Source organism: Caretta caretta, chromosome 10 (genome assembly GCF_965140235.1).
Source record: "Caretta caretta isolate rCarCar2 chromosome 10, rCarCar1.hap1, whole genome shotgun sequence".
Classification (NCBI taxonomy): domain Eukaryota; kingdom Metazoa; phylum Chordata; order Testudines; family Cheloniidae; genus Caretta; species Caretta caretta.
In genome coordinates, this window is record NC_134215.1 from 82,672,452 (window position 1) to 83,197,347 (window position 524,896).

At 46.7% G+C, this 524,896-nt stretch overlaps 2 protein-coding genes and 2 long non-coding RNA genes across 16 annotated transcripts; 1 reads left to right on the forward strand and 3 right to left on the reverse strand.

The window, feature by feature from the left end:
* Window positions 1-276: 276 nt before the first annotated feature.
* TLE3 (TLE family member 3, transcriptional corepressor) lies at window positions 277-46,969 on the reverse strand. Of its 11 annotated transcripts, none has more exons than XM_048868421.2 (21): window positions 46,078-46,969; window positions 45,530-45,630; window positions 44,832-44,895; window positions 43,625-43,669; window positions 29,366-29,428; window positions 28,728-28,802; window positions 19,246-19,447; window positions 18,527-18,616; window positions 16,250-16,266; window positions 13,205-13,324; window positions 12,859-12,909; window positions 12,000-12,152; window positions 11,417-11,549; window positions 10,510-10,694; window positions 9,454-9,530; window positions 8,673-8,922; window positions 8,201-8,448; window positions 7,339-7,486; window positions 4,315-4,465; window positions 3,344-3,420; window positions 277-2,868 (listed from the first exon to the last, which is right to left on the reverse strand). In XM_048868421.2, the coding sequence occupies exons 1-21, from the start codon at window positions 46,099-46,101 to the stop codon at window positions 2,761-2,763; spliced, it is 2,382 nt and encodes a 793-aa protein (XP_048724378.1). In that variant the 5' UTR covers window positions 46,102-46,969; the 3' UTR covers window positions 277-2,760. The 11 variants fall into 11 exon arrangements, with proteins under 11 accessions (XP_048724378.1, XP_048724374.1, XP_048724377.1 ...); XM_048868417.2 differs by having other exon boundaries at window positions 28,698-28,802; XM_048868420.2 differs by having other exon boundaries at window positions 19,246-19,450; window positions 46,078-46,968.
* A 2,114-nt stretch (window positions 46,970-49,083) lies between these two features.
* LOC125644445 (uncharacterized) lies at window positions 49,084-133,908 on the forward strand. Of its 2 annotated transcripts, none has more exons than XR_007359007.2 (4): window positions 49,084-49,270; window positions 109,273-109,311; window positions 112,049-112,140; window positions 133,475-133,908. It is a non-coding gene; the product is annotated as an uncharacterized LOC125644445 (long non-coding RNA). The 2 variants fall into 2 exon arrangements; XR_007359009.2 differs by having other exon boundaries at window positions 133,491-133,908.
* A 29,989-nt stretch (window positions 133,909-163,897) lies between these two features.
* On the reverse strand, window positions 163,898-343,826 carry LOC142073432 (uncharacterized). Its single transcript, XR_012670329.1, has 4 exons — window positions 343,493-343,826; window positions 332,992-333,076; window positions 175,737-176,081; window positions 163,898-166,040 (listed from the first exon to the last, which is right to left on the reverse strand). It is a non-coding gene; the product is annotated as an uncharacterized LOC142073432 (long non-coding RNA).
* A 47,778-nt stretch (window positions 343,827-391,604) lies between these two features.
* UACA (uveal autoantigen with coiled-coil domains and ankyrin repeats) lies at window positions 391,605-465,785 on the reverse strand. Of its 2 annotated transcripts, none has more exons than XM_048867119.2 (19): window positions 465,655-465,785; window positions 422,713-422,846; window positions 420,021-420,109; window positions 419,128-419,192; window positions 417,379-417,436; window positions 415,355-415,425; window positions 415,133-415,239; window positions 413,806-413,987; window positions 412,865-412,902; window positions 411,352-411,438; window positions 408,791-408,898; window positions 406,512-406,544; window positions 405,724-405,822; window positions 405,457-405,487; window positions 404,455-404,507; window positions 398,472-401,183; window positions 397,250-397,402; window positions 394,492-394,557; window positions 391,605-393,669 (listed from the first exon to the last, which is right to left on the reverse strand). In XM_048867119.2, exons 1-19 carry the CDS (start codon window positions 465,712-465,714, stop codon window positions 393,598-393,600), a joined length of 4,218 nt encoding a protein of 1,405 aa, XP_048723076.1. In that variant the 5' UTR covers window positions 465,715-465,785; the 3' UTR covers window positions 391,605-393,597. The 2 variants fall into 2 exon arrangements, with proteins under 2 accessions (XP_048723076.1, XP_074989366.1); XM_075133265.1 differs by lacking the exon at window positions 465,655-465,785 and adding an exon at window positions 427,584-427,921.
* Between the last annotated feature and the right edge of the window lie 59,111 nt (window positions 465,786-524,896).

Consider the following 524,896-nt stretch of genomic DNA (forward strand, 5'->3'; position numbering starts at 1 on the left):
GACCTAAATGGGAAGTTTTAGTTACTCCTTCACACAACAGAAAAACAGTGCACATTCATCTGGGGGTCCCCCAGCACTATGGGACTGATCCAGAGTTCTTCAACATCAATGCAGAGACTCCCATTGACTTCAAGGGACTCTGGATCAGGCCCGACCTTAGCAGCAGCGGCCCAGCCCGTGACTATGGTGAGTAGGAAACCGAGATCCTGAACTTAGGTTTCTCCTCCATCAGCTGACCTGCCAGGCTCTCACCGCCGGTAAGAATAACAATGGCCATTTTGTTTGTTTGTTTTTATTAACAACTCAGTGCAGGTTTTCAGAGAGCAAATGGTTTATAGACACTTGGTATTCATTTGAGCTTCATTACATTTAGTTTTTATTCTCTCTTTACTTTCTTTTTTTTTTTTTTTACAAAACCGGTTGTAGTTATTAACAGCTGTACATATTCTGCTACATCCTTTGGTGTAAAGTAGAGACAGTATGACTTAGTAACCCTCCGCCTACTTAGCTACACCCACTATCTTTTTTTTTATTATTTAAAAAGCACCAACTTGCAAATAACCATTTTAGGACATTAGCTTGTGGTGTTTAAAGTGGGAATTTTCACTCAAAGTCAAAACCCTCTAAGCCTTTCCAACTCATTCCAAGTTAGTTGTAAAGTGTGGCTTGTACACTGAAAAGTGACTCTAAACATGGCACTCTCTGGCTCTGTGTTCATTGATTCTGAATGGATTAATTCACATGGGGGTCTGAGAGACAAGCTGGGTTCATTAGCACTCTCACATTATCACCGGTAATAATGATCCTGCAACTGGAACTTACTAAAATCATTCCGCGGATGATGAGCAGGCCATAAAAGAATCCATCTCCTTCTGCTATCACACTGAGGAACAATACAGTGAACAGAAAAAAGTAAAAGTGTGCAGTCATTCAAAATAAGCAGATCTGACTCTCCTATGCATAGAAAGCAGATCCACTGAACACGGTGCCATCTTTACATAGTCATTTTTCTAAACATAACTGCACTTCAAAAACACTCTTTTCTTTAAAAAGATGCTTTTTTTTACTTAAGAGCTTTTTGTGACAGTGCATAACAAATCAAAATTCACACTTTTTTCACGACAGGCAAGTTTCTTGGAATCAGAGGTGCATCACCACTAATAAGTCTCATGGGGTACACACTTTTGCCTTTGAAATTTCCCTTATTTTTGTTCTGGGGGGAAAAAGTCCAACCTTAAAATGTGAGACTTTGGGGAAAAAATTCCTATGAAGTTTACTTTCACCCCCAAATCTACGTTCTCCCCCACCCCAAACCAATAGCTACTGCTGGAGGGTACTGCTGATGACTTGCAATTCAGACATGATGCTGAATGTACGTCCAAGAACAGAATGTTAAAGAACATCTCCAACTTCATCGTCCGTTTCTTCTTTTGTAATATCGCTTTCGAACAGGTAGTTTTCACCATAACCCTAATTACTTTTGACCAGATTAAAATCAAAAATTAAAAAATAATCCATAAAAATGTAGTATAAAAATTCTCTTCCATATGCTACAATACAGGGTGAGCACTTCTGCTACACAAATACTTTTATTTCCCATTTATTTAACCTTTTAGTACAAAATGTTGACACACTGGCCTGTGTGGGGATGGGTTTTGCTCCGTTGGAACCAATATACCAAAAGTGACAAGACCATAAAGCCACAGACCCCTCCCAGAGACAGCACCTCGCCCCCACCTCACACAAACCCTACTTGTTAGTAAACTTTGTTTTAAAAAAAGAATTGTATTTTAAAAGGTTATCAATTCTAATTCTTTACTTTCATTTGAATACAAAACACATAAGTTGCTATTATCTTTTGTGGCTCCCTGAGCTGAATTTTACTATGCTTTCTTTGAAATTATTCCTCATCATTTATGTCCGAAGATCAAGAAGGGCTTGAGCAGAAGTTTCTTAGAACATGGACTTCCTGTTTTCTTCAAACATATGAGCACAAAAATCCATATAAAAATTTGATTGTTTTGCTGATGTCACATCAGTATCTGAAGATCTGACCAATTGAACTTCAGTCCATACAGTGTTCAAACATTTGACTAATACACTGAACAATTCACATGTATGACAGTAGGAACAACTTTCACCAGTGGACATCTCTGCTCAATCTGGTTACAAGCTGCAGGTCAAAGTAGTATCTCAAATGGATACTTTAGGGGGGGGGGGGAGGGATTGCCACCACCAAACCCATCAGTGGAATACAATTACAGCAGACAAAAAAAATTTAAAAAAAAAAAAAAATAAAATAAAAAATACACAACTAGTGTACCAGGAGGATTAACCTCACCCTTTCAATTCTATTTACTAGTCCGTTATTTACATTTTTCACAAGTCTTATATAGAGCGCAAAAAAAAAAGTCACAATAAAAAATAAGTCCTTTATAGTGCCACCAAAGCGCAGACAAAAGAACAACGAAAACCCTAAAACCAAAATGAAACTTGTTGAGGGTTTCACTGTGTGCCATATTTGCAGACCGCCAAATAAATCCATATATGCCACGGCTTAAAATAAAAATTGCTGAAATACATCAGTCCATGCACATTACTCTGAGTCCATGAAGATCCACATTACACAGCCTGGCAGGAAACACTCTCTCAATGCATGGCTGCTCTTCTGAAGGATGCAGGAAAATGTAAGGACTTTGCCATTGTCTTGTCAGACTCGAGCCTAATATTCAGAGTTGACAGCCCTGTTAAAATCCTTGTTTAATAGATGACCTCATAGACTGTGGCCTTCTTGTCACCAGAGCCTGTTACAATGTATTTGTCATCTGCTGAAATGTCACAACTTAAGACGGACGAGGATTCTTTTGACTGGAAAAGGGAAAAAAAGAAAAAACTTAGCTCAGATTCTAGATCTTCCACTTTCAACTGCATTTGACTAAGCAGAAAAGCTTCTTTGTGATGAGACAGTTACTGTTATTTACATGCAAAACAGTGATACATTAAAAGTTTCAGAGGCACCAAAGTACGCTTTTCTGTCAAGTTCTTTCAGCCACATTCACTTATATTTACTACCAGTCATTTTTAGCCAGTGGGTTCTCCTCTCAGCTCCACACGTTTTCTGTGAGACACTGACCCGACGGCTTGCAGACATCCCTATCCTCACTGCAGAAGAGTGGGATGTTACATCTGCCCCGTTCACGCGGTAGGTGAGCCCAGATTTTAGTTTCTGCACAGACAATGGTGTTAGCCCCTTGCTTGGAGACCCGAGGTCACTCTCAAACCCTGCTCGCTGCATACAAGAGGGACAGATGTTTGAAAGGCCCAAGCAAGAGCAGCCTCTTACCTGGAATATGCTTGCTCCATATGGCGTTCTCCAGGCGTTGAGAAGATTATCCTTTCCTGTGCTCACAAACCATTTACCTAAACACACAAAGCACGGTGTCAGTTCCCCCACACCAGGGCAGGTCAGACACAAAAGCTGCAACTTCTATTGTGTAGGTTAGTTTCACAATGGGAACATTATTCCAACGGTGGGGCTTTTCTGAGCCAAGCCTCTGTCAGCTCCCAAGCAGGAGATTATTAGTGACTGTGAAATCAATGCATGCACCATAGGGAAGGTCACGCATTGCCCCTCTCCATTTCTGAGCTGAGCCCACATATACTAACAATACCTACCAATGAAAAGGTCTGGCAGAACCCTGGCAAGTGACACCACGTTTCCTTGTATTTGCTATCTACATATGTACCAGCGTAGGATTATAGAACAGAAAAGGCCATTTTATTATTGTTAGTACCTTTTAATCAACCGCTTCGATAAAGTTACCATCACCATTTGCTTGCCTTGTCACTTCAGAAGGCAACTGGCTTTGCTTTGAGGATAGCAGCAAACTGGGGTAGCTCAAAATGTGAAATTTTTAGTAAGACGATTCACCACACCTAAGCCTTGGCTGCCAATCAGTGCATTTTCCCTCTGCTTTGGTTAGCGAGTTAACGTGTGGGCAGGACTTTGATTAACACAGTTTTCAGTGATATTGCTTAGCACTTCACACCTTCAATCTGATTGAGCAGGGAGGTTGTTTTACAACTGGAACCTACAATTTAACCATCCTCCTTACAAATCCTACTGGAAGTCGTCTACACATGTGAATATACCATGGACCAAACATATACAATCTCTTATGGAAACGCTCAGGATGGTGGTTCAGAGAGGTCCCAATTCAGCCGGACTTACCCATATGCCCAATTTTAAACACACAAGCAGCCCTGCTAAAGTCAATGGGACCAGAGCTCTTAACTAACCCAGAGGTAACTTACCACAGTAGGCAAATTTGAGTGAAAGGACGCAGCTCTCGTGCAGGTGAAGCTGGTATTTATCCGGCTTGGTGTGGTGCAACACCTCAACGTTGCTGCTCTCCATGCCCACTGCAAGCCACTCCCCAGTGGGGCAGTAACCCAGCGAGAAGATCTAAAGGGATATTCAAACAGTCTCAAAACTCAAGTCGTTCATCCCCTCGCCAGCCAATCAGTTTCCTGGATTTGCCAAACCTTCTGCAACCCACCTTGCTACAGACCTGGGTTTTGTAAAGAGCAAAGGTAACAGACCCCCAGGCTGTGCTGGAGACCACCAGGGTGCTCCTTTACCCAGAGAGCAGCCATGGTCTGCTCATGTGCATGCCATGCTTCTCCACCCTGCCCATGCAGCAGGCCGCGACCACGCTGGGGTCACTGCCACAACAAGGAAGCAGCTGAGACAGTTACTCTGATGCCAGTTGTGATGTGGGCACCCATCAGCTATGGCCCAAACTCACACCATCAACTGTCCCATTTTTAGTCACTGCAGACCTTACCCAGATTTAAACAAGCAACCTAGTGGCGAAGATTTCTGTAGCCAGAACTACCCAGTCCCCTAAAAATGCCTCTCCTAGGTTGCTGAAGTGTAAGTATTTTCCTCCTGACTGAGTACTGCCCAGTATACGACTAGTCCTAACCTAACAGCAACAGAAATAACTGCACACTTTGGGGCTGGCCGAAACACAAGCCCGGTTTCATACAATGAATTTCCCCCACCCGAGAAGAGTACACATTTACATCGCCACCCAAAGCTACAAATTCTTCAAGCCCTGGTGACAGGGAGTCCAGTAGCAGTACTTGCTGAAGAAAACTGTTTACATAACATATGAATTGATCTACTTAAATGAAAGGGGGAAAAAAAAAAATCAATGGAGAATTATCCCGGAAACTGCAGGCCCTTTCTCCTATGCACACTCAGAATCTTAGTAACCAGGAACTAAACACTGATTATCCTGTTTTTCCTAATGTAAGCTTCAGTGCAATTAAATACAAGACTAAGCTTCTGCACTGCTGGATTTTCCATGGCTTCTGCAGCCAGGCATTACTGACTCCAGCTCTGTTGAAAGCAGAGGATCAATACAAAAGGCACATCATGGAACAGGAACTTTTTATTTAAACACACACAGATTTGTTCAGAGAGAGATTCTGGTCCTTCTATTGATGGAGCTGGAGTGGGTCAGGAGCATTGTTTTCCTGGAATGGCAGAAAATTCCCTGCTCTTCATTTATAGTCTTATGCTATTCCAAGTTCCAGTAGAACTGAATAAAAATTAAGGCCTCTGCTCTCTCCTGTCCTGGGGGGCACACATGTCCTGGGTTGATATTAAATGGGTGTCCTTGCTACCACAACTGACAGCAAGATCGACAACTCAGAACAAAAGTGATTTGCTGAGTTTGGAAGGAGTCTGCTTCAATCTCCTAAACTACTGACATTTTGAGTCCAACAAAACCAGGACCCACATGAACAAGATACAAGGGATTTTCTTCTTTTGAATCCAGCACTGTAGCCTCAAATGCAGCCTCCTCCAGGGATGAGTTTCTAGCCAGAGTATTTACAGAGATGGACAGAATGCGTCTTTCCAACATTACCCAGTGTAGGAACACTCTGCCTGGAAAGCTGCAAGATTAACTGGGCTTTAAGTCCTGCCCGTTCCTGGCCTGGAAGCCACGATGGCACTGACTGCATGGCATCAGGCCGGCCAGATTCCCTCTGCCAAGCGTCAACACAGTGGGAACTCCTGACAGGCCGTGTGTTCAGCAGAGCCATCAGAAACGCACCATTTCTATTCCCTTATCAGGCACTTATTTACACATGTAACTAGCGATATGGGGGCTGTGGAAACGGATGCGCAGCGACAATGGCCCAGGCTCAGGTATTTGGAGTAAGCCTCAGGGTACTCAGTGTGCAGTTAAATAGAAACTGGAAATCCCATAGGAAGTTGGGAATTCGTATCACTTACAGCAGCAGCAGACCAGGTTAATCCAGCATGGGTTTGCTCACCATTAAGACAACAGCATTTACCAACAGTAAGATCTGAGGTACTAGTTTACCCCTAAAGATGGTAATCCAATGAAATTAACAGGCAGCATGTTTAAGGCAAACAAAACGAAGTGCTTCTTCACACAACGCGCAGCCAACCTGTGGAACTTTCTGCCAGGGGATGTTGTGAAGGCCAAAAGTATAACTGGGTTCAAAAAAGAATTAGATAAGTTCATGGAGGACAGGTCCATCAACGGCTATTAGCCAAGATGGTCAGGGACACAACCCCATGCTCTAGGTGTCCCTAAACCTCTGACTGCCAGAAGCTGGGACTGGATGGCAGGGAATGGATCACTCAATAAATTGCCCGGTTCTGTTCATTCCCCCGAAGCATTTGGCACCTGACATTGTCATAAACAGGGTACCACGCTAGATAGACTACTGGTCTGACCCAGTGTGGCCAGTCTCATGTTCCTACCTGTGGCAATTGTGTGGCACCTGTTGACAAATGTTGGCTTCTTAATAGCAACCACCGCTCATGTCACTGACTTCTTGACAAAGGAACGACCACGGTGTTTAATTAAGACATTGCAAGTCCGTACACTAACAAGGAAAAGCATCATTCCCCTACCACCCATAACCTGCTAGGGACACAAACCTTCCAGCAGGGCAGTCGGGTCTGCCCCTCTGCCCCACCTGTGTAAGACACCCAAAGTCCCAGGGTTGTGGCACCCTCCCCTTTAGATTGCTAAGAATATTAAGACGCATCCTGCCAGTTGCCATGGAGATCCTGGAATGACATTTCAACACACACAAGAGAATCAGCCACAAACTCCAGCCAACTACTGGTGATACCAGATAACTTTAAACCCACTGACGAGAGAATAGCCCACCTCAGTGCCAAAGGAAACACCCCATTCGTCAAAAGTCATAAGACTATGAAATTTGCAACAGCCCGGAACCGGGCAGTCTTCCCTCCTCCAGAGGCAAGAGAAACCCAGCGCTTACCTGGGAAGTGAAGTCATGTTGCTGGAGCTGTCTTCCTTCCCTAAGGTCCCAGGAACGCACTGTGTTGTCCAGACCACCTGTCCATAATTTTGTACCATCATGCGAGATATCTATGCAGCTTGCACCATCTGTGTGGCCTTGGAATTGCCTGAGAAGCCAAAATCCAACACGCAAGAGGAAGGGCTTTAGAAATCTCAAACACACACATTTGTCTCTCTCTCAACATTTGTGTTACATTCAGGGATCAACAACAGCTCATCGGTATCTGTACAGTCACTCCAAGGTCGAGACAGTCACTGATAAGGAACCTGGATGCCATGTTTATATAGAAGAAAATTCTGTGTGTGAGACAATGCAATCCAACAAATGAAGTTGCACCAGTTCCAGTCTGTTCTGCAGGCCGAGTACTGGCAGGGACTTAACTGGGGAAAGAAGTAGTCGTGCTTTCCTGAGCTCTTCCCACAAAATCAACCTCTCCCATCTCTCAGAGCTAACATTTCAGGCTCTGACACCTCCACCGGTTTGCACTCAGTTCCCATTTTCAAGGTTTCGTAGCAGCTAGAAACTCACTTTCCTTTCTCAATGAAAGCTGAGACGTGAGAACAAGAAGGAAGCTTGAGAGAGATGCCAGTGGACACTGGCCCAGTTTGAGCTCTGATCACAATTTATATATTGTGCCCATAACCTAAACTAACACTACTTCCTTTCACTTATTGCCAGACTTTCTGCCATTTGTCTTCTTGAACAACCCAAGAATGTTGTTCAAAATTAACGTTTTGGTATGAAAAGCACACAATTCCAGACACCGACCTTACATACCTTCACACTGGTGTCTTGGCAACATCCATTTCTAAAGACTCACCTGACCAGTGTCTGGTTGTGGAGATCCCACACAGCAATATTGCCGTCGCTGCAACAGGAGAAGCAGACTTTTGCATCAGGGCTGATTGCCAGAGCATAGCATGCTGGGGCAGAGGAGGTCAATTCAGCCTTGATCCTTGGCGTCGGGGAAGCCAGGTCCCAGATCGTAAGCGTACTCGCTTCCCCTCCCACAATAAGCGTGCGGCCGTCAGGGAGGAGTTTGCAGGAACGGATGTAGTTGTCTCTGTTCTGCAGGAATAAGCAACAGTGCTAGAGTTACCGGGAGGTTCTTGTCCAACTCGTCTTGTAAGAGGCACAGGGGAAAGTAAGTGACATTCTTTCTGCATGGTCAGCATGAGCAAGCTCACTATGGTTCTGAAACTAGTCAGAACGGATCAGGTTAGCAAGAACACACACATGGCAAAGCATCGGTAGACACTCACACCCATATGCATATTCCGCCTGCAACTTACCAAGCAATCCAGCTGTGAAATGGGACTCTTACTGCCCGGCTGGCTGATATCCCAGATCTTCACACATCCCTTTCCTCCGGTGTACACGTGTCTGGTTGGGTTGCTAATAGTCACAGCACATACCACCTCCCCGTGACTCAGCGTATTGATCTGCCGAGCGTGCCTTGGGATGCCAGGGCCAGCAAGGGCATCGTGGGGGAACGGGACCGGCTGCATCTGCCCATCAGCGCTTACGTGAAATGAGTAGGCTCTGTAGGAGGAGAACGAAGGCGGGGGGGAATTAGGCCAGGAGAGAGGTTTACACACATGGCACAGAACCTGCAGTCATCATGTAGTTGCTTGACTGCTCTGATGTCTGGGCTGTGTGCTCCCTTTCCCAGGGAGCACATCTGCCAGTCACTGACTTCCATGGGGATGTTGAGGACGCTAAGGAGGCCAGACTAGACAATCACAATGGTCCCTTCTGGCCTGGGAATCTCTGATGGTCCCTGCAGCTCTGAAAATGTTCAGCTGGGCACTCTGTGCTCCCAGGGGCGGGACTGTCTGCAAACCCGGGGACAAGGCATCGAGCACTCTGGAAGAAGCCACGTATCTTTCGCACTAAGGCTGGGCAGCACCCACTTGCCTGCGCTGTTTCTGGCTGGGGGTGGGAGGTGGGGCGCGGGAACGGGGCAAGGGGCACGTAGAGGAGTAAAGCAGCATGGAAGTGGTGGCAGGAGGAGGAAGCAAACGCCCCATGTCACCTAACCATAACAGCACAGGAACAGAAAGGGTGGCTTACGGCTTCCCGCCGGGTATGGACGCAAGACTTGTGGGGAGACCAGGGCCCCTCATGGGCGGATGGGGGTCAAAGCCGACCTGTAAGATAGACAGAAACAGCCTCAGATGCTGGCTGCTGAATGAAAAGTCCCCGCTTCTGACACACACCAGCAGCGAGACTGAGCCAACTCCCACATGGCATCGGAGTGTGCGGAGGGGAACAGAGGAGTACAGGCTTTCTCTGGCTTTTTGCATTTCACATCACTCCTCATGCCCCTAGGACAGCTGATGACAAATCAGTGTGGAATTATTATTGTTCATCTCCCCAGAAATGGGAAGCTACTGCCAGGATTACCCAGGGTCTGGGGATCTGCAGGACTGGAGTGGAAATCCAGTGGAAACAGGTGTTCCCCAATGTCCCGCTGCTTCCAGATGGGCAAGGAACCCTATGGCCAATGCCAAGGTCCTTTCTCCATGTGCTAATCAGCCCATACTCAGGCAAGCTCCCGACAAACCTACAGGAGAGCCTGGGTCTGGACTGGTTATAACTGGGCAGGGACCCCAGAATATGGCCCCACGAAAACAGCTGAGATCAAGGCCTGTGCTCGGATTTACACGCCCCTGCAAACAGGTGCCAGGGCTGGTCCCCGGCGGCGCGGTGCCATGGCAGCTTCCGCTAACTCCAGGCCAGTGCTCAGCAGCTCTCGGTTCAGACGGAGGCGGCTCTCCCGGCTCCCGCAGTCCCCGCGTTGAGGTTTGCTGGGTTTACACTGCAGGAGTTGGCACTGAAGCCAGGCTGTTCTCCGAAAGCCCATCAGAGGAGCAGAACCAAAAGCAGCTGTCTGCAAGCACCTGGCTTTATAGCAGTGACTCACTCCACCGCCCTCCCCGCTTGTAAGACGCCGACCGGGTGAGAGCCCAGAGCTGGCTGTTCGCTCCCCACGGGGGAGAGCCCAGAGTTCAGCACGCTGGCAGCTGCCTGCTGCACTCTAGACTGCCTGGGCTGGGAAGTCCCCCACCCCGCCCCGACGCGCCCGGCCCCGGCGTGACCAGAGAAGGAGCTAAAAGGTCTACGTACAGCTCCGAAGCTCACCATTGGCGATCGGCCATAAGCGGCCGCGGCACTCATCTGGGGCGGGATGTTGTGGAGCCCCGCGTAGGCCCCCGGGCTCGTCAGAGAGCCGTTCATTTCATGGTGTCCCATCATGGCGAAGGGAGCCGCATAGGAGCCAGCGATGGATAGGGGGTTCCTCAGGGCAGACGCTGGAGAGGAGGAAATTGGTCACCACTAGATTCACTTACCAGAAACCTGGGAAAGTTCTAGCCTGCTAAACTAAACCCACAATACCTGACTCCTTGGGGCATCCCACCCCCGCCCCATGCTCCTGTCTCCCTGGAAACGGGCAGGGACGGGGCGGCTCTAACGGGATGACCGTTAAGGCACAAACTAGCAGCGTGTGGTGGGTGAAGAGCTGGGGAGCTACACCTGCCGGAGGAGCAAAGCCCAGGAAGGGCCCTGACACGCTGGCCTCCAACCTCCCCGGCACGTTTCGGTGACGTGGCAGCAGACTGCCGCCATTCTGACGCCACGGCAACGGAGACTGCAGTGCGGCTCTCGGCGTTCAGCCCCGGCGTACGCGGGTGCAGATGTCGCTGGTTTCAGGGGGGGCTGTAGCAGCTCTGAATTTGGTCCAAGCTCTCCTCCTCCCCACGGCAGCAGGAAGGAGCGTGCACATGCTGCGTCCTTCCCTTTGGCTCGCTGGAAATTGGGGCGGCCCTGGCCAATTTGCCACATTAGGTCTGCAAACTCCTCCAGAGCTCTGCGCCCAGCACCACAAAGGTGGTTATACAGCTCTGCAGCGACCAATGCCATAAACCATCAAACCCTCTGGCATTTAGAGCGTAGGAGGCCCCGGTCAGAATCAGGGCCGCACTGTGCTAGCTATCACATAGCAAATCTAGGCCTCTCCCCCAAAAGCACATACCCAGTGGGTCCATGCCTGCTGGTTTGCCCGGCATAGGCCGAAGGCCTGGAGTGGTACTCGTCCCGGGAGTTGGGGCTTCGTTCCTTGGCGTAGGAGTGTTTGACTTGAGCCCAGGCGTTGACGATTTGTCGTTCTGGCCAGAAAGAAGAAAACCCAAGAAGAGATGTGGCTTAGTGATCAGCACGAAGAGACCCCTCTCCTTTCACTGCGCCTTGCTGCCCTGCCTCAGGCCCCGGCAGCGCTGAGGAGCAACTCAAGGAAAGGTGCATGCCTGGCTCGAGCTCACGGACTGGAGGCGAAATCCCCGTGAGGACAAGGCAGTGTGTCATTGTCACTGAGTTCACAGGGTTACATTAAAAGCCGGTCTCTCGGGACGACAACATGCTGCCTTGTCCTCACTGGGGTATCGCCTCAAGCCAGCAAGCTTGAGCTAAGAACGCACCTTTCCCTTGGGAAGACGTGGCTGAGAGGTTTAGACACCAACTCTGCACACCACATGAACCAGCCTCCTTCCAGAGGTAGGGACAGCCCCAGCCCTCCCCCCAGCGCCTGGCTGCCGTGTACTTGGCACCAATCCACCTACATGGCCCAGGTCTTTAGTCTTCGAGGAAGGCGTACTGCTGGACGAGGCGACCGAAGCAGGGCTGTTCGGAGCATCCTTCTTCAGCCCTCGGGTTTTGTCTATCCCGTTCTCAGGCGGCGAGTGGGCTGGGCTGACGCGGGGTGTAGCTGGATCCTAAAGACAGGACGCCATTTAGCACCCGGCCAGTGGCAGAGGTGGGGGAAAGCTTTCAAGTGCCCACTTTTCAAGGTTTTTAAAGCGCAGGAGGGTCATGCCCATGCTGACCACGCAATTCTTTGTTTCACATGCTGTCGTCACATTCAGATACAGCGGGAAGGGCCTGAGTTTAAGGTAGCCCAAAGAGAGAACGTTTAAACTAAGGGGGGAAAGGGACTGGCTGTGGGAAGGGACACAGCTCCTTTCACTTCTGGGCTTCAGTTCAAAGCCGATATCAAAGCAGTGGCCTGTGTGAAGAGAGCTACGGCAGGACAGGCCTCAATAAAACGCGTAGCAACTCTGTGTCCGCACCACAGACGCATTGACAAGTCTCACTGATCAACGCCTTGTCGGGGCTAAGCCAGGAGAGGCCAAGGGAAGGACAGGCCTGGGAACAGGACAGCCTTCTCCAGCTCAGGACTGGGCCTGCCACTGCCTGAGCGATCCCTGTCCTGTGGGGACACAGTACATGGGTCTCAATATGGCCGCTCTTGGAAAGAACAAGGAGGCGGAGAAAGGCAAGGCAAGGCCTCCTAGCACTAGACCGTGCTTTGTGATGGAGATTTAGGGCCTGCACACCAGGTCTGGTGCCTCAGTTCCCCCCGCAAGTCAGCATTAAACCAGAGCGAAAGCAGCAGCCTTGAAAAACGACACCCATGCTCACCTCATTGGAGACGTCGACCACCAGGTCATCGCTCTTGTCACCATCGCTGTCCTGAAACAAACAGAAAGTCACCCTACTGCGAGAAGAGCCGACTCCGCCAATCCAGAAGTCAGGGGTAGCATTTTCAAAAGCACCCATGGGAGCCTAGAGCTCATTCAAAGGCAACTGGACTTCAGTGCTTTTGAAAACTGTAGCCAAGATGGCTATAAAGAAACCCGTCACAGAAGGAGCTCTCTTATCCTGCACTACGAGATCGTTCCCCCATGTTACACCATCTGGCTGGAACACCTAGTTTTCAGACACGCGCAAGAGCTAAGGGAACATCAAGAAAGCTCTTGTGACTTACATAGCGGCTCATGCTGTCCTTCTCCTCTGCTTTCCGCTTTTTGGCGTCGATGCTGTAGTCCGTAGAACTCCTGTGTTTCTCACTAGCTCTCAGGCTGTCTGATGGTGAGACAGAATTATTCTGGAATCACAGAAAAAAAATCCAAGAAGGCGTTCAGCTCCCCATTAAGTGGGTTATCGCAGTTTCAAGTGATTTCAGAAGTGGCAGCATTTAAAGCACAGCTAAAACAGTCTCTGAACAGGGCTGATTCTTAAACGCAGACCCCTGACCCTCTCAAAACGAACGAACGAACACAAACACACACACGCTATTTTTATGTAATTCTTATAGCCCTGCAAAATGCAAGCAGCTGAACTATGATGGGAGCCAGAAGAGAGCTCAGGGCACCATCCAATGGCTTTCTTTACAATCACACAGAAGGATGTCGAATGCCTAATTAAAGGGGTCATGCCCTCCAGGGCCAGGGACCTGCCTGTTTGAGTGCCCCTCTCCTCAGGCCATGTGGCACCAACAGAGGGGCTTGCTCCTGGCCTCCTCCTGCCCCACAGGTCAGAAGACAGCTTTCTCCACTTGGGAGCCCACTCTGGCTCTGACACGACACAGACTTTGGCAGGTGAGCAGCCCGGCTAGCCCCGACAACCCTGCACTACTGAGCTCTACACAGAGACAAAGACAAGGACACCTGAAGCTGCGCCCTGACATGCTGTAGGGTAGGACTGTGGACAGTTGTCTTCAGCTTCCAATGACCAGGGCCCTGATCCTGCAAACAGCACCACGTGGGCAGACCCTGAGCCTGCATGGAGCCCGTCGGACATGAGCAGGGCTTTGTGAGGGGCACGGGGGTCTGTCGGTGCAGAGCAGCCCACAGCTTTGTGGCACAACTTGCTGAGTTTCGAGTGCATTGAAAAAAAGCTCACCAAAACTAGCCAGTTCTTGGGAACTCATTTCCTCTACCACACGAGTACCTGAATAACTTTCCTCTGGCCAGGAGCCTCACTGAAGTCCTTAATTATGTGCACAAGTAAGGTTACTGACTTGCTAAAGGGTCCGCAGTGTCATATTGATGAAGTTATGCATTCTGGATGAAACTCTGGTTCCCATTAAGTCAGTGGCAGAATTCTCATAGACTTCAATGGAGCCAGGATTTCATCTGCTGGGTTTATTAGAAGGCAAACTGCAAAAGACTCAACATGCTACACTGGAACTGTTTTACATCAATTGCAACTGGACCACGTTGGGAACTGATCTCTGCCAAGCCACAAGACATGCAGAAAAGATTTTAAAAATAAACATTGACATGATGTCAGTATGGTCACGTAGTCAGGTTGGTGGGCTTTGTTTTGTTTTTCCTCTAAGCAACAGCATCCGATCTCAGAAAACATCATTCGATATGTTTGCTCCTCCAACAAGGCCTCTTGCATGCCAAGTGTTAGCTAAGAGCAAAAATGGCAGAGCGAAGCCGCCTTCTGAGAGCGGAATTTAGCATGGAAAAAAAACAGTTACTTGGCCTTTAACTACAGCAGTGCAAACTGGGGATGTTCTCAGACAGACGCAATTCAATTAGTTTCTACAAGCTGCAGCAGAAATTACCATCATTTCATTTCTTATAGGAGTGCCTGCCACCCCATGCTACATAGAAATGTTTTTAAGCTCCTCTGCTTCCTTTTCTTTGGTGTCTGAAAAGGAGAACTAAAGCAGTTCATGTTTCTCCTCAGTACCCAATAAGCAGCTTTGGATAACACCAGGGCCTTTCTTCTCAGGCAGTCATGCTGAAAAAGCTCGCAGCTACCAGAGAATCATGTCAAGCATTTAGAGGCATTGATCCATTCAGCTGTTTCTTGGCGCACAGCCAAGAAACTAAATATTTTTTATTGCTCAGGCTAGGAAATATGAATGAATCTAGTTTTGCTTATAGTTCACATTAAACCCCCAACGGGAACATTTTCCCAATTCCAAAGAAAAAGGAGCCCAAACATTTGTATATTTCGTACAAAACCCGCCCTCACCGTTCCCTACAACCTTAACAAGCAACTTAATGATGGCCAATCCCTCCCGTCAGCCCCCCCTTAAATGGCACTTTTATTTCCATCTGCATTTGACTCTCAAAAGGCCCATTTGTGGTCTCTGCACTGTGAAAGTCGGCTATGCACGGATGACAGGAAATCAGTGCAAAGTGAAGACTCAACTGTTTTTTGTCCTGCCAGCTTTTCTTTTAAACAGAAAGCATTGTGTACCTTGGGATAAGGCCCAAAGCAAGGGCCAGGGGGGGTGAGGGGGGAGGAAGGGGATAGAATTAAAGAGGGCTGAGGAGGAGGGTGGACTGTTCTTTAACAAAAAAAATATTAAAGAAAAAAATAACTAAGTGCGGCAGCAGGTTTGTGTTAGTTTCTGCCCATGCAAAAATGTCTCTCTGGAATCATCCTCCCCTTTTCTTGCCAAACACCAAGACTGTCTTCTAAGATGCAACCAAGTCAAAACAAGAATTAACAAAAAGCTGCTCGAGGCAACAATTGCCCACAACCATTGCTATTTAGATGGTTAGTTAACTGCTTGACCTTCCAAGTCCTACTTAACACAATGTAATAGCCAAAGCCATCCCAACAGATTAGATGACCCAAGATAATAGAACAGTGATCAGGAATAAAATAGCTTTCCTAATCGCTGAAGGAGTTTTATCCCTACAGACTTGACTGCACTCATTCACAAAGCTTATTCAATTGAAACAGAATCTTAAAGCTGTGCAGCAATCAAAAAGATTTAAACCAAATCTCATAACTGGCATACAGGAGTGTACCGGCAAGACAATGTGCATTTGCTTAATGTTTACTTCAGCAGAACCGAAGCAGAACATAGTCAAAGTCAAAAAAAAAATTCTATTTTAGTTAGCCCCACCCATAGGATTTTTTTTTTTTTGGGTCCAACAGAGATCACTCGAGAGTCTAACCCCGGAAGTCTGCTTTTAAAAACAATAGATAAATTAAAAGAGCACAGTGATCAGAAACCAAGATAAAAAAGAAAAAAGAAAAAGAACATAACAGAACTTACTGCATTTGAGTCTCGCTCTGTTAGGAATGAGGCCCGTGTCAGAGGTAAGGTCCCAGCCAAGATAAAGAGAAGACAGAAAAATAAAACAAGTTCAAATAAGTCTTAACAGAAAATAAACCCCGCAGTTCCTCATCACATGTGACTTCTGGCTTAATTCAATCAAAGCGTTTCTGGCTCTTTTCATTTTAAATTAGCTTCCCTTGCTCAATCACACACCCCCAATATTCCCCCACCCCCACCCCCGTTTTTTTTTGTTTGTTTTTTTTGTCTAAGTGAATTATATGGCAAAATAAACAGTGTCTAAGGGGAAATGCATTGAAATACAAAGAGAAATGGCAGGAACTAAACTATTTACACATGTTAAGTCATAAATCCAGGAGGCGAAGATACTGAACATCCAGACTCATCCACTTTGTAGAATTACAAAGATAAGTGTTGCCACTTTAACGGGATGTGGTCAGAGGTTTAGTCATTAATTTATACATAAATAGACCCATTCTCCCACTAGATTGCCTGACAATTTAAACTCATGTAGAAAAAAAATGAATGTAATTTGATAATAACTTCCAATAATTTTTTCCTGAAGCTTTCACAGAGAAAAAATACCCACGACAATAGAACCTCCTAGGTTAGTAGAAGCACAAGATAACTACTCTAAAAGTTGATATGTCTAGGGGGAAGAGACGTGAGATCTTGATATATTAATAGAGAGCAGAGAAGTGTGGAACTCCTCCAGCACTGTACTGGTTTGTAATTGACTTGATGCCACCATTTTTTGTTCTACAAAGATTCTCTTATTATCTCTAGTGATTAAAAAAAATGACTTTGGCAGGGAGCATTGTTTATTTCCAGACGAGTGCAAGTTTCCAAGCAGATTTCTTGCAATTAGAGAGAGACTGTGCAGTTTCATATGATTCATTAAGCCCTGGCAGCCATTTTTAAGCAATAACTCTTGCTGTGTCCATATCTAGATATAAAGCTGGTTGGAGTGTTCTCACTGCCACCTGTAAGGAGCTCGTAAGGATGACACTTGCAAAGCATCTGAGTGTGTACAGTATAGCTATTTTGGATCCTCAAATAGATTACACAATTAGGACTAGGTCCCACAAATGGAGCGAGAGGCCCTGATTTTAGGAAAGGCATCAACTAAGCCTCCAAGAATAGGCCTGCATATAAACTTATGGACACAAATCAGACTATTAGCAGGGGCAAATCAGGCAGCATAAGGTCAAATTGCTACAAAAGTGTGTCACCAAACCATGCTCACTATTACACATGGGCAAAGAAAACACCTCAGGGCCCAAGAAAATTAAACTTTTTTTTTTCCCATTGGAAATAAGTTGCTCCAAACATGAACTCAGGATTTGGCTAGTAAGAGGAGAAAGGCACCTTCGAGCAATCGAGGTCTCTGAAATATGCTGTCATTGTCAGTGACAACAGGTGAATTGCAGAGAATGTTCTACACCAGCCAGCCAGGCTGACTTGGGGGCTCACACTGGAAATACCCAGACTCCCTGAAAACACTAGTCCCCACAGAGTCAACTTGACATTGGCTTAGTGCAGGGGTAGTCAATAGGTGGCCCATAGGCCAAATCCGGATCGCCAGATGCTTTGGAACAGACCCCAAAATCTTTTTATTTACTTATTATTGTTTTGTTGTTTTCTGAATGTTCTCTGGAGTCTGGACCTTGACAAAACATAATTATTGCCCCCTGGCTTAGCGCCTTTGGGACAAGACCTCAGGAACAGAGTCTCCTGCTCAGGGCAGAGGACCAAACCCATGGCCCTTTGTGTAACAAATGGGGTAGCCCTGATGGCCCAGCCAAAAATTTCAGGGGCTGGGTTGGCTTATCCCCAAGGGGTATTAGTCACCATATAAAACTTACCCTCACTTTTATTTTCCAGCGTAAGGCATACAGTCAGAATAAAAATAAAAGACTGACTTTTCCAACCTGTTACTCCGCTACGAAACTTCGGGGTACATGATGCCAGAGCTACCATGAAGCTATACTAGAGCCAACTCTGAGTTCGCCAGGTAAGTACCTGTTTAATATAACTGCAGTGCTGTAGTTTCTTTTCCCATTATCCTTAGGGAAACAAAAATAAAACACCTTTGTAGTGATTTTTTTTTTTTTTTTGTTTTTGTTTAAAATACACATACAGGATGTAGCAAACTCCCTATGTGGCAAGTGGTTGCTCTGACATCTGCAGCACGACCCATTGTGGATGCCAGTCTATTTTTAATTGGCGTTAAACGTCTCCACCCAACCCACTCACCGGGAGAGCCTAGCGCCTGCCGCTGAACTCTGGGGAGCGGACACGCTCTCTGCAATTCACCCTTAGTCTGCACACGCTGCCGATCCAGTTCTGCATCAGAAATGTTCAATGGTCGGGAAAAGGAATTAGTGCATCCCAGTGCATGTTCTCCTCCAACACATTTTTTAAGCGCTGCCTTGCTCGGTTCTATTTTTTCTGCCCAGATCCATTATAGTCAGCTGGGCCAACCCCTGTGGGGAAAGGACCAGGGACCACCTGGAAGGAGCTTTGCTCCATACAAGCACATCAGAGGGTTAATGAACAAACCCTCAGCCCCTACCACCTAGATAGCCAGGCCAGAGCCGCCACTACAAGGCACAGATGGAACAGAAGAGACAGTCCACGGCTTCCCCTATGCAGCGGGATCCCATCAGTGCAAAGACCAACCGGCTGCACTGCAGAAGCCAAGCAAGTCCCCTAGGGTGGGAAGCTGTGGAGATCTCTAGAGGGTGCCGTGAGATGAGCGGTCTCTGTGCTAGGAGGGTCTGGCGCCTCCTGCAGGAGCAGAGGGTGCCCCAGGGTTCGGTCCCTGGTTGTTAGAGGAGTCACAGAAGCCCATCAATGCTTTCGCTGTAGCATTGCCCGTCAGAGGCTTAGGAGCATTTCTGAAGAGCCCCGAGGCGCAGAGACGAAGAGAGAGGGAGACAAGAATATGTATCTGTAAGGCCTTTTGTTCTCACCTCGGTGATCCAGGTCATGATGGTTTTTCTCATCTTTAACGGTCAAGTGGGCTTGGCTCCCAAGGGCCCCAAGAGCCAGCAGTCCTGAGCTACTCCCCGTGACGGGAGGGATTCCTGGCGGCTGAAGGCCTGAAGGGTGAGGAGGCAGCTGTACCGGGGGGCCGTGAGCAGCATGGGAGAGGTGTTGGGCCTGGAGCTGCTGCTGCTGCAATAAAATCAGCGGTAAGCAATTGATGGGAAACGGCATGTTATGCAGATATTAAATGGTCATGTGACATTGGGAGGAGTCTCTGGAAGGGGCGGAGCCTGCTTCACGCACTCAGAACATTATGGGGGAATATTAAACTGGATTAAAACTCCATATTCTTCTGTCTGCAAGGAGAATCCATGCTAGGAAGAGTCAGACTGAAGGGAGGGAGGCACAGACACAGGGCAGAGCTTATAACTGCAGCCCTCTGAGCCAGGGATAAATAGCATAGGTGTTTGAAAGACATCACTTGGGGGGCTCCATTTCATTCCCGGCAATCCACGTTACCGAGAGAACCTGGCATTTCTGAGATGTAAGCAGAACAAGGGGGGGAAATACACCCAGCACAACTCCTCTGAGGCTTGTTTTTGCCAGATGTTAAAACTGACGTGATCTGGGAAGAAAGGAAAAGGGTCCAGCTATCCTTTTACGCTGCCTCAGAAGGCAGTTCCTGCTTGTTTGCTGGGGAGTAATTTTAAGGTATTTGGCAGTAAAAAGAAAAACAGGTGGTTAAGTCTATTTGCACTTGTACTAGAGTATTCTAGCCAGCGCAGTGATACTCAGACTGAGGGGCGCGAGCCGCAAGTGGCTCTTTAATGTGTCTCCTGCAGCTCTTTAGTATCATCTGCTGCAAAACACTGCGTGATTTAAATATTAACCAATCAGGATGCCTTTGTTTTATTTATTTATATACATGTCATACTGTGTAAATAGGACTAGATAGTTCTATAGTAAATGAAACGAATTCCCACATCTGCTGCTCTTTTGGGTAATGCTGATTACTAATTTGGCTCCTGAAACCCTGAGGTCTGAGTATCTCTGAGCTAGCCTATTAACCAAGCGCCCAGACTTCCAAATGGAACAGGACCATTGTTACGAGCTTTGCATCTAGCAAGGAAGAGCCACCGTTCCCCTAAACACCCCAGGCCCCCACAAAACAGCGACATTTCTAGTGTCCAGATTCATTGCAACTCTACCCATTCCCTAAAACAAAGAGGCCAATTCCGCCCTGGCTAATGCTGCCTCCACTGTGGCAGCACACAGGGAAGCCGGCTTGGGGACAGGTTACGGATCTGGTTTTTTCTAACTCTGTTTAGCAATAGAAAGGAGAACACAGTTACTTCTCACTGGAAGCGTCGCACCCCCGGGAGTAACGCCCGGCAGGCTGTACCTCTGCAGCTTGTTAAGCAGATCTGCTGACAAGGTATCAGTTCCCGCCCGATAAGAGGAGTACAGAAGAGAAAGGAAAAGCCAGCCAGGTGGGTGGTGTTTTATTTTAAAGCACACCAAGCAGACTTTTGCCAGTGCCCGTCACAAGGACACGAGCTGCCTGAGCTTGGACCCTCAGCATGAACCTGCTGCTGGGTCTGTGGAGAGTGCTGCCTTGCATCAGCGCCATGCTGTGCCTATAAACTTGCCCTGCGACCCAAGTGAAAAGCCCTGAGGGGCGGGTGAATACTAGCACCGGTGACAGGGTGGGGTGATTGTGAAGAAGCATTCAAGGCTTTTGATGTTTATCCAAATCCCTTTGAAGCTACCACTTCCTCAGCCAAATACCTCCCTTTGACCCTCCCTTTGCTACATCAGAAAAGCCACAATTCCCTGCTGCGACATCCTGCACCCAACTGAGGCAGAACCCACTGCAAGGTCTAATCGATCAGGCTTTCTGCTGGGGCCTGTTCCAGCCAAGGCTTCCCAGAATGGCTCAGAGCACACAAGGATTTCCGTGCAGCAGAGACAGTCAGGCCTGATGGATCTGGACACAAGGTACCCAATGAAAGAAGGACCTGAATATTCAGGTATACCTGAAAACAGGGGGCAGAGAGAGGGTGTCCACCTCCTACCCTTGCAGGAGGTCCCAGTTTCAGTATGGAGAACAGCCACAGACTTGGGCCTCTCTCAGAAACAGATCCCAGGTACGGTTGAATGAAAACCTAACACACCGTTTCCTCCGGAGGATGGCTGTGGGGCCGCTGCATGGCCAGGGACCCATAGGCCAGTGCTGGAAATGATGAAGTTGCAGGGCCAATTTCTGCTCCCTGCGGCTAGGCAAAGAACTGGAAAAACTCCTCTGAAGGCAGTGGCTTGCTTTGAGTTTACGCTGGTCCACGGACTACAGAACATGAGAAAACAAGAGGAATTTGGTTTCGGCCAACAACAGCTGGGGGACTCCTAGTTGTGCAGTTCTGAGCTCAGCTCTGCTGGGGGCCTGGGAACAATGGGGTTGTTTTATCCTTGCACCACATTGTCCATTCACAGAGGGGAAATTACAGGGGTTTGGCTGCAGTCTGAATTGCCTGCTTCCCTCTCCCGTATTTGTTTGGGTCATTTTAAGCAGTAAGTTATTTACTCAAAGGCAGTAACTCCTTGAAAGGAGCCATTAGAGCCTGTTGTGTCAACAGTGAAAGTATGTGGAGGGATAGTGGCTGCTGAAAGGGAAGGGAGTCAGGGCCCTTTGCAGCCCTAAGGATCTGAGCTGTTGCAAGTATTCTCCTTCGAGGCTCCAGAATTCACTGAAGGCAGAGTTACATGCTGGGTTAGCCTGTCCCCAGACGCTGCCTGCATTTGGGGCTTCAGGGAACACACAGAGCTGTAGATACCTGTTACAGCCTTCTACAGGGTGCAACGTGCACCCCATCCTGTCCCCAGCTCTGAGAGGCACGACCTCACCCTGCCATCTGGGCTAGAGTCCCCTGCTCTTTCTGAAGCACTAGGACAGAGGTTCTGCTGAGCCGGGGCACAAGGGCACAAAGATACTTGGGGCGGGACTGCGGGAAAGCTCCTCGAACCCTGTCTTGCTTGCATCTGCACTACCCCCACTCCCCCGAAACCCAGAGAGTTGAATTGTTAGGCCCTGATCCCACCAGGTGTTGAGGCTAGCAGGAGGTAAGGGAAAGCCCTTCGGAAAGCCCCACACTGACTAACCTTCTCCCCCTCGCCCCACCCGTCTGAGGAAGTGCCCTTCCTGCCCCTGTCCCCTTGGTTATTTCCCATAAAGAAGATCTGTTTTAAGGCATATCCAAAACTAGTGACCTGCCAATGTGTGCAGCTTAGCTTGCCTAGGCCACTGCGTGGCATTAGCATGGAGTGGAGGCTAGGACTGACGGACAGACATGTCCTTCAACAGCTGCAAGAGGCCCAGAGCTCAGTGGAAATGGTGAAGCCCAGAGGTGATGCAGAGTGAAGGGGCAGGGTGCGGGCCAGGGGAAGCATGACTGTGCCAGTGTGCCTGATGGGGTTCTCCACAGAAAGCTTTCGGTTTCTAGCACTCTCAGCAGGGCACATTTCACAAAGGGGGAAATCCCCACACGGGGCTGCGATTTGAAAGCTGGCACTATTTATTGCTTCAGAGTGAACTGTACATTTGAAGCATGGCCTATTCCAGAAACGTCACTTCTCAGCCATGCAAGAGGCCAACCTATTCCTTCAAAAGCAGTTTCACTCTCAAAGCTCGCGCCTCCCTCCGCGCTTTGGTAGTGGGGAGGGGAGGCGAAAGGGTGTGGGGATTTCAGGTGGCTTGATCCTACATCCACTGAAGCCAATGGAAATACTCTCCACTGACTTCAGTGGCATCAGTCTTAAAGGGGACAGGCCTGAACCTATGCTGCAAGAGCCACGAAGCTACACACCTGCATTTTATAGCCCATGGCCCCGTCTGTTGCTGGCACCACAGAATTGTCGACAAGAGGACTCCGTGGTCTGTGCATAACGCACGAGGACCATGCTGTGCAAACAGGAAAGAAACTTCCCACTCTGCCTCTCAGGAGAGAAAAGCAAGCAGCAGTTTATGAGGTGGCTGCAACCATTCACGCTGCCCATGACGTTAGCCAAAACTCACTCATCGCAATGTGACCCAAAGACCAGCCACCTTCGGAATCACCACCTGTGGAAACGGGAGGGATGTGGTCTGTCACCGAGCACAGCTTCCTGCCTCTGCAGCATGGCTCCCGGCTGGGCATTCCCCAGGGTTTGGTCCCGTTGAGTCGGAGATGTGCTGAGCGATGGCACCCCCACCACTTCCTTCGGCAGATTATCCCACTGACTAGCAGTTCTTAGCATCATCCTATTATCCTTAGCTACACCCTCTTGAATCATTCCTCTGCTTGCAGAAATCCACTCCCTTGATTCCCGCAGGCCGTCAGGCCGGCCCCCTCGCAGCCACACTGGGTATGTTTAACTCCCTTGTTTTGATTTACGAGGGACTGACAGACAAAGATGAACCATAATTGGCTACCGAAATCAATGAAGCTCTCTAAACCCAAACCTTCATTTGCCCTCCATTCCCCACAAACCCATCTCCTCTTGAGCCAGGCCAACATGGCCTGTTTGTGGTGAGTATTGGGGGTTAGGGGGTTATCTTTAAGCACTCACCTCTAAAGAATGAGGTAAGTGAATCCGTATGCACCAACTTCCTCTCTAGCCGGGGGGGAGGGAGGGGAAGATGCTCGACTCCCCACCCCAGGCCCCACTCCCAGCCTACCCCTTCTCCCAAGGCCGCACCCCAGCCCTGCCTCTACCCACCCCCTCCCCAGAGCATGCCCATCCCTGCTCTGCCTCCTGCATGCCAGGGAACAGCTTATCTGCAGTGGGTGGGAGGCGCTGGGCGGGGTGGGGAGAAGTTGATCAGCGGGGCTGCCAGTGTGGTGGGGAGGGGGAGGTGCTGGGGAGAGGAGGAGCTTGGCGGCTGGCGGGTGCTAAGCACGTACTAATTTGTTTTCCGTGGGTGCTCCAAAGCTGGAGCCTTGGAGGTTTTGGATAGCATCCATCTCTGTAGTATCTAGGCACTTCATGAGATGAAATTTTCTTGTATTATTTATAAGACTCAACTTCCTTTCAGAGAGAGAGAGATTAAGCCCAACACAGCCCACTACTGACAAAAGAGGGGAAAACATTTCTAATGAGCTCTCCATCTGACCGTGTTTTGTTTCTCTGTTATACTAGCAAGGGGTTTTCTTCTCTTTTCTTTTTTTAAAGACTTGCTGATAAACGTAGTATACAAGAGAATAAAATGTGGGGGTTTTCCTCCTGTTTTATTTGAAATTGTCCCCAAAGCTTTTCTGCTTTGGGAAAAAAAAAATGACTTTTTAAAAAATGCTCTTGAAAGTAAGTTTGAAGAGAGTTAAGTCCCTGCCCACATGGCTGGCGTGAGCCTGGAGAGAGGGGCCGTGTTAAAGTCTACCTCCTAGCACGGCAGCAAGGAGTATCCGAGTGTGCACGCTGAGGTTAGCCATTCTGTGGCCCTACCCAAGCTTTGAAATTAGTACCTTAGGTGCGAGTGGAGAGTGCTGGGCAGGAGAGATCACACCTTCACCTTCAGCGACAGCACAGCCCCGCTGGTGTGCATTAGCAGGGCTGCGGTTGAGATGGTGACACCCCACTAGTGGGACCGTGGCTTTCGCTATACCGTGAAGTCTGCACCGGTGCAGCTTGTGCATCACACGGCCGGTACCCCAGCCAGGGAGGTTAAAAAAGAATGGCTGGAATGACTGTCACGGCAGTGAGGTGGGCATTGGAAAGAAGGCCTTCAGAATTAAATCTCTGATGGAAAGTGTGACCGAGAGATAGGTCTTCCAAACCCAGTGGTAAAGACAGCAGAGAGTAATGAGGAAGGTAAAACCAGAGGCCTCTCTTGCATACTGGGCCTTCGGAGAGGGCGAAGAGACGCCTTTGGGAAAAGCTACTGATTTTATCCCTGGTGACTATTAACACCTAGGCTGAAAACTTCCAAAAGCAGAAGTTTGGAATTTAGCATGGCTGTTGGAGCTCCTACTTCTCTCCCTTACATCCTAACTCCCCACAAAAAGGAATTGCTGGAGATGCACAGACACAAAGATGTTTTCCTTCCGGGGTCTTAACAAATATGGTTAAGATATGAGGAGGTGACAATTTACAAGGGAGGCTGGCAAGGAGTATCTTGTATGTAGCTGTTTTTAATTGGATTATGTACATCATACTTCATGCCTTTGTTAACCGATTTAATGGTTCACCACTTGAGTTCACCACTTGCGTTACATTTAGTGAAGTAGTCTAATCATTTCCAGAGCTAGAACCAAATCGAGGGCTCAATTTCACAGAAGCCTGGAGCAGGAGAACTGTAAGACAATGGCCTAGACGCATAAAATTAACAGTTCTTGACCTCAAAGGGGGGCGGGGAGGGAAGAAGAGGTTTTAATGATCTGCTGCATTTTCATACTTGTCAATTTTGTCTGCAGCATCTGAACTAAAAGGCGGATTCCTTCACTAGCTTATAAAGATACGTTCCTGGTGTTTATAAAGTCCTACTTGCATACTATAACAAACCTGTTTCCCCATAAAAAATTTCCTTAAAGTGTCATTGTCAAGTTTAGGAGGCATCAAATTCGAGATCTCCTCCACCTTTCCCGCTTCTGTTGACACAGCCCATGTCACTGTCTAGGTATGGGGTTTTATGTACATGCACACACATCCTTTCCCCCAAAAGTCAGCACAAGCAACCATGCCCCACACAAACAACCCTACAGCAATAAGCAGGGGGTGTGCACACAATGGAGAGACAGGAAGTTCGCCGAAGATCCCATCTCTCAGCTTCATGTGTCTGAAGGAGCTCTGAGGCAGCAAATGACACTAGCTGGCTCCTTTCAACGGCTGAGCAGTTCAAGAACCTTGTCCCAGGGAATCAAGAGCAGGGACTTCTCCAGGGAAGGGCTGGCTCTCCCGCACTGGGCAGTGCCCCATGTTAGAAAGGCCAGGGTGCTCTGTTCAGACAGCCTTTCACGCTCGGACTGCCGATTGCCCTACAGAACCACCCAAGTCCTCCAAGTGTCATGGTCAGCGCCCCCAGAGAGGCATGCTCTTGTTCCTTCCAAAGAAGCAGTATTGCTCTGTGGCTCGCTGTTTATGGGCATGAAAAAGCAGCGGGAATTACACAACCAGTCTGCCCCTCAGAGGTTGGGGTGATCCCCTCCCCCCTCTGCAATGCCTAGTTAACCAGAGGTCAACACCAAGCAGATCTGCCACATTGCAGCACATATCCGCTAAGCCATCGGGGGTGGGCCATGCACTGCATTAATGCCGAACCCTCTCTTCTCTTGCACGATCAAAGCTCATGGTGATCTCTTGCTGTCTTTCTGACAGCAGCCACTTTTGGGTTCCTTCCTTGACAAGATAAAAACGCTTGACTGGATTAGCTTTTATCCTTTGCAAGTGTGCAGTCAAGCATGGCCCCCCGAGCGAACGCACTGAGCGCCTGCCCATAATTCCTGCCTTGTGAAAATGTGTCAGGCAAAACGATTAAATGGCTGCCTGCTTAACGATGGGACGACAGTTGCATTCACTCTGATCTGAGGAAGCAATTACCTTCGAAATGGGGGTCACAGGCTCCACTCATTTACCTTAATTGAATTCCAATATCTGCCTCAAGCTGTCTTGACCTGCTGTGTAGCCTCCTAAATACTACTTAAAAGAAGCTAATCAAAGAAACGTCTCCATTTTTACACTTACACTATTGAGCCCCAGGATCACCCTGCTCCCCAGCCAAAGAGAGGAGCAAGAGCGCACAACTCCAGTGTGGTGGCACCAGAAATGCCAAGAACGGGAAATCAGCAGCAAGGCCGACAACACAGCAGGATCATCTCTTTAAAAGTCATCTTAAAACCCTAGTTTAAGAGGGGCTGTCATGAGGAAAGTTTGCAAACGATGTGGCAAATTGCCTGCATTGCTCTGTGCCATCGGAGGCCAAAGCACAAACACCCACTGCAAATCATTAAACACACTTGAGAACTAGACACCCATGCCAAACAAACAAGACACATTCTTGAGTCTATCAAAGCGTTTCCATGTGTCCCTGCACATGTAATTCAAACTTGGCCTCCACAAGAACGTGTTAAAAGGCAACGTCAAGGAGTCCGAGCCAAAGCTTTGATCTACCTTAGAGGTTATTGGGGCCAAATACCCAGTTCAAACCATCAATCCAGACTCGGTTTTGAGAGCCACCGTTTTCATGGGACACACCAATTACTGAGAGTCCCACGTTGACAACAGTTCACAAGATGACAATGATGAGGCTATTACCAGGGAAGAGGAGCCACGTTTGCCTCTGCTCCGATAAGAACAATGGAAAGAACCAAGTGCTGGCACAATGGACGTGACAAAGTAGTTCGGGGGAAGTTTCTTTTAGCTTAAGAGCTAAATGAAAAATTACTTTAACGCATTAGAGTTTATTCTTTGAAAATCAGACTTCTAACTGACACCATGGTTCTAGCTCCGACAGACAAAAGGGCTCGGTCTGCAGATGGGAGCGGAATAGTAGTACTCAATTACTGCACATTCTGTTGGGATTTTGAGTAAATACCTGTAGTACATCAAATGTAAGACCTATTTTGAGGACCGATCAAGCAGAACAATTGGCAAAGGTAATTCTATCACTGCTAGAAACAATTAAAACCATTGCAGTGTTCAACTTTTGGGATCTTAGTGATAAACACCCGGAACATTTACATGAGTAACTTAATGCGTGGAACACCAAGTCAATCGTATTTATGGCACATTTCACAAAAACAATACAACAGAGACATCTGATCTCAGGTGGCCAGAAGAAGGGCTAACACATCCAGACCAATTAAAAGAATAACAACCAATCAAGAACAGCCCCAAATCTCAGAAAGGTTTAGCTAGTTTCCCATATTGGGCTTAAATACAGATTTTTTTTACAAAAATTTTGCATTTTGATTGATCTCAGTGATTTGATCTGTAGCAGCAGCATCATCACCAGCTGCTAAAAGGAGAAATCAGTCCCTTTCCCCATGGCTGATGAGGCTTTAAAAGAAAAGTAAAAAGTAAAGCGCTAAGAAAAGGTGTTTTCATCACACTGGCAGCACCTCATGCTGTTTAAACCCACCTCTAAAATCAGTTAGAGCACTTAGAGGCTAATGAGGACACTCATATTTGCACTGCAGGAATGCTCAAAGACCTCATTCAGGATCAGGGCCTCACTGCGCGCTGGGCTACAGGGACCTGGTCCCAGCCCTGAATCAGTTTTCTGATTCCAAGACTACTCGATCAAACTGGGAATTTCAATTAGTAAAGTGCAGCCCTCTGGAAGCGACTGAGGTTCAGAGAAACGTTCCTGATTGTCAGTATCTTTGCAAGCTGCCATTCTTCAAAGCCAACTAAGTGCAGGATTGTCTCTGGTCATGGTAAATGATAGGAATAAAAGGGGTATACACACGGTGAGAGGCAGATTTGGAAGTCCACGTACCCCGATGATAGCATTCAGCTCTGTCATTGTCACTTGCTTGGCACGGTCAACAGCCTGGGCAACCTGCTGTTGGTGCTAAGAGAACAAAATTTCAAAGGCACATTAGAATAAGGAATGTTTCCAAGTAAAGAAAGATCAAAGAAAGCCTGCATACCCAAGTCAAGGGGCAAAGGCCTCAGCAACCTACCATCACTTTGCTTGGGGAGTTTGCTCATGAAAATGAGGAGCTAGGGATTAGATTCAGCTCCCTCCTTTACTGGGAGTTGCACTGGCCCAGAAAGCTTTGAGCAGCACGCAACAGAGCTGGGCACTATGCAAGTTTCCTTTTACCACTCTGATAATTCACATGCATTGTCTGTCGTGCCTGCACCCGTGGCCTCTGTTAAACAGAGGCGGACAGTCTTCCCACATTGTGACTGTGCACATTGCAAAACTGACTGTTAAGCCAGTCCGAAACCTTTTTCGTTGTGCCACGAGTCCGAATTTGAACCTGAGTCTAAAGACTTGTAGCACGAGCAGGATGCGTCTAGCACAACCTCCCCTTGGCCCAACATGACTTTCCAAATTGTTCTCATCACTATCAGCACTATGTGAATGGAAGACGGTCATACGGTAACAATTCACATCCATTCCCTTACCTCTTGTGACAGAAAAGGCATGATTTGAGCTAGAATTGTGTTCAATCTTTTAGCAATCTCGGTCTAAAACAAAAGAAAAGAAAAGACCGCATTTAGTTTAGTCTAAAATCACCTTGTGTGGACATGTCAGAAATATTAATGCATTAAGACAGACAGACTTTTCTTGGAATAAAGATAAAAAACAAACAAAAAACCCCAAACCAACCATCCCCCCCCCCCCCCCCTTCCTTCCATTGATCATGTCACATAATAAGGAGCTAATTTTAAAGAGGCATCAAGAGCACACAAATATACCTTCTCTAAATCCTTCATGCCAGGTTCATGGAGGAAATAACTGTTTTATTGATCTGGCAAATTTTGAATTCCTTTTCCTGACAAAAGCTAAATGATGCAAAACAAGATTGGGATAAACTGAACCAGTTTCACGTCTGTCTGTATTTTTTACCATGATGGTCTCAAGAAAAAAATAATCTAAATGGTTAAAATATTGATGTTATCCAAATCAGCAAGGGAGCATGTGAAAAAATGTATTAGCCTAACGTGTCAGTTTCATATCAATCTCCCTGCAGCTGTTGCAAGGACACTGTGGTTACTCTAGCAGATCACTTAAGCCAAAGCAACATCCACAGGTTTATGGAACCCAGTCACACAGACACTTAAATAAGCTAGACTGTAAAGCAGCACAAAGACCAGCTTGGTTTTATTCACACTTTAGCAATTAATCCTCATCCCAGCATGGAGTTGTGATCCTTGTCCATTTTTCTAGGCATCTAACAGAACATCTAATCACCATAGCATTTCTCAACTCATAAATCGACGTTCTCCACTCATCAGTTCACTTTAGGTTATTACTTTATTTGAAAGGGAACTTTAAAAGATCACCGTGGCGTTCAGATAGCTTATATACAATTCCAAAGTGGAGGTGGCTTTGAGCTATGCTGATTAACATAATTCTGAAGCTTTATCTAAACATTTCTGCTGTTTTTGAAGAAATTTGCTTACGACAGTTCATTTCTTTCAAATGTAAAATGAATTCTGCAGTCTCAGCTCAGATCTCCGTGTGACAGCTTGTTGAGATCATACTGCATTCACGCTACTTATTTCCAAGAGTTAAGGGCTTTCTTTCAGAAAGAAAAGCTTCACATACAAGCCCTGTGCAGGTGGTTAGTCCCTGGCGAATCTTAGGCAGTGCTGTGAACAACCAACATCTTACTCTGATCTCGACTTTCCTCTGCAATTTTTTTTTAAGTCATTCTAGTTAATTCTGCAGCACTTACATTACATTCAAGAACTTTAACCCAAACCCATTTGCACCCGTCAGCTGACCACATAACTCAGAAGTTTAATAAATGTTCTCCACTGTCAAATTGTGGTTTTTGCAACATCTCTGTTGAGTAAAATGTTTTAGGATAAGTGAAAACCTAGATTTCATATGAGTCAGCAGTTCATATTTTAAACTTAAATATTATAGAACTGACTCTTCACTGAGATTCCTTTACACCACTCTGCCATTGAAAGAAGAACTTAAAGGGAGAGTTAATGTAACACACATCCATATGTGGCAGTGTAAGGGGCCCTAAGCACTGGGTCTTAGAACAGCTGAAAAGTAGGCCATAGACTCAGTTTAAGACACAGATAACAGACTTTTAGCTCTCCAGAAAGGAGAAATCCTAGCTATAGGGCAGTTCAACGCCAAGCAAAGGAGTTCTGGAAAAGAAAGTAAACCAAATGTTGCATTAGCTTTCTGCAGGTATGTGCCTATTCCAAGCAAAGCTACGCTTAGGGCCCTGGTGTGTGGGGGAAACGATAGACTATTTAACTACCACCAGACCTTGTGTGGTCATAAGGCGGCACGGAAGAGATGCCAAACCCCTATATCGAAATAGTTGCAGCGTCACATTGAAGATGTTTCAAGAAAGTGGGTTTTGCCACAACACCTCCAATCCAGGGGAAAAAGCTACAGGTAAAATTTTCAAAAAGGTCTAACTTCCATTTTCAACAGCGACTCAGACCCTTGGGATCCTCGCTCTTAGTGAAAAACCAATGGGACTTGGTCCTTTTTGAAAACTGTACTCAGGAGCAACTTTCCAGTCATAGGGATTTGTGAAGTGCCAGTCAAGCGCTCACATGCTAAGAGAAGGAGAACAGTATAAATGCCAAGACAGAGGATCCCCCAAGTATTTAGGCACTGAAAACACATCGGCATCAGACCCGCCCATCAGGCACGTGGCCTGTTCTGAAACAGCGCGGAAGAGCCAGTGCTCTGCCCCAGCCACAGCGAAGCCCTGAGGAAGCGTCATGGTCTCCTTTCCCTGGTCCACCCACCCACCGCTGAAGGCCTACACTTGAAGGCACCATCCTTTCTGTTGACTGGATGGGATTCCATTCACAGGAGGGGCATGGACATGAGACAGCTTTCCCTGCTCCGGCTGCCTGCCCCTGCAGCAAGCCCAGCTCCTGCTGACCAAGAAAGTTTACAGTAATGCAAATGGATGTCAGTCAGTCACCTATTATACGATTGCATCACTATGCCAAAACACATTAGCATTCAAATCTAAAGGGGGCATGAGAGGTCTCCAAACAACTGCTCTTTTTAAGATTGCGTGGGGGGGGGGGGGGGGGCAAGCCCTGTGTTCCAAGGGTTAATATCAGCAGCCTTGCCCATTAAGACAGCTGTTAAAACAGCTTTTGATCCAACTTAAACACAGCCTGACCATCAGTAAGAATTCAAGAAATACTGCTTCAACAATACTGCAGGTCGAAAGCACAAACTGGAACATGATCAAACATTTAAAAATTCCTTTTGATAATTCAGAGCCGCTTGTTATCAATAAAACAGAAATGATTAATTAGGTCAACTTGCATCTCCCCCTCCCCACCACCCTCTCCTCAGGAAGCTGCTCCTTTAGCAACAAGATGGCCAGAAAATACCTCCACCGTTAGAAAGCAATATGAAGGCAAACAGGCATGTTCTAGACTCGCTGGACCTTTCCCCCAGGTTTTCCAGAAAACTCACCATCTCCCCTGAAACTGCACAGACTCAGCTCACGTACCTTCCATCTAGCGAAGGCTTTTCTAGAGCACTCAGCCATCTGGTATCTAAGCACTTAAAATAGCAGTTTAAGAAGATAAAAACTGTTGAGAGTGGATCAGGCCAATAGTCCATCTAGCCCCAGCATCTGGTCTCCAACAGTGCCCAGTACCAGAGCTTCTGGAGGAGTACATGGAACAGGGCAATTTTGGAGAGAAGCACCAGTTTTCCCCTTCCGGCTCCTGACAGTCATCCCAAGCATGGGGTTACATCCCTGACCATCTTGGCTAACAGCCATTGATGGACCTAGCCTCCAGGAACTTATCTAGCTCTTTTTAACCCAGTTATACTTTGTGCCATCATAACATCCCAAGGCAATGAGTTCCACAGGTTAGTTGTGCACTGTGTGCGTAAGTACTTCCTTTTGTTTGCATTAAACTTGCTGCCTATTAATTGCATCGGGTGACCCCTGGTTCTTGTATTGTGGGAAAGGGTAAATAACTTCTCTTCACTTTCTCCACACCATTTATGATTTTATAGCCCTCTATCATATCGCCCCTTAATCGTCTCTTTTCTAAACTGACCAGCCTGTGTCTTTTTAGTCTCTCCTCCTGTGGAAGCTGTCCCACACCCTTGCTCATTTGTTGCCCTTCTCTGAACCTTTTCCAATTTCACTATATCCTTTTTATGATTGGGCAAGCAGAAATGGACACAGTATTCAAGGTGTGGGTGCACTCTAGATTTATTTAGAGACATTATGATATTTTCTGTCTTATTTTCTACCCCTTTCCTAATAGTTCCTAACACTTTATTAGCCTTTTTGATCGCTGCTGTGCACTGGGCTGAAGTTTTCAGAGAACTACCCAGGATGAAACCAAGAGTTTTGTCTTGAGTGGTAACAGCTACTTTAGACCCCCATCATTATATATGTATAGTTGGGATGATGTTTTCCAACGTGCATTACTTTGCACTTAACGCTGAATTTCATCTGCCATATTCTTGCCCAGTCACCCAGTTTTGTGAGATCCCTTTGTAAGTCTTTGCAATCAGCTTTGGACTTAACTATCTTGAGTAATTTTGTATCATCTGCAAACTTCGCCATTTCACTGTTCATTCCCTTTTCCAGATCATTAAGGAATATGTTGAACAGCACATGTCCCAGTAGTCTTTACTTCTTTCCATTGTGAAAACTGACCATTTATTCTCACCCTTTGTTTCCTATCCTTTACCCAGTCCATGACAGGACCTTCCCTCTTATCCCATGACTGCTTACTTTGCTTAAGAGCCTTTGGTGAGGGATCTTGTCAAAGGCTTTCTGAAAATCTAAGTACACTAGATCTCCTGGATCACCCTTGTCCACATGCTTGTTGGCATCCTCAAAGACTTCTAATAGTTTGGTGATTAGAGTTTATAGCTTCACAACAACAATAAAGGGGCATATATTTGAATTCTGGGCTCCCTCATTTTTTATGTACTTTGCACACAGATATTTCAGTTTAACAACTTCCAAAATATTTACTTAGGAAAAAACAACAACCCACACGCACAAAGTAGTTGGGCAACAATTTTACAGATGAAGGTGATGGTTTGCAGGAGTCATTGGGACAGGCTATTGTTAGTTATGTTGCTGCACCCAGAGTGAGCAAAATCAGTGAAGATTATTACAGCGGGCAGATGTTTAGAGAGATTCGTATCATTTTAACACAGGTCCCTCTTTCCTTTCCAAAGAGCCAGGAAGTAACGATATGCCCCATGACAGCTGGTGAGATTGTCTCAAGGAAAAGTTCTTACGAACCATTGTCCTCCCCCCGCCCAGTGACAGTAGCACTGCAAATAATTTTACTAACCCTGTTCTCCTCCGCCCTCCCCCCCCCACATTCAAAAAAGCCAACCTTTGTTTGGCATCACCATTATATACTTCCAAAGCCACAGTGACATTTCTGAAAAGCTTCAGAGTAGCAGCCGTGTTAGTCTGTATCCACAAAAAGAAAAGGAGTACTTCTGGCACCTTAGGGACTAACAAATTTATTAGTCTCTAAGGTGCCACAAGTACTCCTTTTCTTATTTCTGAAAAGCCTCACTGATCAGATTGCACCATATGCTTTTACTAGCTCTTTCAGAGGTCTTCACTGCTCCTTGGCTCTTTGTTTTGAATCAGAAACCTCTTGAAGTGAATACATTCTGAAACCTGTACATACAAGTACATTACCAATGGCTTGACAACACATTGTCTAGCAGTCAGCCCACTGAATTTTCCAACATTGTCATACCTCAAAGAGGTTCTGTAAGCACCTGTGATTTCAGTTGACTAATCTGAAATCACTTTGCACCTTTCACCCAAAGATTCCACAGCACTCTGCAAACATTAAGCCTCACAACACCCCTGCAAGGGGGTGGGGGTGGGAATGGGATGATTATGGCCAGTTTACAGAAGGTAAAGGAAGTCTCAGAAGTGTCAGCAATTAGCCCAAAGCAACAAATTTATCCAAAGGCAGAGCTAAAACTAGAACTAAGAAGTCTTGGGTCTCCATCCACTCTCCTCTAATCAACAGATAACTAAACTGCCCCATCTTCCCTAGCCGTGGGTTATCTTTGTTCTTGTTACAAAAGTGATGCCACGACACGGTACATACGGTACAACCTCAGAGTTATGACGACCTCGGGAATAGAGGTTGCTCATAACTGTAAAATGTTCGGAATTCTGAACAAAAGTTCATTCAAAAGTTTACAACTGAACATTGACTTAATGCAGCTTCGAAACTTTACTATGCAGAAGAAAAATGCTGCTTTCCCCTTTTATTATTAGTTTATGTTTAACCCACCACTGTACTATATTTGCATTTTTTTTTTTTTTTTGGTCTCCACTACTGCCTGATTGCGTACTCCCGGTTCCAAAGGAGGTGTGTGGTTGAGTGGTCAGTTTGTAACTCTGGTGTTCGTAACGCTGAGGGGCTACTGTATGCGGTGTATAGCGCAGGAGGGGGAAGAGTGAAATCAACAACTGACATTTTATGTTCTTCTGGGCAGCCTCTCCATTGCCCTGCTTTGCACTCCGTGGAGTTCAATCAGAAAGGGAGCGAATGTTTTACTTCGCAACTGTGGGGCCTTGCAGCAAGGTTTCCGCTTAGATCACAAATTGCTGTGTGATAGGTAAGCCTCTTTAAAGACCCTTTTTGCATTGGCTTATTGATCAAATTATACATAAACTACAACTCCATTAAATATTTACGCCTTCGAATGAAACCTATTGAACTCTTCCTGCAACGAGCACTAAATGTATTGCTCTTTTCGGTGTGATTACTTCTCGGGGGCAGGTTCGGTTTTGTTTTTCCTGGCTCTAACAAATCCTATAGCACAGGGTCCTCATTTGACATGGACCCAATTGTTCACTGCAGCCAGGAAGAGACACCCCTCTGGTCATAAGCTTGTAGTGTTACTGCAAGGTCATCTCTGTGCAAAATAAAGAACCCTTCACAGTTTCACTCAATTCTCAAAGAGGGCATTGTATAAGGAAAAAAGAAGGGGACACTTGCTTTTACTCAGAGCTACTTCAGAACTTGGCTTTTTGTTTTGTTTTTGCTTTTACCAGTACTTTAAAAATCAAGTTTTGCTTAAACTTCCAGCAAGGATTTGGGAACCAAACTTAGGTTCTGTTTTTAAAAAAAGGACACTTTCCTTGTGGAATTTAGAAAGGAAAAAAAAGAAAACCAGTATCTGTAGAAACGTTATGTTTACGACTGCTAGGTTTCCTGTTAACATAAGATTCCATAATCTTTAAATATTTGTTCACTTTAATTTTGCAGTTCCCAAGCACATTAAAAGCTGTTTGTCCCCGTTAAGGTTGAATCGGGCTCTAAAGGGGATCACTGGCTGGCCTAGAACAGGGGAAGGTTTCATGCATTACACCTTCCCAGTATCACTACCCATTCATCAACTCCCCTCCAAAGCAACGGAGCCCTCCCCCGAGTGCCACCGGGCAATTCCTGCCAAGAAAAATCTCAATTCATCTCCGTTAGATTGCCATGGCAACCTCAACAACCTAATCCCCGCAGAACATTATGCAAATTGTGCCTTTGCTTGACCGCAACAGGCTGTAAAACCATATTACCCATGCCAAGGCAAGTCATTACGCTGAGTTTTCGGGCTGCCAATCTGATCAGCTCCACAAATTAACACTGGATAAAAAGGGACCTGGATTTTTGCAGGGCAGGTGGGTGTGGTTGGAGGACAGTGTGGGAGGAAAGAGAGACAGACATGTCAGCTGCTAAAGAGTCTTGAGTCACAGCAAGTCTAAGACACTTTGTCAGGGCAGCTCTCCCCGGCTTCCACGCCTGACTGCAGCTTCATGGCCTTCCATACAGCCCTTTTGTTAGAAATGGTTGGGGGGTGGGTAACTAGTGTGCCACCAAAGTTAGCAGGACTCACAGAGAAAGAGACGGTCTTGATTTTCAACCCACAGTAGTACTTGCCTTGAGCCACATGAGCTTGGACTGTGGTGTCACAAGCTAAGACAGGCTCTGGAGGGTCTGATCTGATCTTGGTTGGGAGACCTCAGACAGTGCAGCCGAAGTGGCGGGGGTTGTGCAGTTTCCAGGAGAGGTATCAGTCAAGGACCTGACCACATGTGGTTGTTCCAAAGCCCGCTGCATTTTCCATTCAGACCAGATCCTAGTTTGGGTAGTTAAACCCTGTCCAAAAAAAAAATAAAAAAAAAAATAAAAAGCCACCTTCCTCTGCAGTCTTGACTGGCGCTGTTATTCTTCTTTTCTGAGAACACCAGCTCAGCACTGTGGAGCAACAGCTGCGTTTCAGCCACAGATGAGCGATCACTACGTGTGCAGGGCCAAAGTCGCTGCTGGGGTAAACAAGCACAGCCCCACTGCGGCTTTGGCCAGTGGCAAGTCTGAGCCACGCTCCAAAGCACTTTGCTTTGCCAGTGTAGGAGAGAGAGACGACTGGAGGGGGGGGCGGAGAGGGGGAGGCACGGTCAGATGCTTGTGCTACAGCCATCTTCTGCAACCCTGCAGCCAGGGCTACGGTGAAGCAGGTAATTGGCTGCTTTTACACGGTGCCCAGTTACAAAAAGGACCAGGGCAATGCAAAGGTGAGTTTAAGCCTCACCCCGGGAACTGGCACACAGATTCACGGCAACCACACGGAACTCCATCCAGCTGACCCTGAATCGCATCCTCCACGAGCCCGCAGCAGGGGGAGGTAGGCCACCGGCACGGCTACCTGGGGAGATGAGTTTTTCAGTGTGCAATCCAGACTCCAGGTTCACCACAAATCATTGCTGCCCTTGCACAGAAAGGCTGGGGCCCAGGATCTACTCTGTCCCCTTCCAGGGCCAGAAGCTCGAGGGAGGGGGCACCACGCTGCCCAGAAGCGACCTGTTGCTTCTGAAGAGGGAAGGAAAAGCTGAAGCAGATACACTGTTCCCAAGAGAGGAGGACAGCAGGCCCTGAGCCACTACATCCTTCACAGCACCGTCCTTCACAGCACCGAGGCTGGGCTCCTTCCTCTCCAGCAGCAGCGTCCCATCTGACTTGAGGGAGATGCCGCAGAATGGAAGGGCTGGGAGCGTGGGTGGGAGAGGAAGGGGGAAACGTATATATGGATGTTCACATGGGGCTGTACTGTAGAATGCCAGAGACAAATCCAAACAGCTTGTTAAAAAAAGGCAAGGAGACAGGCAAGTCTTGAATCTCAATGAATTCTCCCCAGCCCTTCCAGGAACGTGACCAGCTACACAAGTCCCGTCTCTGGCTTGAGGTTCTAGTCAGGGCGGAGGTTGCTGGAGCCACGAAGAAAGGAGAGAGAACATTTGCACAAGTTATAAATCCTGTCCCATCAAGAACACACAGCTGGCCCCGTGATCGGTATGCTTTAGCCTCAGGGGCGGTTACAGTCACCCGCTCTGAAAATGGGCTAAACAGCTGTTCCAGCTGGGCTACCAGAACCCACAACACTCTAGGACACAGAGAGGCCACAACTGGAGCACAGACAATGAAGTCGGAGGGCTCTCATGCAAACAATATGGAGAGAGCAGGATCGGCTGTTACTGCATTAAGGGACTAACCCTGCACCGTAGTGATTTCTCTTGGTTTCAGACACACCCGTCTATTGCTCCATCTTCAGAAATGGACATGGCAGAGTGAAGTTTAAAATACACGAATCACCTTTTATCATACGAAACACGTGGAATTGGATTTGAAACACTGAAGGTCTCCCATAAACCGACTTAACACCCAAACTAAAAAAACTCAAAAGCCATTTGGTTTCTAACTCGGCCAGTTCTGCCGAAGTCCTGCACTCACTGATCCACTCTGCATTACACAGCAAGTTCAAGGCAGAGCAACCGTCTCAACCTGGAATCTCATTGCTTGTGTCAGTGTCATTGTTCTGCACCCAGTGCAATGAGAGGATTAAACAAACAGGGTAACATTTTAGACTGGATTGATGCCGGCACAGACATTGCAATACTCCGCAGCCCAGGACGTCATTTGTCCGCAGCCAGTTCCTTTCCCCAAACCTTGTCTTCACTTTAGTGCAGGTGAAGCTCCATTTCTAAACTGGCTTGACCACCCACAGATACCCACTTGAAATCTTGGAGCACAGCCTGCGCCAGTACAGAGAACGTCAGAGCACCCCCCCACCCCGATACACCTTCAAAGCCAGCTACGGCTACAACCCAAGCAATTCCAGTGCAATTAGTACCACTGGCATAGAAACAGTCACAGCACCAAGTCAATTAGCCTCAGAATATTCTGTAAGAATATAGCAGGTTAGCAACACGCAGCCAGTGAAGGCACCCAAGCCAGACTGTTCCAACATCACAGCGGACTCCCTTCCAGAACAGACATGACATCACTTTGCATCTTACAGCAAAAACTCTGACTGGAAAGGAATAGGATTTAGGATACTATAAATACTGGATCAAATTCATCCTTGGGGTGAGTATGTCTGCTGATGTCAGGGGAGTTGCCCTGGGGAGGAGCACGCCACGTAGAATTTTGATCCCCACATGGATCAGGTCCCTAACTGAATTCAATGGGGCTGGGGGGGGGGGGGGGGGGCGACGTCATCATATGTACAACTGAGGGCAGAATTCAGTCCACTTTATTTCACCAGTCACAATTTAAAGAAGTCTTTGCCAAAATACTGGCTTTTTCCATAGCAGATTTCAGCCTGGTGTTTAAACCCTGTAAACTCCACGGATTACTAGGGTAGTCTCTTGCGATATGCTCTGCTGGCCACACTGTAACGTGGAACCAAACGCTATTCAGTGACTAAGAAAAAACGGAGACAAAAAGATGTCCACAGGAAAAAAAGTCTTCCTAAATGATCTTTCAAACTCCCATCTAAACTTGGAAGTTCTCCGGTTTTAGTGAAGCCACGTTTTCACCTTTGTTGAAAGGAAAGGTCTAGGTTAAGAAACATTCTCAACTACCCATAGCAGACAATTCAGATTCGTCTGATTTTATATCATTTGCTAGTCAGTAATCAGGGGTTTTTGTTAGTATCTGTGCCCTCCCACCCCATGAAACCTTAATCAAAAAGGGAGGGGTGAATAAATAATGCCAGTGAAGCACTAGAAGCATTTGTTGAAACCAGGATATTGTCTCTTTAAGCACATGAAAATAAGGTCCTTAAGCAGTGTGGTTCTCACTCTGGTACACAATTATGGGTACTTTCAGCTGTCTAGCACTATTTCAAGTGCTCTCTCCAAACAGGCTGTCAATGGCATGTTGAAAGCTATTTGCGGCTGCTATCATTATTAGCAAAGTGGAGAGCTTCACTGATGAGAATTAAATTCAGGGAGGGGGTGTGGAGGGGCGAGCTACAATCCACAACAGCAGAAGGCAAACAAGGCTACCTTAGGGAATAAAGTTCAGAACAGGTATCTTTAGATCTGCTGCCAGGATTCCTGACACTAATACTGAAAACAACAGGAGTTAAAGGTGGGAATTAATGAGCCAGCTGTCACTAAGGGTTAAAATAGCTGGAAACTATTTGTTTCTACCTTAAGATGTCAGAAAGTATCATAATAAGCAGTTATTTGGCTTCTTAAGTGTTTAGCGAGTTATTATCTGGCACGCCTTGCTAACAAGAATGATAAAGTATATCGTGTTCTTGGAATATTCCAGAAGAAGCAGGATTCGCTCATGAAAGTGTCAATATGGTTTAAATGTGTTCCAAGGCCAAAGTCTTAGTTTAACTCTAAAAACAAGAAATGTTTATGTGCTGAGCTCTTAGCTATCAAGACTAGAAACTAGCGGTATTTACCACCAGGCGTTCTGTCTCCCAACACATGATTAGTTGCTTTTCTGGATTATTCAATTAGATTATTTCATCCAAATCTTTCTAGATGATAAAAAGCAAGATTGGACCAATAAAGTGGATGCAATGCAAAATTGACATTGGAAAGAAAAAAAACCCTCAGTAAAACTTACCGGGCAGCAACTATATATTTAAATACTACGCAGATAAAACTTGTATTTAAGAAGATTGAATTTGGGTAACATAGCACTTACCACAAGAGATTGTGGCAGACACTAGGAGTAATTCCCTGAATCATATGCAATAGAGTGAGTTGTCACTTCATACATAATTCCTTGCATGTAGCCTATGGAGTCATTCATGAAATCACCTTTATTCTTATTTCTCTTTGTGATTTGGTAAAGAGAAAAAACACACACACTTTTAATATTCAATGTAGAAGAGATAATCTGTTATATAAGCCTACAGACAGGCAATCCCCTTTTGCTTAAAGATGAAGTATCCATCAGTGTTTGTCTCAGGCAGATGTAATCACAAGCAGTCAAGTCTGGAGGGCAGGACACTGCATGAATAATTCAAGCACTCCAGTCTACTTGATTGTGTGCAGATAAACACAAGTCAACCGCTAAACAGGTCAGCTGATAAACTTGTTTGTTCAGGACTAGCCACCCTCAGCCAGATGCACCCAGGACCCACACTGCAATTAGTGGTAGGATTTATTTTGTAAAGCCCTTGCAGTCAGGAAGAGTGACAAACCCTTTTAGATTATACTTGCTCTTCTCTCCTGAGTTCTCACGCCCTCCCTCCCTCCCCCTTGTCCTCTTTGCTCATTTCACCCAATTCTGAGATTCAGAAAACAGACTATACGGTCATTTCAGCTGCTAAGACAAGGATGGTGGCTCTGTTTTTCTGAAGCATCAAGCACACCATTGGTGATCAAACAACAAAAACAGCTTCTCCTCAGAGACCCTGTCCAATTCTAATATAAGGTACTGGACATACAGCCACCCGCGATAATGAAAGCAGCCAAGAAAGGTTCCACTCAGGAACCATTTGACGAATATCCTTATTTAGACCTTTAAAATGGAGGAACACAAGACAGGGAACACCAGATCCACCCAGGCTTCCCTGTTAGGGATCGCTGTTTTTGAACAGTGCCCCAAGATGTAAACACTTGTACATAACTAACATTGTTGCACTGTAATAACATCAGTATGCAAAATTCCACCAAAGGGAAGAAGGCCTTTCACTCTCTCACAAAAACACAAACTGTAACACAGCTCACAATGTTACAGAAAATGGCAATCTAGCAACATACCCCAACTCTACCCTACAGCTCTGACACTAGGCATTTTAAAGAGACTAGCCAGGATGAACACTTCATTCAGTTTGCCAGACTAAATGCTGCGAAAGAAGGTACATTTCATTTTATGTTCCTGCATACGTCACAGATTTCCAAAAAGAGGAAAAGAATTCCAGCACACGTTGTGGAGGTAAAACGTATCCTGTAATAAAAGCAGCATGTTTTGTTTTGTTCTACGACCCAAAATGTACTCTCATAAAAACATTCAGGGTCTGTTGTCCTCTTGACAGAGACATAAGACTCCCATTAGCAATCGGATATAACTGCACCAAAAGGTCGCATCACCCAAAGAGATCTACGTAGAAATTCTATCCTTACAGGTCTCTTCGGCTTCATAAAACCAGAAAATGCTACAGGCTCCCCAAAGCACTGCACCACAAAGTCCATCTGAACAGGTCTTTGCAATTCTCCCTACACAGGTCACTATCCAAACACGAGGACACTTAGCTATATCAGCTAATCTACTGCTCTCTCTTTATATGAATGCATATAAAACTATCAAAATAAGTCTGTAAATCACAGTGCATCTTTGCCAGGCAATGATCCTGTCAGAAGGGAAGCAGCAAAAGAAAAAAGTATGGCTAGTCAGCATGAGCAGAAGAAATTTTGCAAGACTAAACCCAATGTAAATTATTTTTGTCACTGTTTAAATAATTCTATATACCTAGCAAGTCTGTATGAACTGAAGGGGAGAAAAGATAAATAAAGCCCGCACCACTGTGTATTTAAATAACATGTATTGAATCTAGTCCACTACCTAGTTACCTTGTAGTACCTTGTTATTCAGGAGACTGTCAATACGATTTACATTGCTATTAACAAAAACACTGAGTCAAACTGGTTTGATTCATGAATTGCAAAGATGATGTCACCTTATATCTATCTGAAGTTCTTAGAACTACTTTTAAAACCAATAAGCAGCAGCACCGCAAATAATCAGGTCTAATCTCAATAATAACTTCATTCCTTTAAGTTTTACCATCATGTGCCCAGCCTTTAGGCTCTTTAGCTTTAATCTTATCAAGGTAGCACATCACATTCTGCAACAGTCCTTCATGTTTTCCCTTTAGGCAAATTATACATTAGAGCAGACAAAAGTTGCAAACATTTCTTCACCTTCCAGATGTAGGATGTAAAACATGGCGTTGAGCCACACTGCAGTGGCTGCTAAAATCCTACAAGACAATTTGTTCTGAAGTCATACATTCCAGTGCTGTATTAATTAGAAGAATGACCTTAAAGAATGCTGAGTTGCACCAACAATCAAATCTGTATTAATTAGCTGTGTTTTTCATGTTTAATCATATACACAAGATGTGCTAATCCGGGTACACATCTCGGTATGAAAAGTTCACAGCATTACTTTCATCTCTCCTTGTAAACAATTTAAAAAAATCTGAAATCTTCCCTAACATATGCAAAAGTGTTGGACTTCCATCAACTCAGTTTCATATTTACTCATGGTCAACAGCTCCACACAGGTGTAACACCAACCATTTGACCAGTTAGCTTTTATTTATCAAAACCAGGACTTCATTTTCATGGTTCAGGGAAAGGAGACAGGATATGGAAGAGAATCACTCACCTGTTTGTGCATTTCAATATTCAAACCATATGACATTTCGTAGTACTGGGGGGGGAAAAAAAATATTTTTTCATTGATTTTGCATAAGACCATTATCAGAAAAGCCTCCTGGACAGAACTGTGCTCAAAGCATATTAAACAAGGAAATTTTAAATCATAAGTAATAGCCACATGCATGTAGTGTTTAAGAGACACACACGTAACAAGGGGATACTACTTTTCTCGTTCATCTATTCCCTATAAGTTAGTTAGAAGAAACAAGACAGCAGCTTACCCTTCCCCCAGAGCTGTGTGCGACCAGTATGTATAAGTTCGAATAGAAAAGTTAATATACTGCAATTTGGCAAACATCTTGTAATTTTTCCTTTAAAAGTTATTTCTGCCCTGTGTCCTACATGTCTTCTTTTGCAGTCAGGGAATGGGCCTGTACTTCGAAAATGAACGCTGGTCACACTAAATTGATTAGAAATACAAATCAAAAGAATCACCTCACCTACTGCCCCTGTAATGCAACTAGAGTGAAAAGATTTCTGTAGCAACAAAAGAATCCACTTTCCTCAAAGCAACTGGGAGAGATGATGTCGTAACAGGCCTTCTCTGGCCTCAGGCAAAACAAGGAGCAGTCTGACCCCTGTCTCCTAACATCAGAAGTTAGTCCAAACACTCCAGGGTCAGCAAGTTGCAAAATGCGTGCTTACAGGGGGCTGAAGTTTTAACTAGGCAACGATACAAACATGGATTCTTGTGATACAGAGTCAGCAGAACTCCTGCCTCTAAATGCTTCAAAATCCTCTTTGGGAGTGTCAGGGGAAGAGGGTTAACAGGAGACTTGTATTAGGTTTCCAATCTTTTTAAGTCTGCTGTCCTCAGGCACAAGTCAAATATTTGGTAAATATAAAGGGAGGACACAAGAGGATCAATGCCTGTCAAAACAGGGCAGGAACACTGGTCACCAAAAGTATTGTTTTTCTCCTTAGAGGATGGTTCACAACCCGCCAGGCAGATAACACTGAAGGGACAGCTGTAATGTTTAGAGATAGGAACCATCCGGCCCCAAGCAAGGCACAGAATAAAGACAACTTGTTCTGAATGGGCAATACTCATTTTAAGGGTCCCGCATCACCACCATCCCCTGGCCCATTTCACTGCTCCATCATCAGCGAATGCCATGTGCAGTCGGATACAAAATCTGATTAAAGTCTCTTACCATAACATAATGGCGCTGCATTTCTGTCTTTTCGTTAGCAAGCTTATCATATTCCACTTTAAGACTAAGAGGATAAAACAGAATAAATATATGTTTAAGAACCCGCAGTGATGAAGTGACAAGTCAAGTGGGGGCAAGGGGGGGGGCGGGGAAAAGAGACACCATCTTGAGTAACACTTCTTAGAAGCACATCACCCCAGATCAGTAGATTTTTGTTTGTTTTTGTAATAGCCCCTTAGTACTGCCAGGTTTCTGCTCAATGGCAGGCTAGCAGACGTCTTTGCAAGCTAGAAAGATGGGAAATTTCAGCAGAACAAGAAGGTAATTTTTTTTTTCTGGGGGATTCCTCGTGGCAAAACAGGAACCTTGCTGGGGGTGGGGGGTGTTTCTTAGAATGGATCAAAGGGGGGGGACCCTAGTGACAAACAAAGGTTCCATCCAGCAGGGATTTGGAGGGGTTACTAGAGCTTTTCCGATAAGCCCAGGAGGCAGAGGGTTAAAAACTGGGGCAGTTCCGAAATGACAAACAGGGAGGAACAAAAGGAGCCTTGGCTGGCGATTGATGCTAGTCAACACAGAGCCATAAATTGCTCTTCTAAAGACATTTTAATACATGCTCTAGTGTGCACTTAAAATCTGTCATTAAACATTTAACCTTTGCTAAGCAGGGAGGGAGACAGGCAGACAGAGAGAGTTACCTGTGATATTGGGCTTGCAAAAACTGGAATTCATCCTTAATCCTATCGCAGGACTCAGCCACTGTGAATTTGAAGCCCGGCTGCCCAGGCTGGTGGGGAGCCTAGGGGTACACACAGGCAGACAAGGAAGAAAACAAGCCGTTTACAGACCAGGGAGAGATGCCTGGCCCTCCAGTCCCTTCCCCAGGAGCCAGCCCTCCCCCAAATAAACAGGCTCCAACAGGGATCCGAGATCCCCTCGCTACCCCTGAAGTTTCCCAGGCTGGGTGGCAGGGGCGTCGGGGCGCTTCCTGGCACCGGGAGAGCCCCTGCTTCCCCGCGAGGCTCCCCGCGCCTGGCTGCTCCCTGGCTTGCTTGTTTGTTTGGAGACGCGGAGCCCGGGGGCACGCCCGGGGGCACACTCCGGTCTCAAGGGTGCACAAGCATCACCGCGATGCACGGACAGATTGACACACCCATCGCCTCTGCCCCCCCCCCCGCCCCAAAGATCAAGGGTGGGGGAGGGAAATAGGTTGCAAGGGAAACGCCCGGGGGCAGCGAGGACTTACCGGGTGCCTGCCTTGGGGGTACATCGCAGGAGTTCACCGGCCCCCAAGTCACTCCCCCACCGGCCCCAAGCGCCTTCTGCTCTCAGGCGAGCCCGGGCCGGGCCGCGGCTCGGCCACGAAGCTGCCCCGGAGGGGCCAAAACTGGAACAAAGGAAGAAGCGGAGTCCCGGGCGGTGCGAGCTCGGGGCGCCTAGCAGGCGGGCAGGCTCGCCAGCCCCGGGCGCAGGAGCCGGGCTCCCCTCGGGCGAAAGGCGCACATGGCGGGGGGCGCGGGGCAGCGCCCGCTCCTCGGCATCCTGCTGCCCGCTCCCTCCCTCCCTCCTTCCCCCGGGGGGCTGCGGGCTCCGGCCCCCGAAGGCGGAGAGTCAACCCAGGCTCCGCCGCTCCTCAGCCCGCGGGGCTGCCGCCCGCCGCTCTCCACGATCCAGCCCCGCTGCTCGGCGCCGAGAAAAACCCCAAATCCTGCCGCCCGAAGAAAAGGGTCGGGGTGCGGGGGGGGAGGGGGTGCCAAAGCCAGGCCACTTCCCGGGCGACGCGCGCGGGCAAAGGGCGAGCCGGGCTCCGCCAGCCGCTCGGGCTCGGTTTGCGAACTCCCTCTTCCCGGGCGCCCGTTCAGCTCCTCGCCGGCCCCATCGCTCCGCAGCCCGGCGGCGGGGTCCGCTTCCGAAGAGGGCTCCTCGCCGGCGGGTTCAAGCCGCGGGGACCCCCGGCCGCCGGGAGCCGGAGCCCGGCGGAGAACACATGCTCCCGAGGAGCGGCGGCTGGAATCCCCCCTGCCCTGCCCCTCTCGCCGCGGCCAGCGCGCCCCGGGACCCCGGCGATGCCACCCACAGACTCCGCAGGCAGGAGGCAGCGCACGAGGGGCCGAGCCGCCGCGCGAGAGCGCTCGGGAGAGGGAGTGAAGTGTAACAAAAAGCAGCCCCAGCGTCCCCGGGCCGGACCAATGGCAGCGCGGGGAGCCCACGTGGGGCGGGGCAGCTCGGCCGGCGAATGGGCGCCGGCAGCGGGAACGTCACAATGCCATCTTGTGTCGGGAAGGCGCCCTCGGCCCTGCCCCGCCGCTGGGGGGCTGTGGCCGGCCGGGGAGCGCCCCACCCCGCTCGGCTGCCGCGGGCCTGGGGGGGAGCCCTCGGACACGAGTGGGGAGGCGGGGAAACGGCCCCGGGCCGGCTTGGCCTTGGAAAGCGGCTCGGCCGCTGCAAAGCCGCCCCGTGTGCACGGCCCGAATTCGGAATGTCCCTCGGGGCGGGGAATGGGGGGGCGGGGGGCGCCCCCGCTCTGGGCAGCCCGTCGGCCGCGAGCCCGAACTCCGCGGCGGAGAAGCAGCAGCAGCAGCAGCAGCAGCCCGGGGATGGGTTTGGCTTTGCCAGGGGCCCTGCCTCTGCCGCTAGCTCCGGGTCGCGGGGGGAGGGTGGGAGCCCCCCAGCGCCAGAGCTGTCGGGGACGATGCACCGCCTGCGAGCGAGCGAGCACCTTCCCCCCGCCTCCTCAGGCAGCAGCTTAGCAGGCCCATTAGCTACTAGAAAGCGACCAGGAGCGCTCCGCCACTTGCCTGTTTCCCCTTCTTAAGACTTAGCAGCGATAACATGGGGCAAGAACAAGGGGGGGGGGGAATAGCCTCCCCCTCCGAGAAAGCCTGCGGGGGACTCACAGAATGGCTTTCCTTCCCCCCCCCCCAAAAAAAAACAAAAACGACCAGCCAGGCCCGCATCCCCTGGGATGCTTTCTGCCCGGTGCTCCTACCAAGGGGATCGGCCCTTTCTGCCGTCACGACCCGCTTCCCCTCTTCCTCCCCTGGGCGCCTTTCGAGTCGGAGCCGCTTTGGTGAAGAACTCGGGTCACGTCGTTCAAGTTACCCACGCACCCGACCGGACTGGAATATCCCGGGGTTTACACGCCCTCCAAAGCGGTGTTTATTGTAACTGCTGCGGGGCGCATGGGGGGGGGGGGGAAGAGGGGGTTGAGCCTTTACATCAAACAAGAGCCCAGCCGCAGAGGGTCCCCCCGGCGGAGGGCTGATCTGCAGCAGCCTTTACGCGCACCGTGTTTGCAAACTCTGCTTTCGAGCCTCTCCCCCTTCCTAGGCCGAGTAAGTGCAACACCCAGAAAGGCAGGCAGGAAAGCGCCTAAGGGTGCGAAGCGGGGATTGGGGCCCACCCTTGTTTTCCCCTCCCGGAAGATGGTTCCGAGGTCCCGCAGGGACGCGGTCAATGCCGTCCGCTCGGCAGATGGGAACGCTCCTGAGTCAGGAGAAACACACGAGGAGCCGGCACGCGTGGGCCCGGCCGGCCGTCGGGGCCCGGCCTGCGGGTGCGAAGCCCGCAACAAGGCGCTCCGGGCTCGGGTCAGCTGCCCAGCCCCTCCTCGGAAACGCCCGGCCCACGGGCCTGCTGGGGCCCGGGCTCCCCCGCGGAATAATCCTCGCCCGTGGGGCAGGCTGCGGGTCCAGCCCCCGCGGCTATTGCGGGGCATCCCCCCGCCGCCCCCGGGTGAGCTCCGCCCGCAGCACCCCGGCCCGGCCCTTTCCACGCGCGGAACGGGGGCTTCGGCTGAGGCCCCCCGCAGGGAGACACACGCGGGGCGAGGTTCCGCCCACGCGAGAGTGAGCGCGCGCGCGTGTGGGGGGGTGGGTCTTGCACCTGCCCTGGAGGGGGGTGGGAGGGAGGCGTGCAAGCCGGGCAGGGCTCAGAGCAGCCCCCGCTTGCAGGGCTCGCCCGCGCCGCTCGGCCCGCCCCTGCACCGGGCTCGGGGCTCCGCAGAGACACCCCCGGCTCCGCGCCCGGGCAGCCGCTATTAGCACAAAATGGCTCCTCGCGCCCCACGTCACAGACCCAACCCGCCCTGCCTTCCCCCCACGTGGGGACCGCAGCGCGCCACCGCCCCCCGCGCTTTAAAAAAAAAAAAAAAAAAAAAAAAGCAGCCGTCCATCAAACAGATCCATCCGACCAATCGGCAAGGGGCACCGCCGGCTGCCTTCTGTCCATTGGCGGAGGCCGCCCGGGCTGCCACTCCAGCGTCGGGCTTGTCAGTCAAAGCCACGCGGGGGCCGAGCGCTGACAAACGCCGCCGCTTCTCAGCGTCCCGCTTGCAAATAGTGCTTGGAATGGCCGCTTAATTAGCTTGGAATGGCTTTTCCTTCCAGCTCAAACAATCTGTCACTACCGTGCGGGGAAAAGGAGCCATGCATAAAAAAGTAAGCAGAGGCTAAATATCAATTTGATTCTGTGTATCAAAGGAATATTTTATTTTTCTCCCTCGTAATGAAACGTATCGATTTAAATAATAAAAGGGGAACGCGGGAAAGGGAAAGTCGCGCGCACACCCGCACGCCCACCATGCAGATGTCTCCCCTTGCAAAAGCTGGGGTTTGGGGATGGGGTTGAAATGGGGGGGGGGGCGAGACCCCGACGCTGCGGGAGGCGGTTGGCCTGTGGTGGTTACAGGGTCCGGTTGCTACTTCCCAGCCCCAGAAAGGGGGGGGGGTAGAGGATCCCCCCCCCCCGCACCCCCGCGTGCAGGTGTCAATTTGGGCCTCCCAGCGCCCGGTTGCCCGGGGAAAGCCGGCTCGTCCCTTCCAGCCTGCCGGGGAGCAGGGAATCCCAGGGGACCGGGCGAGCCCCCTTCCTCCCCGCCCCGTCGCCTGGGGCTCAGCACGGCCCCCCCCCCCCCCCCCAGACCCTCGCCTCGCTGCAGGAGCAGCCCCCGAATTGCAGAGACACCGCGGGCCCCGGACACGGGGGGGGTGGGGGGGGGGATGCATCACCCGGAGGGCGGCGGGGGGGACCCTGAACCCAGTGAGGTCCCGACGCCTCGGCCTCCACTTCCCATTGGCTGCCTCGCCCCTGTCTATGTTACGAGAAGTGTCAGGGCCCGTCGCTACGGGAGCGCTGCCTTGTCATTGGCCGCTCCGCGGAGCACCTGGGAGTCCGCCCCACGTGGGAGCCGAGTTCCTGGCACAACGCTAAACAAACAAACAGAAGAAGGGAAAAAAAAAAAAAAAAAACCCCACCCCTCCGCCCGGTCCCCAAAGCGGGAAGGAAAGTCCGGGCTGGACTCCCCGAGCCCGGGAGCCGGAGCGGCAGCAGCCCTTGCAAGGCCGCCCCCTGCTGCCTGCGGCTTGTCTCCCTGCCGCCTCCTCTCCCAGTGGTCCCTCCAGCCTCTCTCAAGCTGCCGCCAAGCCCGGCCCAGGGGAGCCAGGAGCTCTGGCTGCCCTGGCATCCTGGGTGGCTTTGGCTGGGCAAGATTTGTATTGGGGACTGGCCTCAGCATCACAAGCACCTGCCGGCTTGAGCTAAACGGAGCCACTTCACTGGCTGGTAGCAGTAGTAGGGTGTTACCCTGGAGGGGAGGAAGCAGCAGAGGGAAGCATGGAAGATACTTTGCCTTGCCGGTGTTGCACAGGAACTCTGAAAATCAGCGCGCTCTCCTTTTACCGAGGTGCCTTTAGGTTTGAAATAGCGTCTGATCCATGCTAGGTGGGAATATTACCCAGCAAAGATGACAAGAGTTGAAACCCACCCCCCAGCAATGACATATTTTGTCATTGGTAATGCAGGAGTACTGAGGGCTATCCTGAAGTGTTCAGATCAGCCCAGAGGAAAAACTACCCTTAGCCACATTCAGTATTCCCCAGACTTCTGCAAAAGATACTGACCAAGAACAGCTTGCTTCACCAAGCTGGAGAAGCTTCCCTGCTGCCTAGCAAAGGAAGTAATGATTTATGATAAATCCCCAAATAATTGCACTTTGTCCTCAGTGCTTGCTTTGGGCTTGCACATGTTTGTTAATTTTTCACTAATAGGAAAGGGTAATTGATCTTACAGCAGGCAGGCTTATGGTATCTGCAGCTCCTCCGGAAGGGCCCCTTTGTTTTGCTGAACTCAGTGGGACTGAGTGTGTTTCAGCCCTTTGGGCTTGGTCCAGCAGAGTCAGTGAGAGCTTGCTGAAAAGCCTCACTTCCCACTGACTTTGACTGGAGTTGGGAGCATCCTGCACCTTGCTGAAAACAGGTGAAATAGAGTAAAGTGATTGTGCTTTCACAGAGCCTGGTTCTGCTTCGACGGAAGACAGTTTGATTTTTGCTATTGACACTAGTGGGAGTAGGATCAGGCTCTTTGCTGCGAATCAAACATCTAGAATCTAAGGGTATTAGAAGTAGGAAGAGCTAGCTTACTAAACGAAGGCCTGGATCCCACAAACAGTTATGCATATAGCAGTATAACCCTGTGAGCAGATAGGTGCTTGCAGGATCAGGGCCTAACATGCAATAATAATAAATATTATTTGTATTACTGTCTCCTGGACCAGGACGCCATTGTGCTGGGTGCTCTACAAACACAGAACAAAAAGACAGGCCCTGCCCCCAAAGAGGTTACACGCTAAGTACCTTTCCCTGTGTCCCTGTCCTAGCATCAGGAGATCATATATAGTACTTGGACATCAGGTCACTTTCATATGGGTGCGTAAGGCCCTGATCTTGCAAAGTGGACCCGTTGACTTTAGTGGGGTTCAGTGTAGCTGTAAGGTCCGCTTGTGGGATTGGGTCCTAAATGTGGATTTAGACAGATGATTTTAGGAACTCAGGATTGAAAGTTTTGGTCTTAATCTCTCTGTGCTTCAGTACCCAATCTGTAAAACAAGGATGTTATTTCCCTAGCTCCTAGGGATATCGGGAAGCATCACTGATTGAAAAGCTAGTCTCTTTAGGAAAAGTGGGGGGAAGGGGTGGGAAACAAGATGTTTTTGCATTGAAAGTTAGTTATCACTGGCTTAACACATTACACAAACCGCTCCATGGTATTTACATAGCAATTCTGGTTTCTATTTAATGATTTCCCGAAAATTATTATTATTTTCATCACTTTCTCATTTCATCTTAGCTCCAGTCCTGTTGAGATGCGGTAAAGTGACCAAGAATGTCTGTTGCTAATTGATACTTAGCACACCAGGGCCATACTGAAATAGCAGATTTTTGATTGTAGGTTATTAAAATTTACCTGGTTCAAAAAAAGCCATTGAAGAGGGAAGGAAGTGTTCTGATTCACATGGATTTAAAAGTCTATTTAAATGGGTGCTTTCATATCCTCATTATAAATCAGGCTTTCCCCCTACCATTTTCCCTGTACATTATTTTTCTTTTTCTGTGTAGTGTTTTCATGTGACCAGACAGAAAGTTAGCATGAAAAGAAAATCTCACATTTTTAACTGAATGTGTTGTGTGCGTCAGATGGCAGCTTTCAAAACAATAACAATAAAAATAACAGTTTTAACTTTCACTTTTTCTGCCTAAAGACACCCCAGTGTTCTCTCCTGTGCCAAACAAAGTGACATGGATTCTGGGAGGGAATCCTACACCCAGGAAATAAGAGGATGACAATGTGAATTGTACTGTCAACTTGTTTCTAGTTTCTTCTCGGCTATGAGACTCCTTCCATTTCAGATTTAGTAGTAACATACTGTTTCCCTTAAACCTGAAAGCTCCTGGGTTATTGCAAAGTCAAGCTCTGAGGGTTGCAATATGAAACAGACATGATTATCCCACAAGTGTGACTGGAGCATGGGAAGTCGCATCTTCGGTTCTTAAGTCTACACAAACAGGGCTGAACCCGGAAAAGAGTAAGGCGTCCGAAAGCTTCCCCTTCTTTTGCGACAGTGTGTAAGCACTCCTGACACTGAAGGAAGAAACAAAACCAGAAATAAAACAACCCCAACTACCTCTCTGCAGAGTTCACTGTTACTGGAGGGTTCGGAAAGGTTTTTCTTTGGTTGAGTCAAGCAAGAGGTAGTGGATGTTGGCCAGGATGAGGTTCTGAAGATACTCAGGGAACTGACAGAGGTAAGAATGGCATCTGAAGGCCAAGGCAGAGTGCAAAGGGAGGTTGAAGGGGTATCCAAGGAGAGTGCTTACGAAAGAGCAAGACTTGCCGGGCGCACAAGTAGGTGACGATTCTCTTCCAGCTGGATATTGATCTCAGTAGAGAGAGTGAACAGGCAGGATGTGGCACAGGGGCTAGATGTCTGAGATAAAAATTCAGCCTTTAAGTAGCTGAAGCCCATGGCATGCCAAGACTCAGAGTTTGACTCCCACCTGGTCAAGGGGATGGTTGTTACGCTTTTCCACAGACAGAGAAGAACCAGCCCAAATGGCTTATTTTGGATTAAATAAACTGCAAACGCACAATGAAGAGCAAACATGAAGTCTACGTGGGACGGCGGCCACCAAATGGCAACCAGAAAGATACTGTAGAAATGTAAAGGCACAGCACTTGGAAAATAACGGCATAACAGTTACAACCTACACACACCACAGATGTCAGTGTCGGAAGATGGAGATACGGGGGAGTCACTCAGTGTCTTTTAGTCTCTGGAGAGCTGTGTCCATGCCTGGAGAGGGCGTGTGACAGTCTGCCTGTGATTTTGCATAATTGCTGGTCTGGTGCTTGACGCTCAGTCGTGTTCCGAGTTTGGATTGAAGCACATTGTGAGAGCTGTGGGGGGGTGTTTGCTCAGCTCCCATCTAGCCTGGACTTACAACCAGTGCACCAGAGAGAGCTTTACAGAGCTCAGGGAGGAACAAAGACAGAAAAAATGGTGGTTCGAACATGAGGGCCAGGATCAGAGGCGTAACTGCAGAAGAAAAGCACCTAACCAATTGCCTGCGCTCATGCAGCCTTCAGGAGTGAGTCACTTCAATCAAGGAAAAGCCAGCATGTTCCAGTCGTACAACAGCCTAATGTTAAACCCAGAAAAGCAAGATCTGTTCTGCCTGACCCCTCCAGGCACGTGGGAAAAGGAGCCGGGAGCAGACAATGGGTAAGAGCTTTTATTTATGCCCCTATACTGGCAAAGGGGGCAGAGTTCACACATCATGCTCTCCAGGGGTTCTTTGCGCCCGCACCAGTCTTGTCTACACATACAGCGCCACTGCGGCACTTAGTGAAGATGCTACCTACTCCATCCAACAGGAGAGCTTCTCCCATCAGTGTAGGAACTCCAACTCCCCGAGAGGCGGTAGCTGTGTGGATGGGAGAAGCCCTCCCATTGATACTGCACTGTCTACACCAGGAGTTTGGTCGGTATAGCTGCGGTATAGTTATACACCCACACGTGTCCGTAGTGTAGACCAAGCCTTTGATTACTCTCAAACAAGTGGGCTGACACCCAGAGCCATCCACAGCTGCTGTGCACCCCCATCCTCTCCTATTACTTCTGTTCTCTGGAGCAGCAATGTGCAGCCTTGTATTTGAGATTTTTGCAGGGGCCGCTGGGCAGACTGAATAAGGGCCGAGGCAACACTCAATGCACTGTTCTCGTGACAAAATAACCCTTTGAGACAGAGAGCGTGAGCATTTTTTCCCATTGGCAAACGGCCTTTGCATCGTGAAAACATTTGCAGCAACAGGAGTGCAATAGCCGCTCCGGCACGGGCAGGTGCTTTCACCAAACGGGACACCAACCACCACCTCGTAGGTAAGACACCTACTCAACTCAGGATCCTTCACAAAGGCCTGCTGAAATCGTTCCCTCAGGCAGCGGAGTCATGGCAACAGGACATTTCAAATTCACCCCTGGTGTGGAGCGAAGGCCCTGGTCCAGGCTTCTGCGGGAGAGTTTGGAAAGCCCTCCAACCAAAGAATGGAGAACCAAAAGTGTAAGGGCCAGATCCTCAGCTCGTACACAGCAACGTAGCTCCATGCAGACCCTGCTGGAGCCATGCTGAATTACACCAGCTGAGGGGCTGGCCCAGACGCTGTACTTCTGGTGTAAACCTGATACTCCATTGGCTGTATTGCCCAGTTCCTAGTTTACTCAAGCATAGTGTTGACAGTTTTGTTATTTTGCACGAGTTGTACTAGCCTTCAGATTCGTGTTTCTTCTCGTCATCCCTAAATAAGCCAGGTAAGAGTCAAACCACAGCTCCATCAGATCAAGTTGATTTGCTTGTTAGGATGCAGCCAAGAGAGGCTGGGAAACAGTGTAATAGATCCATAGATGCCAAGGCCAGAAGGGACCATTGTGAGCATCTAGTCTGACCTCCTACGTAACGTGCCCCACACTAATTCCTAGAGCAGAGCTTTTAGAGAAACATCCCATCTTAATTTAAAAATGGTCAGTGATGGAGAATCCACCACGGCCCTTGGTAAGTTGTTCCAATCGTTAATTACGCTCATTGTTAAAAGCCCTATAGAAGTCCCAATACACAAATATCTATTATACACACACACAGACAAGGTGGGTGAGGTAATATCTTCTCTGCGGAGCTCAAGAGCTTGTCTCTTTTACCAACAGAAGTTGGTCCAATAAAAAATATTACCTCACCCACCTTGTCTCTCCACTGTCCTGGGACAAACACTGCTACAACACCGCAAACAACGCACTCACATGCACGGGGGCTTGCACATACACTAATCTGAGTCAAGTTACTGAGTCAGTTCTGTTCCCCATCTCATTTCCTGACCAGCTTTAATAGGTTAGCTCACCAAACATAAAAGCCCCGTTCATTGTATGCAACTGTGTGTACACAGCCACCACATAAGGTAGCTTTATTGTTGACAAGTAATTCCCAGCCCCAGTCAATAGGACCTATTTACATTAAAGGTGACACTATCTGCCCTTCCCATAGGGCAAGACCCAGCCTGCCAAATTTCCTTTAGCTTTCAAGTTTATCTAAACAAGGACTTCAGAGCTGGAAAGGCAGGGGAAAGCATACTAATGACCGACAATGGAGGAGAGCTAAGAAAGCTATCAATCAAGGCAAGTTTATTTTGCTTTGTTTTGAAGTTGAATTTTATCAGCTCTTGGTAGTAAAGCTTTACAGCCTCTTACAGCAGAGAAAGTACAATCCTGTAAGTTCTTCATGCACTAAAATCCCAGTGAGAGCTCAGCAGAAGCTCTGCATGCAGGACTGGGCCCAGAATTTCCAAAAGCCTTTTCTTCCGTGTTTGCTTTATTGGTATTTTGAAAATTTAAGAACAAGCCTGAAACAAAACAAAAGAAAACAAAATCAAAGCACTCCAGCTTGCTGTATAAATCTGGGGTTTTCTGTGCAGAGTGAATAGACCCCTTTAGAGTTTAATGACAATAAAAGAGAAGCAATCCACCTCATATTTTCCCATTTTCCTACCTAATAATAATGCCCCACTCTTATGTAGCACTTTAGTAATAATACCTTAGATTGCTGACTTAGCAGGAAGAATCCTACACTGCTTTTGGGCCACAGCTCTGATTCAGCAAGGAACTTAGGCATGTGCCTCACTTAAAATGCAGTGGGACTTACCTGGGTAAAGTTAGCCCCATGCATAAGGATCTTGCTGAATCCGTTTCTAGAGCTGCAGCACTTGCCCAATATGGAAATGCAGCCAACTCTGGGGTGGAACATGGCAGCCATGCTTCACAAGTAACACTATACAATAATTTTCAGCAGGGGAGGTGAACATCCTCTACGAAAAATATAGGGCTTACCCTGAACTGCAAGACATCAGGGAACAAGGAGAGCAATTACAGCTGAAAACCGGGAAAGCATCCCAAACAAATCTGTTATAATTAACAGCTAGAAGAATAACACCAGTAATACCATTAACAGCTTCAAAAGCCATTTGCAACATAATGTCTATAATTAGACAACATACAGCAAAGACTGAGCTGAGCTATTCACTCTGAAACAAACCGCAGGTGATCGCTGGCCCTCCGAAGAGCAGCCAGTCATGTCCCTAGAGAAGCGCTCAGGTTGAATGTCTGGCCGTGTTTACACGCTGTGCAGGAGCTAATGGAATGTAGCTCAAACAATTGTTACTCCAGAACCACACACAAACATTTGGCCGAAGGTTCACAGCAGCTATAAATGAGATCCAGAAGGGTGAACGAAATCTAACACTTCGCAGTCAACAGTTTGAAAACAAGACAACGATGCTCCAACGCACGTGTCCCATATAGAGCCGACCCAACTGAGAGTCCAGCAGAAGTAAATCAATTTCAGACAGCATCTGAGTCACAGCGTACCACACCACTGAGATTTTCCAGTCAACTTCCCTCTTTACTTTTAGGGAATGCTGAAGGCTCTGATTGGGACTGAAAAATAAATCTAGGGCATGCAAATTCCAGATGCAGCCTTGCAGGATATGAGCACCAATGAACCTGATCTCCTCTTGGAGTCTAGCAAGACTTTCCTCTTTCTCAGCACTCCAAGAGCTGCAGCAACGATGACAAAACACATTTGTGAGAACGCTTTGTCCAGGAAGCGTTGCTCTTTGGACTTCAGGTGTAGTAATGATATTTGAACTCACATGTGTACTGTAATGCCTCTCAGCTGAGGCTTTCCAAGTACTTACCAAACAATTCAGCCTCACAAGGTGGCTGTGAGGGAGGGGATGTATTATTACACCTGGCATTTCATAGATGCGTAAAATGAGGTAGGGGTTAAATAACTTGTTCAGAATCCCCATGTGAGTCAGTGGCAGCTGCTGGGGACACACTCCAGGAATCCTGGCACCCAGTTTTCTACTCTCCCTGCGGCTGCCAGTGCCAAGAGGTTCCATTTGAACGTCCTCAGCACAATTCCATTTGTCCTTCACTGTGTCTTTGAACCGTGCCTAGATCTCTCGATCTGAAGGTGCCCGGGGTGCACTGTTACGCTCGGCGGATGGCCCACTGTTTAATGTCATGGGTAGCATAAGAAAGGGACACGGGATCGAATGCTGAGCGCACAAGCAGGTGAGTCAAGAGATCTAGATTCCACTCCTGGTTCTGCCTGAGACTTGGACAAGTCACTTAGCCCAACTTTTTCAAGAGCAGCCCCTTCTCTTTAGGGCCCAACTTGAGACACCCAACAAAACAGGGAAGGTCTGAATTGAGTGGGGACGTGTGGAGGGTTTGAATCTTCTCGGGGGGCATTGCATGGCAAGCCAATGTAAGCCTACAGGGTTGTCTGGCAAGAGCAAGGCTTTAATGGGAGAAGTATCCACTGGAAGGCCCACGATGTGTACACAGGACATGAGGTAAGCTGCTGTCCTTGTGAGGAACCTGTGTGTGGAGGCTCAGCAACAAGGTTAAGATCCATGGAGACAGAGAGGGCCCTCTGCAGTGTCACTGTGCTTGCTATTCCCAGGCCTTTCCGCCACTCTCAGGGCACAGATCCCAAGCTTTATTTTTTCAGTCAGTTAGCAATGTTGTGCACGCACCTGTTGGCTTTACCCGCCTGTCTGAGCCTGGAGTCATGTGCTCCGTCGTTTTCAGTTTGGCTGAAGCACCAGGGTAAAAAAGGACGCCGTTCTCCACCCAGGAGCATGCATGCTCCCTGGCAGATTGGACGCTTTGGTGGGTAAGGTCCAGACTTTATCAGGGAGGAGTATCTTGGTGGACTTAAATTCAAGCAAAATAAGCTACTACGGTGGGCTTTCAAAAGAGCAGTGGGTACAAAGGGCTCTGAGGAGCTAGGCTTAAAGCCATCCTGAGCCCAACCATGTTTATGCTTCAAGATGCTGGACTTCCCTTGAGCTGAAAAACTAAACTCCTTAAACTCAGAGAACCTTCTGCAACCTCCTCAAACAACGGGAGAGAAAAGAAGAAAAGAAAACTGGCAGGAGCCGGCGCTACAAACACCCTGGTGCTCCCAATTTTGATGGCCCACAGAGCTAGATTTCCTTTGTTTCTGGCAGAAATTGAATTAATTCCCACACACTTAAGGAAATGGCATTAGACTGTACACAGCAAGAAACTGCATTCAGGAAGAAAGTGAGATGCTGTCCCTATTGTGTTATAACAAATCAAAACACCCCTCTGCTCCCCCCAATAGTCATCAGAGTTGGTTGCAAGAGGAGACACATTCCTTGTGAACTTTTTGGCAAGGGGTAAATCCTGGGCTTGAAGTCAAAGACAAAGCTCCTGTTGACATCAGCAGAGCGAGCATCCACCCCAGATCCTAATGTTGCTCATAAGAGTACTCCCGCTGAAGCCATTGGGGCTAATCATGTGATAACTGCTCACCAATGGGAGTCAAGGGTTCACATTCTGACCCTCAGGTTCCACCACCTTCATTCCCATTGGGTAGTACGTGCTTCTGGCTGTTGTCCTATTGATTGCCACCTGAGCAAGGGCAGCAGAATCCTCCCCTCCCTGCAATGGCTTTCGCTAAAGAGGAGTATAAAGCTCCCATTTAAAAGGTGACCAGGCTGCAACACAGTGTTATCCTTGCTCAAGCTGCTGCTTCCAGTAGGTTCAGAGCTCTAAAGGGATGCACTGCAACAAATAACGAATCTCGTGTGAGCCAGGAGAGCTGGCTCCTTTCCAAAATCCTAGTGGAACTCAGAGCTGCACCCAGAGAGAGGATGAGGGATTAGCATGGACACGCATGCAAAATGGAGACCATGGAATGAGCAAGTTCTCTTAAAAAGAGAGGCGAAATCACCCCTCTCCTAGTATTTCAAGAGACAGTGGGTTTCCTCGCCTTTAAAAAAAAATTCACCCCCTAGGGAAGTACCAGAGGGGGAAGGGCAGGCGCAGAGGGAATGTAAGTTCTAGGGTCTGATTCTTATTTATACTAAGGCCCCTTTACATCACTGCGGCACCACCAAGGGGCCTGAAAGCTGGAATAAATCACATTCATACCTGTTTTATGACCATTTGATGCTGCCAAAGAAAGGGGCCTTCTGTTCCACCTTTACTAAGCACCCACTATTTCCTCGGTCCCTCGAGTGGTCCCTTCAGGCAGGGTTCGTTGCACATCCACTCATGAAGGTCAGTCAGTTGTGGCTGGGATCTTGCTGATAGAGAGACACATTGGGCTGGGCCCTGGCAGTCTTTACGCCAGCACATCAGACAAGGTGAAGTCAGTGGGAGTTTGCTTGTGAAAGGACTGGGTTACTGGGGCCTTCTGTGGCGATGCCAGCCACAAACATTGCATGGCAAATTCCTCTTCAACTCTGAGAATAGCTCAGGGCTGATTAACCACGCCATAGCCACTTCCTCTGGCACTCCAGTTTGGGAGGCTGTTTCATACGCATAGGATGTCTTAAATACAATGATTGAGGCATGGAAGGATTAAGAGGTGTGTTCAGCACACACATAATACCTGTATTACCAGGCTTTTCAATACACATATTTACTGGGCACCAGCTTTATCATATATGAATCATAGAGCAGATTTTGCTTTTTTTTAATGCTAGCCTCCTAGTCATATAATAGGTCAAAGTGACCTTGAAGAAGCCATAATCGTCCATCAGATTGCATACAAGTTAGTGATAGGAGCGTTTACACTCTTCTACTAAGGATTCCCCCACCCCCCCAGTTTTGTCTTTTTAAATTGCCATGGAACAGAAAGAAAAATTCTTACATATAAAATTCAGCTAAGTACCTTGAAAAGAAATTATACCTTTTAAAACATGTGTTAAGTGAAAATCTGTCACTTCTGCCTGCATTTTATTGGCAATTAGAGATACTTTATTTAGGGCCAGATCATGCCCTACATGAGAAAAAGCTTACCGAGGGGACTAGGAACCCTGTAAGGTTCTGCAATTTAATGCAGGAACATTTTTCTGCATTGACCTCAATCTCTGCTTTAAATAAAAAAGGCTTTAGAAGCTTAACGCAAAGATACGCTTTGACTGAATCACACCGCCAGGCAGCAGCGACTCCACGATGGACCTGCATCTCTCCACCCCGGCACCGTTTTTACCCGTGCCAGGGCATTATTGCAGGGTTGTTCAGCTGTGCGTAATAATGTACGTCACATAGGACACCAGAGGAAGACTTTAGTGGATCGTGCTCTTCTGCTGACCTTCCTTGGTCTTATGCGTCAATGTCCAAAATATTTTATTTGCATCACATAAGCTATATATCTTTTATATAGGTATATTGCAACCTCGGGTCATACGCTATTCACCGTGCTTTTCTATTACAATCCTTTTCCTCTACATTTGGCTGTCTCCATTTTAAGCTCTTTAGGGTAAGGCTTGTCTACTAGGAAACAGAGAGCGTGGCCCAGTGGATAGAAAACTAGACTGGGACTTAGGAGACCTGGTTCTATTCTTGGTTCTGTCCCTGCTCTGCTGGGTGACCTTGGGCAAGTCACTTCCCCTTCTGTGGGTATGTCTACGCAGCAGCAGTTCTTTAATGTAGCTGGGTAGTTGCGGCCCCAGCACTGTAAGAAAGCCACCTCTGCGAGCGGAATAGCAACCAGCCGAGCAAAGAAAGTTTCAGCGCTGTAAGTGGCAGTGTAGACAAAGCCTGTGCCTCAGTTTCCCCATCTGCGAAATGGGGATTTTGTGAGGTGCTATTGATGAAAAGCACAATACAGGAGCTAGATATAATAACTATAGCTCTGTCTGTGACCCAGTGTAATGGGACCAGGTTCTTGGTTGGGCATTATGGAATAGAAGTAATAATGAGTGGGGTGTATAGAGAAACCAGTGCATTAGCCTGAGGCATGTCTAATGGGAGGGATCATGGTGTACTGCTGACTTGGTGAGTTTATCATTCTGATAAAAGATAATAAACAATCTGTTAGCATGCTGGTCCCTCCTCTTCAGGGTGCACAGACTGTGGATTTGTAGAGCTGTTTAGGTACATTATATAGATTCCCCAGCCCAAGTACTAACTGGGAGTAAATTATTTGGAAACCTACTATTTCACCAGAACAGCCATTCAAGTAGCCTAATACACACATTAGAGTCTGTTTGCACTTAAAAGAAGTGGGAGGTATTAAATCAGCCTTTGGCCAGATAGTCATTGTATAAACAAGAGCTGTTCACTCCTACTTGATAGCAGCGATAGCAAGAGAAAAGAAAACAACCCTCCAGTATCCTGACCAGCCTGACACAGCAGGCTTCAGGTTGGGTGGGGGGAGCCAGAGTTCATGACTGTCTGGGCTGGTGTTTGGTTATGTTGCACCAGGGACTTTCCGTATCAGTCTCTCGCTCTCTGTAAAGATGAACTGGGGTGGCTGCTTTGCTGCCTGAATTCAGAGATGCTTTCAGATCCGTTTCAGATCCACCCTTGACAGCATAGGGGGTTGAGACTGCAGAGTGCGGGTGGGGACCGCACTAGCTTTTCTCCTCATGGGACCCAGGTTCGAGTGACTGGCTCGAGGCAGAGAGGGAAAGGGTGTGGAAGCCTCAATCTTGCCCGTGAAAGGCCTGTCATGTGGCCAAATGCTCTGGCTGTTCAGGAGAGGCCCTGGGCCGCCGGGTCCTAAGTTAGCAACCTGGCAACGCTACCTCCCACCCCAGCAAAGCCTTCCTGGCCCTGGCCAGCACTGACGCCCCACCACTCCCTTGCACACGAGCGAGATTCCCCGCCCGGGCGGGTTTTAAAGTCAGGTGGCATCTGCATTAGTTGCAAAGGAACACAGAAGTTTTGAAACTGGGATCCCAGGTTGCTGAAAACCTTTGTGGCTCATGGGGTAGGTGGCACTCGAAACAACAGCACTACCAGTAGTGCAGCAGGTTTTATGCTGGTGGAGTTACGTCAGAGTAGCAAAGCCAGCAGCCAAATGGGGTTTTAGAGCGGGAAGCACAAAGAAACACCGATGATCTGATTCTTCCCTTGCTTGGTCCCTGTCTTTGGGGTTGGCTCTGTTGGAAAGTGGGCGGAGGCTCAGCCATGGTTATCTGGGATTCCGGAGCAATAACATCTCACACACAAGTATCCCACAGAGAGAGAATTGAGCTCCCCTTCTCTGACCACAGGCCTTTGGGCCAAGATGAAAGGATTTCTGTGACTTGGGAGACGATGGGACAGGGCCTTGGCTACAGTCAAATCACACAGGGTGCATTGTTTCGGGGGGGGGGGTGAGTGCATACAAAAGCTTGTCTTTACACTCCTCTAGTTCAGCTATAGCTGTGTGCAGGGCTGGTTCCACTAAACCAACTTAGAGCAGCTGCAGGGCTGCTCTAACGTGTGGCGGCTGCAAACAGCCCCCAGGGACCCATATTGCAGCCAGACCTCACCGTCATGCAGGGGCATCCAGGCCATGTGTCTTTCCCCGCTGTGTCAGCCTCACAAGGGGGAGTTACGTGAGAGCTCTGACATTGCCTTACACCAAAGACTCCCCTGAAGCTGGCTGTTGCTGGCACTAAGCCCAGACTGTGTTGATGGTTCAGTGCAAAGCAGCTGCACCGTCTGGGTTAATGCGTCCACTTCACAGAATATCGCCCGCTGGCATCTGGCATAGTGTGATGGCCCCCCGCCAGCACTGCATTGGGAATCCATGGGAGTAACAACGGAGTGGCTCAGGCTGCGTGGGGCAGTGCTCTGCTGTTGTGAAGGTTGGTGCTCAGGCTAAAGAATACTGGATTGTTTCCCCACCTCCGGCCCCCAGACAGTATTTGCAAGCCCATGTGTTAATGAAACGTATGAGTCATGGAGAGCATAAGAAACTGTTTTCAGTTGACTTCACTCACCACTTCCTTTCCTCATATTCATCTCTCCCAGCAGCCCACTTATCGTCCCTTTGGAGCCGTGCCCACCACGACTCTCCCCTGATAGGGCCCTATCTCCAACAGGCTCAAGTATTCAGCACCACGATTGCTTCTGAGCTTGCCCACTCCCTTAGTCAAGCACGCACAAGTTGTTCTCTGTGGCTAATCAAATGTCAAAACCACCTTACCTCTGTGATTTGGAGAGCTTTGAAACAGGAAGACAGTTACCACTGACACAGGCGAGCAGCACACAGTCGTCTGGGTTTATGACTGCAGAACTGGTGTCAGTAATATTTCAGTATTGGGAGCAGCTCCACAAGTATTTGTCCGGTAACAACTATTTTGCAGTCTCCTTTGATAGGAATAATGACTATTCAAATCCCTGGCAGTGAGGTCGTTGCTTTTCCACAGCCAAGGCTTCTCTGTCTTCTCAGACAACCGTGGATTCTCTCTCTGCTGATGCTGAACACTAGAGGGCATTGCTAAATGTTTGGGGGGGAATCACAGACTGCTCCAATAATTCAAGCGTTATTTTTTACTGTGCCATGAATCAGTGACTTTAAAAGTAAACCTCTGAAGATTCTGCACCCGGAATGAGCTGGCACCAAGTTGGCTCGAAGGATTAGGAAAGCCCCTCTCAGGCAGCTAGCATTATTGGAAACTCTGCTCAGAAAGGTTAAACAAAGGGGTGGAATTCTCCGAGAAGTCTGGATGGCAAAACCGTAGTGTAGAGACAAGGCCTTAGGGTAGAGGAGGTAGTATGAACTAACAGTCAGTTGCTGGTTAGTTTCTCATCCTTCCCTCCTTATGCAGGAAAAAACATTTAAAGGCTTCAGTCCTGTAACTGGTCATATGGTGGAACTGAAATCAGCGTAGCTATTCCTAAGGGCAGAGATCCACCTGCATGGGGCCTCAATCTGTGTTTACAGATCAGCTGTACCTTCTTCCAATGGCTCTAACCTCACTTGCCAAAGAGATCCACTCTCTCTCTCCTCCATGCTAAAGCAACCCTGAGCAATGTCTGCAAAGGATCTCCAATTAGTCAGGCCAGACATCCACCAGACAGCTGACATTTATACAGAGGGGTTTAGTTGGGGATTTTTAATTGCCTTGCCCAGTCTAAAGTTTGGGGACTAACGAATTCAATGTGCAAACAAACCATTATCATACATTCTCTTCCCACCTCCAGCATTAAGCAGGGATTGCTTGGGCACAGGTGGAAGGGACACAGTCAAACTTATTTAAAAAAAAAACTAATTTAAAAAAATGTTAATTTTCTGATAGTTTTCCCCCTCTCACTGCACTTGCCACAGCAAACCCTGGGGCTTCTTACAGGGAGGAGGAAGAGAGGCATGAGCTGAGTACAGAACGGGGCAGGGAGCTCCTGAGGTCCATCGTCTCTGGGACACTGGTCAACTGACTTCAATACTCTGCCTTTGTTTTGGGGCTAGTACCTACCTTCCCACACAGGGGAACTGGAGGGGTCATTAACATTTACCAGAAAGCTCTCTGAAGAGCTGAAGGGCCAGCTGGCTGAAATAAGAGATACTGGGCTCACTTTTCAGATGTGCCCAGCATCTGCCAGGTACAGCAGAGTGTAACCTACAAAGAAGCCATGTGCCGCTCTCCAGTCCTGGGACCCTCTGGCCAGTGGTGGACCAGCAGTGCTCTGGTCATGCCATCTATCACCCAGGAGCACCCCCTGGTCCGAGGATTTGGGAAGGGGATGGTTGGAGACAGTTTCAGCAGCTGCCTGACACCCAGTGATCCCCTCATGGTGGGAGAATGTCCCTCTGGAGAGATACAACCCCATTGTCCCAGGGGAGGGGCAAGACAGAACCCAAGCCAGGCCCAGGCCTGAGAGTAGTGTTCCCACTTTGCTACATCGAGCAAACCTTATACGAGAGCCATTCCTGGGGAATGTTTTTCCTCAGAAAACTGGGTTCTCAACAAAATGACGTGTTTCATGACCAGAGACTGCTTTCGGTGAAAAACTGAGACATTTCATCAGAGAAGAGCTGGCGGAGGAAAATGTTCAGGGTTTGGGTTTTTTTAAATGAAAAGTCAAAATGTTTCCGCAGAGAACCCCTGCTTCTGAAACACCTCTGCTGTATCCATTGGCACTCAGAAATACCCCGAGGGCTCCCAGGGGTGCTGCCCTTTACTGGGGTCTGCTGATGGAATTCAGTTATTCCTGGGCCAGTGACCCCCTACCCCCGGGGTTTCTAGGTATCAATTCCTTGTTCTCCTTTCCAGGTACGCAGGGCCAGGGGCCAAGCTGCCTGTGTTAGCTCTTATTTAGTGGGTTCCTCAAGTGACAGGGCAGCAAGCCACTTCACTTCTGGCACCTGTGCTCCCAATAGCCACTTTAGGAAGATCTCCCGCTTGCCAGGTAAGCTGATGGGGTCTTCCTGCACCTACCACAGTTACTATTCAACCTCCGAGGAAAGAAAGCAAACCCAACCTCTAGTGCTCCAAGAGCCGCGGGACTGGCAGTCTGGCCTCCAGAGTCATAATTTATCTCAGCTGAAAGCTAAACTCAAGCTGCTCGCTAAAGCTGCCAGGTGAAAAGAGAACTTTCCATCGACTTGTGCCCTCTTCCTGGCACATCTTAAAACCTCAGGAAGGATACACAGTACAAAAGATGTTTGCGGGCTTCTGTTGCTCAGTCTGTTGCTGGTTTTGAAGTCGAAGCAGTTCACTCTTCAAAAGCCTTGAATCAAATGTAAAGGGCGCGCAACACATCAATCTCCAGCAGGAAGTATCGATTCCTGTTGTCTGCTGTCAGCAAAGCCATTTATGAAGATTCAAGCAAACCATACATAATTTGTGACAATAAACAGATGGAGCCGCAACCCTCCCTAAAATGTCTGTGGTCGGAGAGATCAAAGCACCTGCCTGGCTTCATTTGCTAAATGAAAGGAGAAGCATCAATGTGTCGGTGTGAGGAGTCTAGTGTCTGTTTAGTGAGAACTTGTCAGTTGGAAGGTTCAATTCCTTCCTTAGGGTGAAGGAGAGGATACATGCCTAGCAGTTATGGTCCAAGAACTGAGTTCTAGGCTGAACCTATGTGACCGTGAGAATGTTACCTAGTCATCCCTGCCTCCGTTTCTGTGTTGGTTCAAGATGGAATGTTAGGCGCTCTTAGGAAAGAGATAGAAAATAAGACAGAAAATTTCATAATTCCACTATATGCATCCAGGGTGCGCCCACAGCTTGTGTACTGCGGGCAGTTCTGGTCGCCCCATCTCAAAAAGGATATAGTGGAACTGGAAGAGGTTCAGAGAAGGGCAACAAAGATGCTCAAGGGACTGGAACAACTTCCGTACCAGGAGAGACTAAAAAGATTAGAGCTGGTCAGTTTAAAAAAGAGACGATTAAGGGGGGATATGATAGAGGGCTATAAAATCATGACTGGTGTGGGGAAAGTGACTAGGGAAGGGTTATTTACCTCTTCCCACAATACAAAAACCCAGGAGGGTCACCCCACAAAATTAATGAGCAGCAGCTTGAATACAAACAAGAGGAAATGCTTATTCACACAACACACAATTAACATATGGAACTCATTGCCAAGGGATGTTGTGATGGCCCAAAGTAAAACTGGATTGGAAAAAGAATTAGATACCTTCCTGGATGATAGGTCCCTCAATAGCTATTAGCCAGGGTGGTCAGGGATGTAACCTCATGCTTGGGGTGACCCTAATCCTCTGACTGCCAGACGCCAGGAGGGGAAGACGGGATGGATCTCTCCAAAATATCCCTGTTCCGTACCCTCCCTTGGAAGCTCTGGTACTGGTCACTGTCAAAGACAGGATACTGGGCTAGAGGGTCCACTGGCCAGTCTTATGATCGTCACATTCATCTGCTTCACAGGGGCCTAATTCATGAGCAATTCAAATAAGAATCTCAAAGGACTTTGCCAACATTAATCAACTTGGATCTGTGAACATTTTTAACCAGAGGGAACCCATTGTCCTTTCGCCTTTTGCATTTAATACCCTGCCCAGACTTCAATGGACTCGCTGATGTAAAGGGTTCCAAATAAAGAACCGGTTGATGCTCTACAGCCCAGCAAACTCTATGAAATGCTTTCATATCAAGCATGCAGGGACTTAATTTAAGCCTGAGACAAGGAGAATGTTGTCAGTTTGCTTTTAAAAAAATGAATAGACTTGACTGTTTGACCACCACTCGTGAGAGAATGCCACAGTCTCCCTGTAAATTTGGCAAGAGGTCTGACACTTGTCAACTTTAGTTTATAACTGAAGACAACAAGCAAGCTTTCCTGAGAAGAATGATGCATGTGTGTTTAGGTGTTTGTGCTCGGAAGAATGCGTGGCAACAAAAGATCAAGCAAATACTTGGGGTCACTGGATCATGAATGGCTTTATATGTTCACCGGGAAGTTTTAAAATCAATTTAACCCTTTATAGGGAGCCAATCCATTGCCCGGAGCAGGGGTGAGATATGACATTGTGGTTTTGTGAACAGCAGCAGCGTTATTGTGGAATTTTGAACCAGCTGAAGTCTTTACAATACACGACCAGGAAGGCGCCCGAACATGGGATTTGAACAGTCAGTGCTGCGGAACGTACCTGATCAACCTGTGCCCAAGCAAACTAGTGACCATCAGAGATGGGCAGGTTTAGGTCTGAACATAAGAACGGCCAGACTGGGTCAGACCAAAGGTCCATCTAGCCCAGTGTCCTGTCTTTCGACAGTGGCCAATGCCAGGTGCCCCAGAGGGAATGAACAGAGCAGGGAATCATCCAGTGATCCAGTCTGGCTGGTGTTTCCTTTGCCAGGAGCCTAAGAAAATCATCAGCATTTGGTGCAAGTGTCTTAAAGGGCCGCTCTCAACCGCCTGTCACAAATTCCTCTGGAAGAAGGGGTTTCATGGTGCCGCACAAGTTTCTGATTGAAGACGCTGGAGCTATGTGAACATAATTAAAATGAAGAAAACCCACAAGCAGAAACTCAGGCTAATGAGGAGAACTGAAGCCTTGTTCCGAGTTGAGTTCTGTCGCATTCTGACACATCCAGTCGTAGATGCATCCGAGCTAGCTTGTCAACATCCTGCTGCTAATTCTGGCACCTGCAGGAAATGCCATGTAAATCTCAGCATGCAAACGGACACCTAACCTCTACCAATGTAAGACACTGCCCACTGCAGAGACTGAAGGATGTCTTTGAACAGGTGTATAGCCCTATGAGGACTGGTTCTTGCAGTCAGGAAACAACCATTTCTTCCTTCTCTGAACAAATTCAGAGGCTTGGCCCACGCTCTTCACCTACTTTTGAAGATAAACCAGCGTTAACGTAGGGTGGCTCCAGTTCAGGGTTCCCATGACAAGTCCCAGTTCACAGGGAATTTTGGGTCAGCCACACACAACTGCAATGGGCCAGATGTGGCATACAATGTCCCAACAGAAGAGTGAGTTTCTCTCTTTCTGTCTAGTTAAATCAAGTCACCCACGTTTACTGAGCACAAGCCAGAAGCGGGTGTGCGAGACGTGTGAGTGTGTGCTGTTCGTTTAACCCAAAGTTGCTTTGTTTAAAAAACAAACACACACCACTACCACCACATCAGCCCACAACGTGAATTAAGGCTGTGGGCTCATCTACACAGGGAAATGAACCGGAATAGCTATTGTGGAATAGCTTATTTCTCAATAGCTATTCCGGCCAGTTATCCCACATAGACAAGCCCTTAGAACAGGCTGGATGAGTCTAATGACTTTCACTAATGCTCACTCCTCCTCGCTTGCCTGAGGGGTCCATGACCTCCATCTCCTCCCCCTCTGCAGACTGCCAAAGCAGGCCAGCAGGTTGCTTCCCTTGCCCACTCATCTCAGCCACCATTCCTACACCCCTACACGAGCAACTCGGGGCTCCACGTGGGTTTCTTTCCACTTCACCGGATCTGTCCTGATGCAACCTGCCTCTTTCTCCCTTCACGCCAGCCTAAGGGAGCCCTCAGGAGGAGCTGGCAGCAGGTAGGTTTAATCCGTGAGACAGCCAGGGCAGGAGGGTGGTTCTGAGCAGGGGCAAGGCAACGTAGAACTCAGTCCAACCAGGAGCACCCACTTGTCCTCTTTCCAGCAGCCTCCTCCCACTCCCAAATTCTGTACATTAGCCAGTGCTCTGGGGTCAGCACCTAATGATTAGCCAGGTCCCCAGAGCATACTTCCCTTTTGTCGTCTCTAGGAAAGGGTTTAAAACCAGAAAATGTTGGTTAAAAATTTCACTTAGGCCACAGACAAGCAGAGGCCAACCTGAACGTCTTAGTGCTTAGGGCCCCCACGGAGTTTGGGGCCAACAAGAAATGAAGAGCCTGGCAAGGAGCCTGTGAGATGGCCCTGACCAAATCACTAACACAGCACTATCTGAATCCTCATGAAATCATCTCCCGCTCTGAAATGCTTGTGGTTGCATCTCCTGTCACTAGCTTGGACCAGTTCCAACAGGCCTCTCCAGTGAGCACTCTGGATGTTTCAGAGCACAGCAAGGAGACATGTATGTAACTTACCTCCACTTCCACAGGAGGGCTCTCCCTTTTCCCTGCTCAGATGATGGCAAACCTTTGACTTAAGCCCACAGCAGGGAGGCTATTCCCATTGATGCTGATAGTTCAAGTTGATATCCAGCCTTAGCTTTGCTGTGGTCCAGGTCACCACTGACTGCGGGTTTGGTCATCTCCACCCAGTTGCCTAACGAATGCTTGCCTGCATCACTGTGTAGTGGGACCCAGTGGGCCATCTCTACTCAGCAGCAGTCCCAGGCTGGGGAAGATAAGGCTGTTGCAGGCTGTCTGTGACATGCAATGTCAAGGTGTTGCTCTCCAGTCTGCCTGATGGTGCTATTGCTCCCCAGCAATCATTAATAAGAGCTAGTCCTTGGAGTGCGTTTTTATTCAGCAACGTAAGAGCTCTTGACAGAGCTTGGCAAGTCAATTGGGCAAGGTGCAGAACCTCCATTTCCATCCTAATCACTAGCCCAGGAGGTGCAGCTGTGTGCACACTGACACGTTTGAAAGAGAAGAGTCAATCTGGGATTCCTCTGCCTAAGGCTATATCTACACCAGCACTTTTGTCGGTAAAACTTTTGATGGTCAGGGGTGTGAAAAAAAACACCCCTCCCAGACCAACGTCAGTTTCACCAACAAAAGTGCTGGTGTGGACAGAGCTATGTTGGCAGGAGAGGCTCTGCCGCCAGCAAAGAGCAGCTGCGCAGGTGACCTGACAGCGCACAGCGATAGCGGTACAGCTGTGCGGTCTGTAGTGTGGACCCAGCCTCAGGCACGTGGCCACATCACCACAGTATCTGGGTGTGACGTTCCCCTCTGGTGTTATCTGGACCAGTGGTCTGCTAGGCCTCTCCAATCCTCCACCCTGAGAGCGAGCCTGACCCTGCTCTGCTGTGAGAACCCCCACTCCTGGGCTGGTCACGCACAGCCTCTGGCATGTAAGCTGCTTCTAGCTCCCTGCAAGCGAATGACACTAGGCAATATCTCTGGTCCCAGACACAACCCTAGGAACTTCCGTCTTGCAGTGTCCAGTTACGCCCGCTGGATGCTCCAAGCTTATATAAGTTCGTCAGTTTAACAAAGAAATTGATACGTACCAGGCTTGTTATCCCAAAGGGAGTCTCTGACACACTTCAAACCAAACGCACTGCTTCAGATAGAATAAACAAACAGATTTATTAACTATAAAGATAGATTTTAAGTGATTATAAGTCAAAGCATGACAAGTCAGATTTGGTCAAATGAAATAAAAGCAAAACGCATTTTAAGCTGATCTTAATACTTTCAATGTCCTTACAAACTTAGATGCTTCTCACCGCAGGGTGGCTGGTTATTTTTCAGCCAGGCTCTCCCCTTTGATCAGCGTTTCAGTCACTTGGTGGTGTCTGTAAATGTAGGTGGAAGAGAGAGCGCATGGCAAAATGTCTCTCCCTTTTATCATGTCCTTTCTTTCCTCTTGGCTTTGCGCCACTCCCCCCACTTCAGAGTCAGGTGAGCATTACCTCATCGCAGTCCCAGACTGCCCAAAGGAAGGGGGTGACTCCCTCCAGGGTCTAACAGATTCTTTTGTTGCTGCCTGAGCCAGTGTCCATTGTTCCTGTGAGGTTGGGCTGGGTTTGTCCCATCCATGCCCTGACGAGGTGTGAACTGCCTCTCTGTTCTTGGAGAGTTTTTGCATGGGCTTGCTTTAAGCCATGAGGACACATTTTCAGCCTCATAACTATATACATGAAATTACAACCTATAACCTCACTATAACATTACTAAAAAGAAAAGGAGGACTTGTGGCACCTTAGAGACTAACCAATTTATTTGAGCATAAGCTTTCGTGAGCTACAGCTCACTTCAACTGAACGCATCTGACGAAGTGAGCTGTAGCTCACGAAAGCTTATGCTCAAATAAATTGGTTAGTCTCTAAGGTGCCACAAGTCCTCCTTTTCTTTCTGCGAATACAGACTAACACGGCTGCTACTCTGAGATATAACATTACTGTAATAATTATATTAACATCACTATAACAACCATGTTCAGTGCATTCTGAGCCTTCCGAAGACACCCAACATGACAAACTTTGCATTGGATACCACACAACCATTTTATAAAGATGAACTTGGGGGTGTAGGGTGTTCCCACGAGGTACAGAGCATCACACTGGGCACCTCACAGTCTTTAATGCATTTAGCCTCACAACACCCCTGTGAGTTAGGGCAGTGTTTATCATCCCCAGAGGAGGAAACAGAGGCACAGAGACACTAAGTGACTTGCAAAGAGTCTGTGGTGTAGCAGGGAATAGAACCGGGGTCTCCCAAGTGGAACTCTAACCACTGGACTGGTCTTCTTCAAATAACCCGTGGAACCTAATATGTTCCAGTATTGGTGCAAGAACTAAGCAACCGAGAGACCTGCTGAGCCTCCAGCTGCAGAGAGCAGGTGCACCACGTCTCCCTCTCTTATCCACCCCATCACCGTCTCCTTGACTACGGAGCCCCACCCCTGTGGGGCAGCATTTGGGGAGAAGGCCATTGCTCTTCTCTTCAGGTGCTCTGGCCCCCAACTTTGACCCATGCTTCTACTCTCTCTGCACCAGGTAAGCCGGGACAGCCTATGCCTCAAAAAGCAATAGCTGTGTTTGCACCTCAATGAGCCTCAAAACCGGTGGTTAGGAGTGCGGAAGATTTTTGGTCTGAATGCCAACTGTCTGTTCTGGAGAGACAAGGTGGGCGAGCTAATATCTGTTATTGGGCTAACTTCTGTTGGGGAGAGAGACAAGCTTTCGAGCTACACGGAGGCTCTTGTGCAGATCTGGGAAAGGTACTCAGAGCATCACAGATAAATACAAGGGGGAAGAGACAGTTTAGCCTAAGTAGTTAACCCATATTCTATCTAAGGGACCATTCAAGGTAAAGTGGCCCATTAATTTTCTGTTCTGTACCTAAACTCCCACATATAGACTGGCTAGACCAGACTTTCTTGCTGTTCCCTGTATGTCATTGGGCAGAAATTCACCCTCACACAGCTGGTCTGGTACAAGGGCCAGGAACCACTTAAGTCCCACTTCAGTTCATAGGGCTGAACCTCTTAAATGATTCCTGGGCCTTGGGAGATTTATTTACTTTTTGGATCTTGGCCGGGACCTTCTGCCATCCTCTCCCCCAGGAAATCCTTGACTTACTGAGAGCCTGGAATGAGTTTTCTCACAATCCATTTTTGGAAACAGCAGATCACTTGTGCAGGCCTTAAGAATGTCTTTTTAACCCAAGCAACAGGGCCTGGGCATTCAGGCTGGCTACGTCACAGCAGATATCTTGCCAGCCCTCTCTCCTAGTGGCGTCTAGTTTAAATAGGTGGCAGAGGGGAGTATTTTAACAATCACGTCAATTACTGTAACCTTTTATGTATGTTAGTGTCTTCTTCTTTTTTTTTTTAAAGGGCTCATCATTCCTAAAAATAGCTCCGAATCATTAGTTACGTTTAATTGACAGTGCTTGGAATGCAACCTCCACAACACACAAACCAAATGGAAAATGACATACCATCAAATTAATGCTCCCAAACCATGATAAATGACTGGTCAGATGATGAATGCTTCTATTTCTTGGTTTAAGCGAGGATGCTGCAGCTTGGGTCTAGCATTTATCTACGTTATCTGTAAAAGGTCATGAGTGTCCTTGAAATAAATAGGATGATTACCCTAGCATTATGCCTCTAAATATGCTGCAGCCTCCAGCGTCTGCTGAAACACCAGTTCCCATGTCTCTTCTAGACTAGAGAGAAAGGTGCTGAAAGCAGGAAAGTTACAAGGCCCCATCAAACAGAATTACTAAATAGGAGAAAGCAGGAGATCAAAATGCTGCCTTAGCTATATCCCAGGCCTCAGACAGCACAGAGCGCGGCTCAGTTCCTTCCTTGACACAGGTAAAAGCAATAATGACCCACAGTGAGGTCTCTTTTGGCTCCATTATTCTTCACGTCTCAGAAAATCATTCCCTGATGACACATCTGTGGAAATTGGTTGTCAGACCAATAATGGATTGGATTGGATTTTTGACATCTGAGAGAACTCATTTCTGCACTGACTATTTTATTAAACTGTTAAAAGGCATTTCTTTAATAGTTTCAGAATACACCTCGACCCCGATATAACGTGACCCGATATAACACGAATTAGGATATAACGCGGTAAAGCAGCGCTCTGGGGGGGCGGGTCTGCGTGCTCCGGTGGATCAAAGCAAGTTCAATATAACACGGTTTCATCTATACCACGTTAAGATTTTTTGGCTCCCTAGGACCACGTTATATTGGGGTCGAGGTGTATAAACTTTTAATGGGCTTTAGTCGGCTCACTGCTACTCACCTTGAAATGGCACCAATTCTCTTTTAGGTTCAAAGTATTCTGGCTCATAAGATACCCCATGTCATTAAAGATAATTGACTCTTTGTGTGTGTGTGTGTGTGTGTTCAAAGGAGGCCAAGCAATCAATGAGCGCAGAAACTGAACAGCACTGTCCCACCATTCCCATCTGTGCCAAGAGCGGATTGCATGGGTACGGGTCCTGCAGGCCTGGAGGGAGCTTGGCTCTTCTCTTTTACAAAGAAGACTTTCGCTTTTCTGAAGGGGAATATGTAAATACAGATGTACCCGGAGCGCATTAAAGTAGTTCTTGGTGATGCCATGCTCACTGATGATTAAACCTACAAAGCAAGATCAATGAAGTATGCAAACCATACTGCATTCACCTGTGCGGCCCAGGGTTTCGGTAGCTGGTTTCAACAAGAGCTGCTGTGTGGAGATTAAAGTCTCTCTTGTTTAGCAGCAGGGAAAATGCAAATGTTCTTCAAACAAGCTGTTAATTGTTAAGCCACATTATTTAAAGGTAATAATCACTGGAACACCTTGTACTGCTCAGCTGAAAGGCTAAAAGTTCTCTCCGGTCAGACTCCAGAAAGAGAGGGATGGGTCTTGTTTACAGTCTCTGTCGGATGAAAAGTATTTGGCTGAGAAGTGGGGCACGGGGAAAGAAAGGAGGCGATGGAAGCATGAAACAACGGATTAGAGGGAAAGGGCACTGGCTCCCCTGCTCCTCCTGTTCACCTCCATTGCTTCAGACCCCCTTGCAGGAGCTGAAAAACAAATTGTCCTTCTGGCCAGTTTGTCAAGTGCTGAGCCATCTGTTTCTGCTGGCGCAAGGGCTGATGCTGTTGGCTTGGCCACATGCTGGTTGGTTCCTTGACTAATGGCATTCTCATGAGGAGGAGAGTGTTCTTGGCTAATTGTTACTGGAGCATGGAGGAGCAGAGTGTGCTCTGCCCTCGTGTTATGCTGTGACACAGACTTGCAAAATGTAGATCGAGATCCAGATCAGGATCCACATTTTCTTAACATTTGAAGGTTTTTGGCTCTGGGGTTTTGGTTTGGGCCCAGCTCTGGTGGTGAAATGAATAATCACACAAGGAAGAAAGAGCGAAAAAGGAATATTGTCAGTCCTTGCAAAGCCAGCACGGCTTCATAAACTCTGAAATGAGGTTATTCCCTCCTAGAACAGTCTTTTGAACAATGGCTTTCCATTTTAATTTTCAGGAAATATAATTCTGTCCCAGGAAAACCATACACAGCTCCAGCATGTGAATTTGGAGGTTCCCCAACTCTCATGGAACATTGTGGGCCTGGGAGAATGTACCAAGCTTTTCGAGTTCGTGCTTACATTCCCGGCAACAAAAACACTTTCTTCCAGATTTCGGAGGCCTTCTTCTTAAATATATGTTTTCCTATTGGTTGTAGAGCTGCAGTCTGATAGCTGGAGCCCAAACCAAAACCCAATAGCCAAATGTCCCCCTCCCCACACTCCCTTATCCCAGAACCCAGGGGAAGTTCTGACCCAAGTCCATGTCCAGACCTGAACTCTGGCACTTGAGCTCCTCTTAGATAGAGAGAGCCAAGGCCCCCGTCCAGCAAAGCATGCACCCAGCGTTGATCACATGAGTAGACCCTTCATGAAGAGACATGCAATGGGCAAGACTTTGCTCTCCGTTAGCTCAGTGTAAGCCCGGAAGAACTCAGATAAAGTCAGTGGCATTACCTTGATTTACAGAAGCATAAATAAGAGCAGGAGGGGGCCTAATGAATTTGGGGGCCTCAGACTGGCACCTTTTATGGCACTGAGGTTTGAATGGGCCATGGGGAATTAGCTACCCTCTCGCTCAGGCAAGGGGACAGAGGCTCATGTTGTCACGGCCACGCTGGGCCTGTCCAGCGGGGAGATACGAGTCCTTCAGTGCCCAACCCAGCACTTCACACACGCGCGCCCACACCCCACTACATTCAGAGTATTTCTCCACACGCTCCCTTCTGCCAAGGTCTGGGGCACGCCCAGCCCCGCCCTGCGCCCGTTCAGGGACTCCCGCCTCCCCTGACGCTCCTTCGCTCGGGCGCCTGTTGGAAACACGCCGCCTCTCTCCGCCTGCCCCGATTCGGCTCCGGACACAGCCTCATGGCGAAAGCCCACTGGGCTCCAGCGCCGCTTTGGTCATTCTTCCTGGTGGAGCTGGGAGTGTTCCCCTTCATTTTACCCATCTCAGCGTGGAGTTGGGACGGGCAGATTGTGGGGGGAGGGGAGGGCGGGCAGGTTGTTTTTCTGTCCGCCATTGCTGCATATAAAAGCATAACCCACACAACCACAGTCAGTCTCTCTGTCCCTCTCTAACGGCGAGACTACATCTCAAGGCTGCTAACTGCCACCACACTCAAGGACCTGGTCCTTCAGCTCATTCGGCAGAAGCCTGTGCTTTCTGATCAGAGGTCCTGAGGCCAGTCCCCATGGACACCACTACCGTGGAGATGGACACCATTATGAGCAGAGACGTTCCTCCTTCTCCAGATTCACACACTTGCCAGAGGCAGACTCCTCTGTAAAACGCTGACTAGGGAAAGCAGAAAGCCAGTGCTTGGTAACTCATTCAGTGCTGTCTGTCAATGACACGTAATTGGGAACACCTTCCCTCAGGGCTCAGTGGTCTCTAGAAGACAGTCACCCCTCGGTGCTGGGACTGCTGTTGAAATGGCCTTGGTCAGCGCTGTTACCATGTTGGTGCTACCAAACAGGAGACCCGGCTTCAAGCCTTGCCTTGGCCATTAGTGGCAGGAAGTGCCGTGGAGACAAGGGAAGAGCCAGCAAGTCACGAGTCCCTTGGCAACAACAGGGATGCTGCGTGTTTGAGTAAGAGCCTTGTTAATGGAGCTCTGAAGGGAGCAGAAGGACAACCCTGGTGTCCGGAGTGGGGTGCTAAGGGGTCTGTACACAGTGAGAAGGGGAGGGAATATGGGGTGTGTGTGTATAAAATAAGGCCTTCTGACTAGACTCAGGTTTAGCCCACACCCAGTTGCTGGGCGCCCAGTTTCCGAACTCCATCATGCTGCCCTTTTCATGCACTGAAGTAGGATCCATGAAAAAAAACTTGGCAAGATTGTAATTAAGCTTATGAACAAGAGCGACATGACTGTGTTACGGGCTTGGGAAATACAGTAGGCCAATATCAGTTTCTTCTTTCCTGTCCCTCAGCTTTCCTCTCTGCTGGGGTACAGAACAGAGTTTAATCTTTTCAGGGCTTTGATCTAGCTCTCTCTTATACAGAGTGCAGTCTGAGAGACCCAGTGACACAAAGTCGCTAAAGGAAAAATATCTACTAACTCGCTCTCTGTGTAGCGATATGTATATAAATACATGACAGTGTACTTAAAACCCACAAAACAATTGCAAGTATTGTCAATGTAACTCTCCGAAGATCGCACTTTCCGGGTGCTCTCCCCAAGCATTAGTACTTCTTACTGTCACAAGTTCAGTGCAAGATATAATTATGCGTGCACACATATGTACAATCCCCTAGAGCTTAAAGGTGAAAAACAAGGGATAATGCCACTGTCTCCTTCAAACTCCCCTTAAGTCTTTGCAACAACAATCTGCAATTTGCTCAGCTTGCAGAAAGTGTAGTCTTCTTCTCCGGTGAGGTGAAGGAGCCTGCAGTCTAGATCCAACAGAACAGGCAAAGTCCCTGGAACACAACCCTTAAGCAGACTTTTCTGGGCCCGTTGCTGCTCCACCATGGAGTTCTTCAGTCTGGCACCTACTCCTTCTGTTTATAAACTCCTCTTCCTCCCCTTCAGGTCCCAGAGTGACTAGGTGTGTCCTGCAGGCTGCTTGCCCACAATGGAAATCATTTAAGTAGTGTCAAACACCTAGACTATGCCGCACCCATTTTCTGGATGATTCTGGCCCATCCAGCTGAGTGCCCCGGCTCAGCTCTGGCAGGTCTGCAGGCAGGCAGAGCCCTCTAAAATAAAACCAAGAGTTATGTATCCTGCCTACCATTTCTTCCCTTATCCACAGCACTAAATGCTGCAGGCCAAGGATGTGGGCTACATCGGCATCTCCTGCGTCTCCCAGTGCCCTGACTTGCTGCCTGAGCAGAGGCCTTAGAAAAAAGGGTTATATATGGTCAAACTGGGGTGGGAACAACTGTCTCATACCCTTCCTCTGGAAAGGCCCAAGTCGGTGGGATAAAGCACTGCTAACCCCAAGCATTCAAAGATCATGCGACAGGCCTCAAAGAACCATGAAGGGGCTTCAAATCATGAGTTTTTAACAATAGTTAATGTTGGGTTCATTTGTCTTTTGGTTCCTGAGCCTCTGGGACACACATGGGTTGGGTTCTCAAGCTTCTCTCCGTAATTATGAAGGCTAGAAACTTACTGGGATTTTTAAAATGAACGTTGAGAGTCTCGTTTATTCACATGACTCCTGGAGTAGAGGTGAGCAGAAAATCATCCAAATAGCATGATCAAAGCGTGAGAGTTGGTCACACTGAGAAAGGGGGTCTGCTGGTGTCGGCATCATGCGTGTATTATGCTGCAGCGCTATCAAACTAGGTGGGCTGCTGCAGATTGCCTCTTGGTGATAACTGTCCCCTGCCATTAGCTTTCCCATGTGATGCATGTTCAGTTTGTTCCGTTTCAGCCTTGGTCGTGCTTTAAGATACACTGATGAAAAGAGCTAAGAGCTAGGCATTACTATCCCTATCATTGTGCACATCTCACTGTACGGCCATCAACTCCACAGGCTTTGTGCATTTGGATGTCAGTCTGGGTTGGCCTGCTCTGGAACAATGGTTGTTTCAAATGGCCGAGAGTGACCGTCGTGTAAACACGGGTGCTCACCTGTCATGCCAATCTTTCTCCAAAACTCATTGTGCTGCCAGCTCCTTGATAAAATCATATTTGATTCCTAATATCAGCTAGTCATTTTGGATGCTCTTGGTCGACACTCTTGTAATTCTCTTGTATTTTCTTCCATTTCAACCATGCAAGGCCCATTTTATCTGGTTAAAAAGAAAAAAGGGGCATCCCTAGTCTTGTCTTAAATTGGCTCAAGTTCTGTCCCCAAGCAGTTTATTGTTAGCACAATCATTCAGTTTTTCTTATTGACTCATTATACATCCTGTATAATGCCCAGGATGACACCACATTTCACAGGCTGGAAAGTCCCTAAATACATGGCTTAGAAAGTCAGAAAGCAGAGCTGATGGCTCGGGGACTAATGATTCTATCTATAAAAGGTCTTTTACTTCTAGGTTGACGGCTCAGATTCTACCTTGATTGGAAGGGACTGAACTTGCAGCTTTCACAAAGTAGCACAAAAGCCATTTCATCAATAGTAAACATAGCTGGGTATTTTGGTTATCCTGACCTTAGAAGACCCTTTTGCTGAAAGGCAGATATAAATTGCCATTCGCAGAGCAGCAGTAAACAATGCCCTAACGCCCGTGTCATGTCCAGAACACCACATGGCTGCATGTCCCTGCATCGTGTGCTTGCATTATCTCCAAGGCTTTTAATAAGAGCGCAGAATTCCACTTACAGCCAAGATTCTTGGGTCAGCTTTTCAACCCATATTTTCCTTTTTGGGTTGTTCCCCCTATTTCAGGTATTCTGGGGGTGTCTGCTTTTGATTAACACATGCTACAAGCACAGTCTGGAAAACCGTTAAGTTCACCCATGACCCTGATTGGGGTTGATGCAGGAATCACTGGGTGAAATCCTTGAGTCCGGGCCATATAGGAGTTCAGATCAGATGATCACAGTGGCCCCTTCTGCCTTAGAACAGACACCTCTACGTTGGGTGAGTCCCCTCCCATATCTGCAGAGACAAGTGTTTGGACGTGTGTTGTCTGGTTGGTTTTGGGGTAGGGGGCGAATGTTTGAGCTGTGATGCTTCAGGGACCTGCAGATTTTTCAAAGGGCTCGCCTGGTGCCAGGAGGTGCAGTAAGAAGAAACGGTGACTTCTCTGTCCGGTAACTGTTGTTCTTTGAGGTGTATTCCACATGGGGGGGTGTGTGCCCAGTGCACCGAACCTGGAGAACTTAAGCCTAGCAGTGCCTGTAGTGGGCGGCACTTGCACCCTGTGGCCCTACGCCTTCCCCTGGCTATATAAGGGCGATGCTGCCCCGGCCCCCTCCGTTCCCGTCACCCCGAATGCAGGAGTACAGCCTCCACTGGAGAGGGGATGGAGGGTGGGCTGTGGAATACACCTCTGCATCACAGCTCAAAGAACAGCTACAGCACGGAGAAGGAACCGTTTTTCCTTCGTCGAGTGGCTGCCGCCGCGTGGGTGCCTCCCAAGCAGCAGGAGCAGGAGTGGGGCTCAGCGGCTGTGGAAACGGGGACGGCGGGCTTGCCATCCCAAAGTTCTCCTCCGAGCTGGATGCAGTCGCAATGGCACAGTGGGTTGTGAACGTCCGTCCAGAGGACCAAGAGGCAGGACCGCAAATGTCCAGTGTAGGCCCGTCACTTAGCACCGACCTCGGCGTTGTCAGAGCCCTCGGGGAATGAGTTTGCGCCCTTTGAAGAGGCGCAGTCTGAGCTACCTCGTACGCCGTCACGACGCGGGAAGTTACCCACCTGGAGATCGTCTGTGAAGAGGCCACTCGCCCCTTCGTTCTGTCCACATCCGAAACATGCAGATGAGATGAAGAGTGGAAAGGGTTAGTCCTACCCAGGCAAACAGCCACAGGTGGGCTGACATCCAGCATGTGAAGGCACCGCACATCTGGGCTTGGCTGCTGCTCAGGGGAGAACGCTGGTAGATATATAGCTTGGTTCAAATGAAGCTGAGAAACCACTTTAGATAAAAGCTTAGCCGCAGGGTTACTTTGTCTTTGGCAAATGGCGTGTAAGGGGGTTATTTTCTATTCTGATGTTCTACAGCAAACCATTCACCTCCATCGCTCCGTCTACTCAAAGCATCTTGCAAACTTTGTTTCATTAACTCCTTACAACAGTCCTGGGGCTAGGAAAATATTGTCCCCCTGCCACCAAAGAGAAAACCAAGGCACAGAAAGGCTCAAGCCAACATTTTCCAGCCGGGCATCTAGAGTTAGAATCCTCATTTAGGCACCGTGCGAAGAGTGGCCTGATTTGGCAGAGCTGTGGAGCGCCCCCTGAACTCAAACACGGAGCTCCACAGCTCGGAAATAAATCAGGCCCCTCATCTCAGTGCCTCACGATGGACCAAGGGCCTAACTTTTGGCCCCCAATTTTGAAAAGTGTGGCTTAAATGATTGCCCGTGGTCAGGAACAGATCCCTTTCTGCTGGCTCCCAGGGCTGCGATTCGATCCCCAGGCCATCTGTCCTGCTTTAGGGACTTGGATTCATGTCGGAGCAATCAGCAGATGAGCCCAGTGGCGTGGTCTCCCACACTGTTGTCTTCTAATTTAACACTTGTCTCTTGCTCAGTGTTACTCAAAACACAACTGCTGTACCAAGAGAGTGCTGCTCAGCTGCAGAGAAAGTAGGAATGGCTGCTGAGGAGACACCGGCCCAGACGGGTTCACCTGGGGCTCCTTCCCCACAAATCATCTTGTTACGTTGCAAGTACTATGTCACCCTTGGCTGGTTCTCCGGAGAGGGCAGGCTGCCGCGCGGGCATGGACACTCACCCTGCGGCTGGCGTTGGGCACGCCGCGCTGACGTGTGACGCAGGGGTCGTGCTCGCGGAGTCCAGACAGAGGCATTTGTGCCCTGAGTCACTCAGCAGGGACTGGCATGTGAAGTCACTTAGCAGGGACACCTGCTGGCACTGAAATAGCAATAACTGAACTCTCCCACAGGGAGTCTAATCCAGCCCCTCGCAGACTCCTTTGCCTGTGTTCCCTTCGCTATTCCCAAAGGTATCTGTGCCTGGATGCGAGCGCCTTAGCTCCCAGCTCCTCTTCTGCTTTTCCTCCCAGAGGGTTCGTCCTGAAGTTCATACACAGTCCTGTATCATATCGACGTCACGGGGAGCTTTGGCGCTCGCTGTGTTCACCAGTGATCAGGAACGTGGCTGTACAGTCAATCGACACACTGCCAGGAAAGATGATGGGCTGTGCAGAAGCCCTGGCTTAAGCACAAAGCGTTTGGGCAATTTGGGCAATTAGCCTCAATCCAATTACCATTCCTGCGCTGGTTTTCACTGCTCTCGTCTGATCTATTTTAAAGCTCCCCCACTACACAAGCCCTTCTGGACTGGCATCACTTGGACACTGACTAAGAAGGGAACTCAGACATGGATTTTTGGCCACATTCTTTGGCTTTTCAGCAGCCCTAAATTTAACCCAAATGGATCGCGTTTCTAGCCTTTCAGTAACTCAGCCCTACACAGTTCAGGGGTTACCTCACCTGTGGGAGCAAACTGATTTTTGCTGGAGGCCTGATACTGATCCAAATACACCTAGGACCAAATTTTCCAACTTTGTGGCCTCTTTTAGAGTTGCACCAGTAATTTTGCACCCAAGCTAAGACCTGTGTTTGCCCCCATAAATCTGGCCTCTCTCAGGTTCAGAAGCTCCATAGGCACATGGCTGCAGACCCTTGTGCAATCACCACGGGAGGTACAACTTTAGAGGCCAGGCTAAAAATCAGGCCCTTTACATTAAACCAAAGACTGAAGGGACCCAACCCAAGAAGGACGACCATTCTGCCCACACAGTGCACATAGAACAATGTCCTTCTCCCAGACAGGCGCTGAGGCGCTGACTAAAACTGGCCCTTTGGAAGTGGATCTAGCCCAGTGTGTTGTGGAAGCTAGAGGACGGCAGGTCCTGGGCCACAGCTGAACGTGAGCCGAGATAGCGACTGGAATTTCTAGCCTGGATGAGAAAACAGGCAGCCAAGTGCTGCCCATACAAGCTGCAAGCAACTGAAAGATGTGTCAGGGCTGAGAGACCCGCAGAAGAGTGACAGGCTAGGCGAGAGGTGACAACGCTGGGCATCAGCCCCTTTGAGTGCTTTTAGCGCAAACTGGTGCAGCACGTGTCCACTAGGGCATCATCCATGTCCTAGTGTCAGAAGAACACCCCGTGCTGTCCGTGACAGGAACCGGACGGTATTCCCGGCACAGCGTGCAGTGGAGAAGGGTCACAGGTATTGCACAAAGCTCTCTTTCCCCCGCCCCATTTCTGCGGGAACAAGAAACGCCGCAGGCTCCGAATTGACCACGTCGGTTTCTTGAAAGGCGAGCCGAGATCTCAGTGGATTTTACAGCCACAAGGTGTCTTTGTCACAGACTAGCCAGGTTGAGAAAAAGCCCTTTAACGCTCAGCTCGAGACCATTTTTCGTTTAGTCTCCTTGATGAAAGGCGAGCGTTGGGGCTTCTGAGGCTTTGACAGCCGACCCTGCTCCCCCACCTGAACCTTCCTCTGACGCTTATCAGATCCCAGCACAGCCAGGGAAATAACAGCACGAGGGTCCCGCAGTTTGTCACGGGGGCTTCTGGGCGACACCGTCACGGGAAATATTCGCTTCAGGTGAGCCCATTATTTTAGAGCTGAAAATAAACAAGGAGTGCTGGGAAGCAGAGACATTTTCTCATCTCCTGCAAGACCTGTTCTCATCTGGAGCCTGAATCTCCCCACGGGCAGAGGGAGTCACAAGCTCTGTGAGTTTAGAACAGGCTGGGGAAATAACGGCTTGTTTGCTGGTGGGGTTTTTTTTGTTTGTTTGTTTTTTGGATGAACAATGGCTTTTTGAAGGAAACAACGGTTTTTCGAGGAAAATGTTGATTTCCTTTGAACTTTCTGATGAAAAAAATTAAAATTTTGGAGTGTTTTCATTCTTGTTTTAAACAACCTCCCCCCCACCCCCAAATGTCCACAGGAGGTTTTGGGAGGGGGGAAGAATTACAAACAATTTTTTCTGTGAGGAAAAAAATGGGCATTTTTTGACAAGCTCTACGTCCCTTCACCCCACAGAGCCCCTGTCCCGCATCACACTGGGCTCTGTGGGCTGCCAACTCTGCAGGAGTGGATGGGGCTGGGAGACAGCTGGGCCCTTTCAGGGCTCCCCCTACGACAGCCTAAGGCCCAAGGGACTTAGGCAGGCTTTCCCCTTCACGGTGCAGGTCTTCCCTTCAATAACACCCTGGCCTCTTCTGTATTGGAAGGGCCCCCAAAGACCTCCCCCCATGTGCAGGCTGTTAGCCCTAGCCCTAACCCTGAGCTGTGAGGGTGCAGAAGCAGGGGCTGTGCTGCAGACCCAGAGGGCAACCTAGCACTCACCAGGTTGGAAGACTGGCCCCATGGGGGCGCTCTCTGCTCTCCTGGGGCAGGGCCAGGCCCCTGGGATCCCAGCGCCCGTGCCATAGTGTGGCTGGGACCCTCACTGCTCATCCTAGGGTCACCGCCACCTGCCCTGAGTCACCCTACCATGCACCAGCAGGATGGTGCTGGTGCTGGATGCACTTCTGACGTGTCCCCTGAGTGACGCCTAGCAGGTGGGGTGGGATTGAGTCTCAGGCATTCATTATAAGAAATGCACCTAGAAGGGCGGATCCTGCTGTCAGTAAGAGGACAAATTCAAGAGCGACTCCGGCTCTGCGTCTAGCCGACTGGCTTTCCCATGCGCTTACGGAGACCAGAGCTGTCCCAGTGCCTCTTTCCTTTCTGGGAAGACTGGAGTTTCAGGAGGTGCCCATTTAGGCCCTCAGCTCAGCAGAGTCATCAGCATCCCTTTGAACTCAATGAGATTTACGTGTGTGCCTAAAGTCACTCACCTGCTTAAGAGCTTTGCTGAACTGGAGCCTAGGGGATCCCGAGCAGAGCATCCTTCCCCTGCGATGGCGCAAGCCATACGAAGCAGGCAGCCAGTGCAGTTCACGCCGGCTGCGGCACCTCTTTCTGTCAGCTTGAGGCTCTTTACTAAACACCGAAAGGAATTTTCCTTTCCTGCATTAGGCATCTGGGGCCTTCCTTCGAGGAGGAAAGAAGTTGTATTAATCAAAGCTTCCCTGAAATTAGACACAAGATTTTGGTTAATCGAGTACAATGTATTAAATCACCATCAGAACTACTCGCCTGTTACTTTTGCAAGGAATTACACTTCTATAAAATTAACCAGCATGAATCTTAAAGATTTACATGGTGCTTTTTAAACAGTTTTCAGTATATTTCAGTAGTTAATAAAACCAAATGCCGCTTTGTGTAAAAGGCAATAGATTACAATCGAGTGTATTTTACTAGCACTCAGTGTGTTCATCCAACACCTAATACGTTAAAGTTGGAATCTATGAAAAGCACTTTGTGGAGATTAAAAGCAGATTTATCACAGATGTGCCTCAACATTATGCTTGGCTTGAACCATTAGACTCCTGGAGTTTAAAGGTTAGACTTTAATGACTTCAAGGAAATCAGTTACTTTTTAAAAAGCTTTAAATACCTAATGAAGATACTAATGCCATTTACAAAAATAAGAAAGGTTTTTTAAGAACCAGTCACAGAATGTCTAAGTGGAACACATTAATGTCTGCTTTTTATAATCACTTGGAAACACATGTATGCCGAAAATAGCATTTTAGCCCTCATGCAAATTATAACTGGTAATTTACTAGATGAAAGCATTTGTCACAAAATGTGGGGACGGTATTCTTGTTACATGGCGACAGTCTCCAGTTCTTCAAATGCCGATCGCGATTAATGGATAAATTGGTTAATTGATCGTTTAATTCTGGTTTGTCCAGGGCATTGCAAATGTAAAGAGCAAACTAAGGGGGACAATTGCTGTTACTGACTGACTACTGAAACTGAACTGGGGCTGTGGGTATCAGTTATTAAACATTCCCAGAGGCAAACCCTCGTATAACCAGGGAAGAACAGACGACTCCATGAAGTCGACCCTGTGGATCTCATTTAACTGAAAACGACTTAGGGCTGGATTTTCAAAGGTATTTAAGAGTCTAAAGATGTGGGTAAGCACCTAGGCCCAGGAATGCTGATTTCACAGGACGTTAGGAGCCTAAATACATTTAAATCAATGGGCGTTGGGTACCCGGTGCTTCTGAAATCCCCCTTGGTGCCTTTCTGCATAATGGGCCTAAATACGTTTGAAAATCTGGCGTTTAGGTACTGTGGAGATGAGTGCTACCAAATGCTTGAGGTACACAGGCAGGTAGGTAGGGATTCATGTCTCCAGGGCTCTATTCCCAGCCTAGTCACTGACTCAGTGGGTGTGTCTACACTGCATTGTCAGCCCACTGTAAACTCAGGTTTGAGCCCCAACCCCCCTACCATCCACACACAAATCTGTTTGACTCTGGCAAGTGCTCGGACCCAAGACTTGGACCCACAAGCCAGAGTCCCACAATGACTCAGATCCAAGCCCTATCATTGGCTGTATGGATGCAGCTCAAGCCTCAGACCTGAGTCAGAAGGTCTGCGCTGTGCAGTAAGGGGCTGCGAGACCCGGGTCCAGCAATGCAGTGTGGTCACTCAAGCATGGGCTTGGAAACAGCTCGCCCACAGGATCAGATCCCACAGCCCTACATTTACAATGCAGTACAGACATACTCAGTGTAACCTGGAGCCAGTCTGTCACCTGTCCCGTGACTCGGTTTACCCATCAGCAAAGTGAGGTGTTCTGGGCCTCAGAGGGATATTGTGAAAAATAAAGGTCCCATCCTGATCCCCCTGAAGTCAAAGTCTCATTGACTTGAATGGAGCAGAATGCGGCCCAAACTGTTTTTAAAGCACTTTGCACTCTTCAGACGAAAGGTGCTGCAACAAGAGCTTATTTGTTACTAATCACCAGAGTTGCTCGAATACCTCCTGTATTGTTAAGCAGTGATGGGAGGACAGGAGACCCCATCTGAGTGGCTCCCAGGGAGCAGGAGGAGGGCTATCAATTCAATTCCTTAGCTGTATTTATTTTCTTTACCTGCCATGAATTTCTTTACACCTGTAATAAAAATAAGCTTTCTGATTTCTGCTGTTTGTTTGCTATTTATTCTAAGGCTTGCCATTTATTGGTGGGAAAACAGACCCATCTGACTGAGAAGGACCCATTTTGGAACTCAAGTTCATGGTTTCGATGTGAAAATAGCTATTTGCCTAAAGCAAAATTTGGAGTGGGGACGGGGGATGGGGAGGAGAGGGGGACACAAAATGATGAAGGTTGTCACATAACATTCCATAAATGAGAATTCTGATCCATTTTCAGAGTGTAACCTCAGATCCCAACAGAAGGCAAGCAGACAGCTGATACCCTCTGACATCATAGCCTTGAAAACCAAATACAGCCTAGACTGAACTACATAGAACTGCTGATTTGCAATGAAAATATTTGAGGTCATCTGTGGACTCAAATGGCTTATGGTCCCTGGAAAATTCCTCATTTAGTTCATGACAGGAGTTGACTGGAGCCTTAGGTTCTCCTTATCCTCTGTGTGTATGAGTCAGTCTGTATACAAGGGCTAACAGCCTTGAAAGACTCAGAAAGCATCATCATGGATCAGCAGTCTCAAGGTCAGTTGCATCTCTGCCCTAACGCACTGAACAGGATTCTTGCCTAAGATATCTGACTGCAGAGCTCATCAGAGCCGGGGAGCACAGCCTGCTTGCCTGAGAACAGCGACGGGTCAATCAGAGTTCTAACCGGGACTCCTCCAATGACTCACTCCGGCCATGGGCAACTTCTTGGTTTCAGTTTCTCCGTCTATACACCCAGACTAACAGTTACGCCCCCACCTCCTAGGGGTGTTGTGAGAATTAATGTTTGCAGAGTGCGATGGGAGTGTAAGGCACTATTATGAGTGCTATGAAGGCCAACGTTAAACAGAGTCTGCAATTCCTCCTTTAAGAAGTGCCTTATGCATAAGTTTCCTAGCCCGGACAGTACTTCATTGGCGATAATTCCAGAATCATCCAACCAGAGAGTTTAAGGCCAGAAGGAACCACCCGTCTACCTACTCTGACCTCTTCGCATCGCAGGCCACCACCACCACAACACAGTCCAACTAATAAAGAATGGTTAGTGCCTGGAGAGGAGCTCCACCCTACCACCTCAGCCTTCTCCCCAGGACTGTTTGTAGGTGGGTGTGAATATGGAATGTCAATGCATTGGCACATCAACCATTCACTGACCAAAGGAAGAAAGTGTCGGGGCCAACTTAAGACAGGATGTGGGCCATACAGAGCAGGAAAGGGAGACCTTTTTCCTGCCAAAGGAAACTTTGGACTCAGTCTGCTCACGTTTCTGGGTAAAAGCATCTCACCTAGAAAACCAGCCGGGAGGCAATCACGGCCAGCTCTGAGCCAAAGCACCACTCTGACCTGTCTGCTCCGAACACTCATGCATGTGGAGAACATGTGGCCTTTGCAACTTGGCACCCAGTGGGGCGTCCCTTTCACAACGGATCGGGCAGCACCGCAGGCCTTGCTGCCTTCTGAACTTTGCCCCGCTATTGCTAACCCCAGCGCTGCTCCAATGGCAGAGGCAGGAGCAGTAGTGAAGGTGTCAGAGGCCACTGGCATTTACACGATGTTAAGAAGAGCTGCTCAGAGAAGGTGTAAACACCACTGTCTGCAGGAGCTTTGTCTACACTAGAGCTACTTCTGCTGCAATCAACAGTAGAGCTGAACCAGGGTTAACAAAAGATACATATACAGCCTCAAACAGCAGCACATGCTAACTCAGTGCCAGCCCTGTAAGGTCTAAGAGATGGATTTTTGATGCAAAGGGATCTGTGAAGCCAGCTGGGGCCAGTGGTGGTGGGATGGAATGGCCGTTCTTCCCCTGAGTTCTTTGTCATGCACTGTCTTCTCAGGGGGCATCTTTAATGTGGCCATTGGCATTGTCTCGGACAAGCAGGTCTGAGTCAGCACGAGAAATGAACAGTGCTACACTTTTCTATTTGCAAAATACGTACTATGAACACGGAGAATTTCCATAATTATACATTTGCTCTTTAGAATTGCAAGCTAGAAGGCAAAGCAGGGTGTTGAAACAGAACCAAGAAATCAGAACACCGAGACTAATATGTGACATCTACAAAGACCCCAACATTTCTCACTAAGACATTCCAGAAGAACCATTTTTCCCCCTCCATCTTTTTGGATACATTTTTAATCACCTGGCTTCCCCTTTATCAATGCCGTGGGGAAAAATGCACCTGCATTATTGGACATACAATCGGGGTGATGAGATGTCCCGATTTTATAGAGACAGTCCCGATTTTTGGGTCTTTTTCTTATTTAGGCTCCTATTACCTCCCACCCCCGTCCCGATTTTTCACATTTGCTGTCTGGTCACACTACATACAATTGAACTGCAGTCACTGATCTTAAATATCTAACATTTAATTTCCACCCTTAGTCAGGTAGTTAGATGGGTAACTACTAAGATTTGCACTTGCAATTCATTTTAAGATGAAAATAAATGAAGGCCTTTTTTTTTTTTTTTTTGCAGGAGAAAATTACACCCACAGTCAGGGAGGCTGTTCAGCAAGCTAGCTGAAAATGTGCCTTCTAAGTGCTCCTGAAGCAGCTGGTAGCCCTGGAGACTAGAGCTGAGAAAATGCACCGGGCCTGATTTTGATAAGTAGTTTCCATTTTAGTGGCGGCCAAAGCTACAGTTTAGACATCTGGGTCTGCTCCAGCTCCCCTTGTAGTCGATGGGAGTTTTCCTACTGACTTCAGCGGGAGTTGGAGCCTGTGCCTGCAAATCAGGGTCTTAGATCTCTTCTTGGTAACATCTGTGCCCAGCACTAATTCTGGGTCTGCCCATGGACGCCTTTAAAAAAAAATGCTTAAATTGCTCAGACATGATGAGTTTGACGGTTGGATTAGAACTCGGACACGAAGGGGAGCACGAGGAAGGGATGCAGAGGAAAACAGCCAATAAAAACAAGGTCAGAAATGGCAAAGAGAACAGGTGGACTGGGGACCAGGTATGGAGAGACTGCAAAAAAAAAAAAAAAATTCCGATTGGAAAAATGCAAAGAGCAGATCAAACTCATGGTGCCCAGCCAGCTGTGCCAGCCTCCCCGTTGGGGATATTTCTGCTCCTTATAGAGAGCACAGCTTCCTTCTAGCTAAAAACACCAAAACACATTTATTTTAAAGAGTGTCTAAAGCTGATGACCTTTGCAAACTCGCCCTATACATGCAAGCCTTCCGGATCTGAAGAAAAGAAAAGCCTCCCCCTGCATGAAGCTAATCCTTCCCTGCTGGAGACATGAAGCTTGTAGCAATGGGAACAACACAGGCTGCCAGAATGCAATCTCCCCAGGCCTTCTGTTTTCCTTTGGCCCTTATTTCTGAGCCTTGAACACGAGGGACAGCCTCTAGGGGCCAGAGGGTAGTCTAACCTCTGTGCCCATCCAGGCTTTTGGTGAGGCAGGCGCTTTCAGGGATTGGGTTGAGAGCGCCGCATGTCATACAGGCCAGTGAACGACCTTCAGATGGTAATGGTGACTTTGGGTCACAGCTCACCTAGGGTTGACATTCAGCTGGTTACCTGATGCCTGAGCCAGAAAGAGCAGTCCTTGGAAGTGATGAGTCCCCTCAGGTCTCAAGTCTAATCAGTGAGAATGGGGGGTACGGATGCTCAGCCCCGGAGGGCATGAGGCCCTACGTTTACATACATGAATGCTGAGGGTGACCACCTTTTTCAAAATGCAAAAATGGGACACATGGCCCCACCCCCTGCTCCTCCTCTCCTCCTGGGGCCCTGCCCCGCCGGGCCGGAAGCGGGAGCTGGGCAGTGGTACGAGCTGTTCAGGGAGCCCGGGCCGCTGTGGGGAGCCCTGCAGCCCAGGGCAGGTGGAGGGCGAGGGTGCCTGACAGCAGTCCCCGGCCCCTGTCCCCGCCCCTGGGATGCGCCGCCCAGGGCAGGTGGAGGGTCTGGGACTCCCCACAGTGGCCCTGTCTTCTGGTCCTTACTACTGCCCTGCTCTGGCTTCTGGCCTGGTCAGGAGTGGGGCCTTGGGGAAGAGCAGGGGCTAAGGTCCACCTCAGACCCCCCACCCACCCTGAGCCTCGGGCAGACGCAGAGCGGCGTTGCAGGGCATCCTGGGTGAATGCTGCCCCGGAGTCATTCAGCCCGGGAATGGGACTGGAAATGTTCATTTCAGGGCTGTTCTGCCCAAGTTGGGATGGGTGGCACTTACAGGCACAGGAATCTGGAATCAAGAGGTCCACGAGGTGTTTTAGTTTGGTTTCAGTGTATTGGCCTCCTCATCTTAGCCGCCTTCCACTTGCACTTTCGTGGTAGCTGCACACACCAGAACATAAGTCTCCTAAGAGATTTTGCAAAGCTCCCTTCCAAATTCTCAGCCCCCCTCCTCCCCCTCCCGGGTTTACACATTTATGTAGGTGTGTAAACAAGCGGGGTGGCAAACACTGCACTCAGGCAGGCCGGGCCAGAGCCCAGCAGCCCAGGTCTGCTGTGAGCAAGCACTGACTCAGGTGGTGTGGCAGCTATCTCAGGCCTTCGAGTGTAACCGTGTTCTCCTGCCTGTGCATCGCCGTTGGATTCATCGCTCATATTTAGGTGACAGTTCGCAGAGCCACCTTTTGTTCGAGAGCCACCTTTTGCTTTTTTTTTTTTTTAAATAATAGATGAGCATTTATATTTACTCTTGAAGGTGTTATCAAGGCAATGAAAAGCGTGTCACGATTGTCAGCGTTAATAATGATGAATAAAGTGCATTCCTAACACAAATCCTCCCCCTGCTCACTGAAAGCTAATGAGATAATTAAGAACTGCGGAATCTCCTGTCAGAACAGGATGAAGATAGCTTTGTGGCTTCTGTACGGTGGAGTGTTGCTCGGAGAGGAGAGGTACACCCTCTCCTCTGGGAGTATTGTCCAGAGCAGAACAGTTCTGTAAAACCAAGAAAGTTAGCTCTCGCTGATTGCAGGTGCGATTCACCCCTGAGCAGACAGCTTGCACGAGGGCCTATTCTCCATTTAACACTAATCGCTGCCCCTTAGCTAACTCTTCTCATGAGTACATCTCAAAAGCGCTTAACAAAGGAGGTCAGTATCCTTATCCCCATTTTACAGATGGGGAAACTGAGGCACAGAGGGGGTACGTGACTTGTGCAAGGTCACCCAGTGGTCAAGCCAGGAAAAGAACCTCACTGTCCTGATTCCCAGTCCAGTGCTGCACCCACTAGACCACATTGCTTTCCAAGTCTCTCTTCCCACTGAACAGGGATGAATCTCACTCTGAGAGCACACTAATGGCAGTTCTGGTCTCACCAAAGCCAGTGCCCTGGATTTTCAGAAGTAGGGTATTCGATACCCTGTGAAATCTAGATCCCTTTTCATGTGTTTCAACCTGGGCACTGAAAATTGAAGGCACCCAAAGTCACTAGTCACTTGTGACAATGTTCGACTTACTGGATGTTGCTGAGAGGTACAGAACAACCCATAGGACCGATCAATTACTAGAATAGCCCACTGCCTAGTTCTGCCCCCATATGCTGGTCAAATATCAGCTAGCAAGAACCACAGGTAGCCTTTTGTGCTTTGCTAACTTATATGTTGCAAGCTTATGATGAGTTTCAGAGTAGCAGCCGTGTTAGTCTGTATTCACAAAAAGAAAAGGAGGACTTGTGGCACCTTAGAGACTAACCAGTTTATTTGAGCATAAGCTTTCGTGAGCTACAGCTCACTTCATCGGATGCATTATAATGGTGAAAGAAGCATTTCTGTGCTAATGCACGACATGGTTCTTTGCACCAAGTTAATGCTGGTGTTAGCAAAACACAAGAGAGAAAACAAGGAGTTCCACAGCCTGGCAGAGCAGTTTCCAAAACACACACTTCTGGCGTTGAAGGGAGGGGAAGAGCTTTCCCAAACATTTAGGCTCCCACAGTTCCAAGTCAGGAGGTAGTGTGGATATGTCATTATATTCCTCAGAAGCATCTGCTGCTGGCTATTGCAGGAGACAGGGCTGGATGGGCGATGGGGCTCAGCCAGTTTGCCAACTCCTAGGTCCCATGTACTTTGCAAAGGTACCCTTCAAATCATGAAATAATCAGAGCTGGCTGGGAAACTGTTTTTCTGTCCTGTGGAAATTTTGGAGAATTTGAACATTTTTCCTGTTCCAAATTGGGACAAAAAGTCAAAATCCCCAAAATTTTCACCGACTGAAAATCTGGGGGGGAAAAAATCAGTTTGTGTTATTCAAAATGCTTAATTTTGATCATTTTGAAAGGTTTCAATTTTGGTCATTTTGTGTGACCATGAGCTCACATCTCTAAACAAAAAGTCTTGGCCAGCCAGAACTTTCCATTTCCAAAGGGTTGAAAGGAAACATTCGGACGATCTGACTGTTCTTTCCAGTTGAAACAGACCTTTTTCAACAACAGGTTTTGGCTTGGATGAACTGGCATTTTCCGATAAAAATATATTTCACTGAAAATTTGCTGTCCAGTTGTAGCAATAATATCGAGGCCCAGGGAGCAGCTCTGAGAGTCCAACCCAAAACCACAGCCCTTGCTGTGTTGCCTTAGGTTTCTGTGCTAGTTGGGAGGGTTTAGACTTTGTGGTGAGGGTGATGAAAGTATAAGAGAGACATGGCAGGTACCAAGATAACATGCCGCCTGCACTTTCTGCTTAATTCCCTGCTTGGAGTTCCCAACAGCCGCCAGCAGCTGCGTTTGTGTAGGCAAAAATGGTGGAGAAAAGCACACACAGCGGTAATCACAACGCCCCTATCTGTACACCAGCCTACAGCTCATGCACGCAGAGACACAGAACTCCCCGGCTCTTTCAAGGGAGCTGTAGCATCGGACCACCAGCAAGTCAGTGCCTCCTTTAGTCCTGACAGCACCCAGGGCGTGAGGCAGATTCTTTACACCAGTGGCTGTTTCCAGAGAGGGAGAGAAAATGCACACTTGAGCACTGCTCCCTTTCCTATTGAAGGCTAGATCCAGCCTTTGTCTTTCAGTAGCAGCCTATCTTGCCATACATCTCTGATTCTCTGTTATGCCATTACTTTCATATTATTATTAGTCATTTATTTAGCGTTTGCATATTTGCTGAGCCAAGCAATAGTGTTCTTAGTGGCCAAGTGGAGCTCTCTGAGGCCACTGCTGAAATTCACTAATAACAAATTTTCAATCTTTTTTCTTATCATAAACCAAGCAAATTCTGGGTGCCAACCCACAACACAAACACAAAAGTGCTATACATCCTGTGACAAAGTTCCTCCTCTACCTTGGTGGATCTTGCGCTTATTGGCAGATTTGCTCGCCTTGGAGCTTCATGGCAGCCCTCAGTTTGGCCGTTTTTCTGAACCCACAGTCCAGGTCGACTCCTCCTGTGTCTGACCAGGAGTTGGGAGGTTTGGGGGGAACCCGGGCCCGCCCTCTGCTCCGGGTTCCAGCCCAGAGCCCTGTGGAATGCAGCTGTCTAGAGTGCCTCCTGGAACAGCTGTGTGACAGCTACAATCCCTGGGCTACTTCCCCATGGCCTCCTCCCAACACCTTCTTTATCCTCACCATAGGACCTTCCTCCTGGTGTCTGATAATCCTTGTACTCCTCAGTTCTCCAGCAGTCCACCTTCTCACTCTCAGCTCCTAGTGCCTCTTGCTCCCAGCTCCTCACGCACACCACAAACGGAAGTGAGCTCTTTTTTAAAACCCAGGTGCCCTGATTAGCCTTCCTTAATTGATTCTAACAGCTTCTTGATTGGCTGCAGGTGTTCGAATCAGCCTGTCTGTCTTAATTGTCTCCCAGAAGGTTCCTGATTGTTCTGGAACCTTCCCTGTTACCTTACCCGGGGAAAAGGGACCTACTTAACCTGGGGCTAATATAGCTGCCTTCTATTACTCTCCTGTAGCCATCTGGCCCAACCTTGTCACAATCCTAAAAGAAAAAAGCCAAGATATTTACCCAGTGCATGGATTCCCACCTATTAACTGCAGAAACAGTGTTGCCAACTGGACAAGCACTTGACTGGGACTCAGGAGATCTGGCTTTGCCCCTGACTTGCTGGACAGCTTTGGTCAAGTCAAGTCTCTGCTCTGTGCCTCAGTTTCTCCATATATAAAATGGAGATAATCATACTGACCTCCTCTGCCATTCAAAAGCACCATACAAGAGCTAGGTTATTGTTGTTATTGCTGCAGTATTCCCAGCACACAGATTTTCATGTGTTATGCCATTACTGTGCTCAAAAGGTGGAAGGCAGAAGTGGCTTTCAGCCACCATTGCCCTCCCAGTGTTCAGAGCTGCTCTAACATTTTGCTTCCCCTGGCTCTGCATGGGCCCTAGGAAGCAGGGAGTGGCTAGACCCCACTGTGCTTCAGCCACAACTTGCTCCACTGTTCCCACTCCTGGCCTGCCCCATACATCAGGCGATGGGAGAAGGGCTGGTATAGAACCCTTATGCCAGCTCCTCATCAGCCAGCAAAAATAGTCTCAGGGGTCCATTTCAATCCTTCTAATACCGTCAAAGTTCCTGGGGCTTTGCACGGAGGGGTTGGGCCATGATTGGGCCCTTGATTAATTATGCCAGCTCCAGAAAGGGTGCTCACTCCTGGCATGCCTTTAAAGAAACTCAAGAAACTCAGGTGTCTCTCACCGCCCCATGAATTTCTTGGTTGGGGGAGGGGGGGAACTGAAGGAAAGTGCAAGCAGAGCCTAAGGTCTCATTGTCACATCTACTAGCCATCATGCCGTTTGAATCAGCATGCCAGGCCCTGGAGACCTTCATCTGAAATGCAGCACGTTTTCGGAATACAGGCCTCCTCCACGGTATCAGAACATCATTGTAAATGTTCTCCCTGGCTCCGAAAGGAACGCTTTCTCTCTCTGTCATGTTGGGAGCCCATATTTGTTCAAGGAACAATTAAGAATTCAGTCGACTCCCTCCAGTCTCCCCTCTCGGATGCGTACGTTAATGAAAGTCCAAGCACTCCCTGTTAATATTTCCCTGCCCGTTGGGCCTGTAGTGCGCAGTAAGAATGAGTGCTTTAGCTCATTTATGCAAATTGAAATTTGCATCAGTCCATCATTAGGCTGTAGCTCTTATTTTAGACGAACATGGTTAATTTCAGAGGGAAAATTTAATGGAGCATTTCGTTCACGTGCAGCACGTCTCTGACACTTCATCGTCTTTGGAAGTATAAATAAACAACGGACAAAGCCCGAGTCCCCTGTAATTCTCTTGACTCACTCAGAAAACCAAACCAAACCGTTTGTACTAAGAACAGGCGTGCAAAAGTCAGGAGATGCAAATTTACCCCTCATTAATTGTTGTATTTATTCCATGATGCCACCTGTTCCTATGACAGGCTCTCATAACAAAGACTTCTCACAGTAGATTAAAGAGCACCTTTATCATTATTCTGAAAGGTGTTTCACACGGGAACATTAGTTCTCCTACATTATTCTTGCATGTTATAAAAAGTGTCTTTTTAAAATATTAGACAGCAATCGAGATTAATTTAAACCACATCAAACATGCATTGCTGGTTTGTTTGCATTTTCATTCCCACCGACACGAGTACTCTGGTACACAGCTTTAGATTTGATGCATTAGCCATAGACCTAATTAAATGGTGCATCCCTGCATGTGAATAAATCCAGCCTTTATTCTATTCTCCCCACAAACTAAAATACTGTTGGGAATAATGGTAAGCGGAGGTCTTGGGGTACATTCCGTGACTGTATAGAAATATGGAAGGACTGGAGGAATTGCGGATCCCAGGGCCTACAAATGCAGATGGGCAGCTAGTGGGACTGGCAAAAAAACCCAAGAAGATGAGCTGCCCAACACCCAGGGACAGCCACTTTTGTAAACTCCAGCAGGAACCTATCTTCATCTTTAAGCACTTGAAAATCTCTCCCTCCGTGTTCAAATACTCTAACCAGGGGCTCTACAGCAAATCCTCAACTACCAAGATGGCTGAAATAGGAAAGAGATGGGAGTTGAGGCAATGCAGCGACCATCGCTTCTTGCACCTTGTCTACACTGGCGTGCAGGGTACCTGTAGCTATATGCTGCAGTGAAGAGTGGATTGTTCCACTAGGCCCAGCGTGGGTGTGTAGAAAGCCCATGTGGGTACATACCCGAAGGCTCTGCTGGGTCTGTGTCCTGCTCACCTAAGCAGTGCGTCACTGTCTACACTGCTATTTATATGCGTGGCTGGGAGTGGGGGGTGTGCAGTGTAGACATAGCCTTGGTGATCACCAGTTCAAATCCAGCTCAGGTCAGAAGCCCTCCTGAGTTGTTTGGGTCTGACAGGTGTTTCATGACTCATGTGAAATAAGTTTGATAATTACAGTTCAGGTTTTAGTGGACAGGTGCCTGAAATCACAACACTCTCAACCAAACTGGCAGCCTCAGCAGAGGCACCAAGGAGTGATGGCCCTGGAGACATTATCTCCTTAATCCTGCCAAAAAGGCTTGAGTCACATTACTGGGGAAACCTCCATTCTCGGCGGTGGATATGCAGCACCTGTCTGGTAGCTAGAGGCAGTGATGAGCTGCCAAAATCTTAACAACGGGTTCCCTCCTCACCCCACGAGGGGGTCATTGCCCACCCCCGCCCCCCGGGACTCCTGCCCCATCCAACCCCCCCGCATTCCTTGACGCCTCCCCCCAGCCCTATCCACCCCCCTTCCCTGTCCTCTGACTGCCCCCAGAACCGGGCAGGAGGGTCTCATGGGCCACCGTAGTGGGTGCCCACCCCACCCCTAAGAGCCAGAGGCACCTGCCGGGGGGCGAGGTGGGGAGTCCCGGAGGTGCTTACCTGGGGCAGCTCCCAGGAAGCATCCGGCAAGTCCCTCTGGCTCCTAGGGGCAGGGGAGCGTAGCTGGGGGGGGAGCAGAGGGAATGGCCGCTCCCCGCACTGATCACATCAAAAGTGGCGCCTTAGGCGCCGACTCCTTGGGATGCTCCAGGGCTGGAGCACCCATGGGGTCGGCCCCTAAGGCGCACTTTTGGCCGGTTAAATTTAGAAGCCCTTTTAGAACCGGTTGTCCCTCGCGGGACAACCGGTTCTAAAAGGGCTTCTAAATTTAACAGCCGGTTCTAGCGAACCGGCTCCAGCTCACCACTGGCTAGAGGACATCAGAGCTCTCAGCCTGGCACCTTACAGAAGCCACAGGGCCCGAAAGTGAAATTCTTGGTGAATTAACCCCTGGATCATTAGCTGGCAATTTTGCAGTTTATGGAGCGGACGTTGGGAAGCTTTGCAACCTGTGTGCAGCAGTAAATGTAAAACCCAAAGTCACAACCATTTCCCTGGGGGGATGGAAACTTTTAATCTTCATTCATTTTCAGTTGAAATAATTTCTGCAATGGCAGAAAGTTTATAGTGCTTTTAAATATAAATTGTGCCTTCTTTATCAAGTGACTGAGCAAGGACTTCAAATTCAGAGATTATGGTCATTTGGAACGGGAGTATTTTATCACTGAAAATCACAGCCCAGCAATCTCCCCTTCTCGCCGCCCCAGGGGCTGCCCTCAACGTTACTTCACTTAACATTCAAGCCACATACTCCTCATGGAGGATCTATCAGCCAGATACCTGAAAACACATTTTCAACTCCAGCGAGCAATTGACTTTCAAAGCTTGTGATGCTTGTCAGTGTGTCTCCTAGGGCAACAAACTCAGGATAGAAGGATGTATCCATGCTTTCTCCAGGAGAAAAATAGCAAGGCGAGAGAAGATGCAGGTTGGGTTTTAACATTATTTATGGGCTGTAAAATATTCAGAGGAAAAACCTTTGCAAAACTTTGATCTGTTTTGCTGCACAGACATTGTTGTTCACGCCCAGGGACTAAGCATCATTTCCCTTGTAGTCTTTCTGGCCCAGGAGTACCTTGTGGCTGTGTCGGCCTGAGTGGCACCGGCTGGCCATCCTGGCAGCGCTAGCAACATCAGAGATGTCTCTGTCACCGCGTTGTTCGGCTTTCACAAGAAAACCCGTCAGTTATCCTGCAAGTTGGCAGCGCAACGGGCAGGACTTGTCAGGACTTTTTCATCTTCCAAACTCCTTACAGCCCCCTGTGCGATCACTGCGGACCAGGCGCTGAGACGGGGAGGCTGGAGGCCAACGAGGGGTTGCTGCTGGGGCAGGACTAGAGCTCAGGAGTCGCTGGTACCTGGGCCTGGGTTCAGATCCCCAACCCACACCTCTCTCTCTGGGATGGTAACGGAACAGCATCCACTGGCTTGAGTTGCTGTCTCCTTCTGATCATCTGACCCCATGCTGGAGTTGCTGGCAGGAGTGATCATAACAAGAGCCCTCCCTGGGGATGGGGGGAGGGAAACTTCAGCAGAAACTGGGGGAGAGACTTTGGCAATGGATGTCCTTCAGTGCAGGACAAACAACAAGCCTGAATAATGATTTAGTCTCCTTTTTCTGAACACATGAATAATCGCAACCCCCCCCCCCCCCCACAATCCCGGCAGAACACAGCCCCACACCAGCATCCAACGTCTTGTCGGCATGCCGTCGCTTTGGGCTCGGAAGGAAGTGTAAGCTCCTTGGGCGTGCTCCACTGCCGGTACCCACTCAGCAGGCCGGTCAGGAATCGAGATCACAGACATTGCACCTTCCTGAAAACCAGGGACTGGAGGTTTCTGCACAGGTGTGCAGTGTCGTATGCCTAAGCAAAAGGTGAACGTGGCTGGGCAGGGAGCAGAGAAGAGCCTATATTGCGGTACTTAGGGCTCTCCGGGACAGGCATCAAGGCCCAGATCTGCAAAGATATTTCAGCACCTAACTCCCATTGAAGCTCTTTGAGGATCTGGGTCCAAGTTGCTCTTGCCTAGTAGCAAAACTAAAGCCTAAGTTTTGACTCAGGGTATCTTTCTCACTGCACTTCTTCTTGTGCTCTGCAATCGAAGCCCAGCTATTCTAATAAATAGTTAGAATAAAGGACGTACCACCTCAGGGTTGGCTGGTTTCAGCTCCCAGTACACATCACTGCAAGTGCGTTGGATCCTAGACGTTGGCTGCCTTGTGAGAGGTCAATATCAGATCAGTTCCATCAGATACCGATATCAAACGACTTCCGGTCTGCCCCACCACATCACTGCTGGAGATGGGAGACCTTGCCTTCAGGCCTTGGGGAAAAAATACTTCCCATTCACTTTTCATTTTATTTACTAACTAACCACCACCATTTAGCTCACAGTCAGCCCGTCTTGCCTCACTAATCTCTCCTCCACCAACTCCCGAGCGTACATGCTGAAAAGCCTACACTTTGTGCCAGCGGGAAGTCTGAGGCACACAGTATGCGACAGAAATCCACAGAGTGGATAAGAGATCAGAGAGGAGAATTTGACTCAACCACTGGCCTGTAATTAGTGAACCAGAGTGCTTATTTTCTGCAAGCCACTTCTCCCAAATTAGTGTTTGGACAAAATCTGTCCAAGTGCAGTGTAAGTAGTTGTTGCTCTTTATTATCTGTATTGCGGTAGAACATAGAAACCCCACCCCTGCACCAGGGCCCCACTGTGCTAAGCACAAACACGGGAGACAGACAGTCCCTGCCCCACCGTTCTTAGCTGGTGGTGAATCAGGATCCCCCATTGAAACCAGCTGGACCAAGCTGCACCAGGGACTCCACAGTAGGATGTGTCTGGGAGATCACCGGGCAGCACAGCTCGATACAGCGGCTCCGACCTGAGCAAACACTTTACCTTGCGGTGGTGAGAAAAATGCCAGCTCCAGTTCCCAGAACAATCTGCTCTCATTTTTGTGGCCTTTTGACTTCGACGTGAGCTGGCTGGTTGTGTCTGCAGTGCAGGTGTCTGCCAAGGGGCAGTTTGCACATGTGGTCGCGTGGACAGAACTGCACTATCTGCTTTTCCGTTGATGCCACAACAAGGAAGGGATTGTGCGTCCCCAGGCCGGCAGCTGTTGCCTGTTACTCACTGCCAGCGGGCTTGGAATGCTTCTCAGAACCAAACAAACATCACACGTTGAACCGAAGAACCATCCTTCTGGTTTTTTAAATGTGCTGCATTCCCGTCCTCTCCCTCCCTTCCCCTAGCCTCAGTCCACATGCGCTCCACGCACCCCTCCTTCCCCCCCCATCCGTGTCCCATTAGTGCTCTCTCTCCTGGCCAGTCTTTCCACTTAGCTAATCCCTTCCTACCCTAATCCCCCCCCCAAAGTTAAAAATACCAATGCCCCAGCCTCTCTCCCTCTTGCCCTGCCGGAAACCTCACATCACTAACAGGGCGTGTTCAAGCCATTGCTCTGTCGGGATTGCTATTATTTATTGGGGTTACTGTAGCACCGGGGGCCCCACCCGCGGACAGGGCCCCAGTGCACAGACACTGCACCAAAAGATGGTCCCTCCCCCCAAAAGCGTACAGTCAAACTTAAAAGACAAGACAAAACAGGTGGCTGCAGACAGAGAGCACAGGGGAACAATGGGACAATAGGACAGGCTGTTGTACCAATATTGCAGTTGACTAAACATTGCCAGTCTTGTTCTGTGCGGACTGCATCCACACAATACATACACTACCCATAAGGAGGATGTCACGCGGGCTGCAGCTGTGTGCTGATTGGCTGCAGGCTGAGAACCACTGCACTAGACTGATCTGGGGTCACCTCCTAGGGCTGCCTCTTTGACAGTGGGTTAGTTGCTTAGCGTGAAATCCTGGCCCCACTGAAGTCAAGGGCAAAACTTCTATTGACTTCACTGGGGCCAGGATTTCACCCTTGATTTTCTCTGTGCCTCTATTTCTCATCTGTAAAATGGGCATAGTAGCATGCCTTTTCTCCCAGCCTGGGTCTGTCTGCTCTTGGAACAACTTACCAAGGGTCGTGGTGGATTCTCCATCACCAGCAATTTTTTAAATCAACATTTAAAGTTGATTAAACGTGTATTTCTAAGAGATCGGCTCTAGTTCAAACAGGAATTCATTCAGGGAAGTCCTATGGCCAGTGTTATACAACAGGTAGACTAGATAATCACAGTGATCTGTTCTGGTTTTATAATCTATGTATCGTCAGTGCATGGGCTGTCTCTTACTAGGAGTTTACACAGTGTCTAGCTCAGTGAGGCTCTGATCTCAGCTCTACCATGATACAAATGATGGCAAATATCTCCCCATAACCGTGGGCCATGCAGATCACAGATGCAACTAGGAAAGCCATTTATTAGTATTCCTGGGTTTTCGTTTAATCTGGTGTCAACAGTTTTGCCTGTAGGAAACATGTACAATTTATAAATACAGAGAAACAGAAATGTCTCAGTACTCCATTTTAAAAAGAAAACGCTATCAGAGATAAACACTCATTTAATTGTCCACATCTTTTATGAGGGTCAAAAATGTAGGGAACCAAACTACAATTTAGTCTAGTCCTTCCCGTTTAGTAACTTTAAGTGTCATAATGAGAAACATGCCAAAGCTAAAGGACATAATGAGACTAAATAGTCAGGTAGCAGGTATTCAGCCCACAATTTTTAAACCAATCATTTGCAGCCAGGCAGATTGAAATAATAAGCTCTTCAAGAGGTGCGAACGTTCACACCCATTGATCTGAAGGGGGTGTGAACCTTCCAGGCGAATTATGATCACGGACATGCCAGCTTTGCTATTCACTTCACAGCTGACGGCTGTACTCTCTCCACTTGTTCAGTGCAACTAGATGTACCTGCTATGTCTGGATGTAACAAATCCGTTTGACTATCCTCCATTCCTAGCACATTTCTTAAATATTCCTCTGCCCCAATTTCCTGAGCTCTGGATAAAGACCAACTGGCAGCCTCCATCGTTATGTATCTTAGCCAGCCTTAACAAGGTCTTGCATTCTCCTGCTTCTCTGCCTAGCATATATAGAGCAGTCTGGATTAGTTCTGATCATTTTCTGCTTTAATTCCAGACTCTGGGTCTCTGTGATTTCTTGTTCGGTTTGTACTGATGGCTGGGAGGACCATGACTGGACACATGGCATCATGAGAACGACGTAGCAGGCCGTGCGCTGAAAATCCCACAGGCCCCCACCTGCCAAGAGTCCAGTTAGCTTAGTAAGAGAGCCTGCTAGTTGGGCTTGAAGTGGGGGACTGAGGGCCACTTGCAAAGGAAAATAAATTGGGCTTGTGCCCTTCATTGTTTCTTTATGACGTATTGATCTGGCCATCTCTGGTGCCCATCGCCTAGTATCAAAGCACCTCGCACTCTTGAATGTATAAAGAGGGTGTGGGCGTGGGAGCCTAGGGGAGAGGGATTGTTGGACTTTTGTGCTCTAGAAATTCAGGTCCCTCTCAGCTGGTAGACTGAGGACAGGAGGATGAGTGCAACACTGACATCCCAAGAGTCCAGAGAATGGGCTTGGAGCCATGGCGAGGGGAAGGGACTTCCGCTAACGGGCTTCCAGTCCTTTGGTTGTGTTTGTCACTGTGGGTGGGATAGAGCTAGGGCCCAGATTCTCAGAAGTGCTTTAGGCACCTCACTTTCATGGAATTCAGTGGGAACTGGGCACCTAAATACCTTGGAGGACCTGGGCCCAGCTGGATATAGATCAGCTTCAGCCAGAGATCTCTCACCAGCATGGAGCCCCCCTGGGCTGGGGCCCGGCTCTGACCTCGCAGCTCAGCAGGGTCCGAGTCTGGTCCCTGGTGAGTAGTAACTAGACTACCTAGAACCTCGCCTGCATCTTATGAGAGCATCAACTGTTCTTTGGGGCAGGGACAAGCTTTTTGTTCTTTTGTCTGTACAACGCCTAGCACAGCGGGGTCCTGGTCCATGCCCGGGTGTCAGAGACTACCACAAATGACAAATATACAGAACAACGGCTGTACCGGGCTAGGTAGACGGACCAGGCTGAGTAAATGCAATACAGACTTGGCAACACTAGAGAAACCAAGGAGCGTCTAGTTTACTACTAGGTCAGGCTCTTCTGGCTGGAACCTTCTGAACCAACATCCCACCTGCTCTGCATGAGCATTCAGGATCCAATGACCGTTCTGCAGCGAGAGTGGGTGATGCCACGGCTGCTTGCAGGCTGGGTACCCGTGGGCTGCCTTCCCCAACTGCGAGTGTGGCTGCACTCCAGCGGCCGTGCACACACACAGAATTAAAAGTGCTTTGGGATGCTTAAAGCTGAAGGCTCTCCACCAGGCTGCCCTAGCAGGGCTCCCAGCACAGAAGTATCATGGTTTCCAGCTGAAGGGAAAATAGTCCCCTCTGCATAAATAAACAAAGGCCAGCTTGGGAAAAATACTGCGTTGAATTGTGCCTGGTGACTTTGTAGTGTCAACTGATGCTCACTAAACGTTATGTGGAAACTGTTTAACTCACAAGGTTATAAAAAAAATGGGGAGAAAAATGAACAATAAAAAAAAAGAGCCCAGGTTTGCCTTTAAGCTGCTGCGTGGAACTGCTGACAAAGCTGCTCCTGACAAAATCCCAGCAGGAGGGGAAGAAACTGTCTCTTTGCTCTGCCTGTCTCCCGCTGAACGAGGCTCACTTTTAATGGACTGAATACATACAACATACAGCTGACAACAAAGATGTTAGACTAACCTAACAAGAGAGTGAAACAGAAACAGCACACAGCGAGTAATTAGAATCTAATTAATTTGCATTTCACAAGAGACTCAGAGATGTCAGGGGGGAAAAAATTCCCAAAGATTAAAGGCCTTACAGAGCCGGGAGTGGGGTGAGTGGAACATTCAGAGCAGATGAAACTGACAAACAGAAACCGGCAGAGCCAGTTGGGATGTAGAGAATTAAATGGCAGCAGGTGTGAAAGTGACAGGACTGGGAGCCCCCGTGAACAAGGGTGGATATGGGTCAGCAAAATTACAACAAAAATATCAAACCAGCAACTTTTCAAATGTTTTGCAGCATTCCTTCGTTTGCGGTGTTCTCTCCCCCTCCCGCTGGATGACTTTGCCAGAGGATAAAAAAAGAAAGAAAGACGACGACAGTATCACAAGCACATCAAGCTACTTGAACCGGGTTTGAAGGGAAAAGAAGACATTGCACAGACTTTAGGAGCTCCACCAACAGAATTACGGACTGTGACTTCCCTAGCTAAGACAGTAGCTTCCCAAAATTAGTGCTCACAATATGTTCAGCACTCTATTTCTTAACGCTGGCTGCTCCGGTGAGGCAAGAGATTCGGGAGCTACATAACATCAAGGGAAGATTTACCGCTTATTGCGAGAATGATAGCACCAGACAGAAGAGGGTGTTGTCAGAGATGCCAGAGAGGCCACACGAGCCCTAAGGAGAAAAATAAAAACCCATCACACCCCTTTTTGCCACATTATCATCATTGCTAGATATTGACAGCTGTCAGGAACGCCACGCCAGCTCCTGGCATCGCTGCCCTGCCTGTTTGTGTGAGCCACTTCGGTAATTAACTGCTTCCGTGAGGTTGGGGCAGTCCCCGGGGAAATTTAAGATCAGCTAAGTTCAAATGAAACCAAAGCTGTGTAAGCGTCATGTTTAGGAAAGGCAGGTAATGCCTGTGAAAGACCTGGGTTCTCTTGCGCCATACCTGCTTGAGTCTCAGTGGATTGCAAGGTATCAATTCCCTTGGGATTTACAGGACTAATTTGTCATGATTCAACACAGTATCTTGGCAGCAGGGAGGTGGAGACACACCTTTCAAATGTTTTTTTAATCTATGGAGATGCTCTTTTGGGATACACAGGGAGATTTGAATGAAGTTGTTTGTTTTCCTTTTACTTCCAGTTCAGTTTGTAAGACTCGCAGAATGGAACTGGCTGCAGTAGGGTATGTCACGTTTCCTAATCAAGTGAGAACGAGTTTGCTTGGTGCAGAGCCCAGATACTCCAAAATGGAAGACATCTTCTGCAAGGGGAGAGGGGGTGGTTGGGGAGTCAGGGGTCATTGTCATTTACAGGCAGTCAGGCAGAAAGAAAGAAAATCAGCTAATGCTAAGGCTGGCTTCCATTTCACCTGCCAACTTAGAGTTTCCCGATTCAAGTTCCAGGATCTTTATTTCTTTAATGTCCTTAGTCATCATCCTCACACACCCTGTGTTTAACCAGCCACTTGGAAAAATGTTTGTCTCACTAATTATTGCATTGTGGATGTAATCATTAAGAAGCAGGATGACTGGAAAGACATGATGGAACAGCACATTGCTGTCCTGCTGATTCTGCTCGGGATCTCCCTTGGCCACTTAAAGATCACTTCTGTAGCAGCAGCTTCCAAAACTCCCTTCTCACGCACACCAGCCCTGACTGTGGGTTCTGGCCACAGAATGGCTGGGGTCGGTGGAGGTCGCAGTAGCAACAACCAGAGGTGACGAGGGCCTGGACAAGAGCTTAAGATGCGAGGATAGAAGTAAATGGTCAGATCTTAGAAACACTGGGTAGGATTCGGACTGAGCCTGACCGTGGGGTGCAAAGGAGAGAGGGAGTCAAAGACGACCCTCATGCTATGGGCTTGGGGGCGGAGGAAATGCCAGAATTTCAGTTATGGAGGAGGCATCAGAGACGCAGGCTGAGGTGTGGAGAGCTAGATCTGGGGGTCACCAGTGAGGAAATGGCAGCTGAAACTTCCTGCGCAAAGGAGATCCCCCAGGGAAAGGGCCTAAAGGGAGCAGAGGACAAGGACCCACCAAGGTAGATTTGGAAGGAGCAGCCAGAAGGGTGGAAGCAGGAGAGGACAAAGCCAAGAGAGGGGCGAACAAATCACCCCGGGCAGAAACAGCTTGGGGGTTAAGGGGGATTGAGGATGGACCATAAGCCCGGAGATGTGGCCAGCAAGCGGTCACGCCCGTGGCCAGAGGAGCTCCATTGGTGTGGGGAGGCCAGAAGCTGGATCAGAGGGGCTCCAGGATGGCACTGCAGGAGAGAAATGCAAGACCAGAGCTTGCTGGATGAGCTCGGAGGAAGAGTAGAGGTGGGAAGGAAACTGGAGAGGGAGATGGGGTCAAGGACTGGCTTTCTGTCTACACTGTGATAAAAAATCCCGTGGCACCAAGTCTCAGAGCCCGGATCAGCTGACTCGGGCTTGCGGGGTTAAGAGCAGCAGTGTAGACATTTAGGCTCAGGCTAGAGCCAGCTCCGAGACCCACTCCTCCCTTGTGGGATCTCAGAGCCAGGCTTCACTGCTGTTTTTAGCCCCACAGCCCGAGCGCCCAAGTCAGCTGGCCAGGGCCATGCATTGTAGCCGTACTCCCAGGGCAGAGAGAGGCTAGACCATGCTTGTATTGTGAGGGGAAGGAGAGGGAGAAGAATGGGAGAGTCTGGGAAGTGTATCCAGCCACCACGAGGGCATGTGGTCAGCAGGTCAGGTGGAAGGGTTGGAGATGAAGAACAGGTCGGGGGGGAGATGACTCCTAGAGGGGGAGGGGATAAACTCCTGCTTGCACCAATGTCAGCCTATACCGACGGCCCAGCGATCCCCCATCGGACGGCACACCATGGGGTGCCACATTCTCACGCCATCACATCTGTGCAAGCTGCAGCTGGCTCCTCTCTAGGGTTATTTGCAGCCTTTCTAAAATTAGCCGGAGGTTTCCTGATCAAAGCCCTTGAAGGGCAGACATAACACTGGGGACGCTGTGCCGGTACATTGCAATCAAGTTACGCATTCTGGGCTATCCCACGGGTTTGGCTGGCCATGTCAGCGCTTCCTTCAGCTCACACAATCAGACAAGGCCTGGAATACAGGAAAGCCCCTGGTCTCTTATCTGTGCTCCAGAGAACAGTCATATCTTCTGCTGTGTACTACCCGGCTAGCCTCAGGCTCTTGGAACCCTGAATATAAACATTTGCTCATGTTCCAGCTGTTGCTAGAACCAATTTATTACGTTCTTCCCTCCTTGTATGGCAGAAAACATTCCAACGCACACCGAGAGTTTGGGATATGGAGTGGTTTTATACCTGGCCCTCCCACTTCCATATTTTCACTGCATCAACGCTGCAAAAATGCAGATGGGTATTGATTTTTCTTGTGGGGGGGAAGATCAGAAGAGAAGCATTTAGCCCAGTTGGTCCTTATCTTTCGATGGGGGTTAAAATACTGATGATATGAGAAGGTTTCTTTCTGCCAATACACTTCAGTCCTGGGCAATGCGCCGCAAACACTGTTCAAGTTACAAGAACCGTGATTTGGGGCAGCAGAGCTGGGGGGATCTCCAGGTAGGAATATGCATTCTTCTCCCATTGCATGTGCATGCACACCCCCCCACGTCCCATTAATGCTAACGAGAGCTGTGCAAATGCACAGCGGGGACAGAATAACCCCCTAATTAAATAGAAAGAGCTAAAGAGACCTCCCTCTCATTCCAGTGCTCTCAAGGGAGCCTGATTCTGCCATATTACAGTTTTAGATCAGCATAAGGCCACTGAATTCAACTGAAGTACTCCTGCTTTACACCCGTGCATTTCCAGACCTTTGGCCGGGAAAGGAACATGATTTCATCTCTTCGGCCCATTCCTGTGTAGTCCTTACTCAGACAAAACTCCCACTGAAGTCAAAATCTTCAGAAAAAACAAACCGGCTGCTCTATCTGAAGTTAATGGGAGCTTTGCCAGAGCAGTGACTGCAGGATCCAGCCCTTCATTTGTAGTCTGAGTGCTACAGAAATGTTGCCACAAGATGAGGAGGTTGTGAGTCACCTAACCACCAAAACCATCGTTCCAAGCCCTGTATCACTCACAGGCTGGGCAGGGAACACACATGCATTTATGGCTTCATGTATTTTTCTTCACTGCCCATTTAAAGCCTGCACACGTGCAGCCTTTCAATCCTTCAGCAAAACTGTGTCTGCCAGAAACCGACCGCTCTGACAGGCAATTCCTCTCACTCTCAAACATGATGGCTCAAAACCCAATTCTGGATAACAGCTGGGTTGTTTTCACATGGAGAAAATTAACTCAGGAGGCTTAGTTTACGTAGGCCTTTCCCCCAGGTAGGTAGATAACAGAGCTTTGGAAAGCTTTAACATTCGTTATTCTCTTTATCTGTTCCCAGAAACTTCTCGCCACCAGCAGCAGTCCACATGGAATCCAGGTGAGCCCATTCACCTGCACTGTGAGATAAATAACCCTCATTGCCTCTGGAGTAAAACATACTGCGTTTGGTGTAAACCCACAGCGAAACCTGGGAAAGAAAGACTCTATCCTGTTAAGAGAGCAGGAGGTTCAGCTGGGACACAACCCTCAGATAAGCACGGGCAGTGTCACTGTCTTTATGAGGCCCTGAAGGAAGCCTCTAAAGTTCCAAGATAATGAGCTTGAACACAGGAAGACTGAGCTCCCTGACAGGGGATGACGAAGGGTGGAGAGAAGGGGCGTGAAGGGGGCTCAAATCAGCAATCTCTTAGTGGAATTTTAATGCAAGGAAGTGGCTAGATAGCCAAGCCTTGCTGTGGAAAGACAATTATACCCCACAGCAAAGACCATCACTGGCTCTTGAAGGGCCAAGAGACATCTCCTGGTGCTATCAGTGGCAGCAGAGACCATGAACACGGATAACAATGTGCAGAAGCAGCCTATAAATGCAAAACAATAGGCCCCTACCTTAGATGGGTCCCTGGAGAACATCAGAAACAATTTGTGCTGGGCTCGAAACAGGAGGGCCCAAGTCTCAGAGAAAGTTGTCAGAGGAACAACTCAGAGAAGTTGTCAGAGAAATTCCTCTGACAATTCTGCCACTGTCAACAGCTCAATTACAGCACAGTCCTTCAGAGACATTTGCAAACAAAATAAGGAAGATGAAAGATTAATGCACAGTTATCCTGACAGCCATCAGTTAGGCTGTGATATGTTTCTGCCTCCGGGATATGTGGCAGACATTATTCATAGTTCCCTTCTCACTTGTCATTATACAAATCTCAAGCAATTATGGCTTAAAACTATATAAAGTTCATAACTTTCCAGTGTGATTTGCCTGTAGATTTGTTAGTTCAGGACAGATCCAAATTATACAATTTGTGAAACCCAATCCACATTTTAAACCTGAATATGTTATGGCAGAGATTAGAGATTCACAGTGATAATTATGCTAATGTTGTGTGGATGGATAACTGGCAGCAAAAAGTTGTTCTGAAATGTCTATTTATAGGGGGGGTGGGATCTTGCCATCTCAAGGCAAACATATGGGCTAGCAAAAGCAGACAAATTAAAATGAAAGTTTTTTTAAAAGCAATTCAGGTCTGTGCAAGCTTATAGCGTAACAGGTCGTTTATTATTATTATTAACTGTTATTAAGGTCACCCATTATTTAGGTCACCCGACACTTCCCATTATAAGACCCCATTTTCAGTTACTTATAACTTTGCTAAATTTTAACTATTTGGGCTGAAATTTTCCATGCCATGCGTCTGCCTCAGGCTGAACTGTTTTTGGAAAATTTGAACACAAAAGTATTCAGCCATTTCCAGTAATAAGGCCAGGGAAAGTGCATTATGTTGCCCATGTTAAAAATTCTGGTATTTTTTTCTTTGGAAAGCTCTACCATTCTCCGTGCTTTGAAGCAGGGACTTGCAATTTGGCAGGGTGATGGCCTACGAGGCTGGGATGTGCCTTTTGCTATCCCCATGAAAATCCACTCAGGCATGGCAAAGGTATGAGCCTCTGAAAAAAGCAGTTTGCACATGCTCAGTAGAGACTTTCTACAGTGTTGCAACAAAAAACTCTGAAGATTCTTCTGTACTGAGCATGCTCCAGCCCATAGCTGCCTGTGAGCCATACGGTGTCCAGACTCGGGCACTTGAAACAAGAGATAGACGTGCGGGGGGACAGGAGGAGTAGATTGAGACAGGGGCTTTGGAAAGGGGGAGAGTGTGTGGAACTGGAAGCTGGGCAAGGAGACTGGGATGGAGATGGGGATGAGAAGCTGGAGGAGTGGGGACTGGCTAGGTGAGGAGAATGGGACTAGGATGAGGAGCCGGGGTGAGGAAGAGACATGTTCGAAGAGATGGGGCAGGAGGGGCAGGCTTGGGAGGAGATGAGCGGAAGAGTTGATACCCGCTAGAGTACATTCCCTGCCAAACCCTGCAACAGAACCCAAGATTCCCGAGTCTCACCATTCCTTTGCTGCCAGCAAATATCTATGAAACCCACTGGACAAAAAAAATAGTCCCAGCCCCCTCTAGTGCTAGACAACATAGAGGATGATAACCTACTACTGCTACCAATTACCCCCTTAGCTGAAGTGGCAGAAGTCTGTATGGTGGATCTAAAGGTTCCAACCCTGCTGGTGACTCTTGTAAGTGCCTATATGAGGCCACAAAATGGAATTTATTTTTCTATTTGCACTATAAAAAAACCTAGGAAACGACACACAAAAAGCTACATTAAAAGGACATTATTAAGATTGCACAGTCAAGCACTTCAAAGTTAGGCGATGCCAGAATTTAAGTTACTCACAAAACCTTAATTCGGCCCCCTTGTGTGTATGCATTGTGATACACTCTTTGATTGCATGATCACACAGTGCTTTTTCTCAGGACCTCTGCCTCAGTCAGCACCCTGCCCCAGGGATGACTCGGAGCTGTGTAGTGAAGGAGACAGTTTGTAACAAAAGAGGTAGGGTTCCTACAGACAGAAGTTGGAAGATTCATAGTGAATGAGACAGGGGATTGCAGGAAGAGAAAGGATGGGTTCCTGGTTAAGACAGTTGACTGCTGTCAAGGAACTTGTTTCTATCTCTGCCTATGCCACAGAGGCCTTGTCTGATGCTGGGAAAGCCACTTAAACCAGACTTTTCACAGGCGGTCACTAACTGTGCATTCCTCATTTTCTAGGTATCCAACCTCAGACCCTGGGTCTGATCTACATAAGTGCCAAGAACTCAGAGCGGCAAATGAAGTCAATGGCAGTTGAGTGCTGTATAATTGTAAGTACTCTGAAAACCTCTTGTCCTAGGTGTCTCAAATTGGGCACCCCAAATTAGTGGACACTTGACCTTAATCTCTCTGTGCCTCAGTTCCCCAGCTGTAAAACAGGGGTGTTAATAATATATCTCACATTTATTAATGGTTGTGAAGCACTCAGCTGCTCTACTGATGAGTGCCACTGAAAAGCCCAGGAGGAAATTTACAATTTTGCCTTCAGAGCAAGGTTTGAATAGCATGCAGTAATTAAGGCCTGGGGCCACACATTGAATAATGAGGAGGAAAAAAATATTGAAAAGCTGCTCATTAACTGAGCACCGTCCATCCTATGCACTGAGTGAGGCAGGAGTCCTGTGGAAAAACCTGAACGTTAGTATTAGGGTGAGGGTCACTTAATTTGCAGAATTATGAAAGAATGAGCAAAAATCTACTGTATTTTGTTCACCTTCCAAAGTATAGTTCTGACATCTGCTTCCTGCAGGGTAGTGCTGATCACGGCACAAATGGTATTGCATTTTCTCTCTCTCAGGAGGTTGTAAGATTCAAATTTTTAGCCTTCTTCTAAATTGTATGGGCCATCAGTCAACTCTTTGAGATGGTTTGAGGAGACAGATTTACACAAACACTCAAAAGCTCAGTAGACCCAGCGCAGTATCTTTTATACCGAGCAGGAAATAAATCATGGATTGTTTTTTCCCCTATATAGCCCTGCAGTTTCTCCCAGACACATTCCAAGCTGGAGTCACAAGGAAGTTATTTACCAAGAAAAACAAGAGAGTTTTTGGTGCCCTTGATTGACAGACCGTGTTCAGCTTCTTGCAGCTGTGCAAGGAAAGGGGAGCATATGGGAAGCTTCTCCCACTCCTTGCATCCCTGTGCAGGGCTCAGCCACAAGCCATGTCATTGTGGTCTCTTGAGAATAAGGACTGTGGCTAGCTCTGGCTCCCATGGCATTAGCCACACTGAGGGTGGCTGGGTAGAAACAGGGCCACTCCTCTGCAGCGGACATCAGAGACAAACGCATCCTGTGCCCTCTTCAAAGATGAGGCAACAACTGGTCCCCTGGAAACTCAGGGAGGCAATTAAGTCAGTGGGAGCAGGAAGAGGTGCTCGGAGAGGCAGTGCGGTGTACTGGTAGATGGAGGGTCTATTCCTGGCACGACTGTTGACCTGGGCGAGTCACTGTACACCTCGATTTCTCTTCCCCTCCTTTGTCCATTTAGTTCACAAGCTCATTGGAGCAGAGCTTTGCTCTTACCATGGTGTGTGTGGGGACAGGGTCTAGGCCCCAGGGCCATCGGTTCAGCTGGGAACCTCTAGACACGGGCCCGCTAATGACTCCCAGCTCCGCTGCTGAGACCACCTGCCTCCAAACCTCCTCCAGCGCAGGACCTGCCTTTGAGGCACCACCGAGCATGACATTGGTCTCTGTGATCTGTCTGGAAGAGAAAGGGTCTTGTGGAGGGGGCGGGGGTGAATTGCCACAGAAGGTGTTGGTTTTATTTTATTTATTTATGCCCTTTTACATCTTCCCTTGCAAGCCAGCCCAACCCAGCACACCAGACAAACGGTCCTAATATGTCATCAAAAAAACAGGTGCTTTCTTAAATAGACACCTGGTCTTTTACTTTGGATAGGGAACCCTGTGCTCATAATAACATCGCCCTGACAATTAGCAACACAAGAACTTTCATTGCCAGGCCCAAATTGCAGGCCCTGGAATGCAGACAATAATTAGCACTCGGTTTTCTAAACATATTTATTGAACCCCACAAATTCTCATTCTCAGCCTGCTCTTGGGAGTGTAGCAATTTTCAGATCATAACAGGATCTGAGTGGGAAGGAATGATCAATGTGCTCTTTAGTGGAGTCCTGACCAAAAGGAAAGAGACTTGTATCGGACACAGCCCCTGCCAGAGAGACCATCCAGTTCAGAAAACTGATCCGCCCTGTGTGCAGCATACATGGATTGCAATTCAAAACAGGGCGTATGTGAGACTTACCATGGGGCATGCGCCCATTGCTGGCCCTCTGCTCAGGAGTCAGCTTCACCCTGCAGAAAGTCAGACTGGCTACACCTCCAGGGAAAAGGAGAATGAGGCCTTTCCCCATTCCTGACTCAGCCCTCCATAAAGAGCCCTTTGCTGGATTTCGATGCCCAAGCAGGAAAACTCCCAATTCACTCCATCCGTCTGGAGTACCACTGCCCCACGCTCCAGAAACCTGCATGGTTAAAGTTAGCATATTTCAATGTAACAGGACTAACACATGGACACCTGTCGAGTTACAACCCCTCAGGGTTCTGGGGATTCCAGTTCTAAGTAGTAAAATATGCACATTCATTTAAAACAGGAGAAAAAACAATAGCTGAGCTAGCCTCAGGGTAGCTCTACCTAATGCGCTGACAAGTTATGCAGAATTCTCACATGAAAATGTGCTTGCCGGTTCATCCGGGTTTATCATAGCACCGAGAGTTCTGTTAGACTGGCCCCTTCCCTCCTGCCAGCATGGCTGTCCTAGGCTGGCCTCATGCATTAGCTCAGCCCAACCCATTTGATGAGGAAATCACAGGAAGAGGACATTGCTTGCTGCTACGTTTCCCTCCCAGGATGGGTCCAAAGCCTGGCTGGAGGCTGAGAGTCCTGTCTCATGGCTGATAAAGCGTTTCCTCTTCTGGGAGCACCATCCAGACAGTGTTCTGAGGGACACCTGCCATAGCCCATCTGTCCTGCTGGCTGGTCTAAGCTTAAAACCTCGGGCCCAGAAACAGTGAAATGCGGAGATGAAATAAAGGATCCTTCTCTACCTTCTTTGTGCCTAATTCCTGACCCAGGGCTCACGGACAATGTCTTCTGCAACTCTACCTCTGCTGCGATACGCAAGGCCCATGAAATGAAAAAGGCAAAGCATTGCACCATGGCGCTGCTGGAGTTAATAATGAACAATGCTTTGCACGGGAACAGAAGGCGTTCATCTAACAATCGCCGAGAACCTTCCAGAGAATACTGCAGCCTCCCAGCACCCCTCAGGGAGCGACCCCTATGATACAATGAACAGAAAATGGTGGCATTACACGGTCCCCATTGGGCACCAATCTTCTCTGCTGGCGATTCCATGCCTGACCCAGGTCTCTCTGAGATCAGTGGAAATACTCCCATTGACTTCCATACGGAGGTCAAGATGGTGCCATAGCACCGTGCCCATCTTCTTCAGTCCATGGCCTTGCTGCTAAAAGGGCTAGCAAGCAGGCGCCCATTAGTGCCAATGGGAATGGTGCTTTTGTTCAATACGGGCACCCAGGAACTGGTTATGGGCACTGAGCTTTTGTCAGGCGGGTGAGTAATATCTGACCCTTCAGCGGAGAGATGCTGTGTCCCATCGCCAGCCACTGGGTTCGGCCTCAGCTGAAACTAGCTTTCATTGTTTTGTTGAAACATGGGATCTGGCTGGGCTCCGAAAGGAATGAGCAGGTATCAGTGCTAAATTAGAAACACCCTCTATTACTGTCCTTACCTCTCAGTTCGGTTTTCAGAGGCAGACAAACCTTTGGGACTAAGCTGCGGTATTCCCCCGGGGCAAGGTCGTCCATTGGTGTTGGGGATGCATGCAGGCTTGGTCAGGAGACAAACCCTGGATGCACGGGAAGGTGACAGGCTCCAGGGGGCTGCAGAAGGGCAGGGAGTGGGTAAGGATTCCCACTATGGATTTACCATGCCCCGGCATCAAAATGGGCCAGTCAGCTAGTCACATCCTCTCTGGCAAACAAAGGCTGCTCTAGGAGCAAGGCATCTATGCAGCTCTATTGTAGGTACTCGTATGGCACCTAGGCACTTAACTCCTACTGATTCCAATGCTCAGGTGCTTTGAAAATCCCACTAGGTGCCTAAATGCCTTTAAAAATTTGTGCCTAAGTGACTTGCCCATGGCCACAGAGGAAGTATGTGGCAGAGCAGGGAATGGAACCCAGCCCTAGACTAGTGCCAATGGGGGTAGCCTTCCTCTCTAACCTCTCCATTTGTATGCCGGTCAAGGTGGGCTCAACCCAGCCCTTAGAATTCCACACATCAGAAGCTACAGGGCTAAACACAGTTATTCTCTCCCAGGCAAGCGGTGATCTAGTGACTATTTTTTGACAATGTAGACACACCCCTCCCCTACGATCAGTTAGGTGGGACCACAGACGTTAATTGGTGAGCATTAGTGTGTCGCTTTTCAGATTCCCCTTCTACTCGAATGTAATAACCTTTCAAATTCTCCCACAATACATGTATTTAAAGACCTGAGGTGTGCATGTGTGTGTGTGTTGGTGGGAGGGGGAGTAACACCGTTTGATTTGCTGCAATGAAAGATGTCTAGTTCTAAGATTATTAAAATCTACCTGCTGCACAAATCAAGTTCTTCCATTATACTGTCAATAGAATATCCTCATGCAGAACTGAACAAGCGTAAAAAAAAGTACAACCGTAATCTTTTTATAAGCTTCTTTTTTTGTGCTAACATTTATGTTAATGCCAATTTCATCTTTGGCTCATCAGATCAACTTAAGCATCTTTCTCTCTCTCTCTCTCTCTCTAGTAGATGAGAAATAACTATTTGGAGGCCCAATCTTGCATTCTGTATTCTGGCAAAAGCTTCCATTCAAGTCAATGAGAGTTTTACCCACGTGAAGAGTGCAGGATAAGTGCCTTGCTGGGAGGTTTTACTAACCCAGTGTGATGGACCAGCACAACACAGCATAATTATGGAATGGGCCATGATACGGAGTCCAGAAAAGACAAGCAAAGCTTATTAGCGGCATCACATGTGGGTTGAGCGGGCCGTGCGCTCAGCAGCCTTGTGCGCAGTGTCCAGAAAACAGACCCCAAACCAGCAACACGTCTTCAGTCGGTAGCCCCAGCAAATGATCACTGACTGTGATGTCACCTATCATCTCTGCTGTTAGACTGGTAAAAGGGCAAGGATCACTGGGGCAGCCTTTAGTCCAGCAATAGGAACCCTTTGGGCAAATAAATGCCCAGGGCCCAATTCTGCCCCCTTTACTCCCATGAAGTAGTTACCTTACTCCACACGTTGTCCCACTGAACCCATGGGGACTAGCAGAGCTGCCCTCCTGCTTTGCCCAGTTGACTACATGGTTCCACGATAGTGCAGATCCAGGCTTCCGGCGCCAAACCCTCCGCCCAGCTGCACCCATCCCAAGAGGCTCAGCAGAGCCCCAGGAACTTCCACGGGAACAGGCTCCGTGACATCCACGTAGTGACTGACCCTCTGCCCGCCCCAGCGCGTGGCCACTGCTGCTCCACCAAACCCTCTGCAGGAGAGGAAACAGTGAGCTGCACACAGGGCTGAGCGCCAACCAGGCAATCGGCTGCCTCTTCGCAAGGCGACAGCCCTCCCGAACCCCACCCTTTCATCACAATCCATGCAGCAGAACCGCAAGGTGGGCCAGCCCCTCAGCTAGTCTGAATCAGACTCCCCAGCCCTGTGAGAGGAGCCCGACATGCACAAGGAGGGCTGGGTTTGCCCTCAAAATGCTTTAGATTGACATCAGAAAAAACAAAGGACCCGTCTTTCCCCCTTGCAATGCTAGCAGGGGCAGACGATAGAGTCATTAGACGACTATCAGATTCCTGTCATCTGGAGGATAAAATTAGAAAAATCAACCAATTCCCAGGAGCCTGGTTAAATCAATACAACTTCCAGAAAGGAGACCAGGCACAATGCGAGGGGCAGATAAAATGAGACCGAGGCCCCCCTACGTGGGCTGATATCAGTGCAACATTTCAGAATTGGCAGACGCTTTTGCATCATTTATCAATTACAAGCCGGTTAGTTCAGCAGGAATAACGAATGGTAGGGCAGTTTGCGACTAGTTAAGTGGCACAAAGGTGAGACGGGACATTTGAAATTCCGGGCAAGCTCAGAGCCTATTTCAGCCTGAAAAGCTGGGAGCTCTGGCACAGCAAGGACAGAGGTAAATAAGACCAGCACACTGCATGAGCCACATGGCAGCCTGGTCTCCGCGGCTACTGCCTTGCGGGCTGCATTGTGACCTCATTTATCTCTATCCCTGCTGGGGGCACACACCACGGTGGGAGGGGCACCAGGTGGCGATGAATGTCCCCTGGCTTTAATGATATGATTTTTCAATGCATTGCATCCCATCGATTTTACACGATTGAAGCGGAATAGCCAGGTGTTGAGACTGCACTGCAGGCACTCGCGAGCGGATTCGCTGTTCCATCAAGTGCCCTTTCTGCTTCACTGACAGCGCGAAGGGGCCTCAGGGAGTGGAAATAGCTCCTGGAGAGAGCAAGTGATGCAGGTGGCCCTGCACTGCCCCTCCTCCCTCCACGCAGCCCTGGGGGTAGACGTGTGCAGGAGAAAGGCCAGAGTGCTCTGGCTAGCGTGGGCTCTGGGGAAGTAGCTGGACATTAGAGCAACCCCTGCGGCTGTTCTTACTTTTGCCAGGGGCTGTGCTGCTCCAGAAGCAGCCCAGAGAGGCAGAGATGGTATACCCACCCTGCCCCCCGGCACGCACTCTCCTCGGACCGCATCTCCAAGAGGCCCGGCGCAGACGTGGCCGTCAGAGTAGCAATCTGTCAGGCCTAGTACGTAACCTGTGGAAAACAAACAACGTCCCTCGTCAGCGGAAAGCAGGGCAAGATTCCATAGCCGAGCAAGGCCTCTGGAGCTGCTAAAGCCTAGATGAAAGCAATTCTGTTATGGGTGAACTATCAGTTGATATGCAAAGCAAATAACTCAGAAAATGAAATCCAATGCTTCCCCATTAACTCACTGAAGGAGACCCATGGAGTCAAGAATTATAAGCACTAACAGTGCTATCTTGCTGTCCCAGAAAAGGAAACACAAAGGTTAAGGGTAGGTTACTTGAAAGAACAAAAGTGATAAAATCAGAAGCTCTTATTCTGAGACTGATTCTTTAGAAGGTTATGAAGCACTTCCTTCCGATTCCCTTCTTTTGTTCTTCTGTCTTTATTGCTCTGACTGTACCAAAGGCTAAGGGCACTGCTGTTTAGTTCTCATGGAAAACAATAGCAATTTGTTTGGAGGATGGAAGGCTTAACACTGCAGAAATAACCACCCCCTTTTCAAAATGGCTTTTTCTAGTATATTTCCCTTGTAGTCATGAACTGAAATCCTGCTCTCTTGTTTTAATGTTGGCTTGCACGGATATTAAAGCCAAGAAGTTAAGTGGTGCGTAATTATGGGATTGTAGCTGATAATTATAATCCCACATTGAAATCAATGCTTTGCAATGAAGGCCACAAAGTCCGGATGGTTTGTAGCTGGCTTATTCCTAACGCCATAGAATTTCCTGTTAAAGTAATGGGAACCTGAACCAAGGATTTAAAGAGCCCAATAAAAATATCTCAGCTCTGTTAACTCCCTCCAAATATCTGCGCTAGAGGAATTCACTTCAGACTGTACTTTTTATGAAACAAATGTTATCTAAATGATGCATGTACATGTGCCCCCGCACAAACACACAGTTTAGTTAATAACATAGCACGTTCCATTTCAGATGTGTATCAGTTTTCTGTAATTGTTTATAAAGAAATGAACTAATGATTCCATCTCCTCCCCATTTTAGCATGGATCTATACTTATCTGTTACTATCACTTCTCTGTAGCAGCCTAATACCACTGTTCACTTTATATCCTAGGTGCTTGATTTATTAGGTAATTTGTTCCTTTGCTGTGGTGCTGGCCTGCCTGTCATCCATATAATGGAATGATGGAAGTGCAAGCTATAGACGCCAGGCATTAAAAACTCGGCAAATATGACCTAGCTAAGCTTGATGTCCAGAATCAATCCATAGCAATTTTTGTGCGTTTGCTTTGCCTGGGAGGAAAAAAAATTATCAAAAGTCAGACCTCAGTGTCTGTCAGTAAATACTCTCTGCCATATTGCACCTGACCCCGCTAGACAGCGGAGAGAAAACAGAGAAGAGATCTGGATATTTGAGTAATCAGTGTGCATGCTGCACTAAATGGAGTAGTGGCTCCTGTCGGAAGACAGGATACTGGGCTAGATGGTCTCACCCACTACGACCATTCTGCATTCTCTGAGGCTGGCTCATGTGAAGCGTGTGCATGCTAAAGCATCCCCGCCTAGCCCTAGATCCCACACCACAATCTTCCATCCAGTCCCTGCCACTAAGCCACACCCTTCTGTGGGGCTTCATCTGGTGGATCTCATCTTGAGTGGGTTTGGTACTTGCCTCCCCCACTACCCCAAATGGTGGATTGACTCTGCAGGGAGCAGCTGAGTGACATGCCAACTCCCTCTGGGTTAGGAGCCTCCTTATGAGCATTACAAACAAACAGACAAGAGGACAACGCCTGCTACCACCTGCAGAAGGGACCCATTACTGGAGACTAACAATCCCGTCTGGAGGAGTCCTGGGCTTTTGCAGACCTTCAATAGCGTTTCAGATCTAAGGGGTGGATGACACCCTAGTTCGGGTCTTACTTTATCCAAACCAGGCTGGCCAGCCAGTGATTCGGAGAAGCGCACGCACTTTTCAGGGCTCATCCCAGTGATGAATCATTGCTCCATCATCACTAATTAATCTCAGTGTTTCATGGTGGGAGTTTGCCATTTTGTGTCTTTCACCAAACCTTCCTCTCAGATGAGAAGGGCCAGAGAGAAGAGACCCACACAGACACTGTATAAAGACGCTGAGTGAATAATTCAGCTAATTGAAGTGAATACTTGCAACTAATTGTTTGTGAGGATTTTCTCCTTTTCCTCCTATTATTCAGAAATTGCCCGCAACCTGATTGTGAACATCTCAAATTTATTCTGAATTATCTGTTAGTTTCTGCAGTCGATAATTCTTGATCTACAGATAGTTTGGACTAGGATTAAAATACACTATGCAATTCACAATATACCATAATCTATGTAACTAGCTTTTGTAGTTTAAATGTATTAACTTAATCTACCATCACAGGGTAGCACAAGTGTCTAACTCTCCAGTCACATGCACTTCATCCTGAATTGCTTAGTGATATGAACCATCCAATCAGGGAACAGAAACCAGACACATGTCATACGGAACTAACCCAGGTGAGCTGATTGTGGGATCTGGTGCCATGCCGTTCAAACTGCGTATACAATCTCAAAAGGTGTGTGATGCGAGCATCTGAACGCAGGACTCTGTTTTCTTGAGTATTCTCGCTAACAGGGCTCGAGTTTGAGGACGCTCCCTGGCAACTCGGACAGGGGAGTCAATACAAATTTGCTTTCAAATTAGAACAAATAGTCCTAGGATGCATTTCCTGCCGTATGTTCAGGGCACACGTACGTGCTCACCTTCTCCCATCCCCCGCCACGGAAGAGCAGCAATCAGCTCCCAGCTGTGTTAGATTGCATCATGCTGTAGCTCCCCTTGGTGTGGGGTCACCCCCGTTGAGTCTGTCTTATTGTACCAGGGGTGAATTTAGCATGTGGGCTTTCCAGGTGCAGGGGCTCACCCAGTCAGGTAACCTCAAAAAGAACAGCACCAGCACCCCTCTGCTGAGCAGCTGGGCACATCTGGGAAGGAATGAGTTATGGCCGGAGAGGCCACCCCAGACTTTCCACACCTACGGTCAGCTTCTCTTGTGGGTGGGACATGTATCCCTGATCTCATAGCTCACAGTGGGTAGGATAGTAGGGACTTCCCAGCATGGGCCATTATCTTTGCTCCCCGGGGGACATTTTCCTCCCATTCTTCCTGCAGCAAGATACAACGGCAGCATTTTCCTTTAATACCCAGATGGCCTCATTTTGAAGGCCAACAAGGGAGGAAGCATGTGGTTAAAGTGCCGGACGGGGGGTGAGGAGAGCTGGGTTGCTACCAGCCGTGCTACTATTCACTTGTCTGTCTTAGGCATTTATAGGCCCTGTCACCACAGCCTCTGGGACCCGCACCGCCTCCGCTGTGTTTATATCCTCACACCCGCCCCAGAGCAGGGCAGTGCCATTAGCTCCATTAAACAGAGGGGGAACCAGGGCAGAGAGAGACCAAGTGACGTGCTCCAGATCACACAGGAAGTCTATGGCAGAGCAGGGAGTTTACCCTGGATCTCCTGCATCCGCGGCAGGCACCCTACCCACTGCACCGTCCGTATCCCCATGTATAAAACGGGGATCAAAATCCTGACCGGGGTGCAGCATAGCCTGTGTTAATGTTTGTAAAGGGCTGCTGCAAAGCCTCGGTGTGACCCTTGGCCAGAAGGAGCTGAGGGAGTGCTAGGTAGTCACGTCCCTCTGCCTCGCATATACATACGAAGAGCTGTACCGCGTTACATGCTAAAGCCACACCGCACTCATTGCAAACCCCACCCAGACACCACCAGAGCACAGAACAATTCTCCACCAACACATGGGAACCATCAGCCAACAGCAGCATGGGGAGGGACTCATGCTGTTACCATAAACACAGCTTCTCTATAACCTCGCTTCCAGGAGCCCACATGGTTCAGTCAGCAACGCTGCACAGTGCAAGGACCCCGGCTCGGGGAGGGATGGAGGAGCTGAACCTCCGGCCTGCAGGCAGTGTCCAAAACTATGCCCTGAACGAGGTTTTGGAACCAGTGTCCCTGCTCCTTCGCTGATGGCTCCTGCAGCTCAGTGTTCAGCTACTGGACCATTGCACCGCAGATGAGAAATGAGAAACGTCGAGGGCTATTGAACACGGCACGTTTTTCCCATGGCTCAGCACAAGTTTATTTAGCACAGGTGTTGCTACAATGGTGATACATTGGGAACATTCGCACTGCTCAACGACCCTCAGGCTCACACTTCCACCCGTGCAGCGAGATGCTCCAGCAAAGCCACGCCGGCCTGTAATCTGATTGTAACAGGCAAAACGGTGGGTTCTGGGCAGGGGAGCAGGTTTATTCTCGGCGCTGCTGCTTTTACCTGGCCACCTTCCTTTGTTGTTCTGCTTCTCTCTCCCCGGTGCATGTATTAGGGCGTTTAAAAAGGAAGCAACAGCGGATTTTAAATTTTGCCACCTCTAATTCTGAAGACCGCAGCAAAGATGGCCAGGAAGGATGGAGATGCAAAGCAAGCGTTGAAGCCCAGGAATCACTGATGCATCTCGCTGTTCAGAGGATCTCCCATGCTGATAATAATCTGATCACCATGGGTGTGGATGACAGCGGCAGCTACAAAACCTCCAAGGCGATTCAGAGGTGCGCGGTCCTGGTTCCCAGTGCATGTAGGCATCTGTGTGTAGTGCTCATCCCCGCCGGCAGTGAAGTTCTGTGCAGGTGAGGATGAACGCCTGAAACGGCCTCTAGCAAAGCACCATGCACGCCCACCCAGGGGGACAAAGCAGCCTTAAGTCTCAGTTCCATTATGCCAACTGATATTTCGAGGCTGCCCATCCCCACAGTGGGAGTTAGAGCAGTTCAGAGGCTGCTAGGGAAAGCTGGACAGAGTAGAGATCCCTCGCAGTGCAGGTGTTTTTCAGGGGCCCTTTCTGCACCACGTAAGGTGCCATAATGGTGCCCAAGCGGGGCCATGCCACGTTAGTGCTACAGATTAGGGTTGGTGTGGAAGTGGGAAGCCCCCCAGCATGTACACATGGGGGGTGAGAGACCTTTGGGAAGTTAGGGCGTCTCTCTCTCCCCTGAATTTTGTTGCCTCTTCTGCTGATCTCTGACTAATTAGGGGTTGATTGGCGGGAGCTGGAGCAGGTTTGCTGGACATACCCCAGAGCTGATGGTGCCCACCATGCTCCTATTCACTGGAGAGCACGCTATGCCAGCAGGCTGCCGGGCTCACGGCAAAGGCCAATCTCCCAAACGGCAGGACGGCTCTGACCGGGCAGCGCTCCACGGGGGGCTGCGAGGAGGGGCAGCAGGCCAACTGGGCGTCCAGGTGAGGAAGGCTGGTGTCTTACACAGCACGACCGGGACACAAACCTGTTGTTGGGACCCACTTCTGAGAGGGACCTGGGTGTGTACTTGGAGAAGAACGCTAGGCCACCGTCCCAGGGCATAGAGGGACCTAGACAGGCTCTCTGGGGCTTCATTTCTGGCCCTACCCCCGACTTGCTCTGGGCCTCGGGCATTTCATTTTGACCTCTGTATGTCAAAGAGCCCACTCAGATTGGGTGCCCAGCTTGATTTTCAAATGTGCTTGGCCCCCACCGGCTTCAGCTGGAGCTGCAGGTGCTCTGCCCCTCTCAGAAGCCAGGCAGAGGCCTCTGAAGTTGTGCCCCTGGAAAACAGAGCCACCCAAACTTAATAGGTCTCTTTGAAAATTTATACCTCTACCTTCTCTGGCTCAGTCTCTCCCATGGGGACAACACCACTGATGCCTCGGGTGTTCGGGGAAGGCCTTTAATGTTTGGATTGGGCTTTGAAGATGGGAAAGTGCTTCATAAATATTAAAAGCTTTTCCCAGGCTTGTGGTGCTCTCCCTACTTTGGGACAAACTTCCCAGCCCTCTTGGATCATCCACTTCATCACACTGTAAAGCCGCCTCTCTTTTAATCTCTCTGCAAGTTCCTTGTTAAACAAACCTGCCTTACCGACTCACCACATTTACGATTGCAGCTGAGATTAGGACCATGATGCGCACAGAAGAATGTCAGAAACGCACTCTGGGCTAAGGGCTTGTTCTGCCTTTCCCTGCCCATGCTGGCCCTGTGTTATGTGACTGAAAAACAAAACAGGAAGCAAAGAGAAAGGAAAGTCTGATTTCAGCATTTTTACTAGCCTGGCTGCTTTGACTGTGGGGCCTCTCAGAGAGAAGAGAGAATCACGTGGGTGTGACCAACTGCTGGCGCTTACCAGGCTTCGGAGAGAAACACCAGTGACTAATTTAATGGAGATAAGCCATTTTGAAAAGTCTCGTTGCTTCGAAGCTGTTCTGTCTCTCGACAAACTCCCATTACCAGGAGCAGGGAGCACCCTGGTTATGACTCAGTCCCACTCCAGGCAGAGCACTGCCGTATTGCAAATGCAGATCTTTAAAATGAAATGGAAAAGGAAATTAACACCTCTGGTGTAAAGACATGCAGGGCCACGCTCTCATTTACATCCATGCAACTCTGGCCTAATTCCACTGCACTCAGCTTGGATGTTCACTGGTGGGGCTGCGAGCGGAAACTGGGCCGTAGTGAATATGCTAAAAAGAGACCGGAACTGTGACAGCTTTGAACCCCCTCAACATTTTGGGACCCAGCTCTACACTTTGGGCTTTATCCTGCTCCCATTGACATCAGTGGTTGCATCTCTCATTGGTTTGAGCGGTCAGGACCCAACTGCTAATGGCTAATCTCTGGAAGATGCATCCTCAGCCAGACACCAGACACCAGTCCACAGCTCGAGCCCATTTCGAGCCTGCGTAACACCGACATCTAGCTGGCTAGCGACTTGGAGGTTGCTGAAACACAACCACCTCCTGTGCTACACAGGGTAGGGAAAATATGGCACACTGCATTTGTCTGGGCGCAGTTTGCATTTTTATTGGTCTACACCTAGATTTCAGCCTACAGAAAGGTTTTGAAGAGGATCATTTGCCATCAAACCTTTAATAATCCACCCACATAGTACATTTAATTATTGTTTTTACACATGCAGAGCCAACATGCCTAGAGCATGCAATCAAATATTGCATGCCATTCTTCCTGCATGCTTTGCCAGTGCGTGTCGCCCATGTTGTTAAGTTACCACTTGTTCCCAAGGCCACGTTACCCAGTAAGACTCATTCTGTTAATGACTGGGATCTCCCCTCCTTTCCATGTTGTTTAAGACACATACAAGTTCTAATCGGGGCTTAATTTATATAGTTTGGCTGGGAGCCACACCTGCTTCCACATAGACAGTTAGGGACTAAGGACAGACAACCTGACGGAGAGAAAACCACCGCCAGCCTGACCTTTCACACAGCTCCCAGAAACAGCCCCCCACCCACATGCCTCTTTTCTCGCCCTCATCCCCGGAGGCCCCCCCATCATGAATTATGGCTAATACTGGCTCCCTCCCACCCCACAACTCTCCCACCGGTTTCCATTGCTTCCCCCTCTCCTAAATCTTTTCTCTAGGGTATTAATCTATCCCCAATCCTTCAATCCACCAATAGCCCCCTGGCTACCTCACTCCCCACAGCTCTCCAATTAGCCCCAAAGCGCATGTTCATTTTTACAATCCTCTCACTCTCCTGATTCCCCCACTCTAAGGGCCTTCAAGACATACCCCTCTGCCCCGTCCAACATCCTCCGCCGAGGGGAATCACAAGTTTAGTGGCTGGATTTGGCAAGACCTTCCTTTCCCCAAATGAGTGGCTGTTCCACCAGGAAGGGGACCTGGGCAACTGATCGACAATTCTTCAAACGAAATGTTCCTCCTTGCCCCAATTTTTTTTTTTTTAAAACTTGCCTTTCTTCCAGAATATTGTTTGTGGGCAGTTATTAACAGAGCATACGCAGTGCTGCCTGAAATATAGACACACAGAGATGACCTGTCTCACTCTGCTTTGGCGTCTGATCAACACAAACTACAGATCCCAGGGGGCTGTACCGTGCAAGCAGCGAAGGGATGGAATAGTGTGTAAACAAATGAGTCCGTTCAGATTATGCTTCATTAAACTTCCCAAGATCAGGTTTATTTTTATATCTGCTCCTTATCTCGAAGTGTTTCCAGCACAGCCTCTAGCGCTGACAAATTATTTTGGCCTCCCTGGCCGCTCTGTTCCTGGGACATGGAGGCATCTACCAGGCGCGGACCTTGCTCTTGCTCAGCCTGGGCATAACTTCGCTGTGGCATGAAACCGGCGGAAGGTGCCTGAGCCAAACCGCAGTGGAGCCATTCGCAGTCTTTCCGCTGACTGTTGGATCAGGCTGGTGGGCTGGCTGGTGAGTGGTGGCATCCCAGGGTGCAGCCATTTTGCAATAGAGATGGACCAGACAGAGTAGGTAGATGCTAGGTACCGCTGAGCCTCGCGACGCTCACAGAGCTGAGACCAGGACTGTTATTAACAGCAGTACCATTACAGGAGCTCTAGTCATGCACTAGGACCTCCCAGCGCTAGGCGCTGTACAAACAGAAAGGACTGCCCCAAAGCAGCTTGGGGGCTTTGCTCTCCTAGTTGTATCAGCTCATTGATTTCCCCTAGAGCTGGAGGTGGGAGCTGCAGGGCTTTTCACTTCATTTTGGTGGGTGGGGTGTCCAGTGCTACCCAGCTGCTCAAGGCCTGAATCCTTTGTTAGCAAGCCTCCTTTGCTGGGCCCCAGGCAGACAAATGCTTGTGGGCCCCCACCGTCACAAGCCTTGAGGGGCCGGGCCAGCTTTGGGGTGGACGGTGGTAGAAGTGTGCGTGTAGCGGGGGGGCCAAGCGACAGGTTGCAGCACAACTCAGGCAGGCTAGGCCTGGCCATCCCCGCCAACCGAGGCTGGTTTGCCTGCGTTAATCTCTCTGGTCTCCCTCCCTCCTGCCCTGCACTCATCACTACTCTGCTCATTTCCACTGAGAAACGATTAGTAATGGATGGGATCCTCCCTGCCCCTCCACTTCCCACCCCTCCCTTTATTTGGTTTGTTCACCTTGATAAAGTCCTTGGGGCAGAAACCCAGGCAGCCAGACACCTTTATCAGAGAGTGAAAATCAAAATACACACTGCCGGGAAAGCTCAAAGGCTTGTTCTAGTTTCCTGCTCCAGGCAGGGTTGCGGACTGAAAGGTACATTGTAAGCTCGATCCAACAGGGAGTCTCTCAGGCACGGCGTGGCACGTGCTGCGAGGAAGGCATTGCAGTGGGACCGCCGCCGCAGCCAGAACGCAGAGAAGGCATGAGGGTGCCTCGGCAGCGGGCTGGGTGAAGAAGTTACTATACTGACCCTCCGAGCCGCATGCGACAAGCTTCAGAAGTCCGAGAGCCTGTGCGTGCCTGCCGGGGCTCATGGCTTCGGCTCCACTCCTGCTGAAGCCCCCGAGACCCGCCCCTCACTGGGCAGAAGCCCCTACCCCACCACCCTGCTGCAAGGCAGAGGTCCTGAGCTCCCCCCATTCCCCCCCGGCCCAGTCTGGTAGATGGAGAATGCGGGGGGAAGGGGGAAGGCATTCCATGAGCAGCACTTTAACTGTAAAAGAGCCACACATGTCTCACGAGCCACAGTTTGGCCACCCCGGTCTAGGGTAAAAGCACAGAGAAGACCAGATTTCATGGTCCGTGACACATTCTTCATGGCTGTGAATTTGGTAGGGCCCTGTATAGAACAGAACCAGGAGACAGGAGATGAAAGCGATCAGATGAATAGAAAAATTATCACTTGGAGACAGGTCTGCTAAAGCTGGGACTGTTTTAGACAGCGGGCAATAAGTTGGGACAAGGAAGAGGTATAGGAAATAATGGATGGTACAGACAAGGTCAACAGGGCATGTTTACTCACCCTTTCACTCTCATTACAAGAGCAAGGGGAAATGCAACACAAAACTCTGCAGTTAAAACTGAGAAAGAAAGTGCCCTGGTTTTTTTGAACCACAACACCCACATAGCCTCAAGAAGATCTATAAACTCTCATGTGTCAGGGTATAAGCCAACCTCTGGCTGTCTGGGGTTAGGCAGAAACTTCATCTACAAGCAGCTTATTCCAAAACCATCCATTCTGGGTTGATGGTTTTTTGTTTTGTTTCCTCTGGCCACTGAGAGAGACAAGGTCTGGCTGTGCTAGAGAGGTCCCTGGGTCTGACCCACTCTGACTGTTCCTATGACCCGACTTTGCTGGCGGCGTGTTCTTTCGTTTTCCCGCACAAGTAATGGCAAGTCATGAGGGGATTGGAAAGATGTGCTTTTGTTCCCTTCACGCTTGTACCTCTTTCTGTCGGCAACCACGCTCAGTACGGCTCACTCCTCCACAGGGCGGGAGGTGCAAGCGAGAACACTGCTAGCTACACCTTGCCAGCCCCTTTCTATGTGGGAGGACACTAGAGGAGCATAGTGTCTTATTTTCTCCTCCGTTTCGTAGGGGGCTGCAGCTAACCTTTCTCTCTCTTTCTTCATCTACCTTGGGCCGATTCTGATCTCCATCAGCAGGGGGGCTGGAGCCATTTGTATAGTGAGGGTGCTGAGAGCCATTGAACCAAACTGTAAACTCTGTATACGATGGAAACTACTTCAAGCCAGGGCGTGCGGCACCCCTACTTCCAGCACCAGTGTCCATCAGTGTAAATCAGGAGTGATGCCCGTGAAGTCAACGGAGCTACGCTGGCATACATGAGATTAGAATCAGACTCCAAACTTTAAACATGGCACTTTGTCTCTGAAACCAAATGCTTCTTTGTAGGCCCTTTGAGATCAGAGCCGTTAGTCACTGGCACCTCTAAATTAATGGAAAGCCGGGCTCTTCCGTCCAAGCACTACCCTCGCTGCAGCAAGGAGAGCGGAGAAATATCAGAAGGCACCGCAAATCACTGTCTGGACAGGCTGCATTCACAGCGCAATCCCTCCAAAATGCTGCAGAACACAAGATCTCTATTAAGAGTTCATTTCCCTTCTAATCCATTTTATTTACTCCCACCCATCAGGTGGCGTGTAATCTGACTGAGTCCAGGGGAGAGAGAAAGGCCGAATGCAGCCTCAGCTGCAAGCGTATTTATCTTTTTCTCCTGTTAAGAGAAAGAAAGGGACACCATTAAAAGGAACGTTAACTCCTCGTCTCTAAAGAACACCTGAGGCCTAGTTCCATGCTCCCTGAAGCAGTGAGTGAGCAGGTTCTCGTTGTAGATAGAATTACCCAGGGTTTCCTTACAGATGCAAGGAGCGAGTGAAGCATTGTGTGTTTGAATCACCTGGACATGCCACTGGGCAGAAGACAAGCAGCCGCTATCCACAGGCTGGCGGAAGAGATCCTGGCCAGACACTTGATGGCACTGGTAGCCAGAGCGAACAGGGTGAGGAAATGCATTGTGGTGACACCCTGTAGTGGCAGGTGTGTGACCCACATTTCCAGTGGAGCTGGCATGCGGTTGCTGCTGAGCACGTGGGCGTCACGAGACAAGATAATCACCATAGCAGGTCGCTGCAGAAGGAGAAAAAGAGCGATGCTCGGGCCAGCTGACGGAACTGAAGAACCATCACACAGACCTGCTACTACTGCTTCCTGGCAAACTTAAAGATGGAGTTAAATTCAGCCCAGGTGTGAGTGGGCGCAACTCACTGAACTCTAGCTGTCAGCGTCTTTATTCTTCTCCCTCTTTTATATGACATGGGGTTTAACACGGGAGCTGTGTTCCTTGTGTAAGGGGACTGTTGCCCCCTTACTAACATTCGGGGGGGGGGAGGTTTAGTTGCTAGCTCCCAGTACTAAAAAGGGGGAAGGGTCGATGGGGAATCAGGACCCTGAGATGGACAGTCCCCAGGAACAATGGGGAGAGGCCAATGCTCCAGGTCAGCCTGAATGACAGGGCGGGCAGGCTAACCAGGGAGTCAGGAGGCCAGGGGGGTCCCATCCTCCGTGTGAGCTGGATTTGCCTGGGGCAGACAGAGTGGGGCCGAGCTAAGGAGAAAGCAGGGGCCCGAGCTGAGCTGGGGAGCAGAGCTGGGCCAGATCCAGAGGGACCGGAAAAGCAGCCCAGAGAGAGCAGACCCTGTCCTGGGAGCAGAGCTGCAGCCCCAGAGCCAGAGGCACAGGCCAGAGGGAGCAGACTTGCCCTGGGAGCGGAGCTGCAGCAACCAGAGGCAGAGGGGCCAAAGAAGCAGCCCAGGGAGCAGGTCAGTGCTGGGAGCCGAGTCACAGAAGCAGCCGGCAGAGCAGACCTGTCCTGGGAGCAGAGCTGCAGCAACCAGAGCCAGAGGGGCCAGAGAAGCAGCCCAGGGACCTGGAGGCAGAGCAGCAGCAGCAGCCGTGCTGAGAAGAGCGGTGCAGCTGGGGCTGGAGAGCAGCTGGGGAGAGCGAGGGGGACCCTGGGCAGTGGGCCCAGCACAGGGAGACGCCTCCGCCAAGAGGCTCTGCAGGCCAGGCTTGGATCGTAACCCTGACAGGGCGGGGGCGACACTGGAAAGAAGGGTCCTAACACCTAGAGCCTGAGAGCGTGTGGCCACCACCAGAGCGAGTGTTCAACCCACAGCATCCCCGCAGCACAGCCGGGCCCTGAGAAGAAGGCCTGGGACTTACAAGGAACAGACTGTGAACCGCCCTGATGTTCCAGAGACACTGTTTGTGATGTTCCCTGCCACAGAGCGGGGTGATGCGTTCCCTTTAACCTTTCCCATTTTTCCTTATCCTATTTAAAATTAATTGTTGATTAAATAACTTGCATTTGCTTTAACTTGTATGTAATGGTCAGTGGGTCAGAGAAGTGCCCAGGGCAGAGAGAGTACCCCAGAGTGGGGACACCCTAGCCCCTGTCCTAGGTGACCACAGCAGGGTTCGGGGTCGAGCCCCCCAGGAGTCCTGGGCCCAGCCTTGTTGGGGTTACGAGGACTCTGCCAGACAGGAGAGTAGAAGGGGAGTCCTCAAGGACAGGGAGGCCACTGGCTAAAGGAAGTGGGAGCGAGGACTCAGATCCTTTCGCTAGCCCACTTCACCGGGGCCATGCAGAAGCCAGGAAAGTTCCCCACAAGAGCGGGATTATTCCCCCGCTTACACATAGCACCATACAGTGGAGGAGGCACTTTGTAATGTTTGCAGAAGGACAAGCTCTGTGCTCCAAACAGGCCGCACGGTGACACTGGACTCATACCCTGACAAATTCGTCTGCTCCTTAGTCTGCTGCTTAGTCATTCCAGTTACAATCCCTCCCATATATGACATCACAACTGCCAGCTGGGATGTCACAAGGGACAACCGTGACATCAAATACAGTGGTGACAATGGAAATCGGCATTTAGAGCCAGAATAAATCTAGGCCACCGTGATTGGGGAGCAAAGCCAAACCATGGCTACCATGATACTGAATCCCTTCCTGAGATTCAGGCCTCAGTTTTGCACTGCTGAGCGCCCACTTTGCACTGACCCCCAGCATGGCCTTACAGCCCTGGTAAAATTCCCCCCAGATAGGGGGATCCTCTGTGGATGTAAAGGCAGTGTAACAGATCCGGTGCCACCTCCTTAGTTGTGTACATGGCCAGGGTCCGTTTATACCTAGCTGACCTCCTGCTGCTCTGTTGGCCCCTCTGGCTGCTGGCAGCTGCCATAAGTTAGTGCAACCTTCAGGCCAGTACAAGTTTAATGGCAGTGCAGCCAGCCCCTTTACACCTCCTTCTTCGTCACAGCTGAGGATCTAGAGCTTTGGCTGTGTCCAGAACACAACTAGAAAATAGGCCCCTGGGGACTGCGTATCCAAGGCAGAATTGAAGATGTACAAGCTGGCTTGGATTAGTGGATTCGAGTCCAGCCCCTTTCACCCACGTGGGATTAGAAGGAATTCTGAATCAGAGTTCTGGTTTCGGGTTGTTTCTAAATTAGGAGCTCAGATAGGAAATAAGTGGGAGGAACAGACAACCTTCTAAAGAACACAGCAATTGTTACCATGCAAAGGTCCCTAAAAATAAGAAAAGCAAAGAAATATATACCACCAGCAGTATTCACTCGCAACAGAACAGCTTCCAAAGTTTTCTACCTGAGGATGACGACAATAATGATGATTCTTTCATTCAAAGAGAGATCCCAGAACGCACATGGAAGAGTTGACTTTCTGGTCTGCACGCCTAAGGGTCCCCACTACCTTCTACCAAACCCCCACGGTATAACCAAAGTCACAGAACCTGAGACCTGGAGGCCTAACACACTGGCACTCGATACACTACCATGGGTTGTGATGTGAGATGGCAGCAATTTGCCAAAAGAAACGACTCCATCCCATTAAAATGGCGCTCTCGGTGGTGTATATGGCAAACACGGAGGCATTTAAACTGACAGTGAACCAATGGTGCCGGCGCTCCTATGAGGTGGTTTATTCCGAAGTGGCCTGGATACATGTAAACAGCCCCAAGTTATTGGTATTGGCTAAGAGATGTCCCACATTTGTGTATTTGTGTTCCAAGGCTGCCTAGATACAAGGTTTCAAAGGATACATAGATTCTTCCCATCAGTGTGTTAACTTACTGTAGCGGCTTGGTAAGTGTGCTGCATAATGTCCTTCTGAATGGACGCACAGTTATGGGGCCATTGAATGTTTTGTTCTCATTATGTGTAGTCCCCATCATCCTGCTGCTTTCTCACTTGTGGGAAAGACATTCCGGCTAGAGAGCAGTCTCTCACTGGCTTGTTAGATAGGGCAGGGCCAGAGGGGTATGGGGGGGCGGGGTTAGGAAAAAGGCAGCTGGTTCAGGATTGGGGGCTTTGACTTTCCCCTAAATTGTTCCAGTTCCCTGTATGTGCAGGTAGCTCATCCAGATGAGCACCCCATGGTGAGCACTCTCCACTCCATTCATGACCGACTGAATCCTTTCACCTTTGCCATTTGTGAGCTGAGACCCACCGAGACCCTTCTTCCCGGCCGAACCCAGGAGGAGCAATTGATTCAGACTGGGCTCTCAATGACCGTTGTAAATCTGGAATAACTCCACAGACTTCCAACTAAGTTACTCTGCATTTATCCTGCTTTAATTAAGAGAACAATCTGGCTTTCTGCTCATAGGTTCACAGTAAAAAAAAAAGTAAGACTTAATTGTACTGATTGCTTTTAATTGCATTTTAATCTTGATTTAATTTACTTTTAATGTATTGTTTCATCTGCATTTTTATGTCTTATATTTATTTTGTTGCTGTGCCATGAAGGCTGCTCTATAATTAAATAAATAAGGATGTTACCTGCAAAAAGTCCTCCGCTGTTGGCCTGGTTAGCAATTCAGACCCATATTCTGCTTAGTGCCTTGACTGCAGAGAGCAATGAGTAGGAAGAGTTTTTGTTTGCTAGGTGTGCATGGGTGGGTGAGGAGGGAGACAGAAGGCACAACAAATACATTAGGCAATGAAAATAAATGGATGGGTGAGAGAGGGAGGATTAAACCTTCTGCATGCCCACCGGATGTTGAGACACCAAACTCTGACTGGGTTCAGGAGGTAGTTCCAAGTGGAAATAATTGCAGATTCACTTATCATAACATTGAGAAATGAAAGAAAAGACAACAAATCATTAAACACACTCATTTTGGTGGAAAGGTCTCCACCTCTAAAGAAAACCTTAAAGGACTGTTTGATTTGAATCCTGTTTATTTTTCCAACCATAATTTGGTAGAAATTCTAGACAAATACAGGTTTCAGAGGAACAGCCGTGTTAGTCTGTATTCGCAAAAAGAAAAGGAGTACTTGTGGCACCTTAGAGACTAACCAATTTATTTGAGCATGAGCTTTCGTGAGCTACAGCTCACTTCATCAGATGCATACCGTGGCATCTGATGAAGTGAGCTGTAGCTCACAAAAGCTCATGCTCAAATAAATTGGTTAGTCTCTAAGATGCCACAAGTACTCCTTTTCTTTTAGACAAATACAGACATCTGCTACCTGACCTTTCTCAGCAATGGAATTCCAGTGGATCCAGCAGGAAAGACACCGTGACTGGGGGACACTTTGCAATCCAAGACACCTTACCGCAACAATAAGCTCCTCACCTAGCTGTCTCCCTCTGATTGTGTCCCGTGACTTGACTTTGCATTCTTCACAACAGCTACCCCAACCACAGAGACAAAGAGCCCCCGGAAGTCCTATCAGCCAGCATGCTTTTTACCGTTCGCTGATTTATTTCAGGTACACACCTCCTGCCTCCCCTTGCTTGCTCTTCATGTTGAAAGTGTGACCCAGTAAAGAGATGGGAAGGTGAAACTAAGCAGATGCAACCGCCAGCCCTCCCCTCACACCACCAAGGAGAATAACATACTTTTACGACTGTACAGTAACAGACAATGTCAAAGCAGATGCCCCAGTTAAGTAAACTCCTGAGCTCAAGACAAAGATTGCATGTCTCACAGACGTAAACCAGCCTCTTATGTGGTTATTGGGAAGTGTAGATAAAAATGGTACCAAATGTGATTATGTGTAGAGCACTTAAGGCTGCGGGGGGAGAGGGGGGTGTAAGGCCAGGCTTGCTGGGTGGTCTGCTCAGTCTTTCTAACCCCTTAACGTTGCCTTGTAGGTGCAGCCCAGTGCAATTGCCATAAAATGTGGCAGGAACTGATTACAGAGGGCAGTGTGGGGTGGGTTTCTTTCTAAGTTATTGTATATCCTACAGCAAATTAAACCGCTAATCACAGGCAGCTTGCCCTATGGCCCCCACTCTCTTCCTAATTAGAAAAAAAGAAAAGGTTAACAGACCGGGGTGTTCTGACTCCGATTATTTATATAGTGACTAGCAGCCGCCTAGGGCCAGGACAGCCAACAAGCAGAGTCAATCACGCACATCTCTGCTCGGTGGCCAGCAGTAATTATCACTACCAGAGCTGCCAGGCTGTCAAGAAAAGGGAAAAGACCAACCCGAATACAGGTAAGAGAAGCATCCAATTCACACCCAGCAGCGCATGAGAGTCAGGGAGCCATTTCCAAAGGCCGGGGCCCCCCAGGGAAGAGTCTCCAGTTGATCTTAAATGCTGCAATTTGGGGGGAGAGGGAGACATAGAATGAGAGGCGCATTCTAACCATACCTTAGACCTTCCAATTCCACAGCAGCCACACAGGGCATGAAGATCGTGGCCAGACCAACTCATGTGGCCATTTTCTGAACAGCAACTTCTCCCAGTTCTCCCAGCCCTGCCCTTTTTAAAGTGTCTTTTTAGGGCTTGTTACCACTTGTATTCTGGTAGCATCCAGAGACCTTAATCAGGGACTGGGTCCCACCGGGGTAGCCGCCGTACGCACACATAACAAAAGGACACTCCCTGCCCAGAGTTTTTACTGTTTCTAATTATACAGGGCGACTTAGTGAGGTTGGAATCCTTATAGCAGAGATTTCTCTGTACTACAAGACTGTCATATATAGAGGCCCCAAATAAGATCATGGCCTCATTGTGCTAGCTGCTATACAAACACACAGTAAGAGAGTCCCTGCCCCAAAGAGCTTATACCCTAAACAGACAGAGGGTGGGTGGGGAAACTGAGGCATATAAGGGAAATCAACAGGAGATCTGGAAACAGAATCCAGGTTTTCCAATGCCTCATACAGTGCCCTACCCGCTAAACAAGTGGTTCTCCACCAGGGATCCGGGGCCCCCTGGGGGGGCTGCGAGCAGGTTTCAGGGGGTCCTCCAAGCAGGGCCAGCGTTAGACTCACTGCGGCCCAGGGCAGAAAGGCGAAGCCCCGCTGCATGGGGCTGAAGCCCAGGGCCTGAGACCCACCACCCAGAGCTGAAGCCGAAGCCTGAGCAGCTTAATTTCATGAGGCCCCTGTGGCGCGGGGCCCCAGGCCATTGCCCGGCTCGCTACCCCCGAACGCCGGCCCTGGCTTCTATACGCAGAGAACCAGCTACTGTGGCCCGGGAGGCCGTGGGGGGGGGTCAGAAATAAAAAGGTTGAGGACCCCTGCACTAGCCCACACTGTCTGTCTCTGGGCCCTTTGAAATAACTTTGAGTGCTCTCCCAGCTGGCACAGAGCAAAGAAGAAAATCTCAGAGCCTCGCCCAGAGGCAGCACACAGGGATTGACTCCGAAAGCTGCGACAGGCCTCTGCCTTCCCCAGCCTCAGCGGCCAGGCTGGAGTGACTGGTTCTCTCAGATAGCCTGGAGTGCTCTCGCCTCTCGTGGTTCCTGTCACCTGCGATTAGCGAGCGCGCCGCACGCTATCCAGCTGTGAGGGTCACTGAGCCTTCTGCTCTTGGCGAGAACAGCCCTGGCCACCCTCTGGGAGAAATGGACGCGTTCAGGCGGGCCAAAGAGAGAAAGGTGGTAAATGGCTGGAAGGGTGCCAGTGGCCACAAGCTGGGACTGCTCTCCACCCAAACTCAGAGACACCAGACCAAACTCGAGTGGCTAGCCAGACCGGAGGGAGGAATAAACAGGCCAGCAATTAGGGAGAACCTCAAGAGAGGGATGAAATTCCAAGCAGCCCTCGTCTGTCACTGTGGAAGCTCAGGAAGAAAACAGGGAGGTTATTCTTCATTGGACAGGAAAATAAGCAGCGATAAGTGCTGTGCTAAGGGGCCCATCGATAACAGTAATAATACCTCGTTCTTATATAGCACTTTTCATCTTTGATCTCAAAGCTCTTTGCACAATGGGGACACGGATTCTTACTGGCTCTGTGGATGGGGAAACTGAGGCACAGGGAGGGGCAGTTGGTTGCCTAAGATCATCGGGCATGATAAAAGCAATGCTAGGAAGAGAACAGAGGGCTCCTGAGTTGCAGACCACTGCTCTCTTCCTTAGGCCACATTGCCTCCTCTGCACCTACCGCCAAAGTTTTTACAATAATTACATTAAAACCCCCCCACGTGAAACTCCTGGAGGTTTTATTGCTGACTCAGTCTGATCATGCTCTATGGAAGTTTAATTAATTGACGCTCAAAGCTTCCAGAACAAACCTGAGCCAAGTTTTGTCCATTAAATAAAACAACATTTTCTGGGTTTTTCAGGAGAAATTCAGCAGTGTTATTTGAGCTTTGCTTTGAGGATTTAGAGTCCATTCTAACCTTTAATTAGAGATTGGTGTGACCCAATAGCACAGCTCCAAAAAGCTTCTGGGACACTGGTGGGTTTGAAATCAGAATGTGGCCTGGAATCAGCATTTGCTATGTCCCCTCTCTTTATCAAGCACCAGACCAAAGCCTAGCTCCAGACACCCCTGAATGCTAGGATAACAGTCCATTTACCAAATCCCATTCTCCTGCCCAATACCCTCTCGCTCCAAAACTCAGAGTGAAGCTCAGGGACACACCAGATGGCACCAGAGAAAAATGTCCATGACAGCCATCTGCAAGGGACAAAGGCTGCATTGGGCACCTCAGTACGCTGCCCCTCCAGAGCAGAGATCGGAGATTCCCCTGACTGCTCACATTCCAGGCAGTTCTTTGGCAGTACTGGAATTAAATGATGTGTTCTCAAGGTCTGTCCTGAAGGATTTCTCTCTCACTCCCCACAGGTCCTCCCTCCTCAAACACTTTTAGTTAAGGGGCTCTCCAGAAACTTTAGCAACTTTATTGCTTTGAGTGTATTTTTATAACCCTAAAATAATGGCCCAGCCCATTCGAGGTGAGCTCTGTGATAATCCTATTGGAGTATGCCACAGTGATTTGAAAGGAGTGTACATGACTAGTGTAGTACCAGAAATACAAAAGGAATCAGTAATGATTGGGCTATAAGTTTTAAAGTGAAACCATTTGTTTAGCATTGGCCTGTTCCTGGTAGCGCTCTGGCATTAGCACTCAATGTACAGCCGCGAATGGGTCAGGCCAACCTGGCGTGGCAAGCTGGTGCGTGGCTAGGATGGGACCCGCCCATTGCCCAAACACTATTTGCCAGTCAAGTTTATTTCTTTCTTAATGTCGTAATTACCAAGACTCTTGGAAATGCCTTAGTAAGCAGATAAAAGAGCACGCGAAATTGTACACGCAGGGTACAATGTACAGTCACCCGGGCTGATAAACCAACGATATCACAGTCTGCATCTAATGTCTGAGCTGCTCATCATGAGGAGTGTTGAGACGCACCAAAAATGCTCCCCAAAACCAAGGCCCTGGGTTTCAGTGTGTGCATGCAGTAAAAGGGGAACATGGGTCATGACAGGCCGTGTAATGCTTACAGGAAGAGGGCTCGGAGTCAGGACTCCTAGGTTCTCCTTCCACTTCTGCTACTGACTTGCTGCGTGGTCTTGGGCATGCCACCCTTTCTCTGTGACTCAGTCCCCCCCAATCGCTAGCATAGGCCCTGAGGGCCGCAACGGTTTGAAAAGTCTTTTGGAGAACCACACGAGAGCAAGTGCCCGGCGACACAGCCAGAGGCAGCGAACCGCCGAGCCCGGGTTGGCACCCGCAGGCTCACGCGCCGGCGCTAAAAATAGCTGCCCAGATGGTGCTTTGGAGTTGCACCTCAGGCTGTGAATCCCATGCCCAGCCCGAGGCTTCAGGGCCTGAGCTCCAGCCCGAGCCCGGATGCCTCCACGGCTATTTGTAGAGCTGTGGTGCACATCCGTGGCTGTAGACCCAGACTCCGAGGCTCGCTGCTGCAGACTGACATACTCAGAGGCCCAGCATGGGAGATTCTTATCACTATATTTCTACATCTAGCAAACGGATGTCATAGCCCGCCCGAGCCTGGAGCGCTATAAAAGGGGAACGTTGGCTCGCTCTTCTCTGTAGAGTACAGTGATTTTAAAAACAGCTCGGGATTCAGCTAGCGAGACGAATACTGAAACTATAGTATTACATCAGCGCATGCTACATCCCTGCCTTAAACACAGGGTTTAATTCTGTTCCCCACTTTCGGAAGGAAATAGCAGAAATAGAAGGACAATAAAAGGCGTAGAAAGACCAACATTTCAAATCTATTTGGAGAATTTCAAAGGGAGATGGACAGCAGGGGAAGTGATGGGTCTATAAAATAATGAATGGCACAGAAAACGTAGAGAGGAGGGCCTACTTGACCTTTCCCATGCCAACAATAAGGGAAACCCCCTTAAATGTGCAGGAAGCCAATCAGATGCATGAAAAAGCTGGTTTGCAGTCAATACTCACTCAAGGTCACAGATCTTTATTAGTCTGTTTATAAGAGATCTGGACTGACATCCTCAAAAGGTGGCTAGCTCCCACTTACTTTAATGGGCGTTAGATGCCTGAATTCCTTTAGAGGGTCTGGGCCTTAGTGGTTATTAGGAGGTGTGCAAAAATTCTGCACCCAGCCTCCAAGGCATCCAGAAATCAGCTTTGGCTTGAGTTCAGCTAGGTGACCAACTCTTCCAGCCTCAGTCTGTTCTTCCCCAGCTGTGCCGGTTGACCTGCCAAGCTAACTTAGTGCGCTGCTGGGACACTCAGTGGGGGATGTCCTTGTCAGGCATTGCCGCAGCTCTTCCCCTGGCTGCTTCTCGCTGGCAGTTAACTAGTTCTCACTCTCTTTGGGCCCACGGTGTGTGGCAGGCAGAGGCCATGCCGGGTCCAGTGAAGCTGAGATTTTGTAGGCATTGCTCCAGAGTTGTTTATGCAACCACTTTGCAGAACCTCATTATTCACGATTTTATCTTGCCACTTGATATGCTTAATGGCTCAAAGGTGCCGTTGACTACATTTTTCCAGCACTTTGATGTGCTAGCAATAACTTGTTTCTGTTTCACAACCATAAAGGTAGGTGGAAATCATTACCCTATGTCAGACGTGGGCTTTGGCCTCTGTTGGCGGGGTGCTGGTTCCAGGCTTAGAGTTGCAATTGGCGGTATGCAGAACATGCCTTTGAATACAGTGAGCAAATTTCTTGGTTGGAGAGAGCTCTGCTTAACAAAACTTCAAGAGCAGACACATCTGGAACCATATTCACTTAGACACTGCTGATGCCAGCCAGGTGTTAGTCAGGCTTTGCCAAGTGCTGCTTGCTGGGAGGTCGACAGGCTCGTTTTAAGCCCATAGTATGAATTCTTTGTATAGTGGTACCATCCAAGGGCCTTTAACAGGACCACAAACACCATGTGCTATTGTCTGTACATGCACACTTTGATCTAGAGTGTCCCATTTACATCCACATCCCAGAATCATGTCTGGGACAGATCTCTACTGCCCCAGGAGGGGCACTTGCTTGGAGTCTTAACTATGTTTTTCTGAAATTATGCTGAACACAGCATCACCTGCCTCTAAACCATGAGTATCTGAATGAGTGTGGAACATGTTGTTGCCACCCATTGTCACCATCAGGTAGTTTTTCTAGTATACATTCAATTTTTCCTATCAGACACAGCTCAGTCAAGGAAGCAGATGTCACCTCAGCTATCTCCTCTGGAGGGTCTGTGCAGCAACCATCACATAACTGGCTCTCATTCCAGCCTCTCTATTAGTTAAACGCTGGCAGAGCAGGAAAACCCCACAGCCCAGGTCCAATGAGAAACAGAGCTGAGCATGGCTAGCATGCTACATCCTTGAGATTTTTGGGGGATTTCATGCCTTCTTTCCAGACTGTCTGCAGGCCACACACCAGACACAAAGTATGCTACCTCCATAGGTGTACATCCTTGAGAGATTCTCAGAGAAGCCGGGGCATTTTCTATTTGGAATAATTTTTAAACCTTCTTCTCAAACTTTTCAAAGCTAGGCATCATGCAGGTCTTCCTGCCCAGGTCAGTGGGCTCCTCTGCTGAGGGCGCTGTTCATGTTGTTGGATGGTAGGCAGATGAAACAAAAAGTCAAAGCAAAATGCTCCTCCAGTCTAAGGAAGGCGTCAGCTTGAGTTTCTACCAGCAGCATCCCTTGGTGGCACAGAGCTGTAGCCCTGTGGTGCATGAATTTCTTGATTCAGCAGAGTACTGATCCTGAAGTCAATGGGGCTTCAGCACGTGCTTCAGGCCTTTGCTAAACAGAGACCTTCGTTAATTACGGAAACTTTCAATATTTCCATTGGCCATTCCAAAATAGAGCAGAATCACTCTTTACAGCATTCCTGCATTCTCCTCCTGTTTTATTCTAACACTAAGCTGCATTAACTTAGTGTTAGATTACATCAGAAAAATACCAGAAATGATGAAATGGCGGAACATTAAAAAAAAAGAGAAACGTATGGAATTTCTCTCCAATGGCATTTTAAAACTGACGTAAGATTTCTAGACACAGGAGGCTCAAACCAGCAAGATGCTGAGTGAGCAGGAATGAACATGGGCTTAAAATTACACATATGTTCAAAATGGTGGGTTTAGACGGATTGGACCAGAGTGCCTGGCACTTTGTAGGAACAAGCCCTTGTTATGCCCCAGGCCCTAGTTATTCATGTGCTATTATGGTTAAAGTTCACTGAGGAATTAATCATCAAAACTGCATCTTCGGCTGCAGAGCCCCATGGGGGAAGTTCCAATTTCCAGTGCCTACGCTGCCTGGCAAACTCCGGCAATGTCAACTGACAGCTTCCACCAACACTCAAATTAACTTCAAAGGGTAAAGGAGTCAGCTGGGCCTCTGTAGCATTTCCGTCTTCAGTTAGCAGAGTTCTGGACTCCTCTAGGCACAGTTCAGTAAGACAGGAGACCAGTTAATAAGCTCCAGAAGAGTCCCCCTCAGAACACAAGAGTTAGAGGACCCACATTGAACCTGTCCTGGGCTAGCTGTAGGGTAACCAGGATATCATCTGGTTAAAGTAGGGATGCTTCACATGTAATATGCTTGCCAGTAATAAAGGAAATCAGTGGCAGAAGGACGGTGTCTGTTCATCTGCTTGAGAAGATTACGGAGAGGCCAATCTATAACTTACCTCCAGGATCACCAGCCCTCCGGCTGCTAGTTTAGTGGTCCGATGGTAATTTCAAGATTGGTTTCTTTGTCTGGATAGCAATCTGGGTGAAGTTCAATGGCTCATTTCCCCTTCAATTAAAACAGATTTGCAGCGTGTTCATTTTACCATCTTTACATGCAGGCTGAAGTGTCAGGATTGTAAGGTTTGCACTGTACTCTGAAGTGCCACAGTTCCTACCTGCAGGGCACTTCACTGACCTTTCCAATGGTCTGCCCTTGGACAGGCTCAGCTTTTCTATCCCTTGCCCTACAGGGGAGGAAGCTAACAATGGTGGGGAAATGAAAAGGTCCCTCAGTTAAAAAAGAAAAAGAAAATGAAGAAAATATCACAACAAAGGCAAGTCTACACTACAGACTTAAGTCAACCTAAGTTACATCAACATACAGACACCACAGCAATTGAATCAGCTTTACACATCCACACGACTCTCCTTGTGTCGGTGGTGTGTGTCCTCACCAGCACAGCTTGCACCGCTTTACCTATCAGTGTGGGGCATTGTGGGACGCTTTCTGAAAGGCAGCAATGGGCCATGTAGACATGGTGTTGCTTATACTGACACTACGTTGACTTAAGTGCTACGTCTCTCATGGAGGTGGAGTTATTAAGTCAGTGCAGTGGGTGAGTTATATCGTGGGAGCTACATTTAAGTGTAGACGCTTACAGAGTTAGGTCGTAACACAGGTCTAAGACATTGTATTATCAGGTGTGGACTACGTTGCCTTAGAATTCTGGTACCTTTGGTTGGAGACAGATGAGTGCACTACACAATTCCAGTTTCATGAGGACTAAGGGTGCTGGAGTAACATGTCAGAGGATTTCCAAGCTGTGGAAGCAGCCATGGATTATTGCTTTGAGGGGCAGGTGCTGTTGGGAATTCTGTGCCTTTACAAGATTCTGCAGGGGTGCTTGAGGGGCATTCCTGGAAGCGGACAATAAAGTACTAACCATATCTGTTCAGATAAAAGCCATGAATTCGCATAGATGGCATTCTTGGTCTTTCATTGTCTGGGAACAGTCATACCCGTGCGTGTGTTTGCAGATAAAGATTCTTACCAGCAAACACTTATGTGAATATTCCGGAGCACGTGGTCCATACAGGTTTCCCTGGAAGCATCCATGAGGCAATGCCTGGGACTCGGATTTCCCTCCTCCTACTTATAAACATTTCAGCCATCCAATCAAGGAGCAGAAGCAATACCATATGACCTGGGTGACAAATTGCACATCAAGAATATTGTGCATTAATTAGTGGCAGTGGGACCAGTTCGCCCCAGAAGCTGAAATAGGGTTTTGTAAACTGTCTAGACAATTTCAAAACAAACAAAATTAAAATCAGTAATTCTCAAGCAGAAAAAAAGGGCCAAGTTAGCCTCATAAGTTATTTCTGATATATAGTTCATGCCGCTTTCTCCATCACTGAGGGGCAGAGCAGTGGCTGGCAAATGGAGAAGAGTCTGAGAAGCAATGGTGATGCTTGTAGGGAGATAGTCAAGTTACAGGGGAAGCATCCATCCATTCTGCTCAGCATATTGTGTTCCCTTGACGGGGTGCCTAGGTTTGGAGAGGAAGTGGAGGACTAGAAAAAGGCCTGAAAATAAAGAGACAGATCTTCTACGAGAGAGGAGGTGCTTCAAAAGGGAAATGAGGCATGGCAGAGGCACACCATAGAGGCAGCTGGCAAGAGAGAGCTGTGCCTGTCACCCCACTGCGCTGGGCGCATTGCTCCTCGAAGCCAATGTGGTTTGCAAACGAAGGCTATATTTGTTTTTTCAAAACCTCAAACCTCCCCTCCCATCAGCATGTGACAGCGACAAGTGAGGAGGGAAAATCTTAGTTGAGTAACCCCCGGGCGCTGCCGGACCGGGAGCTGGAGTGTTCTGACCCCCGTCGGACACTGCTGCTGCAATCTGAAGGCAAAGGCTGCCATGCTCACAGCTGCCTATTCTGCTTTTGTGAGCTTCTCTTCGGTTTCATTTCCTGCTGTCTTGCAGCCTTGCTGGCTTTCGTTCGCCCTCCTGCGTTCTGTGACACCAGAGTCCCTGCTATAAATACATTGCCCCATGCCTTGTACTGTGTTTCCTGCCCGCCCTCTGCTGCAGTGCGAGTTTCTCTGCAGAGTTCTCCTGGGAAAGTTCATGCACCGATGCCCACAGCTGCCAGGCAGCAGCAGCGTTGAGAGGTGGCTTGTCGCCACTGTCCAGGAAACAGATTCTGCAGGAGTCGGAGCAATAGGTGGGCTGGGCTAGGAGTCTGGAAAGCACCAACTCTTGGGCCTTGTGAGCCTTTCCAAACCATCACACGAGCAGTTCCAGCTCCTCTGTAGCACTGATTTAGCAGCTGGTTGGGCTGGGGGCATTTGCTATTTGGCAGCTGAGGTGGGTGTGGTCAGAGTGGTTGTCACTCAAGGGGAGGCAAGGACGGTGTCAGCGGCTGGCAGGGAGCTTGTCACTGAGAGGGCAGGGAGCAGCTGGGTCACGGCACTGCCTCCTGCGGGGACGGGAGGACTGGGGCCCTGAATTAATCTTGCACGCATCAGAGGATCACAGTGGGCTGAAAATCAGAGGGGGCAGGACCAGGGTGTTGCTGGGAAGGGGCAGGCGGCAAACCACTGGGGTCTAATGCAGTCACTTACCCGCCACCGGCCCAACCCCAACCTTACACAAAGGTTTCATTATTGTTTACAGTTTTGAGAGAGAGGATTCAGGATCTTTGGATCCCAGAGAGGCCCCTGGCTTCCTAGAGTTTTACAGACAATCCTCAGTTGCTAGAGTCCCTGAAAGTTTTGCTGGAGGAAGCTGGCACTTCAGTGCTGCCGGTTGCTGATCTGTGGGAAAGCCTGGCGGCTTTCAGACAAGATTCACGGAGAGCTGAATATCTCAGGACACCTTCTTTGTGGGGCTCTCAGTCTGGGTTGCACCACCTTCCGACGGTGGCGCAGTGCATCCAAGACTGAGACCACAATGCTCCAAATAAGAAAGTGACTCCTCTGAGGACTTAAGGAAGTAAATATGGCAGTGTCTCAAGAATTATGGCCCATTCTGCAAAGAGCCCCTACTCCAGAGAGCACTTAAGCACATACTTCATGTTAATTACATACTTTTCTTTCCTGCACAGGGATGGATTTAATCCCATGTTTAACTGCTTTCCTGAGTCATGGTTTATGTGATTCCTGGAGATATCAAATATCTACTCCACTCTATTCAGCTCCTTACCAATTGTTTATAGGAATCCAGAATAGCATGAGGTGCCTGATGCCTGCCATGAGTGCAGGGGACTGGGCTAGAAGACCTCTCCAGGTTCCTTTCAATCCCACGATTCAATATCCACTCCAGTGCTAGGTACCAAAAGCCTGTGCACCTTCCCCTGCCCCTCTAAAAATTGCTTCCTGGGCATGAAAATAAGTAGACCTTTACCTTTCCCAGCTTTGTTCTCCTGTTTTGGAGAACATTCTAAAGGAAATTCTAAAAGGGCATTATTGTGTCTGAGAGCAGACACATGGATCACATCTTTGAAATCAGTAGGGGTAGTGGCAAGGAGTGTCTTACTCCAGCATGTAATCAAAGACAAGAATGCCAGTTTCAGAGTAACATGGTTTCTTTCCTTTGGTATTAAAAAGTTGGTTTTTACTTCAGCATTTTGTTTGAAGCTCTCACATAACCCTACAACTGCTTGCTTGTTAAAGCTCTTGAGAAAGCAGTGTTGCATTTAGAATTATAGGGACCCAAAAGGGTTGGAGAAAAGTCACCTGGCCTGTCATTTACTAAAAACACAAAACAAATACACCCCTCAGAATTACAGGCATGTTTCTCAACACTTCACTGCTGCTGAGCGACCTCCAGTTCAAGAAATTTTGCTCTGCAGAGATCTCACAAAATGGCATTGATGGCAGACTCAAAGCCTTTGCAAAGAGTCGTGTTAGAAGCTGGCCTGCTGCAACATGGCTGAACTGAACTGGCCTTCCGGCACAGAGTCATTTTTTCCATTGCATTTGCATAGCTGTTATGTTTTCTCGCAGCCTAGCCCAAGCCGTCTTTCCCTCCGCGCAGCTTCTGCTTCACAGTCGCGTGTGAACCAAAACCAAGGCTGCATGTGGTTTTCTCCATCTACCAGAGGTGCACCACTGTGGTCGTGGAGGATGGGGCCCTGGCCCGGAAAGCAGGAAGTCCTAGTTCCATTGAGTTGTCTCAGATTATGTGGTCACATGACCTGTGTGTGGTTAGCAGCATCTGACCAACTCAAACAGGACTTTGAAAAGCTCCCTTGCACCTTAGCCTGAATGTCAGTGCAGTTATTGTGATAAAAAGGAACTAGCTAACCCAGAACCTACTCAGTTCAATAGAACGGTGTTGAAAGGCAGGACAGGGGGTTAAGCTAACAGGGCCACTTTGCTCCTCCTTTGAAATGGCCAGTTGCTGAAAATAAAGGCAGCCCTCTTTCCATACTGCTAATGATCAGACAGACAGTCATTTGAATGCACATCAGGTGGTAGGTCTTGTTTTGTTTGTGGGTTGTTGGTTTTTTATTTTCTTTTGTTTTTTTAAGCACTCAGGCACATGTGCAACTTGACACGTCACCAACAGACCTTTCAAACCAGAGAGGGTTTTGTTCGTTTGAATTCCTCAGGGAACATGCAACACCAGCAATGCACTCACACACCCAGAAAATGTAGCAGGCGATTTTATAATTATGCCAGGGAGGGCCCTGTCCAAAGAAAGGTGCAGGCCTACTTATAAACTAGCCACTTTATTTTAGGCTTGAAAGTCTTCAGGTTTTGCGTTCTGGGTTTTTGGTGGTGTCTGGTTTCTGGTATAAATTACACACTACGGTATAGAGCCTTCTAAAATATGGCTTCTAAATTGAACTTGCCTGCTTAAGAGGGATATTTTTCCATTAAAAAGAGGCCTGTAATTTTCATGCGGCTGTGGAAAGAGAACTGTCAGTGTCCCTTAAGGACAGCAGCCTGAAAGTTAGTCTCATTTTGAACTCTAGGGGAGGGAGCAAGCATCATGTCTGACCCCCTGCCCTGTATATCACAGACCTTTCAGCCACTCACCCACCCAGTCAGTGAGCCCAATAATTTGTGTTTGCCTAAAGCATCTTCCAGAAAGGCCTCCAGGGTTCATCTGAAGACACCAAGAGCTAAAGAATCTGTCACTTCCCTTGGGAGTTTGTTCCAAGGGTGAAATCACCTGCACTGTTCAGACTTGTGCCTTATTTCCTGTTTGAATTGGTCTGGCTTTAACGTCAGCCATTGTTTCTTGTTCTGCCTGTCTCCACTAGATGAAAGGACCCTTCAATATCTGGTATTTTCTCCCTGGGAAGGTCTTTTTACACTAATCAAGTGCCCACTCAGTCTTCTTTTCTGTAAGCTTAAGAGACTGAGCTTTTTAAGTCTCTCACGGTCAGGCATTTTTTCGATCCCTCTGATCATTTTTGTGGCTCTTTTCTGCTCCCTCTCCAATTTTTCAACATCTTTTAAAAAACGTGGACAACAGAACTGAATGCCCTGTTCCAGTCTCAGCATAGCCATATACAGAGTTACAAGTCACGTCCCAACTCCTCTGCCCCTGTTTATACATCCAAGGATCACATTAGCTCTTTGTGTCACTCTGGGAGCTCATGTTGAATTGCTTGTCCACTATGACCCCTAAATCCTTTCCAAAACCATTGCTTGCCAGGATACAATCCCCCATCACCTTCATTCCTTGTTCCTAGATGTGTTTTAATACAGCCAAATGCAAGATGACACATTTTGTTTGAATGGGCCCAGTTTACCAAGCCATCCAGATTATTCGGTACGATTGCCCTGTCCTCATCATTTGTTACCATCCCACCAATCTTTGTCTCATCTGTAAATTTGACCAGCAGTGATTTTATATTTACTTCCAGACCATTGAGAAAAAGGTTGAATAGCATCAGACCTAGTACTGATCCCTGCAGCAACCCCCCACCCCACCCCAGAAACACCCATATGTGATGGTGATTTCCCATTGACTATTTTTGAGATCTGTCTGTTAGTCAGTTCTTAATCCATTTAACACATGCTTTGTCAATATTATATAGTGCTTTTAAATCAGAAAGCCATGCGGTACTAAGTCAAACACCTTACAAAAGTCTATTACATCTACGCAGTTTCCTTTACCAACCAAGCTTGTAATCTCCTCAAAGGCTATTTGCCATACAACTGAGCTGACTGGCATTAATTATATTTCTCTCCTTTACATTCTTTATTAAGTGAATCCCATATCAGCTTCTCCGTTATGTTGCCCAGGATTGGTGTCAGGCTAACCGGCCTATAGTTACCCAGGTCAGCCCACTTGCCCTGTTTGAATATTGGGCCAACATTAGCACTGTTCCAGGCACCTGGAATTTCCCCAGCATGCCAAGATTTATTGAAAATGAACATCAGCAGACTGGAGAGCTTCTCCGCCAGCTCTTTGAGATACAGGCACAGAAAAGCCAAACTCACTGCAGCAAATCTACAGACAGGGAATAAAGTGATAGGAGCATCATGCAACTTTTACATGGTTAAGGACCCAGTTCTGCAGCTGGCCCTACCCGCACCAGAATGGATTTGACTGAAGAAACAGGGCCCAAGGCAAGAGTAAAAGCAAAATCATGATTTATTATTTGTACTGTGGTAGCCCCTCACTGCAGGGATCGGGCCTCGCCGGGTTAGGCACCATGCACCGCACACATGGTGCCTGACCTCCGTAAAGGCGAGATGAAAGAGGGTTGGGACAACTTTTGCTTATCCAATGCAAGGAGGCCTGGTGGTTTTTAAGAAACTTAATATGAAGCATTTTTAAAGGCCAGAATTCAGATGCGTCCTTGTCAAAGGGTAATGCCAAGCCAAGCACAGCATAGGAAAGCAAACGGAAGGCTATGGCCTAACTGCTTCTCAGGGTTTCACCCAGGGCCAGAGGAACCAATGACAATGGCTCTGCACCTATTCCATTTCCGTGGGATGGTTTGTCCTTGATCGCCGTGTGTCCTTAGGATGTCAGCCCTGCAGGGCAGGGAAGCTGCATTTCATAGAATCATAGAATCATAGAATATCAGGGTTGGAAGGGACCCCAGAAGGTCATCTAGTCCAACCCCCTGCTCGAAGCAGGACCAATTCCCAGTTAAATCATCCCAGCCAGGGCTTTGTCAAGCCTGACCTTAAAAACCTCTAAGGAAGGAGATTCTACCACCTCCCTAGGTAACGCATTCCAGTGTTTCACCACCCTCTTAGTGAAAAAGTTTTTCCTAATATCCAATCTAAACCTCCCCCACTGCAGCTTGAGACCATTACTCCTCGTTCTGTCATCTGCTACCATTGAGAACAGTCTAGAGCCATCCTCTTTGGAACCCCCTTTCAGGTAGTTGAAAGCAGCTATCAAATCCCCCCTCATTCTTCTCTTCTGCAGGCTAAACAATCCCAGCTCCCTCAGCCTCTCCTCATAACTCATGTGTTCTAGACCCCTAATCATTTTGGTTGCCCTTCGCTGGACTCTCTCCAATTTATCCACATCCTTCTTGTAGTGTGGGGCCCAAAACTGGACACAGTACTCCAGATGAGGCCTCACCAATGTCGAATAGAGGGGAACGACCACGTCCCTCGATCTGCTCGCTATGCCCCTACTTATACATCCCAAAATGCCATTGGCCTTCTTGGCAACAAGGGCACACTGCTGACTCATATCCAGCTTCTCGTCCACTGTCACCCCTAGGTCCTTTTCCGCAGAACTGCTGCCTAGCCATTCGGTCCCTAGTCTGTAGCGGTGCATTGGATTCTTCCGTCCTAAGTGCAGGACCCTGCACTTATCCTTATTGAACCTCATCAGATTTCTTTTGGCTCAATCCTCCAATTTGTCTAGGTCCTTCTGTATCCTATCCCTCCCCTCCAGCGTATCTACCACTCCTCCCAGTTTAGTATCATCCGCAAATTTGCTGAGAGTGCAATCCACACCATCCTCCAGATCATTTATGAAGATATTGAACAAAACCGGCAATCCACACCATCCTCCAGATCATTTATGAAGATATTAAACAAAACCAGATCATTTATGAAGATATTGAACAAGGACCAACCCTTGGGGCACTCCACTTGATACCGGCTGCCAACTAGACATGGAGCCATTGATCACTACCCGTTGAGCCCGACAATCTAGCCAACTTTCTACCCACCTTATAGTGCATTCATCCAGCCCATACTTCCTTAACTTGCTGACAAGAATACTGTGGGAGACCGTGTCAAAAGCTTTGCTAAAGTCAAGAAACAATACATCCACTGCTTTCCCTTCATCCACAGAACCAGTAATCTCATCATAAAAGGCGATTAGATTAGTCTGGCATGACCTTCCCTTGGTGAATCCATGCTGGCTGTTCCTGATCACTTTCCTCTCATGCAAGTGCATCAGGATTGATTCTTTGAGGACCTGCTCCATGATTTTTCCAGGGACTGAGGTGAGGCTGACTGGCCTGTAGTTCCCAGGATCCTCCTTCTTCCCTTTTTTAAAGATTGGCACTACATTAGCCTTTTTCCAGTCATCCGGGACTTCCCCGGTTCGCCACGAGTTTTCAAAGATAATGGCCAATGGCTCTGCAATCACAGCCGCCAATTCCTTCAGCACTCTCGGATGCAACTCGTCCGGCCCCATGGACTTGTGCACGTCCAGCTTTTCTAAATAGTCCCTAACCACCTCTATCTCCACAGAGGGCTGGCCATCTCTTCCCCATTTTGTGATGCCCAGCGCAGCAGTCTGGGAGCTGACCTTGTTAGTGAAAACAGAGGCAAAAAAAGCATTGAGTACATTAGCTTTTTCCACATCCTCTGTCACTAGGTTGCCTCCCTCATTCAGTAAGGGGCCCACACTTTCCTTGGCTTTCTTCTTGTTGCCAACATACCTGAAGAAACCCTTCTTGTTACTCTTGACATCTCCTGTTGTACACCCTCCTATGATAATGCTGGTGAACGGCCAAGCTACAGTGGCGATTGGGAACAGGGACAATTGCCCTTGAACATTCATTCAGATTCAAAAGCCAGTTCCATTTTGCTCATGTTCTTCTCATGACCCTTTCCTGAATATTCCAGACCCGGCCTGACTAGTGGCAGATATTCAGAAGGTTAAGCAGAGTTTTATGCAAAGCTCATCCAAATGACAAGGACACCTTCAGAGACTGGAAAGCGAGGTGCATCTAGGGCAGCGGGGCAGAAGAGTTGGTTGGTTGGGAAGGACAAAGATAAAGCCAGGCATAGCACCTATTCTGCATCTAATTTTAGCTGCTGCCACATCTGGTGCTGTCCTCATACTTGTGGGTCTGCTCCTCTTTGCTGCATGCAGCGACAAGAGGCACCCTTCAAAAGCCTGCTTCTGCTCCTGGAGCATTTCCCCATTTTTCCTGCTGCTGCAAACAGAACAAGGAGGCAGGAAATGACAGAGATGCCACTCCGACTGGTGACGAGGGCAAAGCCAACAGGCTGGCCCCCAGCGCTGTCTGCATCACACCGACCTTGTTATAAAGCCGTGATGCAAACGGACAACAATGCTACAAGGTGACTCATTGGCCTGAAAAAGTATTTCTTCCCGCTGCTGCACGAGTGACACTTCCAGCCATCGAGACTACCAAAAAACCAATGCCCCGAATGGGGTGGCAAGGAAAGTAATCGGTAATTACAGTTGCACATACCCTACCCAAGAAGGAGCAGATCAGTTGCAACACCCCCCATGTATATAATATGCATTTACACAGTGCTAGCAACTAACAGCATCCTCGAAAGTGCTCCAGATAAAGATGTCATCAGCAACAACAAACAATATCAGCCTCAGCCATTGTGGTAGTCTGGATTATTAGTGCTGGAAAAACAGCTCCCTTAACACCATCTGAACCAGCGGAGATTCATCTGTGTCTAATTATCAGAAGCTTCATTCATCGGTTGCTTAGCTAAAATTCTCTCTCATCATGGAAAACTTTGCTCCAGGGGCTAATGCCCAGATCCTGTTGTGTGTAGAGCACCGTCCACTCCCAGGAAGGACTGTGGGGACCGTAGCACGCTGCAGAGCCAGGTCGCTACATTTTCAGACAGCCTCAACTTTAGCACTCCCACTTTTACTGGTGTGACCAGACACAGCAAGGACACACCTATTTGGCCTGACTGTTTGTCCAAATCTAGTTGTCCATCAGCCAGCCACCTAATTTTCACACAAAAAATACAGATGACCTGTTTCACGCAGGAGGTGGATGTAGGAAGGGTCTGAGGGCTGAAAATTGGACCTAAGACAAAAAAAACCCCAAAAACAAACAAAAAACCCTGTTTACTGCAACTTAAACAACGTTTCTCTGGCGGGCAGGGGGGAAAAATGAAATTATTTTTTTTTAACCCACAACCCACAGAAGGCCAGGCCCTTAAACAACCATATCTCAATTTCTGTTCTCTTTCCAGCTCATGCTTTTATCAACTCTTATTTATCTCACACCATCAGTGCTGGAAAAGCAGCACTCATATTTCCACTTAAAAAAAAGAAAAAGAAAAAGATGCTGAATGCAAGACATGCCATCTCCCTTACTTGAAAACTACAGTGTGGTACAAGGAAAAGATGTGCTCAATTGTTCCAAATTACTTCCTCAGACAATTGCATCTTTCAGGTACACTTTGGTGTTTTTCCCCTGTTCTCAGTAAATCAGAAACTTTCTGACATGATATCAGTTTCTGAATCTACTTTGCTTAAGAAAATGTTGCTTAGAATAGCTAATAATCTCCCTTTCCTGTTCTCTTGCATTACCTCTGGTGGTGAATTCTTCCAAACCTCCATAGCACCCTCCCCCGCCCCCATTGCCATACATCAACCCTAATTCATCAATAGGAAATAAAATATGCCCCAGGATGTGACGGCAACCAATCTCGCATAACCATAGAGTTGAAAAGGAAAGGACATACTTTTCCAGCCAGGAAGGTGCTCAAGACTCAGATGTTCCACAATAAAGTCTAATCACTGCAATATTTAGCACCATCTTGCAAACTTCACTGGTCACTGATTTCTGGTTAGAATAGGCTGACCAGAGAGCAAGTGTGAAAAATCAGGACACTTTGGGTTTTGTATTTTTTGGGGGGGAGGGAGGGATAGTTGCATTTCTAAGACAAAGTCCCTAATATTGCAACAGTCCCGATAATATCAAGACATCTGGTCACCCTAAATTAGAAACCTGCTAACTCCCATAGACTGTCTCTCTTTGTGACAACATGCAAGCAGCTTTTCCACACAATTACCGAAAATGTTGTTCCCAGCACCTGCTGGTGGACAATTTACTCTGCACTCTTCAGAATCGTGTTTCAGCAACGAGACAGTCAGAGGTCCTACCTTCAGCATTTTGACAGGCTGACATGATTTTGCCTGGCAAGTATCAGAGGGATTACGTTAGCCTGCCTGAATGAAACAATAGCCTTCTGTCCCATCCTTGGGTTCAAAACTCCCCTTGCTCCATACTGTACAGGGACTAGCGATGGTCCTGAGCCACATCATTCAGGCCCAACATGAGAGAGCAGTGGCCCTGGTTGGGAGTTGGCTTAACACCTTCTGCAACAGAGACCATTTTCAGTGGCTCAGCTTCTTCAGATACCAACTTGAGTTATAAAGGGTGAATCCTAAGCAGCAAAAACAATGTTTACAGCCACAGTGTATGGGGGTTTTTTTTGTTTTTTTTTGTTTTTGCTTTGCTAATAGAGACAAATTTTAAGCCAACCTCACAAAATAACACAACACAACCCTCTATGTTTGCACCTCCCTGGTTGTGTACAAGCACATTCCCACAGGCTGCGCCTTCATTGGCATGCACTTTGTGGATGCATGCACAGATGCAGTAGTTCAAGGTCTTCCCAATTGACATGGCTCTTTGCACATGCCATGCTTGTGGGCACTATTTCAGAGGCAGATTCGACCTCTTGGAGAGCTCCAGCTGGAGGGAGGAGCTGCAGCACAGAATTGGACTCAAGGGGGAAAAAGGTGACCTTATGCCACTTTTGAGCTACCCAGATTCAGACCAAAACAGTCCCCAGCATAAACTGGAGCAGCTCTGGGGTGTCCCCTCTAATTTCGAGCAGCCTTTCCTAGGCTGTCTGGGGCTGCATGCAACCAGGATCCCTGCTGAGAGTTCTAGGCACACCCTCTCCCACCTACAGATGTCCCTCTGCTGGGACCTTCCAGGGGCTGGGGGCCGCACAGGGCTGCTTATCTCAGTCCTATGGTGCTTCTGCTTCCAGGAAATCATCCATGGTGGTTCCTTTATGGCCCCTGTGCAGGCTTTAGTGCACGGAGGCGGTGCCTGCCACCCCCATGGATGCCCGCCACCCCCATGGATGCCTGCCACCCCCATGGATGCCCATGGGGAAGTGGCTGAGGGCTCAGTGCAGCTCAGCATCCAGGGTCTTGCACAGCACCAGACACGGTCGTGGGAATCAATAACCGTAACTGGTTTGTCACTTGGATCGTGTTTATTCACAGAGAAGAAACAATGCTGTCAGGACAGATGGCTTTTTAGCTTAAAAACAAGGTGCCCCACAAAGGAGAAACAAACAAGCTGGAATTGTGCCCTTTTTTACTTCTTATGATGAAGACAAGACATGAAAGACTTCGGGGCCCTTGGTTTTTTAAAAGGATTTTCCCCTTCCTCTGCCCCCTGCTAGTTTACTCCTCTGTGGAAGACACTATGGTGGCTGGAGAATTATTGACGTGACAAGTTCACAAAAAAGCCAGCAGGGTGGAAGCTGAGCAACGGAGAGGGGGAAGAGGTTTTTATCAGACTCTTTTAAACTCTGAATTTTGTTTACATCCCCGTAATATCAAGAGCAAGCTAACATTTTGGCTCCAAGGGCCATCGGCACACTCATCCTTTCAATTCAGGGGTAAGAGGAGACAGTAAACTCACTCCCAGACAGCCCCGTTGTTCTTCCAGTACAAAGGCCAGGCACAGCAGTCGGGATATTTCTAGAATAAATAATCATTTAAAAAGCCTTTCAGTTTTCCACAATATACAGAAGCAAAATATGATCTATCTATCCCATAGTCATGTGTTTGAACAGCACCTAACACACGGGGGCCCGATCCAGGACTGAGGCCCCCTACCTCCTACAATAAGACTTTAATAACAAACCCTCAGCAGGCCACCTCTACGGGAACGGAAGAGGGAGAGAAAGAGAGGATTCCCCTGTAACTATCTGCGTTGGACGGACCCCCAGTGGGCAGCTAGTCCCTTCAGACTGCACCCTCATTCCACAGTCAGTGCACGGAAGCTGCTAGGACTCCGGGCGCACAAAGCTCTGTGCGCGGAAAAAAGGAACGTGACCCAAATCTGCCCCCGCCCGGCTTAAAAGGAAGCTGTTGTGAGATCTGAAAGGCTGCTGCGCACCTGCTTGCTGGCCTTTCATTCTGGTTTCAGCGGGGCCCAGAAGAGAAGGCAACAAGAGCTCCCCAGAAGGGCTGCTCAGTTCGCAGGCTGCTCCCAGCCTGGGGGGCACCAGGAAGTACTGAACGCCTCCCTGTGATATTTCCAACCCAGGCGGGTTACAGGGAGCCCTTTTAGAGCAGCCACAGCAGAGTTCTGGTGTCCCGCTAAAAGCGGCACACACATCCGATGAAGTGGGTCTAGCCCACGAAAGCTTCTGCCCAAATCAATGTGTTCGTCTCTCAGGTGCCACAAGGACTCTTCCTTGTTTATGCCGGGCAGGGTTACTTCGCAGCTCTAGGCTTTCCTGGGTTGATTTAATCTGGGGTGCACAGTCATCTGGAATGAGCAAGGGAAGCACGCCTTTAACGCACTGCACTTCCAAAGCAGCCGGCGTATTTTTATCCCCTGTCGGCTTTGAAGAGGAAAGGAAGGAAAAGCTAGAACAGCACTCTCAAAACCCACAGATTTGGCGGAGCCCTCTTAGCCAGATGGCCAAATGTTTTGATTGCCACATGCATTTAAACAAGAATAATGAGCAAATTCATAAGAGTGGAGCTGGTAAAGTATTACAGCATCACTTCTAATGAACTGTCAGAGTTCAGAAAGATCTGAGCAGAGGCTCAGTTAATGCAGAAATACCGTGTGGTTTTGGTTTTGTGGCTTCCAGCTGATCTCTCTCTGCTGCTCTGGCAGCGTCTGTATTCTTTCCGTTTAGCCCACAACTGTCAGCTTGAGATAATAGTTACATACTGTAGTTTGTGCCTCTTGAGGAACACAGACATCTTTACACAGTCTCTTGCCCTGCCTTCTCCCTGCAACTCTTCTCCAAGAAGGCACAGGCAAAGACGGTTAACCAGATCTCAGTTTCAATAGACGGCAAAGGGGAGCGATGCCAGGATGGTGGCATTGATAGATAGCGATGACAGAAAAGTACCCGCTGGCAGAGAGACCAGGAGGAAACTGAAGGCAGGAGCAGAGAGACAATGATACATTTCAGAAGGTGTCTTAGTTCACAGGAAAGGAAAACATTTGTGGGCCTTTGGCAATCCCCTGAGTTTTAAAGAACAGGGGAGGTATATTTTTTTTAGCAAGGGGAACTGTACTCAGAATTCCCTGCAGGCCATTAACACCTGAGTCACACGACAGGCCGGGAGGCCTGTGCTGAAGAATTCAATCACGAAGGGCCAAGTTTTAAAGTCCTTAACAAGGCAAACCTCTTACTGGAGTCAATAGGCCAAAGCCTGAGAGGTGCTGAGCATGCACGTCTCCCTTTGGGACTGATCCTGCAAGCTTCTAAGCACCCTCATCGCTTACTGAAGCTAAAGGAGGCCAAGCTGAGACCCTTTGAGAAACAACCACCATTAGATTTCAGAGTTAACCAGGCTGAGCTGGATGGAGCTGTAGTTTGCGTCTGCCTTTCTACCACAGTCCATCAGGTCACATTCAGAAGGTTTTCCTGGCAGCCACAAGAAGGAGTAGAATTAAAATGAAAGGTCATTCTGCAAGAACTGCCATGGGGGCTAGGGTGACGCTGGGTTCAGATACCACCCAGGAACGGTTCCATCCCACCCATGGGTGGACTGGTTGTAAAACAGTGTGAAGCTTGAACAAGTAAGCATGGGGCCGAGTCTTGCAGACTTCACTCAGTGCTTTGACTGCAGGGGAACTGAAGTCGGCATGGATGTCATTAATGCAAAACACAATGCAGGACATGTCTGGCCCCCAGTACCCTACCCAAGGTCACACTGGAAATCCAAAAGCACATTGGAGAAGAGAACGCAGATTCCCCAAGTTCCAGACCCCTCTTTCCTCTTTAGGTGGGCTGATTGTCCAACGGGATCAGGAATTTCAATTCCAGCTCATCTCTTCTTAGTCAGACGTAAGATGCACGATTCTCACTGCAATTTGTACAGCCTTAGAATGTCATTTCCAACCCATCGCTTGATGGCAAAGCAAATGAACCACAGCTGTCTGCATTACAAAATAATTGGGCATATCAGAATGTCATAAACAAAGCACCCAAACACAGGGGAAAGAGTTCCCCCAGCTCTGTTCACTGGTTAGATTGGACCTGGAGAAGGAGCTATCCACCCAGCCCTACAAGTGTCTCTTGCCAGCCAAAGCTAGGACAATCATTGGAGAGAGGATTGTGATGATCAGATACCATTGAGCAGCAGCAGAACCAACTTTGTGTTAAAAATACAGCCCCAGCATGGGGCTGGAAGCAGTGTGATGCCCCACTCTTGGCCTGTCCACTTCTCCTCCTGGCCCAGCCAGGCCTCTCCCACCGGCCAGGGCACAAGACGGGGGCTTTTGTGATGTGGACCCCAGCCTTGGAAGAATGGGAGTGGGGCCAGTTCACTTCACAGAGGCTACTGACCAGCGTGAAGCATGAAGAGCAGGGCTTTCAGAAGGGCTCTGAAGCCACAACTGGGCCCAGATTTTCCGGCAGAACTCAGCACCCATTAAGGGAGCTACCTAAGTGGCAAGAGTGCTCAGCATTGAGAGCAATGGTGAATCCCCCTCCTACCCAGTGAGCTCTCTGGGCGTCGCTGGGTGCCAAGCTGTTTCTAACCCATGTCAGCAGAGGCTGGGCCCATAGGGTGGCTTGGTCTCCCAGTACCTTGCGTGGCACGTAAATAATGCCTTTCAAGAACAAGCAGTAAGTCAGCGGAGAGAAGCAGGCTGCTGTGACTCCTTTAATCCTCATTAGTGCGAATGAAAATACCAAACCAGCCACAATTACTCATCGCTCCCTACCCTGGCTGCCCACAATGCACTGCCACATGTCCGCCACCTCTTTGAAATGCAAATAGCGTTTGGATCCAAATCAGCAGTTTGTTCATACTGCCTTGGGTGCAGAAAGCACATCAGCTGTTTACCAAAGAGAGACCTTGGGATCAGAAATAGGGTAACCATATTTCCCAAAGGGAAAATGGGACACCATGCAGGGCTGGCCCGAGGAGCGCCCCCCTGCCCCACCAGCCACTGGCCCGGAGCCTCCTCCCTCCATGGGGCTGGCCCCACTGCCCACAACCTCCCCCACATAAAGCTGGCCCCAGCTGCTCGCTCAAACCCTGCCGGCCCCCCACGCCAGGCTGTCACTGGTTGCTCAAATCCTGCCTGCCCCACCCCAGACCTGCCTCTCCCCCTGCGTGGGGCTGGCATCTCCGCTTGGCCCCCCCATTCCTCTGAGTGCACTGCACCCCACATTTTTGTCAAAAGTGGGCATCTGTCCTGTTTGCTCTGGCCACCTGATCAAATCAGCAAGAGCAACCGGGACAAATGCCCACTTTTGCCAAAAAGGTCAGGACGGCCGGGACAGGGCTTAAAAAAAGGCCCTGTCCCAGGCAAAGTAGGACGTCTGGTCACCCTAATCCGAGATCACTGCTCCAGTTTCATATCCAGCTTTCCCAGGATCCCTGCGACATCAGCGTCAGGTGTGTTAATTTATATTTCCTTGTAATACAGAGTGCTGCCCTACGGGGCACATACACACACCATTCCCCTACTGCCAACAGAGGGATTCAATTGTATCAGCGGCGTAACACTGAAAGGGGGGAAAAGACACTACTCATGAGCACACACATTCATCACAACCAAACAGCACCATGACTAATACAGGAAGACATCAAACTATTGCCTGGTTTCGGGAGCGGAGCGTACCTCAGGGTATAGGCACGCAGGTATTTCATTCCAGTGCTTCTCAGCCTACCATCAACAGGGATTTCCAAGGTCTACTTTCTCCCGTTCTAGTTCCTGTAAAGCAGGATGTCCTGGGAACCTTCCTGGGCTTTGGGCGGTGTCTGGTGAACATGCCCTATGCCGACAGGAGCACACTCGTCAGTCGCCATAATTACTCCATCTCTGCGAGAGGCGGAAGTTCTGTCAGCAGGAGAGCGTTTCCCACTGGTGTGGACAGCGCTTAGCTCACTGTAAATCACGTCACTCGGGGGTCTCTTTTTCAAAACCTTGAGCAACGTAAGTTACATTGACGTAAGCAGTCGTGTAGACCAGCCCACAGCGCCATTTGTATCAGATTGCATAGGCCCTGAATGTCACAGGACTTAGTCCTAAATTCTTCCCATTAGTAAAAGTTTATCTAATTCCTTTAAGTCTCTGATCCAAAGCCTACTGAAGTCAAGAGAAAGCCTTCCAACGCCCAATCACTCTAACTATTAAAACGATCTTTCCTGTTGTCCAGCCCACTCTTTTCCTCCCCCAGTGTTCAGTCTGAGCTGCTATCCTGTGGCAAGATAAGTGTTTCCTTTAATTTATATCATTTCCTTTAAGCCATTTATAGACTTCTGTCCCTCTTACCTAAGAAGTCAACTTTGCCACCACAATCCACTCTGTCATTCTCTCCACAGATGTCAGGCCATGCGGCATGTTCATGGCCCCTTACTGTGCTCTCTCTCCTTACAATACAGAGTCCCTGCAGCCAGTGTCTCTGTCCCAGGTGAAGTACCGTCCTGGAATGGTGACAGAGTGTAGTGGCAAGAGTGCCCTTGGGCACTGGTAGTTCCACGTTTGGGACACATGGCAAAATGAAAATATTTACCTTCCACTAGCTTCATGCAGTGGAGCATTTTCATCTCCCAGAAGGCGAATGCAAACCCCGCCATCTCTACGGTGAACAGTCCACTAGGGGACAACTCTTTGGAGACCATCCCCCAGCCATTTCAAAGGTGCACTTCATTAGCTAGCTCTTTATTATTTAATAGCCGCATTAAAGCAGGACTGCACTATGTACTATATAAAACCCCCAGTCCCTGCCCCACAGAGCTTACAGATCTAGGTTAGGCGAAGGCACGTTACAGAATCTGGCCTTGAGTAATCCATGGGTACATGGCCTTTGTGTACATATGCTGGCCCTGATTTATCGGTATTAATCAAATCTCTTAAGAGGATGACACCATTGGTGATGTTTCCACTTTTGTGTGGAGCGCTGAGAAGCACGCCTGTGGTTTAGCTGTGCTGCAAATAAAACATAATTAATTTACCAGCAGGGAGGATATAAATAACTAAATCAGACAGTGTGACTTATTCATGAGGCCCAACCTGAAGGCAGTTCTTATTCCTGGCACTGCAGGTTAATGAGCACTGGCTCCCTTTTCTGACACAATAGCTCTAAAAATAAGAGGCGGACGAGTCACACTCCCTTGTGAATCAGGCCCAGGCATTGGCATTTCCATTCTGGTTCTGTAACTCCCCCTCCCTCCAGTTCGGGATGAATCAGAGCCTTCCCCAACATCAGACTTAGGGTATGTCTACACTACAAAATTAGGTCGAATTTATAGAAGTCGGTTTTGTAGAAAGCATTTTTATACAGTCTATTGTGAGAGTCCCCACACAAATGCTCTAAGTGCATGTAGTTGGCGGAGTGTGTCCACAGTACCGAGGCAACCGTCGACTTCCGGAGCATTGCACTGTGGGTAGCTATCCCACAGTTCCCGCAGTCTCTGCCGCCCATTTGAATTCTGGGTAGAAATCCCAGTGCCTGATGGGGCTAAAACATTGTCGCGGGTGGTTCTGGGTACATTTCATCAGGCCCCCCTTCCCTCCCTCCTCCCCTCCATGAAAGCAAAGGCAGACAATCGTTTTGCACCTTTTTTCTTGAGTTACCTGTGCAGACTCCATACCACGGCAAGCATGGAGCCCGCTCAGCTCACCGTCACCGTATGTCTCCTGGGTGCTGGCAGACACGGTACTGCATTGCTACACAGCAGCAGTTTATCGCCTTTTGGCAGCAGACAGTGCAGTATGACTGGTGGCCGTCGTCGACGTAGTCCAGGGTGCTCTTTTAACCGACCTCGATGAGGTCGGGGCGCCTGGGCAAACATGGGAGTGACTCACCCAGGTCATTTCCCTTTTAAGTTTCATCTCATGGCAATTCAGTCCTACTGGCAGTGCGCTGTCTTTTAATCTGCAGCCAGCAGAAGACGATGGCCAGCAGTCATACTGCACTGTCTTCTGCTGAGCACCCAGGAGAGGACGATGGCTAGCGGTCGTACTCCACAGTCTGCTGCTGAGCACCCAGGAGATGACGATGGCTAGCGGTCGTACTCCACAGTCTGCTGCCGAGCACCCAGGAGATGACGATGGCTAGCGGTCGTACTCCACAGTCTGCTGCCAACAAGATGTATAAAGATAGATGAAGTGGATCAAAACAAGAAATAGACCAGATTTGTTTTGTATTCATTTTTTCCTCCCTCCCTCCGTGAAATCAACAGCCTGCTAAACCCAGTTTTGAGTTCTATCCTTGAGGGGGCTATTCAGTTTCTCGCAAAACCACCCTCTTTGTTGATTTTAATTCCCTGTAAGCCAACCCTGTAAGCCATGTCGTCAGTCGCCCCTCCCTCCGTCAGGGCAACGGCAGACAATTGTTCTGCACCTTTTTTCTGTGCAGGCGCCATACCACGGCAAGCATGGAGCCTGCTCAGATCACTTTGGCAATTAGGAGCACATTAAACACCACGCGCATTATCCAGCAGTATATGCAGCACCGGAACCTGGCAAAGCGATACCGGGCGAGTAGGCGACGTCAGCGCGGTGATGAGAGTGATGAGGACATGGACACAGACTTCTCTCAAAGCACGGGCCCTGGCAATGCGGGCATCATGGTGCTAATGGGCCAGGTTCATGTGGTGGAATGCCGATTCTGGGCTCGGAAAACAAGCATAGACTGGTGGGACCGCATAGTGTTGCAGATCTGGGATGATTCCCAGTGGCTGTGAAAATTTCGCATGCGTAAGGGCACTTTCATGGAACTTTGTGACTGGCTTTCCCCTGCCCTGAGGCGCAAGAATACCAAGATGAGAACAGCCCTCACAGTTGAGAAGTGAGTGGCAGTAGCCCTGTGGAAGCTCGCAATGCCAGACAGCTACTGGTCAGTCAGGAATCAATTTGGAGTGGGCAAATCTACTGTGGGGGCTGCTGTGATGCAAGTAGCCAACGCAATCAAAGATCTGCTGATATCAAGGGTAGTGACCCTGGGAAATGAGCAGGTCATAGTGGATGGCTTTGCTGCAATGGGATTCCCTAACTGTGGTGGGGCCATAGACGGAACCCATATCTCTATCTTGGCACTGGAGCACCAAGCCGGTAAGTACATAAACCGCAAGGGGTACTTTTCAATATGGCTGCAAGCACTGGTGGATTACAAGGGACGCTTCATCAACATCAACGTGGGACGGTCACATATTCAGGAACTCTGGTCTGTTTCAAAAGCTGCAGGAAGGGACTTTATTCCCAGACCAGAAAATAACCGTTGCGGATGTTGAAATGCCTATAGTTATCCTTGGAGACCCAGCCTACCCCTTAATGCCATGGCTCATGAAGCCGTACATAGGCAGCCTGGACAGTAGTCAGGAGCTGTTCAACTACAGGCTGAGCAAGTGCAGAATGGTGGTAGAATGTGCATTTGGATGTTTAAAAGTGCACTGGCGCAGTTTACTGACTCAGTTAGATCTCAGCGAAACCAATATTCCCACTGTTATTATTGCTTGCTGTGCGCTCCACAATATCTGTGAGGGTAAGGGGGAGACATTTATGGCGGGGTGGGAAGTTGAGGCAAATCGCCTGGCTGCTGGTTATGCACAGCCAGACACCAGGGCGGTTAGAGGAGCACAGGAGGGCGCGGTACGCATCAGAGAAGCTTTGAAAACCAGTTTCATGACTGGCCAGGCTACGGTGTGAAAGTTCTGTTTGTTTCTCCTTGATGAAACCCCCCGCGCCTTGGTTCACTCTACTTCCCCGTAAGCTAACCACCTCCCCTCCTCCCTTTGATCACTGCTTGCAGAGGCAATAAAAAGAAAAGGAGTACTTGTGGCACCTTAGAGACTAACCAATTTATTTGAGCATAAGCTTTCGTGAGCTACAGTTCACTTCATCGGATGCATACTGTGGAAACTGCAGAAGACATTATATACACAGAGACCATGAAACAATACCTCCTCCCACCCCACTCTCCTGCTGGTAATAGCTTATCTAAAGTGATCACTCTCCTTACAATGTGTATGATAATCAAGATGGGCCATTTCCAGCACAAATCCAGGTTTTCTCACCCTCCGCCCTCCCCCCACAAAACTCACACTCCTGCTGGTAATAGCCCATCCAAAGTGACCACTCTCTTTACAATGTGTATGATAATCAAGGTGGGCGATTTCCAGCGCAAATCCAGGTTTTCTCACACACACCCCTTTCGAAAAACCACACACACAAACTCACTCTCCTGCTGGTAATAGCTTATCCAAAGTGACCACTCTCCTTACAATATGTATGAAAATCAAGGTGGGCCATTTCCAGCACAAATCCAGGTTTTCTCACCCCCCACCCCACAAAAACACACACACACAAACTCACTCTCCTGCTGGTAACAGCCCATCCAAAGCGACCACTCTCCCCACAATGTGCACGATAATCAAGGTGGGCCATTTCCAGCACAAATCCAGGTCTTCTCACCCCCCCCCCCACACACACACATACAAACTCACTCTCCTGCTGGTAATAGCTCATCCAAACTGACCACTCTCCTTACAATGTGTGTGATAATCAAGGTGGGCCATTTCCAGCATAAATCCAAGTTTAACCAGAATGTCTGGGGGGTGGGGTAGGAAAAAACAAGGGGAAATAGGCTACCTTGCATAATGACTTAGCCACTCCCAGTCTCTATTCAAGCCTAAATTAATAGTATCCAATTTGCAAATGAATTCCAATTCAGCAGTTTCTCGCTGGAGTCTGGACTTGAAGTTTTTTTGTTGTAAGATAGCGACCTTCATGTCTGTAATTGCGTGACCAGAGAGATTGAAGTGTTCTCCGACTGGTTTATGAATGTTATAATTCTTGACATCTGATTTGTGTCCATTTATTCTTTTACGTAGAGACTGTCCAGTTTGACCAATGTACATGGCAGAGGGGCATTGCTGGCACATGATGGCATATATCACATTGGTGGATTTGCAGGTGAACGAGCCTCTGATAGTGTGGCTGATGTTATTAGGCCCTGTGATGGTGTCCCCTGAATAGATATGTGGGCACAGTTGGCAACGGGCTTTGTTGCAAGGATAGGTTCCTGGGTTAGTGGTTCTGTTGTGTGGTATGTGGTTGTTGGTCAGTATTTGCTTCAGGTTGGGGGGCTGTCTGTAGGCAAGGACTGGCCTGTCTCCCAAGATTTGTGAGAGTGTTGGGTCATCCTTCAGGATAGGTTGTAGATCCTTAATAATGCGTTGGAGGGGTTTTAGTTGGGGGCTGAAGGTGACAGCTAGTGGCATTCTGTTATTTTCTTTGTTAGGCCTGTCCTGTAGTAGGTGACTTCTGGGAACTCTTCTGGCTCTATCAATCTGTTTCTTCACTTCCGCAGGTGGGTATTGTAGTTGTAAGAATGCTTGATAGAGATCTTGTAGGTGTTTGTCTCTGTCTGAGGGGTTGGATAAATAAATAAAGTCAGTAAAGTCATTGTTGCTTCATATTCATGCATTCTTTATTAATTCATCACACAAATAGGGGGATAACTACCAAGGTAGCCCAGGAGGGGTGGTGGAGGAGGGAAGGACAAGGCCACACAGCACTTTAAAAGTTTAAAACTTTAAAACTTATTGAATGCCAGCCTTCTGTTGCTTGGGCAATCCTCTGGGGTGGAGTGGCTGGGTGGCCGGAGGCCCCCACCGCATTCTTGGGCATCTGGGTGAGGAGACTATGGAACTTGGGGAGGAGGACAGTTGGTTACACAGGGGCTGTAGCGGCAGTCTGTGCTCCGGCTGTCTTTCCTGCAGCTCAACCATATGCTGGAGCATATTAGTTTGATCCTATAGCAGCCTCAGCATTGAATCCTGCCTCCTCTCATCACGCTGCCGCCACCTTTCAGCTTCAGTCCTCTCTTTGCCACTTACTCTCTTCAGCCCGCCACCTCTCCTCCCGGTCATTTTGTACTTTCCTGCCCTCTGACATTGTCTGCCTCCACGCATTCGTCTGTGCTCTGTCAGTGTGGGAGGACAGCATGAGCTCAGAGAACATTTCATCACGAGTGCATTTTTTTCGCCTTCTAATCTTCACTAGCCTCTGGGAAGGAGAAGATCCTGTGATCCTTGAAACACATGCAGCTGGTGGAGAAAAAAAAAGGGACAGTGGTATTTAAAAAGACACATTTTATAGAACAATGGGTACACTCTTTCACGGTAAACCTTGCTGTTAACATTACATACATAGCACATGTGCTTTCGTTCCAAGGTCACATTTTGCCTCCCCCCACTACGTGGCTAGCCCCTCACCCTCCCCCCTCCCTGTGGCTAACAGCGGGAACATTTCTGTTCAGCCACAGGCAAACAGCCCAGCAGGAATGGACACCTCTGAATGTCCCCTTAAGAAAAGCACTCTATTTCAAGCAGGTGACCATGAATTATATCTCACTCTCCTGAGGGTAACACAGAGAGATAAAGAACGGATGTTGTTTGAATGCCAGCAAATATACACTGCAATGCTTTGTTCTACAATGATTTCCGAGTACGAGCTACTGGCCCGGAGTGGTAAAGTATCCTACCATGGTGGACAGAATAAGGCTGCCCTCCCCAGAAACCTTTTGCAAAGGCTTTGGGAGTACATCCAGGAGAGCCACGAATGCCAGGGCAAATTAATCATTAAACATGCTTGCTTTTAAACCATGTATAGTATTTTAAAAGGTACACTCATCAGAGGTCCCTTCTCCGCCTGGCGGGTCCGGGAGGCAGCCTTGGGTGGGTTCGGGGCGTACTGGCTCCAGGTCCAGGGTGAGAAACAGTTCCTGGCTGTCGGGAAAACCAGTTTCTCCGCTTGCTTGCTGTGAGCTATCTACAACCTCATCATCATCATCTTCCTCGTCCCCAAAACCTGCTTCTGTATTGCCTCCATCTCCATTGAAGGAGTCAAACAATATAGCTCGGGTAGTGGTGGCTGAACCCCCTAAAATGCATGCAGCTCACCATAGAAGCGGCATGTTTTGGGCTGTGACCCGGAGCGGCTGTTTGCCTCTCTGGTTTTCTGGTAGACTTGCCTCAGCGACTTAAGTTTCACACAGCACTGCTTCAGGTCCCTGTTATGGCCTCTGTCCTTCATGCCCTGGGAGATTTTGACAAAGGTTTTGGCATTTCGAAAACTGGAATGTAGTTCTGATAGCACGGATTCTTCTCCCCATACAGCGATCAGATCCCGTACCTCCCATTCGGTCCATGCTGGAGCTCTTTTGCGACTCTGGGACTCCATCATGGTCACCTCTGCTGATGAGCTCTGCATGGTCACCTGCAGCTTGCCACGCTGGCCAAACAGGAAATGAGATTAAAAAGTTCGCGGTTCTTTTCCTGTCTACCTGGCCAGTGCATCTGAGTTGAGAGTGCTGTCCACAGCGGTCACAATGGAGCACTCTGGGATAGCTCCCGGAGGCCAATACCGTCTAATTGTGTCCACAGTACCCCACATTCGACCCAGCAAGGCTGATTTCAGTGCTAATCCCCTTGTCGGGGTGGAGTAAGGAAATCGATTTTAAGAGCCCGTTAAGTCGAAAAAAAGGGCTTCGTCGTGTGGACGGGTGCAGGGTTAAATCGATTTAACACTGCTAAATTCGACCTCAACTCCTAGTGTAGACCAGGGCTTAGTGGACAACCACCACTGTCTCAAGGAGGGTGAAGAGAGCGAGGGACATCTGTCAAGCTCACGGTCTCTCCTCCGAGATGACATTTGATTTAGGACTCATGGCAGAAGGTAGGTCAGCTCTAAGGTGATGAACTGGAGATTTTCCCCAGCTTTACTGTCATTCGTCTGCAAGACAATGTGTCTGGTAATTAAGCAACATCGGGTGTTATTACTTAGGAAATCACCCGACAGCTTTAACGAAAGTGCAGTGAGAGCTCCAAGAGCGGATCTCCCGAGGTCTGGTATCGACAGGGAAAACCTCTGATGCTTCAGATGTAGAAGTAGAGAAGAAGCAGGAAAAGGCAGCGGGATATGTCACGTCTGCTCTTTGTGACCCAAACCATTCTGCACAGCTGTGGTGTCAACATCACTGGCTACGACTCCCCCACCCCCCCAGAGTCCAGGGGCACCAGGTTTGTATAATTTTTGGTGGTGCCCAGAATGGGTCCAAGCAGAGCCATCCCGTCCATAGTACAGACCGGGGCAACCACCCCAGGACAGTGCTTTGGGGGGCCCCGCGCTTCAGGGGGATGCGGGGTCCAAGTAGAGCCGACCCGTCCAGAAGACGGACTGGGGCAACCACCCCGGCCCCACGCTTTAGGGGCCCCCACAATTCAGGGGAACGTGGGGTTCAGGGCGGCCTGGGGGATAGTGGGGGGGCCTGGCGCCAGCAGCAACAAGTGACCCGGCCCCAGCCCACCCCACTCTGCAGGCTCCCGGTGTCACTAGGGGGAGGGGGCGGAAGCCGGAAAAAGGCAGGGGCGGAGCCTTCGGGGAAGGGATGGGATGGGGGGGGGGGGAGCAGGGGCGGGCTGTGGCCAGGTTGCTCATTGCTGCCAGTGTCAGGCCCCCCACTACCTCCCCAGGACGCTCTGGACCCCGCATCACCCTGAAGCACGGGGTCCCCCAAAGCACGGTAAGCCCAAACATTGGTGGAGCCAGGCCACTTTCCTAAATATTGGTGGAGCATGGGCACCGTGGACCCATATAACTCGTCGCCTATGCTAGTGTCTTGTATTCATCAGGAAGGTGCAGTGCTCCTATATACCTTAGGGCACTGATTTACCTGATCAAAAACATTTTACTAGGACCAAAAAAAAAGTCATATTAAAAAAAGAGCATGTTCCAGCCACACAATGATAGTGAATGGAGAAAGACAGCCGTGATAGAGAAGGGGGAGCTGTTTAGAGGATCTAATTACACAAAACATGGTTTAGGGCTATTGCAGCCCTGGTCCTAGCCTCATAAAGCCACACAGTGGGTGTCTGGAATTGAAGGAGAGCCTCATTAATCCTTTACTGCTTTTTTAAATTTAGCATTGGACTGTTTAGTCCTTTTCTAAGGCATCATATCGGTGACTAAAAGGTTCTTCCTTAAAGTAGGCATTTTTGTGTAAGTGAAATGCTTTTGCTTAAACAATAATTTTCTAGGTGGGGATGGGGAGTTATTTTTGGTTCAGAGAAGTGTTGAAAATTAATTTAAAAAGTTTCACAGGTGGAGAAAGGTCGCTGACATTTAAAATGAGACAAAACACACCAGCACCAAAGTGATGAGAAGTTGTAAAGGCTTCAACAAAGAACATTTGGCCCAGCCATCTTTGAATTATAAGGAGTACTTGCGGCACCTTAGAGACTAACCAATTTATTTGAGCATAAGCTTTCGTGAGCTACAGCTCACTTCATCGGATGCAGACTGTGGAAAGTGTAGAAGATCTTTTTATACACACAAAGCATGAAAAAATACCTCCCCCCACCCCACTCTCGTGCTGGTAATAGCTTATCTAAAGTGATCACTCTCCTTACAATGTGTACGGTAATCAAGGTGGGCCATTTCCAGCACAAATCCAGGTTTTCTCCTCCCCCCCCCGCCGTGTATAAAAAGATCTTCTAGTGCTTTGTGTGTATAAAAAGATCTTCTACACTTTCTACACAGTATGCATCCGATGAAATGAGCTGTAGCTCACGAAAGCTCATGCTCAAATAAATTGGTTAGTCTCTAAGGTGCCACAAGTCCTCCTTTTCTTTTTGCGAATACAGACTAACACGGCTGTTACTCTGAAACCTTTGAATTACAGTGACATAATTCTGTTTAGGTTTAATATAAAATAAGGCCATTCCTAACCAAAAACGTTGTTAAAATAAAGTGGACTGAGAAGGATCCCAAAGCCTTTAACAGATTGGCCACAAAGGCCTTACGCCCCATAGGGCAGAAGACAGGAGCCAGTTTGATACCAACAGTGTCACAAGCACGTTGTTAGGAGGGGAACCGAAGAAGAGCTTAGTATTTGTTTGTTGGTGTGGTAGGCAGAACATGATTATGAATTACCCAACTTTGCAGATGGCCACAAATCCAGAGTTAACTCAGCGTCTCTCACAGAAATCATCCTGGGATCTCTAGAGAGCAGAGTGAGTCAGGGATTACATTGTACATCTCATCAGAGGTCAGTTTCCGATCCTACTGCACCACCACCACCAAAGCCTGCTGCAGCGGGACCAGATGTCCCGATTTTATAGGGACAGTCCCGATATTTGGGGCTTTGTCTTATATGGGTGTCTATTGCCACCCCCAGCCCCTGTCCCGATTTTCCACAGTTGCTCTTTGGTCACCCTAGTTCCCCCCAAGCTCTCCCTTCCAGGTACTGAGCAACTCCAATGCTACCTAGCTTAGGAAGTCAAACAGCAGCCCAGCCAGAGGCGCAGCAGCATAGCTCCTTGCCACTTGCCCTCCTCAGCCAGCCACTGTTGGTCCAGACAGCGTCTTTTCAGTAGTGCTCTAATGAATAATGGAGCGTTAACACACTGCAGAAATGGCTGCTGGATACTCCTGATTTTACACCTCCAGCTACTACACGAGAAAGCATTCGCCTATATTGTTTGAAGTGTGTGAATTGCAATAAGCATGCATCCCACTCACTGGTTTACCAATGAAGTAGCAGGAACAAGTTTCTTTGAGGAAGCAGCGGGCTCCCCTCTGACCTGCTCTCACTCTGGTAGTCCTTCCCTGGTTTCCCCTTGAGCAGAGATTGTCTGCAATGTGCTGCTGTTTTTTCATTTGCCAGTGCTTAAAAGGATTGAAAAGATTAGGGGATTTCAATTTAGCAGCATGTCAGACAGCTTCCTGCTTGTGAATAACATGCACTAATCAATAACAGTAGACCACAGCCCACAAAACTGCTGTAAAGTGAAAACAATAATAATAATTTTGAAAAACCCAGAGATGTGTGCTTTCAGTTTCTTTAACTGATCGCACTTGGTTAATGGTTTGTAAAGCACAGGCCAATATAAAAGTAAAATTGCCTAACTTGAACCAGATGTGCAATCTGTCATCCTAGAGGTTACTAAAGATCTCATTTTATTTGCATCTAACTCAAGGGTATTACTGATAGAGAAGGAAGAGACAAAGCAGTCCTTAGATCCCTAATCAATTGATACTCTGATCTCAGTCCTCTAATAACCTTTGCATAGTTAAAGCTAATATGGTAAGATAACCATAGATTAAAACCAGGTCTATCAACATCTGTCATGCAAAATGTCATCATAGACAGCATAATGGAAGTTATGTCTTTGCGTTGGGGCTGCACAAGGGCTGGCTGTTATTAAAACGTGTAGTGTCAATCAGTACTCTGCGATCAGCACTAAGATATCATTGTCATTCGTCGTAGCGTGACTTTCCTCCCCCCACCCCCTTCTCTTTTCACTTTGATTGGAATACAGCCTCCTGGGAGACATGAACTCATCACAAATGGCTTCCCAGGGATGGGAGCAAATGAAATGTAACAAATCTCCATTTGCAATTTTTGGAGCACGTGGCTGGAATGGAAAATTGGAATCTGGTGCCGAGATCTTTCCTTAGTGTATCACAGTGCAGTTAATAGTTCCTGCCTGCTAAAATAAACCCATTATCACCTTCATCTTTCATTTCCAGCAGAGCTAAATAATATAGTAAAATGGCACAGCTGGTCTCATTTAGTCCAGGATTTTTCACTTTCGCAATGTATGCAAAAGGAAAAATGGTTTATTTCAGTTTTCTTGAGAGCTCTATTACACTGTAGTGAAAATGGTGCTTTTAATGTACCGTTGTGGCACATTAAAGCTTCTGTGGTGATGCAGAGCTAATACAGGTGATGAACTTTACACACACACACTCAGTGCTATAGCCATGGAAAGTTTCTGAAACATACAGTTGTGTACTCAGTTAGTCCAAGACTCCAGGTTTTACTCTTTAAAGTCCTTCAAGCTTTAGTTTCACTTGGGGCTTTCTCTGTTTCTTCATCAAAGCCAGGATTTCTCTCTCTCTTCATGGGGAATATAAGTAGGGGCATAAGCGAGCAGATCGAGGGACGTGATCGTTCCCCTCTATTCGACATTGGTGAGGCCTCATCTGGAGTACTGTGTCCAGTTTTGGGCCCCACACTTCAAGAAGGATGTGGATAAATTGGAGAGAGTCCAGCGAAGGGCAACAAAAATGATTAGGGGTCTGGAACACATGAGTTATGAGGAGAGGCTGAGGGAGCTGGGATTGTTTAGCCTGCAGAAGAGAAGAATGAGGGGGGATTTGATAGCTGTTTTCAACTACCTGAAAGGGGGTTCCAAAGAGGATGGCTCTAGACTGTTCTCAATGGTATCAGATGACAGAACGAGGAGTAATGGTCTCAAGCTGCAGTGGGGGAGGTTTAGATTGGATATTAGGAAAAACTTTTTCACTATGAGGGTGGTGAAACACTGGAATGCGTTACCTAGGGAGGTGGTAGAATCTCCTTCCTTAGAGGTTTTTAAGGTCAGGCTTGACAAAGCCCTGGCTGGGATGATTTAACTGGGAATTGGTCCTGCTTTGAGCAGGGGGTTGGACTAGATGACCTTCTGGGGTCCCTTCCAACCCTTATATTCTATGATTCTATGATTCTATGAATAGGAGCTCCAGGCAAAATTGAAATCTCACATTAATGCCTACTCATACCACTAAAGTGAAAGGAAATCAATGTTTCCATGATAAACCCCAGTGTCAGTCGATTATTATAATTGGTAGGAATCTGCTCCAGCTGAAACTTGTTCCAGGATGATGATTTTATTTTATTTTGTAACTTCACAGTTGTCATCTTCAGCCAACCGGATGGCTAAACAAAGCAGAACTTGCTGGCCTGGTAGCTTTAAACAGCTTCATGTTCTTCGAATGAAATGGCAAAGCACTTCCTCTTGGCTGGCCTGCTCAAGTTCAGTTACTCCCACTCTCTCTCTAGGGACATAGATGGCTCTCTGAGCACCCCGCAAACGTTGATCTTATCCTCACAACCCTGCTCTCTGGTTGCTCGGTGTTATCCTCCTGTCACAGGTGGGGAAGGGAGTAGGTAGAGTAAGTGACTTTGCAGGAATTCCCTGGGGGATCTGGGAATAGAACCCAGCTGCAATGATGTAACCGCTAGACAACAGGTCCTATGGCAAAACTCCCATTAATTCCAATGGGGTAGGATCGGCGCTTACTTGCTTTGGCTGTTTGCTTTTCATCTCACCTACCCTGAGGGCTTTGACTGAGGACATGCAGGTGGGCAGTACTGACAAAATGAGCCTTCCCATCTCCTGCTCTGTATTATATTAATGACCCATAACTGAAGGTGTCCCAATGCAGATTGTGACATGATTGTCTATTACACTCTTCCAGGCCAATGACTTGTGTATTAAAGCTCCCCAGTTGGGACCCCACAGGCTGCACCGTAATCTGTCTCCCAAGAGGTAGCTACTATGTGATGATCTGCTCACTAGGGCGCTACTCTATAGTATCTCTGTGTGCAAAACCCCCTTTCACAAAACCCCAGAGCTGCAGCAGGGGGCCCTTAGCAAGCCTCCAGGGTCAGGTCTTTGCAGCCAATTGGTTCTAAACAGGAGGGAGCTGGTTCAAGTGCAAAATTGTGTTTGAGAGAAAATAAATGTCTAAAAGCATCATGCCTGAGAAAGAGAAAAGCTGGGCAAAAATGATGGCAGAAGTCTCCCTTGAAACCTCAAAAGCCAGGAGACTCAGGGACTATATGAAATTTCCATCCTTAACTCAACCTGCTGAAGTATGTGTGCCAGTGATCCACAAAACAACAACGATACCAGGTAACGTGGCTCATTTAATCAGAGGATCACTGAGAAGGGGGTAAGTATTGTAATAGTACAGAAAGGTAGATTGAGGTACAGATAAGTTAAGCGGCTTGACCAAAGCCAGGGATAGGATTTCACTCTCTGAGTCTCGATTCTCCATTTTCCGCTCTAACTACTAGTTATTCCAAGATTCCAGGTTTAAATCTTTAAAGTTCCTCTTGCCAGGCCACATGATTATCTTGCATAATGGCAGAGTTGTGATCCTTAAGCAAATGACCCTTATGCCGGAGAGCTGTATCTTTCTCATTTTAAAGAGGACCCATTGCATGATTTTTGCTCCCTCTAAATTTATTTGTGGCTGAATAGTACAAAGATAATGAAAATATTCCCTGTTAGGACAGATGTAAAAACTAGATCAACACAGCCCTTTGCCATCTAAAATATCCCTAGATCAACAGCATGAGCCCCCAAACCCCATCATTAACATTCCCAGGCCAAACCCGACTTTCGTTTTTCTTAACAATATTTCCCATAGCTTTATGTATGTTGCAGCTAGCTGTACCGTTAGCCTGCCATAAACAGCAGTCATAAAGCATGTGTTAGAGAGATGTCACTTGCAGGATTGCTAATGGGTGAGCCTAATGAATATGAATGGTCTCTTCATAAATGTAGTTTTGTGTCATTAAATTCCTTCACACCTCAGTGATCATGGAAAGGTTACTCAGAATTAAATGTAAATCACATATTTGCTGGTATGAGACAGATCAGCATGTCATTTAAAAAAAAACATATAATTTAATAAATGGCACAGTGTCCCCTCACTGGGATCTATCTGATAAACTCGCGGCATTCTATCATGTGGGTTTTTCAGTCAAACATGATATAACCCTGGAATTACTAGAAATGCACAGCACAAAAAGCAGTAGCCCTTAGTTCTCATCACAGCTGCGAGCCAGAAATGAATGGAGTTATTTCACCCAGGCTGCTATATATCATTAAAAGATTACGGAATGTGTTCTGTTCTGTTCTAAATTAATGGACTCATTGCAGGCTAAGGGGATGGTTTAGTGCCAGTAGCACCAGATTTCAAATACACAAACTGCCTTGGAACAAAGAATCCAGCTCTGGAGTACAGAGAAAAGACCCAGATCCACCCTAACTCTGCCCCTTGTCCTCTCCCCTCCCCAAACACCTTTGGTTTTCACTACATTTCCAAACGTTTATTATACACAAGTAGGTGGCAAGAGGAAAAGAACGATGCTTGTCAAAACCTCGTTACACAGTGTCACATTGCTTTGGTAAGTGCCCCACTTGCAAAATTCCACCCTGCCACCGCATAGCGATGCAACCTGAGACCGTCGTGGGTAGCTGTAAGCAGACTCCCCATACACAAACACCCCCGTGCTCACAGACAGCACCACACAAGTCGCATGGAAAGAGTGGGCGTTTTCCCAAGCACGACAGACCCGTCCTAGCTGCCCGCCAATACAGCCCCCGAGCAGCCGGCTTTAAAGGGAGCTATCACACAGTAGCATGCGAGGAAGAGCTGATTAGTAATTAAACGGCTTTTAAAAATAAAACCACTAAGACTAATCCCATCAAAATTGGAGCTCCGTCCAGGCGACTCTTATTAATTATTAGCATCCTGGGTGATTTACAAGCAGTGGGCTGTTTGCATTTCAAAACCCATTTTGTTAAAGGAGTCACTTTGCTTCTGGCATAGAGTCTCTGCTGTTTATTTTGGGCAGTTCAGACTGAATACCTCCCAGCACTTCTATGCAGATGCTAATATCCCAGGCCCGGATCCTGCAAGCCATTGCCACTGGGGTTTTATGCCAGCAGAAGGCTCTGCCCAGAGCAGGGGCGGGCTGGAGCCAGGTCGCTCGCTGCTGCCGGCGCCAGGCCCCCCACTAAGCCCCTACACCGCCCTGGACCCTGCGTCCCCCTCAAGTGCAGGGCCCCCCAAAGTACGGGGCCCGGGGTGGTTGCCCCGATCCATCCTATGGATGGGACAGCTCTGCTTGGACCCGTTCTGGGCACCAACGAAATTATACAAACCTGGCGCCCATGCTTCCATGCAGTGTGTGAGGCATCCAGACAGGTGATGTTCTTGTAAACTGGGCCTGATCCGAAGACCACTAAAAGAGTCCTTCCATTGGATCAGGCTGTAGTGTAAACAGCCAAAAGAACTCCTAGCCTGGAATGTGGTGTCATCTCCTCAGATAGTCAGCTGATCACATCCATTGGGAAAGGTAAGATCCTTCTTGGTGCGCCAGCGGAAATCTAATGCTGCGTGAGTGAAATAAGCGTGCTCCGAACCCTGTTTCTATCTGCGTTCTGGAGGAAGGGTGACTTCATCTTTCAGCTCCAACTGCTCATTATTTCCCCGAAGAATTGATAAATCTAGGGTTAAAGAAGGAAAAGATTGTTTGTTTGATGTTTGTTTTTACATCAGTATCAGAGCCAGATGGGCCATTTCCAGACGATCCCTGGGGCCTCCTCAGCTATTAAAGACAGAAATTATATCTTCATAACCCACAATATTGCTGCTTGCTTGTTTATGACTTGCTCCATTTCGAGCATGTTTATTCTAGACAGGGAGCTTGATAATTTTCATCCAATCTACTTCTCATAGCTCAGGGCAAAAGAATGAAACAGCTCAATTGCAGAGCAGTTTCCCATTATTGTCAGGTAAGGGCAGAGCGAGCCCATCTCATTTCTGCCCTGCCTCAATAACAAAATGGGATTCGGCTCCTTTTGGGAGGTTTTTTTTAAATTCGTCGAGGAATTGTGGCCCACACAACCACAGAAAGGCAGCACTGCATAAATCCCAATGCAGTAATTACCCATTCAGAAACATAACGCTTTATAGCCGGGAAAGCATCAGCCAGGATGCTCGGTACGCTGTTCCTACTTGAGCTGAAATCCTCTGGGGGCTTGTAGACAACATTTAGCATTTCCAATCGCGGGCTAATAAAACTAACCCATTACAGCTGATGCAGGAGAGCTGCAGTCTGCATAGGTTAAACACTTTGCCTAGGTGTGAAAAAGCCATTCGCAGTTATGGATTGAGGAAGGCAAAAAGAAAAGGAGGACTTGTGGCACTTTAGAGACTAACCAATTTATTTGAGCATAAGCTTTCGTGAGCTACAGCTCACTTCATCAGATGCATGAGGAAGGAAAACTCAAAAGAAGCTGAAGTTCATGGCAGCCACCTGGGAAACAAATGACTTCCCCACCCTGCCCAGCTGGCTAGGCAGAGTTCAGTAAGACATGCAGTAAGCTAATACCTTTCCACCGTAATCCCTGCAAAGAGCCTGGCAGGTGATTTGTGCAAAGGAAAATCCAGCTCCTCTGAAAGGAGTCTGCATCATGAAGTAATTAATGTGAGTGTACTGCGTGCGGGGACAGCAATCTGATCTCTCCGAGGCATCTGCATGTACCTGGGGGGGGGCATCCTGTCTGAGCAGCATGCTCTCAGGTACTGGCACGTATCGTCTCTATCGCACTCTGCTGTGTCGGATTTTAAATCATGCTGGCACAAATCAGATGTATTAATTAAGGGCCTGATTCTGCCACGCTGACTCATACTGAGCAGTCCCTTTGCAGTGCATCAGGCTGGAGGAGTCAATGGGACAAACTGTAGAGACCAGGCACTGCTCAGCATGAGTCATGCAGAACATGGGCCTTAGTGAGAGCTACGTTGCTAAAACAAAGACTAAGAGCAAGCTCTTTGGGGCAGGAGCCAAATCTTCTCCTGTCTCTGCACCGCTCTTGGCAGCCGGTGGAGCCCAGGCTAACTGAGGGCTCTGACTGCTGTTGCAATGGACATGGAGTAAAATACAATGTCATATTAAATGCTGGTTTCAGAGTAGCAGCCGTGTTAGTCTGTATCCGCAAAAAGAAAAGGAGGACTTGTGGCACCTTAGAGACTAACCAATTTATTTGAGCATGAGCTTTCGTGAGCTACAACTCACTTTATCGGATGCGTTTCCACAGTATGCATCCAATGAAGTGAGCTGTAGCTCACGAAAGCTCATGCTCAAATAAATTGGTTAGTCTCTAAGGTGCCACAAGTCCTCCTTTTCTTTATATTAAATGCTAGTAATGCTCACCTCCCACCTTGTGAGTCACCAGTTTCAGGCTCTGACTGGCATATGAACAAGAGAGAAGCCCAAAGATGGGGCCCACTCAGTGACAAAGACCTGTTCTCCATCCCAGAACATTCAGACTTGGACAACGGCCGCCAGAGACTCTGGCTGATGTTAACAGCCAGGATGGGTGGCAGCGTCAGAGAAGGGGCAGGACATGGGGTAGACAGTCTCATTCCCCGGCCATTGGGGGCACAGTTGTTTCAGGACACTGAGGACTTCATTTAATGAATCCTTGAGCTGCTGAAAACAGGCCCAGTAAAAAAAAAAATCACTCACAACTGGGCGAAGGGACAAGAATCCTGGACTTTCAGCTCCAAAACCACAGGCCTCTACCACTTGAGGTAAAGGAGACATTCCCCATTAGACAAAAGTAGTAGCAGTAGGTTCTCGATCATTTCTGTGGGCCAGCCCCTAGGGGACAGCATTGCACACTTCTCACAAGCACACTGCACTAGGAACATGATGAGAGTCTGAAATCCAAGGAAGAGCCAGATCTACTTTTCTTTTGACCTACATTGAGGAGGTGTAGGTTGAGTCTGTGCATTCGTCTCCCTGAACTCATGGTCAGTTCATGTCTTAAATGTCAAAGCCAACAATGTTGAAAGGCTTTATTGCTTTTTGTGGAGCTGATGAGTATCTTCTATAAGGGAAAGAGTAATCTTGCAATATGAAGGAGCAGAGAGGTTGAAGGCTTCGCTGTGTGAATTCCCCACAGAAACCTCAGTACTTGCAGCAAGAACAGTGATCAGAAAGGCAATATGAGCAGCATGGTGCTCTCACTAGCTGGGGGACAGAGGAACTGATCCTGTGCAGGAATCTGTCTAGCAGTTTGTAGTAAATTAAAGCTCAGAAAATCCGCTTGCCGTCCTGATCAGCAAGGGGTGAAAATGCCAAAAGGACCAGTTTTTAGAAGCATTATAAGGCCTGGAGAATCAGATCTATATGCTCCCTGCCAGCTGTACAAGCCAAGGCTTATGAAATTGGGCTGGAAGTTTGCAACATGGGGGAGCAGTATCTCAACAACAGTTTCCTCTTCCTCCATCTATAGCAAATCCAAGGCCCTTATACCCTTAGTATCTAAGCACCAAATAAAATGATGACACAGTGGACAAAATAATGATGGTTTCTCTCTCTCTGTTCCACCGTTTGCAAGGTGTGTGAATTGATTGATGTCTGTATTGTTTGATGATGTGTGGTCACTGTTCGTGGGGAAAAGCTCTCACAAAAAGGTGGATATTACATTTAGATCCTCCTCCACTCAGGAGAGGAAGGGCAGAAGTGATGGTCTCCAGTTGGTGAGGGAGGGCAACAATTTGGGGAAATAAGTTGTCATGAGCAAGGAACAATGTGCGAAAAGTCTCCTCAATTAATGCCCAGAAATTGCTACGTGCAATTACAACTGCAGTTGTGCAATATGAATAAACAAGCCTGATTTGGCCCTCAGTTCTGCACATAGGTGTGTGTGCCACTCCCTGCCATCACAGAGCTGACCACATGCAATACCTGGGCACGTGTCACAGGCGTCTCTGTTTGGAGAGCACCCTACAAGCGCACATGCTGGACAAGGATTGTACAGAAAGTAAGACTCTGTCCTGGGCATGAGCAAGCTGGCCCACGCTGGAGTTCAGCTGAGGGAGTTTGGCTTCAGCTCAGTTCGTAACTGCAACAGAGTTGAAATCGGGACCATTTTAGCGAACTTCATTCCAGCAGATAAAAGCAACCTCAGAAACATGTGCAGGTTGCCAATGGCATCCTACTCCGGTGATCTATTCCCCCATGACACCAACAGACCTGAACTTCTCAGGTGAATAATCTGCAGAACCCACAACCTGGCCAGTCACACAGTGATTAATTATGGCAAACCCTGCTCTTACTGAGCTGTATACAACACCTTTCTCCAACGGCCCCATGACAGTTTACAAACCCCTACAAGGCAGGTAAATGTTATTATAACACCTGTTATTTTGCCAGTGGGTGAGAGGGTGCAAATAATTTATAAAAAGAACAGGAGGACTTGTGGCACCTTAGAGACTAACCAATTTATTTGAGCATGAGCTTTCGTGAGCTACAGCTCACTTCATCGGATGCATACTGTGGAAGCTGCAGCAGACATTATATACACACAGAGACCATGAAACAATACCTCCTCCCACCCCACTCTCCTGCTGGTAATAGCTTATCTAAAGTGATCATCAAGTTGGGCCATCTCCTGCCCATCCAAAGTGACCACTCCCTTTAAAATGTGTATGATAATCAAGGTGGGCCATTTCCAGCACAAATCCAGGTTTTCTCACCCTCCGCCCGCCCCCCCACACAAACTCACTCTCCTGCTGGTAATAGCCCATCCAAAGTGACCACTCTCTTTAAAATGTGTATGATAATCAAGGTGGGCCATTTCCAGCACAAATCCAGGTTTTCTCACCCCCCCCACCCCCCTCCAAAAACCACACACACAAACTCACTCTCCTGCTGGCAATAGCTCATCCAAACTGACCACTCTCCATACAATGTGCATGATCATCAAGGTGGGCCATTTCCAGCATAAATCCAAGTTTAACCAGAACGTCGGGGGGGGGGGGGAGGAGTGAGTAGAAAAAAACAAGGGGAAATAGGCTACCTTGCATAATGACTTAGCCACTCCCAGTCTCTATTTAAGCCTAAATTAATAGTATCCAATTTGCAAATGAATTCCAATTCAGCAGTTTCTCGCTGGAGTCTGGATTTTAAGTTTTTTTGTTGTAAGATAGCGACCTTCATGTCTGTGATTGCGTGACCAGAGAGATTGAAGTGTTCTCCGACTGGTTTATGAATGTTATAATTCTTGACATCTGATTTGTGTCCATTTATTCTTTTACGTAGAGATTGTCCAGTTTGACCAATGTACATGGCAGAGGGGCATTGCTGGCACATGATGGCTGGAAATGGCCCACCTTGATTATCATGCACATTGTAGGGAGAGTGGTCGCTTTGGATGAGCTATTACCAGCAGGAGAGTGAGTTTATGGGGGGGGGGGGCGGGGGGTGAGAAAATCTGGATTTGTGCTGGAAATGGCCCACCTTGATTATCATACACATTTAAAAGAGAGTGGTCACTTTGGACGGGCTATTACCAGCAGGAGAGTGAGTTTGTGTGGGGGTGGGGCGGAGGGTGAGAAAATCTGGATCTGTGCTGGAAATGGCCCAACTTGATGATCACTTTAGATAAGCTATTACAGGCAGGAGAGTGGGGTGGGAGGAGGTATTGTTTCATGGTCTCTGTGTATATATAATGTCTTCTGCAGTTTCCACAGTATGCATCCGATGAAGTGAGCTGTAGCTCACGAAAGCTCATGCTCAAATAAATTGGTTAGTCTCTAAGGTGCCACAAGTCCTCCTTTTCTTTTTGAGAATACAGACTAACACGGCTGTTACTCTGAAACAAATAATTTATGTATCTTGCCCAAGATCATACAGCGAGCCAGTAGCAGGCCAGGGAATAGAACCAAGGAGCCCTCATTCACAACCCCCTGCTCCTTGTGCCATCACTAACCATCATCACTGCCTCCATTAACAGGAATGCAAGCAACATACTGGGTGGCTCACCATGCTACCCAGAACCAGAGTGTTCATCATGACAGCACCACCAAAGAAAGATTCATGCTTAGAAAGACAGGGGGATTCTGGCACATGCGTGGCTACAGATGCCAGCTGGGGCTCTTGGGAAGGAGGAGCCCAATTCCAGGTCCACAGAAGTCAAATGACACCTTTCTGTTGACTTTACGGGGAGACGGATCAGGCCAAAAATAAATCTGGGGGTTGTCATTGCACCGTGACCTCCACAAGGAGGACTTCTTTTTGGGATGCTGGCTACCGCCACCATTCCAAAGACCGAGGGGATGTGTAAGCTTCACCAGCTTCCCAGAGAGGCTGGTTCTAGCGAGTGGCTGCTAGCGCTGGGATCAAAGTCAAGGCGAGGCCAGCCTGTGGCAGGTTCAATCTCATTAGCAGAGACGGACCCAGACTGTCGATGACGTTTGGATCCAGATCTGAACTTTGTGCCTCTGGCTCGTCTCTGCTTGAGAGTGAGTGGCACCAGCTGAGAATGTGCTGACTAAACTGAAGTGGAAAGGAATCCAGAGGGTACCTTAGCCAGAGCAGACCTCTCTGCTTAGCCAAAAGATGACTGGATCATTCGATTGCCTCCGCTTTGGCTCTGCAAGATAAGTTACCAGCATTAGCTGGTTTATCATAATACTGAGCTAAACAAACAGCAATAGGATGGCAAACTCCCAGTCATCCCAGGTGTCGGAACTGAGGCGCTCTGGGCCAGTCAGGCCAGCTCTACCCTGTTCACAAGAATGGCTGAGCTCTCTTCCCGCTCCCACCTGCTTGCCAGATGCTGAGTCTTGCCACGGTGACTGAGAAGTGGTGCTGGCTGTTCTCCTTCCATTATGTTGCTGCGCCATTTCCTGAACTCTGGACGGTAGCTGCTGCTTAGCGTCTGCCAGGCTGCCAGTTAGTCTGACGGGTGAAGCAGTGTGGCTAGGGCAAAATGAGGCTTGAGTTGAAAGCAAACAAGCTGTTTATTTGTGTGAGTTTGCAGTGTTGCCGCGGCTGCACAACACAGATGCTGCTTGCAATAGTTCCAACACCAGAAGCCTGAGAGGAGGCTTTGCCTCCGATTCTCCTCTGCATACTCACATGATGAGATGGCAAAGGGGTTCACCTTTCACACCACCAGCCAGAATTGCATTTTCCATTGTGCCCAGGAGCCAAAGAAGCTGATCTTCTAGCTGTCCAGTGTCATGGCACGGCACACAGAGTTCCTTACCAACAGCACGTCCAACATAGAATGGGATGCTCTGTTTGGTTGCAGCATCTTGCATAAGGCAATGTTTGACCTTGATCTTGAAAGCACAAGGAATCCGCATTCCGCTCATGCTGCCAGGGGATGGCAAAGTCGAGCTGATGATGACCCAGTGGACCCATTCTTGGGCAAGTTTGGTCTGCTGTGAAAGTCTGAATCGGAGTCCATGTCAGCAATAAAATTAATCTTTTCTCTTTCTGACTGTCTCAAAAATGCCCAGGGCTTAATTTTTCACAGCCTGGAACATATGGGAGACGACCTGTTGGACAAGGTGACCCAAGACGGAATTATTCGTTCTCCCAGCAGATTCAGCCTTGCCGTTTCAGCAGAGGGAGTCTAAGGTTCAAGGAGCAGAGCTGCTTGAGAGTTCGTAGTTTGGCTTCAAAGGATTTCATGCCCATCACTGCTTGGATCATTGGTTAGCGGCCATGATACAGCCACCTAAGCTTTATCAGAGCATCTGTAACCAGACAGAAGGCAGCCTACTGGGCAATGACAACTCACAGTGAAGTCAATAGCAATGGCAGATGCCCCATGCCTTTGAGAATCACTTGTTTTGGTATATAAATATGGAGTTCAGTGCCTAACTTGGTCCCCTGCTTTTAAAATTTTACCCACAGCTTCCAAATGAGAAGAATTCAGCAGGAAAGTGAGGTTTGTTCCCGATTCAAGTGCCTCTGCACTTGAGATCTGAAATGCACTGGTTTAAGCTGCACTGGTTGACTTGAGATTTCTGCTCCCTGAATGGGGTGTTTCAGCTGCCATGGAGATGATACCCTTCGTCTGTGTGGAGAAGCCTTGAAAGAGCAGTCTGAGAGCATCACTTACAAGGGGCCTGCAAAGGATTTTCTTAAACATGGAGATCTTAACCTCCTTTGCTTCCTTTCAAAGGGCATGGAAAGGTTTATGGGTTGTTTTCCTCAAAAAGTCTTTATTTCTGCTTGTTTTGCTACACACACAGACACGCACACCTCTCAGATCTCCTCTGAAGAGGAGGGGAGTTGAATGGTTCACAAAGATATCCTTTATCCAGAACATTAACTAGTTATTGAAGGAGATCAGGTGTTAACAAAAATCACTGAGTTTGATTTGAGGAAAAAAAAAAAATTCCTTCCCGTCTCTGCTGCTCAGCGTTCCCTCTTGACTCCATGAGATCATTATTCCATCAGATCTCCAGTCATCATAGAGTTGCCTAGTGCAGACAGGACCTGAGACAAAAACCAACCAAGTCATTTTTTAAACTTTCTGGCCCTCTTTCTTCAGCACAAAGAGGCAAAATAAAAGGGGACAATTGTTGTTTCCTTGGCAGGTCACCTTCCCGGTTCCTCCAGCTGTTCCTTGCGACGGAGAGAAAAATGTGAAGAGCCAGTTCTGGCGGGAGGGTGAAGCTTTCTCCTTCTCCTAGGTTGGCGTGTTGGCTTATGTCCCCTCTCAGTGCTTTGGGCCTATCAAGCATCAGTGAAGCCAGAGTCCAAGCTCCGATTTGGAGGCCTTCTGCCTGACCCCTCCACTGACCCCCATCAAAACATTCCTGCATCCGTGCACACAAAGAGCATTTCAACATTCTTCTCTGAAGCAGAGACTGCAGTGGAGCAGCCTGCCCTGAACGTTTAGTTTAATAACAGCAATGGCGGACTCCATCTTTGTCCCGGACCAGCAGTTAGTGAGTGCTGGCTATGATAGGCACCCACTGAACTCATCCGCCAGTTCTTCCAATCGCAGCTTATTAATGGTCACAAGCCAAAATAAAGCAGCGGGAAGCTTGACCCTCAAAACTTCAGAGGTCTGCTGGCTTCTATTTGAACTGCAGATAATTACATTTAATAGGGACTCATTTTTCCCACACTGAATAGCTGAACTATCAATCTTTCCTTTAATAATGAACAGCCTCTCCTGATCATTTACATTCTTTGTTTCTTTTGCAACACAATACCCCACACATTTATCTTCTCCTGACTTAAGATAACCTCCCCTTACAACGCCTCGTTCACAGATCTGTTTCTCCAGAGAATGCAGCAGCTTCTAATGTGGAATTGTTAACACCTGAGCTGGGTTGCGGGGGAGGGTAGGCATGATGAAAGCAATTGAAATAAGTGAAACCCCTCTTTTAGGCCCTATCTTGCTAAGACTTCGGCATGCGCATAATTTTGTGCACATGAGTAACCCCATTGATGTCAATATTTACACACATTGCATAAAATTACACACGTGATTAAGTCTTTGAAGGATCTGGGCCATTAATAGGAATTTAGAGCCATTTTTGTAAAGCTTGTACTGAACAGAAAAAAGCTATAGGATTTTTGGAATTAGAAATGTGTGGGTTTTTTCTGGGTATGAGGGGCGTTATTCAGGAAACAGGGAAGGGAATGTATGAATAAATTAATAATAATAGAGTAAGGAATTCATCTTCAAAGTCCTGATTCGAGACCAAGGCTGAGCTGATTATAATTCCAGTTCTTCAGATATTTGGGTTTGCCAACCCTGATGTAGCAGGACTTACATGTAATTTCCCTCCTCTGATCTAGCCCTTCCCTGCTGCGCAGGGAGTTGGAGCTTCGCTAAGAAACCAGTGGCAATAATGTCACCCAGCATCACTGGGGTGACTGTCAAATCTCCCGAAAGCAGGAGGGAAGCATGCTGGGAGGGGAATGGAGACTGCTTCCCCCATTGTGGCTTGAGTAGATCCTTCAGAGCTTTGCTGCACAGCCTGGAGTACAGGGAGAAGTCGGACAGCTGGGCCCCCGTTCCACAGGCATCTGTCCACTGCTTGGCCTGGGTGCTTGGTTAAGGGTGTGGCCTTATGCCATAAGATGGTGTGGGCACAATGGGCCTCATCCAAAGTCTACTGAAGTCAGTGGAAAGACTCCGCTGGACACCAATGGGCTTCGGGCTCAGGCCCTCTGTTTCTAAAGGCAGCAGAAATAATACTCAGTGTTCACAGTTAAAAACCCCCAAACTTCATCGTGCAGAGACCCGCTGCTTCCCTTTGAACAGTGAGGACCCCACGGCCGGAGTCTGCCACTGTGGCGTAGAGCAAGCACTGAGCCGGTCCATCTCTCAGGAAGGAAATGGCTGCATGCAGCACGCTGTGGCATACCAGCGGCTGTTCCTGTCCACTCCTGTCCGGCTCTCTCCCTGCTCCAGCACGGGCCTGGTCACGTCGTCAGCCCTGAAACAACTCCTGGTGTAAGAAGCAGACGACCTGACCTGCAAGTTGGAGATGCTGCCAAACTCTTTCACTCTCCCCTGTGAGCCAACTGGGGTTTTTTCCAGGAAAGGGAAAATGATATGGGCAGGGCTGTGTAATCTTGAGCAACCTCTGGGCTGCCCACAAAGCTCTGCTCAGGCTGTAAAGGTTTTCTGGTACATCTGGACAGGGTGTGATTAGGAAAAAAAAAATCTACAGAGGTTCTGTTTCAGGCTTCCCTGTCAGCAAAGGTATCCTATCCACCCTTCTCCAATGTTCTAATCCAGTTTTGGTGTCCCCTGGAACCAGCTCTCTTTGTCCTCTTGGTGCCAGTCTGGGTGGTCCAAACCCAGCCTGTTCCAGTTAATTACATCACCCCACACATGCCCGCAAGATGGGGAATGCAAAGTATGACAAGTCACAAGATGGATGATTATCAGAGGAACGGAAAGCAGGAGGCCTGGGATTTTTTTGAATCCCCCCAGCTCATCATGTGCAGTATATCAGCACCGTTTGTGCCTTTAATGTTAAGCACCTGCCAAGCACATCTCCATGATGCCTCTACTTTCAGAGTTGCCGAAGTTTGGTGTGGGATAAAATTGGACATGGAAAGCCTCAGTGAAAGGGCATGTTGCTTTGCCTCAAAGACATCAGAAAGAAGAAGAAAACTGGTTGGCCATTTTTAAGTTGTTAGCGGGACCAGGGTATGGGAGGCCGATGAGGTAAATCACCTTCCAGAGGAACTAACACCGAGGTAGATTTGATGGAATCAGGGTGGTTTGGAAAAGAGAAACAAACACAGGCTTTACTACAGCTAGCCACTGAAGCTTTCCCATCACATTGTGCTCAGGCCCAGATTTTCAAGAGCGGCCACTAACTAGCACCTTGTGTTGAGGTCCCCAAATCACTAGCCACTTGTGAAAAGCATGGCTGAAAGTGATTTTAGCACGTGGACTTTGTGCGTGTGTAATCCAATGTATTGTCTGTAGTACACCAGCACGTCAAGGTCCCAGTGGAGACTAGGCGCTGGACGTATTCATAGCAAGAGCCAGTTCTGCCTCAGAGTTTACAGGCAACATAAACAACACAAAGGGTGGGAGGAAAGAATTATTATTATCGCCGTGTTACAGAGCAGGAACTGAAGTGACTTGGTCAAGGTAACGCAGGAAGCCTGCAGCAGAACAGAGAAACCCAGTTCCCTAAGTCCCAGCCCAGTGTTTTAAACCACCAGACCAGCCTTCCTCGCCCTGCCCCCTTCTGTGGAGTTAGAAGATGAATGGTATAGAAAGCCCCAAGTACGTCGTTCCGTGGTGGACTGTAACAGCGGAAGAAGTGTCACAATTGATTGGGGCGGTATCACAGTCAGTTGGAAGCTGGGAGATTTCCACCCCCGCCCCCGAACATTTTTGATGAGAACAAATTTAAGTTTTCATCAAAAATTTCAATGGAAAATTTGGACTTTGTCAAAAAACGGGAAAGCCCCCACATTTTATTTTTGGCTGAAAAAAGCTGGAGTTCGGGGGAGGGACGGTATGAACAAATATTTTAAAAATGAGGAAAGCAGCCACGTTAATTTTGTCAGAAACCCAATTTTCCATCAACAAAAGTTTTTATGGAACATGTTTGACCTGGTAGATGTATTTTAAATGTTCCCTGTGCTCTCGTTTTCATCAAATGATTTGTTTTAAAGGAATTACCCAAACCCACATTAAAACAACACTGGATCCCATTTAAACCTACAGCAGCCAGGATTTCTCCCTGCCTCCCTCCCAGCCAACGTGCTCCCGCTGATGATATTCTCTTTAAGGAGGCCTCTGAGAGGTGGGTTATCTCACATACCTTTGAGCTACATAGGACTGGCTGGGTTAGGAACAGAGTGTCAGCCTTGAAGACTTCTTTACTGGTGCTTGTGGGTTTAAGCCAGGCTCAATGTTATTGTAATGGAGTGTGTGATAGATAGAGCAGTGACGGGTGGCAGGGATCAGTTCTTGGCCCTACGCTATTTAACACTTTTGCAGATGACACAAAAATAGAGAGCGTGATAAATAACGAAAAGAGAAAAGGAGTACTTGTGGCACCTTAGAGACTAACCAATTTATTTGAGCATGAGCTTTCGTGAGCCACAGCTCACTTCATCACATCTGATGAAGTGAGCTGTGGCTCACAAAAGCTCATGCTCAAATAAATTGGTTAGTCTCTAAGGTGCCACAAGTACTCCTTTTCTTTTTGCGAATACAGACTAACACGGCTGTTCCTCTGAAACCTATAAATAACGAAGAGGACAGGTCATTGATATAGAGCAATCTGGACCGCTTGGTATGCTGGCGGAGTCAAACGATATGCATTTTAATATGGCTAAATGTAACCATGTATATCTAGGAACAAAGACTGTTGGCCATACTTACAGGATGGGGACTCTAGCTGAGAAGCAGAGACTCTGAAAATCATTTGTTTCAGAGTAGCAGTCGTGTTAGTCTGTAGTCGCAAAAGAAAAAGGAGTACTTGTTGCACCTTAGAGACAAACAAATTTATTTGAGCATAAGCTTTTGTGAGCTACAGCTCACTTCATGCTGTAGCTCACGAAAGCTTATGATCAAATAAATTTGTTAGTCTCTAAGGTGCCACAAGTACTCCTTTTCTTTTTTTGAAAATCATTTGGGGGTCTTGGTGGATAATCAGCTAAATGTCAGCTCCCAGAGCGATGCTGTGGCCAAAAGAGCAACTGCAATCCTGGGATACACAAACAGGGGAATCTCAAGTAGGAGCCGAGAGGTGATTTTACCTCGGTATTTGGCATGACCGCTGCTGGAATACAGTGTGCATTTCTAGTGCCCACAGTTCAAGAAGGATGTTGATAAATTGGAGAGGGTTCAGAGAAGAGCCACGAGAATGATTAAAGGATTAGAAAACCTGCCTTATAGTGATAGACTCAAAGAACTCAATCTAGTTAGCTTAACAAAAAGAAGGTTAAGGGGTGATTTGATTTCAGTCTATAAGTATCTACATGGGGAACGAATATTTAGTAATGTGCTCTTCAATCCTAGCAGATCTAACAGGATCCAATGATTGGAAGTTGAAGCTAGACAAATTCAGACTGGAAATAAGGCATAAATTTTTAGCAGTGAGAGTAATTAACCATTGGAACAAGTTACCAAGGGCCACGGTAGATTCTCCATCACTGACAATGTTAAAATCAAAATGCTTTTCTAAACGCTCTGCTCTAGGAATTAGTGTGGGGCAGGTCTCTGGCCTGTGCTATACAGGAGGTCAGACTAGATGATCACAATGGTACCTTCTGGCCTTGGAATCTATAAATTCCATAGTGCGGGCAGCTGAAAAGAGCCAAGGTGAATTGAAACACACTATGGCATTTTGTACTGGGGATGCCATCACCAGCTGTGTGTTCCCAGAGAACTGTATACGCAAGCAGGATGGTTCTTCTACAGATAGTTAGCCCCATTTTGAACTGGGGCACAGAGGGGGTGTTGTCTTGGCCAAGGTCAAATAGTGAGCCAGGAACAGAACCCACGGGCTTCCCCATTCAAACCACTATGCTGACACCATGAAAACCCCAAGAGGAGTCCCTGTTGAGCCGACAGCGCTGTGTATGGAACCAAGTGTAGTAACTGGGCCTGCTCTTGTCTTTCAGGGAAAGGGTGCTTTCTGTAAAGAGCACAGTCTGTTCCTCTCCGAGGCCTGCATTACCAAGTGTCGTGGTTTGCACTTCCACCCCCGCTGAGCTCTCTGCACCAAGTGTGGTGTAAGTTGACTCCGAGATCACATCGAAGCCCTCCAGGATTCTTATAGCAGCACATTGGGCTAGTGCCATAGGATTAGGTGGCCCATATATTTTTCCTTCAGGGATTCACATTCTTCCAATTCCCCCCCCCCCCCCCCATCCATCCCAGGCCACTTTCGGTAGCTGTACTTTAAATGGCTTTAAATAAGCCATTAGACGGGGGGGGGGGGGGGGTGAAACACCCTTTTTGAGAGTGGCATCAATATTAATACGGATCGAACTGTAAACAGGTTAAAATTAGGATGAGCGTTTTTGAATCTTTTCCTGGCCGAGCTGCTTGCTGGGCTGCGAGGAGGCTGCCCGTGGCTGTGGTGTGACAGGACAGTGACGAGGCGGTGACAGGCTGAGCATTGCGGAGGAGGGAAGGGCAATTCTAGCAGCAGCAGTGGCAGGCTGGTGGCAAACTGCTGTTTACTCCCTGAGCCTGTAGCTCAGTCAAACAAATCAAACTAAAACTGAAACACTGAACTCCTTGTACAGTGGCGTCTAGCAACTCCAGCCAAACGTCGGTCCTTCCGCACTAGAGGCAATCAGGCGAACCTTGCTCCGTTAAGGCTCCAGGAGACCAAAGAGCAACGACAATCCTAGAGCAGGGCAAACCTTGCAGAGTTTGAGACTGTACAAACCCCCCAACAGAGGTAGAAGAAGAGGTGGATCGGTCAGTCACATTAGTTTGGGTGGTGTTTTGACTCTGTTCCTGTAACAGTGCAAGCAAGTATGCAGCAGAGGGTCCAAATTCCCTCCTCCCTACCCCCTCTGGGGGTTTATCTTTACTGTTAACCTAAATACGAGGCAACAAACATAAACTTCCCTCCAAAACATGTTCCTGAGTTTGATTGCTGCTACAGTTACGCCCTGCAGAATCGCTCTGTACCTAGTTCCTGTTTGCCTCAGACAGACATTAGCACACTCTTTTGTACGCAGGGTTGTAGTTAATGGGATCCACTTGGTTTGGCTGCCAACAAGAGTCAGCAGGACAGCTCTGCCTCTCCATGCAGAGTTCCAGAATGTGGCACTGGGATGAGTCAGCAGAACGGCGCTGCTTCCCTGTGCAGGGTCTCAGAGCTTCACATCCTATTACAGCAGTCTCCGCCCCTTGATAGCTGCCCGTTACAGTGTTCCTGCACTGTATGGTGTATGGAAACGTGTATGATTTCAGTAGGAGGAGACTGGGGCCCTGTCTCTTCTGCTTCCCTCGGGCCAGCACCCACGTGCTCTTCTCCAGATTGTAGAACACAGTAGAGTCAATGGCTCACAGCATTCCTCATAAATCCCCAGCATCTTATCTGAACATCACATAGACCAGGAAGGGGAGAAATAACATCCCAAGTTCTCAGTTAAAATATAAGAGCTTCCTAGAATTTTAGCGATCTAAATTACATAATTGTATTAATGGGAAAACCCCTTAATTTCATGAAACCTCTATAAAGGAGGGGAAATGGCAGCCTCTGTGCTGAGCTTGGAAACCCCAGGAATTATCTTCCTCCTGAATGTTTGCAGAGAGAGTTGGGGCAGAAGGTTAGTTGTGGTGAAGAGTAGCACTCCATGCCATCCTAGCACCTCATCAAGGAGATGCCAGGTGTGCTCCCAAATACACCCGCCCTCTCCTCCGGTTCCCACTCATGTTCCTCCTGCAGCAGAGCACCCAAAACCTTTGTTGGCACAAGACGCCAGCGGGTTTCTAAAGAGCTCAGGGCCAGATTTCCCAGGGCTCAGCACCCGCAAGTGGCAGCAGATGTTTGAGAGAGATCAGTGGCAATTGCGAAGCAAAGACCAGACTATCCAAAGCGCTCAGCATCCAACAGGCACCCCACGTGCCTTCTGAAAATCTGGCCGCTTCCTTTGGGGCATATGTGGGGGCTGAGCTCTTTGGCAAATGTAGCCCCAGTTCCTAGATTTGCAAGCCACGGGGGACTGCTGAGTTGATCTAATCTGACCTCCAGCATGGCGCAGGCCAGAGACCCTCCCCCAGGGTCCCCTGCAGCCAGCCTAGCACTTCTGCTTGACTGCAGGTGTGGAGACGTTGTGAAAATTCCAGCCAGTGTGTTCAGCAGATACCGAAGCAGCCTGGATATAGTCACGGCCTTGCCTCTGGCTTGAGCCTGTTGCCACAGGAGTCAATGAGAGCTTTGTCATTGACTGCAACGGGGACAGGACTGGGACCCCCAGGCAGCCAAGCTACTCACGTCTTCATAAAGAATGTCTTTGTACCGAAGGCCCAGCAGGCCCCAGCTTCCACGACCCCATGAAAAGCAACAAGGACCTGCGACTGCTTTGGTTCGTTCATTCTCCAGACTCTGCCCCCCTCATGCAGTGGTGAGGAATCGTCATCCTTCGTACCCTACATCCCTCTCCTCGCGCCCCAAAACGGCTGCCTCCATCTCCTCCCTTTCCAAAGGGAACAGGGCCCCCTTTCTCTCTCTAGCACTCACTCTCACTTAGCTCCCCCGGAAAGCATCAAAAAGCCACTTTCTTCTACTTGACTTCAGAGGCTGCCCACTGCAGGGCTGATGCTAGACTTGTTGCATTGAACGCTTGTTGCATTGAAGAGCATGAGATATCTGGGCTCAGCCATGGGATACTGGCCCACAGCCCCATGCTGGTCTTTCCTGGCCACTGGCGGACTGCCTCGTTCACGTCACTTGAGCCACCGTAACGCCTTTCTACTTGCCACATGCACTGACCTCAGCAAGCCCAGGAAGTGGCAGCTATGGAGAGACATACTGCCAGGCAAAACGGACCATGTCATTTCTGAGTAGTTCTGGCAACAGCTCCCAATGACCCAAGTGCCTTCTTGAGCTCTCTGTCGCTGTGTTCCAGCTTCCCTCCTCATCCCCAGGCCTGTACCGTGGGTTCCCAGCTTCTGCCAATTTTACCAGTGAGCTTCCGTCCTCTCCTGCCACCAGACCTGTGCAATTAGCAGTTCCAAATATACCTGCCGGGCTCTTTCTGAGGGGAAGAGACTGTCCCCCTGCCTGGTTCCCCCCATTCATACTGTGCTTGGTCTTTCTTCTCTGCTTTCTCTTTAAAGGGCAGGGCTTTCCCTGGAGACTTCCTTGGCTCTTTTGAGGATCCAGCAGTCTGGAAGTCACACTTCATCGATACTAGTCAATTTAGGGTTTCAGCTGAAGCCTCCCTTTTAAGAAGCATGATTGAAATGGTGAAAAAAAACCCTTGATCCCCCTGTCAATTCGCTTTCTTGTTGTCTGGCCTGCCTGCCCCAAATGTCCTAGGGCCAGCAGAGGCCGAGACCCTCCCACTTCAGAGTCCGCTGCACTGCAGGCTCATCTCCACCCACAGCGTACATGCTGCACAGTAATGCCGCAATCTCCCGTGTTGCGACAGACTACAGGAAAGCACCATGCTCTGCACATGAGGGAGTTCAAGCTGGGGAACGGGATTTGAATGTAGAGCCTATTCTCCCATCCGTGGGGGGCGCTGGGTAACTCCCGGTGAGAGCTAGCTCCTGAGTTCCTGGTCTTTCTGAGGAGGCTCTTGCTTTTGCTCTGACAAGTGATGCTATCAGGAGCAGGTCTCCAAATTCTGCACACTGAAGGTGCTCTGGGGGCTACTGGAACGAGCACAGGACTGGGAGCCAGCAGCTGCTGCGTGCTAATCACAGCTCTGTTGAGAGTGACCCGCTAGGTGGTCTGGGTAAATCCCATCTCCTCTCTGCCTCAGTTTCCCCATACATGGAATGGGAATGAGGAGGATACTGACCTGCCCCACAGGGCGGCTGCAAGGAAGGAGATCTGTGCAGCACTTTGTTGGTACTGATAATAAAATGCCCACTAACAATATACAACCAACCTGACCCATGACCCTTTTAACATCTTACCGTCCCTTCCCCCTCCAATGAATCCTGCCTCACTTCAACCTGCCTCTCCTGTACCCATCTGCCCCCCCAGTGAGGCCCATAAACATGAACCCATGTCTGTGAAATGAGGCCACTCCCGTTATCACTGAATGGTGCTGAAAGCACCATCACCAGGGTCTCCCAAGCACATTGCATGTCCAGTCCCCTTCAGTTATCTACATGGAAAGCCCCCCAGTGCAGACCCCATATCTTCCAGCCACGCTGCCAGCACCAAACACTTAGTAACAGCAACAGCCTGAGAGTCGCTCCTGCATCAGACCTCACTGAAAACACACAACTGCTTCCTACAGGCTCCAGCTGGGAAGCAGATTTTGGAACAGGGCTGTGGGACTACTAGTCTAATGGCCCCTGGGGTTATTGGTCCTCCAGGACAAAGCAAGAGAAACCAGTAGGGACCAGTTGAAGGATTCTTAGTGAGTCTACTGGGATTTCCACTCCACCACTGCATTGCCCCAGAAGGTGCTGACATTACAAACGAGGCAACCGGCCGAACTGTGCAATGCACTCGTTGCTCAGCCTGTATTAGCACCCTTCCAGAATCCTTCATTTACAGAATCCTTACTTCACTCCTACCAACCTCTCAGCTCTTAGGGTGAAGTTTCACATACACAGACACATGGTTAACTGTGCTAACTGCAAGCTTGCTGTATCTCCTTAGGCACAGGCCCTCTATCCGGTTGCCAAACCAAGGAACTTGGCTAAATACTGAGGACATGTCGGAAGGCGAGAGGAACACTTCTCGCCCATCAAAGCCACCCACCTGGTTCAACGGGTGGAAAACCTGACTGGACCACTGCGGAGTGGGCTGCCACAGAAGGAAAAAGAGGGAGGAGGGAGTGCATGACAGAGGTATGCGAAGGTGGCCCCTCCTGCCCTGTAAACTCTCTGCTTCCTATTGGCCAGCCAGAAGGAGACAGGAGCCGATTGACTCCTCACTCCCCCAATCATTAATTTAAACCCTTGCCCGAGTCTTTTGGAGCCTCTTGCTCCATGTGAGCTGTCCCACCCACAGAGGAGCACCCCGGCATGGCTGTAGACCGTGTGTATGCGGAGACCTGGCCGATCTTTCCACAAAGTGCCGCAAAGGCCATGCAAGCTGAAAACATCTCTAGATCCTAAGTCAGAGCATGCAGTGTCAGTTTTACCAGCCTCCTGTCAGCAGACGAATTTTACAAACCGATCGCGGTGCCTTTGTTTAAACAGCTTCCAAAGCAAGTGCTTTGTACCATATGTTTCAAGCATTCACAGCGAATACTCTTCTTTAATTAAAAAAACGCGTAGATGGCAGCAAGATACAGAATCATCAGAGAGCTTACAGGATAAAGGGAGAGAGGAAAAATCCTCTTACAATAGCTACTCTGTAGAAAACACACTCTGGCTTTTTTTTTTTAATCTACCATCCAAAAACATAAAATGTAATTTAGCAGAAGTCCCCTTTGCCATGTGTTACCACTGTACTATCTCTATCGGATCATCCTTGCAGCAGCTTTGCGTATTACACACGGCTGGGATTCCTGGACTGCAGTAATTCTTTCCATTAGAAGTCTGTTTCACTCCCACTTGAGGTATATACAGTATAGTATTGCTCCACCAGCATCTAGCCCTTTAACCACCAGTTCATAAATATTTGTGTCACAGCTTCAAACCCCACGAAACCGCAGTGACATTCTGTTTTCTGCAGGGTGGCAGGCAACTTTCTTCAAACTTCTACATTCAGGTCATTCATCATTGAGAAAAATGTGCAATTGCTTGAGTCCCATTATAAGCCCCTATGAAATGCCAAGAACTTGATTAGAGTAAAATCACTGCCAGCCCCATACACTTCAGAAGAGAACAGTATGTGTTATCCTAGAGGGTGAAAAGAAATCACCATTTATTTACACACAAATGTGGCTAATCATAGCTGACACTATGGGAAATCTCTCTGATCAGCTGTAACGTGATTGCCATGTTCCCTTAAGGAAAATATGTCTCTCCCTTAATTAAAACAAGGCCTGAACTTGCTTTAACCTCTTGATTTTATAGTGAGAATCTGCTCTGATTTTTCCAGAGGGCTCATAATTACCCCACAAGCTGATGTCTGGCCTGGTGCAGGGCTGGTCCTTTTACTGTATTTCCCACTTCCTGAGGCAGAGTTTCCTCTTGTGAGATTAGAATTCTAGGATTCTGACTGACCACCATTTGTCTTTTGACTGTAAAGATGAAAACAAGGAAGAAATATGCATGGTTCTCTTCCAGATCTCATGGGAGATGACCTCCCGAATCTTTGCAACCAATTGGCTTTTTTCACTAATCTGTAATTACATGAACTGTCTCCTATGCAAATCATAAAGGTCTCAATCAAACAGTGGTAACAGCTCCTCAAATATTAAGGCTGCATACATAGAACACCCTCACATGGGGCAACCCGGCTTTAAGCTAAACATGGCTACTAAATTTTATTTAGGTAAGCATCTTCTGCATGTAAACAGTCTGCCAAACTATTGCCTCTGTCTGGAGGAGCAATAGGTACGATTGTTTATTAGGGATTCGACCGAGATTTACTTTGTGCATGTGTGTTTTCCCAAATACACAAGTCTATGATTTTTTCAGGAAGAATCTAGAATTGAGGGGCTTAGGGAAGTGAATTAATTTACTGGCCCTGTGTACTTCATCCCAAAAGAAAATCCTCTATAAAAATATAATTTTCTTCTGGTTATTCATGATTGCAAAAGAATAAGATTGTTAAAAAATCCAATAGAATGGATGTCAATATTGGCAGGAATTTTAATTTCTATGTATGCCAGTTAAATAGACTGTGCATCTTCCTTGGCTTTCTTAATTTTAATTAGGATAAAATTTACTAATCTTACTGGCTTACAAATGGAGGTTTGCCAAGAGGCCAGCAATTGAGCTGAATGATATTGGCTTCCCTTTAAGAGCGTGTTGCACTTTTTGCTAAATGCTATGTAAAGACTGAGCCCTTCAACTTCTTTTTTCAGATCATCTCTTCAGTTTTTTTGGCATGTCAAAAGGCCAGATGTTTTTTATTTGAGAGCAAATTGACACGTTCAATTACACTGTGCAAACAGCAAAGCCAGCCATGAGTAAACAGGCGATGACGATTCATTGAATTTTATGGGTCGCAATAATGTTTATGTAAGTTAACAAATTTCTGCTTCACATCAGCTTACCACAAGAGTTATTCATTCCAAAAGAAGACACAGCTTGCAGCAGAGCCCCCACATTCGTCTGTCTCAAAGCCAATCAAAAGCAAAAAAAAGTTTAACCATGACAATGGTATGGGAGTGCATGTGCATGATAGTATGTATCATATTAGTAAACCAGAGTCTAAGGAGATTGCTTGTCTCGTGGTTTTTCAATTCTAATTTGATTACCCCTCTTCCCTTTCTATCATGGAGCCAGAATGCAAACAATGGGAAAGCCAAGCATTTCTCCACGGTTAGTAATACAGATATACACTCCATGTAGTTCTGTCAGAAGGTCAGAAAAATCAAAAATGTTGATTTTTACCATAATGCATCTTCCAGGTCTCTGGGACCCTATGGCAGATTTAGCAGGACTCCTCTGTGAATCTGTGAGTCTTCACTCTTTAGTTAAGCATATACCTAGGTTGAATTCCCCTGCCCATGAACAACGCATTCATGTTACAAACTCTTCTGGCTACTTACATGCAACCTCACATCAGACTTCAGGGCATGCCGGAGAAGTCAAATAGGCTCACGCGCCACTGGCAGCTTTTATCACATCAGTCTCATTAATGCAGTGTGACACCTTATGTGTTCCCAGACATGCAGGGACACTTAGCTGAAGGTCACAGGTATGGCGCTGGGTACAGGTGATGCATGGAAGGAAGAATGGCGAAGCCCTTCGTGGGTGCAGCCCTGTGCGTGCCAAGGACACGGCACACAATGGGTTAAAGGAAGAAAATGTTCTCAGGATGAGCAAGGCCCAATAAGCAAATAAGGGAGAGAAACTGGCATAGAAAATCCTAGTAGCTCTTTCTTATTACTATATGAAGTGACACCCCTCCCCCCGACATCCAGCAAACAGCAATGGACTGTAACCAGCAGGGAACAGCACAGGGGTCAGGATCTGGCCATGTTGCCAGGCCAAAATTAGACCTCAACATTATATTTACTGGCAACTCAAGCCAAAAGAGGAAAACAACAACTGAGGCCTGGTTTGCAAACACCTCTAAGCAAGGGTGGTGCCTTTTACCCAGTGCATTAGTGAGATTCCTCCCAAGAGCAAGTGTCACACCTGCTAGCAAGTGTTGCAAGCTCCAGCCCAGGGCTTTGCAAATGGCTAACACGTTTTGCATTTTACACACAAGCCCAATCCACGTTCAAACATGTGGCCCTGAATCGTCCCTGCCACGTGGTAGCGCAAAGCGGACCTAAAACTGGAGGACATGGTCCCTCGGGAATTCCATCTGCCTGTGGGAATCCTCATGGGGCGTGGCCAGGGAAAGGCTGGGGGTGGAGGGTTAGTGCACGGTTCCCAGCAGCACTAATAGAAGTTTTCTATTAAAGACCAACAAATGTCTCCAGTTCAGTGAAATCATTCCCAGGCGGATGGAAGGAATGGCTTCTGCCGGCCTTGCAGAGGCCAGGATTTGGCTTTGCTTTGCACCCTTCTGATCAGCCATGAGCTGCCACAGCGCATCCATCCCTACTGGAAAAATGCCGATTGCAATGCAAAGCGAGGTCCCTCTCTGGTCTACATTTGGTGCTGGTGGAAAGTGCCCGTCTGGCCAAATGCTGCTGGCCACAGAACAAGCATTGGCAGTATGCAAGTTCTCCCATCCCATCCTTCCATTGGAAAGGGCCTGCCCTTGGGGGTCAGTCCTGTGGCAGAACAGAAACCAGGGCCCTTTCATCAAATTCAGATGAAAAATGTAATGGAAAGGTTGACATTCTCTTTCCCAGCTCTCCAGCTGTTCCAAAAATGGGAAGACATTTTAGGGAAAAATTGAGATTTTTTTGGGTGGAAATTTCAATGGCAAAGTTAACGGAACATGTGAATATTGAGAATTTTTGATCTGCCCCTTATTAGCTGCATTTAATCCTTGGCCTTTCTGTTATCACTACCATCGAGGAGCCCAGTTAGCACCATGGTACCTGCGAGCTGGGCACCAGACTCAGACTAATTTTTACATCAACTAGAATTAAACACAGTCCTGAAGGGGATCCGTGCTCTGGACCCAAGTCACTGCTGTCAATATGATGAATTTCAAGCTGATCTGAGCACCTGATTAAGTTTAGCATCACCATGAAAACTAAACAGCTACTCAAAACCAGAGTGGAGTTTCTCAGATAAGTGACAGGATGCAACAGGAAGCAAAATAAATATGATAATTAAAATAATAATACATTACTACAAAATAATAACATAGTCAAATAAATGCCAGGAGAGATTCTTTGGTGGTTCTTTCTTCATGTGTCCCAGATAAATAAATAAATACGTACACACAGTATCTTCCTTCCCTAGTTACACTTCCTATCATGATTCCAACACAAAAAATGTTGTCGAACTGGAGGTTGGACAGCGTATGTCCGTGTCACACTTTCAGTTCTCATTGGGGAGGAGGGAAGATGGGACGTGGGGCCACTGTTAGGTAATATGTTACCCTTCCTGCATGCTGCGTGTTTGCACAGACACACAGAAATGTGCCCCAGAAAGCTCCAAAAGCGTTTCCCTTAGCATCTCTCTCCAGGAATGCTGCTCTGGACAATCACACTTCTGGGAAAGGTCAGATTCGATTCGTAGCCAAACACTCATTTGGGGATGGGTTTTAAACCTCTCCTTCCCGGCATTACTGCACGTAGTACAGTATTAGCCCTTTTAGATCAACTGGTGGTAAAAAGCCTAAAGGGAAACCCGTTCAGCTGTTAGGCCAGAGATGGCTGAGACAACTTACCCTTCTCTTCTGGGGTCATGTGTCATCCTAAGAAAACAGTTATTTATTCTGAAGGCCACGGAAGCCTTAAACTAAAAGGCCTAAGATAACACTGATATGATCACACAGATTTCTGAATTAATTTATGCTCCAAGCCTAATCAGAAGTGACTCACTGGTAGCAGAGGAATATTATCCCTCAGCTAAACAAGGACTTAGTCAGGGGTGCCGTGACAATGGGTCATAGTGAAGGGAGAGCCTGACCTCTTATTCCAATCAAAATTAACTGCTCTTCATTAGCACTCTCCCACGCCACACACTGGCTACATGAATATTCATGTGATTGCTTCCCAAATACAGTAATTACAAAGGAAAACAAATGTGTTGAGTGGCATAGTTTTGTACTGCAGAGGCTGCAGCTATTGCACTGTTTGCTATTAGTAAATCAATGGGAATACTTTCCCTGTGCACCTGCTATTTATCCAACGTAGCCCCTTCTCCAGCAGCAGCCTACCAAATGGCTGACTCAGAATTCACATACCTACTCATAAGAACGGCCATACTGGGTGAGGCCAATGGTTCATTTAATCCAGTATCCTGTCTTCCGACAGTGGCTGATGCCAGATGCTTCAGAGGGAGAGAACAGAACAGGGCTATTTCAAGTGATCCATCCCCTGTTGACCAGTCCCAGCTTCTAGCAGTCAGAGGTTTAGGGACACCCGAAGCATGGGGTTACATCCCTGACAATCTTGGCTAATAGCTATTGATGGACCTGTCCTCCAGGAACTTATCTAATTCCTTTTTGAACGCTGTTATAGTTTTGGCCTTCACAACATCCCCTGGCAATGAGTTCCACAGGTTGACTGTGTGTTGTGTGAAGAAGTACTTCCTTATGTTGCTTTTAAACCTGCCATCAATTAATTTCATTGGGTGTTTTGTGAAGGGGCAGATAACACTTCCTTATTCACTTTCTCCACACCAGTCATGATTTTATAGACCTCTGTCACATTCCACTCAGTACTCTCTTTTCTAAACTGAACAGACCCAGTCTTTTAAATCTCTCCTCATATGGAAGCTGTTCCATACCCTTAATCATTTTTGTTGCCCTTCCCTGTACCTTTTCCAATTCCAATATATCTTTTTTGAGATGGGGCGACCAGAACTGCACACAGTATTCAAGGTGAGAGGATTTATCGAGAGGCAATATGATATTTTCTGTTTTATTATCTGTCCCTTTCCTAATGATTCCCCACATTCTGTTCCCTTTTTTGCCTGCCGTGGCACATTGAGTGGATGTTTTCAGAGAACTATCCACAAGAACTCCAAGATCTCTTTCTTGAGTGGTAACAGCTAATTTAGACCCCATCATTTCATATGTATCATTGGGATGATGTTTTCCAATGCGCATTACTTTGCATTTAACCACACTGAATTTCATCTACCATTTTGTTGCCCAATCACCCCGTTTTGTGAGATCCCTTTGTAACTCTTCACAGTCTGCTTTGGACTTAACTATCCTGAGTAATTGTGTAACATCTGCAAATTTTGCCACCTCACTGTTTACCCCTTTTTCCAGATCATTAGGATATGCGGAACAGTACAGGTCTCAGTACAAATCCTTGGGAAAACGTACTATTTACCTCTCTCCACGGTGTTTTAGAAATCCTGCAAAGCCTGTGTCCATAGGCTTCAACTATCACGGATCCCTGAAGGGGTTAACTATAAACAAGAGTGCCCACCAGGGTGGAGCTGTGGGAAAGGGTGTGCTGAAAGTACTCGGGTGCCACGGGGGTCAGCAATGGTCCTGGGGACCTAGACCAGCTGGGTTCCGCTTCCAGGAGTACCAGACAGAAAGCGTGCACCCAAGAACCATGCCACAGAGGCCAAGAAACACAGTGGTAGGAGCCTAGCCAGCAACCAAGGGCAGCTTTCAGCACACGGGTCCAGCGTGTGGGTCCAAACTCAACTGCCTGGTGAGTGTCCAGCCGGGGGAGCTTGACCAGGCCTATGACACTGACTAAGGATGGATTTAGGTACCTAATTTTAGGCACCCACGTTTGGAAACTTTGCTGTAAGGGTTTGTCTACACTGCAATGTAAGCCCAGGGTTAGTGGGGCTCTGATCAGCTGCCTTGTGTTAGGGAACCCCGGGCTTGAGCGTCTACATTGTATTTTAACCCGTATTCAAACCTCGGGCTCTGGTGTCCCCACTGCAGTGTACAGAGCGGAGTCAGAGTAACCATATCTTAGTGTCCCTAGCACCCCCCACCCCACACAGCCCCAAAGGTGGCTGCTCTAGCCCTAAGACCGCGGTGCACTATAGGAAAACTTTACTGCCTGCCCTGCACGTTAGCAGGAAGCAGCTCACTTTGCAAAAGGCTTGATGGATTCGCTCTCCACTGCAACCCCAGGAGGCTTCTCTGATATTGTGCTTGCAGATCAGTGATCAGAAGAGAGTGGGTTACCGCTGACCTGAGCTACTGCCATTTGCCAGGGGGGCGGGCTGGCTTCCATTTATTCAATAGAGTGGATTGCAGATTGTTGGGACAGAGAGAGCTAAGGAAGCTGTCCCATGGAATTGTGGGATACTTTCAGCTGACTCCCAGGACCAGAGTCAAGCAGGGCTGCGACTACACTGCAAAGCAAAAGGGTTCGGACCTTGGATCCTGGCTTAACTCGAGATCGGACCCTCCAGCCCTGGGTCTGAGCCTCGGGTTAGTACAATTGCAGTATAGACACAAGTTGGATTAGGCTTGAGCCCGGGCTCAAGCATGGCTTACATTGTAGTGTAGAGACATACCCGCAGCGACTTGCCCAAAGTCACAGAGCAAGTCAGTGACAGCCAGGTGCAAAGCCAGGCCTCTGCATTTTAAGCCCCATGACTTGAATGGGGCTCAGAATGGCAACTCCTGCCCATACTGGAGGTTTTGTTCAATAATTCCCTTTTTCACTGCTGTGTTACGGTCAAAACTAGTGAAGGATGAGTCTCAAAATAGTCAAGTTCAACAGAGAAAAGCCCATGAAAATGTGCGTGGGACGTACCAGGGTACAATCCAGACTAATGAGCAGCTGTGTCACCCCTGCCCTGCAACCTGGGGTGCCTTACCATGACTTCCTGAAGTAGCTCCCACCCGGGCTGCTCGCACACAGCCTTCTAGCATGCAAGCCACACCCTGAGTGCCTGTACGTAACTGCAGGATGCCAGCCATACCTGGGTTACATTCAGGCTCTCCCCAGCCTTGGCAGGGTGAACCCAACACACCCCCAGTCCTGGATTTCCTCCCAGAAATTTATGTCCTTTCCTGCCCAGCCCTCTCCTGGACAATACAAGCTATATTAGATCCATTATTTCTTTAAAAGGAATAATATGCCAACTTATTATTTCAAATAGTTATTCGGACTCTTCAGTTTAAACACACTGGATTAGCTAAAACAATAAAACTAGTTTGTTAACTCCAAAGAACTAGATTTTAAGGGAGTACAAATAATAAGGCAGAAAAGCCAGAAATGGTTACAAGAAAAATAAAAGTAAAACACTACCGGTACCTAACTTAAACAATGTTAAATTCAAAGAGAAGTTTTCTTACTACATGCTTTCAGCAGTCTTACTGACCAAGCTTCTTAGGTCAGAAGCCCTCCCCCAGTACAACAGTTGCTTCCTTTGTCCCTTCAAGTTCAGTGTATCAATAGGCAGGGAGAAAAAGTGGGGCCCGTTGGGGTGTTTGTCCATCCTTTTTATAGTTCCAGTCCCCGCCTTGAAAAAAACATTTCCAGTTGGGTACCAGGACACAAAAAAGTCTATGTGGAAGGATGTTCCCTGCTGCTTTTTCCTCACCTCTTGGCGTTTCCTTTTCTTCCCTTCCTGCTTGATGACTCTGTTTACTGCTTAAATGCAAATGAAGCAGAGCACACACTCCTTTGTTTGAGACACACCTGTTTGCCAACTGCAGTTTGGGCAGGGCTGTGTGGTTTAGAACATGCACTGATAACATCATAGAGAGAAATCTTTTAACCTCACATACAGTGTTGCCACACACATTTTATCAGGACAATAATGACCAGCAAATTATGAGTTTTCCAGTGATACTTTACAAGGCATACCTTGGCACAAAGATTATTACACTAGTGTGTAGGGCGTGAATACAGAGGTGCATTCTGTCACAAGGGGGGGATTATGTGTATTATCCAAGCCTCTTGCATCTATTAATCAAAGCTGTCTTGGAAAATTTTGGCACTCCGGTGTTTGTTCTGGGCCAGAACTCAGGAATGAGGACATGCATGACACTGGAATAATAATGAGGAAAAAGTTAGTTGAAAGTTTTTGCACCTTAGAGATGTATGGTTAGAATTGGGATTTACAGCAGGAGAAAGGGGCAATTTCTTATTTCATCTACAAGTGGACCTGAAACAAAACTAAAAATCCAATGATGTGGACCTTAGTAGGCTCCTTGATAGGTGTGGGCAAGGCCCCAGAGGGGACCTGCCCCCGGTATCATTGCATGCTGCTTCCTTCAAGCCTGGTGCTGGATTTCCTCTGCTCTGATCCTTTGAGGAGGGCCACACTGAGGCGTGAGGATCACATGGGTGGTGTAATGTGGGGAAGCTCACGCTCCCTCAGACAGTGCTGCACCCCTGCTCTGCAGAGACATCCTGAAGCCTATTCACACGTGACAGAGCAGCCTGGTTTATATCAAGAGAGCTCCTGAAAGCACCTGATGCAAAACCCACTGACATTAATGGGAGCCTTCCTATTAACTTCAGTGAGCTGTGAATCATGCTCAACACACTGTCCATCAGCCTGTCAAAAGAGAGACAGACAGGAGATTGATGGTTGTCACAGTTTTATGTAATTTAAAATAAACGTGGAATTCTTTTATGAACCCTTCAGCTTCTTCTCCAAAGATGTCTATTTGGCACTAGATTTTGCTGGTAACTATGACAGCGAGACTGAGTACAATTTAGGTGATGAAATATAACTGCAGACTGTTTCCTTAATTGATTTCTTTTGTTTCATTCTATTCCTCAAAGATTTGTCAACATTAATATTTATATGCTGAACTCTTTGCAAAGAGTGGCCAACGTTTTCAAACGAATGAGTGGAGATGGAGACCGAATGCCTCCCCACCCACAATCCCTGACACTGCGAGGAAAATGAAAACATATGATCAGCAGAACGTTTGTGGAGTTATTAAAAAGTATATGAACCAGCAGTTGTTGGCAGAGAGATTAATGCTGGTGAACATTATTATTACTATTGGTCAAGATGAGGACTTCCTGTGTTCATTGCATAGACCAACAAGCGCCACATTTCCCACGATAACATTATTTTATCTGAAGCTAGAAGTTTCTTAGGTTTCCAAAAGTTCAAGTCAACAACTCAGCAGCAACTTCCACAGTCATAATAAATCCTCATCCCCGGGAAGGAGTCATTTTTAAAATATTACAAACTCCAAACGGCCATGGCCTTTAACTGTGTGCAGCATGTCAGCCCACAACAAAGCGATAGTAACTAAAACGAACTCAACGGATGCCAAATAGTAGTAAGAACATGGTAACAAAGAACGGGATATTTTGCGATTGGATCCTATTGTGTATTTATAAGATTCACTCTGAAAATATAGTTTTTAAAATAGGTTATATTAAAGTGCAATTATAGGTTAAGTAACTTCTTGGCTTACTGCCGAACGTGGAAAAATGTACTGTGACAATCAGATAATACAGGGATTAAGCAAGGCGGCAACAGCTACTGAAAGAGGAAATTTAGCAAGTAGAAGAATCCTGTCCGTAGTTGTGACTTCATCCCAGCTGCATTGTCTAGGCCGGAAGTCTGGATTTACAAAGCCAAGAAGCACCAGAGGTTGCTGGCATTGTGAACTCTCTCAGGTTCAGAATAACCAGGGAGTTTTAAACAACATATGAAATGGAAACATTCTGAGTGTTTCCAGAGAGGCTGATCTTCCCAATGGTCTGCTCTGCCAAAAGCGTTGGGCCAATTCCTCATTAGCTAATCCCAAGCTCTCATGGAGTAGAGAGACTTCCTGAGCGTTAGCAATGGACCAAGTCATTGCTAGAGCTTCCCCAAACAAGCCTCCCTGCTTTTCCTTTTTGGGAACGTGCTTGGACATGCTAGTGACACTTCACATCTCTCCGATACATGGCCTTTGAGAGCCAGATACCGTGCCCTTGTTAATGGGGGTGGTAACAAAGTGCCAAAGCCGCCTTCACTGAAGAGACTTCAGAGTCACAACCAACAGCCCCACTTGCCGCCGATACATTTACACACATATGATTGTCGGGGGAGGTCACTAAGTTTAAAGTTAAATCCTTGCATCTGGATCACCATGTGTAACCAACCCTAGCATCTCTCCCTGAGCCCACAGTGACTTGAAGCCAGCTTTTCTGCAGCATGATTTGGGGAGAGAAGTCGCAGATCCCTTGCTTTTAAAAGAGGCCTTTTAGCAGATGGGCCCTTTCCCTCCCAATGTACCTTGGGCAACACACCCTTGGGCATGTGCACCAGGCAAACCAGAGGTGCAGGGTAGCCCAGCTTACCAGTTCTACATAAACCCCCACTCCTGTAAACCACACAGCACTTGGGAGCACTAGCAATAAAACAGAATTAGGTTTATTTAGGTGAGAATAAATATGTAACTAGAAATGAGAAAAAGTGATGGAAATCACTGGTCACAACACAAAACCAAATAATAAAACGTAAACCTGGGTCCACACTTATTAATAAGTGCCTTTCCTATCTAATAAAGTAGGTTCCCCCAAAGCTCAGCCTGTTGTAGAGCTGTCTGGTTTCCCAAGAAGCAGGAGACAAATGTCCATGAAAGCACCCTTCTGCACAAGGGGTTTCCTCAGTGACTGGATCCAGAGGGCCTTTCCCTGCACACTGTTACACTGAAACAGGCTTTGGTCTTTATTCACCACCAGGGCAATCTCCTGCCTGCTAGAATGGTCCTTTTCACATGTTTCAATCGTTTGCCATTGTCTGTGATGGTTTTCCATTGACTGTTCTGGGTTTGGCAAGGGTAGACCATAGAACCTAGCATTACCTGCTGGCTGACTAGGGAGGGGTGATGACTCCCTCTTGTTTGAATGAGTCAGCACCAAGACACATTACCCCAGTGACTAATTTCTACTCCACATCCATAAAGCACACTTTCAATATAAATACATTATTTCTTAAACATTACACTTACCTATCTCTCACAATGCTTATGAACCTTGACGAGTTACAAGCTTTCTGTAGATACCTCACATGATATCCCTTCTGGCTCAATACCCGGCCTACAAAACATGCTTGGTGTAGTGAGTTTGTCAGGTCTAAGGGGAGAACTGTTTCCAAAGAGGGGACCCTTTGCCAAGGGGTCTCTGTGTCACAGAGGAAATCTCAAATACCAAACCAAGGTTAGTGTCACTAGCTAGAACAATCAACATTGTGTTTACAGATCTCATCTGGCACCTGTTTCTCTCCAACTCTTCACCCGTGAAAATGTCACCCAGCAAAACCATTCAGTCTCCTTTGCTCCTTCCCTGAACTTCAGACTGGTTGCCCATGACCAAGCTATGCTCTTCTCACCCTTCATCAGAGGCCCCTCAGACCACCCTGAATGTTGCCAACTCTTATGACTTCATGGCAAGCCTTGCAATATTTGGTGCCTTTCTTAAAGCATCAACTCCCAGAGTCACATGCCAGAAAGCAAACAAAAAGAATCCAAAACCATTTTTTTTTCTTCAGTATCTCTTAGTTTCTCAGTTCCTGACTCATTATTTGTGAATATGTGGGGTTGGCAATTCCACACACTATTTCATTTCCCCACTGGCCACCAAAGACCCTCCTCCCATTACACAGTCATAAATGACCCACATATTTCTAAGGTAAAGCAAAATAACTATTCTACCCAAATATCAGCCAGTAGTCCAGACCTTTTACGAAAGGCTTGTGACCAGCCGGATAGTAGAGCCAAGTGGCATTCGTTATTTGGCTTAGTGAACATCATTCACACAGAGAAGATGCACATGTAGAAATCCCACTATCTTTCTCTTCTTGTATTATTGCAACTGGACACGTTTCATGTAGAGTTTAAGGCCACAAGGAGTCATTGTGATCATCTCATCTGAGCAGTATAACGCAGGCCAGAAAATTTCACCCTCATTCAACCCAATTACTTGTGAGGGGGAAACACTTCCATGCCCCTGTTGCAACACGAGGGTGATAATCAATTATAAGAAGCCACCTCAACAGATTCAGAAGTTTGGCTCAAAGGATTTTTCCAAAGGCTTAGATCGGGGTAGGCAGCCTCTGGCATGCATACCAGTGGCGGCACGTGAGCTGATTTCCAGTGGCACTCACACTGCCCAGGTCCTGGCCACCGGTCCGGGGGGCTCTGCATATTAATTTCATTTTAAATGAAGCTTCTTAAACATTTTAAAACCCTTATTTACTTTACATACAACAATTCTTTAGTTATATGTTATAGACTTATAGAAAGAGACCTTCTAAAAACGTTAGAATGTATGACTGGCGAAACCTTAAATTAGAGTGACTAAATGAAGACTCGGCACACCACTTCTGAAAGGCTGCCGACCCCGGCTTAGATGCTAACCTGTATCTTCTGTGAATTCTCAAAATTGTTTGGAAACTGCCCCCACCAGGGCTGGCACGAGTTTTGCCTGAACAGCAGGGAAAGGCTCACGTCACTCCATTCCCCCACAATAAAAAAGTGCAGGTAACCACATTTGCATTTATCCCATTCTACATTTGGAATCCTGGGGAAGTTAGCAAAAGCAGACTACTTAAGCACAGCTAGTTCTTAGCGATATAATTCACTTTAATCTTTTAAGCATTTGACAGTATTTGCTTGAAAGAAGGAGCAACAAGTACATAATTATTGCACTAATTAAGCTGCCAAAACACAAGCATGCTGCAAGAGCACCTTTGAAACAGTGAGCCCTCGATTCATTAGCATCTGCTGTAAGCTTATTAATCACCTAACAGGCAATTAGCAAGCTGTTACTGTTTGAGACTAGTATGTAAATAAATTCTTGGGTTAATTTCTTCCTCTGATAATAAAGAAAACATTATGAAAATTAGCTAAGCGACAATGTAAATGATCTTGACTGTTAATTATATGATGGTGCTACATGTGCGGCGGCCGCGCGCCAGATAAGGGATGTACCTCTCGCTCAGTGCACTGTTTTAAAAATAAAATTGTTGACACAGGTAATAAGAAGGCTTTCTGCATTAGAGTCACAGATGTTTGCCTTCAGCTAACCAAAACCAACTGCTGAACGACTGACACTGCAAAATTAGCAGCTCGTTTTATTTCCAGCCATTGCCGAGCTGCGTGTGGCACTGCACTGAGCCTTGGATGGAGATTTGCTACAATGTCAGGAAGGGCATGAGCCGCCCCCCTTCAAAATGCAGAATGAGTGTCCGAACAAATAGACAGAAGGCTCCTGCCTACTTTGCCTGGGAACAGTTGCATGTACCACCTAGTCCAAGCCTGAAGGGTGCAACCCTGCTGACTCCTGTGGGAGCTGAGGGCCCAGAGCACCTTTCAGGAGTCACCTTCCGGTATAAGGCCCATAAACTATGGTGCAATTTGCAGCTACCTGTGGATTGATGAGGCTATTGTTGTACACACAACTGATTGGCCCCCCAGAAGTGGGCACACCTTGCTTCTGCACACGCTGACCTCACATTTACACATAGGTTGGGAGATGGGTACTCAGCTCCGTGGTTTAGGTATGCATATAGCTGTTTGCCTGTGCAAAATGGGGGCCTACCAATTTTTGCAGGCACAATCTGCTGCACACACAATATTTTACTTCACCAATGAGCTCTGGCAAGATGACAGTACAAGGCAGAGAGGCTGCCATCCACCAGCACCAGCAGTTCTCCGTTGCCAGCACAAACCAAAACCCCAGATGTGAATGCTCGTCCAAAGCTTTGGAAGGGAGGCTCAAAAAAATAGATCTGGACACTTAGCACAAAGTTGAGGCAACTTACCTGTGATACATATCAGTTCCTGTACACTGTCCAGTTGTTAAAGAGAATATAGTGTTCAGGTAGCTCTGCTGTATAATTTGTATATCAATGTTTTGTTCTGTTTCCCATGTGCCAGCCCCCTCCTCCCCCATCCAGTGGATTTATGAGCTAGTCTGTTTCCCAAACTGGGGGGTCCTAACCCAACAGGGGATCACAAGTCTATAGTGGGGGGGGTCATGAGATCACAAAAAATAGGGTTACCATATGTCCAGGTTTTCCTGGACATGACCTCGTTTTTGTCCTCCCATCTCCGTCCGGGCAGATTTTTGAAATACAAATAAATGTCCGTGATTTTTCCTTGCCTTCAGAGCTGGGCAGCCAGAGAGCAGCAGCTGCTGGCCAGGCGCCCAGCTCTGAAGGCAGAGCCACCGCCAGCAGCAGCTGCGCAGAAGGGAGGGTGGCCTGGTGTGGTTACTTAGCTGTAGGGATCTGCACTGGTGCCGCAAAAGCAATATCAGGTACCAAGAGTGGGAGGATGAATAAATAGTTTGAAAGTCTTCTTACGTATATCAAAAATACATTGTAACGAGTTTGGCACGACAGTTTATTTTTTTCCTGAAAACACCCAGCTCCTTTAAGTGTGCTCCAGTGAAGCAGAAAACTAATTACAGTGAACTGTACGCCTGTTATAGTGAATAACCAGCAGCAGAGGTTACTTAATAATCTTATTAATTTAAACTATTTTATCACCATCTTTTTGCCCCATAACGATGAGTACAAAAAGCACATTGAATATTTCACAATTAAAAGCATGAAACAAAAGATGGAGATTAAGGATGAGCTGAGGCACTTTAATAAAATGCCAGCAGCTCTGAAACTAGGAGTGCTCAGCGGCCGGGCAGTAGCTCGGGCAGGTACTTGGGAACGCAAGCAGCTTTTGGCAGACTCCTCTAGCTTGTGTTTTTCCTCATTCCAGGAGTGACCGCCTGGAAGAGTCATCACATTGCCTCTCCCAGACAGCAGAGAACACTCTACAGACATGGCCGCCACCTTAAAATGCATCCCACAGTGTCTTAGGGCAATGGATTGCACATAGTAAGTAAAGAAGTATGAGACTTGTACAGTTAACAGAATAACCTAATAAAGGGTCGAATCCCCCAGGCTTACTCAGACAAAACTCCCCTTCAGATCAACTGCAACCTCCAGATTTGGCTTAGTTGATTGGCAGCAGGTCAGAAAACTCCAGCTCTCTCCTGACAGAACCCTAAAGCCGTTTCCTCTCTTTATGGATACAGTCTGTGGACACTTGCCCAAAGTCTGCTCTTTGTAACCTCACTGTAGGTCCCATGAGGCCAACTGGAGTTGGTGGAGTTACTCAGGGTTTACACTGGTATGACTCAGAATACAGTTTGGCCCCAAGTAACTTCCATATTGTTGAGGGCATCTTTGCCGTCTGTACCATATGTTTCCTATCCAGTGGTGCCAGGTCCTCACCTTGAGCCATCTCCTTCTGAGCTACTTCATATTTGATCTGCTTTTTAGGTTTAAAGGACCCTGTATTTACGGATTCTTCCACTGCCCGCTTCAATTCCAGAGGGGGAGTTAATGTGTTCTCACTGGTTTCTCTCAGCAGGCTCTAGGATGTTAGCCTGAGGTCACTGTACGTGCTGGCAAGAGAAAAAGAGCCACATGGAAGCAAGTGATGATGTGTGCTCATATTTATGCACAGTTCTGTTAGTGATGTTTTTCCACTCCTGACTATATTTTATATATGGAGAACGGCTCTGTAGCTACTGTACGGGCCAGAATGACAACGCGGTGGCTATAAACTGCTTAGAGAAAGGTTTGTAATGCACCACCTGGGGGATTGAAAACAATCTGTTCAGCCGAAGCTGGCTTGCCGCCTGTACGTTCTTAGTGGCAGCCCAAAGCAATGCTTGATAGTGCTAGGTGCTCAGTGCCCTCAGCTCCTGTGGACTTCAGCAGGACCCAGGGGTACTCAGCCCCCCAAGGCATGAGCAGTATCTCTCAGGACTGAACCTTATGGCTCACATTCACATGCTGAGCCAATGCACCTGTCATTCTGGCCCCCATGCAGCACAACAGCCAAGCATGAGCCTAACGTAAAGCTGGGAGGCCCTGCATCAGGGTGGCTAGCCTGGGGCCAGCCAACCGAGTACCCAGCAGCCACACCTGGGAGAGAGCAGGTGATAGCCCTACAAGGAGCAGCGGGGGGGTTCCGGTGCTCAGGGATCAGAGTCGCTAGAGCGGGCAGGGTCCAGCAGAGAGTTAGGAGTGAGATGCCAGCCAAAGCAGGACAGGCCCTAGGCACAAAGGACTGGGAGGAGGAAGAGAAAGAAAACCTCTGTTTTGTGTAGACTTGCCAATGGACAGACCTTGTGTTGGGACTGTGAGTTTTATTTGGCGTTTATTTTATATGGATACACCCAGTCCCCAGGGAGGGGTATTTCTGACCACATAAAGCCTGTGTGATATTTTATTTGAAGAGCCCAAGAGGGGAAACTGAGAAAAGCTGCTTGTAGTGTGACCCTAGGCCGCGAGGGGGCATACAGGAGGCAGCTGGCCTGGTCACAGGCCCAGCTGGAGACCTGGTTAGGGTAAGTCCCAAAGCTTAAAGTTAGGCACCTGCTTAAGGATTTTTGTGAATCAGGGCCTTTAGCCTTTTCTTACCTGCTCCTTTCCCATTGCCAGACAGGTCCTGATGCATGGGCAAGAGGTGGACCCCCCCCCTTCAGGGACGCTAGCCCTGCGGTCCTGCCCCCCATGGCCAGAGCCCTGAGCTCTCCCATCCCCCATGGCCAGAGAAGCCCCAGGCTGGCCCCAGCAGCCTCAGCTGCACCGGCGGGCCCGGGGCCGGAGCAGGCCCAGCCCAGTGTCCCGCGGCAGCTCTGCCTTCCCTGGCCTATTATACCCGCTACCCATGTCCTGGTTGTTCTAACTTTGCTGCAAATTGTATTCCTATAGCTTGTAGCTAGGAAAGCCATCTCCAGCCTCCTGCCTGTCTCTCCTCGCTGGAGAGAAGGCATGACACAGAGTTGTTTAGAGGCCCAGATACGTTGGAGTTGAAGCCAGGACAAGCACTGTACTTCAAGCTTTTCCTAAAGACTGTGATTAAACAAACAAACAAACAAACAAAAAGGCTCAAACTCTAAATCTTAAGAGGTTCCTTGTCATTCTCAGTTCCAGAAAATAGCACAGGATCTGCTCCATTTAAAGCGTGATCTTCCATGTCCATTAATTTCACTGGGTTGAATTTAAGCAGTCCGCTCAGGAAATGAGGCACACAACTCTATGTAAATCTCTTCAAATAATTTTAAAACAGCAAAGCCTGATTGTTATATCAGATGCCACCAGCATCCTTCTTGCTCCTGTCAGCCGGTCACGACCTTCTGCACAGATGTCTAAGCCACATTCTCAGTTGGTGTAAGTTGGCACAGCTCCATTGAAGTAAAAGGAACTGCACCAGCTGAAAATCTGTCAGGGAAAGACAAGAGAAGTCTTGTATCTCAGATGGGCACAAATCTGTTTGGGGCATGCTGGCAAAAGTAGAAACCTGGTAATCCTCTGGACTTCATCTATGACTTCTCCAGAGGCATAAATCCTTCTGCTCACCATCGAGGCTTTCCATCATCCCCTGCGTGAACTCTTCCTTTTTTGTTGTCCTGTTTAGTTCTGCAAATGGCCCAGCTCAGTTTTGAAAATCCTGTTACATCAGCCAGTTCCTCCCCCCCGCCCCCCACCAGGGCTGTTGACATTTCTTTTTCAGTTGCATCTTGGCGGGGATGGGGGGGAGGACACGGACCTTTAAATAGATTGTTGCTTTTTTAACCTGATCTAACATGAAGCAAAGGCTTAAACAGATTTGGTTATAACATTATATTTTCCATTTTCAGGAGCATGCAACAGAGCTTCAGAACAACTGTACAAACCCAAGCAGACAGGAGCGAATGGCTTTTAACTGGAATTTTTGTACAATCTGTGTTTCAGTTTTCCTGACAACAGCTGGAGATCCCTTTAGTGTGATGTACTAAGAGACTATTTTGGACCTAGCTTAGAGAATGTAGCATTTGGGGCCATTAAAAAGTAAATTTTTCATGTCAAGAAAATCTCTTGAAGAGGGAGTGCTCATTTGTGAAAGAAATCTAGGTCAGGAAAGCCATGCTGGAGTAAAGAGCACTTGCAATGTTTCTCTAATGATGGCTTATCTGGCTGTTTTGACTGGATCCAGCTACCTTCTTCTACCTTTACCAGTCTTCCCTGGATCCAGGCAGGGATTTCCTAAGAAGAGTTGGGAAGCACTTCTAAACATAAAACTCTACCCAACGATAACCTCCAGAGGCACTTAACACCTTTGCTGTGAATATAGCCTGCTGGAAGCCTGCTTGGCTAGAGATCAGAGCCAGTCACAAGTGCAAACCATTTGTGGTTATTCAGCCTGAATCACATAAAGCTATAGCTCACGAAAGCTCATGCTCAAATAAATTGGTTAGTCTCTAAGGTGCCACAAGTACTCCTTTTCTTTTTTCATAAAGGTCTTGGTGTCCCACCAGCAATTTAGCTAGCTGGATACTAAGTTTGCATCACATACCAGATGCTTATGAAAAGACCCAATGACAAATGTGTCTTCAACTCTTGGACTGGAAGGGAAAAAAAGTTACCTCTAGCTTTCCTGTGACATGTTTAATTACGCATGCAGTGCCCTGTTTGGATTAAATCTAACACCGCTCCACTCCTACCATTTGTTAGCACCCCCTCTGTTCAAACACAGATAACGAGCACTGTATGCTCTGGATAAGGGGCTAGCAAAAGCCCCACAAAATGTTTAGACTTAACTTTATTTCTGAATTAAAGAGACACAGCGTCTGGCAGTAATTGTTTCCTCTGGATTTGTCTTAAGTGCCTGCTGCTCAGAGGTGGAGTACAGACTCCAATACTTTCACCAGCTTGCCCACAGTGAAAGACATTGCCCAAGAAAGGAGAAAACTTAATACACAAACAGGGAGGCTCTGGCACTAAGCAAAGATGGGAAAATCACTGGTCGGCACATGCAGATAACTGCAACAAACAGTCTGGGGTTACTTGTTAAAGGTCTGAGTCTTGTCCAGTATCATGGGACCAGTAAATCAGCTTACGGGTCCTTAGTCATTAGTGCAGGGAACGCAGTCCAAGAGGTAGTGAGTGGCATCAGAGGTGGCTGGAGGACCCAGAATGCTGTCAGCTCCGGTCCATGTTCAATTGATCTCCCAGGTTATTTTTATTAGTGATTTATTATTCCAGTGCCACAACTTCTTTCAGTCGAGGCCAGCACTGATCCACGTTTCCAGTGTAGTCTGTATGATGGGAATAGCTAAAATCTCGCCTGATCCTGCACTTAGGGTCTAATAAGAATTTCTCCTACAAGCTGGGGGCTCATCAGCTTGAAGCGACAGAGGAGGAGAAAGAGCCGGGTATGTGGGTCGATCATAAGATGGCTGTGAACCACCACTGTGAGATGGCTGTAAAATAAAGGGCAAATGTGAGATTAGGGTATATTAGGCAAGGCACTACCAGTAGAGACAGAGCTGTATTAATGCCATTGTGGAAGGCACTGGTCAGACTGCATTTGCAATACTGTGTACAAATCTGGTCACCCATGTTCAAGAGAGATGAATTCAAACTGGAGCAGGTGCAGAGAAGAGCTACCAGGATGATCAGGGAAATGTCTTATGAGCAGAGACTGGGAGAGTGTGGCTTGTTAAGTTCACAAAAAGAAGGCAGAGCGAGGATGATTGATCTCTATAAATACATTAGTGAGGGACATACCAGGGCGGGCGAAGAGCTATAGAAGCTAAAGGACAATGTTAGCACAAGAGCCAATGGATATAAACTGGCCACAAACCAATTCAGGCTCGATAGTAGAAGTTTTCTAACCCAAAGACTGGCGAGATGCTGGAACAGCCTCCCAATAGGAGTTGTGTAGGGCAAACCATTTAATTGGTTTTAAGAGCGAGCTGGACAAATTTATGAGAGTGATTCTGTGATGAGGCTGCTTGTGATGGTGGGGGCAGGGCTCAACAGCCCTGGGGCTCACTTATGGTTTATGTCTTATGTTCTCAAAGCTCATGCTTCAGGGTTTCCGCCAGACACCAAGAGCGGTCAGGTAGGGATTCTCTTGGGAGGGTTTTTTGTTTTGTTTTTTTAATCTCCTCCCTCTGGACATCTGGGATGGCCACAGCTGGAAATGGGACGTTGGATAGGGGTGGAGAGGGCCAGGGCTTTGAGGTGGCAGCAAGCATTCTCTTTTCAGGAGTTTGGCTGGCCAGTTCTTGCTCACAAGCTCAGGGTCTACTGATTGCCACATGTGGGGTTGGGAAGGGATTTCCCCCCCGGATCAGACTGGCAATGATCCTGGGGGATTTTCATCCTCCTCTGTAGCGTGTGGGTCACTTGCCAGGATTATCTGAATAATTTCCCTGACACTGCAAGGGCCTCAGACACTGATGCACATTGGTCCCTCCTGTTCTCTGCCTGTGGCATATCACAGTCTATTCTCCTGTGGGTCTCATTTACTTTGGTCTCATCTCAGTTGTTGGGTTCAGCGTGCGGGTGCTGCGGGAGCTGGTGGCCCATGAAATACAGGAAGTCAGACCAGATGATCTTGGTGGTCCCTTCAGACCTTAAACTCTCTGACTCTGGGAGCTCTGTGCTAGCATCTCTGTTCTGCAGGCAGCTCCCGGCACCTGCCTTGACAGCTGTTTCACTGTTACTAGCCACGTCCGCCTGTCCCGGTCTAGAATCTGCATGTGTGAAGCCAGGGGGAGGAGTCCTATCCTTGCCAGCATGGTGGTGCTGGGGAAGGAAGATCAGGGTGAAATCCTGGCCGCCGGGATGTCAATGGCAAAGCTCCCGTTGACTTCAGTGGGGGAATGAGATCATCCCTGGAATTCTGGTGTCAGTGAAAGGAAACAGATTAACAATGACAACCCCAGAGACCAAATTCCTGCTTCGTTCCAGGGCAGGTGCGGCCCGGGCACCCTCCCAGCCACTCTCCCACTTAAGTGCTGCAGCCCCATTCTGGAGGCATGGGGACTCCACAGAGCCACTCCTGTGCCAGCCCCCTCTTCCTGTTCCTGGGGCAGCCTGCAGGGTGGGGGTGGGGGAGGAGCAGTTGGAAGGGAGCAGAAGCCCCCTGCCCTGCCACAGGCATCTGTGCTCTGCTGCATGCTCTTCCCGGAGTCAGTGTCCTCTGCTGCACTCGGCACATTCCCTGCTGCTGCAATGGCCCCTCTGTGAAAGCTAAGCTTGGGCCCTCAGCATCCATTGCTACTTCAGCGCTGCCTCCAGAGGCCATCTTTCAGGGAGGAGAAGGAAATTCCGAACTCAGCCAACGTCTGCCCTCTCCGCTTAGGCTGTCCCGAAGGCACCAGAGAGTGGCAGGGGCTTTAGTGATGGGGACAAATAAGATCAACAATGCGTTTCACGGAGACACCCCAAAAAGCACCAGTTGATAGTGACTCTGAATGACTCCATAGTATACATAGGCTGGATTTGAACCAGCGGCCTAGAGGTGAAAGCCCAAAATCCCATGATCCATTCCCCGAACTAGCCAGTCTCCACATTACTTCGCTCAGAGCTCTCTATGCATGCTGTGCTCTAAGGCGAAGCCAATGCAAAGGCAAGGCCACTTCACTAGGTTCAGGCTAAAGTACCAGGGCAGGCTGGTCACATCATTACAGCATCTTCAGGGCTGCAAGTCAGAAAAGAAATGGAAATGCTTTCGACAGTATTGCTTTGGTCAGATTCCACACAGATATGCTGGAGCTTGCAAATCAAAGAACACTGAGGCATTCTGTAGATGCTATCTTTGGTCAGTATGGACACACTTCTAGAATGTCTGGGCAATATATGTCGACAGGGGATAACAGAGAGGTCTTATCTGGCTCTACACTGGATACCTCCCCCTCTCCTCCCCCGCTGCAAAAGGAACAGCAGTTGATCAGTGTTTGACATGGAGAGACAAACATTCTTGGCTATTGTCACAAATGGCATTTTGCAGAGGCCTCTTGAGTCAGAGATCACACATCATAACGATGGTGCCAAGAAGCAGAGAAGACTCTTACTGCAGGTTTTTCTTGTATTAGTAGTTGTCCAAATTCTGTGTTTCCTGTTGAATTTTGCAGCTAAGCAACAACCTGGCCGTGGTAAGCCCTCCTAGAATGTGTTTGTGGAACATCATGTGCACAAAAACAAGCTGATCTCAGCTAGGACATTGATCCAGGGAGCTCCTAACTAAAGCAAGACGTAGGACTCTGCAGAGGGATGGCAAATTTATTACTAACCCCCAGAAAGTAATTAAGAACACCAAATACTCTGGGAAACATTTCTGGACAAACAAACAAGCCAACTGCCCAGCTGGTGCTAAAGGGGAGGGAAAACACTTTCTAACTGAAAATAGTTGGAAAGAATCATTCCGCAGCATACACTACATTTTCAAATAACTCACAAGATTCTTGCTCACGGTGGCAGTTATAGATGGAGCAAGAATGGAGTGTTCTGACCCACATCTAGATTAGGCTCAACCTAGGTTCAAGTTCAAGAGTGAACCAGGGTCAAGTTTGGAGTACATAGCAATGAAACCGTTTAAACCAATCTCATTAGGTTTCAGCCACTAGCAGGTCAGATGGCTGTATGGGATTTCTGATGTCTCAGGATGAATCCAAAATGGAAAAAAAGAAAAAGAAAAAGCTTGCTTTGGAACTGAGCCTTATCCAAAATTATAGGAGCAAATTTGGATGCAGGCATCCAAATCTGAACCCAGCCCCAAATTGTCAGGGATCTGATTTGAGGTTTCGGTGTTAGCTTCTTTCATCACTCCAGAGCTGGCTATTTTTTCAAAGCACCCAGTCCTGAAAGCAACTTTCATCCCTACACCTCTGGAACAGCAGCTTCCCTGTTAGGAATGCCTATTTGCTGGGACTGAAACATGTGTTACTGAGTGACAGATCAAAACATAAAAGTTAGGGGCTAGTGCTGTATTCTTTTAGATGGAATCCATTGGCCCCAAAAGCCAAAGACGTTAACATGCCCCTGTTACTGTCCAACATTAAACAGCATTAAACAACGTTCAGGGTTTGGTGTACGGAAATCTCAGTCTGCTTAGTACCACAGGAAACACACCGTTAAAAACCTTTTAAGCCCTTTATTAAAGATACAGAAAAGAAGGAAACAGTTAAAGCATTTAAAATGTAAAGTGTTAAGGCTTTCATTGTCACAACATTCCTTGTTCCCTTTCCCCTTAGTGGTGGAGAGCGTTAGATGGGGAAAAAAAACTTTGTTTGTCAGGACAGTTATTACCCTCCAAATGACTTTTTTGCGGGGGAAAGAGAAAAGGTTAATTGAGAGTAACTGGAGAGGCCGTGATCACTGTGTTGTTAAAGTCCAATCCTGCTAAAACAAGACAAACACACACAAGAGGGGAGAGAAAAGAACAGCAAAGGCAGAAAATACAGCATCTGTCTTTGGTGCTGACTCTCACTTGCAGCCTCAGTGCTGGAGAAAGACAGGCAAACCACATAACCCTCTCCACCAGGCCGAAACCTGACAAACTTGTACCAGTGTCAGGCTGTTTAGGGCATTGCTTTTAGTTGCCTCTTTGACCACAAGCTTACAGCAGCGTTGCAAAACATACAGCCTTGGGCAGACTGTTATTAGACAGAAGGCAAAAGGAGAGGGATACAAAAAAGAAGCAGTGGTGGGGAAGGAAAAGGACACTAAAAAGTCTCACATTCCCAATCGTGTTCTGGATTTAGCTGGAGCCGGTGATGTCATCTAGGTTCCTCTCTTTGGCCCAGTCTGATCAGGACATGTCTAGGGATTAGGACAATGAAAGCCCAATGGTGTTTCAGTGGATCCCAGGGTCCCAGGAGTGGCAGCCATGAGTGTGAGGCTTGGTCCTTCCTGTTCTCCCATCTTTCAGTCAGCAGCTGTATTCACTTCTTCTTCTTGACCCCCACCCCCAAAGTCTTCCCTTAAGGACCCCAAAAGAGAGTGATGTGTGGAATAGCCCTTCCCTTCATTATTTTATTCACTAATTAGGCTTATTTTCCAACACACCAATTCTGGTTCCCTGCTTTCCAGTCCCGTCCCCCCACCCTTTTTTAAATTTACTGGTCAGGGGGCTTTTTGTTTTTATTAATTCAGTCTGTCTCCCTGTTGCATTTTTTCCCATCACCATGTGTTGTTATAGGTTATTGAGCCACTTTATAAACTTTCATTCACTTTACACAGCTGCTAAGCTCACAGTTAGGCTGAATCTGTCGGCCCAACTATCACAAGAGTACAAACCGGGAAGTGCTAGGGTCTTTGCTTGCTCAGCTCCACTTTCTGTGTAAGCACTGCCTGTTGGCTGCTCTTTTGTGTCTGTCGTTGATGAAATTAACATGTTTGTAATAGTTCTGGGCAGGACATTGCAGACAGATCTTCCTAGCTGAACTTTGGGAAAGAAAAGTGGCTAAACAGCTGCTTAAACACTTCCAAAAACCTCTCTGGCTGCAAATGTGACAAAGGAGGTGTGGGATGGCGGGGAGAAGACCTGGAAGGAATCAATTTGACGATGCATTTGTCAGACCTTGTTGGAGAGGTTCCTTTCACAGTGCATCATTTTTAGGCAGTAATTGAATAAAATAATTATTTATGGGCTCCAGCCGTTTAAAGTCACAACCATAACAACAGACACCATGCCTGCCCCCACGTTTTTATACTCATGTGGAAACATATCCATTCCTCTCACAAATACATTCACACGTAGGTGGGAAATGGTGCCATCTAATTTCAACTATCAGTGGCTGAGAGCCAGAAGTGCAAGGGGTCCTCATCTTCTTTCCTCATTTGCCACAAATGAGCTTTGTCAAAATATCACTCTGCTTTACAAGACCAAACAACAAGTTCCTTGTCTCCTTATGGATCTGCTTTGTAACTGGTGTCAGAGGAATGCCACGCAGAAATGTAATATGAATGAAGAAAATCCGTCTAAGAGGCAGGAAAGTATGGGACCAGTAACTGCAGAAGAAAGCAATTTAACAGATGGACTTGCCAGCACTCCCAGAAATACCAGATCATTTATAAGCATGATAAAATTACTATTCAGCACCAGAAATATCATGAAAGTGTTAATCATTGCATGCTGATGAGCTTTGGTTATCACCGCTGGAGGTTTTGCCTTTGTTCAAACTGAACACAACCCAAGGCGCAAATGCTATATATATATTTTTTACGAGCACTCTGCAAATAGGGAACAAAAACTTTACAGAAAATAGGCTGACATGCCATAGCCAGTGAACTGAGTTTCCGGTCCTCTTTTGGGGTTGGAAATGTGCTTTTTAGATATAGGAGTATTTTTATCAGATTAAGAAATACAGTGGTTTAGGAAGATGGTGTAACAGAAGGTGGATCCTGATTTAATAGGGCAGCCTTGATCGTGTTCCAAATGAAGTCAATAGCAAAAGTTCAACTGAACGTCGAAGCGCTTATGTGGCCCGGAACACTGCAGTATTTGAGAAACATTAATGAGAGCAAGTTGAACCGGGTATCTGCATTCACACTTTGAACAGATAGGCATTAATTTTACATTTGAAGTCAGACTCGGATCACTTTGATGTACCTTGTACATGGTGACTTTCTGTGCAAACAAATCAAAACATTGCTCTTTTGCTTTGTGTTTTACATGAAAAATGATCCCTCCTTCTCAGAGTGACTCACCCTACAATTGCCATACTATGTATCACTGGCACAAAGAAAGATTCCAAATGGGAGTGTTCACAAGAACAGTCACAAAGTTTGCTGATTTGTTAAACTTCCGTGGTTTTTGGAGATTTGGGTGGTCAATGAATGCGCAGTGAGGCCTGAAAGAGTTAGAATTATATAACTCCTTTTTCTCTCTACAAACATATTCATACAGGCTTAATGGAAACAAAGCTTAGCAAACATAACTTTCATGGTAAATCCAGTAAAAGGGTTAGCATCCTAAAGTCGGCATTTACCAACATTGACGATCATTTCCCAATGAGACTGCCATGACATCAGAGGCTGCATTGTTTCTTTGCACTAAGAACAGGAAATAACTGCAATATTACAATAACATGAGTTAATCAGGGACATTTTGATGGAACCATATCCTGTTGGAATATGCAGGGTCCATCAAAATCAAAATGCTTCAGAAAATCAGGTCAATTTTGCCAGAATTTTGTTTTGGAAATAAACAATTTCGGACAATGTTGAAACATCCCGTTTTGACATTTTCAAAACAAAGGTTTCTATTTTTCATTGTGAAATTAGTTTTTGTTTCAATTTTTTATTTTTTATTATTATAATACAACATTTAAAAAAATAAAATAAAAAAGTAATGATTTTATCGAAACAAACCATTTCGATTGACCCAAAACATATTTTTTTCAGAATTTTCCCTCACAGAGAATTTTGAAATTTTCTGTTTTCATTCTGATTCCAAACAAGGCCATATTTCAAACTCTGAAAATGCCTCATGAAATCGAGCTTCCATCCTGCAGGTAGCTCTAATGATAACTATTGATAAATGTTGTCTTTTAATTCCAACCACTGTATCTACACTATTCTGGCTGAAAACACAATAGCACATCCCTTTTCCTTTCTTTCTGGTGGCTTTCTCTAAAATATTTTGGATGCATTAATAAGAGTCAGCCGTATAATCACTGAAGGCTCCAAACAACCTCTAGTAATCAATGCCTGAGAACATCACAACCACATAATTGTAGCTGGGTTAACCACAACTATTGGTTCATTCTCATTCATGGTTCTGTGAAGGGCTTGGTCATTGCGGCATTGATCCATTAAATACTTCATTAATGAGTCACAAGCAGAATGGCATGGCCAGTTTTAAAAACAGATATGTTGTGAACCTATTGACAAGTAAGCCCAATCGCTTCATTTGTAAGCTATAAAACCTCCTGTCCATCTGTAGCACTGGGGTCTCAGGCATAGTATGTCTCAAACATTGTTTTTTTCAAATGAAGTTGTCTTGTGAAATGACCAGAAAATATAGACAGTGCAAAAGGGAATCCTGCTGTGAAAAGAACTTATATTGATCACAGGAAGACTGTGTTATTATTAAAGCTGACCTTGTCCATAGACTCTTCTACAGATCTAAAGGTCATACCAAAGCAAACAGTTCCCTAATGACTAGAGATCCTTATAGTGAAGCCAGAACAGGATGTAAATATATCAATTGAACAAATGCCTATTTATACAGAGGCTGCTGTGTTGAGAGAGACCCTCTTCGCCGTCTCTGGCAATAAAAGGCAGCCAAACCAAGGGATCAGAAATGCAATCTGCAACAACTTTGATCCTCCAACTGCAGCTGTCCTAGTTCAAGTCAGTGGTGAGGCTGAAGGGGGAAGAGAGGAGGAAGGATTCCTAGAACCATTATCTTGATTTGCATATTTACTCTGTGCAAGGCAGAAAGATGAGCTACAGGGAAACGTATGGTGACTGGACATCACCCTGGCCAATCAGAATCCTGACAATCAAATATAAAGAATTAAACACAGAACGTATTTCAGGATCACATGCACCCTATCTCTACATACAAGCAGGAAACACAGAATGCACCACTGCTCTTTCATGAGGTATGGCTTGTACTGGAATTCTTAATTCCAAGCTAATTAAGCACAAATCTGTTGAAGAATTACAGAGTAATTACAGAGTAATTAAGTAAGTAAGTACAGAGTAAGAATTACAGAGTAATTAAGTAGATGGCAAAAATCTTCATTCATGTTGGTATTCTTATTACTTAGCTCCGATCCTATCGGAAAGGGTTGGTAGTCAAGACATGACTTGTACAGTCAGCAAAATATTTTGGTTAGATAGGATTATCATGCAATTGTTCTGATTATAGCACATGGAAAGGGAATCTTCTACCACCATGTGGCTATGCTCTGATGCTGCACCCGGCACTGAAATACACTGTGTTAGTACAGGGCTTGAATAGGGGACTCCTTTGACCTTTTCAAGCACCAATGAAACATGGAAAAATATTGAGGCACAAGCATAGTGTGTTTTGGCTCATTCTCTAGAAATGTACCATGTAAGCTACCGACCTACTCGTCTGGAGGCTACATTTCTAACAAGGACTGGAGAACAAACTACAGTAGATCTTAGAAGAGAACCATGATTTAGTAGACTATGCTCAGGACCAGAGTCCAGAAACTCCTGATTTCTAGTCCAAGCTTTGCCACTGATTTGCTGATGGACTTTTGGCAAGTCACTTCACCTCAGCTCATTTAGTTTAATTAGTTACTGCTTATCGGGGGCATTGTGCATGTAAAACCTTGCACAGTGTAAATGATGATCACCATTATTAGCAGATCAGGAGATGGCAGGATGGGATGCTTAACTCAGGAAAATCAGCTGCCCGAGCCGGTCTGACGTGTCAATCTGTCATTTTATGCAAACGAGCAGCAACCCTGCTGTGCAAGCTGTCTTCATGGCTGCCTAGCGCTGGCCTCCTCCTCACTGGAGAACACCGGGGATGGGCTATAATGGAAGCTGCATCCAGCCTGACTCAGTCCCATGCGGATCAGTGTGATGCGAATTTCTACAGTGGGAGTAAAAAAATAAGTCACCTGCTCCCCCAGAAGGGCTCCAAGGACACTTGGCGAGGACAAAAATATGCCCATTTCACAAGGAAATCCCCATGACTGTCGTACTGGGAAATCCCCAGACCATCTCTGCAGTAGATATGCAAAAGAATGACAGAGACTGAAAGGCGCGCGCACGTTCGTGTGAAATTTGACTGATTTTTCCTCTACTGAGGACAAAATTAGGATCCCTATTGCAATTCAGTGGGTTCCCTAGGGAGGTGGTGGAATCTCCTTCCTTAGAGGTTTTTAAGGCCAGGCTTGACAAAGCCCTGGCTGGGATGATTTAGTTGGAGACTGGTCCTGCTTTGAGCAGGGGTTTGGACTAGATGACCTCCTGAGGTCCCTTCCAACCCTGATATTCTATGATTCAAACACAAGCTCGTGTTACCAAATCTTTTCTGAATTGTCAAGTTTTTGAAGTTATAGAAGTCCTGTCTAAAAGCAGGGCCAGTAGATGTGAAGCAGAATTCTGGTTCACATTTGTCAGTACTTGCCCTTGGAAGATCCTTGTGGCAAACCCATGGCTGACCGAGATCATCAGTGACCCACAGTCTGTCAGGTTCTTGTGTCATCTCTGTCTTTTTGTTCTGGTTCCTTTCCTTGATTTACAAAACACACCAGCTGGTTGCTACCAACAGCAAGGAAATCTCACTCTGTTTTCCTCTGCTGGTCTCATCTCCTTTCGATGCACTCTCTGGCTGCTGCTGGAATATCCCAGCTCTCATTTCTGCTCATGGCATTTTGTCAAGTGTCCTCTCCAGACTTCCCATCCAAAAGATAAACCAGGTGTACTTAGTGGCCCCTGCGTCAATCACTCTGTGTTTGTGTCAGCTGAGGTTGGCTTTCCTCAGCCAGGCATGTGATGACAGATGCATTTTCATCCCTTCACTGGAGAATGCCCAGTAGCAGTAGGGAATAGGAGGCCAGCACGGACAGAGTGTTAGGATCAGTGAAATAAGCTGGCTGCACAGAGGCAACTCTCTCGACATGCCATAGAGCCAACCTTTTCCTGTCTGGTGCTGAAATAGGACAAGGGCCAGCCCCAGAAGTCTATGGAAGATCTTGCACAGTAACTGCATACAAATTACTCAGTGAAGGGTGTTTCCATTTAGCCAACCACTGCCCAGATGACATTATTGATGACTACCGTACAGTGTTCTCCTCACAGTGTCAGGAACAATCCTAGCCACAATCAGCGCTGTGCCCAGAATTTTGCACTGCTGGTTCAATGGTATGGTTTGACAGCCTCCAAAATATCAGCGTTTGAGGTTCTTTTGCCTGAAATGTTTGCAAGTAAAACACTGACTGACTTTCTCCCAGCCCAGACAACTCTCCAGCACTCAGGCCAGACATGGTAGTCTTTGTCCTGATACACAGACTGGAAACTCATTTGGGAGGCTCTTCTTGTCAGCTTTGGCGAGCTGGTGAGGTGCATCCTGTGGCATCATTTCTTCCTAAGATCTGGAGCCACTGTCACTTCTAATTGTGCTCCGTCAGGTAGGTTGAATGTCTGAAAGGCACAGGTGCTCATCATTTAGGATATTACTTGAACATCCTGAAGGCATTTGACCCTGTCCTGGGGGCCTGCTGGACCTCACAAGCTTAATGAGGCCTGGATGGGCCAAGTGAGTGGACAAAAAGCTTCCAAAGAAACCCCTTTGTGCTCCAGCACCTGTTGTCCTGAGTCAGTACTGTACCAGTGCGTCAGGAGCAACAGGAGGGAGCTGTGGCGTTCAAGATGCTGTCTTTGGGATGAGATGTAAAATCAAGGTTTTGACACTTGTAGTGGTTAAAATTCCCAGGGCTCTTTCTGGACGATTAGGAGTGTTAGTCCTGATTTCCCTGACTTATTCCAACTTGGGTTGCCACCTTCTTCCCACCTAAAATTCCCCCTCTATTTTCAACTGGCTGTGGTATGGGTCATTCCCGGTGTTAAAGGGCTGTGACAAACTGCTGTGTGCTGTCAAACAGTTGACATGTTTCGCCCTAAAACACTGAATTTAAGTGCTGGCCAAAATAACCCCTGTGTGTAGCCTGTTTGTCAGTCAATATTCCTCTGAGTGCTTCGAGATGGTTTAGTCTGCATGCCTGTATAAGCATTTTAAGATACATAGTACTGGTAAATAAGTATTGTCTTTACACATAGCGTGCACACGTGTGTCTCTTAGGATGAAGGCATGATAGATACAATACATATTGTTATCTCTCTTCTCCCAGTTGGGTATTCATTACTGGAACTGGAATTATCAGCGAGGCCAGCAGGCAGGCTATATGTATATAATCCTTACCACCATAGTCTGGTTTGCTTTTTGCTGTTCTACAACTCTTCAAAATGATCACCATGTTATTTTAGGCAATGTTTGGTAAAGCAAATCCACATGGCCAGGACTGCATGGCTCAGTAGTAATAATAATCATCAGAGAGAGCGCGTTTCACCTCCAGGCTGCTGGCTTTGCTGGCTATTTACAGCAAGTGGCAAGGCACAATGAAGATAGGGCCCCCATCTCAAAGATCTTGCTAGACAGACCAAGCGATTCACACTTATCCATTAGAATATGTCAGCTGATGGTAACTTCATAGATTAATACTGACTGTCAATTGTTATTCACGGATGATGGCTTGGTGGCCTTCATGCAATGAACTGCGGGTCTCAGTCCCCTAGACATGGTCTTAAATAAAACTCGACCCAGCAAACGACCATCACAAAAAGCACTAATTAAACTTCGGTCTCCGGAGCATCCAATCCAGCACTTTTCATGAGCAATGAAAACTGTGTACACGTCCTGGCCGACAGCTGGTGTACGGGACCAGGACTACGCATCAGGCTGATGATGTAAGAGAGTGAGGCTCTGTATGCTGAGCACCAGATACCGGAAACCCCAGATGTCATTAACACTGCATCAAATCCATTATCCTTAAGCATGTTCTAATGGAGCACAGTCAAACCTGCCCAGTGCTCAGACAAACAGGAATAAAATGAAAACATTATACACTGAGCCGGGAAGTACACAGCTCATCTCACGTGCATATTAATACGATTTTATGACTGGTTTTACGGTGAGGCTCTTTTCTTTTAAAGTCCCGCCTGCCTGTCAGCACAGATGCAAGTGAAGGTCCTGCTTCTGCTGGGAGACTGCTCCTTTTGAATACTAAAAAACGAAAAGCTCTGTGGCATTAGATGGACTGATACAGAAATAAACATTTTGCCCCTAGACACAGAGTGTTTTAACAGGCGAACCAGAGATATTCCGAAAGCTACCTGGAGGCTAGAAATTTGAACTCACAGCCCCTAATCGTCAAGGCTCCCAAAGGAGACAGAGCAATAGACCTCTGCGCACAGCTCCATGTTCATGTATTCTTTGGCACAACCCAGAGAAGAAAGAAAGATTCTGTAATGACAATTCCTTGGGGATTTTTACCTTGAACTCCACAAACGGAGCAAGGGTTGCTGATGGAAACGCAGCGTAGCGAGAACGCACAAGAACGCAGATTATATTCCAGAACTGGAGAGGGCCTGAACATTCTCAGCAAATTACCTCCGTTAGGAGCCTGGCCATAAAAATCACCTCGCAAACGAATGTAGCTTTTCTCCTCTCCATTCCCAATCAATTAGCACATGAGTAATACCAGACCCATTAGGACACACTGATGCCGGGGGAGTTATGTCATCTGCTATAGAAATGATTGCTTAATATACCCATTGGCTCAGAGGAATTCATACCAGAGCACAATCTTCTGAAATCGATAGCAACAGTGAAACGATATTGTTTCAGACAAGAATACTGCTGGGTAGATAAGTATGCTTGATCTCAATGCCTGTGAGTCTCTGATGCTTATTCGGCTATAAATAATATAGGGAAACAGCAGCAACAGAAAACGTTTCAAACTAGGAAAAAGGCCCAATTTAAAGAATTATCTGGTGATGAAAAATTACCATGCCCTGAGCATGGAGAGGAAAGAATTCAATGCCGATTTTCCTTGGTTCTTCCCTGTCCTCTGGGTTTCTCCCCAAAAAGGACAGTGACAGTCCCACCTAATTTCCTTAAACCTGATGCTCTATGTGGCCCAGCTTTTGCTCCTGCTTAAGTCAATGGCAAAATTCTCACTGACTGAATTGGTACAAGATCAGGGACTGTAAAGCTTAACGGGTAGGCTGGGTGGATGCACGCACATGGCTCGCATAGAGTAAGGAGAACGGATTTCACTTTTGTTTGGGCTTCAGGGCTGATGGGCCAGGAGACAGCAACCTAACTGTACTCTGACCTTCTTCCCATGGGGCCAGACTGCTTTTGGAACATCATAACCTTTATTGCATGGAGATGTTTGATGTCACTTCATTTCATTCTACTATGGCAACAATTTGGTTGGAAGAGAAATGCCCAGTTTCTATCTGCTTTGAAATATATTTATTGTTAAAAAAACAGCACAGATGTTGCCCCAATGCAATTATACTAAACGGAAATCCACCACTTTGTTCAGGAATCTCTGCACAAAGTCACTGCGGCCCCCTTACAGTCAGACTGTACCTGAACAGAAAGCCTCAACTACAATGTCTCTCAGGAACTGTCAAACACTGCAGACAGATGCCCACAGCTGGCCCCTGCTGGCTGACTTGGGCTTGCGAGGCTTGGGCTAAGCAGCTGGTTAATTGCAGTGTAGATGTCCAAGCTCAGGCTGGAGCCTGGGCTCTAGGACCCTGCAATGTGGGAGGCCATAGCCCAAGCCCGAGCATCTACACTGCAGTGAGCTGTAGACAAATGTCACTGAAAAGGAGTGCCACTAATATACCCCACCTTGGCCTTTGTCCCGGGGAAGGCAGTCTGGTTCAGGGGTGCAGGACAAAGCACTGCTAATAGTTGGGTCTGCCAGAAGATTTGACTCAGACTGACCTGGGCTAAGAAACAGAGATCAGAGTTGATCTCTGATTAGCTACACTGAGGAGATTTGATGTACTTTTGACGCCTCTCCTGAAATGCAGACCTTGGTATTATTGCAGAGTTTACTGCGATTGCCGTTGCGGAACTGAAGTATTTATAGGTTTCAGAGTAACTGCCGTGTTAGTCTGTATTCGCAAAAAGAAAAGGAGTACTTGTGGCACCTTAGAGACTAACCAATTTATTTGAGCATGAGCTTTCGTGAGCTACAGCTCACTTCATCGGATGCATACCGTGGAAACTGCAGCAGACTTTATATACACACAGAGATCATGAAGTATTTATAGTAGAATTAAAACCTCTCTCAAAGCAATCAGCCAAAGGAGCGGCAAAACTGATTGCACTGCTCCTGACTCCAAGCATTCAAAAATCACCAGTCAGGCCCAGGAGCACAACAGCCCTGCCCCCAACTCAGACCCTGACCGGAGTTTGAAATTTGGCCTGGATGATTCTCTGCCATGACAGGGGGCAGCCAGGTCAAATTTGCATTACAACATTGTAGCATTACAACCCTGTGCACCTGTTTGGCCCCCCACCTGTGCAGTCCTTCCAGCACCCGAGGGCACCCACAACCCCGAGGGAGAAGTGGAGCAGGAGGCATCAGGAACCCCCAGTGCTCAGGAGGGGTGGATCTAGAGTTTTGGTGCTTCCTGGGAAAGTGGAGACCAAGGAGGAGGATGGGGTCTGGGGCTCCAAGAACTGCTGGACTCCTGGTGGGGATGGAGTTCTTCAGTATGACTGCTTCTCTAGACAAGAGCTTGGGGCTGGCGGGGCAGGGGGGGCTGGGGAGACCATGGGAAAATGAGGTGGGCAGGGGATGGAAGAGCAAGCGGTGGGGTGTGGGTGGTGCTGGGTATGGAGCAGGGAGACCACAGGACAATGCGTGTGGTAGATTAGACCAAGGAGCTGGGTGTGGGCAGGGAGACCGCAGGTCTTGGTGCAGCCCAATGTGGAGGGAAGAGTGAGGGTATGGGTGCCAAGGCAGCAGGGGTACAGAGAGCTCTGCCCCCTCCCCCAGGAAAATTCTGGTTGTGCCCATGGTGAGGCCCCAAAAGATCCTGAGATTTTCAAATGTAATTTGGATTCTTTTGCATGTGCCTGCAGCTTTGGGGAACTCTGCTTTTCCCAAGCTTTTCTCCACAGCCACAAAAGTCAGTGTATTTTAATGAAAGTGGATATTCTCACATAACAACAGGACTCCAGGAGCTAGGGGCATTAAATATTATGAGACTCCCAGTGAGAGTTGGCAACAGAGCGGTGGCCCTAATAGAGGCTGGTTTCCAAATTGTATCCCCATAAGGATACTTTGACGCTTTGTAAAGCCACTAACTTGTGTTTAATCCAGGCTCGTTCTTTGGTTCGATGGCTGCTCCACTCGCCCAAGTGATAAGCCAGGGCAGCGGCCGGACTGAGAATGACAAGAAGTTTCTCCAGCACAGAGAAGTGTGGCTTTAACAGCGCAGAGATTGTTTCAGTCTTAAACCTGCCCGGTCTGAAGGATGTGCGAAGGGCTCGGCTCCCTGTGTGGGCTCTGCTGGGGGAAGCCACAGGAGCTCAGCGTGCAGCCCCAAGCTACACAATGTCTACCTGGCTGCGGGGGGGAGGGGGGCGCAACCCCTCCAACTGGGAGCCCTGGAGCTACGCAGGAGAGCGAGCAGTCTGGGCCCCCGGGCAATGGCATGGTTCACAGAGCCCCAGGTGGCGTTTAAAGCAGCCCTCCTTTGGAGGAGGTGAGCAGCATGGCTGGTACCTGCCCTAGCCAGGTCACAGCAGCCTCTGACCTACACTCCTGCCTGGGCAAGGGCATGTTGACCTGCACTGTCCTCTTAGGGAGCCAGGCAACATTCTTCTTCTCAGGTGGCATCTCCACTCCCTGCAGCCATGGTTGTGCAGCTCGGCCGGGTGAGCAGGGTATAATTTTGTGGCTAACTTGGCACAAGGGCCCCAAGAATCAAGTGCAGCCAAGTTTGTCGGGTTGGACCCCTAGCCTTTAGCCAGAAGGCCTAAGCCACAAGGCCAAATCCTAGGCCCTTGATTCGTTGTGCCCCTTCCTTCCGCCCACATCGCAAACAAACCGGAGCCAAGAGGTGCCGTGACAATGACCGCAGCTTGCGTTTAGCAAGAGGTGAACCTGGTAAGTTTCTATGCAAAGCAGTGGGGTCTAGTGGATAGGGCCCTGAACTAGGGCTCAAGAGATCTGGGTTCTGTTCCCACCTCAGCCATTGGCTTGCTGTGTGACCTTGGGCACATCACCTTTCTGTGCTTCAGTTTACCCATTTGTCAAATGACTTCCTTTGTAAAGCTCTTTGAGATCTACTGGTGACAAGGACTATATAAAGCAATAGGTACTGATGTTGTTATTATTGCTGTGTATCTAAAGCCCACCGGCAGGGTCTAGGAAGCCAAAGGGAGCCTGTTCCCATTGTTTGTCCTAGTCTCGGGTAACCTCTGTTATTTCTTCCCCTTCTAGCTGAAAGGGGTGAGTTCAGAGAAATAGGAGAGGCTCCCAGAGGGAGGCGTTTATCTGACTGGCTGCCTGCACACAAGGCTCAATGTAATGCCCAACTGTAGCTGATCATTTCCCCGATTGGATCGGTCTTCATCCTTTAGCTCTTTGTTTCTGCTTCTCTGTCTCTGACTGGCTGGGTCTCCTTTGATGAGATGATCTCAGGGGGCAGCGAGCGTCCCCTAACGACGATGATGGCGCCTTTGTTTCATCTCTTCCATTTATGCCAGGGCAGCTTTTCTTCAGAGGGCCCAAGAGGATGCTGACACAGTAGCAAATAATTGCAAAACAAAACTCTGAACCCCACCCTGAAGTCCCCATTTCCCGAGCCCAAGGCTTGGCCTTCAGAATTAGTGAAGAACATGATCTTCCCAGTCCCTTCATTTCCCGTGTCAGTATCAACCAGAGACCCAGTTTTCCTGGAGATTGTTGCAAATGGGTAATTATCCGCACACCTCTATCGCTTGGCCTTTCATTGTCATGCAGGTCAGAGACCAGAAGGCAAGATCCCCTCCTGGCAGGAATGTCGGAGCACGTGCACATGCTTTGCATTAACCTCTCTTACACACACTAGGATATACTCTGTGCACACCTTTCCTGTTGCCCGTCACGCTCCAGAGCACATTTTCATTTACCTCCACAGGCCTGCCAGCCTACGAACAGCAACGTCACCTTGGGCAGAGCTCAATGGCACCACCAGCTGCAGATCTGCCTTGGCTTGTGCCATATCTTTTCTTCGGCAGGATTTACAGAGAGACCTTTCTCCCCCTGCAAACTCCTACACTGCCAGCTCCAATCCTGGTGGGCAAAATGGTACCATAGTGAAGCCAGGGCCGACCCAGGCTGGCACATACCTGACTGCCAGCAGTGATGCCAATGTGTTGGTCATTTAAACAGCGCCCTTTTGAATTAGCTGGCAAATCAGGATCCCTTGAATAGAACGGGGATTGTTTGGAGAATTGTGAAAAAAAGCTGGCTTTCCGTATGTCCTTCATGTAGCCAGTGGTATATGTACCCTCACCATGAGGGCCTGTGAGACCTTTCCAAGCCACAACCACACTAGTTTTAATAACTAAAACAGCACATGAAATGATACGCACATCCGCTCCCTTGTTCCCATTAGAAATGGGCTTTGCACTGCTCATCTCCCCACAGTGCTCATGATTAGCTAATAAATGATTAAACATGCCAAGGAAAGCCAGCTCCTTCGTCTCCTGCTTTCATCCACCAGCTGCCTGCAAGGGATTTCAAATGTCACACACAGATGAAACAGCCTCCGTAGGATCCCAAGAATCCTCTAACTAGTGGCTTGCCCAAGGTCACAGAGCCAGGAACAGAACTCAGCTCCCTGGTCCCCAACTCTTCTGCATAGCCGCAGGTCTCCATCCCTTTCCCTGCAGTAACATTTGCCAACCTCTGGAGGGGTATCAATCAGGGAGGAGCAGAGGGAAAAGCAAAGACAAAATATTGGGTATCTGAAGAATCAGCCATGAGCACTTTGAGCTTCTAGTGAGGGACGGGCACTCTCTAAAGAGCTGTAAGAGACAGGGTGAGAGAGCCTTGTGCTTGTGTCATGGCCTGTACATGCAGGCACCCAACACGGACGCTCACTCTTGTACAGTTGTGCTATTCAGGAAGTGATCCTATGAAATCCAAGCCTAGACTTCGAGGTGCACTGGCCTTGTGGGTGAACTTTGCCCTATTCGCCCCAGGGCGAGGTAATTGGAGCAAAGTGCCTATTTCTCCCTCGCCGAACGACGCAGCAGCAGCTGCTGTTCATGTTCTCCCAACTTGCCACCGAAACCCTGGGGCAGGGGCTGCCTGAAGTCAGAACGGTGCCATTCTAACCAGGGCATGAAAATTATTCGCCTCAAAGACTCTGTGAGCCCAATATGGGTGCACCTAGTTGCAGTCCTAGGAAAAAAGACATCCTCTGGAGGAGTAGGTGTGAATAAGGAATCTGCCTTGGGAAAACCTCTTCTATGCCTGTCAGGTGAGCCAGACTCAGTGGTGTCCAGTGGGCTGTCAATTCAGTGTCTGTACAGAGCTCACCTTCAGAAACGCACCGCGCCCCATTATTGTAAGGGATGTTCTCTTCCCCTTTTTTCATACCAGATGCTTTGTTATGCACAGATACAGTCACCATCACAGCCTCCTCAGTTCTATACAGCCACCCCTTAGCTTAAAGATTAATTCTCTTGGGCTCAGATTTCATCCTGTACATCCTCTAAAATGTTCCTTAATTTATCTAACAGGGAAATCGCATGAATGGATGCCATAGAAATCAGCAGGAATGGCTCCTGAATTTGTCGCTCCTGACAGGTATGCTATTTTAATGCTTCTAACAGCAATTTTTATTCTAACAGTACGTGAAGGCACTTAGATTTCTATACAGTTCTTACTTTTTAATCTCGTATACTTCTTGCTGATGTCAAAGTGTCACCAGTTAATAGTCTTACCGGAAAAAGAGTGTTTCAGATCTTGTTCTGTAGTCCACATTGTGAATACATTAGAGAACCACTGAATGATTTAAGAGAAATTCTGATACCTCTGAACACAGGGGCATGGCTAACGTGCCAGTAGATAGGACGGTTTAATACCTAGCCTCTCAGCTACCCACATTTTTCTGAGGGTTTCATTAAGGGAAAAACAAAATGTCTGAAGGCAGCCTCTTTTGACATTTCCAAGACTGATGGCTCAGTCCCTGACATGAAACCTCCATCTGCAGAACCCGAGTGGGAGTCACAAAAGCGGACCCCAGGGAAGATCACCCCTCTGACAGTGGGTGGTACTAGAACTTAACTCTCCTAGGCAATTTTTCCCCTGATGATTAATTCATTTCATGGGCACAGCAGCAGGAAAGTGGATACCTAATGCAGAAGGTTAGGTTACTGCCATCGAACGCTCACTCCCTATAAAGACGGGTTAGGTTACTAACAACATTTTTACAGGTACTAGGCAAACCAGTTACCTGTGGTTAGTGGGGCACCCTGTTACTGCTGCATAGAAACGGGTGACAAGAATTTCAGTTTTAGCAGATCTCTGTAGAACATGAGCTACACTCATCCAGCAGGAACGAGTAGGAACACTTTTATCTACAGATTTTAATCAGCACCCTTTGGGACCAATCGTATAGGGCACAGACTAGAAGTCAGGGTGTACATGTGCAATGACTTCTTAAATCTCCCCTTTGCGTGCTCTGAACCTAGCACGGCTGTGTGCTGGCAGATCCCCCCGGGTCAAGTTAGAACAGCCAAAGGGCGGTTGTAACTCGTGTCAGGCTGCCACAGGGGAAAAGGGTAACTGATGATCAGCACAGCTCCGGGGTACCCCAGCCATGCCCATGTCCCCTTCCCCTCGTTCTCTGCAGCAAGGAGGGGATTAGCATCAGTGCTCCTAGATCAGCTCTGCACTGGCTGAGGTTCGCTCTTGCACTTGCTAATCCTCCCTGGGCTGGTTAAAATGGCTTTGAGGTCAGATTACACTGTGGGAGCAGAGCGAGGCGGCTGCTGCGTGGCTGGAGAAACAGGCCATTAACTCAACAGCCTTACTAGGTCATCAATCTCCTACACCTTTCGAGATGCACAGAGTCAAGTACCTGGGTAATTTCAAACAGAATCCCAAGGAATCTGGGATGAGGACAGGAGGAGAAGGTAACACTGTTTATTTTGTTCAGTTTATACAAGATCAAAGAGCTCCTCTCTACAGCTGTAGGCGCCCTGAGCAATATTTAGAAATGCAGTCATCAGAGCAACTCCACTGATAATTATTCCAGCTCCATCGATTCCACTCAATTAGTTATCTAACCCCTCCCCACCACACATCCACACACCCAGCAACGGCTGAGCAAGAAATACAGACCGGAAAATGCTCCCACCATTCCAATAACTGGCTATTTGCTAAATTAGATCAAATTCTGAAGGCCTTATATAGGCCAAACTGCCACAGAGGTCAACAGGACTCCGAGTTGATGAGAGACTTTGGCCACGCTAAATGTTTTCTGCATCTTTCTCTCCTTCTGATCCAGCAGAACAAACTCAAATCGGACTTCGGAAAAACAAATGAAATTCACAAGCCTATGAGAATTTAGCTCTTGCTTTTCTCTCCGATTGAAGGTCAACTGGCAGAATCATGTGGCAACTTCTAAAATAGCGGGTATGGATCAGAATCCCAAACAGAAAAAAAAAAAGGCAATAGTCAAGGACTTCCGTTTATTTACTTACCACCCCATTGAAGATATTTGTGATCTACGTCTCCATCACAGCAGGGGTTTATGTAAAACCCTCAGCGCCATCAGTAAACAGTGGTTAAAATGGCTGAAATGAGATGTTAACCTCACTGGAACTTTTTGGGTTTACCTCCTTATTTGTCAGCATCTCTGAAAAACTCTTAGTCACAATGGGACACAATGTCAGGTAGAACCGCTCTGTGTGGGATTTAGTTAGTAATTCAACACTTTCCCTCAATTTCCTCAGAAACTTTGTTAAAATTTGCAGACTTTGCAAGTCAACCTGGGCCCAGTTAAGAGCAAACCTGCAATCTGTTTTGAAGGGAAGCACGGTCTAGCAGTTAGAACATGAGCCTTGGTGTCAGCCTGGATTCTCTTCCCAAGGCATCACTGACTTTCTGTGGGGCGTTGGGCAAGCCAGCTAACCCTGCTGTGCCTCAGTTTCCCCATCTTTGAAATGGGGACGTGTTAGCATGCATTATACCTCTGTCATTTCCCAGCATAGATAAGCACACAGCCCAATTAATACTTGTAGACGAGTAAGAGGGAGAATGCTACAGAAGAGCAAAGAGTTAGTTTTTGGTTTCACGACAAAGCCACGTTCACAATTCTGCACGGATTCAATGCAAAATTTGGATTTCAAACCCCAAACTCAATACTAACCTCACAGAGATTAAAACAAAGGAAAACATTTGCTTGAACCCCTGTGAAGCAAAACCACTGAGCCTCAATGAGCATTGCACAGAGTTTTCATCAGTGTCATTCCAGCTCTGGGAAAAGGGTCTGCCCCTTAAACAGTCTTTCTTGACAGCTTTGACACTGGCGATGCTATTGAATAAACAAGGATGAAACCAAGAAAATTTCTCTGCACAGACTGCAAAAGAGGCTAATGTTTTGGGTTTGTTTTGCTCCTATATAGAGAACAGTCTCTCTTCTAAATCACTGGATGGAGCAAAGAATCTAGAGGATATTCCATACTATAGTGTACCGCTTTGAGATAGGTCATGCATTGGGCTTCAATCCCTAATCGCTCTAGTGGCAAGGATGGTGCTACAGCTTCATCATTGGTCTTTAAAATCAGGAGACACCATGAGCAGCAGCTCTCTGCTCTCACTCCCTGTCAAAGACACTGGCAGTCTCTAATTGTTTGTGTAAATCTCAGTATTCCTTCTACCGCGGGTCATGGAAACCAAATCTCAATGCAGCTGCAGGCTGAGGGAGGCAAGATTCAAAGGTTACCACCCATGGGTCTGTAGCACTAATTGCAAAAAGAAAAGAGAGGCAGAAAAAAGCCTATTACTTTTGCCAGGGGATTTACAAAGCATCATTTGCTACAGGTTAGCACTAGCTGCCATAATGATCTAACTCCTGAGATTACCTGTCAAGCCTCCATGAATGTTAAATAAAAGGTAAAAGGGTTTAACTCTAACATGACATCTCTGTGCATACAGAAACAGCTCAGCTTCTGCTTTACTACAGAGGAAAGTGCACTCCAGACCCCAAATCAACACCGTGCAAAGCTGCAAATCAAGGGCCAGACATGACTGCAAACATATTCTTCGCTCTTTCCTTTCTTCTGCTACAAAGCAGATTGGAGGCACACATGGGCTTTGCTTACATCTCATTTCAAACAAAATATACAAACATAAATAACATCAGCTGACAGCTTGAAGGCTTTCTGATCAGGGTGGAGAGGTACACGACTGATTAGCAGCACTTCCACAGTGACAGCATCGCTGGCTGCTGAACAAAGAGTAACGTCCCCCGTATCCAAATACTGCATCGCTTTGTAATTGACTGGACACTTGTTAGGATAAGACTATATCAAAGGTTAATCTACATCTAACATGTATGTGCCCCTGGGATGGGAAAATGATGTTCCTCTGTCTCTCTCATGGAGCCCTAAGGCTGTGTTGATGTTTCAGCTCATCTCTTGTGGATTCAGACAGGGGGGCCATCAGCCTCAGAGGAGTAGATGAACCTCCCTTCAGAATCCATCAGTCCCACATTTCAGAGAAACTTCGCAGGGTCCTAGAGCCTGGGCTCCAGCCTGAGTCTGAACATCTACAAAAAGAAAAGGAGGACTTGTGGCACCTTAGAGACTAACCAATTTATTTGAGCATGAGCTTTCGTGAGCTACAGCTCACTTCATCGGATGCTGAAGTGAGCTGTAGCTCACGAAATCTTATGCTCAAACAAATTGGTTAGTCTCTAAGGTGCCACAAGTCCTCCTGTTCTTTTTGCGGATACAGACTAACACGGCTGCTACTCTGAAATCTGAACATCTACAATGCAATTAAACAGCCCCTCAGCCTGATCCAGCTGGCCTGGGCCAGCCGTGGGTTTTTAATTGCTGTGGAGATAGACCCTGGGAGACTCCAGCATTCCATTCCCGGCTGTCATGAACCACTGTGTGACCCTGGGCAAGTCTGCGCCTCAGCTCAGTTCATTCCCTTGTGAAAGGGGATAGTAATATTTAATTATCCAAGGGGTGTGAGACATCATTCGGGTCTGCAAAGCACAGGGATCCTTGAACTCCCACTTCTGGTAAGGGAATCAGAAATGTGTCTGAGTAAGAAACCATCCATCTAGCCCACTATCTTTTCACTCAATGCTCACTGAAGATGCCTGGATGTGTATTTCAGATTTCTACAGAAAGCTAGATTAAAAAGGTACCAGAAAGATAGAGTGTAGTGCAATTAAAAACATCTCAAATATTTAAAGTGCTGTGAGAACTGCCAAGTTATATTATCTATGATGTTCATCCAGTCCCTTTTAAATTCCCAGATTACTGACTACAAACCATTGATCCTTTCAGAGAAATCAGACCGAATATCTGTGAGCACCTACACAAACCATAGCCCAGCTGAAATGCTGGTTAGCATTCATTTTACTTCTAAATTTAAAATCCTATAGTTAAAGAATATTTAAGTCAAGTGATTAATTCACCTCCTAATGCACATGCACAAGGGGAACAAATTAAGGTTGCATGACCACTCAAATATTGACATTTCCTGACTTTTGAGTGTTTAAATTTGCAATTTTTGAACTATGTGGTGATGGTGGGGAGATTGTATGTAATACGCTACATTTTTAATAAAAAAAAAGAAAAAAGCAAAATTTCCACCACATGGAACCATATTGATTTCCACATGGTTTGTTATCAAAGATGGGATCGTTAGACTTGGGTTGAGAGTGGATGCTCTGTTTTGCAAAGGATTTCAAGATTTTGAAATTTGGCTTCATTCTAAATCAAAGCAAAACCAACAATTTCAAAATTCTCCCTGAAGGAAAGTTCTGGGGGAAAAAATTCATTTTGGGTTGATTGAAACATTTTGCTTAGACAAAACAAACATTGTTTTTGATTTTGACTTTCTTATTTTATATTATATCATAATTAGAACTGGTTGGAAAATGGACTTTCCATCCTAGGAAAAATTAAGATTTTGAAAAAAAATTGTCCCAAAGAGCCAAAATGTTAAAAAATTAAAAATAAATTAATTCAGATCAATCAGAATGACGCGTTTTGATCAATTCTAAACTTTTTATATAGATGTCATCTATTTTTAATTTTTAAAATATAAAATAATATATTTTTAAAGTTGATTAAAACCAAAATAAATATTGGATATTAGGAAAAACTTTTTCATTGGATATTAGGAAAAACTTTTTCACTAAGAGGGTGGTGAAACACTGGAATGCGTTACCTAGGGAGGTGGTAGAATCTCCTTCCTTAGAGGTTTTTAAGGTCAGGCTTGACAAAGCCCTGGCTGGGATGATTTAACTGGGAATTGGTCCTGCTTCAAGCAGGGGGTTGGACTAGATGACCTTCTGGGGTCCCTTCCAACCCTGATATTCTATGATTCTATGATTCTATGAAAAAAATCAAAGCTTTCATTCCAAAATTATGGAGAGAGACACTGACATTTTTTAAAATGTTTTTTCCATTTTTTTAAAAAACAAAATGTTATCAAAATCTATACAATTTCACACCAAAAAGAAATCTGTTTTACCAAAATAGCATTTTCCAATGGAAAACTATTTCAACTAATTGTTTTTAGCCAGCACTAAAAAACTGAAACAAAACGTCATCTCAAAATGAAAAATCAAAACACTTCATCCCAAACGTTGAAACAGGATGTTCCAGCAAAATCGATCCAATTTCACAAAACATTTAGATTCGGATGGAATATGGTGCTACTGAAGTTCTTCCAACCAGCTAAAATCTTCAGATCCACAGAACAGTCCTTTAATACTGAGCGCTTTCTCTACGCGGTCTGTGCACCAACAAGGATGCTTTGAGAACACAGGATAAAAAAGTCTTATCTCCTCCTCTCGGTTACAGCACCTGGTACTAAAAGACATCCCTGGCAGATGGGAGGCGCACTCACAGGGAAAGACCTGATCTGCCTCAGCAGCCATGGAATGGAGCATGCTCAGTTGCTCTGTGGAGATGATGTACATAGGAGCTGTGAGGAGACGGAGTGTAACCAGTACAGCTGGAATCTTCAGAGAGCTTGGCTGCAAACTTTAGCGAGTCTCTACTGAGCATGTGCAAACTCAGATTTGTCAAATGCTCATAACTTGGCCAAATGGAGCATTTTTTCCACAGAAATAACAAAAGAGACATCACTGAGAGCAACATGCCCCTACCAACTTTCCAGAAAAGTACCAAAAATTGTACCAAAGCATGAAGGTGTTACAGCTGTTCAAGGAAACAGTTGTAAGAACTTTTTCAACCTGGCCAAACAGTGTATTTGTCCCTCACCTCGTTCTCAGAAGTGACTATACTCTTTTAGCTGAAGCTTTAAAAAAATAAATAGATAAAAATTAAAAATTGAGCCTGAGGCATGGAAAATTTCAGTCTGAGCAGCTGAAGTTGACAAAGTTATAAGAAACTGAAAGCAGGGTCTTATAATGGAAAAGATCAGGCAGCCTTAACTATAGGCATGACAATTAGTGCTATCATAAAAATTTTTTGGACCAAAGCCCAATATCATTATTCAAGCAATGGGAATCCATTGGTGTTTTGTCTGAGTAGTTACGGAGGGAGGACCTCAGGGTGGGACTCCTGGAAAGCTGATGAAGAACATCTGAGTAGCAGCACTAAGTGTGTGCATTATGATATTAACATGGTTCAAGCAAATTATATTATAATGTATCACTTTCAAACCTGGGTTCCTTAACAGAATGATGCCCAAGATCAACATGCATGCCCAGAGAATGAGCATTTACATGTCTGTGGATCAATGCAAGCATCCAGTTGGAAGATTTAGATGTCCCTTTGAAGGCTGACTTTACACATACAAACACATAGTAATTTATGCAAAGACATACTGTACATGCAAGGAGTTTGGGTTCCAGTTCCACAATGGGTAAGTGATCTCATTTTCCCCAGCTATTTATTTGGATAACATTGGCTGTAGATGATTAATGCATAAGGCTGTGGTTAGGTTGAGGCCACTAGATACTTACTGAAATACAGCCTGATTTCCAGAAGCAGGCATGGCATTAATTATTAATCCTGTACAGGAGATTTGCCACTCTCACTGCACCAGGCACTAAAATATTTTCATATGTAAAAATGTATTATGCAAAAGCTAGAGTAAAGCTGATCGCTCTGCAAATAAATGTCCTGCTTTCAAGAGGTATCATTCAGTAGGAAAATTTACAATCTTTTAATTCCATTTACAACACAAAGGGTAGCTGGAGATGGAGACTAAAAGTGCAGAGATGGAAAGAACAAAATAAACAGGACTTCAAGGGGGTCAGAATCAGGCCCCTTATCTGAAATTGGCGTGCTCATTAAATTCCAATCAGGACTATGGCAAGGAAAATGTGGTGTAAAGATTTCACCATGGTAAAAGCAGGAGGCATATTGAGTTATATAGGCACCATCTTGTTCTTATTTATGACTAACTGTGTTTTATACATATAAAAAGCCAGCTATAATTTGCTTATAAATAATTGACTTCTCCTAGATTAAAATCTCTTGAGGGTCTCTCAGTTTATTCACAACAAGCTGCTTCCGCCTGCCGTGCAAATTAGGCCTTTCAACCCCTCTCATCTCAACCAGAAATGTTATGAAGAGTGATTTTTTTATCCCTTATAATAACCTTCAACTAACCTTTAAACTGAAGTGAATAATTTAGATCTTATTTTCATATCAATGGAGAAGTCAAGCCAAGCAATTATCTTTTATCTGTATACTCTGTCCTCAGAGCAAGGCATAATAAAGTTTTCCCAAGTGGGAAGAATGAGAGAGAGAGAGACGGTATCTGAAGACATTAATGCAACAATGAATTATTCAATAATGAGTACAAGATCTGTCATAAAAACACTGCTTACATCTGCACAATGTTCCGGGTTTCTGCCCTGCACTCTCCATTTGGATGCTAGAAAGAGGCTAAAGATAAACATGACCAATTGGCAGATCATCTGTTCAATTAAGACAGGAGAGCAGGTGTGCGGTGCTGCATTTGTGGCACACGTTGGCACTACTATGGGCCAAACAACGGACTGATGGGAAATACCTAATTTGCGTGACAGTGATTTAGAGCAGCTCACCACAAGGGGAATGCTGAGGGGGGAAAAAAGAAAGCAGTTTAAAAAAAAAAAAAAAAGCAAGCTGAGGTTGAAATTCCCCACAGTGCTCATTAAAATTCTACTGAGCACATTTTTCCCAGCATCCCACTGGACTGTCCATGATGATTTTTATTAATTCATAAAATATTGCACCAGTGATTGAGGCAGATGATTACAGGAGCAGACAAACACAGGAGCTGGTGAAATATTGCATGTCTCATATCAAGCCTTTCGGAGTTAAAACACAGACGTTGCATGAAATATTAATCCCTTCTATTGGCCTTGGGCAGAGAAGGGAGGCGGGGCAGTGATCATCAGCAGAGCTGTGTAGTAAAAGTCATCTGATAATCGGGAGAGGCACCCTTTAAAACATCATTATTAAACTACCGGACACACTGTCCTTATTAAATCTCCTGAAGACAGATTTCCCCTCTGCTCCCAGGCTTAAAGAAAACTCCTGACAACTCCGGAAGTTTTGTCAAAGCAGCACAAAGAAGGATGAAATTATCTTCTCACTTCTGCATATGCGGCTCTTCGTTTGATGCTGAAGCCCAACCATGCCTGAAACCAAAGACAGCTGAGGCAAATGAATCTTGTAGCCTGTCTTCCTTCAGCCAGGTGAAGCAATTTCAAAGTCATCCAGCTCCCTCTTGTTTTATTAGTCATAAGGTGCAGGTTTGTTTTGCTGTGTCTTTTAAAGAGACAATGCCCAGGGATTAAGAGAGCATCCTCTTTATTCCTGAACCTATTAACTTGTGGGAGAACTTCAAAAGACTGGAATCCTCTCCCTACAGGAGATTATCTGTAAAGCGTCTGGCGACATGCACACGGCACAAGAAAGCTTTACAAGATGCTGGGGGAGAAAAAGTTGCAGCATGGTAGCTGGGAAAGCTCATGCGCCTGGAAGAATATACAGGCTTGCTGCCCTCTGTGCTGGTATTTTCTGCCAAACTGATTCAGGTGGGATGAACAGACTCAGGGCTCTGGGTCTGAATGTCAAATCCTGTCTGATCTTTGAACTTAGCCTGATGGGCAAAGGCAAAAAACCACTGTCGCTAAGCAAAAAAGCAAACCATAGAAGTGGAAATGGGCCCAGGGGATAGAAAAGGAGCGTGGCAGGTGAATCTCCCCCTCCTCTCCCTGGCTTGAGCAAGCAGCTTCCTCTCCTCCTGGGCTTGTGCAGTGAAAGCTCCCCCTCCTCTTTCAGTCTGATTGAATTGCTGGATAGGCCCAACGCCACAATCCAACACCGCCCTGGAGAAGTTCACAACCAGTCAGACTTTGCAGCTTTGCCCATCTTGCCACATAACAGGGAACGACCCTCTGGGCCTTTATGGCTCTTCTTCATTGCTTGTGCTCCCATCTGCCAATGGGAAAAGGAATCACACAGCCCAGGTTTGATGTCTTGAGCACACCTGAAACCTCTCCGCTTGTCACTCCCTCAATCACAGCCCTGGAGTGACAGTAACTAGAAGACGTTCAGGATGTATCCTTGCCCTGAGGATATAAAGCACTTTGTGCGCCCCGACTCACTCTTGGCAGGGAGCGAATGTGTGTCTCACCCCAGCTATTTTTCCAGGCCAGAGGCTGTATGTGTCCCAGAATCACTCTGCCCAGCCATGCACTGGGTCGTACTGAAGCTCTGTGTATAAAGGTGCTGCTCTGTGGGAAGAATGGGATTTCCTTTAGCAACCTGCTCCTATCCCTTTTGTGTATGTTAACTACTGCCCTCTACTGGGACCGGTGAGCAGATGAGAGTCCCCTACAGCAAACAAGCTAATATGAAACCATACTCTTCACTTTTAGTTCTCGAGCAGAGATAGGGACTTAAAAAAAACATGTTCCAAGAAGCCTGGATTCTCAAGGCCTTGAAATCCAGGCAGGATTCTGCTTCCCGCTGTGATTAATTTTAGAATCCTGACTGGTCTCCATCCCTCCCCTCCCCACTTTTTATAGATGCTATTTCGTTTCTGAACCCCAGAGTACTCCCTTTTCTCAGCATGAATGAGTCCTTCAGAGTTCCCTTTAATGCCTTCGGCAGGAGTTCAGGACGTTTGGGTTGTGGTATTTAATAACCTTTTGTGGTTAAATACAACCTGAATAATTAGACAATGTCTGCAAAGGCATTGTAGGCGGGCGTGCACTCAACATTTTATTCACGCTGATGAATGGAGCCCATTGTTTCAAGGACTCCCAGGTCACATGCAGCAGCCCCCACAAGTTGAGGGACATTAACTGGCTTGTTACGAGCCTTTTGTTTAAAAGGATAAGAGGGCTGAAAAGCACTCAGACCTGAGGTGATGGCTAGCTAGCTAGATATGGTTATTCCAAAATAGCTGGTTTTATTCTCAAAATTAACAATTTTTTTCTGGGCCCTCATAACTCTTCTCATCTTTGCCACCAAATATAAGTACTGTAGAAATTGCTGTAAAGCACTGTCTAGCCATGTTACACATATACCTCCATATACATATATGTCCATAAAGAAAATTAACTTCAGATCAGAAAATTCAGTGACAAGGTTGCATCCGGAAACAAAAGATACACATTCAATGGCCCTCACATTGCATAAAGCTAGATATTCCACTCCTCCTCCCCACTCCACCCAATCTTGTCTAAATGCTGGTGGTGACTGAGATCAACTCATCCTATATTTGCTCAGATTTGGTTGGGGTCACGATGCTTCCCGTTATTATTATAATGCAATTTTTCCCCCGGGAAGATCACATGCCCCTGGTGGAAAACTAGAAAATTACTGATTCCCCAGGAAAAGTCCGTCTGCTCCAGGACTGGCTCACAAACATCAGTGAAATCAGATAATCAACAGCAATAAAACACAACACCGGATTAGATGTCAGAACGAAAGTACCATTAAACATTAAATATCTTCATGTAATCTTTCCACTTAAACCAGTGATTAAACAGATGATTAAACAAATAAAGACTAATGAAACAAGTAAAGCAATCAAATCTTTATGGGGGAATGAATGGATGATTCAAGACGATATTAGAACAAATTGTCTAAAACTAATAGTGAATGTGTTGCCTTTGTCTAAACAGCATTTGTTATGTTCTCACTCAGTTGTAATCAAAATATTTGCTTAAACTAAGATGATTCTGAACATCTAAACCATTCTCTCAACAACAACAAAATACGTATTTTTCCAGGAATCGTCCATCCCTATTAGTCAAATCTTGCTTGCCATACTTTTTCGGGCTAAGGCCTTGATCTTCAAAACATTTACATAACATGCAATTTTAAGCATCTGAGAAGTGCTATTGACTTGTTCAGTAAGATTACTTATCTATGTAATGTTTGCAGGATCCAGAGCAAGACAAGCAGAATTTGGCCTGGCTTTGCTTCATTATTGAAATGTTTTGGATGGATGGGCAGAAGAAAGAGCAATGTGGTGTGAAGACCATGAAGAGGAGAGTTTAAGCTTGCTTGCATTTTATTTTTAAAAAGGAAAATCTTCCAGCATAAATCCTTGAGGTTTTGCATGAATAGGCATTATGTACACACAGGCATAAAGGTAGGCTATACCCTTCTATGCATATTGCAGCCACATACCTGTGAACCTCTCTGGAACTGTACTGCATCTCCATCCCTACTCATGAGCAGTCCCGCTGGATTACCCAGGCAGGCAAGCATTTGCAGAATTGGGCCCAAAATTAATCCCTAGCCCACTGGAGTAAATGGAAGATTCTTCTTCACTTCTATGGGCTTTGGATCAGGTCCTGAGAGGTGCAGCCTGCACTGCATCATACTGAATCTATCTTTTCCACTGTGTCTGTAACAAAATACTTTGCTTCTAGTTAGGCTACGTTGCAGTCGTTACTTTATGGTCCCCAAAATTGCTTCATTCCCTGTTTGTTTGTTTCCTTGGTACAATAGTTCCTGCATTAATACCCAGTGTGCATCTACAGTCAAATGCCAAGCCCAATATTAAGGCACATTTATGTTAAAAGAAAGGGCTGGGGTGTGAATACTAGTTGATCTGTAGCAAAGGAGGGAATAAAAAGATATCTGAGTTTTCTATCCACTGGAAAGATAATATGTCTAGATACTGTTATAACTCAGGACACAAACCAGCCAAAACTCAAGCCCAGACTTCAGTAGGGTCTTTGATGTAATGCACCTGAAGGCACATTACTAAAAGGTTACACTTGCAACTCAAATATTTATAAGCCAGGTCAAATGAATATGTCTAGGAGCCTTGTTAGTATCTCAAAAATTGACAGAGACAGGGAAGCATAGCTCTGAGGGGGCTGGAATCTCAGAATGGTTTCATGCCATGCCAGGAACAATTTTGCCTCACTAGACATTGTGGAAGGACACAGTACGTATATGACCCAAGGATCTCTTGATGCCAACTGGCAGAGGGAAACATAGGGGTACCCCAAAACAATGTTATGTAAGGTCTCCAATAAAAGTCTGTGTCACACTGGTCATCAGAATTATTGTGGGATATGTTTCAGAGTAACAGCCGTGTTAGTCTGTATTCGCAAAAAGAAAAGGAGGACTTGTGGCACCTTAGAGACTAACCAATTTATTTGAGCATGAGCTTTTGTGAGCTACAGCTCACTTCATCGGATGCATACCGTGGAAACTGCAGCAGACTTTATATACACACAGAGAATATGAAACAATACCTCCTCCCACCCCACTGTCCTGCTGGTAATAGCTTATCTAAAGTGATCATCAAGTTGGGCCATTTCCAGCACAAATCCAGGTTTTCTCACCCTCCACACCCCCCCACACAAATTCACTCTCCTGCTGGTGATAGCCCATCCAAAGTGACAACTCTCTACACAATGTGCATGATAATCAAGTTGGGCCATTTCCTGCACAAATCCAGGTTCTCTCACCCCCTCACCCCCCTCCCAAAAACCACACACACAAACTCACTATCCTGCTGGTAATAGCTCATCCAAAGTGACCACTCTCCCTACAATGTGCATGATAATCAAGGTGGGCCATTTCCAGCACAAATCCAGGTTTTCTCACCCCCCACCCCCATACACACACAAACTCACTCTCCTGCTGGTAATAGCTCATCCAAACTGACCACTCTCCAAGTTTAAATCCAAGTTAAACCAGAACATCTGGGGGGTGGGGGGGTAGGAAAAAACAAGGGGAAATAGGCTACCTTGCATAATGACTTAGCCACTCCCAGTCTCTATTTGAGCCTAAATTAATAGTATCCAATTTGCAAATGAATTCCAATTCAGCAGTTTCTCGCTGGAGTCTGGATTTGAAGTTTTTTTGTTTTAAGATAGCGACCTTCATGTCTGTGATTGCGTGACCAGAGAGACTGAAGTGTTCTCCGACTGGTTTATGAATGTTATAATTCTTGACATCTGATTTGTGTCCATTTATTCTTTTACGTAGAGACTGTCCAGTTTGACCAATGTACATGGCAGAGGGGCATTGCTGGCACATATCACATTGGTGGATGTGCAGGTGAACGAGCCTCTGATAGTGTGGCTGATGTTATTAGGCCCTGTGATGGTGTCCCCTGAATAGATATGTGGGCACAGTTGGCAACGGGCTTTGTTGCAAGGATAAGTTCCTGGGTTAGTGGTTCTGTTGTGTGGTATGTGGTTGTTGGTGAGTATTTGCTTCAGGTTGCAGGGCTGTCTGTAGGCAAGGACTGGCCTGTCTCCCAAGATTTGTGAGAGTGTTGGGTCATCCTTTAGTCATTATGCAAGGTAGCCTATTTCCCCTTCTTTTTTCCTACCCCCCCCCCCCCAGATGTTCTGGTTTAACTTGGATTTAAACTTGGAGAGTGGTCAGTTTGGATGAGCTATTACCAGCAGGAGAGTGAGTTTGTGTGTGTATGGGGGTGGGGAGGTGAGAAAACCTGGATTTGTGCTGGAAATGGCCCACCTTGATTATCATGCACATTGTAGGGAGAGTGGTCACTTTGGATGAGCTATTACCAGCATGATAGTGAGTTTGTGTGTGTGGTTTTTGGGAGGGGGGTGAGGGGCTGAGAGAACCTGGATTTGTGCAGGAAATGGCCCAACTTGATTATCATGCACATTGTGTAGAGAGTTGTCACTTTGGATGGGCTATCACCAGCAGGAGAGTGAATTTGTGTGGGGGGGGTGGAGGGTGAGAAAATCTGGATTTGTGCTGGAAATGGCCCAACTTGATGATCACTTTAGATAAGCTATTACCAGCAGGACAGTGGGGTGGGAGGAGGTATTGTTTCATATTCTCTGTGTGTATATAAAGTCTGCTGCAGTTTCCACGGTATGCAGCCGATGAAGAGAGCTCACGAAAGCTCATGCTCAAATAAATTGGTTAGTCTCTAAGGTGCCACAAGTACTCCTTTTCTTATTGTGGGATATATGTATGGAAAATATGTGAGAAGTTATGTTCTCTTGGCCTTGTAATTAAAGGCAGGTCACTCAAAAGCAGCATGCCTTGAGACCAACTTCTTCAGACAGAAGGTGGGAGACAGACACTTCTCTCCCTAATGGACCATTGTGTGTTGTGTGTCTGACAACAGAAGTCTATTATTGTTGAGTCAAATGCTAATGAAGAGCTTGCAGAGACTTCAGAAGGAAATTAACAGCAAGAGGTAAACAGCAGGGCAAGGGGGACGCTATTTTCAGGTGAATATCAAAGGTCTGGTATGGTACATCTGAAGGTGCAGAGAGACATCCTGGCATCCTTCAATCTGCGAAGGTAAGTTACCAGAGGCCTTGGTCTTATGAAAGGGGTATCTCAGCCATTTTGGTATGTAACCCAGCCCTAAAGCCTGGCTGCAGCCTTCTCCCTTTTATTCTCAGGGCTACGGATCCTGGGTTCATCTATAAGGTTGCCTGGTGCCTCCACCCAAAGAAACCCCTCCTAGTGCAGAGAACACAGAGGCCTGTCCCTTGGGAAAATATTCCACACCCAATCTCATACAGCAGTGTCCATCAGGGCACAATAAAATAAAATAGCAATCCTAATTCCCAGAGTAATAAAACAGTAACCGGGGCGTTATTAGGTCTGGGGTACTCAGGATAGGGGACAATGGAAAACAGCATCAGGAAAATAAAACACAATACATAAACTCTGCCCCTCCCAAACATTCAGCCCATACCCACCATCCTGGGCTCCCTCCCAGCACCTGCCTGGGAAAATATTGAGTTTAGGCTCAATCTTTCATGAGTGATCCAGCGCTGAAGTCGGTAGTCATCTCAGAACACAATATCAAAACAAACGAACAGGGATGTCAGATCGTCCTTGTGGCTCTCTGGCCTGGATTCCAATGTACAGTTAGGCTGGCTCCTGGTAGCCAGACCGCAGCTCTCCTCAGCCACCTGGGTTTCTGGTCTGTGCTGAGTGACACTGTCCAATGTCCCAGAAATCCCCATAAGATTCAGTCTTCCTTTGAGTCCTCCCTGGCTGTAACACCTCTCTCTCTGCTCCACTCCTCCAAACACAGCCAAAACCAAGAGTAAACCCAAACCTTTGTCGCAGAGTTCTGGCTCAGGGCCGGTTCTGGTGGCGGTGGTAGCCTGTTCTCTCTCTGCCCTGGATCCTGGGCAGCCTGGGAAATGGAGCCCTGAGCCTCTGTAGCTGTTGCTGCTGCAATCCCGGGGCTAGAGGCTCAGTGTGGCACTTCAGGAGCACCTTGTCTAAAGGGGTTACAATTAAAAATGCTGGGGAAAAGCACTTGGGGCGAGCTATCCTGCAGAAGACAGGGCAATGCCTTAGGAGTGAAGTGTAGGCTCTAGAAAGCATGTTATGATGTTGTTTTATATGTAACTATTCGTTTCCAATATTCTTATTTACTATCACTTGGCTCTTGTTCTTTGGGGATACATGTATTCCTGTTGTCACTGTAACCCTAGCGCCGTGCGGTGGATTAAGCAGAGAGGAGATCCTGAGTTGAATCTTGTAAGCTGGTGTGTGCCGTTCCTTTGACAGTTCTGTGACTGTTCAGCGGATCAGGGCAGGATGCTGGAGGGAACCCCAAGGACTCGGGGGTTGGGGTGGGCCTATCGCTAACCTGCACAGACAGAGCGAGGCCTGCGGAGGCCTGGGACACCAGGCTTCTGTTGCCAGAGGCTGGTGGAGTCAGGAAGCTGACCTGCAGCAGGCACAGACAAGACTTCTTCACACTAAGGGCAAGTGGTAGCGAGGTGCCTAACAGCCCTGGTTATCCCGGGGGAGCGTCACAGTGTAAGCTTGGGACACTCATTCAGACATGGAGAACTGCAAGGAGACCATCACAGGAGAAAACCTTCCCCTCTAGGTCCCTGTTCAAATCTAGCCTGGGTTGATAGCAACTGAAAATCTTTGCTAACCAAGAGCTGTATGGTGGCCAGATGTGTTTGGTTATCCCCACCCAGGCCACTGCCACCTCTGGGAGAAGCTGTGCTGGGAGAAGACCACGTTGCTTGGGCAGGGAGTGCATGTGGCTGCTGCTGGAGGAAGCAGGCCTAAACGTAGCCTGAACTCAGGGATCGGGCCCACAGAGCAGGCTGGGGGCACAGCCTCAGCTAGGCTGGGAGGGCCCAGACCTGGCAAAGCAGCTGAAAGCAGGCCTCGCCACGGTGAGCTTGCACTGTCCCCAGGCATCAGAGATCACCATAAAGGCAAGAGGTGCCTGACACGGGACTAAAAGCCGGAGGGCTCCTTGGACTATTGGTCGGTTAAGCAAGGATCACACTCTGTTATTTAAGCACAGGGGGCTGAGGGCATTTTGCTATTTACTGGGCTGATATGTGCAACTCCCCGAAGGGGGCTCTGTTTACAAACTGTGGTTTTGTCCCTGCCCAGATTAGACCTGAACATGGCACTTATTTTTAGGTTAATTCCTGCCTCCCCAAATGTCACGGAAGGGAACCAAGAGGGTAGGGTCTAGTGGGGTTCATCACACCACATGCAAGTGGGTTGGAATTTGGGAACAGCATAGCAAATTGGGATGCTCCCACTACTGTGGCAAAAGTCTGCTGATTGGAGTGAATCCAATAGCTGTTTCAAACATACTATCTGGCCATAATATTTTAAGTAACATTAGTGTTTTGGGCATCCAATGTTTAGTTTTTATATAAAAACAACCACTGTGAATTTTATCTCTGTAAGTCTTTTTCTTTCATCAATTTTGCATACAGGAAGATCATGTTTGCTCTAAATACTTTTGTTTTTTAAGTCTCCCAAATTTTTTGAGATAAAAAAAGAAAAGAAAAGAAAAACTTTCTCCACGCAAACTGTCACAGGCCTGCAACTGCCAAATAAACACAAACAAAGCTCTTCCATCAGAGCAGTTACTTAATTAAGAGGAGAAAGAGACAAGGCACCCAACGCACAGATAATTACACACGTTTCTAAGGCAGCAACTCCAGAGTACATGAGAGGCAGACTGTGGCACCCTAATGCATATTCATCAAAAGATGTAACTGCCGGGAACGTTTTGCGAGGAGACAGCAATATATTCATGGAGCATCTCAGGTTCCTTTTAGGGAATTTAGCATTTGCCCAGATTTTCTTTTTTAGCCCCAATTAAATTTATATACAAACCAACACACAAAAAAGGCCCAATTAGATTTGAGTCAAGGCTGAAGAATATGTCGGGGTGGTTAATTCACTCTTCTAGGCCTCATCTACCCTGGAAGAAATGGGACGAGTAATTCACCTCCCATGCAACTCCACCATTCGATGGAACAGTGGAAACTGTAGCCTGACAGACATGGGTGGATTTGCTACCTTGTCTTCTAACGCAGCTCAGAGCAAGGTTCAGTGACCCAGCAGTAACAGCTCCTCAACTCTGTCTACACTAGAGCTTCTGCTGTTGCCACCACAGTGGAGCCTGCACTGGGGGTGAAATACAGGTCCCACAGATGCACTCTATAGAACTATCCATCAGAGCTCTCAAGGGGCTTTGCAAACACTCAGAAAGCCTGGGTAACAGTTGCAGGACAGCAGGACAGTGGGGTGGGAGGAGGTATTGTTTCATGATCTCTGTGTGTATATAATGTCTGCTGCAGTTTCCACGGTATGCATCTGATGAAATGAGCTGTAGCTCACAAAAGCTTATGCTCAAATAAATTGGTTCGTCTCTAAGGTGCCACAAGTCCTCCTTTTCTTTTTGCGAATACAGACTAACACGGCTGTTACTCTGAAACCAGTTGCAACCTTGAATACGGAGTGAATGGCACAGCTTTATTATCTAAAATTTTATACTGCAATCATCATCATAGCTAAAAGGACAAGGGAACTGGCTCCAAAACCAAACCTAACCATAAAAAAGACAAGCCCCTCCTTCCAGGCCAGACCTTTGACTAAATCTAGACACAAAATCAAGCCACGTCTCTAAAGGTTCTGAATGTTTGGAACTGTTTTCATTCTGGGTTCCTGTACCATGAAGTGTCAGAAATCTCATGACAAAGTCGCTTCTCATCTGATCCTGTGACACAGAGACCCCTTAACAAAGGGTCCCCTGTTCTTTGCAAATATCTCTCACCTCAGACCTGACAAAGTCACTACAACAGACACGTCTTACAGGATATTCATCTATAAAAGAACAACATGGGAGGTATCTACAGAAAGCTCATAAACTGTCAGGATTCATCATCACTGCAAGATGTATGTATGGAAATATTTAAGGAACAATTTATTTATACTGAAAGTATGCTTTATGTTCTTGAAGTAGACATCAGTCAACAGAAGATAATGTGCATTGGTAATGGCCCATCTGGGCAAGGGAGAATTGTCACCTCTCCTTGTTTGGTTGTGATGCAATGCAAGGCTCAGTTGTTTAGCCTTGCACAATATGAATACTTTGAAAGGGAAACCGCCAGAGGCAACAACAAACCATCAAAACAACTTCAAAGTAGAAAAGAAACTTTACAACAAAAGAGGAGTTGACCCTGTCTGTGAATGGCAACGAAAGGCTATTTTCAGTATAACACAGAAGAGGGAGAAGCACTCTGTATCCAGTCATTGAGAGAAGGAGAAAAGGACCTTTCATTGTGTTTGGATCCTGGTTCTTGAGAACCCAGCCAGCTCTGCAACAGACTTAAGGGGGAAATCTACTTAACTAGGTAGGAACTGGAACTATTGATAAGTGTAGTCCCAGGGTTGTGTTTTATTATTTGGTTTTGTGTTGTAACCAGTTGTTTCCACTAGAGTCTCATTTCTAATTAAATCTTTACTCTCTCTTAAATCAACCAAATTTTGTTTTAATGCTAGTGCTCCCAAGTGCTGTGTGGTTTACAAGAGTGGGGGTTTAAGGTAAAGCTGGTAAATGGGTGCAGAGGATCTGGGACTTCTGTGCATGGCCAGTGTCAAGCGTAGGCTATCACAGGAGCGTGATTCAAAGGGATCAGAGACTGGGGGGGACAACACATCGTTAACCTGCATGGCAAAGTTAGGGTTGGCCTAGCCCAGAGGAGGGTGCTTGAGTGGCTGAAGGGCTGGTGGTGTTAGGAAGGCAACGCCCAAATACCACAAGACAAACTCCCTCACGCTGGAGACAGGGGGTAACGAGGTGACTCATAATCCTGGCAGCCTCAAAAACTATCACAGATCCCAGCCTGCTTTTGCAGACTGAGCTTCTTACTAACTGCTAGTTATGCAGCTAACACTAAATAGTTCAGGAGTACTTGTGGCACCTTAGAGACTAACCAATTTATTTGAGCATGAGCTTTCGTGAGCTACAGCTCACTTCATCAGATGTATACCGTGGAAACTGCAGCAGACTTTATATACACACAGAGAATATGAAACAATACCTCCTCCCACCCCACTGTCCTGCTGGTAATAGCTTATCTAAAGTGATCAACAGGTGGGCCATTTCCAGCACAAATCCAGGTTTTCTCACCCTCCACCCCCCCCACACAAATTCACTCTCCTGCTGGTGCTAGCCCATCCAAAGTGACAACTCTTTACATAATCAAGTCGGGCTATTTCCTCCATAGATCCAGGTTTTCTCACATCCTTCCCCCCCCCCCCCCCATACACACACAAACTCACTCTCCTGCTGGTAATAGCTCATCTAAACTGACCACTCTCCAAGTTTACATCCAAGTTAAACCAGAACATCTCGGGGGGGGGGGGGGTAGGAAAAAACAAGAGGAAACAGGCTACCTTGCATAATGACTTAGCCACTCCCAGTCTCTATTTGAGCCTAAATTAATAGTATCCAATTTGCAAATGAATTCCAATTCAGCAGTTTCTCGCTGGAGTCTGGATTTGAAGTTTTTTTGTTTTAAGATAGCGACCTTCATGTCTGTGATTGCGTGACCAGAGAGATTGAAGTGTTCTCCGACTGGTTTATGAATGTTATAATTCTTGACATCTGATTTGTGTCCATTTATTCTTTTACGTAGAGACTGTCCAGTTTGACCAATGTACATGGCAGAGGGGCATTGCTGGCACATGATGGCATATATCACATTGGTGGATGTGCAGGTGAACGAGCCTCTGATAGTGTGGCTGATGTTATTAGGCCCTGTGATGGTGTCCCCTGAATAGATATGTGGGCACAATTGGCAACGGGCTTTGTTGCAAGGATAAGTTCCTGGGTTAGTGGTTTTGTTGTGTGGTATGTGGTTGTTGGTGAGTATTTGCTTCAGGTTGCGGGGCTGTCTGTAGGCAAGGACTGGCCTGTCTCCCAAGACTTGTGAGAGTGTTGGGTCATCCTTTAGGATAGGTTGTAGATCCTTAATAATGCGTTGGAGGGGTTTTAGTTGGGGGCTGAAGGTGACCGCTAGTGGCGTTCTGTTATTTTCTTTGTTAGGCCTGTCCTGTAGTAGGTAACTTCTGGGAACTCTTCTGGCTCTATCAATCTGTTTCTTTACTTCTGCAGGTGGGTATTGTAGTTGTAAGAAAGCTTGACAGAGATCTTGTAGGTGTTTGTCTCTGTCTGAGGGGTTGGAGCAAATGCGGTTGTATCGCAGAGCTTGGCTGTAGACGATGGATCGTGTGGTGTGGTCAGGGTGAAAGCTGGAGGCATGCAGGTAGGAATAGCGGTCAGTAGGTTTCCGGTATAGGGTGGTGTTTATGTGGCCATTGTTTATTAGCACTGTAGTGTCCAGGAAGTGGATCTCTTGTGTGGACTGGACCAGGCTGAGGTTGATGGTGGGATGGAAATTGTTGAAATCATGGTGGAATTCCTCAAGGGCTTCTTTTCCATGGGTCCAGATGATGAAGATGTCATCAATATAGCGCAAGTAGAGTAGGGGCTTTAGGGGACGAGAGCTGAGGAAGCGTTGTTCTAAATCAGCCATAAAAATGTTGGCATACTGTGGGGCCATGCGGGTACCCATAGCATACAGACTAACACGGCTGTTCCTCTGAAACCATTCATAAACCAGTCGGAGAACACTTCAATCTCTCTGGTCACGCAATCACAGACATGAAGGTCGCTATCTTAAAACAAAAAAACTTCAAATCCAGACTCCAGCGAGAAACTGCTGAATTGGAATTCATTTGCAAATTGGATACTATTAATTTAGGCTCAAATAGAGACTGGGAGTGGCTAAGTCATTATGCAAGGTAGCCTGTTTCCTCTTGTTTTTTCCTACCCCCCCCCCAGATGTTCTGGTTTAACTTGGATGTAAACTTGGAGAGTGGTCAGTTTAGATGAGCTATTACCAGCAGGAGAGTGAGTTTGTGTGTGTATGGGGGTGGGGGGGATGTGAGAAAACCTGGATCTATGGAGGAAATAGCCCGACTTGATTATGTAAAGAGTTGTCACTTTGGATGGGCTAGCACCAGCAGGAGAGTGAATTTGTGTGGGGGGGTGGAGGGTGAGAAAACCTGGATTTGTGCTGGAAATGGCCCACCTGTTGATCACTTTAGATAAGCTATTACCAGCAGGACAGTGGGGTGGGAGGAGGTATTGTTTCATATTCTCTGTGTGTATATAAAGTCTGCTGCAGTTTCCACGGTATACATCTGATGAAGTGAGCTGTAGCTCACGAAAGCTCATGCTCAAATAAATTGGTTAGTCTCTAAGGTGCCACAAGTCCTCCTTTTCTTTTTGTGAATACAGACTAACACGGCTGTTCCTCTGAAACCTGTAAATAGTTCAGATGAGCTTTGGAGGCATATGACACATGGATGCTTATCTAAACCTAACCTCAATTCCAAAGCCCTTGTGGTCCGCCCATCACTGGCTCATATGTTCTCAAAAAGTAATACAAGTAGTAAAATTTATCCTTGGGGTCTATAACAGACAACTGGACAGTACCCCTGCCTACACCAGGCATATATCCCTAAGGCGTTCCACATAATGTCACTGATTTCCTACAAACTTTGAACATTTTTCTTCTTTGACTCCTCCCTGAGCTGGATTTTTCCCTCTCTCAGTTTCCACTTGCATGTTTCTGGTGTTTTTCAGTATTTTTCAAGTATTTCAGTCAAAAATAAATTCCTTCCTCAGCATTCCTTGTGATGCTGATACCTTCTTTTGTGGCCTCACCTTTAACTTAATCTGAGATGCTTAGACTTCAAAGATGTGGTTTCTTTAGGAACTGATACCCAGTCACCCTTATCACAGAACTGGCACATCGGATGTCACATTCCCTGTTCCTGTGGCACCTTAGAGACTAACCAATTTATTTGAGCATGAGCTTTCGTGAGCTACAGCTCACTTCATCGGATGTTTACCGTGGAAACTGCAGCAGACTTTATATACACACAGAGAATATGAAACAATACCTCCTCCCACCCCACTGTCCTGCTGGTAATAGCAGGAGAGTGAATTTGTGTGGGGGGGTGGAGGGTGAGAAAACCTGGGTTTGTGCTGGAAATGGCCCACCTGTTGATCACTTTAGATAAGCTATTACCAGCAGGACAGTGGGGTGGGAGGAGGTATTGTTTCATATTCTCTGTGTGTATATAAAGTCTGCTGCAGTTTCCACGGTAAACATCTGATGAAGTGAGCTGTAGCTCACGAAAGCTCATGCTCAAATAAATTGGTTAGTCTCTAAGGTGCCACAAGTACTCCTTTTCTTTTTGCGAATACAGACTAACACGGCTGTTCCTCTGATTCCCTGTTCCATTATCCAGAGTTTTAAAATACAGCTTGCATATTGAAGCAGAGCAGTACGTACAGTGGAGTGCACTCAGATCCCTTCACCTTTAAGGGAGCCCATTCCTGTTGGTAGAATATCGGATCGGTAGATGTTCTGAGTTAATCTGCCGCCAAAGAAAGCCTCTCCTTTCCCCCATGCTAATTCTACATAGGCGATTTCTCCCAATGAGGTTGACAGGGGAGGGGAATTATTTAAAGCAGCTGCTTTCCCTATCTCTTTAACATTCAGCATAGCTAAGTAGCCAGAAAGGCCTGAGACCAGATGAGAAAAACAGCTCCTGGTTATGCAAGTGAAGAACCCATCAATCACAGAGTTAGAGACAAAGACCTGAGCCCAACACTCACGGGCTTTGGAGGTTCAGAATTCAAACAAACTTTGGGATCCAAGTTGCACAAGTAGGGTGTGTTCCAAACCCTACTGAAGTCAATGCAAAGGCTTCCCCATTTTGGTCATCACTAGAGCATGTGACTAGTCCCAGTCAAGGCTGGGACCTTTCAAACCACCAGCACTAAACCCAGCCCCTCCTTGTATGCATTGGATGATAGCATGAAGTGATGTATGTCCTGGGCCTTTCAGATTTCAGCTCCCTATCTGCAGGAACGGTAAAGCCACTTGGGTGCAATCCAGCTCCTTTCATCTGGGATTGAAGTGGATATGACGTGTCTGACAGCCTGGATGAATTCAGAAAAGTGTCAAAGCAAGCTAGCCAAAGAAAGACCAAGGCCAAATTTGGTCCTTGGAAATGCATGCAAGGATCTTATCACACATCAGAGGGTAATTAGCCATTGTTAGGAAAATGACAACGGGCTAAGTTCTTGCAGGCAGGGATCCAGCCAGGCAGTAGTTTGGGTTTTTTTGTTACGGCATCTCAGGGTGTGTTATCGCCTGTATTAGTGCCTGGAGGAGATTGCCTGGTTTGTCCTGGATTGCCGAGTGGGGCTGGTCAAATAGTTTCCATCAAAATGGGTTTTGGATGGAAAATTGAAAATTTGATTTTGGGGGTGGGGGGGGGGGAAGGGAGAAGAGGAATTTTCAACCTGCTTTGTTACTGAGGGCTTAGAGAGCGAGGTGACCCACTCACACCAGGGGATCCAGAGACCCATGTTCAATGCCTACCTCTGCCACAGACTTCCTTTGTGACCTTGGGCAAGTCACTTAGCCTCTCTGCTTCAGTTCCCCCTCGGCACAAGGGGAATGACACCACGGCCTTGCCTCACAGGGATGATGTGAAGATAAACCCATTAAAGGCTGCACGGTGCTCAATAGGGGCTATCGTTTCCCAGAGTAAGTCTGCTGCCTACCTAGACCTTCCCATAAGGTGAGCAGAGAAGGAAATTAAAAACAACAGAACCCATCCCATGGAACAGGCTGATGCCTGAGCATGCCAGTGCAGCTCTTTGGTACACAGACACCTACCCTGTGCTTATCTCCCCCCAAAAGCTGCAGTAACCGTTTTCCCCAAAATTCTTCCATCCCCTATGTCCACCTAAGACTAATTGGGTTCTTTCGCTGATGACCTCACCCCCATCCAAATTTAACGCTCAGCATGGCCAATGGCCAGAGGGCCTTTTATCATCTGCTCCAACCCCAATGCTGCAAGACTCTGCTGTGCGGTGAACCCATCCTCCAGCTGCTGAGGATGGACATCTCACCCACTGGGGCCTGCCCTCACCACTCCATGCACCAACGGGGGCGGGGAGTGTCACTGAAGGGGGGTGGAAGGTGCTGCCTTTGCCTGATGGCCTGGGGAGAAGGGAACAGGCCATGTCCCAAACTCAGGTGTCCCTGTGAAACGCTGAAAATGTAAGGGGTAACGGTCAAACCAATCTCTCCCTACACACAGGTAGAAGAAGCAAGGGAGTCCAAGAGATTTGAAGGGTAATGAGATTTAATTTCCCACATTGTTTCCAGACGAGATAAGTTTATTCTCAGTACCTCCCAACCTTGGGCCTGATTATATACAGGCCCACAAATATACGTTACGAATAAGGTAGGGGCGTGTGTGTGGTGTACCCACACTACACCCTCGAGCTGGGCAGGTATGTTTTGCTGAAGGGGGCTGTTTGGGATTTTGTTGTTGTTGGTTTGGTTTTATTTGTATTTATTTTATTTAATTTAATTTTTTTGACAGAAAATGCAGTTTCTGCTCAATCGATTTTTTCTCTGGACTATATTTTCATTTGAGACCAGGTCAACACTCATCAGCACACACTTGAGTGGCTGCGGAGCCTTATGGGAACAGAAGTTCGATCGTTGTTAAAGTGGCTCATCACCCCGTCTTCCTCTGTGGGACTAGATCTCCCATGAAGCGGCACAGTGGAACACAGGAGTCCCAGGATCTCGATGCATTATGGGAGATGTAGTCTAGCCCAGAATCCCCTCTCATAGGGTATGTTCTCACCCGGGGCTCAGTACCTGGATGAGCCACCAGCCTGGGTGTGAGGAGCCACACTGGTAAACTCTACTGCAGTTACTGTGTCCTCACTGATGCTGCACGTGTGTGATAGGGGCAACGCCAAAGAAAGCCTGAGTTAACTCTGCAGTGCAGACATACCTGCAAGAGGGTTCTCCCCATTCCTATCTGCTGGCCTTCTGGAGTTTGACATCAGGTGCCTGCCCCCTGAGGTCCCTGCCTGGCCACCCCCCGTGCACCACTTGGGCAATATCCTTCCAGACCATCTCTGAACTGCACCTAGAGACCATCTCTACTTGCCCGTGCGCCACACCATGCATTTCCTTGCCTTGGGGTCCCCTCCTGACACCAAGCGGAGGACGTCCTACCACTTTGCCAAAGTGAGGAACCCGGGTGGGCCAGCCTTTCTTCTACCACAGATTCCCCCCAACACCTGTCCCTTCTGCAGCAAGAGGGAGACCTTGGTGTAGGTGAACTGCCAGTGCACCGAGTTGCAGCCCCCTTTCCAGATCTCCAGAACCTCCTGAGGAGGTTCCAGCTGCACTTACCCCTCATCCTTTCCATTACCCATTCCCTGCCCATGGCCCGTCAGAGTCTAAGGGCCTCTCCATAGACCTCCTCCTGGTGCTGGTCAAGATAGCCATCCATCAATCCAGGAGGAACAAGCTCAGCAGAGGGTTCTCTGCAACGGTGGAACCTACTTTCTGGCCTTACTTATCTCACAACTCCAGGCTGAGTTCCTCTGGACAGTATCCTCTGGCTGCTTGGACTCCTCCACAGAGCAGCAAGTGCTATCTAGAGGTCCTCAGCTCTGTGACCCCAGCTGGGGTTCCCTTGTTTTCAACCTATGGCCTGCATGCCTGTTCCTTTAAAAAAAAATTATTTAATTATTTGTTCCCTCCACTCCATCTTGTCCTCAACATTTAGTTGATTCCTGGCTGTGTGGCTCCTCCCCTGTTTGGTAGGCTCCGCCCACCCTTCCAGGATTTCACAGAGTCCCAGAGAGGGCAGTCCAGGGATCTGAATTACAGCTCCCCTCTGGCAACTGAAGCAATGCAGGCAGACCCAGCTCCATGCTGAAGCGAGCGGAGACAAAACATTTTTATTTGCTTCCACAAACCAAAGGGAAGCGTATCGCCATTTCCAAATTGACGTTTTCTGGAACTTTCCATTCATTGACAAATTTCCATATTTTGACTTTTTGTCCCTACTCAGGACAAAAACAAATGGCAAAACATTGAAATTTCTCAGGGGATGGAAATTTCTGACATATACCCTGTGTTGGACATTGCAGTGACCTGGCTACTTTCCCATACAGTATGGGTGCATCACATAGACACAACAGACTAAGTTGGAGATGAATTGGCTTAGTTATCTTCTTTTCTGCTTTCACCAGTTTCTGTCGCAGCCTCATCTCTCCCCACACCGTTTTTGCCCAGAGTGGTTTCCATTCCATTTTTTAAAACAAAGAGACGGGCAGGGAAATGCCCCAAACTCTTCAAGCTCAGGAGGTTGTCAAGAGACCTGTGAAAATCAATGGATATTTTCACTGGAACAATTCAGTGTTACAAAGCCAGGCTAGAAAAGAAAAAAGGAAAGAAAAAATCTTTGTGAAAACGGAGTGCCATCCCCTACGCATCTGCTGCTTTCCTAACATCGTTAGACGCCAATTTCCTTTCAAAAACACAACCACCAAACCGACCACGACAATGGCCTCGAAATGGCCACATTTAACAACAAGCTATTTTGTTCGTTCCAGTTTTTTAAATGAAGAGCAGAAGCGAAGCAGCCATCCCAGCCTGCCTGAAACACACCTGTCTCTCTTTTCTTTTGCCTCCTACTGAAAATAAAGTCAAAAGGATCCAAATTAAACAGAAAGCTCTTGCTCTTGAAGTTTTCTGCAGTTGAGTTTCAGAGCCCCTCACCCAGGGAGTTTGTAATGGAAATGTTGGCAAATCACACAGCGTGAACAGTGGACTAGCAATAACACGCCAGCGAAGATGGCTAGTGAAGTTCAGCTCCCACAGACAAAGCAAAAGCCAATCGTTGTCTGTAAGCTGAAAATCTACACATAAAATGCAAATACCTCTTAGGGCCCGGCTGTAAGAGCCTTCAGCACAGCCAGCTGCACTTAGAGCTGACGACCGGCGAGCTGCGCATCAGCAAGTTGAACAGCCACTTCAGCCTTGTAGAGTTAAAAATAATAATAAAGGGTTGGAGAGGAGGAGGAGGGCTCCAACAGGAGACCCCAAACTGGCACCCAGAGATGGGAATACAAGCCCTGCTTCAGCCTGCAGGAGGGAACTGGGGTCACAAACAGAAATCTGGGAATAAGGAACCAATGGGAGTTCCATGGGTATGTATTGGCTATGGGGAGGAACAGCTGTACTCAGGTGAAATATACGGCTCTGCAGAGGGCCAGCCAGCAGCCTACACACCACAACTGGGCAGGAAGGCTGGCTATGTGGCTAAGGCCCCAGATTGGGTCTCAGAATATGTAGGGTCAAGTCCTGGCTCTGCCAGGGATTCCCTCCATCACACTGTACGCAATTTGCTTCATCTCTCTGGGGATAACAACACAAGATCCAATGGCTGGAAGCTGAAGCTGGACAAATTCAGACTGGAAACAAGGTGCATCTTTTAACAGTGAGGTTAATTAAGCAATGGAACAATTTACCAAGAGCTGTGGTGGATTCGCAATCGCTGACCACTTTTCAATCAAGATTGGGTTTCCTTTTTTCTAAAGATCTGCTCCAGTTCCAAAGGAATGACTTTAGGGGTGTTCTCTGGCCTGTGTTACACAGGAGGACAGACCAGAGGGCCACAGTGGGCCTTTCTGGCCTGGAATCCAGGAGTACTTCCATTCTCCCCCACCCCTTTGTCTAGGCTGCAAGATGATTGGGGCAGGGGCTGTCTCTTATCCCATGCTTCTGCGGCACCGCGTGCAATGAGGGCTCAGTTGGCCTCTAGGCACTATTGCATTAAGAACAACAAAGGGGTGCCTAGTCCCTGTTCTGGGTGATGCATGGCTCAGATTTTATTTTGCACCCCTCGTGCTTGGGCTGATGTCCTTGCCCACAGTGACAACCAAGTTCTATTGCTCCTTTTTATATAAGCCATATTGAAACTAGTCACTGCTTCCTGTGCTCCAGCGGCAGGGGTAAGAACCCTGTCCCTCCTGAGAGCATGCATGGGCCACAGTGAATTTCCGGAGGGACCAAATCAGGTGTCTATCCACTCATGCACTAGTATTGCACAAAGTCATCCAGCTGGCAATGGAAAAGACTGTGCTAAGCTAAGCTGCCTGGCTGAACATCTCTCAGCTCCCCTTTCTCCTTTGGAAAGCTGACTGGCATCAAGCTGGGAGGGTAGGCCAGGGCCAACACCTCTGCAGTCTCCTAAATTGCTTTTGCTGCAAGAGAGCAAAGCAGCCACCTTCACAACAAGTTTTCATCATCACCACTTACTGCAGTGATGAATGGGATAAAAGAAGGAATATGAAACTCTGAATATCCATTGTAGCAAACAACACACAATGGGAGTATTCTTGCGGGGAATGCCACATTTCTAGGAGTGTGAGAAGAGCTGTAAAAAAGCAGCTAGGTTCCCCCCCCCCCCACACACACACACACTGCTGTTAATTGACTGCAGGCATTAAGAGAAATGCACTCCATGAATGCTGTTCTCATCAGCGAATTATAACAGGCTATGGCTACCAAAGGCAGGCTGGCCTGAAATCTCCAGCCAGAAATCAGAAATTTCAGCCCTGTGCAAGAGCAGAAACAGAAGGGAAAATAATGAGTTTGACATTTTGTGTTGCCTCTTCCAGCCACAGGGCTCGCTGCAGAGTCCCCTGCTTTGTCTCCAGTCCCTCATTAGACAGTGGATGTGGACACGGATTTTGGGAAGCCCCAGCACACAAGTGCTGTGGTTCTAGTCACACACGGATTTAGTTCAAAACCCGTATTGACCTTTACGTTTAACTCATGCAACTCCTCATCCTTAACAGAAAATGTAGACTTCTATTCAGTAGCTAGAACTGGAGAAGATAGCAAGTCCATGACATGAATTCCAAGTCTCCCTAATATGAGTAAATTGTTTTGAGCATGCACAGCCATCGCTAGCTATCTTCTTTTTTTTTGGCCAAGACTCATTACTATATTGTGGATATTCTCTACTAAAGGGCATCTCTTTGAATGCATTTGCTTTTTTATTAATGTGTGCTAAGACAAGTCAAGCCTGATTATCATGAAGACAATTGCTGAATTCCCTCCTGGAGAAATCTCATCTAGACTGTGTAGGCGTTTTAATTTCAGAGACCCATTAATTGGCACAATTGCTTAAGCAGCTGCTTTCGCTGTCATTCTAGGACCACTTTATGAAAAACAGAGCTTAAAAAAAATGACAGACCAGCGCCTGCTCTACGGTAACATAATTAATGCGAGGAGCTTCCTTGGAGTTGCAAAATAACAAAAGGCCAGATTGGCACCAAACTCTGTGCTATGCCAGCACCACCAGAACTTGCAGACAACTTGCTCCTTTGGGTCCGATTGTCAGAAGTGCTGAGTATTCATAACTCCCATTGAAACCTCCTGGTCCTGCAGGCACTCGGAAAAGCAGGCCGGACTTTTTACTTATTGTGACTGTTCCTACAACTTTTGCCAAGGTTTTGTTCTCTCCTTGGAGCCCAGGAGCTTCTTATCAAACTGCCAGCTTGGACACACATCTGGCTGTGTCAGCTTGAGAACCAAGTTTTCCCCTGTGGCTCTGGAAGGACATAGGATAGGGCATTCCAACGGCATCCAGCCAAACACTTCCCATTTCTTTTTTCTGCCTCTTTCAAAGCAAACCTAGAACATTTGCTCTAAAGCTACAGCAGCAGAACAGGAGGCGGCAAAGAAAAAGCACCCCAAAACCAGAAACGCCGAAGGGAAATAAGCAAGTTAAGAAAGGTGGGAAAAGAACATGGGAGTGTGAGAGGTCACCAAAGGGGTGAGCATAGTGGAGTAAAAACAACATGGGACCCAAGAGAGCTTCCTGGGGAACAATAGACAAGAGGGGAAAAGAGGAAGTGGCTCCATCAAAAGTAATCTGGGGGACTGGTTGGGCAAGAAGGGTATAAACTGGATCTGAGTTAGTAAAAGAAGTGCTTTCTGATTCACCCGTTCTGTCCTCTAACATAGGGCTGTATCCGACAGTTGAACTAAGTCTTATCAATTCACTTCTTTTTTATTCTTCTCAAAACCAGGATGGTCCCCTCTTCATTCATTCCCAGCAGCTAAGGGAACTGGAGGGCGCAAGGGACTGGCAATCGAGTACCAAGCCTTGACTCCAGCATTGATCTCGTTCTGTCTTCTTCTACCAGAAGAAGATACTGCCGTGATATTTGCCTTGGGTTTTCATTTCACTGGGTGTTTATGCTGCATCACAACCGGAGAGATGCTGTAATACAACTTCCAACCCAATAAACGCCGAGACGCTCAAAACACTCTTCACTCGTCTTGACAACAAGGACTGTCCAGCAAATGTCAGGTCGTGGAGCAGCCCTGCCGTCCTTCCATAGATCCTTGGTTCCAATCCAAAATCACAGCAGCTGTGCTCAGGTCCTACATGTTGGATCATATTAAAGAAGTTCTGTATTAAAATCACAAATGAGTTTGATTCCCCAGAGTTTAAATTCCAGGGTATTACTAATTAAGAGGTCTCTTGGTTTTTGGTACTGTTTCTCTCCCTCTATGTGTGAAACTTGCAAGCTGCTAATTGTGTTAGTACATTCTAAGACAGAGTCTATTCTCAAAGCAATTCACAGAGAGAGAGATTCAAAGCAATACTCTAACAACAGAAACAGCACCCAGAGACTCCCCACCCTTTTGTTGTATTAACAATTGTGATTAAAATAGAGATAGAGGATGTATGTGGATGGATGCTTGGTGTGGATAATAACTGAATGATCAGGGAGGTGCCAGCCTAAGAATCCAGTGTCCGTCGGCTGAAGAAGGCGTCAAGTGGAAACAACCAGAGGACCCCCGGAGGGCAGACTGGAATCCACCCAACAGCCTCAAGAATGGGAGAACCAAAGAACAAGATAACATCTTGGAGCCGTCAGGAATGTGCTATCTGCTGATTGATTCAGCAACAGCATGATGAAGCAATTCCCATAGACTGGCATGGGAAGAAATTCCTATAAAAATAGACTCTAAAAAGTGAGAACTTTGGGGTCTGATTCTGCAAACCAACTTCCAGGAGCATCAGATGAGCATCTGACAAGGCCCTGCTCCCTCCTCATGTCCAGGCCACCTGGCCAGTGGCTTGGCATGAGCAACTCTAAGGCTGGTAACTATGATAACAACCTTGCAGAACCTGTGTGTGTGTGTGTGTGTGTGTGTGTGTGTGTGTGTGTGTATGAATGAATGTGTGAATAAATATGAGATTGAATGGAATGTTATAACTAGAACTAACTGCTTACTATGATTCTTTCTGTATTCACAATAAATGTGGTATTTTGCCTTTTTCCCTTTAATAAGATCCTGCTGGTTTTTATTTTATTGGTACAACATACAGACCATTTGCAGATTTCAGCTTTTACAGAAGGTAGCAGGTCACTTAGTGCTGTTGCATACCAGCCGCGTATTTCAAACCTCTGCAAACCAGCTTCCAATTCATTTCGGTGCAATGCAAGGGACTGGTTGATAAAGGCCTAAGTGATTTGGGCCCTGGCCAACTCAAATCTCCTCCGTTAATTCAACACCCATTCAGCATTATGTCCAGCCCCAACTAGAACTGGGAGCAATTAGACTCAGATAAATAAATAAGGCATGGAATCTGCATCTATATCTTGCTGCAGAGATGCCATTTGGTCCTCTCTCCAGATTCATTTCTACAACCACAGCTAATTTCTGAAGGCTGCTCATTGGCCGACGCAATAAAATGATCCAGAGGTTACAGTGAAGTTCTCAGCAGACAGGTTTTCACAACAGGAAAACCACCATGACAACTGGCATCAGTTGGTGAACCTGCTGGCACAGACAGACCAGTGAATTAGCAGGCACAGAGACTGGCTACCCTCACCTCTGGAAATGGCTTCTCCAGGAGAGCTTTGAGGCACATTGTGGGCATGTCGGAGGTCACTGGGGTGCTTGAGGGAAGCTGAACCTGATCAAGGGATAAAGAGTTGAATTCGGTCTCTGAGCACCTTCTGCAAACAATAAGTCTGGGACATCCCAAAAAGCTGAATGAAATTCAGAGCCCAAGTCCCATTAAAATGTAATAGGAGTTGGGTGTCCACTGCCTGTAGGCCCCTGCAAAACTCACAGCCTTCGTTTGACTGTTTCTATAAACTCTTTGTGGGCCCACATTTATTTATGTTAACTCCGGAAAGGCGGAGGACTGACAGCACCAAAGGACTTGCCCAGACACAGCAGAGGAAGTTCATTTCAATTCAATCAGGGAACCAAAGAGCCACCGGATCATAACAATCACTACCAACCTGGGCAGCATTTGGAGTGGTGTCTGCAATGGGAAAAGCTCCCGCACACATTGCCAGTCCACTGAGCCATCCAGCAGCTTCTTTAAGTGCCAGTCCGGGGGGGGCGTATTCTAGAGATTCTTTCGTGACAATTATTGGTTTCATAGATATTTAGGTCAGAAGGGACCATTATGATCATCTAATCTGACCTCCTGCACAACACAGGCCACAGAATCTCACCCACCCACTCCTGCGAAAAAATCTCTCACCTATGTCTGAGCTACTGAAGTCCTCAAATCGTGGTTTAAAGACTTCAAGGAGCAGAGAATCCTCCAGCAAGTGACCCGTGCTACAGAGGAAGGCGAAAAACCTCCAGGGCTTCTTCCAATCTGCCCTGGAGGAAAATTCCTTCCCGACCCCAAATATGGCGATCAGCTAAACCCTGAGCATATGGGCAAGATTCACCAGCCAGATACTACAGAAAATTCTTTCCTGGGTAACTCAGATCCCACCCCATCTAATATCCCATCCCATCCCATCGGTAGTTGGAGAGCTAAGACGGACCACTTTTGCTAGCCTGAAATACAGATGGAGCTTTCTTCAGAGGATGCAGGGAAATCAAAGACTGCAAAGGAGATCCAGAGTGCCCCCCTACAATCTTACTAGTGGGTATAGTCACCTGGAAAGATCTGTTTGCCAGTCTGGAATCTAATTAGCAATTCCTTCTGTGGGTCTGGGCATGTCACACAACTTCTCTGCCTCAGCTTCCCCAGGAGTAGAATAGGAATAGCATGTCCCTCCCTCATAACAACTACCACAACCCCCTGTGAAGTGCTCGAGGATCAGCAGTCCAAACTTGCTTCCACTGAAACCCATGACAAAACTCCCAGTGACCTCCCCGGGAACTGCGCTGGGACGAGAAATGATGCAATATGAGGGCTAATAATTTTTTTGTTTGTTTTTGTTTTGTTTTTTTACTATAGACCATTATTTCTCTCAGGATATCAGTTCTTGACATGCGAGGCTACTAAAATCTCGGGCATTTCCTATTGGTCTTACTGAGGTCTGCTCTTCTGCTCGTTGTACTCACTGTGCTCAGTCAGTCAACGAGCACCTCCCCCGCTGGGCAGCTTTGTAACGCTGTGAGCTCGACACGAGTTTTGTAATGCAGGCCACTTGGCGTTTGGTTAGCTATGCCTCGCACTCTAGTCCTCTTGTAAGGCTTCTTGTTTAGTGGGAAATTTTCCAGTCCAGAAGGGGCAGTTGGGTATATAACTGCCCCTTGTGCCTTTGAAAATCTCCCCCTTAGCTTTTACGTTTCAGCCACATGCTGGGGCGCAATCCAGACCAGCGAGGGATTGTGCCATTGCCCAGTCCTGTGGCTTGCTCCTTTTCGGAGCTTCTCTTTCAATGTTAAAGGAACATAAACTTAGGACACTGGAATTGCAGCCATTCGGTGCAAGGAGATTTAAGGTCTTTTAAAATCCACATCTTTGGAAACCTTATTCTGTTTAACATTCTCTTGCTTACCATATACATATCATATGATATATATTATACACACACAAATTTCCTGTAGCAGTGATGAAGTTCTAGCATTTAGGCTAATTATTGAATTAATAAAGAACAATTCATCATTCCAGTAGAGTTGGCAAGACAGAATTCTGGGCTGTTCTTTGCCACAAGCAAAAATATACATTCCCCATTTATTAATAAATAAAGCCATATCAGTGCCCTAAATTATCAGTGGAATAGATTTGCTAACCTAAAGCAATAGTAGAAACAATTACTTATTAATAAAGCAATAGCTAAATCTAATTACAACCCCATCAGATTCTGCAAGTAATAAAACCACAGTTGCCTTCCAGAGCTGAGGGACCTCCTGACCTCAAATCAAAGTTTAAACCATCCATCAGCTCCCAATACATTCACAGCACATCTACCAATTACCGTCACCCCAGTGTTGCTCTCTGACAGGGGTCAAGGGTCGCCTCATGCACTGGCTGGCTGTAAGCTAGAATAGAGCTTTAGAAATCTCATTATCCTGTTAACCATACATTTATCTGACAAGATAAAAGAGACTAGGTGACCAAGCTATCATTAAAGATTAATAGAAAGTATAAAAAATTCAGCTGCAACCAGCATTCCTGTTTAGTGCCTGTGATAGGCCTGACAGGATTATTCATCAGGGAGCCAAAAAGATTTAGGTCTTTGCTCTTGGCTTTTCATTTTAAGTCTTTAGTTTTCCTCACACCATAGGTCAAAAAAGGCTATTGCTAATTGGTTCTACAGGCCTTGAATAGAAACAAGTCAGACCAATTATAAAATCACTAGGAGTCTGAGGTGATGATAATGCAAAGGACCCTGCTAGACCAGCGACTAGTCGAATTAGGGCTTGGGCTGTTTATCAGAGCAGTTCTTCTTGTGGTGTTAGGCTATTAATAAATGGTACAGATCAATGCCTGTATTAATGTTAATAGAGGGCTACAAGGATCACTGTAGTCCCAGTGTGATTTCCCCCTCATTTTTAATTCCATTTAAGGTTTACATGAAAGATTCCAAGGCAACACCTTCACAGGAAGAGATGAGATTTCCCTGTTTTTAAGTCTTAAGGATTCTTTTTATTCTGCTTTGCTTTTTTCCGTTTGATCATAAATCAATGTCCTTCCCCAAGTTTCCCTAGAAGTTACATTTTTCAGGCAGGCTCCACAGCTCTGCCCTCAATTTTTCCACCTGTGAGAAAGAAAAACCAATAAATTAGGAAATGTGTTTTCTAAAATAAGGGTTTTTTTGTTTGTTTGTTTTCCCATTTTACCCAGTGCAGCTGGGTACATTTATGCCAGTCTCAGGTGTTTGTCAAGGCACTGGTGTGTCCAGGCTTGGGGTGTCTCTGCTATTTTTGATTCATCCAACGTTCTCAAAGTTGTATCTCACTCCTAATACACCCACAACACTGGTGCCCTCAGTATGTGCCAGGCTAGGAAAACATCATATCGCCATAGGGCTGCCTGTTGGAAGTGAAGTCAGCAATGCCTGGCATTTTTATTTGGTGCAAATGTCTAGGCCTAAAGCAATCAAAGGAAGAGAAACCCTCACAGTGAAACTGAGATACTGAGAGGAGATACTGAAGGGAAGTGCCAAATGCTTGTAGCGCTCATGCTAGGAATGCTCCTGTTGATGCTAATAAAGGCCTCAGCAGAGCAGAGTACTTAAGGACAGGCATAACTTTAACCATGTGAGTAATCCCAGTAAAATCAATGCACACGCTTATCCTCAGATACCCGGCTGAGTCAGGGCCAGTACTCTGAGCAATCACTGCAGAATTGGAGCTTGCAAACATTTCCAGTGGAGAGGTATGTCTTCACTCTTCTCTCCAAATACAACGGGCTTCTCCAAGACCACCCCCCTGGGAATTCACATGGGAAGAGCACGCGTTTCTTTCCCATAATGATAATGAATGGGATCCTTTGAGCAAATAACTGGAGTTAGTCTCATGGAGTGCTAAATGTTTTCAGTTAAAAACTCAGAAGCACAAAGCATTCTCGGTCCTGGAACATTAATGTGAACTTTGTGATCATGACACACAGCCCTGGAGACACTTATTCCCAGCACAGGCCCCACAGGGACCAGGCAGCGTAAGCATCCTCACTGCTAAAAACCTGGCAAAAGCGTTCTGCAAAACATTCAAAAATGGCTATTTTTTTTTCACTCCAGGGAGTTCAAAATGGACCTAATTATAGTTTTTTTTTAAATGTTAACTTTTTTAAAACAAAAAAACCTGTTTTTTTATTTTTTTTCTTCAAAAAACCTGGTTATCAGTCAACAAAATATTTCAATAATATTTGATTTTTGATAAAAATTTCAGGAGGAAAATGTCATGGGGAGGGCTGGGGTTTTTTTTTAAATAAAAACATTGATAGTGACAATATTTTGTGAACATACATGTTTTTGGAAAAGGGCCATTTATCCACCCACCCCTACACCCAGAAAGTCCTTTTTGTTCCAAAAAGGATTTTTTTTTTTTTAAAGCCAGCTCTGTTCAGAGCATGTGGCCCAAACAACCGGCAGAGAAGAATGCCTATTGGTCTTTACCCTACTAAGGAAAATTCAAGCCCGTGACCCCACGTCAGTGAGGCCTGGAGCTACAGAACTCCAAGGCGTCAACGTTTGTTTCCTTTCCCTGTTGGCTTTCCAGGCTGAGAGGCGGGGAGAGTGCGTGCATTGCCTCAGCTTTTTCCCCCTCTTTCCCCTCCAGCTGTTCTTTTTTACCCTGTTCCTTCTCTCTCTCTCATTCGCTTGCTTCTGGCTGCTCTGTGTCCCAGGAGCTGTGTCTGTTTGCAGGAATAATTCAAAAGAGGACAGGTCTTTATAAAGTGAGCCCCTTCTCACAGGACAGGGATAAGCCAAGCCAGTGCCTATACTTAAGGTCTGGCTCTGCAAGCAGGAGCTAGGGACACCAGGCTGCTTATCGCAGCCATAAGAAATCCATTTATCTCCTCGTATATATGCCCTGTGTGCGTTATAGGACAGACCATGCCCTGCCCCTTCCCTGACACATACGGAGGGAGTTAGGAAAGGCACAGGAGTTTCCTGCCCATTTCTAGGTCTCACCAAAAGCCAAGAACAGTCATAGCCCTTGTATTGGAGCGACTGCAAGGACTGTGCGCGTGTAGGTGGAAGGTACGTGACCTTGCCCTCACAGGAAAGCTGGCTAGCAATGGAGGAGAATACACGCTGCTACCCCTGCAGGACACAGCTGTGGCTGCGTCCTGCTTACATAGCCGGAAGAAAGCGGTCTGGCCAAAGGACAGCACCACATCAAGCTGCTACTAGGGAAGTCAGGGTGCAATCCTGCCTCTCTCTCACGTTATTATTCTTTGTTTCTCTTCTCTCCTAAACCGGGCTCCAGTGATGTTTGCTATTAAAAATGGCAAGCCCCGTGGAATACCACCAAACTCTCCCCAGGGGGCTCTTAACCATCACCCCAGGGCCACCAGCTCCCCCAACCCACCCCCTCTTGTTTGCTCAGGTGTACTCTGCACTTTCAACTGTTGACACCTTTGGAAATGAACTTAGCAGGAGTCAAGAGCACCCGGTGAACAAGGAGCTATTCAGAAATGTATCCAATAGCTGTGTTGTGAAGAACTAGTGACATAATTGGGGCATTTTACATCCCGAATCTTACCCATGTAATCGTTTAGCAGAGGTGTTATCTTCTGCAAAATCAGAAGATAACAGAGCCCTTTTTTCTGCAAATTATCATGCTTTTTAATAGATTCAGCCCATTGTTTAAGATCCTGCAGTTGGGCAATTAATCAGAAACATAATTGAAACTATGCAATGAACAAACTGGTCTTGTAGACATGCTCATTAAGACTTCCTGATTAGGAACAGATTTGCTAGTGACCTATATATACAAAAGTAGTGGGGAAGTTTCATCCAGAAATGAACAGCAGCAAAGAAACCATCGGTAAATCTACAGTTAGTGGAGCTTACCAAATCCAGAAGGACAAAGGGGATGGAGACCCACAGGCTGTGTAATAACCTCTTGAGACAGAAAAAAGCTTGTTCAGGGAGATTACTTTCTTTAGTACGGGTTTCTGATGACTATACATGATCCTCTACCTGCCTCTGGTATTCCAAGTGGTACAGGAGACCGTGGCAATTTAACTAAAGAAACAGCTACAGTAACCTCAGCTATTTCTGGTATTCCCTTGAATGCCGCTGTGTTTACCCAGAGGAATGCTGCCAGCACTGGAAATACTGGGGTTTGCTAATTGCATCGTCTTAGTTACCACATTGTGCGATTGGCCCAACTGGCGATTTCCCGGAGCGGGTCCAAAATAAGCAGCAAGAGACAAACGAGAAGACGAAAGTGCTTGGTACAACATCATGCCCTGCCCCCCCAAACCATTCCTTACTCTCCCCATATCACAGACTCATTTAGAAAATGAAATTGCATCACATTTCAACAGGGTGCAGAGCCCCATTTTCCCCTGTGGGACTGGAGTCGGTAAAGGTTCCAATTTCCAACCGCATTTTAAACATGCTTTCGCTCTCTCTAAAGTCAGCCAGAAAGAGAGCAATGACGGACAAGTTCTCTCACCCGCCGAGCGAGCACCCAGATTGGGGTGGATGAACCAGGGAGCAGTATGGCAAAACCAGGAGGAAGACAACGTGCAGCAAAAGTGGCTTTGGGATGCCCAGAGAAAAACACGTGTGTTGGCTTTGGGCCAGGTGAAGACAAGCAGCCTACCCCTCCTTACCTCTCTCTCAAGGTGTCTCCTCTCCTTCTCTAACTCCCCACCACCACCACCACCTCACTGCCCTCACTTTATCCCCGGACTGCTTCCTTCTCAACAGCACATTAGGTCTTAGGCAGAGCACACACAGGCCAAGCACAGAGGCCACAGTGATAGTCTTGTGCATTTCCCTCTTCCTTTTCTTTTAATTCCTTTCTAGAAATAAAGAGGTGCCTTTGCTTCCTGACCTAAAAGCATAAATGTACCTTGGATTTCCTCTCCCCCACCTCTCCACCCCCTCTGAGTTTCAGTCAAGTGTGACATCAGTGCAAGAGTCAGAAAAAAAAATTTAAAAAATCACAGCTGCAGGAAAGTTGTGAATGCCACAATTTTCAGGCTGTTTTGGGAGGATCCAACTCCCGGCAAATGGTCTCCAGCTGTCTGCTAGGCCAGTGGCGATTTTCCCCAGTGGATGGAGTGTTAGCAAAAAGCCTGAGCTCTCACAACCTCTCGTCTGCGAAGCGACGCTGGGGTCTCTGAAGTGCCAATGAGGTGGGAAATGAACTGCCTTGTGAAAGTTTGCTATCCAGCCAAGGGGGAGAGGGAAAGAAAACAGGGTAGACAGAAACGCAGAGACGAACTAGAGAAAGGGGAGAAGAAAGTAAGCAGGATAAGAGGCAGAGAAGGGGAAAACACCTGATGTAGGAGCAAACCAGCAGAGGATGAGAGGAAATAGGATGAAGGCTTTCCTGGGAGACACTTCACACAGTTGGTTTGCCAGGATCACTATTCCTAAGCAGCTCGTCGCTTGAAGAAAAGTTAAATCAGACCCCTGGACCTGGTGTCTAACCTAGGGAAAATCTGTAAAGTTTTCCCACCAGTACAGCTCTGGCAGTCTTAGCAACACTGCCAGACATATCACGTGCCCTGTCTACACGTCAGAGCCAGCGTCATTGGCCACATGAGAGTAGCTATGTTGGGGCTGGAGAATCGGTACAAAATTTCCTAGTGTACATGCCCCTTCAGAGGCTATTCCAGGTTAAAGATCAAACTGATCGGGGGCAGAGAAGAGAGGGTGAGAGCACAATCCAAAGTGAAGGTGACCAACACTTAAAAAAATAAATTTAGAGAAATATAAAACATCCCAGTATGCCCTGTATTATAGTAGTGTGAACAGCCATGTGTCAGTTTTCATAGTTTAAAATAAATTTAATAGATGCTTCAACACTTACATGGCTGCTATTCTGGGCATGGCGTTTGGATTCTATGCAGGCTGTGCTAATTGACAGATCGGGTCTGTGATCCAAGAAACAAGAGAGTGTTGTCATTTTGTGAAGACGTGGGTTCCTCTTGCTTATGTGCCATGTTACAATTGTCACTTTGCCATCTTGCAATCTTCGTCTTGTCTCCTTTGAACATTCCTGCCCTCGGTTGTCTCTTCACTCACAACCTTAATTAAGATGCTTTCAGGTGACTTCTTTGTTCAGGGCACTGAGGATCTCATCCAAAAGGAAGCTATTTCACTGAGCAGGATGTTGGCTGGGCCATTTCTGGAAACCACATAATCTTCATTTTGTGCCAATGACTTCTTCTGAGTTGGAGCTACCAATGCCAACGCTGTGAATTTAGTTACTTTGATGAGTCCTGACTGTATGCCAGTATTGAAGTTTACCCCAAAAAGACTCAGGGCTATTTTCTGAAGCACTTTGACAGAAGGATTTTTGTAACCTGCGTTTTGCTTCCTGGATACAAAAGCAGGCCATACAGGCAAATGGGGGGAAGCATATTTACCTGAAGATGCAGTCATCATGATCAAAAGCACAGTATGGTCCCATATGGCCTTGAAAGTGTCTTTTTAAAGAACCAGAAAGCCAAAAGAGATTCTGAAAAACTCTCTTCCACACACATCCAGGAAGTACTGTATGACTGCTGGCGAAGACTGCTCAATTACTGAAGTTCCACTCAGTGAATGTGAGAAGCATGATATAGTTAAAATTTGTGGCAAGGTAAAATTTGACTTCAGGTTAGCTTTGAAGTGTGCAGCAAAGAGATAAAAGAGTAAAGCTAAAGCTTAGCAAGAGCATGCAGAAGTTGAATTGTGCAAAACTTGGCAACAACACTTCATGTGTGGATTTTTGTTATTATAATCCATGTGAGTTCACAACTCCCTCAAGTTTCCTTTTGATCTCGAACAAATGTTACATCTCCAAATCAGTTAAAGTCATCTGGTTTCACACCATTGTGCAAAACAACTATTTTCCCTTGATTTTGATGAATAACTAACTGGGCCCAAATATGCTCAATAATCAGCACAGGACCACGCAAAGGGATGTGAATTTTAGAAACATCTGAGGTAGTTGGTCTGAGTTTCAGATTTGTTACAAAACAGAAAGTCAAGAGAGATGTGTGTGACCTCATTATGAAGAGGAACCTTAACACAGAGAAAGAAATGCAGTCAATTTGATTTAAGGATCAATACGCTGGCCAGGAGCACGAGCCATAAAATTTGGATCCAGATTTCAAACATTCCCAAGGTTCAGGGGTATTCAGATCAAGGAGTTTACAGATAAGGGCCAGGTGCAAAACGCAGTCAGGCAGTCAGGAGCAAGGTCTGGATTCTCAACACTCTCAAAGTTTGAGGTTTTTCAGATCTGGGGTTCAGTTTTGGGAGGGACTAATTACAGTACAGCTTTAAGCAAATATACATGACACTTGCTTAATATATTTTACCACATCATACGGTACTAAATTTGCCATTCATCCCAATCCGAATCAGATTGAAGCTCGATGAATGCGATTAGCAACTTGACATGCAAGCATCATGGTACTTAACCTCACTGCAGCAGGAGACATGCTCTGTGATGCAGAACGGGCAATCCAACACTACTTCAGTAAACCTGACTACTGCATGCAAGCCACCATTCAGTTTCTAATAGTTCTGACTGCATGAGGCTCTGCAGTTTGCCCTCTGGCACTTCCCTCTTGGGAAAATTATCCCCGTTGTACATATTCCCATCACTTCGGCCTCACAAGTTACAGGACTGGACTGAACTGTGTCTTTAGGAGACCTGGAAGCAGCGCACCTCAGGAAGCGCGAAGTGTGGGATCCTAGTGCATGCAGAGTGATCCCTGAGTAAGCACCAACAAAGGGCTGTTTATTAGAACCTCTGGCCTGCCTCTGCTACCTGCCACCAACCCCAAGCTGTTATTGCCACTTCAGAGGAGACTTAAAAGAATTTCAAAATCTTCCCCTCTCCTTTGCTTCCTCCTCAGCCTCACCCCTTGCTGCTCAACCCACCACACCCACCTTCTAAGGCGGCTGTCAGACGCCCAACAGCTGTGTGCTCCCTGCAGGAATTCTCTCCAGGGTGGCAACTTGCAAAGTTTGGAAGTCAAATTTTCTCATGAGAGGCATGATCCAAATAAAAGCTAGCATGGAACAAATTATCTACCCTACATTAGCGTCACAACATGTTTGTCTGCAAGGCCCTCTGATACCACCAGACTCCAATCTTTTATCTACTTAGCAGGTTGAGGCAGAAGAAGTGGGGGCGGGCCGGGGGGGCGGGAAACGGAGTTTAATGACCGTGTCTATTGAGCAGCAACTTGAGCAAAATCTAATTGCTTCCCTGAACCTGAAAAATATCAAACTGCATAAATAAATCTGCTTCAATTATTAATAAAGGAATTTACATTTTGAGTCTGAGCATGAGAATTAATTTAATTTCTTATGCTAAATTGACCAGTGTGGCTGATAATTCAAGGATTAGGAGACACAGAAGGATGAAAAGTGCAGGTAACACAAATCCTTTAAAAAAACAGAAAAGGAAAGATTCAGTTAGACCCAAAATAAATATGTTTTTTAAAATTATTGTAAAATAAATAAAATGAACATGGACATGAAGGGCCTTCTCATCTGAAAATGTGTTTGAAATAGTTTTAAGATCCTCTCCCTCTCTCATGTCTTTTTCATACACAGATTATATTATATTTACACATACATATATCACCAAATGTAACATTATTTCAGTCCTTGAGGAAGTCTAGGCCAGGATTTCTAAATCTGTGGCCTGTTTTTCCAAGGAGAGTTACTGAGTGCTCAGAACTTTTGAAAATCAGGCCTCGAAATGGACTTAGGAGCCTGCCTTCAGGACCTCAGTTTTTGCAAATCTTGGCTGTAATGTTTACATTAGAGTTTTGGAACACCCTGTGCTTATTGTTTCTGTTCCATAGGAGACTTGCCTCCATCTCTGTGAATAGACACACTCTGTCATCATGAAATTTCAGCAGTTGGGAGGGAGGTCACCAGGACATTCAAAAGCCGTTTAGATCAAGTTATAAACTAAACAGATTCCATGTTGTGCCTGGTGGTTGGTCACAGAACCATCAGCCCCAGGTAAAATCACAGAGGTTTTCCCAGTTTAGTTATCCGAGAAATGATCAGACATGAGCAGAAGACATGGCTTCTACTGGACATAGCATCCATGTTTCACCATATCCACCAGGCCCTTTTCTCAGGTTCTCTCTACTTCCCACTTTCTCTCCTAGAGACCCCTTCTGTAATCAGTCATTGGTTCTTTGCCACCTTCTCTTCTCCACTCCATGACTCACCAGTTCTACAGCCTGCCCTAGCATCTCTCCCAGCTAATGTGACGACATTTGGTCAATTGCCATCCGCAGCTCATGGGGATCAGTAGGTGAGCAAGGGAACCATTAATTCAACTGCCCCGTCCTCAGCCAGTCTGAAAAATACAGCTAGGTCCCCAGTCCCTGATCCCCCATACTTTGGGGGAGATCGCTGATCTACTTTTGCTGCCTTGCCTGCATCATTTTGAAAGGAAGACACCTAAAGAAGATATAATAGACACTTTCTAACAACCCAGTATGTGCTCTTCTCTACCATTAGTTTAATGTAATTGACATGAATCTGTCTAAATAGGAGTGACAAGTACCCTTAAAATCCGAATACTTATTCATGGCCTGATTTTGCCGCTCATACCCATGTTTAGCACTTTACTTCACAAGCAATCCTATGGATGCAGCGTCAGACAGATACTGCAGAATTCTGCAATATTTTTATATGGTTTAATATTCAATACACCCATTCCATGTTCCCCTGGACCTTAACTGCCAACTCCTTCCCTCCACTGCTAGCCAGCATGAACATGTGATTGAAGAGAAGGAGGTAAGACTCGCTGCTGTAGAATTGATTCCCAGGGAGGCATTAAAACCATACTCCTTTTTTCTGACAAACCAATATTTTTTCGTTGCTCCCCCCAAGCTCTGGACAGGGAAAACAGTTTAAATCATAGTGCCCTTTGCACATAACACCCGTCTGAAATAGAAGATGTTGACAATGCATGACAGCAGGGCAATGATTCAATGGCAAAACGGGCAGAGCCCATTCCCATATAGCAAAGTGACGATAAAACATACATCCCCAACAATGCAAACTTTTTCTTTCACCCTGGTTTGCTGGCAACTGGCATGTGGAGTAAACTGCATATAAAAATCTACTTGTCAAATGATTTTTTCCTCAGTTGCCTTTTAGCTGTAGCCTCTTTGCACACTCTTGCCCTGGATGCTTTGTTAATTTATGCAATGACGCATTTCAGAAAATGATATAAAATCAATACAGCTTTGGAGGGTTCTTTTTGTTTTGCTTTTTCACAGCCACTCCAGTTTGACTCTTGTGAATACACTAGTCAAGTTGATTCACTTACAGCTGCCTCTTCAGAACATCCTTGTACCAGAGACACTGCTCTTTTAAATTCAGTTTCTCAGAACTAGAGGAAAAACTTGGCAAAGTAACAATAGGGGGAAAAAATGAATAATCTCAGAACAGAAGTTGCATAATGCAATGTGGTTGCTATGTATTCTGAGAGAGGATCATTCAAGTGCATTGTGGGGAAGGTGATAACAGGCTAAATGAGTCAAAGAAATTCTGAAGGTTTTGTAATAAAAGGTTATAACACAAACCCAGAGATAATGTGCCAGGGCTTCATTCCAAATGATTGTGAGAATTAACAATAGGCAGATTGGATGACGCAGGATGTGAATACCAGGGCCTTCTCTTCCTTGGCAAGGGAGATCAGATTTAGGTTACTGTAAACCACTCACCTTAGAAAAACAGAATCTGCAGATAGGGAAACTCTTAGGAGACAGGAGGCCAGATGTACTATGATACCTTGTGTGTTCCTGATCCTGACAATATACAGCACACATGCCGATAGCAGCATATTCTCTCTTTCCAAGTACCTGTTCCCGGGAACTACTCCAAATATCTAAACAGAAAGTCCCAGCTGGTCATTATCACCAACAGACATATCCGAGAATTTGATCAGGCTTTTGAAAATGTGGCCCTTTGGGTCAGATCTTCAGATGGCGTACATAGGTACAATTGGATTGAAGCCAACGGAGGCTTGTCCTTTCACAGCAGCTGAAGATCTGCTGTAAAAAAATTTTTTTTACAGCCTTGTCTTCCATTCGGGTTAATTTTGTTAGTCATTTTGATCTGGGTTTTTCAGTCAATCTATTCCTATCGGCTTTTCCACAGTGAAGATCATCGGGGCTCGGGCCTTTTCAGCAGCATTTGTGAGCTTTCACACAAAGGGTTTCCTACTTCTGGCTTTAGTCGTATTTCAGAAGATGCACCATGCTCAGAGTCACTTGCCTATCACCAACATCACATCTGAGCAATTTGTGAATTTACCAAAAAAAACCCAAAAAACTGTTTGCTCACATACTTGTACGACTTGTATGACTCATGTTACCAGGTTCATACGACACAGGGATCGCTTCTAGTTTCACTCACAGGGGTCTAATTTAGGAGTAACTCCACGGAAGTCAATGGAGTTATATTGGTGTAAAAGGTGGAGAAAGAGGAGAACCAAGCCCGTAATTTGGACAGATCCAAAATTTGGCCCAGATGAAATTCAGAAAAGAGGGAAAAAGGCAAAGCATAAAAATGGAAAATTTAACAAAATTATATCCCAAAACTGAATTCTACCCCTTGCTGGGATATAATCGCTGAGCTTCTTTCTATCACAGATGGGGCAATACCACCTGATATCTCAAAATATAGAAGATGCATTTTGAGATAGGAAGTTACATCATGATAATAATTCTGGTAACACTCCATGTGCCACGGTCCTGCCCTAAAGACCTTATGTAAAAAAAACAAACCAGAAAAAAAAGGGAGGGGAAGGAAAACAACATCCAAGTTAAGAAGTCAAGGCAGGCTTTTTTGTTTCCTTAAAAAAGGACACAAGTCTTTTGAATTCTTTCAGTTTCTGTTGTTTTCACCTATTGAGATGCGTGAGACAACCAGATACCAACTGAGGGAGAGCTGCTGTCATACAGTTCAGCTAGGTAGAAGGTGAAACACTGCCTGTATGCCATCCTTTGCCCATTTTGTTCTTCCTAACTGTGGGCAGCAGAAGTGCCTTCCTAGATCTGGAAGGAAAGGGTGTGGTGGTAAATTAACCAGGATGTGAGCAGTTGGCAAGCACCCTTAACACTGGCTCCCTGCAATGTCTCCGCATCATTTCACAGACTGTAATGAGAATTCATTCACATTTGATCACAAATGGCTGCTTTTATGGGAAACAAGTGATGAACTAGTCAGAGCTAAGATGACTGGCACAGATGCAAGCATGTATCACTCGTCTCTGCTCTGGTTACCCCCTTCTGCCAGGAGAATTGCCACAAAAGCACTTACGGAAAAATATGTGGTAAAAAATGGAGCAAAGGGAAAGGAAATAATTGACTCATTTCTATCTCTACAAGTGTTTGGAAACAGCTGAAAGAATTTGTTACAAAACCCAATAGGGCAAATTGGATACATTATTGCACTTTTTTTAAAAACTAACAATTTGCCAAAAAGTCCTTCCTGTTTCCATGAAGATCTAAGAAAGAGAATGGGGCACACTGATTTATTTGCTTACTTACTATTCTCTTCAACAATTTACTATTAGTTGTGTGTGTGACTGATCACTTAAGTCACAGGATATTATTTCTCCTCCCACATTGGAAGGCTGAAATGGTTTCAAAACAACAAAGAACAAATAATGAAAATGAATAACAAATACCCCTGTTCACGTATAAAACAACCTTGTTCAACTGTGAAAAGAAATACCTGGGAAGAACCGTCATTCACCTGAACATTCATGGAAACACTCATGGACAACTAAAATACAATCTAACTGGACAACTATTTGGAACAAACACTGCAAATATGGGACTAGATCCTCGGCCCAATGGACTGATTTCAGTGGAGCTGCACAAATCAAACACCGGCTGAGGATCTGACCCAAAGGTTTTACAGTAATCAACAAGCTCTGTTGCTCATCGGTGATAGTGTTACAATGTCACATTTGTAAATGACAAGAGGCTGATTTCTATGACTTAGGACAACACCAGGAATTCTTTGTACTTTGTAGAATGATGCACTTGGAAAATATATCGATATTGTGTATCATTAACCTTGATGAAAGGTTCCCAAATTGTGGAACATATGGTGCTGGTCTGTCAGGTGACCAACTGCTAACTCACATTAAAGGAAGCTAGACATATATTACTTTCCTATGTAAGTACCTGCTGTGGTTATTGCAAGGGTAACATACGATTAGTAATGGGAGGGGAAGTGGCCAGCACAGCCAGGAATGGGAGAAAAAGTGGTCTATGAGACATTGCCGTTTGAGATGTGATGCACTGGACTGGGAGAGCCAGAAGGTCTGGATTCTTTTCCTGACCTTAGGCAAGCCACTTCCTCTCTGTATGCCTGTGCTTTTCCTCCCACCCTTTGTCTTGTCTGTTTACATGGTGAGCTCTTGGGGCAGGAATTCACAGTGTGTCTGCACCCATGCCTAGCACCGAGAAGCTCCGATCTCAGCTGGGGCCTCCAAACACTGCTGTAATAGAAATAAAATCACAACCCAACATAATATTGAGAACGTCTGAGAACCCCCTGCCCACATCAAAGACAGCCCTGTCCTGCACTCGCTGAACTCAATGGCAACATGCCCCTTGACTTCAGTCAGTGCAAGACAGAGCCCCAAAATGACTTCACTTCAGAGTGAGTGAACTGATAAGGCTGGAGACCTTTGCAAGGTAGTGGGACTCAGCATCCAAATTCAGCTCAATTAAAGCTGAAGTGTGAAGGCTTAACGATGAAACAGGAAGTTCCCTAGCTCTCCCCATTCCAAACTCTCCACACCCCTGCTAAAACTCAGGTGAAGCAGGCAGGTGACGGCAGTACAGCTTGCAGAGAAAGCAGGGAGAAATGAGGATTAAAGTGGCTTGGGGATGGGACGTGAGAACAAAGCCCAACTCAACCAAGTTCACCTGCAATTCCCTGCACTAACGGCCTACACTCACTGGCTGCTAGATAAACTTAGATCTCCAATAGCAATATCTACAAGAGGCCAGCACCGCTGCCCCACTCATGCTCACTAATTTGCCGGGTCAGAGAGAAAAGCAGTTACATGTATCAGCGCGGGTATATAATGGAGGCTACATAACGCAGAGAAATGCTTCCTTTCCATACCATACTTCACAATTGCTGTGGGGCATCATCCCTGGAGAATCACATGCTGGAAATAAAACTACCCGTCTGTGCTTGAGCTCTGGACCTTATTAAATCAGTTATCTATGGAAAAAATGGCCTCAGTTCACACAAGGTGCTCTTCCTGAAAGCATCTTTTGATTATGTTATTGCAGCTATCAAAATATTGCCAAGTTCAGAGCGTTCCACTGGGAATTCCTGAGCTCTTCAAAGACTAGAGGACAATGGCTGGGAAAATAGAAGCCTTTAATTATGTCTGCTTCCATACTGATTTCTGCAACAGAGTTCTTTTCAGAAAATATGGTTTTAATGAAAAGGAACATCCACGGCTGCATTGTTCAAATATGGAAACAGAAAGTGGATTATTTTTTATATAGTAGTGTGAGTTCTTTAGCCTCCATTGTGTCATCCAAGGGCACATGCCATGGGGGCTCGGGAGCATTAAATATGCACGTTAGATAAATCGGACTCCAGTCATACAGCTGCTCCAGACCTCCATTATGGGAAGAGGTTTTTGGTTTTATAATCCCAGCCCAGATCAGTCTGGAACCTCCTCAGTTCTATATCAAGTTCACACACTTCATCAGTGTTTTCCTTCCTCTTGGCTAATTAGAACTATGAAAAGATGCAACATGGGACAGTAAGATTTCAGTAGGGCAATCTTCCCCAAATGTATTCATTTTGTTCAGATGTTCATTTGAATTTAAACATGAAAGCTATTTTTTTAAGGAAAATAGTAAAGGTATATATTAAACAACAGAGGTAGCATGATCCTACATTTCAAGAGTCTTATATACAATATCCTAATTAATTATCCTATGTAGCAAACTTAATTAGTGAAGTGCAGTGCACAGCACAGTGTGCAGAATAAAATATCTTCATCAGAGCAGCACTGCTTTCTAACATTTTAAGTAATAATAAAAGATATTTTGTTCAATAAATTGCAGGGAACAATTACAAGTAATTGCAGAAGGGTCTCTTCTTTGCTTAAGTGACTAAGTATTCAACATGAAGCAGGAATAAAAATAATAATTATTAACAACAACAATACAGATTTGCATTTATATTGTGATTTCCCCCCCCCCCCAAGGATCTCTAAATATTTTTCAAGATTTTTCTTATTCTCAGGGGGCTGTGAAACCACAAAGACATTAAGTGAGATGCCCAAGGCTCCACAGTAAGGGTCTGTCTTCTCCGCACAGTTAACCCAGACTCTTATCTGGGTTTTAGCCCAACCCCCCTGCCATCCATACAGAAAAATCTCTGACCTGGGTTTGAAGGTGTTTTACCCCTGAGCTAGCTGCCTCAACTGGGGTGTCGGTGAGAGCCTGGGTTCTGCTTTCACTCCAGCTGAAACCACCCACTCTGCAAAGAGGATGCAGGCAAAAATAACTTAAGGGCTAACAGTCCTCCAGTGCCTTCCCACAATTCCCTCTACAGGACAGACAAGCTCTCCCACAACTGAAACTGGGAAAGAATCCAAATGAACCATGAGATAGGCCCCCAGACTCACAAGGGTAGGGCAGAAACCATAAGGACACAGTGCAATGACTAGGGGTTTGCTATGGGAACACTCACACCCAGGCTAGGCTAACCCAGGTGCCATCACCTAGGTTTGTTGTGCAGTGAAGACATACGCAGGTCTTCCAACTCCTATCCCCTTGCTCTAACCACTAGCCCGACTTCTGTATCTGTGCAATGGGAAGAGTGAAGGGACACACTGATCTAGCCCGGCTCACTGGAGAGGAAGCCCTTTAAGTGGTCTGAACTGTGGTCGCAAATAAGGACAGGTGCAAACACCAAGCCTGGTCTTTAAAATTCCAGCCCTGAAAGTCATGTGAAAAATTTACTCAATTGAAAAATTGTAGAGAGGAGGAATTTTTCTGTAGTCGTCACTTTAAATCACACCAGATTTAAAACCATTAGGTTGCTGATTTAACACGTTGTGGGTCAAAGTTTACACCTCCACTCATGGACCCGTACCAAGGTTTGAACTCAGGACCTTCAGCAGAGACCACTGTCACTTCAGCCACAGGAATAACTCCATTAGCTAATAGTAGTACAGTAGTAGGCTGTTACCCCCTAGTAGACTACCCATTGCAGACGGCTGTGCGTACAGCATGCCAGTCTCAGCTACGAGGGCCAGTCTGAAAAGCAGCACACAGAAAGATAGCTGTGAAACAGTTCAGACTCCCTCTTTTCTGTAGGGATGGCAAATCCTTGCCCAGTGTTTAATAGAAATGACAGCAGCAGCACGGGCATTAAAGTAGTAACTTTGATTTAAAGTGCATCCTTTCAGCTTATGTCATATACCATCATATACCATCATGGGTATTAATCAATCATGTTAGAAAGGTTTGAGTTTCCGAAATTGTATCCTATTATCGTCTCATTTGGGGCGTTAGATCTGTAGCATTAGCAGGGAAGCTGGGTGAGGTGTAGTGTGAAATTAACACTCAACATGCCATGGGCTTTGAACCTCTGCTGGAGCTGAAGAAACACAACTCATGCTGACTGTGGCAATGCCTGTATACCAGCCCCCTCTACAGCTTCAGCCAGCGTTCACTGAAGTCAATGGGATTCTTTCCATTGGCTTCAAAGGGAGATTGATGGGGCAGAAAGAGAGAAATTAGTACATCGGCGTTTGGGGGCACTACCTACATTCTAGATACGTTTTCATAGTACAGGGCACACCACTGAGACACAGCCAGCCAAACACTTGTGAAATTACATCCCCAATCATTTGCATTTGCTAGAGCAACATTTGGGTGTGAAATGCCCCTCTGTGTAGGCATATGGGGCTTTTGCACTCAACACACATGGAAGATTTTGTGCTTGCATTAGATATCAAATTTTTTCTCTCCCTCCCTCCCCCCCCCAAACTCTTACACTGTAAGGTATGCCACAGGGTAGAATTTTCACCATTTTTGCTGTGAAACTTGGGAGTCACTGGTGAAAACTGAAAAGTTTGTTATTTCACACTGGATCAAATGATGCACGGTCACTACAAATACCTCCTCTGCTATGCAATTGCTCACACAAAGGAAAATTTAGTTTCACAGGGAGCACTAAACTCTAGCTAGAATTTTGGATTTCCAGCAGTTTCCTTTTCCAGATGACCAAACAAATGTTGCAGCTCTCCAGATAGAGTGTAACAATGTGTTTTCCTGGTAGAGCCCTTGTACATACAGCAAGCAGGAGAAGAAAACAGATGCAACACTCCTTCTGGCCTGAAAAGTCCTGGTGCGTTTTTACATAGCATATTCTTGAATCCAGAGCTGCTTTAGGAAAAGCTGGAGGTGCTAGCTGTCATTGTGCCAGACAGCTTATTTCTCTCTCCACAGCCAGCACAGCAGTCTCACTACTGGTGGGTACAACTGTGGCAAGAGATATACAGCTGTTTAGTACAGGGATAAAGAATATGTCTGGTAATTCTTTCCCCCTGGAGTCTATGCTCTAAAAGCAAATGAAAAATAGTTAGCAGTTTGTGTATTTCTTTCACAGCACTCTATATTACAGACACCCTTTGGTAAGGGGCCAGCCCATTCCTGATTCTTTCAAATGGGAAGACAAGTAAAAATAAAAAACTTTGGGAAAAAAATGTATGTTATAGCAGAAGTACTTATGAAGCAGCAACTGCTTGAAATGTTAGACAGGGCGGTATTGGTGTTTTGGCTGCCAATTTCTTTCCACCAAGACGGAGTTGAATCTACACCTCTCACTTTTCATTGCAATAAAAATTAAATCTTTTAAGAGCATAGTATAATTTTTCAAAATCAGCATGATGCTGGTATTAAAATATGTAAAATAAAGATCTATAAATAATGAATGGCATTGAGAAGGTGAGCCAGGTGCTCCTGTTTACTCTCATTCATAAGAACAAGGGAGTAGCCAATGAAACTGAAAGGCAACAAATTTAAAACTGATAAAAGGAAATAATTTTGCACCATGTTTAAGAAAAACATAAGCTGTGGAACCCATTGTAACAAGGTATCACTGAGGCCCAGAGCTTAGTAGGGTTCAAAAAGGATTAGGCACAGGGATAGATAATAACGTTCAGTTACATTAGAAAGGATCAAAGAGGGTATGACTCCTCATGCCTCAGTGCATAAGCCAACCTCTAACTACCTAGCGTTAGAGAGAAACTTCTCCCAGAGTCCAGTTATTCCATGTGTGTCCATTATGGGAATTCCTGCACTGTCCCCGAAGCAGCTGTACCTGACCACTGTCAGACAGGGTGCTGGGCCTCCGCTCTGGCAAGTCTTGTGTTCCTCCAACAGTGACACACAATATTTTGTACACAAGGAGATGCAAATTTAGGTGGATTATCGGTTCTCCTAGGGAATGGGCATGTTCAAATATCCCTTGGTGTCCACATCTCTCCAAGGCATCAGCCTATTCCAACCTTCCGTGTAAAATACATAATACAGCTCTGTAGGGCTTGGTTTCAAGTGACAGTTCTGTTTGGAGAGACCACTTGGACACGTTTGATTTAACCCCACCCTTGAGGCTATCAAACCGGGGACTGAAATTATGGACCAAACACCCTCTCCACCTCTGCCAGTGGGAGGGGAACTCAAACCTATGGGTCAGGGCAGGAGAGATGCAACAAGAGAAGGTGCCCATGGTGCAGCGTTACTCCCTGCCCCATGAAGGCTTTCTGTGGGAGATCAGTGAGGTTCAGCCTTCGTGGATCCACAGGAGACGGGCCTGTTCCTCCCAACATTGCTCCCCTCAGAGAAACCTCATACAAATTAATGCCATGCTGCTAGAGTTAATGCCCTCAGCAAGAAGGGCAGCCAGCCCTTCCTCCTCCATCAGGAACGGAAGGGATTTCTCCTGAACGGATCATTCCTCCCCTATGCAGACAATTCTGTCTCTGTAGCTGGAAATTCATAAGCTACTGTGTAGCTGGCTGGTTTCCCCAGTTGTTAAAAAGGAAATTCCAGCTGGGCTTTTAGGTAATTAACACCCCCCAAATATGAAATTTGGGTATCTACGAGGAGGTTAATGCTGACATTTGCAACACGTTTGGGTGCTAATGAAGTCTGAATTTATAGCCTGCTATAAATTGAGCCAATGCTAAGAGCCAGGAGTGGGGTGGAGGTTGGTTTCATGGAGAGATTTAATAAAGATAATGACAGGTTTCAGAGTAACAGCTGCATTAGTCTGTATTCGCAAAAAGAAAAGGAGGACTTGTGGCACCTTAGAGACTAACCAATTTATTTGAGCAGAAGCTTTTGTGAGTCTGATGCATCCGATGAAGTGAGCTGTAGCTCATGAAAGCTTCTGCTCAAATAAATTGGTTAGTCTCTAAGGTGCCACAAGTCCTCCTCTTTTTGCGAATAAAGATAATGTTGCTATGGCCCCAAGGCCTGGTGAATGCGGTTCCAGTGCTAACGTCAAAGTACAACAATGACTGCAGTCAATCTTTCATGCCCGCTCTCAGTAGGCATCTCCTCCTCCTCCCTGAAGGTCAAACCCTGCAGTCCTTACTGTACCAAAACTCCCATTGACTTTAGATTCCTGCTGCCAAGCCCTTGGTTTATACCTGCTAAAGGAAGCGGAGTGCACATTAGGGGCAGACTCTGATGGAGTGTGGTGGGAACGCTTGCCAATCCAGGAGCCCTTTTGCATGCTTGCGTAGGGAAGCAGACACAATTCCAGTACCTGTGCCTACAGCAGCATCCCCTAGGCTACCACTTGGCACATCAAGGCTGAGGGAGAAGGATTGCCCGCGTTCAAAGCTCTAGCTGTTGACACTTCAGTACGGACTCCCCCCAGGGCAGTCCACCTCGTTCATTGCTGCGACTGGCACAATGCCTCCTAGGCTCCTTGTCCCACACAGCAGGGATGTTATAAGCCCCAGCAGCACCCTGAATAGCACAGCTGGTCAGAAAATGGAGTGTTTTTCAGCAGCAAATTTCAACTTTTGGGTGACAAAATATAAATAAAAATTTGAAAAAATGTCAGCTGAAAACTTCAATTCAGAAATGCCGCTGAGGTCCATCGTGCAGGTGCAAAGTACACTTAGGAAGGAAAAATCAAGGGCACAACTACACAACAGGGAATAACTGGCTGGGTAGTAGAACGGCAGAAAGGAACCTGGGGCGTAATAGCAGATCAGAAATTGAATCTGAGTCAACACTGTGATGCAGCTGAGAGAAAGGCTAGTCTCGTTCTGGGCTGTATTAACAGGACTGTCGTATGTAAGACACGAGCGTAACTGCCCTGGTCTAGCCGGCACTGGTGAGGCCCCAGCAGCACCCCTGTGTCCAGTTCTGGGCGCTGCACTTTAGGAAGGATGTAAATAAATTGGAGAGTCCAGAGGAGAACCACCACAGTGAGAAAGGTTTAGAAAACCCAACCTGTGAGGAAAGGTTAACAAAACTGGGCACTTTTAATCTTGAGACAAGAAGACTGAAGAGGAATCTGATAACAGCCTGCAAACGTGTTAAGGGCTGTTCTAAAGAGGATGGAGATTAATTGTTCTCCATATCACAGAAGGTAGGACAAGAAGTAACAGGCTTAATGGGCAGCAAGAGAGATTTAGGTTGGATATTAGGAAAAGCTTTCTAACTATAAGAGTAGCTGAGCTCTGGAACAGGCTGCCAAGGGAGGTGGTATAATCCCCGTCGTTGGAGGTTTTCAAGAACAGGTTGGACAAACCCCTGTCAGGATGGTCTAGGTTTACTTGGTCCTGCCTCAGTGCTGGGAGCTGGACTAGATCCTTACTGAAGTCCCTTCCAGCCCGACATTTCTATTTTCCAATGTAGTCTTGCTGGGGAGCTCTGCCCATAGAGGACAATAGGGACATGAGGCACCCAAATGACAACTCCCATGAGGCAATGTGGTGACATTTCCAAATTCAGATGTTTAGCTGTCAGCTGAAAGTGTTAAGGGAAAAAACAAAACCTTTTCAATTTTCAGGAATGTTCTTTCATTTCGTTCTAACAAAAAAAGTCAAAATTTTCCATGGAAAGCAGTCCTTTTTTTAGCAATAATTATTTCGTCATAAGCCCTTGTGTTTTGTACTGTCACATTCCTGGGCAGAGCACAGACTGGGAAGGCTACTGCAGCTCTGAGGCCTCAGCCAACCCTGCCCGTTCGCACGCTAGACCGGAACTCCCTGGTCTGAGTTGTGTGGTAGGGAATCATTTACTGGAGAGCCGGTGGCCTGGCTTTCAGAGATGAACGCTGGCCTTTGGATGTGACACATTGTTACCTGGCGGATCAGCTAGTTGGAGTGCCTGGTAATCAAGAGCACCACATTCCTGCCTTGTCCCTTTTCCACGAACACTCTAGGAAACGCAGAGGTGACCAGGAAATTCTCTGGTAAAACTGGGAAATTCTCGCTGGGAGGGCGAGGGACCAGTGCCCAAACATAAACCCCAGACAAGGCCATCAGTGTGTCCCACAAACCTAGTAAGGAAAATAAAGCCTCCAGGCCTGCCTTTGTACTGACTGCACTTCCAGGGTTACGCTGTGCAAGAGGGTCGGGCAGAGGGTGAAAGGAGCCTCCGAACCCCTGCACACGGACAAGGCACACACATAACCTTTGCACTCCAAATGCAAGCACTAAGTGGCCTCTAGCTGTGACAGCGGTACTAGAGATGCTGTAGGTCCTGGAGTAAAGGCAGGGCCTGTACCAGACTGCAGAGCTGGATCAATGCACCACACAGAGAGTTCATGCTACACCGTGTACGCTGAAGATCTAGATTTTGCCATTGTGTACGCTGCCCCAACCAATCCCAGAGACGTTGTACCAGAGAGAGGCTTTGCAGGTCAGGGTGGGGTGGCTGGGCGAATTCCTTCTCCGCTTCAAGCCTGCATAGAGCCCCGTGGGCAGGCGTTGGCTTAGGGCATGTGGGGGTCTAACAAGATTTAGCACTAAGTAACTTACCCAAGGTCACAGTGTCAGTGGTACAACAAGGGACAGAATCCAAAACTCCACCCGGTGCACCCATCACACCGCGAGACAAAGCTGCCCTTGTCTACATGTGAGCTAAGGTCCTACTCAGCACAAGCCCCCAGCTGGTGAGTGATACCATGCTGCAGATATCTGTGTGGTACTCTTTCGACAGTGCGAGCCACACTGCTTCGGGCTGGAGTCCACCGGGGGTTCTGAAGGAGCAGTTACAATCTAGAGCACAGCAGGTTCTCTCCAAGCGCTCTCAGTACTAGTTTATGCGATAGCTAACAGGCCACAAGAACGGTCCAGGTCTGTTCACTGAAGGACACAGAGTTTGAAATTAAAGCCAAGTAAATACCACATGTTTCCAGGAGAGCTATAGAATATAGAAACACAAAGATCTCCCCACAAGAACTAGAGCGCAAATCAGTGTTGTGTTCAGAGTTCATGGCTCTGGTGTGTCTAGGTATTGCAGGCTGCCTGCTCTGTAAAACTGCCTACAGTTCAGAGGCTTCTCCAACGTACAGGCCTGGTCTACACTTAGGTCAGCATAGCTATGGTGCTCAGCAGTGTGAAAAATCCACACCCCCGAGAGCCAACCCAACCGCTGGTGTAGACATAGCTAGGTTGATGGAGGAATGCTTCCATCAACCTAGCTACCGTCATTTGGGGAGGTGGTGTTCCTACAGTGATGGAAAACCCGCTTGTCAATCACCATAAGCTGCATCTAACGCTTTGGGGTTATGCTGGTGGCTTTGGGTACATGGGCTCAGAGCGGGGATGCTGTGCCTTCCCATCTCCTGGCTCCAGTCAGGAGAAGCCGGTCTACAATATTAGGTTCAACTTCTCATTTTCTTCTAAAAAAAGATTTATAAAAAAAGACATCGTGGCAAAGTGAAACCAAACACAATAAATTCCAATAGGAGGCATGCTGCACCATGGTGCAGCCTATCCTGTTACTTCAGTTGAAATACACAGGCTTAGATTCAGCTATAAACATTTCATTTTGATTTCATCAGGAAGGAATGTTGTGAATTTCAGTTTAAAGAACAATTTATTTCTCTCAGTTGCTTCACCTGGTAGGAGCAGCGCAGTTTTCCAGGACTGGATTTTTTTTTTTTAATTAACCATTAAAATCATGTCAGTCATTCTTTTCTACAGGCGTTTCACCATTCCTGTGCTTCAGACCCTCAATTAAAAATGGAAAGGGGCATCTTTAAAACTTTAATAATTATTTCCAGGCTCACTCCTGCACCAGATCGTTCAGTAAAATAGCTAATTAAAAATGGCTGCTCTGATGACAGACTAGATTAATAGTTTCTGAAGAGCAGCCAATGTAACAACTGCTCCTCTAGCCATGATGAAAGCTAATAAAGTAGAAAATTCTGCCAATTCTTTTAATTCATGAATATTTAAGCCTGTGGAAAATCTGTCAGATTATAGCACTTTTCGGGTGATTTTCTGTTTAAGTACATTTATGGGCAAGCGCCAGTTGCTCAAGAAACTTCAGTGGAATAGAGACTTTTTTATTATTGGGCTCATTAGAGTGATTTTCTTTTCCCTTTTGCTCTTTAATTATTGCTAAGGCTTTAGGTGTAAAGTGTCATGTTTGTTCAAGACCAGTGGTTCTCAACCCATGGCCTGTTTCTGGCCCAATCAGCACACCGCTGTGGCCCATGTGACAGCCTCACGGCCATACAGGTCGTATTTATATAATGTGGGTGCGGCCCACATAATACAGAGAGCTGCATATGTGGCCCACACTGGTAAATAGGTTGAGAACCACTGTTCTAGACAGAGGGAATATTCATCTCGGCATGATACTCTGCAGCCCCCATTAATTAAATTTCATATGTTGGGACAGTGTTCTCCACTGACTATGTCAAGGTGAGCTGGCCCTCCAGCGTTAGAGTTAGGTGAAGCTGCTGGAAAACAGTAAAATGAATTCCAAAACCAAACACCCAGTCCACATGTTAAAAGCCCTTGCATACAGGGAGATATTGACTTTTAAACCGGACAACTGGATTAATTGTTTTATAAAGTTATTTGCAAGGAAGGAAAGAAGCCACAGATGAGTCTCATTTTGGAACTTGTTTTCTGTAGAAGGAATTATACTTCTTTTTACGTGTGGTATTGTAGCTGCGTTGGTCCCAGGATGTTAGAGAGACAAGGGGAGGTAATATCTTCTATTGGACCAACTTCTGTAGGTGAGAGAGATAAGCTTCCACAGAGCTCCAAAGTTTGTCTCTCTCACTAACAGAAGTTGGTCCAATAAAAGATATTACTTCTTTTTATAGGAACACAGATTCCTTGTTTTGTTATGCTTCAGTTCCTCTCCAAGGAAAGCTGGCATGAGCGAGTTGGCAGGATAGCTCACTAACCAACGCTTTCATCTGTTCGACACTGCTCCTCATGGCCCAGTTTCAATAATTGCTACAGCTTGTCACGTCCTCCCCAAAAACAAGTGGGTTGACTTCCCACACTCTGCAAGGAGACTAGGTCAATCCCCGCCTTTCAAAAATCAGAGCCAGATCCAAAATCAACATGTCTTTTCTATTCTCCCTATTTACATTGTATAATTATACAAAATATTCATTGGCAATGGGTAGCTCGGGGAGGCAATTGTTTGAGGATCTCAAAGAGGGGTTGGCATTTGCTACTAGGAGTACTGGAGAACTAGGATTCCAGTTGGCTCCGACAAGCCTAAAAAACAAGCCTAAAAAACAAGAGATTTTCTAAAGTCATGAGTGGTTTATTGGCAGTGAATTAATAGCATCTAGTCCATCATCTCTTTCCTTGGAGTGGGCTGTGTTCTACCAAGAAGCCAGCTGACTCACTATACAGTTATTTAAAAAAATATGCCTCGTAAAAGCTTAACCAACTTCAATTGGTAAAAAAAGATAATGGCCGGTCACTTCCGGAGATTACTTGGGTGCTGGCTCCTAAATAGTCAAAAATAGGGACTTTTGGGGGTGAAATTTCCAATATTTTTCATTTTTAAACTGGTCAAAAGTGCAGATATTTTTAAAGCCATCTCATTCTATATGAGTGAGCTAAAGAAAACAGCAAAAAGCCTTGTGAAAAAAAATCCAATGGCTCACCCAGCCCCATGAAAACTTTATGGACATTTTCCAAACTTCAATGAAGTTCAGCCAGCCCTAGTCATTCTGCCTTTATTCAGACTTGTGGATAAAGCTGGCAAGCCTGGGATGTTCAAAGAAATAATAAGGAAAGAGGAACATCTAGTAACTGGGGAATGTCAAAGAACTTGGCTCTTTGGTTTGATTAGTCATCCTGACGTTCAGATGCTTATCTAAATGCAGTTAGGTTGGAAATCTCATGAATAGGCCAGCCAGATGATCCCCCGCTCGTCCTGGTTTTGCCCTGTACAGAAAAGACCAGGTTCTTCAATGGCACATTCATCAGTTCTGACAACATTTAGACCAAAAATAATGAACCAGATTTCTTAGAACTTTCTTGGGTGAAGTTTCACAGTTTCTAAACCAAATGGAGGCTCCTTCCTCCAAACTCAAGAAACCTTCGGGAAGGGGAGCGTATTTCCTGCTCAGAGACAGAATAGTAAAGGGAACGCCAGGGGGTGGGGGAGTGGGGAGGAAGAGTATGGAACCAGCCTAACAAACTGAGCTGGGGAGGAAGGAAGAATCACTCAAATTTTTCATCCACTTATAAAATATTCCAACCCAGGAAATGTTTGAACAAAATGAAAAGTGACTTAAAAACCAGAGCAATTCAAACAAAACTAGGGAAATCCAGAACTCAGGCTGAAAATCCAGTTGAACACTCCAGCCTTCCTGTACGTTGTGATGCCCAACAGAAAACTCAAGGCAGTTTCACATGCATGGGGGCTAGGCATTCAGCCTTAACTCTGGATCGCCTGAGTTTTGCTGGCTTACATGAGCCTTTTAAATGTTACATAAATAGAGCCATGTAATTAAGCGCTTACAGGATTTGTAGGCTGGCTATTTGTTTCACAGTTGGGAACGGCTCTTTTAAAGCTCTTAGAGTTTATCATGTCAGCCTAACTCCAGCTTACTTCCAGGAAGAACGTGTGAGCCCAGAGCATGTTAACTAGCTTGCACTGGGGCACTGATCTCACACCCAGAGGTAAAATCCTGCTTGAGTTCCCCCTTTGTAAAAACATCCTAATAGTATATTCTAGACTGGCATGACAACCGGTACTTTGGCATATTATAATGACTTCAAGGGCAACCTTCCCTGATCAGGGCTGCTTTTGTTGTGTTTGAAAGTCCAAGCAAATTCTGCAGCCCTAATTCAGGCCACGTTTGATTACAGATTTAGTTATTTGGCCCAGCTGGGCAGCCTTTCGCTCTGTGAAACAAGTTACAGGACAGGCCTGGGTTCTGACCCAGCTGTTGTCCCCATGCAGACCTGCTGTGCAAACGATCCCAGTCAAGGCAGGAGCAATCTTTGCAGACAGGCCCAGGAATGAACTACCTCAACACACACCAGACTTCAGGCTTCCTCCAGGCATAGATTTGGCCCAGGCTCTGAGGCCTCCAGGTTCCATTTTGGCTTTAATGGGGGTGCATCCATAGGCCTGGAAAAGCCCTCCTAGGTCAGTGGGTCCGGTCCCCAGCTATTGTAGGCAACCTCATCATTTCATCCCCTTCACAGACTGACCAAGCTCCATATTAACTCTAATTAGGTTGTTTGCTCCCACTCCTCTGAGTGGGTGGCTGCTCCAGACCTCACTCCCCTGATGGTCAGAAATCTCCTGCTTATTTCCAGCCTCAATCTATTCCTGGCCAGTTCATCCAGATTTGTTGTTGTGCCAACATTGTCCTTTAGCTTCAGCAGCTCTTCTCCCTCCCTGATGTTTACTGCCCTGATGTATTTCTAGAGAGCCATCAGAGCCTCCACTTCGCTAGGCTAAACAAGCCAAGCTCTCTTATGTATTCATGCAGAGTGGCCCCGCTGTAGGGCGGAGTGTAAACAGGAGCAGGCTTACATCTCAGCAGAGACTCTGAACAGAAAGGCCGGGTGTTGTCCCCACTTTCTCGTCACAGTCCTTCAGCCACTTACAACGTCACTTCAGCTGAATAATCAGTACTTATGATTTAATGACTCTGCTGCTCCTCAGCAGAATTTTCTGAACGATAATGGTCGCTTTTATGGCACCTCCTTTATCCTTCCCCTGCTTGGATTTGGATTTACACTCTGCTGAAGTGAATCTTGAGCTACACAGCTCCCAGCTCCAGCACGGCCCGCAGCGCCGAGGCCATGTCAGGGCTGTTCACCTTGCATGCCGCTAGCATTGTTCCTCCAAAGCTTTGCCACTGTCCCCATGGAATTATTTCTCCCCATGTGGCTGAAGCGATGCCAGGCGAGAGTAACGGGGTCAGTCAGATTCACCACGTTGTGCACACAAACGCACAGTGAAAACTTATAGCTCGGAAAAATTCAACAAGTGCCACCAATTCATAAATATTTCACCCCCAAATCAGCTGCTCAGAGGGAAACTCTGGACACAACCAATACACCGACCGCCTCATCCCGCCCCTTCCCCCATTGTTTCCTTCCTCTGCATTGCGCACTAATCCAAATGCTGAGATGGCTGTTTCACTTCCCTGCTGTCATCAGTTGTTTTTATCTTATCTGGACCATGGATGCCAGTCAGCAACCCTTTGTGGTCTTTCCAGTTCAGTCCTGACCTCAGTAATCAGCCTCAAGATGTCCTGTAACAAGCAGATACTGTTACTCAACTTGTCCATCAGCACATCTAGAGGAACACACACACACACACACACACACACACACTCACGCACACACAATTGACAGCTCAGGGTGGAGAGCTGTCAGCTTGGCAAGACGTTAAACAACATCAGGGAAACTGGTGACTAAGCTTCAGGAGGCAAAGTGCCTCTGGACGAGGCTGGTTTGGGAATCTGATGTCGAACTCTGCTCACTGGGGTACTTACAAGAGGACAGTGTTACATTTGGTTTCCAGAGAACAGGACTCATAGGCGTGCCCTGCTCCAGGACCGATCATGGAGACTCTCTCTGCTCACAAACAAAGGATCTAATCGGCTGGCCTGGGCTGCAGCATGGCTCTGCTTCCCTATACGGGAGAGGACTTGTTTGAGAAACCACCTTCAGACGCCCTCTCTCCTCCTGTCAAAGGCGACAAGAGACAGCAGCACCATGCTGTGCGCGGCAGCTGGCTAGGCAGGGCGGTGTCAACACGGTTTCGCATGCCTTCCAGTCTGGCTTCCCACGCGTCCACTCCACTGAAACCATTCTCGCTTGGGCCTCGAGTGACCTCTTTCCAGCCTAACCTCAGGCCTCTGCTCCATGCTCATCCTCCCTGCTGCCTTTGATACAGTCCATCTTCTCCTCACAGACTGTCAAGACGCTGCCCTCTCCTGCTCTGATTGCCATTCCGGCGTTATCGGGAGGCCTTGTCCACTTCCCCTCTCCTGGTCTCTGTGGGGCTTCCCAGGACTCTGCCCTTGGCCCCTCTCCCTTACCATCTCTCTCTAGAGGAACCCATCGGCTCACACAACCTCAGCTATCATCACTATGCCCCAAATCCCTCTGTGCCCCTAAACGGTCCCCTTCCACCCCACCCCGCATCTCAGCTTGTCTCCAACAACTCCTCTTGCATCTCTTGTCCCTGTCTTAGAGTGAACATGGCTCAAACCAAACTCCTCATCTCCCCTCCCAGAGCTTTGTGATCACTGACCACCGCATTGCTACCCATGTGGTATTTCTGACTCCTTCTCCTCTCACCACATCCATCCAGGTCATTTCCAAACTCTGCTGCTTCTTCCTCCCCCGTGTCTCCAAGACCTATCCTTTCCTCTCCGTCCCTGTAGCCAAACCTATCATTCCGACCCCCGGCCACCACCCGGTGTGGTGGCCTCCATGCCACCAATGCGCTCAACCTCACCCACCCATTTATGAGATGGTCACTTTCCTCTGTGCCCTTCCATGCAGCCTGTTTGTGCACAGTGTGACTTCCCTGAGCAAATCCACATGGCCCCAGGCCTCTCCAGGTTTCAGTCCCTCATGAAGACTCCCTTCTGCCACAGTGCCGACAGTGAATCAAGCTGACTTACGTACAGTTGCCCATCGTCTCTATTGACCTTTCTGATCCTCATATATGGTGAGCTCTCAGAAGAGTGTGCATCCTTTTTAAGTCTTTAGGGAGTGCTTAGCCCCTGGTAGGTGCTGCCATGAACAAATAATGAATAATACTAAAAGCATGGGGTAGCAGCACCCCAGCAGTAGGCAACAGCACTGTGATGCTCTTGCCACCTGAGAAATCAGAGGTTTGAAGCAAACGCTCACTTTCCTCCCCATTTTCTTAGCTGTGTTCTTCCTGTGATCTACTCTGTGTGCACTAGCAACAGAAAGAGACCAAGATCCGAAGCACTTACCCAGAGTGCTTCAATGAGTCAGATTCTAGTCACTTTCACACTGATGCTACCAGCACACAGGGCCCAGGGACGGAGTAAAATCCTGTGGGGTTCGGAGCATTTAAGGAGGAGAAAGAGACATGCACAGACCTAGACATATGTAGGAAGGGGAGATGGGGCTTCACCTGGCCACCTTTGGGGCAGGAAACATTCTCCCCCAGCCCTCCTGCACTGGAGCTGCTGGATTTTTGATTGGACGAGGAGGCACAGAGCATTCTGTCTCTCAGGTGCATGGCTGGCTGGTTCTTGCTCACAAGCTCAGGGTCTAACTGGTTGCCACATCATGTGTGGTCAGGAAGAGATTTTCCCCCAGACTGGTAATGACCTTGGGGCTTTTTGCCTTCCTCTGCGTGCGGGTCACTCACCAGGATCATCTGAGTGTATCTCCCTGAATCATTTCCCTGTCCCTGGAGGGGACTCAGGCATTGGTGCACCTCGGTCCCTCCTATTCTCTGCCTCCAGCACATAACAGTCTAGGTGCTCGGGAGTCTCGTTTACTTTGGTCTAATTTGGGGTGTTGGTTTAGAGCACAAGTGCTGGGTGAGGCTGGTGGCCCATTATGCACAAGAGGTCAGTCTAGACGATTTGTTGGTCCCTTCTGGCCTGAAACTCTATGGCGGTATGACCATCTTCCAGGCAAGTGCAAGAAGGTGGCAGATTCAAAATCTGAGGGCAACCTCAGGACCCTGAGCCTGTGAGCAAGAACACCAGAAGAAATGATTCATCCTGCAGAAAGAAGTCTGCACTCTGTTGAGAAGTTGGCCCGAGCTGTGACTCAACTTTGCAATTCTCCCAATCCCTGACCTCTTCACTGTTTTAAAGCCTAACACTTCACAGGCAAAAGTTACCTGGCCATGCCAACAGATTGACTTGCCAGTTTTACTTTTAGACTCTTGTAAAAGATTGATCCAGCTGGTATCCCAGGCCAATGCATGGGGCTGCTCCTGTTTGATTATGAGCTGCTGCTTAGTAAAGAGGGTGAGTTGATTAGTCTTACAAAACCAAAAATGCAAATGAGATCATTGGCATGGTGTACAGAGCCTTTGGATGGACACTTTTTGTTATTGTCAATCAAAGAAAATAAATAAATAATAAGCCACCACAAGTACCACATGAGAATTTACATACAAACTGCTCTGGCAACAGGGTCCAGGAGAAAGCCCTTCTGTACTCCATGTCCTACCTCTCCCAGAGACCTGCTTATTGCCAAAGTGCACAGCTGCTGATCTGTGTGTGTTTGCAGAGTTGTGGCGTTGTTGGTCCCAGGAGGTGGGAGACACATGACAGGTGAGGTAATATCTTTTATTGGACCAACTTGAGTTCTTCTTTAGGTCTAGGAAATGTACTCAGAGCGTCACCGCTAAATAGAGGGTAGAACAGATTGTTAAGCATAAGGAGTTAACACGTGTTGCAAGAAACCATTCAAGATGAAGTGGGCAACTAACACCTCTGCAGTCACTGGACACAGAAAGGTTAGTGAGTTATGGATTGTTGTAATGAGACACAAAACCAGTGTCTCTAAAGATGTGCATAGTACCATACACATGAAAACTTCAGAAGAGTGTCATAGAGGACCTGGGGGCAAGGCGGGTGAGGTAAAATCTCTATGGGACCAACTTCTGTTGGTGAGAGAGACAAGCTTTCAAGCCACACAGAGCTCTTCTTCAGGTCTGGGCCTGGCAAGCCTAACATTGAACCAGCTCCACTTTTCATTCAGGATATTACCAAGCATAGGCGCCAACCATGTGGGTGCTCCAGGGCTTGAACACCCATGGAAAAAAATTAGCAGGTGCTTAGCACCCACTGGAAGCCAGCTCCCCCCCACCCCCACCCCCCATGCCTCCTGCCCACTGGCGGCCCTGCTGATCAACTCCTCCCCCTCCCTCCCACCGCGATCAGCTGTTCCGCGGCATGCAGGAGGTGCATGCAGGGCGGGGAGGATCGGGCATGGGGTGGAACTGGGCTGGAAGAGGCAGGAATTTGGGAGAAGGGATGGGGTGGGGGTGAGGCCTGGGGCGGAGTGGGGGCGGGAAGAGGCAGGGTGGGGGTGGGGCCTATGTTACCAAGTATAAAGAATTCCAGGTGAGAGTCACTAAAATGGAGCTTTCTTAGAGTTTTCAGCTGTTGAGTAAAATGAGTTTTAGTTACAGCAGATTGAAGCAGATGGAGGGCAGGAGAAGAGGAAAATGAAGTATTTCTAATCCATCAGGAACAGTCTTCGCTATTACCTCTAAATTACTGTTTTTTGAGAGAGGATTTACAATGGTGTTTGTGTATAAACAACTGGTGCTAGAAAGCCGTCAATGGTAAGTGACTTTAAAAGGTTAGAATGGAAAAGGCTATTCGTGGGCATGAAATAGTTTTCTTCCTGAAAACACAATATTGAAAATTTAAAGGTGGGGAGGGAGGAAGAGAACCATAAAATGGCTATAGGAAAAGGATAATCAATTAAATATAATAAAAAGAATCCTTTCAAATGAGATTTTAATTTAACCTCAACATCATGACCATATATTTCAGGAAATTAATCCCACAGGCTATAATAAATCAGAAGCATAATGCAACCCTTTATGATTCAGCAATGAACCATTAGCCTGGGTAACAGACCCTCTAAAACTATTAATCCCATTATTTAGGGATGTGCTGAATTACCCACTTATAATGCAGCTCATCAGAGATCAGGACTGTCAGTTTGCCAGTAGCACAGGGCATTTTAACTCTCAGCACAGATTCTGCATGCAGCAGTAAATCAAGGGGCCTCTGAGCTGAGGCTGACTGCTGCTAAGCCTCTTGGATGTGTCAGACTGCATTACAGATCGGGTCACTTTCCAACACATCCGATTAGAGCCCCTCAGAGCACATCCACCTCACAATGACAAGAGGACAAGTTTTAAAACAAGGCGTTTGGAGACCCCTCTGCGAAGCAGGGAAAACGTCTTTCTGTTGTTACTGCGTCTCCGCCCTGGGCTCTAACAATGAGGTCTAGGAGCGGAGACTAGGCTGTGGTGGAAACGTCTGTTTTACAAGAAAATGCTTGTTTGCTTAAAGGAACAAAAACCTCAAAGCCACATTCTTCAGTTTGGCCTGGCACAGGAGACTGAGGTGAGTTTGTATAAGCCAAAGAGGAAATTAATCCCTTAAATTTAAGAGTACCATTGGAGAGCTCAGGAACTAAGCCAAACTATCAAATACTCTTCAACCCCTGAAAGCTTGCAGCTTTGACACAGTCAGCCTTTGGCTCTCTGCCTTCATTCCTTTGGGATTTGGTTTCAAAACAAGAAACAAATTGTCCCTAATTTGAGTTGACATCTTCACAGATCTCTCAAGCTAAGCGGGGTCAGGTCTGCACAGCCACTTGGATGGGAGACCCCGAAGGAAAGCCCTGTGACGCAGTAGGTGACAATGCCAACAGGGATGTCTTTGCTCCAAGCCAGAACTGAGCCAATGCTAATCAGGGCTTAGTGCATGCTGCACCCTTGAAAACAAATGCAAGCCTTTCAAAAGCCCCGCTTCCTCCCTCACACAGGCACCAGCCAGGTGTGAGCCCGTTCCACAGACACACCAAAGCAGGATACAACTTAGAACAAGATAGGAAGCTGTAACCCAGCTCTGAAAGTGACCTTTGGCTACAGGGCCTCCTTTGGCTTGAGTGCTTGGAGCTGTTTGCTGGCGCGCTGGTGAGATTCCTTCCGACCCAGCAGGCAGGCACTTTGGGCCTCTTGATAGAGAGAAAACCCACCAGGTGAAGAACAGTTAGGCTTGCAAGCTTCAGAGGGTTGGCTGGCAAAGTTTGCCACATCATGTTTAATATAATAAAGCAACAGGACGTGAGAGCAGCCTGTTTTTTCAAAGCGAAATGTCCCTGCAAAACAGTTATGGACATTGTTAAGCAAATGACCACGTGGGTGGTAAAAGGCCTCATTCGGAGCACCAGCCAACCAAATGCATTTAGAAAGGGCAATGTAATCAGCGGAGCAAGTGTTGACACAATGAGTTTGCCACATGGTATTGCTGAGATGTGCCAGCTGATGCCAAGCACAGAATGATTCCCTGTTAACCCACTCTGCTGTGCAGTAGAAACTGAATGGCTGACCCTCTCCTGGGGTCTGGGCATCCTGAATTTTCTCTCTGCTTTGCTTGTGGGCAACAAGGAGATTTTGAAACGGAGATTATTTCTCTGAGGGACCTACAGCTCAAACTTTTTTAAAATGGAAAATGCCTTGTTGACGACGTAAGGAGAAAAGGTTTAATGAAATTTTTCCGGTTTTCATCGATCGAAAAACAAAACCCTAAAAAACGCCCTGAAGCGTTTTGACAAACATTAAGTTCAGTCACCATTTTTCATGAGGAATACAAAACATGCAGCGGGGCTGCCCCCTACTCCTATCGTCCTCCCTTAGCTGGGCTATATTCCTCTCGATATGCCACAGGCGAACCCTGGCAGTGCATGATGGGAGTCACGTGACCACAGCGTTCATCACCTTCACAGGGTTTGCCAGGCTTAGAACAGCTTTTTCTGACAAAGAGAGAGGTTTCCCACCTGCACAAGTCACTTGTTGTTGCAAGAGGGTTGAGGTGGAACAAGGGGTGTTCCACTTTCTCAAGAACCACTGAAATTCTCCATTCTTACGCAGCTCTGTTCCCAGGTCACTCGCAAGGCTCATGATCAAACGGATGTCGTGGTTTCCTTGTCTAAAAAGAATTGCACAACAAACTGAAAGCAGCATTGATAGTATTCACTAAAGTAGAACTGTTCCAATAGCAGCACCCCTATAAATCCCAACGGGAGATGTGTAATTGACTGTGTCACAAGAGGTTAAATATTCCGTGGAATTAAGAATTTGGGGAAGGTGGAAATCAAAGCCAAGAAACGACTGAACCTTAAAGTGCAATGACCTTCTAGCAGGAACTGTCACTGGGATGCTGGCTGGACGACAACAAAACAACAAGCTGGCAACGTGAAAGAGGAAGTAACTGGACAAATTCCCATTCCCTCCAAGGACTTTTCTCTCCCACCGCTCCAGGTGGCATGGAGAGGAAAACACGCAACGTTACAAATCTTGTCACCACATGGAAAGTGCTTTGTCTGGAAAGGAAGCAATGTGGTTCAACCACCCATTTGTACCTCAGTTTAACCTCTGGGCTAGCCAGATATTTCACATGACAATTTGCCACGTCCACACTTAGAGACAGTCCTTCCTGGTACAGTAGCTTTTCCATTAGACCATGCTCCCTTGCACACCACAGTGGAGGCAGGATTTTATCAAGGCATCTCTCTCCACTGAGGATCAGGAAATGCTGATGGGAAATAGTCTTGTACTCACTTAAAATATGTTTGCCAAGCCACCCGGCAGGGCCAGGGGTTTTCCAGCCCAGCATCCACTGTGTTTTGCAGACCTTTACAGTCTCCTAGGAGTCTCTGTCATGCCGAAGAACAGGGAATGCCAGAGAGAAACTCCTTGTCCTCATAATGCTGATGCTGTGTCAGAAGAGAGGCAGTTTATCTTACAACTAAGCTAAGTTATCCAACTCTGCAATTTAAGCTGACAATTACATGGTAACTGACTTACACACAAAGAGACTCTGGACGCATTCCCAGAATACAGAAGCCTGACAGTATCCACCCAATTTGTTGTAACAACAACAAAATACTGGAATATGTCCTTTCATTTGGCAGAGTTTTTTTGTTTTTTTGTTTTTTTAAGTCTAGGTAGAGAAATTTAGTCTGCTATTTAGGGAGCGTGTTGTGCCTCAAGAGATGACAAGCCAAACGTTTCACTGGAAAGCCAAACAAATGCAAATTACATCCTGCCACCCACAGAATTAAGCTACTTTGGAGAAAGAAATTAGCAAGGGCCTAACTTGCTAAATTTCAACTGCTTCAAAGCCAAAGTCACTTTACACCTGCCCCCCTCTGCACTAACATCAGAAATGGGAACCTCTCAATAGGCAACCTCGAATATGTCTTTATTCCTGTCACTGCTATGAGGATATTGATGTCTCCTATGCAGAAGTTAGAGCAACAGCAATAGATCTGAACTGGGTTCAGAGAGAATTGCCATTTGGGCCAATAAAAATGGGCTAATCAGATACAAGAATCCAGATATTCAGTATGTGGTACTTGATATCATGGTTCCAGCCAAAGAGCACCAGGTGTTTAATAAAAAAGGAAGTAAATGTATTATCACCCCCCTATTCAGATCACAATGCTGCAGAGTGCTCATGGGAACTTGTCCCAAGTCTAGGCATTCTAGAGAGACTTGCCTAGGTTCTTCTATGGCACACATCACCGGGGTACCTGAGCACATCGGGACAGCACAGAGCCAGTGGGAGAGACAAGAAGAGAACTTGTGTCTGCCAACTCCTCAGTCCGCGCTCTCACTACATAGCCTTAATAACAGCATAGCATCACAGAATATCAGGGTTGGAAGGGACCTCAGGAGGTCATCTAGTCCAACCCCCTGCTCAAAGCAGGACCAATCCCCAATTTTTGCCCCAGATCCCTAAATGGCCCCCTCAAGGATTGAACTCACAACCTTGGGTTTAGCAGGCCAATGCTCAAACCACTGAGCTATCCCTCCTCCCCCCTTCCCCCCAAATGCTGCTGTACTGGTCACATTAGCATATCAGGATTTATATCTGTATTTGAGATCCAGTCATATACTAGCAGACTTCTGCAGTGGGTTGGCTTCTCCCCTAAATCTCAGGTACTAGTCATTCTTTCAGCTGTTGAGGAACAAGGATGCTCAACACTGTCACGGAAATTTCTAAACAGGATCTGAATTAAGAGGCTTACGCCCTCCTACACCCCAGCCGAACACTGAAGTATGTGTCACTAATTCTTCCCGGGTGCTTTTATATGGAGGAATTTACAGTCTAAAAATTAGGCTACAATTCAAAGGCAGCTCTCCTTGTTTTCACATATTGTCCTGTAAGAGAGTTGGATCCCCATCATCAGCTATGCGCTTCTCCTGCAGTGCTGGATGAAACATTTAAAGGCACTTCGATTTGCAAGGACCATTAACAGGCCCACGAAGAAACTGATGGGAGTTTATCAATATTTATTGCACCAACTCTTCCTGCATGCTCTCCACCGCTCCTCCGCCAAGAGACAGTCACCCATCTTAATCTCTGAGGTCTGTGATCTGCTAACACCAGCTTCTTGTAGTGTGGAGTGAAACGGCACTCATGACACTTAGGAGGCGGTGTTCAGCTCTTAACATTTCCATGTCACCCAAACCCATCTTGCCTCTGTTGAAACTATGTGTCAAAAGGTTAGCAGCACAGTCATTCCTTGGGATTTTTTTCTTGTGGCCTGCTCTCGGTGGAAATTAGTCAGCTTTCCAAAGCAGAAACCTCAAGCGATAGCCACATTTCAGAACAAACTCATCACTGTCACCATTCCCCACAAACCACTTCCTTCCAGATTACTGGCAGGAGGTCAATGCAAGTTATTAAAGGAGCAGGAATTCTTGCACTTATTCTGTATTGCACGTCTGATAGCCAGAAGTGCCATCACACTCATCTCTAACGCAGCTGGCCACACAGAGCAGCGCCACTCAGTTGTGCCCTTTGCCTCCTTCCATTTTATGGCCAACATGCAGTGAAAGCAAACAGTGTTGTAACTAGCCTGTGTGCCAGGAGTAAACCTTAAACGTGTAGTGAAGAAAACTACATGGATGGCACCTGCATTTGGGTAAATGGAGGATTGTTGGTATCCAAGAACAAGCAACCCCCCTTCATTGGCCTCACACCCCCACACACACACCCCCCCCCCCCCCGGGAGGCTGTATTATCCAATTAAAGGGGTGAAGGATGACGATTGTCTAACCCAGCCTAAGCCACGGCCTCCTTCTGCTTTTGTAGCCCTGCTCTTCCTCCTCCTACTGATTAAGGGTTGCCAAACAGAAGGCTGGCATGCTGTGCTTAATTTGTAATGAAAGAGGTGCCGGGGCTTAAGCAAGGTGTTTACTTTCATAACAGATGCAGCAAGCCTAGAGGTACGGAAGCTATGAACTGCCAAGCCCAGAGGTGCTGGGGTTCAGCCCTGGCACAAATTAAGCACTGCTGTCCGGTCTTACTCAGCATAGAGAGGGGGATCAGCCTCGAGGAAATCAGCCTGTCTGTTGAGGGTGCTTTGTCCGGATTCAGGGCGGGTTTAGCACCGAATCAAACGTATGGGCCAGACTACACCAGGGCCAAACCAGCTGTGGGGAGTGAGAATGGCAAACACAGGAAGTGGCTAATGTTGAAACTGAGCTAAGGTTCAGTGGCTCAGACAAGCTGGGTTGAGTAATTTCAGATCTGCTGGCTTTTAATGTTTTCTACACCTGCTAGCCCCACAGAAGCTACACCCCCACCTGATTCAGGCATCAGTAGAATTGTCAGCTTAGGCAAACACTGGAAAGCTTGAGTGCCTGAAGTTAGGCACATGAATAAAGTGGCCGGTGGCATTTCTGAGTTTCCAAGCAGAAGTGGTCAAAGTTTTCCCAGGGAGTCAAACTGGTATTTCTTTTGGGTTGGGTTGGGTTCAGTTGCGTTCAGTGCCTTCAGGTCCCATTCAAGCCACCAAAAAAAATTACAGCTTGGTTACCAGTTCAAATCAAATTTCAGTCTTAGTGGAAGTAAATTCAAAGAGCTGAAACTTAAAATGGAAACGATTTTGATTTTTGATCTTTTTTTAAAAAAAAAACTTTACATGAGTTTTCCTAGTGTTTGCGTGTTGTCAAATCTACACGATTTTGTTATTTTATGAACGATTTTTTGGCACGAACAAACATAACATCCTGTAAGATTTGCTTTCTCTTATTGGACTCCTGCGGTGAAAGGATCAATTGGAGTCTGGTGTGTGGACGCTGCCTCAAGTGGGGCAAGTGGAGGGAGGAGCTGCCCCAGGGGTTGGGGATGGGTGAGAGGAGGCCTGTCTGAGGGGGAGAAGGGTTAGGAAGCCGCTACATTTTCCAGTCTCAGAGATGGTTCATCTGTCTCTGGGGCCCCTGCTGCCTCGTGTGTTATCCAGGCAGCTCCTCTGCTTCCCCGCTCCCTCCCTACTCTCATGGGCTGGCCTCCTTCTCTTCTCATTCTCCTAAGCCAGGACTTTCTGGTAGCAATCACAGGCCTGTTTGTTATTGGCTTGGCTTGTTTAATAACGCAAATATGATCACCGGGTTTTAAAATATTGAGCTTAAAAAATGCTGAGCCTTTATTTTAACTGGTAACCCTTTTTTTTCAGTTCAGTTCTGGTTCGGGTTACTTAGGTAGAACAAAATCCTGGTTCAGGGTCAGTTCTGGTTCAAGTAAAAACACCAGTTCTAAGTGTTTCTCCAGGTCTGGTTCAGTTCCCTGAATTTTCCAAGCAGGGGAGGGGGGAAAACACACTGAAAAACTGAACTAATTTTTTCACAAAAAAGTGTTTTCAACTAAACATTTCAACTGGAAATTTTGAAACTTCATTCTTCCGGTTTCATTCCAATTGAAATTTTCACTCATTTTCAAAACCCAAATTTTCAAAATGTTGAAGTTTTGTTTTTTCCTGTTCTCTTTTTTGGCTACTAAATCCAATAGAAGAAATCATGTCGCGGGCAGGGGAAGAGGTCCCCCACTTTCTCTTTACCCCCCCCCCCCCCCCACTCTAGCTTTTTAAACCTTCTCCATCATCGGTAAAGCAACAGGGGGCAAAAGCAAGAATAAAACTGCCACTGCCCCTTTTCCAAAGTTACAGACGTTTGGAGACGTTAGAGTGGAAAAAGACAACAAAGGAAAAAAGAGAATGGGTGTGAGTGGGGCAGGGGGAACCTAGCCATCATTCATTGGATTGCATTCAGTGGCCAAAAAGGTGGTGTGGGGAACAAAAATCCAGCATTTTGATTTTTTTTTTTCATTTTCAGTTTAAGAACTGAATTAAAATGAAATTTCCAACTCAAAAACTGTGTAGTTTTCCCAGTTTCCCAGGTATTTTTTTTTTAAAAAAAAATACATGAAATGTTCTGAAGGAAAAGTTTCAATTGGAAATTTTTTGTGAGGGAGCAAAAAGACTGGGGTTTTCTATCATCCCTAGTTCTAGCCTTTTACACCTGTGGCACCAGGGATGGGATTCTGCAAGAAAAGAACATGCAATTACCGAGGGAGTGGACTGCAGTGGCAGTTGTCAGTTCTGCTGGATCACAGGGCTTGTTCGCTGGAGTTTTGGAGCTTTGACTGACTTTGGGCCCATGCTAGTAGCATTCTATAGGAGTACTTTCCCTTTTCAGACACCCAGCATTATTATTTCAATTGAATTATATGTGATTTCTGTTTCCAACTAAGAAATACACAAAACCAAGGATTTTAGAAAGGTCACTGCAAAAGTTCTGATTCTGGCTTGTTTTGTTAAAAACAATGACCAATCGACCACATTCCTAAAGGCCAGCATATTACCTACAGGGCACCTTCTGTACCGACACTAGAGAGACGTACACTAGTAGGTTTACAGCACGTGTATGGCACAAGTTGTGCCCCCGGCAGTTACTATTGTGCTGCTATAAAATGTGGAGTATATTGTAACACCAACATGGCAAAGTCATCCATGTAGCTGCAGACACTCGGCACCTCTGCAAAAGAAGCCACTTGTATTCAGGTGCCTAAGTGTAGGTACCAAATCTTAAAATTTGGCCTGTTTCCTTCCAGGTCAAGGCCAGTTCTGCCCAGCTTCAAAAGAACTTTGCAGAGGTGTTATTGTGAACCGACTCTTTAAGGTTCATGATAATGTGAAACCAGAAAGTACCCAGCTCAACATTCAGATCCTGGGTTGAGTTTGCGGGGCTGACAGTTGGGAGAAAAAGTATTTTACTTGTAAGCCAAGCAACTGTAGTCCTAAAGTCAGAGACCACATGGAATCCCATCTTACAGAGTCACCTCTCAAAGCCACGCTGCACATTCCTTTGGGTAATCCAGTCGGTCCTCGTTTTGTCCAGTCTGCCAGATATAGAAATCACAGAAATGTTGGAATCTAAACTGCGTGGGAGATCAGTCCGTGCATGGAGCTGAGACTGAATTTGCTGCAGCCCAAAAGAGGGACACAATGAAAAGGATGCAGAGAGGAAATGCTGAAATGAAACTCTGTTTAAAGAACAGACCAAAGCAGGCGCATTCTCTCCAGGACTGATTAAATGGCAAAAATTACTCCCGTTTACGAAAGGATAAGAACAAACAAGATTGGGGGGAACCTCACCCCTAGACCAGTGTTTCTCAAATGCGGCCACCGTGGCCACCAGGGGGTTTCCCTGCGGTCACGACAGCTTCCTGAGGGGTGATGGGGGAGGGGGGAAAGCAAAGCATCTGCCCCTCCCTCTCCCTCCTGGATGCACAGCCCTGCAGGGCCCCTGGAGACAGGTGGGGCATAACACTGCAGGAGCACAGTGAATTCTCTACCTGGGGTCAGGGTGGGGGGGCATGGAGGCTCGGGCTTCAGCCCTGGGGCTTCAGGTGCCAATACCCAGATCCAACTGCGGGATTTTGGGTGCTGACTCCCAGCTCTAGCCACGCGGCCCTGGCCTGAGGCCATGGGGCTTCAGTTCAAGTTCCAACCCCTGGCCATGCAGCAGCAGACTCCAATCCCCGTCTCTGGCCATGCGGTGCCGGCCTGGGGCTGCAACCTGCAATCCCAGCGGCAGCTGCTGGCCCTGGGCACCGATCCCCAGTTGCGTGCTCCGACCCCCAGTCCTAGCTGCTGACCCCGGGTGCCGACTTGTGGTCCCAGCCATGCAGCAGCGGGTGCTGGCTCCAGGCGCCAATCCCCAGCCCCAGCCACGCGGCAGCAGGTGCTGTGCCTGGGCACTGATCCCTGGCCCCAGGTGTGCACCAATCCCCAGCCCCGGTCATGCAGCAGAGGGTGCTGGCTTCAGCCTCGTGGGGGCGAGCACTGACCCCCAGCTCCGGCCACACGGCCCCGGGCTCCATCCCCCAGCTCCAGGGTCGGGTTGCATGGTGGTGGGCACTGGCTCTGGGCTCCAACTCTCTGCCCCAGCCATGCAGCTCCTGCCCCCAGGTCCGGCCGCAGGCTCTGGCCACAGGCACTGACCCCTGGCTGCCCAGCAGCAGGCACCAACCCCCAGCTCCAGCCCCACAGCTGCAGGGCTCACCACCCACCCTCCTCTCTCTTGGCCTCGCATCCATGGCCCCCTCCCCATCACCCCTGGATCCCACTGCCTTCCTGGCCCTGCATCCACCCTCCATTGCCCGGGCCCCCACTGTCTTCCCAGCCCACATCCATCCCACCATGTCGCACGGTGCCTCAACCTCTGACCACGGCCCACCCTCCCTCCCCCCCCACAACCCAGGGCTTAAATTGTCCTGGGACTTGCTGAGAAAAGCGATATTAATAAACATGCAAGCATCACCTTTCACAGCCTTCCAGATAGCTACTAAGTGTCCTGTGCTTTTCACAGTAATATTTTTATTCTTGAGTCTGCCAAAAAAACCCTATATGAATAAATTACAATGATGGGTATGTGTATGGACGTGTGTATGCGCATATTGATTTGTTTTTCCTAAAGTTATCAAGTATTTTAGGGAAAAGCATCAGGGCGGACACCAGCCAGAGTTGGTGGCCCCACTCTGAGGCCACCAAAAAACGTGTTGCGAGAACCCCTAGACTAGTGACTAAGCCGAAAACAGAAGGACACAAAACAAAAAGTGTTGAAATCAAAAGATTAGAAAAATACAGTAGATTCATTTCATTTTCCTAGTGGTTAGTAAAATCTTGTACAGTAAACATAGGATTATAGCGGGATTAATTTCTTTTTTTTAAAAGTAGGCTGGAGTAAGCACCCACATACATTTACTGAGACTTGCGCCAGTTAAGAAGCAGATTAGTTTCTGAAATTACTCAACAGAAACTAGCTTCATCCCACTGTGTCTGAGCTAAAGAAGCTTAGATCGGTTTCAAAGTTGACCACTTCCCCTGTTTGCCATTCTCAATTCCCACAGCTGGGGAGATGCTGGTGTAGTCTGACCCATGTCCCCCAGAGGTGGTGCGTGTATTCTAGTCAGTGCTAAGTGTGCCCCACAGCAGGACAGACTGCCCAATGGTGACAAGACTCTACTTTCCTCCAAGCTGGAGCCCATCCCCTCCCACACACCAACGAGAAGGGGTAACCAGGCTGCTAAAGCAAACAGACTTTGTGGCCACAGCGTGTGGCTGGGTGGTGGGCGGCAGCCACTTCTCGTTCTCAGCACGAAAGAAGAAACAGAACCTGCTATTCTTGCAAAACCCTCTTTGGTGTGGATCATTCCACTCTCGATCTGCTGCCAAGTGTGTGAACACCCCTTGCTCACCAGACCTGTAATAATCCAACTCCCCATCTGTCTTAATTTCCAGCTGCTGGGGACTGACCACAGCGATTTGTCTCTCTTTAAAATGGATATAGGCATTTGCTTAAAAAAAAAACAAAACAAAAAAAACCAAGCAGTCACCTTGGCCTATCTGAAACTGCAACACGCAGTGTGTTATTTGCCTACAAGACAGCACAGGGTGCCGTGCTGGGGGTGGTAGGTCCCTGGTGCTTGCCAAGTGACTCTCCAGCTATGAGTAGATTGGCTGGAGCCGCAAAATCCATTTGCCTACAAGAACAAAACCACAGCGGAGGGGTTCACTTTCAGAAGCACATGTTCCATCACCTGCGTCCTGCTTTCCTGTTCTCAGGCGAGTCTGCACAGGCAGGCCCTTGGGGAGGGCAGGCAAGCGGAGCAGCCCAGGCTTTTGGAGAGCTGAACAAGGCACAGTAGCAGTTCCCAGGAGGGACTGGCCCTTCCGGTCACCCTGGAGCAGAATTACAATGGCCACCCTCCAGCCTGCTCCACAGAGGTCCAGGGACACCGGCTAGACTTCAAAGTATGAACAATACTGCACTTGACAGGACCCCCAGCAGTCAGAGTGCGTGCCGGGAGCTGTAGTGAAATGCATGAATACCTGTGTCACGTCACCCCCTTCTCTCTCTTTGGAGAGCTGAATGTTGCCCTGGGGCTCTCAGCCAGCCAGCCCGCCCACGGGTTTCCATGCGATTTCACCCTCCCAGGCCCTTCTGCCCACACCATTGCCAGGTTTTACAGCAAAAAGGCAAAGGTTCAAACCAGACATTATACAAGAAGGCTGCTCCAGAGCTAGATTTCTGCAAAGCTGTCGACGTGCCTTCTCCTGAGGAGATGTGCATGAGAAACACCCAGTGAAAACCAGAAGCACGCTGTACTCCCTTCACGAGGATAAAACTGGATCGTTTACCTGTGCAGACAAAATGGGTGAGGAACAAAGCTAGGTATGCCTCTGGCACCTTGCCACCATCTTTCTAGAGGTACAACGTGGGTGGCATGTGACTCATCTGCTCAATTGCAGCCTGCTGCAGGTGCCAGTGTGGAGAAATCAAACCACCAGGAGTTAGAAAAAAATAAAAACAGCCACAAAAGGAGGGTGGGAAGGGGGAAATAATGAGTAATTAGACGCTGTGGTTAGCCTGCAGCTGTAACACCTTGTGCTGTGATCCTGTCAGATGCCTCCAGCTTCAGCAGGTTTGGGTGGGGTCATCACTTGGATGGAAGACTTACAAAGAAGCATCCAAAAGGATGATTCAGGGGGGATGTTATCCTTCCATCTGAGGCACTGCTGAACCTGCCCTGCCGTTGTCTAAGGGGGCACACTGCTGTTGGGATGAGATGTCAGAATAGGGCCTGACTACTTATGGTTCCTCTAAAGATTACATGGTGGTTTTTTTTTTTGTTGTTGCTGCTGCTGGCGGCAGAGTTAGGGTGTTAACCCCGGGGCCCAAGCCAGACTCTACCTACAGTAATTACCATCTGCCTCCCCGCACTGTGAATTGCATATCGCATTCTTCACCACTTCCTCTCTGAAACATTTCACGCTGGGCTGTGCAATAGCAAACAGCTTCTGAGTTACACCCAAGCTTTGGGTGACGTGATCCCTTAGCTGCCCTCACAGGGGTGAGGTGGGGAGTGAGGTTTGAAAAGCACTTTGAGATCCCAGAGTGAAAGGTGCCACAGGATCATAGTTACCTACTGGGTAAAAAAAAACACATCGACTACAAGTGGGTATTACCCCTGAGGCGGCTTGGTGGGAATTATTTCCCCCCCAATTGTGTCCCCCCCAAGACTGGAGTCAACCAAAAGGCAGCCAGGTATCTGGCAAAGCGAACACTTGTGCGCATTTCCTGAAATAAGAACAGGAGGACTTGTGGCACCTTAGAAACTAACAAATCTATCGGAGGATAAGCTTTTGTGGGCTACAGCCTACCGTGCATCGGATGCCTAGAATGGAACATATAGTAAGACGATAGATACATACATACAGAGTAGGTAGAAGTTGCCATACAAACTGTAAGAGGCTAATTAATTAAGATGAGATATTATCAATAGGAGAAAAAAACTTTTGTAGTGATAATCAAGCTGGCCCATTTAGACAGTTGACAAGAAGGTGTGAGGTTACTTAACACAGGGAAATAGATTCAATATGTGTAATGACCCAGCCACTCCCAGTCTCTATTCAAACCCAAGTTAATGGGATCTAGTTTGCATATTAATTCAAGCTCAGCAGTTTCTCATTGGAGTCTGTTTTTGAAGCTTTTCTGTTGCAAAATTGCCACCCTTAAATCTTTTACTGAGTGGCCAGAGAGGTTGAAGTTGTCTCCTACCAGTTTTTGAATATTAGGATTCCTCATGTCAGATTTGTGTCCATTTATTCTTCTGCATAGAGACTGTCCGGTTTGGCCAGTGTACGTGGCAGAGGGGCATTGCTGGCACATGATGGCATAGATCACATTGGTAGATGTGCAGGTGAACGAGCCCCTGATGGCGTGGCTAATGTGATTAGGTCCTATGATGGCATCACTTGAATAAATATGTGGACAGAGTTGGCATCGGGCTTTGTTGCAAGGATAGGTTTCTGCGTTAGCGTTTTTGTTGTGTGGTGTGTGGTTGCTGGCAGGGGTGGCAGGTTTGTAGAAATTTCAGGGGTGCCCAGAACCTGCCCCCACCCAAACTCCGCCCCCCACCTGCCCAAGGCTCTGGGAGGGAGTTTGGGTGGGGGTGGCAATCTGGGGTGCAGGCCCTAGGCTGGGGCAGGGGATTGGGGTGCAGGCTCTGGGAGGGAGTTTAGGGATGGGAGAGGGTGCAGAGGTGAGGGCTGTGGGGTGTGGCTGAAGATGAGGGGTTTGGGGTGTGGGAGGGGCTCAGGACAAGAGTAGGAGTGTGGAGGGTGAGGGCTCTGTCTGGGGGGTTTGGGGTGTTAGAGAGGCTCGGGCAGAGGGTTAGGTTGTAGGGGGATGAGGGCTCTGGCTGGGGCTGGAGATGAGGAGTTTGTGGTGTTGGAGAGGTTCAGGGCTAGGGCAGAGGGTGCAGTGGGGGGGTGAAAGCTCTGGCTGGGGGCTGCAGGCTCTGGGGTGGGGCAGGGCTGGGGATGAGGAGTTTGGGGTGCAGGCAGGCTGCTCCGGGACAGGGGCCAGAGGGAGGACCCCCCCCCAACTCTCTCCCCGTCAGCAGCAGCAAACTCTGGGGGAGGAGCCCCCCTTTCCTGCCCCCCCCCCCCCAGCAGCACACTCACCCCCACCACTGTCACTGCATGTGATCCTAGGGCCCCTCTCAGGCCCAGGAATCTCCCTCGCCTCCCCCATGGTGGGTGCCAGGGGGTGCTGCGTGTGCCTCCCCCCCGCTGTTGCCCCTGACTGTAGCCTCACTGGGGGTGGGGGATGGGGCTGCCTCCTTGCCCAGCGTGGGGCAGGAGCGGTGACTGCGGGCGGGGGGCCTCCTGTGTGGCTGGAGGGTCCCGCTGGAAAAGGGAAGGGTCTGAGGTGGAAGGGCAGGCTCAGTCCGTCTGCCCTGGCAGTGGAGATGGGGGGCGCGAGGACCCTGCAGCAGCAGTTGCTGCAGGGAGGCAGGGGCAGGGATGCTCTGCTCCGGGGGCCTGGGGAGGCGCGCGGGGGCCAGGGGACACTCGGGGACACCCGGCCCTAAATATGGGTGGAGCTGGGCCCCTGGGCTCTGAATATTGCTGGTGCTAAGGCACCACATGGAGATATAACTTGCTGCCTATGGACTTGCTGGAGAGTATTTGCTTCAGCCTGGGGGGCTGTCTGTAAGCGAGGACTGGCCTGTCTCCCAAGGTCTGGGAGAGTGATGGGTCGTCCTTCAGGATCGGTTGTAGATCCTTGATGGTGCGTTGGAGAGGATTTAGTTAGGGGGCTGAAGGTGGTGGCTAGTGGCGTTCTGTTATTTTCTTTCTTGAGCCTGTCCTGTAGTAGAAAGAAAAGGAGGACTTGTGGCACCTTAGAGACTAACCAATTTATTTGAGCATGAGCTTTCGTGAGCTACAGCTCACTTCATCAGATGTTTACCGTGGAAACTGCAGCAGACTTTATATACACACAGAGAATATGAAACAATACCTCCTCCCACCCCACTGTCCTGCTGGTAATAGCTTATCTAAAGTGATCAACAGGTGGGCCATTTCTAGCACAAATCCAGGTTTTCTCACCCTCCACCCCCCCACACAAATTCACTCTCCTGCTGGTGCTAGCCCATCCAAAGTGACAACTCTTTACATAGTCAAGTCGGGCTATTTCCTGCATAGATCCAGGTTTTCTCACATCCCCCCACCCCCATACACACACAAACTCACTCTCCTGCTGGTAATAGCTCATCTAAACTGACCACTCTCCAAGTTTAAATCCAAGTTAAACCAGAATTCCACCATGATTTCAACAATTTCCATCCCACCACCAACCTCAGCCTGGTCCAGTCCACACAAGAGATCCACTTCCTGGACACTACAGTGCTAATAAACAATGGCCACATAAACACCACCCTATACCGGAAACCTACTGACCGCTATTCCTACCTGCATGCCTCCAGCTTTCACCCTGACCACACCACACGATCCATCGTCTACAGCCAAGCTCTGCGATACAACCGCATTTGCTCCAACCCCTCAGACAGAGACAAACACCTACAAGATCTCTGTCAAGCTTTCTTACAACTACAATACCCACCTGCAGAAGTAAAGAAACAGATTGATAGAGCCAGAAGAGTTCCCAGAAGTTACCTACTACAGGACAGGCCTAACAAAGAAAATAACAGAACGCCACTAGCGGTCACCTTCAGCCCCCAACTAAAACCCCTCCAACGCATTATTAAGGATCTACAACCTATCCTAAAGGATGACCCAACACTCTCACAAGTCTTGGGAGACAGGCCAGTCCTTGCCTACAGACAGCCCCGCAACCTGAAGCAAATACTCACCAACAACCACATACCACACAACAGAACCACTAACCCAGGAACTTATCCTTGCAACAAAGCCCGTTGCCAACTGTGCCCACATATCTATTCAGGGGACACCATCACAGGGCCTAATAACATCAGCCACACTATCAGAGGCTCGTTCACCTGCACATCCACCAATGTGATATATGCCATCATGTGCCAGCAATGCCCCTCTGCCATGTACATTGGTCAAACTGGACAGTCTCTACGTAAAAGAATAAATGGACACAAATCAGATGTCAAGAATTATAACATTCATAAACCAGTTGGAGAACACTTCAATCTCTCTGGTCACGCAATCACAGACATGAAGGTCGCTATCTTAAAACAAAAAAACTTCAAATCCAGACTCCAGCGAGAAACTGCTGAATTGGAATTCATTTGCAAATTGGATACTATTAATTTAGGCTTAAATAGAGACTGGGAGTGGCTAAGTCATTATGCAAGGTAGCCTGTTTCCTCTTGTTTTTTCCTACCCCCCCCCCCCCCCCGCAGATGTTCTGGTTTAACTTGGATTTAAACTTGGAGAGTGGTCAGTTTAGATGAGCTATTACCAGCAGGAGAGTGAGTTTGTGTGTGTATGGGGGTGGGGGGGATGTGAGAAAACCTGGATCTATGCAGGAAATAGCCCGATTTGACTATGTAAAGAGTTGTCACTTTGGATGGGCTAGCACCAGCAGGAGAGTGAATTTGTGTGGGGGGGTGGAGGGTGAGAAAACCTGGATTTGTGCTGGAAATGGCCCACCTGTTGATCATTTTAGATAAGCTATTACCAGCAGGACAGTGGGGTGGGAGGAGGTATTGTTTCATATTCTCTGTGTGTATATAAAGTCTGCTGCAGTTTCCACGGTAAACATCTGATGAAGTGAGCTGTAGCTCACGAAAGCTCATGCTCAAATAAATTGGTTAGTCTCTAAGGTGCCACAAGTCCTCCTTTTCTTTTTGCGAATACAGACTAACACGGCTGTTCCTCTGAAACCTGTCCTGTAGTAGGTGACTTCTGGGTACTCTTCCGGCTCTGTAAGGCCAGCTGATGCCGGGCTGGGAGAGCAGAATTACAGTCAGAGTTCTACATCACTCAGGGAAATAGGGCTCTTGCAGCTTGTGTTAGAGTTCGGACTTCTTAACTAAGTGCATTTTCAATGACAAGGAGCAAGCCCCACCCTGCTGTGGAAATCCTGGGGGAGCAGCCTTCTTCAGCGACATGGTTTTGTTTTATAGATCCTAGAGGATTCCCCTACATTCACGCCCAGCCAATGTATGAGCTATTCAGGATGCTAGCATCATTAGAGAAACTACTCTGCCTTACTCAGACTTGTGCCCAGGCAGTGGTCAATAGAAAGACTCAGTGAATCCCAAATCCTCACAGAGATTGGTGTGACATTAATCTGCTGGGCTACAAGAGGAGAAAAAAGTAAAATCCAGTCTGCTTCGATCAGTGGGATAAGGAGTCAAATGCTGCAGGCCACCCTCCAATGAAACAGATCTGAGTTCAGAAGGAAGTAAGAACCTCACCTGTGAGCTATGCTGTTCTGAGATACACATTCCATGCAATTACAGGTAGTAAGAGTCAGTTTCTATTACACCAGTTTAAATAGGGAATATCTCAGTTGCTTTCAGCGGAGTCATTCCAGATTTAAAAGTCATGATCTGACCCTGCATCCCTAGGTTAACACAAGACAACCTCTAATCATAGCTGTAACTAGATATTGCATGCTTCAGCATAATTAAAAACACCACCACCGCAATTATACTCTAAAAGAATGAGTGAAAGAAACGGCAAAGTATTTAGAGGAGAAAGTTGACTATGACGCAAAAATTGTACTCATGGGCTTTGGCTGGTTTCCAAATGTCTCTTATTGTAGCATCATATCACTTCGAGAAAATTTATATTCCCATCCAAAGCTACAATCCAAAAATCACGTCACTTTTCCCCCAGTGGCCCTAACTACAAAATGACTTTCGTCAATGACAAATTCCTGGCGGAGGACAGAGCAAGTTTATGATGCCGTACTGGTAACAAAAACACTTTGAGTACTTTCAAAATGTGTCAGTATTAAGACAACGTACAAAAAATTCACACTAATTAAACAGCATCTAAACTGTTCATTCCAGACAAAATTCCTCTCAGCCTACTCAAGGGATCACTCTTGTGTTCTCTGCATTCATGCCCATTGAGGTCAGAGTGGTATGGAGCATTTTGCCCTAAACTAAAGAATTCCTTACTAGGGCAATTTCTTGGACTTTAACTTCAAAACATTTGCTAGAGATCATGAAAGGTGCCAGATGAGCAGTGGGAAATGCTCGTTGGCTGGTTTACATCCTGGCCTTCCCACCATTCACCACTGACTCAGTACCACTCACAGACGCTGGTGTTGACAAGGTACTGGGTAGTCACATTTAAATGCTGTGCCACCTAACCTGGCTCAAAGCACATCGACACAACACGGGAGTTAACACACCAGCGCGTTGTCTTAGACTGGTGCTCCCACGTCGCAATCAGCAGCACTAGTCCTTGTGTAGACAAGACCAGGTAAAGCACATATAAGGACCCAGGGATTAGAACCCAGGTCTGTGTAGCATGAGATGGCCGGTAGCCTTTCAGTGCCATTGGGAGGCCATGCAAAGGCACAGCCAGGGAGCTCTATGGAGAGTAGGCACCACAGGAAGTACTGCCCAAAAGACCCAGACTGACGGTACCCTGCAGCCCTGTCATTGGCCTTGCACCCTATTTAACCCCAAAGGTTGTCACAGAGCAACCACACAGACTTTGACCTTCTGCAATGCCAGACCTTGCTTGATCTCCTGCTACTCTCAATTCTAAGCTGGTACTGCCTCTGATCTCCAGTCTTAGATCCCAGCCTGACCCGGACTCTTACGATTCCTCCAGCTCCTGCCCAGCAATTACCATCCCCTGGTGGGCAGACCTCAGCCCAGCCATGACTGCTAGGCTAGACCGCCTACGCCCTGGTCCATTACAGCACAAGCGTTTCACAGCGTATTGCCAACGTGCTTCATCCCTGACCAGTGGGACTGAAGCACTTTCTTACCTTAGAGCTAGTCCAATAAATGCCCCTCAAACATCATTTTGGAAGGAGCCCCCCAACATGTGTCAGATATATTGATAGCAAGTCATTGGAACAGTTCTAGATACTTTCCTGATAGGAGCCTTAATTGGGTCTCTAGTTTTTCAACTAAATAAGATTTTTCATGAAAAGAATCTGGTTTCTGAGCAAAAAGCTGTTTTTTCCCCCTTTGGAAACCAGAATGTCCAGGGACTGAAATGTTCAGGATTTGGCTGAAAACAACTGTTTTGATTCTGAAATGCCACCACAGTGTCCCATGGGACTTGTAGTGCTTCAGCCAGTCAGGCTTCATCTTCCATGCCCCTGGCAGTGAGACAGACAATGACTGTGGTGAATCATGGGAAATGTAGTCCAACCAGTATGGGCAATTAACTGAGGGATGCCGTGGATTCTCCCTCACTTGAAGTCTTTCAATCAAGATAAGATTTTTTTATTTTTATTTTTTTATTTAAACAGCTCAGTCACAGGTTATCGGGCTCGATATAGGAAGCACTGGGTGAAATTCTCTGGCCTGTGGTGTACAGGAAATCAGACTAGATGATCACAATGGATCCTTCTGGCCTTAGAATCTCTGAATAATGGCAGTCACAATGGTGCTTTTTGTAACGCAGACGACGTATTCACTATGGAGACCCCCAAACTCATTTCAAACAGGCCAAATACCTATCAGAGGGTTACACTCGTCACGCTTTTTTTTAAATTAGTGCTACACAAACATTTTTTGGAATTAGTCACACGTGTTACCCCTGGAAGCCATTCTTTATTTATAGCAGATAAACTGTGCCATTTGGTTGGCATGTCCAAGTGGGACCTATTGCAGAACAGACGTTGGCTCGGCATTAATAAAAACGGAACCGCCCAGGGAGCAAGGACTGAGAAAGGCTCCGCTTTCTGTATCGAACCTTTTTAGCTCCTTTATCAGAGCAACTGAACCTTTTTTATTTTTTTTTGAGTGTGCGTGTGTGGTTCTTGCTGTAATTTGGCCTGAATATTTGATATGAACTCCCTTGTGAGAGCAAGAAGTGGGCGCTGGAGGAAAAGCTCTCACAAAAGAAGAAGTAGTAATGAGCACCCATGAGTACCCTCTCGGTTTCACAACTGCCTGTGTTTAAAAACGAGCAGAAATTGGGCAAGTGGTTGTCATCTGGGAACTGAGAAATCTCTAGCTCTCAGCAACACTCTTCATTCCAGTAGCTGAGTACAGCCAAGCAACACTTCTTTATTCCAATTGAAGTTGACACCACAAGTGGTCTAGACCAACCAGAGGAGCTCATGTGCGTTCTGCTTTATTTCCAGCTCCGATTAACAGTATCTCTTTAATTTCTAATGGCCCATTCTGGGATTTGCAGACAATGTTCAAACAACATTATGGGCTGTGGTACCGCATGCCCCTCAGCTTTTGTATTCCCCTGGCGGCCCCTATCATTTTGCACAAAGTTACGAGATCTACATCCAAATTATACAGGCCAAACTTTCAGGAGGCTTTTCATCGCACGCACATCTTACTCGTGTCCAGGTCTCTGAATTTCACACAGTAGACACGATCCGTCTGCTTTTGAAAAGCTAAAAATTCCCTTTCATTTCCACCACCCCCCTCCGGTGCAAACTCTGTATTGATCTGCATAGTGACTCTGTGCTTCACCCTTGAAATAAATACATTGCAAAAACTCTGCAACTGTTGTAGTGAGTTTGCTGTGACCGTGTGTAACTCGTACTGGCAGAGCCACCCTCTAGCAGCTGGTCCTCTATAGTTGCCAGTTAAGGGAATTACCTTTTTTAGCTCAAGCAGTAGGCTCAAGCTTTCAGCAAGGATGGTCCTGGGTTCAAATTCTGCTGATGGTCCAAGTAGGAACTCTTGTATGTGTTCACACCCTTTCAGTGTTCCCACTGGGCCATGTTCTAGCAGATAGGGTTACTGGCAGGAAAGTTTGAAGTATTGCAGGTTAGTGAAACGCACATTCTGAATTCCCCCATTCATGCCATAAGCATGAGGCTGATTGAATCAGGGAAACAGACCCAGCACCATGTGAACGAAATGCCCAATAATAGCATGAATTTTGAATAGCAGATAACTTCAGTGAAGATATTGAGCTGCAGATCAAGAATTAATCACAGAAATAACAAAAAAACACTGAAGAAAAACCACCACCTGTTTATGGACAGTCCACAAAGGGAGAGGGGAGGCAAAGTTTCCAAAATATATTACTCTATTATTCTATGCTAATTACCTGCCAGGCCTACTGTATAAATGACTAAACCAGCGCACAGGAATCAATTTCTCCCATCGAGATAAAAGACCGTATAAAAGACACAGATTTATTCTGAGCCAATTGTTAGGATTCATGATGGACAGGGCCACCTCAGTGATGGGCCAGGGCAAGACTAACTAGTTGAGTTGGAAGTATATGATTTATTTAGCAAGTTTTAAAAGGGATGAGACATTTATATCAATAGTGGCAGCTTCTGACAATACCCCAGCTCTGCTACATCAAAATTGTAAGTGTCATCAATCTTCATGCTTCAGGGCGTAAGTTGATCACCAGCTAGGTCAGGAAGATTTACCTTCCCATGATACAACACTGCATAAATTAGACACATCATGGGCATATATATATTGCTCTGAAATATCCAGGCCACTGCTGGGGATGGGATACCTGACTTGATGGGTCATTTTTCTGTGCCATTAGGGCAATTCTTATGTTCATATATTCCAGGAAAGGGCTTCGCATAGAATATATTTTCACAGCTGCCAAGTAAGGGCCTGATCCTGGTCACGTCCTCCACTGAAGGGAGTTACTTGTAAGGCCAAACCCTGGTACCCTTACAGGTCTGGTTTCCTGAGTTACCAGGCCTTCCATAATGGTAGCTGCCCAGCAAGGCCACGGCTAGTAATAGACACGATGTTTCCCAGCAGTAGTAATAGGAGCAATACACGCATCACGTTGCTGGGCACCCCCATATCACCCATGCACATTCAGGCACAGGGACCGGGCACTTGGATATCATCTCCAGACACCTGTCTATCAGAGTTCACCTCGTAGAACCAGCCAATACAGGCCTCCAACCCGTCACAACCCATCTGGGAGTAAAACACCCAGGAGCACCCAGCGCGACCAGGTACTGGAGATATCAGCACCAGGACGGGGCCACCTCCTGGAGAACTCAAAACGCTGTCCTCAGGAGGTACCCCCACAACTGCTCGTCTCCCCTTGAATGGCCTCTCAGGACTCACAGCCCCAAAAATCTCATTGTCGTTAGGGGCAGCTCATTAACTTCAGCCAGCGTCAATGACGTGGGTTGGTCACAGGCGACCTCCCCGAGCATAAGAGCGGAAGCCATATCAGCGAGGCTGGCTCAGCATAAGCAGGTAAATGAGGTCCCAGGTGTTTGGGGGACCCCCTCAGTAGCTACAACACCTCACGGCTCGTGTCCCTCCCTTTCAGCCCCCTGCTGGTAACAGGAACGTCAGAGAAAGGAGTTATTCCGGTGTAAAACAGTGCCCAATTTGGCCCAGTGAATCTGAAGCAAATTGTGACTGTGCGGCTAAGCGTGCCAGACAGACATCTCCCTCCCTTTTCGGTGCTGAGTGAGTGCCCTCTGCTGGTACCACGCACGGCTGCTGGGTTCATGCAACCCACCCCAGTGCTGTCGGTGTGCCATTGCCGTGCGGGGAGTGCACAGTCCAGAGGGTGACTAAGCGGCAATGCCCCTTTTAGTAACTCAGCTTGGTTTCTGAGCCCTGGCAACATGGAGGGAGGCTCGGTTTCCACGCTTCCGCTCCATCGCCAGCCTGAGCAGTTCTCTGCCACACATCTCTGTGCTCGGAGGACAAATACTATTGCTCTGACTGAGACTTGAGAGACCTTCTCAGTGTTTTTCTGGCAACTGTGATGCTCTAGGGACACTCTGGGCAAAGGGCAGCTTGCTGGCCGCAGTTCAGGAAGCTGTCTCCAGCCTGCCGGCAAGGTGATTGAGGAAGGGATGGTCTATGGGGTAGGTGCTGCGTATTTTAGCATTGAGCGGTCACGAGAGACGGTCTAATAACAAGGCTGCACTTAGGTTCAAGGAATACGAATGGATTTCAATACCAAGAGAAGGGTTAAAGATAGACCCGCAGGAGAAGGTGAAACGGTGACCACAGGAAATAAGTGCAGGAAGAGATGTAACCTCTCTCTATCCTCCACTGTTGCTCTCCAGAAGAGACCAGGGAACGCTATTAAAATAATGTCATGTCCGTTATCAATAATAAATTCACAGAACAATTCACTACTCGCCGCTCTTTGCTTAACAATACACAGGGCTCTTCATTTAAATAGCCTTGTCAAGAAGTGCCTGCGTTCAAGCAGCCTTTCTAACAAGAGTGGAGGCCAGACTTGCCAGGAGGTGAGCTAGGAGAGTCCAGCCAAGCTTTTAAAGGGAGCCCGTTATTCTCCTGCTGCGGGATCTTGCTGCCTACCCATGGTGCTGCAGGCAAAGTGTCAAGGCTGATTCCCCACTCTGACACTTCAAGTGCGGAAGGTGGGGGCCCGCAAGGATTCTAAAAATTAATACTGGCCACTCCAGGCTTGTATTAAACTCCCAAGGTTACAGCTTTTCTCTGACCTTGGATGGGTAGACGCTGCCCCCACTCAAGTGCAAAAAACCCCTTTTAGAACCCAGGAAGGTGCACTTGGGAACTCCTTCCTGTGGGGTACCCTCAACTCCTTTCATCCCCTCTCTGGGGAAGAGCTGAGAAAGAAAAAAATGGAACTCAGCTGTTGCCACCAGCTAATTAAACAACATGTGCACAAACCTCTTAGGACACACAAATCAAATTCTATTCTTAAAAACGGTAAATTTTATTAATAAAGAAAAAGAAAATACATCTGGGAACTCAGGCTACTGCTAGATTTTAAAAGAGCAACTACAAGGATTAAGCACCAAGAATAGCTTTCTTGAGGTCCAGCTGAAAGGTTACAAGCAAAACAAAAGTACCTGGGGTTAGCACAGAGGAGTCCACAAGCCATAAAGAAATAAAAAGAGAGATAAACCTAACTGTGTCTTCCTAGACATTTCCTGATCTACTAACATATCTGGGGTTTAAATGAGTAGTTTCTAAGTATGATACTGATGATTTTTCATACCTGGCCCCAAGTTTTTACAGCATAGTTGCTGCCCAGTCCACCTCTCCCTGGGAGAACAACGACAGACAGACAAAAGGGGAGTCTTCTTTCAATTTTAAAAAGTTCTAGCCTTCCCACTGGCTCTTTCGGCCAGGTGCCAGCCACTCACTTCCTTTTACCTATGCATTGCAGTGAGACTTTTTAACCCTTTACAGGTAGAGCAATTAGAAAACAGCTACTAAGAGGGATTTTATAGCTACTGGCTGGCTGGGTGTCCATAAAAGGGAGCTACCCCCTGCCTCCACCCTCCCCCCCGCCCCCGCATCATTTATCACAGGAAGGAAGGGACCGAGACCAAACTGATCCCTGACATCACTCCGTTAGTTCCAGCTGAGTTGCTCCTGTTTACACCTGAGGACCAGCATTTTCCAAAGACTTTAAAAGCCCCTCTTCACCCCAGACACCCAATTAAGTGTTCCCCTGTTATACAGGGGAGAGGGACAATTTATGATTGTGCCATGGCCCCCCTTAGCCATCTCAGAGGCTACAAAGATGCTAAATCCAGCTCAGCAGCAGGGCTGGCCAGCAGCGAATGGCTGCTCCATGCCCCTCCATAACCTCTGATATCTGGGGGTCAGGCTGGGAAAGGGGGTGTGGGCAGAATGTTCCTATGCGCCAGTTATTGCCAGCTGCCACACCAGCTCCTTGGCGTCAGAGCAACAGGTAGGGCTCAATGTGGCATAAAGCCACCCGTAAGCCCTGCTGGCACCTGTGCCAAGCGGAGCTGGGTTGCACGGGAGGATCTGGGCCCACTGCATTCCCACACCTCCGCGCCAGCCCCCGGTTCAGCTCCTTGTTCACGTCGTCTCATTCTGCAGCACTGAGGAAGGGGAGAAGCTCAGCTCCCCTGTCCCCCAGCCCCAGCCCCCGCTCCACCATCCCCAGCCAGGTAACAGATGCACACGCTGCATTCTGGGCTCTCAGGAACCCTTGTGGAGCACCCCGCAGCCCCACCGACTTCAGCTGTCCTCACCGAGTACCTCAGCCAAATGGGCCCAGGCAGTGCTCAGGAGTCAGACCTTGCCCGGCCGAACACCTTGCACCCTTTCGGAAGCGAGCTCTGGTCAATCCTCGGAACGTGCTTAGAAACGCAGCCCCACAAACAAGACCCTGTTAAACTGGCCGGTAGGAGGGCGTGGAGATCTGACCCATTTTCACTCTTTTCGAAGCGGACGTCTACAGCAGTCACCAGTCATTTTGCCCAAGCCACGTACTGTTGTTCACGCTGATTCGGTGCGTGGCCTAGGAAAGTCTATCGCCGAGTTTCCACTGCTGCAAATTGAGGCTAATACTTAGCACCTGCCTCAGACAGGGGAGGGGAGGATTCGTCACTCAGCAATGTGCACTTTGAAGACGTCAGGACAGTTTCTCCCTTGAGCTGCTGCAATTGGACACCTCATGGTCTGCACCACGCAGCCCTGAAGCCAGCTTAAGCAACTGTGGTGGGGGATCCCCCTAGTGCAGGGGGATCCTGCGGTGGCCTAGACCCCCCACGCAGCAGCTCCTCCTCCACCCCACCCAGGCAACGACGTCTGGGCCTGGCTAGCGCAAAGCAGGCCTTGGTGATCCCAATCTGGAGCACATTCGAGTAACCCTCAGACAGTTCTAACTTACACCAGCGGACTGGCCTGGCGTGCAGCCAAGCCAGGACTGGGGGCGTACACGGGCAGACACACGCGCAGCCTTCCCCTCTACACTGACACACGCAGGGCGTGTCGCACATGAGCCATGTCAGGGTCACGCTCGTACTGATCACTCACCCTGAGCTAGTTCCTCATCTTCTGCGGCCAAAGCCCACCCGTGCTGTGACACAAAGCAGGAGGCTCTGGCCTGTCACTCATTGTCTAGCGTGGCACTAGATTAGACAGCGCCTTGAAGCACACTGGGGGTTGGAGTGCTGCTTGGAGATCTCCTGGAGGACTTTATTTCGGTCCTGCTTCCAGGGTGACGCTGTGCTCTAGTAGTCAGTGCTGCCTTCCTTGTTTCTTGCATTTAGATAGAACAAAGCATAAAGGAAGGACAATGGGGTTTACAAGATGACAATAATACGAGACAGAGAGAAACTCACCCGAGAAGCCCTGATAAAAGGCCGCTGTTGCTTTGAAGCTTGGAATCACCCACCCAGTCAGAGCCAGAGCATTCCCTCACCGGGGGCTCCTGAAGGGGTAAGGCGGGCACCACATGAGTAAGCAAGCACCTTGGGAGACTAATTCAAGGGCTCTGCATCCCTGTCTGTCATTCATGGTCGGATGCATTAATTCCAAAGAGAGCTTTTCTGGGGGTACTTGGCACCTGGCCTGCCTACCGGGGCTGGGTATCGGGCAGCTCAGGCTGGGATTAGCCCTGAGTGTGCAGACGGGTGGGTTGTTTGCATGGCTCTTCTTGTGTCTAACAGAAGATTAGATTTTTGGTCAACGCCATCTCGGCATTGCCGTATTGTGCTTCGGCACCTGGCAGCCAAGTGCATTACACCCCATCCCTGAGAATCCTACAGAAACAGGGGAAAGGGAAACCTTTACCCACACAGTCCTTCCCCTGCCCCCTATTCTCCCCCACTCCCCCGGGCTGCCTCTCTTATCTCTCACCACATCATGCCCCTCTGCATTTGAATCCAGCTGCCTCCTCCTTCCCCTCCATGCTGCCTGGGCACCAGCAGGAGGAGCACTGAGAGAAGAAGAGACCATCTCCCAGCTCTCGGCTCCTGGGCCTGGCACCACAGTGGCCTCAGCACCTGGAAGGAGCAATTTCAGGGAAAGTCCTGCCAGCACCAGCAACCTAGGATGGTGCATGCTCATCAGCAGCGGCATGGGGGGTCACACATGCACAGGCTTATCAGCACATAGGGACTGTGAGGGGTAGTTAAGGAACTAGCTGAAGCAATTATCTGTGAGAACTCGTGAAGGATGGGTGAGGTCCCCAAGGACTGGAGAAGGACAAACACAGTATCTATCTTTAAACAGAGGAACAAAGAGGACCCAGGGATGTATAGACCAGTCAGCCTACATCAATACCTGGAAAGATACTGGAACAAATTATTAAGCAATCAATTTGTAAGCACCTAGAGGATATTAGGGGTATAAGGAATAGCCAGGATGGATTTGTCAAGAAATCAAGACAAACCAACCTCATCTTCCTTGATGGGGTGACTGGCCTAGTAGATTGGGGGTGGGGCGAATCTGCAGACATGATAGTTTTTAGTAAGACTTTTAATAGTCACATAATATTCTCATTAGCAAACAAGGAAAATGTGATCTAGATGAAATTACTTTGAGGTGGGTGCAAAGCTGGTTGAAAGACCATAATCCAAAAGTAGTTATCAATGGTTTGCTGTCAGGCTGGGGGGGATGTACCTAGTAGGATCCCACAGCAGTCTGTCCCAGGTCCGGTGCAATTCAATATTTTCACAAATGACGTGGAAAAGAGAGGGGAAAGTATGCTTATACAATTTGCGGATGACACCACGCTGGGAGAGGTTACAAGCTCTTTGAAAGACAGGATTAGAATTCAAAAAGACCTTGACAAATGAGAGAATTGGTCTGAAATCAACAAGAGGAAATTCAGTAAAGACAAATGCAAAGTACTACACGTAGGAAGGAAAAAATCAAATGTACAACTACAAAATGGGGAATAACCAGCTAGGTGGTAGAACTGCTGAAAAGGATACGGGGGGGCGGGGTTATAGTGAATGACAAATTGAATATGAGTCAATGCAGCTGTAAAAAAGACCAACATCCTGCATGTATTAACAGGAATGTCATCCGTAAAACAGGGGAGGTAATTGTCCTACTCTAGCTGGCATTGGTCAGTCCTCAGATGGAGTACCGTGTCCAGTTCTGGGCCCCACACTTCAAGATGCGGACAAACTGAAGAGAATCCAGAGGAGAGCAACAAAAATAATAAAAGGTTTAGAAAACCGGACATCTGAGGAAAGGTTAAAACCCTGGGCATGTTTAGTCTTCAGAAAAGACGACTGGGGGTTGACACGATAGGTCATCAAATATGCTACGGGCTGTTATAACAGGGATGGGGGAGTCAATTGTTCTCCTTGTCCACTGAAGGAAAGACAAGATGTAATGGGCTTACTCTGCAGCAGTGGGGACTTAGTTTGGATATTAAGAAAAGTGTTCTTACTATAAAGATAGTCAAGCTCTGGACCAGGCTTCCAAGGGCGGTTGTGGAATCCCCATCACTGGAGGTTTTTAAGAACAGGTTGGACAAACTCCACTCAGGGATGGTCTAGGTTTGCAGGTCCTGACTCAGTGCAGAGGGCTGGACCCGATGACCTCATAAGGTCCCTTCCAGCCCCACATTTCTCTAATTCTATGTTCAGTGCAGATGGACTCTTTGGAGAATTTAGTTGCCAAACCCATCAGTCTCAACTGTGCAGACTTTTCAGAGTTTTACAACCCTGCTAACTTTGTGCTAATGTACATAGGGAGGGCAAAGGGCACATAACCTGACCCTTGGGTGACCCCCCCTGCCAAATTTCAAGTCCCTGCTACAAAGCTTATCAATGAAATCCTTTTTTTTTTTTCCTTTTTTTTTTTTTTTTTTAACATGACAAAACCATTTTTTCTAACCCCATTCCTGGAAATGCCGCTTTAGCTGAAACTTCCCCAAAACAAGATTTCAGGCCCAGGAAGACACCCCGCCGAGGAAATCTCAACACAGGTTAGCTTGGGGGAAAGCAATCAGCAACTGAAAACAAGGGTTTATAATGGAAAGTGATGGGTAGGTGACCCCACCTACACTGACTATAATTATACAAATACGTTCAGGCTAGAACATCTTTGATTGCCGTCTGCCATAGTCTATTCACATATTTTCACAGCCATCCATGTGAAGGACTGTTGACCAAAGAATACTAAAAGGCCAGCCTGATCTTTCCATTTGTGAGACTTCCCTTTGTAATTGATACAGTCTCAGATAGCACTGTAGACTCAGGTCTCTTCTACTCCTTTCAAAGATTTCTAAAGTGTTTTAGAAGTCGCTCTGCTCAGCTCCCCTTTTCAAAGGGCACAAACCTGAAACCTTTATGTGTCACCAACTTTCCTAACTCCCCAAGAAATATGATGGCCAATCAATGTTCAAAGTGTAGCAGACATGCTGCAATTTCTAGGGCTTTCCCATTTCCTGTGGCACCATTAAACCACAGCCACCATATTGGTTGCCTCTGATGACAGTACTGTCCACACCTGCTTAGATGATGCTCTGCTGAATCAACGATTCTCTGACTCCATTTCCCATCTGTAGAATGGGGAGAATATTTCCCCTCTCTCCTCCTTAAGCCTGTCTATTGAAATTGTTAGTTGTTTGGGGCAGGGACTGTCTCTCACAAGGGGTCTCTCCAGCACCTAGCACAATAGGGTTTCCATTTCAGTTGGGGCCTCAAGGTGCTACCATCTGAACATATGCTTTTAAAGATTCCAAAGTTGCCTCTGGGCTCCTCAGCCGGGAACAGATCCTTATAGCCAGTCCAGGGGGTTTAAAAGCCTCTCCACAGTGTTTCGACAGCAGGTGTTGTCTGTACTTGCACATTAAGGCGGCACTGGACATTTACATTGATATCAAGAATATCCAGAGTTGTTATAGCTAACGATGATAAAAAACTGGAAGGGATATTAAACCTCATGCTTCAGAGTTTAAAGCCAGTCTCTAACTATCAGGAGACTAATGAGGATGAGATTAATGTAGGGAGCAGATTATCCTACCACTGTGCGGATCTTGCATCTTGTTTTGAAGCCTCTGGTGCTGGCCACTGTGGGAGACAGGATCCTGAACTAGGTGGATCGTGAATCTGATCCAAACTGGCAATTCCTATGTTGTTAATCAGCTCTTACATCTTACAAAGCAGCTATGGGGGCCCACTTGTGGCTGCCATTTTGGATTTGCTCCCCTGAGGAGCAAGTTCCTGCGGCCGTTTTGGAAGCCTTTCCTCCAAGAGCTATTGAAACTTAAAATGGACCTCTGAAAACAAACCAGCTGTAAGTTTTAAGGCCTCAAGTGTGGGGCTGTGGGCGAGCAGCTTCACCGAGAAGCACGCTCACATTGGCAGCTGCCATTGTTATATACACAAGAGCTCCTTGTGAGACAGGAACGTTTGGAGCCTATCAACAAGACCTCCAAAGCAATGGCATCTCAAGCTTTGATATTTCAATCCCTTTGGCTCCTCTTGTGGAACAGCTATAAAAGCAAAGGTTCTGTTCAAAAGAAGATTTTTTGGCATGTCCAATTTGCTGTCTTCCTCTCCTTACTTCCACAGCAAGTGAAGATTTAATTTGAAGCGATCCTCAAAACCTCAGAGCTCTTTGTTCCTCAAACCTAAAAACTAATTACATCTGACAAAGAAAAGTTTTCAGATTTCATTTCTTTCTACTGAAAAAAATTACAGGAGAAACACCAGAGAGTAGAGAAATACAACACAATCCCATTAACAGAAACAAACATTCCCTAAAAAGCTTCTCATTACATGAAGTCTTAAGACCTTTACTTAATGATGATAATGAAATTGCTTTAAATTACAAACATTCCTTAATGTGAAACCCTCACAAGAGAGCAACTTGTACCACAGAAGGCCCGGAAGGCGTAAGATCAGAAAGCAACATTCTCTAGTGCTTAGAACAGGAGACTCATGTGGGTTCAGTTCCGGATTCTGCAAAGATGTGCTATTGGACCTCTTGCAAGTCACATTAGGCTTGAGTATTTCCAGAGGGAACTTAAGGCAGCCTCCATTGCCGAGTCCCCAAAATAACTGCAGGTACAATTAGTTGCACAGACGAATGACGGCATGTAAACATCCAACCACGTGGCTGTGCCCACAAATCAGATGGGCCCGTAATGCAACTCCTAGAAAGAGTCCCAGCACCAGACAGTGGTGTGCAAAGGGGCTGACAAACTCCACTAATATAACCTCACGTATTTGTTTAAGTCAGCGGGGGAATGTGGTGTTTGGAGCTAGGAATGAGAGCCAGGAAGACTGATACCACGGCGATAAAGCACAGCATACAGACAGACAGAACAATCCCAGAAGCAACAAGAATGGAGGGAAGCCAGCATGTTCTAGGTTACACTCTCCCTTTCAGTGGCTTGGAGTTGGGGAACAAGTCTATGCCACAGGGAAATGGTGACCCACCCAGGTGCACCAACCTGCAGCACTCAGCATGTTGGGTTTACATAGCCAAAGAGGGTCCAGCTGAAGGGAAGATGCCGCAGCCTGACAAAACTCTCTCCTGTTGCAGCTGGATCCTTCAGGCCAAATTCTGCTCGCGCACATGCACAGAACAATCCACTGATGCCAACAGAAGTAGCTTGCAAACACACAAAAGCAGAATTTGCTCCTGGCGTGCATCCTTTCTCAGTCTGAAACAATGGCCTACCCCCTCTATTCCCCTGCACCAGCCAGGCTGTTAAATGGGAGAATTCCCATTCTCCCTAGCTGTGCAGGTTTTGGATTCCATTATTTTACTGCCCCTACAACCTATGGCCATTTGAAATCATTCATTCCAACCTACCATGTTGGTCATACTCCAGCAACGGTCCTTTCTCTGGGCACATATATGTGCAATATCCATGACTCGTTCTTTGATGAATGTTTAAGAGTCTGCAATTCCAATTCTCTCTCTGACTCAGACACATTTTGTAGCCTTGGACAAGTCACCTAATCCCTCTGTTCCCCTCCTTAGGATTTCCTATATGCATAGTGAGGATTAGTTAATGTACGTGACGATGGGAAGCACTATACAAACGCCACTTCTCTTCCTCTGATAGAAGCCGCAAGCTTCCTGGCCCTTTACAGCCTTCAGTATCTTTTTCCTCCTGTCTCTAGTCAATGTACAACAACAGGCCACTGCATGGTAACTGCCTAAACTGCATGTCAAATCTCAAGGGGGGTCCTCTCCCTGCCGTGGAATCCGGTCAGAGTTTAGAGGACACCGCGAGCGATGGTTAGCTGCGTTTTCACATTTGTACTTACTGTTGTAGAGAGCAGGCACCTTGTTGAGAATCCTTTGAAGCAATAAGGTAAACAACACATCCAGATCCCTTCGGTTCCAGCAAAGCTGTGTAAGAAAAGGAAACCTCAGTTACACACTGTTTCCACTGAGAAAGTGCTATGAACTTGGATGGTTTGATTTAAAAACCCAGCTTTGCCCCTGGAAATGCCCTTAAACTCCTTATGCACCAGCCTCTCAGGGGGCTGTTAGTGACGAACGCTACAGTAGGGCTGAGTGCTCTTGCTTGGAAAGGCAGGAGCTGGTGACTCTAGGATGCTGGAGAGGACACAGGGTTAATCAAGAAGCAGGAGAGAGGGCAGCAGGCTGGTCATTCAATGAAAGGGCATGGGACAGGTGGGACCTACGGCGGCAACAAATAGGTGTAGCCAGAGGAGGCTGTTCAAATGGATGAGCGAGCCCTGAGTTACAGTGGACCTGGTTGGTTTGGGGCTGGCATGCTGATTAAGCATGTAGTTGTCCTAGAGGCTGCAACCTGTGGTCAGCAAGGGATCTTCACATGCCAAGGAAACTGTGGCCAGCAGAAGTCCCTCTCTTTGTTGTTTGCCCAGAGGCACCAGAGTGCCAAGTGCTTCAGAGACCACGGGGAGTCCTGGCCTCACCCCACCCATCTCTCTGACTTCCCTCCAGTCCTGGAAAATCAAGGGCCAGCTGCATGAGCACAAGTTACTTGGGTGGCATGGTAAGAAGCCATCCTGATCTTGCAGGGGAACAAGACCAAGGCACTTTTGTTCGGGTTCACCCTCACTGACCTCACTAACTGTACATGCCAACCAGGGGACCGTTCCCTTCCCTAGCCAGCAATGCAGTGGGAAAGCCTGTGTCCACGGGATCAGAGGTTTCCTCCAGTCACCTGCATGCACTGAACTGAAGGCGTTGCCTGTTATGTCGTCCTCCCCCCCCCCCCCCCCGGTGCACCCGCAGCAGCTGACTCACTAACCCCAGGACCAAGAGGGCTGAGCACCTCCCAGCACCTGGGGGACTGCTCTACCAACAGAGCTTACACCAGCTGGAGGCAACGACAACCACTTCGGCAACGTTTCTGACCATCGGTTGGACGTCCCGCCACGCACATAAACCCATGTTTAACCCCAGCAGTCCATTTCCCTACCAGCCCATCCAGAACCCCACACAAGTTCTTAGGGTTAAAAAACCCTCTCTGTGCCACCCCCTCCATGCATAGAGCAGCTGTAAATCTTCCACGGTTACAAATAACTAGAGGTGGACAGGTTGCAGGACCCCAGACCCCACCAGACTAGCCAGTGGCAACCTCTAAACCAGCGGTGGCCAACCTGAACCTGAGAAGGAGTCAGAATTTACCAATGTACATTGCCAAAGAGCCACAGTAATACGTCAGCAGCCCCCCGAGAGTATCCCCGCACCTGCTCCCACCACCTCCCACCCACCAGCACCCCCGCCAATCAGCACCTCCCCCTCTCTCCCGATCAGCTGTTTCGTGTCCTGCAGGAGGCTCTGGGGTAGGAGCAAGGACACAACAGGCTCAGGGGAGGGGGCAGAAAGGGGTGGAGTGGGGGCAGGGCCTGTGGCAGAGCCAGGGGTTAAGCAGTGAGCACCCCCCCCCGGCACATTGGGAAGTTGGCGCCTGTAGCCCCCACCCCTAGGAGCCAGAGGGACCTGCCGGATGCTTCCTGGGAGCTGCCCCAGGTAAGCACCACTGGGACTCCCCACCTCGCCTCCTGGCAGGTGCCTCTGGCTCTTAGGGGTGGGGTGGACACCCACTACGGTGGCCAACGAGACCCTCCTGCCCGGTTCTGGGGGCAGTCAGGGGACAGGAGTGGATGGGGCAGGGGTCCGGGGCGGAGGGGGCATCAAGGAACGCAGGGTGGTTGGATGCGGCAGGAGTCCCGGGGGGCGGGACTGGGCAACGACCCCCTCGTGGGGTGAGGAGGGAACCCATCGTTAAGATTTTGGCAGCTCATCACTGGAGGTACATACACGTTTCCTGAACCAGCCCAGATTGGTCCATTGCCATTATGCTTAGAAGTAATGTCACAGTCTTGCTGACCCGAGCGATGATTACTGTTGCTGTTAGCAAACGTTTCATGTTCCCATGTAAATATTCCTGTTGGTCAAATAATGAAAAAGATGGATACAGATTTTTGAATATAGCCATTGAATGAATTACTCAAACTAGATTCTCTTCTATTCATGAGGACGTTACGAGCTAGCCATCAATATTTGTACAGCCACTGGCTTTCATGAAAGTCTTCTCAGTGCTTTACCTCTCTGTTCGAATCATAGAATATCAGGGTTGGAAGGGACCTCAGGAGGTCATCTAGTCCAACCCCCTGCTCAAAGCAGGACCAATCCCCAATTTTTGCCCCAGATCCCTAAATGGACCCTTAAGGATTGAGCTCACAACCCTGGGTTTAGCAGGCCAATGCTCAAACCACTGAGCTATCCCTCCCCTCTCTTATTGGCCCGACTCATTACCATATATGTGAGCACCACTCGGTCGTTAATTTTTTACTCCTGTGAGGTAGGGAAGATTTATTATTCCTATGTAATAGATAAGGAACTGAGTCAGAGAGAGAGTAAATGATTTAGCCAAGTTCACCCAGAAAGCCTTGGTAGACCTGGGAATTGAACGCAGGTTACCCGAGTCTCCATCCTGCATTTTAGCCACAAGACCCTCCATCCTCCATCACAGCCCTGTACAGAATGCATTGTTCACCATTGGTTATTCTCCTGTTTACGTTTCAGTCATCCAATCAGGAAACATACCACGTGGCCAATCAGTCTGAAGCGAGTGAGTATTCCCCAGCCTGAAGTATTGGGAGAATATTTATGAATAAAGAATATTTATGCAGAAATCAGGACAGGTCTGTGAACAATAAGTCAGTCAATCAATAGTCTCTTGGGCTCAATAAGTACTATATGTGTGGGTCACACAAATATGATTCATAACTAAGGTTATTGTTACAAAGTGTGCCCATTTGTTATTACTGGATACACCAAATATTCTGATCATGAGCACCAAGAATAAGATCTTTAAGGAGAGGATTGATATTTTTCTCTCAAAAGCACAACCTGATTCTTGCCTTGTTATATTTTAAGCCTGCAAAAATCAGAAAGGTGCTTCTATTTCTTTCAAAGACCAGTGTAATGTCTAATCCATTTGTATGTATGACTTGTAGATCAAAGTCTATAGCCTACTGTATCTGCCGACTTCAAAATGAATGGCTCCAAGACCATTTCTGTAGGATAATCCTCACAATACCTTCAGGAAACTTCAATAAAGGTTGTTATCTCTGAAACTCACAGATCCTGACCTGTGCAGTGGAAGGATTTCTCTCTAATCCTAACACACTTCAGAAATCTAACACAGTTTAGGGCTCAGCCCATGTATTAGACTTGCTTCTAGGTATGTGTGTCTGCGATAAGATCTGTTGCATTAGAGGAACATATACACACATCCTGCAATTGATGAGACTTTATAAACTGGTTTGTTGGCACGAAAGGCTGGTTTCAAAACCTGCGCTATCCAAAGAATAACTGTGGAGTAAAGTACAGCCCTAAGAGCGGACTTCAGAACATTCAGGGGGGTAGGATGGGCAGAAATCAGTGGTTTATTCAAAGCTCATTGTAGTCAATAGAAAGATCCTTTTTACTTCAGTGGGCTTTGGATCAGGTCCTTAGTGATCACTGCATGAAAAACAGCACTTGGTATGAAATGTTCCTGCGTGTTGCCAACATAGGCACAACTCCCAGATCATAACAAAATGGTCATCTCATACATAGGGCTTTAAAATCCGCTGGGTCTCCACCACCCAGCCACCTGCTTCCTCGACACTCGATCTCCTTGTTTACCTAGACAGGGAGAATGTACCTAGATGTATAAGCTCATGTACACTGCCATCGAAACAGGCCCAAAATGTCAGCGCTATAACTGGGAAATCAATACACTCTCCGCTTTAGTCCATTAATAAAAAACAAGGCTGCAGCTGGCAGAGACGTTGCAGATAGACAGCAATACAAACTATCTCCTGGGCTCAGGGAGCAGGAGTGGGGAAAGTTAAATACACCAAGGACATAAATCATCCACATGCTCATGCTGAATTTTAAAAAAGTTACATTTCCCCACTCCAGCCTCCCGAGGCAGGAATCACTCACAGAGGTAAATCACACAGCACCGGCGATTACTCAGTTATTTGTAAGGTGAAAACTGCAGTGGAGGAGGTAGGCACAGAAAGCTCAGTTAGCAAGCCATGTACACAGCAAGCGTCGATTTCTGCAGTTTAATTTCATTGCAAGGAGAGCAATAAACCTTCCAGGGTTCGTAATGCACGCATTCTGCTTTCACTGGACTCGCACGTACAGCATTGATCATCATCTATGACAGAGGGGCAGGAAGGAAAAGCAGCAAGAAACAGAGGTAAACCCCAGGTATACAGTTAGTTTTAAAACACCTCAATGAACTTGAACGTGACTCCTACTGCATGAGCTAAAAGACTCACATCTGTTAGCCAAGACGGTAGCAGGCTCATCATTCTCTAGGGGCCCTAGCCACTGCTAGAGGGAGACAAAGCACCCCTCCAAGCAAGCTGGGGGTTACATAAGAGTTCTGTACATATGTAAATAGCTAATAAATGGAAAAGGTGCCAGTAGATGACACTGGAGAACACAAGGGCTTTGTAGGCCTAATCAAGTTCCTTGTGCATGGCAAATGGCTTCCTTTGTGCAGCTCTGAACATTTATAGCCCAACAGTAGCTGGTGGAACACAGCCGCAGGGAAACACGCCTCTATGGCCTAGCCAGCGAGTGGGACCAGTGGAAGGACAGGCTGACACCGGGGCTTTTGTACAACACAGAGTTTGTACCTAACGAGAGAAAAACTGGGGAGAACAACAGTTCAGACTAGCTGGTGAGGTGAGCGCTAGGGAGATGCACGTGGGAACTGCTTAGAGCAGTGGTTTTCAACCTGTGGTCTGTGGACCCCGGAGGTCAGCAGACTATGTCTAAGATTACCAAAGGGCACCTCCATTTGAAATTTTCTTGGGGTCCACAAATGAAAAGAGATTGAAAACCCCTGGCTTAGGGGCTGCTGATTAGGATGGACTTTGCAACTGTGGCCCTCATGGCATCCGAGAAGGCTGCTGAGAGCTGGGGATAAGAAGGGCTGGCACCGGGAGAGACGTGGTGGTGGGAGATTGTGCCCCTCAATCCCTGACGGCAAGCAGGAGACAAGACAGATGAGATCACGTACAGCGCAGCACACAAGGCATAAAGCAAGGCTGTAACGGCCGACATCTGCTTCTCGGCTTTGACTGTGCAATGACTCTGAGGAATGCAGGGCATCAGCGCATTCGGAGGGTTCTCCCTCGGAGTTTAGTGGCATCAGTGAACATCCTGGGGGAGAAATGTACCTGGCTGACAGCTACTGATGGTTTGGGTAGGACTTTATTATAATCTTTTGCCCTCCACTGTAGCTAGCATGGCCTGTAAACCCTCCATCACCTTCCATGGTTCACAGATGACCCATGTCAGATGAAGTGAGAGGAGATGGCTGGATGGCCAGTGGTGGAGAGCATGCCCTTAGCCCAGCTGACCACAGTGTAGAGTTTTTTGATTTGGGGTTTTGGTTTTGTTTTTTTAAGGCCGTGACTGTGTGAAACTTCTCTGTCAATCGAATCTGAAATACTTGCCAAACCATCGGGTCTCCCAGGAAAATGCTCAAAGTAAGTATCATTTTTTTTCCACGCTGAGTGCCAGCTCACCATGGAGCCAGAACAGCACCCGATACAAAGCAGAGAGAAATGCTACAGAGAAAACTAACCCCACACAAACAAGGGAAAGGAAATCCCGTTTTTAAGTTTTCTATTTTCCTAGCTTGAAAAGGCTCCAGCAGATGGTGCCTCTCTCAATAAGAAACAAAGGAGAGGGGACGGGGTTAACTAGGCCACACTGAGAAGAGAGAAATCAGGTCAGTTGTTGTTTTGCACCTTTCGATCATCATCACTTTTCATTCGATCCAACAAGAGAGTGAGCTTTGTGGCCCTGACCCAACAAATCAGTTACACATACTTCAATGGCACTGCTAAAATGCTGAAAGTCAAGCATGTGCGTAAGTGCTGCGTGGGATCCGGGTCCGAGTGTTCCCTGCCTCGCAGGAGTGAGTAGTCACGCAGCCTGTGTAGGCTGTAGCACCGGACGGTAAAAGAGCTCACTTGCGTGTTGGGGTGGGGGAATAATTTGGCACTGTTGAGTTTTTAAGAGACAAATATTAGATTGCGCACGTGTTCCCCCTCCCCCGTGGATTGGTGGAAACGGGAGGCATGTAGCGCTAATTCAGATATCAAAATGCCATGGTAAAATGTACACTGATGGCATAACACTGAATTCTGGGTAATTAGGAAATTTCCATTTCAATTCAAATACAAATGAAGCTCAAAGTTGTCATCAAAGAAAAGACGAAGATGAGGATCAAAGTGATGCGACACTTTGGGAAAGGAAAAGATTAAAGAAAGTAAATTGAACAAGATTTTAAAGAGATATTAAAAGGTGTTAATGCAGCTAATGAAGAGAAATGCAGGCTATTTAATTAACATTTCTAGCAAGCAGAAGAGAGCTTTCTACACCTCCGCTAGAACATCAAAGGCCGAACGTTCTCTTATTAAAAGAGAACATAGAATATTCTAAGAGGCAGAATAGATTAAAATAGATTTAGGATAATTATGTCTACATCCATAGTGGCAACAGTTTATCGTTTTCTTCCAAAACCAAATCTAATACCATGTGCTGCGCACTGTGCTTAGAAACACGCTCTGAAGTGTTTGGAAAAAGCAGCAATTACACTAAAGTAGAGAGGGGTGGGTGGTTTGTCTCGGTAACGGGACACTTGAAATGGCCAGCTGACATTATGAACTTTGCCCGCTCTACCCCACCCCCCCCAAACAATGCAGTGAAGAGCGGTAATATCACAACTGAAAGGGTTGTCCACTCCTCCTGCACTAAGCATCTGAGGAATTAACTGCACTGCTACCAAAGAACAAAAGGATAGTCTGACGGGTTTATTAATCCGAGCTGACGATCCCATGCTGGGAGCCAGAACAAGAGAAAGCTCGCCAGACTCTTCAAATGAAATTAAGGGACATGTGCGCTCAGGCTCACCCTTTGATCATCCTCAACATGAGGAGTTTACAACAGCTTGGTCACAAAGCAGTGCCGCCTCTTTCCTTCAGGTTTTTTTTTTTTTTTAAAGTTCCAGGCAAACGCAAACAGACAGAGCGGCCCAAAACCCCACAAGTGCCAAATGACAAGCCAAAGGCTACTTTCTAAACACCGCTCCAGGGGTTTGGTCCTGCGGCCAGCAGGGGCCCACAGCACGCTGGCTCTCCGCAGCCTTTCAGAGGTTATTCGGCAAACTGCCCAACACTCCTGTTCTGCCATCGGTTCAGTTCAAACCTAGCGTCTTCCCGGCTTTCTGTGCTATGGGTGCTCATACCGTAACCCAACAGGTTTATTTTTAGAAAGCACAAATTGACATACTTACGACCACCCCACTGCTAAGCAATTCAGAACAAGTGCAATAAAAACTGCTCCTTTCTGCCAGGCACCCTGGTTCGGTGCCGTGCAAAAATTGGCCCTGCTGCGTTTTAACCCAGTAGGTGTCGCTAGCAGGTTCTGCAGTAGTGACCGTATTTTGTAGCAGAAGGGGGAAAAGGCTATAAATGAGTCCTTTATTCAGGGCAAAAGCCCAATTATTCGCCCACTGGAACCAATGGGATTTGTAGAGGCCCCGCAGAGCAGAGTTGATCTGGGGACAGTGCTGAAAAGCACTTTGGGGGAAATGGTGAGTTTTTGAGTTGTAGTCAGAGAGTTTAAGGCCAGAAGGGACCCCCAGATCTTAGCACAGGCCACTGCCACCCCCCAACACCCGCACACTAAACTCAACAACTGAAATGAGACCAAAGTAGAACAGCCCCCAGGGAACGAAACAATGATGTGCCACAGGGAGAGAATATGAGGCCCTGAAACACACCAGTGCCCGAGGTCTCTGCAAAAGCATGGAAATGATTCAGTGAGATATACACAGAGATTCCTGGCAAATGACCCACACGCTGCAGAGGAAGGTGAAAAACCCCCAAGGTCACTGCCAATCGGATCTGGAGGGAAAAATCCTTCCTGACCCCACATGTGGCAATCAGTTAGACCCTGAGCCTGTGAGCAAGAACCGGCCAGCCACGCACCTGAGAGAGAGAATGCTCCATGCCACCTCAGGGCCCTGGCCCTCCTCATCCAGGGTCCCATCTCCAGCTGTGGCCATCCCTGATGCTTCAGAGGAAGGAATTTTTTAAAAAACAAAACAAAAACAGAAATACATGCATTTCCTCTGTGACGTTGAAACATCAGTGGCATTACAGTCACACCCAGAGGGTGCCCCCAGGATACCCCCGCAGAGATCACACTGGGCTCTGTCTCTCTGTACGTTCTACCACATGTGCCCCTCTCTAACTCCCGTCTGTGCTTGGCTTTGTCTTGCCCCATAAAGGCTTCACAGGGCAGTAATGTCAAACTTCCTTAGCCAATCAGCAGAGAAATATTTTTGGACACACACTAATCCATCTTGGGCTGGGCTCTGAGGTCGACCTTTCACGTGCCTGGCATGGGTTGAGGTGGTGGAGGATGACGGTGGCTTTAAGTCACCTGTGTCCCACCCACCCACACACACACACAGAGGTATTGCCAGGGACTTGGCTAATTTCAAGGCACAAATCAGATCAGCCCTGAGGGTATTCAAAGTTGCTCCAGCTACCTATGGCCCTAAGAAGCCATTCGCCAGCTAGGGTTAGCTGGGGCATAAGAAATCCCAGACCCATTCGCTTTTCCTCAGGCCACACCTACTGTCCAGGGAGTGGCCTGGGAACTCCTGAGGTGGGTCAACCCTGACGACTCTGATACCCCAGGGGAATCACAAGTGGCCAGATCTTCTCCCTGGCTTTAGGGCAACCGGCCAGCAGCAGAATGCTGCCCTGACGCAAGGCAGTGACACAGAAAGGCTCCTCACCCACACACAACGCTCACGCTGATCAGGCCCTGGGGATGCAGAATCACAAAGCCACCAGGCTTTCAGAATTATTTTCTTTCTGGTTAAGGAAAGACAGACACTAAATTAACCCCCAGGCAAGATGTCGGAGGATTAGACTCTATGTAGATTTAATTTCCTCTCAAGATTCCTCGCAGCTTCTTAAGAACACACGAGACATCGGTGCCACATTCTAGGGCATCTCTGGGTGTGGGTGAACCAGCTCAGATCCTACAAAACCACCCCAACCATCAGCCGAGGTTCAGATCGTATGTGAGGTTCAGGAGAGTCTCAGCCAGCAGCATTTGTGGCCACCACAGCTTTGCATTTACAGACACTATCTGCACTTCCCGAATTCGGCCCGATAACCTTTGCTGAGCACTCTAGTGTATTTTTTTTTTAATCTGAATAGCAATAGACTTGGGACCAATTTAAAAGGGAGGCGTCGCTGACAAATACCCCAATGCAGCTAACACAAACCCCCAACTGAGCCTCCGGCCCTCCCATCTCTACAAGCCAGCTGTCGCGCAGCTGCTTCCCTACAGGCTGACGGCACCTGCCTCCCTCTGTACCGGTGCCTCCTCTAACCACTGTTCAAGGCTGAGGTTCCACCTCCTCGCTGCGCGAGTCTCCAGCTGCCCCAGCCCCACCCTGCCTGGCCCACACATGCCTCTGATCACTCCCAAATGTCAGGCCATTTAAGATGCAACCTGGATTTTTGCAGCTTGGACCCATGGAATTTCTGGAGCAAAGAGGTTCTGATCATTCTGTTGGAGTGTGAGCCTCTCTCCACCTTAACCCAATCTTCTGGGTCTCACCTAGGGCAGCTCATTTCCTTTGCACACAGGCTGCTCACTGCCTCTCCAGTGCCAATCGAGACACATCAGCAGGCTAGCTTCTTGCTGCTGCTCGGCAGCCATTGGCAGTAAGGGGTTAAACTGAGGACTAGAAGCTGAGCTGATGGAGCATTTCATATCAGCTGAAGCTAACAAGGGCTTGTGCGCTTTAGCCAGGGTTCTTTACCTTCTCTCTCGTACAAGCCAAACCCAAACCAGCGCCCGTCCCTGGAATCTGTCAAAGTCACATACAGCTGCCAGTCACAAAAGACTCCCGCTTCCCCACGTACATTTCTTCTCCACGCCTGTCCTTGATTGGTTCCGGTTCATTGAACTGGCCACTGAGCTGATTCACAGTGTCAAAGTCTCCCGTGGCCATCTCAGACAGCACCTCCATCCCAGCACTTCTGGCTGCTCCCTGAACACCTCCACCCAATTCATCACATCCCAAGCAAACTCCACCCTCCCCGAAGAACCCGAGTACATTAGCAGCTTAGCCGCGCCACAGACACCCACACACCTCTGCCTCTCCCCTCCACGGCATCTGGGGTTTGCATTTATACCTTGATCTCGGTACCCTACCTTAGCGCCACCTTCCCCCAGGCAGTGGGCCTTTTCGCTCAGCTAGCTTAGCTCTCTCCTCAGCCGCCCCACTCTGCCCCCAGCCTGCACCGTTCCCAGTGCCCGGATTTCCACAGCTGCAGCCCAGGTGTCTCTGAGGGAGCCACCGCTACACCATTCAGCGGCACAGGGCAGGTTGTAAGCTGTTCCCCTTCCATCACTGTTCAGCATCAAGCTTTCCTAGAGGGGAACTCCTCATAAGCCCTTGAGCCTTGTTCTGCTTGCAGGAGGTGTCGCTTTTCATCTTGTGTTTCCTCATCAGTAGGTTCTGAGGACACAGTTCAAGCACATTTCCTCCCTTGTCTTTTCCACACTGGCCCCAAAATCTGCTCCCAGCCGTCAAAGACTCTTAGCCCTTGGATGTTAACGGCTCCGAGAAGCAAGAACAAATCATGCCCTTGTCTCCTGGGAGATTTGATCAGGAAGCTCAAATATTAACACTTCTCCAGCTTTGTGGGTGGGAAACTGCCTTCTGTGCAGTTACATTTCTATACCCCACTCCCTCCTCCGGAAAACCATGACCAAGCCCCTGCGAAATGCGTGAGAAGGGGCAGTTTGCCTTTGCACAAGAGGGTGCTTCTGTGAATTGGACACTCCTGGGGAAAAGCAAACCTTTACTTTGCAATAATTGAGCATTTCTCTGAAAGAGAGTTAGTGAGACAGACAGGCTTCAGGATAGAGCATTGAGCCTGGTTAGCAGAGGGAAGACAGGTTCTTTGCTTTCAAGGTAGGACGTATAAAACACACTGAAGTAGCAGAGCTCGTTATTTCAAGTGCCAGAGGATTTTGTTGAAGAGATGCAGAGGCTCCACAGCATGGCATAAGTCTGGTGACCTGAGCACCTTTATTGAAACAGAGGTAGAATCTGCTGGTTCTTTGCTATTAGAAACAACCTGAGCTGGTTTGATTAACCTGGGAACTCACCCACCTGCCCCTCTGACAAGCTGCTTCTCTGCACAGCTGTTTGATGGAGCTGGCTGAAGTTTAGTCTGGGGAAAGTCTCCCCACAAACCAGTTGAATTGGGATGGGCATTCTTCACGGGGAACACATCAGTTCTGATGACAAAGTTTGATTTTCCCAGGGGAAACATCCAGACAAAGCTTTTCCTTTTGACTTAAAATGTTGTTTCACTTTGGTTCTTCAGTCAAAAACCCAACACGACATTTTAAGTAGAAAGGAGACAAAACAAATTTGTTTCAAAAATGTTAGTTCAGAATATTTTCATTTTGACGCCATTCAAAAATCCCTGTGGGAAACGTAACATTTTACCATTCCAAGTTCTGAACAAAGATTTTTTCATTCCAAATTTTTTCCAACTGGAAGAATGTTGGTTTTCCCGCCAGCTCCACTTTCTGAACTTAACTTTGTAATGAAGCGATTCAGGTGAGTTTTCCACTGCCATTGGCTGGGTGGAATCAGAACTGCTCTTCCATCTGCACGCCAGAACTTCTGATCAGCCATGATGTGCAGCATAGTGACACTATACTAACAACAAAAACTCCGTCGAACAAACGAGGTGTATTTTGGGTGCTACGGCTCAGTTGTTAACCTTAAAAACTTGCAATCCTATTCCAGGCAATTGAGTTGCAGAGTGGGAAGCACGGAATAAGGTGAGGAGATGCTGCAAGGAGAGAAATCGCTGGAGAAAAGGTGAGTGTTAATTTCATAGTTCAAAGGGGAGCAGGGGCTTTCCCCACTTACACCCATGGGCAGCGCATGAACGTCCGGCTGGGGGAGGCTAGCTCCCAGCCCTTCTGCCTGAGGCCCCACACCCCTTCCACTCCACAGAGCCCAAAGCCCACCCCCACCGCAGCCACTGGCCCCCCGCCCCAGGCTAGTGCTCCCAGCCCCGGAGCGCCGGCAGCTTCCCTGCCCAGCCCCAGAGTGGGTGGCGCGGTCCCAGCCTCCCAGCCCCGGAGCATTGGAAGGGCGGGTGGCACGGCCCGAGCTGGGGCCACCCCACAGGGAGACTGGAGCCGCCCGGAGTGGAAGCAGGAGGCGCATCTGGGGACTGAGTATGGGCAGGGCCAGGCCTGACCACAGCTTTCCCCAGCCCACGATACCCGCTGCCCATGCTTACACCTATCCAAAGCAAGATGTGGGCTGCAGCACTAACCCCGGGGGGAAGTTTTCAACACAAGTGTTTCTCATCAGAAAATGCTGGTTCATCAAAACCAAAACTTTGCCCTGAAATGTATCGGATTCGGAGCAGAACTTGACTCTGGGTCACCCACATCCCAGGCAAGCACCTGGGCCACTGGGATGCCAGCTTTTCTGGGGAGGTGTGGCCCTCTCTTTTGAAGGGTCTTGTTCTTGTTCCAATGTGGGACAAAAAAATAAAATAAAACTAAAACCTCAACATTTTTTGTGAAATAGAATTTCCGTTTCCTGGACGGCCCTGCTCACAACTTGTGCTGCCTTTTCCAGTTTGTTGAAATCACTGAGGATTAAATGAAACATTTTGTTTTGATTTTGGTCATTTTAAAATGGTTTTGGTTACTTTTAAAAAAACAAAAGACATTTTGATAAGAAAAGTTGGTTTGAATTAAAAACATGAAACGTTTCATTTTGAAAATATCAGAACGAAACATTTCACTTGGGGAATTTTTTTCTTTTTTTGACCAAAACAATTTGGCAGCACCAGTATGCATTTGCAAAACGTTCATGTCACCAAATCTGCAGTTTTTGCCAAAAAAAATTTTCATGTGAAATTTTTTATTCAGTTCTACTCTGTATTTATAACCACTCATCTTCCAGCCCTCACCTTGTTTATTCTCTTGACTTGTCACGTGTTTATTTAGGGCTAAATCTTCAAGATGGATCCGGACAGCCAGCCTCCTGTGCCTAGTCACATCTATCTGCAGGATTTTGGCCTTAAATTGTAAACTCTCCAGGACAGGCACTGTTCCTTCATTTGGATTTGTGCAGCACCTAGCCCAATGGGACTATGATCCTGATTACGGTATTTGGGTCCTACTGTAGAATAAGTAAGTGATCAATAAAACAGAACTGAATAGAGTCACCTGAAAAATTTCACCCAAATAGTTTTATTCACCAAAAAATGCAGATTTGGGACAATCAAAACTATTCACAAGTTTTGGTCAATTTCATCAATTTTTTTTAAAGCATTTGTTTTGCCCAGTAATTTGAAAAATGAACATTTTGGTTCAATCCTCAATGAATCTTATTGCTGATTTCAGCCACTGAATCAAAATATCGGTTACTCACCCTTCTCTAGAGCAGAAAAAGAATTCCCAACGAATAATTTACTCCAGGAAGTTCTCCTCCTTTCTGCTTCATGGAAAGTTGCTTATTTGTCTCTTTTATTCAATAAAAAATAAAATACTTTGCACAATATAAAAGTACGTTGAATCCAATTTATCCTGAAAAGTTACTAGGTTCTTTTTCCCAGCTGCAACAACATCTCAGAGAATAAGTTGGATCATGTAAGTGCCAGGCATTACTCTACAGTGAATATATAAAACAAGAGGATTGTAGTCTGTTTATAGTGTCAGAGGGAGTATCCTTTGCAGTAACTTAAATTCTAAGTTAGGAGTTACCATAACCAGCATCTGTATAACAGAAACTGGTGAAATGTTCACAATAAACCTAAAACCATGCAAAACTCCCTTGGCTCTGGCTGTCATTCCAGACTCCAAATTCACGTTGTTATCCAGCAGAAGGGTCACATGAGCCTAGTTTTGAGTGCATTTTATTGCATCAAGCTGATGAGAAATTCAGTTTCATATGGTTTTGACATGCAACTGAGACAGTGGGACTCAATTTGCTTACGACTTTGGGTTCACTAGAAACTGAATCTCAAAGAAATTCATGCTTGCAATCCCGCTCAGCCCAAAGGGACTATACCTCCGGCACAGGGGCCTGCAAAGTGAAGCACTAACCTTCCCACCGCTCTCATAGACTTGGCAATGACATTTGACGTCGACTGACTGCAGGAAATATGGGGTGCTCGGGATCAAAGCATGTTCCTTTATCTGTGCCAGCCCTAGAGCAGGGAGCATCTGTCGCTTTAGGAGGGAAGATGATATTAATCAGTTGTTTGAGGCTGTGAGGCCGGGTGACCTGATCCTAGGAGATGCTGGTGCAGAGTGCCTCCTGAAAGGCCAGTGGGAGCTGCAAGGGTTCAGCATCTTACACGATTCGGCCTAGAGGAGACATTTTGTGCACCCAGGGCAAAATTGGCTTGACCAAGGCCTTTGCACCACTTAAGTCCTGAAAATAGGCCCTTCTGCGCAGAGGTGTGTTTATTCTGTTTATTCCAGTAGTGCCTAGGGGTCCCCTCAGAGATTAGCACCCCCTTGTGGTAGGCACTGTGTACACACATACACACACACAAAGGAACAGCCCTGCCAGTGGGCATATGCTCTAGTAGACAAGGCAGACAAAGGGGGGAAGGGAAACAGGGGTGGGGAAGCAACTGGCCCAAGACCAGGCAGTATATTGGCAATAGGACCAGGACTTCCAGCAGCTCAGCGTCCTCTGCCCTACCCGCTGGCTCACGTACTGAAGCCCGTCGGACAGGTTTACCAGAGGCTAGGCTACGGATTCTGGCCATGCTCAAGTTCCAGTTTATAAATGGGAAAGCGACCAACCAAGAAAGAGGCTAGAAGCAGAATTTTCACCTCAGCTATGAATCTTCCCGACGGGAAGCACCAGCCAGCCTCTGTCCCATGGAAACACAAACCACTGCCATGACCGAGCTCGCACGGCACAAAGTCAGTTCAAACAGGAGTGTCTGCCCACGTCAGAGCTGTGCACGTCCACTCTCCATCTTAAAAACCAGCCTCTGGGCCCGAGCCTCTCGCCTGGCAAGGAACACCAGGCCCATCTCCTCCCCACGCGGAACGTCTGCACGGGCTGCATGACCAGGTGAAGGCTTGGGAAGGGTGAAAAGCACGGCAAGGCACAGACTCAGTTGTAACGTCAGAACTTACTCCTGAAGATACTCAGGGCAGCAGCGGTGTCCATCTGTGGTAGACATCGCAAGCTGGAGGAAATGATGTCCCTTCATAAAGGGCTCACAAAGTGAGGGAGAGGAAAGCACAGGGCTGGCAAGGCCAGTAAATACCACTTCTGAGACCTGCTGACACACGCAGCCGTTGGGGCGGCGGGGGGGGGGGAGGGTTCAGGATTGCTCGCCTCTGTACAGTGTTTTCTCTCTTGCCTCACTTTGCTCTAATTAGCTAATTATATCCCTATTTACTCCAAGGAAGTGATTTCACTCAAGGAACCCTTGCTCCTCCAAACAGAGCGAGTCAGTCAGCCTGTCATCAGCAAGAGCGGCTGTTACCTTGGCTGGTGTCAGTGCAGTGACTGTTGCCTGGTGGGGGCGGCGGAAAGGTCTCCGTCAACGGGAGCAAACAGTAGGTCACCTGCCGCGTCAGCAGCCTGGGCCGTGCGTTGAAAGCAGGACCCACCAGGATGGTGTCTCCTCAGCAATGCGTTCCTTAGGGAGGGATCAGATCGCCCAGGGAGCGCAGCACCATCTGTTGAAAGGATGAGCAACAGAATAACGCTGCTTCTTTGCATTCTTCCGGGGCTGGCTTTGAGAGCTCGTCGGAGCCAAGCTAACTGGCACTGGAAGCGTCTAGCCAGAGCCCACGTGCGGCCAGCCCCTTGGGTTCCTAATACAGATCATCCTGCCAACACCACCCCTCCTCATGGGGGAGCAAGCACCCTTCCATGGTCTCTCGTTGGGGCTGAGCCTGACACAGCCCGGGAGCCCCTCAATGCCAACTGCCAGAGGGCCCCCCTGTACCGTCACTCACAGCAGGCCCGACCCCAGGGGCATGCACAGGCATTTCAACGTGTCCGCCTTCGGAGGGGCACGTTAAACACAAACACACACAGATTTCTCAGAACGCCTCTGGCGGGAACACCTGGCCGCAAGGAGCAGCGGCTCCCCCTGGCAGTGGAGCTCTCCGTGTCCCTGCAACCCCGGAGGGAGGAAACAGCAGCATGGCTGGCAGCTGGCTGAGCTCCTCCTCTCCCCCACCCTACAGCTGCTGCTTCCCCTTCCCCGCTGCTGGAGTCCCAGCGTTTGCAGACGCCCACTGAGGTGAGTCAGGGAGTGGAGGCAGAGGCAACACAGGGGACTCCAGCAGCAGGAGACTTGGGGAGCGGGGACGTGCCTCTGCTCGCCCCACCTTGTGCATGCCCCTGCCTGGCACACTCCTTGCCCCAACACACTGTTGTCATAATATACACCCCAAAGGCATCCTGTAAGGCATCGTATGTAAACTGGTGACACGCTGCTCCCGAAACTCCCTGTGTGACATAGGTATGAACTGTACACAAAGGGCCATCGGCGTGGGCTGGAAATGTCCTTAAAATGGGTTTGGGAAACAGAGCACGAACCCCGCCCGCCCTGGACAGAGGAACATGTATTTACCTGTCTGACCAGCGAGCTCACTGGCTGAGGACAACGAACGGACATTTACATATGAGATCAACAAAGCCCTCAAGCTAAACTCGCAGGAGAGACCATTCAACAGTCACGCCGAGGCACTGAATCTGCGCTCCAGGAAACCTTCCTGGCCCTTGAGACAGAGGCACTGGACTTGAGCAACAGACGGATCCAGGAGAGATCCCTCACGCAGGGCCAGAAACGGATAGCACCCTTGGAGCCTAGGAAAGCTGGATTCTCTTGGCCTGACAGGCCAGAGCTGCTAGAAACTTGATGTGAGTGAGAAACCTGCTTAGACAAAGATTAAATTTTAGTCACTAGAAAGCACGTTTTGTAGTGTTTGATTTGTAACCAGACTGGTCTCCCTGATTCTTGCTCAGTATCACTTAAATCTCTGGTCTTTGTTAATAAACTCATTCTTGGTTTATTACTAAACCATCTCACTGCTGTGTGTTCAAGTGAAGGGTGCATTTTCACTAACCTGCATGTACCCTGAGCTACCCCTGCCCACACCCAGCCCCTAGCTACCCCCTCTGCACCCTGCCCAACACCCCTGCCCACACCCAGCCCTTTGCTACCCCCTCTGCACCCTGCCCACACCCAGCCCCTAGCTACCCCCTCTGGACCCTGCCCAACACCCCTGCCAACACCCAGCCCCTAGCTACCCCTTCTGCACCCTGCCCACACCCAGCCCCTAGCTACCCCCTCTGCACCCTGCCCAACACCCCTGCCCACACCCAGCCCCTAGCTACCCCGAGCTATCCCCTGCCTGCACAAAGCCCCTCGCTACCAACTACCTGAAAAGGGGTTCCAAAGAGGATGGAGCTCGGCTGTTCTCAGTGGTAGCAGATGACAGAACAAGGAGTAATGGTCTCAAGTTGCAGTGGGGGAGGTTTAGGTTGGATATTAGGAAAAACTTTTTCACTAGGAGTGTGCTGAAACACTGGAATGCATTACCTAGGGAGGTGGTGGAATCTCCTTCCTTAGATATTTTCAAGGTCAGGCTTGACAAAGCCCTGGCTGGGATGATTTAGTTGGGGATTGGTCCTGCTTTGAGCAGGGGGTTGGACTAGATGACCTCCTGAGGTCCCTTCCAACCCCGATATTCTATGATTCTATACCTCTTCACTGCACCAAGCCACCCTCCTGCCCACACCCAGCCCCTAGCTACCCCCCCTGCACCATGAGTTACCCCCCTGCCTGCACCTTGAACAGTTTTCAAACTTTGAGCTGAGCCCATTACCATCCCGCAGAGTTAATATTTTTGGTTGCACCCCCTCCCAAACTGGTGGGTGGCTGCTGAGGTGAGTGAAGGTGGCGCTCCCTGTCTGCACCCCGCTGTGTGGAGCTGCCCCAAGCACTGCAGGGCTCTGCTCCCCCACTTGCCCCAAAATATAGAAGTCAAACTACACCTATGGAGACTTGGGGAAACTCAGGATTTGGGAAAAAGAAAAGGAGTACTTGTGGCACCTTAGAGATTAACCAATTTATTTGAGCATAAGCTTTCGTGAGCTACAGCTCACTTCAGGATTTGGGTTCACTGATTGCTACCTGGAAGGCCAGGTTTGGACTGGCAGAGTCCTAAAGAGTTTGCTGGCCAGACAGGCTGGTGTGGCAGGGAGCTGGCCCCTCGCCTAGCAACCGCAAAGCTCCCTCTCGCTAAGGCAGAGCAGTGTACCCGTGGGTCACAGCTCTGGGGAGCCCATGCAAAGCTGTGTTCCATGTTCTCTTGTGTGGGCTGAGACAGGTAAGAGTGGGGATGAGAATCAGCCGCTTTCTCCAGGAAAGCGGAACAAGATCTAAGAGCACTTACCAGCTGGAAGATCAAGAGATGCAGCAAACAGCAGCTAGCTGGAAACTAGCCTCTAAAGGGCTGTGGCTGCCTGTCTCTGTGGAATTTAAAAGGCCACCCCCAGAAAGGCATGCTGGGAGAAAAGCTCCCATAAAAGAGCAACCCTGCGCTGGGGAGAGTTAGTTAGGACCAGTGAGGTGGTGTTAAATATGCCCATTAATGCATGCCCCAGGCTGTATGTTGTGGAAAGGCTCGGAGTCTGACTTACACACTGAAGGGAGCTGGTGAGGTGTAAATGGCCCCACCTTAGCAATGAATGAGTTTATTCTGCTGTGTTAACCCAGCCTGGAGAACTGCCCTGGGAGCCCTGGGCTCCATTCCTGGATCTCCTCGGGGGCTCCTGATAGCAGCCAAGCGTGCTGCCCCTGCGGCATTCCCAGCTCACAACAGCGAAGAGACCAGCTGCTGGCCCTGGCCTGGCACTCCTCTCCCCCTGTTCTCCCCCCGTGGGGCTGCATGTTATCGTGTCAGGCTAGCCCACATGCAAATGCACTTTTAATAAATACACAGAGGTCCAGAGGGCAGAAGCCAAGTGGGTGAGTGGGAGAAGGCTCAAACAGCTGGGAGTGGTGGGAGGAGAGAAGCAGAAGACTGATTGCTGGAGAGGAGAGGTTCTTTCCCAGGCAGCCAGGAGAAGACAATTAGAGCTGTCCATGGGCCGGTCTCACAGATTGGAGCTGACCAAGCTTGAAGAGGTTTCTCTTTAGCCATTGTGCTTGTCACACTGTGGTGGCACCGGAGAGCTCCAGAGGAGGCTGAGTCCTTGTAGCTAACAAGCCTTAAAGAGCTGCAGGACTCATATGTTTTGGCTGGGCCGTAGGCTGTGGGACCAGCTAGAGGAGGGAGCAGCCCCCATGGCACAGGCAAAGCAGTGTCTATGCAGCTATCAGAATGTGCGTTTGCCATGGTACGTGACCTGACAGGCACAGACCTGCCTGCAGCAGCTTTAGCTTTCCAAGTCTATGTAGGTATCTTGACCTTTTCAAATAGCACAAGTCCCGGCAGTTTAATTAGTGTCTCTCAAAGATATTAAGTCAGAATCTTGCCAGATAGCTCATGTAGGAAATTCCCTTACCGCTCACAGAAACAATTCATAGTGACAAGGTCAGCAGAGCTCAGGGCAAACAGCTATCTGAAAACAGAGACGCCTTGGATAAGTTAGCTGGGCTCTCAGGATCAGGCCCATAGCTATTAGTAGCCTGTAAATTGCTTGTCTTACATGGTGCTTATTGGAGACGTCTGTGTCCCACAGACGGGGAGAATGAAGTTTGCTGCTGACATTTTCAATCTGCAAGTTAGCAGCCAAAGTCTGAGAAATGCTTGAATTCACTCCCAGCCATCAGAACAGGGAGGGGTGGGAAAACACCCCACCTTCTCCAAAGAGGCTTTGATAACACACACGTTAACCTGTTCCTTACAGGACATGCACATGTGCACCTTACGCACCAGCACTCATCTCTCTCTGCCTGCTGCTGGCTAGGTATGAAAATGACTCAGAGCTGTGCCAAATGGTAACACACTATGTGCTGGGGGTGGGGGTGTATCCCTTTGACAACTCTACAAGGTGTAAGAGATTTGAAAATAGTTAAAGGAGACAGCGACTGATCTTGTTCCAAAGGGGGATTAGTCTGGTAGAACCCAGCTTTGTTCTTCTGTAGGCATCCAGTGGGAGGAGGCTGTCTGCAGAATGATAAGCAGCCAGTCATAACGCCAAGTTCCAGGACCATGGGGTCAGTCTCCATTTGGGGCAATGGTTTCTTTTTGCTCCCTGAGGCTGCGTCTTTCAGCTCTTCATAGGTGTGTTGCAAGAGGAGGAGAGAGGCAGCATATTAGTCCCACCCAAGAGTGGATCAGCTTCCCTGAGAACACACACACACACACACACGTGTCTATCAGGCTCTCCCTGCTCATCCTGCCTTCTAGACTGAGAGGTTCCAATACGCCAGAGCTTGTATTTATTAGACTGATGCCTCCAGGGCCCATCTGAGAGAAGGGTCCCACTGTGCTAAGGGCTGTATGCAGAGAGAGAGACCGTCCTGAAGAGCTCGTCTAAGCAGAGGAGACAGCCGAGGGACGTATTCTCAGCCCCATTTGACAGAGGGGCACAGAGAGCAAGTGATTTGCCCAAAGTCACCCTGAACATCTGTGGTAAAGCTTGGAAGTGACCCCATGTCTCCTAAGTCCAGTCAGGTGCCTTAGCCATAGGCCACCCTCCTCCTTCCTCACTAACGTCCGTGGGTAAAAGTCATATATATGTTTTGGTGTCTACCCTCACTCGGCCCTTCGTAGCTACAATGACATCGACAGTGCTGGGCAAGCACAATGCAGGGCAGAGTTCAGCAGCCAGTGTTTAGTTCCCACTCCTCAGGGTCCTGGCCTCTGACCGTCCCCCAGACTCACCTCTCCTTCCCACTTAAACCCACAGAGCGAGACCCTACAGATCCATGCACACAACGTAAAGCCTGTGCACATGGAGGACGAATCAAGTTGTCTAGTCAGACTGTGACTTCTCACAGCAAACACAAGGAAATACTGTGGGAAGGTGAGAGGTTAACAGGTCTGTACTGCTATAAAGAGCCCCACTGGGATACCCAGGGGACATCCGTGAGAGATCAGCCTTCAGACCTGGAAATCACAACGAGAGCTAATGGCTTGTAGAAGTGATGATCTAATTGGATGTCCACAGTACATGGTGGATATCCTGCAGCCGAGTCAGGTAGCCATTCAGACAGCGCTAGAGAAATGTTTCAGCTGGCAGCATCCCCCATTGGCTCCAAAGTGAATTGTCAGTGTCACGGGATCCTCCTCGAGCACCTGTCCAGCTGGAAAGAAGCAGAACCGCAGCAAGAGATCCACTAAAAAGCCCTCCAGAGCCCACTTCTTCAAAGCCTGAACCCTTGCTCAGAACGTGGTGACACTGGCCTGTTTTGTAGTTTCCTGAAAGGAGGAGGGGTCAGGGGACGGAGTGTGGGAGGCCCCAGGATTGTGGGTATTAGAAGGGTGGGTGGCGCGGGAGTGTGCGTGTACATGTGTGTACACATCACACATCTTACTTGACAGATTTTTTGGCATGGCCATGGAAATCAGGCTTAATGTCTGTGGACAAAACAGCCCATGGTGGTTTGGAAGTGATTGCACAGCACTCCCCGCTCAGCTGGATGGAGATTTTCATTGCGTCTCTCATTACGTCGAGCGGCTGCCGTTTCCCAGGCTCAGGGCCTGTCTCCAGCACGAGGCAAAGAGGAAATCAGAGCTATTTGCTACGGGGGTTTGAAAAGGCTCGTCTAGGCATGTTCAACACACAGCTCTTGTGAGTCCCAGGGGAGTCAGCCGAGGTCACTCAATCCGGGTGAACTGCAAAGAACGGGGCAGACAATCCCAAAGCTGGCGGATAGTCCAGTACTTAGATTTACCAAACCAGCCCAAAACAGCTTCTAATACACCTCACTGGTTACCCAGAAGCCAACAACACAGTTCCCTTAAAGTAACCCAGCCTTAGGCCTCCATCCAGACACCCAAGTCAAATTTAATGAGGATTACTGAAAATCTTATTCATTATATAAGAAAGTTCTACCAGTCCCAAGGGATCGGACACGTCACTTCCCAGGTTAATGAATATTCCAGATCTTACTCAAATACACGCTTACAGCCAATCCTTATGAACTAAACTGAAACATATTTCAAAGGAAAAGAGAGAGAGTACTGGTTAAAAGATCAATAGACATACAGACATGAGTACAGTTCTGAGTTCAGATTTATAGTGGAGATGGTGAGCTTTGCAGTTGCAAAGAGTTCTTTCAGAATTAGTTCATAGGTTATAGTTCAATGTTTATATTCAGGGCGGTCCAGTCAGGACTGGAGATTTTAGCCTTTAGGCTTAAGCTTCCCCTGCATGAAGCATCAAGCAGGTCTGAGATAAAAAGGATCGGGACCCAAGGCATCTTTATACAGTTCCAGACCTTCTTTGACAGCTCAGAGTCCTTAGGCGAACAACAGGCAATTATGGAGACTTTGAAGTAGAGCTATTTCCTAAGCATCGCCGGTAATTAGCTACACAGATTAACACAAGGCAATTGCCCATTTTCCACCATTCTCAGGTGATTTGCTGCACATTTCAAACAGAGAGGAATACAGTGATATCACTTTGTTTACAGTTCATCTCAGTGTTAATATGGCCTTTTGATCTCTGAATTAACAGAATACAGCATAGACTGGGACTGTCTGATTACATGGTTAACCTCTACCAATATACATGTAAACACACAACATCACAAACATTATCTACCAATATGTCTTTAAGGGTTGAATTTGGGTCATTTATCCTGCAGGATGCTTAACCCTTTCTGGCCCCGTGTCACAGCCACAAAACAAGCTAATCACCGGGGTCCATCTGGCATGAGCTTGGCATCTCGGTTTCCTAACAAGTCACTTTTCCTTGTGCCTACGCCACGAGGATATTTCCTTTCCGAGCCCTTTGCCAAAGCCCCCTGGACTGCAAGAAAACTTGGTCTGGGGGTGGGGGGAAAAGCCAAACATAATTTCAAAGTGAAAGAGACAAATCTGGGCCCAACCATTCGCAAGAGTTCCCAAACAACTCTGCTGAAATGGGAGAGCATTTTTGCTACCTGAGCGACAGCTGTCATGATGGAGGGCATGGCTTCACGCTCTTAGTGGCCACTTTGGGTAAAGGAGAACTTCCTGCAGGAGTATAGAGGGAATTTGTGATTTGCTGTGGACCATGCTGCTTATATAGCATTATGAAGGTACCAGCTGCTGACAACAGCAGGGATGGTGCTGTCTCTTATCATGACAGAGCCAGTGTCACCATTAAAGGCCTCATGTGCTGAATGCAGAGGCCTCCCTACCCCATGCTAGACAGGGTTACTTTAGTGCAAAATGGAAAACATTTCACTTTGGTGGTTCTCAACATTCAGAGCTTAAATACTGCACTGATACTCTCCAAAGGTTGCTTGATTGTTAACGCTCAATGAGATCTTCAGGTTTCTCCAAGTTTGAACACAAAATTATGACCCTATAAATTTGGCAAACCAGTTTTGAAAAATGCATCTATTACAAGAGAATGCCTCATGCAGCTAAAGCCCATGGATTCAAGTGTGGGAGGATGGCTACCAATGAAGGTCAGTGTTTGCAGCATTGGGCCCTGAACTACCTCTGCACACGTGCATGGTGCATCTCCCTACGGGCCCAACACCTTAAGGTGCTGAGTACCTTTAGCTACCAGCAATATAAATGGGAGTTAAGGGCACTCAGCACCTTGCAGGATTGAACCCTAAGGCACTAATCCTGCAGTGAGACATGTGTAACCCACTGGTAAGGGTGTGGTATAGGGCCCTCTCCGTGGCCAAGCTGCATCTGTTATAGGCCTGATTAGCAAGCCTTGGCTTTAGCTCAAGATGTAGTAACATAAGGGTATAGCCTTAGAAGCCTCCAGTTCAATCCCGGGTGTATTGGCCAAGATGGTGGCCATCACACGCAGACACACCCATGCAGCTGTCCACTGGCACAAGTCTTCTTGCATCTGAAGTCCAAAAGGTACAGCTGCTACACTCTTAACAAAAGGAAGCCCTGCTGTGCACAGAGTTTCCAAATGCTCATACCCTTGGTGAGAGCGCATTAACTTGAAGGAAACACCATTACGAACTTGCATGTCCACTTAAAATGGCTCTTCGGATTTCAGATGGGAAACCCAGCTGTGTTTGCTGTCCAAAGAGAGCAGCCTGATTTCAGTTAGGAATTGGATTTTTTTGGTAATGCTTTTATTAAGAGTGTTTCAGATGCCACTGGCCCCAGAAGGCAAAACTTATCTGCCTCTGGGTTTTGCTTCTAACCCCATCCCTGTGTGTTATTTCATTTAAGTGGTATCTGCAGTAATCAGCCTCTCTCATTATCAAAGCCACAGACCATCTGGTTCCACTTTTGCAAGGAGAGGGAGTGAGTGGAAATCTGGTTTGACCTGGGTTTTCCTTCCCTGGGTTACAGCTTGCTCTGTGTTTAATGTTGTCACTGCAATATGATATTTGGTCAGTGGGTGGCCCATTTCTCTCATTCGAATCTAATTCACAGCCTCGTCTGGCAATAGTGTCGCTTCACATCAATTAACACGGACAGAAATTAAACTGCACCGTGGACTTGATGGGTCAGGAAGCGATTCCTGTTTGTTGACAGAAAGCCTCGTTTGTGGGGGGCAGGATGGAAGTGGCACCCCCTGTCTCCCCAGTTTTGCTTCTTATTTAAAGAGCCAGCAAGTTGTTTTTTTCCTTCGCGATTTCAGGGGAGAGCTTTAGCTCTATTCTCAATTCAACTTTCAGTTTATGGTAAAATCTGCACCTTATCACAGGGGTGGATGAATATGTTCAAAGATGATAAACACAGCCTGAATCCATCAACATTTCTGCCACTGCCCCTCACTCCCCTGCAAACACCCACTTTGGGGGTTCCCCCAGAATTTCCCCATCAGCTCCGTTCTCCCCCAACCCTGCAATGCATGGACTCCTGCCAGCTCACCTGCACTAACGTTCCTGATTCCTGATCCAGAACGTGGGCATTTACTCCTCTGGGGTAACAGGCTCCCGGCGCTGCTCTGCAGTCTTTGGGGACCTCATCTGAGCATGGTAGTAACCTGCTTGTGGCCCTTCTTTGAGGTATTTATCAGTCCCCTTTCCTTGTGCCTCAGACACAAACTGAGCCAGCTGAGCTGTTGGGTGAAGAGAGTTCTGACAAGCCAGGAACAGTCACCTAATGCAATGACCTCCTCCAAGGGAAGCAGAGCAAGGCCTCTTTGCACCAGTGGCCTAGGTAGGAGTGGAAATTTGGGTGGGCCCCGACTTTCAGGGGGCCGGGCAATGACAGATGGTGCTAGCTCAGCTTCTCCCCCCTCTTCCTCGCCTTGGTGCCCCCAGACACAGAGCGTCACCTGCCGAGCTGGGCATGCGCATGGGGCGGCTCAGACTTGGCAAGGCAGAGCCGCCGGAGCGTGGCTGTCTGAAGGGCGGGCGCAGAGCTCCGTCCTGGATGTCAGGTGCCCAAGTGACGCTCCAGGCCACTGTGGCAGCACTAAACCCCTGCTCAGAGTTGGGGGGGCCTGGCTGCTAAGTGTGTGGGCCATGGCCCACCCGTGGCTACACCCCTGCTTTGTACACTCTTCTCAACACAGACTCTTCTGGTCTCATTGCGCATTTCATAGAATCACAGAATATCAGGGCTGGAAGGGACCTCAGGAGGTCATCTAGTCCAACCCCTGCTCCAAGCAGGACCAACACCAACTAAATCATCCCAGCCAGGGCTTTGTCAAGCCGGGTCTCTAAGGAAGGAGATTCCACCACCTCCCTAGGTAACCCATTCCAGTGCTTCACCACCCTCCTAGTGAAATAGTGTTTCCTAATATCCAACCTAGACCTCCCCCACTGCAACTTGAGACCATTGCTCCTTGTTCTGTCATCTGCCACCACTGAGAACAGCCGAGCTCCATCCAATTGGGAACCCCCCTTCAGGTAGTTGAAGGCTGCTATCAAATCCCCCCTCACTCTTCTCTTCTGCAGACTAAATAACCCCAGTTCCCCCAGCCTCTCCTCATAAGTCATGTGTCCCAGCCCCCTAGTCATTTTCATTGCCCTCCACTAGACTCTTTCCAGTTTGTCCACATCCCTTCTGTAGTGGAGGGTCCAAAACTGGATGCAATAATCCAGATGAGGCCTCACCAGTGCCAAATAGAGGGGAATAATCATTTCCCTTGATCTGCTGGCAACACTCCTACTAATGCAGCCCAATATGCTGTTAGCCTTCTTGAAAACAAGGGCACACTGTTGACTCATATCCAGCTTCTCATCCACTGTAATCCCCAGGTCCTTTGCTGCAGAACTGCTGCTTAGCCAGTCAGTCCCTAGTCTGTAGTGGTGCATTGGATTCTTCCATCCTAAGTGCAGGACTCTGCACTCGTCCTTGTTGAACCTCATCAGATTTCTTTTAGCCCAATCCTCTAATTTGTCTAGATCACTCTGGACCCTATCCCTACCCTCCAGTGTATCTACCTGTCCCCCCAGTTTAGTGTCATCTGCAAACTTGCTGAGGGTGAAAACCATCCCATCATCCAGATCATTTATGAAGATATTGAACAAAACCAGCCCCAGGACCGACCCCTGGGGCACTCCGCTTGATACTGGCTGCCAACTAGACATTGAGCCATTGATCACTACCCATTGATCCCAACAATCTAGCCAGTTTTCTATCCACCTTCTAGTCCATTCATCAAATCCATACTTTTTTAACTTGCTGGCAAGAATACTGTGGGAGACCGTAACAAAAGCTTTGCTTAAGTCAAGATATATCATGTCCACTGCTTTCCCCATATCCACAGAGCCAGTTATCTCATCAAGGGATCAGAAGGAGACCCCATTGACCAGAAGGCATAGGATGCATTGTCCTCGGGATTGGGGTTCCACAACCACCACTCCCAAGAGGAGGAGATGGGTGGTGGTGGTCGGGGACTCCCTCCTAAGGGGGACGGAGTCATCCATTTGCTGTCCAGACCAGGAAACTCAAGAAGCATGCTGCTTGCCTGGAGCTAGAATTCAGGATGTGATGGAGTGTCTGATGAGACTGGGCAAGCCCTCAGACCGCTACCCCTTCCTACTTCTCCACTTAGGCACCAATGATACTGCCAAGAATGACCTTGACCACTGCAGACTACATGGCTCTGGGAAGAAGGATAAAGGAGTTTGAGGCACAAGTCGTGTTCTTGTCCATCCTCCCTGTTGAAGGAAAAGGCCCAGGTAGGGACCTTCGAATTGTGGAGGTGAATGCATGGTTACGCAGGTGGTGTCAGAGAGAGGGCTTTGGATTCTTTGACCATGGGATGTTGTTCCAGGAAGAAGGATTGCTAGGAAGAGTAGGGATCCATCCAACAAAGAGAGGGAAGAGCATCTTTGCAGGTAGGCTTGCTAACCTAGTGAGGAGGGCTTTAAACTAGGTTCGCCATGGGATGGTGACCTAAGCCTGGAGTTAAGTGGGGAAGTGGGATACTGGGAGGAAACACACGGAGGAGGGTGCAACAGGGGAGGCCTCCGGATTCATACTGAGAAAGCAGGGCAATCGGCTAGTTATCTTAGGTGCCTGTACATGAACGCAAAAAGCCTGGAAAACAAGCAGGAAGAAATGGAAGTCCTGGCACAATCAAGGAACTATGATGTGATTGGAATAACAGAGACTTGGTGGGGTAACTCACATGATTGGAGCACTGCCATGGATGGGTATAAGCTGTTCTGGAAAGACAGGCGGGGGAGAAAAGGAGGAGAAGTTGTGCTGTATGTAAGGGAGCGGTATGATTGCTCAGAGCTCCAGTATGAAACTGGAGAAAAGCCTGTTGAGAGTCTTTTGGTTAAGATTAGAGCAACAAATCACTGAGCGATCCCTCCCCCGCAGGGGCAGTGCTATAGACCACCAGACCAGGAGGAGGAGACAGACAAGGCTTTCTTTGGACAAATAACAGAAGCTTCCAGATCACAGGCCCTGGTTCTCATGGGGGACTTCAATCACTCTGACATCTGCTGGGAGAGCTATACAGCAGTGCACAGACAATCCAGGAAGTTTTTGGAGAGTGTTGGAGACAACTTCCTTGTGTAAGCGCTGAAGGAACCGACTAGGGCCATGCTCTTCTTGACCTGCTGCTCATAAACAGGGAAGAATTGGTAGGGGACGTAGAAGCGGGTGGCAACCTGGGCAGCAGTGACCATGAAATGGTCGAGTTCAGGATCTGACAAAAGGAAGAAAGGAGAGCAGCAGAATATGGACCCTGGACTTCAGAAAAGCAGACTTTGACTCCCACAGGGAACTGATGGGCAGGATCCCCTGGGAGGCGAATATGAGGGGGAAAGGAGTCCAGGAGAGCTGGCTATATTTTAAAGAAGCCTTATTGAGGGCGCAGGAACAAACCATCCTGATGTGCAGAAAGAATAACCAATATGGCAGGCGACCAGCTTAGCTTAACAGAGAAATCTTTGGTGAGCTTAAACACAAAAAGGAAGCTTACAAGAAGTGGAAACTTGGACAGCTGACTAGGGAGGAGTATAAAAATACTGCTCGAGCAGGGGTGTAATCAGGAAGGCCAAAGCCCAACTGGAGTTGCAGCTAGCAAGGGATGTGAAGGATAACAAGAAGAGTTTCTACAGGTATGTTAACAAGAAGGTCAGGGAAAGCGTGGGACCCTTACTGAATGGGGGAGGCAACCTAGTGACAGATGATGTGGAACAAGCTGAAGTACTCAGTGCTTTTTTGCCTCTGTCTTCACAGACAAGGTCAGCTCTCAGACTGCTGCACTGGGCAGCACAATATGGGGAGAATGTGAGTAGACCTCAGTGGTAAAAGAACAGGTTAAGGACTATTGAGAAAAGCTGGACATGCTCAAGTCCATGGGTCCAGATCTAATGCATCTAAGGGTGCTGAGGGAGTTGGCTGAAGTGACTGCAGAGCCATTAGCCATTATCTTTGAAAACTTGTGGCAATCGGGGAAGGTCCTGGATGATTGGAAAAATTTCTAATGGTATGACCTGATAGTAATGTATTATCCACAGTAATGTATCCTGGTTACAGCAGGGTCTGCCAATGACCTCCCCAGAACATTGCATACTGTGGGGCTCTCTCCATAGAATCACAGAATACCAGGGTTGGAAGGGACCTCAGGAGGTCATCTCCTCCAACCCCCTGCTCAAAGCAGGACCAGTTCCCAATTTTTGCCTCAGATCCCTAAATGGCCCCCTCAAGGATTGAACTCATGACCCTGGGTTTAGCAGGCCAATGCTCAAACCACTGAGCCATCCCCCCCGCCACAGGGGCAGTGTTATTGATTTTATCGGAAGGTGCTCAGATACTGCTGTGATGGGTGGCTGTATAAAATCCTAAGGGCTTGTCTACGTGTAGAATTCATGGGGAAGTTAATGAGGAATAGCTAGCATGCGACGGCAAAGTACAAGTAACTATTCTCTACTAACTCCCCGTGTGAGCAGCCCTACTCTGCAGCAAGGGTGCCTTTGTGTGGCTAGTCAGTGGTTTAAGCTAAAGCACACAAAGCACTCTTAGTGCCAGGTCAGAGTGTTCACACTGGGAGCTGTCACTGCTCATTGTAGCCTTTGAGGAGAGAGACAGTCTGCCACTCAGCCAGAGTACGCAGGGCCGGGTCAGTGACTGCTAAGGTACGAACAGCGGGATAGCTTTAGGAGCAGAGGAGATGCAGCCACCAATTCAGATGGAGAGAATTGCTGTCAGTTTTTGGAATGATCCATTTTAAAACAAGGGCGCTAGATGACAGCACAGAAATAAGTTCCAACTTTCAACCAGCCCTGAGCAAAACCAACTTCCCGGAGGCACAACCCTGAGCCCCGTTCCAGACTCCCCAGCGGAGGAAAGGATTGCCCTCTAGCTCACAAAGAAGAAAATCAGGCGGATAAGTGCCAAGAACTCCAGCCACCTCGTTGGCCCAAGTGCTGTGTTGCTTTGCAGAATGTTATTGGATTGATCCGGAGGGCTGGGTTGAAGCTGGTAAACTGGCCCCCAGCTGAATGTGTGTATTTCTGACAAAAGGCAATGTTAAGAAGACCTAGTTTGCTCTAACAAGGCAAAAACTGAAATGCATTGTTCTAGCCCTGGACGCTGGGGATGATGTGAACTACCCTTAAAGTCTCAGCTCCTGCAAAAAGCTTAGCTTTTGGGAAATCATGCCTCACCAATCTATTAGAATTCTTTGAGGGAGTCAACAAATATGTGGACCAGGGTGATCAAGTGGATCTAGTGTACTTGGATTTTCAGAAAGCCTTTGACAAGGTTCCTTAACAAAGGCTCTTAAGCAAAATAAGCAGTCATGGGATAAGTGGGAAGGTCCTTTCCTAGATCAGTAACTGGTTAAAAGATGGGAAACAAAAGGTAGGAATAAATTATTGGTTTTCACAGTTGAGGGAAGTAAACAGAAGGATCTCCCAAGCATCTGTACTGAGACCAGTGCTGTTCTACATATTCATATTTGATCTGGAAAAAGGAGTAAACAGTGAGCTGGCAAAGTTTTCAGATGATACAAAGTTACTCAAGAGAATTAAGTCCAAAGTTGACTATGCCCTGGTCTACACTAGGACTTTAGGTCGAATTTAGCAGCATTAAATCGATGTAAACCTGCACCCGTCCACACGATGAAGCCCTTTATTTCGACTTAAAGGGCTCTTAAAATCGATTTCCTTACTCCACCCCTGACAAGTGGATTAGCGCTTAAAATCGGCTCGAATTTGGGGTACTGTGGACACAATTCGACGGTATTGGCCTCCGGGAGCTATCCCAGAGTGCTCCATTGTGACCGCTCTGGACAGCACTCTCAACTCAGATGCACGATTGTTTGCCATTGCTCTGACGCAGGGAGGGGCAACTGAGGACACGGCATATAGGGTTGGCTTCAGGGAGCTAAAATCAACAAAGGGGGTGGCTTTACATCAAGGAGTATTTCAGGCAGGACTTCACGGAGGGTTCCAATAAGAAATGGTGCACCTAAGTTATTGTTCTTATTGGAACAAGGAGGTTAGCCTGGCCTCTGATTGATACATGGCTAGATTTACCTCGCTGCACCTTCTCTGTGAGTGACTGCAGTGTGACCTAGAGGAATGAGTCCCCTAGACAGGGGAGGAGGGGAAGCAAATGAGTACAAAACAAGTCTGGTCTATTTCTTGTTTTGATCCACTCCATCTATCTTTTACATCTTTGGCTGGCAGCAGACGGTGCAGAAGGACTGCATGCCATCCACATCTCATGGCTGCTCGGCAGAAGATGGTACAGTACAACTGCTAGCCATCCTTATCTCTTGCCTGCCCGGCAGAAGATGGTACAGTACGACTGCTAGCAGTCCGTATCGCCTGCCTGCTCACCATAAGACGGTTCAATAGGACTGACTGCAGGACTAAAGAGAATGACCTGGCACTTTAATGTAGTGCCAATCTTTAAAAAAGGGAAGAAGGAGGATCCTGGGAACTACAGGCCAGTCAGCCTCACTTCAGTCCCTGGAAAAATCATGGAGCAGGTCCTCAAAGAATCAATCCTGAAGCACTTGCATGAGAGGAAAGTGATCAGGAACAGCCAGCATGGATTCACCAAGGGAAGGTCATGCCTGACTAATCTAATCGCCTTCTATGATGAGATTACTGGTTCTGTGGATGAAGGGAAAGCAGTGGATGTATTGTTTCTTGACTTTAGCAAAGCTTTTGACACGGTCTCCCACAGTATTCTTGTCAGCAAGTTAAGGAAGTATGGGCTGGATGAATGCACTACAAGGTGGGTAGAAAGCTGGCTAGATTGTCGGGCTCAACGGGTAGTTATCAATGGCTCCATGTCTAGTTGGCAGCCGGTATCAAGTGGAGTGCCCCAAGGGTCGGTCCTGGGGCCGGTTTTGTTCAATAAATGATCTGGAGGATGGTGTGGATTGCACTCTCAGCAAATTTGCAGATGATACTAAACTGGGAGGAGTGGTAGATACGCTGGAGGGGAGGGATAGGATACAGAAGGACCTAGACAAATTGGAGGACTGGGCCAAAAGAAATCTGATGAGGTTCAATAAGGATAAGTGCAGGGTCCTGCACTTAGGACGGAAGAACCCAATGCACAGCTACAGACTAGGGACCGAATGGCTAGGCAGCAGTTCTGCGGAAAAGGACCTAGGGGTGACAGTGGACGAGAAGCTGGATATGAGTCAGCAGTGTGCCCTTGTTGCCAAGAAGGCCAATGGCATTTTGGGATGCATAAGTAGGGGCATAGCGAGCAGATCGAGGGACGTGATCGTTCCCCTCTATTCGACATTGGTGAGGCCTCATCTGGAGTACTGTGTCCAGTTTTGGGCCCCACACTTCAAGAAGGATGTGGATAAATTGGAGAGAGTCCAGCGAAGGGCAACAAAAATGATTAGGGGTCTGGAACACATGAGTTATGAGGAGAGGCTGAGGGAGCTGGGATTGTTTAGCCTGCAGAAGAGAAGAATGAGGGGGGATTTGATAGCTGCTTTCAACTACCTGAAAGGGGGTTCCAAAGAGGATGGCTCTAGACTGTTCTCAATGGTATCAGATGACAGAACGAGGAGTAATGGTCTCAAGCTGCAGTGGGGGAGGTTTAGATTGGATATTAGGAAAAACTTTTTCACTAAGAGGGTGGTGAAACACTGGAATGCGTTACCTAGGGAGGTGGTAGAATCTCCTTCCTTAGAGGTTTTTAAGGTCAGGCTTGACAAAGCCCTGGCTGGGATGATTTAACTGGGAATTGGTCCTGCTTCGAGCAGGGGGTTGGACTAGATGACCTTCTGGGGTCCCTTCCAACCCTTATATTCTATGATTCTATGATTCTAAGTCACTCCAAATTTAGTCCCTGCGCCCATGTCTGCCCAGGCGCTCCCAGCCGACGTGGCCAGGAGCACCTCGGACACGACGAGGACGGCTACCAGTCTTATTGCACCGTCTGCTGCCAGAAGGCAATTGTTTGCTGCTACTGTGCAGCAAAGCCGTACCGCGTCTGCCAGCACCCAGGAGACATAGGGTGACGGTTACCTGAGCAGGCTCCATGCTTGCCGTGGTATGGCGTCTGCACAGGTAACTCAGGAAAAAAGGCGCAAAACGATTGTCTGCCCTTCCTTTCATGGAGGGAGGGAGGGAGGGAGGGAGGGAGGGAAGGGGGGCCTTACGATATGTACCCAGAACCACCCGCGACAATGTTTTAGCCCCATCAGGCATTGGGATCTCAACCCAGAATTCCAATGGGCAGCGGAGACTGCGGGAACTGTGGGATAGCTATCCACAGTGCAACGCTCCGGAAGTCGACTCTAGCCTCGGTACTGTGGAAGCGCTCCGCCGAGTTAATGCACTTAGAGCATTTTCTGTGGGGACACACACACTCGAATATATAAAACCGATTTCTAAAAAAACAACTTCTATAAATTCGACCTTATTCCGTAGTGTAGACATACCCTATGGAGAGTTACAAAGAGTCAAAGGTGCCAACCCCGTGGATGCTCCAGGACTGGAGCACCCATGGGGGGGAAATGGTGGGTGCTGAGCACCCACCGGGAGCCCCCCTACCGGAATCTCCCCCTCCCCACAGCACCTCCTGCCTGCCGGCGGGCCCCACCAATCAGCGCCTCCCCCACCCTCCCAGCGCCTACCGCCAGCTGCAGACCAGCTCTTTCACGGCATCAGGAGGCACTCGGGGGAGGGCCATAACTGGGCAGGGAAGGGGCGGGAAGAGGCGGGGAAGAGGTGGGGCTGGGGCAGAGCGGGAGTGGGAAGAAGCAAGTCGGGGTGGGGCCTTGGGGGAAGGGGTGGAGGGGGGGTGGGGTCTGGGCAGAGCCAGGGGAGCAGATTAGAAACTCAGCACCTATGAAAAGGCTTCTCATAAAACAGGGTGATTGGGCAAGAAAATGGCAGATGAAATTCAATGTTGATAAATACAAAGTAATGCACATTGGAAAACATCATCCCAGCTATACATACAATATGATGGGGGTCTAAATTAGCTGTTACCACTCAAGAAAGAGATCTTGGAGTCAGTGTGGATAGTTCTCTGAAAACATCCACTCAATGTGCAGCAGCCGTCAAAAAAGCAAACAGAATGTTGGGAATCATTAAGAAAGGGATGGATAATAGGACAGAAAATATCCTATTGCCTCTCTATAAATCCATGGTATGCCCATGTGCAGTGCCCAGAACAATGGGGCCCACTAGGCAGGACTGTAATATTCATGATTAGAGAGAAGGGGAGTTTGGACCCTGATCTGGATATTGGGTCAAGCCCCTCTCTAATCAAGGCTGAAGCCACCCAGAGTAAAGGAGAGAGGTGATCATCTGGCTTCCTTAGTCTCCCTTGTCTATTGCAGCACAGACAAAGCACATGCAGAGACTGATTGCCAGCTAAGACAAGCTCAGCACATCTCCTGCGGATCTGGCCAGGAGCTACAGGCTCCTGCCATGTGGCTTCTCTGAGAGAGCTGTCACCTACGGACAGAACAGCTCGAGTAGGAGTCTCAGACTAAAGAGAGGCACTAGCTAATTGGTCCAGTCCTGACTGCTGTTGGGGAACGCGACTTCTGCTCCATTAAATGTGAACATGAAATCATCCAGTCATACGACACAAAGGATTCACCACCACCAAGGAAACAGAAAGGCGCAAGACCATGGGAGGCTCACACCACGAAGGTGGTTGGCCAGCATCTCAGACAGTTTGCCCCTCTGTCACTGAAAGGCCACGGAGCGGGGCACTGTAATGGTCACTCACTTCTAGTAGTGCTAAAAAAACTGATGCTGCAGTTCATAATAAAGACGCTGGCTCAGCAGATTTGCCCTGGTCCCCGATGCATGCTAGCGTGTGCTTAACAGTTTAACCTAAGTGCGGCCAAACAAATTAATTCTTGAACACAGCATCTTACTCTTCTGCACCTTCAGCCTTCCACTCATGCAGACCCAGCTTTGCAGACTCACCGCACACCCTTGCTTTGAGACTATGCCACCCCCAAAGCCATCCCTAAAAGCAGGCAAGCTCTGATGACTCCTGGTAAGAGCTCATCAATATCTTTCTTGGGGGCCAAAACTTTCAGAAGCCGGTTGTCAGCAAACCCCGTTGCCGAGAACTAGAATTGCCAGAGTTTGACCAAGCACTTTGCCCTTTGGTGTTGCCGCTAGAGGGGAGCTTGATGGAATCTTTGCTAACGGGAGCCAAGAATGTCAAACTATTAGTGTACATCTGGGGAGAGGCGCGGAGCCTGGAGGACAGCTCCCAGTCAGCAAAGCCCACTCAAGGCGAGAACATCAGAATCTATTGAACAAGGTGGAAAACTACTGACTTGAGCACCAGGGCAAGACAACAGGCACCTGCGACTGAGAAGGGCGTGGAGGGCTCTTAACTCAAGGTGCCTTGGTCAGTGCTGTGAAATTTCCATGGCTTTGAAAACTGTGGGTCTTTGGTGGCGTGTTGCTCTCGAACGCAGACTCCTGAGTAAATCTCCCTTTGGCAGCACATCGTACAAAAGCTCATTCAAACCTCCAGGCTGCTGGACTGGTTTTAATCTAAGTTTTATTTCTGTAAGCTGCAAAGTTATGAAGAGAATGCGCCGAAAGCTCGTTGTAGGGATAGACGGCATGAGGCTGAGTCAGATTCTCTAATGTCTGCAGTGGAAACATTTTAGCTTCTTCAAGGGTGGGGACCAAATGTGAAAAGCTTTTGATCTTAAAAATACCAGCCCTGTCAGCAAGAGAAGAGGGAGAGCCTGCCTCCACTTTCCCCAGTACAGCTCTGCCTCCGTCTTTGCTCTCCAGACGCTATACAGATAGGATGTCAGGTCCATCTGGATTTACCACAGTGTGGTGATTAGCCACCTCTGTAAAATTGTTGCCTAAGAAGAAACTGGAGTCTCCACATAAGCCAAACTTCCGAAGATGATGTCCCCAGTCAGTAAGCAGCTGGTTATTCGACAGCAAATAAATCCTGTCTGTAGGCCATTGCAAAACCAGATAAAAGTCACTCACCAGCACCTTAGCCCATTATCTGATTTGATCACTGTATGCAGTGGAATTAACATTGTATGTACGACAAAGCCAAGACACACTGGAGAACTGTCAACCAATATGGTTGGACTAAGGCAGCCAAGTCTGCACTGGTTGCCTAACTCTGCAGGTCTGGATCAGCCCAATGAGTGGCTCTTCCAAAAGATTGTATGTGCCCTGCTCCTTCAAAGGAGGCTTTGCCCATGATTTCAGGAAAAGCAGGAAACAGCAGAGGATGGGTATTTGGAAAACTGGAGAACATTTTACCTCATCTGAAAGACAAGGAGATCTGGACCAGAGCTGGTCAGATCATTTTCAATGAAATGTCACCAAAATACACTGTTTTGTCAAAGCCCAAATGTTTGTGTGGAGATGTATCAGTTTTGACCAAATTTTCAGCAGGAAAGGGGTCAAACAAGCTAGAGATACAGTCTATAGCTGCTTAGGGGCACTGGTTTGGGCTCTGAGAGCCACAGGTTCAAGACCCTGCTCTACTGAGTCAGTAGTCTGGAATGGAAAACCCTGAATCAGGTAGAGTGGGGCCTTGAACTTGGGTCATCCACCTGTGACTCTTGCTGAATTGAAATGTTCAGGTTTTAATCTGAAAATTAGCATTTTGATGCAATTTTTTTTTTTTTTTGTGAAAACACTTGAAAGGTTTTGATTTTATGCCATTGTGGAATGAAAACTTTAAACCCTCAAAAGTTGCTGTGAAAGGGAACTGTCGCCCTGTGGTCAGCTCTGGTTTGGACATCACCCCTTGTCCTGGGCAGCTAATAAACTACGGGCTAGACTTCAGCGTTGCCTCCACGCAGCAGAGTAATCCCAGTGGCATCAGTACAGCCAAGCCGTACCCAGCCCAGCCCATAGTAGGAGGACAGTGTCACATCACGCATTTTTGTTTGCACGTAGTTTTTTCTATAGATACCGTAACTGACCTCAGGTCTTTCTCAACTAAAAATATTTTGAACAGGAAAAAGAACGGTTAATACACTCAGAGATTCTTTTGCCATGACAAGGTTAAATTCATTTCTGCCTTGCAGCTAATGCTGAAGCCTGGTAATTGCACTGGATGTCTCTATCCAGCCTTGCTTTTTAGTGAAAACAATTAATTTGAAGAAAGTCTGTCTACTTGTTTTTTATTTTTGAAACTAAACTTTGAGGCAGCTGATGTCCTGAAATGTGTTAAGTGCTCCCAAACTGAGCAATTAATCAACTGACTTCAAGGATATTCAGAGCTAGGAGACATATGTTCTGGAACATGTAAAATATCAGAGAGCAGAGAGCTGGCAAGCGGCTTGATGCATGACAAAGCTCTGGAATGGATGAAGAGAACGAAGGGAACAGCATGTGTCTCATGTTATCACATGCCCTCTTGTAAGGTGCTATTGGGTCCTCCTAGAGCATCACACTAAACCCCGCCCAAACTGTTGTGTATGGCTCATGCTTCCCAACGCTGGGTTAGCAGCCCCGGCAAACAAAGCAGGTATTGACCTTACATGCAAGAGGACACAGCTTGCACTGAGAGACAATATGGATTGGTGAGTGGGTAACGGACAAGGCCTCAGAGGCCTGCCTTCCAGCCCTGGATCTGCCACTGATCTGCTGTGTGATTTTCAGCAAGTCACTCACTGCTCTTTGCCCCCTTCCCCTGCCCTTCTTTGCTCTGTCCTGGCTACAAACCAGTAAGCTCCTCAGAGCAGGGGCTGTGTATGTGCACAAGGGAGCCCTGGTCTCCACCTGGGCCTCGAGGAGACACTGCGAGAGAAGTAACCCCACCAATCCTACCAAAGAGCAGTGACTCTCTAAAGGGCTTTATTAAAATGAATGTTTCTTCCACATCTGATTGTTATTTCTACTCCCCGCCCCCTGTTAAATTATAACGTTCTCATCCAGGCAAAGCATTGAACACAGGCAGGGGTTTTTCGGGAATCATTCCCTTTGAAATTTGGAAACTTTCATTACAGCTTTTTTTTTTTTTTTGCTTCCAAGTACTGCCCGATGTTACTCTTTTATTTTTATGATTATGATTATTTCTTATTTCCAGCTAAGCACGTTGTTCTCCCAGTTCACCATCTAGATTCGATCTGTGTTGTACAATTGTGTAAGAGGTGGCTTTTGCTCATGTCCATAGTGCCACCTGCAGGCTGTACTCACCCCCACTTTCAATGGCCCTGTTCTTCACTACAATATTTGCACTGAAAAAATTAAAGGTTTGAGCTCGCAGGGGGGACAGGACAGTTGGTTCTTTTGCTGTTTTAGTGAAGCCTGGTGGAATTATTATTATGTATGTTTTATTCCAAGTAGAACCGCGATCATTATGGAAGAAAATCAACATACTGATTTCAAATAGACACATTATTAGATAGGCAAATCTACAAAACCCCAAATCACTAAGTTTGTTCGATCAGGTGAGGCAGAACAAATAACATTCTGAGCACAGATTTTAAAGCCAGCAACCCAATCAAGCCGACGATAGTAGCAAACCATATACTGTACTTCCATGACCCCCATCTCCCTAGTACCTCAGCACCTCGCAAGCTTTAATATATTTCTCCTCCCAACATCCCTGTGAGGCAGGGCAATGCTACTGTCCCCATTGCACAGATAGGGAGCTGAAGCACAGAGATAGACTAAATGACTTGGCCAAGGTCATACAGGAAAGAACATGGTGGACCTGGGAATTTAACCTAGGTTTTCCCAGTACCCTAACCACTGGACTTGCCTTCCTCTCCACCCTTCAAGGTGTATGAAGTTAAAGACAACATTAGGTCAGCTGAAGAGTGAATATGTTACAACTTAAGGGCCTGATCCTACAAGAACTTACACACATGCTTAACTTTACCCACATGAGAATCATTTGCTTTCATTGCTTGACTGACGTCAGTGGAACTGCTCAAGTGGTTTCAATTAAGCACAAATGTAAAGACTTGCAAGATCAGGGCTTAGAGATCCCCATCCAAGTGATGAGGCATGAGCAATGCCAGTAGAGGAGAACCTGCCAATTTATGGAAGTCCTCAGAGACCATCACCAGGTCTCCTGTATAGTGCATTCACTGGGGTAATTCAGAGAACCTGTCTCAGAAGAACCCTGGCTAGGTATTGAAACACGGTGCACATGTATTCTATGGCTGGATCACCCTGACAATCGCAATGAGCATTGGCCTGAACATTCACTGAACCAGCAGACTAAGCTGACCACAGCAGTCTGGGAAGAGCTGGTTGGGAATTTTCCATCGTAATGATTTCCAACGAAAGGGTAGTTTCCATAAAATTGGAATTTTCCACAGGGGGAAAACAATCTCAATTTTGCTGAAAATTTTCAATTTTCTCTGGAAATTATTTCATACCAGATTTTTTTCAGAACCAATTGGAATATTTCATTTTGTTGAACTGACCCAAAACACTTAGATTTGAATCAATGCAATAAAACATAAACTGCATGTTCCTCTCAGCACTTTGGCTTATGGGCGTTGTACTTTGGGCCCGTTCTCTCCCGTTGGTCAAGCTCTCTGGAGGACTACATCTCCCATAATGCATTGGGGATTGCTCACTGACCAAGCTCTGCGCGGTGCATCATGGGTGTAGCATGACTGGGTGCATCCTAGGAGATGTCGTGTGGTCAGGGCTTCTGGCCCATAGGAGAAAGTGGGGGCATCAAGCTCCTGAACTGCAGCTTCCATGAGGCACCGCTATGGGACAATGCAGTTTGGTATTGAACTGAGTCTAAACGAAGGATTTCGGATGAGTTCAGTAAACGGAAATGAAACATTTTGACATTTCTGGAGTCTTGAAATTTTCAAAGTTTCAACTTTTTGTTCCAGGGAGTTTTGTCTGAGGAAGCCTGGTTCTGACTGTATCCGGGAGTGGAGAGCTGTATCTGGGAGTGGAGGGCCTAGGGGCAAGAGCTGATGGTCCCAGCTTGGCTCACGTCACAACTGGTCCTTTGGACACTCTACAGCCCGAAGCACCCGCACAATAAAGGCCTCGCCCCCAAAATGTTAATGGTGTTTTGGGAATTATTGTCTCACCACTGGTACTTTCATCCTTACCTTTACGTGCCCGCTTTTCCTGGCATCCAGGTTCAGCAGTTTGAAGAGGGAGTCGGGAGCACCACAACCCCTAGGCCAGTTAAACTGTAGACGAGAGCCCTCACCACTGGCACAGCCCCTCACGGCTGGGCCTGGCATAGCCAGTGTCCATGGCTAGCACCCCTGCCAAGAGCTGCTCTGGCCCTGCTGTGGTCTCTCTCTCGTCTCGTGACTTGGCCCTCCAGCCGGGACACATTTAACCCCATCCCTTCCATGGTAACAGAAATTCCAACAGAAATAAATGTCCAGTCCCTCTGTCTGGTCTGCCTCCCTCTCTTCTCAGCGCTCAAGAGTCCTTATCTCAGGAGCGTCACACCACCTTCCTCTGGGGCTGTTACAGGAACCCAGGCCCACCGTATACACTAGGTTCCAGTCCAAGCAGTCAAGGGTCACTCCACTAGTCTCCTTGTTGCTACCTCCCTGGACTTCCTCCTACCAGCCTTTCCCTGGACTCTCTCCTCACCCTGCAAAAGCCTTCATGGTTCCTACAGGTCTCTCTGTTCCCTGCCACCAGGAGAGTAACTGCAAAGTTCCTCCCTGCAGCCCCTTCTGCGCTAACATTCCTCTGTTTATAGCACTGCCCAGCCCCTCCTAGCTAGGTTTCATCACTAATTAGGCTTGGCCCACCCTCCAGGTGCAACCAGGTGGGACAATTGGCCTCTCTGGCACACATTAATCCTATCAGCACCTGTGCACAGTAGGCACCCCATCACAAAGGCAGAGAGATTTTAAGATCGACAGAACTCAGGCATGGTATCCCCCCTTTCCCTGACACTAACTGGTTCCCCAGCCAGGCAGCCGTTCCACTTGTACCATAATCATAGAATCATAGAATCATAGAATATCAGGGTTGGAAGGGACCTCAGGAGGTCATGTAGTCCAACCCCCTGCTCAAAAGCAGGACCCATCCCCAATTAAATCATCCCAGCCAGGGCTTTGTCAAGCCTGACAAAGTCACCACTGAAGTCATAGTCACCACTGAAGTCATCTTTTATCAACCGTTACCAGCCTGCAGTAGCTGCGATACTGGGCAGTTTCCCTGTCGTTGGAGTAGGAAGTTGCTGCAGTTTTCGTAAGACAAGCTCTGGTGAGGAGCAAGGGTTGGCATGGTGATGAGGACGTAGAAGAAAATGGTGGCCCCAGAATTATGGAAAAACTGGAGGCCCTGTTGAGGCAGGAGCACGAGGCGCTGTGAGACTGGTCAGACGCTTGGATAGCTGGGTTGCTGCGCACCTCCCATGCACAGAGACAGGAAGATGATTTTCAACTAAGATGGGAAGAGATCTCTTCTTGCCAACCCAGGATCCCATGGGGCTGAGCAAAAGCCAAATGAAGTCAGCGGGTCTGTTTCTAGGGTCTTCACTGGGCTTCAGTTCAAGCCCCTCTGGCCTGGTGGTTTCTGTGTGACCAGCGTGTGCTCGACAGCAGCGCCATCAGGATGAGGGGGAAAGGTAACGCTGAAAACTAGTCAGAAGCATGAAAATGATTTTAAAGTTTTTAGCACATTCTGTGCTAGAGACTGTATTCCCCGTGCCTCGGCTTTTCTGAGCACCAGTAAAATCTCCCCCCAGGAATAAGCTGCAGGCATCCAATGATGATCAGGGTCTTATGGACATTTGGAAATCAAGGGCGCTGAGTTTGGAATTCATTTGTGTGCCATCTCATGTTCAACCTGGGCCAGCAGCGGGCATGTTAGTTTTTTCTGTGTTTTAAATGATCATTATGTGCATGATGCTTTACAAGAGGTGGAGGGGACATAAAGTCAACAAACAGGACCAAACCCTACTTCATGGAGCCTGTCATCCAATGGGTTTGGATTTTAGCATGCTCAAGACAATGGACGGAGCTCAGCGACTGATCCATTTCTGTTCCAGAAAGAAGTTTTTTCATCTCCAGAACATACTTCGCTCCCGGCTATTTGTCAATCAAGCAAAGCCAGCCCAGTTACTCAATTATTAAAGGCCATCCAGAAACTTGAAGTACCATCATTCAGTAGGTCCCCTCTCCTATAGCTCACAGAGCAGGAACATGGCCTCCAGCTGAATATTGTGGATTTGCATCGATGCCGTGCCTGAGGCTGGAGAGCAGAAACATTTAAGCCATGGACCAATGTCCACTTCATTTAGGAAATTCTTCGGAATTCATTTAAATTCTTCCTTCCAGTTATTGGCAGAAACCAAACGTTTTCTCAACATGAATAAAAAATAAATGCCAGACATCTGCTGCAAAATGAATCTGCAGTTAATTTAAAATAAGCCAAAAAAACCCATAGAAATGCACTCGCTTGGCATTTTTATTGGAAATTATTTCCACTAGACATGAGGACCAGAAAATGAACAACAAATCGGATAGAAGAAACCCTCTTAGCCATGCTGAGCTGTAATTTGGTTTCTCTCAAAGCTACATGAAAAAGCTGGCTGTCTGGAAGATTAGCAGCTAACCAATAACAAGGAGAGAAAAGCAAAATCTCCACACTGGAAACTCAGACATGTTTCCATGCACACATCGGCCCCTTTGCAGCTTTCTGCATCTCCCACTACAGCTTAATCACATCAGCCTGGTAATTACAAGGTGGCTCAATGCACCTTTTACCCATTGATCTGGAGCGAACAAGTAAACCATAAACCCAGAGATGTTGTTATTTAGTTTTTGGCCCAGCTTCTGTTCAGCCATGCCATGTGTGCCACATTATAGGAGATCGTTTCCTGCTTTTGCCAGAACATAAACTTGATACAGAGGTCACAAAAAAGGTTCTAAAGACGTTCTCTAAAAACCAGCTCCACTGATGGTTTTCAGCTCACCCTTTTGTCTGATCTGGGGCCAAGCCTTGGTTCCAGGCATAACAGAAGACAGAGAAGATGAAAGCTCAAGATCTGTTTCTTTCCAGCTTGAACCAGGTGTAGAGCTGGCATGAATGGCCTCCAACATTAACTTACTCCAATGAAGACATGCTAAAGCAATAACACGAAAATGACTAACATGTGGCCCAAAACGTCTATTCATTTCACTGATTTTCTATAAATGAATTTTCCTGGGGTGCATTTTTTAAATGTTCTATTTTATAAGCATTAAAGGGTTTCAAAGACAGGGCGATCCCTTGGAGAATTTTGAAATGCTGACAAGCATGCCTCTTATAAACTAATAGCCTATTATTTACAATTGTGAGAGGCTCAAATAGCTGATTTAAAACCTTCAAATGACAAAAATTCCTCTGAGGCAAGATGCCAAAGTTGAGCAAACAATTTGTCCGGTATGTTAAGTGCAAGAGGAAGCCACGGAGCTTGTCTTGTGTTTCCAGTTGGAGCCAGGCAGGAGTGGCAGGCTACCGAACAACGTAACAAACTACAGGGGAGGAATGAACAAGGGAAAGCAAGGCAGGATTAATAATCTTTTTGGGGATTTGTTGGACACCATGACGCAGGTTGACGCGGAAATGATGAATGCTGCAGAGAGCACAGAGACCATCTGCTGCTTGTCAGACTCAACTTCAAATCATACAAATAATTTACATTTTAATTTCTGGTTCCCAGCATGTTCAGTGAACCCCACAAATGGCAGAGGGGGGCTGAGGTAACAGCCTCCTTCTCACTTCTCTGTTGGCCGAATGGCAGTTAAGAGTTACAGTCAGTGATATTCACATCAGGAATGAAATTCTGTATTGGACTGTATTTTTTACAGAGGTTCTTACACCACCCTTATCACCGCAGTGTCCGAGCACCTGCTAGCAGCGGACAAAGCAACACGACTAACACCGTTCACGTGTTCGTTCTCTCTAGTCTCCCCCGCGGAAGGTGTGTTTTGGTTGGGAGTTTTGGGATAATATCTACACACGTTGCTCTGCGTTTATGTTAAAGGCGGCAGGTCAAAGAAATGCGTCTGGCACTTGCAATGGAAGCAGGGAAGGTCTCTGGTAGTCCTTCATTCCTCCGGGGGTTTCATTCCACAGCTTGGGGACGGTCCCCAAGGCAGCTCTGTCTCCTGTGCAGATGAGCTTTACCCTCACTTTAGAGAATCCCTCGGGTCAGAGGAGCAAAGGTGTTGACTTTAGGCTCTTTTAGGTACTCTGGGCCCAGAGCCCTGAGAGCCTGGAACTTGATTCGATTCACAATTCTATGGGATGTCAGAGTAGGTGTGATGTGTTCATGGTCACCTGTGTCACGAGGGGAGACTCTAAACACAAGGGGAGAGATTTGGACCCCCACGCTGGTGCCACATAGGAGTCACTAATGCACCACAAGTGTCTGGGGGAGACGTCCCCCAGTGCAGCCAGAAGGCAGGGGCTGGCAGGGAGAGGACTGGCCTGCTCTAAGATACACTAGGGACTATTTTGAGCTGGCCAGAATCTGGGAGGCACAAAGGTGGCCTCAAGGCCCTGGGCTGGGCTTTCTGCACTGCACCTCTGGAAAGTGAAAACCAGCATGGGCCCCACATACAATTCCTGGCACAAGCTGAATACGGACCCTGATTTTCAAAGGCACCGAGCACCCGGAACTCCAGCTGAAGTCAACGGGAGCTGTGGGTGCTCAACACCTCTGCCCAGACCCACAGTCCTCCTCCTCAGAGCTCTGCCATTTGTTAGCTGGCTGTTCTCTGTGGACTGACTGGCACCAGCAGGCTGGGCACCACTCTTTAACCACCCACAACTCCAGGCAGTCTGTCAATAAATGACTGCCACCGTACAAGTGCATTTGCTGTTTGTCCACCTTGCGTCCACACCCACACATGTACCAGGTAGAGCAACAGGAGATAGGGCAATGAGTGTCACTGTGAAAGGTGGCCCACTCTGGGTAGGGTGACCAGGTGTCTGGTTTTCGACCAGAACGCCCGGTCAAAAAGGGACCCTGGCGGCTCCAGTCAGCACCGCCAACTAGGCTGTTAAAAGTCTAGTTGGCGGTGCTGCAGGGCTAAGGCAGGCTAGTCCCTACCTGACACCACGCTATGCCCCAGAAGCTGCCAGGAGGTCCGACTCCTAGGCGGGGGGATCATGGGGCTCTGTGCACTGCCCCTGCCTCAAGCATCGGTTCCATACTCCCATGGACCCCAGCGCAGTGTAAACGAGTCAGGGTTGGGGAGAGCGAGCCACCAAGGGAGGGGGAAATGTAATGAGCAGGGGGTGGGGCCTCAAGGAAGGGGCGGGGCCTCAAGGAAGGGGCTGGGCTGGGCCTCGTGGAAGGGGTGGGGCTGGAGTGTTCGGTTTTTTGTGGTTAAAAAGTTGGCAACCCTAATTCTGGGCCTGCTGTTTCCATGGTGATTCAAGCCCCACAGAGAACTGGTTTGATCCTCTTGGCTTTTCAAACTTGTTCTGAACATCTTATGCAAATAGCCTTTCTGAAGAGATTCCCACTCCAAGAAAGAAAGAAGCCCTGAGAAACACATCCGAAAGCCTCTTTGTAGAAAACATTCAGCCCAAAAGTGCACATGCAAGAAGTTCAAACAAGCTTTGGGCCCCTCGCTGAATTTTGGTGTGTTTATTTGAATGGAACCTGAACTCTGACCCTTTGGCAGTTCCCCCAGAACTTCTGTGGATCCAGCCCAGCTCACCCACAACTCCCTTGATATTGGGGGAGTCGACTCTGTACGTCCAATTCTTGCCAACACATCCCAGTTACAGAAATGTGGTTTTGTAATTTAGTTAATTAGGAAAGTCCATCTAAGCTCTGAGACCAGGAAGCCCTGTACTTCACTCTTTTTTCCAGTTGCATTCACTGAGGGACAGAAAATGTTCCCTGAACTCACTGCTTGTATACATTGACACTCAGTTCAGATCCTTTGCTCTAACCCCAGTCGACTGAGGTCTCTGAATTGTTACACGTATTCTTCCAACCATAAGAAAGCACAGGGCTACAATTCCACCGACTTCAGTGGCATAACAACAGGAAGGAATTGGGCTCACTGGGAACTGTGCATGTATCGTTTCCTTGAACTAAAGCATAATATGCAATTTGTCTATATAAAGAACAGGGATATTTGCACAGAAATTAGCTTCTAATAGCAGAGGAGAAAATCTAGTGGGCCATAATAGAACTCATTTAAGCCACAGTGGCCAAGTCTGAATGTCATTACTTATTAAGATATGTCAATCACACACTGGAACAATGAGTTTAACAGAGGGCTGAGCAAGAACACGCAATCAATGAGTAATAGCATATCCCCAATCTTGCCAGACTCAGAGGACGAATGTGATTAACAGAGAAACACAGCCAAAGCCAGTCTTGCTTCATAGTCACTTACTATGAGCAATAATGCATCTTCCCCTTACTCTGTTTTATTTGGCAAATGCATTGTAAAGTAACGGAGAACTTAAAGCTCAGATCCTGCAATTGATAGCATGCAGGCAGACTGTGCACCCACTGACTCCCTGCGGGCACAGCAGTCCACCTACATGCTACTAATTGCAGGATCCGAACCGTAATGTTTGATACAATAAAGGTCTGATCTGGAATGCTTACTGACTTGAGAAGTCCCTTAACCTCACTTGAATTAATTGGATCAGCCCTAGGGTGACTAGATAGCAAGGGTGAAAAATCGGGAAAGGGAGTGGGGGGGGAATAAGCACCTATATTAGACAATTAGACAAAGCCCCGAATATCAGGACTGGCCCTATAAAATCGGGACATCTGGTCACCCAAATCAGCCCATAAGTGTCCCAAACACTAACAATGGAACAACAAAAGGCCATTTAACAATAATTAAAAACCTGAATAAAATCAGACAGCAAAGACGACTGGCACTCCAGGTTTTTTAGATCTTTACAGCACCGCTACTATGACCCGACTCTTGCTAATTTAGGCACATGCTGAATTTTGAGTACACTAGGGTCGTCGCACGTGTCTCGAGAGCTCAGCTAGGTCCGAGCACCACTGTTCTCAAAATCTGTGCAAGGAGTAGCACAGGGGTGCCTGCTCTTTAGGCTGAAACGTGCTTAAACCAGCACAGACTATAAATATTTTTAAAAAACTAACTACTGGTAATAGTTAGTTAGCCTGGTATCGGTTCCACCCCACACTGAAATTTTTTGTGGAATTTGTTGACAAAGACCCGCACACACACACAATTTCCCCCCCATTCTCGCCTCTTTCCCTCTGTGCCCCGCACTCTTTTCCAGTGGCAACACTGAATTTTAAAAACAAAAACACATTTTAATGGGAAATTTGGGGGCGGGGGGAGATTCCCACCAAGCGCCGGGCTGGATTTTGACTAGCTGTAGTAAATACACAGACCAGCTGACATGCTCTTCCTACAGAATCACATGCTCTTGCTAACATTCACCTCTGAGTCGTTCCTTGTGAACATCAGTCTGAATATTCAGTTCACCTTCCATCTTGCTGTGCGTGTGATTGTGCCATTAAGAGATGCTTACAGCCCTTCAAATTGGCATGCTAATTCCCAAAGCGGACAGAGCAAGACACTGAGTGCACAGCAAGCCTCCACACTTTTGAACTTCTGTGGGCACCCTATAATTAATACCTAGGCGCTGCTATTTGTGCTTTCATAAGGAATATTAATAGATGATTTTCAAGTGTCCTTTGATGGCCCAATAGTTTTTTGGTATCTCTTGCAATTGTGGGCTCAGTGGCAGGGTACGACAGCAGCACAGGACGTAGGAACATGGCAGTTTGAACAGGAAACGGGTACGTTGGAGCATTGGTAAGTGGCGATCCTGCAAACGTAGCTGTACGGCTGTAGGGCCCAGAGCTGCAGTTGCATGGGGTGCAAGTCGGGGCAAAATGCTGTGCAGTTCTAGACACTGCAATTCCTCTGCACAGGTGTGGAGACCAATGGGGAACATGCCACTAAACAACTAGGCAGGTGCAGAACGTCCAGTCTAGCAAGGATTTCATAGCACGCCGCACCGGTGCTCCGTGGGCCTTAGCAGTCCCAGCCCATTGTCCCACCCCTGTGCATCTCCCTTCCCCTGCTCCATTCCTCCCAGAAGTATTTTCACTGGTATTGTGGCCAGGCAGCGAGCTCCATGGCAAGTCCTGCTGGCTTGGGCCAGCTCTCCCATTCTGCACCCCAGCAAGGATCAATCTGCCAAAGCCTTTCAACGTGATTTCTGTACAAATGCAGGGACCAATCAGAGGCTCCTGGCATCTCTGCTTGGAAGGGGATGTCAGACAAGACCCACTCAGCCAGGCCGCTTCCAGCATGTGCTTTCATAGCCTGGCAAGTGAAGGGGGATACTGGCTCTTAATTCATTCACTAGTAGGCAGTTCTCCCTGGCCTTGTGCTACTGTCTGCAGGAGTTCAGGGGCTGGTGGGGAGAATTTCCTGGAAGGAGCTAGAACACGTGCCAGCAAGTCTCAGCTAGTAGAGGAGAACCCCTCTTCCTGCCCATAGGTGGGACTTAGTGCTGCCCATGGTGGGAAGCACCTATGCAAAGCCAGCCCTTATTTAGCGCAGGCTCTGAGCTTATGTGTTTGTGCAAAATAAGAACAACAGAAAATAAATCCTGACTTTGCCACTGACTAACGGACTTGACAAGGCTCCCATTACAATCAGCAGAACTTTAGTCTTGGCTGCCACGTCGCATGTACCCATCATATTGACAAACCCTTCACTCTATGAAAGCAAAGTCCTGTACTTTAATTTTCTGTGATGGAGCAAGACTTCGGCCATTCTTCCCAGAGAAATCTAATGCCGTAAAGGTCAGGGAGTGCAGTTCTCATTTGAGCATTGCTGGGTACTAGCTCATATACATTTCCTTTGTAAATTTGCTTTCTTTCATTAGTTCTATAGAAATTCAGCCCCCTATTGTATTAAACTGCAAATCCATCTTTTGTCCTGACAATAGGTAATAAATACATTTATTTGTTCCGGAACTGTCTAAAATAACCAAGCAGGTTGGTGTCAACACATTCTTGTTTCCCTATTCTAATATTATTAAATGTATCGAGGGTGGTTGTTTTCCTTCATTTATCAGTTTGCTTGGTGGAAAGCACATTTATACCTGGTACTTTCAGGTAGAACAACAACAGCTGTATTTATAAAGAGAGGCTATGGAAAATATGTCCTTGTCCAGTATAGCTCTTACCACGACATTGAATGCCTACATAAAAATCCACATTCCAAACTCCCTCATACGAAGAATTCAGTTATAGCTAAAAGCTTCACTGACATTGCTTTAGAGGCATTTCAGAAGCTGAGGCCCTCATATTCCTTTTCACACGTGGATTCAAAATAGAGCAAAATCTATTAAGGGCCACTGCCAGGATTCAGATTTTTTAAGCAGTTATAAAATGCAACCTAGAGTCTGAACCAAACAAAAGTCACTGAGAGAGGAGAGACAAGGAAGGGGAGAGGGAGATATCTTTGATTAGATCAACTTGTGTTGGAGTGGAAGAGCCAAGCTTTCAAGCTACACAGAGCTGTTCTTCAGGTCTGTGGAAGAAAGTTCTTGCACTTTTATGTGAGCACACACATCACAAATGCGCCTCAGGAATGGAGACTCAGAACTGTAGTCTGTGCGAGGAAGCAGATATTGTACAAAATGAAACCTTTGTTTCAATTTCCTCACACTTTTCTAAGGTAAACAAACTGCCAGAATACGTTGACAGAACAGGGAAGGGGGCAGGTCTGAGAATGCACCTTTTACCTCCTTTTGAGCCGTTAACTTTCTTTTGAACAGATCAGACTCAAACCCCTGGCTTCTCTTTCACACCAGTTTACTCCTGGTCTCAGTGAAGCTGCTCCTGGGTTACTGAGATCAGAATCAGCCCATAGCTCACTGCCAAATCCACGATACACAGTTACTTACAAGCAGCCCATTAATGCTCTTCACTTTTGACAACAGCAAAATTGGGAGATAACCTAGATTATTTGGTGCAGAAGGGAAGCTGTTGGGTGAAATCCCAGTTGTCCATGGCAAAACTCCCATACACTGCAATAGGGCCAGGATGTCACCTACTGCCATCCCATTATACATTAGCAGCCACAGAGCAACAATCACTTCTATTATCTTGTCAGCTATGCCAAAATCCCTGAATTCGCCCTGGATACAAATCGCAGCCTTGCAGATTTTAATCTGTGTTTCCGGGGCATGTAAAATAGCACCATCTTCTCCCTGCCTAGGTGCCTCCCTACTCATCTCGCTGTGGATTATAGCTCTGCCTCCTCTTCCCCGTTCTTCTCCCTGCTCTTCAGGAACAGACAGCTGCGTGACTCGCCGCCGACCAGCCCATCTGGCGTGTGGTTACTCAGTTTATCAGGAAGACACAGGGCAGAATTCCCATCTCCGTCAGGGACAGGAGAGTCCTGGGCACTGTCAACTAAAAAGCCACAGATCAGGAAACATTTCTGAAGCCTCCTGGTCTCCAGAGTGTTACAACTTGCATCAGCTCAGTGCATTGCACTGTGTGGGTTGATTTGTTGTGCAATGTTGTGCTTTGGTGGTGTGTATTACACACTATTTAATACCAATCAGAGAGGGGTCTTAATCTCTGCATTATCTCAGCATCCACTGGCTGTTAACAGGAAGTGCAGTATTTTGGAGGCGATTTCATATATGAAAAGTCGAGAGCATTCGGACTATGGACAAGAAATCTTCGCAACTTCATTTTTGATGGTTGAAAAATGGACTATTCTGTTAGATATCCAGACTTTTTATTTCTCCCACAATATTTGTGGTTGGGAATGTTCAAGGTTTCATGGCTTTACCAGATCTGCAGCAGATTTTCCATTTCCCCGTAAGACGTGCACATCCAGCAGCACATTTATAAAATTAACAACTCAGTCGGCCAGATTCTCTACTGCTGAAAATAAGTACAACTCCATTGACTTCAATGGACGCTAGCTGAGAATATGCCCTGTACTGTCTGTGCGCGCTCATGCTCATTACATGAGTTTGTGGGTAAACTATGGAAATAAAAATATACCTCTTTCAAGCCAGTCAATTTGTTCTTGTGCTAAGAGCCGATATAATTCACATTGGCCTGCTCACAAGCAGCACTCGTGTCACTGCACAGGTTTCAAATCTGGAGAATAACGTTCTCTCCAGGACTCAAGACATCCATTGGAAGCTTTGATATCATGCTTCACAACCCAGCTGGCCAATTGCCGTGCCGTATGTCACAGTGATAGCTCCCCAACAAGGTACAGCTTTCAACCTAGCACCGTTGAGTCATTCCCATGCTATCTAACGCATACGACGCCAGCCACCGCATTTTCTCTTTAGAATTTGAACAGGTTTGAAGTGGTCTGGTTCCTACAATTCCCTGGGCCTCTGTGCAACCATAGGAAGACACTTTTGCTATTTTCGCTCTATTCCCGCTGCTCCTGCCACTCTCATGCTCATGGAGGGCTTTTACTCTTGTTTTCCCAACCCTAGCACATTTCTCTGCTTCTTTCTGCTCCTTTTCCCCATTGGCGAAAGAGATTTGAGGTATTTTCCTCTCTTACCTTCCCTTGCTTCCATCATAGCTGTCCCCACATCTAGGTATTTTCTGCAGATTCCATTGGTTTCATAGTCCAACCTGCAAATCCCTCCATTGGCCACACATACAGCCAGAAATGGTCCCTTTTACTGCTTTCACTGCATGACTTCCTTGGTAAGAATTCTTGCTGTCAAGTATTAGGCATAAGGTCGCTAACAGCTGCCTGACAACCAGACTCTTTGCCCGAGTCTGACTACCACAAGCAGTTGTTTGCAGTGTTGTGGTAGCAGTGTTGGTCTCAGGATATGACAGAGACAAGGTGGAGGAGGTAATATCTTTTATTGGACCAACTTCTGTTGGTGATACACAAGCTTTCGAGCTACACACACAGAGCTCTTCTTCAGGTCTGGGAAAGGAACTGAGAGGGTCACAGCTAAATGCAAGGTGGAACAGATGGTTTAGCATACGCAGTTTACACATATTGCAAGGTGAAGTCCTGTGACAGAAGAGGTCAGGCCACTTCACCAAGAGAAGTCAAGGCAGTAAGATTACCTCACCCACCGTATCATGAACAGGTCATTGCAGGCTCAACTTAATATATGCTCAGAATATGAGTTTGTGATCCTGTTCGAGATGATCCAGTTTAGTATCCTTACGTCCAATCTCAGGGCCATGCTCTATGACTGTATTGCAGGATCAGGCCTTAAGTGGGAACTTCCTTACACCTAAAAATAGTTTTCTTCTCTCCCATCATGTTTGACCCTCCATGCACTGGGAGCTATTTTTAAAAGATGCTTCCCTGCAGTGAAACATCCCCATTACATTATAATGCACCTTAGCTCCATTTTGTGCAGGTCACAGTTTTTTAAATGGTCTCCATTGTACTTTACAAGCATTTAAGAAAAACCACTACTTAATGAGGTGTAAAACTAGTTATTGTGAAATAAAACTCGCTCTTTATAGTGTGTGTGGGGGGGACGGGGAATTACATTTTCATGCCCTGTTTTCTTTTAAAATGTGTGCCTTTCCCATCATGAATGTCCTCCGTAAACCTAAAAATAAATATTCTTCACAGCAGAGTGCTGGCTTGGAGGCCTGTGATTCCCATAATAAAGAAGCCCTGCGGTGTAATGGTCCTTAAATGCTCCACATCTTTTACACTTAATGTAAAATCCATCAGCTCTAATAGCTGTGACTAAATTATATTATACTTTTTTTCTATTAAATGTTAATTTTCTGAGTTGGCAGAGCAATACAAGCATTAAATTATTCAGAAAGCAATAACGTCTAAGCTTTTCTGAATTCAGAGATATTCCCAAGCCAGCTATCCCCCAAAAACCTTTTGCCTACCCACTTAAAAAAAAAGAGCCAGTATGGATAGCAACATTGTGCCAACAATCAATTATAAGCTGCATTACTTATTGGTCTTGCTTTCACTAGTTCATGGAACAGATCACAATGCACAGCACCCCTATGACACATCGCTCAGACTTATGGGTTTCTACAGGTATGGTAGCAACAAAAAGATCAGAGAAAGTGTGGGACCCTTACTGAATGGGGGAGGCAACCTAGTGACAGGTGATGTGGAAAAAGCTGAAGTACTCAATGCTTTTTTTGCCTCTGTCTTCACAGACAAGGTCCACACCCAGAATGCTGCACCGAGTAGCACAGTATGGGGAGGAGGAGAGCAGCCTTCAGTGGTAAAAGAACAGGTTAAGGACTATTTAGAAAAGCTGGACATGCACAAGCCCATGGGGCCGGATCTAATGCATCCAAGGGTGCTGCGGGAGTTGGCTGATGTGATTGCAGAGCCATTGGCCATTATCTTTGAAAACTCGTGGCAATCGGGGGAGGTCCCGGACGATTGGAAAAAGGCAAATATAGTGCCCATCTTTAAAAAAGGGAAGAAGGAGAATCCAGGGAACTACAGACAGGTCAGCCTCACCTCAGTCCCTGGAAAAATCATGGAGCAGGTCCTCAAAGAATCAATCCTGAAGCACTTGGAGGAAGAGGAAGGTGATCAGGAACTGTCAACATGGATTCACCAAGGGCAAGTCATGCCTGACCAACCTGATTGCCTTCTGTGATGAGATAACTGGCTTTGTGGATATGGGGAAAGCAGTGGACATGATACAATCTCCCATAGTATTCTTGTCAGCAAGTTAAAGTATGGATTGGATGAATGGACTAGAAGGTGGAGAGAAAGCTGGCTAGATCGTCGGGCTCAACAGGTACTGATCAACGGCTCGATGTCTAGTTGGCAGCCGGTATCAAGTGGAGTGCCCCAGGGGTCAGTCCCAGGGCCAGTTTTGTTCAACATCTTCATTAATGATCTGGATGATGGGATGGATTGCACCTTCAGCAAGTTCGCTGATGACACTAAGCTGGGCGGAAGAGGTAGATACACTGGCGGGTACAGATAGGGTCCAGAGTGACCTATACAAATTGGAGGATTGGGCCAAAAGAAATCTGATGAGGTTCAACAAGGACAAGTGCAGAATCCTGCACTTAGGACGGAGAATCCCATGCACTGCTACAGGCTGGGGACCGACTGGCTACGCAGCAGTTCTGCAGAAAAGGACCTGAGGATTACAGTGGATGAAAAGTTGGATATGAGTCAACAGTGTACCCTTGTTGTCAAGAAGGCTAACAGCATATTGGGCTGCATAGTAGGAGCATTGCCAGCAGATCGAGGGAAGTGATTATTCCCCTCTATTCAGCATTGGTGAGGCCACCTCTGGAGCATTGCATCCAGTTTTGGGTCCCCCACTACAGAAAGGATGTAGACAAATTGGAGAGAGTCTAGTGGAGGGCAACGAAAATGACGAGGGGGCTGGGGCACATGACTTATGAGGAGAGGCTGGGGGAACTGGGGTTATTTAGTCTGCAGAAGAGAAGAGTGAGGGGGGATTTGATAGCAGCCTTCAACTACCTGAAGGGGGGTTCCCAATTGGATGGAGCTCGGCTGTTCTCAGAGGTGGCAGATGACAGAACAAGGAGCAATGGTCTCAAGTTGCAGTGGGGGAGGTCTAGATTGGATATTAGGAAACACTATTTCACTAGGAGGGTGGTGAAGCACTGGAATGGGTTACCTAGGGAGGTGGTGGAATCTCCATCCTTAGAGGCCTGGCTTGACAAAGCCCTGGCTGGGATGATTTAGTTGGTGTTGATCCTGCTTTGAGCAGGGGATTGGACTAGATGACCTCCTGAGGTCTCTTCCAACCCTCATATTCTATGATTCTTGGATATATTTCATTTGCGCCTAACATTAGTGACCTTCCATTTTGCTTAAATTCATTTATCATCAATGCTAGTTCACGCAGAACATGAATGAAAACGTCCTTTAACACATAGGGGATGCTGCATGCTTGATTATGCTGAACACATGCATCATCGCTGCACTGGGAACCTTGCAGATAAACAGAAACAAACCAGGATTTACTCTCTACCTTTCATGAGTTACTTAAACCAAAAATCAGACGCCACGCCAGTGAACTTTGCCTATATCAGTAGTCATGGGACTGGAGATTCCCTTTTTTTTTTTGTTTGTTTGTTTTGTTATTGTCAAATATTAAGATTTCAATTTTATGAAAAATTTAACTTCTTACAGCACAGCTGTGTAGCGTAATCACAAGAGAAAAGCTACTTTAAAACTCAAGGGAAGATACAACTCAAGAGTTTCTTTTGGATTACACAGCATTTGGAATTTTCACTTACTACACGTTTGAAACCAAATTCAGATTTACTTTTCTTTTAACTTCAAAAAGACATTCTCCCTAGTTTATATAAGACTTACTACCTCTTCCAGGACAGCGGACATGTCCGTCTACTGTCCAGCTAGTGCTGTCCTGCAAGTGGGAATCACAACATTACATACTTGGTGCTAAATGCTGCTGAGAATTTTAGCAGTGCTCATTCATTCCAAGATTCACAGCCAGTGCAAAGGGACTCCTCAGGAAGGGGTTCACACTCTGACATGCTGCTGGGGTATTATTTACACTCTACACAGGATGCATAATTGTGACCTCACATCAATACAAAAAAGTCAATGGAGCTGAATAGCTAGGAGATCAGAATCAGTCCTAGTTAGGAACACAGCTACAATAAAGTTCAAGGCAAAAGGAGGTATTGCCCAAATCCACCCTCGACCAAGATGCTGCAGTCTAGGGAGGTCAGATATGCAGGTTAAAGGGAGAATAAATTTCTTTAGGAGGGAAGTGGAAGAGCTTGCCCTCTCGAATGACAGAACACTCTGATACACTATTGCAGCTGGAACCAGAATTCCAGATTTCCTAGAACCTGTGCTCTGACAGTGCCTCTTTCTTGGACCAGAAAACTTACTACCAAAATATTCAGAGAAAGCTATTCTTATAGTATGTGTGGTCCAACAAGGATCGGAGAGTACCAGAAGTCCAGCAAGAATGCTGTTGTGATATTCCCAACCCAATTGTTCAGACTTAAAAGGTTCAACTAAGCATCCAAACTTACTGGGTTGTTTACTTGTTTCAGATAGCACCAACTCACTCAGAATCAATGTTTATCACTAATAAAGATGTAACAGTACTATAAAAAGGCAGATTTTTATTTCCTAGCCCCAGTCATACAGTAAGGGTTATATATTCCTGTCCCATGATGGGAACAGTAGCTACAATTTCCTCTCAACCTGTCACAGTACATCTTCTAAAGCTGACTGTATCCAAGTTTTTCTATTCACATGTTTACAGGAAAGATGTGGACAAATTGTAGAAAGTCCAGAGAAGAGCAACAAAAATGATTAAAGATCTCGAAAACATGACCTATGAGGGAAGATTGAAAAAATTGGGTTTGTTTAGTCTGGAAAAGAGAAGACAGAGGGGACATGATAACAGTTTTCGAGTCCATAAAAGGCTGCTACAAAGAGGAGGGAGAAAAATTATTGTTCTTAACCTCTGAGGATAGGACAAGAAGCAATGGACTTAAATTGTAGCAAGGGCATTTTAGGTTGGACATTAGGAAAAACTTCCTGTCAGGGTGGTTAAACACTGGAATAAATTGCCTAGGGAGGTTGTGGAATCTTCATCTTCGGGGATTTTTAAGAGCAGGTTAAATAAACACCTGTCAGGGATGGTCTAGATAATACCTAGTCCTGCCTGGAGTGCAAGGGACTGGACTAGATGACCTCTCAAGGTCCCGTCCATTCTATGATTCCATGATTCTATGTATGCCTTTTTCCAGACTCCTTTCACTTCAACCTCGGTAGCTGCTGCAGCTCTGTCAAACCATGAAACATTACACAATCGTGTCCATACACGTGTTTCCTTGTCACTCCATCAGTCGAACCAATTACAATGGCAATTAAGTCAACCATCTTGAAAACTGGTTCACTAATATAAAAGGAGCAGTCCCGTACTCATTGATTTCCATAGGATTAATCACAAATGACAGTTCCGCTTCATAAATATAAGTAGCAGGCTTGTACACTCGGTACAAACATCAGATATTGCAAATTTCTACGGCTCCAGCTATTATGTCTGAAAGTTCATTGAACATTTCTGTCCTCTACTTTGCTGAACAAACTGCTGCTTGTTGATCTCCATACAGTTTCGGGATTATATGGTACTCTTGATTTTTATGCTTCCATATTACTAATATTAGAGTATACACAGGCAGCATTTCCAAGTTTCCATTGCATTGTAAGTTTGAAGGGTGTGAGAGAATTAATATCTTTCACTGTCATCTTAATCTTGAGAGGAGATTTTCAAGCTAGTGTTTAAATAATGTTATCTTATTTAAAAATGAAGATAGACCTAAAGACTCCCACTGGAAACATCTATAGCAAGAGGGAAATCTGCTTGCTTCCGAAAAAAATGTAAGGGATAGCCATTCAAAAGCTTTCAAATAACTGGCTGCAATGTGAAGTAGGTAGCACGGTCAGAGATTAAATGATTTTAAAAATCCATCAGAGAATGCATAAAGCAGATTACTGGTAAATCAGTGAAAACAGCTTCCAAATAAGGTCTGAGGAGCAAGTGTTGTAGATTAGCTGATACTCATAGTACGGTTAACAGATATAACACCTGCTGCTTGGAGGATGCTTAGCCAGATAAAACCACAACATTTTTTGACCCAACTTCCAGTGTCTCTTTAGGAATGACTGAAATGCAAGAGGTGTTTCAGTTCAGGTTGGAAATGTATTAGAAGAATTGAAGAAATGTTTTCACAATACTTGCGTATACTCCCTGTTCTGAGTCACTTTTGTAAAATCTCCAAAGTTCTAAGAGAAAACGATCATTTATTGCATTTAGTCACAAGACTCACTTTGCACTTCTTCTGAAGAACTTTCTGCACTCCCTCCTGTACTTGTTTCCTTCATGGACCTGGCCTGAACAGATTATGGAAATGAATCTGAAGCTAATATTTGGGGCTAGATATTGGTACAGAGCCTTTCACCTCCAGGTCACCAGTTCCAAGCCAGCCATTTTGGCAGTGCTCAGAAGGGAACACGCAAAGTCTGTTCAGTTTCCCGCCAGAAGCGAGGTAGCAATCTAACGGGACACGTGTCCACTTTACAAGCTGCCCTCACAGCTGACACTTTCGTTGGCTGTATCGTCAGTAGTCCAGGACTGAAAGGAGACAAACTGAACCGCTCAGTTTTGGAGGTGGAAAAGTTGGTAATCCCAGTATGTGCCTTGGCAACACACACACACACACACAAAATCTTTTCCAGTCAAAATGAAGACTAATATTCTCTTTCCCGTAGACTATTTTGCCAATAAGCCACAAGGTACTGTTACAGTAAGATAAAATACTTTATTGATATGTAATACAAGAGAAAAAAATACATAAAACTTCCCCCAGTAAGGAAAAATTCAATACTAAAATAGCCCAGTATTAGTATTATCAAAACAATCAAATTTCTTTCCAACCAGAGCTTCAAATAATGTGATTAGAAAAGATTTTCTAAAAACTAAAGTATACTTGGTGAACTCACACATCTCATGGGACTCCTCTAGGAAACTGAAGGAAAACAAGAATGATCAGTTGTCACACTACAGCTAAATATATTAAACATGCATTTTCACAAGAGTTTGTTTTAGAAGTGCCTGCGTCAACATCCTCTTTTCCATATTTGGAGGTTGCCATTTCAGTGATACAGCAGGAAGCCCACACTCAAGGGCAGAGAGGCTAAACTCTGTTGGAAAACAGGAACCTTAAAAGCTGCCAGGTACAGTTTGGGGGTTTGTATTTTAAACCCAGTTAACATAACTGTAGTTAGATCAAGCACTTACAGAATTTACTGTACAACCCTGAAAGTCTACTTGCAGGAAAATATAGAGGCTGAATTCTGTTCTGTTCCATCCTGCCCTGCATCAGTGCCAGGATGACAGCCTCCTATTTGCTAATTAGGGGCAAATGCTTACTGACAAGTGTAACACTTGGTACGGAGCGTAGTACGGAGCTAGCAGGACTACTCTGGCAGCAAGGAGCATTATATCCCATAAGTAGTACTTACAGGGTCAGGCTCTACTCTGTTTATTCTGAGACACTAAGAAAAACCAGTGACTTTGTGGCTAGACTCTTGTTTTACTGCCATTTTCCTCGAAATAGTCCCAATTTTTGTATTTCCTTCCATAAAACTTGGCTGTAGATATTTCATTCTTTGGCAATATTGCACTTCCACTTAAAAAAATATGAAGCTCTGTTTTGTTTAACATGTGAATTCCAAATTAGATTTCTCTATGAATCTTACTATTTGCATCTTTCCCCATAAATAATCAAAAATTGATTATAGTACATAATTTACAGTGTTAATAAACCAGAAAAACCTCTTAAGCTTTTGCTGGAAATTGGTTGACCATCTGACACTTGAACTAGATAACGTACAACTTTATCAAGTGCGTTACTCAAACAATCTAGGTCCATTTTATGCATAATGAAATTTGAAAAAGTACATAAGAATAAAAATTGGACTATTGCATTTGAGACTGAATTGCTGTTCTACATTCATGATCTACTCCAGTCCTGCTGTTTCTTAGCCTATTGAAATCAGTGTTACAAAGCTTTAATGAAAAAATATATCTTGTAAAAAAGCATAAATGTTAGTGTCTGATGGAAAAAACTGATTTGTACCTCTATTAAAATGCGAAGGCACTAAATCTTAAATTACTTAAATAAAAGAATGTAACCTGGCCAGCCAAGCTACAATGTATACCTTGACGCTATCCATTTTGTTCTGTAGTTGATCTACTGTCAATCTGCTGATCAACTTAATATGATCACAAAAAGCACACTTTTTAACCATTAAAAAAAAAAAAAAAAAATCCAACAGTTACAGTATTTCAGCCACAGTCACTTCAGTTTAAGTTCACTGTCATTCACCCTTTGGAAATTAACAGTAGGATCAATTTGGAGGTGTTGTATTTGAGTTTATTTATTTATTCTAAAATGGTCAATCAGACACTAGAAGAATGTAACTACTATGTCATCATTTTGACTGCCAGCTTATACACCAATTGTAAAATAAATTCTACACACTTTATAATCCACATATTTGAAACATCTAATATTAACTAAAACAATTGCCCTATTGTTCTATTTTACAAGGGGTAAATGACTTCAGCCTCCTAGTGTTTTTCATACTTGGAATAATTTTTTTGGGGGGTGCATTCTTTTTACAGTTACCACGTCACGAAAAAGAGAAAGGCCATGAAGGTTAATACAGCTGTAACCACAGCACTCTTACAGGATGCAACAGCCATGCTACAGAACCAGCACTAAGCATATTAACAAACAAGCCCCTGTCTCATGCGAATGATCTGGAGTAAGGCAGCTTGAACATCTTCATCCATGTGGCCCTGGAAGTGGGGACAGGATTTTTTTAAAAACCACACTGCATTATTCATGACTAAAATTAAAACAAATACCCTCCCAAAATGAATGCATGGTCAATCACCATCTCATTGGTAAAACTGAATTTAATTAACCTTATTAATGACTGTGTGTCAGCAGAGTTAATTTCCAACTTTGCAGCACAGTGGCAAATTTCCTGTTTGAAATCGCTGTTTTGATTTAGAGATGCTGCTGTTCATATCTTCTGGACTGCCTTGCAGCTTCCTGCAATTATCTACAGTACTCAGCTATGATGGTGACTAGTATAAGAGTCATATTTAGGGTCTGAAATTGCACAGCTTCTCAGCTGAACCATGTTATTGTAACTTGCTGCAGCCAGTAATTATAGGGAAAATTTACTTGTCTTTGCATAAATTCATATTCCCTATTCAAAAGGAACAGGAGAGTTGAAAGTTCCCAACACTCATGCAACTCCTCCAGTGCACTATTTGGGATATGGACATGTATTGACAGCACTGTATTATCCCCCTTAAAGTGGGTCACCACTGTATGTTGTCTAGATGTCCATAAAAAGTGACAAGCAGATGAAGGCAAACACTAAATTTGACATGCTGCGGTGCTCTTTTCCTTCTCAGTTTCCTTCTGGAGCAATACCAGGCACCGCAAAAAGCCTTTTACAATAATTTAATGTGCATACAGGAAGCACTGACATTAGATATTACTCATTCACACACATTTACTTTGAAAGAGAATTTTCTAAAAAAAAAAAAAAAAAAGACCTAACATTGAAAACGAGTAACTTAATTTTTATAGACCCGCTAACATACCTGCACAGCACTAAGAAGATGTGTCCGATAAATTGAAATTACTTCTTGGTGCTGTCTATCAGCATCCTGTATGTAGAAGGGTGGGGGAAGGTGGAGAGAAGAATGTCAATATTTTCAAGATCAATTCTTCGTACAATTACAGTTTTGCTTGTTTGACTTTGCTTGTTTAAGTGTCGCATGACCTTAGAATTTCAAGGTTAGTTGTTTATAAAACCCTAACCGAAAAATGGAGCCTTTCAGCTTTAGTGTCAGCTTGAAGTGTTTTGCCTTGAAATAGGGCTTTCTCCACACCAGCCCCGGTGTTACCACCACCAACCTACTTGGACAAGAATAGAATTTGACTTCTGTTCAGAAGCCCCTGACTCAAGTCCCAATTTAAACTCACTTTATCACACTATGGGGGATGCTGCACACACTACCACGAATGTGACCCAATTCAATATAGATTTACACATACACCTCTACCCCGATATCATGCGGTCCGATATAACGCCGTAAAGCAGCGCTCCGGGGAGCGGGGCTGCTTTGCTCGTTACAGCCGAATTCGAGTTACCGCAAGCAGCTCCTCTGCGCCCTCCCCCCGCTACTTGCTGCGGCCCCCCTGCCCCAGCTCACCTCCGCCTCCTCCCACGAGCACGCCGCTGCTCCGCTTCTCCCCCCTCCCTCCCAGGCTTGCCGCGCCAAACAGCTGATTGGCGTGGCAAGCCGGGAAGGAAGGGGGGGAGAAGCGGAGTGGTGGCGGCATGCTCGGGGGAGGAGGCGGAGCGGAGGTGAGCTGGGGTGGGGAGCAGTTCCTCTCCCTACCCCGATATAACGCGGTGTCACCTATAAGACGGTAAGATTTTTTGGTTCCCGAGAACTGCGTTATATCGGGGTAGAGGTGTATGTGTAACTTTGCTCTCATGAGTAGTTTCACTGAAGTCAACAGTGCTACTACGCACATGAACAAAGATACGTTTAGGGACATTTATACTAAAGCCCTAGCACTTACTACCACAAACTCCAGTGAGGCTATGTACAGAACTACTCACAACAGTAAGCAGCACACTGGAATAAGCGTTTGCAGGCTTGGACACAGCAGGTGGGAGGACACCTCCCAGCACAGGTAACTCTGTACACACAGGGGCTTGTGCTAACCACTTGAATACAATCCAGCCCATTTCTCCCGCTTGCGTACTGAGGCTGCTAGGCCAACCCACCACCTTTGCCATTGCAGCCCCACTGCTGTTTCTAGCAGATTAGCTCAAACAGAGCTAGCACAGGTCAGTGGTACCCAAACTGGAAAGCGCCCTCCTAGTGTCTGACAACCCTGAGATTGTTAATCCCCTGGGACAGAGACTACCTTCCTTTGTGTTATACGGCACGGAATTCACTGCTGGCATGTGCAGTACACAATCTTACTGCAGCACCTGCACACAGGACTTATTCACTGATTTTGGATTAATACTGCAGGACGAGAACACTTCATTTGGACAGGTTTTTCCAAAAGACACTGCCACCTCTCCTCATGGGCACAGGAAAGCTGGGGCAAGTAGAAACCTCCAAAACTGTTCTATCGCAAAGAAATCACGTAACCACCACCATACTGGGTCAGACCAAAGGTCCATCTAGCCCAGTGTCCTGTCTTCTGACAGTGGCCAGTGCCAGGTGCCCCAGAGGCAATGAACAGAACAGGTCATCATCAAGTGATCCACCCCCTGTCACCCATTCCCAGCTTCTGGCAAACAGAGGCTAGGGACACCATTCCTGCCCATCCTGGCTAATAGCCACTGATGGACCTATCCGCCATTAATTTATCCAGTTCTTTTTTAAACCCTGTTATAGTCTTGGCCTTCACAACATCCTCTGGCAAGGAGTTCCACAGGATGACTCTGTGTTGTGTGAAGAAATACTTCCTTTTATTTGTTTGAAACCTGCTGCCCATTAATTTCATTTGGTGACCCCTAGTTCTTGTGTTATGAGAAGGAGTAAATAACACTTCCTTATTTACTTTCTCCACACCTCTATAATTTTATAGACCTCTATCATATCCCCCCTTAGTTGTCTTTTTTTCCAAGCTGAGAAGTCCCAGTCTTATTAATCTCTCCTCATATAGCAGCTGTTCCATACGCCTAATCATTTTTATTGATTTTTGTGAACCTTTTCCAATTCCAGTATATCCTTTTTGAGATGGGGCGACCACATCTGCATGCAGTATTCAAGATGTGGGAGTGCCATGGATTTATGTAAAGGCAATATGATATTTTCTGTCTTATTATCCATCCCTTTCTTAATGATTGCCAACATTCTGTTTGCTTTTTTGCCACACATTGAGTGGATGTTTTCAGAGAACTATCCACAATGACTCTAAGATCTCTTTCTTGAGTGGTAACAGCTAATTTAGACCCCATCATTTTATATGCATAGTCAGGATTATGTTTTCCAATTTGCATTTATCAACATTGAATTTCATCTGCCATTCTGTTGCCCAGTCACCCGGTTTTGAGAGATCCTTCTGTAGCTCTTCGCAGTCTGCCTGGGACTTAACTATATTGAGAAGTTTTGTATCATCTGCAAATTTTGCCACCTCACTGTTTACCCCTTTTTCCAGATCACGTTAAATAATGCCATTCTTTTCCTCAGAGGATCCTAGCTTCCTGCCCATCCCATTTCCCCGCTCCTAAACAACATATATTAAAACTTATTCCACCACTTCTGACAAAAATAGTAACACGCCTTATGACTGAGCTCTGGAGCAAAGTTCTACGTAAGTACTTACAGCCAGCTGCTGCTGCAGGGTTTTCACCTGGTGCTGGAGCATTTCAACTTGTTGGTTCTGTCTCTTTGAGGGAACCCCACAGGTGTATGTAAGCTGAGACAGGCCATTAAGAGCCTGCTTTAGTCGTTCTACATCATTAAGCAGCTCTGTTATCTGTAAGAGAAATACAAAGATTATAATGTTTCATTTTCTGAACATATTTATAAGAGAATATTAGTTTGCAAGGTCAACTAAAGGTTAACAAGTGTATGAGGACATCATTATATTGACCTCATCAATCTTGGTTTACTAGAAAAGTCTGTAAGAGAAAAAGAGAGATGCTTTGAAAATATATCAAATATTTTGCTCTCAGCTTCTTAGGATTCAGAAATCTGTAAGACATAGCCCATAGGTCAACCAGCCACTTATCTTCAGTGTGCAAATTAGCTAAGGCCCAGATTTCAAAGCAGGGCATCAGCCTTATCTTTTTTTGCAGGCGTAATGCCCACAAGTGAGACTGCCCTTAGGAAATTTGGCCATAAAGGTATCCAATTCTTCAGAGAAAGAGTACACACAGTACACATTTAACTACAGAATTAGCAGCTACTACTAGATGCGAAAACCTAGTTCTTTGGATGGTATAAAGTGCATATAACATTAATTCTGAAAGATATTGTAGGATAAAGTTATAATGCAGTGCTCCTTAATCCTAGTATAACAATAATGCGTCTTGTTTTAAAACTAAAATATCTTCATTAAATAGCATTAAGAAAACTGCAAGTCTTTTTCATCACATATTCATAATGCCTTAAATCTTCTCTTACATTGACTTCCCAATATCATTTGGTGTTAAACTGGCAAGCAACAGTGTCAAAATGACAAGGCAACACACAAAGGAAGCGGAGTATTACTTTTTTCAGATTATTTTAAAAAACAAAGTCTGCTAGTGGATGTAGTATTAATATTTTGAAATTGAATAATATGCATTTAAAACTTGAAAATTCTAGTAAAACAGAAATTTGAATAGTTCTGTGTTAGGGAGCAAAATTTTGGGGGAATTAAATAGCACTTTGCATAACAGCACACAAAACTGGTCCTCAGCTTTGAGAATTTGGACCGAATTCAGATGCCTACACTTAGGTGTGTAAGTGAGTGTGTTTAGGTAACTACATTTGCAAATTTGGCCCTTTGGATCTAAAGAGAGGCAGTTAATACTGTTAAATATTGAACACTTTCTGCCTACCTTGTTATCTTTTGCTTCCACTTGCTTTGCAGATTCCTGTATTCTTTTTTGCAAGTCAGTAATTGTTGTCAAAGATTTATCACATCTCTCTTTCTGGTCCTTAATTTCTTGTTCAATGCTGAAGCTTCTTGACTGCAACAATTCCTTTTCATCTTTTGCAGAAAGCTCTTCCTTTTTGGCTTGCAAAGCCTCTTCACACATTTCCTCATATTTTCTATTCAAGCTGGCTAAGTTTCCAGCGATGCTAGTAACCTGGGTCTCTAAGGCACTTTTCATGGATTTATACTCTGACATATCAACTACTTCTTTGCTCTCCAGTTCAGTTAAAGCTCGTTTAGTATTTTGAATCTCAGACTGGAGTTTAGAGATTTCCTCACTTTTTGCTTGGTTTTCTTCCACTTCCTTTTTCAAGCTAGTTTTGACTGCTACAATTTCTTTTTCAAATGCTTCTTTCATCTGCGTGTGTTCTGCCAAAGATATTGAGGAGTTATGTAGATCTGCTAATTCCTGCTGCAGTTCTCTTAACTTTTCTAGTTCTCGGTCATAACATGCCTTTTTACTATTGAGGTCTTCTTTTAGTTCCTCTATTGTGTGGCCAAGCGTTCTCTTCAAGGCTTCAAACTGTTCCACTGGAACATAGTGACCCTGCATGCGAGTTTGCATAGCAAGGGCCTCAGAAATCTGTTTAGCACTCTCTTCTTGTAGCTTGTCTTTTTCATGTTTTATCTCTGTGTATTTTTGCAGTAATTCTCTCAATTGCTTATTCAGTTCTTCCATTTTGCTGGTGAACATTTTTTCCATTTCATGGGATTTCTCAGCAAGAATGTAATTTTGTTGCAAGTCGTTTTCCATAGACAAAAACCCGTCCTTTAACTTCTCATTTTCCTGTTTGTGTTTCTGCATCTCCTCCTCACATTCTCTGCATCTCTGTGTCTGTTCTAGCAACTGCTGTTTTAGTTCTTTCACCATGGCTTCAAAGTTTCTCTCTCTCTCTTCAAAGCAGGCAACAGAGGCATATTTTGACTTAATGCATTCTTGAATTGTGTCAAGTTCCTTCTTCTGGGCTTCAATTTCTGCATGTAACTGTAAGATTTCCTCTTGGCCTCTCTTGTATTTAGCCAGTGACTCAGTGTTGTTGTCCTGTAACTCTTGCATGCTTTTATTTAAGGTAGATACCTTACTCTCATGATCTTTTAAACTTACATACTCTGTTTGTATGTGGTTCTGTAGGAGTCTCAGTTTCTTTTTCAAAGTTCCATTCTCTTCGTTTACTCTCATAAATTCTCGCTTTAGATCTTCAGTTTTTTCCTTCAGAACTGACAACTCTCTATTAGTCTTTTCTAATGTGCTGTTCAAGACTGTTTTAATCTCCTCATGTGTTTTGGCAGGTATGTATTGATCATTCAGAGAGTCCCTCAGAGTTGTGTTTTCAGACACTAGTTTGGAGACTTTTGCCTGTTCAGCATCATATTTTAGATGAAGCTCAGCAAGCTGCCTTTTAAGTTCCACAATGTTGGATTTTAAGGCTGCCACTTCTTTTTCGTGCTTTTCTGGAGACATGTACACAGCCTGGAAGTGACTTACAGTCTCACTTAAACTGGTCTTTTCCATCAGCAGCTTCTCAGCTTCTGCTTTGTTTTCATTGTACTTTTGCGTTACTTCAGCAAGTTTTTTGGTCAGATCCACAATAGTCAGATCATTTGTTTTTTTCATTTCTTCATTCAGTTTTAAAGGCACATATTGGCTTTTAATCTCAGATGTTAAAGTGTGTATTTGCTGCTTAAGCAGCTTGTTGTCCATGTGCACCCTTTCCACTTCCTTCTGCAATGTCTGATTCTTCGACAATTCAGAAATCATTTTTTCCAGTTCTTCAGTTTTTTTCTCAAATCTGCCCCTCATTTGTTCATGTTCCTCTGGCCTCACATACTGAGAAAATTTAGCTTTCTGACTCTCAAATTCCCTCTTTAAGAGCCGAAGCTCTGCCTGCAGTTTTTCATACTCTCTTTCCATCTCTACTAATTTCTTTGCTTTCTCATTCACTTCAGTTGATAATAAACTCTTCATATTTTCAAATTTCTCAACAGGTACAGAGAGGACTAACTTTGCTGCCATTTCTTTTAGCTGTCCTTGTACCTCCACGACATTTCTCCCACTCTTCTCTCGCTCCATCTCTAACTTACCGAGTTCCTTCTGCAACCTTTTGTTTTCCTCCAACAGCCTCCCCTCATCTCTCCTAAATTCCGCAACTAACAATTCATTTTGCTTGATTTGGTTCCTTAGCTTGCCTACTTCTGCAGAAGCTCCTTCATATTTTGCTTTCATGTCTTTCAACTGATCCTTTAGATCTTCTGTTAACTTATTGCTTCCTATAGCTGCTTCGTTAGTCAGATGATCTTTCAGCGCAAGAAAGTGGGTTTGCATTTGCTTTACTTTGCCTTCTGAGTCAAACATTCTCTTCTGCACATCTTTTAAAGCATCCTCCAATTGCTTTATCTGTCCATCAGATTCCTCCTTGGTTCTTTCACACTCTGATGTCAAAGCTTTGCATTCAGCTACCTTATGAGACAGCTCTTTCTGAAGTTTTCTTATTTCTTCTTTTGCTGTGCCATAAGAGATTCTCATGTTGTCTAGCTCTCTCTTTAGAATTTCATTCTCGGAACTGGAGGATTGGCTAGATAGTGACAGTTCCAGTGGTCTCAGCACAGACTTGGTCTGCAGATTAGTTGGCAAAGAAATAGATACATGCTTAAAAAGAGAAATTTGTTCAATTTATTCTTCATATTTTTTCATACATTACTTCTTTAATTATGCTCATCTAAAACATATACGCTTTACCTCCATTGTATATTTCAGATTTACAAGCAGTTTATAATTTGTGAGCAGGAACAATTAATGCAGGTAATTTAGACCAGGAATCCAAAATATATTTTGGCTTATATAAGCAAAACTATCAGTATTACAGAGAAACTATGCAACTTTACTTGTAGCCGTCATTCAAACATCTAGAAGTTGAATGATCTGAAGATGTTAAGAGTATAAAATAAATGTAAGTGTACTGAATGCATGCACATTTTTCATCATTTAGGAACTGAGCCCACACTCATAAGAGTCAGTGAAAAGATCCCCACTGGACTACACTATAAATTGAACTGGGCCCTAAAGGTGTAGTTTGTTTTCACTGGAATTCAATGGACAAATTATGCTAAACTTCAGGGGAATTTAAAGGAGAAAAGCTGTGGAGAAGGGTAACTGATTGTACTTTAATGCTATGAAATGGTCTGCTCCAGTGCTGTCAAAAACTAGGAAAAAAAATTCCCCGATTACAAATACTGTAGTGCAATCTCTATCATGAAAGTTGAACTTACAAATGTAGAATTATGTACAAAAAAAACCCCTGCATTCAAAAATAAAACCATGTAAAACTTTAGAGCCTACATATCCACTCAGTCCTACTTCTTGTTCAGCCAATTGCTCAGACAAACAAGTTTGTTTGCATTTGCAGGAGATAATGCTGCCCGTTTCTTCTAAACAATGTCACCTGAAAGTGAGAACAGGCATTTGCATGGCACTGTTGTAGCCAGCATTGCAAGATATTTACATGCCAGATGCGCTGAAGATTCATATGTCCCTTCATACCAACCACCATTCCAGAGGACATGCGTCCATGCTGATGACGGGTTCTGCTTGATAACAATCCAAAACAGTACAGACCGACGCATGTTCATTTTCATCATCTGAGTCAGCTGCCACCTGCAGAGGGTTGATTTTCTTTTTTGGTGGTTTGGGTTCTGTAGTGTCCGCATTGGAGTGTTGCTCTTTTAAGACTTCTGAAAGCATGCTCCACACCTCGTCCCTCTCAGATTTTAGAAGGCACTTCAGATTCTTAAATCTTGGGTCCAGTGCTGTAGCTATCTTTAGAAATTTAACATTGGTATCTTCTTTGCATTTTGTCAAATTTGCAGCAAAAGTGTTCTTAAAATGAACAACATGTGTTGGGTCATCATCTGACACTGCTATAACATGAAATATATGGCAGAATGCGGGTAAAACAGAACAGGAGATATACAATTCTCCCCCAAGGAGTTCAGTCACAAATTTAATTAACACATTTTTTTTTTTAACAAGTGTCATCAGCATGGAAGCATGTCCTCTGGAACGATGGCCAAAGCATGAAGATGCATATGAATCTTTAGCGCATTTGGCATATAAATATCTTGTGGTGCCAGGTACAAGAGTGCCATGTGAACGCCTGTTCTCACTTTCAGGTGACATTGTAATTAAGAAGTGGGCGGCATTATCTCCCGAAAACGCAAACAAACTTGTTTCTCTTAGTGATTGGCTGAACAAGACATCTCGTAGGACTGAGTGGTCTTGTAGGCTCTAACGCAGGGGTTGGGAACCTTTCAGAAGTGGTGTGCCGAGTCTTCATTTATTCACTTTAATTTAAGGTTTCGCGTGTCAGTAATAGAAGTTTTTAGAAGGTCTCTTTCTATAACTCTATAATATATAACTAAAGTATTGTTGTATGTAAAGTAAATAAGGTTTTTAAAATGTTTAAGAAGCTTCATTTAAAATTAAATTAAAATGCAGAGCCCCCCCGGACCAGTGGCCAGGACCCAGGCAGTGAGAGTGCCACTGGAAATCAGCTCAGATGCCGCCTTTGGCACATGTGCCCTAGGTTGCCTACCCCTGCTCTAACGTTTTACATTGTTTTGTTACTGAGTGCAGTTATGTAAGAAAAAAACCCTACATTTGTAAGTTGCACTTTCATGATAAAGAGATTGCACTACCATACATGCATGAGGTGAACTGAAAAATACTATTTCTTTTGTGTATCATTTTTACAGTGCAAATATTTGTAATAAAAAATATAAAATGAGCAGTATACACTTCATATTTTGTGTTGTAATTGAAATTGATATATTTGAAAATGTAGAAAAACATCCAAAAATATTTAATATATTTCAATTGGTATTCTATTGTTTAACAGTGCAATTAATTGTGATTAATTTTTTAATCGTGATTAATTTTTTTTTTTTTTTTAGTTAACTGCGATTAATCAACAGCCCTACTTCCTAACTGTCATGGTGGTTAAGCACTGGAATAAATTGCCTAGGGAGGTTGTGGAATCTCCATCATTGGAGATTTTTAAGAGCAGGTTAGACAAATACCTGTCAGGAATGGCTTAGGTAATACTTAGTCCTGCCATGAGTGCAGGGACTGGACTAGTTAAGCTCTCAAGATCCCCTCCAGTTCTATGACTGTTCGCTTGAGCCCAAATTACCAAACGATCCAGATTTGTCATCTTCGTTATTTACTACTCCCCCAATTTTTGTCTCCTCTGAAAACTTTCAGTAACGATTTTTTTCTTCCAGGTCACTGATAAATATGTTGAATAGTGTAGGGCCAAGAACTAAGCCCTGCAGGACCCCACTAGAAACACACCCACTCGATGATTTCTCATTTACAATTACATTGAGACCTATCAGTTAGCCAGGTTTTTATCATTTCAATGTGTGCCATTTAATTTTATATCATTCTAGTTTTTAAATCAAAATTTCATGGGGTACCAAGTCAAACACTTTATAGGAGTCTAATTATACTACAAATCAGCACTATTACGTTAATCAACCACATTCGTAATCTCAAAGAAAAAAAAAAGATATCCAGTTAGACAGGATCTATTTTCCGTAACCACATATTACCACCCTCCTTCAATTCTTTATTCATTGAGTCCCATATCAACAACAGGGTCAAAGGCTATATTGGAACTGAGCCACAAATTAAACAGCTATGTCACACATTTCCTCTAGAGGGCACTAGAAGTTACAAAAACAGCTTAGTGAGATTAATATAGTGTTTATTATAGAATACATTTCTGTCTTACAACTGTACCTACTTCAAGCACTGTTTACATGCCCAGGAATACATATAGAAAGAGATACATCACAAATATCCACACACAATGTTAATATAGTCTTACCTGTGATTCTGTAGCAAATACTTGACCCTGTTTAACCAGCATATCTTCTTTCCCTAGATTACCATAGAATAAGGGATAAAATAAAAACCTCTTCTTTCAAATAGCCATAGGACACCTTACTTCAATGAGTAGCCCCCTCTGACTTGCATACAGGTTCATGACAGACCAAATAATGATTTATTTTGTTTTACTACATAGATATTAATGCTGTGCTCATTCAGATTAGTTGGTAATCATACTTGAAAATTAAAAGTATACCCAAATCAAAAGAGGGGTGGTTTGTGAGCTCAAAAGCTTAAGAATACACACTACAAAGCACTTGTAAATATGGATAGATAAGCTTGCACCAAAGCCTTTCAATCATTCGTATAGAAACTCACATTTAAGAAATATTCTACCAGCCATTCATACATAATATTAACTTATAAAACTAACACTGGACTTTTAAAAAAAATCTCTTTAAATTGGGCCAACAAATCTCTTTTTAAAGATAATTAACATCATTGATAAGAGCTCAGATTCTACAGCAACAAACACCAATATAGATTCTGAACAAAAAACTTGACTAAATCAAGAACCTAAGACTAGTGATCTTATATGTTGTTCTCAATCTTTGTATATTTACAACATAACTATTCAAGTTGTCTTTTATCAACTATTCTATTTTTTATTTAAATTGGTTTAGCAAAATTCACCCCCTATTATTACAGAATATGCATGCCCGTCCCTGTCAACTAGTCAGAGGATTAATGTTAGCTCACCCTTTGCTGGGGGGTTAAATGAGATCTGGATACCTATTCAGGACAGGAACATCTACCCTCAAAGAATAAATCTGAGTGTACAGAAGTGAGACCTATAGGTTAAACCCAGTTACTATTAAGATTAGCATGAGACTAGAAAGAAAAACAGAAATAAAGGGCAACGGTTTCACTTGAATTTTTTGAGATTGCATAATGCATTTAAAGAGAGAGAAATTCTAAAAATAAAATTAAACACTGTTACCAAAATCACTTCCAGAGCCCAGATAGTCACGCTGAAATGAAAAAACAGATTGCAGCAATTGAGATAAAAATAAAATATTCATTTTGTTCTAATTTTACATACAGAATGAGATGCTAATACAGGTACCTAATTTTCAGTTACAGTTTCAGTGGCATAAGATGTCTTTCAGGACAATTATATTTTTGTTTTTAATGATATAACTGGTATTATTGCCACAATATTTATGAAAAAATACATATTTATTGTTTGAGTTGAACTACAACATACCTCATAGTGTTTAAGTTTAGATTTCAGAGCTTCAATACTTCTTAAGCTTTCTTCCTGCTGTTTTTCCTTGGCTGTTAAGAGTCTTCTCAGCTCATCTTTCTGAAGAACAAGAGATGGTTCTGTTTGAGATCAGCTATTCAGCACTATATCCAGACCCGTAAGCATTTAGAACACTTATTAAAATCCCGAGTTAAAGTTTCAGGGGCTCTCCCATTAGAGGTTAGCGGTCAGAATCCCTTGCTTTCCAATGCCATAGATTTCTGACACGAACATCTGTACATTTAATAATCAAGTGAACATGTAAATGATGGCAGAGACAAAACATGGATAACATGGCTGCATGCACCAGAAGTCTGCTGTGTTAATGAGAGTCACTACTTTAGTATTGAAAGAGCTATAAAATGAGCAATCTAATTCAAAGATGCATTGGAGTGCTTTACACAACATCCTTGTGACAAGATCTATGGTGGTGATGCCAGGAATCTATGTAACTCGTACAAAGCAACACTAAATTTAAATAATTTTGGCTCTCATTAATCAAAAGCTATTGCCTTCACTGTACACAAGTGGAAAATATGGGAAAGAATTCATACGGTCAAAAATACAGCTGTGCAACTTTTGTATGGAAAGGTGAACGTGTAGCATTTTAGTTTTGAAGTGGCAATGGTTAAAGCTGCCGTGTAAATGACGTAATAAAAGTCATAAGATGAACAAAGGGAATTATTTTACTCAAGCTAAAAGTTAATACTCAAATTTAAGGTGGAGAGGTGAAAAATGAGTTTTCCTACCTCACTTTCAAGATCATCTGCAACCATTTGCTCCTAGAAGGCAACCAAAAATCCCATGCCCCCCACCCCCACAAAATCATTTCAGTTATATGTTAACAGGGTTTTGTGTGTATTTGATAAAACAATCACTATATTTTAGTCCAGAATGATACCTGCTGCCAACATGTCTTTCCCTTTCATTTTCCACGTTCCTCTAATTTTTGGCAGGGAAGCACCTGCAATCTGCCATATTCCAAATAAAAAAAAGCAGGAATTACATAATGTTGAAGTCTTAAAATGCATGCTAATATGGCAGATTGTGCTTCCAAATTATTGAGGTATGCATCCTTTCTTGAGTTATTTAACACATTTTTTAGAACATAAGAACGGCTATACTGGGTCAGACCAAAGGTCCATCAAGCCCAGTATCCTGTCCTCTTGACAGTGGCCAATGGCAGGTGCACAAAAAGGGAATGAACAGACAGGTAATCATCAAGTGATCCATGCCCTGTCACCCAATCCCAGCTTCTGGCAAACAGAGGCTAAGGACAGCATTCCTGCCCATCCTGGCTAATAACCATTGATGGACCTATCCTCCATGAATCTATCTAGCTCCCTTCTGAACCCCACAACACCCTCTGGCAAGGAGTTCCAGAGGCTGACAGTGCATTATGTGAAAAAATACTTTCTTGTGTTTGTTTTAAACCTGCTACCTATTAATTTCATTTGTTCTTGTATTAGGAGAAGGAGTAAATAACACTTCCTTATTCACTTTCTCCACATCTCATGATTTTATAGACCTCTATCATGTCCTGCCTTAGTCGCCTCTTTTCCATGCTGAAAAGTCCCAGTCTTATTAATCTCTCCTCATATGGAAGCCGTTCCATATCCCTAATCATTTTTGTTGCCCTTTTCTGAACCTTTTCCAATTCCAATTTGATGATTTTGGATGAAAATGAATGCTAGACATGTTTCTCTTGGTGCTGCTGCTCAAAGTAGTTAAAGGTTCACTTTGTTGTAATCATGACCATCAGGTATGAACATACCAATGGATGCTTATAACACACTGGAACTGAGTTATGCATACACATGTACACGCTTGATTTTTTGATTACTGCTGTTTAACTGATTACTGCTATTTAAGTTTAAAAAGTACTTGTGAAGAAAGTGCAGGGGCAAAACATGGCTTCCAGTAAACAAGGGGTTAACTCCAGCTTTATTTTCCTCTTCCATTCTACAAGCTCTCAGAGGGCTGTAAAGGCAGAGGGGGGATACACAATGCCTCTGGATGAGAGCTGTGAGAGCCCCAGGTTGGGAATCTTGGTTTCAATTTCTGCTGATTGAAGCTTTGCTCCTGCTGAACTTTCCTGTTAATTACTACAGTTTCATGTCTGCTGAGTCACCCCCAGGAGCTCTCAGTACTAAAGCATCAAAGCAATGCCCTAGAAGCAATCCACTTATAGTTAATGGATAATCACATTTGGGTTTTTCCCAGCTGTTTTTAAATACAGAATAACAGATACTATTAAAGGCAGAATATCTGCTTTTAGCCATGCATCTGAGATTAGAATTTGTTCTTAAATCTGTAACATGAACCACCACATGCTCTACAGTCTCGATTGTGATGTAAGGCTGTCGCTCATATTTGAGTATCAATAGAACTACTTCTAAAGCAACGTTTCATCACATTCTAGAAATGACCACAGTATCAAAAGGTCATCTGCCTATGGATATACCGTATTGCAGCAAAAAGCCACGTAACAGTGAGTCAACAAAAACAGCTCACAGGGAAGCAATAAAAATGTTACAGAGCTTGGTTATCTGTATTTTCCCGCCACCCACCCATACAGGAGTCAAAGCCACCCATTAAACTGAGAAAGTAAAATGATTAATGAAGAATCCTTCAGGAAGTGAGAGTGACAGCTTTCCCACATGCATTCCTTTCAAAACAAGCATTGGTTATTCATCAAAGAACATCAAATTAAAGTTCAAAGCAGGATTTTTTTAATTTTTTTTTTAAGTTAAATTAAGTAATTCCGTTTCCCACAGATGACTCTTATAAGAGCAGAGAGGCTGTTGATTTCCTGGTGGAACATTTGATTTGAGAAAACGAGCAACCCAGCAATAAATCCCTGGCTCCTTTTTTAATGTTCAGTTCATTGTGAATTGTTGAAATTTCCATTTCAAGACTTTAGACAAAGCCATTCTGATGTACTATGCCAATTTCAAAAGAATGGCTTTGTTATTCAAGTTAGACGATTGTTAGTTTTTAAACAGGATTATACAAAAACTATTTTTACCTCGTTCAGTTGTAGCTCTAATACACTGACTCTGTTTAGAAGTATTCTCTGTTCCTGTTGAATCTCTTTCAATCGGTCTTTCAAATCTTCATTTTCTGCTTCCAGTTCCTGAAACAAAGAAAATGTAGGCGTTTTAACTAGTAATGATAATGGTCCTTCAGAACACCAATGCTTGTTTAACAAAATTCACAACATATCTGCAGCCTCTCTTTAAATCATTATACCTAGTAAACTTATCTAAAGCGCCTTCAGATTCTCCACCACTAAATTCTTGTCCTTGGATGGATGTAATACACACACAGTTTTTAATATAATCTTTCCCTGTCCATACTCCAGTGCTGACAGCATTTCAAGAGCTACTTTTATCTCCTGGCTCTCAACATATAAAAAACAAATTGTGTTGAAAAAAAAAAAAAGAGTAGTCTGAAACCCAGCCACTGTGTTTAAAGATGTAATCTAAAAGACACTTCATCGGCATGAGGCATCATGATAGCCTTTTAACATGCTGCATGCCTGAAGTGCATCGGATGTAACCTTAATCACATCTATTAAGCCAGAACAAATGCATTCACTGTCTTTTTTAAATAAAGTGCAATATTTCCAATTAGCATAGTACCCTTTATCAGAATGAGATACATACATGCTTCTTAAACTAAAATACATTATTGGCCATTTTAATTTTTTCCCACTATTAAAAGACTATTTTATAAATATATATTAAAAAAAACCCAATGACCTATTTAAACAGACAAAAGCTAAAAGTTCAGAGTTAAGCTACCATTACAGTAACTTCTCATAATGCACATAGTAAGGTACTTTAATAGTACAGTTGCTACAATAAGATATGCAGGATTCTCAGTTTCAGGACCTATGATGTCAAGTCATTCTGTTGTATACTAAAATATTTCATAATGGCAGCCTCAGTTTTAAATTGGCTAGTTTCCCCAGTTTAAAAAATTAGCCCCTCAATGTTATTTCACTTTTTAAAAATACTCTACTGGCATACTAATAAGCTGAGGAAGGAAATGCCATAGATTATTCTATCAATTATAGCAAGCAAATTCATTTTCTAGTAAGACACCTACTAATATATTTTATTTTATATTTTCCTTAATTCAGTGAAATGCTTAAAAGGTTGAAATAAAAGTTAGCTTCTTATTACACCATCATTTATCAACATTTGAGTGCTCTTTACAGAATCTACCTATTTTAACTAATAAAAGCCTCTGCAGAACATATTCTAAAATAGACACTACATACAACAGGGGTGGCCAACCTGAGCCTGAGAAGGAGCCAGAATTTACCAATGTACATTGCCAAAGAGCCACAGTAATACGTCAGCAGTATAGGCGCCGACTTCTGCTGGCACCGGTGCGTGCTTGACCACCCTCTGTCCCCGGCCCTGCCTCTTCCCCACCTCCTCCCCTGAACGTGCCGCTTTCCCGCTCCTCCCCCCTCCCTCCCGGAGCTTGTTATGCTGAGAAACAGCTGTTTTGCGGCGGAAAACGCTGAGAGGAGAAGCGGAGACGTGGCGCGCTCAGGGGAGGGGAGCTTGGCTGCCGGTGGGTTCAGAGCACCCACCAATTTTTCCCCATGGGTGCAGCACCCGTGGAGTTTGTACCTATGGTCAGCAGCCCCACCATCAGCCCCCTTCCCCGCCCCCCCCCCCCCGCTTCCAGTGCCTCCCACCCACCGGGAGCCCTGCTGATCAGCTGTTCCGTGGTGTGCAGGAGGCTCTGGGGGGAGGAGCAAGGTTACAGCAGGCTCAGGGGAGGGGGCAGGAAGGGGTAGAGTGGGGGCAGGGCCTGTGGCAGAGCCAGGGGTTGAGCAGTGAGCACCCCCCGGCACATTGGAAAGTTGGCGCCTGTAGCTCCAGCCCCAGAGTCGGTGCCTGTACAAGGAGCCGCATAGTAACTTCTGAAGAGCCGCATGGGGCTCCAGAGCCCCAGGTTGGCCACCCCTGACATACAACATAGGGCACAAAAGGGAGAACTAGCTTAAAAATGTCCTGCTCATAGTTATCAGGTGGAATTAGTAAGAGTGTGTCTCATAAATCATGAGGAAACATTAGGAAAATTTTGTAAGGCCTATTTCTTGCTTTTCCATTTACATTTTCTCTACAGTGTACAAGACTCAATCATAAACCAGTAATTCCCTCACTGTCGCCTCAATCCTGAAAGGTAGTAGACACCTTCATCTCTCACTCTAGAGGAGGTACTCAGCACCTGAGAAAATCAGCATCTACACGAAGAGAAATGTTTAATAGCTCAACCTTAGGCTGTTTGAATTGATTAGCATGCATTTTAAGTGGAAGACTTTTTTATTGCATTTTAGCCAGATGAAACACTGCAGAGATTTTATCCCTTTTTAAAAGATGGCTAACAAATCGCACACTTGCAACATTGCATGTCAGTAATGTTGAGAGCTGAAATATTGCATTCCTCTTATGGGAATAGACAATGTGCTTTATAACCAAACCCCAATCTTTAATCAGACTTGTTGATTATCAAATAAAATATACAAAGCACAAACCCCTTCCTGCTCTTTTTATTCTGATTTACCTGCATGCTTAGCGGTTCCCTCTGATACTGCTTGAAGTTCACTTCTTGTGCATACAGCGGATTCAGTTTCTGTGACACATTAGTAACCTGTTATTGCAGCATTAAAACATAAAATCATAAATTTAAGCAAACTAAAGTCACGCTCTTTCTGGATACAGCATGTAAGCCCAGTGTTTTCCAACTGAGATCAGCATTATACTTCATTATATATCCCACGGGGGGTAGTGTTACTACTAGTTCACGCTTACTCTGCTCTGTTATATTTCACAGAGGATAAAAATCAGATAAATTGTTGTAGTCTTATTTCTAATCCCCAAACTAATACGGATATCATTTAAATATCAAGGCCCAGGTTGTCATCTACAACCAACAAGCACTGAATGCAGATGAAGAGGGGTGTCACTTCTGCACCAGTGCCTATGTTTAATAACAGCTGCTTTGAGCCTACTCTAAACCATGCTAGCAGTCGAAGATCACCCTGCCACGCCACATGCCCTTCACCGCAGGCACACTTATGTTCCTTAGTGGCCTAGACAAAAATGAGCCGCTCTTGTGGTTTTACTCCGCTGAGGCATTCCCCTGTGCTAGGGCGTCTTCCATGAGCTCTCTAACTGATTTAAGAGGTCTGAGAATCAGAGCTAAGTTTCAAAATAACCACATACAAATTAAGAGAATCAGAACTTGCTCCCAAAGATAAGCAGTATAATGATTTTCCGTTCTATGGACCAGGCAATTTTAGCAAATAAAAGTCAGGCCCCTGGCCAACATGAAGTGCTACTGAGGAAATATTTTTAAAATGTGAGGATACCCGTGAGCGTGCCCGGCCCTGTTTCACATACTAGTCATCTCTGCTTCTGGACCGACGGGCAGCAAGCGGAAGAAATATACAATAGCAGTTTTTTAAAAAAGCTTTAGAAAAGAGTAATTTAACTAATGAATCACTTTCACTTGCCTTGCCCACTGGATGGGATTTAAATCAGTGTTACCGTTTACGGCACATTAATAAAAGTTAGAAACCCCAGGAGCACCTGGGAGTCACATTCTGTATAAGCATTTCAGCATTCGCCACAGAGGATCATTTAGATGGAACAAAAACTTAGAGAAAATATTACTGAGGATGGATTTAGAATAGAACTTCGATTCACACGGTGTCTTTCACACAAGCAAAGTCATGAGGTTTGTGACAGTGCAGTAATGGTGTATAAACAGCCACCATTGTGCTCACCAATAGCTCATATGCAGCTCTGGACAACAGAAAAAGTTTATTGACAAAGAATGTTGGCCAGAACAACAGGGACATCCCTATTCATTCTGAGAAGTACTGTATCATAATACAGTGTTCTTTCTAGGCAGTCATCAGACATGGGCAAAGAGGACAGGGGGCCAACATCTTGCCAGAGTGGAACCTTTACAAGAATACAACATGCAGTGTCAGTAATGCATATGAACGTATGAGCTTCCTCGGTGACAGACATTTAGTGAGACATTTAGCATAGAACAAATAAAGCCTGACCTTTTGTTCAGGCTGTCCTTTCTTCATAAGCTCCCTTGCTAAAAAGCAACAAAAGTTAGGTTTTTAATTTTTTATATATACTTAATTTAAGTTAGACATTGATGTAACAGTGATATTAGAGGAAATATCTAATTACCAATTGGCATTTCTGATTTGTTAACAAAGAATAATCACAAATCCAAATAGTTTTACTATTAGTAAGACAATGATACCTATTTCAGGAGCTGTCTAAACAAGTAGTCCTATTTAAAATGCATCATTTCCATTTTTGATTATTTTCCAAACGTATAACATTTTTACATCATATACAATATTAGGTTTTGTAACAGCATAACATTACAATGGAGCAGGGGTAGGCAACCTATTGCCCGCGTGCCGAAGGCAGCCCACGAGCTGATTTTCAGGGTCCTGGCCACCCAGGAGGGCTCTGCATTGTAATTTAATTTTAAACAAAACTTCTTAAACATTTTTAAAACCGTATTTACTTTAGTTTAGTTATATATTATAGACTTATAGAAAGAGACCTTCTAAAAATGTTTAAACTTATGACTGGCAGGCAAAACCTTAAATTAGAATGAATAAATGAAGACTCGGCACACCACTTCTGAAAGGCTGCCGACCCCTGCAATGGAGTATCCCAGGATTAGATAAAATTTAAATGTTCCCATTCTGAATAGAAGTGACAATCTGTCCTCCAACGTTAGCGCGCCGTATACTGTGACAATATCACATCCTTATATTGAATAAACTTATTTCCAAAAAGACATTGTCCACAAAATTATTATTCAGATAGTATTAATATAAGCATTGTAATGTTTTAAAAAAATTTCTTCCCAGTCAAGAGCCAACACTCCCTGTAAGAGGAATAATAAGCATGAAAACAAAGAACCCAGAAGGAAAGAAAGAGAAATTTCTCCCAAATATAGGAATGCTTCTCATACCTTTGCTGGAATCCTCAATGGCAGTCTTTATTAGGGCCAAAATGTCAATATTGTCACCAATTCTGGCATAGTAAGAACAGTCATGACCAAGGGCATCAACCAAACTAACATCTGCACCATTTTTGAGCAGAACTTCAACCGCATCCTTGCAGCCATATTCACAGCCTAACATTAGAGCAGTCCTGGGGGCAGGGAGAAAGACCACACACACAGACACACATCAGACACGTAAGGAGACAATATTTGCAATGGACAGCTTACTTGAAGTAGTAATCACTACTTTTTTGTAAACTCAATTACAGAAGCCTGTGCTTAGAGAAAGAACCTTTCCTCAATGCATCTTCATGTAATTGGATTTTTCTATTTAACCAATATGTAAAGTATTATTTTAATAAAACTACTGAGCTAACATGCTTTCTTCACAGAGAAAATGACAGTAAACCCAAGTCTTATTCTCCTCAAGAGTCTCCTGATTTTCAAAACACAGGTTTATTATCCCATCCTTCATTTCAAGTTTTACTAAGAAGTTCAGCACACAAATTACAAATACTATAGAAAAAAAAAGGTATCAGAAGAGTCACAAAATACCTCAGACCAAATTCTGAAGGTGCCTGGAAACATGTAATCCCACCCAAACAAGTGCGTATGCACCTTTCAAAAGTATTGTTGCAAGCTCCCATATTCTAACCACAACAAGCCCCAGGCCCACCCCCTCAGCATAGTGTATTTATAATCCAAGAAGAAATATCTGGGGAAGAAGTGGCTGTGCATGAAGCTCAGTACAGATATGTAAACACACAAGGTAAAAATTACAAGAGGGCCTAAGTCACTTAGGAGCCTTAATGGGATTTGGGCGCTTTTAAAAATGTGACTTGGGGAGGAGCAGCAGACAGGCAACACAGCGCACCATGAAGGGCTATGTTGTGAAGATAAATTTTTTCGCAAGTGCCTGAGTTCAGAAAAGAGGTAATCCCTTTCACTTGGGTCTTTCAGCTGTCAACTCTACTTCTCTCCAATTTACTATAAGCACCAGACTACATTCTCTACACAAGTCAACAGTCTTTCAGCTGCATAAGCCAGAAATACATACACTGAAAAACATGGAAATGATTGACTTTGTTTGTGGAAACAGGCATTTTGTGAATGCTCTCTCATTTATTTATATTACTTGAATTGGCTAATCAACATTTGAAGTCTTACTTTAGTATATGTTTCAGCTGTACAGTTTGACAAGTTTATTTTACAACTTGAAAGTCTGAAAGCTGAGAGACTTCTGTTTTTTAAGAATACAGATACATTGCCAACATATCCCAGTGGCATGTGTTACCTGTTTTGTTTGTCTCTGGCATTCACATCAGCTCCCCTGTCGATCAGAAGCTGACAGACTGCTGGACGACACATCTGAGTGGCCAGCACTAGGGGTGTCCTCCCATCCTGGAAAACAGGAAAAATTGGGAAAGGGCACATTCTCAAAGAGGAAAAAACAACAACACACAGCATTCCATTAGATTCTGAAGAGAAGGAAGGATAGCAATAACTAGTGACTTACTCCATCTTTGGCATTCACTGCGGCACCATGATCACACAGTAGCTGAATACTAGAGGAACAGTCTGACATAGCTTTTGGGAACAAAGAAAAGAAAGAGTGGTTTAAGTGTCTGAGGAGAGCCTTCCATGGAGTCCCAAGTACGCCTAGGATTCCACTTTTAAGCCTTCATCTCCCAAGCTCCACTGTGCAGCCACCATTCCTCTAGCTCAGCAGTACCAGAAAGGACTCAAGTTTGTTGCAGCCCTTTAATTAGCCACAGGAATTGCCGAGCAGCGAGAGGCATTCCCCCTATATACGCTCCTTACCGTGAGCTAAGCACTCCTTGAATACTGCTCACAACCTACGGAGCAAGATACTGGGAATCAAACCCAAACAAGATGCTTGTATTTTATTCTGTGCAGGACAACACAGATACCTATAGAAAATGAATTCAATAACTGACTATTTTTATCATAGTGCTGTGCTTTTGAATGGACTCTAAGGAAAGTGATAGCTATATTCTTCAGCACACACCATAGAATCAGACTATCAGGGTTGGAAGGGACCTCAGGAGGTCATCTACTCCAACCCCCTGCTCAAAGCAGGGCCAATCCCCAATTTTTGCCCCAGATCCCTAAATCTCTCAAGGATTGAACTCACAACCCTGGGTTTAGCAGGCCAATGCTCAAACCACTGAGCGACCTCTCCCGCCCCTCCACATCTAAAAGTTTACAGTGCAAGGAAAGTTCACCAGCAGGAACAAACATTCCTGTACTAAAATTCTAAACAACTGGCCTTAGCCTTATGCTGGAGGAGGCAACTTAACTAGAAAGTAGTGTCATTTGGGGCAGTATCTGTGCAAGGTCCCTCCAGAATACCGTAACCCAGCTTCCACCCTCTAATACACTGTTTCTCAGGAAAGTCAAATTCAGCACACAGACAGAGTGTCTTATGCTTTAGGATTCAGTGAACTCTGGTGCTATGCTCTTGAAAGCATGTGCAATTTGCAATGAACACACAATCACAGTCCAAAATGTTAAGGAGGGGCATAGAGTTTTAGAAGGATTTAGACTGATCGAGACTAAACTATATTTAAGCTACGTCTACACTACGCAGCTTTTAGCGACACACGGCTCTGCCCCTACAGCCGTGCTGCTAAAAGGCATCCAGCGTAGCTGCTGTTTGTCAGCAGAAGAGAGCTCTCCCGCGGACAAAAAACTTCCACCCACAATGAGTGGCGGTAGCACTGTCGGCAGGAGAGCGGTCCTGTCAACAAATCACTGTCCGCACCTGCGCTTTTCCTTGACAAAACTTACCTTGGGGGGGTTAACCCCTCTAAACGACAAAAGTTTTGTCGTTCACTTGCCATTGTAGACAAAGCCCTAGTCTATTAACATTTTACACCAGTGTTCAGAGCATCATCTTGTGCCATATTGTTAACATTTCAGGGAAAAACTCATTTGTTATATGCAGTTCTCCAACGTCTTTTGTTCTTGTAAACTGATTGATGACCTGTCAAAGGCACATTTTCCTCTGTGAGGACAAAGTCTATGACAATTCAAAGTTTTAAGAAGCAGCCATTTGGGTAAGAGTGGAAAACTTCATCTAAAATAGGTCTTAAGCAGTAATCCAGTTCCTTGCACTGATCTAAAAATGAATAAAATTTTATCAAGCCCCCCCTCCTTCTGCCTCCACAGACACAGATACACTTTTAGCTTAGAAGCAGGAGATATTTCAACCAAAGAGTTTTTCTCAAAATTTTAGGCTCCTGAAAACAGAATTCGGGTTTGAGTGCTTCTCAACACTACAGATATTAGCTGAGTGATAGAAGAAGAAAAATTATTCATATACATATTTTCTACCACAGGTTTAATAAGGTCAACTGAAGGGGAAAAAATAACCTATGCCAATTTCTTCTACAGTAGATACATTATGATAAATTATATTTCTTACTGAAAAGGATACTCTAAAGGAGAATCTCTTAAAACGAACAGAAATAAATAACTTCATGCAGCAGTTCCTGGAATGGCAAAAACACTGCTTACCAGCATCATGAAGAGCAGTTCTACCATGAAGATCCAGATTTTCAGTTGGACAATTGTACTGTTAAAAGAATAATTCTTATTTACTAGATATGTATCAAGATTTAATTCCAATATTTATAATGCACAAGTCACTCAGACTTACAAGTAAAAGAACTAGAAATCACTGAACTAGAAACATTTAAACTAGGGCTGTTGATTAATTGCCGTTAACTCACGCGATTAATTAAAAAAAATTAATTGTGATTATTCGCAGTTTTAATCGCACTGTTAAATAGTAGAATACAGTGTTCCCTCTAATTTTTTATGTCCATGTGCGGAATGAATTTTGTTAAGTGCACCAATATGGAGGCGACGTGTGACACATCACCTTCATATTGGTGCACATAAAATTCATGTGGTGGGGGTGGGGCAGAAGGGTTCAGAGTGTGGGGGCTCAGGGTTGGGGCGCAGTGGGGAGTAAGGGCTCTCACGGGGGGAGTAAGGGCTTTGGGGTAGAGCTGCGGAAGAGGGGTTTGGGATGTGAGGGGGGGCTCAGGGCTGGGGCAGAGGGTTAAGGTGTGGGGGGAGTGAGGGCTCTGGCTGGATGTGCAGGCTCGAGGGTGGAGCTGGGGATGAGAGGTTCAGGGAGGGGGCTCAGGGCTGGCGCAGAGGGTTGGGTGCGGGGGGGAGGAGTGCTCCAGCTAGGGGTGAAGGCTCTGGGGTAGGGCCGGAAATGAGGGGCTCGGGAGGGGGCTCAGGGCTGAGGGTACAGAGGGTGCGAGCAAAGGGTTGGGGTATGTGGGGTGTGGGCTCTGGAGTGGGGCTGGGAATGAGGGATTCAGGGTGCAGGCTGCCCCGGGGCTGCAGATGGTGGATGGGGGGGGGGGTGGGGAGAGAGAGAGAGAAACTGCCCCCCAGCCCTCTCTCAACGCAGCAGCTTGCGGCCGGGGTTCCCGGCAGCTCCGATGGACCTGGGCCGGGCCGGGGGAGGGGCTCCTCTCCCCCGGCAGCAGCAAGTCTGAGGCCGGTCGGCTCTGGGGCCGGCGGGGAGGAGCACCTCTCCCCACTGCAGCCCTGAGCTTTTGCGCGGGGCTTAATAGGCGGCTGCACGGCCATGCGGCTTACAGGGAACTCAGGTAAAATACCTACTGAAATTTATTAAATATTTTTGGATGTTTTTCTACATTTTTAAATATATTGATTTCAATTACAACACAGAATACAAAGTGTACAGTGCTCACTTTGTATTATTTTTATTATAAATATTTGCACTGTAAAAATTATAAACAAAAGAAATAGTATTATTCAATTCACCTCATATAAGTACTGAAGTGCAATTTCTTTATCGTGGAAGTACAACTTACAAAAATAGATTTTTTTTTGTTACCTAACTGAACTCAAAAACAAAACAATGTAAAACTTTGCTACAAGTCCACTCAGTCCTACTTCTTATTCAGCCAATCGCTAAAAGAAACAAGTTTGTTTACATTTACAGGAGATAATGCTTATTTACAATGTCACCTGAAAGTGAGAACAGACATTCACATGGTACTTCTGTAGCTAGCATTGCAAGGTATTTACGTGCCAGATGCACTAAAGATTCACATCACCAAAAGGGGAATTTAGGGGCAGGTGCAGTACCACAAATTAGTTTAAAAAAAAAAATTAAAAGTAACTATAAAATTAACAGCATCTCTTGAAGAACACGTACTTCCCTTTTACGTCTAAATGTAAAATGTGGCACAAAGATTGATTTACTGTCTTCAATACCTGTAATAGCTTTTGCAAACAAAGAGCATGTCCATATTTTGCAGCAAGATGCAACGCATTTCTCCCTACGGATTAAATATACACAAAAGCATTAAATTGGGAACTACAGTAGGGCTATCAATATCAACATGCAGTAACATATACCATGAAGACATTTAATATGTTTCCCTTGTATCCAGATACTTCACTATTCATAATACAATATTGTAATTCATAAGGAACAAGAAATTTGACACACAGATAAAATAACTAAACAAATTTGTATTTCTTCTTTTCACCACCTTCCCAATTTTCACATGCCTCCTTACTCACTACTAAATTCAGAATCTCGATAGAACTTTGAGGTTATGAAAATCCCATGAGACTTCCAGGCTGGTTTCTGGACCAAAGGCAATTCAGAAAAGCATCTGCATGGTTTTACATACTACTCAGAATCAAACCTTTTGAAATTCTCCCAGCACTTTTTCCGAACTCCATAAACCATGCTGTTCCCATACATATTGTAAATGTATTTATTAAGATTTACTTAGCTGGAATAGCAAATGTAGACACAAGTCCATATTCAGAGGAGCCAGAGTACTTAAAATCATTTAAATCCTTTTGAGTTAAACTTTTCTATTGCCTGGAAATTTGTTCAATTCAGAGAACCTAAACTATATCCAACACAGAATCAGACAGATTGAAGCATGTACTCTATGCCATGTTTCTAGCCATGAGGAAGCAAAGAATTTCAAGTAGTTATTCAACATGTGCTCAAGTCTGCATCTATTTTAGCCTGTTCCATACTACAGGACAAGTTACAAGCATTTAATGTAGATTTTGTTTTGGGACGGAAATCAGACCTGTGCCAAGTGTTTTTGAAAATTTCACCCTTAAACTTTAAGGAAACATACCTGCAGCATCGCTGGCTACGATATCAACCCCATGTACAAGAATGGTATTCAAACAATCCAGATTTCCTTTTGATGCTACAACATGAAATCTAAGGGGGGGAAAAAAAGATACTATGCATTTCTTGGCTTAAACAGACTAGTTCTGCATGGAAGAACAAAAAGAAAAAAGGGTAACATTTGCCAGCAGAGGCAGAGCACACAAGGAGAAAAAAAAACCAAAAGAACCCACAGTTGTACAGTGAAGTGTTAGGTAGATTAAAACCATATTTCACTCATGTAGTTCTAGCTTGGAAAGTCTAGCGTTGTAGCATGTTCTGACCCAACTAAAAGTGTGGGGGGGAAGGGGGCGCAAGAAGGCGGGGAGAAGAGGAAGCATAATTTCTTTCAATAAAACCAGTACACTAATTTTGTGTCTGTGGCAGAGAATAAGTAAAATATCGATCAGCTTTCCCTTTCCTAATTATGATTCAAATTTACTAGGATCAAGCATTAGCATAGTCAAAGCAATGACACTTCTATCACTTCAGTTTGAAATTGTAGCCACATGGATTTCTGTTAACTTTTGTGAACATACCTTGAGGAAGGATGGTCAAGCTGACTGTTTAAGAACCAGCTCAAACTTCTCCTATCAATCCAAATTTTAAAGATGGAGGATAACTTCTGGTAAAGAGTAATTCCTCATCCTCCTCTCTCCTTTACCTTTCCTCCCCACAAAATCTAACACTTCCCTCTATATGTACTGTCAGGTTCCCTTGCTTTTCAACTGGCTGCATCTCTCTCTCTGATCACCCTCAGCTCCAGTTTTATTTGTGTATTTGCTAATGCACTCTGGGATTTGAGAAGTATAGAAAAGATACAGGGTGGCATTGGGGCCCCAAAAGTAGTGCTGCTGGATCCCACTATTTTTAATGCTGAGGGGGCTGCAGAAAGATGGAGTACTCCACAGGCTTGGAAAGTCCCTCCAAAGTCTATTTAGTATGCTTCAATCCAGAGGAGTTATTGGGTTTGGTCCACCTATTACAAAGATGGCTGTACCTCAGTTTTTCCATTTGTAACCAGAATCCCTCCTATTTCAGACAGGAGGTGGATACACAACACAATTCCAGCAGACTCTTCCATAAAATACTTATGCCTAGTACTTACTCACCTGTGGAATTAGTTATAAAAAGCTAGGACTGGCTCCTATGCACTGGTGCATAAATATGCTAAGAAATCACCAAACCTCAAGTAGGAGTAAACCATACTATCATGCACACTCATATTTCCATTGAACCAGAGTAACTACTGGAATATAAGCAATAGTGGAAAAACACAAGGAGGACAAAGAATGTATAAGAATTAAAGAATGGATGCTTGTAAGGCACAATATCCAAAGCCACTTGTATTTCTGCTTTCTTGGTGTACCTGGCAATTTTGATGCAAGATGATTCAAGAATCTGAAATGGTTAGCAGAATCAGGCAGATAGCCAAGATTACACTGTGATATTAAGTTTGATGGCTATAGGAATGTTCCACCCAAACGTACATTCCTTTTACCAACTATTACCTACCACAAATTATACAGTACTAATGCTGTTGGACAACCTAGAAACACAGTCTCCACACCGGTAATTTGAGACAAAATGATTGCCAGTAATATCTGGAGAATGCTTTTCAAATCTTATTTTTAGTTTCATTTTGAAGATCCTAAAAATACTAACCTGTATTTTCCTATAACATCCATTATGAAAAGACTTAAATTAGCAAACCCAAAAGGGGTTTAGGAAACATTTTAGAGGACACACAGAGGGCAGGATTTGTTTAGATTTAGGGGGAAGGTGTTTGTTTTAAAGAAATGTAAGATAAATTACTCCATATACTATTACATACAAACAAGAAAACCCAGTTACATATATAGCTTCAGTTTGTGCAATGGGAAGGAAATAAAAATGACAGCCAGCCACTTCTGGACTGGCTAGATCTCTCACTGTTGGCTTCATGGGCAAGTCTCTATCATGCTGCGGACTCCTGAATTAATGGAATCGATCCCTGGATCACAGATTTCTATTGAGTAGGTTTTCCCTATCTTTCCCCATCCTCCTGCTTTCAGGTCTCTTTTCAAGCCTCCCTATGGCTATACTGTAGAGTACTCCACTCTTACCTAGTCAATCCCCTACAACCCCTCAACCCCTCACAGTGCCCAATATAACTTCCTTCAGATTACCACCATCTCAATTTTGCTACCCTAGGCTCTACTGATTTGCACCTTTTTGCCTTTCCAGTTCACAAAATAGGACTTCACACATCTCTACGAGGGACGGATGTCAATGAGCACTCATCCCCTATTTCCCCTCATCCCATAAAATCAGTATTGCTAAATGAACCTGACTAACAGGAAGTTTGACAGCCCTCAGAGCAATGGTTTGTGGCTAGATGAAGTGTGAATTTCTATCTAGGATGGTACAATGGGGAGCTTATTTTAGTAGAGTATGGAATTTGTGTACACTCTTCTTTTGCTTAAAATCATCTACCTCCAATAGATATGTAATTCTAGAACTCTAATTCTGTAATCTGCTGCCTGTTTGTTTCAGATGGGAAGGAGTCTAATACACACCATCAGTAAAAATGTGACATAATGAAGAAAGATTTACCGTCTAAACAGATTTCACTACTCATGCCATCATCCTCCACTACATTCTTGGAAATTACTTACACAGATCTCCCTTCCACATCCAGTTTAGTAGGATTGACTCCCTTTTTGGCAAGGATAGATGAAATTTTTTCCACATCTCCCCTTTCAGCTGCTTTCATCAACCGATCATCGTATTTGCTCCAATCTGTATTCAGCTGCATAAAGACATAAGTAAAAAAACCACCACCACAAGTGAGTTTACTGCATAATGTGAACCCATTAAGATTACCATCATAAAAAAAATTAAATGTCATAATTTGCTCCTATTACTAGGCAAGAAATCTTCATTAAATTAGTTTCATTTGTCAATATCTACTATAGACACAGAGCAGCATGTATACTTAAAAATCCTACCAAAGATACCACGCTCCAGCACACAGTTCTCCCACTGGGGAAAGCATAAGAGAAAAACCACATGTGACAGATGTGTAGTCTCACTGCTTAATTCACTACAGGAAGATGCCCACACACTACAGTGTTGTGGACATTATAAGAAATACATAGAATAGAATATCACATACTTAAGGGGAAAAGTCCCCTTAGAATTCTGTAGATTTCTCTAAAGACCCACGTGCTATGAAGTCCAGAAACAAAACAAAAAATAAGTTTACATTAAAAGCATAAAATCCAATATGAAAGTATGAAAACAACCATAGGGCATAAGGTTAAAGAAATTTAACTCTGCCTCTACCCGCTGCCAATTTTCCAGCCTGCATTCTACTTAAGTGCAAGATTAAGACATTTTACGGAAGGATATTTGATAAGGACAAAGTTTGCAGCCTGCAGCTATCAACATCCTAAATTCACTTTAGGATTTGACTCCACATCTTTGATTTTGCATACACATCTAGGATAGGAAAGCATAACCCAGTACCACTCCACACAGTGAGGATGCAAATTTAGTAGCATTTGGACCAGCTCTTAATAGGTTAGTAGCCCCAGAAAAGTTAGCTAAGATTCCATGCCAAGTCTCAAGTCAGGAGACCAGTTTTACATTTGAAAAATACATAGATGGGGGTAGTCACATAACAAGGATTTTGCAATGGGCTGGAAGGGCCATATGAAAGTTTACATATATATTGTCATCTTTATGAAGGAATGACTTCCATAATAACAAAAGCTTAACACAAGAGCCACACCACACAGCAGAGCAGATAATTGCATAGTTGATGAGACTGTGTTCCGGGCCACCTATGAACAAAGACCTCCGAGTGCATCTTTATTTATTATTATCCAACATTTATGCTGCAGCAGAGTCCTAGAAGCCTAAGCCAGGTTGGGGCCCCACTCAACTAACATGTGGTATATACCAGTCCCCTGTCCAAAAGAGCTTACAAATTAAGAGACAAGACATAACAGGTTTCAGAGTAGCAGCCGTGTTAGTCTGTATTCACAAAAAGAAAAGGAGTACTTGTGGCACCTTAGCGACTAAAAAAAAAAAAGCTCACAAAAGCTTATGCTCAAATAAATTTGTTAGTCTCTAAGGTGCCACAAGTCCTCCTGTTCTTTTTAAGACATAACGAGTGGACGAAATGTAAGTGGGCAGCAGGAAGGAGTAACAAAAATAGGCTGTTTTAGCACAGAATATGAGCAGTAGTAAAATTACAGTTTGCCAGCTATCTAGACATTTCCAAATACAGTTTTCTGTATAGCAGCCAAGAGGTTTAATGGGGAACACTGAGGATAGAGTGGTGACTTTATAGATTTTGATTGGGAGATTCCCCTCCCCCCATACAAGGAAGGAGTGTTGTGGATGAAAATGCAATGGGGTCTATCTAAACTAAATTTAATTTATGATCCTTATGTGTAGGATCTCAAGTGAATAGAAGAGAGCAATGTGATTGGCAAAATACTCCAACTTCTGCCAATTTGGCATTCAGCAGTATGCAAAATAAGTGTAGCCAATTTGACACCAAATTCCTCTTTAGCTTAAGATGGTGCAAATTCCATTAAAGCATGTGGGTGTTCTACCCACTTATTCCATGGCTAAAACTCACCACCGGATTGCGAGGAAGTAGCTGCTTTTATCTTACACACTCCTTCAAGTTGCTTTTCCTGCTACACTCCTCTCCTGCACCTTGGAGAAGTAACTTATACTTGAAATATACACAACTGAATGCCCAACTGATGCAAATTACACTATTTTGTCCCTTATATCCACTTAAACTCAATTTATGGGCAACTTACACCTCCCACACACGTTTAGTTCAGCACCAAGATTCTCATCCGAGTTCCATTCCTTGTTGAATTTGGCCCATTAAAAAAAACCACACACAAAAAAGTAATGGCTGAACTATAGTAGAACCAGCTACCTAACTTTCCAATTTCAAATGAAAAGCTGATGCTGGAAACAAGCAAGAGAAGATCAGGATCCCTGTGCAGCTCTCTCCTATTAACAGTGTAGACATTTTAGCTATCCTCAAGCAGTTTGAGAATGAGGAAGTTCACAGAGTTGTTTCAAATTGCCTGCAGAGTACTTGGCTATGCAGTTTTTGTAAAGAAAGCATAAATCATTTTTAATAACTAAGTAATTCACCCACCAATACTAGTCAGACAACACTCATCAAAACCAAAAAACAAAACAAAACAAAAAAACAACCCAACTCACAAATTTAGAGTTTCAGCACACTTGGTCTAAAAGATCTGACAAGCCAAAACATATTAGGAATCTATCCCAATAAGTGAAAACCACTTCCATTTCTGACCTATTTGCCTCCAAATCACTTTATCCAAATTGTCCTTTACTTTCCAGAAAAATTCCACTTGGGAGCTCAAATTCTGCATGCAACATTTCAGATTGATCGGTGAAGTTGCTGACAGGAGGAGGACGTGGAAGGGGAAAAAAAACCCAGGATTATACTGGGATGTTAGCTGCAAGTTTGGCTACCTAGAGACTAGCTTCTCTATGTAATTCACCAAAAACAAAGCTATTTCCAGCTGCTGCAGGTCACTGAATAAAAGCATTAAAGTTCTTGATTTAGTGAGAACCAGTTCTTCTACCAAACCAGCAATCAGCAGACCTATCCAAATTTCCCAAGAAGAGAGGAAGAATCATTTTTGTGTTTTCTCCAATAAAAACACTGCAAACTGATATTGATAATGTAACATTTAAATTTATGCACTGTAAGAAATATATTTTGTTCCAGTCTTAAATTGCCAAAAACATCAATCTATGATTTCTGGATCTTTAAGCAGGAGAGCCTCTCCTGCACCCAACAGCCCTCCCCTGTTCCCCACTCACCAACAACCTGGGAGGACTCCCAAATCCTCCACCCATCCTTCTGTGCTACACACACAGTCTTCAGAGACCCCAACTTCCCTTCACAAACACACACGCAGCCTTGTGAGACCCCAACTCCCCCCCAAACACAGGTGCATACAGTCTTTACATGTATATATAGGAAAACAAGAAAAAGGCACATAAAACAAGAATACATATTCATGTAAAAGTGTTTTTTAAAAAATCAAGTCTTGGGCAGAAAAAAAAAACCAGAATTCTAAAAACTTTGCCTCATTAGGGAACATTGGTCTTTCTAAGTGTGTTTAGTAAAGAAGCGAATAGATAATCCATACAAAAAGACAGCTGTCTCTAGTAACCTCTCTAACACTAATGTGCTGTAGCAAGGTCTCACGTTGCTATTTGAAGAAGTGACTCTTACTCTGCAGAATGCCTTATACAATGGAGCGGCAAACATGACTGGAACCTCTATTCAGTATTGTAATAAAATAGGTAATGGATAATATCTCTTTTACTAAACATCCTACCAACAACAGTTACTATTAGTACAGTAAGTACCAAATAAGTAGAAGTAAACAACTGTCAAAGTGAAGTGTGTTTTGTAATGCATTCACACCCTTCCTTTTGTTGTTCATTGACTTGTCAATTAAAATCTATTTTGGAATTTCTCTGCCAGTCCACCTAAATTAGCTAAATTTTACTATATTAAAACACCTTTGCCTTTTTGGTGTTTAGCTAAAGCCAGTCATTGCTTCCATACTAAACTAGCATGTGCACTAGTCCTGGAGAGAATAAGTTGTTTTGCTCTGAAAACTGGCAATTTTTCTTGTCACTCTAAATTTCTTTGCATGTGTAAGCTTATATACTTTAAAGACTATGTATGAAGCATCCTCTTGCTGCCTCTAAATACTCTAATACAGTGGTTTTCAACCTGTGGTCTGCAGACCCCCAGGGGTGTGCAAACTATGTCTAAGATTTCCAGAGGGGTCCAAACCTCCATCTGAAATTTTTTTTTAGGAGTCCACAAATGAAAAAAAGGCTGAAAACCACTGCTCTACTATATTCAGTGTGTTAGGTTCAAAGCGAATTCAATAAAATGTTTTGCATGCAAACAGATGCTTTAAATTGTCAAAGATCTTCAGGCTTAACCTTCAAGCTCTTACATCTATAAGTGTGAACAAATTCAAACTCTTCAATAAAGCTCCTTTTAAAATGATAAAAATATTCCAAATAAAACCACTACTATGTTATGTTGTTATACCCATAATTAAGATCTTCACAAATTTAGAATTAGTATAAAAAAAAAAGTTTAGTATCAAGTCCTAAGAAAACAATGGACAGTATAAAGGTTAGTGATTTCTACAAAGATTATTTTCAATTTATGTCAATTTACTTTGGTCCACTAAACCAAGTAATTGTCAATTAAGAAGTGGTTCACAGCATTGTTTTTTATTTTAACCTTTTTGTGGTAGAAACTGCCAACAAGAAACAACAACATTTATGAACACTATTATAGTGGCTACAGACATAAGGGATGCTAAATAAAAGGTAAGGAACAGCTTGAATATTTACAAAATTTAAACTCGTGCAGACAGGGTTACTAAAAAACAAAAAAACACCTCTCTTCCATTAATAGGAAATACAAGATACCTACTGTGTTTCTAGGAGCACAGGAAAACCAACAACTCATCATAGAACTTGCAACTCCTTGTTGTCAGCAGCAAATAATTTACCTCGATTTCAGTTACAAACTGCTGCAGTTTACAAGGCAAGCACCCAACCAGAATTCAAAACAGGCTGCTCTAAGCAATATACTGGTTTTTCTTGGCTACATTCATTTTGTTCCATCCTTCACTTAGCTTGGATCCCCAACTATATTTTCTCCATCTTCAGGGTCTTCTTCAGACTTCATAACTCTTACAAAAATAAGGTTTTTTCCCTTAAAGACGGCCCAGGGACAGCCTAAGACCGGTACAGGAATTCCTTCTTTCGTACCGACTGCTTAGGCTGTCCCTTTCTGGCACTTCACATGAAAACCCTACATACAGCTTTTGTTTCTGCAGACTCTGTGCTGCAGCACAGACTGCCTCACAGTAATATTCCCCAGACCTGAAATATCCTGTAAACAATCTGCAGACAGTCTCACATCAGCCTGGTTCTATTTTTTGATTGTCCAGGACTTGATAGCTGAGTGATAGAAAGTAATAGCTAATAATACGTTTTATGCATGCTCATCCTGTGAGTAATACATTTTATGCTTATGGGTAGCAAAGGAGACAAGCATGTGTGAAACTACCAACATGGTGCCACATTTTGCAGATGTGCAAAGTTTCACCTTAAAGGAACAAACATGTTAGTCAAATTAACTTTTGACTGACACTATATGAGGGTCACAGTTATCACTGGTAAACAGGATGTTACAAATAATGGCAGGAACAGATTTAGCTATTCCACCAAACAACACTGAAAGCTGGAATCAGCTTTACGATCATCTGACTTTAGGCAAAGTAATGACTACATAGCACACAGACTGGGTGATTCTATTTTGACAAAAATGTGTCCGATTTTAATTTAGAAAAAGCACATGCCTTTGCTTAAAAAAAAAAATTCTCCTTTTACGAGTATGAATCCCATTCTGAATACAACCAGGTTTCAGCTTACTGCTGCTGCCAGTCTGTCTCCCCAACATGTCAAATGAGAAGAGCCACAGAGGCTGTCAAACCATTAAATAGACAGTGTAATGATTAACAGTATTGAAGATGCAGGGTCCTCTTTCACACATTTTAAATTTAACAGTGGAAATCTCCTAAACACCATATTTAGTGGACTAGGTCAACATCGTGACTATTGGCTGTTTTGTCTGTAGGAGATATAAACGTGGTGCACAGTAATAAAAAAAGAAAATATGCAGGACACCACAAGACTGTTAAACATACACAGTCAGTGAGACTGCAAGTACAATTTTCTGTGGAGACCCTTTTGGAAAACAGACATTTCAGAGTACACGATCCTACCTCCTCCTGTCCGCACACAATTGCTGTCACACAAAAAAGGAAATCATTTTTCATAATACTGAAAGAAGTCACACATCTTATCTGCCGCCTTCAGAGCAGACCCTATGCCAAATCAAACACTTTTTTTTTTTCTTTGAAAGCGCGTGTTCCAAGGAGTTATTTGCCGTCAAAGTTTCCACATGACAGGAACATTCCAACAAAACAAAGGTTAAGTGAATTTTATACAGTCTGTGTCATACCAGCAGTTATCTTATCACCATGAAACAAGTCAACCTCCTACAGCTATAAAAGGTATTTTGGAAAACATATAAGCCTACCCTGCACATGCTAAATGAAGATAAAGTTAGCACTCTGATTTTGAAAAAGATATGTTTAAAAGCACAACTGAAATCAAAACAGGTCACACTGAGTCAGATTAGTGGGTTTGCAACAACATAACTCACCAGCATGCCAAAGAACTTAAGAAAATGTGTTTGAATTTTCACCTTTGAGATAGATGAACATGGACATATTATAAGGAGGAAATTCTTAGAGAAAGGAGCAGGAAAAAGCACTCTAGCCCATTCTAAATATGAACAGTCAGTCCACGGTGGGAGCAGCATATGCCACCAGAACTAGAGAGACAGTATTGTAACATACGTAAGACCATAAGCTGTATTCTCAGAAGGAAGTAGCAACAGGAACTTAAATGTTTGCTCAGTTCACAAGACGGGCTGGACAAGAAAGTCCCAAGAGGCCAATTAAAAAGGCTCATCAATACTGCACAAGATCCAGGAAAAAATTTGCACCCTCACTTTGATGAATCAAAGTTTAAAGGAACACTTCCAACAGCAGCCTGAAAACCAAGAGCTGGTGCCAAAGATTAATTTCTGAGGTAGGTATAATGGTGATGAGGGCAATATAGATGCTTGGCTAGATACAGTTCTTGGTTCCATTTATCATCCTGGTGCATGATTTCAGCTAAGACTGTGCCCAGCACACAGCCAGGCTGCTTCTCTTTTCAATTTCACCCAACCAAGAGTTTTGCTTTTCTCACATTTCTGTCGGCTGACAGACCAATATTTATCCAACTTCTGGACTTCACTTCTCCTGTGGCTGCCAAAAACTTCTTAGATGGCAAGTTCCTCCATGAAGCACCCTGCCTATCATTGCCTTCGGGGGTCTCATGCCACAAAATACTGTTCCTATTTTGTGCCCACTTAAGGCCAAATAAATGAAGATGTGGTTACCCGGAAAGGGTATCAGCCACAAGGCAGCTTTGAATAAACTCTACCCAGCAGCTGATTGGAATGACAGTAAAGGCCTTCCTGGGTTAGCTAGACTCTAGACAGCTTGAAGGATGGGAAATAATGAAACACTATAGGGAAAAAAGCCTCCTCTCTCAAAGATGCCCAAAAGCACCACAAGGTGCCATTTTAAGAAAAAACAGAAAATGACTTTTTTTTATTATTATTATTATTTAAGATTTGCACTGCTAGGGAGAAAACATCTGCACCAAAGTATTTTAAAAAGAGCACAGTTCTTACACAGTGGATGTGTTAAATGCAAAACCATAAACAGCAGTGAAGATCTGTATACATCTTTTACTAATGGCATCAACTGGGGTGCAAGGAAAATTTTTAAAAAGCTTGTGGTAAAGTGGAATTTACTCAAGACAAAACAGTCTGCCAATAAAAAGATTAAAATATGGAAAGAATGGAAAGGCAGCCATGATGATGATGCTTCTGCCACATTCTCCCCCAGTATGAACAAGTTTAAATCTATAGCACTGCATTATTTTTTTTTTTTAAACAGAATTAGTCTTCAAATTGAAAACAGAGCAGAAATCTAAAGCTGCTAAATTAACTGCCAACAGACCAAGGGTTTCTTTGCAGGGTAATATTGCCAGTGCTCCCTTAAAACAGAGCAGCTGTTTTACTAAGTGGGTGTAAAGGCCAAGAACTTTAGTCAAGGAGAAGGGATTGATTTGAAAATCTCTCAGAAGTAGATTTACTGGCATCTGCCTATAAAATATCTTTAAAGTTCTCTCTCCCTGAAATCAGGAAGACTGCCTTAAAAAGACATGTACAATGTCTTTTCTAGATTCTTGCCCAAAAGTGCCCTAAATAAATTAGACATGCACTAATGATCAATATATTAAAACACAGAACTCGTAGGAGCATCAGTGGCTATTAGAGATGCCTTCACATGAGGATCAATTCAACAAATGCCTTGCAAAAGCAGAACAAAAATTGAAAGTGTTGACTTAGAGTTTTCCATGTTGTATTGTCAACCAACTGGCAAAAAGGTACCATGACACTGGTGGAGAACTTATAGTGAAGTTGCCTGCAATGCTGTTGCTCAGCTCTCTACACACTTCAGCAAATATAGCTATGGTGAAAGGTTATAGTTAAACATTGTTTACAGTATCTACCCAAGAAACAAGATCAGGTCTACTGATTAACAATGGAGGAAATATTGGCAACGAAGAGGCCATTAGTTAAAGTGTTGCTGAATGTAACCCAATATCCTGTCACAATATCTGTGTATTGGTAAGGATTTGTTACTCTGCCAACAACTGTGGCTACTGGGGAAATGTTCATATTCCATTCCTGGCACACTGCAGTCTCAAATGTTTGAACTGATCAGCTCTAATGTTTATTTATTGAGAGCTGACTAAAGACACAAAACACAAGCAACTACTTTGCGAGACAGCCAGTACCATTAACATTAGTGGTGCACACAAGCATATGATTTCATTTGGCTTTCTTTCATTAAAATGTTGCTAATTTGCATATTGCTTTACCCCTTATCTTAGGTGCAAAATTCTGGATGCACTGCTGGTTGTCAGGGGGAGGAGATTCCAAGAGAGGGTTAAGGAGCTCTGAAGCTTGTCTTACGATGGAGACAGACTTGTTGAAAGTCGCTGGGTAAGGATAAAAGGGGTAAAAAACAAGGGTGATGTCATGGTAGGGGGTCTACTACAGACCACCTAGCCAGGAAGAAGAGATGGATGAGGCTTTTTTTTAAACAGCTAACAAAATCGTCCAAAGCCCAGGGCTTGATGGTGATGGGGGACAAGCTACCCAGACATATGTTGGGAAAACAACGCAGCAGGGCACAGGTTATCCAAGAAGTTCTTGGAATGTATTGAAGACAATTTTTTAGTTGAGAAGGTGGAGACAGCTAGCAGTGGAGAGGCTGTTCTAGATTTGATTTTGACAAATAGGGAGGAACTGGTTGAAAATTTGAAAGTGGAAGGCAGCTTGGGTGAAAGTGATCATGAAATCATAAGACTTCATGATTCTAAGGAATGGTAGGAGGGAGAACAGCACAATAGAGACAATGGATTTCAAGAAGGCAGACTTTAGCAAACTCATGGAGTTGGTAGGTACGATCCCATGGGAAGCAAATCTAAGGGGAAAAACAAGAGAAGACAGTCGGCAGTTTTTCGAAGAGACATTATTAAAGGCACAAGAGCAAACTATCCCACTGAGTAGGAAAGACGGGAAGTCTGGCCAGAGACCACCAAGAGATCTTCAATGATTTAAAAATAAAAAAAAATAAAGAGTCCTACAAAAAGTGGAAACTAGGTCAAATTACAAAGGATGAATATAAAGAAATAACACAAGTATGTAGGTAAAAAATTAGAAAGGCCAAGGTACAAAACAAGATCAAACTAGCTAGGGACATAAAGGGTAACAAAAAAAACATTCTACAAATACATTAGAAGCAAGAGGAAGACTCAGGACAGGGTAGGCCCATTACTCAATGGGGGCTGGGGGTGAATAATAACAGAAAACATGGAAATGGCAGAGGTGCTTAATGACTTCTTTGTTTCGGTTTTCACCAAGAAGGTTGGTGGTGATAAGACGTCTAACATAGTGAATGCCAGTGAAAATGAAGTAGGATCAGAAGAGGCTAAAATACGGAAAGAACAAGTTAAAAATTACTTAGACAAATTAGATGTCTTCAAGTCACCAGGGCCTGGTGAAATGCATCCTAGAATATTCAAGGAGCTGACTGAGGAAATATCTGAGCCATTAGCAATTATCTTTGAGAAGTCATGGAAGATGGGCGAGATTCCAGAAGACTGGAAAAGGGCAAATATAGTGCCCATCTATTAAAAAGGAAATAAGGACAATCCAGGGAATTACAGAGCAGTCAGGTTAACTTCTGTACCTGGAGAGATAATGGAGCAAATAATTAAGGAATCAATTTGCAAACATCTAGAAGATAATACAGTGATAAATAAGTCAGCATGGATTTGTCAAGAATAAATCGTGTCAAACCAACCTGATCGCTTTCTTTGACAGGGTAACAGGTTGGTGGATGGGGGGAAGCAGTAGACGTGGTATATCTTGATTTTAGTAAAGCTTTTGATATTGTCCCATGTGACTTTCTCGTAAGTAAACTAGGGAAATGTAACCTAAATGGAGCTACTGTAAGGTGGGTGCAAAACTGGCTGGAAAACCATTCCCAGAGATCAGAGTAGCAGCTGTGTTAGTCTGTATCTGCAAAAAGAAAAGGAGGACTTGTGGCACCTTAGAGACTAACAAATTTATTTGAGCATAAGCTTTTGTGAGCTGCAGCTCACTTCATCAGAGTAGTTATCAGTGGTTCATAGTCATGCTGGAAGGGCATATCGAGTGGGGTCCCGCAGGGATCAGTTCTGGGTCCTGTTCTGTTCAATATCTTCATCAATGATTTAGATAATGGCATAAAGAGTTCATTTATAAAGTTTGTGGATGATACCAAGCTGGGAGCGGTTGCAAGTGCTTTGGGGGATAGGATTAAAATTTAAAATGATCTGGACAAACTAGAGAAATGACCTGAAGTAAATAGGATGAAATTCAATAAGGACAAATGCAAAGTACTTCACTTAGGAAACAATCAGTTGCACACATACAAAATGACTCCCTAGGAAGAAGTACTGTGGAAAGGGATTTAGGAGTCATAGTGGACCACAAGCTAAATTAGAGTTAACAGTTGTGACAAAGTTCCTCCTCTGCCTTGGTGGGTCCTGCGCTTATTGGCGGATTTTCTCACCTCAGAGGTTCACGGCAACCCTCAGTTTGGCCACTTTTGTGGCTCAAATCTGCCGTTCACTCAGTTAGCCTCATCGCTGGCCAACATGGGGAAAGGAAGAAGAACAATCCCCGCAGTCTCTGCTGATCCACCTAGTGGATTGGGGAACAGGCCAGATATCTTCCCCTCTGGTGGAACCCACAGTCCAGTTCAACTCCTCCGGTATAAAGGAGGGAGTTGGGGGGATGGAGGAACCCAGGCCCGTCCTCTACTCCGGGTTCCAGCCCAGGGCCCTGTGGATTGCAGCTGTCTACAGTGGCTCCTGTAACAGCTGTGTGACAGCTACAACTCCCTGGGCTACTTCCCCATGGCCTCCCCCCAACACCTTCTTTATTCTCACCACAGGACCTTCCTCCTGATGTCTGATAATGCTTGTACTTCTCAGTCTTCCAGTAGTACGCCTTCTCACTCTCAGCTTCTAGTGCCTCTTGCTCCCAGCTCCTCGCATGCACCACAAACTGAACTGAGCTCCTTTTTAAACCCAGGTGCCCTGATTAGCCTGCCTTAATTGATTCTAACAGCTTCTTGATTGGCTGCAGGTGTTCTAATCAGCCTGTCTGCCTTAATTGTTTCCAGAAAGTTCCTGATTGTTCTGGAACCTTCCCTGTTACCTTACCCAGGTAAGAGGGACCTACTTAATCTGGGGCTAATATAGCTGCCTTCTATCACTCTCCTGTAGCCATCTGGCCCAACCCTGTCACACAGTGTAACACTGTTGCAAAAAAAGCAAACATCATTCTGGGATGTATTAGCAGGAGTGTTGTAAGCAAGACATGAGAAGTAATTCTTCGGCTCTACTCCGCACTGATTAGGCCTCAGCTGGAGTATTGTGTCCAGTTCTGGGCACCAGAGTTCAGGAAGGATGTGTACAAATTGGAGAGAGTCCAGAAAAGAGCAACAAAAATGATTAAAGTCTAGAAAACATGACCTATGAGGGAAGATGGTAAAAATTGGGTTTGTTTAGTCTGGAAAAGAGAAGATTAGAGGGGACATGATAACAGTTTTCAAGTATGTAAAAGGTTGTTACAAGGAGGTGGGAGAAAAATTGTTCTCCTTCACTTCTGAGGATAGAATAAGAAGCAATGGGCTTAAATTGCAGCAAGGGAGGTTTCGGTTGGACACTAGGAAAAACTTCCTAGCTGTCAGGATGGTCTAGACACCTGTCAGGAATCGTCTAGATAATCAGTCCTGCCACGAGTGCAGGGGACTGGACTAGATGACCTCTTGAGGTCCGTTCCAGTCCTATGATTCTATGTCCCACTAGGGTTGCCAACTTTCTACTTGCATAAAACCTAACATCCTTGGCCCGCCCCCCTCCCCCGTACTTCACTCCATCCCCTGTTGCTCACTCTCACCACCCTCACTCCCTTGCTCATTTTCACCAGGCTGGCTCAGGGGTTGGGTGTGGCAGGGGGTAAGGGTGAGGGTGAGGGCTCCACCAGGGGGGTGCGGGTTCTGGGGTGGGGCCAAAAATGAGGAGTTCAGGGTGCGGGAGGGGGCTCCAGGCTGATGCAGTGAGTTGGGATGAGGAAGGGGGTATGGGCTCTGGGCTGGGGGGTGCAGGCTCTGGTGTGGGGCCAGGGATGAAGGGTTTGGGGTGCAAGAGAGAGCTCTGAGCTGGGACCAAGGGGTTCAGAGGGCGGGAGGGGGATCAGAGGTGAGGCAGGGGATTGGGGCATGGGGGACGTGAAGGGCCGGCTGGGGGTGCGGGCTCTGGGATAGCGCTGGGGATGAAGGGTTTGGAGTGCAGGAGCGTGCTGCGGGCTGGGGCAGGAGGTTGGGGCACGGGAGTGGGTCAGGGGTGCAAGCTCCAGGCAGCGCTTACCTGAAGCAGCTCCCAGAAGCTGCAACATGTCCCCCCTGTAGCTCCTAGGTAGAGGAGCAGCCAGGCGGATCTCTGCACTGCCTCATCCGCAGGATAGCCCCCACAGCTCCCACTGTCTGTGGTTCCCGGCCAATGGGAGCTATGAAGCCGGTGCTTGGGGTGGGGGCAGGCCAAGGGGCTCCACATGCTAGGAACCGGAGTGGGGGAAATGCCACTGCTTCCGGGAGCTGTGCAGAGCCATGGCAGGCAGGGAGCCTGCCTTAGCCCTGCTGCACCACCGACTGGACTTTTAATGGCCCGGTCAGTGGTGCTGACCAGAGCTGCCAGGGTCCCTTTTCAACCAGGCGTTCCAGCCAAAAAATCAGACACCTGGCAACCCTATGTCCCACAAGAAGAGAAATAAGGACACGGTGGCATGGGAGCAACTGCACTGGACTGGCTAGTCAGCACTGGAAGGAAATATTGCAATCCGCCTCATTTCCTGTTCGTTTCTAAAATGTTGTTGGAACAGCCTTGCCACAGGGACATACTAATTAATTTTATCTTAGCCTATTCAGTGCCCTTCAAGGGAAGAGAGGCCTAAATAAACGGAGGGGAAAGAAGGCCAAAGAAATTTCTGGAAGCAAGAGTGAGAGCGAAGAACTCACACTGTTCACTCTGTTCCAAAACAAAGCAGAGTATGGGATGCTAACTACCTGAGCTGATGTTCAACAGCTTTACAGTGACATGATTCACTTGTGGCTGTTCAAATTACATACTCAGAAACCCATCTTGCAGGAGAGAGACGATATGAAAGGGCGGTTTGATGGCAGCAGTCCATTCAGAGTAAGAGGCATCAGCGTGACAGCCCCAGAAAGCAGAGGAGGACTGGGGCGGGGGGGAGAGGAGGAATGGAGGTGTACTTTCATTCTAGGTCGATAAGATTTCTACTGCAGGTATAGTGCCTTATGTTGCCTGTACTGATACACCTCTATGGAGCAGCATGCAAGGATGGAATGCTAATATGGTGAGATAATGGTTAAAAGGATGGTAGATTTAGTCATTTCTTCTGTTTATTGTCCCTTCTCCCATGTAATATTATAAACGAAAGCGTTCCAATTTAAAAGACCTGCAAAGGAATAAAGTCACAAGGGAAACATCTTTGGCCAGCTAGCACCATTGTACAAAAATCTAACCTGAAGAAAAACAACATCCATAGTGCACTTTAAAAACTCTTTGTGGGAAGCTGCCAATGATGTCCCCCAATTTCGCTCCCCACATCCCCACCCCCCACTTCAAGAACCTCCCCTCCCCCCAAGCCTTATAGAAATAAAGGAGATTGTTAGGAACCAGCTGTTAGGATTTTAAAAAATTAAAATAAAAAAAAATCAAGGCTTCTCACCCCAGTATGTCTGACCCTTTAATGCAGCTCATGTACTTTATCCAAGTAGCTAAAATGTCTCCGCTGATGTCCAAATATTTTTAAACAATGCAGTATTATACAAGGATCCAACATTTACCCTATAAAAAGATCTAAATAAATCAGTATGAGTGTATACCAGAGGCCTTAACTGACTTTGACCAAAAAGATTAATTGATTTGACTTTCCACATTTGGATTTGGTTAAATACAAAAACAAAAGTTATCTAAAACTCTGGCGTAACAATAAGGTTCTTAAAGGAATAACAGCTGCCAAATCCCTGTTAGCTTTACACCTGGAAAAAAGCCTTGTTTTGAAAGGAAAAAAATCTTATATTGGACTAACTCTGTTCCCATCCAACTCAGTGAGTAAAACTCCCATTGGGAACACGTAGACAAGTAGAGAGTGCTTTTGAAAAATCCCACTCATCTACACAGTGGGTAGCCTCCTCTCTCATTCCAGGCATGGAAATGTCATTGATGTCAACACAAGTTTTAACTAGAAGGACTTTCCTGTACACACACTTTGTTTACAGCATAAGGAGGAAATGTAGATCTGGAATACATATGCCCAGGAATTCAAATAGTCTTTTGGGGGTTTGTTTGTGTGTTTAAAATCCACATTCAACAGGTATAAAACAGAAAAAGAAAAAAAATGTTTAGTTTACCTGATATTCACTCTGCATAGAGCTTTTGCTACTAGCAGTATGTTTAAAAGAAGTCTACTGCTGAACCACTCTCAAACCCTTAATGTACAAAAAGCATTACCTAAAGTTGAAAGAGCATTCTGACCATTCTATTTTTATGAAACCAAGTACATGATCTTGCATCTACCTATTAGAAAAATGATAGATGGATTAGCTACTACAAAGCCCTAGGACATATCTATAAAGATTAAAAACAGAGTGGGTGTATGATCGTCACTCTATTTTCCCCCTTTCTGCCCACAATTTCAAACCTGCAATTGCAGAGTTTAAACAGATCCCCACCCCCGGCAGGGCAGCAAAATATATGTATTTAAACTCAAAGGAGAAACACTGACATGGGAAATTGCAAGATAATGTTTTCATCCTATTTAATTTGTAAACAGGCCCTTCTGGTTTAGTTTATGGCTGGAAGTGAACAGGCTGGTTTGTGAAAAACAGACAATTCAGCTTTGCGTTTCATGATTAAGGCATGCATCTACATTGTAGCAATTACTACTTCCAATTCAAAATTAGCTGTTTTTAGCTGTTCTAGCACTTAAACTTTGCATTCTGATCCCATTTAATCACATAAACACATGGAGTTCAATAGTGCCAAACAAAAGTAAGTCACAGAGAAAACAGTTTTTATTTCCACAGAGTTCAACATTGTTTTTTGCTTTAATCGGTGATCTCAGAGAGCACAGCTTTGCCAGTTATCCTTTATAAGTCAATGTATCTAGGAGTAGTTGGAGCAGATAAAGATTTTACTTGCTCAAAAATTAAGTCTAAACAAACTATTAGCTTGTGATGCAAATTTTGGATTAAATTAAAAATATACACATCCGACATTAAAATTTTAAACATTTTGAGTACATATAGGAGGGGATGTTTTGAAAGCAAAGCCAGTGCCAGATAAATCTACCTGGGTGTAACAATTTCCAACACTTTATGCTTCTAGAATACCTTTCATCTATAATTAACTGTTTGTAAAGGCCTTGATGAAAGGTGCTCTAAAAGCCCATAAAGTATTTTAGATCATTACATCCAGGTAATTAGAGTACTTTGTAGGAAGAGGACTCCTAGAGAAGACATCATTTGATGGGATTACCACAAGGAACAAGATGACCACAGGTAATAGGTATTTAATAAATATGTAGATTATATTTAAAGTTCTGGGTTTAATTAACCAATGTTTGTGATGACCTTAGACCCAGAACTTAAAAGCTCGCTGCACAACTGCAGAAACCTGGCAACTTTTAAGGAATCCCCATGATTTCCCTTGTCCCACATGGGGAAAAATGCTGACTTGGGAGAACTAACAGCAGCTCATTCTGAACAGAAATAGCCCCGCTTTCTCTGCTCTTTGGCTGCTTGTTGGCCAGAGTGGGTAGATCCTCGCCCGTAACTGCTGTGATAGCCTCTGCTCAGGGCAGAAGAGGTGCCCTGCTCTGCCCCCATTCAGCTAAATAATTACCTTTCAGAAGTGAGAGGAGGGCTTTGGACCACTTCTCCCGGACTCCAGTTGGTGCTGCAGTTTCAGAGTTCTTAAACAGTACCTGTATACAGCAAGCAGCAGCCCACGGCAGTGAGTCTCAGAGTCCGCAGACTAGGGTTCTCACTACAGTGCTAAAAATAGGTGTGGAGACGCACCAGCTCTGAAAGGGGTGGGGGCGCGCTTCAGAGCCTAAACTCCAGCCCAAATGCCTGTACTGCTATTTTTAGCACACTAACTCAAGCAGACCTAGCACTGCCTGTCACACTCCTAGCTGTAGTACAGACATACCCATAGGCTCTTAAACCAATCTTCTCCCCCAGAAGTCTCCCAATACAGCGGGTCCCAAACTAAGTGCCCTCTACAGAGCAGTGCTTTTATTTGTTTTTGTTCTGCTACATTTCTCCCTCCATCAGCTGCTTCTCTTTTAGCCTCTAAGAGAGCAACAAGTTCTCAGTCAATCATGGACTCAGATTTTCAAACACTGGATCGGGGCGGGGGAGAGGAAGAATAAAAAATTCTCACTTGAGGCTGGAAATGTCCTTGTAGTAGCCAGTTGCATCCTAAACCCCTCAGCTACCTAAGGCCCATGGGATGCCACTGTCCACTTTCCTTCCTTCCACCCTCAACTTCCACAGAGTTGTCACCTGTGGCCCCCTACCCCTTTGACTCACAAAAGTGACCCTTGTTCCTTCAGATTTATCCTACTGAACAAATTTCATTGCCAAATTTAGGAAGATTTCAACCTTTCTTTCACTTGCCCCACTTCACAATATTTCCCTTCTCAGAAGCATTTCCTACCCTCTGACCTCAGCACACAGCCGTAAGACATCTTCAGAACGCTAACAAGCGGCACAGATCTTCTCCACAGGACAAGACACCAGAAAAAAATTCAGCAGGGAACAGTCTACACCAAAATGCCAAAGGTAACATTTGAAAGGTGAACAATGTGTTTAATATATTAGCTTTTATCACCTTGTAACAGTGAAATATTGGCATTCTGTTCTGCAGAACCAGAAGTAAGATAGCTGGAGAAGCGATATAGAGCAGACACCTAATGATTTGTATACTGCTATAATCTTTTCCTCTTGACAATGGCTAACCCTCAAACACTGATACTTCCAGTGCTGCTGGAAATTGCAAATAATATATTTTATTTTTCAAATGAAGGATGTATATTTATCTAATAGTAAGAGATCACACATCACACTGCCTCACTCAGAATCGTTGGTAGTCTTCACTTTAACTGCTCTTCAAGCCCATGTAAAAACAGTTCAATCTCACAATGTCAAAATTCATCTGGAAGCATTAAAAGCAAATCAGACCCCATTAATCCAAATAAAAAAGGCACACAGCAGCCAGTCTCCACTGAGTTCATGGAGTACTCTCCTACATTACCCTGAAGAAGAACAGAAGAAGGGATGGATCAGCAAGGAAAACTACCTCTGGAGGTCAGAAAGCGTAGAGAAAAAGTGAGAACTGGGAAAAGCCACACAGAGATGGACTTTGCAAAGAAAATTAAAACCAATTCAAACCAATTGTAAAAGATTATTTAGTCATAAATAAAAAGAAAACGAGGAAAGAAGAACTGGGACTGCTAAACACTGAGAATGGGGTGGAGATTAAAGATAATCCAACCATGGCCTAACAACTAAATGAACACTCTGACTCAGTTTTGAATAAGAGTAACGAGAAGCCTGGGCACAGTGACAGGGTGGCTAATGGGAACAAGGATATGGAGGTAGAGATGACCACATCCAAGGTGACACACAAACAGCTTAATGGGACCAAACAAGGGGGCCTGGATAATCTCCATCCAAGAATATTAAAAGGAACTGGCACATGAAATTGCCAGCCTAATAGCAAGGATTTTTAATGAATCTGTGAACTCACAGACCATACTCTATGACTAGAGAATTACAAATACAGCACCTATATTTAAGAAAGGAAAAAAGGTGATCAGGGAAAAACAGGCCCGTTGCAAACAACTGAGGTCAAGGTAAGGTCTTAGGACACATTTTGAAAGAGAAAGTAGTTAAGAACATAGAGGTAAACAGTAACTGGGACAGAATACATTGTTTTACAAAAAGCTATATTGTGTCAGACCAACTTGATCTATTTTTTAAGAAGAGAAGACCATGACAAAGGAAATGCAGTCGATCTAATCTGCCTGCATTTGATACAATTCCTCATAGGAAATTATTAGCTAAAGTGGAGAAGATAGGGATTAATACAAGAATCGAAAGTTGAGTAAGGAACTGGTTAAAGGGGATGCTAGAGTCGGTCATGCTGAAAGGTGAACTGTCAGACTGCAGGGAGGTTACTAGTGAAGTTCCTCAGGGATCAGTCTTGGGACCAAACTTATTTAACATTTTAATTAATAACCTTGGCACACAAAGTGGGTGTGTGCTAATTTGCCAATACAGTGGAAGACTAGAATATCATACAAGAAGATCTGGATGACCTTGAAAACAGGAGTAATAGAAATGGGATGAATAGTGCAAAGTCATGCACTTAGGTACCAACAACAACAAAATTTGCTACAAGGTGGGGATGTATTGGTTGGAAGCGACAGAGGAGGAGAAAGACCTGGGTGTATTGTTCAATCACAGGATGACTGTGAGCCATCAATGTGATGCAGCCATGCAAAAGGCTAATGCAATCCTAGGATGCATCAGGCATAGTATTTCCAATAGAGACAGGGAAATGTTATTACCATTATACAAGGCACTGGTGAGACCTCATCCAGAACACTGTGTGCAATTCAGACACCCATGTTTAAGAAAGATTAATTCAGACTGGAACACATGCTGGAGAAGGGCTACTAGAATGATCAGAGGAATGGAAAATGTACCTTACAAGAGGAGACTTAAGAAACTTGGTTTCTTTAACCTAACAAAGAAGGCTGAGGAGACATAGGATTACTCTCTATAAATACATCAGAGGGATAAACACCAGTGAGGGAGAAGAGTTATTTAAGTTAAAGGCCAATGTTGGCACAAGAACAAATGGATATAAAGTGGCCTTCGATAAGTTGAGGCTTGAAATTAGACAAAGGTTTCTAACCGCCAAATGAATGAAGTTCTGGAACAGTTTTCCAGAAGTGGGGACAAAAAACCTAACTTGTTTAAAGACTGAGCTTGATAAGTTTATGCAGGGTATGGTATGATGTCACCTGCAGTGGCATATGGCCCTTCCACAAATGATATTAGCAAATGTCTCCAGTGGCTGGAGATGGGACACGAGATGGGGAGGGCTCTAGTTACTACAAAGAATTCTTTCACAGGCTTTTGGCCAGTGGGTCTCACCCACATGCTCAGGGTCTAACTCAGTGCCATATTTGGGGACGGGAAGGCCTTTTCCCCCAGGTCAGACCGGCAGAGACACTGGGGGGGTTTCCATCTTCCTCTACAGGATGGGGCATGGGTCACTTGCTGGTTTGAACTGGAGTAAATGGTAGATTCTCTGTAACTTGAAGTTTTTAAATCAAGAGTTGAGAACTTCAGTAACTCAATCAGAGGTTACGGGTCAGGTCCTGTGGCCTACAATGCGGAGGAGGTCATACTAGATGAGCATGATGGCCTCAAAGTCTGAGTCTACAAGCACACTTGACATTGGGTAGGTGCAGAAGAAAGCTCATTGCTCACACCACTATTTAGATATTATTATGGATTCATCTTCATTCGCCTATATTTAACTAGTTTTTTAATATCTATGCTGCACCTTGTTTTGTAGCATTCCTGCTTTTCCATTGTTCTTTTTTAGTGCCTTAGAAATTTAGGGTGAAATTCAAGCCTTTGCAGACGGCCAGCACAAGGTTTATGTTCCATCTAAGTCCTCTAGTTTATGGGCCCTCTGCGTAGGGGCGAATATGATGTAGTACTACATGATATGAGTACTACGAGTTGTGGTAGCACAACTCTGATCCACCCTCAGAGGTTGAGGATCGGAGTGTTTCCACTGAAGTTTGAACAGACAACCCTGAGAAAGCGCTTGATGGCCGTATAAAGTTTTTAAAATCACCCTCTTAGAAACCACCTCATCACAGATGTCTCCTCAACACCAGAATCAAACATGTACACTCCTGGTATGGACTGACTAATGTCATTCCATGAAACAAACTGACATTGTAATTAGTCCGGCAGCAATTGGTGTCTTAAATTAGGTAACTGAATACACAATTAAATTCCATCTTAAATGGGAACCCAATAGGAACTGTCTGAAAAAACTATAAAAACCAACTGGTGCCTGAAGTTTTCTCTATCATTTTAAAGAACAAGAGTTCATTTACAGCATCAAACAGGAACTTACATGAGAGGAAAGTGATCAGGAACAGTCAGCATGGATTCACCAAGGGAAGGTCATGCCTGACTAATCTAATCGCCTTCTATGATGAGATTACTGCTTCTGTGGATGAAGGGAAAGCAGTGGATGTATTGTTTCTTGACTTTAGCAAAGCTTTTGACACGGTCTCCCACAGTATTCTTGTCAGCAAGTTAAAGAAGTACGGGCTGGATGAATGCACTATATGGTGGGTAGAAAGTTGGCTAGATTGTCGGGCTCAACGGGTAGTGATCAATGGCTTCATGTCTAGTTGGCAGCCGGTGTCAAGTGGAGTGCCCCAGGGGTCGGTCCTGGGGCCGGTTTTGTTCAATATCTTCATAAATGATCTGGAGGATGGTGTGGATTGCACTCTCAGCAAATTTGTGGATGATACTAAACTGGGAGGAGTGGTAGATACGCTGGAGGGCAGGGATAGGATACAGAGGGACCTAGACAAATTGGAGGATTGAGCCAAAAGAAATCTGATGAGGTTCAATAAGGATAAGTGCAGGGTCCTGCACTTAGGACGGAAGAACCCAATGCACAGCTACAGACTAGGGACCGAATGGCTAGGCAGCAGTTCTGCGGAAAAGGACCTGGGGTAACAGTGAACAAGAAGCTGGATATGAGTCAGCAGTGTGCCCTTGTTGCCAAGAAGGCCAATGGCATTTTGGGATGTATAAGTAGGGGCATAGCGAGCAGATCGAGGGACGTGATCCTCCCCCTCTATTCGACATTGGTGAGGCCTCATCTGGAGTACTGTGTCCAGTTTTGGGCCCCATACTACAAGAAGGATGTGGATAAACTGGAAAGAGTCCAGCGAAGGGCAACAAAAATGATTAGGGGACTGGAACACATGAGTTATGAGGAGAGGCTGAGGGAACTGGGATTGTTTAGTCTGCAGAAGAGAAGAATGAGGGGGGATTTGATAGCTGCTTTCAACTACCTGAGAGGTGGTTCCAGAGAGGATGGTTCTAGACTATTCTCAGTGGTAGAAGAGGACAGGACAAGGAGTAATGGTCTCAAGTTGCAGTGGGAGAGGTTTAGGTTGGATATTAGGAAAAACTTTTTCACTAGGAGGGTGGTGAAACACTGGAATGCGCTGCCTAGGGAGGTGGTGGAATCTCCTTCCTTAGAAGTTTTTAAGGTCAGGCTTGACAAAGCCCTGGCTGGGATGATTTAATTGGGGATGGGCCCTGCTTTTGAGCAGGGGGTTGGACTAGATGACCTCCTGAGGTCCCTTCCAACCCTGATATTCTATGATTCTATGATTCTAAAGAAATGGAAAATTATCTAAAGATAAACTAGTGCAGGCATGGTGATGAGAAACTGACACAAACCAAATTAAAGGGCAAGTAAGGAAGTCTAGCATGATGATGCTTTTTGCATTATGCAACAGCTTAAGCAGGTGGTAATTGGATTTTTAAGGCACTTGTTTGCCAGTAGTTGAGAAAATGAAAACTATTCAGTAAATCTCCTCTAATCATTTACAGCGGAGAGCTGCCACTCATTTAAGCTTACCCTGCATATTATAGCTTCAGAGGGAACAAAGTTCTCACTCTCATTTCCCTGCAGCTTTGAAACATGTCCCTTCCTCTTCCCACTCGGTGCTGCTCAAGAGTTCATTTACAGCATCTAATTGGATGGGGGGAGTGCATACATAAAAAACAGTGTAAATAGTAGCATTTTAAAAAGAGATAGAAAGTCTGACCCCACCAACTTTGTGCTAGCAATGTCCCTTAGAATTAATGGGACCTTCAAAAAACAAACTTCTCCACTTGCTATATCAACTAAGTAGTGAATAAATGAGGGCCTGCCAGTAGAGGTCCTTGAAGGCATTCAGAGTACATATGGTACCAAGAATGATGATTACTCTTGCAGTTCTGGAAAGAGAGACACAGGATGTTCTTAAGTTACCAGAGGTAGCAGAAAGGACACAGAGCTGCTGAGAATGTGGGAAATGACAATCACATGGTGAGATCAGCAATAGTTAGTTATTTATAGACTATCCTTGTAGAAGGCTTACATCAGTGATCTCCATCCTTTTTATGCACAAGATCACTTTTTGATTTTAAGATCAACCTGGCATCTACCCCCCCATCCCCGAGGCCCCGCCCACTCCATTCCCCACTCCCTCCATCGCTCGCCCTCCCACACCCTCACTCACTTTCACCGGGCTGAGGCAGGGGGTTAGGGTGCAGGAGGGGGTGTGGGGTCTGAGCTGGGGCCAAAGAGTTCAGAGTATGGGAGGGGCTCCGGGCTGAGCCTGGGGCAGGGGGTTGGGGTGCAGGAGTGAGGGATGCAAGCTCTGGGAGGGAGTTTGGTGCAGGAGGCGTGCAAGAGGGGGTGCGAGGTCTAGGCTCCGGCCAGGAGGCGCTTACCACAGGCAGCTCCTGGTCGGCGGTGCAGCGGGGCTCAGGCAGGCCAATGGGAGCTGTGGGGTCAGCAGTTGCACAGGCAGAGCATGGAGACCTGCTGTCCCCCTCCTTCCCAGAGGCCGCAGAGACATACCAGCAGCCAGCCAGCCACTTCTGAGAGTGATGTGGGGCCACGGCAGGCAAGAAGCCTGCTGGAGCCCTGCTGCACCACCAGCCGCAGAGATTGCGATCGACTGGCAGAGGCTCCAGGATCAACTAGATGATCGCGATTGATGGGTTGGTGACCACTGGCTTAGAGTTTTTCAGGTTCGATTATTAAAGCAGCAATTACCAGGTCCAATAGACAGTTTTTTTTAAAAATGTATGCTGTGGAACTCAAGTTTGCCATTATCTGCACAATGCGTCCAAACCCAGAGGGCTTGAGTTTGTACCTCCTGGGTGCTGTTCCTCTTTCACTAGTAGACTGACAGATAGCAGAATGTCCTCAAACAAGATGCTTTGGAGTCTATTAGTTTCGTTCCGCCCAGGTCTACTTCCCTAACTCAGCAGAGGCAGTTAACAGCAGAGCATCTCCCTGCTCACTTATTTTAGTTATTATCTTGAGATGATCTCCCACCACTGAATGCCTTCAGAGACGACAATGACAGTAGCAGAAAATATCCCTTTTCCCCCAAAGTCTTCTCCTACATGCAGAATCGGGGCAGACTCTTCACAAAAGAACAGCCAGTTAGGAGCCAAATAAGGCTTCAGTACCAGCAGAGACCAAGCAGAAGGGAAACATGCCACCAAGAGAGAGTACCAGTGTAAGAAGTAAGCCAACATATTTTCAGAAACTCCTCAAATGGCTCGGCAGCAGTTCTGCAGAAAAGGACCTAGGGACCGAATTGCTCGGCAGCAGTTCTGCGAGAAGGACCTGGGGTTACAGTGGACGAGAAGCTGGATATGAGTCAACAGTGTGTCCTTGTTGCCAAGAAGGCCAATGGCATTTTGGGATGTATATGCAGAGGCATTGCCAGCAGATTGAGGGACATGATCGTTCCCCTCTATTCGACATTGGTGAGGCCTCATCTGGAGTACTGTGTCCAGTTCTGGGCCCCACACTACAAGAAGGATGTGGATAAATTGGAAAGAGTCCAGCGGAGGGCAACAAAAATGATTAGGGGACTGGAACACATGATTTATGAGGAGAGGCTGAGGGAACTGGGATTGTTTAGTCTGCAGAAGAGAAGAATGAGGGGGGATTTGATAGCTGCTTTCAACTACCTGAAAGGGGGTTCCAAAGAGGATGGCTCTAGACTGTTCTCAGTGGTAGCTGATGACAGAACAAGGAGTAATGGTCTCAAGTTGCAGTGGGGGAGGTTTAGGTTGGATATTAGGAAAAACTTTTTCACTAGGAGGGTGGCGAAACGCTGGAATGCGTTACCTAGGGAGGTGGTGGAATCTCCTTCCTTAGAAGTTTTTAAGGTCAGGCTTGACAAAGCCCTGGCTGGGATGATTTAGTTGGGGATTGGTCCTGCTTTGAGCAGGGGGTTGGACTAGATGACCTCCTGAGGTCCCTTCCAACCCTGATATTCTATGAAATGCAGCTGTTATGCCAGACCCTACCCTGACCACCCCCCTCCCCCCATATCTTAAACTGTTTATACACAAGGAGAAAAAGACAAAAACCTTTATGCTACCCTGCAAGGGTCACCATTCCTTAAGGCTGTGATTATCTGGGGAATGTACATCTTACTAATTGTTTGATACTGGGGCCTTTCTATGGATAGCTGTGTCAGACTGAAAACTCCATTTTGAGTGTGGGGTTTGTATGCCTTTTCTGCTGAATTTTGCCTCCATGTTGAGCTGAAACCCACAGGTGGTGACAGGAGAAATTCTTGTACCTGGCACAAAGATAACAGTGGAGGGTCATTAAATTTGAAGGCCTCTTCATATGGAATACTCATGGACAAAGATGGCTACCACCCAGAGCAAGCCAGTTTTTCAAGTCCGAGCTCCAAGGGGGTGGTAATCAGGCAGCAGATCCCCTGGTGGACGACTAATGGGAGGTGACCCAAAAAAGGGGACAGGAAGTTATAAAAAGAAGGGTCTCTTACGGATCATTTTAGAGAGCGCATGGAAGGTCACTGACTGCAGGGTTCAGAGATGGATTCATGATTCGGAAAGGAAGCCATGTGCAGGAGAGGAAGGATTCTGGATACACTCTAAGAGACTCTGACCTAAGCCCAAACAGTACTCAGGAGTGGTGAGGAAACTGAAGCACGGAAATGTGTACAGGTGTTTTATCGTTTTGTCTAGATCTGTATATTTTTTGTGCTGTCTAAAGTAAAGAGGGATTGATTTAGGAACCCTCTGCAAAGCCTGTGTGTGTTTCCACTATCACATATCCCTAGAGAGGTCAACTGCAAGGCAGAGTACCCCCAAGGCTGGAGCTCTGGAAAAGGGTGTGGTTAAGTAACAGATGTCTACGGGAACCAGCACTGGTCCTGGGGACCTAGAGCAGCTGGACCATGAGGTCTCCTCACGAAGAACTAACAGAGAGCCTGTGCCCAGGAAGCTTCCCTTACACACCAATGAAAGAGAGTGCAGACTCAGGACTTTGAGCTCAGTCTCAGGAAACATAAAAACACATGGGTCTAGTGTGGTGGGGTCCACACACATCAGCCTGGTGAGTGTCAAGCAGGGGGAGCGTGGCCAAGGCTGTGACAAAGTACAAGACTGATCAGACTGTGGGGTGCACCACGTGGGTGGGTCTCTTCTCTCCATTTTCCACTCCCTTCCGGCAAGATTCTTCTGGTATTAGCCTACGTTCCAGGAGACACATCATGTGCAAGGCATTTGCTCTCTCTCACTACTGCTAGAATCACTCAAAATTATCAAGTTCAGTTTCCAAGATGGAGCAAGCACATGAATCCTCATTCACAAGGATGCAAGTCAAATCTGCAAGAAAAGCTCTTTCACACTGCCACCTGCCTCCATGATACAGCAAAGGGGATCCCAAGAGTCCCAGCTAAAATTGTGGGTTTTGGACACTATAGCAGGGAAAGCCTGGTAACTGTGTCCATGGATAGAAAAGCTGTCTGCCAGTTTTGATAGCTCTTCCTTGCACACAAGGGATATGTTATGGGATCTGTAACAGGTTGCTAGGTTCCATAATTGTTGCTAGGTTCCATAAACATTGTTTTTCCTTTAAATCATTCCAGAAGGAAAACTGCCCCTCTCTAAATAAAACTATTGTTGAAGGAAATGTGTTACAAACTTCAGAGATTGTGGCTCCCCAAGCCCATTTCCATTTGTTGTTGGGGTATAACAGCACACTGTTTTTCCCGCTGAGCAGTGCTGCTTATCTACTGGGACACTTCCAGACATGCCAACTCTCACAAATTAATCGCAAGAGATGCGATTTCTAAGTAAAATTAAGCCTGATTCATGATCTCGCAAGTTTCATGATCTTCAAAAAAAGAGCAGCACTATAAACAATGGCTAATGATATTCAGCAGCAAGAAGGATCTAAATTCTGAAGCAAGACCCTGTTTTCTGTAGCTCTTCAATTCATCAGACTGAGGATTCTGCAGCATTTTCAGGTACATTTTTTAAAATGGACATTTTACTGAGTGAAATAAGAAAACACCACAATAGGCAGTTGCTATAGTAGTACCCAGTTGTTTTGATATTAAATTCAATGTTGTTTCTGTACCATGATCTCTTCAGTTTTCCCCCCACAGATCATTGTTAACACACCACGAGTACATTGTAGAAATTGGAGTGGCAGGTGGGTGCGCCAGGACAGGCACGGTAATTAGACGTTTAGGAGCAGAGATGGGGACACATGGGACTTTTGGCCTTTGGGAAGAATTGTGGGAGAAGCACATTAATCCATATTACAGAACAGAATAAGAACCTATACAGAACAGGATGTGTCTACTATAACCGTCAGTGGTGAAATAATTAGCAGTGTTGACATTTGACGTTTCAGAATTGAGATGAGCAGGAGTAGCTCACACCCCTTACTGCTAACGCCATCTGCAGACTCAAGACAACAAAAACACTCAAGACATCAGATGCTATAGCAAATTCTTCCACAATGGGTGAATTTTGCAGCAGGTTCCAGAACACACAGGGTCTGGATCCCATATAAAGCACGTGGTCAGTGTTTCAGTTATTTTTTTATTTAAAGCCTTTTCTAATATCAACTTCAAACTAAAATCTCATCACACTCCACCCTTTTTACAACTTGTTGCTGATATCCATGAGAAATGAATGGTATTTGTTTACATCCTCTTACTTCCTCCTATTTGCTGGCCCAGACTTGCATGCTTCTGGGGCTTGGTAGCAGTTCCTCGGCTTCTCTGCCAGCTCATTCTGGCGTACGTTTAAGTCAGCATACAGAACCCTTTATTTAAGGAAGATGGGCAACACCAGTGCAATGGACTTTTCAACTGATTGCACTCAACTTTCTCATTAGAAATTATATGGAAGCCAGGTAAGCATAAATATCCAAATGCACTGTAGGTTTTGACGTTAGTACATTCGTTAGTACTTTATACCATGAGTAAATAGCTACATTTTCCATTTAAGCAAGGACTAGGTGGCATTTTGTCCCATCCTACACTAGCTGTAGCGTATCATTTTCCTATACTCTTACCTGTCCCTTTCTCTTGATTTTATTTAATTTATTTAAAGACTACAGATTGTCATTTTCACCAGTGGTCCTTGTGTTTTCACCCACAGGCTATACGTGTTACACTTATTTTAATGTTTAAAAAAATTCTATAGCATCCAGAATAATGGAACTCTACACCAATACCTGCAAAGTGAAAACTGTTGATGTCACCTTCTCTTTCCAGTAGACGATTGACTTCTGGTAAGAACAAATCCAACCAGCTCACATATTGCCAATATTGCAACAGTTCTCAAACTGTGGGTCAGGACCCCAAACTCAGTCATGACCCCATTTTAATGGGGTCGCCAGGGCTGGCTCAGATTTGCTGGGGCCCAAGGCAGAAGCTGCAGCCCCACCTCCTAGGGCTGAAGCCGAAGCCTGAGGACTTCAGCCCTGGGCAGCGGTGCTCAGGTTGCTGAAGCCCTTCGACTTAGGTCCCCCAACCCAGGGCAATGGGGTTTGGGCTTTGGCCTTCCCCCACCCAGGGCAGCAGGGTTCAGGCGGGCTCAGGTTTCGGAACCCCCTCCTGGGTCTTGTAGTAATTTTTCTTGTCAGAAGAGGGTCACAGTACAATGAAGTTTGAGAACCCCTGCAATATTGTATTTGAGAGGGGAAAGGGATGGACCACAAGAGAGGCAGAGATTGTGGCAGACCTGCTTTTTCAGTGTCAGCAATCAGTTTATAATATGAACAGGGCAATAAACAGCATGCTTTGCAAAGGTCAGAGTACGTTTGCCTTTGAATAAAATTGACATTGGAAAGACTCACCTGTGAATTTACACAGAGAAATTATAATGAAAAGTTTGGTTTAAAAAACTCTCTTGCATGGGCTGAAGAGATTAAAGAGGAATAGGTTAGACTGAGATTGTCATGAGAACTGACACTGGAAACAAGTTTCAAACACTCCTATTTTGCCAGCTGTTCTTTCTGTCATAGTACAGAACAGTGTCAGCTAGTTCCCTTCCCTACCCCCACACTGGTAAAGAAACTCTCAGGCCTTCTGGTTTTTCACAACATCAAACTACTTTAATGAGGAATTGACATTTACAGTGGAGTTCTAGACTGGAATGTTTTAAATGCAGATCTCCACCCTGTAATTAATATTGGATAATGAGTTAAGACATCTGCTAATGGTTGGATAAATAAGACATGTAAAATGTTCACTATTTTTGTTTTTTCTTTCAGCTAAGAATTTATGCATAACGACACTCCCTGCTTGAGAGAACACTAAAGCTTCAAGACAGACCAGTAAGAAAATGTTTACATTGGAATAAACACCCTGCCGTTGGCCTGGATCAGTGTACTCAGGCTCACGGGCTGAAAACCTACTGTGTAGACATCTGGGCTTGGGCCCAAGCTCTGGGACCCTGCGAGGGGTCCTATGTTATTTGGAATTAATTGAAGGAGGGTAATAGAATTGTTAATTGAGTCCTGCATCAGCCACTCAATTATCCTGACCGGAATCAATGTGAGACTGACAGGCCTATAACCTGAGTCATCCCATTAACTTTTTAAAATATTGATATTAACATTAGTTTTCTTCTCATCTTCTGGAACTTCCCCAGTGTTTCAAGATTATTGAAAAGTGTCTTGAATTCAAATTATCTGGACCCACTGATTTAAAAATGTCTAACTTTAGTAGCTTCTGTTTAACATCTTCCTCAGATACAAGTGGAATGGAAAGAGTGTTCTGACCATCTGATACGACTATATCATGTTTTTCCCCCAAATACCAAACAGAAATATTTACTGAACACTTTCTTTTCTGCATTATTATTGATAATTGTACCATTTCCATCTAGTAGTGGACCAACACCATTGTTAGGATTCTTTTTGTTCCTAATATACTTAAACTCCTTATTGTCTTTAACTCTGCTGGCCATAGCTTTCTTTCTCGTGTCCCTTTGTTTCCTTTATCAATTTTCTACAATTCCTAGCTTCTGATTTGTATTCATTACTATCAACTCCTATTTCCTCCATTTGTTACAGCTGCCTTCATTTCCACTCCAAACCAGATCAGTTTTTCCACCAATATGGCCTTCTTCTTCAATTGTGGGATTGTGGCTTTTAGGGCATCTAGCGAAGTGTTCTTAAACAACTTCCACTTACTCACATTTTCTGTATTAAATTCTTCCTTTCAGCTGATCTGGTTCATGATTGTTTGCAGCTTTGTGAAACTGACCATTTTAATGCAAAAAAATCTCTCTCTCTCTCTCTCAGAGGTCTGGATTTTATTCTGTTTGCACATTATAAAAGTGATCAACTCATGATCACTTGTACATACGCTACCATTAATTATTAGTTCTGCGATCAGTTCCTTAAACTGTCTAGATTTTAGTGCATGACTGAGCCTTCTAATAATCTATCTAGGGCTATCAAGTGATTAAATAAATGGTGTTCTATTCTTGTTTAACAGTGCGATTAATCGCACTATTGATTTTTTTAAACAGTTTTGGACATTTTCAAATATATTGATTTCAGTAACACCACAGAATACAAAGTGTACCGTGCTCACTTTATATTTATTTTTTATTACAAATATTTGCACTGTAAAAACAAAATAGTGTTTTTCAATTCACCTAATACAAGTACTGTAGTGCAATCTCGATCATGAAAGATGAACTTACAAACCTAGAATTATATACAAAAAAACTGCACTCAAAAACAAAACAATGTAAAACTTTAGAGCCTACAAGTCCACTCAGCCAATTGCTAAGACAAACAAGTTTGTTTACATTTACGGGAGATAATGCAGGCTGCTTCTTATTTACAATGTCACCTGAAAGTGAGAACAGACATTCGCATGGTACTTCTGTAGCTAGCATTGAAAGGTATTTACATGCCAGATGGGGCATACGAATGTTTAGCATATCTGGCATGTAAATACCTTGCAATGCCAGCTACAAAAGTGCCATGTGAACGCCTGATACCTTTGTGAGGGGTGGATAAGAGATTGTTTAGGCAGGGATAAGAGGAAGCTCTGTAGTTGCCTCATGTGAGCACAGACTTCCTAAGAATATCTACATGGAGACCACTGGTCCGAGAAGAGACAGAAGCATACGAATGGAAATTCCCCTTGAAAGGTTGATTGTTTTGGTAAGATTTCTCCCCTTCTCCTGTCTTTCCTGCAATAAGCAATTTAGTAGATTACAATGACCAACCCCACTCAGATTGGGAATACACAGAACTCTCACATAACCATGGCTCTGCAGCATCCTTCTTGCTCAGTGGTAGAGCGTACAACTGACTCTGGATGAGGCTTGGATAAGGTGGTCACCCAGGAAAGGTGAGAGACAGACCACTTCCTTTTGACAGCTACTAGTAACACTACCAGCCCTGTTGCTAAACCAGAGGGCAAGGACCTGTACTGGTAATGTGCTCCAAGAGCAAAGCTTAGGAAGCAACTGTGAGACTGTCAAACTGGGATACGAAGACAGGCATCCTTCACATCTATAGAAGTCATGCAGGCCCTTCCATTGATGTCAGCTAGTGTGGATTTGAAGGTGTCCATCTTGATTTTTGTTAAATGGACCTGTTTGATACTTTCGGAAAGTGCTTTGTAGCCTTCTGGGCTTGTTTTAGATTAACTAGGAATAATACGGGGTAAGGCCTTTTCTCCCAGGAAGAGGAGGGATAGGTTCAATAGCTCCCATTCACAGGAGATCCAGGACGGCTATCTGCATGCACTGACTCCTCCACCAGCAGAAGCCCTTAGGCGTACAATTTCTCTTTTTTTAAAATAGTTTGAGAGAGACCGTATTTGCAATACTGCCCACCCATGTTGGCATTGCTTGTAAGAGCACGCAAGGGCACTCAGGGTGCCAGATGACAATATTCTTTTGTCTTGTCTGATGCCCTAGGTAGTTGGCATGATGCCCTCAATAGTTTTCATGCCTGAAGGTTCGGGCTGAGGTGATGCTTGCCTGGACTTGGTTGCCTGTGAAGAGCCTGTATAGTGAGAAGGCCACTTTCTGGCAAAAAATTTTCCTAAGTAGAAATGACGAGTCCTTCATGACCAGGAAAAAAAGGCTCATTCATCTTCAGCAGTGACACCAAGATCAATTTTGACTGGTGCACGCCGAGGAATGTTCTGGCCTTGCAGAATGGAGGCGGGGTAAAAGAAAGAAATTGTGGACCAAGAAGCCCCTCACTACCTGCCAGTTCTTCTGCATCTGAACTGCTGTCAACTTATCACTCCATAGCCAGCTGCTGGGGGAAGGAGGTGGAGGCAGTACCGAGGCAGGGCAATCTGCACCAGAAGCTGGGAGCAATAACCAGGATATTAGGGCCTGATGACAACTGGAAATGACAGCCCAATAGTTAAGCCATGGCGACCTGCAGTGGCAGCTGATAATATTGCCTGATGTTTTCCCAGTCTTTAGGTGTGGCAGGAAATCCCTATCCTGCTATTACACAGTCCCAGGGTGTATTAGGAGGGATATATAGCCATAGCTTGACTAAGGAATCTGTAGATCTCAAATGTAGCTCACAATACTCAGAGTTTTCCTGAAAATCTGTTCTCTGTGCACATGGTTTTTTGTTTCTTTAATAATTTTATTATTTTAGTTTTTAGCTCTGATTTGGAGAGTTGGCCTTCCTCTCCTAAGCACAGAGAATTCCTACTGTGGGGCTGTGTGTATGCATGCCTACAGGAAACAGCACATATCTATGGCATGGTCTTTTCAACACTGAATTGCCAATGCTGCACTCTGTGAGGGTGAGCAGTTACTGAAGAATGCCTGCCCTGTTGCACTTCATAAAGGTAAATAGGGGAATTAGATGCTGAGAATTATCTGCACTCTGCAGATTTACAGAGTTTTGAGGGAAACAGATTTCACTTTGTGACTCTTAGGGTACACCCACCCTGCAATAAACAGCCCACAGCTGTGACTCTTGGAGCCTGGGTCAATTGACATGGGGTCACAAGACTCGAACTGGGGGGCAAAAAATTGCAGTGTACACATTCCAGCTCAGGCTGGAGCCTGGGCTCCGAGACCTACCCCTCTCATGGGACTTCAGAGCCCGGGCTCCAGCCCCAGCCTGAACATCCACTCTGCACTTTTTAACCCTGCAGCCTAAGCTCGCTGACCCAGGCTGGCCACAGCCATGCTGCAGATCTTTTATTGCTGTGTAGACATACCCTTAGAGCACCTCCTAGAGGAAACCATTGATTCAGACTCTTCAGAAGATGGAAGAGCACCAGAACCTATGTAAAAGTAGGGGGGCTGCCAGCACTGGAACCGAGGCCCTACCCTTTCTCTTCCTCCCAAGGCCCCGCCCACTGTTCCGCCTCTTCCCTGAGGCCTTGCCCCCTGACCAGTCCAGAAGCTGGGCCTGGTAAGAGTCTCTCTGGCAGCCCTGCACCCCGTCCCAGGACAAGTGGAGGGTCTGGGGCTCCCCACAGATTCATGGTTCTCTGGAGGTGGGGAAGGGACCCTGTGATTACTTTTTTGAGCAGCTTTCGTGCCTTGAGAAAAAGGGGGTTTGTGTAGGACTGGGCCCATACGGGAGCTTCCCAGCATCCCACGCTTTGTTCAGGTGAGATTCCTGGACATGGCCTGGAGGTAGGCTGACCCTAGGCCAGGGCCACAAGGCTCTAGCTCGTCATACAAAGGGAGTCTTTGGCCATTTTGCCGCACTGGGAGGCGCTACTGGGCTGACATTGCTGGCAGAGAATAGCTATGAGCCACTGAAGAGCTGGAGGGGATGCATGGTGCAGAACGGACGGAGGGGTTGGGTCTGAGCGCAGGTTACCAGGCTCTCCTTGCTCTGTCCCTGGATCCCTCTCATTAGCGTCCTGGCACCACCAGTGCAGGGGAGGTTTCGGGCAGCTGCTCCGTGGGGCTGTGAATGCAGACTCCAGGGGTTGGGTGGAAAGCTTCCCTGGCCCTTTGACACTTTGTTCAATCTAAGCTCCCCCACATGGAGAGGGGAGGGAGCAGCTGCTTGCTGGTCCCAGGGCTGCTGTGTTCATCTGTGCCAGGTTCAGGGGATTTTGCTGCCGCCGTGTCCTGGGGGCTCTCCTGCTTGGGAAGGGAGGCTGCTAGAAACCCTACTCTGTCTGAGCACTGGAGGCACACAGAACGCCATGGAGGTAATTAATCAGCAGGGGAGATGCAGGAGACATCTGATTTTCCCCTTCTCTACCACGCTGCATTCCACATGGTTGAACAGAGGTGACAGAGTACCAGCCACTCAGGGGGAAGGGAATCCTCTGGCAGGAGAGGCAGACCTTCACAGCCAGGAGATTTTAAACCTTCTCCCTCCCCCGTCTTTAAAGTTTGCTCTGCAGTAGGGAGGAGCTGGACTCTGCTGGCTTAAAGCTAGAGAGGTAGATGAAATCTGGGGGCCTCAGAGGTGGAACAATACACCTCCCCTACTGCCAATTGACAGGTTTAGTCGGTCTCCCAGTCTGCATAGAACAGATAACAGCATTTTCTAATACACCTGTCAATAGAGGATACTTTAGTTATGTATTTAGAAAAATATATATACTAATGAGTCTCAGCTACAGGATATAGATTGAGCCATTTAGGCTCTGTGAAGAGAGACGTTACCAGGACTTTCTACATAGCCTGGGAGCAAACTAATATTGGTTGAATTTTTACATAAAAATGTGAAGTGCTTAAGAAGGATCAGGCTGTGGCCTGGTCTGCGTGACCACACCAGGGAGTAAGAGCTGGTGTGCTGGGAGAAGTACACAGCACTAGGTACAAGACTGGCAAAAGGCACATCCCCATGAAGCAGAGGGAAACCAGGAGTCAGAGTGTGACTCACTCAAGCTGCCTTCCAGTCTGCTCAGGGGCAATGCACAAACGCATCGTCCCTCGCTCGGGGCTCATGGCAATGCGATGACTGAGGGCTAGTATACACTAGGAGCACTACATGGGCACAGTTGCTCTGATGCAGCTGCGCCGCTGTAGCGTGTCTGGTGAAGTCGCTCTATGCCAATGGAAGAGAGCTCTCCCGTTGGCATAAATTACTCCACCTCCATGAGAGGCGGAAGCGACGTCGGCAGGAGAGCATCTCCCGCTGACATAGCACTGGTGTGGGCAGCACTTAGGTCGCTGTAACCTGCGTCATTCAGGGGGTGGCTTTTTCACATCCCTGACCAGTGTAAGTTATATCAACATAAGCGGTAGTGTAGACCTGCCCTCAGGCCTGGTCTACACTAAAAAGTTAGGGTGACCTAGCTACATCATTCAGGGGTGTGAAAAATCCACACCTGAGTGACATAGTTAAGCCAACCTAACCCCCGGCATAGAAAGCACTAGGTTGATTGAAAAATTCTTACATTGGCCTAGCTACTTGCCTCTTGGGGAGGCAGATTACCTAAACCAACAGGAGAACCCCTCCCGTCAGCACAGGTAGTGTCTACATTCAACTGCTACAGCAGTGCCATTGCAGTGTTTCCAGTGTAGACAAACTTCCAGTCTGAAATTAAAAATTCTCAGACAGGTGTTAGTTGGTATAATTCCACATATTGAAAAAGAAGCATTTGAAAATATTACATAGAATTTAATAATCTGATTTTATTACTTCCCGTCACCAAAGGCAGCAGTCTAGTGGTTAGATTACATGCTCAAGGAGGAACTATTGCGTCGTAGGGCTGGCTCTGCTACGGACTCCTTCTGTGACCCCATTCACCCACCAAGAAAAGAAGATCTGGGGACAATACTTCCCTGCCTCACAACTTTTGCAAGGACTCGTTTGTTAATAAAGCACCTTATGAATGCTAACTATTATGTAATTTAGAGAAGAGTTCAAACAAACTGGAAGCACTTTGCCAGTCCTAGTCAAAAAGCTCAGATAAACAATACTATGTGCTTACTGAGTAACCGTGCTGAAGAGTTAACAATGATATTTTACAATGAGTTTTTGCTTGTCTGTTGATTTAATTTGTTTCTCTTTTAGAGCTCCTGAAACCCATAAGTATTCTATTAAAATAAACACTCCTTCCACTAAGCTTTTTAATTATAATCCACCTCTAAAGATGTATTAGAATCTACAATATTACCGACAACATGCATATCTTGTCTAACTGTATTGCATGTTTCTGATTTAAACTAAACATTTGAGGTCAGGAGTCATCTTCCTCCATTTGTGCCATCTCAAGTACCAGGACAGCACTCACAATAAATCTGTTTAGTTGAATGAGAAGAAAGAACAAAGAAATAGTTTATTTTTTGACTGTGTAGAAGGTCAGTTTATCAGCCACAACATATTACAACAGTGTTTGTTCTGGTCTGTCTTGACAGAAGGCAACATGGTGGACCCACATTAGCCCAGAATTTCTTGCATGCGGCCACCCGGGGTGTTTCTTACGGCCACAGCCTCCTGGACTGTGACTGAGGGGGTAAAGTAGTGGCCCCTCACTTCCCTTCCCTGTTGCTCCTGGATGCACCGCCTTGGTGTTGGTTGCTGGAGCCACCAGCAGGGATTAGGCCCTTACCCCCTCTGGAGAGAACACTGGAGGAGCAGGCAACCCGTGATTTCCCCACCTTCCTAGGGGCTGGGGGGCTCAGGCTTTGGGCTTCAGCCATGGGGTGGCAGGGCAGCAGGCACTGGCCATGAGGCTTCAGGCTCCATCCGCAGGCACTGGCTGCATGGCAGCAGGTCCCAGGCTCTGGCCATATGGTTTCAGGATCCATCCCCAGGCCCCGTCCCCTGGCCATGGGGCTTCAGGCTCTGGGACTTCAGGGTCCAGCCCCCTGCTGCTTTCCTGGCCCCCCACCCACCCATCCCCATAGTCCCTGGCCCCTGCTGCCTCCCCCAAATCCCCATCCAGGGCTTAATTTGTCCCCAGGCTTGCCAGGGCTGAGTAAGTCTGCTGTGAAAAGTGATACTTGTATGTTTGTTAATATCACAACAGACTTACTAGCTAGCAATAAATAAATTACAATGATGTGGATGTGTGTTTGCACATATTTATTTGTTTTTCCTAAAGCTAATTAAGTATTTTAGGAAAAAGTGTGAGAGCGGCCACCAGCAAGAATTGGTAGCCACACTCTGAGGCCACCAAAAAATTTGTCCTGAGAGCCCCTGCATTAGCCTGCGTCTACCCTGAACTTTTCCTCAGATTTCTTACCGCTGCCAGCAACAATGGGAGCATGAGTGTTGAATGGTCATGAGTATTTTAATCACCATGTTGTCAAGACATGCTTTTAACAAGCAGGATTAGACAACACAAAGGTTAAAATGCTGATGGCCAGCCCCTTACCTACATTCTAGCTCTCACCGAAGCCAGCAACAGCAGAAATTTGAATTTAAAAAGGCCACATCTAACAAGGTTTTGACCAAACTAAAAACATGATTCTCAAGCATGGTTCTACCATTTATTTTTGCAGTCCACAATGGCAGAAATAAACCATGCCATAACACATTATTGCAATACCCATTATGGTATATTTTTATAGTGTAGACAGAGCCTCAGATAGATGCATATCATTGCTAACTGACTAGTTAATCCAGAGGGTTACAACATACTTCAGTTCTGATACCAATACAAGAGTGATCAGATCCGAATGTATAATTGCACTCAGTCATTTTACTATCAGCCATGGATAAAGAGGAGTTCCACTCCTTATATAAAGAAATGTGGAGGAAAAGTCATTTATATAATAGAGTACAGCAACATCCTCATAACATATAACTTTAGGAACATTTATCTGTTACTAACTACAGAGGTTGCTCAGAGACTACAGTTTAATAATGTATTATTTGGATTAATGCAGAAAGGTACTGCTTGGAAACCTATTTTAATAGAAATAGGTTTGTAAAAGAGCCCATCTTAATTTCAGACAATAGCCACCATACCAAAATCTTTGATAGAGTCTTGAGAATTGCTCCCTCCATGCCTCGTTCAGGATTCTGCTTATTCTGGATTTTAAATATGAAGGTGAGGAGAAAGCAATTTTTAAAACATCAGCCTAAAACCATATGTATTAGCAGCTTCACCCCTCCATTTCATTTTGGAGTAAACATGACACAATTTGTTCTCAGAAATTATCAGAACCAATTATCAATAACGAAAATTGTTGGCACTTAATTCTTAGCAGCACATTAATATAGTAAGAGTAAGATCTGTGATAGCATCTGGACAACTGGATTAAAGGTTGACGGGGGTTTACCATATCAGATAGGACATCACACCACTTATTCCAGTATTTTGCGTCTAGCAATGACAAATGCCTAATAATTCTGAGGAAGACAAAAAAACCTCAGTGCATCAAGACAATAGTGGAGAGTTACATAGCAAGGTAGGATTTTTTTTCCTGACTCCTCTAGACAAGAATACTTAAAAAACACAAAAAAACTATACATCTCATTTTGGATAGCGACCACTGTCAGTGGTCATATAATTATCCATCCACCTCTTTTTCAACATTCTATGCAGAATATAAATCTTGACCATCCACAGTAATGAATTCTCAGACTGTGCAATGAATAAAGTAACATTTCTTTCTATGAGTTCTGAATGTAGTTTAATTTTGATTATTTCTTCCTCTCCCCCAACTATTTTCTCCAGTCTTATATTACAGAGTGAGTTAAAGTAATTCGTTTTTAATATGCCCCTAATTTGGAATCTTTCAGAGTCCCCTCAAATTCTTCTCCTTTAAATAATGTAGGTTATTGAAATTTCATATGTGCAGATTTCAGTAGTTTCTAACCATCTTTGATGTCCTACTCTACAGACATTCTCAGTCTCCACTAAATCTTTCAAGTGTGGCAGACAACTGGAACCAGATGTGGACATAACACCACTCGATATAATTTAAGTAGTTTCTCTTAAACACATCCAAGCATCCTATATGTTCTTAACTTCTATTGCATGATGTCAGTGACCTTTCCAGAGGATCTCCTACAGCTTTTCACCCCTGAAACTCCAGAGCCCATCAGTACACGTGAAGGTTATGCTATTTTTGTCAGTAAGCATTACCTTACATTTGTACAAGTTAAGTTGCATTTGCCATCCACACTGCCCTATCGGGCAATGTGTTTAAAGCTTCTGTTTTTAAATTAATTTTTAGGAAGTTGTCCACTCATTTCTAGCATATCAATACAGATTATTTAGAATAGACCGGCATGTTGAAGTATTTCCAAAAATACAATGCTAAAGGGATATTTAAGTCAGCCTTCTTGAGATATTTTCAACAAATATTAGTTTTCCACCTAAAATATAGTGGCTAGGTCTCAATAACACACACTATTTTCAATTTAGCCACAAAATAAAGTAAGTTTTACAAGACTGAACAAAAAATTTTAATGAAATTTTAATATATGATAAATATATGAATTGTGGAAACAAAAAGACTGCAACATAATAGCAAAAGATACCCTTAATGTACTTTGAAGTCATATAAACAATATTGACCAGAACTGATTCAGATGGCACAACTACTAGAATGACAACTTAACTCTAAAGAGAAAGTTTTAGTTGCTAGTGGCTATAGTACTTCTAAACTACATGATTTAATGAAAAAATCATTTGCTTGACACACCACTTCTGAAACTGCATAGTAAAGTATTCCGATCCTGGCTCAGTCAACAGATGCTAAAACGATAAAAAAAATAATTCACAGAGCCTATACAAGAGATTGCTTTATTTAAAGTGAGAAATTATAAGACAAAACTAGACTGGAGGACTGTGACGTCAAAGCTTGCTCCATGCTTTCCATTATGAAAGACATTAAATTACTACATTAGCGCAATGACATTCCTCGTTTCCTACCCACTACCCAGTCCTCCCACTTTACTCCTCCCTTTTCCCTCCCACACTAAGCTTTATGATCATGCTCCTCCTTATCCCTACAAACTCTCCTCCCCTCTAACCAACCTCCTCCAGCATTCCACCCTCATTAATAATCCCCTCCTTTTTTCTCCTGAAGTGTTGTGCAGCCATATTTCTCACTGGGACTGGGCACATGTGGTTATATTTGTAGAGCACTCTAAAATTATAAAATCTGTGTACGATGCTGTAATAACTATTAGCATATAATACGAGTACAAGAAGTCTAAATAATACCAGAAAAAACTTTCAGTCCCCAAGAGTATAACTTTGACAAAAAGAAACTTGATGGAATGAATAATACACAACCTCTGTGTCACCTCTAATTCAGAGATGATTCAGCAGCCATTGGTGTTTCTTGATGCACAAGTAATCTTTTGCATTTCATTTGTTCCAAAGTGAGGATGAGTATCTTCATTGAACGCCTAGTGTAACTTGCAAGAATGCAGTACCTCAACAGTAACTGGACCACCCAAAGACATTTACAGCATCAGTACATGTTGGAATCTCAAGAATGTAGAATATTTAGGGTTGAATGCTGCTGTGACCACCTCTAAGCATGAGCAACTGACATCTATAAGGTGACATACATCTTGAGAACTTTAAAAAAAAATCAATTTACCATCGGTGAATAAGGCACTTTCCTTGACAAGAGGTGGCAGATGGTGCGCAAAGCCCTCAATTTATGTAGAATTTAGCTTTTTATTTTAAGAAGTTTCTAGATCCTACAGCTACAAACTTAACCTCCCAATTGTGAAACACAGCAGCATTGTTCACCTAAGTATGATCCGAGTCCATTCATGTGACTGAATGGAGTGCTTAAAGCTTTCCCAAGCAGCAACAGCATCAAGAAGTTAACAAAACTGGATAACATCCCTTATTCAGAACTTTATATAGACTGCAAAGGAATTGACACTAATTCTGTCAATTTCACTCTGCTACTGCTTGAGAAAGTTATGAAAAGCACCAGATCCATGCATAGAGGCTACTCAGGAAGAACTACCGACCAAAAATATAGAAGCTGTGTGAGAGATCTTACCTGGAGAAAAAGGCTTAGTAAACAAGGGGTTGAAAGGAAGTACCTTTCTGCCTTCCAGGGGCTAGATGAGGGTGGGGGAGCTTGGAATTTATTGGACACCTACTAGCCAAAATCTAATGCAAAAAAAAAAAAAGAGAGAGAGAGAACGCTCCCAAGATGGATCCTGGGACAGCATCTCAGCAGGATTCCCACTATCTTCCCTCCCACAGCAGTTAGGAACAGGGCCTGGAATTCTCCAAGGCATTTCCCTTTACTTGTATTAACAGCCACCCACACAAAGTTTTTCCATAGTAAACTTACAAGCTAGAGTTTGGTATGTACCTGGTAAATATTTCAAGGCCTAATTATCTCAAAATTACACACCAACAATTTAATAACTAGTACCCACTACACACCTCGATTTTGTGGCATACTGACACCCATCCAAAACTCACGCTGTACACCATATCATCAGCATCTCCTCCCATCTACATTTGACCATGAATATGAACTTCTTCGTTTCTGCATGCCAAATCACCCTAGCAATAGCCATTCAAATCACTCAGTTCCTTCTCAGAAAGTTAGTTTCTGTTCAGTCGTGATCCTCAATGTTTCATAATCTCAGCAAAAGCAATTTACTGTCATATATCAAAATAATCTCAACTTTACAAAAATATCTTGTTGCGGTAAATGAATCACATTTATTTGAGGTGGGAGGGTAATTGACCAAAATCCTGTATCTTCCTATTTTCCCTCAAAATTGTCAATTACTGAATATCAGTGTTGTGATTTACTAAAGCATTTCTTAACATTTAAGTATCACCATGTTAGACTTGCTCTGAAAAAGCAAAGAATACGACTGTAACAGATGACTTCTAATGACTACCATAAGACAGTGCAAGTCTATACATTATACGTCAAGCTTAAAGACACTTCTGAACGTATGTATTTTGTAACGGCGTTAAACGTGGTACTGTGAGACAGAGAAGAATTAGCATTATACCAAGCAAGCTTCCAGAGCACAGTTGTACGAACGTGAGGGCTGTATTTCGGAGTATTTCCACACCTCTTTCCAATAAGCCACATTCCCAAGTGTACAGTATACACACATTTCCTGGGAGATAAAAACCCACTGACAGGGCACGTAAGCTTTAAGAGAAGCCACGGAATACAGCAGGCTGGCTCTGGAGAGCTGGGGGTGGACAGAGAATTCCATCACACGCACCCCCCCACGGCACGGCACACCCCTCCCCCGCCACTGCCCCACGACCCCCCCCACTCATCCCCCGCCACTGCCCCGCGACTCCCCCCACTCGTGCCCCACACCGCCTCGTACCGCCCCCCACTCCTCCCCCACACCCCCTCGTGCCACCCTACTCCTCCCCCACACCCCCCCCACTCGTGCCCCACACCGCCTCGTGCCCCCCCCACTCGTGCCCCACACCGCCTCGTGCCCCCCCCACTCGTGCCCCCCCACTCCTCCCCCACACCCCCTCGTGCCCCCCCACTCCTCCCCCACACCCCCTCGTGCCCCCCCACTCCTCCCCCACACCGCCCCGCGCCCTCCCACTCGTGCCCCACACCGCCTCGTGCCCCCCCACTCCTCCCCCACACCGCTTCGTGCCGCCCCCCCACTCCTCCCCACACCCCCTTGTGCCGCCCCCCCACTCGTGCCTCACACCGCCCCGCGACTCCCCCCACACCGCCTCGTGCCCCCCCCACTCGTGCCCCACACCGCCTCGTGCCCCCCCACTCCTCCCCCACACCGCTTCGTGCCGCCCCCCCACTCCTCCCCCAGACCCTCTTGTGCCGCCCCCCCCACTCGTGCCCCACACCGCCTCGTGCCCCCCCCCACTCCTCCCCCACACCGCCTCGTGCCCCCCCACTCCTCCCCCACACCCCCTTGTGCCGCCCCCCCCACTCGTGCCCCACACCGCCCCGCGACTCCCCCCACTCGTGCCTCACACCCCCTCGTGGCCCCCCCACTCGTGCCCCACACCCCGCGCCCAACTCCCCGCCCCCGCAGCCCCGGTCAGGTCACGGCCCCCCGCGCGCGCTGAGGCGGGGACTCACCGCGCCCCCGCCCACCGACGCTTCGTGCTGCTTCTTCAGCCGGGACTTGAGGCTCTTCATGGCGCGGCCGCGGCTCGCTCTGCCGCCGAGCGGGACGGAGCCAGGCTCGGCGGCTCCAGCGGGGCCGCCCCTCCGCCCGCCGCACCCAATCGCCGGCCGCCGGCGCGGGCGCGCTCGCCAATGGGAACGGAGCGCGGGGGCGGGACTTCCCTTTGGGGAAAGGGGGGGGCGAGCCTCACCTGGGCGGGGGCGGGGCCTGCGCACCTGGCTGCTCAGCGCCCCGCCCCCGTGGCCGCCGCAGGGCCCGAGCGTGGCCGCCAGGGGGAGCCCGCGGCAGCGCCCCAGCACTCACTGGCGGGGGGGGGGGGCTGCTCCCTGCACTGCCAGGGGGCTGTATAGATGCATAGGGGCCCAGCAGCCCCTCTGCACAGGGCCTGCCTGGGGCGCCCCAGCAGCCCCCACCCCAGAAAGCCCCCTTGCCGGGGGTACATCCTAGACCCCCCCCACCCCAGAATCACCCTTTGTGGCTGGGAGGCTAGCTCCGCCAGCATCACCCACGGCCTGGGGCTTAGGGGTACACTCAGAACCCCCGCTTGCTGCCCAGGGCTTTGCATGGTCGAGGCCGCAGCATTGCAGGGGACATAACAAGGGGGGTTGGCCCTGATTCAAGGCTGATTGTTTTAAAGGTGGCTTTGTGCTCGTGCAAGGCCCACGGGAGACAGGGGGAGCCTTTCCCCTGACTTTCCAGCGAAGCCAATCAGAGCAAAACTGAGCCATAATTTGCCTAAAATAAACCGAAAAACAGCACCACCCCCCAAGAATCCTAACCATGGTGAAAGAGAACACTAGATTCCCACCCCCTTTACATTTACTTCCAGAAACAGAATCAGGGAGGGCGTTTTTTGGCACAGCTTCGTTCAGCATGAACTATTTCACATCGCTCTCAGCCCATCACACACAGTAGGACTATGCTGTGAAGTTTTGGGTTAGAACTGCAGGGCACCATTCATTTCCACCTATAACGACTGTGATTGATGTTCAGTTTTGTAAAACCTTAGTCATACCCAATAGAAATGTGGGGTCTAGCTCAGCCTACAGTACCCTGTTAAGTAGATTTAGACAGCACAGCGTGGGACAGCGCTCCCTGCTCCCAAAATCTCCCCAACAGTTCCTTAAGCCATTTGAATACACCTTTTATTCTACAACTCAGATATCTTCGCAGATAATCAGTTTGTGCCAAACAAGCCTTTGTCTTTGGAGATACCTATACACAAATGAATTAATGTTTTACTCAACTGGGTTAAAGAACACAGAGAATTTTGGAACAGTGACGCCCACACATTGGACGTATATTGATTGTATGTTGTTTTAGGTTAAAGGAACAAAATCTTCAGGAGACACACGTGACAGAGGTAGCAGCATCCTATTCAATGAAATAAAGCTTTGCCACTTTTTTGGCCACATTATTAAAAGGCAATTCTTATGTCCAGGTCTGGCCCTGTTTTACAGGAATCCACTCTAGACTTTGTACAGAGTTTACACTCCTCTTGGAACATGAGCACTTCAGGCCAAATGGCAGATTTTCAGTCTTTGCCTCTCTTCTTGGGCACTCAAAGTTTCTCCTCACCCCCATCTACCAGCCTAATAAAAAGCGGATTCTCAAGAAAGTCCCTGTCCCTTTCTTTTAGAAACCATCATTCTGTCTTTTATGGACACCTCTAGTCCCGCACTCCATGAGATTGTCACAAACACAAAGACCCTGCTTTTCTTCATTGCCACACTGAGTCAGCCAGCCAGAGGCACTTGTGCAATAAAAGAGCCATAGCTTTCCTTTGTACTCTTGTCTGCACAGACATTTCCCATGGCTGCTACCACCAGTCTTGGGAGTCCCAGTGTTGCAAGCTATTGGCTGCTGCCAGTGTTTTAAGCACCTCATCTAACCCTGCTCACAACAAGTCTACATTTGATGTGATGATAAAAATGCCAGCAGCAACCGACAGCCCTTCTGTACTAGAGCTCCCAATGTTGCTTACATCAGTGGAGATGTAAAGATATCAACAGTAATGGAAAGCTTCCTTAGCTTAGACAGGGCTACGGAGCCTAAATAGCTCATTCCCACAGCACGCCTGAGCATCAACAGCTCAGAGAAGGTGTTCAGATGTTATGGTGATGAAAGGCCACATAAGTACCTGCATAAACAGACAGTGAAAAAGAGCCCCTCATGGCCACTCTTGAATCTAGTCTTCCACAATGCACTGCCTAGTCTCAAACTAGCAAAATTTCTTCCCCATGCTAAAATGAGTCAGAATAAATCAAGCAGCTTTTGAGTTCAGTATAAAACACTTCCAAGAGGCTGCTCTGAGAAACAGGTGGGTTCTAAGTCCCAAACTTTTTACAGACACGAAAATTGCGATATTACAACAGAAAAACTTCAAAACCAGACTCCAGCGAGAGACTGTTGAATTGGAACTCATTTGCAAATTGGATACAATTAACTTAGGCTTGAATAGAGACTGGGAGTGGCTAAGTCATTATGCAAGGTAACCTATTTCCCCTTGTTTTTTCCTACGCCCCCACCCAGACGTTCCTGTTAAACCCTGGATTTGTGCTGGAAATGGCCCACCTTGATTATCATACACATTGTAAGGAGAGTGATCACTTTAGATAAGCTATTACCAGCAGGAGAGTGGGGTGGGGGGAGAGAAACCTTTTGTAGTGGTAAAAACCCATTTTTTTCATGGTTTGTGTGTATAAAAAGATCTTGTGTACTTTCCACAGTATGCATCCGATGAAGTGAGCTGTAGCTCACGAAAGCTTATGTTCAAATAAATGGACGGGTTTCAGAGTAACAGCCGTGTTAGTCTGTATTCGCAAAAAGAAAAGGAGGACTTGTGGCACCTTAGAGACTAACCAATTTATTTGAGCATAAGCTTTCATCAGATGAAGTGAGCTGTAGCTCATGAAAGCTCGTGCTCAAATAAATTGGTTAGTCTCTAAGGTGCCACAAGTCCTCCTTTTCTTTTTGCGAATACAGACTAACACGGCTGTTACTCTGAAACCTGTTCTTATTTACAATGTCACCTGAAAGTGAGAACAGGCATTCGCATGGCACTTTTGTAGCAGGCATTGCAAGGTATTTACATGCCAGATATGCTAAACATTCGTATGCCCCTTCATGCTTCCTATTCACTTATCGCAAGCTGAACTCTTGCTTTCACTCTACCAGCAGATCCATCTCTAACATCTGACTTCCCGCTGCTGTGAGAAGTGCTTTCATACACTCTCCCCACCTACCCCGTACAAGCTCCTAGTCAGCACGCAGAAAGCCACCACCCTGTCCTCCACCCAGGCCCTCCTCAGAACTCACTTCTGCTGGAATGCAGACAGTACAACCTGCTGAGAGCTGGGCAAATGGAGAGCTGTGATCACTACCAACGGGCGGAGGCCAATTGAAGATTGCACATTTTATTACATTTGTTATCCAGTCCCCCTCCCTCCTCCCTCCTCGTTTTTTTCCTCCACCTGTGACCTCTGGTCTTTCACACTACGTTCTTTGGGACATTTCCTATATGGCTGTACAGCAACTGACACAGTGAGGTCTTTAGGTGCTACTGCGATATAAATAATAAACAACAATCATGTAATTTGTCTACACTGGCAAACCGACCCACTGCTGACAACAGTTGCCAGCCATGGGAATTGCTGAGCTGGTACTGAATACCACGTCACAGTTTTGGGGTAACTGCACTTCTAACCCCTTTGTGCCCCCCCCGGTCTCAGGACTCTTTGTCAGGGCGAAAACTCACATCCCGCTCCATCCACAGCAGGAATTTAGTCTGCAATTCCTTTTTCAATTCACTGTGACTAACCCAGCAGATCTAACTTTAGCCCAGCGCCTGCAGATCTGCTCTCTCCCAGGAGCTAGGAGAGGAGACCAGTGACTAGCCAGCCTTCACAAAGCACCGGACATTTACTGAAGACAAAATCATTACAGAGAAAAACACAATTAATTGTCAGCACACATGCTAGCTTAGCGGTTGTCACCGTCTGCCACATGGAGACCCTATGAGGTTTCAAAAGACCTTCAAACCCTTCCAGCAGGGTTTTGCCCTCTTGATTAAAGTCTCCTCTCAGTTCATGGACCAAGGGAGGGCCACCTTTGAGACAGTTCAGGCTGACTGTATACCATTCCTTTGTCTGCTGTCTCTTGAACCCAGCCAAAACTCATCTATACAATTCCACCAGGGGGTGGTACTTCTGTAGAGTGGTTTACCTGCCAGGGATTTCTTGCTTTAATTAACCCCTCACTGATTTCATTTCTGCAGGAAGCTCTGTAATAGTAACTCTTCTCCACTGAGCCAGCAATGCCTAACTCAATACAGAGACAAGGTGGATGAGGTGACATCTTTTGGGTCTGCTGGTGAGAGAGACAAGCTTTCAACCTACGCAGAGTTCGTCGGGTCTGGAAGAAGAGCATTACTAACAAACTAGCATTATATCACTACAGCTAAACAAGAGGACGCTGCTGTGCAGTGGTGGAGAATGCATGGGCCCACAAGCCCCATGCCCAGAGGCCCCAGCCAATGGGGGGCTCCCCAGGAGCTCCTGCCGACAAAGCCACGTTCACACTGCCACTTGCATCGGCAAAACTTTTGTCTTTCACCGCAGGAGGGTGGGGGCTTTTTAAAGTACGCATGAAAGACAAAAGTTTTGTCGACAACTTCGCAGTGTAGACAAGCCCTAAGTGCCTTCGTGCTTTTCACATGGTTTACAAGGCAGATAAGCAGAGTGGCTTGGCTTTATTGCCTGTATCCCATTGCTTAGCTTCTTCACGAGCACGAGCACGGTCAGGAGGAAGTAAAGTTTAGAACTCGAAAAGAAAAAAAAAGTAAAACACCCAGTTTGTTGCATGGCTGGGTGGCTTTGCTCATCTGGAGGAACTTGCCTCCATGTCTGGCAGATGAGCCACACCTGGTGAGAGGATATGAGTATACCTTCTCCAAAGGAGATGAACTCCGCACTTTGAACCCCCGTGCAGGGGGTGTCCTGCCTATTGCAGGGACTTGTTCACCCAGGAAAGCTCTGCTCTACACAGAAGCAGCTTTCACTTGAGCCCAGCTTTGCTCCCCAGATTTAGCCATTTTCAATACTACCGTGCCGGCAATGTTTTTAGACACCCATTCAGGGGCCATTTTGACGCATGCCTCAGCCAACCATGGGTTTCTGCTCTCGTGGGAGGCACACAAGGAAATAATGACCAAACAAACCAGGGAGTTGGGTGCCACTACTCTCGCCCACTGAGCCAGGAGGCTGGGAGAGGGGAAGGGTGTTAATGTGCCTATCTGCTATGGTGACTGACCTGGGGTGGGGGGGGAGAAGAAAAGGAGGGGACTTCCATTCAGAGGCTACCTCTCCCCATTTCATTGTCCATGTAAACCCACCTTCCAGTCACTGGGCATGCAGAAAGCAGCATAAAGAAACACAAAGAAGGTGATGGAAATGGTACATAAGAACGGCTGTACTGGGTCAGACCAAAGGTCCATCTAGCCCAGTATCCTGTCGTCTGACAGTGGCCAATGGCAGGTGCCCCAGAGGGAATGAACAGAACAGGGAATCATCAAAGTGATCCATCCCCTCTCACCCATTCCTAGCTTCTGGCAAACAGAGGCTAGGGACACCATTCCTGCCCATCCTGGCTAATAGCCATTGATGGACCTATCCTCTATGAACTTATCTAGTTCTTTTTTGAACCCTGTTATAGTCTTGGCCCTCACAACATCTTCTGGCAAGGAGTTCCGCAGGTTGACTGAGTGTTGTGTGAAGAAATACTTCCTTTTTGTTTGTTTTAAACCTGCTGGTCCCTAATGTGTGTGCTCCCCACACCTTTCACAGCTGAGTATTACCTACCCTTTCATTTTGCACCTAGCCCACATTCTCAGATGGGTGGAAACATGTTTAGATGAACATTACCACATGGATTGTGCTCACAGGCCCTTCTCCAGGACCAGCTTTGCTCAATGTTGACCTGTGAAAAGGCAAGCTATGAGCCAACTTCCACTGAGCTTAATGTGGCAAAAGCAGGGCTATGATTTCTTATTATCATCATTACATACATATCACTGTAGTGTCTAGAAGACACAACCAAGAATGGGGCTGTAGTGTGGCAGGCATGCAGCAGAGCAGGGGACAGGCCCTGCCTCAAAGAGCCTCCAGAGCCTAACAGACAACAGGTGGAAGGGGAAAGTGGCACAGAGATGTCAATTGACTTGTCCAAGGTCACATGGTAGGTCAGGGTTGAGAATAGAACCCAGCTCAACTAGTTCCTGGTCTAGTGCATCATGGTGTGACACTGTTCATGCAAAATAAGAGGAAAACTACCTACGGGTAAACCCCGTTCTTCAGAGAACAGCATGCCCCCCACCCCACAGGGCTGCTGGTTTGCAAAAAGTGCTGACCATCAGCAATCTGTTAAAAGAAATTTACAGTCTGTCTTTGTACAAAATTGCAGCTGACTATCTGCAAACAGCCTGCAGCCTTCTTCCCAGAAAAATGTGTCTGAATTCACATTCAACTCCTGGATCATAACCAAGATAAGAATGCATTGTGGGAGATGGCAGAGCCAGAACTAGAAATGGGTGTGAATGCACCGCCCTCACAAATTGACGTATCTATTAGAAAATCATCACAACTAATCAGTTTCTGTGGCTCCCAGCGCAGACAAAGGCGGAGTCCTCTGCTACCAGCAATAACCCAGACCAGCTTCTATCAGACACTGCGAGCCCTGTAACATGGGACCTTTGTCTGACTGGCTGCCACACAGGAAGCTGTGACACAGTTGTTCTCAGCCAAGAAAAACATTTATGCAAACAGAGTCAAGCTGAGAGGTGTTTTACTAGGGCCCATTACTCACAGTCATCACCAAAAAAGTAGGAGGAAGGAGACAGAGGCAGGAGAAAGAGGGCAACCAGCTGAGACCAATTCTCTTTAAGGATTTAGTTCAAGTACATTGAGATCCTGAACCCACTCCACGTAGCTGTTTGTCTAGACATCTATTCCAAGCTCAACACCAGGGTACCAGCGAGACACCATAATGTCAGCATTCCCTTAAAGGTGATGGACCAAATTTACACCTGGGGTAGTTCCATTGGCTGTGGCTGGAGATAGACAGCATACGGGCCAACAACCAATTCCTTCCATTCGGCTGTGTCTGCACTGGCCTCTTATCCCTAAAAAACTTCCCACCACTGCAGCACAAGCTCTCGTGTGGACATGGCTCCAGACAAGTCTGGGGTCTGACCCACCACGTCCTCTAACCCTGCTCAAAGCAGATCTACCGGACGAGGTGGTTAAAATGCCAACAGCCCCCAGTGCTCCTGCTGGTGGAGTGTAGCAATGGTAGGAAACATTAGGAAAAAGATCGAGTGTAGACCAGGCCTCTATCAGCAGTGAGCCAGTTTTCTAGCACAGACAAGGCTGTAGCGTAGATACAGCCACAGGGAAGCCAGACGCAGACCAGGGATAGAAGTTGAATGATAACGAGGGTAAAAGAATGTAACAATCAAAGGAGCAAACTGTAAACAGAAGGAATTCTGCATGAGGAACACACTGATAAAGGGAGATGGGGACTGGAACTCTGCTATAAGCCTTATAGAACATGCCAGCCAGATAGGGACCTCACACCACATTACTGATTTATTTGCCATGCAGAATAGAGCAGAACCTAAGTATTGCGCCCATCACCTTGGTATCTGAGTGTAACCCTTCTGCCCATCAGAGTTGGCAGCAACAAGGGCCGGGTTCAATATCTAGGGGATCCATTCCAATAACACAATGCAAACGGGCTCGAGCCCCCACCCAGTGACTGGGACAAATATATACCACCCCCGCTGGGCGCCTCCAGGAGGCAATACTTCCCCTCTCGCAAGCACAGAGTCTGAGTGTAGCAAAAAGCCTTTTAATAACAGAGAGAAACAATGTGGCATTATGTTGGGGAAACACCACGAACAGGATTCCTAACACAACCCATGAGCAAAAACCCACCCCAAGCAAATTGGGGCATGCCCTTTCCCTTGGTTCTTGAGTCCAGCAACCCCAAATCACCCAAAGTCCCAAAAGTCCAATGACCCAAAAGTCTCTGTCCCTGGTCAGGGCAGCTCCAAAGTTCGAAAGTTTATCTGCAGAGCTTTACCTCTCAACCTGGGTGGAGATGGGGGGGGGGGGGAGAGAGAGAGAGGTAAGGGGCACCTTACATGATCTGAAGCTGACCGCCCCACAGGCCTCCGCTCCTCCAGCTGCCCCATGAACTGCTTCGCTCTGCTCCGCTGCTCCACCAGCCGGTCCACGAACTGCTCCGCTCCACGTCCCACAAGCAGCTCCCGCTGCCCTATGCACTGCTCCACCAGCCTGTCCCCAAGGCACTCCAGCCGCCCCGCAAACTGCTCCACAATATATCTTCAGGCTCCCCCACTGCTTAACACAACACTCAGTGATTTCAGCTCTTAGTCAGTTCAGCTCTTTGGTGACTTCAGCTTGTAGTAGGGGAGCCTCAGTGCTGGTGCACTATTAGCCCAAAGTGAGCTCAGCAGCCTGTGACTAGACTCCTAATGGAATCAAAATTAGCTCTGATATTCCACAGTGGAGAGAGGAGGAAGTGCAATTAGCACATAAGGCCCTCACCCAGGGGCCCATACCATCAAGTATTAATACTTGTCCCCAGCCTCTCTCCATTCACAGAGTTTTGGAACCCATGACCCTTGCCTAGCGAGTGCTACTTAGTTGATGGTGAGTCCCTCCATCATAACAAAAGGCCACGTACAGTTCCAAGCACAGTTCCCATAATCAGGGTAATAACAATTTATTCTTCCTGCCCCAATAACAGAGACACTGGGGATCCCACAGCAGCCAAAGTGACCATTTGGGGCAGCTATGGCCTTATTCTAGGCGGGGTGGGTGTGTCTATGCAAATGAGATCGGCCCCTGAAGTTCTTTTCCACAACTTGCCACACCTCACCACCAGATGTCAGGGTGGAGCTCATCCTGACACTGCTTACATGGGCATTAACAGAACTGCAGGCAAATGACCAAAGAGGCAGACGCTCTGCACATGGGAATCACCAGGAGCTAGCTGCCCCTCAGGCTCACTGGAGAACACCTCAACTAACTATCCATGAGCTGCAAGCAATTCCTGTAGTGTTCCACGCTGCATTCAATGCAATGTCAGCTCCCAAACAGCCCAGACAGCAGTCACATTCACACTCTCCATGGGCATAGTTGTGAGGGCAGAGGGGAAGGGGAAGCCCTCCATATGAAAAGTAATCAGTTCACTTTCTAGAGTTCAGAGGAACAGCCGTGTTAGTCTGTATTCGCAAAAAGAAAAGGAGTACTTGTGGCACCTTAGAGACTAACCAATTTATTTGAGCATGAGCTTTCGTGAGCCACAGCTCACTTCATCAGATGATGAAGTGAGCTGTGGCTCACGAAAGCTCATGCTCAAATAAATTGGTTAGTCTCTAAGGTGCCACAAGTACTCCTTTTCTTTTCTAGAGTTGGATCGTTAACATCACAGTTGCCTGTTTAAGCCCTAGTGGATACACTGTGAAATCCGAGTCCTTTAACCTTCAGTAACATCCTTGCTCACTGCCTCATCTTAGAAACCATCATCTCAGCTCAGGAGAGATTGTTAGGTTCATTGGGAAGTTCACAAGGAGGAGAGTGAGTGGGATCTTATATTAGCGACTCATCTTCGGGTATGTTTGCAGTGAACACCCCAGTAACAATCAAGATCCAGAGCAGCAGGGTTTCCTCAAGCTGCGTAAATCCCATGTGGCATTTTCAGTCAAAAGAAACAGCTACATTATCTCCATAGTGGCCCATGCGGCCTTTGCATTTACCCTAATGCAGATCACCACAGAGCTGGTCAGCTTCGAATGCTGCCCTCGGCTGAGATGAGGCCAGAGCCTGCGACACCAACCTCAGCAGGAGGTTTTTTACTTCAAAAAGAGCAGAAGCAGGGCCATGAAGGAGCTGAAGGCTTTGGGAGCCCTTCCCCACAAGCCATCAGGCAGGAGAACTCCAGAGAGCATAGAAGTGCACTGGGAGATGATAGGTTAATGCAGCAGCCAATGCACCAGGTCTCCAGAGGGTCACCCTAGCCTGCAAGTTTGGGCAGGCTCTGTCCAATGCTGCTATCAGCAAAGCATGGTCAGACATGTGGCTCCTGCATAGAAGAGAAGTGAAGTGAATCCCTCCAGGGCAGGATCCCGGGCTTTTCTGTAGAATCCTGCCCAGTACAGATGAATCTCTGTAGCAAAGGATGCAGCAGGCGGGATCTCTGCTCCCTCTCACTGGTTCAGCCAGCGTGGGATTTGGCCGCAGTATTCTCCGTTACCTGGCGCGCTCTCTCGTTTATTTTGAGATGGGAGCCCTGGCTTGTTCTAAACAAAGGTGTCTTGGCTGCAGAAGTGGAGGCCCAGGGTCCAATTCTAACCTGGAAAGAAGACGGACTTTGCATCTTTTTACTATGTTTCCCATAAATACTCAGTGACGGGCACAGTGACAGACGCTGCAAGGAGAGAGCCGCAAGCTGGCCAAGAGAACCGACACGTTCTGTTCTACAGCCCGCATGACAGGAGCCCAGGTTTTGTGCTGTGGCTCTTTGAAAGCTAGTGAACAACGGGAGATTTCTCAAAGTCTTGTAATAACCAGGGGAAAAACCTGGGCCAAAATCTTTGAATGAGCTTCATCGTGAAAATAATCTCAGCCTTCCCAGCCCATTCCAGTGGCTTCACATTGGTGCACAGCATGGAGCTGGTGCCAGAAACTGGTTCAGCAATCAGGACCTGTCCAAGAACTGCTGTTCAGTGCAGCCTCCCCGCAACATGCACCTGAGTTTGTACACTTCCCTGCCAATGGCGAGGCATTTATTTCTGCTTAACCTTTAGCACATTCAAATGGGGCCACTTATCTCCTTCTGAGAGCCAAGCAAATAATTCATGTTGTATAAAGTATTTGATAAATGCAGCCTCTCTCTGCTCCCAGGCCTTCGCCTTCAAATCCATTCTTAAATGCATTTCTGGGAAGCCCTTCGAGAATTGCTTCTGTAAGATTCCTCGCAGCACTGTCCTACCAAACAAATGACCAACAAGCCACGCAGAAGTGGTACCAATAATCTATAATTGCAAGTCACTGTTCTCTTCTTTCTTGGCTTTGTGCTCACTAAAAATCCCACAGCACTTTCCATTAACTCAGGGCTGGTCTACACTTTAAACACTGCAGCGGTACTGCGGTGAAGACACTACGTATGCTGATAGGAGGGGTTCCCCCATCGATGTAGCTAATACATCTCCCTGAGAGGCAGTGACAAGGTCAACAGGAAAATTCTCTCATCCACCTAGCACTGTCTATACCAGAGATTGGGTCAATTTAACTGCATCGCTCAGGGGTCTTGATTTTTCACACCTCTGAGTGACGTGGTTATACTGGCCTAATTTCCTACTGTAAACCAGAGTGGTGAGTGGAAGTCCTGGGGCAAAATCCTGGCCCCACTGGTGTCAAAGGGAGGGGCCATGATTTCATCCTATAGCTTTGCTCATCAACATAACTGAGCTCAGAAAGGCTAGCCTCTCTCTGCTTTTCTAATGTGAATAACAGTGATAAAGTCTGTGTTATTGCAGAGAATTTAAAGATTTGTCCTTGTAACCACAATGACTTGGAAACTGGAGATAATTATGTCTTTTTCACTTCTCATCTTATAATAAACTACAAGCTATATAGTTAACAATCCTGGTTTTCTAAAAAAACAAAAAATGGCTTGGTACACTACATAGTTGGGTTGACGTAAGCTGCCTACATCAGCCTAATTATGTCACTGTCTATACTAGAATGCTGCTTCTGCCAAAGTAAGTGGCCTACTACACCGACATAACTCCACCTCCATGAGAGGTGAAGAGCTCATGTCGGCGTAGTTAGGCCAAGGCAGTGTCCATGTAGACCCTGTGCTACTTACTTCAGCTGTTGGTTTCATTCTTGTCAGTTTCAGGGCTGCCACAGCTCAGAGCAGAAGGGAGGGCTCAGGGCTGGAGCCCTGAAACTGACAAAAATGTCAATTTCACTCCTGGTAGGCTCCATGCTGTGAAATTGAGACCATGCCAGGCTCATAGCTGGAGCTGTCACCCCAGAATGGATGGGGGGTTCCAGCTGTGAGCCCCGTGCGACTGACAATGCCCCACAATGCCCCACTGCTGTCGTTACAAGAGCTCCCGGTCAGAATGCGGTCCACCAGCAGGAGGAGAGTAGTGTGGATACCAAGAGCTGATTGAATTACTGCAGTGGCTGTAGGTCGACCTAAATTAAGTCTACCTAATTTTATAGTATATATAAGCCTTGAGACGCCAAGTAGTTCTGGTCCAACTCTGGCCTAAAGCGAACTTTCTGTTGAAAATTTTTGTTCTTACAATATAGAGTCCTCTTCTCAACACATTAATTTTTATTTATAATTATTGGCTACATTTGGATGCCCCGACTGAAACAAGATGGAGCGGGGCTAAGGCTTTTACCTTATCTTCCAAGTTTAATGATCGTTTATCTGATTGTTTATACAGGGTCAGGCTAGGGGAAGGTACTGGTGCACTCTCACCATTGCACTCCACTCAAGCTCCACCCACAAGTAACACCAGCCTGGGATGCCCATCACATTAGACTGTGTGCATCTGCATAACATGATCCTCCTCCTTTCTCGCCTGCTCGGAGCAGAAGTTGACAGTGATGTTTATGCTAGCATCAATAGGCTCCAGAATCAATAACTCTCACAGTCACCGTCCTGGGCTCTTTGTAAAGAGCATTGCACTGACTTACAGCTAGTTCACATTTTAATAGTTTTCATCACACCCATTCGGTAGATTTAAAAGAGAAGCTTAGAATCTGGGGTGCAGGATAATGGTCACCAAGGAAGAGAATCGATTTGCCAACCCTCCACAAACTGGCCCAGTTTGAGCCTCGTCTTTATAAATGTTTAACGTTCTGGATAATGCAAATCTGAGATATAGTCCAAATTAACTACGGATACCAATGGCTTCCTCTTACTATAAACCTTTGCCTGGAGACCATGACTTTGATTTCATACATCCGAGGCAAGGGGAATGAGTTTTTTTAGCTCTTGGCCCAAGTTTACTGGGTAGTAAAGCAAGCATGAGTAGGCGCTGAACTACGTGAGGATGGAGCACTGGTAACTGCCAATCCATAAATACCATTGCTAATTTTATACCTACTCTAATTCTTCCATGCTAGGAATTCAGGTCAGATATATGACCACCTAAAATTATAGCAGGTTACAGACATGATATTTATCATGTTAAAAGTAGAAATGTGTCAATGGATGCGATGTCCCCGTCCCTTTTCCCGGGCCTATTTCTACGGGGGGTTAGTGGTAACATACCAGACACAGATACAGTGCCTCCCCTATTTTGTTCCCCACCATTCAGTATTTTTACACCTTACTGATGCAGTAAAATCCAAATACGGCATCGCCCAGGGCTTTGTAAGCGGAGCTGGTGTGCTCTGTGACACACTGCCTCAGAAATTTGACGACTGCTTCTTAAAGAGCTTCGGGCCAGTTTAGGGATCAAAATACCCACACTACCTAGAGGGCAAGTGTCAGCTGGATGGAACCCCAGTGTGGGCTGCTGCTCAAGTTTAGACAGTAGGTGGCAGCTGAAAGAGCCTGGAGGAAGGAGTCCAGAATCTAGAGGAAAGAATCTGAAAAAGTCTGGTCAGCTAAAATCTGAATCATGCTTATTTGATTTTTTTCCCCAAACGTATAAAAGAAAGGGACTATTGGTGCAGGCTGGAGGCAGGCATATTGTGCCCCCAGCTCAGCTCTGCCAATTGTCTCTTACCCTGAAGTGTTTGCTACTACTGCCCATTCACTCTTCAGCTTCTCCACTGAGGCAAACTGTGCCAAGTGCATTGAGCTGTGGGTGCTGGGGTCTGCCAAACTTAAAGGAGAGCCAGGCTACTGCAAAACACAGGTCTGCAGAGGAAAAGGAATATGACCTTGTAGACAGAGCATGGAACTGGGACTCGGGACCCCTGGCTCCGACACTGACCTACGGGGTGACCTTGGGCAAGTCGTTGCCCCATCCTGTGCCTCAGTTTCCTCATCTGTAAAATGTAGAGAATACTGTCCTCCTTGTAAAGTGCTTTGAAAGCAATGAATGAACAGAGCCAGCTATTACTGTTTTGAAAACCTGTCTATTTAGAAAGTGTTAACAGGTTTACAGATCCTAGCCATGTAAATATCAGCAACGAGACAATGATCATTACGCCAGTGAGTTTTCCTTATAGAGGAACATTCCACAGTACTATAATCACTGGATCGCTCTAGTTCTCAGGGTGTTGCCAGGTTGCGGAGTGAGCATCTTTACACTGCAAGGGATTATTACACTGCCACTTGGCATATTTCTTCCTGTGCCCACATGTAGGCCCCTCACCTTCACCACATTGCCAGCTGAAGCATTCAGAAATCACAAGTCAGCTCCCCCACTCCCCCCACGAGATGGGTTTCAAACTTAATAAATGTCAGCTACTTATTATCCATCTCCTGGAGTTTTGAGCTTTTCTTTATGCTGCTTCCAGGACATGTTTTTAAGGCTTTTCTCTGGAGGGCTAGAATTTAGTTTTAACAAAAAATGAGAGCAGAGATTGGATGTATCCCCTGCCTCCAGACGCTTTCCAGAAAACCGCCCCAATACCATGAAACTTGTAGTAAGATGGCGAGTGAGAGCTCACGCACTTTCTGACAGCCACCGCTCCCAGGCCCTTCAGTTTCACAGGGTGGTGAACTCGCCCTGGTCAGCCCTTGGCTTGACCTAGGGCTGTTTGGGAAAACTCCGGGTTTTTATCTTGGAATAACTTGTGCGTACGAGTGACCTTGAGGTAAAAAACACACCTTATTTAGCAGGGAAGACCAGGCCTGAGAGGAAGCAACAGGCCCTTAGCCGCCTGTGGTGGAGTTGGGTGGAAGAGGGAAGAGTTCGAACTGCCCCGGCCTTTCCTCCCAAGCTTCTCCCCAAGGCTGAAGCTGTGTGTGGGACAGGCTCCTGAGTGACGGCCCAGATGTCTCACCGTGCTTGGGGCGGGGGTTGAGAGTGACCAGCCCTGAGCTAGGGTGGTGGCAAAGTAGGACACAGACAGGGTTGGGACTGAGGCATGTTTCAGGTGAGGCCCTGAAAGGTGAGACAGCCTATGGAATGTCTTGATTGACTTGGGTATCTAGGGTGAACACAGAAGGACTCCACCCTTCACTCCTGCTCTGAATGTGGCCTGGGCTTATTCTACAGCCTGGCGTATACGGAGGAGATTCAGGAGCTCCCGCACTGAGCCGTTCCTGCCACCCTGACATCTCATCCTGCTCCGAGGAATGGCAGCACCAGAGCAGCGGGAAAGGCAGGAAACTCAGAAAATCCTCCATGTGGGTCCCAATTCTCCTTGGATGGCTTGAGAGCTGGGAAAGTATGTCGCATAGCAACAGTCATGCAAAGGGTTGCAGAGTGTTACAAATGCTTGATTTTGTTTAAGAAACAAAACATCGTGAGTTTGAATCCCCTTCAACTCATCAGCTCTGTCTGGCATTGTCTATACAGTCTCCCTTTCCTTTTTGTAACGTTGTCCTTAGTTTCCTCACAATGGTGGTGGCCCCCACTGATACCACAGTACAAATAAGAGTAATAAAAAACGTTCTGCACTTTTAGAACAGCCAACATTGAAGGGTTGCAACGTGCGCGTTGAACATTAGGGACCAGAGACTTTCAGCATAGATGGGAAACCAGGTAAAGCTTATCATCCTCTTCCATTTTACAGATTGGAACACGGAGGCAAAGAGAGGCAGAGTGACTAGCCCAAGGTCACCCAAGAAGGTCTGCAGTACAGCTGCAAAGATAAGCCAGGTCTCCTGAATCCCAGTCAAGTGCTTTAATGAGACCATCCTTCCCCTGTGATTTAATGACATTAAAGGGGGAAAACAAGGAGGAAATCCAAACAAATCCACTCTCTGTCCCGAAAAGAAGTAAACATACGTCTCCTCTGCACTGCAAGCAGGCGGGCGGGCGAGGGGGCAGAAATTGGGGGAGCTTTTCTGGATTTAAGGAGAGAATTTCAAAAGCACAAATGCCAGCCAGTTGTCTTATTGTCACTTGTGCCTTTGGAAATCTCCCTCTTCATTTCTATTTTTGATGAATTCCCACAAACTCTGCAGGGAAGGGACCATGCTTTCATGTATGTACAAGGCCTGCCATAATAGGGGCCCAATCCTGTCTCAGGCTTCATGGTACAAATATTTAATGATAAATATAACAAATAATAAGGACATATGCACCCGAATATATTTTGTTTTAATAACTTCTGCACCATCAGGAAAGGAAAAAAGATCCTCAGTGACCAATTGCCGTTTATTCATAATTTAGGAAAGTCTAGATTCAAACAGGCTCAAAATAATATCTGATAAACTACTCTTAATATTAATTTTAAAAGCTTCATTGAGAATTACAGAACATCAAATTCTTTGCAAAGCCACTCACACACACACACTTATTAATCCTCAAGTGATATTTTTAAAATTACTTTTCTTTTCTGTAAATGTAGATTATTACAGACGGGTTTTTCCCTAGCTGTTTCTTGGGGTGGGAGGGTGGAAGAAACCATTGATTAGTGACAGTCAGTTCAAACTGAATCCTTCCGCACCCCCCCACACGAGAGCTGGACGGGATGGTACACACTGCCATACTTGTATAAGCGAAGGCTACCGTGTACCATTGGAATGGGCTGGAGCAGCTTTCTGAGCATGTTAAATGGCTAATGGGGACCCGCTGCCCTAGCCACTCCTCCCCTTCCATTGCTCCTGGTTACTAGCCCCACCAGCCTCTGCATTGCCACAGCCCACCAGGGGCTCACCTAAGCGGGAGCCTGAAGAGCTCTGTGGAGCTGAAAAGTGTCTCTCTCGTTCATCTACAGAAGTGGGTCCAATAAAAGCTATCACCTGGCCCACCTTGCCTCTGTCCCAGCATCCCCAGCTACCACAGCACTGTCAACAAAAAGTTAAAATTAACAAGAGCCGCTTTGCTCCTGGAGCCCTGCACAACTCTGAAATGCCGGGATTGGGCGAGATGTCCATCCATCTCCCATTATGAGCCAGACAGCATGCAAATCCTTAACATGGCTGCAGCTTGCAGGGGAAGAGCGGTCTCTCGCGGCCTGTCACTAAGGCAACGTCTCCCTTTGGAAGTCAGTGTCCACAATATTCATTTCACAATTCACCGAGGCCCAAATCCTCCTACACACACCAAGGCCCATGTAGCCACGCTTGGTACCAGCCAAGGGGAATTGGGAACCCTCCCCCCAGGCCTCGGGATGCCAGTGAAGTCACTCCATGGCTGATACGCCCGTCTGATGGCCCACGCCGTTCCTGCTTCTGTGGGCACAATGTTCTGTGGATCTGCAGAGGGGCAGATCTCCCCTCTCCGTCTAGTACACTCATGAGCTGACTCTGCTGCACAGGGAGCTAGGCTCTTCAAAGCAGCCTCTGCAGATGCTATGCAGATCCTAGCCATCTCCTCTTGCCCAGCAGAACTGCATGGGGTCTATGGTATACCGGGCTTTGAGTAGCCACACAGGAGGCCAGAATTTGGCCCTAGAGCTTGCAGGCCCAGTCCCCAGCAACTTACTGGTGAAAGCACAAAAGAGTTACAGAAAGGAAAGGCTCTAGGCCTTTAAGGGCCAAATTCTGACCCTGACCTCATGCCACAAAGCTCTCATCCGTCAGAGGTCGTCTCTGCCACTGTGGAGAGACCAGGCCCAGGACTCTGCACCTTGCTCCAGGGAGCAGCTTTCCCTTGTGCGCTCCTTGCAATGCTTTGCCATAGACCAGTAAACAGGAGCAGGCTGCAACAAGAACCCGGCAGGACAGCACTTTCCATATTTTTCCTGCCATCTGGTGGCTACTAACCCAGCTACATGCTGGTCTGCATGTAAGACGTTAGTGAAGGAGGCACCAAGCTCAGCAGCGATGGCTCTCTGCTTTCTTAGGTCACCTAATTTAATCAGTTGAGGAACCGCGCAGCACGTGAGATGTTTGGGGGAGGGAGCCCGAGCTGGCACAGGTGCAGGTATGAACACAGGTAGGCAGGTCACTTGGGCTCAGGTTTTCAATTAGCTGCCAGGTAGGCACCTAAATAAGACCCAGATTTTCAAAAGTGCTTAGCACCCAGCAGCTCCCTCCTGGGAAGATTTTCAGAAGCTCGGTACCCAACACACTGAGTTGTTTTTAAAATCTGGACCTTTATTTTGGTGCTTAAGTGGGAAACGAGTTGTCCCTTACTCTAGCCTTGATTAATGACATTGGACTTGGAGCCACATTGTATGAATCAGGAACCAGCAATGAACTGGAGGGGACTTGGGCAAGTCCCTTGTTCACAGGGCTTGCAGGGCTACAAAGAAGAATCTCTGCCGGTATTTTTTAATAAAAAAGGGGACGTTTCTAGACTTTTCCTTGTGATTTAACCTTGTAAATATAAATGGGTGCAAATGAATTGCTAGGGTTGTACCAAATAAGACGGTGGGCTCCATTTCTGCAGCCAGAAGCTGCAGGAAACCTAAAGATTCCTTCAAAACACCCCCACGATGTAAATGATGATAGGTGTTGTTTTGTAGGTAAAGCCAGTAATGCTGGTTACAATGCTGGGGTCTGTTTCCATGGAGTACTCAGTGATAAAGACAAGATGAAAGTGGATCTGAAACCTCATTCATAGAATCATAGAATTCATAGAATCATTACCCTGATTAAGCAAGAAAGCATGGACAATAAAACCCTCTGGTTTCTAAGCCCTGGTCTACACTAGGACTTTAGGTCGAATTTAGCAGCGTTAAATTGATGTAAACCTGCACCCGTCCACACAATGAAGCCCTTTATTTCGACTTAAAGGGCTCTTAAAATCGATTTCCTTACTCCACCCCTGACAAGTGGATTAGCGCTTAAATCGACGTTGCCGGCTCGAATTTGGGGTACTGTGGACACAATTCGATGGTATTGGCCTCCGGGAGCTATCCCAGAGTGCTCCATTCTGACCGCTCTGGACAGCGCTCTCAACTCAGATGCACTGGCCAGGTAGACAGGAAAAGAACCACGAACTTTTGAATCTCATTTCCTGTTTGGCCAGCGTGGCAAGCTGCAGGTGACCATGCAGAGCTCATCAGCACAGGTGACCATGATGGAGTCCCAGAATCGCAAAAGAGCTCCAGCATGGACCGAACGGGAGGTACGGGATCTGATCGCTGTTTGGGGAGAGGAATCCGTGCTATCAGAACTCCGTTCCAGTTTTCGAAATGCCAAAACCTTTCTGAAAATCTCCCAGGGCATGAAGGACAGAGGCCATAACAGGGACCCGAAGCAGTGCCGCGTGAAACTGAAGGAGCTGAGGCAAGCCTACCAGAAAACCAGAGAGGCGAACAGCCGCTCTGGGTCAGAGCCCCAAACATGCCGCTTCTATGATGAGCTGCATGCCATTTTAGGGGGTTCAGCCACCACTACCCCAGCCGTGTTGTTTGACTCCTTCAATGGAGATGGAGGCAATACGGAAGTAGGTTTTGGGGACGAAGAAGATGAGGAGGAGGAGGTTGTAGATAGCTCACAGCAAGCAAGCGGAGAAACCGGTTTTCCCGACAGCCAGGAACTGTTTCTCACCCTAGACCTGGAGCCAGTACCCCCCGAACCCACCCAAGGCTGCCTCCTGGACTCAGCAGGCGGAGAAGGGACCTCTGGTGAGTGTACCTTTTAAAATGCTATACATGGTTTAAAAGCAAGCATGTGAAAGGATTACTTTGCCCTGGCATTTGCGGTTCTGCCTTTGCAAAAGGTTTCTGGGGAGGGCAGCCTTATTTCGTCCTTCATGGTAGGACACTTTACCACTCCAGGCCAGCAACACGTACTGGGGAATCACTGTAGAACAAAGCATTGCAATGTATGTTTGCTGGCATTCAACCAAAATCCGTTCACACGGTGGGAGGAGGCAAAATGCGACCTTGTAACGAAAGCACATGTGCTATGTATGTAATGTTAACAGCAAGGTTTACCCTGAAAGAGTGTAGCCACTGTTTTATAAAATGTGTCTTTTTAAATACCGCTGTCCCTTTTTTTTTCTCCACCAGCTGCATGTGTTTCAATGATCACAGGATCTTCTCCTTCCCAGAGGCTAGTGAAGCTTAGAAAGAAAAAAAAACGCACTCGCGATGAAATGTTCTCCGAGCTCATGCTGTCCTCCCACACTGACAGAGCACAGACGAATGCGTGGAGGCAAATAATGTCAGAGTGCAGGAAAGCACAAAATGACCGGGAGGAGAGGTGGAGGGCTGAAGAGAGTAAGTGGCGGGCTGAAGACAGGGCTGAAGCTCAAAGGTGGCGGCAGCGTGATGAGAGGAGGCAGGATTCAATGCTGAGGCTGCTGCAGGACCAAACCAGTATGCTCCAGTGTATGGTTGAGCTGCAGCAAAGGCAGCTGGAGCACAGACTGCCACTGCAGCCCCTCTGTAACCAACCGCCCTCCTCCCCAAGTTCCATAGCCTCCACACCCAGACGCCCAAGAACGCGGTGGGGGGGCCTCCGGCCAACCAGCCACTCCACCACAGAGGATTGCCCAAAAAAAAGAAGGCTGTCATTCAATAAATTTTAAAGTTGTAAACTTTTAAAGTGCTGTGCTTAAAGTGCTGTGTGGCATTTTCCTTCCCTCCTCCACCACCCCTCCTGGGATACCTTGGTAGTCATCCCCCTATTTGTGTGATGAATGAATAACGAATGCATGAATGTGAAGCAACAATGACTTTATTGGCTCTGCAAGCAATGATTAAAGGGAGGAGGGGAGGGTGGTTAGCTTACAGGGAAGTAGAGTGAACCAAGGGGCGGGGGGGTTCATCAAGGAGAAACAAACAGAACTTTCACACCGTAGCCTGGCCAGTCATGAAACTGTTTTTCAAAGCTTCTCTGATGAGTACCGCGCCCTCCTGTGCTCTTCTAACCGCCCTGGTGTCTGGCTGCGCGTAACCAGCAGCCAGGCGATTTGCCTCAACCTCCCACCCCGCCATAAACGTCTCCCCCTTACTCTCACAGATATTGTGGAGCACACAGCAAGCAGTAATAACAGTGGGAATATTGGTTTCGCTGAGGTCTAAGCGAGTCAGTAAACTGCGCCAGCGCGCCTTTAAACGTCCAAATGCACATTCTACCACCATTCTGCACTTGCTCAGCCTGTAGTTGAACAGCTCCTGACCACTGTCCAGGCTGCCTGTGTACGGCTTCATGAGCCATGGCATTAAGGGGTAGGCTGGGTCCCCAAGGATACATATAGGCATTTCAACATCCCCAACAGTTATTTTCTTGTCTGGGAATAAAGTCCCTTCCTGCAGCTTTTGAAACAGACCAGAGTTCCTGAAGATGCGAGCATCATGCACCTTTCCCGGCCATCCCATGTTGATGTTGGTGAAACGTCCCTTGTGATCCACCAGAGCTTGCAGCACTATCGAAAAGTACCCCTTGCGGTTTATGTACTCGGCGGCTTGGTGCTCCGGTGCCAAGATAGGGATATGGGTTCCGTCTATAGCCCCACCACAGTTAGGGAATCCCATTGCAGCAAAGCCATCCACTATGACCTGCACATTTCCCAGGGTCACTACCCTTGATATCAGCAGATCTTTGATTGCGTGGGCTACTTGCATCACAGCAGCCCCAACAGTAGATTTGCCCACTCCAAATTGATTCCCAACTGACCGGTAGCTGTCTGGCGTTGCAAGCTTCCACAGGGCTATCGCCACTCGCTTCTCAACTGTGAGGGCTGCTCTCATCTTGGTATTCATGCGCTTCAGGGCAGGGGAAAGCAAGTCACAAAGTTCCATGAAAGTGCCCTTACGCATGCGAAAGTTTCGTAGCCACTGGGAATCGTCCCAGACCTGCAACACTATGCGGTCCCACTAGTCTGTGCTTGTTTCCCGAGCCCAGAATCGGCGTTCCACAGCATGAACCTGCCCCATTAGCACCATGATGCATGCATTGTCAGGGCCCATGCTTTCAGAGAAATCTGTGTCCATGTCCTGATCACTCACGGGACCGCGCTGACGTCGCCTCCTCGCCCGGTATTGCGTTGCCATGTTCTGGTGCTGCATATACTGCTGAATAATGCGTGTGGTGGTTAATGTGCTCCTAATTGCCAAAGTGAGCTGAGCGGGCTCCATGCTTGCCGTGGTATGGCGTCCGCACAGAAAAAAGGCGCGGAACGATTGTCTGCCGTTGCTCTGACGGAGGGAGGGGCGACTGACGACACGGCTTACAGGGTTGGCTTCAGGGAGCTAAAATCAACAAAGGGAGTGCCTGTACATCAAGGAGTATTTCAGGCAGGACTGCACGGAGGGTTCCAATAAGAAATGGTGCACCTAAGTTATTGTTCTTTTTGGAACGAGGAGGTTAGCCTGGCCTCTGATTGATACATGGCTAGATTTACCTCGCTGCACCTTCTCTGTGAGTGACTGCAGTGTGACCTAGAGGAATGAGTCCCCTAGACAGGGGAGGAGGCAAATGAGTACAAAACAAATCTGGTCTATTTCTTGTTTTGACCCACTCCATCTATCTTTTACATCTTTGGCTGGCAGCAGACGGTGCAGAAGGACTGCATGCCATCCACATCTCACGGCTGCTCGGCAGAAGATGGTACAGTACGACTGCTAGCCATCCTTATCTCTTGCCTGCCCGGCAGAAGATGGTACAGTACGACTGCTAGCAATCCGTATCGCCTGCCTGCTCACCATAAGACGGTTCAATAGGACTGACTGCAGGACTAAAGAGAATGACCTGGTCAAGTCACTCCAAATTTAGTCCCTGCGCCCATGTCTGCCCAGGCGCTCCCAGCCGACGCGGCCAGGAGCACCTCGGACACGATGAGGACGACTACCAGTCGTATTGCACCGTCTGCTGCCAGAAGGCAAGGGGTTGCTGCTACTGTGCAGCAAAGCCGTACCGCGTCTGCCAGCACCCAGGAGACATAGGGTGACGGTTACCTGAGCGGGCTCCATGCTTGCTGTGGTATGGCGTCTGCACAGGTAACTCAGGAAAAAAGGCGCGAAATGATTGTCTGCCCTTGCTTTCACGGAGGGAGGGAGGGAACGGGGGCCTGACGACACGTACCCAGAACCACCCGCGACAATGTTTTAGCCCCATCAGGCATTGGGATCTCAACCCAGAATTCCAATGGGCAGCGGAGACTGCGGGAACTGTGGGATAGCTACCCACAGCGCAACGCTCTGGAAGTCGACGCTTGCCTCGGTACTGTGGAAGCGCTCCGCCGAGTTAATGCACTTAATGCACTTAGAGCATTTTCTGTGGGGACACACACACTCGAATTTATAAAACCGATTTCTAAAAAAACGACTTCTATAAATTCGACCTTATTCCGTAGTGTAGACATACCCTAAGGAAATGTGGAATAGAATTTCCAGCCCTTCTTCCCACACCAAATAACCAGGTTGAACTGAGCTGCATGAGCGGATGACAGATACTGTGCTGTCAGACAAAACGTCCCTGTTGGGAGAGGGATCTCACAAATCTAGTATCCATCTCTGTCACTTCTTAATCCGTTCCCTGGGTCCCACAGGAAGGCCCTCTACTGCTTGCTCCTTCTCTCTGCACAAAGGGAGGTGGGATGGGTGAAGTTAACTATTGAGCCGTTCTAAGCCATTTGCCTCTGGTTATTTCTAGCTGCCGGGCATTCCCAGAAGTTAGGGTGCAGTTGTTGGCTACCATGCTCTTTGTGATGGAGGTCAGTTCAGAGGGCATCTCAATGAGCAGGCTTGTGCTACGTATCTGGATAGGATCAGTCCCCACTCCTCCTTGGGTGACAGGAAACCACCCATGGCCCCTGGGACCATGAGCAGTTAACAACACCCCACGTTGCCATCCGACTAGCAAAGCCCTAGAAACACCCCATGAGATGGCTAACCAAAAATACTAGTGAAATGTACATCGATCTTCTGCGCATGAGGGGCATATGAAATTATTCTGTAACTGCAGGGCCAGCAGTGGGATCTCACACATCAAACACCACGAGCCAAGCCAGAGGAATCGGTAAGGATTGTGAAAAATGGAAACAGAGTCATACAACAAAGACCAGACAAGGACAAGAATGAAGCCTGCTGAAGGCTGGAGCTGAGATAGGAGCCAGAGAGAAAGGATAGGGGTCAAGGAGCAGTTTGCACATTACGCTCAACATGGCCCTTAGTGTTCAAGAAATTAGTTTGTGGAGCATGGAGAGAGGCACCAGAGTTTGAGCAGCCAGCGTTGTGTGTCACACTGCACTTCCCTCTGCACAGAACTGGCAGGAGCCTGACGCACCTCGCTGTCTGGCATAACATTTTATGTGTAATTCTTCCTGTCCACTGATTAGCCATGTCCAACATCCTGTGGACACGGCTGGGGAAGGGGAGACGAGAGGAAGGATGGCTCAGTGGTTCAAGGTTCCCTGCTCTGCCACCAGCTTCCTGTGTGACCGCGGTCACATCGCTTTGCCTCTCTGTAAGAAGGGGCAAATAGCTGTGAGGAGCCAGCATGGTATTGCAGACACTCCACCTGCTCTCAGCCAGGCAGGGAGCCTGGGGGACAGGGACATAAGCCAGGGGCTGCTCTCAGCCACCCCGGACCAGGCAGCGTCCGCGCAACTCCCACAACTACCCAGACCCCATGCTGGCCTGCCGGTGAGGCCATGTGGGGGTAAGAGGAGGGAAAGGGGGTGGGGTCCACCCCAGCAAAAAGTGGACAGGCCTGGCCACCCCAGTTCTGGCGGCACTGCAACATGGTTTATATTCCATTTCCTGCACTGTCCAGCACATGGGACATCTCCAAGCTACAGTCCTGCCCATCCAGCCAAACCAAACCTGCAGCTCCAGACTGGTCTCTGTGGAAACGGGCAGCTTCGAGCTTCCACTGCTGGACATTCAGAGCTTTGGGGCAGCCATGGGAATACTCACAACGGCCACTGTGCACCTGCAGCCACAGTCTCTCCTCAACAGAAGCATCCTGTGACTTTTCTGTCACATCGCACCAGACATTCACAGCCCGCTGCTGACTCAAGGAGACAGACACACAGCTCTGAATTCCCCAGAAGTGTGGAGTTGCCATCAGATAGCCAGGTCAGCTGCCAGCAGTGCTGGGCTTTGGAGAGTTTATACAGGAAGAGGGAAAAGTTTTCCCCAAACAGCAGAGAACAGGTTTACTAGGGGCCTAGCCTGGTGAGTGACAGGTTCGATAAATTTGTAAAAAGGCATGGAAAATAATGGAAATACAAACCTGGTATCAGGCTGCACTTTGGGTCTGGGCTGGCTTCCTGAGACCACCTGTCAGGTGTTGGGCTTCTTGCCTTTACCTGCCTCACAGTAAAATCTGGAGGTTCTTCTCCTCAGACCAGGCTCTGGGCACGCTGCCCCAGGTGTACCACCTGCCTATCCCCCAGCAGACCCCACTGGGTTTCAAGCACCTGCGTGTCCACCCTTTGAGAAGCTGTATCCAGTGATATAGTGACCAATGGCTTCCTTAAAGCAAAACATTGCTATTCAGCAGTTAGAAGGAAGCATTTTGAAGTTCAAAACAGACACTCTTCATCTCAGCTAACCTTACTCTCCATGACAAGCTCAATTAGACTGGCTTCTCTCTTCAGATACAGAAACAACCATTTTACATTCTCCTAACCAGTCCAGAGCCGCCTTTGTGTCTGAAGGACTCTCATTCTCCTTCACCAAGTCTAACCAGCCTTATTCAAACTGGTTTGCATGCTCCCCATGTCAGCAGGCTGGTGATATTAAGGCTACTTAGCCCTGTCCTGCTGCATTCTCTCTTCAGGACCCTTAAATGTATGCTCAAAAAGAAAAGGAGTACTAGTGGCATCTCAGAGACTAACCAATTTGAGCATAAGCTTTCATGAGCTACAGCTGTTAGGCAACCACCAGAAAGGGTCTCTCTTCTCTCTACCCTTGGAAGCTAGCTCCTATCCAGACAAACCCCTAGAGTGAAATATCCACCCCAGCTTTGCCTCTTTATGGGACACACTACAGCAGTGGCAGATCCAGACACCACATTAGCAGTCCCCAGAAAGCACCCTCGCATTTGTTGGAACGCAAGGAATATTACACTGAGTGTTTGTTGGAATGAGGAATATTACACCTTATCCAGCAGCTACTAGCCGGAAATACTGGGCAGAAATCTGTCGGGAATGAATGCTGCTGTTGGGACTGAAACAACTTCTTAGAACAAGCTGACATGTCCGCCAAGAAGCCGACACTATTTTGAGCATTTAATGGTATGTTTTTCAAAGCCTCTCCTTTAAAAGGAAGTTTTTAAACCCTCTAATTTTACATTTAAATAACTGTGGGTTTAACATAGTTGCTTGTCCATTTACCTACCAAGATTTTAAAAACAACATCATTCAGAGGCAAACGACGCATTAAGCAATATCTTGCCCACCAGTAATGGAATATAAAATTCACTGAGCCCAAGGCAGTAGTTGCTATGGGAATCTGCAAAGATACACAGCTTCACCGAGGTAGCCCCATTGTGAGCAACCTGTTTTGTTGTGGAAAGGCTGGCTGGTTTTATTCCAGAGAAAGTGAGTTCACAACATCCCTTTCCATTGCACCATGGGACCAGCTCGCTTTTCATGGAACATTCTGGACAAAGGACCATGTCTGGGCCTATGGCCTCCATCCTGCAATTAGATCCACATGGATAGATCCCACCCCCCGCCCCATACCTAGGCAGTGCTCCATTAATTCCAGTGGGGCTGCACAAGGTATGGCTGCGCTGCAGCTAGGAGCTGTGACTCCCAGCACAGGTAGAGAGATTGATACTAGCTCCGCTGGGCCTTGCACACTAACAACAGCAGTGTGGAGGGAGTTTGGTGTGGCATGGGAGGGCGTTACCCTCCCCACAAACTGCAAGCCTCAGGCGGGGAGCCTGTGTGTGCAGCCCAATGAGTTCTGCAGAGGAGACAGGAAACACTGCTACCAGTTTGTGCCCCTGAGGCAGGGAGTCAGAAACAGAGGGATTAGTCTTTAAGGTGCCACGGGACTCCTCATTGTTTTTTTAGAGGGATTAACAGGTGATTAAGATCAGAAAGGGCTGTTAGGATGTTTCCTAAAGTTAAATGATCTGTTCCAAGCTTGGTGAAGTGCAAAAAAGCAAGCAGCCTAAATGATAAAAAGGAATAGTAGATTTTTCTACAATTGTTTTGATTGTTGTATTCAAGAGGTAGTAACAAAAGTTACTAATATCTTCTTTTGAGGAGATAACGGATTTTTTTAGACACAGAAATGCAGCAGATCTAATCTACCTGGATGTCAGTAAGGCATTTGATACAGTTTCACATGAGAAATTATTAGTTAAACTGGAGAAGATAGGGATTAATATGAGAACTGAAAGGTGGATAAGGAACTGATTAAAGGGGAGACTGCAACAGGTCCTACAGAAAGGTGAATTGTCAGGCTAGAGGGAGGTTACTAGTGGAGTTCCTCAGGGATCAATCTTGGGACCAATCTTATTTAACATTTTTATTACTGACCTTGGCACAAAAAATGGGCGTGTGCTAATAAAATTTGCAGATGACACAAAGTTGGGAGGTTTTGCCAATACAGAGGAGGACTAGAATATCATACAAGAAGCTCTGGATGACCTTGTAAACTGGATTAATAGAAATGGGATGATATTTAATAGCGCAAAGTCATGCATTTAGGGACTAACAACAAGAATTTTTGCTATAAACTGGGGATTTATCAAGAGAAGGGACTGAATCCTGAGACTGCCCGACCACCATCACCCTGGGTGGGGGGGGGCAAAGCCAAAGACCGAGCCCCACCGACCCAGGCGGGGAGGCCAAAGCAAAGCCCAAGGGCTTCAGCTCCAGGCAGGGGGCTTGTAACCTGAGCCAAGCTGCCCAGAGATGAAGCCCTCAGGCTTCGGCTTCAGCCCCAGGCGGTGGGGCTCAAGCTTTGGCTTCAGCTCCGGCCCAGGCCCCAGCAAGTTTAAGCCAGCCATGGTAACCCCATTAAAATGGGGTCATGACCCACTTTGGGGTCCCGACCCACAGTTTGAGAACTGCTGGATTAGATGATCACAATGGTCCCTTCTGACTTTAGTAAGAGTATCTGAGTAAGAATATGGATTACAAATTTTAAACCTAACCAGTGTCCCTTAAGTGACTTGCCACAAGAGGTCAGAACATATTAGTATTAGGGCTGAGTGGGTCTAATATTTATTTAATTTTCTTTCTTGATACAGGAATTAGACTCAGTGCCTCGTCAGATCATTTCTAAGTTATCTGGAAAAAAACTAGAGAGTTTTCAGTTGCCTATGTAGCCCCTGGAATCCATTACAGTTGCCCCACAACCTCTGAAAAATCTGAAATGGTGCCCCTGTGGGCAGGCACAGAATTTGCCCCCCATGCATGCCCCCCCCCCAAATATAGAAGTTAAACTATGCGGATGGTGCTGGCACAGGCTAGCCGCCTGAGTCCAAGCCTGCCCGGCCTGAGCTGCAACATCCACAATTCTATTTTTAGTGTGCTACTGTGACCCCTAAGAGCCTCTTTATGCCAGCTGGGAAAGGGCGCACCCAACACCCGGTCATCAGACTATTTGGGCAAACCATGGCCTCTAAGGTATCATACAACCAGGGGCACCAGCTCAGATTTGGGTGGGGGGGAGGGCTTTAACCGTGATTCCAGAGGCTACTTGGACACCTGAAAACTCTTGTTTTTTTGCAGATAACTTCGATACAGTGCTCCTGTCAGATAATTTCTAATTCCTATACAAAGAGAAAATTAAATAAATATTAGACCCACTCAGCTCTAATACTAACATATTCGGCCGTCTTGTGTCACTTCACTTAAGGGACACTGGTTAGGTTTAAAAATGTAATGTATATTCTTACTTTGTTACTAACTCTTGAATATAACAATTGAAACAATTGTAGAAAACTCTAGATGACTTCCTAGCACTTCATCAAGCCTGGAATAGCTCATTTAATTTTTGGAAACATCCTTCTAGGGCAAGGCCCGGTGAGTTTATAGTGCACCTGCCTGGGGCTCTAGGGGTGTTACCCCGGTACAAATAATAGACTAGAAAAGGACTTTAAACAGGAGTCAAGTCACTTTCACAGTATTGCCAACCCCAAATGCTCAAATATCATGAATTAGGCTCCCCAAAAATCATGAGTGGCTTTAAAATAACATTATATAAAAAATAATAGATTTGGTGTTTTTATTTACAGTCTGCTTTTTCAGCCTTTAGGGTGCACTGGGGTCACACTTTCTCCACAGCCACAAGGGCTAGAAACTTCATTTCTCTTTAAGAAGGAAGGCTGAAATCATCACGGATCACTTGACTCCGTGAGCTGCGGCTTTAAGGAAAACAATCATCAGAAAGAAAAGGAGGACTTGTGGCACCTTAGAGACTAACAAATTTGAGCATAAGCTTTCGTGAGCTACAGCTCACTTCATCGGATGCTGTAGCTCACGAAAGCTTATGCTCAAATAAATTGGTTAGTCTCTAAGGTACCACAAGTCCTCCTTTTCTTTTTGCGGATACAGATCAACACGACTGCTCCTCCGAAACCAATAATTATCATGGGACTCGACAAAATCATGAGAGCTGGCAACACGGCTTTCACTTCTATTTAAAAGCTAGCTACTTTCTAGAAGGCTCTTAAACACCACCACAGTGACTGAGTTGCAATTTTCACAGGCAAATATTTTAAACCAAACACCAACAAAATTCCATGTTTTAAAGTTGAGAAAAAAAATTGAGATTTCTGAGGTCTCTCAGGGCCACTGCAGGCAGGAAAGGAAAACAAACAGGCCCAGGAGCTCCGGGCAGTTCTTTCTCTTGAAAGAAAGTTGGAGGGTCAAAGTTTCTAGTCCTTAATCCAGTACAACTTCTATTGCCATGAGTGCCTCCACTCATAGATATTAACATCACAGTGAACATGTGATGCCATGTGTGGTCAATAACGATACACTTCATACTTAAACATCTGAGCCATCTTATCCAGAGTTACACAGCTTAGATGCAATGGCTCAGGGACTACATTTTCTGGCACATTCTGAATAGTGCTGAGCACACAGATGGTGCCCAGTGAATAATACAAATCATGACAATAATCGTTGACTTCATAAACTCTGTGGATGCAATTTCTGTTCTTTGTTCTGGAATTGGCCTGAATACAGATGAAACCCTAAGAATTTGAAGTATAATCACATCTGATACTCATATGACACTCTCTCATTCCTTCCTTTTCTCAAAGTTAGAACAAAAAAATGACAAAACAAAATGGTTTTCAGTTAAAATCTAAAATTGCACAGCATGTATGGGTGGTGTACAAAAGTTATGTATTTGTGCTGGAAATACATTTTTAAAATGTTGTGGAAGCAGATGATAATCAAGTTTGCCCTAGCCAAAGGAATGTGGATTTACCAGTCTGCCCTGACCAAGCCAACAGGTGGATGAGAAAACACCATGGCTTGATTAAAAGTCAAGGACAATGAAAGGATATTTGCCTCTAAGGTAAACAAAATGATCAAGCCGATTGAGAAAGCAAACTGACCAGAAGATGAAGTGGCTTGGCATCTGCATCCCAAAGAACAAGCAGCAGGGGAGAAAAACTTTGTCTGGCTTTACGTATCAAGAATATATGTCAAGGATTTTCTGGACCATAAAAGGAAAGAGGGAACTCCTTTGTCATCCATCACTTCAGGAACAAAGAGACCAACACCCTCTGGTTCTGTGAATGGAGGTTCCTCCTGCCTGCAGGGCTGGAGATGCTGATAGCTTGATGCAAGTGAGAAAGCTGTTTAGGCAAAGACTGTAGCTTGCTAAAGTTCAAGTGAGTTTTTTGTTTTGTTTGTAACCAGAACAGTCTCTCTCTTGCTCAGTATCACTTAATCTATGTTCTTTGTTAATAAATGTATGCTTAGTTTTACTGTGAACCATCTCAGTATATTAAAGTAAGTGGGGTCCTCAGGTAAACAGGTTGGGGGTGTGCACAGTCTCTTTGGAAGCAGCAGACTTCATAATTTCTGTGGCTGTTCAGTGATAGCAGCTGGATACTGCAGAGAGACGTCTCTGGGGAACTTGGGAACCGGGGTGCGCTCAATGTCACCTGCAAGGCAAGGTTATGGCTGGCAGACCCTCAAGGAGTTTGCTGGTGAGGCAGACAGAGTGGTGTGGCTGGGGGCTGACACAGTTTAAACGTCAGCAAAGCTCTCTCGCTCTTGCTCAGGCAGAGAGGTAACAGCAGCTCTAGGCTCTCCGAGGAGAGCGTCATCACCACTAGCTCAAGGGTGTTACCCCAAGTTTGTCTCCCCATGCTGGGAATCACCTCCTAGCTGCAGTGCAAACCTCAAGAAGAGCGCTGTGTAAGCTGGAAAGCTTGTCTCTCTCCCCAGCAGAAGCTGGTCCAGTAACAGACATCACCTCACCCACCATGTGTCTCTACTATCCTGGGACCAACACAGCTACCAGGACACTGCAGACCTCAAGGAGCAGTGCCATACCCTTGAGTTCCAGCCCCCTGCCTGGGGCAGCATGTTCCTTCAGGGGCTCTCTGCATCTCTCATCTCTCTCCTAAAGCCCCTTGGACACTGAATACCCTGACCTGAGCAAGGACACACTGCCAAAAAGGCCTTGAAAAGTTATTGTAACGCCTGGCTTAATTTCCTCAAAACAGCGTTCGCCGTGTTCGCGATCAAAGAGGGGGCGGCAGTGCGAAATAAAAAGCATTTTTTAAGATTTTTGTCGCTCTCTTGCTCATCAGACAGACCCGCACACAATTACAGAACGAACGTGCGCAGCGCTGACGTGCCAATAGGCAGCAAGAACAAGTCAGCTTCTCCACGTACCCTTCCTCAGTCCCCCTCTATTGCCCCTCCAAGCTGCAGTAGAGGCCAGAAGACCCAGGTTCGGGACTGATCCGGCGGCCGGACACCCTGGGGAACCGGACGTGGCCAATCAGGCAGCAGCAGAGACAAACAATAAAAAACTAAAAGCAGATGCTGGACTGTGCCTGGATTGCATCGTAAAGGTGGGCACCTCTGGGCAGCCCGTCCCCACCCCCTACGCGCTAGGGCATGGCTTGGGGCAGCCACTTACAGGCAGGAGGTGAGGAAATGGGGTTTTCCCCCCTCTCCCTTGCCCCTGGCTGGGAGGGGGACAAGCTTGCAAGCCCAGAGCCCCGGCTGGTACTGAAACCTGGCCTGGAGTGTCAGCTGCTGGAGCCAGAGCCCGATTTCCCGCCTGCATGCTGCGCCCTGCTCCGTTTTAAAGGACCACCGCCTGCACTGCAGGCCCACGGACACCACAGGGCCCCGGGGGTCTCACTCAGCATCGTTCCAGCCGGGGAGCTGGAACCAGCTGCCTGTCCCTCACCCCCACCCCCGCCAGGGCACAGCGGAGAGCCCCGGTCTGAGGAGCGGCCCAGGACGGCTTGTTCAGAGTTACGAACCACCTCCGTTCCCAAGTGTCTGACTCTGAGGGTCTGCTGTCCTGGGAAACTGGGTTGGGTTGACTCAGCTCTCTCTCTCTTGCACACACACACAGGGCTGCTGGGCATCTAGGCTGCTCTCCCATCCATCTCTTTACTTCTCATTGCTCATGCCCCATATCCAGAGCTATGCTCAGACGTTGGGTGTCTGAAGAAACACAGGAAAGCAAAACTACAACCATCACCAAAGTAATAAATGATGTCATTTTTTTTAAAAACTAACCATGTTTTGGCTTGGTTTCTTATTCTATTCGAACAGCGTAAATCTAATCCTATAACTGACATGCCAACTCACTTTGGCTGGAGTCTGATTGTTTACAACTAATGCTCTTCACAGATTGCTTTGAACCTAGATAATGGGCTGGCTGCATGCAGAGAGATGGACTTGTAGCACAGGAAAGAGAAAAATCTCAATTCCCAGTAGTGCAAGAGTTTTTACTGGCTCACGTACAAGCAATGAGAAAGTGTGTACTGCTTTACACACAGATATTTAATAGAAAGTCAGGGAAGTTATAAAGCTTTGTCAGCTCCAGGGGCTTTGATTAAAAACTAGGAAACATTTTGTTCCCACAGCTGTTCACAACCTCACTGAATAGCAGAGACTAGATCTATGGGGAGCAGGGGGATGGTGTCTCTCCATCAATAATACAATGGTCCTCAGAAACAGATATTCTGTTTTTTCCAGTTTCTTTGAGCTGGTCAGTATAAAATTATGCCAAGAAAATGAGAGAACACAATGAAAAGTGAAATCTGATCACTTTCACTCAGCTGGGGGAACTTGTGTCAGAAGAAAACACTCTCCATAATAGACCCCATACATACACTGCTTTTATCTCACATAACAGAGCAAACTTCTGCTGGTTTATTTAGCCGGCAGCTTACTACAGTTTCTTCAGCCATCCACAGAGAGACCAATTTATAAGCAGCTCAGAACAGTTTAGGCAACAATCCTGAAGAGCATGTACAGTTAATGTGATGGAGGTTTGTGCAGCTGGTCACTGGCTTGGGCCCTGCTGGAGTTAGGGCTAAAAGTTGCATTTCTGGAGAGAAACCCATGGGACTATTGCACACACATGGAGGAGAACTGAGATTTGGTTTGGAGCCTGCTCTGTGGAAATATACCAGTTGCTTACAAACATCGGCACTCGGAGAACAGGAGTGGCCTTGCTCTGACTGAGCTAACATGGTTCTTGGGTCAGGCACTCTAGCTACATCTCTCATATACAATTCACTAACCAATTCGTTTCGTGTTAGTCATTAACATAAATTAATAGGCAGAACTAGGTTTTGAATAATTCTCATATGGCACCAGAGCACATCCAAAGCCCACTGAAGTCAATTAAAATACTCCCATAGATTTCGATAGACTTTGGGAAACTCCTAGTAGGGGTTTCCATGGTATGGCTAGAATTTCTTTATTCTCAGGTTTCAGAGTAACAGCCGTGTTAGTCTGTATTCGCAAAAAGAAAAGGAGGACTTGTGGCACCTTAGAGACTAACCAATTTATTTGAGCATGAGCTTTCGTGAGCTACAGCTCACTTCATTGGATGCATACCGTGGAAACTGCAGCAGACTTTATATACACACAGAGAATATGAAACAATACCTCCTCCCACCCCACTGTCCTGCTGGTAATAGCTTATCTAAAGTGATCATCAAGTTGGGCCATTTCCAGCACAAATCCAGGTTTTCTCACCCTCCACCCCCCCACACAAATTCACTCTCCTGCTGGTGATAGCCCATCCAAAGTGACAACTCTCTACACAATGTGCATGATAATCAAGTTGGGCCATTTCCTGCACAAATCCAGGTTCTCTCACCCCCTCACCCCCCTCCCAAAAACCACACACACAAACTCATTCTCCTGCTGGTAATAGCTCATCCAAAGTGACCACTCTCCCTACAATGTGCATGGTAATCAAGGTAGGCCATGTCCAGCACAAATCCAGGTTCTCTCACCCCCCCCCCCCCATACACACACAAACTCACTCTCCTGCTGGTAATAGCTCATCCAAACTGACCACTCTCCAAGTTTAAATCCAAGTTAAACCAGAACATCTGGGGGGGGGGGGGGGGGTAGGAAAAAACAAGGGGAAATAGCCACTCCCAGTCTCTATTTAAGCCTAAATTAATAGTATCCAATTTGCAAATGAATTCCAATTCAGCAGTTTCTCGCTGGAGTCTGGATTTGAAGTTTTTTTGTTTTAAGATAGCGACCTTCATGTCTGTGATTGCGTGACCAGAGAGATTGAAGTGTTCTCCGACTGGTTTATGAATGTTATAATTCTTGACATCTGATTTGTGTCCATTTATTCTTTTACGTAGAGACTGTCCAGTTTGACCAATGTACATGGCAGAGGGGCATTGCTGGCACATGATGGCATATATCACATTGGTAGATGTGCAGGTGAACGAGCCTCTGATAGTGTGGCTGATATTATTAGGCCCTGTGATGGTGTCCCCTGAATAGATATGTGGGCACAGTTGGCAACGGGCTTTGTTGCAAGGATAAGTTCCTGGGTTAGTGGTTCTGTTGTGTGGTATGTGGTTGTTGGTGAGTATTTGCTTCAGGTTGCGGGGCTGTCTGTAGGCAAGGATTGGCCTGTCTCCCAAGACTTGTGAGAGTGTTGGGTCATCCTTTAGGATAGGTTGTAGATCCTTAATAATGCGTTGGAGGGGTTTTAGTTGGGGGCTCAAATAAATTGGTTAGTCTTTAAGGTGCCACAAGTACTCCTTTTCTTTATTCTCAGGGTTATGCTCCTTATCTCTCCACATGCAGGAAATAGCCCCACCTCCAGCCCCAGGTGACTGAGTTCAAAAACTGTGGGCTCAAAAATTGTGTCCCTCCAATTCATCCCTTCCATAGCAACTTTTAACTCAATTTGCATCTTTAATTAAAGGTGCTGGGCTGTTTGTTTCTGTAGACTTCAGATGTACCCTAAAGTGGCTTTGCTGTGCTTGTTGACAGTTATCAGCAGGGAGCCAAGAAATCCGTTTGACAGAAAAAAAGCAGAAGTTGCATTTTGACAGAGAATCTTTAGTTTTTACATTTTGTGCAAAAATAAAAACAAATTTTATGGAAAGCACCAGTGTCATTTACTCAATGTGTGCAACCTGCCCCTCTTGTGGCTGGGTTTTCAATGCACTGTAAATTTACATAGCTAAATAAACTGCTTCCAATGAACAGAGGTAACTCAGTGGTGCATAGGGGTTCGTGTTTTAATGCATCTCAAATTTCACCTCAGTCTCCAGACACAAGTAACTAAAGTTATGAAAAGATGCCGAAAACTTTAAAAATCCCCCCTAAAGTCCGTGTCACTGAGTTTGACAAGGACAAATTTCACGTCGATGGTAATGTGCTGTTCTGTATGCAGCAAGGCTGTAGATGACGTTCGAAGGCAAACAACTGCAGAACACAGGGAAAGCGCTAAACAAACGAACTATAGAGAAACTAAAACAAGAGGCGGATACAGCAGAGCCATTGACAACAGCAGAGAAACAATGGACCATGACTGGATCATTCTATTAACTATATTTTAGTATAATGGATGGTACTGGTAGGCTTTGACCTTGCTTAAAAATTGTAAATATATGGATAAAAACATTGTGATCAACTGATACCTATATATGTTGTGGCTAGGGAAACTAAAATTCAGTGTTTCATTTTAATCATGAATTTTTGTGGTTTTTTTTTTTTAAATCAGAATTTGGTGGGGGTTTCATGGGAAACTAGGATCCCTGGTTATCAGCCAGCAGAGTCAATTATTCTACAGCGTAGCTGGACAAAGATGTGCACTAATTATTTATTATTAATAAAAGAAAAGCAACAACAATTCATTTTGGCAGGCAATGGCCTAAAGCGTCTGGGTCCCTTAACACCCAGCTAAGCTGCAAAGGCAACATGCCAGATAAGCCACAAAGGGAAGCAAAGAAGCAAACACATGTCCAGCACCATATACAAATCATCAGACAATCCAGGCACCCGGAGCACCAGTAGAGAAGAAACAAAAGAACTTCAGTCTCACCCATAAGGATGCCATGGTACACGAAGGGGGAGAGAGGCCAGAGGTGCCGACCTATCCTTTCATCGGAATCCCCTGGGAACCTCAGCAGCTCCAATCAGCCATTAGAGGGTGAGCGATGGGTGACAAACGAGGCGGTTGTTCCATGGCACTCCTACTGGGGGCGCCGAATGATGGCAATTCAGTGACCGGCCCACTGGCTCCAGGAAAGCAGAGCTCTGTGGAATAGGACAAGCTGAGAGGGCAGAGGAATCATTTGATTTCATACAAGATCTTATTTGTTATGCCGCGTGGGAACGAAAACGGCATGACACAATGGGGAGTAAAAATAAAGCATGGCTGCACCCACCCCACCGAAGGCAGGAAATCGCCAGCAGATTACAGCCAAGGAAGGAAAAAGGTGAAACAATGTTTGGGGCAGGATATTACAGCTGCCTGCGCTGAGAGAGAGAGAGAAAAAACGTGTTAACCCTGTGCGAGGATGCGGCCGCACCTCTGCGTCAGGGTGGTTGCAGGGTCCGTCACTGGAACAGTTTGGGTCACCCTGGAAACGGAGGTTTTTAAACCAACTAACCAAAGCTCTTCAGCAACCTTCAGCCCATCAGCTGCCTTACGCTGCGCTCAGACATTCGCCCCAGTGGGAGAGACCGGGCCTAGTCAGCTTTGGCATCTTTCAACACTTGAAGGCCCCTCTTGGCCAGCACAGGGGTTGAAGGCCAATTCTGGGTGTACTGAAAACTGTATTAACATTGTAAGCTACCACTTTAAAATGTTGGGGGAGAGGTGTTCTGGTCCTGCTTGCAGGCTTGGGCCTCTGCAGAGAAGTGTGGTCTGGGCCTAGCAGAGTCAATTGACAGCCAACCAGCCTAGAGTAAGGTGGGAGGAGTTGTACCTGTCTGTTTTAACAAGCAGCCGGCTTTCTCTCTCTGTTTTGGGGGGGTTGCGTGTTATCCTTTTACATAGGGAATAGGATAAATGGACACAAATCCGATATTAGGAACGGCAATATACAAAAACCTGCAGGAGAACACTTCAGCCTTGCTGGACACACAAGAGCAGATTTCAAGGTGGCCATCCTGCAGCCAAAACACGTCAGGGCCAGACTTCAAAGAGAAACTGTTGAGCTTCAGTTCATTTGCAAATTTGACCCCATCCACTCAGGATTAAACAGACTGTGACTGGCTCGCCAACGACAAAAGCCGTTTCTCCTCACTTGGTGTTCACACCTCAGCTGCTAGAAGAGGGCCTCATCCTCCCTGATCAAACTAACCTCCTTATCCCTAGCCTGATTCTTGCTTGCATATTGATACCTGCCTCTGGGAATTTCCACTCCACGCATCCGACAAAGTGCGTGTTCGCCCACGAAAGCTCATGCTCCAATCCGTCTGTTGTCTCTAAGGTACCACAGGACTCTCTGCCGCATTTACATTAAAGCAACTTTTAAAAACTGTCCCGCTTAGCCAATAGATCAGAATTTGGTACACCGTCCTTATTAAAGGCCAACATCAGCTGAGTGTCGTGGACTTGACTAAACTCTTCTTTTTAATCAATAGCCTTGAGTAGCAATGAATTTTTTCCCCCAGCTTCAGTGTCATTGACTCAGCTTAGCTACCATATTGAACTCAGCCTTTCAGAAATGGCAATATAGGACCAAAATGTGGCCTGCCTCTGCCCGAGTCGCGGGCTACTAGTTCGGGGCCATCTGAAACAAATGATGAAGGACACTATTTCTATGTCAGCTCTGCAGGGCACTGCTAGAATAATAAAGGTCCGATACACATTAATAGTGCTGACCCGCCTAGGATGCATTTATGCAGACGAGTTTCTGCGTCATGAATGAGTCCAGCTGGGCACAAGCGAAAACATGTTTCAGAATCATATGTTGTCTACCTCACAATAGGGGCTGCTGCTGTTCCTCTGACAGACAGATCAGCCACGGGCTGCTGCAAAGCAGAAACTGCCCTTCCCCTGTAATGCTTCCCTCTGGGAAGGTCTGAGTTCAACCAAAGAAAGGAGTCCCTCCATCCCCACCCTTACAGCCAATGTGTAATGCTTATGGCTCCTGCCAGATTGGCAGCATTAGAAATCAAAGTCCTTCTCACCGCTCTGCTACCGACCTCTCAGGTCTTAGCTGGAGAGGAGTCGATCAGCCAGTCAAAGGGTAAAATAGTCCCCAGAACATCATTCACAGCAGGAGAAGGAGTTTGTGTAAATTTGGCCCCGATTCCAGAGGTCTTTATCCCCCATGCCATCCTCAAGACTGTGGCACTCAGGGAGCCAACTCTCCAGCTGTACAATACAAATCTGCTACAGGTTTCAGAGGAGCAGCCATGTTAGTCTGTATTCGCAAGAAGAAAAGGAGGACTTGTGGCACCTTGGAGACTAACCAATTTATTTGAGCATAAGCTTTCGTGAGCTACAGCTCACTTCATCGGAGGCATCCAATGAAGGGAGCTGTAGCTCACAAAAGCTTATGCTCAAATAAATTTTTTAAATCTGCTACACTCACTCTCTGTGGAACCGGCCCAGTATTTTTAGCAGATTTATAAGCAATAGGCCAGCTCCAATCATTTCTCCCGACAAACACAGTCCAATGGCACGACTGACCCAGAAGGGCTCAAATCAAGTTTCTAAATGGCCTAAATAACTAATATTCACAACACTCCGCTGCTCTGGGCAGACAGACAGACTCCCGCCCAGCAGCCTGGCATGCAAGGCAAGTCCCGTTATCCACACCGCGCAGAGGGGTCCCCCAGGCCACACAGTGAGTCAGTGCTGGAGCTGGGATTAGCATTCGCTTCCACTTACTGCAGCCACAACACAAGGATAGCCATTGTTCTAGCTTCGTGGGGCGACACCAGGGCTCAGCAGTCACCAGTGCCTGGCTTAGGGCTCCAGTCAGGTGTCAAAAACCTGCCGAAAGCCCCACCATGGGCCCCATGCCTGACAGAAGGAGGAGCTCATGCTAGGGCTGTGCCACATGAGCAAGAGAGGTTTCAGAGGAACAGCCGTGTTAGTCTGTATTCGCAAAAAGAAAAGGAGTACTTGTGGCACCTTAGAGACTAACCAATTTATTTGAGCATGAGCTTTCGTGAGCTACAGCTCACTTCATCAGATGTTTACCGTGGAAACTGCAGCAGACTTTATATACACACAGAGAATATGAAACAATACCTCCTCCCACCCCACTGTCCTGCTGGTAATAGCTTATCTAAAGTGATCAACAGGTGGGCCATTTCCAGCACAAATCCAGGTTTTCTCACCCTCCACCCCCCACACAAATTCACTCTCCTGCTGGTGCTAGCCCATCCAAAGTGACAACTCTTTACATAATCAAGTAGGGCTATTTCCTGCATAGATCAAGGTTTTCTCACATCCCCCCCACCCCCATACACACACAAACTCACTCTCCTGCTGGTAATAGCTCATCTAAACTGACCACTCTCCAAGTTTAAATCCAAGTTAAACTAGAACATCTGGGGGGGGGGGGGGTAGGAAAAAACAAGAAGAAACAGGCTACCTTGCATAATGACTTAGCCACTCCCAGTCTCTATTTAAGCCTAAATTAATAGTATCCAATTTGCAAATGAATTCCAATTCAGCAGTTTCTCGCTGGAGTCTGGATTTGAAGTTTTTTTGTTTTAAGATAGCGACCTTCATGTCTGTGATTGCGTGACCAGAGAGATTGAAGTGTTCTCCGACTGGTTTATGAATGTTATAATTCTTGACATCTGATTTGTGTCCATTTATTCTTTTACGTAGAGACTGTCCAGTTTGACCAATGTACATGGCAGAGGGGCATTGCTGGCACATGATGGCATAGATCACATTGGTGGATGTGCAGGTGAACGAGCCTCTGATAGTGTGGCTGATGTTATTAGGCCCTGTGATGGTGTCCCCTGAATAGATATGTGGGCACAATTGGCAACGGGCTTTGTTGCAAGGATAAGTTCCTGGGTTAGTGGTTCTGTTGTGTGGTATGTGGTTGTTGGTGAGTATTTGCTTCAGGTTGCGGGGCTGTCTGTAGGCCAGGACTGGCCTGTCTCCCAAGACTTGTGAGAGTGTTGGGTCATCCTTTAGGATAGGTTGTAGATCCTTAATAATGCGTTGGAGGGGTTTTAGTTGGGGGCTGAAGGTGACCGCTAGTGGCGTTCTGTTGTTTTCTTTGTTAGGCCTGTCCTGTAGTAGGTAACTTCTGGGAATTCTTCTGGCTCTATCAATCTGTTTCTTTACTTCTGCAGGTGGGTATTGTAGTTGTAAGAAAGCTTGACAGAGATCTTGTAGGTGTTTGTCTCTGTCTGAGGGGTTGGAGCAAATGCGGTTGTATCGCAGAGCTTGGCTGTAGACGAGGGATCGTGTGGTGTGGTCAGGGTGAAAGCTGGAGGCATGCAGGTAGGAATAGCGGTCAGTAGGTTTCCGGTATAGGGTGGTGTTTATGTGGCCATTGTTTATTAGCACTGTAGTGTCCAGGAAGTGGATCTCTTGTGTGGACTGGACCAGGCTGAGGTTGGTGGTGGGATGGAAATTGTTGAAATCGTGGTGGAATTCCTCAAGGGCTTCTTTTCCATGGGTCCAGATGATGAAGATGTCATCAATATAGCGCAAGTAGAGTAGGGGCTTTAGGGGACGAGAGCTGAGGAAGCGTTGTTCTAAATCAGCCATAAAAATGTTGGCATACTGTGGGGCCATGCGGGTACCCATAGCAGTGCCGCTGATCTGAAGGTATACTTTGTCCCCAAATGTGAAATAGTTATGGGTAAGGACAAAGTCACAAAGTTCAGCCACCAGGTTAGCCGTGACATTATCGGGGATAGTGTTCTTGACGGCTTGTAGTCCATCTTTGTGTGGAATGTTGGTGTAGAGGGCTTCTACATCCATAGTAGCCAGGATGGTGTTATCAGGAAGATCACCGATGGATTGAAGTTTCCTCAGGAAGTCAGTGGTGTCTCGAAGGTAGCTGGGAGTGCTGGTAGCGTAGGGCCTGAGGAGGGAGTCTACATAGCCAGACAATCCTGCTGTCAGGGTGCCAATGCCTGAGATGATGGGGCGCCCAGGATTTCCAGGTTTATGGATCTTGGGTAGTAGATAGAATATCCCAGGTCGGGGTTCCAGGGGTGTGTCTGTGCGGATTTGATCTTGTGCTTTTTCAGGAAGTTTCTTGAGCAAATGCTGTAGTTGCTTTTGGTAACTCTCAGTGGGATCATAGGGTAATGGCTTGTAGAAACTCGTGTTGGAGAGCTGCCGAGCAGCCTCTTGTTCATATTCCGACCTATTCATGATGACAACAGCACCTCCTTTGTCAGCCTTTTTGATTATGATGTCAGAGTTGTTTCTGAGGCTGTGGATGGCATTGCGTTCCGCATGGCTGAGGTTATGGGGCAAGTGATGCTGCTTTTCCACAATTTCAGCCCGTGCACGTCGGCGGAAGCACTCTATGTAGAAGTCCAGTCTGCTGTTTCGACCTTCAGGAGGAGTCCATCTAGAATCCCTCTTTCTGTAGTGTTGGCAGGGAGACCTCTGTGGATTAGTATGTTGTTCAGAGGTATTTTGGAAATATTCCTTGAGACGGAGACGTCGAAAATAGGATTCTAGGTCACCACAGAACTGTATCATGTTCGTGGGGGTGGAGGGGCAGAAGGAGAGGCCCCGAGATAGAACATGTCAAGGTTCCTCCCCCACTCTGAACTCTAGGGTACAGATGTGGGGACCTGCATGAAAAAACCCCCTAAGCTTATCTTTACCAGCTTAGGTCAAAACTTCCCCAAGGTACAAAATATTACACCCGTTATCCTTGGAATGGCCGCTACCACCACCAAACTAATACTGGTTACTGGGGAAGAGCTGTTTGGACGCGTCTTTCCCTCCAAAATACTTCCCCAAAACCTTGCACCCCACTTCCTGGACAAGGTTTGGTAAAAAGCCTCACCAATTTGCCTAGGTGACTACAGACCCAGACCCTTGGATCTTAAGAACAATGAACAATCCTCCCAACACTTGCACCCCCCCCTCTCCTGGGAAATGTTGGATAAAAAGCCTCACCAATTTGCATAGGTGACCACAGACCCAAACCCTTGGATCTGAGAACAATGAAAAAGCATTCAGTTTTTTAAAAGAAGACTTTTAATAAAAAATAGCAGTAAATAGAAATAAAGAAATCCCCCCTGTAAAATCAGGATGGTAGATATCTTACAGGGTAATTAGATTCAAAACATAGAGAACCCCTCTAGGCAAAACCTTAAGTTACAAAAAAAGTACACAGACAGAAATAGTTATTCTATTCAGCACAATTCTTCTCAGCCATTTAAAGAAATCATAATCTAACACATACCTAGCTAGATTACTTACTAAAAGTTCTAAGACTCCATTCCTGTTCTGTCTCTGGCAAGAGCACATAAACACCACCCTATACCGGAAACCTACTGACCGCTATTCCTACCTGCATGCCTCCAGCTTTCACCCTGACCACACCACACGATCCATCGTCTACAGCCAAGCTCTGCGATACAACCGCATTTGCTCCAACCCCTCAGACAGAGACAAACACCTACAAGATCTCGGTCAAGCTTTCTTACAACTACAATACCCACCTGCAGAAGTAAAGAAACAGATTGATAGAGCCAGAAGAGTTCCCAGAAGTTACCTACTACAGGACAGGCCTAACAAAGAAAACAACAGAACGCCACTAGCGGTCACCTTCAGCCCCCAACTAAAACCCCTCCAACGCATTATTAAGGATCTACAACCTATCCTAAAGGATGACCCAACACTCTCACAAGTCTTGGGAGACAGGCCAGTCCTTGCCTACAGACAGCCCCGCAACCTGAAGCAAATACTCACCAACAACCACATACCACACAACAGAACCACTAACCCAGGAACTTATCCTTGCAACAAAGCCCGTTGCCAATTGTGCCCACATATCTATTCAGGGGACACCATCACAGGGCCTAATAACATCAGCCACACTATCAGAGGCTCGTTCACCTGCACATCCACCAATGTGATCTATGCCATCATGTGCCAGCAATGCCCCTCTGCCATGTACATTGGTCAAACTGGACAGTCTCTACGTAAAAGAATAAATGGACACAAATCAGATGTCAAGAATTATAACATTCATAAACCAGTCGGAGAACACTTCAATCTCTCTGGTCACGCAATCACAGACATGAAGGTCGCTATCTTAAAACAAAAAAACTTCAAATCCAGACTCCAGCGAGAAACTGCTGAATTGGAATTCATTTGCAAATTGGATACTATTAATTTAGGCTTAAATAGAGACTGGGAGTGGCTAAGTCATTATGCAAGGTAGCCTGTTTCTTCTTGTTTTTTCCTACCCCCCCCCCCCCAGATGTTCTAGTTTAACTTGGATTTAAACTTGGAGAGTGGTCAGTTTAGATGAGCTATTACCAGCAGGAGAGTGAGTTTGTGTGTGTATGGGGGTGGGGGGGATGTGAGAAAACCTTGATCTATGCAGGAAATAGCCCTACTTGATTATCTGATGAACATCTGATGAAGTGAGCTGTAGCTCACGAAAGCTCATGCTCAAATAAATTGGTTAGTCTCTAAGGTGCCACAAGTACTCCTTTTCTATGAGCAAGAGAGAGACACGGCTGCTCCCTGAGCTCTGGCCAGCTTGGGCGTTTCTGACTGGGGAGGGCACATTGTGTTGGAGTAACCCAGAAGCGAGGGGTGGAGAACAGAAGAGGGAGCGAAGACAGCCAGGATAACAACAGGCTTCTGCTGAAACAGATATCACAGCCGCTTGCTCTAGCTGTCGGGGAAGGGGATCTGACTTGTGGAAGGACAGCGGACAGCCAAGCACAGTCCAGCGGGTCAGAGCATGGGACCAGGAGTCAGGATTGGATGCTAGGTTCTGCCACTAACTTGTGTGTGCTTAGGCAAGTCAGTTAAAATGGGGATGATACAACACTACGTGCCTACCTTGTAGCACCAGGCTTGGCAGGCACAGCCAGATCCTCAGAGAAAGATGCTCTAAAAGTGCAACGTATTTGTTATAACTGGTGGGCCTCGCTCAGTGAGGGCTGGACCAGTGCTAAGGGCAGGTTCCCCCCAGGGTTACGTGGGGCAGTTTGTGTAATGACGACCCGAGTCTGGAGAAACGCTCCTCCATTTTTAAAGCCCAAACACATAAGAGAACAAAACCCACAAAACAAAGGGGGTCGGGGGGGAGGGGGGGCTTTGGGTGCTAAACCACCACTTGTGGTTGGCAAATCTACCAATCCAGGAGGCTTCACAGGAACCAGATCCTAGACTGGAGGCTACCAAACAAGTCACTGCTGTCCTTGGGTGTCTTCAGTCAGCACCCTTGGGTGGGGGTAGGAGGGCAATGTGTTTCTGCCTCCCAAATCTACCACAATTGTCATGCATGTGCTGTCACAGAGGCCAGGTCGACTCTATAAACTGACATGGGTATAACTAAGTCACTCAGGGGTGTGAAAAATCCACCCCCTTGAGTGACAGTTCTACTGACCTAACCCCCGGTACAGACCAAGCTTCAGAAACCCGCCCGTCAACACGGCAGCCACCTCTCGTGGGAGCGGATTAACTACGCCGATGGGAGACACTCTGTCGACGTAGTAATGTCTTCGCTGCAGCGTTTCAAGCGTAGATCTGCCCTGAATCACCTGCTCCTTTACCACGATTTCTAGGCATAACTGAGCAGGCCTCTCCAGACGAGCTGCCAGCAAACGGCGTGGGCAAACATCACCCTGAGCGAGGCAGCTCGCTGGAAAGTGCAAGGGACAGAACGACTCCTGCGACACCGAGATGTTTCGCACCTGTGAAGACCAGAGATGGGCTGTTCTTCGGGACGTGCGTGACCAGACCACGAGAGGGTGAATGCCCCATCGATCACAGCATACCAGGCAGAATGTGGGTAATCTTGCCAGCCAAACCAGTGCCTAGGGTGGCCAGGTGCCTGGTTTCGGACCAAGAAATCCAGTCAAAAAGGGGACATGAAAGTATCCAGTCAGCTCTGCTGACCGGACGCGAGAAGTCCGATTACCGCCGGTGGCGGAGGCGAGGAGGCGCTGGGTCATCGCCCGCAGCAGCCCCTACTCAGATGGAGCCACCTCCCGCCTGCGTCGGGCTGCGGCAACTCCTAGCCCGGCTCCACAGGCTAGCCCCTCCTGGCCCGAGAGAGGGGAAAAGCAGCGAGCAATGGGGGTGGAGCCTTGGAGGAAGAGGTGGGGCAGGGGAGGTTCTGGCACTCCTGCAGAAGTGTCCGGTTTTTAAATATCATCAGTCCTACCTGTGCCTGATCTAAAGCCTGCCTCTTTGCTCACTTTCACTGTTCAGTCTTGTTAATTACTGAACCCTGGTTTGAGATGTAACGAGTCTGGACGCCACCGGAAGAGCACCAATACATTATAGAAATAAACAGCTCAGTGGAAAGGGGCTTTACTCTTGGTTTGACTGTGTTATTACTTGCGTTAAAGTCGTGTCGTAGGCCTCAGCCGTCAAGCACACTTCAGGAGCCTTATACAGACTGTCAGGAGACTACGGCAGATGACTCCCCCCATGTTACTGAGAATATCCCAGTCAAGGAGCCAGAGGCAGGAAATTCCCCCAGGTGAGTTCCCCTGCAGGAGATGTTCGGGGGGGGGGGGTATTGCTCGCGCTGTGCAGAGCAATGGGCCAGCTCCCTAACACCCTATGTGACTGCCACTCAGTGGCCGTAGGAAAAACCCCTCCCCCAGTTCACAGCACTGAGTCACGCCCAGCACAGAACACATTGTCTGATTTGCAGCAGCGACCAGCGGGACTTTCAGATGCACAACATAAAAAATGGCAGCTGCCAGCCTGGCTCACCCTGCACGTCCCTGCCTCATTCACCACACGCCTTCCAACCTAACAAGGCAGGACCCTGCAGATGACAGTCTCCTCTGGACAGCCTCGACTCATCCCTACAGCTGGCCCCTCCTGTGCACCGCCTGCCAGGTGGGTCAGCACCCTGGGCACTGTAGCCTCGGTTAGTTTCCCAAGTGTTGATTGATTGAGCAATTGGCTAATCAGGAGGAGAAGCTGGGGAGGTGAGGAACTAATTAGCCCTCCATTAACCCTGATAAAAGTCAGGAAGGAAGGAAGGGTTACAGGGAGGGGCAGGAGTGAGTGCTTGTCCTCGACCCTGGCAGAGAACAGAAAGACAGGTATTACAAACTGGGATGTCACATGGTTCACGTGTTGGTGGAAGGGGCTGGAACAGACAGACAGAACATGGAAGGAAGTGGTCTGAGCAGCTCCTGGGGCACGGGAGGGCAGGGACAGATGATCACCCTGTCACCGAGTCCTGGGGGAAAACAGCGTGTGATCATGTAACTTATGATGGTATCATAAGACATCACAATTGTATCATTGTGCATACACACAAGGCGGGGGAGTGAAGAGTCAGTGGGGGGCTTCTCTCTGGGAAAGACGAGGCAGCGTATTCCACTTCTCTCTACAGCTCCCTGACACGTCTGACAGGGTTAGTGGTATAATTATGCAAAGCTTCATACAATCAAATTCTTTCTTTCTTAGCGTTACTCTCCATAGGTGGCCATGGTCCTCATTACCGAGGAAACAAACCTGGCTACCTGCTGGAATAGCTTGTGTAAGTGCTTTGAGTCACTAGCTCATGAGCAATAGCACATGCCTGAGTAAGTCAATGGTAACTGGTCAGATCCTGGAGCCAGATGCAGCTGTTTTGCACCACTCCAGGAGCACAAAGCAACCTTAAGGCTGGTCCGAGTGGCCATCTGGGGATTGCTATGGCACAGGGGAAAGCGTTAAGAGACAGGAGAGGCTGGAGCACCAGTGGTGCCCAGCTGTTGCAATGACCCCATGGATCAATACTCTGGGGAGAAAAAAATGCTTCTGATTTCAATTCCCCAAGCGGGAGGCGATGGGGGGGTGCCCACTCTGCTCTCAGTTTGCACATTTCACTGCTTGGAAACATGTGTTCTCACACTGTGAGCAAGGCTTATCCACATTTTAGCTGGCTTGAAAATCAATTTCCGCATCTGGGATCACACAAGCGGAGGGCAGCAAACACCCTGACACAATAGCTGAGAATGGCTCTGCTGTCCCCGGGTCACTGTCCTTTCCTTCCAGGGGAAGCCACAAAGCATTACTTTACACACCTCCGGTCCTGTGGGCAGATGTTGACCTGGGGCAGCGCTGTGTGGGAGAGGACCCAGTAAGTGACACTAAGGGCACAGGTTTCAGAGTAGCAGTCGTGTTAGTCTGTACCCGCAAAAAGAACAGGAGTACTTGTTATGTGACCCCGAGCATGCTCAAATAAATGGGTTAGTCTCTAAGGTGCCACAGGTCCTCCTGTTCTTTTTAAGGGCACAGAAACTACCATTTTATAGAGTTGTTGGTGCAGTTTCCACTTGAATGGTGACGTCTCCTTGTTTTGCTGAGTGCCTAGGCATTGACACACCCCAGGCGTGAAGAAAGGCAAGGTTGCCCCTTGGAGGGGGGTGTCTCCTGGGCTTGTCAGTTGCTGGCAAGAGGAGAGACAGCAAAACCAACTTCGAAGCAGTATTTCCAACTGGTGCCAGGGAGCACATCAGCAGCCAGACCCCCTGGAATCTAGCCCCAGCTCTTTTCAGGGCTCAGTTCTCCTAGCAGAGGTGCCATAATGCACGTGTGGGATGAGCGCACAGACACTGAAAGTGTGCTGGAAATAATCCCATGGGGGTATTTTGCTCTGTCCTCCTGTTTCTGAACTCATGGGGTTGGCCTTCCTGCCCTTCCCCAATCAGTGATCACCACAGCAGACTCCTTGCTAGCCTCTCCTGCACTCACAGAGCTCTCCCTGATGGGCAGTTCATGCTGGTACGCGCTCCAGTTCTGCACTCTGGTGGACAGAGAGGAGCTAAACACTCAAAGCCCAATGCACAGATGTCTCTTGACCTCAGGGGAGCCGAGGGTGCCTAGCATCTAAAAACCATTAAACACACTCCATAGCCATATTCAATCTCCTACACCTAGCAATCTGTATCCTAGGGCTCTTAAAAAAACATAGTAAGAGAACCAAAAAAGTGCCACCGTGGCTAAACAACAAAGTAAAAGAAGCAGTGAGAGACAAAAAGGCAGCCTTTCAAAAGTTAAATCCTAGTGAGGAAAATAGGAGGGAGAATAAACTCTGGCAAATGAAATGTAAAAATAGAATTAGGAAGGCCAAAAAAAAGAATTTGAAGAACAGCTAGCCAAAGACTCAAAAAGTAATAGCAAAAATTTTTTTTAAGTACTTCAGAAGCAGGAAACCTGCTAAACAATTAGTGGGGCCACTGGATAATTAAGATGCTAAAAGAGCACTCAAAGACGATAAGGCCATTGTAGAGAAACTAAATGAATTTTTTGCATTGGTCTTCACGGCTGAGGATATGAGGGAGGTTCCCAAACCTAAGCCATTCTTCTTAGGTGAAGAATCTGAGGAACTTTCCCAGACTGAGGTGTCGATAGAGGTGGTTTTGGAACAAACTGATAAATTAAATAGTAATAAGTCACCAGGACCAGATGGGATTCACCCAAGAGTTCTGAAGGAACTCAAATGTGGATAGTTCTCTGAAACCATCCACTCCATGTGCAGCAACAGGAAAAAAGCTAACAGAATGTTGGGAATCATTAAGAAAGGGATAGGTAAGAGAAAATATATTTGCCTCTATATAAATCCATGATACGCCCACATCTTGAATACTGCGTGCAGATGTGGTCGCCCCATCTCAAAAAAGATATATTGGAATTGGAAAAGGTTCAGAAAAGGGCAACAAAAATGATTAGTGATATGGAACAGCTTCCATATGAGGAGAGATTAATAAGACAGACTTTTCAGCTTGGAAAAGAGACGACGAAAGGGGGATAAGATAGAGGTCTATAAAATCAGGACTAGTGAGGAGAAAGTAAACAAGGAAGTGTTATTTACTCCTTCTCATAACACAAGAACTAGGAGTCGCCAAATAAAATTAACAGGCAGCAGGTTTAAAGCAAACCGAAGGAAGTATTTTTTCACACAACGCACAGCCAACCTGCAGAACTCCTTGCCAGAGGATGTTGTAAAGGCCAAGACTATAACAGGGTTCAAAAAAAGAACTAGATAAATTCATGGAGGATAGGTCCATCAATGGCTATTAGCCAGGATGGGCAGGGATGGTGTCCCTAGCCTCTGTTTGCCAGAAGCTGGGAATGGGCGGCTAGGAATGGATCACTGGACAATTACCTGTTCTGTTCATTCCCTCTGGGGCACCTGGCATCGGCCACTGTCGGAAGACAGGACACTGGGCTAGATGGACCATTGGTCTTATGCAGTAGGGCTGCTCTTATGTATTTTCTTACTGTTCAAATGAAAATCAGAAGTGAGGCTGAAATGGATGCAGACAACCCATATTAGTCATTTCAATCTGAGGTGTCTAAAACCAGTGTCCAGGTGACAGGCCGGTGGCCAACAGAGAGATGGCCTCTGATCTATTTCCACCACAAACCCAACAGGTTTCATGGTCTTAAGATCCATCACAAATGCTTTGGCTAATCTCTCCCCTTCCTGGTTTATAATTAACTTTACTCACCAAAAAGCTGGCTACGTTTGGCAAGGTGTTCACTCCAGAAAAACTTAGAAGACAACAGAAATGTCAGTGACCAAGACCGCATGAAACAACAAGATCAGATGTGAACTTTGATTAACAAACTGAGCACCTGGCATAGCGGGGTATTTCAGCCTGTACACCGCTTGTCTTCTCGCGCCAGGAAAAGAGAGGTTAATAATTTGCAAGGCCCCTTTGTACCAGTGTTATACTAAGTCCTTTTTACAGTCATTTAAACCCCCAACCCACTGCAAAACTCTCACCCCCTCACCCACTCAAAGGACTCATAGGATAAAATTAACAGTGAACTTACTTCTGAACTTACACTGTATACCTGCTGCTGTGAAGCACTCACTACCAGGGTTTGCAAAGGAACATTGCCAACACAAAACCGCAGGCAAGAGATTACATCGAAACGGACTAATACGCTGGCTTTCTGAAGGAGGGGCCACCAAAGCAAGGGGTCTGTCACAGATCCACTCCCAGCATGTGACGCCTCCTCCTGGCGGCTCGGCTTCCCTCCTCTGGCAGTCTCTCTACCCGCCGTCTCTGCCACCCTGTGGCCCTTCTCACTCCCGGAGCTGCAGCTTCCTGTTCGTGGCTTGGCCCTCCAGCCAGCTCACTAAGGTCCTCCCCTTCTGGGGAAATCAAAGTCTTCCAGACCCACAGTCCGGCCGGCATCTCCTGCGCCACTTCCCAATGGCTGGTAGGGGAGCCCGGGCCTGCCCTCTACACTGTTCCAATCCAGGGACCCTATAACAAGCAGCCAAGGTCTGTACGGTCCTACTCCTTGCTGCTGTTTCCCTGGGCTTCTTCCTACTTATCAAGCTTCCCCCCTTTCTGGGCTGGCCAGCCCCAGCTCCCTCCTCCCAGGGAGCCCCCCCTTGCTGCTCACGGCTCCTGGGCTTTCTCCAGGCCCCTCCTGTTCTGCCCAGCTGTGCCTGTTTCCAATTAGTGTCCTGCTCCTGTCTCTTTCTTCAGGTGCCACCTGGGCAGGTTATTGGCCTGCCAAGCCACTCCAACCCCTCCAGCCTCATGTGGGGTGGGCAACCATCACAGAGCCGTTAATAGAGATAATTCACCATCCCCAGCCTGGCCTCCCACCTGAGAGCTCACCATGTACTGGGAGAGCTGGAGGCGAGGCATTTGAACAGAACGTGCTTTATGTGGACCAGGGCGCGACAAACGTGAAACGTAAGCGTTCACCTTGATGAACTAGATTTGGAAGGGATCTCTGGGGTCATCACGTCTAGTCTCCTGCTATCCCTGGCTGTCAGCCCTGTCAGAGAATCTCATTCTTAAATGTACCGTGCTCCATTCTGAAATGAGTTCGGTTGTTTGCCCCCTCATTCCTCCTCTTGGGAGGCTGTTCTAAAACCTCACTCCTCTGATGGCTGGAAACCTCGTCTACGGATGGAAGCACAATCCACATTTAAGGGTGACTTCCCCGACCGGCTCCCTGCGAACATGCAAGGAGAAACTGAAAAAACATCTGTTTTGAGCAGCCATCGTATCTGTATTTGGTATCCCAGGCTATCAGCACGCGGAACCAACAAATGAGACACGATCGGTTTTAAAGTCTGTATGAACCACGCATGTCCTGGGCTCCTTTGCACGGAGATTACTGTGGAGTGTAAAAGCTTTGCAGGAGCAAAGACCTAGGGACCCTTTGCTTCCCGAGCTGAACCCCCCAGACCTCTGGAAGAGGGCCCTGACCCCAGCTGACAGGGAGCGACGGCACTCCATTCTGGCTGGGCCAGGTCCAGATTGTTGAGACTCTGTTCCTTTTCTGACTGAGCAGGTATTCAGTGCAAGAAGGGGAAATAGCCCCACTGCAGATTAGCCAGACACTACTGGCATGACCTCAAAGCACATTCACAGTCCTCTGCAAACAAAATGCAGCTGGGTCTTCTACAGAAGAAATACTGGCCAGAACATTTCTTAATGACCCTCTCCAGTGCCAGGCAGTCAGAGACGCCGTGCTCTGGTAGGACAAGTCGGGTGAGGGAATCTCTTTCCTTGGACCAACTTCTGTTGGTGAGAGACGCTTTTGAGCTACACAGAGCTCTTCTCTAAGCCAGCGTGAGCTCAGAGATGCTTTCGAGCTATACGGAGCTCACGCTGGCTTAGAGAAGAGCTCTGTGTAGCTCGAAAGCGTCTCTCCCCAGCAGAAGTTGGCCCAATAAAAGATCACCTCACGCACCTGGTCTCTCGAATAGCCTAGGACCAACACGGCTACCACAGCACTGTATACCTGTTTGAGTAGGGTCTAAGCAACAGCCATTACAATCACATCAATCTCCCGTCTGAAATCTAACCCGGGCTTTTCCTGAAAAACTAATTTTCCTTCTCTAACGGCCTGCACTTTAGACGTACAGATTCCATTTGCAGTGACCTGCTTACGGTGGGGACTTTCAGAATCACTACCATGATTCAGGTGCACACGTCCCATTGACTTTTGAGGCCTGCGTTCTGAAATGACACAGATTTTGAAAATCCCATGCTAGATTTTTAGCCTGTAAGAAAGCTCATGCCAGACAGAAAAACTCAGCTCTGACCCAGATTTGCAAATGAATGGGATCGGATGGACATACTTTAGGGAGAGGTAAAGAGAGAGGAGAGTGAGTATCAAAACAATGAAGCAAGCACCATACTTCAGTCATGTCTATTTCTATTAGGCCTGGTCTACACTACGAGTTTGTGTTGGATTTAGCAGCATTAAATCCGAATTAACCCTGCATCCGTCCACACAACGAAGCCATTTTTTCGACATAAAGGGCTTTTAAAACCGATTTCTGTACTCCTCCCCAACGAGGGGATTAGTGCTGAAATCAAGATCGCCGTTTCGAATTAGGGTTAGTGTGGATGCAATTCGAAGGTATTGGCCTCCGGGAGCTATCCCACAGTGCACCATTGTGACTGCTCTGGACAGCACTCTGAACTCCGATGCACTGCCCAGGTGTACAGGAAAAGCCCTGTGAACTTTTGAATCTCATTTCCTGTTTGGCCAGGCGGGCTTATCAGCACAGGTGACCATGGAGAGCTCATCAGCACAGGTAACCAGATTATTCCAGCAGCCTTATTCCGTTCTCCATGGTAGGACACTTTACCACGCCATGCTAGTAGCAAGTAATCTGGTATCATTGCATGACAAAGCCTGGCAGCGTATGGTCCCGATGTTTGTTGGCATTCAAGCAACATCCGTTCTTTATCTCTGTGTTATCCTCAGGAGAGCGATATCGTTCATGGTAAACTGGTTGAAATAGGGGAATTTGATTAAGAGGACATTCAGAGGTAGCCATTCCTACTGGGCTGTTTGCCAATGGCTGAAAATAAATCCTCCCCGCAGTTAGCCACATGGTGGGAGGGGGGCCATTGGCACTGAGCTGTTTGCGTTTGGCTAGCAGGGATCTTCCCTGATACCAACCACATGGTGGGGGGAGGGGAAGCGATCATCCCAGAGAATTGGATGTGGGAAGGGGGTTAGTTTGGTTTCTGCTGCTGCATGTTAACAGGAAAACTGCAGCAATAAATGGCCAGCTCAACAGGCTTTGCTTGGTATGGGAAAGGAGGGGGTTGCTGTTATGAAGGTTGCAGAAGCCGAAAGACTATGGCTTACCATGGCCGCCGGCAACCCGAATTCTGTTGCCCGGCCCTGTGTGTGTGATCTCTAACACCAAATCTGCAGGCACTCAATAGAAGATGCAAAATGCGACCTTGTACCAAAATCTCATGTGCTATGTAGTGTGAATAGTGTTGTTCCCCGTGAAAGAGTATAGCCATGGTTCTGTAAAATGTATCTTTTTAAATACTTTACTTCCTTTTTTTCCTCCAGCAGCTGCAAATGTTTCAAGCCTCCCTCCTCCGTCCCAAAGGCTATCTCAGATAAGGCGGTGAAAAAAAAAAACGCAGGAGCGATGATATGTTCTCTGAGCTCATGCAGACATCTGGCACTGACAGAGCTCAGCAGAGTGTGTGGAGGGACACAATAGCAGAGTACAGGACGGTGGCCGATGAACGTGAGGAGAGGTGGCGGCAGGAAGATCAGAGGAGGCAGGATGCAATGCTGGGGCTACTGCGGGATCAAACGCACATGCTCCGGCGTCTGGTGGAGGTTCATGAACGGCAGCAGGATCACAGACTGCCGCTGCAGCCCCTGCTTACCCGCCCTCCCTCCTCCCCAAGTTCCATAGCCTCCCCACCCAGACGCCCAAGAACGCAGTGTGGGAGGCTTCGGGCACCCAACCACTCCACCCCAGTGGATAGCCCAAGCAACAGAAGGCTGGCATTCAACAAGTTTTAAAGTTTTCCTTCCCTCCTAACCTCCTCCCACAACCCACCTGGGCTACCTTTTGAGTTCTCCCTATTTTTATAATTAATAAAGAATACATGTTTTTTAAACGATAGTGACTTTATTTCCTTTGCAGGCAAGCTGTGATCGAAGGCGGGAGGGTGGGTGGCTTACAGGGAATTAGAGTCAACCAAGGGGGCAGGTTTTCATCAAGGAGAGACAAACAAGTGTCACACAGTACCCTGGTCAGTCATGAAACTGGTTTTCAAAGCTTCTCTGATGCACTCCGCTTCCTGCTGTGCGCTTCTAACTGCCCTGGTGCCTAGCTGCGCATATTCAGTGGCCAGGCGATTTGCATCAACCTCCCACACTGCCATAAACGTCTCCCCCTTACTCTCACAGAAATTGTGGAGCACACAACAAGCAGCAATAACAATGGGAATATTGGTTTGGCTGAGGTCTGAGTGAGTCAGTAAACTGCGCCAGCGACCCTATAAACGTCCAAAATGTACACACTACCACCATTCTGCACTTGTTCAGCCTATAGTTGAACAGCTCCTGACTACTTTCCAGGGTGCCTGTGTGCGGCTTCATGAGCCATGGCATTAAGGGGTAGGCTGGGTCCCCAAGGATAACTATTGACATTTCAACATCCCCAACAGTTGTTTTCTGGTCTGGGAAGTAAATCCCTTCCTGCAGCTGTTTAAACAGACCAGAGTTCCTGAAGACATGAGCGTCATGAACCTTTCCCGGCCATCCCACGTTGATGTTGGTGAAATGTCCCTTGTGATCCACCAGTGCTTGCAGCACCATTGAAAAGTACCCCTTGCGGTTTATGTACTGGCTGCCCTGGTGGTCCGGTGCCAAGATAGGGATATGCGTTCCATCTATAGCCCCACCACAGTTAGGGAATCCCATTGCAGCAAAGCCATCCACTATGACCTGCACATTTCCCAGAGTCACTACCTTTGATAGCAGCTCAGTGATTGCGTTGCCTGCTTGCATCACAGCAGCCCCCACAGTAGATTTGCCCACTCCAAATTGATTCCTGACTGACCGGTAGCTGTCTGGCGTTGCGAGCTTCCACAGGGCTATTGCCACTCGCTTGTGAACTGTGAGGGCTGCTCTCATCTTGGTATTCTTGCGCTTCAGATATTGGTATTCTGCAACACTACGCGGTCCCACCAGTCTGTGCTTGTTTCCCGAGCCCAGAATCGGTGTTCCATGGCATGAGCCTGCCCCATTAACACCATGATCTCCAAATTGCAGGGGGAATGCGGTTTTAGAGAAAAGCGTGTTCATGTCCTCATAACTGCGCTGCCGTCGCCTCCTCGCCTGGTTTTTCAGGTGCTGGTTCTGCATAAACTGCACGATAATGCGCGAGGTGTTTACAATGGTCATAACTGCTGTGGTGAGCTGAACGGGCTCCATGCTTGCTGTTCTATGGTGTCTGCTCCTGCTCGGGCAATCCAGGGAAAAGGGCGCAAACCGATTGTTTGTTGTTGCTCCGGCGGAGGGAGGGGCGACTGACAACATGGCTTACAGGGAATTAAAATCAACAAAAGGGGTTGGGTTTTGTGAGAAACTGAATGGCCCCCTCAAGGATAGAGCTCAAAACTGGGTTTAGCAGGCCGTTGATTTCGCAGAGGGAGGCAGGAGAAAATGAATACAAAACAAATCTGGTCTATTTCTTGTTTTGATCCACTTCATCTATCTTTATACATCTTGTTGGCAGCAGACTGTGGAGTACGACCGCTAGCCATCGTCCTCTCCTGGGTGCTCAGCAGCAGACTGTGCAGTACGACCGCTAGCCATCGTCCTCTCCTGGGTGCTCGGCAGAAGACGGTGCAGTACGACCGCTAGCCATCGTCCTCTCCTGGGTGTTCGGCAGAAGACGGTGCAGTATGACTGCTGGCCATCGTCTTCTGCTGGCTGCTGATTAAAAGACAGCGCACTGCCAGTAGGACTGAATCGCCATGAGACGAAACTTAAAAGGGAAATGACCTGGGTGAGTCACTCCCATGTTTGCCCAGGCGCCCCGACCTCATCGAGGTCGGTTAAAAGAGCACCCTGGACTATGTCGACGACGGCCACCAGTCATACTGCACTGTCTGCTGCCAAAAGGCGATAAACTGCTGCTGTGTAGCAATGCAGTACCGTGTCTGCCAGCACCCAGGAGACATACGGTGACGGTGAGCTGAGCGGGCTCCATGCTTGCCGTGGTATGGCGTCTGCACAGGTAACTCAAGAAAAAAGGCGCAAAAAACAATGGTCTGCCCCTGCTTTCACGGAGGGAGGGAAGGGGGGGCCTGACGATACGTACCCAGAACCACCCGCGAAAATGTTTTAGCCCCATCAGGCACTGGGATTTCTACCCAGAATTCAAATGGGCGGCAGAGACTGCGGGAACTGTGAGATAGCTACCCACAGTGCAACACTCTAGAAGTCGACGGTTGCCTCGGTACTGTGGACACACTCCGCCGACTACATGCACTTAGAGCATTTGTGTGGGGATACACAGTCAACTGTATAAAAACGCTTTCTACAAAACCAACTTCTATAAATTCGACTTAATTTCGTAGTGTAGACAAGGGAATGAGAAGGGTAGGAGTCGGTCAGAGAAGCCAAGGCTGCACTTACTGATACATTTCAGGGCTTTAGTTCTTTCCAAAGCGGGAAGGAAGGAAGTCCTCTCAAGGTTAGGCTGCTCCTCTGAGCCCTTGTTTCCGAGATTCTCATGCAGATCATAACAAAAACAAAAACAACCTGAGACCTGCAAATGTATCTTGGGGATTCCCCATGGAAGCCAAACCAGACCCATCCTTGCCAGAAGTTGCCTGGACATTGATGGGATTAAAATGTTGACAGAAGGGGGAAAAGCCTACTCAGAAAAATCATTACAGCAAATACCTTTGCGAGGGCCCTGGTTCAATGATGTCTGTACCCATCCCGCTCATTTCACAAGTAAAGAGACGAGTTTGTTTTCAACAAACCCAGAACATGCCCCCCTGCACCTGGGATTCAGCTGGGTTCTTTCCATCTTTTGCATCATGACCAAAGAGCCCCGCGTTCAGCATGTTGCATTAGGCCCTTGGTATCACCCCACTGTCCCTTAGTCTTCACCAGGGGTGCACAGATGTCACCAGCTGCAATTTAGCACCCAATTCTGTGCATGCTGCATAGGGTGAACTAGAACCCAGCTCCTTGCTGGGACAACTATGGGGCTAGGATGGCAAAAAAGACACAACACGGCTTAATTCCGTCGCAGGAGTCAGCAGCCAGGATGCTGAATTCCCACAGGGGCCAATCTGCAGACTAGGAGGTGGCCATTTTTTCATGCAGTCACTTTTCAGACCACACTTAAATCCTGCCTCTTCCATTCTGCGCACAAGCCCTGGGAGGGTGAAGGACCCTGGGGGGCAGTTTGCTCACTATGCAGGATTTCAAGTTCACCAGATAAAGGGATTTTGGATTATAATTATCTGCTGTATCACCGCGGCATACGGGAGCTGCTGGGCTGGCTGCTATCCACCCAAGACGCCCGGACGCCATCTGGTACCAGCCTAGTCAGCTACCACACCTGCCAGCAGCTCCTAGGCCACATCCTGGCGCTGCAGCTGTGCTGGACGGAGGCAGATGCAGGAATTCCTGCCAGCCAGGCTCAGGAACACTCGGTCAGAAACTCCGGGTTGGATTTCTGCTTACTGAGAGAGGGGGAGCTGCTTGCAGCCCGTCTCCTTCAGTGCAGCCTGTCACAGGACTGGCAGGTAGCCAGTGAGGGGACTGCCTGATTTTTTCACTATTTAAACCAAGAATGGGATAAAGTAACAGATCACAGAGGGCTGGCACCATGTCCTGTTCCCACTGCCCCCAGGTCATTCAGCCTCAGTCAGCGCTTGCTTCCATCACAGCCATTTCCTTCCCTCCAGCAGGATCGCTGCCTTCTTGTGTCGGGGCCCCCGTCTGGTCCCCCAAACGCTCACCCAACCACAGGATGTCTCCCGTTCTGACCTGTCACAATGCTGAGCTGTAATCCTCACCCTGTGCCCTCCGAGCAGCAACCACCAGGTCCCTGTGGCTTCCAGCGGGACAATGGACAGTCCCCTGGGCCCTGCCAAAACCACACCACCCACTACAACCAAAACCGTGCAATGGCCGAGTCCTACCATAACACAAGAACACAGATTCTTGGCTGGCTTTGGTAACATGTGGTACCCTCCAGCGGTCAAAGCCAGAATCCTTTGTTTTAACAACAGCAGCTCTTCTAGGCCCTGCACACAGAGAAAAGTAGGTTAAAAATGGTACTTAGCCTGCAAAGCCAAGCACTCACAAATTCGGAAATGCTGGACTGACTGTTGCCCATGCAACCTTTATTCTGCCCCTTTGCACATCCATCCTGTGCACTGACCAAGGCAGGGCTCCAGTGGGTAAAATAATACGTGGTTCTGTCCCATGCATACAAAGGGGGATGGGAAGCTGGAGCCAAGGGCTTGCCATAAGTAGGGGCGGCTGGTTGCAGCCTTGCATAGCACAGCTCTCCCCCCCGACACATCCCCGGCTCTTTAGCTCCCAGGCGGTCCCGGTACAATGCGTGGGGCTACTGCAGCTTTCTCAGAGGGTGGCGTGGCCCAGCCGCTCTTGAGAACGTTCGTGCTCCGGGATTACACGGGCAAGCTGCCCAAATTATTCCAGGGGAGCACATGTGAGAGAAGGGAAATGGTGATTTTCAACAGTTAAT

Excerpts from the sequence above, each read along its gene's own strand:
- UACA (XM_048867119.2), bottom strand. The coding sequence starts at position 465,714 with ATGAAGAGCCTCAAGTCCCGGCTGAAGAAGCAGCACGAAGCGTCGGTG. Across the intron at positions 413,988-415,132 it reads GCCAGAGACAAACAAAACAG|GACTGCTCTAATGTTAGGCT; the intron begins GTAACACATGCC and ends CCCTGCCCCCAG. Across the intron at positions 393,670-394,491 it reads ATCTTCTTAGTGCTGTGCAG|GGCCACATGGATGAAGATGT; the intron begins GTATGTTAGCGG and ends CCCCACTTCCAG.
- TLE3 (XM_048868416.2), bottom strand. The coding sequence starts at position 46,101 with ATGTACCCCCAAGGCAGGCACCCG. Across the intron at positions 12,153-12,858 it reads TGGTCGACGTCTCCAATGAG|GATCCAGCTACACCCCGCGT; the intron begins GTGAGCATGGGT and ends TCCTGTCTTTAG. Across the intron at positions 9,531-10,509 it reads CAATGGTGAGCTTCGGAGCT|GTCGGCTTTGACCCCCATCC; the intron begins GTACGTAGACCT and ends TCTATCTTACAG.